Here is a 522,860-nt window from a genome sequence, read left to right on the forward strand (position 1 = left end):
CCTGCTCCTATCTTCTGTGTTTCATGGTCATCATTAGACTCTTAATTCGAGATTTCTTATTGAACCTGGTTCAGCAGCACATTTCCTGAGTGACTGGATTAATAATCTGACGATAATACCATTAGGCCATCAAATCCCCAAAACATTTACTGAAACTGCAGATGGTGGGAATTGCACATGCAAAATTTGTAACATTCAGAGAGGATTGTTGGAGCCCCAGGTGAAAATCAGTCAGAAGAATCCTTAATTAAAATGGGCACAGTTCTTAATTTTGCATGGAGCACAATTCATTCAATAAAGCCATTAATGAAACTGGAATCATTGAGTTAGGCTGTAAACAGTGGGATTCATCAAAAGACGCCTCAGAAAAGATGGAAATCTTCCATTTTATTTGCTTGGACTAAAAATGTATTGTATATTTCGATTTGGATTTAAACATAGAGGCAGATGGGTTTTCAGATCTGAAAGTCATTGGGACAGTAACCTAAATGCATCAGTTCCATGAAAGTATGTAATTGCAGGGAAGTGCCTGGAAGAACCCCTGGAATATTAATGGATAAAATGTTTCTACTGTTGGTTTTATGACAAGCAAAGTAAACTCATTAAGACAATTAATTTAGTTTTTACAAAACAAAGAATTGTGGTTGGTGGAAATCTGAAATAAAACAGAAAGTGCTGGAGAAACTCAGCAGGTCTGGTAGCACTTGTAGAGAGTGAAACACAATTAATGTTTCAAGTCCAGCGACCCTTTGTCAGAACTGAGAGTTTAGTTTTGACTTCAGGACAGAAGGTTCAATAATTTACTTCAGAAAAACTCAGTTTAGTTCAGAATGTAGAATATTTTCCCCTGACAGTGGAATCAAATCCGTTCAGGGAACCACACACCTCTGCAGAAGTGTTTTCTAGTCTGTGAAACTTTCAAGCCTGGAGAGTTTAAATTGAAAGATCTGAGTTGATAGAATTAAGAAGGCTTAGACCGTCAGAATTTGAAAGGTTCATGCCAGCAGACTTGGCAAGGAATCATAAAATTGTCTCCATCGCACAAGAAAAAGAATCTTGGGCAAATCAGTAAAGTAAATATTTTAAAAAGCTGAGATAGGAATTATATTTTTTGTGGGATTAAGTCTCAGTAATGGGTGATGTTGGGAAACAAGTTGAAAATTTGTGTTGTTATTTCTGATAGAAGACTTATTAAGATCCTATTGCTTTGTTTGTTTATTTCTTCTGTTAATCTGTGTGTGCAGTGGGCAGTACGGTGGCACAGTGGTTAGCACTGCTGCCTCATAGCGCCAGAGACATGGGTTCAATTCCCGCCTCAGGTGACTGACTGTGTGGCGTTTGCACATTCTCCCCGTGTCTGCGTGGGTTTCCTCCGGGTGCTCCGGTTTTCTCCCACAGTCCAAAGATGTGTAGGCCAGGTGAATTGGCCATGCTAAATTGTCTGTAGTGTTAGGCGAGGGGTATGGGTGGGTTGTGCTTCGGCAGGTCGGTGTGGACTTGTTGGGCCGAAGGGCCTGTTTCCACAGTGTAAAGTAATCTAATCTAAATCGAAATGTTTCAGTGATTAATGACTATGTTAACCAACTGCAAAAAAAGTCCAGCAAGCCAGGGTTCCTGCTGGAATCCAGCTTTTCCATTATTACCATTAGCTGTGATCATAATATTGCAAAAGGCAGGGATCTTCATTTTATAGAATCGTAGTCATATGGCATGAAAACAGACCCTTCGATCCAACTTGTCCATGTCGACCAGATATTCCAATCTGACCTAGTCCCACTTACCAGCACTTGGCCCACATCCCTTTAAACCCTTCCTATTCATATAACCATCCAGATGACTTTTAAATGTTGTAACTGTACCCACCCCTACCACTACCTCTAGCAGCTTGTTCCATACATGCACCATCCTCTGCATGTAAAAGTTACCCTTCAGATCCTTTTTAAATCCTTCCCCTCTCACCTTAAACCTACGGCCTCTAGTTTTGGACTCCCCTGCCCTGGCGAGAAAAAACCTGGTCTATTCATCCTATCCATGCCCCTCATGATTTTATACACCTCTCTAAGCCTCTGATGCTCAAGGGAAAATAACAGCCTATTCAGCCTATCTGTCTAACTCAAACCCTCTAGTCCTGGCAATATCCTTATAAATCTCTTCTCCACCCTCTCAATTTTAACAACTTCCTTCCTATAGAAGGGAGGCCAGAATTAAATATAGTATTCTTAAAAGTGGCCTCACCAATGTCCTGTACAGCCGTAACATGATGTCTTAACTCCCGTACTTAATGTTCTAACCAATGAAAGCAGGCATGTCAAAAGCCTTCTTCACCACCCTGTCCACCTGTGATTCCACCTTCAAGGAACAATGCACTTGCTCCCCTAGGTCTCTTTGTTTGGCTACATTCCACAGAGCCCTACCATTTTGACAAGGAAAGTACAGGAAAACCCTCCAGCAACTGTAGAATCACAAATATTGCTGCAAAACTAAATTCCTTTAAGCAATGGAAATAAGTAATCATATTAGGAAGAGATGGCATCAGAAATAATATTTCTAAGAAGATTTAATTTCAAAGATGGGCCAAATAAATCAGAGTTAGATATCTTGGAGAAAACAATTCTTAAGATACAGAATAGCTGAATCAGAAGCTGAACAAGGTAACTTCTAAACTGAAAAATATGTTGCTGGAAAAGCGCAGCAGGTTACGCAGCATCATAGGAGCAGGAGAATCAACATTTTGGGCATAAGCCCTTTTTCAGGAATGAGGAGGTGTGCCAAGCAGGCTAAGATAAAAGGTAGGGAAGAGGGACTTGGGGGAGGGGCGTTGGGAATGCGATAGGTGGAAGGAGGTTAAGGTGAGGGTGATAGGCCGGAGAGGGGGTGGGGGCGGAGAGGTCGGGAAGAAGATTGCAGGTCAAGAAGGCAGTGCTGAGTCTGAGGGCTGGGACTGAAAAAAGGTGGGGGAGGGGAAATGAGGAAGCTGGAGAAATCCGCATTCATCCCTTGTGGTTGGAGGGTTCCTAGGCGGAAGATGAGACGTTCTTCCTCCAGGCGTTGTGTTGCCATGGTCTGGCGATGGAGGAGGCCAAGGACCCGAATGTCCTTGGCGGAATGGGAGGGGGAGTTAAAGTGTTCAGCCACGGGGCGGTTGGATTGGTTTGTGCGGGTGTCCCAGAGGTGTTCTCTGAAATGTTCCGCAAGTAGGCGGCCTGTCTCCCCAATGTATAGGAGGCCACATCGGGTGCAGCGGATGCAGAAATGATGTGTGTGGAGGTGCAGGTGAATTTGTGACAGATATGGAAGGATCCGTTGGGGCCTTGGAGGGAAGTGAGGGGGGAGGTGTGAGCGCAAGTTTTGCATTTCTTGCGGTTGCAGGGGAAGGTGCCGGGAGTGGAGGTTGGGTTGGTGGGGGGTGTGGACCTGACGAGGGAGTCGCAGAGGGAATGGTCTTTCCGGAACGCTGATAGGGGAGGGGAGGGAAATATATCCTTGCTGGTTGGGTATGTTTGGAGGTGGCGGAAATGACGGAGGATGGTACGATGTATCTAGAGGTTGGTGGGGTGGTAGGTGAGGACCAGTGGGGTTCTGTCCTGGTGGCGATTAGAGGGGTGGGGGTTCAAGGGCGGAGGAGCGGGAAGTGGAGGAGATGTGGTGGAGACCATCGTCAACCATGCCGGAGGGGAAATTGTGGTCTTTGAAGAAGGAGGCCATCTGGGTTGTTCGGTATTGGAATTGGTCCTTCTGGGAGCATATGTGGCAGAGGCGAAGGAATTGGGACTATGGGATGGTGTTTTTACAGGGGCCAGGGTGGGAGAAGGTGTAATCTAGGTAGACGTGGGAGTCAGTCAGTTTATAGTAAACGTCCGTGTTGAGTCGGTCGTCCGAGATAGAGATGGGGAGGTCTAGGAAGTGGAGGAAGGAGTCTGAGACGGTCCAGGTAAATTTGATGTCGGGGTGGAAGGTGTTAGTAAAGTGGATGAACTGTTCAACCTCCTTGTGGGAGCATGAGGTAGCGCTGATACAGTCATTGATGTGTCAAATCCTCCCACTTCCTCCAAACCAAAGGAGTAGCCATGGGCACCTGCATGGGCTCCAGCTATGCCCGCCTCTTCGTAGGATATGTGGAACAGTCACCTTCCACCCCGACCTCAAATTAACCTGGACCGTCTCAGACTCCTCCCTCCCCTTCCTAGACCCGTCAATGGTGATTTAAATTTAGGGTTCATAAGAAACAGAATTATTTTGGAATTGTTCATTATTCTTCTTCGACTCATGACAATCAAATGTTAAATTTGAGTCTGAAGAAAGCCATGCAACTGCTGAGTGAAGCTGAAGTCCAGAGGCAGCAAAGATTGATCATCATCAAGAAGATCAACCTTATCAGAGGAGACACCAGAATCTAATCAGTGCTTAAAATTCAAAACCACAACAGATACAGGCTGAGGAGTTACCTTATAGAGTTTATAAAATGATGAGGGGCATTGATAGGGTGAATAGCCAAGGTCGTTTTCTTAGACAGGGGAATCTAACACTCGACTTCATAGGTTTAAGGTGAGAGGGGAAAGATTTAAAAAGGACCTAAGAGGTAATTTTATCACGTAGAGGTGGTGCGTGTATAGAATGAGCTGCTAGAGGAAGTGGTGGAGGCTAGTACACCTACAAGATTTAAAAAGCATCCGGCCATGTACATGAATAGGAAGGGTGTAGAGGGGTATGGGCCAAATGCTAGCAAGTGGGACTAGGTCAGACTAGGATATCTGATCGGTATGTATGAGTTGAACCGAGGGTCTGTTTTCTTACTGGATATCTCTGACTCTAAAACATAAAACAGAGCACTGTTGATGACGTGATACGTGTGACAAACCAGCACAGTGCATGCAATAGACACCAGCTGTGTTGAACCTTTGTGGTGCAGGAACTGTGTTCCTAGCTCTGAGCCAGGCGATCTGGGTTCAAATCCCACCAGTTCCAGAGGTGTGTAATAAAATCCCTGGACAGATTGATTAGAAAATATCTACAACCAGATGCTAATTATCTTTGTAAACTCTGTGGAGCAAGGAAATTACAAGGGCAGTGCCCAGCTATTAAAAAAGAATCCTTATTTTTAACAAAATACATTACTTTCAGAAAATTTGCCAACATAATCTACAGTCACAGTAAAGCAAGAAATCATATAGCTACTCAAACGAAGAGGCTAACGAGCTCGAAGAGTGTACGACAGAAATGTCTAAATTATTCCTCAGGGAAATACTGTTGGAATATTTCATGCAATTCTGGTCTCCTTCCTATCGGAAAGATGTTGTGAAACTTGAAAGGGTTCAGAAAAGATTTACAAGGATGTTGCCAGGGTTGGAGGATTTGAGCTGTAGGGAGAGGCTGAACAGGCTGGGGCTGTTTTCCCTGGAGCGTCGGAGGCTGAGGGGTGACCTTATAGTGGTTTACAAAATTATGAGGAGAACGGATAGAGTAAATAGGCAAAGTCTTTTCCCCGAGGTCGGGGAGTCCAGAACTAGGGTGAGAGGGGAAAGATATAAAAGAGACCTAAGGGGCAGCCTTTTCATACAGAGGGTGGTACGTGTATGGAATGAGCTGCCAGATGATGTGGTGGAGGCTGGTACAATTGCAACATTTAAGAGGCATTTGGATGGGTATATGAATAGGAAGGGTTTGGAGGGATATGGGCTGGGTGCTGGCAGGTGGGACTAGATTGGGTTGGGATATCTGGTCGGCATGGACAGGTTGGACCGAAGGATCTGTTTCCATGCCGTACATCTCTATAAATAGGTGATTCCGATCTAGTGTTTTGGCAAAAGAATACTTATATCAATGGGCATCTCACTAATTTCAACATTGATGTAATGTCACTATGGTTTTTCTGCATCAGTTCACACACAATTCAATGGTCCAGGAGATACACCACTTAAGATTAAAGGTATGCTACAAACAATTCTCCAGTACAAAGATATCAGATAATATAAAACTTATACATACTCCACAATCAAGAATTCTCACTCTTGAGTATGAATACATGTCTTGACTCAATCTTCAAATGGTGGAAGGAGTCAAACTTGCTTCAGTGAAAAAAAAACCAGGAACATCATGTAATGGAACAACAGGTCAAGGGACATTTGCTAAAAGGAACAACCCGTCAATGGACGAATGGAAATAGATTTCATCGTGTTCCCTAAACTCATGGCAGAACCATGAATACAGAATGATTAGCTTTGTTGGCGTAAGAACTCTGTTTTATACTGTCAGCAAGATGGAAATATGCAACACGATTGCACTGGCAGAAATGTTTGCCACTGCAATCAACACAAAAGTGATTTCACATGGTAAAGATCAGCAAGGTTTGTCAGCAAACACTAGCAACCAGATAGCCCACTTCAATTCACTGATGCATCTTCAACTGAGGTAACAGTTTGGGGACCAAATTATTGCGATAGTTTGTAAGTTTGATGTGTATCAGAAGATGCAAGTTCAATATTGAATTTCATTTTCCTGGAAGAACCTTCAGGAACAGCGATGGAGATCATGCCAAGTAAGAGGCAACCTTCAAATAGCAGAAAGGAGGAACAAACATGGTGGTTTCAGTCACTGAGACTGAATTCTACAGTCACTGAGACTGCATAAAAAGGTCCAAGCAAATCAGCAACTTTAAGTAAAGAGTCCACACACATCAAGACAGATTTAATGTCAGAATAAGATCAAAAATCTGCCAACATGTTGAAGATGTGCTGCATAAAAACCCATGGAGGCCACGACTGAGAAGGAATGACCGATGCCCAGAGATTCAGGACATGGACAAGAAAGAATTGCCTGGTTCAGAGATCTCGGATACTGAATAAAAGAAATTACCCGTTTCAACATGGCAATCATCCTCCGTGAAAGAAAGACATGAGATTAAAGGTCCTTCAGATGTTGGAGTAATTTCCTGTTTCAGCAGGACAAAATATTTTTCACAAAGGAGATTAAAGGTTGCCCAGTCTCAAGGGAATTGTAGTCCTCACACTGCCAGGAACAGAAACAAACTCAACAATTTCCAACACAGAGTAAACCAATCTTCCAAGCCTCAAAGAGAATACATTCCGGGAGACTAGGGAAACCTCCAGACCACCTAAATTTGAAGTCAGAAACTTGGGTAGTGGTGGGCGGGTAATGGGGAAGTAGAAAGTATATTTATGTACTCAAATAATTGGGGAGGTGATGGTCTAGTGGTATTATTGCTGGGTTATTAATCCAGAGACCTAGGTAATGTGTTGGGGACCTGGGTTCGGATCCTACCACAGCAGATGATGGGATTTTAATTCAATGAAAGAAAATTTGGAATTAAGAGTCTAATTATGCCACTTGTTGAAAAACCCATCTGGTTCAGTAATGTCTTTTAGAGAAGGAAACTGCCATCTGGTCTGGCCTACATCAATGTGATTGACTCTTAACTGCCCTCTGGACAATTAGGGATGGACAATAAATACTGGCATGGCTAATGATGCCCTCATTCCACGAATGAATAAAAAGAAAAAAAACATAACATTAGTTTTAAGAGAAAAGTCCTAAGAGGGAGATGATGTATAAGAGTGTAAGTGTCTGAATGGGTTAGTACTGAAGAGTGCCTTAAGCACCATCTAATCTGATGATGTTTGTAGACCTGGTGGGAGAATATCTTAGAATCTCGCAAGAGTAAGACCCACCATCCAGGTCCTCCTCATAGCCTCTGTAACACTGTCTATCATCAGTGTAATTTATATTTAGCTGTGAACATGCAATATCTACACCCAAAGAGAAAATGCTGGAAAATCTCAGCAGGTCTGGCAGCATCTGCAAGGAGAGAAAAGAGCTGACGTTGCGAGTCTAACTGACCCTTTGTCAAAGCTGTCGGACAGAAGAGCAGTACTTCTTCAGGATACTGGATAAAAGCAAATTACTGCAGATGCTGGAATCTGAAACTAAAAGACAAAATGCTGGAAAATCTCAGCAGATCTGGCAGCATCTGTAAGGAGAGAAAAGAGCTGACATTTCAAGTCTAACTGACCCTCTGTCAATATCTACATCTTATTGAAGATAAACACCTCTTTTCATTTCTTCAACCACACTGAACCAAATGGGCCAAGCATATCTCTACCCTAAAAATGGGTAGAGATGTCAGCAAATAACTCATGGTGAGCAATATTACAGAAAGCCTCAGATACCACAGTGGTCTGTGGTGAGAGTTCCTCAGACAATGTCAACAGCTCCATTAGCTCTGTGTACTTCAATTACCATGAAGACAGCAGGCAAACAAAATGGACACTGATCTTCATTCATTTAGCAATTCCTATGTCATCACTTGTTTTGTGATTTTACAGTATTTGGAAACACTGTTTTGTGTTTACATTCTGTTCTCAAGTAAAAAGGTTCTTCAGCTCAAGTGTTGTAAAATAACTACATCTGTTTTCTTTCATATTGCTACAAGAATGCGTTTGCTGCAGTTATGTTCTGTCATCATGATGCTTTATCATCAATTGAAGTTGACAGCAGGGAGTCTGTACACATCACAGCAGTAATTCTCACAATATTATAGGATTAATTAGAAATATAAAAGATAACAAATACTGTAAAAAACAAAATTAAAATCACACAACACCAGTCTATAGTCTAACAGGTTTATTTCAAAGCAGTAGCTTTCGGAGTACTGTTCCTTCATCAGGTAGCTGTCCAAAAGCTAGTGCTTCCAAATAAACCTGTTGGACTATAACGTGGTGTTGTGTGATTTTTAATTTTGTACAGTCTAACACCGGCAACTCCACATCATAAAACTAAAATGCAGTTTATATGCTTTCAGGGAGGTACATCAGACTCATCAAAAACCTCAAGACCTGTTTTTGTGTCAGGTTGCCTCCTTGGTTAACCACTCTTACCTCTGCAGTGGAAGGCCATTTGTCAAGTCCCAGTGCAAGAGTTTACATAGTGTTACGTAGGATTAACAAAACACACCATTTGGTCCATACCAGTACTTAGAACATAGAACAGTCGAGCACAGGAACAGGCCCTTCAGCCCACATTGTTGTTTTGAACATGACACCAAATTAAACTAATCCCTTCTGCCTGCCCTTGGTCCATATCCCTCCATTCCTTGCATATGCTGATCTAAAAATCCTTTAAATGCCCTTATCATACCTGCCTCCACCACCACCACCCCAGACAGCACGTTTCATACTCCTACCACACTCTATGCAAAAAAACTTACCCCTCACATCTCCTTAGAACTTTCCCTCCTCTCACCTTCAATGCATGCTCCCCACGTTTTAGACATCTCAACTCTGGGAAAAAGATTCTAACTGTCAACCCTATCTGTGCATCTCATAATTTGATCGACTTCTGTCAAGTCTCCCCTCACATCCAGCGCTCAAGAGAGAACAACCTGAGGTTTTTTTTAATCTCTCCTGCTAGCTCATAACCTCTAATCCAAGCAGCATCCTGGTAAACCTCTTCAGCACCCTCTCTAACTTCCCTCCTGTAATGTGGCAACCAGAATTGGATGCACTACTTTAAGTGTGGCCTAACCAAAGTCTTATAAAGCTGCAATAACATCCTGACTCTTGTACTCAATTCTCTGATCAATAAAGGCAAGCATGCCATATGCCTTTTTAACCACCTTATCTACTTCTGTGGCCACTTTCAGGCAACTATGGACTTGAACCCCAAGATCCCTCTGTACACCAATGCTGTTCAGAGTCCTGCCACTAACTGTACACGCTTCCTTAACATTTGACCTCTCAACGTGCAGCACCTCACACTTACACAGACTAAACTCCATCTGCCATTTCTCCACCCATATCTGCAACTGATCTGTATCCCATTGTATCCTTTGACAACCTTCTACACTATCCACAACTCCACCAATCTTTGTATCGTCTGCAAACTTACTCACCCACTTGTCTACAATTTCAGCCAAGTCATTTCGATATACATCACAAACAGCAGAGAGGAGAAAGTGAGGACTGCAGATGTTGGAGATCAGAGCTGAAAAATGTGTTGCTGGAAAAGCGCAGCAGGTCAGGCAGTATCAAAGGAGCAGGAGAATCGGCGTTTCGGGCATAAGCCCTTCTTCAGGGATGAGGAGGGTGTGCCAAGCAGGCTAAGATAAAAGGTAGGGAGGAGGGACTTGGGAGAGGGGCGTTGTGAATATGATAGGTGGAAGGAGGTTAAGGTGAGGGTGATAGGCCGGAGTGGGGGTGGGGGCGGAGAGGTCAGGAAGAAGATTGCAGGTCAAGAAGGCAGTGCTGAGTCTGAGGGTTGGGACTGAGAAAAGGTGGGGGGGAGGGGAAATGAGGAAGCTGGAGAAATCTGCATTCATCCCTTGTAGTTGGAGGGTGCCTAGGCGGAAGATGAGGAGGTCAAGGACCTGCATGTCATTGGCGGAGTGGGAGGGGGAGTTGAAGTGTTCAGCCACGGGGCAGTTGGGTTGGTTTGTGCGGGTGTCCCAGAGGTGTTCTCTGAAACGTTCCGCAAGTAGCTGGCCTGTCTCTCCAATGTATAGGAGGCCACATCGGGTGCAGCGGATGCAGTAAATGATGTGTGTGGAGGTGCAGATGAATTTGTGACAGATATGGATGGATCCCTTGGGCCTTGGAGGGAAGTGAGGGGGGAGGTGTGGGCGCAAGTTTTGCATTTCTTGCGGTTGCAGGGGAAGGTGCCGGGAGTGGAGGTTAGTTTGGTGGGGGTGTGGACCTGATGAGGGAGTCACGGAGGGAGTGGTCTTTCCGGAACCCTGATAGGGGTAGGGAGGGAAATATATCCTTGGTGGTAGAGTCTGTTTGGAGGTGGCGGAAATGACAAAGGATGATACGATGTATCTGGAGGTTGGTGGAGTGGTAGGTGAGGACCAGTGGGGTTCTGTCCTGGTGGTGATTGGAGGGGCGGGGTTCAAGGGTGGAGGAGCGGGAAGTGGAAGAGATGCGGTGGAGGGCATCATCAACCATGTCGGAGAGGAAATTGCGGTCTTTGAAGAAGGAGACCATCTGGGTTGTTCGGTATTGGAATTGGTCCTTCTGGGAGCAGATGCGGCGAAGGCAAAAGAATTGGGAATATGGGATGATTTCTTTACAGGGGGCAAGGTGGGAGGTGGTGTAATCTAGGTAGCTGTGGGAGTCAGTCGATTTATAGTAAACGTCTGTGTTGAGTCAGTCTTCCGAGATTGAAATGGAGAGGTCTAGGAAGGGGAGGGAGGATTCTGAGACGGTCCAGGTAAATTTGAGGTCGGGGTGGAAGATGTTAGGAAAGTGGATGAACTGTTCAACCTCCTCGTGGGAGCACAAGGTAGCGCCGATACAGTCATCGATATAGCGGAGGAAAAGGTGGGAGGTAGTGCCGGTGTAGCTGCGGAAGATGGACTGTTCCACATATCCTATGAAGAGGCAGGGCATAGCTGGGGCCCATGCGGGACCCCATGGCTACTTCTTTGGTTTGGAGGAAGTGGGAGGATTGGAAAGAGAAGTTGTTCAGAGTGAGGACCAGTTCAGTCAGTCGAAGGAGGGTGTCAGTGGAAGGGTACTGATTGGTTCGGCGGGAAAGGAAGAAGCGGGGGGCTTTGAGGCCTTCGTGATGGGGGATGGAGGTGTATAGGGACTGGAGATCCATGGTGAAGGTAAGGCGTTGGGGACCGGGGAAGTGAAAATCATGGAGGTGGAGGGCGTAGGTGGTGTCCCGAACGTAGGTGGTGTCCCGAACGTAGGTGGGGAGTTCTTGGACTAAGGGGGACAGGACCGTGTCAAGGTATGCAGAAATGTGTGTGGTGGGGCAGGAGCAGGCTGAGACAATGGGTCGATCGGGGCAGTCAGGTTTGTGGATTTTGGGCAGGAGGTAGAAACGGGCGGTGCAGGGTTGTGGGACTATGAGATTGGAGGCGGTGGATGGGAGATCCCCTGAGATGATGAGGTTATGGATAGTCTGGGAGATGATGGTTTGGTGGTGGGAGGTGGGGTCACGGTCAAGACAGCAAAAGGGGGAGGTATCCGCCTCAGCAATATAAAGATCGGTGCACCAAACTACCACCGTGCCTCCCTTGTCTGCCAGTTTGATGGTGAAGTTGGGGTTGGAGCGGAGGGAGTGGAGGGCTGCACGTTGCAAGGGTGAGGGGTTGGAGTGGGTGAGAGGGGTGGAGGGGTTGAGGCGGTCAATGTCGTGGCGGCAGTTGGCTATGAAGAGATCGAGGGCGGGTAAGAGGCCAGCATGGGGTGTCCAGGTGGATGGGGTGTGTTGGAGGCGGGAGAAGGGGTCAGAGGGTGGGCGGGAGTCCTGGTTATGGAACACCACTAGTCATGGACCTCCAGCCTGAAATACGCCCTTCCACCAGTACCCTCTGTCTTCTATGGGCAAGCCAATTCTGAATCCATGCTGCCAAGTCTCCATGGATCCCACACATCTTAATCTTCTGGATGAGCCTACCATAAGGGACATTGTCAAAAGCCTTACTAAAAATCATTAAAGAACACCCACTGCTCTACCCTCATTGATCACCTTCATCACCTCCTCAAAAAATTCAGTCAAGTTCCTAAGACATGACCTTCCCTACACAAAGCCATGCTGACTGTCCCTAATTAGGCCATGCTTTTCCAAATGTGCATAAATTCTATCCCTATGAATTCTTTCTAATAGCTTCTCAACCACCGATGTGAGACTCATCGGTCTATAGTTTCCTGGACTATCCCTGTTTCCCTTCTCGAAAGAGGAACATTAGCTACTCGCCAGTCCTCCAGAATCTCTCCAGTGGCTAGCAAGGATACAAAGAGCTTGGTCAAAGCCCCAACAATCTCCTCTCCTCTCAATAACCAGGGGTAGATATCATTGAGACCTGGGGACACATCCACCTTAATGCTCTACAAGAGATCCAACACCACTTCTTTCTTGATCTCAAAATGCCCTAGCATATTAGCATGCTGCACAGTAATTTCACTATTCTCCATATCCTTCTCCTGGGTGGATACCGGGACAAAGTACTCATTTAGGATCTCCTCCATATTGTCTACCTCCAAGCATAAGGTCCCTCCTTTATCCTTGAGTGGTCCTACCCTTCCCCTAATCATCCTCTTGCTTTAAATGTATCTGCAGAATGCCTTGGGATTCTCTTTAACCCTACTGACTAAGGTCATTTCATGGCTCCTTCTTGTTATCCTAATTCCCTGCTTGAGTATTTCCTGCTTTCCTTATTCTCCTCATGGGCCCTGTCTGATTTTAGCTTCCTAAGCCTCACATATGCTTCTTTTTTTTCCTTTTGACTAAATTCACAACCTCCCTCAGCATCCAAGGGTCCCTTACCTTGCCATCCTTGTCCTTCCTTCTTACTGTAATATGCTGGTCTAAAACCCTCATCAACAGGTCTTTAAACTATTCCCACATGTCAAATGTGAACTTGCCTGATAACAGCTCCTCCCAGTTAACACTTCCTGCCCAATAATGACATAATTTGCCTTCCCCCAATTTAGTACCTTCCTGCAAGGTCCTGATTTATCCTTGTTAATAGCTATCTTAAGACTTAAGGAGTTGTGATCACTGTTTCCAAAGTGGTCTCCCACTAAAAGGTCAGTCACCCGACCAGGCTCATTAGCTAGGTCCAGTATGGCCCCTCTTCTAGTTGGACTATCCACACACTGTTTCAAGAAACCCTCATGGATGCACTTTACAAATCCTGCTCTTTCTAAGCCTCTTACTCGAAGGAAGTCCCAGTCAATATTGAGGAAGTTAAAGTTATCCACTATGACAACTCTCATACCACACATGAGCATTCTCCATCCCTTCCAACAGAACCTTCTAGTTCTTTTGATATTGAAACGCTTCAATTTATTATTAAGTTCCACGACTTGAGCTATATTTATTACCCCTTTTCACTTTGCACAAAAATCCTGATATTTGTTATGATGCATTGTGTTATCTTTCACTTATTTTGAGCCTAAGTTATGGAACTTTTCTCCTTGTATCAATGGTGGTGTCCCTACAATCTGTAGATTGCCGTAGTTCATGCAGGCAGCTCACCATCACCACCAGAAGATCAATTAGAGGATGGGCAACAAATTCTGGCCTGGCCGTCAATACCAATATCCTATGAAAGAATATTTTTTAAAAGGATGGAGACTATATTGTTCAAAGATCAGAATCTTGGAGTCTCAGTGCTGTGTGGAGAGCTGGCGAGAACCTTGTGCCACCTTGTTTTGAGAAGACTCAGACCACCTAGTACCACTCAGCACTTACTGAAACTTGTTTATTGGATGTGGGTGTCACTGGCTGGGCCAGCACTTGTTGCCCATTCCTAATTGCCCTGGAGAAGGTGGTGATGAATTGCCTTCTTGAACTGCTGACGTCCTTGAGGTGTAGGGACCCTTGCAGTACTTTCAGGAAAGGTGTTCCAGATTTTTAACGCAATAACATTGAAGGAACAGTAATGTCGTTCCAAGTCAGGATGGTGTGGGATTGGAGGGGCTCTTGCAAGTTGTGGTGTTTCTTTGCATTAGCTGCTTTTGTCCTAACTAAAGGAGGTCACAGGTTTGCAAGGTGCTGTTGTAGGAACCTTTGTGAGGATGTACAAACTGTGTCGGTGATAAAGGCAGTGAAGGTTGAAGGTAGTGGATAGGGTGCCAATTAAGCAGTCTGCATTGTCTTGGGTGGTATCGAGCTTCTTGAGAGTTGTTAGAACTGTACTCCTCCAGGCAATTGGGGAATATTTCATTCCTGACTTGCATCTTGAAGATGATGTAGGGGGATTGGGAACATGAGAGGTAAGTTACACAGCATAGAATTCCTAGCTTTTGACCTAGCCTCTGACCTACAGTATTTAAATGTCTAATCCAGCACCATTTCTGGCCAATGGATGGTGATAGGGCAGGATTTATTGATGATAATACCATTGAACATCAAGAGGTGATGTTTAGATTCTCTATTGTTGGGTATGGTCATTGACTAGCACTTGTGTAGTGGATAGTTACTTGTCACTTACCAGCCCAAGCTTGCCATGGACTACTTTAGTATCAATGGTGTTGTGAATGGTGGTGAGCATTGTGCAATCACCAGCTAACACATCTACTTCTGACCTTATGAGCGAGGGAAAGTCATTGACAAAGCAGCTGAAGATGGTTGCGCCTTGAACACTACCCTGAGAAGATCCTGCTGTTATGTCCTGGAGCTGCGATGACTGACTTTCAACAATCAGAACCATTCGTTTGCATAAAAACTAAAATACTGAGGATGCTGACGATCTGAAATAAAGCAGAAAGTACTGGAGAAACTCAGCAGATCTGGTAGCATCTGTGGAGAAAAAAAACAGGAGTTAATGTTTTTGAGTTCAGTATGACTCTTCTTTGGAAATGGTTAATCTTTGAAACTCTACTACACTGCCACATCGCACCCACCCATTCCCAAGCCCCTCTCCCCTCCAGCCCCCCCACCCTACCTCCCCTGAAGCAGGGGAGACTGAATTATTGAATACATTTAAGGCTGTGACAGGCAGATTATTTATCTATACAAGAGTAAATTAATTTGGGGCATGGGAGACAGATAAAAATTGAATTTGAGGATACCATCAAATCAGCCATGATCTCATATAAGGGGCCAAGTGACCTCTTCCTGGTCCTATCATATTCTGTGGTGTCTTCTGTTGATTGACACTTGGAAACAGTTTCTCTTCATATATATAGTATCTATTTAAACCCTTTTTGATATTAAACAGCCCCCTTAGCCTTCATTTTGATTCTAATACTTTTTCAACAGTTCACTTGAAAGCACTCTGCAATGATTTTCAACAGGGCTCATGGTGCACACTGAGAGTCTTCACGCCTCTCTCACATGACCTGACTGGAAAAAAATAAAATTCTGCTGGAAAAATCCCAATCATCACATTAGCCAATACTGGGATTCTAATGGCTCCAGCAGTTTTAAATGAAAGCTACGTGGGAGTCTCCAAGTTATAAACATTCAATTTACGAGCACCCATACTTAGGAACTGAAAATGCCAAAGATCCGATATACAAATATATCTTGCACTTCAGAATTGCTCCTTTACATTGTCTTGTGTTGTGTTCTGACTTGCCTACAAATTAACTTGCGAACAGACTTAAGAACAGAAGCTGTTTGCAACCCAGGGACTGTCTGTAATATGTTTGGAAGTAGAACAAAACTTTTGCTACACTGAGGCATTCCTCCAAACTTACTTCGACTGATAACGTGCAGTACTGCCTCTGAACTCAGAGGGTCACTGCAGCATTACCTTCTGTAAACTTCAATTCTGATCTACAACCACAGAAAAAAAGAACTCAACTGCTTTTCTAGTTCTTGAAGCATTGAGACAGGCCATCAGATTTTACACAAATGAGATGCACTTTGTCAATGCAAAATTGGAATAAAATAGAAACTTTCTTTATTAACTTCCCAACCCTCAGATATTGCCCTTCTTCTCTTGAAAGCAATGACTCATGCTGAGATATGGTAAAGCTGTGAAGACATCAAGTATCATACAACTAGAGGGCATAGGTTTAAGGTGAGAGGGGAAAGATATAAAAGAGACCTAAGGGGCAACGTTTTCACGCAGAGGGTGGTACATGTATGGAATGAGCTGCTAGAGGAAGTAGTGGAGGCTGGTACAATTGCAACATTTAAAATGCATCTGGATGGGTATAAGAATTGGAAGGGTTTGGAGGGATATGGGCTGGGTGTTGGCAGGTGGGACTAGATTGTTTTGGGATATCTGGTCGGCATGGACGGGTTGGACCGAAGGCTCTATTTCTGTGCTGTACATCTCTATGAATCTTAACAGCTTAATGATATTAAAACCAACAAACCTGCCTGTTTTTGCTGGTGGCTGTAGCTTCCATCCTAAGTGTCAGTTGTGACTCGCTTTCATCAAGGCAAAATACAGCAGACACTGAAGAGTCATACCAAACTCAAATCTAAAAGTCTGTTTCTTGCTTCACAGATGCTGCCAGAACTGCTGAGTTTCTCCAGCATTCTTACTGTTTGTTTGTGGCTCACTCAATGGGTTCAAGTCCAGGATTGGAGCATAAAAGTCAATGCTGACTGACCATTGCAGCACTGCAACAGTCCTGACTGTCTGAGATGCTTCCTTTCAGTGACTGAGACTGTGTTTGGCCCTGTACCTGGGCATAAGAGAGAGATCAGACTTTCAATTTCTGACCAGTACAGTCATGAATCACAATATGAGAGGTTTTTTTCATATATCCTGACATCACTCAAACTGTGTGAAATCTTCAGTGTGTTGGTGATGGGAGGTCAACAGGGCATGTTCTTTCAGACCAGGAAATTTATTCTTAACTGTGCCCTGATTAAATTGGCATTGTTCTGGCTTCAGTGATTCACATGCATCACGTCTCCATTTTGTTCAAGCAAGTCTTGAATCGCAATTTGCTGATACCCCTGGATTGAAGATTGAGAAGATTGTTGAGAAGATTGATAGTCTAAATTCACCCTCAGTGAAAGTCTTCCTGGTTCAGACCCCTTCGAGAGGTTGGTCTTGGCCCACATCAACTCTAGCCTCCCAGCCTGCCTCGATCCCCTGCAATTTGCCTACCAGCGAAACAGGTCCACAGCGGACACCATTTCCCTCGCCGTACACTCATCCCTGGAAAATCTGGATAACAAGGACACCTGCAAGAGGCTCCTACTCATTAACTACACTTTCAACACCATAATCCCCTCCAGACTAATCTTAAAGCTCCGAGAACTAGGTCTTGGCTCCACTCTGTGCAACCGGATCCTCAGCTTCCTGCCCCACAGATTGCAATCAGTGAAGATAGACAACTGCATCTCCTTCATGATAACCCTCAACACTGCAAGGATACATACTCAACCCCCTACTGTTCTCCTTGTACACCCACAACTGTGTGGCCAAATGTCTACATGTTTGCTCACGGCACCACCTTTGTAGGCCGACATCAAACAATGACATGTCAGAATACAGGAAGGAGATAAAGTGCTTGGTGTCATGGTGCAATGATAACCACTCCCTCAATGTCAGTGAAACAAAAGAACTGATCATTGACTTCAGGAAGAAAGGAGGAAAACACCCCTGTCTACATCAACAGAGCTGAGGTGGAGAGGTTAGAAAGCATCAAGTTCCAAGGAATGACAATAACCAATAAACATTCCTGATGAAGAGCTTATGCCCAAAACGAGACTGTCCTGCTTCTCAGATGCTGCCTGACGGGCTGTGCTCTCGACAATAATCTGTCCTGTTCCTCCCATGTAGATGCAACAGTGAAGAAGGCACAACGACGCCTCTTCTTCCTCAGGAGGCTTAGCAAATTCAGCATATCCACAAGGACACTCACCAACCTTTACAAATGCACCATAGAAAGCATTCTATTGGGATGCATAACAGCATGGTTTGGTAACTGTTCTGCTGAGGACCAGAACTAACTACAGAAAGTTGTGAACACAGCTCAGACTATCACAGAAGAATGCAATCTATATGGACTCCAGTAAGGCGTTCGACAAGGTTCCCCATGGGAGACTGATTAGCAAGGTTAGATCTCATGGAATAGAGGGATAACTAGCCATTTGGATACAGAACTGGCTCAAAGGTAGAAGACAGAGGGTGGTGGTGCAGGGTTGTTTTTCAGACTGGAGGCCTGTGACCAGTGGAGTGCCACAAGGAATGGTGCTGGGTCCTCTACTTTTCGTCATTTATATAAATGATTTGGATGTGAACATAGGAGGTATAGTTAGTAAGGTTTCAGATAACACCAAAATTGGAGGTGTAGTGGATAGTGAAGAAGGTTACCTTAGAGAACGATGGGATCTTGATCAGATGGGCCAATGGGCTGAGGAATGGCAGATGGAGTTTAACTTAGATAAATGTGAGGTGCTGCATTTTGGAAAAGCAAATCAGAGCAGGTCTTATATACTTAATGATAAGGTCCTGGGGAGTGTTGCTGAACAAAGAGACCTTGGAGTGCAGGTTCATAGTTCCTGGAAAGTGGAGTCACAGGTAGATAGGATAATGAAGAAGACATTGGTATGCTGGTCTTTATTCATCAGAGCATTTGTACATGAGTTGGAAGGTCATGTTGCAGCTGTACAGGACATTGGTTAGACCACTTTTGGAATATTGTGCACAATTTTAGGCTCCTTCATATTGGAAGGATGTTGTGAAACTTGAAAGGGTTCAGAAAAGATTTACAAGGATGTTGCCGGGTTGGAGGATTTGAGCTATAGGGAGAGGCTGAACAGGCTGGGGCTGTTTTCCCTGGAGTGTCGGAAGCTGAGGGCGACCTTATAGAGGTTTGTAAAATCATGAGGGACATGGATAGGATAATGTCTTTTCCCTGGGGTGGGGGAGTCCAGAAATAGAGGGCATAGGTTTGGGGTGAGAGGGGAAAGATATAAAAGAGATCTAAGGGGCAACTTTTTCACACAGAGGGTGGGACGTGTATGGAATGAGCTGCTAGAGGAAGTGGTGGAGGCTGGTACAATTGCGACATTTAAAAGGCATCTGAATGGGTATATGAATAGGAAGCGTTTGGTGGGATATGGGCTGGGTGCTGGCAAATGGGACTAGATTGGGTTGGGATACCTGGTTGGCATGGACAGGTTGGACCAAAGAGTCTGTTTTCATGCTGTACATGGGAACCTAAGCCAACCTCCCATCCATGGACTCCATCTACATTTCTTGTTGCTGCGGAAGGGCTTACAACATCATCAAAGACCCCTCCCCCCTGGTAATACCCTCTTCCAACCTCTTCCGTCAGGTGGAAGATACAGAAGCTCAAACACATGCACCAAAAGGTTCAAGAACAGCTTCTTCCTTGCTTTAATCAGACTGCTGAACGGACCTCTAATGTTGACCTTGCTTTTGTATGCTGCCTGTGCAGTGGTAACCTTGTGCGCCTCGCTCTGTGTAAGCACCCTACACTCTGTATGTCCTGTTTGCTGTGATCTGCCTGTACTGCTCGCAAAACAAAACTTTTCACTGTACTTAGGTACACGTGACAACAGTAAGTCAAATCACATCAGTCGAATAACTGGAGGATTACTGCTTTCTTAGTTCTACCTCTATCGCAGGAACTGAAATTTTTTCTTTGAAAGCAAAAGGATTGAAATGTTGCTGTTGAGCTTCTGTTGGTTGATCATCTGATATCAAAGTCAAATCTGCTGTAAAAATTTGTTCATTGTGCTGTTTGCAGTATGAACAAATTCATTTAGAGATTCATCAACAAGGTGAAGTAAGTTATATTGCTCATTCTTGTTTGCAATATTTGGTTTTCCTGGCAAACTTTACATTTAAATCAGAACAGGTCTTATATAGTTAATGGTAGGGCCCTGGGGACTGTTGTCAAACAAAAAGACTCAGGGTGTGGTTGCATAGTTCCTTGAAAGTGGAGTCACAGGTGGACAGGGTGGTGCAGGAGGTGTTTGGCACGCTTGCCTTCATTGGTCAGTGCATGTTACAGCTGGACACAGCATTGGTAAAGCCACTTATAGGATACTGCGATCAGTTCTGGTCTCCCTCCTATCAGAAAGATGGTCTTAAACTTGAAAGGGTGGAGAAAAGATTTACAAGGATGTTGCCAGGGTTGGAGGTTCTGAATTTTAGGGAGAGGTTGAACAGGCTGGGGCTGTTTTCCCTGGAGTGTTGGAGGTTGAGGGGTGACCTTGTAGAGATTTTTTAAATCATGAGGGGCATGGATAGGGTAAATAGGCAAAGTCTTTTCCCTGTGGTGGGTGAGTCCAGAACGAGAGGCATAGGTTTAGAGTGAGAGGGGAAAGATTTAAAAGGGACCTAAGTGGCAACATTTTCATGCAGAGGGTGGTGCGTGTACAGAATGAGCTGCCAGAAGAAGTGGGGAAGACTGGTACAATTACTACATTTAAAAGGCATCTGAATGGGTATAATGAATTAGAGGGATATGGGCCAAGTGCTGGCAAATGGGACTAGATTAGATTAGGATGTCTCGTTGGCATGGAGGTATTGAATCGAAAGGTCTGTTTCTATGCTGTCTAACTCTATGATTCTGTGGTATGTCTTCTTGTCTCTCAGCAGTAAAAATAGGAGTGGGAAACATTTCCTTAAGTCCTGTAAAAGTCTATAATTCTCTTCCTGTTGTCAGTTTGAAATAATTTTCTTGTGCCAAATAGACAATCTGAGTAATTTCTTTTTTCTGCACCATTTATGGACATCTGAGAGAAAGTAATGGTCAGAGTAAGAGAGACTTCGCTGGCGGGAGACAGAGTGAGTAAGTGGGAATTTGAGTGTAAGGGGAAATTTGGGACATAGATGGAAAAGTCAAGCTTTAATTAAGCTTACTGCAGCAAGTTAAGTCTCAAGGCCTCGAGCTAATTAGGAGAGTAATAAGGTGTGGATCATGAGGCCTACCAGCACTGACACCAATGGTGGTGTGACATCAAGAGTATGATCCCACTCCACTAGCTACCTGACAAAGGAACAGAGCTCCAAAAGCTTGTACATCCAAGTAAACTTGTTGGAATATAACCTGGTGGCATGTGATTTTTAATCATGAGTTTAGGGAAAGCTGCAGACGGGTGCATAGGTTTTGTCTGTATTTCTAATTTTTCAAGATAAAGTTGCATATTGAGTTGATCTTTAATGTTCTGGACTCTTTTTTTCCCCTCACACTTTTTCTAAGTTTTCATTATGACGTCCTATAAATTCGGAGGATACCAATTAGATTTTAAAGTTATGGGATGATAAGTCAGAAGGGCCAAATGGAGTGTGTATTTGCAATATTTGTGAAGTTTTACAATGCTCGGATGCATGTTTCCTTGGTCCCCAGAACTATCTCCCCAGATTCATTTTCAAAGCAGCTTTTGTTCAATTTGACCTCTTTCTTTCTTTTTCGATGTTTGAAGAAGCTCATATTGTCAGTTTTCATACTTCTCATTAGTTTGTCGTTGTAGCTTTACTTTCTCTCTTTTTATTACCTTTATAATCCTCCTTGCTGGATTCTGAATTTATCCCAGCTTTTGGGGCCATCACTGACTTTGCTTCTGTCTTCACATAAAAGGGCACAAATAAATTTCCAAAGGTTTTCGGCAACCAGAGGTCTAGTGAGAGGCAGACTTGAAGGAAGTCAGTATTAGTATGAAAGTTTTGCTGGGGACATTAATGGGGTGGACAAAACACCAGGATCTAATAATCTATATCCCAGGATACAAGAAAGAAGAGACCCTGGAAATATTGGATCCTTTGATGGTCATCTTCCAAACTTGAGCAGGCTCAGGAGCAGTTCCCACAAATTGGAAGGTGGAAGATATAAACCCAAAATTTAAAAAGGGTGGGATAGAGGAAACAGAGAATTATAGACCTGTTGGCCTAACGTCAGTCATGGGGAAATGCTGGAGTCTATCACAAAAGATGTGATGACAGAATATTTGGAGAGGTAACATCAGTTTTTGGAAGGCAAAGCATGCTTAAAAAATCTAGTGGTGTATTCTGAGAATATAACTAGTAGGATAGAAGCAGTGGCCATGGCATAACTAATTTTCAGAAAACTTTTGGTAAGTTTCCTCTTAAAAGGATACACAGGATAGAGAGTAATATATTAGCACAGATTGAGAATTGGTTGACAGACAGGAAACAGATTGGGGATAATTTTTTTTTACTGAATGGCAGGCAGTAACTAGCAGGGTACCACAAGAATCAGTGTTTGAGCTCTAACTATTCACTCTATATAATTCATGTTATATAAATTACCTGGATGAGGGAACCAAATGTAACATGTCAACCTTTGTTGGTTACATGAAATTGGGTGGGATTGAGTTCTGAGGAGAATGCAAGGAGGCTTCAAAGTGATTGACACACTTAGAGTGAGTAGACAAGCACATGGCAGATGCAGTACAACATGGTTAAATGTGAACAGAAAGGAGGAGTATTATTTAAGTGCTGATATATTGGGGAATGTGGATACACAAAGGGGATCTGGGTGTTTTTGTACACCAGTCAATGAAAGTCGACAGGCAGGTGCAGGAAGCATTTAGGAGGCAAATGGTATGTTAGCCTTCATTAGAAGTGGATTTGAGTTCTGAAGTTGAAATATTTTATCACAGTTATACAGGGCTTTGGTAAGACCAGACCTGGATTATCGTAAGCAGTTTTGATTGAAGAGTGTGGTGCTGGAAAAGCACAGCTGGTCAGGCAGAATTCGAGGATCAGGAGAATCGACGTTTCAAGCATAAGCCCCTCATCAGGAATTCCTGATCAAAACATCAATTCTCCTGCTCCTTAGATGCTGCCTGGTTGGCTGTGCTTTCTCAGCACCACATCTTCAACTCTGTTCTCTAGTATCTGCAGTTCTCACTTTCTCCTGTAGGTTTGATTGCCCTATCTAAGAAAAAAATATACTTTCCCTTGAGAGAGTGCAGTGGAAATTCACTCAGCTGATACTGGGAAAGGCAGAAATATCAACATGATGGCTCAGTAGCTAGCACTGTTGCCTCACAGCGCTAGAGACTCAAGTTCAAGTCCCACCTTGGGTGACTCTCTGTGTGGAGTTTTCACATTCTCCCCGTATCTGCGTTGGTTTCCTCCAGTTGCTCCAGTTTCCTCCCACAATCCAAAGATGTGCAGGTCGGGTAAATTGCCCATGGTGTTAGGTGTATTAGTCAAGAGTAAATGTAGGGTAGGGGAATGGGTCTGGGTGGGTTACTCTTTGGAGGGTGGACTTGTTGGGCCAAAGGGCCTGTTTCCATACAGTAGGGAATCTAATCTAATTCTATGAACAAAGATTGGTTCGACTGTGCCAGTATTTACTAGAGTCGAAGAGTGTGGTGCTGGAAAAACACAGCAGGTCAGGCAGCATCTGAGAAGCAAGAGAATCAATGTTTTCGGCATAAGCCCTTCGTCAGCAATGTGGAGGGGGGGGGAAGGAGGCTGAGAGATAAGTAGGAGGGTGGGTTGGGGCGGGGGGGGGAAGGTAACTGGGATGGGTCAGAGGGGAGGTTGGAGCAGATAGGTGGGAAAGAAGATGGACAGGTAGGACAGTTTGAGAGGGTGGTGCCGAGTTGGAGGATTGGATCTGGGTTGAGGTGGGGGGAGGGGAGATGAGGAAACTGATGAAATCCACATTAATGCCGTGTGTTTGGAGGGTCCCAAGGCAAAAGATGAGGTGTTCTTGCTCCAGGTGTTGGGTGGGTTGGATTTGTCGGTGGAGGAGTCCCAGGATTTGTATGTCCTTGGCGAGTGGGAGGGGGAGTTGAAGTGGTTGGCCACTGGGTAGTGGGGTTGTTTAGTGCATGTGTCCCAGAGATGTTCAGTGAAATGTTCCACAAGATGGCATCCTATCTCCCCAATGTAGAGGAGACCCCATCAAGAGCAATGGACAGAGTAGATGAGGTGTTTGGATGTGCAGAAAAATCTCTGCCGAATGTGGAAGGATCCTTTTGGGCCTTATTTGGAGGCGAGGGGGGAGGTGTGGGGGGCAGGTTTTACACCTCTTGTGGTGGCAAGGGAAGGTGCTGGGAGTGGAGGGTGGGTTGATGGGAGGTGTGGACCTAATGAGGGAGTCGCGGATGGAATGGTCTCTGCGGAATGCTGATGGGGTGGGGAAAGAAATATAACTCTGATGGTGGGGTCTCTCTGGAGGTGACAGAAATGGCAGAGGATGTGCTGTATCCGGAGCTTAGTAGGGTGGAAGGTGACGACCGGGGGCGGGACAGTTCTGTCCTTGTTGTGGTTGGAGGGGTGGGATTCAAGGTGGTGCAGGAAGTGGATGAGATGCGCTGGACGGCATTGTTGACCACGTGGGAGGGGAATTTGCGATCCTTGAAATATTTGATTGAGCTTAGAATGGTAAGACGGGATCTGATTAAAATTATACAATTCTAATGGGGTTGGACAGACCACATGCCAGGAGGACATTTCATTGTTGGGGAATCTAGAACCAGAGTCACACTCTCAGGCCAGATCATTTAGGACTGAGATGAGGAAATATTTTGTCACTCAAAAGTTTGTGAACCTGTGAAATGTTCTCCCAAAGAAAGCCTTGGACACTAAGTCACTGAATGTATGCAAGAAAGAAATAGATTCTTTTTAGATTTTAAAGGCATCATATGGTATGGGGAGAAAAGGAGAATATGGCATTGAGATTGAGAATCAGCCATGATCAAATTGCATCGCAGCTCTACAGAAAAGCAAGTCTTACCTTCCTTTTTGGAACATTCTCAATCTTTTCTGTCCCCAGAAGTGATTTTCATTGCCTTTAAAGCCTATTTATAATTTGTACTTTGGAGTTTTTGCATCATAACATTTGAGAGTAAACCTTTTTCAGACCAGCTGAAAGCAAGATATGCTGCTTTGAATTATGAAGCCAGTTCTTGTTCCCATCTTTGACATGTTTCGAGGTCAAACAGTGTGCTACAGTTGAAAGGATATGACACACACTGATGTACATATGTTGCACATATGGCATATGAATGCATACATTTATTCACTCCAAGGGATGCTAATGCACGTGGGAGTAGGACTGGGTGAAGTCTCAGCTATGACATAACCAGCTGATGTGTGATATTGAACACTGTAGGAAACACAGAGCTCAGAAAGATTCAGTAAAGTTCAAGATTAGTGGCTTAGTGCAGATGAATCCAGACAGGAATCAAAAAGCAAAGTGTTGGGAAAGTTGTAAGATGACTCGGATTAATAGACAATAATTAAATTGCATAATGAAATAAGCTCCCTTTCGAGTATCTTACTGGTAATGGCACAATACATGAAAAAGATTTATTCAAAATCCCTACCAGCTCAAATTAATTTAAGAATAATCTTTAAAACAAATTGAAGCTGAGTTTTTACAATTTGCATGCCTCAGTAATTGCGTGGTTAATGAGTTGAGTGGTACAATTTCTGTACATTAGCACTTGACATTAAATTAGATAGTGACATGTTCTGATTCTTTAATACTTTCTTGTTAATACACACATTTATTTCTCAGGACCTGCCATTTTTCAGCCTGAAAAGGACTGAGGAATGGATAAGTATTTGTGCTGCAGTGAAATAACTGGGTCAAAAAAATTGATAAAATTTACCAAAAGCAAAGTGACTGTTAATATGAGTGCGTATGAATTAGGTGTTTGGAATAGTGGAAAACTGTTTGCAACATGTGCTTTCTGCTTTGTATAGGTTTCACAGCCAGAGTGTTGCACTGAATGCTTGCTGACTGAATGTGAGAATTTAAGTAATGCAAATGCATCTCACAGAACAGGCCTTCAGCCTAATTAATGCTTTATAAAGCAAATAAACATTTGAAGAAACAACTTGTATTTATATAGTGCCCACCACCTTCTCAGAAAGTCAAGGTATTACTTTTTGAAGTGCTTACTAACAAGGCAAGCGTTTGTTCCCCATTCCTACTTGCTTCTGAGGTGGTGGTGAACAACTGCACTCCATATGGTTTATAGATTCATGGACAGCACTATGAAGGAGGGAGTTCCAGGATTTCTACCCAGCAACAGTGAAGGAACGGCAATGTAGTTCCAAGTCAGACTCGTGAGTGCCTTACATATGAATATATGAACTAGGAGCAAGAACAGGCCATTCAGCCTCTTCAGGCTCCCCCACCATTCAATGAGCTCATGAGTTGACCTGAATATGACCTCAACTCCCCATTCTTACCTTTCCCTGGTATCCTTTCTCTTGTTTACCAAAAATTCTCTGACCTCAGTCTTAAATTATTCAATGCCCCTTCCTCCATCCGACTTTGAGGAAGACAGTTTCACACATTTTTAAAATTAGATTACTTACAGCATGGAAATAGGCCCTTTGGCCCAACTAGTCCACACTGACCCTCCGAAGAGCAACCTACCCAGACCCGTTTCCCTACATTTTACCCCTTCACCTAACACGATGGGCAATTTAGCATGGCCAATTCACCTGACCTGCACATTTTTAGACTGTGGGAGGAAACCAGAGCACCAGGAGGAAACCCACACAGACACGGGGAGAATGTGCAAACTCCACACAGTCAGTCAGGGTTAGGTCTGGGTGGGTGGTGGGTCGGTGTGGACTTGTTGGGCCAAGGCCTGTTTCCACACTGTAAGTAATCTAATCTAATTGCCATCAAACCCATAAGCTTTCATTTTAGTGAACGTTAGTTTGCCACCTTGTAAAAAGTCTGCTGGAAATCTGCTTTCACTATATCTGCAGATCGCCCTTTATCGTGTTGCTTGTTACCCTCACATTTGGCAAATGTCTGACCACTGTGACTATCTTATAATGATATGATCATACACCTGAACAATCTTTGATGCCTTGGGTTGATTCAATGACACTAACATTCTCATTAGTATTAATTTGGGCTACTGAAGACAAGTGCGGAAGGACGTCCAATTAAACTCTTCAGCAGAAAGTAAATTGATAGAGTCGTAGATTGAACAGCATGGTCCAACCCATCTGTGCCAACCAGACATCCCAATGATCTTAATAAACAGTAATGATTTATTACACATTACTTAATATTAGAGGTTGGTTAGCTTAGTTAGCTAGCTTGCAGTGCAGAGTAACACTAACAGCGTGAGTTCAATTCTCACATCAACTGATGTTACCATGAGGACTCTCCTTCTCAATTTCTCTTCTTGCCGGAGGCATAATGACCCATCAGGTGAGACCATCACTAATTATCTGTCTCTAATCACAGAGCAGTCCTATGTCCAATGTGACTAGAGAAACTTTACCTTTTACTTAATATCTAGTTACATTACATCTAAAACATATAATGATCTGCTGAGAGACATCAGGTATACATTACTGCAACTGAAACATTCTAATATACACAATAAGACTGCACATAAGAACTGGTTAGCTCTTCCCAAGAACAGTCCTTTTGTTTTATATCCAGAGATGCTTTACTGCAACACAGAATGGGTTTTCCAATCACCAAATCACCTGTGTTTCTAATTAAGTGAAAATCATGCAGGCAATGCCCATCAGGGGGCAGTGCAACAACAATAAAAGTGAAGAGATGTCTGAAGAAAGCAAAGGAACTAAATTAAAATGGATGGGGGGGGGGCGGTGTAGTGGGAGTACAGTCTTTTCTATCCTGATGGGCAGAGTTTATCTCATTATGTATGTTAATACTTTTAGGTACTAACTGCCATTAACATAGTCACTCCCAAATGCATTCCAGATTATGAAATTCTTTATACTTCTTACTAATTTTTATGGATATACCATAGAAAGCATCCTGTCTGGATGCATCACTGCATGGTATAGCAACTGCTCAGCCCAGGATGGTAAGAAACTACAGAGAGTTGTGAACACAACCCAGTCCATCACACAAGTCAACCTTCCATCCATTGACTTACACTTCACCGCCGCTCCCTCACCACCAGACGCCTGGAGGAAGAACGCCTCATCTTCCGCCTCGGAACACTTCAACCCCAGGGCATCAATGTAGACTTCAACAGTTTCCTCATTTCCCCTTCCCCCACCTCACCCTAGTTCTAAACTTCCAGCTCAGTAACTGTCCCCTTGACTTGTCCGGACTTGTCCTACCTGCCTATCTTCTTTTCCACCTATCCACTCCACCCTCTCCTCCTTGACCTCTCACCTTCATCCCCTCCCCCACTCACCCATTGTACTCTATGCTACTTTCTCTCCACCCCCACCTTCCTCTAGCTTATCTCTCCACGCTTCAGGCTCACTGTCTTTATTCCTGATGAAGGGCTTTTGCCCGAAACGTTGATTTCGAAGCTACTTCGATGCTGCCTGAACTGCTGCGCTCTTCCGGCACCACTAATCCAGAATCTGGTTTCCAGCATCTGCATTCATTTTTTTTACCTCGTTGATTTTAACCCTGCTGCGAATCCTCTTGCAAGGATGTCTGCCTTGAAGAAGTTTTCTTCCTCTCTCTACAAGAATCTCAGGGAGTCCCTCTCCCACTGCAACTCCCAGGTCATTTCCTCTGCCCTGAAGCTCTTCAACCATGTCATGAAACAAACTCAGTACCACAGCCACATTTGCTTCCTCAGTGCCTGCCTCCGTAACCAACTCATCCCACACGGACTCCAGACCACCTTTAAACCAGCAGAGTTCGGACCTGAACAGGACAAACAGTACAGAGTACAGATTCAAAAACACCAGCAACAGTTCTCCTTCAAGATCCTCCGGTCCACGCTTGCAGCAATGCGCCGTCACCTAACCTCTCTCCAGTCAGCCCTGCCTCAGCTGAGGGCCACACTCTCTCAGAATTGCAAAGGACCCACTCTGTACTACATCCTCAGGAGAATTCATACTCTCAACAAACAGTATTTCAATTCCATCTCAAACATCAAAAACTGTAAGTACAACAAACTTTTATCCACCCACCTCCATAACCAGCCCTCCTCAAACATTCCAGAAGATTCCCCTGGCCTTGGAACCTATTCCACCATTAGCCATGCGGCTGATGCAGCTGCCACCCCCACGCTGATTCATGATGTCACTTCCACCCCCATAATGGCCGCTCCCACAACCACTTCCACCCCTCACAATTCCTCATGCATCACACCTGACATCACTTCTGCCCTTCACATCATCGCTGATGCCACATGCTCAGTGACTTCCACCCCCCCCGCCCCCCCACTGCCGTGGTCACCACCACTTCCGCCCCCACCAGCGCCACTCACCTGCATTCTGCTGACATGCCCCCCACAGACCCCACTGTCACTATCCCCACCCCCCAGAATCCCAAGGGGAACACTACCCCTGCTCATGACTCCACCCCCATTCCCCCCACCATCACACCCACTCCAGTTACAGGTTCCGCCCCCACTTCTAGCTCTACACCCACACCAGATCCCAGTTCCCGGCCCTGCCGAGTTTTCACCATTCCCCCAGACCTCCCCCTCACCGAGGACGAATAATCAGTCCTCAGCAAAGGACTCACCTTCATCCCCCTCTGTCCACGCATCAATGAATTTAATATACGCCGTGATGTCAAACAATTCTTCCATCGCCTCCGCCTCCGAGCTTACTTTCACAATCAGGAATCCCGCCCACCTTCCGAGGACCCCTTCGCCCACCTCCAACACACTCCATCCACCTGGACACCCCGCGCTGGCCTATTACCTGCCCTCGACCTCTTCATTTCCAACTGCCGCTGGGACATGAACCGCCTCAACCTGTCGTCCCCCCTCCCCCACTCAAACCTCTCACCCTCACAACACGCAGCCCTCCAATCCCTCTGCTCCAATCCCAACCTCACCATCAAGCCAGCGGATAAAGGGGGTGCAGTGGTAGTCTGGCGCACTGACCTCTACATCGCTGAAGCCAAACGTCAACTCGAGGACACCTCTTCCGACTGCCCCCTCGACCATGACCCCACCTCCCATCACCAAACCATCATCTCCCAGATCATACAGAACCTCATCACCTCAAGAGATCTCCCACCCACAGCTTCCAACCTCATAGTCCGGGAACCCCGCACTGCCCGGTTCTACCTCCTTCCCAAGATCCACAAGCCTGACCACCCTGGCCGACCCATTGTCTCAGCATGCTCCTGCCCCACTGAACTCATCTCTACCTACCTCGACACTGTCCTATCCCCCCTAGTCTAGGAACTCCCCACATACATTCGAGACACCACCCACGCCCTCCACCTCCTCCAAGACTTCCGTTTCCCTGACCCCCAACGCCTCATCTTCACCATGGATATCCAATCCCTCTACACCTCCATCCGCCATGACCAGGGCCTCCAAGCCCTCTGTTTTTTCCTCTCCAGACGTCCCCAACAGTACCCTTCCACCGACACTCTCATTCGTTTGGCCGAACTGGTCCTCACCCTTAACAATTTCTCCTTTGAATCCTCCCACTTCCTCCAAACCAAAGGGGTAGCCATGGGCACACGTATGGGCCCCAGCTATGCCTGTCCCTTTGTTGGCTACGTAGAACAGTTGATCTTCCGTAATTACACCGGCACCACTCCGCACCTCTTCCTCCGCTACATTGATGACTGCATTGGCGCCACCTCGTGCTCCCGTGAGGAGGTTGAGCAATTCATCAACTTCACCAACACATTCCACCCTGACCTTAAATTTACCTGGACCATCTCTGACACCTCCCTCCCCTTCCTGGACCTCTCCATCTCCATTAATGACAACCGACTTGACACTGACATTTTTTACAAACCCACCGACTCCCACAGCTACCTGGATTACACCTCTTCCCACCCTACCTCTTGCAAAAATGTCATCCCGTATTCCCAATTCCTCCGCCTCTGCCGGATCTGCTCCCAGGAGGACCAGTTCCACCACAGAACACACCAGATGGCCTCCTTCTTTAGAGACCGCAATTTCCCTTCCCACGTGGTTAAAGATGCCCTCCAACGCATCTCGTCTCCATCCCGCACCTCCGCCCTCAGACCCCACCCCTCCAACCTTAACAAGGACAGAATGCCCCTGGTGCTCACCTTCCACCCTACAAACCTTCGCATAAACCAAATCATCCACCGACATTTCCGCCACCTCCAAACAGACCCCACTACCAGGGATATATTTCGCTCCCCACCCCTTTCCGCCTTCCACAAAGACCGTTCCCTCCGTGACCACCTGGTCAGGTCCAAGCCCCCCCCCTACAACCCACCCTCCCATCCTGGCACCTTCCTCTGCCACTGCAGGAACTGTAAAACCTGTGCTCACACCTCCTCCCTCACCTCTATCCAAGGCCCTAAAGGAGGCTTCCACATCCATCAAAGTTTTATTTGCACATCCCCTAATATCATTTATTGTATCCGTTGCTCCCGATGCGGTCTCCTCTACATTGGGGAGACTGGGCGCCTCCTAGCAGAGCGCTTTAGGGAACATCTCCGGGACACCCGCACCAATCAACCACACTGCCCCGTGGCCCAACATTTCAACTCCCCCTCCCACTCTGCCGAGGACATGGAGGTCCTGGGCCTCTTTCACCGCCGCTCCCTCACCACCAGACGCCTGGAGGAAGAATGCCTCATCTTCCGCCTCGGAACACTTCAACCCCAGGGCATCAATGTGGACTTCAACAGTTTCCTCATTTCCCCTTCCCCCACCTCACCCTAGTTCTAAACTTCCAGCTCAGTAACTGTCCCCTTGACTTGTCCGGACTTGTCCTACCTGCCTATCTTCTTTTCCACCTATCCACTCCACCCTCTCCTCCTTGACCTATCACCTTCATCCCCTCCCCCACTCACCCATTGTACTCTATGCTACTTTCTCCCCACCCCAACCCTCCTCTAGCTTATCTCTCCACGCTTCAGGCTCACTGCCTTTATTCCTGATGAAGGGCTTTTGCCCGAAACGTCGATTTCGAAGCTACTTGGATGCTGCCTGAACTGCTGTGCTCTTCCGGCACCACTAATCCAGAATCTGGTTTCCAGCATCTGCAGTCATTGTTTTTACCTACTTACACTTCTCCCTGCCTCAGGAAGGCAGCCAACATCATCAAAGACCCCTCCCACCCCGGTTAGCAACTTTCCAACCTACTCCATTAGACAAAAGATATAAAAGCTTAGATACACGTATCAATTAATTCAAGAACAACTTCTTCCCCGCTGTTCTCAGACTTCTGAATGAACCTTTCAAATTTCAAATTTAATGTTTGTCTCACTCTGTGTGAACCTTCTCTGCAGCCGTAACATTGTATTCCCCGCTCTGTTCTATTACCCTAATGCAGTATGATCTTCCTATACTGCACGCAACCCAAAACGTTTCACTGTACCTAGGTACCAGTGCCGATAATAAATCAAATCAAATCAAATCAATTGTTTCAAAGAAATTAAGTTGATTGACCTCTGCCCACATCTACCCCGAAGTCTCTGATCTTATAAATGCCTGATCAGTTGGCTGTATCTGTTGCTCCAGTGTGAAACCTTCGGGTACATATAGTGGAATGTAAGTGGGTATTTGATTTCCCAAATGCCCTTTTGCAGAAGATATCCCCTGACATCAATATCATGGTTGAACCTTTAATTCTGTTGGACAATCTTTAGTTTCCTTGAATCATGTCAGAGAAGATAGTTGCGTTTGGAAAGAAGTAATCTCTCCTTTTAATATTGTAATGAAGTAGACATGTATGGGATCCTTCCATTCCTGCATGTATGCTTTTGGGTAACATTGCCATTTTATCATTTTTAATCATAACCAGAGGCGCTGATCGAATTATTTTAGTACTGCTTCTTCAAACACCTGATTTCACTATATCATATGTCCACTACTCCATTTGATGTTTGCAATATCAAAAATCTCAGATGGTCAGACTGTGAAGATGTGTCCATAGTTGGAAGACAATTGAACGATTGTCCTTCAGGGAAGGGAAATCTGTCCTCCTTACCTAATCTGGCCTACATGGGCCACAGAGGCACAACAATGTGGTTGGCTCTCAACTGCCCACTGAAATGGCCTACAAGCTACCCAGTCATAACAATCGCTACCAAGTCTCACATTCCCTTCCTCACTTTATTGTGGATCTATCTACTTGTACATGGTAAAAACAATGACTGCAGATGCTGGAAACCAGATTCTGGATTAGTGGTGCTGGAAGAGCACAGCAGTTCAGGCAGCTACTTGTACATGGACTGCTGCAGTTCACCTCCATCTTCTCAAAGGCAACAAGGGATGGGCAATAAAAGTCCATGTCCTATGAGTGAATGCATGGAAGAAAAATATCTCTAAACCTGTGGAACCAATTATAGGTTTCGGATTGCTCAGTCATGAATAATTGTCAGAATCAACATAATTTACCTTATGTAAGCGTATATTTTCCCCATAGGTTCAGCAAATGTTGCTCTGAGATCTATGAAGTTATCCTCTTGTTGAGGTGACTTACATTGATCACTGGTGTTTTACGTCTGAGCTGGTTAAAGTTCATCCACCAACTCTCTGATTACTGACAGCGCAGCTTACTTTTTGCCCTCGAAATGAGAAGTATTGGTTTCTGATCTCACACAGCTGTTCCACATGATGTCAGCCTTTGTATTTTATGAGTACCCTCTACATTCCTTTGACTTTAAGCAGTTTTCTACCTGCCCTATGCAGTTCTCTATCAGACAATTACCTTTTCACTCTGTTCAACCAATGCATTTTCTTTGATAATGCATTAACACATGTCCTTGTGCCACATTTGAAATTACTTGAAAAATCATTAATATCTTTGTCCTAACTAGTTCAGTTGAGTTGCCAGTTACCCCTCGGAAAAATTAATTTGTATTTTCCAAAGGGGAGATATCATTGGATAAAGATGTTTGTTTATTCATTCACAGTACAAGGGCATTGCTGGCTTGACCATCATTTGTGGCCTGTCCCTAATTAACCAGGGCAGTTGAAAGTCAATCACATTGCTGTGGGTCTGGAGTCACAAGTAAGGATGGCAGATTCCTTCCCTGATTCTATGTCATTAATGAACCAGATGGATTTTCCACAACAATGGATTCATCTTTAGACTCTTAATTCCAGATTTTTAGAATTGTTCAAACTCCATCATCTACCATGATGGGATTTGAACCCAGGCCTCCAGAACATTACCATTATATCTGGATTAATAGCCCAATGATAATACCACCAGGCTGTTGCTTCCCCTCAAAGGATCTGTTCTAATGAAGGTATGTCTTGGTATTTGGTGTTTTATTCCAAAGCTGCTTGTTGTAAGGTATAAACCTCTGGGCAAATAAGCACTATTACTTGTGTGGTTCAAACATCTGTGTTTTCTCTGAAAATGTCCCAGTTTCTTATAGAAAGTGATATTGATGTGATGCACATTGTCCTTGTTTGAGTTTTGTTAGATCACTTCTCAAAAAGTAACTTATGGCATTAAAGGATTTGAAGATGTTTTGCATTGGCCTATCATGTGATGTTTTAGACCAGAAGATACAAAAACCAAAATAGACCCTTCAACTATCTCGATAGCTACTTATTTAAAGATCCTCGGATGAAATCCATTATCTCCCAGGAACTTACCAGGTCTAACAGTTTACTCTGGTTCATTTCTCTGGTGATTATGGTATTCATGAATTCCACCTTCCTTTCCACGTCCCGATTTATAACTGTTTCTGGGATGTTTTTATATCTTCTTTGGTGAAGCCTGGAACAAAATACCTATTCAATTCCTTATTTTCGTTATTAATTTTCCTACCCTGGGGAAAAGACTTTGGCTATTCCCTTATCCATCCATGCCCCTCAAGTTTTTATAAGGTCATCCCACAGCTTCCTATGCTCCAGGGAAAAAAAAGTCCTGGCCTATCCAGCCTCTCCTTACAACGCAATCCCTCCAGTCAGTTTAATAACATCTTTCCAGTTTAATAACATCTTTTTCATGACAAGCAACTGGAATTGTATGCAATACTCCAAACCTGGCCTTACCAATGTCTTGCACAGTGGTAACATGATGTACCCACTCCTGTACTCAATGCTCTGACCAATGAAGGCAAGCGTGCCAAACACCTTCTTCACTGCCCTATCTACCCGTGATGTCATTTTTAAAGAACTACGTACCTGCCCCCACATGTCTTTCTCTCTGTTCAACAACACTTCCCAGGGCACTACTGTTAACTGTGTAATTCTTGTTCTGATTTGTCTTACCAATATGCAACATTTATCTGAATTAAACTCTATCTGCCATTCCTCGGCCCATTGGCCCAGTTGATCAAGATCCCATTGTACTCTTAGATAACTTTCTTCACTGTCCAATATATCACCAGTTTTGGTGTCATCTGCAAAAATACCAACCTTGCCTCCTATTTTCTCATCCAAATAATTATATAAATGATGGGTAACACTGGATCCAACATTGATCCTTGTGGCACACTGCTGTTCACAGGCCTCCAGTCTGAACAACAATTCCCTACCTCTACCCTCTGTCTCTTACCATCAAGCCAATCTTATTTGCAATTAGGCAGCTCTCTCTGGATCCCATATGATCTTACCTTTCTAACCAGTGTACCATGCAGAAACTTTGGTGAAGGCCTTGTTAAAGTCCATGCAGACAACGTTCAGCACTTTGCCCTCATCTATATTCCTGGTCACCTCTCCAAAAAAACCCACTCAAATTTGTGAGAAATGATTTCCCACACACAAAGCCATGCTGACTATCCCTAATCAGTCCTTGTCTTTCCAAATGCATTTAGATCCTATCTCTCAGAATCTCCTCCAATAACTAAGCTATCACTGACTTCAGACCCACTGGCCTATAGTTCCCTGGCAGACTTTCCTAAGTAATGGCACCACATTGGCCAGTCTCCAGTCTTCCAGCACCTCACCCATGGTTGCTGATGATACAAATATCTCTGTTAAGGCCCCTGTACTTTCTTGGAGAAAGTGAGGACTGCAGATGCTGGAGTACCAGAGTTGAAAAAATGTGGTGCTGGGAAAACACAGCAGGCCAGGCAGCATCCGAGGAGCAGGAGAATCGACATTCCAGGCATAAGCCCTTCTTCAGGAATGAGGCTGGTATGCCAAGTGGGCTGAGATAAAGGGTAGGGGGGAGGGAATTTGGGGGAGGGTGCTGGGAATTCGATAGGTGGAAGGAGGTGAGGGTGAGGGTGATAGGCCGGAGAGGGGGTGGGGGGGGCGGAGAGGTCAGGAAGAAGATTGCAGGTCAAGAGAGTGGTGCTGAATCCGAGGGTTGGGACTGAGAAAGGGTGGGGGGAGGGGAAATGAGGAATCTACATTCATCCCATGTAGTTGGAGGGTTCCTAGGTGCTCTTCCTCCAGGCGTCATGTGGCCAGGGTCTGGCGATGGAGGAGGCCAAGGACCTGCATGTCATTGGTAGAGTGGGAGGGCGAGTTAAAGTGTTCAGCCATGGGACGGTTGGGTTGGTTGGTGCGGGTGTCCCAGAGGTGTTCCTTGAAACGTTCCGCAAGTAGGCGGCCTGTCTCCCCAATGTAGAGGAGACCACATCGGGTGCAGTGGATACAGTAAATGATGTGTGTGGAGGTGCAGGTGAATTTGTGATGGATATGGAAGGATCCCTTGGGGCCTTGGAGGGAAGTGAGGGGGGAGGTGTGGGCGCAAGTTTTGCATTTCTTGAGGTTGCAGGGGAAGGTGCCGGGAGTGGAGGTTGTGTTGATGGGGGGTGTGGACCTGATGAGGGAGTCGCGGAGGGAGTGGTCTCTCCTGAATGCTGATAGGGGTGGAGAGGGAAGTATATGCTGATAGGGTCTCCAGCTTCCCACAATGTCCTGAGATGCACTTGATCGGGTCCTGGGGATGTATTTACCTTTATGCATTTTAAGACTTCCAGTCCCTCCCTTTCTGTAGTATAGATTCTTTTCAAGACATCATTATATATTTCCCTGAGTTCCCCCACTTCCATGTCTTTCTCCACAGTAAATACTGACACAAAATATCTGTTTAGGTTCTCACCCATCTCCTGTGGTTCCACACATAGATGGCCCAGTTGATCTTTAAGGAGCCCTATTTTCTCCCCAGTTACTCTTTTTCCCTTAATATACTTGTAGAATCTCTTTGGCTTCTCCTTAACATATCTGCCAAAGCTATCTCATATCCCCTGTGTGCCCTCCTGATTTCCCTCTTAAGTGTGCTCCTAGACCCCTGTACCCCTCAAGGGATTCACTTGATCCCAACTGTTTCTCCTTGACATGTGCCTTCTTCCTTTTCTTGACTGGAGCCTTAATACCTCTAGTCATCCAGCACTCCCTTCTCCTGCCAGCCTTTCCCTTCATACTAACAGGAACATGTTCTTTCTGAACTCTCGTTCCCTCACTTTTGAAAGCCTACCACTTGCCAGACATCCCTTCACCACTGAAAACAGCCTCCTCCAATTTTTGAAAGTTCCTGTCTAATGTCATCAAAATTAGCCTTCCTCCAACTTGTAGACCAAGCCTATCATTTTCAATAACCATCTTAAAATTGATAGAATTATGGTCACTGGCCCCAAAGTGCTCCATCTCAGTCATTTTCCCTGCATAATTTCCCAAGAAGAGGTTGAGTTTTGCCCTTTCTCTAGTAGGGCCACCTACATAATGATTGAGAAAGTTTTCCCGAACACGCTTAAAAAATTCTTCTCCATTCCTGATGAAGGGCTTTTGCCCGAAACGTCGATTTTCCTGCTCCTCAGATGCTGCCTGAGCTTTTCCAGCACCACTCTAATCTTGACTCTAATCTCCAACATCTGCAATACCCAGTTCTGCCTAAGTTCTTCCCCATCCAAGCCCTTCACATTATAGCAGTTCCAGTATATGTTTGGAAAGTTAAAATCCCTTACTATTACCACCCTATTTTTCTTACAGCTACCTGCAATTTCCCTCCTCAATTTCCCACTGACTATTCAGGGCGCTTATAGTGCAATCCCATCCAAATGATCACCTCCTTCTTAGTTCTCAATTTCACCCATATAGCTTCACTGGACGATCCCTCAGGAATATTCTCTCTAAGTACTGCCATGATGTTTACCCCAAACAAAATACCTTTCACCCTATTCTCTTGCCTCACCTTTTATCCTTCCAGTAGCAGCTCTACCCCAGAACATTGGGCTGTCAGTCCTGTCCCTTCCTCAGCCATCTTTCTGTAATAGCTATGATATCCCAGTTTTATGTCCCCATCCATGCCCTGAGTTGATTTGCCTTACCTGTCAGGCCTTTCGCATTGAAATAAATGCAGTTTAATTCATCAGTTTTCCCTCATTCCATGCCGTATTCTTGCCAGCCTTGTCTATTTAACTTGCTCTCTTTAACTTCTGTAACACACCCAACATGCAAGGATATGTGACAAGTGCAGGAATTTGGGATTGGGGTGTTTTAGTGGTAGTTATGTTGGTGCAGACCCGATGGGCCAAAGGGCCTTTTCTGTGCTGTATGAACCTATGAATGCCAAGATCCCATAAGCAACAATATCATATCATCTACTTTAGTGATGCTAATTAAGTTATAAATACATTTGGATTTGTTTTTAATTTTCACTTTGAAGTATAGATGGGGCCCAGACTTAATGTGTCATCCAAAACGGAGAGCAGAAAGTTTAATAAGTACAAACTGGAACATGCACAGCATTGAGTGGCAGCAGAATTGGTAAGAAGGTTTAGAGTTTAAACTTTCTCTTCTCATATTTGGTACCAGAGAAATCGAACGGCAATAGTTTGAACCATGTAATGAAAAGGACAGTAGGAATGAGAAACAATCATTCATGCCATTTACTTTGCGTTGTTATTTCGCAGCTGCCTTACTTCCCAATCGCGCCATGGCTCCAGGCCTGTGTCTCAGTGCTGCCTGTTAAATCTGGAATCTCTTCCATTTCCTTTTCAAATGTTTCAACCAAGTTCATAACCCAGGCAGCTGCCTGTTTCTCAATTATACGACTCTTAGGTGTGAAGTTCTTATAGTTTAATTGTAGCTTGTGGTTTCCTTCATTTCAGAGCCGTGTCTCTGGATTACTTCTGATTCAGCACAAACAACCAGTGCACTGAATAATTTTTTTCCGATGCTTTAAACATTTTCATCCAACATGGACAGATTTTCCTTCTTTAGTTTCCCTGTACAACCTAATGTTGCCTTTGTTCCTGTCATCATATCCTTTTGGAACATGGAACATGGAACACAGAACAGTACAGCCCAGGAACAGGCCTTTTGGCCTGCAATGTTGTGCTGAACATGACGCCAAATTAAACTAATCCCTTCTGCCTGCCCTTGGTCCACATCTCTCCCTTCCTTGTATTTTAATGTGTTTATCTAAAAAACCATTTAATGCCCTTATTGTATCTGCCTCCACCACCACCCCTAGCAGCGCTTTCCAGACTCCTACCACTCTCTGTGTAAAAGTCTTGCTCCTCACGTCTCCTTTGAATTTTCCCCCTCTCACCTTAAATGCATGTCCCCAGTAGATAATTAGACATTTCAACTCTGGACAGAAGATTCTGACCGTCAAACCTAACTGTGCATCTCATAATGTTATAGACTTCTAGCAGGTTTGCTCTCAACCTCTGCCACTCCAGAGAAAGCAACCTGATTTTTTTTACCCTCTCCTTATAGCTCATACCCTCTAATCCAGGCAGTATCACAGTAAACTTCTGCTGCACCAACTCCAAAGCCTCCATCCTTCCTGTAATGTGGTGACAAGACTTGAACCATAAGTGTGGCCTAGCCAAAGTCTTATAAAGCTGCAACATGACATCCTGACTCGTGTATACAATTCCCCAACCAGTAAAGGCAAACATCCCATATGCCTTCTTTCTGACTCTATCTACTTGTGTGGTCACATTCAGGGAGCTATGGACTTTGTTATGAAGGTGTAAGGGGTACTGTGCCTTTTTTTTAAATAGATATTTTTATTGAAAATTTAACATGTTTTTACAAGTTTACAAAAGAAAACTAAAAAAAGACCCAAGTATAAACATTGATATACGGTTAAATCTTAAATAAATGATCACCAAAATCTGTCAAACAAGAAAACAGAAATACCAGGAGAGAAAAAAAAGACAAAACTCAACTAACTACTCATCTAACTTACAACTAACCAGAGTGTATCATTAACATTCTTACATTATTCAAGAGAAAAGAAAAATGCAATGGATTACATAAATTGAGCAGTGATATACATGCTCGGAATGTGGTAACATCAGATCACAACAAAACACGTATTCATGCGGGATTCCTCTCCCGGGGGAAGGGCTTTTTGAAGCTCCTTGGATGCTGCCTGAACTGCTGTGCTCTTCCAGCATCACTAATCCAGCCAGGTTCACCCTCTCAATTAAATAAAGGCCCTTGTAGGATGACTGAGATATCTGTATTTGTGTAATTCAAGGAGGGTTGCCAAATTTATGGAATAATTTGGTTTTTCTCCTGGTGCACCATATTTGTAAGGAAGTCAGGGAGAGTATATCCCATAATTATTCTGTGCCAACTCGAAAGTCCATGAGGGCCCTCAGCCACCCAGTTTACCAAAATGTTTCTCCCTGCACAGATAGAGAGAATGGAAAATAATCTCTTCCCTGTCATAATTTCATGTGTTCTTTATCCAATAAATGTGTCTCCTATAGGAGAGCTATATCGATCCGCTCTTTCTTGAGGTTTGATAATATTCTCCTCCTTTTGACTGGTGAATTACTCCCCGTGACATTCCAGGTGCACCATTTAATCGACCGATCATCCATAATCACCGAGCAAGTCCGAGAGCCCCAGGGAGAAGAAACCCTATCCAAGACATCCCGAGCATAGAGCATATAAAATTCACAAAAATAAAAGCTCTTTAATACATTCAGATCAATATAATAAAAAAACTATTTCTAAATAATAAAAAAAGTATAAAACATATTTAAACAGAGATCTTCCCCCTTATTCCCAGGGGGCATCACTTCCTTTTCAAAAAACCCATCATAACCCCTCCCAACCAGTGCCCCACCCTTGACCCAGGCACCCCACGATAGGATAAAGACAATTCAAGTATACTACTGAACTAGAACTAACAGTGAGAACCCTATCCCCCACCTCCCCCCCCCCCCCACACCAACACCTGGATATATTTGGTAATGTTAATACCATATATGACTATAAAATTACAATCTCAGCAAATAATAATTAAATATAGTAATTCAAAATAACAGGGGAAAACAACCCCGCTCCCAAGGACAAAGATAAAATAGGATAAGGTAGCCACCTCCCCCCGCCATCTACATTAACTCGACCCCCTGGCCTATATATATATATATATATATATATATAAAAAGGGAAAGAAAATCGCTAAGTAAAGAATGAATAAATAAGCCCTTCTTCCCACCCCCTGGAGATAATATTAAACAGTAAGATAATGAAAGGAAAAAAAAGTGGGTAAACCGGGGTAGGGGTCGGGCAAAACAACATCAATTAACTCTTATAAGTTTGTCTAAGAGAGTCCAAAAGTTCCTTGGCCCTATCCGGTGATCCGAAGTTATACACGGACCCTTCATGGCTGAAGTGTCGTATAGCTGGGTAGCGCAAGGAGTATTGAATGTTTAAATCCCTTAAACGCTTCTTTGCTTCATCAAACGCCTTCCTCTTTCAGACCAAAGCTGGGGAAAAGTCCTGAAATAACATAATCTTGGATCCTTTATAAGTCATGGCTTGGGGATCTTTCCCAAGATTTCTGGAGGCTTCCAAGAGCATCTGCCTCACCTTATAGTTCTGTAGCCGGAACAGGACCGGGTGGGGGCGCTGGTTCGAGCCGGGCCCACGTATTGTAACCTGGTAGGCCCATTCCACCCTTACCTGGCCTGATCCAGCCTCCACGTTCAATAACTGTGGAAGCCACTGTTCAAGGAACCTTGTAAGCTGGCCGCCTTCTTCCCGTTCGGGAAGGCCCAGCAAACGAATATTTTTTCGATGACCTCAATTCTCATTGTCATCAATGTGATTCCCTAAGGTCCGGACTTGCTGCTCGAGAGTCCGGACCCAATCCACGGCCGATTCTGCAATGGTCTTGGAGGTCGCGGCCTTTAGCTCCGCCCCCTCCGACTCGGCATTCAATTTCTTCAATGTCTCGGCTGTGCTTTTGTAGTGCGGCCGAGAATGAATTCCATCGACTTCAGGACTCTTCTATGAAAGCATCGATCTTCGCATCGAGTTTGGAGATTATTTCCACGAGGCTCACCACCGTAGGTAAGTCCCCTGGGGCAGCTACGGACCCCTCTGCTGCAACTGGGGAGGGTGGGGGAGGGGATCCTGCCTGCTGGGAGCTGCGGGCTCCTTTCACCCTAGTCATTTTTACAGGAGACTGAACTGTTTAAATTTAGTACTAAACCACTAATTATATTAAGTAAAAACTATTTTTAATTGATTTAGTGAGTGTGGTGGAGGAGGGTGGCCCACTTTGCCTAGGTCTTGGGAGGAGCACTATAGACTCAGACTTGCTGAGTCGCCGCCATCTTGGATCTCCGCAGTACTGTGCCTTTAAGAAAGTTAAAAGCCAGCAGAACTACCTGACAGCACCAAGTGTTCTGAACAAGATACGATGTAACCTTTAGCCTAGTAGCTAGGGTAGCTGGTTGCCTGGAGACAAAAACCAATTTGAATTATGCCAATCAGTTTAAAATATACCCAAAAAAACTCCAATCGAGTTTGAATTGAGTATATTGACAATACTAAAAGCCAACGATACAATCCGATGTTTTAGGGGTATAAGACTGGGAAAAATTGAACAGTTGGGAGGAGAACTGCTAAAAGGCCAACAAATGTCAGCTGCTAGTCAAAATTATCTGAGAGTTACCTGTCTAGAGAAGAAGTTTGCACAGAGAACATCAACACCGACCTGGAGAAAGCTACAGAGGAATGTGTAAAGAGAAGACTTGACCACTGGCTGGTTTTGAAATTTGAATTTTTCAGTAAATCTTAATCGGGGAGGGGGTTTATCGGATTCGTATTATAGAAGGGAAAGTAAATGATAGGTTAGAGGAAGAAGTTGTAAATAGTTGTTAGTTAATTATTCTCTGTTATACTTTAAGAAATAAAGTTGTTAATTTTTACTTTAAATAGTTCTTGACATCTTGAACTTTCACAATTTATTGCATGGGATAAATTTTTCCTGTGTTGCTGGTTTAAATTAAGCAGTGGGTTTACCCTGTGATGTAACAATGTGTACTGCATAATCCCTCTATCCATCAATGCTGTTCAGGGTCCTGCCATTAACTGTATAATGATAGAGTGTGTAAGTATGTGTCAGTGTGAGAGTGTATGTTTAAAAGGGTGTGCAAAAGACTTTGAGAGTGTGTGTATGTTAAATTGTGCATGGGTGTGAATGTATAAATGAGAGTGTGTAATTGTGAGTGTGCCTAACTGTGTGAGAGAGTATGCAAGTGTGAGAATGAGTTTGTGTGCCTTTGGCTATTTGAGAAAGAGTATGTAAGTATGATTGTGTTTGAGTGAGAGCACAAGTGTATAAAAGTGTGAATGAGTGAATGACTGTGTGAGGTAGGGAGTGTGAGTGAGTGCATGTGAGAGCATGCGAGAGTGTATGAGTGTGTGTATAGATGTGTGAGAGAGATTGCGAGTGTGAGACAGTTTGTGTTCTGTTCAGGACAATGTTTCATTACTTATTGAATTCTGTAATGTAGACCTATTCACATACCCTAACTGTCTACTCATCATAGGCCTCATTCTTCAGTCTGCCCTGATATTGTTCAATGGAATTAAATTTATTTTTATTTGGCCAGTTCCTGGGCTCAAATCCCTCTTAGTGGTTTTGAAAATATCTGGAATTCATTTTGTTCAGGAGCGAATATCACATACAACTAGCAGGGCTGCATTATTACCAGGACCACCAGCTTACAATAAGTGAATAAGAATAATTCCATTTTTATTGTCTAGGATTCTTTAGCCGTCCATGATTCCATCCTTTGCAACTAAAGTCACTGACTGAGCAGGGCCAAATGTGTTTAATTCCATTTCTATTGTGTGGGATTATGTTCTCACATTCGTTCATTTTGCCGGCCTTTAATCACAAAAATGGGAGTTGGTTCCCTCTGCACTCTGCCCCGTTCCTGTTTTCAGTTAATTATATGTAAGACACCGGATCCCTTTATAAACTAATAGTTTCTGCATCACAAAGACTTATGAAATTCACTCATACATTAATGTTGAAACAGCTTTGAACAAACTTAATAAACTCTCTGAAAATTACTTACAAACGACCAACTGCCTGTATCAGGTAACTGTGGTCTCAAAGCCCAAAATCTAATAAATGTTACTTCTTTATAGAAAATTATGAATGTATGCTTTTATGAGCCACTAAATTACTTTTTAAAAGTCAACAGCAAAATTCCACATGATCTTCTCTCTCTGAAATAGCATAAACAATACATTTAAAGGCCAACATGCCTGATGTGAGGGGTCTATGTTCACAGTCCAGATTATTAAATTAGAAACTGCTGTAGCTTATTATCAGTGCGGATCTTTAGAAAGAAAACTGGAATTGGGCAAAGAGGGAGGTGGATATTTTGTCATCCAGGCCCATCCCGTGCTCATTCGATAAAAGGATTCAAGACAGTGGTTAATGTAACATAAAGTGTGTAATATAACACGCCAGTGCCTAAAAACAGGGTAAGGGAACCGTGGTTTGCTACAGAAATTGCATCTCTTGTTGATAAGAAGGAGGAGGCTTATGTGTTGATGAGGCAAGATGGTTCAGATGAGGTGGCGGAGAGTTACAGATCGGCTAGGAAGGATTTAAAGAGAGAGTTAAGAGCAAAGAGACGACACGAGCAGTCTTTAGCAAAAAGAATAAAGGAGAACCCTAAAGCTCTCTATAGGTATGTGAGGAATAAAGGGATGACTAGGGTAAGAATAGGGCCAGGGGAAAGTGAGGACTGCAAATGCTGGAGACCAGAGTTGAAAAATGTAGTGCTGGAAAAACACAGCAGGCCAGGCAGCATCTGAGGAGCAGGAGAATTGATGTTTCGGGCATAAGCCCTTCTTCAGGATTCCTGTGGAGATTGGAGAGGTGCTAAACGAACATTTCTCATTGGTTTTCACTCAGAAAAAGGAGAATATTGTAGAGGAGAAGAATGAGGTATGAGATATTAGACTAGAAAGGATCAAAGTTAGTTACGAACAGGTGTTATCAGAAGGAGTGAAAGTAGACAAGTCCCCAGTGCCGGATGGGATTTATCCGAGGATTCTCTGGAAAGCTAGGGAAGAGATAGCAGAGCCTTTGGCTTTGATATTTGAGGTGTCATTGTCTACAGGTTTAGTACCAGAGGACTGGAGGATTGCAAATGTTGTGCCCTTGTTCAAGAAGGGCAGCAGAGATGACCCAGGTAATTATGGACCAGTGAGCCTTACATCTGTTGTAGGAAAGGTTTTGGAAAGGATTATAAGAGATAAGATTTATAATCATCTAGCAAGCAACAATTTGATTTCAGATAGTCAACATGGTATCGTCAAGGGCTGGCTGTGTCTCACAAACCTCATTGAGTTTTTTGAGAAGGTGACCAAGCATGTAGATGAGGGTAGGGCAGTTGTCATGGTATACATGGACTTCAGTAAAGTCTTTGATAAGGTTCCACATGGTAGGCTGTTGGAGAAAATGCAGAGGCATGGGATTGAGGGTGATTTAGCAGTTTGGATTAGAAACTGGCTTTCTGAAAGAAGGCAGCGAGTGGTGGTTGATGGAAAATATTCAGCCTGGAGTCCGGTTAGTAGGGGTGTGGCACAACGATTGTTTTGGGACCACTGCTGTTTGTCATTTTTATAAATGATTTAGACGCAGGCTTAGGTAGATGGATTAGTAAATTTGCAAACGACACTAAAGTCAGTGGAGTAGTGGACAGTTTGGAAGAATGTTACAGGTTGCAGGGGGACTTGGATAAACTGCAGAATTAGGCTGAGAGGTGGCAAATGGAATTCAATGCAGCTAAACGTGAGGTGATGCACTTTGGGAAGAATAACAGGAAAGCAAAGTACTGGGTCAATGGAAAGATTCTTGGTAGTATGGATATACAGAGGGATCTTGGAATCCATGTACATAGATCCCTGAAAGTTACCACCCAGGTGGATAGTGCTGTTAAGAAGGCATACAGTGTGTTAGGTTTCATTCATAGAGGGATTGAGTTCCGGAGCTGCAATATCATGCTGCAACTATACAAAATGCTGGTGCGACCACACTTGGAATATTGTGTACAGTTCTGGTGTACATTTCTGGAATATTGTGTACATTTCCAGAAGGATACAAAAGCATTGGAAAAGGTGCAGAAGAGATTTACCAGGATATTGCCTGGTCTGGAGGGAAGGTCTTATGAGGAAAGACTGAGAGACTTGGGTCTGTTCTCATTGGAAAGAAGAAGGCTAAGAGGGGATTTGATGGAGACATACAAGATGATCCGAGGATTAGATAGAGTAGACAGTGAAAGTCTTTTTCCTCAGATGATGACGTCAGCTTGTACGAGGGGAGATAACTTCCAATTGAGGGGTGATAGATTTAAGACAGATGTCAGAGGCAGGTTCTTTACGCAGAGAGTGGTAAGGGCGTGGAATGCCCTACCTGCTAATGTAGTCAACTCAGCCTCATTAGGGAGATTTAAACAATCCTTGGATAAGCACAAGGATGATTTTGGGAAAGTGTAGGGGGACGAGCTGAGAATAGTTCACAGGTTGGCACAACATCTGCGCTGTGTTGTTCTATGTTCTGTGTTCTAAGCCAGTGCTCAGAGTGAAGGGGACATCACATAGCAGTGCTCATTCGGCCTCTATCTCACCCTGATGAAAGATGGACCAGAAAAGGAGGAGGAAGACCAGGGAAGAGTTTCCTCTCACTTCGACTTGAGAGCAGATGTAGCCTTCACAGCTTTACTGAGATCAACGCACTCTGTGCCAACCTTCTGTTCATTCTCTAGAATGAGTAAACCATCCTTAACTGTCAGGGGTCACATACACTTTCTGTCTAATTAACTAATGTGTTAAATCTGAACTGCTGCTTTTTCAGAGACTCCATGAACAGTCTGAAAATTATTTCCAAATGGCCGACTGCCGATCTTAAGTTACTGTGGATAAGATTCCCAAAATTTAACACCTGCAACTTTGAATGTAGATTTGCTCACTGAGTGGCAAGGTTCGTTTTCAGATGTTTCTTCACCAAACTAAATAACATCTTTAGTGAGCCTCCAAATGAAGCACTAGTGGTGTTGTTTGCTTTCTATTTATATGTTTGAGTTTCCTTGAGAGCCACTGGAGGTCACTGAAGATGTTACCTAGTACGGTGACAAAACACCTGAAAATGAACCTTCCAGCTCAGTGAGCAAACCTACATCCAGAACCTCAACCTGAGCTACAAATCTTCTCAAAACTTGCTATCTGTAACTTTGCATAAAATTCTAAGCTCATGTATTAATTGCCCATGAAAACAATCAAAACATCATCAGCAAGCTTCTCAATGCATTGGATGAAGATATTGTGTATCAATAAACACAACAAATTACATTTGTATAGAGCCTAAAACATATCAAAATGTCCCACGATGCATTAATAAACAAAGTATGACACCGAAAAATCACATTGGATAATAAGTGAAATGACCAAAAGCTAAGTCAAAGAGGCAAAGTTTAAAGGCTGTCTTAAAGCAAGAAGGAGAGGTGGAGAGGCGTTGAGAGGATACCCCTGAGCCTGGGGCCTACAGTAATGAGAGCACAACTACAAAAAGTGGGGCAATTAAAATTGGACCAGAATCAGGGGAGCATGTGTACCTTGGAGGGGTCTGAAGCTACAGGTGGTTACAGGAATAGTTTTGAAAGCAGTGTTGAACATTTTAAAACCAAGATGAGAACACGGTGAATAAGACCTGGTGCAAGTTAAGCCATAGGTAACAGAGTTTTGGATCACCTCAAGTTTACAGAAGATAGAATGTGGAAGTCTGGTTTTCCACGTATTGGGATGGTCAACTGTGGAAGAGAATGAGCATCGATACAATGCAGGGAGAAAGTGAGGACTGCAGATGCTGGAGATCAGCGTCAAAAAGTGTGGAGAAGCTCAGCAGGTCAGCCAGCATTCGAGGAGCATGAGACATAAGCCCTTCATCAGGAATGACACAGATGCAATGCAACCCACTCTTTGACCTGGCCATTATGGAGAAGACAGTAGACCTTGAGAAGACAAGGTTGCACTGCTTAGATTGGATGGGAGGCTTTGCTGTACAATCTAGGCCTAGATGCATGAGGTGTCTGACAAGACTGGAGCAGGCAGAGAGGACATGATGGGTGTGAAAGGGTTGAGAGATTGGGACAGCAGTCTTCTGAGGAACTAGGTAAGGACACTGAGCAAGTGGAACATCACTTTCACCATGATGAAGTGGGGCAGCATCAGGTACAACAGACAGGCAGCCACTTCCAAAAAAAAGTGAAGTCTTCATGCAGTCCCTGTAAAATTTGCGAGAGCTCAAAAGACAAGGCCCTATTTTATCCCAGAAGATTTTCTGTTTGCTCCTTCTTCATTTCTCCTGTTAATAGAAGTTGATGTTAGTAATTGTTTGTAGGCTTTACAACACGCAGTGATCCTACGTTCAACAATGAAGAGAGGTGATGTTATGCCGGGCATTAGGGAAAGAGTAGCACTCCCTGAGACAGAGTTCCAATACAGTGTGGTACCAAGGCCGGGTAACTGCTGTAGCTCGATTCTTGGAGCTGCTGTTACTATGACAGTCCATCAAACATGTGATGATGGCAATATATTTATGACTGTGAGTCTCTATTTCCCATGAAGATTCACCCAAGCCATTTACATAGACAGGGTGGTTAAAAAAGGTGTTTAGCACACTTGCTGTCATTGCTTCGTCCTTTGAGTAGAGGAGTTGGGATGTCATGTTGAGGATGTACAGGACATAACACAGAAACAGACCCTTTGGGCAACCAGTCCACGCCGAATATAATCCCACACTTAACTAGTCCCACCTGCCTGCTCCTTGCCCATATCCCTCCGAACCTTGGAGAAAATGAGGACTGCAGATGCTAGAGTACCAGAGTTGAAAAATATGGTGCTGGAAAAGCACAGTAGGCCAGGCAGTATCCGAGGAGCAGGAGAATCGACGTTTCAGATTCCTGAAGAAGGGCTTATGCCCGAAACGTCGATTCTCCTGCTCCTCGGATGCTGCCTGGCCTGCTGTGCTTTTCCCTCCAAACCTTTCCTGTTTATGTACTTATCCAAATATCTTTTTTTAAAATATATTTTTTATTGAAAAATAGATTTTTAAATATTACAACAAATACAAAACAATACAATTCAAAGCAATACAAAGAAACCACACCAAAACAAATATAAAAAGCCCAAACCACCCTCCTGAGCAAATGCATAAATATGTATAAAATATATATTTTTTTTTTTAAAAAGCCAACTGAATACATAATAACTGACAACAAACTAATAAATAATAATTATACAGCTCAGCAAAACAAAGCACTAACTCTCGAATATCAAGAGCATTAATTTTCACCTATTCATATGTTCGCAGCTCCCCCTCTCTGGATATTGGTCTCATAAAGCACAATCATTATGGCTACATAAAAGCCCTTATTAGTGTGGCAGACAAAACTGTGTCCAGGTATTCCAAAAAAGGCTGCCATGACTTACAGAAATTCTCACTTCTGTGGTGAACATACTTGTGAGGAAATCCAAGGGGATATGCTCCATAACGGTCTTCGCCAACCCAACAGGCCCAGGGGGATTTTCAGACGCTCAACTTATCAAGGTATTCTTGATAGCGAAGATGTTGAAAAATGTTTTTTTTATATGCATCTACAAGGAACACACTGGGCAGGCCAAGAAGAAGAGAGATAGGGTCCTTCTCCACCCTTACACCCAAAATCCTCATCTATTGCACCAACCACAGTGCTCCAGTATGTTTGAAGCCTACCATAGGACCAGAGACAATGGGTAAGAGAGCCCGTACTAAGTTTACACTTGGGACATGTTGAAGATACCCCTGGTTTAAATTTTGACAAATGATCTGGAGCCAAGTGGACCCTGTAGAGAATCTTCAACTGTAAAGCATGGGTCATATTGCAAACTGATATCTTTCTTGCATTTTGCCAACTATCTTCTCATGCTTCTGAAGAGACCTCAACACCTAGCTCTCTCTTTCACACCCTGCAAAGTTAATGGGACTCACCTGAGCGGGGGGGAGCACCCCTAATTGATGATATAAAGTGCTGACAGAAAGTGTACTCTTAGCGCTGAGCACACTCCTATGTCGGATTTGTAGGGATTAGTCAAAAGTGTAGTTTTTTTTGAATAAATCCCCTAGCTTGAAAAAAATGAAAGGGGTCCCTACTGGGTAGCTCATATTTCCGTGCAAACTGGTCAAAAGACATCATTGTGTCTCCCTCAAATAAATCACCCATGCAAAGCACACCCCTGGTTGGCCAATGTTTGAATCCTAAATCTATCATCCCCAGTTGAAAACCCAGTGTAGGTGTAAGAAAAAATGTTTTGGCAATATTGCCTTCCCTCTGGTGAATTGCCCTCCATTCTTTAACAGTGTTAATAACTATTGTGTTATGGCAATATTCCCTAACTGACCTCATTTTGTCCAAAACCAGTAAGCCAGTAAGCGGACACCTTGCCTGAGAGGTTTCGATTTCTAACAATATTGAAAGAGGATCTCACGTAAGATAAAAGCAAACTTAGTTGATAGTTTTAATGTCCGATAGATCCACCCCCAACCCCCCCAAACTGTGAGGCAATTGTAGTTTAGCTAATTTAATATAGGACCACTCATAATGCCAAATAAAAGAATTGAACCAGCCGTTCAGTCTCCTGAATATTTGCTTTTCAAAAATCAGAGGGAGCATTCGTATAGGGTACAACAAATGGGCGAGAATATTTATCTTAATAAGCGCTATCCGACCGAACCATGAGACCAGGAGTGTCTCCCAGCTTTGAAAGTCTTGTTTGATTTTGTCGAATAACTGAACAAAATTAGCTTTAAACAACTGATCAAAAATGGAGTGATAAATGTGCCCAAAATGCACTAAAGCCCTGTGACACTTAAATGGGATTCGAGATTTGCCCTCAAGACCTTGCACCTTTGTAAGACCATCCACAGGCTTAGCCTCTGATTTAGCAAAATTGATCTTGTACCCCGAAAAGGTGCCAAACGAGCTGATGCATTGTATCAGGTGCGTGCACCAAAACTGCTGGATTTGACAAAAATGAGAACATGGTCCGTGTACAACAACATCTTATGTAATTGTGACCCCACTTCTGGAGCTGATATATTGGGATCCCTACAAATGGCCTCTGCCAATGGTTCAATCACCAACATGAAAAGCAATGGTGAAAGGGGACAGCCCTGCTGACTCCTCCTGAAAATGTTAAAATTGCTTGATCGTACCCCATTGGTGACGACCACAGTGAGAGGGTCACTGTAGAGAACCTTTACCCATATTATAAAGGTTTCACCCAAGCCAAACTGCTCCAGAGTATTAGAAAAGGTACGGCCACTCAACTTGGTCAAAGGCCTTCTCTGCATCGAGAGAAATCACCAATCCCTGTATTGACCCTTGTTGACATGCTTGAGTTACATTAAGCAGCCTCCTAACATTATTGGAGGATCTGCGTCCCTTTATGAAGCCCGTCTGGTCCTCTTTAACAATAGAAGGTTAAACAGTCTCCAGCCTTAACGCAAGAGTCTGAGAGAGGATTTTAAAGTCCACTTTTAAGAGTGAAATGAGCCTATACGAAGAACAGTCCGCCAGGACCTTCCCTTTTTTAAGAATAAGTGAAATATTGGCCTCTCTCAGAGATGGTGGGAGACGATCGTGTCTGTACGAGTCATTGAACATGTTGAGCATCGGGCCTGGCAATATGTTTATAAATTCCTTATTGGAATCACTGGGAAGTCCTTCAGGACCGGGTGCCTCTCCAATCTGAAGCTCCTTCACAGCCTTCTCACCTCTTGCTCTGATAAGGGGGCATTGAGAAAAGACTCTTGTTTGGGTGTCACACCTGGGAGCTCCAGATCCTTGAAAAAGGACTCCATCTTGGCCTGCCCCTCCTCACAACCCTCAGATTGGTATAATTCAGAGTAAAATCTCTGGAATGCCATATTAATCTTTTTGGAATCACATGTTAGGTTCCCAGACCCTTTCCCAATCGACATAATGGTTTGAGGGGCATTCCTTTTCCTGGTGAGATATGCCAAGTACTTGCCTGGCTTGTCACCATGCTCATATAACATTTGTTTTGTGAAAGTAAGCTCCTTCTTTGCTGTCTGCACGAGCACAGAATTCAATGCAGACCACAGCGCTGTAATGCTCTGTAACTTGACCAACAAGGGCCTGTCAAATTAAACCTTCTCAGCTGCCTTCAACCGTGCTTTGAGGAGACATTGCTGCTCACCCTTCTATCGCTTCCTACTGGCAGAGTAGGAAATAACTAACCCCCAGCATAGGCTTTGGAAGGTTCCCAAAGAATGAATGGGCTACTGACCGAGCCTGAATTAATGTCTAGGAACTCCCTAAATTCCTGAGAGAAGTACTCCACAAACTTATTATCCTTAAGGATAAAGAGCTCCATTCACCAGTGCCTCAGAACCACTGTAATATCCTTAACCAACAGGTACACTGGGGCGTCATTGGAGATAGTAATATTACCAATCGTAAAAGATATCACCAAGTCTAGGGTTGCCAGTGGGTAAGGAAAAAATCAATCCTGGTGTGACATCTGTGTGGATTGGAAAAAAACTAAAATCCCTGCCTGTAGGGTGGAGACGCCTCCAGACGTCCACTAACCATAACTCTGCACACAGATCCACTAATTGTTTAGTTTTTATAGAGGGTATTGGGGGCCTTTGGGCAACCCGTCTACCATGGGATCCATAAGACAATTAAAGTCTCCCCCTATAATGATATGCTGGGACTCGAGAGTGATCAATTTAAAGAACACATCTACCAGACGCTTGAGGGGATGGGCCAGAGGGCAATAAATATTTAAAATACCATATTCTTCCCTGTTTATCAGGGCTTTGAGGATTACAAACCTCCTGTGTGTGTCTTTAACACAATCTAATAACTTAAATGGGAGATTCCTCCTAACCAATATAGCCACTCCCCTACTTGTGGTATTAAAAGATGAAAAGTAAACCTGATCAAAGCCATTCTGCTGTAGTTTCAAATGCTCCCTGTCATCCAAGTGTGTTTCCTGTAATAAATCAATATCCACCTTCTTTCTAAGATGTGAGAGTACCTTCTTACCCTTAATTGGTGAGTGACTACCCTTGATGTTCCAGGTACACCATTTAATTAAATCATTAGCCATAACCCTCTGCAGTAACATTTAGATTCCAGAGAGGAAGAACTCGAATTATAAATCACTGAGCCTTAGTGTCGCAAGATTCATTGAACATAAAAACTACATAAACTAAAACCACTACAGTTAACAAACCAACAAAGCTATCAAAGACTATATACCACAAGAACCAAAAAAACAAACCAACGTATAAAGCACCAATGGCACTGAATAGTGGAACTCACCCCCTGCCCAAAGGGAGTATCTATACATCCCAGAACCCAACTTCCCATCCCGCTGCCAATGCTGCAGCCAGGACATTTAAATACCTGAAACTGCCCATGAGTAGGCATCTAGCTGTCCCAACCATTTTCCCTCCTCCTAGCAAGAGCCACACTGCAAACACAAGCAGAAAAGAAAGAAAATACACCATGAAACAACAATGCGAACAAAGAAATATTTTAAAAAAGCAAATTACCCCACCCATCCTTTGGTATAACTTAGAAATTGAAAGTACACATCCCAACCTCCCTCGAGAATAGTTTAGACCAGATTATTACCAATTTAAAAAAAGGGAAAAGAAAGCCCTGACTGGACTTCCTGTTTTTTTTAAAAAGAAAAGTAGAGACATCCCCAAACAACACTACTATTTGTACACACTCAATTGTTCAGATTAAGTTAATTTGTCAACAAAGTCTCTTGCCTTCTCCGACATATCAAAGAGATATAGAGATCCATCCAAGGTGAACTGAAGCACTGTCGGATACCTCAGAGAGTACTGGATCCGAGCTCCCTCAGTCTTTTCTTGACACCATCATAGGATTTTCTTTTCCTGATCACTGCTGCTGAGAAGTCCTGGAAGAATATGATCTTAGAACCATTGTAAACTAGGGCCTTTGGATCCTTCCTCTGGATTCTGGAAGTTTCCACAATTCCCTCCTTAGCTCTATAGTGATGAAATTGCACCAAGATAGGACGAGGATGTTGACCCAGACCTGACCTCCGCACCATGACCCTGTGAGCCCTCTCAATCTCCTAACTTCCCATTCCAGTCTCCAAGTTAAGGAATTTCAGCAACCAGTCCTCAATAAATTCCATCAGTCGCTCACCTTCCTTACCCTCCGGCAGACCGACGATCCGAATATATTTTCTCCTGCCCCTGTTCTTAAGGTCATCAACCTGGTCAATCAAATTATGGACCTGCATCTCCAAGGCCTGGATCGTATCCTTGGAGGAACCGGTATCAGCTTCCACAACTGTGACTCTCTGTTCTACCTCATCCATCCTTTTCTCCAGGTCTCCCAGGTGCTGTTCATGCTTCTGCAGCATGATAGAGATTGGGGCCAGCTTTACTTGCCCAATATCACATAAGATTTTGCGAGCTTCTTCACCAGGACCTGACAGGAAAACGAGTCCGAGGATCCTGCAGGCTGGGCCGCGGGCCCGACCTTGGATGTACCTCCTCCCTTCTTCACATCCCTGGGCGGTGAAAACCGAGGTAAGTTGCTCTCTGACAGTTTCCTGGGACTCCATGACCTTTCCAGAGTCGCAGGCTATCGTGGTGGTCTGGGTAGGGCGGGTTTGGACTTCATCCCGCTTGCAATATGGTGTGGAGCTCTGCAACATGATCTCCCTAGCTCACCACCATCTTGGATCCCCTCCAAATGTCTTTTAAATGTTGTAACTGTACCCACATCCACCACTTCCTTAGGAAGTTTATTCCATAATCAAACCACCTTCTGTATAAAATGTTTTCCCCTCAAGTCTTTTATAAATCTCTTTCCTTTCATCTTACAATTGTGCCCGCTCCTCCCCCTGTCTTGAAATCCCACATCTTAGGCAAGAGACAATTACCATTAACACTACCTATACCCCTCATTATTTTATAAACTTCTATACGGTTGTCTCTCAACTTCCTAAGCTCCAGTAAGAAAAAATTCCCAGCCTATCCAGCCTTTCTTTATAACTCAAACCTTCCATACCTGGCATGAACCTGCTAAATCTCTTCTGAACCCTCTCCAGCTTAATAATATCCTTCCTATAACAGGGCAACCAGAACTGGACACAGTATAGTCGGTTCTGCTATAACGTATGTTTCTTCAACGCGAATTGGCTTTAAAGGGATTGAAGAATTTAGACCATTATTTGGAGTACACAAACCTCCCTTACCTGTATTGGCTATAACTTGATTCTGGCCCCATTAGTTCAAATGGTGCGGCTATTGCGCGACTTACCTACAAAGCGAGATCGCATGAGAACAGAACTATCGCATTATGTCAGAACTGACTGTATTCCAGAAGAGACCTCACCAATGTCCTGTACAACCTCAATATGGTGTCCCAACTCCTATACTCAGAGGACAGAGCAAGACTCTCTGACTCTATATGCCCTAAGAAGCTATTCTGTTTCATTGCTCTCCCACTACGTCTGCTGTAAAGGGCTATTCCTGGTCACCAGTGATTGACCTGGGGCACATCTGGGCTTTAAATATGGCGCCGGTGATCAGAATCCCAGATGCTCCCAGGACTGGGGGGCTGCTGCCCCAACTGGTGAGCATGAGATAGTACAAGCAAGGTGCCACATTGGTGCATACTTAATGAGGTAAATGGTGGTGAAGAGCATGAGATACCTGGGGAGAAATGCTCCATGAAACTCTTTGAAATTGACACTTTGCCAATTTTTGTTTAAATTGTTTCTATACATTCAAGTAACATCTTGATGAGTGTACGATATGTCCATATCTTGTCCTCGTACAGTTATTACAACTTGGCTGTGTAGCTTAACTCTCCAGTGTGCTATTTATCATCATGGGTGAATGTGCATCATTTAACACAGATGTCTGGTTGTTGTCCAGGATGATTGCTCCAGTAGCCAAGTGTTCTCCTGCGAGTATGATTATATGTAGTTCAGATGTATCGTCTATTCTATTTATTCACAGGATTTGACCAATATTCATTTCAACAGTATAGGAGTGGGCGGCACGGTGGCACAGTGGTTAGCACTTCTGCCTCACAGCGCCAGAGACCTGGGTTCAATTCCCATCTCAGGCGACTGACTGTGTGGAGTTTGCACGTTCTCCCCGTGTCTGCGTGGGTTTCCTCCGGGTGCTTCGGTTCCCTCCCACAGTCCAAAAATGTGTAGGTCAGGTGAATTGGCCAAGTTAAATTGCCTGTAGTGTTAGGTAAGGGGTAAATGTAGGGGTATGGGTGGGTTGCGCTTCGGTGGGGCAGTGTGGACTTGTTGGGCCGAAGGGCCTGTTTCCACACTGTACTGAATCTAATCTACTGACTCTGGCTGGACAAAATGACACAGTATCTCTCCCCAGGACCATGCGTTTGTGTAAAAGTCTCAAACTTGCACATTTTCACCTGATTCAAGTTGGGGGTACCTGTCTACATACTCATACCATTTGCTTGTTCCATTTTCTGCTCTCTCCCCAACAATGCATCATGCCCAATGTGTTGGGTGGTGGCTGGGAGAGACAGAAGAACTGAGGATATGTCTCCCAAACATGAGAGCTGCGGTGAGTGTAAACTATTGTCTAGAGGAGTCACATATACACTTAACACATAACTATCTCAAAATCTTGCAAGGTTGTTTCACAGTTAATGATCATGGGTTTTATAATAACAGTGTATGTATGACACCATTCAATTCGGGTAATAAGGAAAAGAGGTAATGTGTTGTACATTCCATTTCTTGCACATCTAGGAAGGGTGCATTAATGAGATTGATGTTGTGGTCTGGAATCTTTGATGTTGCAACCGACAGATCTGTCACCCATGGATGGTGATACTGTGTAGATCAATGCAAGCTGGTAGACCAATGATAGCCAGAGCTGAAAATGTGTTGCTGGAAAAGCGCAGCAGGTCAGGCAGCATCCAAGGGGCAGGAGAATCGACGTTTCGGGCATGAGCCCTTCTTCAGGATTCCTGAAGAAGGGCTCATATCCGAAACGTCGATTCTCCTGCCACTTGGATGCTGCCTGACCTGCTGCGCTTTTCCAGCAACACATTTTCAGCTCTGATCTCCAGCATCTGCAGTCCTCACTTTCTCCTAGACCAATGAAAGCCAGTCAAGCTGTTTCAATCCATTATGATTTCAGCTGCTGGTAATACTCAACAAGTAAAACTCCAGAGACAAGGAGAAAGTGAGTCCTAAAGAAGGGCTGATGCCCGAAACGTCGATTCTCCTGTTCCTTGGATGCTGCCTGACCTGCTGTGCTTTTCCAGCAACACATTTTCAGCTCTAAACTCCAGAGACAACCCCGGCTTGATAATCTACTTGGCAGATGTGTTCTGCAAAAATAACTTAAATTTATTACATAAAAGGAAAGGAGTAGCTGTTATAAAATGTAATCATAAGGAGCAAAAGGATCCAATCCCTTTTCCCAGCAATACATCTACAGATACTCAACCCCAGTGAAATCTCTCTTCTATCTTTACTCACTAATTTCTTTCTCAAATAAAGAAGTGAATGATTTGCTTCAGTGTGAATCCTCTCTGTCTCACCAAATGTGATCCTTTCTCTCTCTCTCTCTCTCTCTCTCTCTATCTCTCTCCCTCCATCTCTCTCTATCTATCTCTCCCTCTATCCATCCCTGAGGCACAGAAACCCAAGTTAACTCACTGACATTTTCATTGAACTCTGACAAAAGAGCAGCATAGATGAGGTGAATGACCAGGGTCATTTCCCTCGGGTGTGGGAGTTCAAAATTAGAGGGCATATCTTTAAGGTGAGAGGAGAAGGAGCTAAAAAGGACATGAGGGGCAACTTATTTACACAGAGAGTGGTTCGTGTATGGAATGAACAATCAGAGGAAGTGGTGGATACAGGTACAGTTACAATTTTTAAAAGACATTCGCATAAGTTCATGAATAGGATAGGTTTGGAGGGATAAGGCCCAAGTTTAGTTTGAGAACATTTTTGATGTGGATGGGTTGGACTGAAGGGCCTGTTTCTATACTGTGTGACTCCATGGCTATGACTATTTAAAAAAAGCCATTTCTCTCATTTTTTTTGATCAGGGTGCTAAATAGCACATCTGTTGGTGTGCATGCCATCTCCTGAATTGAACTATGCTTCTGGCATTTGGTCTTTCCACCTGTTTCTAGGTCATAAAATCTTAACATAGTAAGCACTTCAGCAATCTCACCAGGGTCACTTCCCTTGTTGCTTCACTTATAAAAAAGTCACTTTGATAAAAGCAAAAAGCAAAAAGTGACTTCCTTCTGCTTTACAATCCAATTGCTCGAATAATAATATATTAAATCCTTCATCATATCTACCCAGTAAAAAATGAAAAATGATCTTTTAGAGGCATTTTCAATATGTATTAAAGTTCCCTCTTATCACTAGTTGTATTTTACTTTGGTAACAATAATATATTTCCATTAAACAGATAAGGATTATAATTACTGTCATATTCTACACAAGTCCATGTTGATCACGACATGTTTCTGATGTATTTACTCTTGAAAAAGCCATCTGGCATAATTTTGTTTCTTCTTTCAAATGCAGGCAGTTGCTGGATTGCAAAAGGATTCTGTTCCTGAGTCTGTTTGCAAGTCATTTTGTGCACAAGTTCGAAGACAATGCAGGACATTATAAAGCAGCCATTTGCAATTGCAGGAAATATTTGCACATCTGATGTTTAGAATTACACCACTATTCTGGATCACATTCATAAGTTTGAGTGTTTGTAAGTCAGGGATTCATAAACGCCTAGTTGTAACATCTATACCAATGAAATCATCTCAACCTTTTATTATGGATTCATTCAAGGAAGTTTACAAGATCGTGGTCCATATGAATAACAATCTCTGCACGGTTGTTGGATACGTGGACTCCACAATGTTGTAGAGTCAACACCAGGCCCAGGGTCTCTTTCCCCACCATTGAATGTTTTTGTTGGTCTAAATTCAGTTTTTGGGAAAAGTAACTGACTGGTTGTTCGATCCCTTTCCTGTAATGCCACAGCACCGTCGCCAACATCGCTGGCATCAACCACCAGTTTTAATGGCTCATCATTATTTGGTGTTTGTAGTGATTGTAGTGATTGTCTCCCTGAGGTCACAAACCCAGGTTAAAACATTGACTTTTCTCATTAAAAACTCTAAGAAATAAAAAATCTCCAGGGCTTTTTCCAGTTATTTCAATAACTTTGGCCTGCTGAACAGCACATCTGCTGGTGTGGATCCTTCCTTCCAAACTCAATCTGCATCTGGCCTTTCCATCTGTCTCTGGGTCATAAAAGCTCAACTTTGTAAACATTTCACCTATTATCCCACCAGATAGTTTCTCTAGGCATTTAGCTCAACTCACGTGATTTCTTGAAAACACTGTTTTGCTGAAAATAAGTTTTTGACCCATTTTTTAAAAAAAATTCTTTTCTTGGGTAGAAGTGAGCTGTACAAGAAGGACAGTTTACACCTGCATAGGAAGGGGACCAATACCCAGGCAGGGAGATTTGCTAGTGCTAATGAGGAGACTTTAAACTAGTAAGTTGGCAGCGGGGTTGGGGGACGGGGGGGAACGGTGGTTGGCAAAGGAGATAGTGAGAAAAGAGCTTAGTCTGAGACTGGTACAGTTGAGAACAGGAAAAATCAAATAGTCATGGCAGGCAAGACGAAGGCAGAGAATGAGGTAAGACTGATAAATTAAACTGCATTTATTTCAATGCAAGAAGCCTGACAGATAAGGCAGATGAACTCAGGGCACGGTTGGAAACATGGGACTGGGATATCATAGCAATTACAGAAACATGGCTCAGGGATAGAATGACAGCTTAATGTTCCAGAGTATAGATGCTATAGGAAAGATGGAAACGGGGGGTGGAGCAAGACAAGAGGGCGTTTTTGATAAGGGATAACATTACCATTGTACTTAGGAGGATATTTCTCGGAATATGTCCAGGGAAGCTATCTGGGGGAACTGAAAAATAAGAAAGGGATAATCACCTTATTGGGATTGTATTATAGACCGCCCCAATAGTCAGTGGGAAATTGAGAAACAAATTTGTAAGGAAATCGCAGATACCTGTAAGAATGATAGGGTTGTAGTGGTAGAGGATTTTAACTTTCCAAATGTAGACTGGGACTGGAATAGTGTGAAGGGCTTGGATAGAGAGGAATTTGTTAAGAGTGGACAAGAAAATTTTCTGATTCAGTATGTGGATGTACCTACAAGAGAAGTTGCAAAACTTGATCTATTCTTGGGAAATAAGGCAGGACAAGTGACTGGGGGAGCACTTCGGGTCATAATTCCGTTAGTTTTTAAATAATGATGGAAGAGGATAGACCTGTTCTAAAAGTTAAAGTCCTAAACTGGAGTAAGGCCAATTTTGACAGTATTAATCAAGAAATTTCAATAGCTGATTGGGGGAGGCTATTCACAGGTAAAGGGGCGATTGGAAAGTGGGAGGCCTTCAAAAATGAGATAATGAGAATCCAGAGACAGTATTTTCCTGTCATTGTAAAGGATGGAGCTGGTAGGTCTAGGGAATGCTGGATGACGAGAGAAATTGAGGCTCTGGCCAAGAAAAAGAAAGAATCGTATGGCAGGCACAGATGCTGGGACCGAGTGAATCCCTCAAGCAGTAAAAAGGCAATAGGAGTATACTCAAGAGGGAAATCATGAAGGCAAAATGGGGACATGAGAGAGCTTTGGCAAATAGGGTTAAGGAGAATACAAAGAGATTCTACAAATACATTAAAGGCAAAAGAGTAACTAGGAAGAGAATCGGGCTCCTCAACAAGGCCATCTATATGTGGTAACTGCAAGAGAGGGGTGAGATACTAATTGAGTGTTTCCTGTCAGTATTTACTGTGGAGAAGGATATGGAAGCAAGAGAACTTGGAGAAATAAAGAGTGATACAGAACATAGAAGAGTACAGCACAGTACAGGCATTCAGCCCTCGATTTTGTGCTACTTTTATCCTACTCTAACCTATAGACCCTACATTTTACTATCATCCATGTGTCTATCTGAGAGTCACTTAAATATCCCTAATGTATCTCACTTTACTACTACCACTGGCAGTGCATTCCACATACCCATCACTCTCTGTGTAAAGAACCTACCTCTGACACCTCCCCTACACCTTCCTCCGACACCTCCCCTACACCTTCCTCCAATCGTCTTAAAACTATGCCCCATTGTGATAGCCATTTTCGCCCTGGGAAAAAGTATCTGACTATCCACTCTATTTATGTCTCTCATCATCTCATACAGCTCTATCAAGTCACATCTCATCTTTCTTCATTCTAATGAGAAAAGCCCTAGCTCCATCAACCTTTCTTCATAAGACATGCCCTCCAGTTCAGGCAGCATCCTGGTAAATCTCCTCCGCACCGTCTCTAAAGCTTTCACATCCTTCCTATAATGAGGCAACCAGAACTCAACACAATATTCCAATATGGTCTAATCAGGGCTTTATAGAGCTGCAGCATAACCTTGTGGCTCTTAAACTCAATCTCCCTGCTAATGACAGCCAACATATGTCTTCTTAGCAACTCTATCAACTTGGGTGGCAACTATGAGGGAACAATGGATGTGGACCCCAATATCCCTCTGTTCCTCCACACTGCAAAGTATCCTGTCTTTAACCCTGTATTCTGCATTCAAATGCGACCTTCCAAAATGAGTCACTTCACAGTTTCCCAGGTTGATCTCCATCTGCCACTTCTCAGCCCAGCTCTGCATCCAGTCAATGTCCTGTTGCAACCTCGAACAGCCCTCCACACTATCCACACTCCACCAACTTTCGTGCCATCAGCAAACTTACAAACCCACCTTTTCATTTCCTCATCCAAGTCATTTATAAAAATCACAAAGAGCAGAGGTCCCAGAACCGATCCCTGCAGAACACCACTGGTCACCAAACTCCAGGCTGAAAACTTTCTAACTACTACCATCCTCTGCCTTCTATGGGCCAGACAACCAACTCTCCCTGTATCCCACGCTTCCATACTTTCTGAATGAGCCTACCATGGGGAACCTAATCAAACGCCTTGCTAAAATCCATGTACATCACATCCACTGCTCTACCTTCATCAATGTGTTTTGTCACATCCTCAAAGAATTCACTAAGGCTGTGAGGCATGACCTGCTACTCACAAAGCCATGCTGACTATCTCTAATCAAACTATGCTTTTCCAAATAATCATAAATCCTGTCTCTCTGAATCCTCTCCAATAATTTGCCCATCACTGATGTAAGACTGACAGGTCTTGTTGATAGAGTTGCTAAGAAGACATATGTTGGCTGTCATTAGCAGGGAGATTGAGTTTAAGAGCCGCGAGGTTATGCTGCAGCTCTATAAAGCCCTGGTTAGACCACATTGGAATATTGTGTTGAGTTCTGGTTGCCTCATTATAGGAAGGATGTGAAAGCTTTAGGGACTGTGCGGAGGAGATTTACCAGGATAATCCCAGGATTATCCCAACTCCCTTTCTTGAACAAGGGAGTAACATTTGTCACCCTCCAATCATCTGGTACTACTCCAGTCAACAGTGAGGACACAAAGATCATCGCCAAAGGCGCAGCGATCTCTTCCCTCACTTCCTATAGACACCTTGGGTATATCCGATCTGGCCCAGGGGACTTACCTATCCTCATGTTTTTCAAACTTTCCAGCATATCCTCCTTCTTAACATCAACCTATTTGAGTGTATCAGTCTGTTTCACACTGTCCTGACAAACGTCAAGGTCCCTCTCACTAGTGAATACTGAAGTAAGGTATTCCATAAGGACCTTCTCCGACTCCAGGCAGAAGTTCCCTCCACTATCCCTGATCGGCCCTACCCTCACTCTGGCCACCCTGTTGTTCCTCACATATTTTAAAAAATGTTTATGTTATAGAAGAGGAGGTGTTGGACATCTTAAAATGGTGGATAAATCCCTGGGACCTGATCAGGTGTACGTTGGAACTTTGTGGAAAGGTAAGGAAGTGATTGCTGGGCCCCTCACTGAGAAATCTGTATCATTGATAGTCACGTTTGAGGTGCCAAAAGACTGGAAGGTGGCTAATGTGATGCCATTATTTAAGAAAGGTGGTAAGGAAAGCCAGGGACTCTGGGCCGATGATCCTGATGTCAGTGATGGGTAAGTTGTTGAAGGGGATCCTGAGGGACAGTATTTACATGTATTTGGAAAGGCACAGACTGATTATGGATAGTCAATGTGGCTTTGTGTGTTGTAAATTATGTCTCACTAACTTTGTTGAGTTATTTTGAAGAAGTGACAAAGAGGATTGGTGAAGGCAAGCGGTGGACCTTTTCTATATGGACTTCAGCAAGGCCTTCAACAAGATTCCACATGAGAGATCAGTTAGCAAGGTTAGATCACAGGGAGAATTAGCTATTTGGATACAAAATGGCATGAAGTAGGAGACAGATGGGGTTGGTGGTGGAGGGTTGCTTTTTGGACTGGAGGCCTGTGCCACAAGGATCAGTGCTGGGTCCAGTGCATTTTGTCATACAAATGATTTGTATGTGAATACGGGAGGAACGGTTAGTAAGTTTGCAGATAACACCAAACTTGGTGGTGTGGTGGATAGGGAAGAAGGTTGTTTCAAAGTACAATAGGATCTTGATCAGGTGGGCTGATGGGTCAAGACATAGCAGATGGAGTTTAATTTAGATAAATGTCTGGTGCTGAATTTTGGAAAGGCAAATCAGGGCAGGACTTATACACTTAATGGTAAGGTTCTGGGGAGTATTGCTGAACAAAAAGACCTTGAGGTGCAGATTCATAGATCCTTGAAAGTGGAATTGCAGTTAGGATAGTGAAGAAGGCATTTGGTATACTTGCCTTTATTGGTCAGTCCACTGAGTATAGATGTTGGAATGTCATATTGCAACTGTCCAGGACTTTGGTTAGGCCACTTTTGGAATAATGAGTTTAATTCTGGTCTCCCTCCTACAGGAAAGATATTGTTAAATTTGAAAGGATGCAGAAAAGATTTACAAGGATGTTGCCAGATTTGGAGGGTTTGAGCTACAGGGAGAAGCTGAATAGGCTGGAGCTGTTTTCCCTGGAGCATCGGAGGCTGAGGGGTGACCTTATAGAGGTTTCTAAAATCATGAGGGGCATGGATAGGGCGAATAGCCAAAATCTTTTCTCCAGGGTTGGGGAGCCCAGATCTAGAGAGCATACATTTAAGGTGAGAGGGGAAAGATATAAAAGAGCCCTAAGGGACAACATTTTCATGCAGAGGGTGCAGTGTATATAGAATGAGCTGCCAGAGGAAGTGGTGGAGGCTGGTACAATTACAGCACTTAAGAGACATTTGGATGGTTATGTGAATGGAAAGGGTTTAGAGGAACACTGGCCAAGTGCTGGCAAATGGGACTAGATTAATTTAGGATATCTGGTCAGCATGGACAAGTTGGACCGAAGGGTCTGTTTCTGTGCTGTACAGCTCTATGACTCTATGATTCTATTAGTTGTTTTTGATAAAAATGAAAATCAAGAACCCGTTTACCTCTACTTTAGAATCCAATTTCCTAAATAATAACAATAAAAGTTATATTGTAAACTTTCCTCACAAAGTAAAAGGTTTCAGGTGTCCATCCTTAGGATCTATATTGACATTTTAAGATGAATAATGCCATTACGTTTGATATCGGATCCAATCTAAGATTTTAGCTTATCTCGTGTGATCTGCATCACACTCTGCCAGTTTCCTGAGTATGTCTTGTGCAAGATACTGAAAGGAATGATATTTTATCCGTCACCAGTGTCAGTCTTGGCATTCGGTAAATGTCGGGGAATATTACTTGAATGAGGGTAAAGGCTTCAGCTTTTCTGAAAGTGTCATTTGGACCGTCAACTTTACCAGACCTACTTGCTGACCTGGGTCTGCAAGCTGCAACATTACAGTTACCTCTTTGACTTTGTTGACCTGCGTGTGAACCATGGAAGGAAATTTGGAAGCTTCTTTGAAAGCTTCTATTGGCATTGTTCCTTGGTTGGCTCCAGTCCATGTGCTGCTGTGGAGTGTTCTGTTGCACTTCGCAATTCTCCTGACTTCCGACAGATTTTACCCCAACATCCTTTTATGGAAAATAGTTCCTAGATGTCACAAGATTTCATGGGGCTAGTTAATAGCCTAGTGGCATTATTACGAGATTATTAATCCAGAGAAAGTGAGGACTGCAGATGCTGGAAATCAGAGCTTAAAAATGTGTTGCTGGAAAAGCACAGCAGGTCAGGCAGCATCAAAGGAGCAGGAGAGTCAACATTACAGGCATAAGCCCTTCTTCAGGAATGAGGAGGGTATGCCAAGCAGGCTAAGATAAAAGATAGGGAGGAAGGACTTGGGGGAGGGGTGTTGGGAATGCGATAGGTGGAAGGAGGTTAAGGTGAGGGTGATAGGCTGGAGTGGGGGTGGGGGCGGAGAGGTCGGGAAGAAGATTGCAGGTCAAGAAGGCAGTGCTGAGTCTGAGGGCTGGGACTGAGAAAAGGTGGGGGGAGGGGAAATGAGGAAGCTGGAGAAATCCGCATTCATCCCTTGTGGTTGGAGGGTTCCTAGGCGGAAGATGAATCGCTGTTCCTCCAGGCGTCGTGTTGCTATGGTCTGGCGATGGAGGAGGCCAAGGACCTGCATGTCCTTGGCAGAGTGGAAGGGGGAGTTAAAGTGTTCAGCCATGGGGCAGTTGGGTTGGTTGGTCCGGGTGTCCCGGAGGTGTTCTCTGAAACATTCCGCAAGTAGGCGGCCTGTCTCCCCGATGTATAGGAGGCCACATCAGGTGTAGCAGATGCAGTAAATGATGTGTGTGGAGGTGCAGGTGAATTTGTGATGGATATTGAAGGATCCCTTGGGGCCTTGGAGGGAAGTGAGGGGAGAGGTGTGGGCGCAAGTTTTGCATTTCTTGCGGTTGCAGGGGAAGGTGCGGGAGTGGAGGTTGGGTTGGTGGGGGGTGTGGATTTGACAAGGGAGTCACGGAGGGAGTGGTCTTTCTGGAATGCTGATAGGGGTGGGGAGGGAAATATATCCTTGGTGGTGGTGTCCGTTTGGAGGTGGCGGAAATGACGAAGGATGATCCAATGTATCTGGAGGTTGGTGAGGTGGTAGGTGAGGACCAGTGGGGTTCTGTCCTGGTGGCGATTGGAGGGGCGGGGTTCAAGGGCGAAGGAGTGGGAAGTGGAGGAGATGCGGTGGAGAGCATTGTCAACCACGTCTGAGGAGAAATTGCGGTCTTTGAAGAAGGAGGCCAGCTGGGTTGATCGGTATTGGAATTGGTCCTCCTGGGAGCAGATGCGGCGAAGGCGAAGGAATTGGGAATATGGGATGGCGTTTTTACAGGGGGCAGGGTGGGAGGAGGTGTAATCTAGGTAGACGTGGGAGTCAGTCGGTTTATAGTAAACGTCCGTGTTGAGTCGGTCGTCCGAGATATCGATGGAGAGGTCTAGGAAGGGGAGGGAGGAGTCTGAGACGGTCCAGGTAAATTTGAGGTTGGGGTGAAAGGTGTTAGTAAAGTGGATGAACTGTTCAACCTCCTCGTGGGAGCATGAGGTAGCACTGATACAGTCATCAATGTAGCGAAGGAAAAGGTGAGGGGTGGTGCCAGTGTAGCTGCGGAAGATGGACTGTTCCACATATCCAACGAAGAGGCAGGCAGAGACCCTGGTAACATATAACATAGAACATAGAACATTACAGTGCAGTACAGGCCCTTCAGCCCTCGATGTTGCGCCGCCCTGTCATACTAATCTGAAGCCCATCCCACCTACACTATTCCATGTACGTCCATTTGCCTGTCCAATGCCGACTTAAATGCACTTAAACTTGGCGAATCTACTACCATTGCAGGCAAAGCATTCCATACCCTTACTACTCTCTGAGTAAAGAAACTACCTCTGACATCTGTCTTATACCTATCTCTCCTCACTTTAAAGTTGTGTCCCCTCGTGTTTGCCGTCCCCGTACTTGGAAAAAGGCTCTCCCTGTCCACCCTATCTAACCCTCTGATTATCTTGTATGTCTCTATTAAGTCACCTCTCAACCTTCTTCTCTCTAACGAGAACAGCTTCAAGACCCTCAGCCTTTCCTTGTAAGACATTCCTTCCATACCAGGCAACATCCTAGTAAATCTCCTCTGAACCCTTTCCAAAGCTTCCACATCCTTCTTATAATGCGGTGACCAGAACTGTACACAATACTCCAAGACTGTCCATACCAGAGCTTTGTACAGCTGCAATGTAACCTCCTGGTTCCGGAACTCAATCCCTTTAATAATAAAGGCCAAAACACTGCATACCTTCTTAACAACCCTGTCAATCTGGGTTGCAACTTTCAGGGATCTGTCTACATGGACACCGAGATCTCTCTGCTCATCTGCACTCCCAAGAATCCTATCATTAGCCCAATACTTTGCATTCCGATTACTCCGACCATAGTGTATCACCTCACACTTGTCCACATTAAACTCCATTTGCCACCTCTCAGCCCAGCTCTGCATTTTATCTATGTCTCTCTGCAATCTACTATATCCTTCGTCACTATCCACAACTCCACCGACATTAGTGTCGTCCGCAAAGCCCTCATCCAGGTCATTTATAAAAATGACGAACAGCAGTGGACCCAACACCTACCCTTGCGGTACGCTGCTAGTCACTGCGGCACAGTGGTACAGTGGTGAGCATTGCTGCCTCACAGTGTCAGAGACCTGGGTTCAATTCCCGACTTTGGTGACTGACTGTGTGGAGTTTGCACGTTCTCCCTGTGTCTGCGTGGGTTTCCTCCGGGTGCTCCGGTTTCCTCCCACAGTCCAAAGATGTGCAGGTCAGGTGAATTGGCCATGCTAAATTGCCTGTAGTGTTAGGTAAAGGGGTAAATGTAGGGGTGGGTTGCGCTTCAGTGGGTCGGTGTGGACTTGTTGGGCCGAAAGGCCTGTTTCCACACTGTAAGTAATCTAATCTAACTGGACACCAAGATGAACATGTTCCATCAACTACAACCCTCTGTTTTCTTTCAGCAAGCCAATTACTGATCCAAACTGCTATGTCTCCCACAATCCCATTCCTCCGCATTTTGTATAATAGCCTACTGTGGGGAACCTTATCGAACGCCTTGCTGAAATCCATATACACCACATTAACTGGTTTACTCTCATCTACCTGTTTGGTCACTTTGTCAAAAAACTCAGTAAGATTCTTTAGGCACAACCTACCCTTCACAAAACCGTGCTGACTGTCCATGATCAGATTATTCTTTTCTAGATGGTTATAAATCCTATCTCTTATAACCTTTTCCAACACTTTTCCAACAACTGAAATGAGACTCACTGGTCTGTAATTACCAGGGTTGTCTCGCCTACCCTTTTTGAACAAGGGAACCACATTTGCTATCCTCCAGTCCTCAGGCACTATTCCTGTAGACAATGATGATTTGAAGATCAATGCCAAAGGCTCAGCAATTTCTTCCCTTGCTTACCAGAGGATCCTAGGATAGATCCCATCCGGCCCAGGGGACTTGTCTATTTTCACACTCTGCAGTATTTCTAATACCTCTTCCTTGTGAACCTCAATCTCTTCTAGTCTAGATGCAAGTATCTCAGTATCTTCCTCGCCAACATTTTCATTTTCTATAGTGAACACTGTCGAAAAATATTTATTTAGCGCTTCCCCTATCTCCTCTCACTCCACACACAACTTTCCGCGATTATCCTTGATTCTGCAAACCTGGGTTCAAATCTTACCACAGCCGATGGTCAAATTTGCATTCAATAACAGTGTGGAAGGAAGCCTAATGATGGCCATCAAATTATTTTCCGGGGAAAATCCCATTGGGTTCACTCGTGTCTTTGAGGGAAGCGAATTTGCTTACCTACATGTGATTGTAGACCCAGAACAAGGAGATTCTTTTAACTGCCCTCTGGAAAACGAGGGATGGGCAATAAATGCCGTTCCAGCCAGTGATGCCCTCATCCACGAATAAATAAAACAAAATAAAATGCTGGTCATTTTCTTGGCAAAGACAAGCCACATTTCATACGTGATTTGGATGTTCTGCTGAGTTAACAGCAGTAATAGTTGTTGTAGATCAAGTATTTGCAGATGTTGCTGGCCTGTTACAATTGCTTCAAATGTGCTTCCTTTTTCTCATAGGTTCTAATAGGAATGGTATTCTCTGAGTTTGTCCAGATGTGATTTTCTGAAGGATTTTGTGGCTGTAGAGACAACGACCATGACCCATTCAAGCAAGTTAGCCTTTAGTGAACTCACAATCTTTGGTGTTGCCACTTGCCCACAAATTGTCAACTGTTTCACCAGTCCTCTGTCAGTATGACTACGCAAAAATGAGTACTGCAGACGCTGGAATTATAAGAATCAAGGCTGTGATGCTGGAAAAGCACAGCAGGTCAGGCCACATCAGAGAAGCAGGAAAATCAATATTTCGGGCAAAAGCCCTTCATGCTGAACTATGCTTAAAGACCCCTTGTACAGAGAATGAAGTCAATTTAATAGGTGGATGCAGGCGGGGGTGATTGTGGTGGGTCGGAGGGGAGGGTGAAGCAGATAGCTGAGTCGCAAATGGTTAGGTAGAACGGTTCAAGTGGGCGGTGCCAAGTTGGAGGGTTGGATCTGGGATGAAGTAGGGGGCGGGGAGATTTGGAAACTAGTGAAGTAATTGCTTATTATTCTTTTGTAATTCAAAATGTTGACGGACTGTGGCAACATAGCACATTTCACTGTATCTTTCTAGATATATGTGACAGTAAGTAAGGTTGGGATGTTATGTTGAGGTTGTACAGGATATTGGTGAGGCCTCTTCTGGAATACTGTGTCCAGTACTGGTCACCCTGTTATTCACAGGAATTAAGCATGACTGGCTAGGCCAGCATTATGATTATGCTAGATTCCCTACAGTGTGGAAACAGGCCCTTCGGCCCAACCAGTCCATACAGACCCTCCAAAGAGTAATCCACCCAGATCCATTTCTCACTGACTAATGCACCTAGTACTATGGGCAATTTAGCGTGACCAATTCACTTGAACGGCACAGCTTTGGACTGTGGTAGGAAACCGGAGGAAACCCCCACAGACATGGGGAGAATGTGCAATAATCCTGCAGCCCCGCCTCCGCCACATGTGACAACCCACCGAGTATCACTCCGGCTTCCCCACAATATCAGAAGATGAAAAAAGGAAGATAGAAAAAAATGAAAAAGGAGAGAGAGAGAGAGAGAAGCATGTGTTTGGCCTGAAGCAGATGAGATCATAAGTCCACCAGACGGTGCCACCATTTTGAAACTATCCTGAAGACATCAATCTCAGCTACATTTCAAAAAAAAAGGTCTCACAATTGCATTCTCTTCAACACACTGTGCCAAATGTGAATAAGAGATTTTGATGGCTTTCATGTGTGATTAATCATAACATCAGTATGCTGAAGAGGGACTTACAGAAGGAAGATGATATATATTTCACATTCCCCTCAGGCTTCAGTGATGTTGACTTTGGCTTGTTTTACTTATGTTTTTTATGTCCCAGACCAAGTTAATGATTTTGTCAAGAGCATTTGGCACAGATTACTGTTTGATTTTGAAGATTTTGCTGTAATTTCAGTGCAACTGGATTGAGAAAATTCTGACCCAACATATTTGACTCTGAGGCTTGTTGCAGTGAGGCTAATTTTGTTGATGCTGTTCTTGCTTCCCTTGATATGAAATATTCTGTGAAAACATGTAAACTATTCTCCACACATTTTTGTGCATTAATCAGGGCTGTATAAGGAGTAAACATTAAGTAGGTTTCACAATCCACTTTTGTTCAATGTATAGAACAGATTCTGCTCACATTCCTGCACTTATTTGCGATATCTCCCTCAGAGGAAGTGTTTGAGCTGGATTTGCAGATCACAGCAAAAAGCTTTACATTACTAGGTATTTGCACTGTCTCAGAATGTGAGAGATCACCAACAAACGCAAAAGGATTGGTGAGGAGCTGTTCTGAGCGGGATTGTATTTTAGACCCCCTAATAGTTAGAGGGGAATTGAGAAACAAACTTGTAAGGAGATCTCGGCTATCTGTAACAATAATAGGGTGGTTATGGTAGGGGATTTTAACTTTCCAAACATCGACTGGGACTGCCATAGTGTTAAAGGTTTAGATGGAGAGGAATTTCTTAAGTACATACAAGACAAGTTTCTGATTCAGTATGCGGATGTACCTACTAGAGAAGGTGCAAAACTTGACCTATTCCTGGGAAATAAGGCAGGGCAGGTGACTGAGGTATCAGTGGGGGAGCACTTTGGGGCCAGCGACCGTAATTCTATTCATTTTAAAATAGTGATGGAAAAGGATAGACCAGATCTAAAAGTTGAAGTTCTGAATTGGAGAATGGCCAACTTTGACGGTATTAGGCAAGAACTTTTGAAAGCTGATTGAAGGCAGATGTTTGCAGGTAAAGGGACAGCTGGAAAATGGGAAGCCTTCAGAAATGAGATAACAAGAATCCAGAGAAAGTATATTCCTGTTAGAGTGAAAGGAAAGGCCGGTAGGTATAGGGAATGCTGGATGACTAAAGAAATTGAGGGTTTGGTTAAGAAAAAGAAGGAAGCATATGTCAGGTATAGACAGGATAGATCGAGTGAATCCTTAGAAGAGTATAAAGGAAGTAGGAGTATACTTAAGAGGGAAATCAGGAGGGCAAAACGGGGACATGAGATAGCTTTGGCAAATAGAAATTAAGGAGAATCCAAAGGGTTTTTACAAATATATTAAGGACAAAAGGATAACGAGTGAGACAATAGGGCCCCTCAAAGATCAGCAAGGCGGCCTTTGTGTGGAGCTACAGAAAATGGGGGAGATACAAAATGAATATTTTGCATCAGTATTTATGTGGAAAAGGATATGGAAGACATAGACTGTAGGGAAATAGATGGTGACATCTTGCAAAATGTCCAGATTACAGAGGAGGAAGTGCTGGATGTCTTGAAATAGTTAAAAGTGGATAATTCCCCAGGACCTGATCAGGTGTACCCGAGAACTCTGTGGGAAGCTAGAGAAGTGATTGCTGGGCCTCTTGCTGAGATATTTGTATCATCGATGGTCTCAGGTGAGGTGCAGGAATACTGGAGGTTGGCAAATGTGGTGCCACTGTTTAAGAAGGGTGGTAAAGATAAGCCAGGGAACTATAGACCAGTGAGCCTGACCTCGGTGGTGGGCAAGTTGTTGGAGAGAATCCCGAGGGACAGGATGTACATGTATTTGGAAAGGCAAGGACTGATTCGGGATAGTCAACATGGCTTTGTGTGTGGGAAATCATGTCTCACAAACTTGATTGAGTTTTTTTTTAAAATGGACTTCAGTAAGGTGTTCGACATGGTTCCCCATGGGAGACTGATTAACAAGGTTAGATCTCATGGAATACAGGGAGAACTAGCCATTTGAATACAGAACTGGCTCAAAGGTAGAAGACAGAGGGTGGTGGTGGAGGGTTGTTTTTCAGACTGGAGGCCTGTGACCAGCGGAATGCTACAAGGATCGGTGCTAGGTCCTCTATTTTTTGTCATTTACATAAATGATTTGGATGTGAGCATAAGAGGTACAGCTTGTAAGTTTGTAGATGACACCAAAATTGGAGGTGCAGTGGACAGCGAAGAGGGTTACCTCAGATGACAACAGGATCTGGACCAGATGGGCCAATGGGCTGAGAAGTGGCAGATGGAGTTTAATTCGGATAAATGCGAGGTGCTGCATTTTGGGAAAGCAAATCTTAGCAGGACTTATACACTTAATGGTAAGGTCCTAGGGAGTGTTGCTGTACAAAGAGACCTTGGAGTGCAGGTTCATAGCTCCTTGAAAGTGGAGTCGCAGGTAGATAGGATAGTGAAGAAGGCATTTGGTATGCTTTCCTTTATTGGACAGAGTATTGAGTACAGGAGTTGGGAGGTCATGTTGCGGCTGTACAGGACATTGGTTAGGCCACTGTTGGAATATTGCGTGCAATTCTGGTCTCCTTCCTATCGAAAAGATGTTGTGGAACTTGAAAGGGTTCAGAAAAGATTTACAAGGATGTTGCCAGGGTTGGAGGATTTGAGCTATAGGGAGAGGCTGAACAGGCTGGGGCTGTTTTCCCTGGAGCGTCGGAGGCTGAGGGGTGACCTTATAGAGGTTTACAAAATTATGAGGGGCATAGATAGGAGAAATAGAGAAAGTCTTTTCTCCGGGGTTGGGGAGTCCAGAACTAGAGGGCATAGGTTTAGGGTGAGAGGGGAAAGATATAAAAGAGACCAAAGGGGCAACCTTTTCATGCAGAGGGTGCTACGTGTATGGAATGAGCTGCCAGAGGAAGTGGTGGAGGCTGGTATAATTGCAACATTGAAGAGGCATTTGGATGGGTATATGATTAGGAAGGGTTTGGAGGGATATGGGCCGGGTGCTGGCAGGTGGGACTGGATTGGGTTGGGATATCTGGTTGGCATGGACGGGTTGGACTGAAGGGTCTGTTTCTATGCTGTACATCTCGATGACTCTATGACGTACAAAATCAAATTTGTCCATCAAAGTAGATTGGAGGTCCTGAGCAAATGATGTGAAATTGCACAAAGTGCTTGCATCATATCAAAAAAAACCATAGTGCTGGAAGAAACTCTGTGGAAAGAGAAACAGAATTAATATTTCAAGTCCAGTCTGACATTTTTTGGAATTGATCGGAACTGGAAAATGATGCTTTTTTATGCTGGAACAGGGAGAAAAAGTAAGTGGAATATGTTGTGGGGGTGCCTAGAGCAATGGTCAAAAAGTGTGGTGCTGGAAAAGTGCAGCAGGTCAGGCAGCATCCAAGGAGCAGGAGGGTTGACATTTCAGGCATACGCCCTTCATTAAGAATATGGAGGGGAAAGGGGTTGAGAGATAAATGGGGGGGGGGTGCGCATGGGGTGGGGGAAAGGTGACTGAGAAGGCAATAGGTGGATGCAGGTCGGGGGGTGATTGTGATAGGTCAGAGGGGAGGGTGGAGCAGTGAAGGGGAGGTGGGAAGGAAAATGGACAGTTCAAGAGGGCGGTGCCGAGTTGGAGGATTGGATCTGGGATGATGTGGGGGGAGGGGAAACTAGTAAAGTCAACGTTGATGTCGTATGGTTGGATGATCCCTAGGTGGAAGATGAGGTGTTCTTCCCCCAGGCATCAGGTGGCTTGCATTTGGAGGAGGCCCAGGACTTGCATATCCTTGGTGGATTGGGAGGTGGAGTAATCAGCCATAGGGCAGTGGGATTGTTTGGTGTGCGTGTCCCAGAGATGTTCCCTGAAACACTCCACATGTTGACGTTCTGTCTCCCCGATGTAGAGGAGACCACACCAAGAACAACAGACATAATAGATGAGGTGGGCGGATGTGCAGGAAAATCTCTGCCAGATGTGAAAAGGGTTCTTTGGAGTCTTGGACAGAGGTGAGGGTGAAGGTGTGGGTGCAGGTTTTACACCTCTCCCGGTGGCAAGGGGAGGTGCCGGGAGTCGAGGGTGGGTTAATGGGGGCAATGACTTAATGAGGGAGTCACGGAGGGCATGGTCTCTGTGGAACGCTGATAGGGGTGGGGAGGGAAATATATCTCTGGTGTTGGCATCTGATTGTAGGTGGCGGAAATGGCGGAGGATAATGCGCAGTATCCGGAGGTTGGTGGGGTGGAAGGTGAGAACTAGGGAAGTTCTATCCTTGTTGCAGTAGGAGGGCTGGAGTTCAAGGGCTGAGGTGTGGGAAGTGGAGGAGATACGCTGGATGGTATTGTTGATCATGTGAGAGGGAAAATTGCGGTCTTGGAAATTGGAGACCATCTAGGATGTCCTGGATTGGAATTGCCCCTCCTGGGAGCGGATATGGCAGAGGCGGAGGAATTGAGAGTAAGGGATAGCATTTTTACAGGGGCAAGGGAGTTTGTGGGTAGGTCGGAGGAGGTGTGGTCCAAGTAGCTGTGGGAGTCAGTGGGTTTGAAATAGATGTCCATGTTGAGTCAGTTCCTGGAGATGGAGAAGGAGAGGTCCAGGAAGGAGAGGGAGGTGTCCAAGTTGGTCCAGGTGAACTTAAGGTCAGGATGGAAGGTGTCAGAGAAATTGATGAACTGTTCAACCTTCTTGTGGGAGCATGAGGTGGAATCAATGTAGCGGAGGAAAAGGTGGGGGTTGATGCCAGTGTAACTGTGGAAGATGGACTGTCCACATAACCGACAAAGAGGCAGGCATAGCTGGGGCCCATGCAGGTGCCCATGGCTACCCGTTTAGTCTGAAGGAAGTGGGAGGATTCGAAAGAGAAGTTGTTGAGGGTGAGGACCAGATGGATGAGTGTGTCAGTGGAGGGCGACTGGTTGGGTTGGCGGGAGAGAAAGGACTGGAGCTTTGAGATCTTTGTTGTGGTGGATGGGCGTGTGCAGGGGTTGGATGTCCATGGTGACGATGAGGCATTGGAAAGTCATGGAGGAGGTGGAGGGTGTGACAGTGATAAGAGAGAGATAGATGTGTAAAATAGGTGTAAATCAAAGTTTGGGAGAAGATTTGTAGCTCGGGTGCTCGTTGTTGTGGTTCTGTTCACCGAGCTGGGAATTTGTGTTGCAGACGTTTCGTCCCCTGTCTCGGTGACATCCTCAGTGCTTGGGAGCCTCCTGTGAAGTGCTTCTGTGATGTTTCCTCCGGCATTTATAGTGGTTTGTATCTGCCGCTTCCGGTTGTCAGTTCCAGCTGTCCGCTGCAGTGGCCGGTATATTGGGTCCAGGTCGATGTGCTTATTGATTGAATCTGTGGATGAGTGCCATGCCTCCAGGAATTCCCTGGCTGTTCTCTGTTTGGCTTGTCCTATAATAGTAGTGTTGTCCCAGTCAAACTCATGTTGCTTGTCATCTGAGTGTGTGGCTACTAAGGATAGCTGGTCATGTCATTTCATGGCTAGTTGGTGTTCATGGATGCGGATCGGTAGCTGTCTTCCTGTTTGTCTGATGTAGTGTTTTGTGCAGTCCTTGCATGGGATTTTGTACACTGCATTGGTTTTGCTCATGTTGGGTATCGGGTCCTTCATCCTGGTGAGTTGTTGTCTGAGAGTGGCTGTTGGTTTGTGCGCTGTTATAAGTCCTAGTGGTCACAATAGTCTGGCTGTCAGTTCAGAAATGTTTTTGATGTATGGTAGTGTGGCTAGTCCTTTGGGTTGTGGCATGTCCTCATTCTGTTGTCTTTCCCTTAGGCATCTGTTGATGAAATTGTGGGGTGTCCGTTTTTGGCGAATACATTGTAGAGGTGTCCTTCTTCCTCTGGTGTGCTGCAGTGTGTTGTGGCCCTTTTGAACAGTGTCTTGGTGCAAGTTCTTTTGTGTGTTGGGGTGGTTGCTTTCATAGTTGAGGACTTGGTCTGTGTGAGTGGCTTTCCTGTAAACCTTTGTGGTGAATTCTCCGTTCGGTGTTCTCTGTACCATCACGTCTAGGAATGGGAGTTGGTTGTCCTTTTCTTCCTCTCTAGTGAATCGGATTCCTGTGAGTGTGGCGTTGATGATCCGGTGTGTGTTCTCTATTTCTGTGTTTTTAATGATTACAAAGGTGTCATCCACATATCTGACCCAGAGTTTGGGTTGAATTTGCGGTAAGACTGTTTGTTCTAACCTTTGCATTACCGCTTCTGCTATGAGTCCAGAGATGGGTGAGCCCATGGGTGTGCCGTTGATTTGTTCATATATTTGGTTGTTGAATGTGAAGTGTGTTGTGAGGCCCAGGTCCAGTAGTTTGAGTATGCTGTCTTTGTTGATAGGTTCCCCATCTTGCTTTCTGTTCTGTATGTCCAGCAGGTTGGCTATTGTTTCTCTGGCTAGGGTTTTGTCGATAGAGGTGAACAGTGCCGATACATTGAATGAGACCATAGTTTCTTCCTTGTCTATGTGTATATTTCTGATGATGTCCAAGAATTCCTGTGTTGACTGTGTAGAGTGTCTGGTTTCTGTTTCAGTTTCTGCTGTAGTTCTTTAGCCAGTTTGTGTGATGGTGTCCCTGGTAGTGATACTATGGGTCTGAGTGGGATGTTTGGTTTGTGCACTTTAGGTAGTCCATAGAATCTGGGGGTGGTGTTGCTTTCAGGTTTCATTCTCTGTAGGTCAAACCTGGTTATCTGTCCGTTTTTTTGTAGGTTCCTCAGTGTGTTGTTTATCCTATTGGTGAGCTGTGGGGTGGGGTCAAACTCCCTCTTTTGGTAGGTGTTGGTATCTGCAAGTAGTTGTTGTGCTTTTTGGATGTCGTCTGCTTTGTCCAGGATGACCGTCATTCTGCCTTTGTCTGCTGGTAGTATAATTATGTTCTTATCATTTCTTAGTGATTTTAGTGCTTCCCTCTCCTTGGTGTTGAGGTTATGTGTTTGTCTTTTCGTTGTTGTCAGGGGTACGATACTTTGTCTCACTGTTTGTTGTGTCTCTTCTGTCAGTCCATTGTTTCTGAGTGTGCATTCTCATGCTGCTAGGAAGTCTGCTGTCTTGGCGTCCCTGTGGTTATAGTTGAGTCCCTTGGCCAGTATTGTTCTTTCCGTGTCTGTGAGCTGTCTGTGGGAGAGGTGTCTAACCCAGGAGTGTGTTGTGGTGTCCTCTTTGTTGTGTGTTAGTTTGGCCATTTTTTCCTTTTGTGCTATTTTTTTGCGGTGTGTGGTCCTGTTCTGTCCTATGGTGACGGCCTGTTCTATGGTCCGGGTCCATTCCTGATTGGTGGTTTTTGAAATTAACGATTTTTGGCGCGCAATGTCTTGTCTGTAAATAGGTATAAATGTTAGCTGTGAAAAGGAGACAAGGAGACAATTCTGTTGACAGCAAAGCCAGCAAAACATAAAGAAGACATGGCTGGGGAAGAGTAGGAGATTACAGGGAAATTGACGGCCTAGTGGTATTTTCACTAGACTATTAATCCAGAGACCTCGGGAATGTTCTGGGAGATTAAAAAAACATTAAGTGGCATGGTGGCTCAGCACCAGTTAGTGTAGCACCAGGGACCCAGGTTCGATTCCACCTTCAAACCACTGTCTGTGTGGAGTTTGCACATTCTCCCTGTGGAAAAAGTGAGGACTGCAGATGCTGAAGACCAGAGTTGAAAAATGTGGTGCTGGAAAAACACAGCAGGCCAGGCAGCATCCGAGGAACAGGAGAAACAACGTTTCGGGCATCCTGAAGAAGGGCTTATGCCCAAAACGTCGATTCTCCTGCTCCTCGGATGCTGCCTGGCCTGCTGTGTTTTTCCAGCACCACATTTTTCAACATTCTCCCTGTCTCTACATGGGTTTCCTCCATGTGCTCCAGTTTCCTCCCACAGTCCAAAGATATGCAGGTTCGAGGGATCGGCCATGCTAAATTGTCCTTGGTGTCCTAGGATGTGCAGGCTAGGTGGATTGGCCGTGGGAAATGTTGGGTTACAGGGATAAGGTAGGGGGGAATGCTCTTAGGAGGGGCAGTGTAGACTCGATGGACCAAATGGCCTGCTTCCACACTGTAGGGATTATCCAGAAAAACCCATCTGGTTCACTGATTTCCTTGAAGAAGGAAACTGCCAATCCTTCTCTGTTCTGACCAACAGCAATGTGGTTGATTCTTACTACCTTTCCTGTTTGCCCAGAGGGTGGTTAAGTGCTGGCCTTGCTGGCGTTACCCTGATCCCGGGAATGAATAAAAAACAGGAAGAAAACTGGAACACATCAGTCATAGTTTGAAGTCCAGAGGCTGTGAACTTCTTGCCCCTCATCCCTCTCTGTTGACGATACAGAAAAATATAATTTCCCAGCTCCTTTCAGTTCAAAAGAAGGGTTAATTTGTTTTTTTCTCTCTCCTGCACATACTGCCAGACCTGCTGAGTTTCTCCAGCACTTTGCGTTTTTATTTCAGACTTCCAGCGTCTGCAGTATTTTTCTTTTACTAACTTAGTCGGTATTATTGAATGGGATAGAAATGGAATGAGGATCTCAACTGACAACTTGAAAATTATACCTATTTGAAACTTACACCAGTTCTGGAAAGTCTGCAGTTTTCGTGGGAATGAGTCATTGAGCACAAGTCATTGGCTTAAAAAACATGTTTGTGCCAGCTGGTGTTCAGCCAGATTTTTAGGAAAAATGTCAGTGATCAATTCAATGAAAGCAACCACAGGTTTATTGAAGAGGCTGGATTTAATCAGTACCATGTTGCACTGTATTATGGATGCTGCCACATGGCATTTAAACTGGCAGGAAGTTGTCGACAAGGAATGTCTAGGAACTTTTGTGTTTAATTGGTTATCTCCCGGGATGTGGCTCTTCCTTGGCAAATGTAGCAAAACCCCTCCTCGCTCAGTAGCGTTTTATCTCTCAGTCACAGAGGTCTGGGTTCAAGTCAGTGTCATGGGGCGGCATAGTGGCTCAGTGGTTATCTCTGCATTCCCACAGCGCCAGGGATCTGGCTACAATTCCAACTCCAGGTGACTGTCCGTGTGGAGTTTGCATGTTCTCCTGTGTCAGCGTGGGTTGCCTCTAGCTCCTCCAGTTTCCTCCCACAGTCCAAAGCTAAATTGTCCAGGGATGTGTAGGTCAGGTGGATTAGCCAAGGGAAATGCAGAATTATAGGGATAGGATAGAGTGGTGGGTGTGGGCGGGATGCTGTTTGGAGGGTCAGGAGGGGCCGAATGGCCTGCTTTCTCACTGTAAGGATTCTATGAGAAGTTTCACTCAAGTGTTTTAGAATGAGAACTCAAACAAATCCTCTCATTACAGTAGTGAGGGAGAGCTGCACTGTCAGACATACCAGACAGGATATCTCGTGTGGGTGGATGGTAATTATTTCTATGAGAAAGGGGAGTAATTTGGTTTGCTTGCTGAGCTGGAAGGTTCATTTTTAAGATGTTTTGTCACCATACAAGGTAACATCTTCAGTGAGCCTCCGGATGAAGCACTGCAGACGATTCCTGCTTTCTATTTATATGTTTGGGTTCTTTGGGTTGGTAATGTCATTTCCTGTGGTGATGTCATTTCCTATGGTGATGTCATTTCCTGTTCTTTTTCTCAGGGGGTGGTAAATCAGGTCCAAGTCAATGTGTAACGGGAGTAATTCTCAGTGTCCTGATGAATTCTTATCTCTCAATCACATCCTGGAAAAACATTTACATGTTTCTGTTTGTGCTGTGTGCAAATTAGCTGGCATCCTCCCCACAGTACAATGCTGTTAAAAATACTTCATTGGCTTGGAAGCACTTTCACATATGGTCATGTAAAATAATGCAAGCCCTTCTTTCTTCCTTCCTGTTCTTTCCTATTTGTTACTCAATTCTCCGCAGAAAGGAGCTCAGGACAAGGTAGGGTCAAGGTCAAGGTAACCAAATAGTTTGTCAGCACCTTCTGATCATCAGCAATGAGAACCTGCATCTATAAAGAATTTAATGGAGCAAAACATCACCATAGATGCTCAATAAGATGATATCAGTAATATCATTCTGACCCTGAATTGCAGAAGGCAATTTAAAGACCATCTCAAAGAGGACGGAGGGAGTGAGGATGAGAAGGTTTAGGGGAGAGGTTCCTGAGCTGAGGGCCCAGGCAGCTGAATGCACAGGCACCAGTGGTGAAGTGGCTATAATCAGCGATGTGCAAGAGTCCAGAATTGGAAGAATGCAATTACATTGAAGCTTTTCAAGTCTGGAGGAGACTTCAGATATGGGACAAAGTGAAAGCAATGGTTGGATCCAAAAACAAGAATGAGGGCTTTAAAACAGAGGTATTATCAGACCAGGTGCCAGTGTAGGTCAGCAACCACTGGGTCATTGAGTCATTGAGGGCTACACCATGGAAACAGGCCCTTCAGCCTTGCCTTGCCGCCCAGTTTTCACAATTAAACTGGTCCCATTTGCCTGTGGGTGATGGGTGAATAAGAACTAGAATGACTTCAGAGCCAGACAGCAGGTTTAAGACTTAAGGTAAAAACAATAACTGCAGATGCTGAAAACCAAATACTGGATTAGTGGTGCTGGAAGAGCACAGCAGTTCAGGCAGCATCCAACGAGCAAGACTTAGTTGAGTGATGTTGCTGAATGAAGTTTGCAAAACAGTGCTGATAGATGTGGAACTGAGCCCAGCTAAAGCCAACGCATCATAAAAATTAGACAAAACTGGGGTGGGGGTGGGGAGGGGGAGTGTTCTCAGTATATTTATTTTCGGACGGTTGGTTATGTTTTCTTCCAGCAAGTGCTGAAACTGAGGAAATGAGAAGGTGTTAAACTTCCAGCCAATGTTCTTCAATGACGTGCTGAATTTGTGCAGTTATATAAGCTAGTCCTTGATCTATTTTAAAGAATATGAAATGATGCAAAATAAAAACATGTTGAGTCAACAGTATATTTCCTTCAGCTAAGTCTGAGCTTTGCTTGGGAAGATAAAACATGGGCTTTGATAACTGTCGGTTTTAATTGTCCTGTTCCTTACAAAGATAAAACATCATTATATTAAAGTGGTCTTAGTTTGGAACTGGATGCTCCAGTTTTGAGAATGACGAGTCATCATTCGTCAGGAGCTGAAAGCTGTGCATATCTCCTTAGTTTCTCATATTGACTTTTAAAAATGAAAATACTCCAAGGGCTTCTTGCAGTTCGGTGCCGCTCTGCACATTCACCTTGGGTAGAGAGAATGACAATGCTGGAGTAGGCGGGGTAATGGAGGTTTTGGAAGATTGCTTATGTCATGTTTCTCAAGCACCACCTTTACTTCAGGGAACGTGTAAGGAATGGGATTGAAGCTCCTGTTTTTCATGACCATACTGTCCCTCATTGACATCATCTGTTGGCAGAGCATTCATTTTCATATTTATGTTGAGGGATGTCGATAGATTCCATCCAGACCAGTCAAACAAGAATGAAGAGACATGGATAGTCCTCTGCTCAAAGGAGTTTTTTTTCAATGGACCAGCCTATCAGCCCTAGCTGTTCCCTCAATCTAGTTTCTAAACATGAAATTCATCGATGTTATGACATGCCTCTGCAGGAGGTGAGACTTGAACTGGAGCCTCCTGGTTCAGAGATAGGGATACTACTACTGCACCACAAGAGCTATTTGTTCCCTCATTCTGCATATGGACATTAATTAAACAATTAGCAGTTAACCTTTTTTTGATTTATTCATGGGATGAGGGCATCACTGGCTGGGCCAGCATTTATTGCCCATCCCTAATTGCCCAGAGGACACCTAAGAGTCAACAATATTGCAGTGGGTCTGGAGTCACGTTAAGGCTAGACCAAGTAAGGACAAAATAAAACTGCAGACACTGGAATCCAAGGTTGACGAGCAGGAGGCTGGGAGAACACAGCCACCCAGGCAGCATCAGGAGGGGGTGAAGTCGACATTTCAGGTGGAAACCATCTTCAGGACTGAGGGCGGGTGTTGGGGGAGCTGCACATAAAGGCGGTGGGGAGACTGGGTGGTGAAGGAGGTAGAGGGTACGGTCTGGTTGGTCAATGGGAGGGATGAATCCAGTTGGTAGCTGGCAGGAAGGGTCAATCAGTGGAGTGGAAGGAAGGGGAGGGGCTGAGAAGGGAGTCAGGGGATGGCAAGGGAGGCTATTTGAAACTGGGGTACTCAGTGTTGAGTCCTCTGGGCTGTAGGCTACCCAGGTGGTAGATGAGGTGTTGTTCCTCCAATTTGCGTTCTGATTCGCTGTGGCAATGGAGGAGGCTGAGGATGGTCATGTCGGAAATGGAGTGGGAAGGGGAATTAAAGTGGGCGCTGACTGGGAGGTCCAATCGGCCCCTTCAGGCCTGGCTGTGATGCTTGGCGAACCATTCCTTCATTTACATTTGGTCTCCCCGATGTCAAGAAGACCACATTGGAAGTACCTGATGCAGTAAGCTGGGTTGGAAGAGAGGCAGGTGAACCTCTGTCTCACCTGGAAGGAGTCTTTGGGGCCCTGGGTGGAGGTGAGGGGGTGGTGCACTGGCAGGTTTTGCATCTTTTCTGGTCGCAGGGGGAGGTACCTGGTGGGATGGGGTTGGCGGGGGGGTGTCGGGGAGAGAGAAGCAAACCAAGGACTTGAAGGCAACAGTCTTTGTGAAAGGCGGGCAGGGGTGGGGAGGGGAAGATGTTCTTGGTGGTGGGGTCTAGTTGGAGTTGGCAGAAGTGTTTAAGGATGATGCATTAGATGCAGAGACTGCTATAAAATGGCCTGAATTCATCCCATTTAATTTCCTCTGCTGCTGAAATCCATATTCTTGCTATTCCAGACTCACCTATTCAAATGCAGTTGTGAATGATCCTCCACATTCCACCTCCTTATTCAAAAGCTCAGTTCCTATGTGTCAGCTCACAGTCAGCCCCATTCTGTTAAAATGTCCATATTTGCCAATCAACATTGGCTCCCCGTGAAGCAACATTTTCATCTTAACATTTCCATCTTAAAATTCTCATCCTTGTTTTCAAATCCCTCTGTTGCATTGCCCCCTCCCTATTCCTGTTTCCTCCTCCAGCCCTACGAATCTCTGAGATATCTGCTCTCCTTGAAGGCTGGCTCCTGCTTCATTTTAATTTAAACTTGCTTTAATCACATCAGCAGTAATAGCTGTGCCTTTCGTTGCTTAGATACCAGGTTCTGGAATATTCTCCCTCCCTCTCGACCTCGCTTTCCCACCTTAACACACTCCAGCGCAGTGAGATCACCTTGCTGAAGTCAAATGGGAGTCCATTCATGTACCAGAACCTCCTGTTGCCTCAGATATATTCCTGATGAAGGGCTTTTGCCCGAAACGTCGATTTCGCTGCTCCTTGGATGCTGCCTGAACTGCTGTGCCCTTCCAGCACCACTAATCCAGTATTTGGTTTCCAGCATCTGCAGTCATTGTTTTTACCTACATGTAAATATAGTCTGGTTCAAGTAAGAGATGCCTTTGGTTTGTTTGGATGGAGTCAAACTCCAGTGTCTGTTAGTTTCCTTGATATGCTACTGTACAGAATCAAACTGCATTTGTGACGATATACATAAAATTTATTTTATGAATAAAGTACACTTTGAAATGAAAAAAAACACCTTAAGAGCTCTTCTTTGACAAAACCTTTCACTGTCTGAGCTAATATCTTCTTTGTATGTCTTGGTGTCATACATTTTGTTTTGGTGTGTTTTCTGTTAAGTCCTTTTGGACAACTTAAAATAAGTTCAAGGGGTGCTGGATATTCCTCAGGAAGAGGAGGGAGATGATAAGACCAGGCAAGACACAATGACTCACAATGATGGAAAGGTATTGTGAGTAGAGCCTTGAAAGGAATTTTGTTTGGCCTTCAAATTGAGATGGTACATAGTGACTCAGCTAGTCTATTCAGTGAGTCACAAAACAACACTGACCTCAAGTCCTTGGTTTGGAGACCGCAGAAGGGAGTGAGTAGGAACCAGATTCAGGATGAATGGATGATCATGTCAAGCACTGCAGAAAGATTTGAGAAGGGGAAGAGATGCAGTGGAGTGGTCACAGTTTCAGAGGTGGAATTAACAATGTTGACTAATGGGTTCTCAATGTGATGAATCATAAGAAATAGGATCAGGCCAGTCAGCCCATAGGTCTGCTCTACTACCTGATGAGATCACAGATGGTCCATCTCGGGCCTTAATTTCACTTTCCTACATGTTGTCCATAACCTCATCAACCAAAAATCTAACTCAGTCCTGAACTATATACGTAGGTCCATAGAAGAGAATTCCAATGACTATAGCAACACTCTGAGAAGGAGACGTTCCTGCCCTTCTCCTTCTTAAACTGAAGCTCCCTTATTGGAAAACTGTCTCCTCACTCTAGACCCCTCTGTGAGAGGAAACAAACACCCTGCTAAGACCCCTAAGAACATTATCTTTACATTCAACCAACCGTTGCATTGGAATCCATGCCCCCAGTGCGTTCGACTGAGCCACCAACAAAGATGGTGCAATGCCACTAGATATTGTCCATGATATTACATCATCCTTACCATCATCACCCCCGACCTGAAGGACGGCTGATGATGTCTGTCCAAGATGACTAGTTTCTCTGGTGGGTCTTCCTGTGGCTGAAGAGATCAACTTTAGACCCACAGATCAGTGGGCCCATGAGATGATGGCATCTGCTGCCTCCCTCCCACATCATTCAGTCTCTTGATGTGATGCTAATCGGTTGACAAGTAGTCCCCATTTTAAATGGTTGCAAGCAAACTCACAGTTACCAAAACATCCGGTATTGACTGTCCATTAAGCAGGGGCTCAATCATTTGCTCACTGGCCATGTAAGAACTGTCCAGTGATGACCCTGCTACAACATGCTGTTGGGTGGACAAGGATAAAAGCAGATCCAAATTTACCCGGTCCACTCAGCCATTGAAAGCTGAGCCTGAATGATGTGCAGGTCCCCAGCATGTAGCTAATGGTAAACCATCCAGAGTCAGAGAATCAGGACAGTACAGAAGAGACCCTACAGTCCATCGACAGTACAACAATAAAATCTATCCCAGTCCCACCTTCCAGCACTAAGTCCCATAACCTTGAATGTTATGACAATTCAAGTGCTCATCTAAGTATTTTTTAAAGGTTGTGAGGTTTCCTGCCTCAACTTACCCCCCAACATCTGGATGAAAATGTTTTTCCTCAAATGCCCTCTAAACTTCCTGCTTCCCAACTTAAAATGATGCCCCTTTGTTATTGACTCTTCAACTAAGGGGAATGGCTGCTTTCTGTCCGCTCTGCCTATGCCCCTCATAATCTTATACACCTCAACCCGATCTCCTCTCAGCCAGTTGCTTCATGCATGGCCTTTCGCAGAGTGGTTTCACGATGGGCGTGTAACATCTGCAGAAAGCCAGAATAATGGAATCCCTACAGTGTGGGAGCAGACCATTCTGTCCATCAAACCCTCCCAAAGAGAACCTAACCAGACACCTCCCCCAACCCTATGTCTATCCCAAATGGGACATAAAATCCAGTCCTATATGGAGCTAACAGGGGAGCAGAGGTTTCCTCAGTAGTTGCTTTACCAAGTTCTTAAACTTGATTTTGGATTTTGCCTACCAGTTCCCCAAAGCAGTGGAAGTTTCATCTCCGCTCAGCAATCCTTCCTTTCAAAGTAGTTCTGGTTCAGTTGGATTTCATACTTTATTTATCACTTGTTGTGTTGTTCTCTTAAAGTGGACTTTTCTCCAAATTCACTTCAGTTTAAATCTGGAGAACTATCTACAAGAGAACTATCTACACTCAATTAGAAGTTTACTTTAGCGCTGCATTTATAACATTGTGATTTACTGGGATGAATGAGGAGGGATACTCTTCCATTCTGATGCTAGTTTATTTTATCGTGAGCTGTCCATTCAGTCTGTAAGCTGTGACAGCTCTCTGTAGAGTGCCTGTGGTCCAGTTAGTCCAACTCATGCTCCCCCTATTCCTCCCAAATTCAGTTCACGAACCATGAATGGTACCTTCTTTGGGGGGGGGGGGGGGGGGGAGAAGTGAGTATTCATTGGGATTAATGTGTCTCTTTTGTGAGACATTTAATCTTTGAAGTTTGAACATGAGCAATTTAACTGTGCCAAATACCTGGCAAATCAATATGTGAGGGGTAGGACTTCAGTAATCTAGGACATTTCAACAATTGACTGGTTGGTTGTCGTATTTGTAGAACCTGTGGAGGAATGACACTTCACTGTGTCCCACCCACTTTCTGTGTGAAACCACCACCAGGATAAGAGCTACTCTATGGCCATTCTCCCATTCAGTTCTATGATGGACCAGGCACATATTCTGTTTTAGCCCTCCTGGACACACTGACTGCAGTTGCAGACCATACAGTAAATGTGAAGACAATGAACATTTACACCATTTCACTAAATGGAGAAAAATCAAAGACCTCCCTGAGAAAAGACCAAGTTACCAGGTACATACTTAGAGTCATAAAGTTATAAAGCACAGAAACAGACCCTTCAGTCCAACCTGTCCATATTGACCAGATATCCTAAACTGATCTAGTCCCACTTGCTGGCATTTGGCCCATATCTTTCTAAACGCTTCCTTACACACACCACCTTCCACTTGAAAAAGTTACCATTCACGTCCATTTTAAATCTTTCCGCCTCGCCTTAAACCCACATCCTCTTGTTTTGGATAACCCCACTCTGGAAAAGGAGATTGGCTATTGGCCCAATCCTATGTTCCTCAGGAGGACTGTTTCTGTTGAGGCAAGCACAACTCATGTAGTTTCTTGTGTGAGCACATTTGTGTGGTCTTGATATCCACAGGGAAAGCCTCACCTTGGGGAAAGTGACTGGCTGATGGCTGGCAAGTCACTGCGGTTGCTGGAGGGTTTGTTATGTCTGATCGAGTATCTGAAGCATTGAGTATCTTGACTGGGCAGAAGTTAATTGAGAAGGCGAAATTAATTCCATGAAGTTGTAAAACTCATGAAATGCAAATACACACATATTAAGTTGACTCACCTTCTGGAGGGTGAAGGTTTAATTGCTAAAGTTTATCTTGACAGAGAAAATCTGATATTTGGACTCTTAGAACATAGAGCACAGTACAGATCCTTTGGCCCTCTATGTTGCACCAACCTGTAAAATCAATCTGAAGCCCATCTAACTTATACTATTCCATTTTAATCCATATGTTTATACGATGACCATTTAACTATCCTTGGTGAGTCTACTACTGTTGCAGGAAGGCCGTTCCACACCCCTACTACCCTCTGAGTAAAGAAACTACCTCTGACATCTGTCCGATATCTATCACCCCTCAATTTAAAGCTATGTCCCCTTGTGCTAGCCTTCAGTATCTGAGGAAAAAGGCTCTCCCTGTCCACCCTATCTAACCCTCTGATTATCTTGTATGTCTCAATTAAGTCACCTCTCAACCTTCTTCTCTCTAATGAAAACAGCCTCAAGTCCCTAAGCCTTCCCTTGTGAGACCTTTCCTCCGTACCAGGCAAGATCCTAGTAAATCTCCTCTGTACCCTTTCCAAAGCTTCCAACCCTTCCTATAATACGGTGACCAGAACTGTACACAATACTCCAAGTGCAGCTGCACCAGATCTTGCCTGATGAGATCATCATTAGGTATGGTTCTTGGGCTCAAAGGGTATGGGGAGAAAGTGGGATCAGGACATTGAGTTGACAATCCATTGTGATCATAATTGAATGGCAGAGCAGGCTCAAAGGGACTGATGAAGGGCTTTTGCCTGAAAAGTCGATTCTCCTGCTCATTGGATGCTGCCTGACCTGCTGCGCTTTTCCAGCATCACACTCTCGACTCTGATCTCCAGCATCTGCAGTCCTCACTTTTGCCTCAAAGGGTCAAATGCCTACTCCTGCTCCTATTTTCTATGTTTTTATGTTTCTGTTATGCTCACCATTATTGACACCTCTTCTGGGAGCAGTCAATCATGCTAGTAGATTCCAGAGCTGCTTAGCTTGCAGAATCTTAAACCTGGGAACACTGTGTTAAGAAATATGGTTAGGAAGGAAAGAATTGCATTTATTGGCTGCTTTTCACAACCATGGGAGGTTTAAAGCACTTTCAAACCAATAAAATGTTTTTGAATTGTAGTCGCTGTTGTAATTTAGGAAACGTAACTCTCACAAAGGTCAATATGATAAATGTCTTACTGTGGGTCCGTCTGTTCTTCATATGAACTCAGGCCAGACTTCAATATTTATTTCAATTGATGTTTATGAAGAATATGGACAAGCTGATAGGGGAACAGAGCTCCATGCTCTGAGCTGCACTCATTCCAATCTTCTAGGAGAGGCTTAATACATGATTATTGAGGTCATAGGTATGTCACAACATTCCTTAGAGGCTCATCCACATAATTATTAAACCATATTTTAAAACTCGTGACCAGATAATCTTTCTTTTGCAATGTTAATTAAGGGGTAAATATTGGTCAGGAAACTAGGGAGAATTCGCCTGCCTTGTATATCCACCTGACAGTGCAGTTGGACTATTGTTTGGTGTCTTATTCCCTCAGGCCTGTAATGGACAGAAACATCAACCTTGCTTTCTGTACGTAAGCATATGACAACCAGAGGGGAGGGGTAATTTAGCTCCCTTTTACCTCCCTCTCAGTCAATTTATATTTTTGTTTATGATTAGAATGTCGCTATATCACATGTCAATAAAATGCAGTTAACTAGAGAAAAACATAAAGGGCCAAATTCTTAAATGAATGAAAGAGGAATAATGTTACTTACTAATTCTAAGGAAGTATTAAAATGTGACATCAAACACACACAGGTAATAATTGTAACAGGGATGGAGTATCTGTTACTGACAGGAAGAATGAAAGCTACCCAATGTAACAGTCATGGAGTTATTCAGTGTAGAAAGAGGCCCTTTGGCCCATTATGTCCATGCCAGTCATCCAGCATCTTTCTACTCTCTTCCAATTTTCCAACACTTAGCCTGTAGCCTTGTACGCTACCACATCTCATGCATTCACCTAAATGCATATTAAGTGTTATTATGATTCCCACATTTACCACTGTTTGGATGAAAAGATTTCTTCCTTACATCCCCTCTCAGCCTCTTGGCCCTTACTTTAAATCAATGGCCTCTGCTTGTGAGAACATACATAAGATCCAGGAGCAGGAGTAGGCCATCAGGCCTGTCGAGCCTCCTCCACCATTCAATAAGATCACGGTTGATATCTTCATGACCTCAACTCCACTCACCTGCCCTCTCACCATAACTCTTCATTCCTTTGCCGTTCAAAAATAAACTATCTTAGCTTGAAGAACATTTACTGAAGTAGCGCCAAATACTTCACTGGGCAGAGGATTCCATAGATTCACAACCCTCTGGGTGAAGAAGTTCCTCCTCAATCCAGTCCTAAATCTGCTCCCCCTAATTTTGAGGCCCTCTTGTCCTAGATTCACCTGACAGTAGAAACATCCTCTCTATGTCTATTTTATCTATACCCTATACAAACATTGTATGTTTCTGTAAGATCCCCCTCCTCATTTTTCTAAATTCCAATGAATATAATCCCAGTCTACTCAGTCTCTCCTCATAAACCAACTCCCTCAACTGCTGAATCAACCTAGTGAACCTCCTCTGTACCCCCTCCAGTGCCAGAACATCCTTTCTCAAGTAAAGAGACCAAAACTGCATGCAGTACTCCAGGTATGGCCTCACCAGCATCCTATACAGATGCAACATAACCTCCCTGCTTTTAAACTCAATCCCTTTAGCAATGAATGACAAAATTCCATTTGCCTTCCTAATTACTTGTTGTAGCTGCAGACCAACCTTCTGCAATTCATGCACAAGGGCACCCAGGTCCTTCTGCATAGCAACATGCTCCAACTTTTTACAATTCAAGTATGGTCCTTTTTACTGTTACTCCTATCAAAATGGATGGTTTCATATTTATTAACGTTGTATTCCACCTGGCAGACCTTTACCCACTCACTTAAATTATCTGTGTTCCTTTGCAAAGTTTCACAGTCCTCTGCATTGACCTCTCTCCTAAAGTGAAACATTTCTTCCAAACTAAATCATCTCTACCCCTCATTATTTTGTGGATCTCAAACAGTTCCCCCAACAGCCATTTCTTTTCGAACGAAATCAACCCTACCCTATCCAATCTCTCTTCTTAGCTGCCATACTTCAGCTAAAGAGGCATCCAAATGAATCTCCTCTCTGATGCTTAGAGTCCTTGTGGTGTCAGGTTTTTAACATGAAACCTCAGGTTTTAATTGTTGACTGGTGTCTCAGCATTGGTGACATTTATTTATCAGGTCTTTGAGAATAATGTATTTTCAATTTCTTTTTTTCACTGAGCACTGTCTTCTGAGATGATAAGAGAAACAGGGGAGACAGTACTGGCTCTTATTGTCACAAATTCATTTGCCTTCTCTCTCTTCTCTACTCAAAACCAGTTGTTGAAATACTTTTAACTTGTGTATTCCTGTGCCTGAGTTCATTGTTTTCTTACAGTATATTCTTGCAGGCAATCTTTCATCTCCCAACATATGAAATTACCACACATGTGGGATATAAAACACAAGGTGCAAATTACTTGATATGGACTTAGTTTTCTAGTTTAATGTCTATATAAAACTAACAGTTTCTGTGCAGAGTAAAGCTCCTGAGAGAGGGCTCATTCACTCTGACTGCTTTTCTTGTCTTTCTTCTTTTCTCACTATTTTTTCTTTCTTTTAGTTTATTTTTTCCACTTTCCTGAATCTAACCACTACCCCTTGATGTTCATTGGCATTACAATCAACTGTCAATATCCTTGGGGTTATCATTGACCAGAAACTCAACTGGACTTACCGTACAAATACAATGGCTACAAGTGAAGCTCAGAAGCTAGGAATCTTGCAACGAGTAACTCACGTCCTGACTCTCCAAAGCCTGTCCACCATCTACACGGCACAAGTCAAGAATGATCCCAGGAATTAAAGGCCTCTGGGTCTGTACTCAATGGAGTTTAGAAAGATGAGGGAGATCTGAATGAAACTTACAGTATAATGAGAGGCCTGGATAGAGTGGTAGTGGAGATGATGTTTCCACCAGTAGGAGAGATTAGGACCCGAGGGCACAGCCTCAGAGTGAAGGGAGAATCCTTTAGAACTGAGAATGAGGAGGAATTCCTTCAGCCAGAGGGTGGGAAATCTGCAGAACTCATTGCCACAGAAGTCTGCGGAGACCAGTATTTAAGACAGAGGTAGGCAGGTTCTTGACCAGTAAAGGGATCAATGGCTCCAGGGAAAAGGCAAGAGAATGGGGTTGAGAAACATATCAGCCATGAATGAATGGCAGACCAGGCTCGATCGACCAAATGGCCTAATTCTTCTCCTGTATCTTATGGTCCAAGTCAGGAGTGTGAGGGAATACTCCCCACTTGCTTGGATGGGTGCAGCTAAGCTTGACACCATCCAGGACAAAAGTGTTGGTGGAAAAGTGCTGCAGGTCAGGGAGCATCCAAGGAGCAGGATGCTGCCTGACCTGCTGCGCTTTTCCAGCAACACATTTTTCAGCTCTGATCTCCAGCATCTGCAGTCCTCACTTTCTCCTACCATCCAGGACAAAGTAGCCCGCTTGATTGGCACATATCCACATGTGCCCACTCCCTCCACCAGGCTCAGTAGCAGCAATGTGTACCATCTACAAGGTCCACCATGCAAATTCACCAAAGATCCTCAGGCAGCACCTTCCAAACCCATGACCACTTCCATCTGGAAGGACAAGAGCAGCAGATACATGGAAATACAGTAACCTGCTAGTTCCCCTCTAAGCCACTCACCATCCCAACTTGGAAACATATCACCATTCCTTCGGTGTCACTGGGACAAAATCCTGGAATGCCTCTCTAAGGGCATTGTGGGGTCGACCTACAGCACAGGGACTAGAGCGGTTCAAGAAGGCAGCTCACCACCATCTTCTCAAGGGGCAATTAGGGATGGGCAACAGACGCGAAGCTGGAAGAGCACAACAGGTCAGACAGTATCTGAGGAGCAGGAAAGGTAACGTTTTGCCCCCAAACCCTTTATCATGAAGGGTCTCGGCCTGAAATGTTGACTCTCCTGCTCCTTGGAGGCTGTCTGACCTCTTCCAGCTTCACATCTACTGACTCTGACCTCCAGCATCTGCAGTCCCCACTGTCTCCTGGGCAATAAATGCTGGCCCAGTCACTGACACTCACATCCCAAGAGTGAATAGAGCGTTTCAGTTTTAACCTGTTGCTGAATGGATGTTTTTTTTAAAACAAGAGCTCAATCTTCCCCACCAGCAGAGGGGAGCAGTGACTGACTTAATGATGTTTTCTTTCACCCAATACTGTACAGCTTCTCCTCTGCAAGTGCTGGATCTCTGGCAGTTGGTTCTTTGTGTCTCTTCCATGCCTGTGTGGGTTATTCCCCCTGGCGAGGCGGCAGGATCACATTTCACATCCGCGACACTGTTCAGAAGCTGGGCTGGAGCATTCTCGCTCAGCGCTGCCAGTAACACACGTCCTCCGCTCGCAATGTAACAAAAATGGCTGAGAGGTAAGAGAAATGCTGCTTTTCAAAAGTCTGGTGCTGCATTTGGATTGTATTTCTTTTTTTTAAAAAAAAAATTCTTTTTAACCGATTCTAAATTTGAGAGTTTGCAAGCAACCCTTGGTTTGTATTTTCTTCCAAGCATTTATTTTTCCTCCTTCTGGATTATGTTCAGTGAAAACCCTTTATAAAAACTTGGGATGAGTTGGACTGTGTTCTGAGAGGCAGAAAGGAGTCGGTGTTGTTGGATTCAGGGTAGATTTGGGGCAGTCTGTGAATATTGTGCACTTCTCCCCTCTCCCTGTAACCTTTGTTACGTGTATAACCAAAAAGTAACCGAGTAGAGAGGTATTCCTGTTTTGCTATATTTTTTCGCGTTTTAAGTGAAATTGTTCCGAATCTATCCAGTTGGCCCCGGGAGTTCGCAATTTTCTGCAACATTCTTTTGTTGCCTTGTTAGCAACAGGAGGGGTTCCTGCTCTCAGTCCTCAAGTTTTAACCCCCTCCCGGAATCTGCAAGTTGCCACATTTTATATCGTTAAACCTTCATGTAGACTCAAGTCGGTCTCCCATGAAGTTGTTCTCCATTTGTCAGTGTTTGTGTCTCGTGAACAGTGCTTTCTAATTAAGATTTAAACCACCCCCCCATTCTCACACACACACAAACCTTCAGGAAGGGTGGAAATTTGCAATTATTTTTTATTAAAAGCGAATTAGATTTGTCTATAATCCGTATCCAAACACTGGGAACCAGGCACAGGCACCTTCCTGTAATCCAATTGACTTTGATCCTAAACCCTTTATCAATAGTCCCAGTTTGAATGGTCGATCAGGTCCACAGGGATTGAATAAATGGATGTGTTTTTTTATTATTGGGAGGGGGAATTGCTATGTTGCTGAAAATGTTTGGATTTGATAAAAGTTGTTGAAAGAGATTGCCATGCACAAGCTCCCGTCATATGAGTAATTTAGCCTGATTCATACAGTACCTGGGTGTTAATTATATCACACAGCATTGATGACTGTTATTATGGAGGGGGCTAGGTGAACAGATTTTAGAAACTTGCTGTAACCTGCCTGTAGTGCGACATTGAAAATTTATTTTTCAGTCGGCGACAGATCACTAAAGACCAGGACCATATCCAGTTCTATTCCCCCTGTTCTCCAGTGAATTGGCTATTTTTGGGATCGGGTTTATGATCTTGCACACACCACCACAGCTGCTCCCGGGATAGAGAGGGTCTTCCTGAGCTCTGGCTCTGGAATATCATCAAGTCATTCTTGCCAGAAAGCTTGTAGAGTCAGAATGACGATGGGATCTAACTGACCGGTCAGGATTCACATTGTTGGATAGCTTAGCAATGCTTCTTCCCTTGGTATTTTCGAATCAACCTGCTCTGAGATACTTTTACACACCTCTGGAGCAGTTGGGACTTGAGCCCAGGTCTCCTGTCTCAGAGGCAGGGACACCGCCACTGTGCTGGAAGAGCCCTATGCTTCTTGTTTAAGCTGGCACTGAAAGGATGACTGTTTAAGCTGAGTGTTTGGAAGGACAGGGTAGGTCAGCAGATACTCGTAGAACTCTGTGTGGCTTAGAACCCTTGGGGAGGGAGCGTGGGTGGTGCCATGGGACCCTGATGGAGGAAGCATTTCACCTGAATGTCTAAATACTGTTGGTACAGAAGATAATGTGTATGTAAGCAGGCAAACTGGAAGAAGGGGTAATTTTCCTAAGGTAACTCATCGATGTTACAAATAGCATGTTATCTGATGTTTAGCTGTGGTGACATTGGCTGATGTCAGTAACGTACACGATGCGCGCACTCTGTGGAAGCACCCAGGAGTGAGCCGTGTTGGGGAATTCTGTAATCTGTCTAACATGGGGTGATTGTGGTCACCTCTCTCACTATCCATTGACAGGAGTGGTTTTATTACCTCACGGGATTTCCCCACATTACCAACGGCAAGAATGTTCTGGATGCCAAAGGGAAGCGTGTGCATAGCAATGCATCATTGAAACTGCCTTCTGAAAGTTGGGATTGTATGGAAATCGCAGCCAGGATTATGGTCTTCTGCAGAGAAACACGTTCTGGTCGATAGTTGTTGGCAGGGTGGTGGGGGTGGGATTGGAAATGTGGTGTTGGCTGTAGGAGAGGGGATTCAGGCAAAAAACAATGCTTTGTTTGACTCGACATGAGGAATATCTCAAAACCTCCATCATCCTCTTGCCGCACTCCTCTCTTCTCTCTCAGGGACACTAATTGTCTCTTGGCGTGGGGCGGGGGGGGGGGGGGGGGTGGTGCTGGAGGTGATGTGAAGGGGAAGAAACTGGGTGTGGATTGACATCATCTCAGTCAGATATAATTGCAGGGGCCTGAACGTGTTTAGCAAACACTGAAAGGAAGGGCAGTCATTTCTTTGTGCGTGTGTTTGTTTTGTTTCAGTGTTACATGTAGACATGTCTCATCTTGATTGTGACATTTTAATTTGGAATGTGAATTCAGAATTCTCTTCCTGTTCCTGATTTTGTTGATATTTGTGAACTCAGCTGGCTGAGTTTGTGGCTGGCCTTAGATTATTGCTAACCCTAACCCTACATTTGGACTTTGTCTTTTGTTCCTTCTCCCCACCCCCCCCCTCTCTCTCTCTCTCTCTCTCTCTCTCTCTCTCTCTCTCTCTCTCTCTCTCTCTCTCTCTCTCTCTCTCTCTCTCTCTCTCACTCACACACACACACACACACACACACACACACACACACACACACACACACACACACACACACACACATTCATGCCATGCTGTTATGTTGGGACTGGTGATTCATTTCATTTCACCTACGTAGCTACCTAATTTGAAATGCATCATGAAGGGAATGCTGAGATTTGAAGCAGTAATTACAAAATGGAAGCTGGCACCATTGGGTCCCATCGTTCTTCTGATATGCCAAATAGCTCTTGTCTGGAAGTGGACAGTGCTGTATTTATTCTGATTAATGCTGGAGGAAGATCTTGATTTTTTTTGTTTTGCCATGTTCCTGAATATTGGAAACCCTATTGCCATTGGAGTTGGCATCTCCTTTTCGCATTCTCTGTCCGAAGGCCCAACTCTCAAAACCCTGGTGTCCAACCACAGCAGAGGCAAATCCACTTCAGTCAGAACCGGAATTGAACCCTGTGCTATTAGCACCAGTCTGATTCATGCTGGTCACCAGGCTATCTGAGCTTTGTTTCTCTCTCTGTCTCCCCCTCCCCTTGCCCCCCACTTCTCCCCAACTCTGTCTGTCTGTCTGTCTCTCTCTCTCTCTCTCTCTCTCTCTCTCTGGCTCTCTCTCTGGCTCTCTCTTTCTCTGTCTCTCTCTCTCTTTCTCTGTCTCTCTCTCTCTCTCTCTGTCTCTGTCTGTCACTCTCTCTCTATCTTTAACTATCTATCTCTGACTATCTATCTATCTCTCTCTCTTATACCCACAAACACAAACACTTGAGTTCCTGTGGTAACAGCTAATGTTACATACCTGTTGCAGCACGGAGCTATGAACAGGAATGGCCGAGGCTCTGATTTCTTGCTCCCACATAGCTGACGAGGAATTTCTCTCACTGTTCCTGTCAGTCAGCTGCATGTGTTGGAAGGCTTTGCAGGTTGATCCTCCACCTGTTTGGCTGCTTTCCGAATATGTCTCCCTCGGCCTCCGAGTCCCAGAGTGGAGCTGGCAGCTGAAGCTCCTGGCTCAGAGGCTGGGACTCTACGCATTGTGCCACGAGAGCTCCATCATTGGGTCATGACACCATGAAAGGAGGGCATTTGATTCATTCCAGACTCGATGGTGTAATTTACACTGGCAATATAGACAGCATCAAATGGATTAATTTTGTAAAGGATTGAGCCAATGTGATATCGAGTTGACTCTACAATGTTCTGAGAAAGATTAATTCAAGCTTGTTATAGAATCCCTTCAGTGTGGAAGCACGCCATTCTGCCCATAAAGTCTGCTCTGACATTCCGAAGAGCATCCCAACCAGCCCACATTTCTCATGGCTAACCCACCCAGCCTGCACATCCATGAACACTATTTGGCAATTTACCATGGCCAATTCATCTAACCGGCACATCTTTGGGCTGTGAGAGAAAACTGGAGCACCCAGAGGAAATACACGCAGTCGCGGGGAGAATGTGCAAACTCCACACAGACCGTCACCGAGGCTGGAATTGAACCTGGGTCCCTGGTGCTGTGAGGTCGCAGTGCTAACCACTGAGCCACTGTGCCACCCTCTATGGTTGGGAGGAGGTCCTGAATTACACCCACAGTCCCCACTCTGGAACTAGGTTGAGTGACATGAAAAAGTTTTTAGATAGAGAGTTTTATCTGCAATGCACTGCCTGAATAGCTGGTGGAGGCAGATACACTGGTAACTTTGAAAATAATGGTAGGGACTTGGTGGGGGGGCGGGGGGGAAACAAATGTGAAAATGAGAGGGAAGAGCACGAATGGGTCTGATTGGGTTCTCTTTGAGCGAGGCAACAAAACGTTGTTTCAAATGGCCTCCTCTTGTGCTGTACTATTCTGTTATTATCATGTTAGTTTCGGCTGAAAGCCCAAATCTGGAGCTACGTGGCCACAAGGTGTTTGGGAGTCGTGAGATTTTGGTCCATCTCTCGCTCGCTGATGTTCCAGGGCCTACCTTAGAGAGCACTGCTCTGTCAAATGTGCTATTTTGAGGAGCCATTATACTGAAAACTCCATCTCCCCTCAAGATTATGCAAAAATAAATCTGTGGTACTGTTTTGATGAAAAGTTGGGGAGTTCCACTCAGCCTGTGTTTGGCTCATTGCCAACATACATGTGCAGTATCATGTTTGCTGGCTGTGTGTAGTGTGAGCTGCTTGTTTTCACTGTGCTACGACAGGAGCCACACTTCAAGAATACCTGGCGTCCTTCCATCTGTGAAAGCTGACGGACAGGTAGCAGTGCGTTTCAGATGGCACCTCTGCCAATAGCAGAACAGGACATTCGGTCAAGGCAGGCTGTGCCACGAGTGCCAAGCTGAATCAACCCAGTATCGGTATGGATTGCTTTTATTTTGATGCTGCCAAGCCTTATACCACTGGTCGCTGTGGTGTTGTCATTTTCCTGTGTTGTCAGCTGGTGACTCTCGGTTGTGAGAGTCAGTGCACCCAGCATGCCCTTTGAACTGGCGCATTGGATGTCCCACTGGTTATCTGGAGAGCCCTTGGGTATGTGACCATATTCCATCCTGAAGATATGCCCAAACCAAAGAAGTCTTTGCAATTTGAATCATAGAATCCCTACATTGTGGAAACAGGCCATTTGGCCCAACAAGTCTACACCGACCCTCTGAAGAGTAACCCACCCAGACCCATTTCCCTACACTATTACTCTACATTTCCCCTGACTAATACACCTAACACATCCCTGCACACTATGGGCAATTTAGCCTGGCCAATCCATCTAACCTGCACATCTTTGGACCGTGGGAGGAAACTGGAGTACCCAGAGGAAACCCACGCAGACACGGGGCGAACGTGCAAACTCCACACAGACAGTCGCTCAAGTTTGGAATCAAACCCAGGCCTTGGCACTGTGAGGCAGCAGTACTAACCATGAGCCACTGGGCCACCCTGTACACGGGAGGTAAGATTCATGTCTAGGTGACTATGGTTGAAGGACAATGGTGATTGACACTTTGGGTGGCGATCTCTCCTGTTCTTTGGTCAGTGCAGAGTAATCTTGCCCATTGGCCTGACTATGCAGCTACAACAGCTGTCTCATTGCCCATCTGAAAGAAGGCATTGCCGGTCACTGCAGCCTTCTCTCAGCACATTATCAGCTTGCCTCTATTTATAGTGAGCGACCGTGGCTGGAATAATTGAGGAAGCGGATTTGATCCAGCCCTCAGGGCTGGGCTCCCTGACGTGCCCCATCAGATACCTGGCCAACACTTGCTGTTCCAGCACCGGCTCGTGAACCTAATGAATCTGGAGGAGGATGAAGCCGTTCAGCTCCTAGTGCCTGCTCCATCATTCAGTAAAATCATGGCTTATCCAGCTGGGCCCTCCACCCCACATGCCCAGCTACCCCCTAATAATCTTGTTTCTCAAGAATTGATTTATTTCAGAAGTATTCAGTGGCCTCCCCTGCTTCCTGTGGGCTAAGGTATTCCACTAATTCACAATCCTCTGACAAAGAAAACAAAACCTCTTCGCCTTTGCATTAAATGTGTTCCCAGTGTCTCTTCTCCTGGGCTTCTCAAATCTGCCCTCCCTACGCGTGCACGGGAGGAAACTATTTTCCATTCTCTCTTTCTGTGCAAGGAAAAATATCTCAATGAATTGGGTAGCTGAGGGCCCTCCAGGACTTTCGAACTGGCACAGGTTAATCATGGAATATATCCCCCTTGACTTCCTCTCAAATATGTTGCACCAAAAAACTGAATTATTCTATAAAATATGGCAAGCCTTTCTGAACTATGTCGACACAGATATATCGGCCACGTTGTCAAGGGCTTTTGCCTGGCTGTGGTAGTGGTTCTGGTTGATCCAGGGGCCCCGGGGGAGGAATTCCGTATAAATATGGGGTTTATTATGACTATATGTTAATCCATTTTGAGTATGTACTTAATTATTTAATTATTATATTATTTTTCGCTAGTAATGTATGATATCCTATTTTATGTTTTGGTTGTTTGTAGAATAGATTAGTAGTTAGTTGGGTTTTTTCCTTTTTTTTGTATTTTGGTTATTATTTATTTTTTTTATATTTAATTGTATGTTAGTGTTTATGCTTGTTTGTATTCCTATGTAATTTTGTAAAAAATGTTAAAAAGTTTCCTTTTTTTTTCAATAAAAATACCTATTTAAAAAAAACTGTGTTCTGGTTTCACCCACACGAGGAAACGTCCTTTCAGCATCCACCCTGTCAACTCAGGATTCTGTACATCTCAAAAGGATCTCCTATAATTCCTCTTAATTCTAAATGGGCTAGGCCTGTCCAACTTTGCCTCATGAGTTACTCCCCTCATAGCAGGAGTCACTTACATCGCAGGAATGTCATGGACTGTGGTTCCAATGGACAGTTGTTGCTGAAGAAACCATTATGTAAAGCACGAGTGGTCATCCACAACAAGGTTTCTTGGACTCTTCATGTGGACACACTGGTTACAAAGGTCCAACGACGTCTATTCTTCTTTCGGCAGCTGAGGAAATTTGGCATGACGGCAAATACTCTTGCTAACTTGTATAGGTGCGCCATCGAGAGCATTCTGTCTGAATGTATCACTAACTGGAATGGCAACTGTACCATTCAAGATCGGAGACGGTTACAGAGAGTGGTGAACTTGGCCCAGACAATCACAAAGGCCAACCTCCCACCTATAGAATCCATCTACCAGGCCCGCTGTCAAGGAAAGGCTGCCAGCATTCTCAAAGATCCATCCCACCCTGGCAATTTTTTTCTACAACCTCTACCATCAGAGAGAAGGTACAAAAGCCTGAACACACACACTCCAGCCGGTTTCAAAATAGTTTCCACCCTACTGTTGCTAGAATACTGAATGGCCTCTCAAACCTTTAACATTTGCCTGTACCTGTGTTTTTGTTTTTGCTGCGGACGACCTATTATTTGCTTATCTATGCTATTTAACTCAGTGATCTTCCTGTATTGCTCGCAAGACAAACCTTTTCACTGTGCCTCGGTACATGTGACAATAAATTCAATTCAGTTCAATTCAATTCAATTCATGAGGTTTTTTTCATAAGAATCCACATGGCAAGATTTATTTGGGCAAGATCAAAACAATAATTTGTCATCAGTCGTTGTTGATGTCATTAGTCATTATCGGTTTGGAAGTAAAATTATAAATTATAAGTTGATGTTGGATAGGCTGAGACCTTTTTCACTGGAATGTGGGAGGATGAGGGGTGACCTTTATAGAGGTTAATAAAATCATTAGAAGTGCAGATAAGGTGAATGGTTGGTGTCTTTTTGCTAAGGGAGGGGATTTCAAGTCTAGGGGACATATTTTCAGGTGAGAGGAGAAAGATTTTATAAAGACATGAGGGCCAATTGTTTTGCGCAGAGTGGATACGATGACAATATTTAAAAGATGTTTGGATGAGTACATGAATAGGTCATGTTTGGAGGGATATGGGCCGAATACAAGCAGGTGGGACGAGTTTGGGAATTATGGTCGGCACAGACTGTTTGGGTCAAAGGGTCTGTTTCCATGCTGTATGACTCTATCTGCAAAAAAAACTATCCCAGTTGCCTACCCATTCGTCTGCTTGTTTCTGAAAAATAGGCTGAACCTAACGTGGTGAAAGTGTTGGTATGTTTGGGTCCCACTTGTGCAGCTGATAGTGGATGTGTGCTGCTTCCTTGTTCTAGTGGAAACAACATGATGAACATTCATGCGTGTTGGAGCTACTGAGAGCGTGCTTTTTCTCCTGGTTATTATCCGGTCCTGAAGGAGTGCTGCACTACCGGAGGTACTGTCCTTTGCAAAAGATGTTTAAAAACGCAAAAGCTCCACGCCCTCCTCAGGTGGATCCATTGGCCATGTTGAAGAGGAGCTGAGAGTAATAGCCCTAGTATTTAATCCATCAACCGGCATCCCAAATAATACTACTTGGTCATTCTCCATTGTGATTGTGGGATCTTGCCATGCATACATTGGCAACTGGATTTCCTCCATTGCAATAGTGACTACGTGACAAGGAAACGTAGGCGATTGCATGTAAAGACTTCTTCCAGGCACCCCGGGTTTCTGGCAGATATTATATAACCACCACCTTTCTTTCCTAACCATGTGAGAACGTTAAGGGAAGTGAAACAGAAGACATTGGAAACGTGAATGAATGTGGAAGAAAGAATAGTTTAGTGAATTAAAAATTTCCTTTCGGTTATGGATTCCTTCAATCAGGACCAGACAGTAAATATAGGATAATGGATACCTGCACATGTATTGCTGGATGAAAAGTTTCAGGTGACTGCTTTATATAGCAGTAGGGCAGATCGCACAACTCTCTAGTGTCATCTTGATCCTAGGCTCGGGTTACAGCCTATAGGTTTTAAACATGAAAACGTACTCGCTGCATGTTCGTAGGATCCTAGAGGTGAAGTAGATTTGACATGTGCTGATCAAAGGCTTTTTTCCGTGACTTTTGCAAACGTTTCTTCAGTTACGGCCAAGGCTAGAATGAACTGCTGACTAGCTGTTCTATGGAAGGTGTTACTGGTCTGCGTTCTTGGGCTCTTGCACTCCTTGCATTGAAGTTACTGCTGGTGACGATGAAGGAGTAGAGGTGGTTCAGGTGAGGATGGATTGGGATTTGGGAGGGGAATTTGGTGATGGTGTACCGTCTATCCTTGCCCTTATAGATGGTGAATGTCATTCTCGAGTAAGTCTGTTAAAGGAGCCTTGGTTGAGTTGCTGTGGTGCATCTTGTGGACGGTATGCCTGCTCTTACTGTGCAGCCATGGTGGAAGGAATTGATACTTAATCTAGCAGATGGGCCTCCTGTTTATTTTCAAACCCTTCCATGGTCTTGCCACTCCCAGTTCCTGAAAATTCTTCCAACCCCAGAACCCTGTCAAAATACCTGTGCTCCTTGTGAACATTTCCAGTGTTAATCACTCCAATGTTGCAGATCTGAAGCTACGCTTTCAAGGCTCTGAGCTCTGGAATTCCCTGCCTAACCTGCTCTGGGCTCTGTTTGCTTTCTTCCTTCTCGGACATTCCTTCAAATGTGTCTTTTGCATCAGACTTTTGCTGTCCAATGAGTTTGCCTTTGGTCAGTATGACATCACTTGATAGAGACGTTTCGGTTGCTCAGTTGGCTGGATGGCTGGTCTGCAATGCAGAGGGATGTCAGCAGCGTGAGTTCAATTCTGGCACCGGCTGAGGTTACCGTGATGGAGCCTTCGTTTCAAACTCTCCCCTCTCCTTCTCAGACTCTCCCCTTTCCTGAGACCATCAGGTTAAACCGCCACCATTTCACCTGACGAGCGAGTAGTGCTTCAAAAGCTTGTGATTTCAAATTAGCCTGCTGGACTATAACCTGGTGTCATGTGACTTCTGACTTGGTCAACCCCAGTCCAACTCCAGAACGTCCTCATCATGACTCTGTACAGAGAGAGCAGCCCTCCGGTCTGGTAGGACTATGAGCTACCTTACCTCTCGCTTGCCAGCACTGTCAATATGCGTCATTTTGCTGATGAATTGGCTCAGACTGATGGACAGGGTTGGATTTCTCCTGTGTTTTTATCTCTGAGATCAGGGTGTGAGCATGGGCAATAAACAAACTCTTGGCACGGTGCTGGCTTTAACAAGACTGGAGCAACTTGGCTCAGAGCACGGCTATTCCAAAGCACTGGCCCTCCTGACAGGATATTGTCAGGGCAACGATTTGCGTCGACTGCAGGGAATGTCTGTATCCTATCACAGGAGGAACAGAAAGCATTTTGTTTTGGAGAAAGATGTGAGTGCCTTACTGATCACTTGAAGGTTTGTTCAGAAGCTGACAGAAAACCAGCCTCACTGTCACTTCTTTAAACTGGCAGCTTGGATTCCGACAGAATTCCAAGAGGGCGGCACAGTGACCCAATGGTTAGCACTGCACAAAGCGCCAGGACCCGGGTTCAATTCCACCCTCGGGCAGCTGTCTATGTGGAGTTTGCACATTCTCCCCGTGTCTGTGTGGGTTTCCTCTGGGTGCTCCGGTTTCCTCCCACATTCCAAAAATGTGCAGGTCAGGTGAATTGCTTGTGCTAAATTGCCCGTAGTGTTCAGGGATGTGTAGGTTAGCCATGGGGAAGGTAGGGTTACAGGGTGGGGGTGTTAGATCTGGGTGGGATGCTCTTTGGAGAGGGTTAGTGTGGAGGCGATGGGCTGAATGGCTTGCTACCATTCTATAGGGATTGTGCGATTCTGGAGTAGTGTCTGAGATCCGATGGGGAGACTTTGAGGCTGCAAACTCCAACTCTTATCCAAGTGTGTTTCGTCGACTGCTGAGCATTTTGAACTGTTACCTTTGATTCTTTGAAGCTAGTTTGAGAACCCACAATCCAGGATTTATTAACTGGACATGAGCATAAAGGGAGCTTCAGCTGGCTAATGTCTACTGTTGGGAATGGGTTCTCAGATATTGATCCTTCATTTTGTCTTGACACTGATTAAAAGAAACCTACGAAGGCAGCTTTATAAAGACTGCTACTGTGGCTGGCTGTCCAGTGTGTTATTCCTGATAATTGAACAGAAACACTGTAATTATGTGACTGCAAATAGTTGGAAGCAGAACCTTACTTGAGAAAATAAACATTTTTTTTTGGGCCTTCCCTCTTGTGTCCTTATTGGATTGTCGCTTTATGGATATTGAGGCAACTTTTCCCAGGCTGTCTGTCTGAGGAAAGATATACTGGTGTTGGGGGCAGTCCAGGGAAGGTTCACTCAGCTGATCTGAGTACGGAGAGACTGCCTTACAAGGAGAGGCTGAGTAGGTTGGGCCTGTACTCGTTGGAATTTTAAAAAATGAGAAGAGACCTTCATGAAGTGTACAGAATTCTGAGGTGATGTGGAGAGGTTGTTTCTCCATTGTGGAAGAGCCTTGCACCAATGGACATAATCTCAGAGTAAGGGGTCATACATTTAAAACAGAGGTGAGAAGGAATTTCTCCTTGGAGGGGAGTTAACCTCTGGAATTCTTTGGTTGTAGAGGTTTGATCATGAAACATATTCAAGACCGAGGTAGATTTTACGGGAATTGAGGGTTGGGGAAAAGTTTGGAAAGTGGATGATGAGATGAGCCATGATCACATTAAAAGGCAGAGTAGATGGGCTGAATGGCCGACTTCTGGTAAATCTGATGGTGTTATAGATGGTGGTCTTTGGGCAAAACACAATGTTAATTTCCCAGTAGATAACATAATCAACTTGACCTGGTTTTACACCAGGCAAGTGAGAGTCTTGCCTTGCCCTGACTGCAGCAAATGAGATTCTGTACCGATGAGGATCTGAGTCTCGGGTCCCAGTTTGAATAACTTGATATAGTGCCAATCACTGCCTTTAGAGTCATAGAGATGTACAGCATGGAAACAGACCCTTCGGTCCAAGTTCGACAGTTAGCAAGCCTATTTGTTTTGTTTTCCTGTTACCCTGATAATTAGTTTCCAGCCTATTCCCATGCATGAATGTTACCAACTATGTTTCTTTATGATGAAGTAAATTATCTTCAATTGGTGATATGTTGGCTGGCCAAGGTTATGGAATGGTGTGTGAATACCTTGTATCTCCTTTGACTGCTGCGTATAATGCAGTGCATTCATTTTACTCAATGCTGGTAACAGCACAGTGTCAAAGCAGTACAACACAACAGGCGGGTTTGCTTGGTATCCTTTCGGCATTGATGCTCCTCACGATCTTTGGATATGTACCGAAATTCACAGAACATTTTCCAAATGAAAGAGACGTCTTTGGTCTTGCAGGAAATGCAGATTTGTGTTTTCCTGTGGATCAAAGTGTTGGTTTATTGCTTTGGGTCAAAGTTCGCTGAAATTAGCCGTGCAGCGATGGCTTTGTTTGACTAACTTTCTGTGTGACTGTGCCTTTTGGCTTCATTGGAACGTACAAGCGGACTTCAGGAGGGACAGAAGGAGAGTGAAGAGCAAAGCCAACATCAAACCAAAGGACATAAAATAAAGACTTGGATAAGTTGTGAAGCTTTTGTTTGAGAAATAGAGGAATTTCGTTTAGATTAGATTACTTACAGTGTGGAAACAGGCCCTTCGGCCCAACAAGTCCACACCGCCCCGCCGAAGCGCAACCCACCCATACCCCTACATCTACCCCTTACCTAATACTACGGGCAATTTAGCATGGCCAATTCACTTGACCTGCACATTTTTGGACTGTGGGAGGAAACCGGAGCACCCAGAGGAAACCCACGCAGACATGGGGAGAATGTGCAAACTCCACACAGAGAGTTGCCTGAGGCGGGAATTGAACCCGGGTCTCTGGCGCTGTGAGGCAGCAGTGCTAACCACTGTGCCATCGTGCCGCCCACAATGGAGTTTAAGGAGAGAAGGGTTAAAGGTTGTGTGGGGATGGTGAAGGGCAAGAGTGTGCACTGAGGTGCAGACTGTGGAGTATGATGGGCTACGAGCTGGGAGATTCTGCTCTTTATTTGCTCATGCAATGTGGGTGTCACAGGCTCAGCCAGCGTTTATTGCCCAGAGTCAATGAATGAAAGCCAAGCCACTTTAGGGAAGGGAACTGCTTTGCTTACCTGGTAAAAACAATGATTGCAGATGCTGGAAACCAGATTCTGGATTAGTGGTGCTGGAAGAGCACAGCAGTTCAGGCAGCATCCAAGTAGCTTCGAAATCGACGTTTCGGGCAAAAGCTCTCTTACCTGGTCTGGTCTACATGTGACTCCAAACCCACAGCAATGTGATTGACTGTTAAGAGTCATGTGTAGACCAGACCAGGTAAGCAAGGCAGTTTCACTCCCTGAAGGGTATGAACGAACCAGGTGGATTTTCAGTGACAGTGTGATTGCATGGTCACCCTTGCTGTAGTAATTAAGGTGATGGATTACCTTCGAATCCATTAGGGTTTCCTGTGGCGGCTCAAATCCTGCCAACTACACCTTTTGTGTGCCTTGCTGTTGTAGATGACATGGTGACTCAATAGTTAGCACTGCTGCCTCACAGGGCCAGGGACCTGGGTTCGATTCTACCCTCAGGCGACTGACTGTGTGGCATTTGCACATTCTCCCTGTGTCCAAAGGTGTGCAGATTCAGTGGATTGGCCACACTGAGTTGACATTGTGTCCAGGGATGTGCAGGTTATGTGGGTTAGTCAAGGGAAATGTAGGATTACAGGGGTAGAGTCGGGGGATGGTTCTGGGTAGGACTCCCTTTGGAGGGTCGGTGTGGACTTGATGGGCTGAACGGCCTGCTTCCACGCTGCAGGGATTCCACGATTCACTACTTGATTTGGGAAGGAATGAGATTGGGAAAAATGGAACCTTCATGGTGACCTCAGGGAGACAAACCAGTGCTGCCAGCATCTCACTGCATCACAAACCAGCTGTCCAGCCAACTGAGCTAACTGACCCATCTGATTGGTCAGATATGCCTTGAGTGATTGGTTGCCCATTTTCAGAGGGCAGTGCAAAATCAGTGACATTGTTCTGGGTCGGGAGTTATGTGTAGGGCAGCCCAGGGCAGCAGATCTCCTCTTCGGATAGACATGATTAAACCAGAGGATTTTCAACCGTGGTGTTATGGTTTTGTGATCATTATTTTGTTATTGCAGGGAGTATTTTTTTTTTGACTGTTCTAGCTGTGATTTGAACCAGTGTTTCAGACCAGGCTCTACATCCTGAATCCAATAACGTTACAGAGATACTAACATTAATTCCAGCTCCCCTATCCAACCCCGTGATAACTCGAGAGTCTTTGTTTCTAACCACCACCGGCAAAATGAAACCCCAACACTGTATATTCCGATGATCTAATTCAAGGCATTTCATGTTGTAAGAGTCTATTTGGCAGTAAATGTCTGCTACCCATGTCACTCTGTTAATGAATATAAAGGAACTGATCACTGAAGACCAGACTGCATTATAAGCACGTGTGTGTGTCCATGTGCCTGTGCGCTGTTTGTGTGTGTTGTCTGTGTATGGGTGTGCATGTACATGTTACCCATGTGTGCCTGTTGTTTGTCTGTGTGTGTGTTGTGCGTGTGTTACCCGTGTACATGTGTGTGTTGTGCGCTTGTTGCCCATGTATGCGTGTTTGTGCGCGTGATGCCGTATATGTGCGTTTGTGTGTTGCCTATGTACGTGTGTTTTGCGCGTGTTGCCTGTGTACGTCTTTGGGTGTTGCCTGTGTACATGTGTGTGTGTTGCCTGCGTACATGTGTGTTGTGTGTTTTGCCCATGTATGTGTATGTGTTTTGCCCGTGTACGTGTGTGTGTTGTGCGTATTTTGCCTGTGTATGTGTGTGTGTTGTACGTGTTTTGCCCCTGTACATGTGCGTGTGTGTGTTGTGCGTGTGCTGCTCGTGAACGTGGGGTTGTACGTGCATTGCTCGTGTTGCCCCGTACGTGTGTGTGTGTGTTGCCTGTGTACGTGTGTTGTGCGTGTTGCCCTTGTACGTGTACGTGTACGTGTTGTACGTGTGTTGCCCGTGTGTGAGTGTTGAGTGTGTTGCCATGTACGTGTGTGTTGTGCTTGTTTCCTGTGTACGCGTGCGTGTGTTTGCGTGTGTGTTGCCTGTGTACGTGTGTGTTGTGCATGTGTTCCGTGTATGTGTGTGTGTGTGTTGCCCTTGTACATGTGTGTTGTGCATGCGTTGCCTGTGTATGTGTGTATGTTGTGTGCGTGTTGCCCATGTACATGTTGTGCGTGTTGCTAGTGTATGTGTGTTGCCCATGTGTGTTATGCGTGTTGCCCGTGTACGTGTTGTGTGTGTTGCCCCTGTACGTGTACGTGTGTGTGTGTTGCCCGTGTGTTGTGCATGTGTTGCCTGTGTACGTGTGTGTGTGTGTTGCCTGTGTGTGTGTTGTGAGTGTGTTGCCATGTACATGTGTGTTGCCCGTGTACATGTACGTGTTGTGCATGTGTTGCCCATGTACGTGTGTTGCCCGTGTGTGCGTGTGTTGTGCATGTGTTGCCTGTGTACGTGTGTGTGCCTGTGCCTGTGTGTGTTTCAGGGGAGGGAGGGGTGGTGTTGGCGCCGAAGTGGGATTTCCTTCACGTTGCTGAGCTCTGGCTCCCAGTGAGCCTCGATTTGAACACTCAGCAGAAGCAACGGGAATGCTGAGTTTGGGGGACGGGGGATGGGGGGGTGAGCACGGGCGCGAGGGAGGGGGTGGATTTGATTGTCAGTTTGTTTTGAGGGGATTGGGAGAGCTACCTGTCTGAATTTTGATTCTGAAAGACTAAGCTTTCCTCTTTAGTCCATCTCTCTCCTTTTCACCCCTTCACCAAATGGAATGCTTCAGCTTGTCAAAGTGAGAGATGGCTTGGTTACAGTAGCTGCTGTCAAACAGTGAAATTCAAGGCCAGCTGGAGTGTGCGGTCCAAAGTAATCACTGTTTCTGGCCCAGGATCTCACTGCTGAGAAAAAGAGGCCTGATTTATTCCAAGAAAAGTATTTGTCCTCTTTGTGCTTTGGAATACTGTGAGGTATTTTCCATGTCTTCCTCTCCCTCAAATAAGAAAGTTCTTTGGGGAAAAGTAGAAGTCGTACGGAACATTTTACTTTTGATTTCTAATGGGTTCACGTTAGCCGCACATTGTTTAAATGTCAGATTGTTCTGGACAGATTTATCCCCTGTGACTTTCTGTCTTATCTCCATTGTCCTGTTAGAGCATATTCTCCTATCTTGGCGTTTCACCACACTGGGCAGCACGGTGGCACAGTGGTTAGCACTGCTGTCTCACAGCGCCAGGGACCCGGGTTCAGTTCCACCCTCGGGTGAATGTCTGTGTGGAGTTTGCACATTCTTCCTGTGTCTGCATGGGTTTCCTCTCAGTGCTCTAGATGTGCAGGTGGATTGGCCGAGGTAAATGTGAGCTTATGAGGGCAGGGTGGGATGCTTTTCAGAGGATCTGCGCAGACACAATCGGGCCGAATGGCCTCTTTCCGCACTGCTGGAATTCTATGGACTCTCTCCGTACTCTCCTCCTGTGTGTCTGAACAAGCCAAATATTTGTTCCACATTATTGAGCTGTGTATCCCCTGACAAATGATCCTGATTGTGTGTGAACCAGTGAATAGATCCAAACTCTCTCTGGTTACTTTAGTCAGTCCAGGGCAATCTGAACAGGCCCTTCGGCCCACCAGCATCTGCGCAGATGATTAGGTTGGCAATAGGGATGTGAAAATCCTTGGGAGGAGAGTTTGAGTGAAGTAGTCTGTTTCCTGCTTCATATTCTGTGAATTCTCCACCACCACCCCACCCCTACCCCCAATACACACACACACTTGCACTCACACTCACTGTCTCTCACACACACACACACACACACACACACACACACACACACACACACACACACACACACACACACACACACATACACACACACACACATACACACACACACACACACACTCATTGCTATTGTCACTGTCTGTTTTTTCACTTGGTCTCTGGAACTCCAAGGTGACGGGATTCCAAGTGAAAGTCAGTCAGTCCTGAATTGTTGAGTGGAGACCAGCATTGGGCCTGTAGAATCCTCTGTAGACATTCCTGATGAAGAGCTTATGCCTGAAACATTGACTCTCCTGCTCCTTGGATGCTGCCTGACCTGCTGGGCTTTTCCAGCACTACACGTTTTGACTCCGACTCTCCAGCATCTGCAATCCTCACTTTCTCCTGTCGAATCCTCTGCTGACGATGAAATGGTTGCCGGCCTTTTTGTCATTGATTTAGAAAGACCTTTGCAATAATTATAGCACCTGTCATGACCAGATGTCTCAAAGTGCCTCGCAGCTAATGTAGTACATCTGAAGTGGGGTCACTGTTGCATTGCAAGAAAGGCAGTAACCAATTTAGACACAACAAGAGACAAAAGAAAGCTGCAGATGCTGGAATCTAAAGTAGACATACAGGAGGCTGGAAGAACATAGAGAGTCCTGAAGGGTTACATTCGAAATAGAACATAGAATATAGAACAATATTGACTTCTGATGCTGCCTGCCTTGCTGTGTTCTCGAGTTTTGAGAGGATTTGTAGTTCAGGTTGAAGTTCTTGGATGTAGGTTTGCTCGCTGAGCTGGAAGGTTCATTTTCAGACAAATTTTCGTCTGGAGGCTCACTGAAGATGTTACCTAGTAGGGTTACAAAACATCTGAAAACGAACCTTGTTGTGTTCTTCCAGCTTCCTGCTTGTCTATTTTACACACGGCAAGCTCCCTCCAAACAGTAAGGTTAGAATACTGATCTGAGGGTACTAGGGACAGCTCAGAAGACAAGGGTAGTGCTGGAAAAGCACAGCAGGTCAGGCAGCATCTGAGAATCAGGAGAATCAGCATAAGCCCTTCATCAAGAAGGAATCATCGATTCTCCTGCTCCTCAGATGCTGCCTGACCCATTCTTGACTCCGATCTCCAGCATCCGTAGTCCTCACTTTCTTCATAGCTCAGAAGACCCCCTCTGAAATACTGCCAGAGTATCTATTACACCCAACCGTGAGGGCTTATTGGTCCGTTTTTGAATGAATTGTGCAAAAGACAGCACTTTGGCTATTGCAGTATCGCGGTGGAGTCTTATCTTTGGAAGTGGCATTCATGCCCTGGTGTGGGACTTAAAACGGTAAAGGTGTGGCTTAGCGACTGGCATGATGCCAGGCAAGCCACACCTGATACTTGTAAGCCTCCTCCTGACATATGTCGCCCCCCACGCCCACCCCTCTCGATGACCGGATTAAAAGGAGTCATCCTGAAATGTGTGCGTGTTGTGTGCATGTCTAAGCTGTCTTTTGTAAAGAGTATCTGAGCATTTTGTTCCCTGTCAAGTTTTCCCACTGAAAGACCTTTTGCTGCTGTAACAGTCTGATTTTACTCAGTCACTGGACGCCTGAGGTGACTAGACTCAAGTTTGTGGTCATGACCTGGAACTAACAAATGAGATAATTGGAAGGAGTTGTCCCTTCCTTCAGAGAGAAAGGTTGCAATGTCCCAGTAACAAAAAGATCTTTATTGAGGCTGTGGGATTGTGTTTCAGCTGCTGCGAGTGTCATTTCACTGCATTCAATCTGAACTTTTGCACTGTTTTGTGTGCACCAATTCCACGGGGGATCTGAGCTTGATTAGTATTGATTTAAACATTGTGTTTTCTAGGTTCACTACACGCACCTGTTGTCCACTCAGACACTTGTAACATGAATGGAGAGCTCAGGCATCCATTCCATAAGATATAGGAGACGTAGGGTGGTATGGAGGCTCAGTGGTTAGCACTGCTGCCTCAAGCCTCCAGGGTTCGATTCCAGCCTCAGACAACTGTCTGTGCAGAGTTTGCACATTCTCCCTGTGTCTGCGTGGGTTTCCTCCGAGTGCCCCGGTTTCCTCTCTCAATCCAAAGATGTGCAGCTTAGGTGGACTGGCTATGCTAAATTGCCCATAGTGTTCAGGGATGTGTAGGTTAGGTGCTTTGTTCAGGGGTAAGTGTAGGGTAACTCTTCAGAGGGTTGGTGTGGACATGTTGGGCTGAAGGGCCTGTTTCCACACTGTAGGGATTCTGGGATATTCTGAGAAGGAGGCGATCCCATTGAGATTGTGGCTGATCTGATAATGCTCAATTCCACTTTTCCTGCCTTGTCTCCATCATCCTTCCTGATTTGAAAATCCGTCTTATCTCAGCATTGACATTCCTGGCATTCAGACCGAAAGAAGAGAGAATCTGGAAGTCATTACCTTTATTTCCCTCTTCTCTCTCTCTCTCTCTCTCTCTCTCTCTCTCTTTCTCTCTCTCTCTCTCTCTCTCTCTCTCTCTCCTGTTTATCGTAAATGTCTGTGCTGGTTGTTCATTTGTGAGGCTGGACAATGAGCTGAATTTCAGCAAATCTTCAACTCCATGAGGATCACATTTCAATCTGATTCCGACCAGACTTGTGTGTTCTTCAGCTGGCCTGTTGATACTTCAGTTAATTATAGAGTCGTACAGCATGGATACAGCCCTTTCGGTCCAACTAGTCCCAGCTCCCTGCGCTTGGCCCATATCCCTCCAAACAGTTCTTATTCATGTACTTATCCAAATGTCTTTTCAATGTTCTAACTGTACCCACATCCATCAGTTCCTCTAGAAGTTCATTCCTCACACGAACCATTCTGTGCAAAAAAAGAATTGCCCCTCATGTCTTTTTAAAATCTTTCTCCTCTCGCCTTAAAAATATGCCCCCCAGTCTTAAAATCCCCAGCCATAGGGGAAAGACGTCTGTCATTCACCTTATCTATGGCCCTCATGGTTTTATAAACCTTTATGAAGTTACCCCTCAACCTCCTACATTCCAGTAAGAAAAGTTCCAACCTGTCCAGCCTTTCCTTATAACCCTCCATTCTCAGCAGCATCACTGTACATCTTTTCTGAACCCTCTGGAGCTTAATAATACCCTCCCTAAAACAGGGAGACCAGAGCTGCACATGGTGAGACCTCTTCTGGGGTACTAATGTCCTGTATAACCTCAGCATGACATCCCAACTCCTATGCTAAGAGGTCTGAACAATGAAGGCAAGCTGGCTAAACACCTTAACCGTCCTATCTATATGTTATGCCTAGGTCTCTCTGTTCGACAACACTACACATGGCCCTACTTTTAATTGTATAAGCCCTGTCCTTGTTTGTTTTACAAAAATGCAACACCTCGCATTTATCCAAATTATCCATCTGCTACTCCTCAGCCCATTGACCCAATTGATGAAGATCTCTTTGAAATCTTAGATAACCACCTTCACTGACCACGATTTGGAGATGCCGGTGTTGAACTGGGGTGTACAAAGTTAAAAATCACACACCAGGTTATAGTCCAACAGGTTTAATTGGAAGCACTAGCTTTCGGAGCGCTGCTCCCTCATCAGGTGATTGTCACTCCGAAAGCTTGTGCATCCAGTTAACCCTGTCGGACCATAACCTGGTGTTGTGTGATTTTTGAACTTCACTGACCACAATATTCTTCTCTTTAAGTCTGAGCCAATCCTAACACAGTGTGTTTAAGACCTGTCCATAGTCCTCACCTAGAAGGTGAGAATAAGCAGTCCTGACTGTGGTTCGATCTGCCTAATTCAGTGACTGTACTCTGTTCCTTCCTCAGCTGAACCACCTGAAACGTCGCCACACTGACGTTCTTTGAGGTTGGAATGGCTTGCACCTTGCTTGTCAACAGAATTTGTTTCTGCTTTAACAATTCGTGCAAGATGTCCCATTTAAAGTGTGATAGAGTCTGGATTCTAAAGAGCAAATGAAGGGACTTGATAGTTACGTGACATCAATGTTCAGTGTATTTCAAGGATCTTTCCAAAGCTCCAGCTAAGTCAGTCTGATCCACCCAATTCTGGAAGAGCAGTCTGCAAATTTGGATTCTTAAATCCCACTGTCGTGTTGGAGAGAGGGAGAGCGTAAGAGATTTGACAGAAGGAAAGGAGCTAAGTGCTGCCAGCAACCCGCCCCCGCCCATGCCCCCGTGTGCCTAAGCCGTAACACTTTTGGATTTGAAATTGCCTCCTTCCTCTCATTTGCAAGCTGTGTAACTAACTGGGTAAGGGGGTGGGGGGGTTCTGATGCTTCCAAGAAGAATTACAAATGATTATATCATGCCCGAAGGTTTGACAAGTGATAGATTAGGTTAATATGCACCATTTACGAGGCTGTATTTGTTTACATTATAAGGGCGTATAACCTATTTTTAGAATTTTGCTCAATTAGTGTGAGTCCGAACGCATTCAGCTGCAGCTCAGGATGGGAATTTTTCAAGCAATCTTTGATAACAAAATACTTAGACAAGAGAGATGCTGCCAAAGTACTTCGCAGGTCTGTCATTTGTGGTAACCTTCCAGGTTATAGGCATTCTCCTCCTTCGATTGGTTGTTGGATTTAAAGAGACTTGAGTCCTTTGAGACTTGCCTTTGACTTCAGGAGAAAATTGTGGCTCCAGTGCTTGCTGATTTTGTCAGTGCGTGACCATGATGTAAAGAGGACAGTGTTCACTGATTGGTTTACACGTAGCAGGGTGATGCACTGAGGCTTATCCAGATCCTCAACATTACCCCCCTCCCCTCTCTTATCCGGCATTAATCAGCAACAGTCCAATCCCGTAGCCACTCTGTCTGTGACCCCGAGCAGTCATTGGCTGGTCCTTAATCGCGGTAGCTATCTCCAATTTGGTTTCCAGTGTAATCCTCTTGATGATGCCCCTCAGTGGGAGCCCTGTCTTGTTTTCTCCCCTCGGCCCAGCAGTGCCGAGGACGACAGCACTGCAGCAGTGGACTGCGCATTCAATCATGCCTCAATTAGGGCCACTTAACTGAAGCTAGTGAGGGACTCTCTGTCGAAGCTGGGCATAGGGGAGATGCACTGGAGGGAAAGCCAGATAACACATGGGGAGAGGGGAAATAGAAAGTTACGTTGAAGGGGTTAGATGGCAAAAGGCTGACACAGGCTTGGAGCATGAACACTAATGTGGACTAGAGTCATAGAGATGTACACCTGGAAACAGACCCTTCGGTCCAACTCGTCTGTGCCGACCAGATATCCAAAATTAAGCTAGTCCCATTTGCCACTTGGCCCATTCCTGATGAAGGGCTTATGCCTGAAATGTCGATTCTCCCGCTCCTGGAATGCTGTCTGACCTGCTGTGCTTTTCCAACACCTTTCGACCCCCATACCACTCAATTACGTTCCTAATCATATACCCATCCAGAATCCTTTGACTGTTGTAATTGCAATTGTACCCGTCTCCACCATTTCCTCTGGCAGCTCATTCCACATACGCACCACCCCCTACGTGAAAAAGTTGCCCCAGGTTCCTTTTATATCTTTCCACTCTCACCTTAAACTTATGCCCTCTAGTTCTGGACTCCCCCCGCCAGGGAAAAGCCTTTGTCTGTTTACTCTATCCATGCCCCTCATGATTTTGTAAACCTCTATAAGGTCACCCCTCAGCCTCCGATGCTCCAGGGAAAACAGCCCCAGCTTATTCAGCGTCTCCCTATAGCTCAAATCCTCCAACCCTGGCAACATCCTTGTAAATCTTTTCTGAACCCTTTCAAGTTTCACAACATCTTTCCGATAGGAAGGAGACCAGAATCGCTCATTATATTCCAAAAGTGGTCAAACCAATGTCCTGTACAGCTGCAACATGACCTCCAAATCTTGTACTCAATACTCTGACCAATAAAGGAAAGCATGCCAAATGCCGCCTTCACTATCCTATCTACCTGCGACTCCACTTTCAAGGAGCTATGAACCTGCACTCCAAGGTCTCTTTGTTCAGCAACACTCCCTAGGACCTTACCATTAAGTGTATAAGACCAGCTCTGATTCACCTTTCCCAAATGCATCACCTCCCATTTATCTTAATTAAACTCCATCTGCCACTCATTGGCCCATCTGATCAAGATCCCGTTGTACTCTGAGGTAACCTTCTTCGCTGTCCACTACACCTCCAATTTTGGTGTCATCTGCAAACTTACGAACCACACCTCCTATGTTCATATCAAGTTTGGCAGAACGGTCTGTTTCGATGAAATATTTCTTGCGTTGTGAGGGATCTTGTTCCAATCAAATTCACCTAAACAATGTGTCCTACAAAAATAAAACTGTTCAGCCAAGCAGAAAGGGCGAAACTTTTCTCTGCTGGGATGTCCAGAGCAAGAGGTCATACCCTTCAAATGAACGGCAGGCTTCTCTGGAGTGAAAGCAGTTCTCCTGGAGAATGGTAGATATCTGAAGCTTGCTTCTTCTGAAGGGCTGTGATTACCATTGTCTATTGAAGAAAAGATTTACAAGGATGTTGCCAGGATTGGAGGATTTGAGCTATAGGGAGAGGCTGAACAGGCTGGGGCTGTTTTCCCTGCAGCGTCGGAGGCTGAGGGGTGACCTTATAGAGGTTTATAAAATCATGAGGGGCATGGATAGGATAAATAGACAAAGTCTTTTCCCTGGGGTCAGGGAGTCCAGAACGAGAGGGCATAGGTTTAGGGTGAGAGGGGAAAGATATAAAAGGGACCCAAGGGGCGATTTTTTCACGCAGAAGGTGGTACGTGTATGGAATGAGCTGCCAGAGGAATTGGTCGAGGCTGGTACAGATACAACATTTAAAAGTATGTGGATGGGTATATGAATAGGAAGGGTTTAGACAGATATGGACCAGGTGCTGGCAAATGGGACTAGATTTATTTAGAATATCTGGTCGGCATGGACAAGTTGGACTGAAGGGTCTGTTTACGTGCTGTGCATCTCTGTGACCCTAAGTTTCAGGACCAATGCAATTGGGAGTTTTGTTGAGTATGCCTAGGATAAGCAATAAAGTGGGAAAATGGTGTTGAGGTGCTTGAATGAAAGAGTTGATTCAGAGTGCCGAATGGCCTCTTCTGCTGTTTTAATTTTCAGCTCCCTTGTGTTGCCCTTGTTTTATTACAAGGTGTGTCATTGACAGGGTAGTTTTTCAATATTTATCTCATGTCCTGCCCCGTTTTCAATACCCCAGAATGGCTGTGTGCAAAATACCAAGCAGCTTTCCATATTGCTGTAGACTTGAGAGTTATTTTAATCACAGTTCTCAATTATGCCAAATCATCTCTTCCTGATTACCCATAATTTGAAATGGAGTAATTGCTGTATTTAACATAAATATCCAACAACCCTGACTCGGTTCACATTAACAAGAAAAATAACTGACTCCAGACGGGGAAAACCGTGAGAGGCCGAGTTTGAATAACAAGCAATCTACTTCTGGAAACTAATTAGATTTTAATAACTGTTGAAAAAGTCCAAGTTCCATTCTGAACCTTCTAATGTGAGACTGTTGCTGGTTTGGAAGAGAATACTCTATGTTGGTCTGTCTGTCTGTCTGTCTCCCTCCTGGTAGCAGAAACATGTGCTTACTGCGGTCAGAACTCCTTCCTCACTTCTTTGTTGTTCCTCCCTACCCTGAGGCAAAGTATTGCGTGGCAACTGCTGTTTGGTCGACATGTATTTGCAGGCCGCGTTTTTATATTACGGAGTGTTAGCAGCTCACAGTTGGAGCCTTTTGGTTCAGTGGGTCTCTGGTTGCATTCACATTGTCACATACGCTTCATCCTGACACCCACCCCACCTCTTTCTACCTCACATATGCCTTCAGCCTGCCCTTAAACATATCAGCGCGAACTGCCTCATAAACCCCTCTTGGCAAGTTTAATCTTACACGGGGTCCGTCTGTGTACCTGCATGTGTGTACATCTGTCTGCATGTGTGTACATCTGTCTGTGTATGTGTGTACATCTGTCGGCGTGTGTGTGTGTTTATCTGTCAGTGTATGTGTGTATATGTCTGTCTGCGCATGTGTGTGTGTATCTGTTTGTCTGTTTTTTCAATCTGGTGTATATATAGATTTTATGCTTCTTTGTCATAAAGTCATACAGCCACAGAAACAGGCCCTTTGGTCCATCGTGGAGCAGAAAGTGAGGACTGCAGATGCTGGGGATCAGAGCTGAAAAATGTGTTGCTGGAAAAACGCTGGAAACAGGCAGTGCGGGGTTGTGGGACTATGAGATTGGTGGCGGTGGAAGGGAGAGCCCCTGAGGTGATGAGGTTATGGATGGTCTGGGAGATGATGGTTTGGTGGTGGGAGGTGGGGTCATGGTCAAGGGGGCAGTAGGAGGAGGTGTCCGCCAGCTAGCGTTTAGCCTCAGCAATGTAAAGGTCGGTGCGCCAAACTACTACCGCGCCTCTTTTGATCGTGAGGTTGGGGTAGGAGCGGAGGGAGTGGAGGGCTGCACGCTGCAAAGGTGAGAGGTTGGAGTGGGTGAGAGGGGTGGACAGGTTGAGGTGGTCAATGATGCGGTGGCAGTTGGCTATGAAGAGATCGAGGGCGGGTAAGAGGCCAGCACAGGGTGTCCAGGTGGATGGGGTGTGTTGGAGGCGGGGGGAAGGGGTCGTCAGAGGGTGGGCGAGAATTCTGCTTGGAGAAGTAGGCGTGGAGGCGAAGACGGCAGAAGAATTGTTCGATGTCTCATCGTGTGTTGAACCATGACTAACTCCGCCCCCATGCCTAACCCCGCCCCCACTCCCAGCTCCAGCCCCACACTAGGTCCCAGCCCTCCCGTATTTTCACCATCCCTCCAGACCTCCCCCTCTCTGAGGATGAAAGATCAGTCCTCAGCAGGGGCCTCACCTTCATCCCCCTACGCTCCCGGATTAATGAGTTCAACACACGATGAGACATCGAACAGTTCTTCCGCTGCCTTCGCCTCCGCGCCTCCTTCTCCAACCAGGATTCTCGTCCACCCTCTGATGACCCCTTCTCCCGCCTCCAACACACCCGATCCACCTGGATACCCCGTGCTGGCCTCTTACCCACCCTCGATCTCTGCATAGCCAACTGCTGCCGCGACATTGACCGCCTCAACCTCTCCGCACCTCTCACCCACTCCAATCTCTCACCCTCGCAATGTGCAGCCCTCCACTCCCTCCGTTCCAACCCCAACCTCACTATCAAAAGAGGCGCGGTAGTAGTTTGGCGCACCGACCTTTACATTGCTGAGGCTAAACGGCTGCTCGCGGACACCTCCTCCTATTGCCCCCTTGACCATGACCCCACCTCCCATCACCAAACCATCATCTCCCAGACCATCCATAACCTCATCATCTCAGGGGATCTCCCATCCACCGCCTCCAACCTCATAGTCCCACAACCCCGCACCATCCGTTTCTACCTCCTGCCCAAAATCCACAAACCGGACTGCCCCGTCCGACCCATTGTCTCAGCCTGCTCCTGCCCCACCGAACTCATCTCTGCATACCCCTTAGTCCAAGAACTCCCCACCGACGTTCGGGACACCACCCACGCCCTCCACCTCCATGATTTTCGCTTCCCCGGTCCCCAATGCCTTACCTTCACCATGGACATCCAGTCCCTGTACACCTCCATCCCCCATCATGAAGGACTCAAAGCCCTCAGCTTCTTCCTTTCCCACCGTACCAACCAGTACCCTTCCACTGACACCCTCCTTCAACTGACTGAACTGGTCCTCACCCTGAACAACTTCTCTTTCCAATCCTCCCACTTCCTTCAAACCAAAGGAGTAGCCATGGGCCCCAGCTATGCCTGCCTCTTTGCTGGATATGTGGAACAGTCCATCTTCCGCAGCTATACAACCCCCACCTTTTCCTCCGCTACATCGATGACTGTATCGGCGCTGCCTCGTGCTCCCACGAGGAGGTTGAACAGTTCATCCACTTTACTAACATCTTCCACCCCGACCTCAAATTCACCTGGACCGTCTCAGACTCCTCCCTCCCCTTCCTAGACCTCTCCATTTCTATCTTGGGTGACCGAATCAACACAGACGTTTATTATAAATCGACTAACTCCCACAGCTACCTAGATTACACCTCCTCCCAACCTGCCCCCTGTATAAACGCCATCCCATATTCCCAATTCCTTTGCCTCCGCCACATCTGCTCCCTGGAGGACCAATGCCAATACCGGACAACCCAGATGGCCTCCTTCTTCAAAGACCGCAATTTCTCCTCAGACGTGGTTGACGATGCTCTCCACTGCATCTCCTCCACTTCCCGCTCCTCCGCCCTTGAAACCCGCCCCTCCAATCGCCACCAGGACAGAACCCCACTGGTCCTCACCTACCACCCTGCCAACCTCTAGATACATCGGATCATCATTCGTCATTTCCGCCACCTCCAAACAGACCCCACCACCAAGGATATATTTCCCTCCCCTCCCCTATCAGCGTTCCAGAAAGACCATTCCCTCTGCGACTCCCTCATCAGGTCCACACCCCCCACCAACCCAACCTCCACTCCCGGCACCTTCCCCTGCAACCTCAAGAAATGCTAAACTTGCGCCCACACCTCCCCCCTCACTTCCCTCCAAGGCCCCAATGGATCCTTCCATATCCGTCACAAATTCACCTGCACCTCCACACACATCATTTACTGCATCCGCTGCACCTGATGTGGCCTTTTATACATCGGGGAGACAGGCCGCCTACTTTTGGAATGTTTCAGAGAACATCTCTGGGACACCCGCACCAACCAACCCAACTGCCCCGTGGCTGAACACTTTAACTCCCCCTCCCACTCCGCCAAGGACATGCAGGTCCTTGGCCTCCTCCATCGCCAGACCATGGCAACACGACGCCTCATTTTCCGCCTAGGAACCCTCCAACCACAAGGGATGAATGCAGATTTCTCCAGCTTCCTCATTTCCCCTCCCCCCACCTTTTCTCAGTTCCAACCATCGGACTCAGCACCACCTTCTTGACCTGCAATCATCTTCCTGACCTCTCCGCCCCCAACCCCCTCTCCGGCCTATCACCCTCACCTTAACCTCCTTCCACCTATCGCATTCCCAACACCCCTCCCCAAGTCCCTCCTCCCTACCTTTTATCTTGGCCTGCTTGGCACACCCTCCTCATTCCTGAAGAAGGGCTTGTGCCCGAAATGTCGATTCTCCTGCTCCTTTGATGCTGCCTGACCTGCTGCGCTTTTCCAGCAACACATTTTTGTGGAGGAACAGAGGGATCTTGGTGTGCAGGTACATAGATCCCTTAAAATGGCCACCTAAGTGGACAGGGTTGTTCAGAAAGCATATGGTGTTTTGGCTTTCATTAACGGGGGGATTGAGTCTAAGAGTCGTGAGATCTTGTTACAGCTCTATAAAACTTTGGTTAGACCGCACTTGGAATACTGCGTCCAGTTCTGGTCGCCCTATTATAGGAAAGATGTGGATGCTTTGGAGAGGATTCAGAGGAGGTTTACCAGAATGCTGCCTGGTCTGGAGGGCTGATCTTATGAAGAGAGGTTGACTGACCTCTGACTTTTTTCATTGGAGAAAAGGAGGAGGAGAGGGGACCTAATTGAGGTATACAAGATAATGAGAGGCATAGATAGAGTCGATAGCCAGAGACTATTTCCCAGGGCAGAAATGGCTAACACGAGGGGTCATAGTTTTAAGCTGGTTGGAGGAAAATATAGAGGGGATGTCAGAGGCTGGTTCTTTACACAGAGAGTTGTGAGAGCATGGAATGCGTTGCCAGCAGCAGTTGTGGAAGCAAGGTCATTGGGGACATTTAAGAGACTGCTGGACATGCATATGGTCACAGAAATGTGAGGGTGCATACATGAGGATCAGTGGTCGGCACAACATCGTGGGCTGAAGGGCCTGTTCTGTGCTGTACTGTTCTATGTTCTCTGTTCTACTTTTCACCTTTGGTCCATCATGTCTCTGCCAACCAACTAAACACCAAACTGCACGACCCTTTTACCTGCACTTAGTCTACCATGCTCTTGCATTTTAAGTGTCCTCCAGATGTTTCTTAAATCTTGCAAGAGAACTTGCCTTTACCCCCACCTTCCAAGGCAGCTCTTTTGTCAGGGCCCTGTCGAAACCATTCAACATTTTAAAGAAAGCCTCAACCAGATTTTGTTATTTGTATCTTTTTGTCCCATATCGAGCCCCATCTTGTTCAACCCTTGCTGGCAATTGTAGTGCTGACAGCAGCATTCCGTGTGGGTTTCAACTGCTGGCTGGTGTGTGATGAGGAATTTCTGTGTGAATGTGGTCAGTTTTGTGATGGATCCTGTGCAAGTTGATTTTTAACAGTTCGCAATTCTTGGCAATATTTCACGATTAGTCTTCAACAACCTTTGGGAATGATTTCACGATCTGGTTGGTGAAGGAGGCCTGTGGAAAGAAAGTCTTCCATTTATGTTATGCCTTCCGTGATCCCTCCCTGTTCCAGAGCACGCTACAATCAATTAACGGTTTTTGAAAGTGTTTATCGCTGATGTAGTGAACGCACAGCAGCTGGTTACTGTGCTGCAAGCTCCCACAAACTGTGGTGTTGGAATAGTTGATTTCTTTTCTCTGAAATAATGTTAATTGAGATAAACATTGGCCAAAAACATGGAGGAGAACTTTTACATCCTTCCTCCAAATAGTTGCTGTGGGATCTGATTTTATGGACAACTGAGAGCAAATAAGGACCATGATTTAACCTCCCTTCTGAAAACTGCCATCTTGAATCATGTGGTACTGTGTTTGGCAGTGTCAGCCTGGATTTATAGTTAAAGCCTCCTGGAGTGGGACTTGCTCTTTTAGTTGTTCACGTGGGATGTGGGTGCCTCTGGCTGGGCCAGCCTCTGGTGTCCGTCTCTAGTTGTCCTGATAGAGGTTTATAAAATCACAAGGTGGGCAGTCTTGGAACATTGCAGTCCATGTGGTGTCGGGAGGGATTTCCAGGATTTTTGCCCAGCGACAGCCAAGGATAAGAGCTCACAATCCCCCTGACTTGGAGCTGAGGTCACCATTTGAGCCACAGCTCAAGACAGAAGTCCGTACGGCGGATGGCTTCCAAGAGGTAATAGGCCCCAGGATGCTTGGCCTGTTTTGTGAGGTGTGTCAACACTGTGGGAATACGGCCAGCTGCAATGACGTGAGGATCTTCCTATAGCTCCCACTCCGTTAGTGTTAACCAACTAATCCACAGGGCCATGGATCCCAAAAAGGGCTGGGTTTTTGAATGGCTGTTGATTTAATTCCAAGAAGCACATGGATCCAGTCCCCAGTGTTTTCAGTCTCTTGATGATGCAGCAGGACCGAAACTCCTGGATATTGGAGAAGCTGCTTGAAAACGAGTTGGTCTCCAACACCTTTATAAATGCATTTCTAGCATCACGGTAATTAGGGTCTGGACGTTTGCCGGAGATAACTCAATCAAAACATTCTCGAGGCGAATGGATGGGTGTTTTTATTCAAATAATGTGCAGGGTTAACACAGGAGACTGAGTCATTCTGCTCATTCAGGCAACTGGAAAACAGAGAGCGAGGGCTGAAGGGCCTCTGAACCAGAATAATGCTGTAATTCTGTTGTGATGCTCCTACAGTTAAACAGTCGAACACCTTGCTGCCTGACATCTCATGAGAAATGGGTATTGATAAATGGATGCTTTCAAAGAGATGGGAGATGAACCTGCAGGGGCAAAGGGATAGAGCAAGGCAGTGAGACTGACAGGATTGTCCAGCACAGCTTGAATGGACCGAATAGCTGCCATGTGTGCCTGAATGTCTGGGTTGCTTCACGGAGACTGGGAATGAAGGGGGAAGGTGGGGAAGTGTGGAGAATGTGAACTTGCCGGTCTATTCCTGCAACTGAGCTGCCAAATATTTCCTGCACTCTCTTTCCCATCCAGTCACTGCCATTGTCACCATCTTGTCTGGAGGCTGGCTTTGCAATGCTGACAGCTGGGTGTGAAATGGATGTTTGTGTAATGTCTGTAATTGGATCCCGGTGGCCAGCTGTAGTATAACTGGGGCTGCTGAGTGTGTGTGTGTGTGTGTGTGTATCTCCAGTAACCAGCGTCAGTCTCTACTCTACCATACAACAGGTTTCCTGAATGTTTTTCTTTTGTCCATGTCTGAAACTGCTCTCTGTACGTTACTGGACGAGACAAAAGTCTGGAAAGGCCCTGACAAAGAAAGCACAGAGTCATACAGCAGAGAAACAGACCCTTTGGTCCAGCCAGTCCAAGCTAAACTATTCCCACCCACCTGCACTTGGCCCATGTCCCTCCAAATATTTCTTAGTCGTGTACTTATCCAAATGTCTTTTACACTTTGTAACTGTACCTGCATTCACCTCTTCCACTGGAAGTTTGTTCAACACATGAACCACTCTGTGTGTTAAGAAAAAATAAAATTGCCCTTCATGTCTTTTTTAAAATCTTGGTAAAATCTCGGTCAAATACCATTCATTAACTGATTCATTTCTCAGGGCAATATCTTGACCAATCAGAGTCAACCTGCCTTTTTGACCAAACTTTGACTAAAACCTGGCAGTTAACTATGAAATGGCATCAATGGGTAGAATATTATGGGGTGGGTTTGTGAGGTGGGTTATGTCGAGATTTGTGGTAAAATCACTTGGGGAGTTCAGTGAGGCCAATCTCCATGTAAGGAGCGTCATCTGCCACCTTTCATCCTTGATTCTGGACCGTTGATTATTTGTATTCTGATAAACCCAAACTTCGTCATCAGTAAGGAATTTTTAAAAATTCATTCCCGGGATGAGGGCATTGCTAGCCGTTTCTTGTCATGGAGATGTACAGCATGGAAACAGACCCTTTGGTCCAACTTGTCCATGCCAACCAGATATCCCAACCCAATCTAGCCCATAACTTATTATCCTTACCTTTCCAGAGAGCATTTAAGAATCAATCAACCACATTGCTGTGGGTCTGGAGACACATGTAGGCTAGACTGGGTAAGGATGGCAGTTTCCTTCCCTGAAAGACATTAGTGAACCAGATGGGTTTTTCTTGATAATTGACTGGTCGTCATTAGACTTTTAATTCCAGACTTTTTAATTTGAATTCAAATCCCACCATCTGCTGTGGCGGGATTAAACCCAGGTCCCCAGTACATTCCCTGGGTCTCTGGATTAACAATGCAGTGATAATCCCACTAGGCCATTGGCTCCCCATGAAGTGGGGAGAGGAATAGTTTGTTTTGGTTTTCCAAAGCTAGTAGTTTCTCTACTGTGAGGGAGAAGCTGTTGAGTGAAGTGAATCAAAACCTCGTGCTCTGAAAGGCGGTTGCCCTGTTGCTATTCACTTTTCTCTGCCTTTGTCACCTTCCTTCCTCCATTCAGTCATACTCAGCTTCCAGTTCTCCACAAAATTTGACAGGCATTTTCTTTCACCCTCTCTATTGATTTCTACTCCCCTCCTCTAGTCCAACAAGGTTTGATCTCCTCTGTTCCCCTATTCAGAGTCAGTGACTCTTGCAAAACAAGTTACTTGCCTCATCATGTTTGTGTCAATGCTGCTTTATCCCCAAGAGCAGCCTCATCTCATCCCACTCACTTGCCCCTCCCTGAACCTTTTAATATTTCTGATTCACATGCGATGAGAAAAATCCCTTTATAAGATAACGTTTGGGCTCTGTTTCAACCACGGTTGGCTGCAGGATATCCTTCCTCGAATGTAATTTCTTGGTTACTCCCTATTTCCCCACCCCAGTGGTAACCTCTATCTGTTTGGACTCTATTCAGAATTATCGGGCCTTTTAGACCTGAGGTGGGTCTGAAAATACCAGCGATGGTTGGTGTGCTGGGGTCCTGACCCCAGCTGTCTTAGAGAGTGCCTGACAGAGGTGGGGAGAGTTTTGCCTCCATTTTGAAGCCATGGTTGCCCCCTCCTGCCATCTGATCGTTCTCTCATGTTGGAAATACTCTGGCCCACAAGCTTTGAGAGCTCCTAATCGGTCAGGAATTCTATCTCCATGGTGAAAGTGAGGACTGCAGATGTTGGAGATCAGAGTTGAAAGGTGTGGACCTGAAAAAGCACAGCAGGTCAGGCAGCATCCAAGGAGCAGGAGAATCGATGTTTTGGGTGTAAGCCCTTCATCAAGAATGCCCAAAACGTTGATTCTCATGCTCCTTGGACACTGCCTGATCTGCTGTGCTTTTCCAGCGCCACACGTTTCAATTCCACCTCCATGCCAATTAAGAGGACGCCTGCTCAAAATCCGAAGAATGAGTAATTTTACTCCACCCCACCCCCCGAGGGATCTGGGGAATGATCTAACTTTGACTTCCTGCCTCCAAGGCAAAATCTCAGCCCTCCCTGTTGAGCGGTTGTCACCAGCAACAGGTAATTCTTGTCTGTTCCAGTCAGATGTCTTGTCAGTGGAGTTAGTTGTGATTGAGAGTGGCTATCCCAGGTGAGTTTGCTCTCCCTCCCAGTCAGGGGTGAGTTTCGCTCTGCGTTTAATTTGTGATTGATCCGTCTGAGAATGTGGGTTACGTTGCCACAGAAGAGAACTTAGTGATGTTACAGCTGACAGGGTTCGTTCACGTCATTCTGACAATCTGAGACACGAGAGGATGTTGTGCGTGCCTGGTGATCTCTCCAGTCTCCAAGAAATGTTCAGTGAGTGGGCGTATGATCAAGTATCGGCTGAAGATTTTACAGTCTTTTATAAACTGTGAAAAGTCACTCAGAATTTATCTGCTGAATGTGTTTTGGCTCTTTTGTGTTGAGACTGTTGTCTTTGTTTTGTTCATGAGTCATGATTTCAATGGCTAGGCCAGAATTAATTGTCTATCCTTGATTTTCAGAAGGTGGTGGTGAGCTGCTTGTCTTGCTCCCCAGCTGCTGCTGCTGTTGTTGTGGTGCAGGGACACCCATTGTGCTATGAGGAAGTCCTTCCCAGGGTTTTGACCCCGTGTGGGGCTTGGAGGCACATGCTCAGTTGCTGGCGGTACCATGTGCTTGTTGCACTTGTTCATCAAGGTGGTGGTTTGGAATGTGCTGTTGAGGGAACCATCATAAATTGCCACAATGCGTCTTGTTGTAAAGGTAAAGTCACCATAGTCTTACCAGAATATAGGGCTGCTCTCTCGTTTGGTGGGGGGGTGGGGGGGGTGGCGTAGGAGAGAGAGAGAGTGACATGGCTGGTAGGGATCTAATCAAGGTGAGGTGAAGGAAGAGATTGAGATTGAGGATGCTTCATTGTAATTGAACCCATGCTGTTGGCATAGCTCTACATGACGAGCCAATGGAACTAGTTGGCCTCTGAATGTAGGGAAGGTGACTATTAAGTTTGCAGGTGATATGAAAATTGGTGGGTTGGTAATTAGTGAAGGGAACAGTCTTAGATTACAGGAAGATGTAGATGGGCTGAGGACAAATACACTGATCAGTGGCAAATGGAATGCAATCCAGATATCTGAGAGGTGGTGAATTTTTTTAATAAATGTATTGAAAAAAAAAAGATTTTTGAGATTTATTTTACAAAATTAGTACAAAAGAGTATATTCCACTTTACAATATAATAACAACACCAATATAAAATTAAGAAAACTAACAATTAATCTATTCTACAATTAATCTAACTAACAATTAATCCAGACTACCAAAACACAAAGTAAGATAACACAAAGTAAGATATCGTAAATTACTAACAATAACCAAAAAAAAAGAAAAGAAAATAAATAAGGAAATAAATAACTAGATACGCATTCAAAATAAAGTTATATCAAGTCATAACAAAACCCGTATTTATATGGGATTCTTCCTCCCGGGGACCCCCAAACCAGCCAACACCATCCTCACGACTAAGCAAAGGCCCTAAACAATATGGCCGATATTTCTGCATCAATGTAGTTCAAAAAGGGCTGCCATGTTCAATAAAATAATTCCGTTTTTTGGTGCACCATGTTCTCAAGGAAGTCCAGGAGGATATATTCCATAACTATCCTTTGCCAGTTCGAACATCCTGGGGGACTTTTGGATGCCCAATTTACTAAGATGTTATTCCTCGCACAAAAGGAAAGGATCGTGAATAATTTCTTCCCGTATGCATCTAAAGAAGGGAGATTTAGAGAACCCAAAAGAAGAGACACTGGGTCCAAACCAATCTCCATTCCTAAAATCTTTAGAGGGGTGGTGAATTTGGAGTCATAGAGTTGTACAGCTCAGAAACAGACCCTTCGGTCCAACTTGTCCATTCCGACCAGATATCCTAAATTAATCTAGTCCTATTTGCCAGCACTTGGCCCATATCCCTCTATACCTGTCCTAATCATATACCCATCCAAATGTCTTTTAAATGTTGCAATTGTACCAGCCTCCACTACTTCCTCTGGCAGCTCATTCATACACGCACCATCCTCTATGTGAAAACGTTGCCCCTTAGGTCTCTTTTATATCTTTTGCCTCTCACCCTAAACCAATGTACTCCAGTTCTGGACTCCTGACCCCAGGGAAAAGACCTTGTCTATTTATCGTATCCATGCCCCTCATGATTTTATAAACCTTTATAAGATCAGCCTCTAATGCTCCAGGGAAAGGAACCCCAGACTATTCAGCCTCTCCCTATAGCTCAAAGCCTCCAACCCTGGCAACATCCTGGTAAATCTTCAGTAAACCCTTTCAATTTTTGCATCATCCTTCCTCCAGGATTCCACACAGTGTTCCAAAAGTGGTCTAACCAATGTTCTGTACAGCCGCAACCTGGACAAGGCAAATGGGCAGGGGAATACATAATCATTCTTAGTATCCTGGGAAGCACCAAAGATCAAAGGGTTCTTGGTGTGCATTACCACTGGTCCCTTTAGCTAGCAGGACAGGTGGATAAAGTGGTTAAGAAGACATAAGGGATACTTACCTTTACTCGCTGAAATGTAGAGTTGGAAATCAGGGAATTTAGGCTGGAATAGTATGACTTATTGGGTTATTGCGTGCAGTTTTGGAATCCACAATCTTGTACTCCATAGCCGCCTGATGAAGGAGCAGCACTCGGAAAGCTAGTTCTTCCAAATAAACCTGTTGGCTTATAACCTGGTATGGTGTGATTTTTTTTTTACTTTGTACACCCCAGTCCAACATTGACATCTCCACATCAGTTTTGGAATCGATTATTGTCAGAGCAGATGAAGAGCAACTTGGGAAAGAATAGGTTCCCTTCAAGGTGAGCGATGTCATCTGACGTGGGCCTACAGGAGATGGGAGAGATACTAACTGAATATTTGATGTCAGTGTTTACTGTGAAGAAAGACATGGAGGAGATGAGGGAACTTGGGCAAATAAATATCGATACCTTGAAAAGAGCCCACATTACAGAAGAGGAAGTGCTGAAGGTTTTCAAAAAAACATAAATGTCGATAAATCTCCAGGACCTGCTCAAGTGTGTACCAGGACATTGTGGGAAGTTAGAGAAGATATTGCGGGGCCCTAGAGATATTTGTAACCTCTGCAACCACGGGTGAGGTGGTTGCTGGTGGTTAATGTTCTGCCTTTATTTCAGAAAGGCTGTAGGGAAAAGCCAGGGAACCACAGGGGAGTGAGTCTGACATCAATGGTGGGTAAGTTGTTGGAAAGGATTCTGAGACAGGATGTAAAAAGGACTAATTTGGGCTAGTCAGTATGGCTTTTTACATGGGAAATTGTATCTCACAAACTTGATCGAGTTTTTTGAAGAGTTGACTAAGAAGATTGCTGAGGACAGAGCAGTGGACGTCGTCTACATGAACTTTAATAAAGCCTTTGACAAGGTTCCATCTGGTAAATTGATTTGTGACGTTAGATCACATGGGATTCAGGGAGAGGTTGTCGGTTGGTTACAAAATTGGTGTGACGATAGGAGACAGAAGGTGGTGGTTGGCGGTTGTTCTTCAGACTGGAGGCCTGTAACCAGCGATGTTCCGCAAGGATTGGTGCTGGATTCACTATTGTTCATCATTTGTATTAATGATTTGAATGAGAATTTCAGAGGCATGGTTAGAAAGTGTGTGGATGACAACAAAATTGGTGGGTATGGTGAACAGTGAAGAAGGTTATCTGAGAGTACAAAGGGACCAATGGACTGGGCATTGGCAGATAGAGTTTAATTTGGATAAATGTGAGGTATTGCATTTTGGTAAAACAAACAAGGACAGGACTTATACAGTTAATGATAGAGCCCTGGGTAATATTGTTGAACTTGGAGATGTAAGGGTTCAGGTACATAATTCTTTGAAATTTGTGTCATAGGTAGATGCTGGTTAAGAAGGCATTTAGCATGCTTGCCTTCATTGCTTCGACCATTGAGTGTAGGAGTTGGAGTTGTACAGGACATTGGTGGAGGCCAGTTTTGGAGTACTGTGTACAGTTCTGGTCACCTTGCCTTCGGAAGAATATTACTAAATTGGAGAGGGTTTGGAAGCGATTTCCCAGAATGTTGCTAGGACTGGAGGCTTTGAGTTATAGGGGGAGGCTGGGACATTTTTCACTGGAGTGTAGGAAATTGGGGAATGGTCTTATAGAGGTTTATAAAATCATGAGTTGCATAGATGAGGTGAATACCAAAGTTCTTTTCCCTAGGGTGGGGAAGTTTAAAACCAGGGGGCCATCTTTTTGTCAGGCAGAAGATACAGACACATTGACAGGTTCAAGAACAGCCATTATTAGACTGCTGAATGGACTGTCTAACTTCAAATAATGTTGATCTTGCGAAAGTTGATCTTGCTTTGCATACCTCCTGTGCAGTCTAACCTGTGTGCTTTGCTTTGTCCATGCCCCCCAGTGATCTGTATGTCCTTGTTTGTTATGATCTACCTGGACTGCTCATAAAACAAAACCTTTCACTGTACTTAGGTACATGTGACTACAATAATTCAAATCTCATCATAATTTTAAGGTGAGTGGGAATACAACTTACCCACCATTGATGTCAGACTCACTCCCCTGTGGTTCCCTGGCTTTTCCTTACAGCCTTTCTATAAGGCTCATGGTCCATTGAGGGGCAACTTTTCACACCAGAGGGTGGTTCGTTTGGGATTGAACTGCCAGAGGAAGTGGTTGATGCAAGTACAGTTACAACATTTAAAAGACATTTTGGATAGGTAGATGAAAAGGAGAAAGTGAGGACTACAGATGCTGGAGATCAGAGTCAAGAGTGTGGTGCTGGAAAAACACAGCAGGTCAGGCAGCATCCGAGGAACAGGAGATTCGGTGTTTCAGGAATTCCTGATGAAGGGCTTATGCCTGAAACGTCGAATCTCTTGCTTCTTGGATGCTGCCTGACTGGCTGTGCTTTTCCAGCACCACATTCGCAACTAGGTAGATGAATAGGAAAGGTATAGAGGGATTTGGGCCAAATGCGGGTAAATGGGGCTAGTTTAGATTGGGAGATTTGGTCAGCACAGACAAGTTGGACCGAAGGGTCTGTTTCTGTGCTGTACCACTCCGTGAGTTACTTGATTGCACTGAGAGAATGCAGAAGAGATTGACCAAGATGTTGCCTGGGGTGGAGAGTTTCAGTTATGAAGAGAGAGATTGGACAGTCTGGGGTTGGTTTCCTTGAAGAAAAGGAGATTAAGCGGGGACATGATTGAGATGTGCAAATTATGAGGGACATAGTTGGGGGAGACAGGAAGAAACTTTTCTCTCAGTGACTGAAGCTATGGATTTAAAGGAAGATGCAGGACATTTAGAGACAATGTGAAGTAAAGCTTTACTCACCCAGAGGGTGTTGGGAGTCTGGAATTCTCTGTCAGTAAGGGAGGGTACAAGCAGAAATCCTCTGAACATTAAAATAATGTTTAGATGTGCACTTGCAAAGCCAAAGCATGTAAGGCTATGGGCCAAGTGTTGGAAAGCAGGATTAGAATGGTGAGGTGGTTGACTTGATGGGTCAAAGGGCCTTTTCCTGTGTTGTAGGCCTGTATGACTCTAAACCTGAAACAACACGTGTAGAGAAAATGGAGTTGAGGATTAGCAGATCAGCCACGATCTCATTGAATGGCAAGGCACACTCGATGGGCTGAATGGCCAAATTATGCTCCTACTTGTGAGAATGTGTATAGGGTATAAGCAGGCAGGGAAAGAGTTAAGCTGAGTTTTGTGAAACAAGAGGTTCAGCTGAGCATGACTCAGATCAGATAAGAACTTACAGTTAGCAGTGAGATGCTGGAGCCATTTAACAAGATGAGGTAGCATTCAGTTATGTAAGGTCAGTTTAACAAGGTGAAAAGTATTTATTATGTGAAGTCAGTTATTGGTTGTGCAACAGCAGATGGCTTAATCATTACTATTGACACTTGCTGATTGTAACGGTCACCCAATCAATATGTATGTGGCTTTATGTGGATGCTCCTCCCTGTAAAATGACTAGATAGTTCATTGAGAAACTGCTGTTGCAGAGAAGAGCAGAAACCCACGTCCCTGTGCACATGGGCAATTGTTCTATCTCCCTCCAGGGCCTGGAGTAAAGATGAAGGAGGTAAAACGATATTGTCTCTTCGACAGGGGGCGGGGGGGGGGGGGGGAAGTGGGATGACACCTGTTAAGGTCTTATGTTGTTGCTGTGGAAGAGCTTTCAGGGGAGGGTTTAATTGACAACATGCCATTTATTTTCCTCCCTCCCTCCCTCATTAATAAGCTCATGGTCCATTTAAGGTAATATTCTGCTGCATAATTTTAGATCCTTTTCTGTATTTATAAGCTTCGTAAGTACCTAATTAGCTGCCAATCACTTTGGGAAGCCCCATGGTAATAAACACGCCTGTGTTTGTGTACTCTGTTCTGCGACATGTATAATGCCTTGAATTATTTGTTTGGTCGCTTTCCGAAGGCCCTTGTTAGGAATCCTGAGATCTCAAGATCTGCTCTGAATGAGTTGCCCTGTCTGTGTGAGCCACTTGTGGCTGGCTCTTCACTCACGGGAAGGGATGGTCTTGAGTGAGTCTGGTCTTTGCTAAGGCTGGCTGTTCCCCTGTGAGTGCATGAAGCTGGGACTGAAACCATGAGTCAGGGCTGGTGTCACTGATTCTCTGACAGTGGTTTCCAACATGTTGGGGAGGCAGTGTGAACAGCAAAGATTTAGAACGAGATGCCACCAAGAGTGTGAATTACAGAAAGCATCACAGAATCATCGCATCACTACAGTCTGGAAGCAGGCCATTCAACCCATTGAGTCCACACCGACCCACCGAAGAGCATCCCACCCAGACCCATTCCCATCCCCATGCCCTTTTACCTGTAACCCTGCATTTCCCATGTCCAACCCATCTAACCTATACACCCCTGGACCCTGTGGGGCAATTTAGCCTGGCCAATCCACCCTAACCTGCACATATTTAGATTGTGGGAAGAATCGGAGCACCCGGAGGAAACCCACGCAGACACGGGGAGAATGTGTAACCTCCACACGGACAATCACCTGAGGCTGGAATCGAACTTGGGTCCCTGGCGCTGTGAGGCAGCACTGCCAACCACTGGGCCACCATGCCACCCTGGAAAGCCTTTCTCCTTCAGTTTTTAATCTGTATGCATTGCAACACCAGATCAATTATTTGTCTGCACTTTTCGGAAATGCTTTCTGTGCCCCTGCCAGACTTTGTTATTACTCTGTAAATAATTTTAATAAAACTGTGCAGACATATTATGACACTGCTGGAGAAGGTGGGGCTTATGGTCCAGGTATAGAGCCACTGCATCCGCATCACAAGAGCCTGAATTTTGACTCTGTAAGTTTTAAAGTAAATTGTGTTCTAAAGTAAAGTTTTAAAGTAAATTGCGATGGTTGTGTGCATGATTCCTGTGCAGACATTATAATGTTGCAGAAAATGTGGCTGTTAGTCACCTCTTGTTTACACTCCATGCACAAGGACTACTCAGAATGAAACCATTGGGCCTTTGATGTTTGTGTTTGTTTATGATATGATGACTGTACAATACTACAGCCTTTTCTCGTAGGTCATGCTGGGAACTGCTTCCTTGAGTATTACTGGTGTGCTGGTCTCTGTCTGTCATTGATCACACTTGTGCAGGGCTCTCTGACAGGGTGCTGCTCAGTTGCATTGTCATGTTTCATTAGGGTAGTGTGTTGGAAGTCAAACCCGACAATTCCCAGAGTGGTCACAGAGTTAAAGATTTTTCAGAAGCATGCAGAGTTTCCCTGATTTTATGAGAAGGGAATCTTTATGTTTGAGGTGTTTGGACTGCTCTTGATTGGAATTGATGTCCAAAGATGGTGCTTACAGGATAGGGCAGCACGATGGTGCAGTGGTTAGCACTGCTGCCTCACAATGCCAGGGACCCAGGTTCAATTCCAGCCTCAGGCAACTGTCTGTGTGGAGTTTGCTTATTCTCCATGTCTTCAAGAGGTTTCCTCCAAGTGCTCCGGTTTAGTCCCACAATCCAAAGATGTGCAGGGTAGGTGGATTGGCTGTGCTAAAAATTGTCCACGGTGTTTAGGGATGTGTACGTACACTAGTCAGGGGTAAATGTAGAGTAAGAAGGGGATGGGTCTGGGTGGGAGGGTTGGTGTGAACTTGCTGGGCTGAAGGGCCTGTTTCCATGCTGTAGGGATTCTATGATTCTAGGAGAACCTCAGATGCACTCATTTATAGATTATGGGAGAGTTAGTAGAAGAATTTGGAGTCATTGAGATCAGAGATGATTGTAGCGCTGGTATTGAATTCTGAGACAACTATGACACAGATGCAGAGAGTTTAGGGGCTGGAGGAAGAAGGCAAAGGCTGAGTGGCTCAATGGTCAGTCTTGCACCTCAGAACCAGAAGGTCTTGGGTTGAAATGCCACTCCAGAACTTGTTTGTTGACTTTGAAAAACTCAGCCACTGATGGACCAAGCCAGTCCGAACAGGGGCCAGCCTGGGCAAATGGGGAGCGTTTGTGGCAGGGAGGGTGTCGAACTGTGAAACCACCCATCACATCCAAACCTGAAAGTGATCAATTGGTTTGATTTATTGTTGTCAGTGTACCCAGTGACAAGATTTGTTTTCTGAGCAGTACAGGCAGATGACAGCATACAAGGACAGACTGGTCTTAGACCGATTGTACAGAGTGAGGCAGATAAAGTTAGGACTGCACAGGAGATGCACAAAAGCAAGATCAACATTAGATTTGAAGTTTGAGAGGTGATTCAGCCAGTGGGGATGAAGCTGTTCTGGAGCCTGTTGATATGTGTGTTTAACCTGCAAAATGGTAAACCCTGGTAGCATGTGTAAATCTGGAAGTGAGACCAAGTAACTAACCATGGGTCAAGACAAGTTGTACAGCCCTGGACAATGTTTCCTGCTTCACATTTCTTCTCTTCAGGAAGCGTGCAACTTGACTTTTAAACAAGATCAGAAGAACTTCATCACTTGAATATTAATGACAAGGGAGACATGTTGATGCCTTTTCTCTTGCTTCTGGCCAAATACCAATTTCAAACAATTATTTATATGGATTTAAAATTTGAAATATTTGATAATTGGTTATTTGAAATGTGGCATTTGTCCTGATGAGTGTAAGACAAAAATCATCACTAACAGCCCCTCTTCGGTGGTATTAAAGTTCTCTATTCCCAAGCATCAACTCAGATCAGATCAGTGTGAAGGATGTCTGTTCTTGCGATGAGCGTCAATGAAGATTGATCAGCTACATTCCTTTTGTCTGTTTCAAAGTTGTGAATTTCACTGGCACAGAGCAGTTTTGTCTTGTAATAAATTGGGGCTGTATTCACTTTGAACAGTCATTTGTAGAACGTGAGGGGACAGAGATATCAGAGATTCTCTGAGACGTGGTATACGGTCTGAGACCCACAGGCTCAAATAAGACCATAAGAAATGGAATAGGAGGAGGTTGTTCAGCCCTTGAGCGTGTTTTGCCATTCACTGGGATCATGGCTGATCCAACGAGGTAAAAACAATGACTGCAGATGCTGGAAACCAGATTCTGGATTAGTGGTGCTGGAAGAGCACAGCAGTTCAGGCAGCATCCAAGGAACTTCGAAATCAACGTTTCGGGCAAAACCCCTTCATCAGGAATAAAGGCAGTGAGCCTGAAGCGTGGAGAGATAAGCTAGAGGAGGGTGGGGGTGGGGAGAAAGTAGCATAGAGTACAATGGGTGAGTGGGGGAGGGGATGAAGGTGATAGGTCAAGGAGGAGAGGGTGGAGTGGATAGGTGGAAAAGGAGATAGGCAGGTAGGACAAGTCCGGGCTAGTCATGGGGACAGTTGGAAGTTTGGAACTAGGGTGAGGTGGGGGAAGGGGAAATGAGGAAACTGTTGAAGTCCACATTGATGCCCTGGGGTTGAAGTGTTCCGAGGCGGAAGGTGAGGCGTCGATTTTACTGCTCCTCAGATGCTGCCTGAACTGCTGTGCTCTTCCAGCACCACTAATCCATAATATGGTTTCCAGCATCTGCAGTCATTGTTTTTATCAAGAAAGTATTTATCTCCGCCTTAAAAATACACGAAGACTCTGTCCCCACTGCTCTCTGTGGCAAAGGGTTCCACAGACACTCTATCCTCTGAGAGAAGAAATTCCTCCTTGTCTCAATCTTAAATCAGTGCCCCTTTATTCTAAGACTCTCTGGTCTTAGCCTCTCCCATGAGGGGAAGCATCCTCTCAGCATTGATCCTTTAACTATCCTCTATGTTTCAATGAGATCACCTTTTATTCTTCTAAACTGCAGTGAATAGAGTCCCAACCTGTTTAGCCTTTATGCATAAGCCACTCCCTCCACACTGGGGATCATCCGAGTGAAACTCCTCTGAACTGCCTCCAGTAAAATAATACAGACCAAGGGCAGGCAGAGGGATTAGTTTAATTTGGTGTTACGTTTGGTTCAACATCATGGGCCGAAGAGCCCCTTCCTGTGCTGTACTGTCCTGTGTTTTATCTTTCCTTAAATAAGGGACTAAAACCCCTCACAGTACTTTAGATGTGTGTACAGTTGCAGTGAGACTTCCCCCGACCCCCTTGAAATAAAGGCCAACATTCCCTTAGCCCTTCCTGATTACCTGCTGCCCCGTTGTGCTCACTAAGTTCCAAATGACAGCTTCAGCTACTCCACCGCGGTGTTGCAAAAATAATCCTTTCCACGCAGGAACAGAAAACATCCCACAAAAGCGAGTAAAGAACAACAAAAAAAGCTTTTAATAAAAAGTAGTCCATGACACTCTTTGTCCAAGTACGGTGGCTCAGTGGTCAGCACTGCTGCCTCACAGCATCAGGGACCCAGGTTCGATTCCAGCCTTGGGCACCTGTGTGTGTGTGTGGAGTTTGTACATTCTCCCTGTGTCTGCGTGGGTTTCCTCCCATAGTCCAATGAGCCAGGACAGGTGTCAGATCTCACGGTGGGAGAGCACTTTGGTGACAGTGACCACAACTGCCTCACATTTAGTACAGCCTTGGACAGTGAAAGGAGCAGTTACCAAGTAAAGATAGTTAATTGGGGAAAAAGAAATTATGACACGATCAGGCAGGAGTTGGGAAGTACAGACTGGGAGCAATTGTTCCACCGAAAGGGCACAGCAGACAGGTGGAGACTATTTAAGGAGCAGTTGTTGAGAATGATGCACAAGTTTGTTCCTCTGAGACAGGAAAGAAGGGGTAAGATTAAGGAACCTTGGATGACGAGAACAGAGGAACTTCTCGTTAAAAAGAAGGCGGCAGCTTATGTAAGGTGAAGGAAGCAAGGATCCAGCACAGCTTTAGAGGATTACAGGTTTGCTAGAAAGGAGCTCAGAAATGGACTGAGGAGAGCCAGGAGGGGGCACGAAAAAGGCTTGGCAAGAAGGATTAGGGAGAACCCAAAGGCATTTTACTCATACGTCAGGAATAAGAGAATGATCAGGGAGAAGGTAGGGCCGATCAGGGATAGAGGAGGGAACTTGTGCGTGGAGTCTAAGCAGATAGGTGAAGCCCTAAATGAGTTTTTGGCTTTGGTTTTCACCAAGGAAAGGGAACTTGTTGTAAATAAAATATTTGAGGGACTGGGATCCAGTCTTGGCCAGATCAAGATTGATGAAGTTGGTGTGCTGGAAATTTTGGAAAACATTAAGATTGATAAGTCCCCAGGGCCAGACCAGATTTATCCTAGACTGCTCTGGGAAGCGAGAAAGGAGGTTGCCAAGCCGCTGGCGAGGATATTTGCCTCCTCACTCTCCACGGGAGTCGTACCGGAGGATTGGAAGGAGGCGAATGTTGTTCCACTTTTCAAGAAGGGTAATAGGGAAATCCCTGGCAATTACAGACCAGTCAGTGTTCCGTCTGTGGTCAGCAAAGTTGTGGAAAGAAGTTTGAGGGGTAGGATTTTTGACTATTTGGCAAAGCACAGCGCGATTAAAGGCAGTCAGCATGGCTTTATGAAGGGCAGGTCATGCCTCACAAATCTTATTGAGTTCTTTGAGGAAGTGTCAAGATAGGTCGACGACGGTCGAGCAGTGGATGTGGTGTATATGGACTTCAGCAAGACATTTGATAGGGTTCCCCATGGTAGGCTCATTCATAAAGTCAGGAAGTATGGGATAGAGGGAGATTTGGCTATCTGGATTCAGAATTAGCTGGCTGACAGAAGGCAGAGAATGGTTGTAGATGGAAAGTATTCTGCTTGGAGGACAGCGTTGAATGGGGTCCTGCAGGGCCTCTGCTCTTTGTAGTTTTTACAAATGACTTGGATGAGGAGGTTGAGGGGGTGAGTTAGTAAATTTGCAGATGACACAAAGGTTGGAGGTGTCGTCGATAGTATAGAGGGCTACTGCAGGCTGCAGCGCGACATAGACAGGATGCAGAGCTGGGCTGAGAAATGGCAGATGGAGTTCAACCTGGATCGATGCCAAGTGATGCATTTTGGAAGGTCAAACTCAAATACTGAATATAGGATTAAAGACCGGATTCTTGGCAGAGTGGAGGAACAGAGGGATCTGGGTGTGCAAGTACATAGACCCCTCAAAGTTGCCACCCAAATGGATAGGGTTGTTAAGAAAGTATATGGTGTTTTGGCTTTTATTAACAGGGGGATCAAGTTTAAGAGCCGTGAGGTTTTGCTACAGCTCTACAAGTCTCTGGTGAGACCACACGTGGAATATTGTGTCCAGTTCTGGTCACCCTACTATAGGAAAGATACAGACGCTTTGGAGAGGGTGCAAAGAAGGTTTACCAGGATGCTGCCTGGACTGGAGGGCTTGCCTTATGAAGAAAGGTTGAATAAGCTCGGACTTTTCTCTCTGGAGAAAAGGAGGAAGAGAGGTGACCTAATCGAGGTGTACAAAATAATGAGAGGAATAGATAGAGTCAATTGCCAGAGACTTTTCCCCAGGGCAGGATTGAAGTCATAGTTTAAAGATATTAGGAGGAATGAATAAAGGAGACATCAGAGGTAGGTTCTTTACGCAGAGAGTTGTGAATGCATGGAATGCGTTGCCCGCTGTGGTGGTGGAAGCAGAGTCATTGGGGACATTTAAGCGACTGCTGGACATGCACATGGAGAGCAGTGAGTTGAGGAGTGCGTAGGTTAAGTGACTATATTTTACATTAGGATTAACCTCGGCACAACATTGTGGGCCAAAGGGCCTGTTCTGTGCTGTACTTTTCTATGTTCTATAGAATCGGCCATGCTGAATTGCCGACAGTGTTAACTGCATTAGTTGGAGGGAAATGGGTCTGGGTGGGTTACTCTTCGGAGGGTCGGTGTGGACTTGTTGGGCCGAAGGGCCTGTTTCCACACTGTAGGGAATCTAATCTAATCCAAAAAAAACTGTTCAGGAATCCTTTTGTGGGCCTCAAAGAGAGATGTGCAATCTCCAAACCAGTCTGTCACATCATCAGTCACTATCAAGTCAGGCTGAGACTTCACCCTCTCTCCATCTCTCTCTCTCTCTCTCTCTCTCTCGCCCTCTCTCTCGCCCTCTTTCTCTCTCTCTCTCGCTCTCTCGCTCTCTCTCTCTCTCTCTCTCTTTCTTCGTGTAAACATTTTGGATCAGAAATTCCCAAATTGAGTCCCTTTCTCTTCAACCCAGGGATTGAGTTTTGAATGATTTGTAGCGAAATGGAAAATACCAGTTGGAAGAACTGCATCTGGGTTTTTCTTGTTTTCGGGAAAAAAAACCAAGAATTTGTGCTTTGTACTAATTACCTGGGGGTAATGTATGGGCTGCAATTTCTTGCTGTGAAATTGGTGATCAGTTATTCTGATGGTCAAGAGTCCAACTTGTAACCCCACTGTCTGTGATTGTCTCCTCAGTGATGTTTTTGAAAACCTTCTCTCAGTGTGTGTTTCCTTCCCTCTGTGTTTCCATGTTGATTATTATTGATTTTCATCAACATCAGTGGGTCTGCGGTCGTTTTGTTTCAGCATTATTCTCTTGATCTGCTCTCGAATGGGGAGAAATGACTCCCTTGTTTTGATCTGGTGCAGCTGCTCCCTCTTTTCTCAAAATAAAAAGAAACAAAAATACAAAGGCCGTCATTTTTCTCGCCTTCGTTGCTTTGAAAGGATTAACTCCAAAGATCGGTCTGTACGGCCCACATGCTGAGGTTTCTCTGTCTTCGCTGCTGGCACGATGGTTCCCACTGTGGATGGCACACAGCTGGCCAGTGTCAGGCCCGAGCCCTGGATTCCTCCTCTGAAAGAAAAGGGAATGAAGGATCTAAGTGCTGATTACAAATGATTACGCCAGACATCAAAGAGATTCTCTGAGTTTGTCGGGTGAGATGGGTTGTTTTCTTCTTTTCAAAGCCAGAGGGTTTAAAGGTGTTCCATATTAAAATGCAATGATCTTTTGTTGGTATCTTATAGAATTCTGCCCGCGTTCCTTCAGTCTTCCAGGGAGTACTTTGTAGGAAATGTAATTGCTTTCTAACTTATCCTGTTATCTTTGGTAATAGTTGCGATCTTAATTTTTCTTTCTAGTTCTCATTGTAACCTCACCCACTCATTCCCCACACACACACACACACACACACACACACACACACAGACACACACACAGACACATAGATACAGGCACACACAGATACATAGATACAGACACATGCCCATGCGTGTGCACACATGCAGACACACGCAAGCACATCAACACTCAAGAGACAGACACAGACACATATGTGGAGACACACACGCACGCTTTCTTTTCGGTGCATGCCCTTTTCTCCCTGAGTATTTGAATTCAGACAATTTTAAAATGGCTGAAATGCTGTAGTTTTTTTTTAAGTGGCACTTTGTCAAAATGTTTCTTCTCGCACTCATCAGGACACAGCACAAAAATGTCAAACTTGACACAATCGCGGTAATTTACAGTACAAGAAAAGGCTGCTGATTGGTTGAAGCATTTCAACGGAGAAGGCCACTAGGAGACCATAGGCTCCCAGTGTTCCTGAGTAATGATTTTAAAAAGCACAATGCTTGTCCTTACTGCTTTTTAGTTTTCAGGGAATGGATCCTGGTGTAAGCTGCTTATCACAAGAACATCTGAGTGTCACAAGTTCCATCTCACTATCTGAAATAGGTAGCTGGTACTTGTGTACTCAGGATTGTTGAGCAAGTGTTAATCAACCATGGAATGGTCTCTTCCTGTTGGTGACAGCCAGCGACTAAAACCTGCTGGCTGCCCTTCTATGTGTATCAGTGGAGAGCAGTTTAGGAACCATTGCTTGATTCTAGCTGGTGAGAGGAAGGAGGAGAAACTGTGAAAGGTAGTATTTGGTGGTCAGTATAACATCTCTCTTAAATCTGCAGTAATCTCTGGGTGAGTGGGCATGAGAGATAGGATCTGGAGTGGAACATCCAGGCTTTGGGCCTCCTCCACCATTCACCGAGATGATAAAGTTCATCCTTCCATTCCATCCTTCGATCTTTGGTCTCTGGAGGAACTGTCCAGTTCTGCCTGGACTATACTCATTGATTGTACCTCCACAGCTGTCTGAGCAAGAGAACTCCAAAGAAATACAAGTGACAGGATTTCAAAGCAACCGAGGTCATTGTTGTGGAGAGAAATGTCAGTGTCAGCATCAGGCCCAGCATTTGTGTTCCGTCCCTTGTAGCCCCTTGACTGAGTGGACACACACACTCAGACTCACACTCATATTCACTCTTACACACTCACATACATACACTCAGTCTCATACTCTATCTCACACGCGTGCATGCGCGCGCGCACAGTCACAAACATACATACACTCACACACATACATCCACAGACACACACACTCATACATACTCACACACACTCACTCCCACTCTCTCACACATACATACACACACACTCTCATACATAGACACACACTGTCTCTCACACACACATTCACACACTCACATTCACATACACACTCTCTCTCCCTCTCTCTCTCTCTCTCTCTCACACACACTTTCTCTCTCTCACACACACGTATACACACACACACACACACACACACACACACACACACACACACACACACACACACACTCACATTCACATACATACACACACATCCTCTCTTGCATATACACTCACACTCACACACATACATCGATTCTCTCTCTCTATCTCTCACTTGCTCTCACTCTCACATACACACACACACACACACACACAAACTGTGTTTCTAACCAAATCTCACTCATGAGCCGTAGGCTACGGAGAGTTTTGCTATGAAACTGTCAACCCCCCTCCCCCGTTGCTGCTCGGAGGAGAGGCGGAACTTGGTTTAACATCTTAAAAGAGCCATATTTGTATTTCAGGTATTTGTAACTTAGTAACCTACTGTAGGAAGATAATAAGGTTGGGAACGTGACCAGAATTGTGTCGTAAGCGTGATCTGTACGTTTATACCTGGCAGTCTGTGTTTACAAAACGTTGTTTTGTCAAGGGGAAAATTGACGATGTGTACGTTGTAAATATTCCTGACTCGTTTGGCCTATTGAGAATGAAAGATGGCCTGCGTCTGTTATTACCGGCATTAATACTACCCCACCTCATCATTCAGACATGAAATTCTGATTGTTTATTGTCAGAATGTATTTGTTGAAGTGTTGTGTCTTTCACAATGTGGACAGTATGTTTTGAACAGGGGTTTGACAGCTGCTGCGTCATTGCTCCAAAGGACATTTCAGATGTCCATTTAGTTGTCACCAAATTTGGCTTTTGCATTGGTCTGTCAAAACAAAAGGAAGAACATTCTCTCAGCCTTCTTCGGTAAAATCTGTTTGGGATCAGCGAAGAGCTATTTTATATTTATCCTGTGAATGCAAATCCCACGTTCCAAGGGATTCGCTTTCTCATTTGACAAAAACAGAAGTTGTTAGAAAAGCTCAGCAGGTCGGTAGCATCTGTTAGAGAAATCAGAGTTAATGTTTTAGACCCAGAACTGATAGTAGCTCGGTAAAAGTTGGTTTATCTGCAGAAGGTAGGGTGGGGGAGGGGGTAAGTGATAAGTGGGGATAGAGCTCAAAGCAACAGAAGAACTGTTGGACAGACAACGGAGTGGATAATGATCTGGCTGGGAGGGTGAACAGCTGTTAATGGGGACTGTTAGTGGCTAACAATAGATTATTTCTCATTTACTGAGTTTAAGGTGCTCTGTCTGTGGGAGGGGTCATTCCTTTGTAAAATTATCCAATGTTAGTGACCCTCTACAGGTTGTACTCAAACACCGGGAGTTGCTTTTAGCTCTATTGGTTGAATGGTCCGTTTGAGAAGCCATGTGATGTACACAGTCTGGGCTCAATTCCCACACCAGGGGAGATTCATGAAGGACTCTCCTTTTCCACCTCTCCTCTTGCCTGAGGTCCTCAGGTTAAATAACCCCCAGGGGTGTCTCTCTCTCTCTGTAATGAGGGAACAGCCCTATGGTCTGGGTAGACTATGGTGACTTGACTTGATTTAAGGGGTTGGTTTTGCTCAGTTGACTGGACTCTTGGTTTGTGAAGCAGTGTGATGACACTCTGGGTTCAATTCCCATCACCACGGAGGCCGGTATCTGATCACCAAGTCGCCCTTTACTTACGTAAGGAGAGTCCTTGATGCTAACCCGACTCCCTCAGAGCCAGCTCTCCAAGTGAACAGGATGTCTGACACTCCTGTTTATATCTATCAACCAGGTCTCCCTGATTGAGGCTGTCAATCTGGTCCAATCAGGGAGCTCACACTCTGAGTTCCTCCTGGCTGACCTTGTTATAATCAGTACAGTTACATGAAGGACTCTCCTTCTCAATCTCTCCCCTTGCCTGAGGTGTGATGACCCTCAGGTTAAACCACCATCCGTTCTCTCTCTCTCTCTCTCTCTCTCTCTCTCTCTCTCTCTCTCTCTCTCTCTCTCTCTCTCTCTCAGTTGAGAGTGCAGCCCCCCATGGCCTGGTAAGGCGATGGTGACACGACAATGTACTGAGGCCTCAGTGGGGATGCTTCAGTGATCTTGGCTTGTGCTGAAGCTGCTTTTACACGGACCACTCTCGCTGGGCTTGACAGCCAATCATTCGGCAGCTTTGTCATGAGGAACCTATTGGTGACTGTCCACCTTTCCCATTCCTTGGCCTAAAGGATGTACACTCAGGAACCCTGCTGAGGAAGATTACCCAGTGTAGGCATGGATTTGGGGGTGTCCTGAAGAGGTCACCACAGAGTGGGTCAGTGAGCTCCAGCAGTTGGCTTTGTTTCCTGGTTCTTGTTTTTATTGAAGGTTCATAAAGTGTCATAGAGATGTACAGCATGGAAACAGACCCTTCGGTCCAACTCATCCATACTGACCCGATATCCTAAATTAATCTAGTCCCATTTGTCACCACTTGGCCCATATCCTTCCAAACCCTTTCTATTAATATACCCATCCAGATGCCTTTTAAATATTGTAATTGTACCAGCCTTAATGGAGGCTGAGGAGCCTGAGGAGAATATACAGCAGTGTAAGGTATATTCCAGTGTTCCAAATTACGGGAACGTTTGTTTCCTGACTTTTGAGAGCTCTCACTGTTCACAAACGACATTGTTTTTGAATTTTCAGCAATGTTTAATTACACTGAAGGATGCCCTGAATTAGTGAAAGGCACCGCATAAATGCAGTTAGCTTTGTGTTAAAGTTTTGCAAGATTTATCTTAGTATGGGCCAGGTAATGACCCATTTTGCTTCATGAAATCCAGTAGGAGTGCCCAGTGATACTGAAACAGAAGATAAGTTTCGTTTGCTTAAAAACTCAACACGATCGAATCAACCTCAAAATCAAACTTTTATGTTTGACTTAAGCGATCGTTGTGTGATTAGTAAAGGGTGGCCTGTGCAAGCACTGACTGAGATTTGCTGACTCAGCCTGCAATCAAATCGAGACATAGAGCCTTAGAGCATGGAAACAGGGCCCTTGTGGAGCAGTGGTACTGTCGCTACCATTGGACTTGGAGGTCTGCATTTGAATAGGAAGGGTTTGGAGGGATATGGGCTGGGTGGTGGCAGGTGGGTCTAGATTGGGTTGGGATATCTGGTCAGCACGGACAGGTTGGACCGAAGGGTCGGTTTCCATGCTGTATATCTCTATGGCTCTATGCCCACCTGTTCCAGAGGTGGGACCTAAGGGGCTACTTTTTCAAGCAGAGGGTAATGCGTATTTGGAATGAGCTGCCAGAGGAAGTGGTGGAGGCTGGTACAATTACAGCATTTAAAAGGCATCTGGATGGGTATATGAATAGGAAGGGTTTAGAGAGATATAGGCCGGGTGCTGGCAAATAGATTAGGTTTGGATATCTGGTCGGCATGGACGAATTAAACTGAAGGGTCTGTTTCCATGCTGTACATCTCTATGACTCAATGAGAAATAACGTCTATGAACAGGATGATGAGAAAAATAGGTTAGATTTTTTTTTGATAAAGCACAGAAACAGATCCTTCGGTCCAACGTGTCTATGCTGACCAGATACTCTAAAGTGTTCTGGTCCTCTTTGTCATCATTTGGCCCATATCCCTCTTAACCCTTCCTGTTCATATACCCATCCAGATGCCTTTTAAATGTTGCAATTGTACCAGCCTCCACCACTTTGTCTGGCAGCTCATTCCATACACGTACCACCCTGTGTATGAAAAAGTTGCCCCTTAGGTCTCTTTGTATCTTTTCCCTCTCACTTTGAACCCATGCCCACTGGGAAACTCTTGTGGCCTGAACCAGACTGACCTATTGAACGGGAGAAAGTGAGGACTGCAGATGCTGGAGATCAGAGCTGAAAATGTGTTGCTGGAAAAGCGCAGCAGGTCAGGCAGCATCCTGCTTCTCAGATGCTACCTGACCTGCTGTGCTTTTTGTGCACCACTCTAATCTAGACTCTGATTTCCAGCATCTGCAGTCCTCACTTCTGCCTCATTGTGTGTTGTAACTGTTCTCTGACATTACATCGTGTTCACTTCACCTTCCTCGTGTAACATTCTCGTTCCCCTCACCCTTTCCTGTCACCTTGTTGGCTGTATCCAATGGGGAAACCATGGGTGATGAGTGTGATGGGTTCCTCTCGATAGAGTGGAATATAGAGCGCAGAACTGTCCCTGTATGAATGGGTAGCAATGCAGCTTTTGCTCAGCTTAAAATGTGATTCGTTATCGCCTCTGAAATAACTCCACAGAGGCCAGTATCCCATTTTTACACGTGGAGAGTCCTTAACACTGACATTCTATGAGGTTCACTTGGCTGACCTCACCATTTTTCTCAAACTGTTTGTCCTTTACCCAGAGTCCACCCTGGAGCTGTTACTCTTCTGGGATATTACTTCTTGGTCACTTAGTTCTACCTGACGCCCTGCTGAAGTGCAATCAATCCAGCCGACATCCATTCACCGGGTGTTGAAACGGTGGCGATTCTGCCCTCCCTAACTAGAGGTGGTAAAGGTTACCTTGTTACTGCCACCACCGCTTAGGTTTGCCGTCGCAGCCCAGGCTTGGAGCTGTGGCCTCCTTACTCATTGCCTCAGCTACTTACTGCCTCCTCACCCGTAGCCAGGAGTCACAGCAGTGACCTGGATGGATGGTTGCAACTGTAATCCTTGCTATCTCAGTCACCTTCACACTCGATTGGTCCAGTGCTCTCTGGCTGGCCACTCATTCACTGCAAACGTCAACCCATTCAAAGTTCTGCTGTTAATGTGTCACTCTGCTTGTCCATCATTCCTGCTATTACTCCAACATCATGCAATTATCATCTCTGCTGTTTAAAGGTCATTGTGACCATGATCTTGCCTAGCTTTGTAACTTCCTCCTGGATGGAACCTCTTGGATTTCCTTCTCTCTCTGATCCCGACCACTAGTGCTTCCCTTTCAGCTGGCCATCATACGCTATCTTCCTCCAAAAACCCCTCTGCCCTTTATTATCCCCATTGCTATCTCACTATGAAACTCTTCTGGAACCTGTAAAACCCCGTCACTAATGGATAAAGTTCTTATCCCAAAGAAAATCATCCAAACGTCCACTTTCTTTATTGTAATTGTTTTCACATGATGGCTGCATTTTCCTATAGGAGAGAGCACAGATCCATCCCAAAGAGACTGACCTTTAAAGTCCAGTTTACTTCATAACAATGTGTTCCTTTCGTTCATTGGCTACACTGGATGTAGGTTTGCTCGCTAAGCTGGAATGTTCATTTCCAGACGTTTCGTCACCCTCGTAGGTAACATCTTCAGTGGGCCTCCAGGTGAAGCACTGTTCATGATTCCTGCTTTCTATTTATATGTTTGGGTTTCTTTGGGTTGGTGATGTCATTTCCTGTTCTTTTTCTCAGGGGGTGGTAGATGGGGTCTAACTTGATGTTTTTGTTGATAGTGTTCCGGTTGGAATGTCATGCTTCTAGGAAATGAACCTTTTGGCTCATCAAGCAAACCTACATCCAGAACCTCAACCTGAGCTACGAATCTTCTCAAAACTTGTTATTGGCTGCACTGTCTTTGACCTTCATAGGTTCTGGCAGGAGTAACACTCAACTCCTCTCTTTTAGTTTCCTTTTCTCGATAACCACCGCACGTATACGTTCTACAGTCAGAGAGACCTATAGGTTTAAGGTATGTACTACTTTGAATTGTGTCGCAGGTACTCAGGGTGGCTAGCTTGTCTTCATTGCTTTGAGTACAGGAGTTGGGTCATTGTGTTAAGGTTGTGCAGGACATTGGTGAGGCCTCTTCTGGAGTACTGTGTCCAGTTCTGGTTGCCCTGCGACAGAAAGGATATTATTAAGTTGGAGAGGGTTCAGAAAAGATTTCGCAGGGTGTTACTGGGAATGCAGGGTTTGAGATATAAAAATATCTGGGACTGTCTTCACTGGAGCACAGGAGGTTGAGGGGTAACATTATTGAGGTTTGTAAAATCATGAGGGATACAGATAAAATGGGGGAGTTCAAAACAACGGGGTATATATTTAAGGTGAGAGGAGAAAGATTTGAAAAGGACATGAGGGGCAATGTTTTTACACAGAGAGTGATTCATGTGTGGAATGAACTGCCAGAGAATGCAGATACAATTAGAATGCTTAAAGACAATTGGATAAGTTAATGAAGAGGAAAGGGAGGGATATGGGCCCAGGTGAGACTCGTTTAGTTTGGGAACATGGACTAGTCAGACCTCAGGGTCTGTTTCCAGGCTGTATGGTCTTTTGATCAAGCAGGATTATCGCTTGTATTTTAACTGTTCAGTGGCCTGTTAATAATTTGAATGTTTGAACCTCGTGTGGAAGTATGTCTGTAGACTGTCTGCGGATGGTCAGAATTGGAAAAGAAAAGCCCCTTTCTAAGATTGGGGTTGTGACAGGTGGGAGTTTGCCGAGTTGAACTGCCTCAGAGGAAGCTCAGTTTCACAGTCCCAAGTTCCTATAAAACAATCTGGAATCATCTCCGTTTGGCAAGGAAGTAGGAGTCTTGAACTTCATGATCAAAAAATAGAATTGGAGTGGGTAATTGCTGAGCTTTCATGGAGGTCACAGGGCAAGAGTCGTTTGTGAAGGAGAGCAAGTTGGGCGGTCTTGGCTATTTCAATGACCCCATTGCTGGCCTCTGCTCCCTCAGCTGAGCCTATTCAGTTAGACTTTTGTTGTAGGACTGTGCAATGTTTGTATAATACTTGCCGCGCTGTCTGTTTTGGAAAGGAAAACTGTACTTGAAGCAGTGCCAGGGAGTTGCTTTGGCTCCTTGGTCTGTTGTAGTCTATTGAAACACAATAGCTTCTCCTTTGGAATCTTGTTTCTTTGTTTGAATTCCATTTTATTTTTAGTTTTAGTTCTTTGCTATCTTAATTTTATGGAAAAGACAGTTTTGAACACTGATCTGTATCTGCCATCTGTGTTTTTTTGAGAGTGTGAGAGATTATTTTCTTCTACGGGCCTGAATTAACAAGGGAAGTAAGAAGGATACCAAGGACTTTAGATGAAACTCTAGTTTTTGTAAAAACCTGGTGTGTCTTTGTTATGTCATAAAAACGAGATAGTACTTTGAAAGTAAAAAAAAGGCAGAATTACAATTTGAGTGAGGAACAGGGCACAGGGATGGAGATAAATGAAACCAAATTAAATGGATATCGTAGTCTTGTGAAGTAATTCTGCTTTGAACTGACCGTGAGAACTTGAGACTCCTAATTCTGCAGTGGTTCGAAAGATTGTGCGAACAAAAGTCACTGAACTATCATCCAGTACTTGTAAGGCGAGACATTACTTATTCTGTTATTCCCACACACCCATTTAAAAAGTGCCTTTCCTATTGTAATCGATCTGGTGCATTTAACCACATTCTAAAATCAGCTTTTCCGAGTACCGACACTTCCGATTTCAGGAAAATGTTTTTGGGGGTGTGTCATTAAAAGGTAGTGTTGAGCTGTTAACGAACTGAAAGCTTAATTAAACGCCAATAAAGACAAAGCATGAACTCTATTCCCTCCCTGAAAATGCTGTCAAACCAGCTGAATATTTCCAGCATTTTGTGTGTTGAGTGCAGATTTTCGCCATCCACAGTATTTTGCATTTACTTGACCAAACTCAGTACTCGGTAATGAGTTTACCGCCAGTGGAGATGTTTGGTGTGTATCCACTGTGGAAATATACCAATGTGCTACCACAGACACCGAGATGGTGATAACCAGATTATTAGCTTTTGTTAGTGATATTTAATTGAGGTGGGAATGAATTGCTGAGCTCAGTTGGCAGATGGGATGTAGAGTGACACCAACAGTGTGGGTTCTGGTCCCAGACTGGCTGAGGTTACCATGAAGAGACTCTTCCTTTGTAACTTCTCCCCTCACCTGAGGTGTGGTGTCCCACGGGTTAAACCAACACCACCTGCCTCTCTCTATTGAGACTACAGCCCTTGCTCCTACTATTGATAAGTTGGACTGAAGGGTCTATTTCTGTGCTCTGTGACTCTCTAACTGAAAGGTAAATGGTGGTTAAGACACTGGCGGCTCGTGTTCAAAATAGTGCCTCACGTCTTTCATTGGATGGTGGCATGGTGGCTCAGTGGTTCTCACTGCTGCCTCACAGCGCCAGGGAACCGGGTTTGATTCTACCCTCGAGCGACTGACTGACTGTGTGGAGTTTGCACAATCTCCCTGTGCCTGCGTGGGTTTTCTCTGGGTGCTCTGGTTTCCTCTCACTGTCCAAAGATGTGCAGGTTAGGGTGGATTAGCCATGCTAAACTGCCCATCGTGTCCAGGGATGTGCAAGCTCGGTGGACTAACCATGGGAAATGCGGGGTTACAGGGATAGGATAGTGGGGGTGAGTCTGAATGGGATGCTGTTTGGAGGGTTGGTCTAAACTCGATGGGTTGAATGGTTTTCTTCCACAGTGTAGGGATTATCTATGATCCATGTGAAATCCCCATTGAATATAGTTCTAATGGATCCAGTCTGTCTTCATGTATCCGTTGAGCAACTTAACATTGTTCCAAGTCATGATGCTGTGTCACTTGGAGGAGACCTTGCAGAAGATGGTGTTGCCATGTCTCTGCTCCCTGTGCTGGACGTTTTTCTGATTGGTTTACAATGAGTGCTGACTTGGAGGCATCCCTGTGTGAGCAGCTGATGTGTCATCTGCAAACAATTACTCACCGGGTTCCCACTTGAAGGATGGTCACTTAAGAGAGTCCACTCCTTTTAAAAGAGGAGAGAGAAAATGATCGTTGGGAGACGCGTTTTCTTTCATATTAAAACACAAAACATAATGGCAGATGGGAAACCCCTAACTTCCAGACTATTGAAACGGGTCACCTGGGTCTGATGTGTATTTGATCAGGGCTATTTCTTTTCAAAAATGCATGTTCAATTAAAATTCATAGCTGCGCATATTGGGCCTTGTAACACAATCCAAGGGCTTTGTCTGTCCTGGGAGTACATATCGAAATGTTGACACATTTTGACCCTCAGTGTAGTGGGAGGCAAAGACACAGCTTCATGTGGAGAAAGAGAGAGAGGCCGATGTGTGGGGAGCTCGGATCCGCAGGTTCTGCTTGGTCAGCAGGCAGTTTGTGCAGATGCTGTCCCCTGTGGGCCTCTGTGAGGGAATTGGACTGAGTGGAACTAGAAAGAGCAGATGTTATTGCTTAGAAATGGCCGCCCAATCTAAGGAGTTGATGCTTATCATTGTTTTTCTCTCTACTGTAGCCAGTTTAATTCCATTCTTGGAATGGCTATATTGGAGGAGGTCTTTTGGCCCATCATCCCTATGCTGGCTGTCTGCAAGAACAGAGTCGAGAATGTGGTGTTGGAAAAGCACAGCATCAGAGCAGCAGGAGAGTCAACATTTCGAGCATAAGCCCTTCATCAGGAGGTCCTTGGCTCAAAACGTCGACTCTCCTGCTCCTTGGATGTTGCCTGACCTGCTGTGCTTTTCCAGCACCCCACTCTCGACTCTGATCTCCAGCATCTGCAGTCCTCACTTTCTCCTGTCTGCAAGAACAGTTCATCAAGTGCCATTCCCTTCCATTTCTCTGTAGCCCTGTAGAGTTTTGTCCAGTTTGCTTCTGATGCCTGTTTTGCCCACATCCCAAGAGGATATAAAAAAAGAATCCTTCCATTAAATTGTGGCATTTTGTAGCCATGACTTTGGAGAGTGAAAGACACAGGTCAGAAGGAAGGACACAGGCCTTGCTGAGTTTGTATTTGATTGAAGTTGACAAAATTATTTCTGGTTTGGAGACTGATGGTAAAATAGATTTGATTACCCGGCGGGGAAGAGGTATGACTGCCTGTTAACATGAGAGAAGACCGCTCATATAAAAACCCATCATAATGGTGAGACATCCATCTGTGAGAGGAGTTAACAACCATGCCCAAGCCACGCAACCTTCCGCCCACAACACACACACCTCCCCCCCCTCCTCCCCCCCCCCCCCCCCCGCCCCCCCAAACAGCACTTACCCATAGCTGCCAAAAAAGACGTGCACACAGAGGCATGCGGGTGTGTGTACACACAAACAAACATCCAGGCAGACACATAGGGGCATGGACACACATGTATATATACAACAGTACAGATGTATGTGCACAGACACAAGCACGTGTGTACAGACACACACAGATACAAACACTTGTACGCAGACACAAACTCGTGTGCACTGGCACACACACATACAAACGTGTGCACACACACACACACACACACACACACACACACACACACACACACACACGGGTGTACACAGGCACACACAGACACCAATCCGTGTGCACAGGCACACACAGATACAAATGGGTGTACACAGACCCACACAGATACAAACATATGTGCACAGGCACACACAGACACAAACAGGTGTACACAGGCACACACAGACACAAACGGGTGTACACAGGCACACACAGATACAAATGGGTGTACACAGACCCACACAGATACAAACATATGTGCACAGACTCACACAGACACAAATGCGTGTTTACACAGGCACACACAGACACAAATGTGCACACATGCATACAAACACGTGCACAGGCGTGCGCAGAAACACAGGTAGAAGCATGTATGCACAGACACACTCCGTCTCACACACTTATATAAAATCTCCCTGCAACACTTTCTCAGCTGAAAGGAGCCCAAATGGTGAAACGCTTACTTGCTAACTGCAGGTACTCCGAGGACTCTTCCGCCGTGACTTAATGAGCCTTGCAGTGCGGCATGACTAGTGTCTGCAAGTATTTTCTTTAAACTGCAATCTTATTGTTATTCTATGTGGCACAGTGGAGTGGGACATTGAGGCCTGTTTCCTGCAAGGTAATATTGCACGATAGAATGGTTACTCTTTAACAGTGACCAGTGCCTCATTTAATTTATTGGGAGAGGGAGTGGTGGAGAGTTACCTTGAGCAATGACTAGTGACCAGGGGAGAGGCAGTGAAGATTGTCCCTTTGATTTCTAAGTGATCTAGAAGGCAATGGTTCATGTTGGAGGCTACAATAGACAGTTTTCAGTCTGAGTTGGGGGGAATGGGGAGTCTAACTCAAGATTCCATTGGAGATAGGTAGGTCAGTGCTGTTTCCTCATAGTCTCAGTCTCAGTTAATGTAATCTATACTTAGTGTTGTGCAATCAACTGCATCTTGTTCAGAAAAATTCCTCCTCTTGTTAGAATTCACAAGTGGCTCATCCTCTGCCGCTGTTTAACAAACAGGCTCTTTGACCTAGAGTAATAAAGCAGATGAAAGGGCTCTTGTAATGCAGTGATATTGTCCTTAGCTCTGAGCCAGGTTCAGATCCCATCAGCTCTACAGGTGTGTAATAATATATCTGAAGATGTTCACTATTGATATCTGGAAATGAGAATACAGAGTATCTTGTGGTGTGGAGATAGTGTCTGTACCTCTGGTCAGGAGGCCTGCTCCCAGATATTTTGTGTCAAAATATTGAGAAAAGAAGACGTTCCCACCATGAGGCTGTCTAATTCTTTTGTTTCTCTTCAAGTTTGCTTTAGAAAGAGTGGAAAGGAGGTTGAGGATAATTGTCGACAGCTATCGTGAGTTAGTTGCGGTCAGTTCCACAGTTGTTAGAATACCAAGGGAAAACTGAAAGGTCTACTGTTTCTAGAAATCAGAGACAAAAACAGGACTAGCTGACAAAAGCTCAGCAGGTCTTATAGCGTCTGTGGAGAGAAATCCGGGTTTCTGTTCACGTCCGGTGAGCTCTGCCAGATGTGTTGAGGTTTTCCAGTAATTTCTGTTGCTGTTTCAGGTTGAGAAATGGCATGGATGTAGGAGGGGATTTTAAAGATGTGTGAAGAGTTTTGATCAACTTGTTTTACTTAATTCAAAGGCCCACAGTTACAGCAGAACAACATGTGTCTGATTGCCCACAGAGTAACGTTCCTCATTCCGTGCTGTTCCGAAGATAAGGAATCGGAGCAGGAGTCATTCATTTGGTCGTTGAGTCTGTTCCAGTCTTTGTTGAAAGTGTGCTGGATTAGATTATAGTCTCAACTCCTTTTCTGTTTTATCCCTTTGTGGGTCTTGTTGGGGAAGAAAATATAATGAAAATGAAAGTAATGAGAGAAAACCAAACCATCAAAAAGGATAGCCAGATAGTGATGTTAAAATGGTTGAACTGCAGTGTTGAGTTTTGGACGCTGTGGAGTCAGGAGGTCAGGTGCTGTTCCTGAAGTTCAAGTTGAACTTTACTGAGTAATTCAGAGTGAGGGTAAGGTGCAGATTCCCAATGGCGAGTGACCAGAAGCTCAAGGTCATTCTTGCAGACCGAGTGGGGAGATTAGATTAGATTAGATTAGATTACTTACAGTGTGGAAACAGGCCCTTCGGCCCAACAAGTCCACACCGACCCGCCGAAGCGCAACCCACCCATACCTCTCACTTAACACTACGGGCAATTTAGCATGGCCAATTCACCTGACCTGCACATCTTTGGACTGTGGGAGGAAACCGGAGCACCCGGAGGAAACCCACGCAGACACGGGGAGAATGTGCAAACTCCACACAGTCAGTTGCCTGAGGCAGGAATTGAACCCAGGTCTCTGGCGCTGTGAGGCAGCAGTGCTAACCACTGTACGATGTTCGACAAAATGTTTTGTCTCCCAGACATGGAGGATATCCCCACGAGTGAGCAATGATTACCCAAAGTCCAAATTGAAAGCAGTTCACCTGCACTGCTGTTGAATTTCTGCTTTGTTTGGAAGGAGCTTTTGTGTTCTCTGAGAAATCTACTGTGTAACAGTTCCTGTGGTTATCGCAGGTGCCTCTGACAACAGGGGCCTGAAATCTTCAAAAATAGCTTGTAGGTCCCTGATGCCACCCTCCATCTGCTGTCACTCAGTAAGGGAGAGGCTGAATGTTTTGTTTTCCACTCTCTTGAACTTTAGCAGTCATTAATGGCCCTGTGTACGTTCTTCATTCATGGGGTATTATTATTGCCTATCAGGGCAGTTAAAACTCACCCCCATTTCCTGTGGGTCTGGAGTCCAGGGAAGGATGGTTTACTTTCTTTCCTAAAGGAAGTTGGTAACCAATGACGTTGGTTATATGGTGCTGTTAAACTAGCTTTTTAGAGAACTCTAATTTCACCATCTGCCATTGTGGGATTTGAACCCGTGCCCAGAGAACATTGCCCTGGGCAGCTGGAGTGCTAGTCAGGTGAGCCACTGGCTGCTGTGCCCTTGACTCTGCCAGGGCTGGAGTAGAGAGGCTTTGTTATGCTTCCAACACCCAATGACTGGTACCAATGAGGTTTGTGGATGTTACTGAAGAAGGACTTTGCACACAGCTCTCAAACGCCCTTTTGAAGAACTTTCTGACCCTTGCTCATGGGATAGGGGTGTCGCTGGCTGGGCCAGCATTAATTGTCCGTCCCAGGTTGGCCATGAGAAGCTGGTGGTGAGCTGCCAACCTGTGGTGGCTGCAGTTTGCGTGCTGTGGGTCGACTCACGAGGCAACTAGGAAGAGAATGTCAGCTGAGAAGTTGGGCACTGAGGTGCTCTTCCTCGGCCTTTGGAGGTTGGGAGGGAAGGAGGGTCAGACTCACTGGGCTCAGACCTTTAGATCTGCACTGGGGTGGCTGAGAGTGTGCAACCTCCTTCTAATCAGTCATACAGCACAAAAACAGACCCTTTAGTCCAACTCATCCATTCTGACCAGATAACAGTGGTGTGCCATGAAGATCGGTGCTGGGTCCACTGCTTTTCGTCATTTATATAAATGATTTGGATGTGAGCATAAGAGGTATAGTTAGTAAGTTTGCAGATGACATCAAAATTGGAGATGTAGTGGACAGCGAAGAAGGTTACCTCAGATTTCAATGGAATCTTGATCAGGTGGGCCGATGGGCTGAGAAGTGGCAGATGGAGTTTAATTGAGATATGGTGATGGTGGCATGGTGGCACAGTGGTTAGCACTGCTGCCTCACAGCGCCAGAGACCCGAGTTCAATTCCCGCCTCAGGCGACTGACTGTGTGGAGTTTGCACGTTCTCCCCGTGTCTGCGTGGGTTTCCTCCGGGTGCTCCAGTTTCCTCCCACGCTCCAAAGATGTGCAGGTCAGGTGAATTGGCCATGCTAAATCGCCCGTAGTGTTAGGTAAGGGGTAGATATAGATGTAGGGGTATGGGTGGGTTACGCTTCGGCGGGGCGGTGTGGACTTGTTGGGCCGAAGGGCCTGTTTCCACGCTAAGTAATCTAAAAAATGTGAGGGCTGCATTTTGGAAAGGCAAATCAGGGCAGGACTTATACACTTAATGGTAAGGTCCGAGGGAGTGTTGCTGAACAAAGAGACCTTGGAGTGCAGGTTCATAGCTCCTTGAAAGTGGAGTCGCAGGTAGAACATAGAACATAGAACAGTACAGCACAGAACAGGCCCTTCAGCCCATGATGTTGTGCCGACCACTGATCCTCATGTATGCACCCTTACATTTCTGTGATCATATGCATGTCCAGTAGACTCTTAAATGTCCCCAATGACCTTGCTTCCACAACTGCTGCTGGCAACGTATTCCATGCTCTCACAACTCTCTGTGTAAAAAACCCACCTCTGACATCCCCTCTATACTTTGCTCCAACCAGCTTAAAACTATAACCCCTCGTGTTAGTCATTTCTGCCCTGGGAAATAATCTCTGGCTATCGACGCCATCTATGCCTCTCATTATCTTGTATACTTCAATTAGGTCCTCTCTCCTTCTCCTTTTTTCCAATGAAAAAAGTCCGAGCTCATAAGATCAGCCCTCCAGTCCAGGCAGCATCCTGGTAAACCTTCTCTGAAGCCTCTCCAAAGCATCCACATCTTTCCTATAATAGGGTGACTGGAACTGGTAGATAGGATAGTGAAGGTGGCGTTTGGTATGCTTTCCTTTATTGGTCAGAGTATTGAGTACAGGAGTTAGGAGGGCATGTTGCGGCTAACTAGGACATTGGTTAGGCTACTGTTGGAATATTGTGTGCAATTCTGGTCTCCCTCCAAAGGAAAGATGTTGTGAAACTTGAAAGGGTTCAGAAAAGATTTACAAGGATGTTGCCAGGTTTGGAGGATTGAGCTATAGGGAGAAGCTGAATAGGCTGGGGCTGTTTTCCCTGAAGCATCAGAGGCTGAGGGACAATTTTATAGAGGTTTATAAAATTATGAGGGGCATGGATAGGGTAAATAGACAAGCTCTTTTTCCTGGGTTGGGGAGTCCAGAACTAGAGGGCATGGGTTTAGGGTGAGAGGGGAAAGATATAAAAGAGACCTAAGGGGCAACTTTTTCACACCGAGGGTGGTACGTGTATGGAATGAGCTGCCAGAGGAAGTAGTGGAGGCTGGTACAATTACAACATTTAAAAGGCATCTGTTTGGGTACGTGAATAGGAAGGATTTGGATGAATATGGGCCAGGTGCTGGCAAATGGGTCTAGATTAGGTTGAGATATTTGGTTGGCATGGACAGGTTGGACTGGTTTCCGTGCCGTAAATCTATGACCGTGTGATTCTATATCCTAAATTAATCAGTCGGATGGACAAGTGAGTGAGAATCTCATTGTGTCCGTTCAGCAAATAAATGACAATAAATGTGAACAATGTTTGGCTGAAGAGGATCCTTTTGGCCTGAAAGATTCTTCCTTGTATTTATCCCTGCCACCAGCACTCCCCTTTTGTGTAAAGAGGTTTTATCATCCTTGCAGCCTGTCATGTTGCAACAGGATCTTACGAATGTCTGATTAAAGACAAACTCCCATAAAACCCGCTGTTTAAGGCACATGTTTTAATTGCTTCGATCGACTGAAATGACTTGATAACGTTAACGAGGTGACGGCAGCAGTCATAAAATGAAGGGGATTGCTGCCTTGCTTGCTTTTCCATTGTTTACAATTCCAACATATTTCAGCAGTTACAACAGATGGAGCTCGGCATTTCATTAGCCATCTGGATCTTCGAATTCTTCTGTAAGTGTGTATGAAAGAACTTGGGCGGCAATGGTTTCCTCTGTTTCCGCGACATTGACAAGGCAGGCAAAGGAATGGAGGGTGACATGGGTCAGACTGGAAAGTGCAGCGAGGGAGTCATAGAGACTACAGCACGGAAACAGACCCTTTGGTCCAACTCACTGTACTGACCAGATATCCTAAATTAATCAAGTCCCACCTGCCAGCACCCGGCCCGTATCCCTCCAAATCCTTCCTATTCATATACCCATTCAAATGCCTTTTAAATGTTGCAATTGTACCAGCCTCCACCACTTCCTCTGGCAGCTCATTCCATACACGTACCACCCTCTGTGTGAAATAGTTGCCCCTTAGGTCTCTTTTATATCTTTCCCCTCTCACCTTAAACCTATGCCCTCTAGTTCTGGACTCCCCCACTCCAGGGAAAAGACTTTGCCTATTTATCCTATCCATGCCCCTCATGATTTTATAAACCTCTATAAGGTTGCCCCTCAGCCTCCGATGCTCCGGGGAAAACAGCCCCAGCTTATCAGCCTCTCCTTATGGCTTAAACCCTCCAATCCTGGCAATATCCTTGTAAATCTTTTCTGAACCCTTTCAAGTTTCACAACATCCTTCCAACAGCAGGGAGGCCAGGACTGAATACAATATTTCAAAAGTGGCCTAACCAATGTCCTGTACAGCCACAACATGACCTTGTTGAATGGCATAGCAGGCGCAAGGGGCTGAATGGCCTACTCCTGCCCGTATTGCAGACTTCCACAGCCGCAGCTGTTGTCTGTCCCTTGTGACCGTGAGATAGTCAGATTGACTTGTTGCAGTCTGGGTGTGGCAATCCCTCTATTTAACCCAAGCGGCTTCAAGCATGTCCTGCTGATTGTTTGCAAATGAGAAGGTTCGTTGCATTATTTTTTTAGGATGGCGTCCAACTAGTGCAGTACTCAAACAGTGCAGGAGTTACTGGAGAAGCTCAACTGGTCTGGCAATATCCGTGGGAGAAAGCGAGGGCTGCAGGTGCTGGAGAGTCGCAGTCAGAAAGTGCAGTGCTGGAAGAAGCACGGCAGGTCAGGCAGCATCCAAGGAGCAGGAGAGTTGACATTTCGGTCACATGTCTGATGAAGGGCTTATGCCTGAAACGTCAACTCTCCCCCTCGGATGCTGCCTGACCTTTCGTGCTTTTTCCAGAGTTAATGTTTCGGGTCCAGTGACTGAAGAAGTGTTGCTAGATGTTCACTCTGCTTTCTCTCAACGGGTGCTGCCAGACCTGCTGAGTTGCTCCAGCCAGTTCTGCTTTTGTCTCAGATCTTCAGCATCTGCAGCTGACTGTTCTAGTTTCTATAGTACTGAACTGAAACAAGAGGCATTTTGTGGCACAGTGGCAGTGTCCCTCCCTCTGAACCAGGACGCCCAGGTTCAAGTCCCACTTACTTCAGAGGTGGTGGGTCATGATATCCCTGAACAGATTGTTTCAAAAATATAAAAACAAAATCAATCACTGCCTGAACTCAAAACAGCCTCTATATAATATGTCTGCAATGTTAACGCCCTAATGTACAGTTTCTGGTTTCTGTGATTCTCAGTGTCCTTGTGGAGAATTTTAGTTGAATGTAGGAATAACCTGTAATCATCTGTGGGTATTTTTTTCCCCTTGCCACATGTTCATCCTCCATTACGGCTTGTTGTTGATGCTAAATGTGGCCCTTGAGTAACATTTGAAAAACATCACCCAAGATCTTTTTCTGCTATTTCTGTTGCATCAGCCTTCCGGTTCCCGAAATCTCTCTGTGTTTTTGTAGCCTTCAGCCCAGCTATTCCGATGTTCTCCGTAACCTATGTCCACTTATAGACTTCAGCTTGGGTGAAACTCTGCTGTTCACTCACCAGGGAGGAGAAAGTGAGGACTGCAGATGCTAGAGATTGGAGTTGAGAAAGTGGTGCTGGAAAAGCACAGCAGGTTAGGCAGCATCCGAGGAGCAGGAAAATTGACATTTTGGGCAAAAGCTCTTCACGTTGATTCTCCTGCTCTTCAGATGCTGCCTGACCTGCTGTGCTTTTCCAGCACCACACTCTCGACACTGTTCACTCACCAAGTCTAACGCACCCACTCTTGCTAACTTACGTTGGCTTCCATCCCCATAATCATGGCTCCAATTTTAAATTCCCAATTTTTTTATGGTTAAAGCCCCTCATGGCCTCACCAATTTCCATTTCAGCCCTTTATTTCCCACAATCTCGTCCCCCTCTTTCCCCCCCCAGCCCGAAATTGACCTCTGTCTCTCTGCTGTCTTCTCATCTTCAGATTGTTCTTGCTCCCGCCCCCACTGTTAAATGAAGCTTCTGTATGTTTCTGGCGAAGTCTGTAAATGTGAACTGTGACTCACCCTTGCTTCTGAGTCAGAAGACTGTCAGTTCAAGACCCACTTCAATAATTTACATTAAACACTGCAGTGCAGTGCTGAAGGATGACACACGAAGCTAGGCCATAAGACCATTAGACCATAAGACATAGGAGTGGAAGTAAGGCCATTCGGCCCATCGAATCCACTCCGCCATTCAATCATGGCTGATGGGCATTTCAACCCCACTTACCCACGCCATTTCTAATCCTCTGAGATCGAATAGCCTGTGGCTGTTCCAGAAGAGAACAGGAATGTTATCTCCTGTGTCCTCATCAGTACTCATCCCTAAGCCATTGAGAGATTTCCTGAGGAAAGGTTTTGGTCTGAAACGTTGCCTTTCCTGCTGCTCGGATGCTGTCTGACTTGCTGTGCTCTCCCATCTTCGCATTCATTGACTCTGACTTGCAACATCTGCAGTCCTCGCTGTCTCCGAGAGGTTTCCTGCCCTTTTTTGTTTATTTGGAGCCTTTTACAGTGAGTGTAATTGCAGACAATCCAAACACAGGCAGGGGCTTCATGATAGCTGAGGAGAAGGCTCTTTGTACTTAGAGATGTGCTCCATGTTGAATGGAGATCCTCATTGAAAATGTAGCAAAGGAGTAAAGATGTGAAAAGTTTCAGTGTGTTCTCAACTCACAATAGCCTGACATTGTACACTAGACTGCATTGAAATGTTCGGAAAGGTAGCTCTGGGCAGATTTCATGAAGTTTTTCTGGTTAATGTGCTGTCTATCGCCTTATGTACAGAGTTTGAACATGCTGTCACTGGCAAATTGATGTCAAATGATGGCTTGCCCAGAGCTCCATTAACTTATGCTGCAATTGATTACTGTGAGTATCGAGAGCAGGAGTAGGCCATTCAGTCCTTCAAGCCTGCTCCTCCTTTTAATATGATCACCCAATTCCAGTTCCAGCTTTCTCCCCATACCCTTTGAGCCCTGTCGTCCTAAGAACTGCACTTAACTCCATCTTCAAAGCATTAAATGTTTTGTCCCCAACTGTTTTCTGTGGCTCGCTTCTCTCTGTGTGAAGAAATTTCTCCTCATCTTAGTCCTAAATGGCCCACCCTGCATCCCTAAAATTGTGTCAGATGACAAGCTTGGGCTAGTTTAGTTGCCAGTCTAGAATTTGAGCTTTATTGTGGGTCGCATTCTGTATAAAATGAAAGAACTGCGGATGCTAGAAATCAGAAACAAAAACAGGAATTGCTGCAAAAACTCAGTAAGTCTGGCAGCATCTGTGGAGAGAAATTGGAGTTAACATTTCAGGTCCAGTGACCCTTCTTCAGACTTGTTTTGAGGAAAGTTCATTCAACCCCGAAACATTAACTCTGATTTCACTCCACAGATGCTGCCAAACCTGCTGGATTTTTGCAGCAGTTTCTGTATTTGTTTACATTGTATCTGCAGTGCTCTCGTCGATTGGCTGTTCTGCTGGTGAGAATGGCTGAGGGCTTCAAGAAAATCAGACTTGTGGATTATCCGAATTTCACTCCTTGTGCAAATTGGCTACTGCATTTCTTACGTTACAGTGGTTGCAAAGCACTTTTGAACAGCCAGAGATCATGAAAGATGCTGTATAAATCCAGGTTCTTGTTTTTGTTTCATGGATGGTTGTAATCTGAATTTCAAGGATAAGATGTTGTGTCATTAGATATACAAATATGGCTACCCAATTGGGTCACAGATACATCACTTATTTGGATCTGGGGACCAAACTATAATATTTCCAAATTTGCCACTGGTACGAAACAAATGGGAATGTGTGTTGTGAGGAAATTGTAAGGCAGCTTCAGGAGGATCTAGACAGTCTCAGTGAGTGGGTAAGAACGAGATGGGTAGAATACAGTGTGGAAAAAGCTATGGTTATCCACTTCGGTAAGACAAATATGCAACATATTTCTGTAATGGTAAGGGTTGAAAATTGTGGGTGTACAAAGGGACATGGGCCTGCTTGTCAATAAGTTGCAGAAGGTTAACATTCAAGTTCAAAAAGCTGTTAGCAAGGCTAATGAAATGTTAGCCTTTGTTTCAAGAGGATTTGAGTACAGGAGTAGTGAAGTCATGTTTCAGGGTCAAATGATATTTTCCCAGAGCTCCGTTTTTGCATGTTGTAGTGGAGCTTGGTCAGAATGGTGCTGGAATAATGTGTGGAGTTTGGTCTCCTCACCTCAGGAGAGATATAATTGCTGTGGAGGGAGAGCAACACAGTCATAGAGATGTGCAGCATGGAAACAGATCCTTCAGTCCAACCCGTCCATGCCGACCAGATATCCCAACCTGTTCAGCCTCTCTCTGTAGCTCAGATCCTCCAACCCTGGCAACATCCTTGTAAATCTTTTCTGAACCCTTTCAAGTTTCCATCATCTTGCCGATAGGAAGGAGACCAGAATTGCACGCAATATTCCAATAGTGGCCTAACATGACCTCCAAACAACTCCTGTACTCAATACTCTGACCAATAGAGGAAAGCATACCAAACGCCTTCTTTACTATCCTATCCACTTTCAAGGAGCTATAAACCTGCACTCCAAGGTCTCTTTTTGTTCAGCAACACTCCCTAGGACCTTACCATTAAGTGTATAAGTCCTGCTAATATTTGCTTTCCCAAAATGCAGCACCTCACATTTATCTAAATTAAACTCCATCTGCCACTTCTCAGCCCATTGGCCCATCTGGTCCAGATCCTGTTGTAATCTGAGGTAACCCTCTTCACTGTCCACCACATCTCCAATTTTCATTTCCATCTCCAATGTCATCTGCAAACTTACTGACAGTACCTCTTATGTTCACATCCAAACCATTTATGTAAATGACAAAAAGTAGTGGACTCAGCACCGATCCTTGTGGCACTCCACTGGTCACAAGCCTCCAGTCTGAAAAACAACCCTCCACCACCATCCTCTGTCTTCTACCTTTGAATCAATTCTGTATGCCAGTGGCTTGTTATCCCTGTATTCCATGAGATCTAACCTTGCGAATCAGTCTCCCATGGGGAGACCTTGTCAAATGCCTTACTGAAGTCCATATGATCACATCTACGGCTCTGCCCTCATTAATCTTCTTTGTTACTTCTTCAAAAAACTCAATCGAGTTTGTGAGACATGATTTCCCACGCACAAAGCCATGTTAACTATCCCTAATCAGACCTTGCCTTTCCAAATACATGTACATCCTGAACCTCAGGATTCCCTTCAACAACTTGCCCACCACCGAGTTCAGGCTCACTAGTCTATAGTTCCCTGGCTTGTCTTTACCGCCCTTCTTAAACAGTCGCACCACGTTTGCTAACTTCCAGTCTTCCAGCACCTCACCTGTGACTATCGATGATACAAATATCTCAGCAAGAGGCCCAGCAATCACGTCTCTAGCTTCCCACAGAGTTCTTGAGTACACCTGATCAGGTCCTGGGGATTTATCCACTTTTAACCGTTTTTTCCCTACACTTTATATCTTCCATGTCCTTTTCCACAGTAAATACTGATGCAAAAGGGATGATGGGATTGTGCTCTGAGAGGAGGTTGGGGAAGCTTGGCCTATATTCTCCAGAGTTGTGAAGACTGAGAAGTGATAGTGAGTTTGTAGAAGATTTGTAACCCAGGTTGAGGCTCTGAATGTAAGTTTGCTCGCTGAGCTGGAAGATTTGTTTTCAGACATTTCATCACCATACTAGGTAACACCATCAGTGAGTCTCCAGTGAAGCACTGATGTTATGTCCTGCTTTCTACTTATGTGTTTAGGTTTCCTTGGGTTGGTGAAGTCATTTCCTGTTCTTTTTCTCAGAGGGTGGTAAATGGGGTCCAAGTCGATATGTTTTTTGATAGAGTTCCGGTTAGTATGCCATGCTTCCAGGAATATTTGTGTATGTCTCTGTTTTGGCTTGTTCTAGGATGGATGTTAGTGAGTTTTGAGAAGATTTGTAGCTCAGATTGAGGTTCTAGATGTGGGTTTGCTTGCTGAGCTGGAAGGTTCATTTTCAAAAGTTTTGTCACCATAGTAGGTAACATCTTCTGTGAGCCTCTGGGCGAAGCATTGCTTTCTATTTATATGCTTGAGTTTCTTTGGGTCGGTGATGTCATTTCCTATGGTGATGCCATTTCCTGTTCTTTTTCTCAGGGGGTGGTAAATGGGGTCCAAGTCAATGTGTTTGTTGATAGAGTTCCAGTTGGAATGCCATGCTTCTAGGAATTCTCGTGCGTGTCTCTGTTTGGCTTGTCCTAGGATGGATGTGTTGTCCCAGTCGAAGTGATGTCCTTCCTTATCTGTATGTCAGGATACTAATGAGAGAGAGTCATGTCGTTTTGTGGCTAGTTGATGTTCATGTATCCTGGTGGTTAGTTTTCTGCCTACGATGGATGTGCTGTCACCACAGGTTGCCACCTTGAAACCATTCTTGTAAATCTTTTCTGAAACTGTCTCATTGAAACTTAAAAAATACTTCAAGGAATAGGCAGGGTGGAAACTGAAAAGGTATTTCTCTAGGAGTGCTGGGTGATCTACAACCAGGAGAAACAATTAAAAATAAGGGGATGAGAATTCTTTTCGAGCTGTGAACCTTTGGAATCCTCTATGGCAGATCCTCTGAATCTGTTTAAGGTAGAGATTGGTAGATTTCTGATGGGGGACAGGGTTATTGGTCAGGGGGTGTGTAAAAGGCAGAAAAGTGTTTGATCTAACATGGTTGTATTGAATGATGGGACAGGTTCGATGGACTGAATAACAAACTCCTAAATATTCCTAAATCAAATCAGCCTCAGGTAATGGAGACACAAGGGGAGGTGTTGGCTGATTGGTATGAATGTTAGACTCTTAGTCCAGAGACCTGGGCCATGTCCTGGGGACCTGGTTTTGATTTCCGACATGGCAGATGGTGGAATTTGAGTTCTGTAGCTTAGAAAAAAAATCTAGAATCCATGAAATCATTGTCGCTTGTTGGAAAAACCCATCTGTCTTTAGGGAAGGAAACCCTTACTTGGGTGACTCCAGACGTGTGCTCTGGACAGTTAGGGATGGGCAATAATTAATGGCTGAACTGGTGAAGTCCAGTGCATAAAAAGACAAGCTTCCTACCCAGAGTGCACCAGGACATTCATAGAGATAAAAGCCCTGCAACATTAGCACTCCAATTCCAGGGGCCCTTTGTCCCTCACTCATTACCTGGGAGTATGGCTTCAATAATACCTAATTACTGTGATTTTGTACTTTTGAAGGTCTGTAATGCTGGACTCTTCTTTATTTTTCTAATTGTTTTTCCCAAAGAACTTGTACTCCAGAAACAATAACCAGGCAGCTTTGTATCTAAGATGGCGCCTGAAGTCATTGGAACCGTGACCAAGTGGATCTCACTGATGCTTGCCCCTCATTGTGCAAGTTTCCCAGAAGATGTGCAAAACAAGCAGCAGCGACCATTCCATGAGGGCCTCATTCACCTCCTGCCTGTCTCCATCTATTCAGCAGTCTGCAAAACCAATTTCAAATTGGCAAGAGGATTGCTTGTTGAGCCAAACCTCAGAAACCAACAAGATTCTCTGTGAGCTGCACAGGCTGTCTAGTCTCATTCCTTCAAAAACACACACACACACACTATTTGTGTGTACTTAAAGAGCAATCCATTTACATGTTGTTCCCTGACCCAGTTTGATGTATTTGTATGGGTGCTGATGGTGAGGAGAAGGTGCATTCCCCCCTCCCTTCCTCCCTCTCTGTCACTCCCTCTTTCTCCCTCTCCCTCTCACTCTCCAACTCTCTGTCCGTCTCACTCTCCCTCACACACACTCTCACTCTCTGTCCCCCTCCCTTACCTCTCTCTCTCTCTCTCTCTCTCTCTCTCTGTACCTCTCTCTCTCTCACTCACTCACTCTCTCACTCACTCCTCGAAGCAGCAGCTTGAACCTAGCAGCAATAAGTTAGCCTGAGCTGGCTCCCCTTTGTTTTTCTGAGGTCCGTTGTTAATTCTCTCGTGTCATATGAAGTTTCCTGTACCAAAGAGGACATATGATGGAAGTTCTGTTGGCACTTTAAGTATAGAATGTCAGGCTTAGACCCAGAAAGCAGACTGGCAACATTGTAGAGCACATTTCACCACAAGTCTAATGATTGCATTTGACATCACATCGCAATTGGAAGGTGAAAGACTGGATATTTGAATTTATTAACGTACACCAACCTAACTTTTTAAAATAGTTTTCATAACGGAGTAGGTTCCAAGAGCAAGGCGCAGACTTCAATCTGAATTCCAGCTGTTACAGACAATTTGTAATTGGAGGTATTCAAGAAGAAACTGAGAAAATCACGGCCACACTCTCCTCCCCACGACCTCCACCTTCTCCCCCAGCACATCTGTGTATCTGATCACGAGCTAACGCATCGGAACGTAAAGCCACTGAGTGCATTGCTGCTCGGTCATCCAGAAAGGCCTCATGTTTCACTCTAGCTCCAACCTCTGATTGCTTCTTAAGTGATTCCATGGCTTTTCCTTCAACTACTGTCTGGGAATTTATTCCATGTGTTGGACAAAGGCTTTGCTGTCGGTTTTATCATCAGTATCCTGCGTTTGACATCATATTATGTTTACCTTGGTAATGAATAGTGTGAAGCCATAGCTTCTGGTCATTACTGGAGTGGGGCTGCACATAGCGAGCACTTTGTTAGGCTAACTCTGCACACATCAGCTGGAATAACATATTCCTGCCATAACTGTAGCAACATGCTGATGTAAATGGTACCTGAGCGACTGATAGGGTCACCGGTTCCCTCCTTGGGCAGTGATTTCAAGAATTATGTTGAGATTGTGCAGAGCGTTGGTGAGGCCTCTTCTGAAGTGTTGTGTCCAGTTCTGCTCACCCTATTATAGGAAGGATATTATTAAACTGGAGAGGAGTCAGAAGAGATTTACCAGGATGTTGCAGGGAATGAAGCGTTTGAGCTATAGGGAGAGACTGGGACCTTTTTCACTGGAGTGCGGAGACTGAGGGGTGACCTTTTAGAGATTGTATAAAATCATGGGGGTTGAAAATGTGTTGCTGGAAAAGCGCAGCAGATCAGGCAGCATCCAAGGAGCAGGAGAATCGACGTTTCTGGCATGAGCCCTTCAGGAATCCTGAAGAAGGGCTCATGCCCAAAACGTCGATTCTCCTGCTCCTTGGATGCTGCCTGACCTGCTGCGCTTTTCCAGCAACACATTTTCAGCTCTGATCTCCAGCATCTGCTGTCCTCACTTTCTCCTAAAATCATGGGGGACATAGATTAGGTGATTAGGTGTCTTTTCCCGACAGTGGGGGGATTTCAAGACTAGGTGAAAGGAAAACGATTTAAAAGGGACATGAGGGTCGATTTGTTTTTTACACAGAGTGGTTCACGTATGGAATAAGCTTCCAGAGGAAGTAGTGGATGCAGGTTCTGTTACAAAGTTTAAAAGACAATTGGATGAGTACATGAATAAGAAATGTTTGGAGGGATAAGGGCCAAGTACAGGCAGGTGGGGTTTAGTTTGGGGATTATGGTTGGCATGGACTGGTTGGACTAAAGGGTCTGTTTCTCAGCTGTATGACTCTTTAATTGAGAAAAGAGCAAGGAATGACAGAGAAACACAGAATAGGAGGGAGAGTAGGCCATTCAGCCCTTTTAAGTCTGTCCCCACTATACATTATGATCATATCTAATCATTCAACTTAGTAACCTGTTCCCACTTTCCCACCATATCCTTTGATCCCTTTAGCCTCATACGCTATATCCAACTCCTTCTCAAAATCGTGCACTGTTTGTCCTCAACTGCTTCCTGTGGTTGTGATTTCTGCATGCTCACCACAAGAAATACAGTGAATTGGATTCAAATCCTGAATAAAGATATGCAGCGAGGGAAAGAAACGTTGGATTCAAAGAGAGAAAGGAAAAGCAATAAGTAAAACTCATTTGAATTTGCCTCAATTGCTATTAATAAGAATGAGTTCATTGTTTGAGATGGGTTTGTCATTGAATTAATTATTACTACATTGTTTGCAGTGTCCTTGCACTGTGAATTGAAACTGCACACTCCGACGGATGTAATAGACAAATGCAACAAGTTGTTTAAAATAATAGCCACGAGGCTAAGGGTGATATCCCATTTAGACAGGACAATCAGCATCACACACTAAACCAGCTGGCAGGTCTTTGAGATTCACAATCACTGACGTACTTTCTCATGTCAGTCAGCACATTCACAGGGTTATTTGTGTTGCTATTTTATCAGGAAAATTTACCCCCGTTGTGACTTCAGCTATCTTGTCGACCTCAGTAAAGTCAGCTCTTTTAAGTTAAAAAGTCTAAATTTGTCACAAGTGTTCCAAACATTTTGCAAAAACTGGCACTTATTTAGTGTCTTTAATGTTGAAAAGGTTCCTGATTTGTTTCACAGAGATGAATTACAAATGACGTGGAGGTGCCAGTGTTGGACTGGGGTAGACAAAGTTAAAAATCATAACCACGTTATATCCAACAGGTTCGTTTGAAAGCACTAGCTCTCAGACAACCACCTGATGAAGGAGCAGCATTCCGAAAGCTAGTGCTTCCATATAAACCTGTTGGACTATAACCTGGTGTTCTGTGATTTTTAAAATCAGACTCTGGGCAAACAAAATAATGGGCTTTTCTTGTGGATCAGTCTCAGTCCAATAGTGTACAGTGTCAACATTTCCTAACAGCTGACTTGAAGGACAAAGGAAGTGTCGAGGCAGTACCTTCGATGTGGATAAGTGTAACTACTCAAATAGGTCCTCCCGAATTAGTAGCTGGAGTAAATCATATGGCCCTCCGAGCCTCCTTTCTTCCTCAGTAAGATCACTGTGGAACTGAGCTTGGTCTGCAATCCACATTCTTGCCTGTGCCCATAACTCCCATAAGACAGAGGATCAGGAGGAGTAGGCCATCCAGTCTGCTTCACCATCCCGCGAGATTGTGGCTGGCCTGATAACCCTCAACTCCACTGCTCTGCCTTACCCCACCATAGCCCTTGATTCCCGTCTTGAGTAAACCTCTGTCTCTCACAGCCTTGAATATACTTGATGACTGGGCCTCGGCAGCCCTCTGCGATTTTTATTTTAAAGAACGGTACTGATTCACGACCCTTTGAGAGAAGAAATTCCTCCTTTTCTCTGTCTTAAATGGGCGACCCTTTATTTTGACACTCCTTGTTCAAAAATCCGTCTGACTTCGCCTGGAATCTGTTCGGTGAGCCAGCCTCTGCTGCAGGCTGATTTCAAAGATTTGCCACCCTTACTAAGAAGGAATTCCCCATCATCTCTGTCCCCTTATTCTAGAGCTCCAAACTCTCATTCCAGCTTCACTTGTGATTGGATCCCATCATCTGATCCAGCATCCTGCAGCGTGTTTGGGAATGTCTCCATGTATGGGTTTTAGCAGCTGCATTAGAATTGGTATTGCTGATTCAGACCTCATGGAGTTATACAGCACGGAAACAGACCTATTGGCCCAACATATCCATGTCGACTGGATTTCCTGAACTGAACTAGTCCCATTTGCCAACACTTGGCCCGTATCCCTCTAATCTCTTCCTATTCATGCAGCCATCCAGATGCCTTTTAATTACGATAATTGTACCAGCCTCCAACACTTCCTCTGGCAGCTCATTCCATACACTCACCACCCTCTGTGTGGTGAAGTTGCCCCTCAGGTCCCTTCAAAATCTTTCCCCTCTCACCCTAAACCTATAGTTTTGGATTCTCCCACCTTAGGAAAAAGATCTCAGCTATTCACCTTATTCATGTCCATCAGGATTTTATAAACTTCGATAGAGGTCACCCTTCAGCATCTTACCCTCCAGTGAGAATAGTCCCGCCTATCCAGCATCTCATTCTAACTCCAACTTCCAGTATCGGTAACATGCTTGCAAATCATTTTTGCACCTTCTCCAGTTTATTAACATCCTTCTTGTAGCAGTACTTCAAATGTGGCGTCGTCAGTGTCTTGTACAGCCATAACATGACATCCCAACTCCTATGGTCAGTGCCCTAACCAATGAGGGCAAGCATTCCAAGCACTTCCCTCATCACCCTGTCTACCCGTGACACCACTTTGAAGGGTCTTGGTACCAACCCCCACCCCCACCCCACCCCCCCTCACTGTTCAACAACACTCCCCAGGGCCCTACCATTAACTGTGTAAATCCTGCCATTGGTCATTTTACCAAAAAACAACACCCTGCATTTATCTGAATTACACAGCACCTATGGCAACCACATTATTGGCATAACACTGCCATTCCTATTGGGGGGGAAGGTTTCTGGAGTGGCTGACCCTCTGAAAGGAAATTGAGGTGGTCTAGCCTAGAGGTTACTGTATCTCGCCCCGTATCCCATCCAGAGGTAGTATTGTATCCCAACATCAAGCAACCTTTTTTCAGGAAAGCAAGAGAAAAAATGCTGCACATGGCGAAAAGATTAAGCTGTAGCTTTTACACGCAGCTGCTTGCCTCTGCATTCCAGTGAAAGGAGCGTTTTGAAGATTCTGAAGTTCCCAACCTGTCAGTTCCTGCGTGAGTCGTGATTTTGATTCTGACTTCCCTGACCCTGTGGGACTGTGCTGTATTGTATTTTGGATCACAGTGTGGTGTGCGGTGGTGGAGAGGAGAAAGTGAGAGAAACTGATCAATGGAATGCCAGCATTTGGGAAGAATTTTAAATTCCTACGATACAGATACAATTATTTGGCAAATTGAATATGATGGGCTCTATTCTCTACACAATGTGTACATTGCTTTGAAAAAAATTTGTTTTTCAAACCCCTTCCCAAATGCCTATCTTTTGGGGACTGGCATTATCACAGTATATGCTTGAATTTGAGGAATGCTGCGGAGGTTTAAACGAGGTTGCCTTTGGTGACTGAAACTCTGGTTTTGAGACATGCCCAGACCTGTCGCTATTTGTAGCTCAGATTCACCCCATGTACAAGACATACCTTCAGCAGCCTTCAACATGGAGGCTGGCAGCTCAGAGTGAAAAATGACCTTGTAGTAACGACAGCTGCTACAATTCACTAATCTCCTCCAATCGCACTTGGTCTTGATGTTCAGACTACATTTGAAACTTGGCAATTTTTAAAATGGATGACAGGAGTATTGTAATTTCTTGGAAGTAAGTTTGAAGGTATGGTATCATATTACAATCTACTGTCTGAATTTATAATGCTCTTAGACAGTAAATAAGTGTCTTCATGAATGCTGCTCTCTCACTGGGAGTATTCATTTCAGCAGTGGTAGTTTGCTGTCATCTGCTTTTCAATAAAGCAGTAAAATGGAGACACATTTTTACTTGGACTTGCATAGCATGTTATTAAGGTTTCCAGACACAACGTGTTCTAGAGCATTGCAAAATTTGCGAGAGAGTGCAGTGCGTGTTTGTTAAAATTCGACATCAACTGATATTCATAAGTGTTTGTGCCTGCAGTTTTTTGTTTTGAAATCCAACCCCATAATGGAATCAGAGCTGTCTGTGAAGACTTTTATTTCCTGGTAGTCACTTCGGAAGTGAGAACAGTGGGAATGGAGTTTAGGGCAGTGGAATGTTCCTCCTGCAGAATGTGGGAAGTAAGGGTCACCACTAGTGTCCCCGCTGACTACATCTGTGGGAAGTGCACCCAACACCAGCTCCTCCAAAACCGCGTTAGGGAACTGGAGCTGGATGCACTTCGGATCATTCGGGAGGCAGAGGTGGTTATTGACAGGACTTACAGAGAGGTAGTCACTTCCCAGATAAAAGAAAAAGACAGATGGGTGACAGTAAGGGGACAGAAAGGGAACCAGCAGGCAGTGCAGGGATCCCCTGTAGCCATTCCCCTCAACAATAAGTATACCGTTTTGGATACTGTTGGGGGGGGGGATGACTTACCAGGGGAAAGCAGTGAGGCACCTGCTGCTCAGAAGGGAAGGGGGAAGAGGAGCAGAGCAGTAGTCATTGGGGACCAGATAGTTAGGGGGACAGATAGGAGGCTCTGTGGGGACGAGAGAGACTCATGGTTGGTGTGTTGCCTCCCGGGTGCCAGGGTCCGTGATGTCTTTGATCGTGTTTTTGGGATCCTTCGGGGGGAGGGAGAGCAGCCCCAAGTAGTGGTCCATATTGGCACCAACGACATAGGTCAGAAGAGAGATGGGGATTTGAGGCAGAATTTCAGGGAGCTAGGATGGAAGCTTAGAGCTAGGACAAACAGAGTTGTTGTCTCTGGTTTGCTGCCCGTGTCATGTGCTAGTGAGTTGAACATGTGGCTACAGGGATGGTGCAGGAGGGAGGGTTTTGGGTTTTTGGATAATTTGGAGCCCTTTCTGGGGTAGGTGGGACCTCTACAAGCAGGATAGTGTTCATCTAAATCAGAGGGGTACCGATATCCTGGGTGGGAAATTCACTAAAGCTATTAAGATGGATTTAAATTAATACAGCAGGGGAATGGGAACCAAAATTGTAGGACAGGTACAGAAGAGGATGAGAGTAGGGAGTTCCAAAATCAAGTATCTGACACTGGCAAGCAAGAACCTGGTTTGAAGTGTGTGTACTTCAATGCGAGGAGCATCCGAAATAAAGTGGGTGAATTGGCAGCGTGGGTTGGTACCTGGGACTTCGATGTTGTGGCCATTACAGAGAAGTGGGTAGAGCAGGGACAGGAATGGTTGTTGCAGGTTTCGGGATTCAGATGTTTCAGTAAGAACAGAGAAGATGGTAAAAGAGGGGGAGGTGTGGCATTGTTGATCACGGACAGTATTACAGTTGTAGAAAGGATGTTTAGGGACTCGTTAACTGAGGTAGCATGGGCTGAGGTTAGAAACAGGAAAGGAGAGGTCACCCTGTTGGGAGTTTTCTATAGGCCTCCGAACAGTCCCAGAGATGTAGAGGAAAGGATAGCAAAGATGATTCTCGATTGGAGTGAGAGAGGCAGGGTAGTTGTCATGGGGGACTTCAACTATCCAAATATTGACTGGGATCACTACAGTGCGAGTACTATAGATGGGTCAGTTTTTGTCTGATGTGTGCAGGAGAGCTTCCTCACACAATATGGGTGGCATGATGGCACAGTGGTTATCACTGCTGCCTCACAGCGCCTGAGACCCGGGTTCAATTCCTGCCTCAGGCAACTGTCTGTGTGGAGTTTGCACATTTTCTCAGTGTCTGCGTGGGTTTCCTCTGGGTGCTCCGGTTTCCTCCCACAGTCCAAAAACATGCAGATTAGGTGAATTGGCCAGGCTAAATTGCCCGTAGTGTTAGGTGAAGGGGTAAATGTAGGGGAATGGGTCTGGGTGGCTTGCACTTCGGCGGGTCGATGTGGACTTGTTGGGCCGAATGGCCTGTTTCCACACTGTAAGTAATCTAAAAGAAAAAAAAAATCTTTAAAAAAAAGGCCTACGAAGGGCAAAGCCATTTTAGATTTAGTACTGGGTAATGAGCCTGGCCAGGTGTTAGATTTGGAAGTAGGTGAGCACTTTGGAGACAGCGATCACAATTCTGTCAGGTTTACTTTAGTGATGGAAAGGGATAGGTGTACTCCACCAAGCAAGAGTGGAAGGGAAATTACGATGCAATTAGGAAAGATTTAGGAAGCGTAGAATGGGAAGGAAACTGCAGGGGATGAGCACATTAAAAATGTGGAGCTTATTCAAGGAAAAGCTCCTGTGTGTCCTAGATAAGTATGTACCTGTCAGACAGGGAGGAAGATATAGAACGCATGAGCCATGGTTTACTAAGGAAGTGGAATTCCTTGTCAAGAAGAAGAAGAAGGCTTATGTTCGGACAAAATGTGAAAACTCAGGGTGCTTGAGGGTTACAAGGAAGTCAGGAAAGACCTAAAAAGAGAGCTCAGGAGAGCCAGGAGGAGACATGAGAAGTTGTTGGCGGATAGGATCAGGGTTAACCCTAAGGCTTTCCATAGGTATGTCAGGAATGAAAGAATGACGAGAGTTAAATTAGGGTCAATCAAGGATAAGAGTGGGAGGTTGTGTGTGGAGTCAGAGGACATAGGGGAAGCGCTAAATAAATATTTTTCAACAGTGTTCACTATAGAAAATGACAATGTTGGTGAGGAAGATACTGAGATACTTGCATCTAGATTAGAAGAGATTGGGGTTCACAAGGAAGAGGTATTAGAAATACTGCAGAGTGTGAAAATAGACAAGTCCCCTGGGCCGGATGGGATCTATCCTAGGATCCTCTGGGAAGCAAGGGAAGAAATTGCCGAGCCTTTGGCATTGATCTTCAAATCATCATCATCCACAGGAATAGTGCCTGAGGACTGGAGGATAGCAAATGTGGTTCCCTTGTTCAAAAAGGGTAGTAGAGACAACCCTGTTAATTACAGACCAGTGAGTCTCACTTCAGTTGTTGGTAAAGTGTTGGAAAAGGTTATAAAAGATAGGATTTATAACCATCTAGAAAAGAATAATTTGATCAGGGACAGTCAGCACGGTTTTGTGAAGGGGAGGCCGTGCCTAAAGAATCTTACTGAGTTTTTTGACAAAGTGACCAAACAGGTAGATGAGAGTAAACCTGTTGATGTGATGTATATAGATTTCAGCAAGGCGTTCGATAAGGTTCCCCACAGTAGGCTACTATACAAAATGTGGAGGAATGGGATTGTGGGAGACAGAGCAGTTTGGATCAGTAATTGGCTTGCTGAATGAAAACAGAGGGTTGTAGTTGATGGAACATGTTCATTTTGGTGTCCAGTTACTAGCGGTGTACCGCAAGGGTCGGTGTTGGGTCCACTGCTGTTCATCATTTTTATAAATGATCTGGATGATGGCTTAGAAGGGTGGGTTAGTAAATTTGCGGACGACGCTAAGGTTGGTGGAGTTGTGGATAGTGACGAAGGATGTAGTAGATTGCAGAGAGACATAGATAGGATGCAGAGCTGGGCTGAAAGGTGGCAAATAAAGTTTAATGTGGACAAGTGTGAGGTGATCCATTTTGGAAGGAGTAATCGGAATGCAAAGTACTGGGCTAATGATAGGATTCTTGGAAGTGCAGATGAGCAGAGAGATCTCAGTGTCCATGGAGACAGATCCCTGAAAGTTGCCACCCAGATTGACAGGGTTGTTAAGAAGGTATGCAGTGTTTTGGCCTTTATTATTAGAGGGATTGAGTTCCAGAACCAGGAGGTTATGTTGCAGCTGTACAAAGCTCTGGTACAACCACACTTGGAATATTGTGTACAGTTCTGGTCACCGCATTATAAGAAGGATGTGGAAGCTTTGGAAAGGGTGCAGAGGAGATTTACTAGGATGTTGCCTGGTATAGAAGGAATGTCTTATGAGGAAAGGCTGAGGATCTTGAGGCTGTTCTCGTTAGAGAGAAGAAGGTTGAGAGGTGACTTAATAGAGACATACAAGATAATCAGAGAGTTAGATAGGGTGGACAGGGAGAGCCTTTTTCCAAGTATGCGGACGGTAAACACGAGGGGACGCAACTTTAAAGTGAGAGGAGATAGGTATAAGACAGATGTCAGAGGTAGTTTCTTTACTCAGAGAGTAGTAAGGGTATGGAATGCTTTGCCTGCAACGGTAGTAGATTCGCCAAGTTTAAGTGCATTTAAGTCGTCATTGGACAGGCAAATGGACGTACATGGAATAGTGTAGGTGGGATGGGCTTCAGATTGGTATGACAGGGCGGCACAACATTGAGGGCCGAAGGGCCTGTACTGCGCTGTAATGTTCTATGTTCTATCCTCCATCTCCTCACCTCTGAAAAGGCATCTGTCACATGAATATCAAACTGAAGTGAACACTGGATGTATTGTGAATAGAAAATGGTTTGGGAGTTTCTGTTTGTTCCTCACTTGAAAATGGTTTGAGGCAGTTTATTCCTTGTTTTTAGACCAATCTTTGCTTCCATGGGATCAGTTTGTCACAGTATTCAGAACAGTGATGTTTGACGCGTACTGAGTCAGCTCTGAGGTATGTTTTAGTGCCCCTCCGGGTACAGGATATGATGGAGAATGTGTCTGCAACTCTAGTTTCGACAAGCTGCGTATAGTACAACATTCTTGGTGAAAAGTAAGTGCTGTCTTCATGAAGTCTAGTTTAAAGGATTAGGAAACTCCAAATCCGAACACTAACATGCCTTAACATCTCAATTCTGGCATTACACTGCGTATTTATTGCAAGTTCAGTGTTTAAGCCAATTAAACAAAAGTTGGAATTTTCTGCACACATGGTCCATATAATCATAGTTTATTATGAAAGCATGTTTTAATAATACTGGTGCTGTGTCTCTTTAGGCCTTACTTAAATGCTGCTTTGAATGTGTACGAATGCTAATCCTGCATCTCCCCAGTTAGTTTCCATCGTTATAGCACCTTTTGTCAAAACCTGCAGCCACACAACTGGAACAACGTTTTAACGTTCTCCTTCTTAGAGATTCAGAGTGAAGAGGCTACTTGGCCTGTCAGGTCTGTACTGCCAAAAATATGCCACTACACTAGTCCCACTTTCCCACATTAGGCCCACAGCCTTGAATGTTAGCTGACACTTCAAGTGCTCGTCCAAGAGCTGTTTCACGATTTGAGGTTTCCATCCCTGAGGTTTTTTTCTCCATCTCAGACCTAAGATGGCCTTTACCTTCCCCATTGCTCGTTTGGTACTTTACGATCTTCCATTGTTCCCTCTCTTTGTCAAACCTGCCTGGACTTCGTATGGTCGAATAAGACAGCAGTTTGCCCATTTAAACTGGATTGAATTGAATTGAATTTGTTGTCACGTGTACTGAGGCACAGTGAAAAGCTTTGTCTTGCGAGCAATACAGGCAGATCACAGAGTTAAGTAGCATAGATAAGTAAATAATAGGTAAACAGTGGCAAAAACAAAAACACAGGGTACAGGTGAATGTTAAGAGTTTGTGAGTCCATTCAGCATTCTAACAACAGTCGAGTAGAAACTGTTTCGAAACCGGTTGGTGTTTATGTTCAAGCTTCTGTACCTTCTCCCTGAAGGTTGAGGGTGTAGAAAAACATTGCCAGGGTGGGATGGATCTTTGAGAATGCTGGCGGCCTTTCCTTGACAGCGGGCCTGGTAGATGGATTCTATTGATGATAGTTTGGCCTTTGTGATTGTCCGGGCCGAGTTCATCACTCTCTGTAACCGTCTCTGATCTTGAATGGTCCAGTTGCCATTCCAGTTAGTGATACATTTCAGACAGAATGCTCTTGATGGCACACCTATAAAAGTTGGCAAGGGTATTCACCGTCATGCCAAATCTGTACTTGTTCTTAGTTCTAGGGGGAATCTCAAATAAATTGCAAGGGGGAACTAATCACACAGAAATGCTGTCTTGTGTAGCAATGATTTGACGATCGGCAGGCAAGGTCTGAAGGAAACAGTGAGGTTTGTGGTTGCTGTTAATAGTTGCTTTCTTATTCAGTCTGTTCTGGGGAAAATGAGTTTTGAAACTGAGCAGTAATTCTGCAGTGATACCCGGCATGCTTTTGCATAAATATCAGGGAAATGGCCATTTTGATGTTAGATTTAAGTTTGTGTGAATTAATCTCAATTTGACAAGAATTAATGGTGGAGGAGTGTGATTTGCACATGGGTAATAAAAATAGCTAATCTGTCCTGATTAACAAAGGAGCATTGTATGTTCCCAACATAAAAAGAAGGGCTCATAGTGAAGTGAAGCTTGAATGACTTAATAGGAAAATCTTGTGAGAAATTAAGCGTAAATTATGTGTATTATGTTTATTATGTGTAAAAGATTCAGTTGTTACAAGATTTGATTAAATATTAAATAACCACACACAGTGCGAAGGAAGAGTTTGGAGAAAGGATGATGGGAATAAGGAGCGCAAAAATACCTTTTGGTTGCGAAGTCAGAAAAAAAATTAAAACACTGCACTGGGTTTTTTTCCCAAAGATGTTATCCAGGGGAGTGTAGATGCAAGGATTAAGTCAAAACTGATGAGCTCGATAGGCCATGTAGCAAAAACATTGTTTTTCATGGCCTGGGGAGTGTTCCTGAACAAAGAGACCGAGGGGTGCAGGTTCATAGCTCCATGAAAGTGGAGTCGCAGGTCGATGGGGTGGTGAAGAAGGTGTTTGGTATGTTTGCCTTCATTGGTCAGAAAGTTGATTATAGAAGTTGGGAGGTCATGTTACAGCTATACAGGACATTGGTTCGGCCACTTTTGGAATATTGCGTTCTGTTCTGGTCTCCCTGCTGTGAGAAGGATGTTGTGAAACTTGAAAGGGTACAGAAAAGATTTACAAGGATGTTGGAGGGGTTGAGATATAGGGAGAGGCTGGATAGCCTGCGACTAATTTCCCTGGACTGTCAGAGGCTGAGGGGCTGACATTTGTAGAGGTTTATAAAATCATGAGGGTGGACAGTCAAGGTGTTTTCCCGAGGGAAGGCGAGTCCAAAACTAGAGGACATAGGTTTAGGGTGAGAGGGGACAGATTTAATATGGACCTGAGGGACAACCTTTTTATGTAGAGACTGGTGCATGTGTGGAACTAGCTGCTAGAGGAAATGGTGGAAGCTGGTACAATTACAGCATTTGGAAGACATTTGGACAGGCTTATGAATAGGAAAGGTTTTGAGGGTTTATGGACCAAATGCCGGCAAACAGGTCTAGTTCAGTTTAGGAAACTTGGTCAGCATGGACGGTTTGGGTCCAAGGGCCTGTATGACTCTCTGTCGCCTTGGAGATGGCAGACATGAAGAGAGGGAATACCATGGGAAAATTTGCCAAAATTTTAATACACATAGGAACAGGAGTAGACTATTTATCCCCTCAAGTCTGATATCATGGCTGGTCTGGGACCTACCTTCAAATAATTGTCTTTAGTCCATTTCCCTTAAATGTTTGTTAAGCAAAGGTTTTGTCTAATACAAATTTAAAATTAACAGAAAGGGCCTCGTTAACATCTTGAATGACAGTTGGCAACCCCAGCACTGCCGCACTCCCTCAGTACTGTACTGGGAGTTGCCACCCTTCAGCTCAAACACAGGAGCGATCCAAAGTGGGGGTTTGGACGAAATAACAACAGCAAAGTTCAAATCGCCACCGTCCGACTCTCTCAGTAGAGAGAGAGAGAGAGAGAGAGAGAGACGACTGGTGAGGGTTTAACCTGAAGGTCACCGTGCCTCAGGCGAAGGGAGAGTTTGAGAAGGAGAGTCCTTCATAATAACCTCAGCCCGTGCGGGAATTGAACCTGATGCTGTATCAGAGACCAGCAATCCAGCCAACTGAGCTAACCGAGTCCCATTTAGGCAAAATAGGCCAACAAGGGGTCTTGTGGAGGATAAATGCTGATGTAGTTGGGCCCGTTCCCTTCACTGTAAATCTGACTCGGGTTACTTCAAATACACGTATTGATTATTTCCCCATTTTCTCTCTCTCCAGCACAGATTGGGTGGAGATTATTGAGCCTAGGACACGGGAGCATATGTACGTTAACCTGGTCACGGGCGAATGTGGCTGGGATCCACCACAGCGGGTCCGTATCCGGCAATCGAGCGAGAACCAGTGGTGGGAGCTGTTTGACCAGAACAACAACAGGTTCTATTACTACAATGCCCTCACCAAACAAACCGTCTGGCACCGGCCACAGAATTGCGACGTTGTGCCCCTGGCCCGGCTGCAGGCCATGAAGAGGAATTCCCAATCGGAAAACCGGAGCCAACCGCCTGGCGACGGTGCTCACTCCCGGAAGCCTTCCGGTGGCGAGGTCTGCGCTTTCCCCGCCCAGCTGCCGGGGATCCACGCTGGGGACACGGAGACTGGGAACGAAGCTGTCCGGGCGATGCAGAATTCGGCAAGTCGCAAAGAATGTGCAGGGTAAGGCCGTAACAGCGCAGCCACGCTGCACATTTAGGTAGCACCATTTAACATTGTGAAAGGTTGTTCTCGACAAAGGTATTGAACCAGGCTTAACGCTGGGACCAGATCAAGACATTTTTCAGAAAGAAATGTTTGAAGGTACCTCCTCGAGGATGAGAGGGTGGCGGATTGGATTAGGGCGGGACAGGTCCGAGTTCCAGGACTGCAGGCACAGTTGCCAGGGATGTATCATGGGAGTGAAATTCAGTGAGTTCAGAGATCCTCATGGATTCAGCTACATACCTTGAAAGTGGAGTCGTGGGTAGACAGGGTGATGAAGGAGACCATTTGGTACGCTTGCCTTCATTGGTCAACCATGATGTGGACCATCCAGTGTTCGACTAGAATGGGCAAAGTTAAAAATCTCACAACACTAGGTTGTAGTCCAACAAGTTTATTTGGAATCACCAGCTTTCAGAGCACTGCCCCTTCCCACTGGCTGCCTGATGAAGGAGCAGTGTTCTGAAAGGTTGTACTTCCAAATAAACCTGTTGGACTATATCCTGGTGTTGTGTGGTTTTTAACTTTGTTGGTCAGAGCATTGACGATAGGAGTTGTATAGGACATTGGTGAGGCCACTTTTGGAGTACTGTGTGCAACTCTGGTCTCCCTGCTTTAGAAAGGATGTTATTTAAATTGGATAAGGTCCAGAAAAGACTTACAAAGATGTTACTGGGACTGGAGGCTTTGAGTTGTTAGGAGAAGCTGAAAAGGCTGGGACTTTTTTCACTAGGAAGGGGAGGGGTTACCTTACAGGGGTTTATAAAGTCATGAAGTGTATGGATAAGATGAATAGCCAAGGTCTTTTCCTGAGGGTACAGGAGTTCAAAATGAGAGGGCATCGGTTCAAGGTGAGAGGGGGACAATTTAAAAGGGACCTGAGGGGCGGAGGGTGGTGCCCTATGTGGAACAAGCTGCCAAAGGAAGTGGTAGATGCAGGTACAGTTGCAATATTTGAAAGATGTTTGGACAGGTATATGAATAAAAAAGGATTTTAGTGGGATATGGGCCAACTGCTGGCAAATGGGACTCGATTAGATTAGGGTATCACGACGGCACGGACGAATTGGGCTGAAGAGTCTGTTTCCATGCTGTATGACTCTATGGCACTGTGATGGAAATGGCAGACATGAAGGGAGGGAACACCCTGGGAGAATTTGCCAAAATTAAAAAAAAACACAAACATAGTAACTGGAGAAGGCCGTTCAGCCCCTCAAGCCTGTTCTGCCATTCACTGAGATCATGGCTGATACGCGACCCAACTCCATATATTTGCCTTTGGTCTATTTCTCTTAAATGTTTGTTGAGCAAAGGTATTATCTTCTCAGATTTAAAAGTAACAAATGCATCATCATCTGCCACCATTTGTGGAAGACCGTTCCAAACAGCTACCACCCTCATGTGGGGAAGTGCTCCCTAACATCTCTCCTGAACATCTCCCCTTCCTCGTGAATTCTCAGACGATGCTCCTTCATTCTAGAATTGCCAACCATTGGAGGTAGTTTATTTTTGTCTTCCCTGTCTTTTCCTGCTCATATCTTGACAACTTCAATCAGATCAGCCCCATACCTTCTAAATTAAGACCATAAGACAAAGGAGCAGAAATTAGGCCATTCAGCCCATCGAGTGTGCTCTGCCATTCAATCATGGCTGATAAGTTTCCCAACCCCATTCTCCCACTTGCTCCCCATAACCCTTCATCCCTTCAGCCATCAATAACCTATCTATCTCCATCGTAAATGTACTCAATGACCTGGCTTCCACAGCCTTCCGTGGCAGTGAATTCCATAGAATCCCCACTCTTTGGCTGAAGAAGTTTCTCCTTAACTCCGTTCTAAAAGGTCTTCCCTTTACTCGAAGGCTGTGCCCTCAGGTCGTAGTATCTCCTACCAATGGAAGTATCTTCCCAATTCCCACTCTGTCCAGGATGCTCAGAATTCTGTAAGTTTCAATCAGATCCCCCCTCATCCTTGTAAACTCCATCGATTATAGACCTAGAGTCCTCAAAGTTCTTCATATGTTCAGCTTTTCCTTCCTGGGACCGTTCTTGTGAATCTCCTCTGAACACACTCCAGGGCCAGTCCATCCTTCCTGAGATATGGGGCCCAAAACTGCGCAGAATACTCCAAATGTGGTCTGACTTAGGAGCCTTAAAGAGCCTCAGAAATACGTCCTGGCTTTTATATTCAAGTCCTCTCGCTCATTGCATTTGCCTTCCTAACTACTGACTCAACCTGCAAGTTTACCTTGAGAGAATCCTGAACTAGAAGGCCCAAGTCTCTTTGCACTTCAGACTTCTGAATTTTCACCCCATTTAGAAAATAGTCCCTATCTCTATTCTTCCGACCAAAGTGCATGACCTCACACTTTCCACGTTGTACTCCATCTGCCGCTTCTTGGCCCACTCTCCTCACCTGTCCAATCCTTCTGCAGCCTCCCTGCCTCCTCAATGCGACATGTTTGCCTACCGATTCTAGACCAAACAGACCTATTTCATATAATCTCTCCATATAACCTAAGCCCTGAGGTCCAGGTATCATTCTTGTAAACCTACATTGTACTCTCTCCAAGCAATATATCCTTCCTAATGAATGGTCCCCAGATCTGCTCACATTACTCCAAGTTGGGTGTAACCAGGAATTTGTATAACTGCAGCATAACCTCTGCATCTCCAATCCTCTCGATATAAAGGCCAACATCCCATGAACCTCCTTGATTATTTTCTGTTTCTGTTTGTAGCATTGTAAAGATCCATGACCCCCAATTCCCTTTGGATATTTGTGTGTTTAACTTCATACCATCTAGAAAGTTCCCTGATCTATTCCTTTCTCAGTCCAAGATGGATAACCTCCGACATGCTTACATTGAACTCCAGCTGCCACCGTTTTGCCCATTCACTTTGCCAGTCAATATCCCTTTGTAACTTCATGTCATTGTGCCCACTGAGGATGGGGGATGATGTACGTTGGTGAGCACAGAGGTGACATGTGAGTTTGGATATGGCCAGCACAACTATGGCTGAAACAAGGCCTGAACATTTATGTTCCAATTGTGGGTTGCTATGGATACGCAGAATCAAGTGGAGAAACTTTGACGTTTCTGCTTTTAATGAGGATGTCTGAAGGTGGATGTGATAATGGGATATAAGATGATAAATACTGGCAACAGAACATTTTGTCCAAGTTAACTGTATCACTTAGATTTGGGTCAGGTCACTCAGATAAAAGCCCTAGAACTGTTTTGTTAAGATTTGGATATTGCAATGTAGAGCCTCTGGAGATATTTCTGAGCTAAGAATGACTTTCTCGAGTTGTGAAAATGGTAAGTACTGTTTTTCAACATTCAGTGAAACACTGCACCCTGTTAACAATCTGTTTACACTTCAGTGTGTTCTGCTTTGTGCAGGAGAAGGTATTGCAGAATAACCATTCAGTCTTGTCAACATAAACACTGAGAGGTCCTTGTCAATAGATCGTATTACTTGGAGTAAACGGAGGTCAAAACTGAGTTAAAATTTGAGCTTCCTAACGCTGTGTGTCGCATCTAGTCCAATATTGATGTTTTACTGTTTTATATATGGGAGAAATTCTGCTGAAATTTTACATTCTCACCAATTGCATGTTTAAAGGCTTCAAAGTGATATTCCCTTGTGTTCAGCAGAAATGCTTTGGATATTATTACCATGTGCTACCACGCAGCAAAGCATCAAGTCACAGCCCTGTCCACGGCCCTACTTGTTAACCTCACTTATCTCTCCTCCATTTGCTGTACATCAGCCATTGGTCCATTGTCAAGTCGCTGACCAAGACTAGACCATTCTCTCCCACATTCTTAGTAAAATTACATTTCTGTGTGTCTCTGGCATTGCCTTGCAGAGAAGGTAGGCCAGTATTTGTTTCATCCTTCCTAGAAATGCCTTTGAAAAAATGGTGATGAGCCCCCTTCCATAGTTGCTGTGCTCCCACACTGCAGGAACACCCACGGCGCTTCTACAGAGATGGCTTTTGACCCTGGGCAGTGCAAGAACAGTGACAATTGGATGGATTTTCAGTCAACAGGGGAGTTAAGTCTTGAGCAGTGTGGACATGAGAATGGAGTTAGTCTCATTGAGTTATTTATGGTTAGGTGGACTTGATAGGCCGAGTGGACTACTTCAGCTCCTAAGTCCTGCATCTTCAATCAGGGTGTTGCAAGTCCATAGCTCCCTGAAAGAGGCAACACAAGTGGAGAAGATGATTTTACAAGGAAGACATACTGCATGCTTGCCTTCATTGGTCAGGGCATTGAGTATGAAAGTTGCCAAGTCATGTTGGAACTTTAGTTACTTCATATTTGGAGTATTGTGTGTAGTTTTGGTCACCACACTATAGGAAAGATGTGTGAAGGCTTTGAAGAGGTTGCAAAAGAGGTTTACCAGGATATTGCCTGAATTGGAGTGTACTATCAATAAGAGATCGAACAAAGTTGGATAGTTTTCACAAGAATGTCAAAGGTTGAGGGGTGACCTGGTAGAAGTGTATAAAATTATGAGGGGCACGGATAGCGTGGATAGTCAAGAGTCACCCCGGCCCCCCAAGGGCGGAAGTGTCAAATACGGTGGGCCGTAGATTTAAGTTAGAAGGGGGAAAGTTTAAAGGAGATGTGAGAGGCAAGTTCTTTGACCCAGAGGGTGGGAGGTGCCTGGAACACTCTGCCAGGGGAAGTGGTACACATGGATACATTAGCAACGTTCAAGAGACATTTAGACATGCACATGAACAGCTGGCAATTGAGGAATATGGACCAAGTGGGATTAGTTTAGAATGGCATCATAGATGGCACAGATATGGTGGGCTGAAGGGCCTTTTCTTGTTGTACTGTCCTATGATCTGTGGCTTAGAGGGGATCTGGCAGGTTCTGATTGTCCCCTCTGTATGTTGTCCTTGCCATGAGATAATGAGTTTCGAAGGTACCGAGCCATGTTGGTGCAGTGCATTGTGTGTAGTGAACACACTGCTGTCACTGTGTGGCAGGGGAGAGGAGAAGTGAACATCTAAAGTGGTGAATGCGTTGCTTTATTCTGGATAGTGTCAAATTTCTTGTGTTGTCGGAACCACATTAATCTAAGGAAGTGGCTCTGAGTAATTTTGCAGCAGAATTTCCAACTGGTCCTGGTATCACAGTATTTATGTGGATGGTCCAATGTTTCTCACCACTGGTCTCCCCGAGGATGTTGACGCTGGGGGTGTTCAGAGGGAGTAATACTGTTGAATGTCAAAGGGGGATGATTAGATGTTCTTTTGTTGAAGAAAGTTATACCACACATGCCGAGCAATGACGGTTACTTGCCACTTGCCAGTCCAAGCCTGGATGTTTTCCAGGTCTTGTTGCAATTGGGCATGGACTGCTTCAGTATCTGAGGAGCCGCAAATGGTGCTGACCATTGTGCAATCATCAGCGAGCACCCCCACTTCTGACTTAGCAATGGAGGGAGGGTCATTGATAAAGCAAGACACAGCCCTGAGGAACTCTTGTTGTGATGCCTTGGAACTGAGATACTGTGATGAACAACGTCCAGCAACCAATGGGTTATGATGAACGGGCGGGTAATGGGAGCTGAGTCTTCAAAAAGAACAGCCATTATCTTGTCGAATGGCGGAGCAGGCTGGAGGGGCCAGATGGCCTACTCCTGTTCCGAGTTCCTACACTCTTTTAGTTCACCATTGGCTGAGGCATTGCCATGAAAAAAGCAATCAGTTAACTTGCTCACCCTTAAATGGTTGTGATGATTTGAAATTTGGCATTCTTGCATTTGTCCTGATGAGTGCAGGGCCAAACTCTGTTGTAACATGTCTCTCTTCAATGCTATTCTGTTCTACTGGTTAACCGTCGGATGAATGAGGATTGTCATAGAATCCCTACAGTATGGAAACAGGCCATTTGGCCCACTGAGCCTCCAAAGAGTATCCCACCCCGACCCATTCCCCTACCCTACATTTACAATTATATAGTGGGTCATATCCCACTCAGTCTGGTTAATAGCTAGAGATCTGGTGAAGCGGGGAAGCTTGGTGGATATAATTGTGCTAATTGAAAAGTGAAAGCTAACAGCTGTACCATCACATCTTTACATGAATTGACCATGCAGCTTACTCCTGAGCTATAATATAAGTCAGTGAGGTCACGTGTTTGACCTCCTGTCTGTGTGGGTAATTAATCTTAACTGAAGTAGCAGTTGGAACATAACAATATGCCTCAAAATCCCAGGGGTTGCGACGGGAAACATCAGCCGTGGTTCCTGTTTCAGATTTCTAACCAATGTTTGTGAGAATCCATTCCCCCTGCAATGCTGGCTGTCTGGATATCAGATGGAGAAAAGGTTGAGTTCACTGTCAGTGCCTCTCGCACTCCATTTCCTGCCTGGTTCCAAGAATAGCCTTCGAGATGTAGTATTGGAACAAGAAGAACTTGTACTAATGAAGCACCTTTAATATCATAAAGTGACGCAACAAGTCCACAAAGGAAGGCAAAAGTAGAAATCCAAGAAAGAAAATAGCCTTGCGAGTTGGTGTTTAGACAGTGAAGCTGAGTGAAGCAACTTGGGAAGGTTTCCCTTACATGGATAAAACTAGGGGGCTTATTTTTAAGGTGAAAGGAGACAGATTTAAAAGAGACATGAAGGGCAAATCTTTTACACAGAGGGTTGTTCACATGTACCAGAGGGACTGGTGGATGCACATACAGTTACAACATTTAAAATACATTCGGACAGGCAAATGATTAGGAAATGTTTAGGGGGATATGGGCCAAACACAGGCATGTGGGACTGGTTTAGTCTGGGAAACCTGGTCAGCATGAATGAGTTGGATCGAAGGGTCTACTGCTGTGCTGTATGACTCTGGGTCAGTGTCGATTGTCTAGTTTGATAATACCCCTGTGGTGTTGTACATGCAAATGCAGCTACATAAATGCAAGTTGTTGTTGCTAGCAATATTTAAACAGTGAACCTAAAAAATGTTGCACAGATTAGGTTAGCCTGTGTTTCAAATGTCCATGTTTGGAAAATGGGGATAGAGGACTGGATAGAATTTGATACCTTTAAGAAAGGTGAATATATTTAAAAATGTAAAATAAAACTAAAGGAAAGCAATAATTATTATCACTTTATGATTGGTTCATCCTCCTTCTCCAGGTATAGTTAAACTGTCAGAGAAATTCATCTCGGGTTGCATCACGAGATACACAACGTGCTCCTTCCTGTCGGTCGTCCCTCAGGGATGGTTTATTTGGTGGGGTTGACCTATGCATTCTCCATAACTTAAAAAGTATGAAGTTTCCTCTTCCTCGCTGTTCCTGCAGCTTTCAGAGAAATTTAAATCAAACTCGTCACTTCTCCGTCAGAAGCGTAGAGCAGTGGATTTCTGATGGTACTGTGACTAGTTGCTGTCAGACGAGGCAGCTCACTGATGAGCGAGCGATCGCAGTCTGACTCCGAAAAGGTTCCTCATCTGTGATTTAGTAAGAACCTCCAGGAAATTGGCTGTCCACCATGTGGGGAGCAGTCCCTTCTTGCACACCTGAGGATGGGAAGAAATTACGCCTGATAAGAACAGAAAGTAGGAAACATTTGCCAGTAACCACTTCATAACTGTTTGTGTGACAAATAAGATTTCCTTTAAACATTAAATACTGTTTGTTATGGTTTATGGTGCAGACCACACAGAAGAACAAAGACCAGAAGTGTTCTCTTCCAGCACTGTATTGCTTATAAACCATTGCAGCGAATTGAAGGCGACAGCTGTTTAATATTCAGAATGACTCACGTGAGCATTGCCCCCTGTAATTTATTTTTGCCTTTTCCTCCTCTCTCTGCTCCATGCCCCCTCATGAGGGAGCTGACAGGAATCTTTAAATGCTTAGACGATGTAATGTAAGAGCTTTGGACGTTGCCGCTTCTGATGAGGCAGTTCCTGGACCACTGCAGCTGAGAACAATTTCTTTGGAGTTGGTGCAAGTGCAAGATGGTACTCGAGATGGCTCGGTGGTTAGCACTGCTGCCTCACAGGGACCCAGGTTCGATTCCAGCCTCCGGCAACTGTCTGTGTGAAGCTTCTACGTTCTCCCTGCATGGGTTTCCTGCAAAGATGTGCAGGTTAAGTGGGCTAGCCATGCAAAATTGTCCCGTAGTGTCCAGAGATGTGCAGGCTAGATGGATTAGCCATGGGAAATGTGGGGTGACAGGGAGACGTTAGGAGGCTGGTATGGGTGGGCTCCTCTTTGGAGGGTCAGTGCAGTCCCGGTGGGCTGAATGGCCTGTAGGAATTCTGTGAGATGCTGGGGGTGGGGTGCAGGATGATGAGTCGGGCTCTTTGAGTTATTTGTACAAGGTGACAAATTGGAGCACCTGTTGGCAGATAATAAGGCCGTTCCCAGTGATGTCTGGGCTGGGTGGGTCAGTCACTGCAGCCACTAATTCGCAGCCACTGCAGAAGAATTCCAAATCCAGTTTAAATTGAATTGAATGGGGCGGCACAATGACTCAGCGGTTAGCACTGCTGCCACACGGCGCCAGGGACCAGAGTTCAATTCCCACCTCGGGCGACTGACTGTGTGGAGTTTGCACATTTTCTCTGTGTCTGTGTAGGTTTCCTCTGGGTGCTCCGGTTTCCTCCCACAGTCCAAAGATGTGCAGGTTAGGTGAATTGACCATGCTAAATTGCCTGTAGTGTCCAGGGATGTGTAGGTTAGGTGCATTAGTTAGGGGTAAATATAGGATAATAGGTTAGGGGAATGAGTCTGGGTGGGTTACTCTTCAGAGAGTCAGTGTGGACTTGATGGGCCAAATGGCCTGTTTCCACACTTTAGGAATTCTATGACTATGAATTTGAACTGAATGGGATTAACCTGACACAAATCTCTCATGCTTTCAAGAAGCTGCCCATTGAGTGTTGGTGATTTCACAGTGGCTCACCTGACTCACTGTGAGAGCAGAGAGACTGAGTGAGTCACAGGGTGCTGCTTTATCTTTGGAGATACCTTCCTCTTTGTTGAAACTTGATAATCTGACTCTGTCAGGAGTGGAGTCAGAAGTAGGAAGTGACTAAGCCTGACTCGCAGGAGTGTTATGACAGAGAAGCAGGCCATTCAGCCCATTGTGTCTGCAATGCTGTCTCATTGAGCATTGTGACTTCGTGTTGTTATGCTGCCATTTCCCTACACCCTTGCACATTGTTAAATAATCACTCATCCACTGTTGAATGTGTCAATTGAACCTGCCTCTTCTATATTTCCAGACTATGCACTCTAGACCCTAACTACTCACTGTTTGAAAGAGCTTTCTCTTACCTCACTTTTGCTGCCTTAGCAAATCACTTTGAATCTGCATCTTCTCAATTTTGATCCTTCTACGAGTGGGGACAGTTTCACCATATCCACGTGGTCAACCCTCTCATAGTTTTGAAAAATTCTAACAGTTCTCCTCTTAGCTTCCTTTTCTCCAAGGAGACCTGGAATCATAGGACCCCTACAATGTGGAAACAGGCCATTTGACCCATTGAGTCCACACTGTCCCTCCGAAGATCATCCCAGACACTATCCCTGTAACCCTGCATTTCTCATGGCTAATTCACCTTAACCCGCACATCTTTGGATTGTGGGAGTATCTGTTGGAGACCCACACAGACGTCGGGAGAATGTTGCCCGTGGCTGGGGTTGAACCCAGTTCCCCGGTGCTGTGATGTGACAGTGCTAACTACCGAGCCACCCGTGCTGCCAACTTCTTCAATCTACCCTCATGATTGAACTTTCTCATCCATGGAAACATTCTTGCAAATCTCTGTTTTGCACACTCTGCAATGTATTCACATCCTTCCTAGAGTGTGGCACCCAGAACTGTACACAGTATTCCAGCTGAGATTGAACAAGTGTCTTGTATATAATAAAACACAGAACTGCGAGCGCTGGCAGTCTGAAACAAAAGCAGAAATTGCTGGAGAAACTCAGCAGGTCTGACAGCGTCTGTGGTGAAAGAAAGCGGAGTTAATGTTTTGGCTCCAGAAGCCCTCCTTCAGAACTGTTACCAAAGATAATAGAGGTAACACATCGTAACATGCATTAACTGGGAAGAGTGTGCAAATAATCATTCCCCAGTGATCCATAAGTCATCCCAAAATGTTTAAAATCCCAATGAGATCAGCAAAATGATGATTGGCAGCGATATAGGACAAAGCAATTCACACCAGGTTTATTCAGCAATGGTAAAAATAATCATTTATTGTCATATACTTGACTTTAACAAGGTCAGTGGAAAAGGATTTCTAAACACACACATTCAGTCATGATGAAGATGGACAAAAGATAGATGATTTACCACACAAACGAACAGAGACAGGGTAAACAAAAGACCTGTGACCAGGAACACTATGGGCAGCTCAGCAGCAGCAAGACACCAGGCAGCACCACAATGATTCAGCTACAAATGACAGAGAATGGAAAGAGACGATAACTCTTCACGGGGAGCGCCATAAAACATGTGTCCTAGTGCAGGCTGACCTGAGTCCATGGGTACACTGGGCACCCTACACCAATGGAATTGAAGATTCTTGAAACTTCTAGAGTGGTTGCTTCCTTCCAGTTGTCTGTCAGTGGCATGTGTGACATCTCCCCCCACCCCCACATCAAGGAGGTGATAAACGAACAGCACAAGAGGGCTGAAGAGCTTGTAAGGATTCAGGACAGCAGGAAGCCTTGACAGCACCACCTGCACGTTTATAAAAGTGGAGATTTCTTCAAAAGGTATCTGTTTTGTGAGACACTCACCTCTCTGGCAATGGTGGTCAACTCACTTGTCGGTGCAGGGGCTGATCCCTCTGAGGGTGTGGTGTTGATCATATGCGAGCAGCTGCTTTGATCTCCACAGTGCTGGCTGCTCATGGGCTTGATGAGTTAGAGTGTTTATACACATGAGCCCAATTTGGGGGGGTATCAGTCACATGCCTGTGCACCGCAATGTGCCATTAGCACAGAATCAGTCGACAGAGACAGTGCCTGTCCTCTGGCCTTTCTGGAAAGTAACCACAATGTGAGAGGTTGGTGTTGGGAGCCACTCAGAGCATGTATCGGCTGTCTGTTTGGTGGGGAAGTAGGTCGGCTCTGTCTCAAGCCAGGACTCTGTCTACTGAAGAAACAACAATTGAGGGTCTTGAATGTGACTGAGAGGGGCAAAATGTGGCAGTATCCACCCAATGCACCCCTTGCCTGTTGCTGCTTTGCCTGACCTGGTTGATGTCAGGCTGCCATCGAGGGCCTGAGTACGAAATCTGTCTGCTCTGGTGTCTTCAGAGACTGTGTATCAGCGTCGCTCCGACAGTCTGCTGTCCCTTACCTATTAGAGACAAAAAAAAACTGCAGGTGCTGGAATCTAAAGTAGACAGGCAGGATGCTGGAAGGACACAGCAAGCCAGGCAGCATCAGGAAGTGGAGAAGCCAACATTTCAGATGTAACCCTTCTTGAAGAATGGTAACACCCGAAACATCAACTTCATAGAATCATAGAATCATAGTGTGGAAAAAGGTCATTTGGCCCAACACGTCCACACCGACCCTTCGAAGAATAACCCACCCAGACCCATTCCCCTACCCTATTATCCTATATTTACCCCTGACTAATGCTACCGAACCTACATATCCCTGAATGCACTATGAAGCAATGGGAGGAAACTGGAGCACCCAGAGGAGACCCACGCAGACACGGGGAGAATGTGCAAACTCCACACAGACAGTCGCCCAAGGCTGGACTCGAACCCAGGTCCCTGGCGCTATGAGGCAGCAGTGCAGCCTCACTTCTCCACCTCCTGATGCTGCCTGGCTTGCTGTGTTTTTCCAGCCTCCTGCCTGAATCTCACCTATTGGTTGATATTTTTGAGTTCATTGGCAAGTGTTGGTGTTGTTGAAGCTCGGCTACTCCCTGGTTACATGGAGTTTTTCACATTTTCTGGTTAAAATGCCATCAGAAAATTGAAAAACCTGTCCCCTCATTTTCCGATCCCAGCCTGGCCTCACCCCTCACTCCTGGCAATCCCTGCAGCCTTCTGCAATCACTGACCTCTAGTTCTTGTTGAATACTTTAATCAAATGTATTATTTGCTCTTGCAGAATGCAACGATGGCAGTTAATTTATTAGCTTCAGTAAATAATGTCATGCTTAATGAATTGACAAAATTTTGTGCAGAAAGCACGTTAACAACCCAGTGTAAGCTTGTAAGCATGTCTAAACAATAGAGGAAAAGGCTCCATTTTCTTTTCCTCATTTCATGTCAATTCAGTCCCACTATGAGGACACTTTTGGATGGGATTGGTCAGTCAATGAGCGTATGTTGAGTCTGAAGGACGTAGTGGAATTGTGTAACTGTTTGGTGCTCCTTGTCTGTGTTCATGTCTGAGAATAACTGTGTAGTGGAACAGATTTCCTCTGCCACAGAGAATGTTGTTATTTCTGAATCCCTCCAGTACAGATAGAGGCTGTTCGGCCCTTCGAGTCTTCATTGACCCTCCGAAGAGCATCCCATCCTTGTAACCCCATTATCCCAGTGAGGCAGACATTTATCCTGTGCGGGGGAAAAAAAAGATATGAATGCTTCATTTCTTGTGCTATTTCACCTTCAAATCTCAGCACAAATTGTTATGGACCAGGCCTGACCCCTCAATACATTTCAAGAAAGTAGCCCAGACCCAAACTTTGCTTGTTTTAAACCGGTGCAGTGAGGCTGGAGAGTTCAAGTCCTACTTGCTCCAAAGGTGAATAGCTGCATCTCTGAACAGGTCATTAGCTAAATATCTGCATTCCTTCGGCAGGAGCAGTTTTGTGCTTTACCAGTTAGAATGGTGTCTCCCTTTCATTTACCGAAGAGTTGTTTATCTTTCCAATGCGCCCTTTGTCATTTCCCCCAGGTTCGTGACGCTAAGGTGCGGTGTTTCTTTCCTTACAGAATATACTTTTGGATGAAATGGAAGAATTTAATTTTAAGGGTAGATTTTGACCCTTTGATATGGAGAGAATTTGCAGACTGTTTCACAGGAATTTGAAGTCCATTGAAGCACAGGAGTTAGGAGTAGAGGCTTATGAAGCCCATTTCGCAGATGCTACCTGCTAACAAACATGGCTGAACTTTGAACTCTGTTTCATCTTCCCCATATCCCATCATTCGATTGGAGCAGAAAATGTTGTCACCTCAATCCTGAATTTATTCATTGACTGAGCAACCGCAGGTCTTTGGGTTAGAGAATGGAACCATCACCGCAACTGTCCAAATGAAGATATTTCTTCTCATCTCAGTTCTAAATGTCTGATCCTTTATCCTGAACCAATAAAAATAAATCTCTTTACTCTGGGAATGGTCAGTCTGTGGAACTCTCTGCCACAGAAACCAGTTGAGGGCAAAACGCTCAACATTTTCAAGAAGGAGTCGGACATGGTTCTTAGGGCTAAAGGGGGTCAAAGGGTACAGGGAGAAAGCGGGAACAGGGGACTGACTTGGATAATCAGCCCTGATCATATTGAATGGTTGGTCAGGCTCAAAGGGCTGAATGGCCTACTCCTGCTCCTATTTTCTATATTTCTCCAATCCCCTGGCTCTGTACTGTTCAGCCACAGGAAACATGCTCTCAACATCTACCCTTCCAAACATTTCAACCTTTTTTTAATGTTTCAATGAGATCCCCTCATTCTCTATAGGATCATAGGCTCAGTCTGCTCAATCTTGCCTCATAGGCTTGCCTCCCTTGCGGGAGGTGACGACCTAGTGGTATTATTGCTGGTCTGTTTATCCAGAGACCCAGTTTGAATCCCACCATGGCAGATAGTGGAATTTGAATTCAACAATAATCTGGAACCAAGAGTCAAATGGATGACTACGAAACCATTGTTGATTGTTGGAAAGATTCCTCTGGTTCACTAATGTCCTTCAGGGAAGAAAATTGCCATCCTTATCTGGTGTGGCCTACATGTGACTCCAGACCCACAGCAACCCCACACCCCCTGGGCAATTAGGGATGAGCAATAAATGCTGGCCCAGCCAGTGACACCCTCATCCTGTGAATGAATAACAAAAGCAACAAGCTCCTCAAGTTCACAAATCAATCTGGTGAACATTTGCACTTGAGACAAGTCCTTCCTTGGCCAACTTGTAGAGCCACTGGTATCTTGTGTGTCAGTGCTTTGATTTTCCAAAACACTGGGGCCAATGGTAATTGTTCCGATGAAAATGCAAATCTATTTTTAAAGCTTCCTCACTACGTCTATCGGGCACCTGTTGTACATGGTATTTACTAAACAGGTGTGGATCTGATGTGAACCAGCCATAGCTGTGGTATTTGAGAGTTATTGGACTTGCATGCAGAAATACCAGTGGGGAGTTTTATTCCCCTCGCAAATAACGTCACCATGAATCTCCGGAGAGTTTGTTCTGTAGAAAAAGGGGCAGGGATATATTCAAATTATTTCGGCTGTCAGAAAGTGGGTGGCACGGTGGCTCAGTGGTTAGCACTGCTACCTCACTGCGCCAGGGACCCTGGTTCGATTCCACTCTCGGGCGACTGTCTGTGTGGAGTTTGCACATTCTCTCGGTGTCTGCGTGGGTTTCCTCCAGGTAATCCGGTTTCCTCCCACAGTCCAGAAATGTGCAGTTTGGGTGGACTGGCTACGGGAAATTGCCCGGAATGTTCAGAGGTGTGCAGGCTGAGACATGCTGGATTATGGGAATAGGAGGCTGGGACTGAGTGCAATGCTTTTGAGAGGTTTGGTGCAGACTCGATGGGCCGAATGGATTCTGTGGATCATACCCGCATTTACAGTAAGCAGTTATAAATAGAACCATACCAGTATCGTCATGGAGATTATTTAGTACATTTGTCTTCACTTATTTTGGGAAAAGCAACATGTTGGCTAGTGTTTTCGTTGATATATCTGCCTCACCTTCAATAGATTTTACTGTTGCTTACTTCCCTGTACTTTACTGTCATGTTATAATCGCATGGTGCTTTTTTTTTTACCCCCTAGACAACCAGCCTTGCAGAATAAAATCTGGACTTTTGCTGCTGTTTTTGTTTTTGCTTTTGTTTTTGATTGAGCTGAATACTGAAGATTTTCCCATAGCAACTGTAGCACATCACCAGAATGTGAATGGAGCTGCTGTGATTGTGAAAGCATTCACCCTCGTACCCCCGCCCCGCCCCCACCTCCCCAAGTCAAAGTTTGCCTTCTGACCTCCTCTCCTGACCTCCGGATATCCCACCATGCCTTTACACCAGTGAGACAGTTTGTGGAGTAACGCGGTTGCTTATGGAATATGGGCAGCCAGTTTGTACACAGCAAGACCCCACACACGGCTGTCTCACAGTATCCACATTGTAATTTCTGTTTTAGCTGTGTCGGATGAATGTTGACCAGGGATTAAATCCCCTGCACTAGAAATAGATCTATGTGTTGCTAGGGAGTCATCTGTATTATTCCTTGTGATTGAACAGATACACTGTAGTTATAGAGACATACAGCATGGAAACAGACCTTTTAGTCCAACCTGTCCATGCCGACCAGATATCCTAAATTAATCTAGTCCCATTTGCCAGCACTTGGCCCATATCCCTCCAAACCCTTCCTATTCATATACCCATCCAGATGCCTTTTAAATATTGTAATTGTACCACCCTCCACCACTTCCTCTGGCAACTCATTCCATACATGTACCACCCTCTGTGTGAAAACGTTGCCCCTTCGGTCCCTTTTAAATCTTTCCCTTCTCACCTTAAACCTATGCCCTCTAGTTTTGGACTCTCCCACCCCGGGGAAAAGACCTTGACTATCCATGTCCCTCATGATTTTATAAACCTCTATAAGGTCACCCCTCAGCCTCTGACGCTCCAGGGAAAACAGCCCCAGCCTGTTCAGCCTCTCCCTTATAGCTTAAATCCTCCAGTCCCAATGACATCCTTGTAAATTTTTTCTGAACCCTTTCAGGTTTCACAACATCCTTCCAACAGGAAAGAAACCAGAATTGAACATAGTATTCCAAAAGTGGCTGAACCAATGTCCTGTACAGACATAACATGACCTCCCAACTCCTGTACTCAAGGCACTGACTAATGAGGACAAGTATATCAAATGCCGCCTTCACTATCCTATCTACCTCTGACTCCACTTTCAAGGAGCTATGAACCTGCACTCCAAGGTCCCGTTGTTCAGCAACACTCCCCTTAATTTAATCCCAGTGATGCAGAATTGTGGCATCATTTCTCCTTTGAGATAATCACCTTCACTCTGTCCCAAAAATCTCCATTTGTCTAGCGCCTTGAATATTAGCATACCCTTGCCTTAGCATTGCAGAAATCCAATTCAAATTGCTGGTGGCCTTACACGTCTGTTCCTAATAACGTGCTCACTGACATCAGATTTTCTCAACCAGATGGTTTGCTCTGTGCAACCCATTACACACTGGAAACCTCATTCACTTCCTGCCCTCCAGTGACAAAAGCCTGGTCCTCAGGTTTAAATCCCAGCATCACTTTGCTGATCCTTCCATACTTTCAGGTCCGGGCTGCATCCTCTTTGTTTCTCAAATTGGGTTTGCTTCTCCCTGCTGTGCATTCGGGGGCCCGTCTCACAGTCTTTGCCTCTTGGCCTCTGAAATGTCATTCCAGTGTCACTTTGTCCTGTCCCCCTCTATCGCTGTCTTCAACAACATCCTAAAAATCTATTCAAGCGTCCCTCTGCGGGAGTTAAGTTGTGAAGAGAGATTGCACAAATTCGGCCTGATTTCTCTGGAATTCAAAAGGTTGAGGGATGATCTGATCAAAGTCCTCAAGAAAGTAACAGGAAAAGACAGGGTAGATGAAGTTAAATGATTTCCACTGATTGAGCATTCTAGAATCAAGGGCCACAGTCTGAGAATTAGGGCCACGTGATTCAGGGGAGATGCTCAGAAAGACATCTATACACAAAGGGTGGGAGAGGTTTGGAGCTCTCTTCCACAAACAGCATTGGATGCGGGATCTGTTGTTAATTTTAAATCTGAGATGGATTAACTTTTGTCAAGCAAAGATACTAAGGAATACTGTGGGTGGCTTAGTGGTCAGTATTGCCCCCTCACAGTGCCAGGGACCCGGGTCTGATTCCAGCCTTGGGCAACTGTCTATGTGGAGTTTGCACATTCTCCCCGTGTCTGCGTGGGTTTCCTCTGGGTGCTCCGGTTTCATCCCACAGTCCACAGGTGTGCAGGTTAGGTGGAGTGGCCCTATGAAATGTGGGGTCATGGGGGTGGGTCCTCTTCAGAGGTTTGATGCAGACTTGATGGGCTGAATGGCCTTTTGCTGCACTGTCGGGATTCTGTAATTTGAAAGGATTACAATGGAGGTTAGGCCACAGGTCGGCCCAGATCTCACTGAATACCAGAACAGGCTGGAGGGGCTGAATGACCTTCTTCTACTCCAATGATCTTAAAAACCCAGTGTGACCGATTATCATCACCCCACCCACCATCCTGCCCCGTCCTTCCATATCCGAATGAAAGTTGCAATCATTGTAACCCAACTGATTTATGAGCTCATCCTTTGGAAGTCTCTAAACACCCAAACTATTGTGATAAAAATGAGCTCATCTGTTGTTTATGACAATTTGAATTTTTTTGTTTTTGTTTGCAAAAAGGATTCCGAGCACAGATGTGTAGATGTGAGAAGTGTTTTGTGAAAACCTGCTGGTACAGCAGTGGCCATTCTGAGAGACCGGGACAGGGATAGGTTCTGCTGTCTACGTGTGGAATGCGTAGTTCGGATCCTTCCAACTTTGAGCATTTTAAAATCAGATTCAAGATTAAAACCAAAGCCAGGCCACCCAACAATCGGTGGAAGATATTTTCAATCTTTCGGCGGATATTTTGAGACCGTTTGCAGAGGGCATGCTTGTTGTGAAGTTTTCCATTGAGAGTGAAAAGGATGCAGTGCCCTTTTTGCTGTATTCATTCTTAACTTCAGGTAAAATTATACCTGTTCAGTTTCTTTTCCAATGATCTCTCCTCATACTGTTTGCCTTGTAGCCTGCAGTGCACCGTCTTGAGCACGCTGAAATTCAGCCATTCTTTTGTTGACAAAGACTGTAGTTGTTATGATTGGAGGATATTTGACTCTTAAATAATTTGCTTGTAATTAAGAAGTTTTAATTATTGCTTCTTTCTATGTTAATTGTAATTCATTCAGAAGCATCACAACATCATGCGTTTATGAGCGCCGGTGAAGTTATGATTTTTTTAGTTATTTGGAACTGAGCATCATCGCTCAATTCCTCTTCGTCGTCATGTGCAATTTAGATGTAATGGCCCCTGGAGGCAATTGGTTTTAGAAAATAGGATTTAAATTGCATTGCTCTGTTCAGCTCGGCTGGTTCCAACCAGCCTGAAGAATCTCTTCAAGAATCTCCTTAAGAGAAAAATGGATGTGAAAAGTGAGGTCAAGGAATAATGTAACTAAAATGGAAAGTAATGTTGCCGCATTGAATCAAAGCAGAAAGCATTCCAATTTTACAGCATTGAAAATCATTTATCCATCAGGCCAGTACCATTTGTTTGAAAGAATTAATTCTATATCTTTACCTGTCACCTTTGTTGAATTTTCCCTTTTTAAGAAGATTTTGCTTCCACCACCGTTTCTGACAGACACTTTGTATTTTTTTTAAACAGAACCTCGGCACTGAACAAAGTTGTTTCAATGTTCCCTGACGTTACTGGGTCAGAATTATGGAACGTGCTCATTTCACAACAGTCCACCTACTGTAAGCGGACTGTTGTGGTTCAGGAAGGCAGCCCACCACCACCTTCTCAAGGGCACCACTGGGGGTGGCTTGGTGGCTCAGCGGTCAGCTCTGCTGCCTCGCAAACCCAGGGACCCGGGTTCGATTCCCGGCTCGGGCAACTGCCTGTGTGGAGTTTGCACATTCTCCCCGTGTCTGCGTGGATTTCCTCCCACTGTCACAAAGACGTACAGGTCAGGAAGATTGGCCATGCAGGGTGACAGGGATAGAGTAGTAGGGTGGGTCAGGATGGGATGCTCCTTGGGAGGATGAGTAGAACTTGATGGACCTGCTTTCACACTGTTGGGATTCTATGATTTGTATGAAAAAATAACTAGGGATGGAAAACAAATGCTGCCCCTGCCAACGAGGCCCACATTCTATGAATCAAGAATGTAGAACGAGAGATCTTTCTGAAATCATTACTTGCCTCCATTTGTGCCTCTCAGATCGGTGGAAATAATTCTTTTTAGGTTAGATTAGATTCCCTACAGTGTGGAAACAGGCCCTTCGGCCCAACCAGTCCACACTGACCCTCCGAAGATTAACCCACCCAGACCCATTTCCCTCTGACTAATGCACCTCACACAATGGGGCAATTTAGCATGGCCAATTCACCTGACCTGCACATCTTTGGACTGTGGGAGGAAACCAGAGCACCCGGAGGAAACCCACGCAGACACGGGGAGAATGTGCAAACTCCACACAGACAGTCACCCGAGGCTGGAATCGAACCTGGGTCCCTGGTGCTGTGTGGCAGCAGTGCTAACCACTGAGCCCTTGCTCCCAATTTACTTGATCAAAAACCTGTTGTAATTTTGAATAGCTCCATTAGATCTTCTTAATCTCTTGTGGGATGCTGGGATCTAGTATTTATTGCCCGTCCCTAGCTGCCCCCTGACTAGCTGGTGGTGAACTGCTTTCTTGAACCGCTGTAGCCCATGTGCTGCCGATTGATCCACGCTGCTGCCAACGTTCTGTCTGCCCATCGCTCGGAATACTCTCCAGTCCAGTCAAAAATTCCAACATCCTTTTTTTTTCAAAAAGGATGATGCCACCATCTCATGGGAGCGCGTGTTTCATTAATCCTGACGAACGCTGGTCTGAAGAGTACAGCACAGTCACCATGCTAAATGGCAAAACAATGCCTCCAGCATTGTGCAGGCCTTTTGTGTTTCAGCTCACTGGGATTGTAAACCCCTCCTTGCAACGCTAATTATATGTGGGACACGTGTTTTTTTTTGCAGAAGGGAAATTTCCCATGCTTGTTTGAAATTGAGATCCTGTTGCATTCGTTGATCTGTGTCCTCACTTTCATATGTTTGCACAATTGTTAAATATTACCATTTGCATATGAAAGTCTGAGAAACTAGCTTCTAAACAAACAGTGTACATAAGGTCTGTACAAGCACACACTGTGTACAGTAATGCCACAGATTATACATTCGAAAGTCTTGCTCACAAGCGAAGGGAGAATGGAAGCTGTGACAGTGTTGATCCCTTTGTGGGTGGTTCGTTCACATTCTGAAGCATTCCTCTGAGTTCACTGTGTCAATTTGCGTCTTTAGTTGTTCTAATGTGCATCCTGAAATGATTAGATAAAAGAGAATGAAGTTCCATTGTCCCAGTAGTAGTCAGGAAATGAAGGCAGTGTTCCTCTGTGACTCACCAGCTTGTATTCCTGATTTACTGTGGCTAGCAGCTTGACTCAGATCTGCATTGAAGGAAGTCCGAATAACAACATGGAAGATTAGTAAAATCAGAATTAGACGACGAGAATAAAACACTTTTCCTAGCTTATCTTCAGCCCCCTTCACATTATCTCCTAAAAGTAAAATTGAAGAACGAAATCCCACTCACCCTTTGTCCCTGTTCTGATTGTCCTGTACTGAGTTCTGGACCTGTAGACTCTTGATTTGAAATCCTTGTTCCTTGCTTCAGCTTCCTCCATGATCTGATCCCTTCCCTATCTCCATAATCCCCCTCCAGCCCTATAACCCTCTGAGATATCTGCTGCTTGAGTTCTGTTGTAATTTTGTTATAACGGCTGCACCATTGGGAGCTGTGCTTTCAGTTGTATAGGCCACAAACCTTGCAGTTCCCCTTCCCAGCCTCTTGGCCCTTCAATTGCCCTTGCAGACCCTCCTCAAAATCTTCCCCTTTGACCAACCTTTGGGACACCCAACCGATGTAGCTCCTTAGATGCTTCTGTGTCATATTTTGCTTTTTATTGCTCTTACGACATTCTTTTTGCATGGTTTACATATGTTACCGTAAAAGCTCTCCCATGAGGGGAAACATCCTCTCAGTATTGACCCTGTCAAGCCCCTTAAGAGTGCGATATGTTTCACTGAGATCACCTCTCATTCATCTAAACACCAATGCACATAAGACACTTCCTGCATAACGGCATTCATACTGGTGAACCTTCAGAACAGTTCGAAAGAAGCCATGGTGTGGAGGTGCTGGTGTTGGACTGGGGTGTACAAAGTTAAAAATCACACACACCAGGTTCTAGTTCAACAGGTTTATTTGGAAGCACTAGTTTTCGGAGCACTGCTCCTTCATCAGGTGGTTGAGGAGAATAAGACCATAAGATACAGAATTTGTAGCAAAAGATTACAATGTCATACAGTGACATATTAAAACCCCCACCCTACCTCTTGCAAAAATGCCATCCCGTATTCCCAATTCCTCCGCCTCCGCCGGATCTGCTCCCAGGAGGACCAGTTCCACCACAGAACACACCAGATGGCCTCCTTCTTTAGAGACCGCAATTTCCCTTCCCACGTGGTTAAAGATGCCCTCCAACGCATCTCGTCTACATCCCGCACCTCCGCCCTCAGACCCCACCCCTCCAACGGTAACAATGACAGAACGCCCCTGGTGCTCACCTTCCACCCTACCAACCTTCGCGTAAACCAAATCATCCGCTGACATTTCCGCCACCTCCAAAAAGACCCCACCACCAGGGATATATTTCCCTCCCCACCCCTTTCTGCCTTCCGCAAAGACCGCTTCCTCTGTGACTGCCTGGTCAGATCCACGCCCCCCTACAACCCACCCTCCCATCCTGGCACCTTCCCCTGCCACCGCAGGAACTGTAAAACCTGCGCCCACACCTCCTCCCTCACCTCTATCCAAGGCCCTAAAGGAACCTTCCACATCCATCAAAGTTTTATTTGCACATCCCCTAATATCATTTATTGTACCCGTTGCTCCCGATGTGGTCTCCTCTACATTGGGTAGACTGGGCGCCTCCTAGCAGAGCGCTTTAGGGAACATCTCCGGGACACCCGCACCAATCAGCCACACCGCCCCGTGGCCCAACATTTCAACTCCCCCTCCCATTCTGCGGAGGACATGCAGGTCCTGGACCTCCTTCACCGCTGCTCCCTCACCACCAGACGCCTGGAGAAAGAACGCCTCATCTTCCGCCTCGGAACACTTCAACCCCAGGGCATCAATGTGGACTTCAACAGTTTCCTCATTTCACCTTCCCCACCTCACCCTAGTTCCAAACTTCCAGCTCAGCACTGTCCCCATGACTTGTCCGGACTTGGCCTACCTGCCTATCTCCTTTTCCACCTATCCACTCCATCCCCTCTTCCCTGACCAATCACCTTCATCCCCTCCCCCACTCACCCATTGTACTCTATGCTACTTTCTCCCCACCCCCACCGTCCTCTAGCTTATCTCTCCACGCTTCAGGCTCACTGCCTTTATTCCTGATGAAGGGCTTTTGCCCGAAACGTCGATTTTGAAGCTCCTTGGATGCTGCCTGAACTGCTGTGCTCTTCCAGCACCACTAATCCAAAACCTAGATTGCTGTTGAGTCTTTCATCTTTTAGAATGGGTTGCAGGTTTCAGTTCATTAATATGTAAATCCCGGAACTTCTTTTAAGTCACTTTCTTGAGATAACTTAAAGGTTTTATATCAAAAAAAGTGACATCTCAGCTCAGACAATGTATTAAAGATGTGAGGTTAGAGGCTGTCTGTATCCTGATCTTGAGTCAGACTGGTTCTGTTTTCAAAGTGGAATTTACAAACTATTACGTGGATTGACTGCCTGAAGATTGTGCATCTTTTGAGCAAAATGGAATGTATCTGCAAATGTAATTCTACAAATACAAATTCACCCTATAGACTTGTATGTGTGTGTGTCTGTGCATGAGAGGGAGATAGAGAGAGACCTCACACCTTTAATGCATTGTCTGAGCTGAGATGTCACCTTTTGTTTTTTATAAAACCTTACATTAATGAACCGAAACTTGCAACCCGTTCTGAAAGATGAAAGACGTAACAATCCAGGTTTGTTTAATATATCACTGTATGACACTTTGAGTCTTCTGATCTTATACTGCACAACCACCTGATAGAGGAGCAGTGCTCTGAAAGCTAGTGCTTCCAAATAAACATGTTGGTCTATAACCTGGTGTTGTATGATTTTTAACTTTGTCCACACCTGCAGAGTCTCTTCAGGTCTGGGTGGCACGGTGGCTCATTGGTTAGCATTGCTGCCTCAAAGCGTCAGGGACCTGGGTTCAGTTCCACCCTTGGGTGACTGTCTGTGTGGAGTTTGCGTGCCCCCCCCGCCGTGTCTTTGTGGGTTTCCTCCAGGTGCTCCGGTTTCCTCCCACAGTCCAAAGATGTGCAGGTTAGAGTGGGTTGGCCATTCTAATTTGGCTATCGTGTCCAGGCTTGTTGGGTTAGCCATGGGAAATGCAGGGTTACAGGGTGGTTGGGGGGGTGGGAGGGGTGAGTCTGGGAGGGTAGCTCTGAGGGTCGGTGTGGACTTGTTGGGCCGAATGGCCTGCTTCCACACTGTTGGGATTCTATGATTCTCCAGCACTTGTTTCAGATCTTCAGCATCCTCAATTTTTTTTTAAATTTGAAGATGTTTCCTCTTTTCTCTGAAGCATTTGTTCACTAAGTTTGAAGCCCAGAACTCCAGTTAAGGATTTTGACAGTTTAACGCCTTCGTAAACTCATTCAGAGGTGCATCATCTTCACTACCTTCTTGTTACTGCTTTCCCCCATCATTCACCCAGCTTTGAAAAAGCATTTGTGACTAATATAAAAACACTTCAGCAGTGATATAGCTGTTTAATAGGAATCTTCCATGTAATTTAAGGACAGTTGCTAAGTGTTCTGTGTCGTGCTACTGCAGATTACTGAGCATCTGAAACTGTCACTTAAATTTAATAGGATTTATAAACATGCTTTTGGAAACTAGTTGCAATCGATGTGTGGAAAACGGTTCTCGGATGGTTGAATTATAGATACTAAACCACGGTCCCACCTGTTGTTTAAGGGGATATTAAATGTCCTGTTAAGCAGGATGTAGCAAATGCTCTTGGTTCAAAGAGCACCACTGGGCAATGGATGAAGCACTTGCTCGTCAATCACTTAGTTGCATTTTTGAGCTGTTGCTGGAACAGCACGGTTGCCATAATTGCCTACAAAACATTGACTGCTTTCCAAAAGCAACTGAATTTGTTAAATTGCTTGGAGACCGTTCGATATCTGGCAAGGTTTGATGTAAATGTTGCCCTCATTATACAGCACTCTTGAGAACAAGCAGCAAACCTGCTCCTCAGCTTCTCCTGTGGAGTATTGTTAACGTTTGCCCTATCCCTGGAAGGATGGCTTTGTTAGTGAGAACATCTCTCCCGTTTTCCCTGTCCCTTCCTCAGCCACTCGACCATTCCCTCCCTCCTCTCCCCATGGGTTCAGTGATGTGGAGGTGCCGGTGTTGGACTGGGATGTACAAAGTTAAAAATATCGCACAACATCAGGTTATAGTCCGACAGGTTTATTTGGAAGCACTAGCTTATGGAGCACTGTTTCTTTGTCATTAGCTACGTAACAAATGAGCAGAGCTCCGACAGCTTCCAAATAAACCTGTTGGACTACAGCTTTGTTTTAACCTGTTTCAAAGCACTTTTACCCAGGAAATGGTGGAGTAAAAGGCTAGAATTTCCAGGAGCTAGTATTTGGCTGTTGCACCACGGGCAGTGCAAATCATTCATTGTTGAATGATACCTGGATGCCCGTAGCTCTGGCCTGCTGGTGCTGCTCCTGCTGCTGGGGGTTTTGTACCCCTCGAGTTTTCAATTTGCTCCATCCTGCATTCCCTCAGACCTCAGGCCATTCCCTCCCTGATCACTGCAGCACATCAGTCCCCTGGTTCAGACATCTTTCTCTCCTTGTTCCTTGAAGTCTGCAGCCAGTGTATCATTCCTGAAGGGGGGGAAGTGGAAGGCTTCATTGCAGAAACAATTAATGTTTCTCTTGGAATCCCTGAGGTTGCACTCCAGCTATCCAGGAAGGTGAGAAGATGTGCAAGGTGATTTTTGTTTTGTCAAAATAAAAGCAGTGGCTTGCTGCCGCACAGCGCAAGGGACCCTTGTTCGATTCCAGCCTCTGGTGACTGTGAGGAGTTTGCACATCCCCCACCCCCATGTCTGCATGGATTTCCTCCAGGTGCTCCAGTTTCTTCCCACAATCCAAAGTTGTGCAGGTCAGGTGGATTAGCCATGCTAAATTGCCCCTAGTGTCCAGGGATATTCAGGGTAGATGGACTATCTATGGGAAATGAAGGGTGATGGGGACAGGGTGACGCCCTCAGATACTGCTGATCATGCTACTCCACCACCTTCCCTGCTTGGCTCCCCCTTCCACTCAACTCTGACCAGCTCCTTTCTCGTGTCTCTGTTGTTACCTCAATTGTAACATCTGATTCTAGCTTCTCCCGTCAAACTGCAGGGTAACTTCAGTTTTTTTTATTTATAAAGAGCTTGTCCTAGGAACTAATGATTCACTTCCTCAACAGAACATTTTATTTTTATTCTATCAATTTCCTTTTTGACTCTTGAAACCATTTTATTTGGTTAGGTTCTTATTCCAATTGTCCCTCAGTCATGTGACTATACTTGGTATGTGCTTTTGGCCAGTGAGTCTTGACAAACAGGGTCATTATTCCCCACGGGAAATCAATCATGATTTTAATCTTTGTTAGCTTTAAACTTGTGACACGTTTATTAACTATCATTAGCACAATAATGCAGTGTGCAGTCCTTCCATCCTCATTCATCAGCTGCTGTCGATGTCTCTGCTTCAACTTGTCTTGCTGTTCAGAGCAATCACAGCTTGGGAACTTGGTGAATACAGACCCTGTTGCCAACGGAAAGTTCCCATTTAAAAAAGTAAAGGTAATACCCTGTGTTGTACTGGCCATGCTGTACCACGCTCAGTGTCTGAGGCGCATACACCTGCTGCAAAATGAAGAAGCAATGTTGGGTCTGGAACCGCTGATAGTTACCAGGCCGCAGAGCCTCGGTTGAACAATGGAGGCCGAGACACTGGGAAACAAAAGACAAAGTTTCTACACTTGGCCTCATCAAGGCCATTAGTGTGCTCTGTGAGAGTTTAAAGCTCATTGTATCTGCCGGAGTTCAGCTCCAAACATGGAAGATCGTAAGTATGTCAGTTAGCTCGCTGAGCTGGAAGGTTTGTTTTCAGGCGTTTTGTCACCATCCTAGGTAACATCATCAGTGAGAGTCTTCAGCTTCACCAGAGACTCTCACTGATGATGTTACCTAATGTGGTGACGAAACGTCTGAAAACAAACCTTCCAGCTCAGCGAGCAAACTTAGTTACTTATCATCAAACTGAGCTACAAATCTTCTCAACAATCGTGGAAGACTGTGTTTTGTGTTGGATATGACTGTGTGTATTCACTCAGAGAGCTCTTCGACGTGAGGTTAATTTTGTAACTGGTGTTCAAATCATCCCTTGATTGAAGCAGTGAGGGAGAGGAGAGGGGGTGGCCGTGGGAGGAGCTGAGCTTCCTTGATGCTGGTGGGAAAGCATCTGGTCCTTTTCTGGTTCTGAATCTGACTCGACCACATATATCTAACACTGCTTTCCCAGCCAGTACGAGAACTGAATTGATTGTAGGGGATTGGATCTCATTGTTGGTTTGTGAAAACCTGAGTTCCATTATCATTTCCAGATTACATTCCGTTTCTGAAAAAATGCTCTTGTAGGGTTGGAATAAGAACATAAATCACGTGAGAAGATTTATCTGTTTACAGAGGAACCTTGATTACCTGAATGAGATGGGCGGACGCTATTTCGGTCGGATAATTGATTATTCAGTTAATTGATTCAATGCCTTTCCTCTAGGGAGCGGAGTTTTCTGAAGTTTCCTTTTTCCTCGCTCTCCCTACCTTGTTTCCTCTCTCTGCCTCAGGGCTGGTTTCTGAGTAGAGATACACTTGTGTGTAAGGGACCTGCCGCATTGCTGAAGCCCATCCCCGCTAAGTCCGCTCCCTGTTCAGGAGTCTCGGCAGCAGTCGTAATTGTACCAGCCTCCACCACTTCCTCTGGCAGCTCATTCCATACACACACCAACCTCTGTGTGAAAAAGTTGCCCCTTAGGTCTCTTTTAAATCTTTTCTGTCTCACCTTAAATCTATACCCTCTAGTTCTGGGCTCCCCTACACGCATTCCGTTAACTTTTTTTTAAAAATGACCACATTCTAACCTTAGGGTCTGGGTGGGATGCTCTGAGGGTCAGTGTGGAGTCAATGGGCCAAATAGTCTGCTTCCACACTGTAGGGATCCTTTGAAAGTTCAGTCAAGCAATCAGCAGAGCATCTCAGGGAAAGTGAGTTGGAGGGGTGTTATTTATTCATGGGAAGATAACCTTGATGGACATTTCTCAGTATCCAGGATAAATGCAAAAGCATTTAGCAAGCATAAACAGAACCTCGATCTGAATGAATTAACAAACAGACAGCAAGAGAAATCTACTCTGATCCTGTTGGGTGAGGAATAAGGGGATGCATTTATATAGCGCTTTTCACGTTGTTCATGTGAGTTTTGCTGTGTACAAATGAGCTACCACGTTTGATTGCACAATAGTGACTCCACTTCAGAAGCATTTTAGGATTTCCCAAGGCCTTTGAAACTCTGTGTACATATGCGGATTGCTTTTAGTTAAAGAGAAACAGGAGTTATGAGGTGTTAATGGTCAATTTGATGCTTTTGAACATGGCTAAATCCCAGGAGTTGCAAATTTACCAATTTCAGAGAGATTTTAAGAATATTCCAGGCAATTTCATGTAACGTAGAACATTACAGCGCAGTACAGGCCCTTCGGCCCTCAATGTTGCGCTGACCTGTGGAACCAATCTGAAGCCCATCTAACCCATACTATTCCACCTTCATCCATATGCCTATCCAATGACCACTTAAATGCCCTTAATATTGGCAAGTCTACGACTGTTGCAGGCAGGGTGTTCCCACCGCTGCTACTCTACCTCTGAAGAATTTACCTGATATCTGTCTGATATCTATCACCCCTCAATTTAAAGCTATGTCCCCTCATGCTAGCCATCACCATCCAAGGAAAAAGGCTCTCCCTGTCCATCCTCTGATTATCTTGTATGTCTCAATTAAGTCACCTCTCAACCTTCTTCTCTATAATGGAAACAACCTCAAGTCCCTCAGCCTTTCCTCATAAGACATTCCCTTCATACCAGGCAACATCTTGGTAAATCTCTTCTGAACCCTTTCCAAGGTTTCCACATTCTTCCGGTAATGCGGTGACCAGAACTGTACGCAATAATCCAAGTGCGGATGCACCAGAGTTTTGTACAGCTGCAGCATGACCTTGTGGCTCTGAAACTCAATTCCTCTGCCAATAAAAGCTAACAGACCGTATGCCTTCTTAACAACCCTAACAACCTGGATGGCAACTTTCAGGGATCTATGTACATGGACACCGAGATCTCTCTGTTCATCTACACTGCCAAGAATCTTCCCATTAGCTCAGTACTCTTTATTCCTGTTCCTCCTTCCAAAGTGAATCACCTCACTCTTTTCTGCATTAAACTCCATTTGCCATCGCTCAGCCCAGCTCTGCAGCTTACCTATGGCCCTCTGTAACCTGCAATATCCTTCCACATTGTCCACAATTCCACTAACCTTAGTGTCATCTGCAAATTTACTAACTCATCCTACTACGCCCTCATCTAGTTGATTTATAAAAATGACAAACAGCAGTGGCCCCAAAACAGGTACTTGCGGGACACTACTCGTAACTGATCTCCAGGATGAACATTCCCATCAACCACCACCCTCTGTCTTCCTTCAACTAGCCAACTTCTGGTCCAAACTACTAAATCACGCTCAATCCAATGTCTCTGTATTTTGTGCAATAGCCTACTGCCCTTATCAGTCGCAGACCTGTTAATCCTACATTGACAAGAAGCCAATATACTTGCCAATGATCAATATTAAACCGTGGTGTTACCGAGAAGATCAGTTAGTGTGGTTGTGGTAGATGGTTAGGTTGTTATGGGGGTGTGTGCAGATGGTGGGGTGCATTTCTACCTGACTGACATTGTTACCCTTTTAAGAGAATGGAACCTCAAAGTAGAGTGGGACAGTAAAGTAAACCCTTTGTATCCATGAAATCATCAATTTGTCTCTCTTCGCCAAAAAATAAGTAATAACTAAATTCAGCACTGTGGGCAAAACTCTGATATCTGTGATGTTTACCCTACTTTTAATGAGCTCCACACTCAGTAATTTTATCATTCATGGGGGTTGTCAGGAATGGAATCCTCAGGGATATGAAGGAATGACTGGACTTACAGAATTTCATATTCAGGCTTCCAAAACACTTGGAACAAAGATTCGGATCCGGTATTGATTTTGGCTGGGATACTGTGTCCGTGATATCCCCCTTTTATAGGTTAGAATCACAGAATCTCTATAGTGTGGAAGCAGGCCATTCGGCCCCTTGAGTCCATACCGACCTTTAGAAGGGCAGCCCACCCAGCACCCCCCCCCCCCCCCCGCCCCCCCCCACCGCCCCCCCACCACCACCCCCCCACCACCACCCTAACCCTAACCCTACATTTCCCATGGCTAATCCAGCTAACCTGCACATCCCTGAACACTGTGGGCAATTTAGCACGGCCAATCCACGTAACCTGCACATCGTTGGATTGCCAACTGCACCTCTAGAGCACTCACTGCGAGACGTATAGATTGCCAAGCATAATTGGAGACAGTCAGGTTATCCTGAATCCAGCTGAGGAATGATGGAAAATGTGGGACAGTGAGGTTTTGACTCTCAAGCAGGTACACAGTTACGTGACCAACAATAAATCTATGCTTTAGATCTACTGGATTCCCATTTGACCCACAAATCCTCCAGTGTCCCAGCCTGAGTTTAAAGGTGTTGAGATTATCATTGCATTCTGAGGTGAGTGGAGGTGGTTTAATGTGGAAAGGTGTATAAGTGCGCAAGCCTCATATTGTTCTCCCGACTGTTGCCAGACACCAGACTATTTTTACGAACTCAAGTGAAAACCTGGTTGTACTGCCTTGAGGAAATGCTCTTTCCTCCTCTCTTTATGACTGCTTAGTGTTGGGCAATCCTGCTCCGTGTCAGGAGCCTCCTGCTTCCTTGCTTATGCCTCTCCTGATCTCCCGCCAGGATCGTGCCATCCCTGGATTTGCTACAGGGACAGATGGATCTGCTACATGACGGAAAGCATCTGAAATCTGGCAGTGTTTCTGCCCTAGTTAGCAACTTTAGTTGGCGGGTCATATTCCATCTTGATTTTTTTTCCAATGAACTACTTTCCCTTGTGGTTTGTGGGTTTCGTATCTGGGCTGTTGTAAATCAGGCTGTATTGCTTTTTCCCGAATGTGAAATAGTGCTAACTTCAGTTGACGGCGTTAACCTTTTGCAGATGGCAAGGTTCTGAAGTCCCCAGCTAACCATCTGTTTACTGCAGTTAGATTTGGCTTGTGTAACAAGAACTGGGACAAATGGAGTGGGGTGGGGGGGTGGGGTTGAGTTCTAAACCCAGGGCAGGCTGCTAGAGAGATTGTCTGAGTCTGTTCAAATTGTCCCTTAGTTGTGTGTTTTATATTGGGAATCGAGGTCAATTTGGGAGAGATAAGAGTTTAATTATTGCTAAGGCAGCTTGTAAAGGGGCACGTTGTTGAAAATAACAAATGCTGGAGATCACAGTAGGTCAGACAGCATCCATGGAGACAGAGCAAGCTAACGTTTCGAGTCTAATTGACTCTTCAGAGCTGAAGTGAAGTGCGGAGGGGCAACATTTATGCTGTAGTTGGGAGGGGGAGATGTTGTAGTGGGGTAGAGGGTGCTGGTGGAGAAAAGACGTTGATAGTTCAGTAATTTGCTCCTATAAAGGGGAACAGGTTCAGTTTCACTGTCAGGTCTTTGATAATCCACTTGACTGCCTTAATGTTATTTCCCTCCATCTGTTACTCTGTATCCTCTTCCTATATCCCAAACTCCAACTCCCGCGAGACTCATTTATTATCATTGTTATTCCTTAGCTAATGCTTAATAGCACTGGGCAAAAAAAACCCCCGTTTTTGCCCGAAACGTCGATTTTCCTGCTCCTCGGATGCTGCCTGACCTGCTGTGGTTTTCCAGCACCACTCTAGTCTAGATTCTGGTTTCCAGCATCTGCAGTCCTTGTTTTTACCGTTAAAAAAGCCCCCGTTGCCAATATACTATGAGTACAACCATCTCCCTGTGTCTCAAAGTCCACCCTCATCTACTCTGCTTGACTGATGCTAGTCCGTTTAGTCCGTTTTTAACTTTAGACTCCCCAACTGTTGCTCAGACTATTATTCACCTATCACACCATTCTTCATCCTAATCCCATCAGACTGTTCCTTGCCCAGCCCAGAGTAATAGGATAGTGAAGGCTGCATTTGGTATGCTTTCCTTTTATTGGCATTGAGTACAGGAGTTGGGAGGTCATGTTATGGCTGTACAGGACATTGCTTAGGCCACTGTTGGAATATTACGTGCAATTCTGGTCTCCTTCCTTTCAGAAAGATGTTGTAAAATTTGAAAGGGTTCAGAAAAGATTTACAAGGATGTTGTCAGGGTTGGAGGATTTGAGATATAGGGAGAGGCTGAACAGGCTGGGGCTGTTTTCCCTGGAGTGTTGGAGGCTGCAGGGTGACCTTATGGAGGTTTACAAAATTATGAGGGGCATGGATAGGATAAATAGACAAAGTCTTTTCCCTGTGTTGGGGGAATCCAGAACTCGAGGTCATAGGTTTAGGGTGAGAGGGGAAAGATATAAAAGAGACCAAAGGGGCAACGTTTTCACACAGAAGGTGGTGCGTGTATGGAATGAGCTGCCAGAGGAAGTGGTGGAGGCTGATACAATTGCAACATTTAAAAGGCACCTGGATGGGTATATGAATAGGAAGGGTTTGGAGGGATATGGGCCAAATGCTGGCAAATGAGATTAGATTGGGTTGGGATATCTGGTCGGCATGGACGAATTGGACCGAAGGATCTGCTTCTGTGCTGTACACTTGGCATGGTGGCTTAGTGGTTAGCATTGCTGCCTCACAGTGCTGGGACCCAGGTTTAATTCCACCCTCAGGCGTCTGTCTGTGTGGAGTTTGCACATTCTCCCTGTGTCTGCGTGCGTTTCCTCTGGGTGCTCCAGTTTCCTCCCAGAATCCAAAGATGTGTAAGTCAGGTGAATTGGCCATGCTAAATTGCCCACTGTGCTCGGTGCATTAGTCAGAGAGAGATGGGTCCGGGTGGGTTACTCTTCGGAGGGTCGGTGTAGACTGGTTGGACTGAAGGGCCTGTTTCCACACTGTTGGAAATCTAATCTAATCTGTATGATTCTAATGAAATTGCCCAAAGCAAAGTCACCATGCCATCCCTCTATCTGACACGCATTAATAGCATCCTCTTCAGCTTTGGTCCACTCTCCTCTGCTGCCCAGGATCAATCAATAGGATTGGTGACTCAATCTTTCTTCATTACCTTTCATTGACTTGGTCACCCTGTTTTGGTCACACCATTGTCATTACATTTCTATCAAAAACTACCCCTGTTAGAACATTGTTAACCAAGGAACAGCACAAGAGTGCTGCTGAACTGGTGTGGAACTTGGGTTCAGTCACCCTTCTGTACTGTCCACTGTCTGATCTCCATATTTAATGAGAATGTAGTGACATCAGTGAAAGTGCAATTGAACATTGACAAATACCAGAACTGAGTGCAGATACATAATGGGAAAGATTGATTAGCCTACTTTTCCTTCTTTAAAAGAAGAGCATCTTACAGGGTTACGTGATATATGTCACTTAAGGGTCTGATATGATAACGTTAATGTTCAACTTGAGAGGGTGCCCAATTTAAGTTCTATAAATATACCATTCTCACTGATAAATCCATTGTGGAACTTGCATGAGATTCTTTACCCGGAGAATGTGGAACAGGCTACCACATGAGGTAGTGAAGATGAATAGCATCGATGCACTTAAGAGGAAGTCAGATTAACGACAATAGTGAGAAAGAGATGCAGACGATAAAAAAGATACAAAACCTGGAAGCACTTGCGAATGGTAAGGAGCGTTCAAAAAGCTATTGGTGGGCGGAATGGACAGTAAGTAGGAGATGAAATTCAGCAGTGCACATGAAGTGATTCATTTTGGTAGAATGATGCCTGGAGGGATGAGAGCAAATTAGAAGGGGCTGCAGAAACCCAGGGATGTGGCTGTGTTTGTGCATAAATCATTGAAGGTGGCAGGGCAGGTTGAGAGAACCATTAATAAAACATCAAACATCTTATTGATGGGGCTTGGAGTATAAAAGCAAGGAAGTTATACTCTGTGTAGAACACTGGTTCCGCATCAACAGAAGTATTGAGCCCAGTTCTGGGGCCACGCTGTAGAAAAGATGTAAAGGTGTCATAGAGAGTGCAGAAAAAATTCATGTGTTCGGATCCCCGGAGATGAATTTCAGCTCAGTGGTTAGATTGGAGAAGGTGGGCCTGTTCTCCTTGGGGAAGAAAGGGTTGGGAGGAAACTTGATCGAGGTGTTCAAAATGACAAGGAGTCTGGGCAGAGTTGATAGAGAGATAGTGTTCCCTCTGGTGTCAAAATGGGAACAGAATTAGGGTAAATTAACAAAAGAAGCAACAGCGACACAAGGGAAAGTTCGGATCTGGAATAGTTCGGATCTGGAATGTGCTGCCTGTGAGAATGGTGAAGGTAGCTCCAGTTGTGGCTTTCAAGAGGAAATCAAATTATAATCTGAAAAGGAGGAGGGTGAAAACAGTGGAGTGACACAATGTGAACTGTTCCTTCAGAGAGCAAGCACAGAAACGATGGGCCAAGTGGCCTCCTTCTGTAACCATTCTAATTCTGGTTGAAGAATGCAGTAACAGATTGAGGAGCTGAGAAGTAAAGGGAAAGCTGTATAGTGCATAGACCAGTTGAAAGATTGGCCTGTTTCTCTTCTGTAGACCGTAATTCGGTATAAAACAAGATATCCAGCAAAACCTCAAGTTCCAATGTCCTCCCATTGATCACTGCCCCAATAAGACTGAGATTCCAATGATCTCCTGTTGATGGTCTTGAAAGAAATGGCTAGCAAGACATTGAAACATTGTTTTTAATTTTTCAAAAACTCCTTTGATTTGGGGTGATCCTATGAACTTGGGAGTTAAGCGAATGTAGCTCTTTCATTCAAAATGGGAGGGAGACAGAAAGCAGGAAGCTGCCAAGCCAGGTAGCTGTCTGAGGGAAAATGTTGGAATCTGATATTAAGAAGGTTATGGAATAAAAGTCCAAGAATATGTTGGAAAAGTTCAAGATAATCAGGCAGAGTCAGCATGGTTTTGTGATCAGGAATGTTGGAGTTTTCTGAGGGGGTAACATGTTCTGGATAAAGGAAAACTTGTGGATGTACTGTACCTAAATTTCCAGAAAACGTTGGATACAATTCCACGTTAATATGGAAAATAAACTCTCATGGTATTGGAGATAGCATATTGACATGGATAGAAGATTGGTCACCTAACAGGAACCCGAGCATAGGCATAAATGGGAGTTTTATAGGTGGACATGATGTAATGAGTGATGTGTCAAACGATTTGGGGCTAGGCTCTCAACTGTTTGCAATTTATAAAAAATGACTTCGCTGAAGAGATGGACAGTAGCCAAATTTGCTTTGTACCGAGTGTTTTTTCATGTAGAAAAGAGCATCCCAAGACTTTTTAGATTTGGGTTTAATTGTCACATGTACTCAAGTGTGGGGTGAGACAAAGGATATCTACCTTTAACATCTACCTAAAAGAACACCACAGTCCTGGAAGCACATATGGTGGAAAGTAAATGGGGGTAATCCAGGGTGATTTTGGAACATCTTTGGGTTGTTTTCTGAGCTGTGTTTTATGATGTTGTAATGAGAAGTCACAACTGAGTGGACATTCCTGAGACTTGATGAAGTTGAGCTTAACTTTGCAAAGTAGGGATAGCTGCCTCCTCCCTTTCTTTTCACCACCATCTCTCCCTCCCCATCCCTTAGCAGGAGGACAGCTGCTGTCACCTCCACCTGGACCTTCGGAGAGCTCCGAAGTACTGCCAGGATCTTTGCTCTAACCAAAACTCCGATGATCATAGTCTTTTCATGGATTTGTGGAATGTTTTAGCATGGAAGGGGGCCATTCCTGTGCCAGCTCTTCACTGAGAGCATCCAATAAGCCTCTGTACCTTTCTCTTTCCCTGCAGCCCTTTAACGTTTCCTCCTTCAGATATTTATGCAATTCTCTGTGGAAACTTCGTATTAAACCTGCACCTGCTGTGCCTGCCATTTCATTATAACGTGCTGTGAAAATTTGTTTTCTCCTCATGTCATCTCTGGATCTTATGCCAATTGTCGTAAATCTGTGCCCTCTTGCTCCTTCTTACTGAATCAGTTCTTTATCTGTTAAATGATGTCTGCAAGTTTATCGCTCAGGAATAGAGCCAAGTTTGTGATGATTGCAACCTAATGCCACGGGATGAGAACTGGAGGGATGCTTGGGGCCCCTTAAGTAACCATCTGCTCATGTGGCCACAAGGTACCAAGGCAGATGAATGTAGCACGTCTGTTAATTATTAGATTAGGAACCAAAGCGTACATTAAACAGACTTGTGATTCTACTTTGTTTCAAAGTTTTAAAGCATATCTGTATTATTTTCTCACTTAAAAAAACATGTCATAAAGCAGTAGTCACCTTTCTGGAGTACTGAGAAAGGCTCTTACCTCAGGGGTAGTGCACCTCAGCTAGCCCCAACTTCTCCAGGCAGTCACCAACCCGGTTTAAGCCTCCTTTGTTGCAAAGTGATTTCTTTTTTAGATTAGATTGCCTACAGTGTGAAACAGGCCCTTCGGCCCAACAACTTCACACTGACCCCTCCGAAGAGTAACCCACCCAGACCCATTTACCCCTTACTAATGCATCTAACACTATGGACAATTGACCTGCATGTCTTTGGACTCTGGGAGGAAACCCACGCAGACACGGGGAGAACGTGCAAACTCCACACAGGCAGTCATCTGAGGCTGGAATCGAACCTGGGACCCTGTTGCTGTGAGGCAGCAGTGCTAACCACTGAGCCAACGTGCCGCCCATTAATCATGAGTCACTTTTCCCCGTCCTTTCAGGTTTACCCTACCCTACCATGGCCCATGAGTGGAGGTACTATTGTTGGGACTGGAGTGGACAAAGTCATAAGTCACATGACACCAGGTTATAGTCCAACAGATTTCAAATAAACTTCAAGTAGAATTGGATGATCACCAGGTGCCGTGTGACCTCTGACTTCTACCATGACCCTGCTGGGTTACAGCGCCCCCAGTTGAATCTGAAAGGTCAGACCTTTCACTCCCTTGATCTTGGGGTCCTCCTTAGGCACCACACTTCACCACAGTAACCTGCACTAGCTTCTGCCTCTGAACCCCCTACCACTCTACTGCCTTCAATACAAAATCTGCAGCCTCCTGTTTAACTATACTCTTGGTTTTGTTCCTGCAGGTAAACGTACAATTCTGTCTTCCCCGTAATCTTGTATGTTCAGTTCTCTGATGCTGGGGTATTGTGACATCCCAGCGTTGAGAGTCAAGCTTTCACCCAGCACAGCCCTGTGCATTGGAATGCCCTCCCCATCCTTTACGGAAGGAAACTGCCATCCTTACCTGGTCTGGCCATGACTCCAGACTCACAGCAATGTAGTTGATTCTTAACTGCCCTCTGGGCAATTGGGGATGGGCAATAAATGCTGGTCCAGCCAGCGACAGCCTCATTCAGTGACTGAATTAAAAAAAGCATCATTTATCCTTTCATCCACAGTGGTTAGCACTGCTGCCTCACAGCTCCAGACACCTGGATTCAATTCCCGCCTCAGGCGACTGACTGTGTGAATTTTGCACATTCTCCCCATGTCTGCGTGGGTTTCCTCCGGGTGCTCCGGTTTCCTCCCACAGTTCAAAAATGTACAGGTTAGGTAAATTGGCCGTGCTAAATTGCTCGTAGTGTAAGGTGAAGGGGTAAATGTAGGGGAATGGGTCTGGGTGGGTTGCTCTTCGGAGGGTCGGTTGTAGACTTGTTGGGTTAAAGGGCCTGTAATCTAATCTAATCTAATCTAATCTTGTCTTTTATCCTCTGAGACCCTCCTTGTGTGGTAGGGTGACCTCTTAATGTCCATTTTAACATTGTCTACTTTCTGTTGGCATTTCTCGGAAGTGATTGGGAGGCTTTGTTTCATGTTCGAAATGCTGAGTAAGTGCTGTTACATTAATGCTGAGCTTCAGTAGCTCCAGGGTGTGCTGCTGTCATTTATATTTTGTCTCGACAGGAGATATGTGCAATCCTGAGTCATGCTGACAGCACACTGAGAGAGTTTCATACCTTTTTTCCATCTAAAGGGAAGTGGTGAGGTTTGCACCTGCCATCTGTGGGACAATGGAATGGGATCATACTGTGTCAAAAGAAGAGTTTGGGGATATAGTGGAGTTTGAGGCTTCCCAATTGTGGAGTTAATGCCTTTGGGGTAGGAACAAAGAATCATGAAATCAGGAAAAGGAAGAAATAGCTTTATGCAATGATTGTTGTTTGTAGAATGCTGATAGCTCAGCATCCTTTCATGTTCATACACAGGAATGTATTTCAACCGAGCACGGTTTTTGAAAATACATAGAAATTTTAGTTGTTGGAGATATTATCTCGATGCATGGAAACAGGCATATTCACTTTTGTGACTTAATTTTTGCAATATTTATAAAATGGAATGACAGCTACCTTTCTGGTTCCCATTTTGTCAGGGACTGTAGCTTTAAGATGATGACACCCAATCCCAGGGACCAAGTGCTGTTGATGCAAAACGCTTCCTGCTAATTATGGAAAGTGATGCAAATCTCAGTGTGCATCTGTTATAAGGGCTGTGTCTCCATGACAATGAGAGGTGTTGAGAGATGATAGCTGACTCTTCCTGAAGGTTAGCCGGCAATCAGTGCTTCAAAGGACCTGGTGCTTTCTGCATTTACTTATTGCACCCGGTCGTGCGTGATCTTTAACTTGTATCATCTTGTTACCCCTTGATTGAATGCATCTTCTCAAGGGTAACAAATGCAGGTCCAACCAACAATGCCCACATCTATGGTTAGCACTGCTGCCTCACAGTACCAGGGTCCCAGGTTCGATTCCAACCTCAGGTGACTGTGTGGAGTTTGCACATTCTCCCCGTGTCTGTGTGGGTTTCCTCCGGGTGCTCCGGTTTCCTCCCACAGGCCAAAGATGTGCAGGTCAGGTGAATTGGCCATGCTAATTTGCCCGTAGTGTTAGGTGCATTAGTGAGAGGGAAATGGGTCTGGGTGGTTTACTCTGCGGAGGGTCGGTTGGGCCGAAGGGCCTGTTTCCACACTGTAGGGAATCTAAACTAATCTAATCTAATTTCTCTATTTCTCTCTCACTCACTCACACTCACACTTACACACATTCACTTGTGCACCACACTCACTCTCTCTCACACAAATCTTAGATATTCACAATACAATCTCACACACTTCCACAGTCTCTCACACATTCATACAATCACACTCAGACTCTCACACTCATTCTCTGTCACACACATTCTTGCACAAAATCTCATGTCCAGTACTCACAATCTATCGCAGTCCCAATTTCACAGTCACACACGCACATACACACGGATTCTGTCACGCGGGTATACACGCACACGCACACACAAACAATCAGAATTGACATATGACAATTGAGGAGGAGTGAAGGCATCAGTGCACTGTGGAAGCATGTGGTGAAACTTCTAAAATGCTGCTTTTGTGTAAGACCTTGAGGCAATTTAAAGGAGGTTGTTTGAGCGAGAAAAAGGATATTTGTTGACCTTGCCAAGTGAGAATGTGTCATACTGTTAACCATTTTGTGACAATGAAATTATACTGAAATTTTTAAAAAAGCAGCAACGTCTGTTGACATGTCAGGGAAGTTGAGAAACGAGGACTGACAGCTTACTTCAGGGAAACAGCATTTTAAAAAGTAGTTGCAGAATTTGGGAAATGTTTATGGTCACAACATTGAGAGAAATTGCTATCGGTGTACACAGTGACAAAAAGAGCAGCCAGCTTGCTGGTGGGAACAGAATATTCTTTGTGAGTGCAGTGAAGTTAAATCACTCCGAATGAGTAGAATGGACTGAGTGTCTGAACTTGAAGCTCTGTTTTAAATGTTCCAACTCCGAGCTGTGGGAGGTGACTGATGAAGAGATTGCCACCCTCTCCATTGTGTGTACACATCACAGCTCAGTGAGTCCCAGCATTTGTTAGTTGTGTGTTGTTTTCAGACAGCAGGTTACAGGCAGTGAAATGGTTAAATTATTAAACTTTCAATCCTCCAGCCTGGTTAATAATCCAGAGAATGAGAGTCTGATCCTGCCAGTTTGAAATTATTAATTGACTTTTAAAATAAACTTAGAATCTGGAGATCAAACCCAGTTTCAGTAAAAGGGACTGTGATTCTGTTGAATTATCATTGGGTTTGTTAATTCCCTGGGGAAGGAGCCATGCTGTTCTTCCAAATGGAGAATGTGGGTGCAGTTACAAGGTTGAAAAAATATTTGAATAAGTACATGAACAAGAAAGGTTTTGAGGGATATGGTTCAAGCAGGTGGAACTAGTTTAGTTTGGGGATTATGGTCGGCATGGACTGTTTGGACCAAAGGGTATGTTTCCGTGCTCTATGACTCTGATACGTGGCCCCAGCCCAATACTGGTTTTTGACAATCAAGAAATCCTGGGTGCACTGTCCTCCACAGAGCAGAAGGCTAAGGGATCACCAAGTAGAAAATTAGTCGCCAGTTAATCAAGGCACTTGATGAGGTGAATGCAAAAGATGACTCCACTGGGGAAATTGCAGGACCTCAATATAAGACGGTCACTCATAAAGCTGGAAAGAAATTGATGAAAATGTTGGAAAATGTTTCAGAGAGTGGTTAGAATTTTTTTGTGATTTGTTCACAGGATGTAGACATTGGCGTGTCCATCTACAATGACCCCGGTGGTCAGTTAAGTCAGTTTAACCTTCGCCTGGTTGACCTGTTTTGCTAATTCATTCATGAGATGAAGGCAATGTTGGCAAGGTTATAGAGTCATAGAGATGTACAGCATGGAAACAGACCCTTCAGTCCAACCCATCCATGCCGACCAGATGTGCAGGTCAGGTGAATTGGTCATGCTAAATTGCCCGTAGTGTAAGGTAAGATGTAGATGTAGATGTAGATGTAGATGTAGGGGTATGGGTGGGTTACGCTTCGGCGGGGCGGTGTGGACTTGTTGGGCCGAAGGGCCTGTTTCCACACTGTAAGTAATCTAATCTAATCTAATCTAATATCCCAACCCAATCTAGTCCCACCTGCCAGCACCCGGCCCATATCCCTCCAAACCCTTCCTATTCATATACCCATCCAAATGCCTTTTAAATGTTGCAATTGTACCAGCCTCCACCACTTCCTCTGGCAGCTCATTCCATACACATACCACCCTCTGTATGAAAAAGTTTCCCTTTAGGTTTCTTTTGTATCTTTCCCCCCTCACCCTAAACCTATGCCCTCTAGTTCTGGATTCCCCCACCCCAGGGAAAAGGCTTTGTCTATTTATCCTATCCATGCCCCTCATAATTATGTAAACCTCTATCAGGTCACCTCTCAACCTCTGATGCTCCAGGGAAAACAGCCCCAGCCTGTTCAGCCTCTCCCTATAGTTCAGATCCTCCAACCCTGACAACATCCTTGTCTGAATCTTTTCTGAACCCTTTCAAGTTTCACAACATCTTTTCAATAGGAAGGAGACCAGAACTGTACGCAATATTCCAACAGTGGCCTAACCAATGTCCTGTACAGCCGCAACATGACCTCCCAACTCCTGTACTCAATACTCTGTCCAATAAAGGAAAGCATACCAAACGCCTTCTTCACTATCCTATCTACCTGCGACTCCACTTTCAAGGAGCTATGAACCTACACTCCAAGGTCTCTTTGTTCAGCAACACTCCCTAGGACCTGACCATTCAGTGTATAAGTCCTGCTAAGATTTACTTTCCCAAAATGCAGCACCTCGCATGTATCTATAATGTTGGGCACTTAAGTCAACTGCTTTGCTCTGGATCTAGAGTTACAGGTCCGGTTTCTCCCCCTATCAGTGTACTAGTCACTCAGGTGGGTTTCTCCAACATTTTGGCAACAGTCATTAGACTCTTAATTCCAGATTTTTATTGAACTCAAATTGCACCACTGGCGGAATTGAAACCCGGGTCCCCAGAGCATAACCTTGGTCTCTGGATTTATAATCCAGTGATAGTACCACTAGGCCATTGCGCAATGTATCCATTAGCACAAGCAAGAACCTTGACTACACATTGTTCTTACCCTAAAATTGTGAAGAATTGCAGTTAAATTTTGCTACTTCTGCTCTCCCAATTCGCTCCATAAAACATGGAACAGTGCAGGCCATTCAGCCCTCAATGTTGTGCCTACCTTTTATCCTACTGCAAGATCAGACTAACCTATGTACCCTTCATTGTACTATCTTCCATGTGCCTCTCCACGAGTTGCTTAAGTGTCCCTAATGTCTCTGATACTGCCACAGCTGGCAATGCATTTCATTGTACCCACCACACTCTGTGTAAAGAACCTACCTCTGACATCTCCCCTAAACCTTCCTCCAATCACCTTAAAATCATGCTCCCTTGTGATAGAGGTTTCCGCCCTGGGAAAACGTCTCGGCTACCTACTCTATCTATGCCTCACATCATCTTGTACACCTCTATCAAGTCGCCTCTCATCCTTCTTTGCTCCAATCAGAAAAGTCCGAGCTCCTTCAACCTTTCTTCATAAGACATGCCCTCCAGTCCAGGAGGCTTCATGGTAAATCTTCTCTGCACTCTCTATAAAGCTTCCATATCCTTCCTATAATGAAGTGACCAGAACTGAACACAATATTCCAAGTGTGGTCTAACCAGGGCTCTGTCAAGCTGTAGCATAACCTCGCAGCTCTTAAACTTGCTCTTGCAAATGAAAGCCAATACACCATATGCCTTCTTAACAACCCTATGGCAATGTTTTTAAAATTGCTCCGTTGGCACAATTTTAAACAAACATTGCTAGTGAGGTGCTGAGCCCAGTAGCTGAGGGAGCTCAGTTACCGTGGAGATACAATCATTAACCTGTGATGTTTGGAATTCTGTGTGTGTTAACACAGCTGTCACTCGCTGCTGTGCCCATTGTACCTTGTGCTGGTTTCTGTTCCTCATCAGAAAGAAAATATCTCCTGTCAGTAAACAAATGATATGGAATTAGCTTTCATGCTTATCTTTCTTAAAAATCAAAACGAACACATCATACAGAGGAACCTCGATTATCCAGCTTTCGATTATCCAAATATCAGATTATCCAGCAAAATCGCAAGGTCCCGATGCTCAGCTGAACTATGTTATCCAGCATTGGATTATCCGGAATTCAATTAACCGAACGAAATACTCCCTGCCCGTGTCCTTCGGAAAATCGAGGTTCCTCTGTGCACACAAAATCAGAAATAGCTGGGAAAACTCAACAGGCCTCGCAGCATCTGTGGAGAGAAAGCAAAGTTAAGGTTTCTGGTCTAGTGACCCTTCTTTCGAACTGGTTCAGAAACGAATGCTTTGTCGTTTGATTTCCAGCAAAGGAGAAGGGAGACTCTGTGTTTGTCCAGCCCTGAGGTTTGTGCCAGACACACAAGAGTAAACAGTGACTTCAGTGAAGCCAGACTTCCTCCTGAGAACCACAGTCTGCTGAAAAGTGTTGGGTGTGTTAATCAGCAAGTCCCAAACCACCTCATAGGTTACCGCTTCACCACTTTCGGCTCCAGCCTCCAAGCTGATAATTCAGCATCACTTCATTCAAAATCTTGGATAATTGATATTAGCAACGAGGGTAAGTCTGCAGCCCGTTGGGTCGACTCTGCCATTTGACTTGATTGTGGATGATCTACATTTCACAGCCCTTTTCCACTTTTCAGACCTTTTTATTTTGGTTAGCCTTACCTGACATTCTCTCTCTTTTTCTGTGGAATAAATCTTTACTGATTTCCCTCCTAAATCCAAACAGAGGCCCGGACTGCCATCTTGCTAAGGCATGGGGAGGAATTTGTGTAGTGTGTTCAAGAAGATGTTCTTATTCAGTTTAGTGGGCAAGTTGTTGGAGGGAATCCTGAGGGACAGGATATACGTGTATTTGGAAAGGCAAGGACTGATTAGGGATAGTCAACATGGTTTTATGTGTGGGAAATCATGTCTCACAAATTTGATTGAGTTTTTTTTGAAGAAGTAACAAAGAAGATTGATGAGGACAGAGCAGTAGATGTGATCTATATGGACTGCAGTAAGGTGTTCAGAGTTCAGAACTAGAGGGCATAAGTTTAGGGTGAGAGGGGGAAAGATATAAAAGAGACCTAAGGGGCAACTTTTTCACTCTGAGGGTGGTACGTGTATGGAATGAGCTGCTAGAGGAAGTGATGGAGGCTGGTACAATTGCAACATTGAAGAGGCATTTGGATGAATAGGAAGAGTTTGGAGGGATATGGGCCAGGTGCTGGCAGGTAAGACGAGATTGGGTTGGGATATTTGGTCAGCATGGATGGGTTGGACTGAAGGGTCTGTTTCCATGCTGTACATCTCTATGACTCTATGGATGAACCTCCTAGCAAAGGAAGAAAACTTTGACATTCTCTTGGAAAATAAGGCAGGGCAGGTAATTGAGGTATCAGTGATGGAGCACATTGGGGCCAGTGGTCATAATATTAATAGTTTTAAAATAATTATGCAAGATGATAGACCTGATCTGAAGGTTAAAGTTCTAAACTGGGGTAAGGCAAATTTTGATGTTATTAGGCAGGAACTTTCAAAAGTTGATCGGAGAGGCTATATGCAGGTAAAGGGGCGGTTGGAAAGTTGGTGGCCTTCAAAAATGAGAAACTTGAAATGGTTTAGAAAAGCTTGACAAGGATGTTGCCAGGATTGGAGGGGTGAGCTGATTGAGGGAAAGGTTGAATAAGTTGACATCTCATCCCTGGAGGCTGACTGACCTTACAGAAGTCTATAAAATCATGAGGAACTTGGATAGGGTGAATGGACAAGGTCTTTTCCTTGGGGTGAGAAGATCCAAAATGAGAGGGTATAGGTTTAAGGTGAGAGTGGAAAGATTTAAAAGGGACCTCAGGGACAACATCTGCAGGCAGAGGGTGACGTGTGAGTGTGTATGAAATGACCTGCCCGAAGAGATGATGGAAGCTGATACAATTACAATATTTAAAAAGACAAATGGATGGATATGTGAATAGGAAAGGTTTCGAGGGATATGGGCCAAGTGCTGGCAAATGGGACTAGGTTAGGTTATGATATCTGGTAAGAGACAAAAAAAAACTGCAGATGCTGGAATCCACAGTAGACAGATGGGCTGGGTTGGACCTAAGGATCTGTTTCCATGTTGTACATCTCTATGATTCGAAGTGTTGATCATCCACCAACCAACACACTAAATATTCACGTTATCCGCCATCAAACTGGTGGCAGTGGTGTGTGCCACATGCAAGATCCACTGCTGCAAATTGTCAGGGCTCCATTGACAGAGTGTTCCAAACCCAAGACCCTGGACCACTTGGAACAACAAGCAGACCCATCAGAACACCACCATCTAAAAGTCCCTCCAAGCCACATACCGTTCTGACGTGGGACAATATCACTGTTACCAAGTCAGCATCCTGGGCAACTTGCACCCCAATGCTATTGTGAGTGTCCCCACACTAAGTGAAGTGCAGCAGTTGAGAACCACCCTCTGAAGGATGATTAGGGATGGGGACCTTACCCCAGCTTTACCAGAGGCACTGTCATCCCATGACTGAATAAAAGTTTCTGACACTGTTCTGGAACACAAAATGCCATTCATTCTTCATATACAATGTGGCCAAGTTATATCTGCCTCTTTGCTCACATCTCAAGCATAATGGACTCCAATCTTGAGTCGTGTTTGTGAAAAGCTGTCAGCTGGTGTGGTGTATGTGACCATTGTACATACTGGGAACATCTTTGCTTAAGCTGACCATGTCTGATTTTATATGACTGATAGTCTCGGTCAGATTCAGGTTAAGTAACATCCATGTTGAGTCAGCAGCGACTATCCTGTCTTATCCTTGTTGTGTGATTCATGCTTCTGTATGGTTTGCACATCAGTGGATATTTGGGGGTGGAATGTGCTGGCTGTGACGGAGCTGTTATTCAGCACGCTGTCTTTTGTTCTGTACACGAGTGACTGCTTTCATATTCCTCTTTAATTTCTGGGCTCCAAGTTCTGAGAGGGAGCTTTGGAATTTTCTGGCATGAAAACTATTTTCCATGGCTAGCCAGCAGACTTGTGCGCTCAAAATAAAATGCCATGTGACTTGGGAAAATGGCATTGAAGCCCGGCTCCTGTAACGCAGCATAAAAGATCACCAAGCTGGCCGGAATGTAAAGCTGTGCATTCTCTGAAACGTCTACTGTCTCAACATGTCACTTGACATTTTGAATTCTGTTCTGTTTGTCTCTGGTTACCTAGCTGTTGGCTCGTGGTGTTACAGAATATGCAACGGGAAGTAGAAGCAGACGTAGGCAGTTCAGCCCCTCATGTCTGCTGTGCCATTCAGTCAGGTCATGGCTGACTGAATCAGGTCTCAACACCACTTTTCTGCCTGATACCCCGAAGCATAGGCAGTTTGTCAATCCGAAACCTACTTCAACCTTGAATATATTTAACCATCATCCTCTCTGCTGTCTGTGGGCAAGAATTCCAAAGACTTAACCACCTCTGTGAGAAGAAATTCCTCTCCATCTCCATCTTAAAGGAGAGACTTATTCCTTCCTGTGGGCAGCGCAATGGCACAGTGGTTAGCACTGCTGCCTCACAGCACCATGGTCCCAGGTTCAATTCCAGCCTCGGGTGACTGTGTGGAGTTAGACACATTGTCTACGTGGGTTTCCTCTGGGTGCTCCAGTTTCGTCCCACAGTCCAAAGATGTGCCGGTCAGGTGAATTGGCCATGCTAAATTGGCCATAATGTTAGGTGCATTAGTCAGAGGGAAATGGGTCTGGGTGAGTTACTGTTCGGAGGGTCACTGTGGACTGGTTGGGCCGAAGGGCCTGTATCCACACTGTAGGGAATTTAATCTAATCTAATTTTTTAAACTGCGCCTCTTCGTTCTAGTCCGAGAGCGCAAATACCCTCTCAGTATTTACCTCCTTAGATTCTTATATCTTTAAATGGGAGTACTTCACATTCTTGGAAACTCCAATAAATATAGGCCCAATCTGTTCAACCTTTCCTCATCCCAGGAGTTAGCCAAGTGAACCTTCTCTGAACTGCTTCTAATGCAGGTGTATGACCCTAAAACTCTGTGCACTGTTCCAGGTAATGTCATGTTGATGCTCGAAGCAGTTGTAGAAAGACTTTGCCTGCTTGTGTTCCAAACCCCTTGTAATAAAGGGCCGTCACTCACCTTGCCTTTCTCGTTACCAGCTGTATCTGCCTGTTGGTTTCTGTGATTCGTGTACAAGAACACCCAGATCCCTCTGTACTGCAACTTCCTGTTTTTCTATTCTTCCTGCCAAAGTTGACAAACTCACATTTTCCCAAATTATTCGCTATGTGCCAAATCTTTCCTCACTCACTTAACCGAATATGTCCCTTAGTAGACTCTTTGTATTGCTGCAAGCCTGCCTTCCTACCTCTCTTTGAATGGTGAGGAAATTTGGCACCAATATAGTCTATTGGTCCCTTCATCCAAGTATTGAGTATAGGTCATAAATAGTTGAGACCCTAGCACTCATACTTGTATACTCTACTATTTCCACTTGACCAACTTGAGGTTTCATTTATCCTGACACACTGATTCCTGCAGTTTAGTTCAGCTAACCAGGTCTAAGTCATCTCCAGCATTATTACCCCATCTTATTACCCTTTGTGTGGCACCATATTGTCTTTTACAAATCCAAATGCACTCTATCTACTGGATCTCCTTTTTCTACCTTGCATCCTTAAAGTAAATTTGTCAAACACAGTTTCCATTTTATAAAACCATATTGACTCTGCCTGATTCTATTAGATTTTCCCAGTGTCCTGCTACTCCCCACTTTAATGGATTCTGGCATTTTCCCAACTTCAGATGTTCAAATAACTGATTCCTAGTTTCAGCCTTTCCAACTCCTTTCTCAAATAGTGATATTACGTTTGCAGCTTGAGAAGCTTCTGGTGTTTGACTCTAACTCCAAAATCTAGGGAGTTCTGGACAGTAGCACATAATGCATCCATTACCTCTGTGACCTCTTCCTTTCAGAGCTGAGGATGCATTATATTCATTCTAGGGAGCTCAGCAGCCTTTAACGCCATTAGCTCTCCCAATACTTTTCCTTAAGTGATTGTTTGCTTTAAGTACTTCCCCTCCCCGTTACGCCCTGATTTTTCTGCTTCCATGCAATGCTTTTCATATCTTTTCCTCATGTGAAATAGTTGATTCAAGTGCCTACCATTTCCTTGTTTTGAACTAGTCGCCTCCCTAGTCTTAGCATCTAAAGGGCGAATACTCACTTTAGGTGTTCTTTTCTCGTGTGCTTTTGAGACCTTTTGCAGCCTATTTTCATTTTCTTCCTACTTTTCTCGCAAACTCCCAATTTCTTCCACCGTTAATTTTTGATCATTCTTATGCTGGCTTTTCCCAGTCTTCTGGCCCACCATTAATCTCTGCAAAATTATAAACCTTTTCTTTCACTTTGATGCCACCACAAGACAAAGGAGCAAAAGTAGGCCACTCAGCCCATTGAGTCTGTTCCGATATGTAACAAGAACATGTGGATCTGATTATCATCAACCCCACTTTTCCGCCAGCTGAAGGAACTGTGTTCCAAAGTTCCGAAGGCTGTAGGCATTTGCTGCTGACCTGTTGGTTGTGGATCACCCAGGTCAGTTTCCACATGCTGCAGCCACAACGTGTCACCTGCTCTCCTGTCTTTATTCTGTTTTTAATTTAACTTACTCGGTTTCTAGTTTGGATTATCACTCAACAGGAAAGAATTAGAATTAGAATTAGAATCCCTACAGTGTGGAAACAGGCCCTTCGGCCCAACAAGTCCACACCGACCCTCCGAAGAGTAACCCACCCAGACCCATTTCCCCTGTCCTATATTTGCCCCCGACTAATGCACCTAACCTACACATCCCTTTGGGTAATTTAGCCTGGCCAATTGGCCTAACCTGCACATCTTTGGACTGTGGGAGGAAACTGGAGCACCCGGAAGAAGCCTGCGCAGACACAGGGAGAATGTGCAAACTTCACACGGACAGTCGAAGATTTTAACTATTTATGCTCTAAATTTAATAGAATGTTTGCGCTTTCCCAATACTGGTTTAAACTGTTACCCTCCTTGACAGAAGGGTAAAATTAAAACTTGCCAATCACCCACCCAGGATCTAATTGATATCTCCGTGTTTCAGCTCTCAGTATCATTGTCCTAGCTGTCTTTCCTAGATAACGCCTTGTTTTCTAAAGAGCTAGAATATAATCTTCATGCTCACTGCACCCAATTCCCTCACTTCACTCATTCCTTAATTTAAGCACTCATTTTCACTGCAATTTCTAGTTGCCACTTTTGTCTGCCTTACTTCATGATTCCCAGCTTACAAGCTGTATGTTTGATTTCATTTATTACTGTCACGTGTACCGAAGTACAGTGAAAAGTTTTGTCTAATGTGCTATACAGGCAGATTGTGCAATACGAGTGCAGCAGGGTAACTGAACAGAGTGGAGAAAGTGAGGACTGCAGATGCTGGAGATCAGAGTTGAGAATGTGGTGTTGGAAAAGCGCAGCAGGTCAGGCAGCATGTGAGGAGCAGGAGAATCAACATTTTAGACATAAACCCTTCATCAGGAAATGGCCTACTGATGAAAGGCTTATGCCCAAAACCTCGATTCTCCTGCTCTTCGTATGCTGCCTGACCTGCTGTGCTTTTCCAGAACCACACTCTAACAGAAGAGTGTACAGAATACAGTGTTACAGCTGTCAAAAAGTTGCAGAGAGAGATCAACATTCATATTAAAGAGATCCAATCAAAAGTCTGTTAACAGCGGGGAAGAAGCTGTTCTTGAATCTGTTCATAGGTTTATACAAACTTTTATATGTTGTGGTTCTGTTCACCGAGCTGGGAATTTGTGTTGCAGACGTTTCGTCCCCTGTCTAGGTGACATCCTCAGTGCTTGGGAGCCTCCTGTGAAGCGCTTCTGTGATCTTTCCTCCGGCATTTATAATGATTTGTATCTGCCGCTTCCGGTTGTCAGTTCCAGCTGTCCGCTGCAATGGTCGGTATATTGGGTCCAGGCCGATGTGTTTGTTGATAGAATCTGTGGATGAGTGCCATGCCTCTAGGAATTCCCTGGCTGTTCTCTGTTTGGCTTGTCCTATAATAGTAGTGTTGCCCCAGTCGAACTCATGTTGCTTGTCATCTGCGTGTGTGGCTACTAAGGATACGAAACAACACGACCCACTATCCTTAGTAGCCACACACGCAGATGACAATCAACATGAATTCGACTGGAACAACACTACTATTATAGAACAAGCCAAACAGAACAGCCCGGGAATTCCTAGAGGCACGGCACTCATCCACAGATTCTATCAACAAAACCATCGACCTGGACCCAATATACCGACCACTGCAGCGGACAGCTGGAACTGACAACTGGAAGCGGCAGAGACAGGCCACTTTAAATGTCGGAGGAAACATCACAGAAGCGCTTCACAGGAGGCTCCCAAGCACTGAGGATGTCACCTAGACAGGGGACGAAACGTCTGCAACACAAATTCCCAGCTCGGCGAACAGAACCACAACAACGAGCACCCGAGCTACAAATCTTCTCACAAACTTTAAACTTTTATATCTTCTGCCTGACGGAAGAGGGTGGATGAGAGTGTAACTGGGGTGAGAAGGGCCTTGGATTGTGTTGGCTGCTTTCCTGATGCAGCTGGAAGTATAGGTACAGTCAGTGAATGGTAAGCTGGTTTGCGCGATAGACTGGACAGTGATCACAACTCTCTATTGTATATGGTCGGTTAGTGCTGCTTATTGGACCTTGCAACTTAGTTGCAATCTGTTCCTGAAACAGAACAGTCATTTTGAAGAGTAACACCATATCTGAAGCGATTGCCACCTAGCATGGGAGGGGGAGAAGGTGGGAGGGCAGAGAGGTTCACGTACACACGCCCTTTTGTTCAGTATTTGATGGTTCTTTCTTGCTGTTGGACTCTCTCGCTCTTCCTGCTGGTTGGTGGAGAATGATACAAGGTTCAGTATTAAAGAACAGAAAGAGCATTACTCTCTGAAGCCACACGGAGAAACTGGAGAGTTTTATTCAGCGGCATGAGCCATAAAGGTTTCGTCCCCATACCAGAGACTCGATCCATTGCGCTACTGAGGGAGTGCTGCACTGTCATAGGTGCCAAGTTCAAATGAGACTTTAAACCAAGAAACATCTACCACCTCAGGTGAATGTACATAGTTATTGTCATACAGCACGGAAACAAACCCTTCGGTCCAACCAGTCCATGCTGACCATGTTCCCAAAATAAACTAGTCCCACCTGCCTGCTCCTGGCCCATATCACTCCAAACCTTTCCTATTCATGGACTTATCCAAATGTCTTTTAAACATTGTAATTGTACCCACATCCACCACTTTCTCAGGAAGTTCATTCCTCACGCAAACCACCCTCTGTGTAAAAAATTTGCCCCTCGTGTCTTTTTTAAATCTCTCTCCTCCCACCTTAAAAATATGCCCCCAGTCTTGAAATCCCCCATCCTCAGGAAAAGGCAACTACCATTAACTTTATCCATACCTCTCATTATTTTATAAGCTTCTATCAGGTCACCTCTCAACCTCCTACGCTCCAGTGAAATAAATCCCAGCCTATCCAGCTTTTCTTTGTAACTCAAACCTTCCATACCCGGCACCATCCTGGTAAATCCCCTCTGATCCCTCTCCAGCTTAATAATATCCTTCCTGTCACTGGACACAGTATTCCAGAAAAGGCTTCACCAAAGTCCTGTACAACCTCTATATACATCCCAACTCCCATACTCAAAGGACTGAGCCATGAAGACGAGCACGTTAAATACCTTTTTAACCACTCTGAATCTTTATGATGCAAACTTCAAATAATTATGTCCCTGTACCCCATGGTCCCTCAGTTTATGATCTCCTTACATTATTACAGGACCAAGGCAGTTATCTTGTGTTCTGAGTAATATTTACTGTGCAGAGACCAAAATATCAGCTCCTTTATTTACTTTATTGTTTGGAGGATCTTGCTGAGTACAAATTGGTAACTACATTTCTCGACATTACTTACTTAGTTAAACTTCAAAAAGTCATTGGTTGAGAGTGAAGCGCAAGGCAGGGTTTTAATGACCAGAAAAAAAACACTACATAAACGCAAAAACATAACAAAATGAAGGATTGCATATGCTGACAAACTGAACAGGAATTGCTGGAAGCACTCAGCAGCTCTGGCAGTTAGAGAAATCAGAGTTAACGGTTTGACCCTTCTTCAGAACTGTATAAAAGCAAGTTCCTTTCTCTCTGTCAGATTAAAGCGACTGTGTGACTGATGTGGTTGAAAAGATGGGAACCCCTTCTGTCAACTTCAGTATAATGCATGTGGTTGTGTCATCAATCATGCTGCTTATTTCAATGTTTGTTAATTAAAACACTGATTAAGATTCAACTTCCTGGATCTACTTCTCTCTGGATGTCCCTCTGTAATCCTGACGTACTGTAAATAAGGCGCAGCTGCTGGATATCGCTCCGTTTATTGTGGAGAAAGGGTTGGCTTCTGTCAAAGGGTGAGGGGAGTGACAGCCTTGTGACAAGAGCAGCATTAGACAGGGATACCTTCTGAAATCGTCCTGGTGCCTCCCACAGAGTGTGATATGCCCTGCAGTACCCAGTGTAGTTTTAGCATCAGCCTTGCATCTCTCTGCTGGTTATTTCTTCCCACTCTTGGTCTCGTCTTCCCATCTGATTTTCATGCTTGAAGCGGTGATTAATGTTTAACAGAAACTTTTACCCTGCCGGGCAAACGATAGCACGAACCAATTGTTGGGACATACCAGGAGCAAACTCCCTGGCTCCCATTTCCCTGATGAGCCAGTTGAACAACCCTGCCAGCTGAGTTTGACATTCCATTTCGTGTCGTTTTGAACCCCACGTCCCTGGAGTCTGATTCTCCTCCAGCTCCAGAATTGGATGAAGGTAATGAGATAATATTACACTTGTGACCTTTCTTCCCCAACCCTTGATCCTTAACCTCTGCATTGACCCTTTATTAGAAATAGACTGAAAGCACTTGTACTGATCGTGCCCATCTGAGCTGGCCATAAGGGAATGAGTGCATTGGGAGCTCCGAAGCTTTCCGGCAGCTCTTGTTTTACACTGCTGTGCTTGCAAAACCGATTCCGTTAAATCTCCAGAATATCTGAATGTGATTTGACAATGCAGCCAAAATCTACATGTGACCTTGTTGAATTTAATCAGATTTTAGCAAGAAGTTCTGTCTGCTGATGGCCCAGCTGGTTAACTCATTGATTTAGTTACGCCCTAGAGACTAGCAAGGTCTCAAGTTCAATCCCTGATTTAAGTACCAAGTTAGCTGATGTTCGCAGAGTTATGACTGCATTGGACCTTTGTGCCTGTTTGGCTAAGGGAGAGCTTTAAGGCAGCTCCTGATTGCTATCCTAACTTAGAGGAGAGTAAGTGGGCAAGTGCATGGCAGATGAAGTATAGTGTGGATAAATGTAAAGATATCCACTTTGGTCGCAAAAATGGGAAGGTGAAATGTTATTTGAACGGTGATGGATCGGAAAAAAGGGGAGTTTCACAAGATCTTATGATGATATTATTGAGCTGGAAAGGGTTCAGAAGAGATTTACCAGAATGTTGCCTGGTATGGAGGGTTCGAGTTATAAGGAGAGGCTGGATAGGCTGGGACCTTTTTCACTGGAACATATAAGGATGAGGTGTGACCTTTATAGAGGTTTATCAAATCAAGAGGGGCATGGATAGGGTGAATAGCCAAGGTGTTTTCCCGAGGGTGTGGGAGTTCAAAACTAGGGGAAAGATTTCTAAGGTGAGAGGAGAAAGGGACTTGAGGAGCAACATTTTCCCACAGAGGGTGGTTCGTGTGTGGAATGAACTGCCAGAGGGAGTGGTAGGTGCAGATACAGCTACAATGTTTAAAAGACATGAATAGGAAAGGTTAGGAGGGATATGGGCCAAACACAGGCAAAGTTTAGTTTGGGAATCTTGGTCAGCATAGACAAGTTGGACAGAAGGATCTGTTTCTGTGCTGTATCGCTCTTCATTGAAGCTGCGATCGAAGATGGTTTTAAGGGGGTGGAGAGACTGATGGCTGGGAGAACTGAAGGTCACAGCTGCTGGTGGTGGAGCAATGGATGGATAAAAGGCCAGAATTGGAGGAGTTCAGAGTTCACTACCTAAGCTCGCGTGTGAACAAGACTCTTTTGGCCCATGTGTCAGAGGCTACTTGGCATGTACGAAGCTGCTCAAAAACTCGGAATTTCCAAGAGACGAGAGAAAGTGGGTCGGGCGGATCCCTTCCTGTTGGAGGATAAATGGCAATTGAGGGGTAACCTGTAGAGTCGAAAAGCGTGGTGCTGGAACGTGCACAGCAGGTCGGGCAGCATCCGAGCAGCAGGAGAGTCGACGTTTTGGACATAAGCCCTTCAGATCCTTCAAACGATGGAAGGTTTTAAGTGAATCAGGAAAATATTTACTGTTGTGTTAAAGAGTGTAGTTGGAGGCCATCAATATGAGGGAATCTCCAAGAAATTCAGCAGAAGCCCCTTCACCCGAAGAGTGGTGAGGATGTGGAACATGCTAGAACAGGGAATGGTTAAACTGATCGTGTGTGTGTGTGTGTGTGTGAGAGAGAGTGTATGTGTGTGTGTGAGAGAGAGTGTATGTGTGTGTGTGAGAGAGAGTGTATGTGTGTGTGTGAGAGAGAGTGTATGTGTGTGTGTGTGAGAGAGTGTATGTGTGTGTGTGTGAGAGAGAGAGTGTATGTGTGTGTGTGTGAGAGAGTGTATGAGTGTGTGAGAGAGAGAGTGTATGTGTGTGTGTGAGAGAGAGTGTATGTGTGTGTGTGTGAGAGAGTGTATGTGTGTGTGTGTGAGAGAGAGAGTGTATGTGTGTGTGTGTGAGAGAGTGTATGAGTGTGTGAGAGAGAGAGTGTATGTGTGTGTGAGAGAGAGAGTGTATGTGTGTGTGAGAGAGAGTGTATGTGTGTGTGAGAGAGAGTGTATGTGTGTGTGTGAGAGAGAGTGTATGTGTGTGTGTGTGAGAGAGAGTGTATGTGTGTGTGTGTGAGAGAGAGTGTGTGTGTGTGTGTGTGTGTGAGAGAGAGTGTGTGAGAGAGAGAGAGTGTATGTGTGTGTGTGAGAGAGAGTGTATGTGTGTGTGTGAGAGAGAGTGTATGTGTGTGTGAGAGAGAGAGTGTATGTGTGTGTGAGAGAGAGAGAGAGTGTATGTGTGTGTGTGAGAGAGAGAGTGTATGAGGGTGTGTGTGTGAGAGAGTGTATGTATGTGTGAGAGAGAGAGAGAAAGTGTATGAGTATGTGTGTGTGTGTGTTGTGAGAGAGAGTGTGTTCCACATTTCTTGCCAGCAACTGGAGAACAACCTCGCTAACCCAGAAACCGTTCTGACAGACTAACAAATCCCAAAGTTAGGCAAGTGAACAGGTTCATGTGCTTCAAGTAGAACAACAGGACCTGCCAGTGACAAGGATTTACATTTAAATAGTATCTTTATGAGTAGAATGTTTGAAGGCACACCCTCCCAAGGGGGTATATTCTGTGAATTAGGGCCAGACTGTTTTGGAGAGATGTTAGGAAGCATTTCTACACACAAAAGGTGGGAGAGGTTTGGAACTCTCTTCCACTAATGGCAGTAGAAATTGGATCTGTTGTTAATTTTAAATCTGAGGTAGATCATGCTTTGTTCAGCAAAGGTATTAAGGGATCTGTGCTGAAGGCCAGGTGTATGGACTCAGACCATGGATGAGCTGTGAGCTCATTGAATGGTGGAACAGCCTCAAGGGGCTAAACGGCCTACTCCTGTTCTGATGGTTTTATGTAGAGGTGCAATCGAACAAAGACTGGGACCAGACCAAAGATACTAGAAATGAGAGCTGAAAATGTGTTGCTGGAAAAGCGCAGCAGGTCAGGCAGCGTCCAAGGAGCAGGAGAATCGATGTTTCGGGCATCAGCCCTTCTTCAGGCTCATGCCCGAAACGTCGATTCTCCTGCCCCTTGGATGCTGCCTGACCTGCTGCGCTTTTCCAGCAACACATTTTCAGCTCCGATCTCCAGCATCTGCTGTCCTCACTTTCTCCTCCCATATGAGAAATTGTGGTTGGTTAATCATTCAGGACTTAAGTGACGCTAACAGGGAGACATTTTGTTGAAGGTTTTCATCATCTTGCAGTCACTGGGACAAATGCGAGAGTGGCAAAGTTTAAATGGCCACTATTTAAATGACCAGAGAAAGGGATGCTGATTGGTTGGCATGCAAAATCTGATTGGCTGACGTGTTGCCATGAGGCAAGCACTGGGAAACTATTGGTTCCCCAAGATTCAACTCATTCAAAGAAAAGTGCAAGCTTTGAACATATTCCTTTGTTTGCAGAGAATGGGGATGAATGAGTGCATGTCACATGTTAGAATCCCAGCCACTTTCTCCATTGCAATGCCTCAACTCATCAGTCAACTGCCAACCATTCAGACCCCTTTCTCCTGTCCAATATGTTGTTGTGACTAGCTGACATTTGGCATTTTTGTGTGTCTCCCGATAAGTGTAGAATTAAAAAGCTTTGGCAATGTGACTCTCCTTTCAACAGTATTCAGGGGTGATCAAATCCACGTGAAATGTTTAATAAGTGAAGCCAGGGGTTTGGAGAAGGATTGCGGAATTTGACACTGAGGTGAGTGGCAGCACAGAGGATTAATTGGGAGCTGAGCTGGGGGAGATTGTCAAAACAGCAAGGGGAGGATCACAGGATTAGGAATATTAAACTTGAGAGGTTGGGTCCAGAGAAGCTTTTAACCTGATTAGTGAGGGGGACCATAGTGGGAGTGAAATCACCAAATCTAATTTTCAGGGAGGCAAGAGATCAGTGGCGAGAGCAATTTGAAAATGAATGGCAGTTAATGGTTTAGCCCCGTGGGATGTAACCCTGTCTTCCTCAGTTACCAGCGATCTTCATTTTTGTCATCTTAGTTTACAGCTTGTAAAAAAAAACCAAGCCCCAGCAAATTCCTCACACGAACAGGAAATCCTTAAGAGATCCTCGATCTGATGACGGTGGCTCAGTGGTTAGCACTGCTGCCTCACAGCACCAGGGACCTGGGTTCGATTCCAGCCTCAGGTGACTGTCTGTTTGGAGTTTGCACATTCTCCTTGTGACTGAGTGGGTTTCCTCCGGGTGCTCCAGTTACCTCCCACAGTGCAGAGACGTACAGGTCAGTGTGGATTGGCCATGCTAAATTGTGTTCAGGGATGTATAGGTTAGGTGCATTAGTCAGGGGTAAATATAGGCTAAGGGGAATGGGTCTGGGTGGGTTTCTCATTGGAGGGTTGGTGTGGACTTGTTGGGCTGAAGGGCCTGTTTCCACAGTGTAGGGTCTCTCTGGTTCTATGACTACCCTTCAGATGAGAATTCTGAACCAAGACCCAGACCTGCCCTGTCAGATGTACCCAAAACTTGGTATTATTTTGAAGGATCTGAGAAGAGTTCTCTCTGGCTGATGCTTATCCCTCAACCAACAAACCCTCTCGAGCATCAGTCTTCATGGGCGCAGATCAGATGTTGGTATTTTATCCATGTCAGAAATATTTAATTGGCCGTAAAGCAAGCTTGGAACACCTGAGGTCATGAAAGGTGCTACATAAATGCAACTATTATCTTTTGCATTTTTCCCTCAATAGTCTCTCATTGCATTCTTTGCTCGTGTGCAGTTCCTGTGCAAGCAATGTGATGTGATTTGACGTCTTCAGTAGGTTGCTGACCTGCACCTGGATGTGTAAAATAACGGTGTGACTTGCTGAATTATTAGGGCGGCATGATGGCTCGGTGGTTAGCACTGCTGCCTCATAGCACCGGAGTCCCAGGTTCGATTCCAGCCTCGGGTGACTGTTTGTGTGGGGTTTGCACATTCTCCCCGTGTCTGTGTGGGTTTCCTCCCACAGTCCAGAGATGTGCAGGTCAGGTGAATTGGCCACGCTAAATTACCCACAGTGTTAGGTGCATTAGTCAGAGGGAAATGGGTCTGGGTGGGTTATTCTTTGGAGGGTCCGTGTGGACTAGTTGGGCCGAAGGGCCTGTTTCCACACTGTAAGTAATTGAATAACAGCACAAGTCAGAGGTTTTTCCTCATGTTTTCACTCAGAGTGGTGGAGATCAGGAACTCACTGCCTTGTAAGGATGATAAAGGTGAAAGTCCTCATAACTTTCCAGAATTATTCAGATGTGCACTTGTGATACTAAGGCAAGCAAGGCTAGTGGCCAAGTGCTGGAAATGGGATTAGCAGAAGTGGTTGTTTTTGACAGGCACAGACTCGATGGGCTGAAGGGTCTGTTTCTATGCTGTAGACTTCTGTCACTGTAAAGACTAGAAATCGGGGCGTGCATCCTGTTATGTCTCTGTCGGGCTCAAAGGATATTGAGGGAGCAGGCAGGAGAATGGGGTTGAGAAATGTAGCAGCCGTGGAGCAGAAGCGATGGGCCGGTTGGTCTAATTCTGTCTTGTGGTCCTACATGCCTGAAGCTAATGCCTAAACTCAAAAAAAATGTTTCCTTCTTGTCTGTCAGCTTTTTGTTTGCGAGGGGAGAGAAGTTGCAGACACTGCACTCTGGTCAGCTCAGCAGTCCTGCTAATCCTGACAGCTCAGAAACAAAATCAATTCTGTGTTTGCTGTTGGGAGAGGTTTCTTTCTAGAATGGGGGTGGGAATGAGAAATCAAAGCACTTTCTATTTCCTGCAGTTTGCAGATGCCAAAATGTGCAGCACTGAAGCTTAGAGTGCAGTAAACTGACCCAAAGCAGCCCTCTGCATTCCTTAGACCTTGGGTGGAAGCTGTGAGGAAGGGACCAACAAGTGCAAGTCTAAATGTGGACAGGCCAGTCCGTTTGAGTTCATATCAGGAGGGAGTTGGCTTGTTTGTAGGCTTTGGGCTTGCCTTCTCTTTTGTCTGTGTCTCTTTAGTTAAAAGCTCCCTTCCCGTTAACAAGACAAATGGATTGACGTAGCTGACCCCCACTGTTGTGTCACATCGCTGCTGCTCGGTTTGGTGGCAGGCAGCTGCACAGAAGCTTGGGCTGTGAGAAAAGAATTTTAATGTATGCGACAGATTGCGTCCGTTGCAGAGAAATCCTGCAGCTCAAATGTCGACCGGAACATTTTGCAACCATTTCTTCCCCCTCTGGCCCAGGTGAGTCAATGTGGTATCCTTCATCCTTGATGCAGGACCGAGTGGGGGCGGGTAGGTGGGAAGGGTGTCAGTGCTGTGATTAGGCAATGACGTGCATGCATTTTTTAACAAATCCTAATTTTGCATGCGTTGTTATTTCCATAATGTAGCACCACAGTTGTAGACTCTGTTGTATTTTTGCAGAGAGATGAAGGGGGAGTGTGGGGAATTAAAACACAGAGTCAGTAGAACATCAGCAGAACACCACACATTATACCACTCCTTGTATCCAATGGCCTCCAGGTCAGGTATAGAGTGGGTTTAATTTCGAGCAATCCTCTCCGTAGTCCTGCTCCAAATCTTAACCCAATACTCAATAATTCGTTAATATCTATATTCCTCTGTGGGATAGGAGTGTCGTTAGCCAGGTTATCATTTGTTCTGTAATCCTAAAGGCCTTTAAAGTGGGGTGGAGGTATACCCACAATCTGCTGGAGAGGAAGGTCTCTGATTTTGACCCAGTGACTGTGAAGGAACGGTGATGTATTTCTGAATCAGGACGGTGAGTGGCTTGAGGAGGGGAAGTTGCCACTGTTCCTGTGTCTCTGCTGCCCCTTGACCTTGTGTCTGGGCAGTGTTGTGAGTCTTGGAAGGTGCTGTTGAAGGGGGCTTGGTGGGTTATGGCAGTGTGGACGGTACACGCTACTGACTGCACTGTGCCTTGGCAATGGAGCGAGCGGGTATTGGAGTTGATGAACAGAGTTCCACCCAAGTGAATGACGCCATCCAGGGCGGGGTGGAGCTTAGTTCTCTGGCGTTTCCGCCCCTTTCGCCAGCCGAGTCTGCAGCCTCATGCTGTGGTTGCACATTTTTACACAGCAGGATCCCAGATTGGACTCCTGGCTCCAGCAGTCAGGTTCAGTGTCCTTGCTGCTATCACTAGCTAGGGTCTCAAACTGGAAGTGTTAATGCTTCAGGCTTTCAGGAGGGAATTATATGAACATATGGTGTGCAAGGGGTATGGGGGAAAGGCAGGGCACTGGCAGTAGATGCTAGAACCAGGGCGGGCTGAATGGCCTCCTCTTGCACCATGATATGATTCTGTGATTCTCCCGAGGGCAGGATAGTGCAGTTCAATCACATCATGGTGCTAACTATCCAGGCCAGAGCTAAGTGTTGGGTTGTGTTGTACTGAAGGACTCTCATTGTTTTGGAAGTAAGGGACTGTTGCCGTTCTCCCCCACCCCGTCAAAAAGAGGCGGTCAGCTGTTTAGGAATGATAGTGAGGCTGGACAGTTGGTGTTTGCAGAATAGAGGGTAAGGTTGATGCCATCACACGGGCACTGAGTTTGTTGCCGTGAAGCATTTTTGTGATTTGTCTGCAGGCACAAGGGCCCTGCACATCGCTATTCCTCAACACGGTGGCTCAGTGGTTGGCACTGCTGCCTCACAGCGCCAGGGACTCTGGTTCCATTCCTGTCTGTGTGGAGTTTGCACATTCTCCCCGTGTCTGCGTGCGTTTCCCCCGGGTGCTCTGGTTTCCTCCCACAATCCAAAGATGGGCAGGTCAGGTGGATTGCCCGTAGTGTCCAGGGGATGTGTGGTTTAGGTGGCTTAGCCGTGGGGAATGCAGGGTTACAGGGATAGGGTAGGACTTGGGACTGGGTGGGCTGCTCTTGGGAGGGTTGGTGTAGACTGAATGGGCTGAATGGCCAGCTTCCACACTGGAGGGATTCTGTGTAATTCTAAGCTACTGGCAGCCAGAAAACCTGACTGCTTCGATCATGAATGGCGCTGCTTCAGTGATCCCTGGAAGGTGTATTCACGAACCACTGATGTTAGGAATCTTGAGCATTAAGACTCACACGTTGCCACCTCACTAACTTTATTGTTCTGTGGCCCAACAAAGGGCTGCTGCCAGAACCGCAGAAGCTTGCATTCATATAGCACCTTTAGCAAAGTGAAGCGTCAACTGGAACATTATCAAACAGAAACACAACAGATGAGGTATTGGGGGAGGCATTCAAAACCTTAAGAATACGAGCAGGAGGAGGCCATTCAGCCCCTCGGGGCCTGCTCTGTCATTTCATAAATCACAGCTGATCTCATCTTAGTTCCACCTTCCATCCTGCCCGCTCCCTTTAATCCATTACTCAGTTTTATAAAAATGTATCCTCTGTCTTCTCCTTAAACTTCTTAATTGTCCTGACATTGACTGCACTCTGGGAGAGAGAGTTTCACAATGTACGACCCTTTGACAGAAGTTGTTGTCCTCATCTGATAATCTTCAGCTACCAGTGATCAAAACCTGGAAGGGTCCACAAAAGATTTCCAACGATGTTGCCAGGGTTGGAGGATCTGAGCTACAGGGAGAGGCTGAACAGGCTGGGGCTGTTTTCCCTGGAGTGTCGGAGGCTGAGGGGTGACTTTATAAAAGTTTATAAAATCAGGAGGGGCATGGAGAGGGTGAATAGACAAAGTCTTTTCCCTGGGGTCGGGGAGTCCAGAACTAGAGGGCATAGGTTTAGGGTGAGAGGGGAAAGATATAAAAGGGACCTCAGGGGCAACTTTTTCTCCCAGAGGGTGGTGTGTGTATGGAATGAGCTGCCAGAGGAAGTGGTGGAGGCTGGTACAATTAGAGCATTTAAAAGGCAGCTGGATGGGTATATGAATAGAAAGGCAAAAGTGGGTGTTGCAGATGCTGGAGATTAGAGTCAAGATTAGAGTGGTGCTGGAAAAGCACAGCAGGTCAGGCAGCATCCGCGGAGCAGGAAAATCGACGTTTCGAGCAAAAGCCCTTCATCAGGAATGCCCGAAACGTCGCTTTTCCTGCTCCTCAGATGCTGCCTGACCTGCTGTGCTTTTCCAGCACCATTCTAGTCCTGAATAGGAAGTGCTGGCAAATGGGACGAGATTAATTTCGAATATCTGGTCGGCATGGGCGAGTTGGGCAGAAGGGTCTGTTTCCGCGCTGTACATCTCTATGACTGTAAGTAAGGAGACCAAAACCGTGGGCAGCATTGACTAATGCCTTGCACATTTGTCACGTTGGCCGATAGAGACTCTTTATGGATCATGTGAACGGAGTAAGGAGGTGGTGAGGATTAAGGAGGGAATCCCTGAGTTTTGAGCCAAGGCCAACGTGATTCTGAGTCCACGGGGCCAGGTTTGACAGGCAGCAGATGTTTGTCCATTGAGACAGAGGATCGTGCAAAGGAAAGCACTGGGGTTAAGTGCCTGGGTTGGGAACCACGCTGTCACGCTGGGAGTTCTACGCTCTGGCACAATGATCCACCAACTGATTCTAAGGAAATGATTCTAAAGGGATTGGAGCTTGCATTACCTCGGGGGATGGAACTGCAGGATTTTTGTTTAAATTGAGGAATGAAGTCATTTGAAAGCCAAAGTAAATAGTTTTTTATTCCCCATTTGGAAACTAACTTCAAAAGTTGTTTGGAGTTTGGATTGTTTCTCCCTGAGCAATCAAACCCCCACCTTCACCCTCCACTTGAGGAAGGAGCAGGAATGGTGAAAGTTCACTGGTGGAGGCACAGTTTATCCTTTATCACAGCTTCAGATCCATTTCATTGAATCAAAAGGAATGTAGTCCTTATTTAGGGGAAGGGAGAAAAAGCACATGGTGAACTCGTTGCCCGAGGGAAGAGCAAACTGGAGGAGGCAGGCAGCAGCAGGCACTTGACATGTGGGCACAGGTCAGCAATGAGGCTCCCGACAACACGCTCCCACAATTTCAGTTTCAGACTGGAATGGAGAGCAACTTTGATCCATTTGAAGCTTTTCAGACTCAGGGAAGGACAAGAGGTTTGTGTGAGAGCCATCAGCCTTTTAAGGAGACTGTCATCAGTTCATGGTAATTAGAAAAAGCTGCAGGATGTTTAATTTTGTTATTCTCTCCCCACCCCTTCTCTTCAAACAACAGTTAGTGGATGTGTGGCTGGAGTCAGTTTGCTGATTTAAAAACGGTTTCACTCCAGGGTGTGTTTGTGTGTGTGTGTGTGTGTGTGTGTGTGTGTGTGTGTGTGTGAGAGAGAGCGGGTGTGTGTGAGAGAGAGAGAGAGAGCGGGTGTGTGTGAGAGAGAGAGAGAGAGCGGGTGTGTGTGTGTGTGAGAGAGAGAGAGAGAGCGGGTGTGTGTGTGAGAGAGAGAGAGAGAGCGGGTGTGTGTGTGTGTGAGAGAGAGAGAGAGATGGGGGTGTGTGTGTGAGAGAGAGAGAGAGCGGGTGTGTGTGTGTGTGAGAGAGAGAGAGAGATGGGGGTGTGTGTGTGAGAGAGAGAGAGAGCGGGTGTGTGTGAGAGAGAGGGTGGGAGAGAGAGAGAGCAGGTGTGTGTGTGAGAGAGAGAGAGAGAGAGAGAGCGGGTGTGTGTGTGAGAGTGTGAGAGAGCGGGTGTGTGTGTGAGAGTGTGAGAGAGCAGGTGTGTGTGTGAGAGTGTGAGAGAGCGGGTGTGTGTGTGAGAGTGTGAGAGAGCGGGTGAGAGTGTGAGAGAGCAGGTGTGTGTGAGAGTGTGAAAGAGCGGGTGTGTGTGTGTGAGAGCGGGTGTGTGTGTGTGTGTGAGAGCGGGGGTGTGTGTGAGAGAGCGGGGGTGTGTGTGAGAGAGCGGGGGTGTGTGTGTGAGAGAGAGTGGGTGTGGGTGTGTGTGTGAGAGAGAGTGGGTGTGGGTGTGTGTGTGAGAGAGAGTGGGTGTGGGTGTGTGTGTGTGAGAGAGAGTGGGTGTGGGTGTGTGTGTGAGAGAGAGTGGGTGTGGGTGTGTGTGTGAGAGAGAGTGGGTGTGTGTGTGTGTGAGAGAGAGTGGGTGTGTGTGTGTGTGAGAGAGAGTGGGTGTGTGTGTGTGTGTGTGAGAGAGAGTGGGTGTGTGTGTGTGTGTGAGAGAGAGTGGGTGGGTGTGTGTGTGTGTGTGAGAGAGAGTGGGTGTGTGTGTGTGTGTGTGTGTGAGAGAGAGTGGGTGGGTGTGTGTGTGTGTGTGTGAGAGAGAGAGTGTGTGTGTGTGTGTGTGTGTGAGAGAGAGTGGGTGTGTGTGTGTGTGTGTGAGAGAGCGGGTGTGTGTGTGTGAGAGAGCGGGTGTGTGTGTGTGAGAGAGCGGGTGGGCGTGTGTGTGTGTGAGAGAGCAGGTGTGTGTGTGTGTGTGAGAGAGCGGGTGTGTGTGTGTGAGAGCGGGTGTGTGTGTGTGTGAGAGCGGGTGTGTGTGTGTGTGAGAGCGGGTGTGTGTGTGTGTGAGAGCGGGTGTGTGTGTGTGTGTGTGTGAGAGCGGGTGTGTGTGTGTGTGAGAGCGGGTGTGTGTGTGTGTGTGTGTGAGAGCGGGTGTGTGTGTGTGTGAGAGCGGGTGTGTGTGTGTGTGTGAGAGTGTGTGTGTGTGAGAGAGCGGGTGTGTGTGTGTGTGAGAGAGCGGGTGTGTGTGTGTGTGAGAGAGCGGGTGTGTGTGTGTGTGTGTGAGAGAGCGGGTGTGTGTGTGTGTGTGTGTGAGAGAGCGGGTGTGTGTGTGTGTGTGAGAGAGTGTGTGTGTGAGAGAGAGAGCGGGTGTGTGTGTGTGTGAGAGAGAGTGGGTGTGTGTGGGTGTGTGTGAGAGAGCGGGTGTGTGAGAGCGGGTGTGTGTGAGAGCGGGTGTGTGAGAGCGGGTGTGTGTGAGAGCGGGTGTGTGTGAGAGCGTGAGCGGGTGTGTGAGAGCGTGAGCGGGTGTGTGTGTGAGAGAGCGGGGGTGTGTGTGTGTGAGCGGGTGTGTGTGTGAGAGAGTGGGTGTGTGTGTGTGTGTGAGAGAGAGTGGGTGTGTGTGTGTGTGTGAGAGAGTGGGTGTGTGTGTGTGTGTGTGAGAGAGAGTGGGTGTGTGTGTGTGAGAGAGAGCGGGTGTGTGTGTGTGTGTGAGAGAGCGGGTGTGTGTGTGTGTGTGTGTGTGTGAGAGAGAGTGGGTGTGTGTGTGTGTGAGAGAGAGTGGGTGTGTGTGTGTGTGAGAGAGAGTGGGTGTGTGTGTGTGTGAGAGAGAGTGGGTGTGTGTGTGTGTGAGAGAGAGTGGGTGGGTGTGTGTGTGTGTGAGAGAGAGTGGGTGGGTGTGTGTGTGTGTGAGAGAGAGTGGGTGGGTGTGTGTGTGTGAGAGAGAGAGTGGGTGGGTGTGTGTGTGTGTGTGTGAGAGAGTGGGTGTGTGTGTGTGTGTGTGTGTGAGAGAGTGGGTGTGTGTGTGTGTGTGTGAGAGAGCGGGGGTGTGTGTGTGTGTGAGAGAGCGGGGGTGTGTGTGTGTGTGTGAGAGAGCGGGTGGGTGTGTGTGTGTGTGAGAGAGAGCGGGCGTGTGTGTGTGAGAGAGCGTGTGTGTGTGAGAGAGCGGGTGTGTGAGAGAGAGCGGGTGTGTGTGTGTGTGTGTGTGTGTGTGAGCGGGTGTGTGTGTGTGTGAGCGGGTGTGTGTGTGTGAGAGAGCGGGTGTGTGTGAGCGGGTGTGTGTGTGTGTGTGAGAGCGGGTGTGTGTGAGAGCAGGTGTGTGTGTGTGTGTGTGTGTGTGAGCGGGTGTGTGTGTGTGTGAGAGAGCGTGTGTGTGTGTGAGAGAGCGGGTGTGTGTGTGAGTGTGTGTGTGTGTGAGCGGGTGTGTGTGTGTGTGAGAGCGGGTGTGTGTGTGAGAGAGCGGGTGTGTGTGTGTGTGAGAGAGCGGGTGTGTGTGTGTGAGGGAGAGAGGGGGTGTGTGTGTGTGAGGGAGAGAGGGTGTGTGTGTGTGAGGGAGAGAGGGTGTGTGTGTGTGTGAGGGAGAGAGGGTGTGTGTGTGTGTGAGAGAGAGGGTGTGTGTGTGTGTGTGTGAGAGAGCGGGTGTGTGTGTGTGTGTGTGTGTGTGTGAGAGAGAGCGGGTGTGTGTGTGTGTGAGAGCGGGTGTGTGTGTGTGTGAGAGCGGGTGTGTGTGTGTGTGTGAGAGCGGGTGTGTGTGTGTGTGAGAGAGCGGGTGTGTGTGTGTGAGAGAGAGGGTGTGTGTGTGTGTGTGAGAGAGGGTGTGTGTGTGTGTGAGAGAGCGGGTGTGTGTGTGTGTGTGTGTGAGAGAGAGCGGGTGTGTGTGTGTGAGAGCGGGTGTGTGTGTGTGTGTGAGCGGGTGTGTGTGTGAGAGAGCGGGTGTGTGTGTGTGTGAGAGAGAGAGAGCGGGTGTGTGTGTGTGTGAGAGCGGGTGTGTGTGTGTGTGAGAGCGCGGATGTGTGTGTGTGTGAGAGAGAGAGAGCGGGTGTGTGTGTGTGTGTGAGAGCGCGGATGGGTGTGTGTGAGAGCAGGTGGGTGTGTGTGTGGTCTGTGTGTGTGAGGGTGTGTGTGTGTGTGTATGAGGGGGGGTGTGTGTGTGAGGGTGGGGTGTGTGTGTGTGTGTGAGAGCAGGTGTGTGTGAGAGCAAGTGTGTGTTTGTGTGTGTGAGAGCGGGGGTGTGTTTGTGTTTGAGTGGGTGTGTGTGAGAGCGGGGGTGTGTTTGTGTTTGAGTGAGTGGGTGTGTGTGAGAGAGAGCGTGTGTGTGTGTGTGAGTGAGTGGGTGTGTGTGAGAGAGAGCGTGTGTGTGTGTGTGAGTGAGTGGGTGTGTGTGAGAGAGAGCGTGTGTGTGTGAGAGGGCGGGTGGGTGTGTGAGTGAGAGCGCGGGTGGGTGTGTGTGTGAGAGCGCGCGGGTGTGTGTGTGTGAGAGAGCAGGTGTGTGTGTATGAGAGAGCGGGCGGGTGTGTGTGAGAGCAGGTGTGTGTGTGTGTGAGAGCGTGGATGAGTGTGTGTGTGAAAGAGAGCGGGCGGGTGTGTGTGTGAGAGAGCGGGCGGGTGTGTGTGTGTGAGAGCGGGTGTGTGTGAGAGCGGGTGTGTGTGAGAGCGGGGGTGTGTGTGTGTGTGAGAGCGGGTGTGTGTGTGTGTGTGAGAGCGGGTGTGTGTGTGTGTGAGAGAGCGTGTGTGTGTGTGTGAGAGTGAGAGAGCGGGTGTGTGTGTGTGTGAGAGAGCGGGTGGGTGTGTGTGTGTGTGAGAGAGAGCGGGTGTGTGTGTGAGAGCGGGGGTGTGTGTGAGAGCGGGTGTGTGTGTGTGTGAGAGAGCGGGTGTGTGTGTGTGTGAGAGAGCGGGTGTGTGTGTGTGTGAGAGAGCGGGTGTGTGTGTGTGTGAGAGCGGGTGTGTGTGTGAGAGCGGGTGTGTGTGTGTGTGAGAGAGCGGGTGTGTGTGTGTGTGTGAGCGGGTGTGTGTGTGTGTGAGCGGGTGTGTGTGTGTGAGCGGGTGTGTGTGTGTGAGAGCGGGTGTGTGTGTGAGAGCGCGGATGGGTGTGTGTGTGTGAGAGAGAGAGGGTGGGTGTGTGTGAGAGCGTGGATGAGTGTGTGTGTGAGAGAGATCGGGTGTGTGTGTGGTCTGTGTGTGTGAGAGAGAGCGTGTGTGTGTGTGGTCTGTGTGTGTGAGGGTGTGTGTGTGTGTATGAGGGGGGGTGTGTGTGTGAGGGTGGGGTGTGTGTGTGTGAGAGCAAGTGTGTGTTTGTGTGTGTGAGAGCAGGTGTGTGTGTGTGAGAGCGGGGGTGTGTTTGAGTGAGTGGGTGTGTGTGAGAGAGAGCGTGTGTGTGTGTGTGAGTGAGCGGGTGTGTGTGAGAGGGCGGGTGTGTGTGTGGGAGAGCGGGTGGGTGTGTGTGTGTGTGTGTGTGAGAGAGAGAGCGGGGGTGTGTGTGTGTGTGTGAGAGAGAGCGGGTGGGTGTGTGTGTGAAAGAGCAGGTGTGTGTGTGGTCTGTGTGTGTGAGGGTGTGTGTGTGTGTGTGTGAGGGTGGGGTGTGTGTGTGTGAGGGTGGGGTGTGTGTGTGTGAGAGCAGGTGTGTGTGTGTGTGAGAGCAAGTGTGTGTTTGTGTGTGTGAGAGCAGGTGTGTGTGTGTGAGAGCGGGGGTGTGTTTGTGTTTGAGTGGGTGTGTGTGAGAGCGGGGGTGTGTTTGTGTTTGAGTGAGTGGGTGTGTGTGAGAGAGAGCGTGTGTGTGTGTGTGTGTGAGAGAGCGTGTGTGTGTGTGAGAGGGCAGGTGTGTGTGCGTGAGAGCAGGGGTGTGTGTGTGACAGAGAGCAGGTGTGTGAGAGTGTGGGTGTGTGTGAGAGGGAGCGGGTGTGTGTGAGAGCTGGTGCGTGTGTCTGTGTGTGAGAGTTGGTGCGTGTGTGTGTGTGAGAGAGCAGGTGTGTGTGTGAGCGCGGGTGCATGGGTATGTGTGTGTGTGTGTGTGTGTGTGAGTGGGTGCATGTGGGTGTGTGAGAGAGCGGGGGGGTGTCTCTGTGTGTGAGCGAATGCGTGTGTCTGTGTGAGAGAGAGTGGGTGGGTGCCTGTGTGAGAGAGTGGGTGGGTGCCTGTGTGAGAGAGTGGGTGGGTGCCTGTGTGAGAGAGTGGGGGAGTGTGTGTGAGTGAGAGAGGGAGTGTGGTGGGGGGGGAGGGGGGGGGGAGGGTGTGTGTGTGAGAGACCACATTACCAAAAGGATGTAGACGCTTTGGAGAGGGTGCAGAGAAGGTTTACGAGGATGTTGCCTGGTATGGCAGGTGCTAGTTATGAAGAGAGGTTGAGTAGGTTAGGTTTATTTTTATTAGAAAAAAGGAGATTGAGGGGGGACCTGATTGAGGTTTACAAAATCATGAAGGGTATAGACAGGGTGGATAGAGACAAGCTTTTTCCCAGGGTGCTGGATTCGATAATGAGAGGTCATGTTTACAAGGTGAGAGGTGGAAAGTTTAAGGGGGATACACGTGGTAAGTACTTCACACAGAGGGTGGTGGGTGTTTGGAACACGTTGCCAGCAGAGGTGGGAGAGGCAGGCACGGTAGGTTCATTTAAGATGCGTCTGGACAGATGCACGAGTAGGTGGAGAGGGATACAGATGCTTAGGAAATGACCGACAGGTTTAGACAATACATTTGGATCGGCTCAGGCTTGGAGGGCCGAAGGGCCTGTTCCTGGGCTATAAATTTTCTTTGTTCTTTGAGAGTGTGTGTGTGCATGTGCGTGTGTGTACTGAGATCACTGGGTATCCAGGTAATCTGTGAAGGTGGGGGAATTACACGAATACCGTTGCTTTCTGGTGTAAGGGCTAACGAAATGATTTCATTTACCAGCCAACAACGCAAGATACACTCTGTCTCAGACTTGCGTAGCAATCCTGTTAGACCAGTAGGTAATCGTGTCCCAGAAGCCCCCTCTTCTCTTCCCCCCTCCGATGCTGTGCACTTTTTGCCAGACCCCAGGAAATATTCCATCCCAATGTGTTGGAAACATGTGCGGTTTTACCGGAGCGGCTGTATTTCTGAGGAAGGATCAGTTTCCTCCAGTGTGTTAGGGAAGGTAATGGGTGGACTAGTGAGCAAATTTGCAGACTGTACCCTGACCAGATCACCTGTGTGATGAGTTAGCCTTGGCAACGTGTTTCTCGGTAACTTGCTCAAACACACACACACCCCAAACATCCCCCACCCACTCTGCTTTCAGTCTGTGTCGTGAAACTTTTATCCTTTGATCCTAGCTGGTAAGGGTCTTAGGTTGTGTTTGTTGGACATGAATGGAGTTAAACTAGGCTATGATGTTTTTCTCATTCCCTCAGCAGTTGGCGTCTAGACTCGCACAGAGGGGATGAGCACTTGGGTCAAGTGCAAGCAAAGCCATTTTCCAGCATAAACTGGTGTGATCAAGCCCATCTTCCTCTGTAGTAGCTCACCAAGTTGACGATGTGGGGAGTTGGGGAGCAGCGAATTTTGTCGTGCCAGACATTAACAATACTCCAGTTTTGCTGGAAGGCTTCCTGTAATTCTTCCAGCTGTAATTGAAGAAGAGTATCAATTAGTTCCTCATTCCTCAGCTGTTTCTCTTAAAGCTTCGAAACAGTTGGTACGAGGCATCCGCTGGTCAGAGTTCAGCATGGTCACCCCTGCCCCTAACTCTCACCTCGTTCACTGTGTTCTTCAATTCCGCCCCCCCCCCCCCCCACCTTTTTTCTTTTCCTCCTCTTCCCACCCGTCGCTCCAAACCAGTGGTCTACTGGAGTTTGCAGCAATCTGCATGTCCACGCTCTGAGCCTTGGCTGTAGAATATTCGGACCTAATCCCCACTCACAGCCTACGTCAGAGCTGCAGATTTAATAAATCCAGGGTTCAGATACAATTAGAATTTAAAAAAAAATCTATTCATTCCCGAGATGAGGGCGTTGCTGGGGGAGGAGTGGAAATTAGCATCCTGATTTTGTAGGCAGGGTCCTGTAGAACTTGCTGGACAAGTCATTGCCAACATAGGACTTGCTCTTCCACCCAGGCCCAGCAGTAGAGTGGGGGGGATGGACAAAAGACCCATGTCATGTAAAGTGGGTTCTTGTCCCATCCAGGTTTCTGACTGCAGCTTCACTGTTTTCAGTTTCGGAACTGTTGATGACAGAACGGAAACACAGAAACCTTCCAAACATTGCCCATTGCAATTATTCAACTGTTACGGTACTTCCCTGGTTAATCTCAGTCTCACAGTCAGGGGACCGGAATGGGTGGAACAAAAATAAAACGACACCGCTCTTAAATGCAGGGCTCCTGGGAAAAGTGTGTGAGAGTCTGTGCACTTTGCCCTTGGAGAGACACACACCAAGATATGAAAGCGTTTAATACTCTACACAGCTCCCAGTTGCACACACAGGAAATGGACGTTTTTGCAAAGGGATTTTTATTTTTTGTTTGACCCACCTCATTGATTCTGGCCTTTCATGAGGAGACCATTCCAGCTTTGATCGCTGTGGTTTTGATGACATTTTGAACAGCTTTGGGTTTATTACGTTTTTGGTTTTGGTAACTTGCAATTCTGCTCCTTGTTTTGTAATGGAAAGTATTTGGTATTTGCTTTTAGTTTAGGGTTGGAAGAGTGAGGTCCCTTTGGGAGCATCCAAACTCACTAAGCAGCTGATAGAATGTGAGTTGGCAGCTAGTGGAATGCAGTGTGACCTGTCCATATCACGTTTTACCATGTGTTGAGAGTGTTGAATGAAAACTCAAATTGTTGCCAATCTGAGTCTTTGGAACAAGTACTTGTAAAAAGAGTTAACTACAATATAGAATATTCCTGCACTGAGTATTGCATTAATTATGTCTTTAAAGCATCCAATAATGGCTGCCTTGCTCCACCTTGTGACGATGATAGTCAGGAGAGAGACAGAGCAAGGATGAAAGGAATGTGTCTGATTGGAAGAATAGTACAAATAGTGTTTGCTAGAAATCTGCACAGAGACGTCAACAGCTGATTTGATTTGATTTATTGTTGTTATATGTACCGGTATACAGTGAAAAGTGTTGTTTTGCATGCTGTATAGGCAGATCATATCATTTAAAGTGCATCAGGGTCGTAGAACAGAGTGCAGAATGCAGTGTTACAGCCGCAGAGGAGGTGCAGAGAGAGAGATCAGAATTAACGTTTGAGAGATGTATTTTAAAGTCTGATAACAGCGGGGAAGGAGTTGCTCTTGAATCTGTTTGTACGCGCATTCAGCCTTTTATATCTCCCGCCCAATGGAAGAGGTTGGAAGGGAGCGTAGCCAGGGTGGGAGGGGTATTTGATTATTATTAGTTGTTCTCCCGAGACAGCGGGAGGTGTAGATGGAGCCAGTGGATGGAAAGCTGGTTTGCGTGATGGGACTGTGTTCATGACTGTCTGTAGTTTCTTGTCCTGGGAAGAGCAGTTGGCCATATTGTTCACCGTGTGATAATAACTTGGATGAAGCAAGCAATCAATTTAAGATTGTCTATCAGACTTAGAACAGGAGACATTTGCACGCATTGGAAACTGTGTTTATCAACACAGTGGTCCCTGTTCTTTGCAGACAAAACGAATGTACAGCAACAGCCATTCTGTGGTTCATCCTGAGAAGTATTCTATGATCGATCAGAGTGAAGCTGCCTGGTTTAAATTTAAACAGAGCTTGGCAATTAACTTATCAATCATCAAATAACTGGAGCATCCTTCGTGGTAACACCTCTATGAATCAAGAGTCCACTTGCCAGCACTCTCTTCTTGTACAAAATAAAACATTGTTTCCTTTATCTTGACATTATCGCAAATGTCTTGATGAGATGGAAAGCTTTCGACAAAACATGACCTTTTTTGGCTGTGTTAAAGGTGCACTTCCTTGGAAGAAACACAAGAAATGATTGAAAGGTTAAAACATGAGGATGACTGCATTGACTTGGCTTGGTTTCACTACTTGAGGGATGATTGGATAAAGGTGTTGGTAACAATGAGGTGATTAAGGAACTATTGCTGTGGTGGGAGAATCAAAATCAAGAGGGCATCATCTTGAAGTGAGAGCAAGGCCAAGGAGGAGGGAATGTTGCCATGGTTCCAAACTCGGTGCAGTGAAATGTACTGAGGTAGATGGGCCTCTCTGTTCTTACTGGCACCAATCCAGTCTGGGCTGTTTTTGCAGAGTGCAGGCTTAGAATTCTTCACACAATCAGGTACAGATCTGATCGCTGGTCAGTTTGAGAGTTGAAACATTTGTGTGCTTCATAAAAGATGTGATGAGAGTAGCATTTACTGTACAAGGGCATACGAACAAGGAACAAGACTAGGCCACAGCCTGCCCTTCAAACCTGCTCTGCTATTCAGTAAGATCATGTTTGATCTGATTTTAACCTCCCCTTAATGTTACTGCATACCCCTGAATCTTCCACCCCCCCCGCCCGCCCCGCGGTAATCTAGAATCTATCTACCTCAGCCTTAAAACCAAATATGGAAAGATTCTGCCTTTTGAGGAAGGGAGTTCCAAAGACTGATTGTGAAGGGAATAGATAAGATAGAAGCAGAGAGATTGTGTCTATTGGCGGGTGAAACTAGGACTAGTGAACATAGCCTCCAAATAAGGGGGGAGCAGATTAAGGACAGAGTTCAGGAGGAACTTCTTCACCCAGAGGATTGTGAATCTGTGGGATTTGCCGCCCAGTGAAGCAGTTGAGGCTACTTTGTTGAATGTTTTTAAGGCAAAGATAGATTTTTGAACAGTGACGGAATTAAGGGTTACGGTGAGAGGGTGGGTAAGTGGAGCTGAGGCCATGAAAAGGTCAGCCATGATCTTATTGAATGGTGGAGCGGGCTCGAGGGGTCAGACGGCCTACTCCTGCTCCTAGGTCTTATCTTCTGACAACCCTCTGAATGGAAAAAAAAATGTATCCTCTCTCTGTCTTAAATGGGCAACTCCTTATTTCTAAATAATGACGAACTCTGTTAGTGAGGGGAAGGGAGAATAAATTGAGGAGGGTCACCATATTATTTGAGAGAGTGCAAAGGTGCAACTAAGTACAGGTGAGGCAACTAAAGCCCATGGTGTACATGTATTGTCTCAAAGCTGCAAATGATTCCGAGTCTAATGATTCGTGGATTCTGGGCATGTGGCAGTGACGTGAGAATGTTAAAATAGAGTTGAAGACTCTTTGAGGTGATTTGGTTTTCCAGTCTCAAGAATGACGATGAGCCACTCAGTTAAGATAGTTACTGAAACTTATCAAGTGATCCCTGGTTTTATCTTTATTCTGCCCTGTTTTAATGTCTGTCTGATAATCCATCCTCACTCCTTCCATCCTGTCCTCCTGCTCCTCTGCAGTTTATAGAGTCATGACCCTTCAGTCCAACACATCCATGCTGACCAAGTTTCCCAAACAAAACTAGCCCCACTTGCCTGCATTTGCCCCACATGCCTCTAAACCTTTCCTAATTTATGTACCTGTCCAAATGTATTTCCAATGTTGTAACTGTACCTGCATCTTCCACTTCCCCTAGCAGTCCATTCCACATATGAACCACTCTGTGTGAAAAGGTTGCCTCTCGTGTCATTTTTAAATCTTTCTATGCCCCCTGGTTTTCAATCATTCCACCACAGGGACTCCACTTGAAACCCTCACTTCCTCTGAGATACTTCCGCAATCCCACCCCTTTACTCATGTCTTTGGTCACCTGTTTCATTAACTTGAAAGGGTTCAGAAAAGATTTACAAGAATGTTGCCAAGGTCGAAGGATTTGAACTATAGGGAGAGGCTGAACAGGCTGGGGCTGTTTTCCCTGGAGTGTCAGAGCCTGAGGGGTGACCTTATAGAGGTTTATAAAATCACGAGGGGCATGGATAGGATAAATACACAAGGTCTTTTCCCTGGGATGGGGGAGTCCAGAAATAGAGGGCATAGGTTTAGGGTGAGAGGGGAAAGATATAAAAGAGATATAAGGGGCAACTTTTTCACACAGAGGGTGGTACATGTATGGAATGAGCTGCCAGAGGAAGTGGTGGAGGCTGGTACAATTGCAACATTTAAAAGGCACCTGAATGGGTATATGAATAGGAAGGGTTTAGAGGGATATGGGCCAAATGCTGGCAAATGAGACTAGATTAGATTGGGATATCTGGTCGGCATGGATGAGTTGGACTGAAGGGTCTGTTTCCCGTGCTGAACATCTCCATGAATTTATCTCGACACCTGTCATGATTTGCCTTTGAAGTACTTAGCTGCATTTCCGTACCCTGGGTATAAACATATGTTGTTGTTGCACCAAGGTTCTGCCCGTGATTTGGATAAGTGAGGAGTAGCTGCGAGTGATTGGTGCATACTCCCAGGACATGTGGAGCATACACTAGACCCTATGGAGTCTGAGCCTGACAGCAAGTTGTAGTGGATTTATCATTTGTTTGAACAAACTGCAGAGTTAAATTATTTGCTGTCTTCCCTCTTAGCTCCAGTAGCCTGGAGCAAAGTGACCTTTCCCTCCCCAGCCTGTCACATGGTTTCAGGCCTCTTGCTTCGGATGAGACAATCAAGTGTGGACTTGACCCTGGCCCACTGCAACGCATGTTAACTAAATTCCTCTTTCTCCCACACGTCACAGCCAGCAGAGACTGATGACCGACACACCGTGCCCAAGCTGGGGATTGTCAGCTTTGTAAGCGTCGAGCTAAAAGTGCAGTCGTGGGGCAGAGAGAAGCTTCTGTTTCTTAAGGAGAGATAGATGTGCAAGTGAAGAAGCAGTTTGTTAATGGTTATGGCGCGTTAACTCACGAAAGCAAGCGACAGGTCAGAATTGTCCGGTTTCTTCAGTGTCGCTGGTGGGACAAAGAGTCATTGGGCCACTTACTAATTCCAGAGTTTCTATTTATATCTTTTTGCATTTGAATGGGGAGTACTGCTTCAAATGAATCAACACAAGTCAAACGGTCTGATGTTCACTTCCTGTGCTGTGTTGGCAGGTTGTTGTTTTTGATTTGGATCAGCTGCACTCCGGTACAATTGTTAACTGTGTGTATTTTGATTTTAAGGTTCTGTTCCGGGTGTTTTTAACGCTCAGCGATGTGAGTTGTGTGATGCTAAATGTGACCTTTGTCATCTTCCTCAGGTCCAACTCCCCGTGGCAGCCTTCCCCAGGCACCAAGGCAGCGATGCTGGTGAAGGTCGACAGCGGAACGAGCTCCGTCTCTACCCAGCAGCAGAGCTCCCCTCCGGTCACCGGCCAGAGAGCCGTCCAGCCAAGCAAGGCCGTGGGTCAGGCCCAGCAGCCAGGCTGTTTCCCGCTGGGCAGTAAAACAGCGGGGTGCCCCCTCGAACCCAAGCCCTCCCTGCATCTGAAGAAGACAGAGAACGGCGGCTTCTGCCTCGTTTTGACCAGCGTCCCCCCGTGCCAGGCTTCCCAGAAGGCTCAACCGGGCCCGGCCAGGCCTCTGTCCCCGAAGTGCGCCTCCTCGGCTCCCATTTACGACGAGCCCCCCATCGAGTCGCCCATTTACGACGAGCCCCCCATGGAGGTGGACCAAGGGAGCGGGCCCGGTGCCGAATCCGGGCCTCACCGGGCTGGAGCGGGCCAGGCCTCTGACAGAGGGCCTCAGGTGACCAAGCTGCTCCAGGGCCCCGGTTACCAGCAGCAGCTCGTCGCCAGGCACGCCAGGAAGCCATCCAGTACGGAGTACAGCCCGGCTGGGAGGGAGTACATCAAGCAGATGGTGAACATTGACCCGTCCTCGAAGCAGGCAGCCCCCTCCTCCTCCTCCGACTGCGACAGCGCAGGCCGACTCCCAGCGGTAGCCCCTTTACTGGCCAAGGATAGCAACAGGCAGCCGTGGAAGGCCCTGGATGTGAACTCAGTGAAGGGTGCCGAGCTGCACAGTCGCCAGAGCAGCGTGCAGTCTCAGGAGTACCCCACCTCCGTGGTCAGCCACCAGGACTCTGGCTACTCCACCGGCCCCTCGCCCAGCCTCAGGAGGAGGAAAGGGAGGAAGACGGTGGCGGGCCAGGCCAGGCCGGGCTCTCTGGGCAGCAGCAGCGAGCTCAACGTTCTGAACGAGAAGCTGATGGCAGAGATGCGGGCGGTGGTGGGTCGGACAGTGACCGCAGGGGTCCAGGGGAGCCGGTCCAGCCTGAACGCCGACTTGGCCGAGAGCTGCATTCTGGCCGACATCCACAAGATCCGGCTGCAGTCTGAGGGCCGTCACCTCAGGCAGTACACCGCCCGCGGCTCCAAGGAAGACATTGTGGCCAGCAACCGGTCGCTGCACAAGTTGGGGGCGGACATGCGAGCCTCGGTCGACAGCGAGTTGTCCTCGCGGCAGGAAGTCATCCGTCAGAAAAGGACATTTGAAAAGGTGGACTTTTCCAGCCATTCATTGGAAAGAAGCTTGACGAGTCAGATTAGTCTGTCTCTCCCGAGTCCCGTTCGGAACCAGCCACAGGTAGGGGACGATCGACTCTGTGCTTTTTATGTAATGTTGGCAGGTCGTTGTTTAATGTGGTTCCAGTGAGAAGGTGTTGCATGAGTCAAGCCACTGTTGGAGATGGAGGTGATGGCCTAGTGGTATTATCACGAGACTCCTCCATCGAGAGTCATAGAGTCCCACAGCATGGAGAACAGGCCCTTTGGCCCAAACTGGTCCGTGCAGATCCCCAAAATGGCTTACCCCATTCCCCTGCACTTGGCCTATGGGAGGAAACTGGAGCACTCGGAGGAAACCCACGCAGACACTGGGAGAATGTGCAGACTCCACACAGACAGTTCTCCGAGGTGGGAATTGAACCTGGGACCCTGGTGCTGTGAAGCCCATCTCCTTCTAAAGTTTTCCTATCCGTGTATTATTTATCCAAATGCTTTTTAAATGTTGTTAATGTACTCGCCTCAACCACTTCTGCTGGCAGCTCATTCCATATGCGTACCACCCTCTGTGTAAATTAAGTTGCCCCTCAGGTTCCCTTTTATTCCTTCCCCTCTAACCTTAAACTGATACCCTCTGGTCCTCAATTCCCCACCCTTAGGAAATGGACTGAGTGCATGCGCCCTTCCATACCTTTCGTGATCTTATACACCTCTATAAGGTGTATAAGGGGCGGCACGGTGGCTCAGTGGTTAGCACTGCTGCCTCACAGCACCAGGGACTTGGGTTCAATTCCCACCTCGGAGAACTGACTGTGTGGAGTCTGCACATTCTCCCCGTGTCTGCGTGGGTTTCCTCCGAGTGCTCCGGTTTCCTCCCATAGTCCAAAGATGTGCAGGTCAGGTGAATTGGCCATGCTAAATTGCCCGTAGTGATAGGTGCATTAGTCAGGAGTAAATGTAGGGGAACGGGTCTGGGTGCGTTGCTCTTCGGAGGGTCGGTGTGGACTTATTGGGCCGAAGGGCCTGTTTCCACACTGTAGGGAATCAAATCTAATCCATGTCCTGTGCTCTAACTTCTCCCTATAACTCAGACCCTCGAGTCCTGGCAACATCCTTGGAAACTTTTTCGGCACTCTTTCCGGTTTAATAACGTCCTTCCCATAACAAAGTGACCAGAACGGAACACAGTACTCTAAGTGCAGCGTCACCAATGTCCTGTACAACTGCAACATAACTTCCCAACTGCTACACTCAGTGCCCTGACTGATGAAGGCCTGTGTCCCAAAAGCCTTCTTCACCACCCTGTCGATCTTTGACTCCACTTTCAGATAACCGTGCACCTGAACTCCAACGTCGCTCTGTTCCACCCTACCATTCACCATGAAACTCCTACCTTGATTTGACTTTCCAAAATGCAACCCCTCACATTATCTGTATTAAACCCTATTTGCCATGTCTTGACCCACTTGCCCAGCTGATCAAGGTCCTGCTGCCGTTTCTGCTGCCAGTCATGTTCTGCGACCTGGGCTGAAATCCTGCCATGGTGGAATTTTAATCCAGTAACAAATAAGGAATTAAGGCTTATCAGTTGTAAGGGAAAAAAAGCCATTTGGTTCACTAATGGTCTAGTTCCTGCTCCTACTTTCTATGTTTCTAAGAGAGGGATACCAGAGTACTGAGCTAGTCTGGCCTACATGTAACTTGAGACCCCCAGTAAGGAGCTTAACTCCTAACAATGGGCTGTAGAGATGGGCATTAAGTACTATCAGGCCACCGCTGCCCACATCCCAGAAATAGATTTTTTTAAAATGCAAAGTTGGCTCCATCACTACCTCGGGTGGCAGTAAATGAGCACTCTGCTTCTGCAATCCAGCCTTACTTACTGTAACCCTTTGGCACTGCTGCCAGTCTGGGGAATGTGCACTGGAAAACCTCCAGGGGCAGTATATCCTTACCGAGGTGAGGTTGCCAGAACCAAATGTACGCCTGGGATCTCCCCAGAGGTTGTTGGAACTGAAATTAAGCTCTCACAAAGAACTTGGAGATACTGATGTTTCTGGCATGGAAGCAAAGGAGCTTCCTGCTGGTTACAATGATGAGGCGATTAAGGGGTCTTCTGGTACAGTGGTAGTGTCCCATCCTCTGGGCCAGGAGGTCAGGGTTCGTGTCCCAGCAGAGTTTGCGTAATACTGTTTCTCACCACATTACCGCGAAATGTTATGGTCTGTAATTAAACTGTTCATTTCTTTGCATCCTCTGACCTCTTGGGGGTAATGGGCTGAAGAACCGCCTCATCTCTCGATGTTTTGTCATCTCTGAATAGGTGGATTATAAAACACCTTTAGATGAGGTGGTTTGTCAGCACGTACCAAGGGATTTGAGGGTGTGTAGGAATGGGATGGTCCTTGCTGTCGGCAATATAATTTCTCAACAGATAATTCTACACGTTTCCAATACATATTCAGTGGTAAACTACCTCAAACGATTCGGCTAACTGTATACTCATGGGTACCACACTCACTCATTCATCACCTGTGCTGTAAATCACTACATATTCCAGAGACCCTGAACTGGTTGCTGCTGTCTGGACACCAAGCTAAAACCGGAACTGTGTGACCCTTGACCCCAGTGACCTGCAATAAAAGCTGGAAATGCTCATCAGGTCGGGCAGCGTCTCTGGAGAGGGAAACACTCCAAGAATTTTCATCAGACTTGAAGACCATCAGAAAGGTTGTGGGCCTGAGACATTAATGCTGTTGCTCTCTCTGCAGATGCTGCCTGACCAGCTGAGTATTTCCAGTATTTTCTATTCTATCTCAGATTTCCAGCATCCAATATTTTCCTTTTGTTTTCGACTGTATCTATGGATTGAATGCCCATATCCGTGCTTTGGGTGGCACAGTGGGTAGTTTTGCCCCTGAACCTCTAGGTCCGAAGCTCTGGGTTCGAGTCCCATTTCAGAACTTAGTGGCCAGGGAATGTGAATTGGTAATTGTAAGACATAGGAGCAGAAATTAGGCCATTCGGCCCATCGGATCTGCACTGGCATTCGATCGTGGCTGATAGGTTTTTAACCCCATTTCCCTGCTTTCTCCCCATAATCTTTGATCCCCTTGGCAATCAAGAACTTATCCATCTCTGTTTTAAATGTACTCAATGACCTGGCCTTCGCAGCCTCTGTCACAAGGAATTCCATAGAATCCCCCACTCTCTGGCTAAAGTAGTTTCTCCTTACCTCAGTTCTAAAGAGTCTTCCCCATACTCTAAGGCTGTGCCCTCGGGTCCTCGTCTCTCCTACCAATGGAACATCTTCCTAACAATCCACTCTGTCCAGACCATTCAGTATTCTGTAAGTTTCAGTCCGCTGCCCCTCATCCTTCTAAACTCCTTCAATGATGGTCTCAGAGTCCTCAAACATTCCTCATATGTTAAGCCTTTCATTCCGGGATTATTCTTGTGAACCTCCTCTGAAGGGTCAATGCATTCTTCCTGAGGTATGGGGCCCAAAGTTACTCTCAATACTCTAAATGTGGTTTGACCAAAAGCCCATGACCAACGTGGCAGTAACATTCTGTAAATCCTTTTGACACACCCCCCACAGGGGGCGTGAATGGCCGGAGAGATTCCTGGTCAGCAATATGGTGAGCGAAGAGCTGGAGTTTGTACCATTAGCACCCAGAGCACAACGTGTGTGGAAAAAGTACATTACCATGGCAACCCAGAGTCAGATTGAGCCATTGCACAACACCACTATTCATGCCTTTATTTCTCTGTTTCTAATGAATAACTAAAAGCCGTGATGGTTAAAGAGAATGTGAGAAGGTAATAGTAGGCTTTGAATTCGTTTCTCAGAATTTTAATGATTCAACCTTAGATAAGATGACCTGTTTATAAGTGCTTGCACTCTCATTCCTGATTTTTTAGATTAGATTACTTACAGTGTGGAAACAAGTCCCAACAAGTCCACATCGACCCTCCGAAGAGCAACCCACCCAGACCCGTTCCCCTACATTTACCCCTTCACCTAACACTACGGGCAATTTAGCATGGCCAATTCACCTAACCTGCACATTTTTGGACTGTGGGAGGAAACCGGAGCACCCAGAGAAAACCCACACAGACACGGGGAGAATCCCGAGGTGGGAATCGAACCCGGGTCTCTGGCGCTGTGAGGCAGCAGTGCTAGCCACTGTGCCACCCACAACTTTTTTTACAACACTGTTGGCATGTTTCATTTCCTTGATAAAACCAAAATGCTGGTCATAGTTCACAGGATCCCACTGCTGTTCTGCATCTTCATACATAGAATCCCTACCTTGTGGAACCAGGCCATTCAGCTCATTGAGCAGACACTGACCTTCCAAAGAGCATCCTACCCAGTCCCAACCCCATCTCTGTAACCCTGTATTTCCCATGGCCAATCCTAGCTTGCACATCCCTGGGCACTATGGGCATTTTTCAAGTATGGCCAATCCACCCTAACCTGCACATCTTTGGACTGTGGGAGGAAACCGGAACACCTGGAGGAAACCCGCGCAGACGCTGGGAGAATGTGCAAACTCCACACAGACAGTCTCCCAAGGCTGGAATCAAACCTGGGCCCCTGGCGCTGTGAGGCAGCAGTGCTAACCACTGAGCCACCGTTTTGCGCCATCCACCCTCCAAACTTGCCAGTCCCTTTGTTTAAATAGCTCATATGTAATTTTGGGAATTTGGGTGATACCCAATTTCCCCTTGGCTTCACGAATCCCTTGCAGGAAATTTGTTGAGAAATGAAATTTAAGCAGAGACGAACATGAATAGATTTCAGTGGAATAAAAAGGGAATTGACTTAGTGTTTGGAAGATGCCATTCTAGGTGGGATCTCAAGAGTATAAATCACCGAAGGCTGAGGAAAAGGTTACCACAGAAAACATAAACCAAGTCCCCACATGTTACATCGCGGGAAATATAATTGAAGAGTAAGAAGTTTGTGCTAAACCTGTAACGAACCTTGGTTAAACCGCATTTAAATGCTGTGTGCTGATTGCCGTATTTTGGAAGAGGCGAAAGTGAGGACTGCAGATGCTGGAGGTTAGAGTCGAGAGTGTGACGCTGGAAAAGCACAGCAGGTCAGGCAGCATCTGAGGAGCAGGAGATTCGATGTTTCAGGCAAAAGCCCTTCATCAGGAAAGACTTAGAGGCACCTGAGAAGGTGCAGAGAAAATTTACAGTAGCGACACCAGAAATACAAGGGTATCTGTGTCGAGAAGAGTTTAACTTTTCTAAGTCACTTTTTGCTTGAATGAAGCGGACTGGGGGAGGGGATGGTGGGTGACCTCAAAAGGCTTTGAAATTGTGAAAAGTCTTGATAGAAAGAATGTTTTCTCTTGTGGGGCAGAGTGTAACTGGAGATGGCATGTCCAAGAAATCCGATAGAGATTTCACAAGAAAGGTCTTCACCCAACAAGCAGTGAGACGGTCACATGGAGGGGTTAAACCAAATCGTGTCGCTTAAAGGAAGCAATGTGCAGCAGAGAATGGAGCAGAACATTACAGCAATAGATTGAAATGAGGAAAGTTCCCCTCAAAACACTGACTAATTGGTATAAGTGACCTGTTCCTGTGCCGTGCTCCCCTACGTAATCCCTGGGAATTATCCCACGTCCTGACTTGACCCACTGCATTGCTCAGGCATCTGTAATTTCTGTCTCTCCCACCCCTGCACTTGCACAGCACCAGAGGACTGTCAATGCTTCATTGCAAGCAACCATATCTCACCCGCGGTCTGAGCAGTGGGATTTGGCAGGCAGTTTGACTGAAGAGCTAATTGCAGCTGAGTTCCATCTTGTCTTCGCCTGATTCCCATAAATCTGTATTTGCAAGACGGGGTCATTGTGAGTCATCGAGAGCAGGAGGATTGCCTGTGTTTTTGTTTCAATTCCACCCCCCTCCCCCTGCCTTACTTCAGCCAATGGACCTTGAGATCACTTGTAAGGTTCCAACTGAGGCCAAATCAATCAGTCCAGACAGAGAATCAAAACCTGCTGGAGCTCCAGGCCTGTGAAGGTCACTGTCTTTACTAACCGAACCTGTCAGGCAACCACCACATGTGGTGTTATAGTCAATGTGGTCACCCCGTCATACATATCTTTTCCTCAATTTTTTGTGATTTATTCTCTTGAGATCCCTTTGCTCCTCCATCACACCGAGAATGGCATCTTCCAAATACTAAGGATATTATTAAACAGGAAAGGGTTTGGAAGAGACTTACCAGAATGTTGCTGGGAATGGATGGTTTGAGTTTTAAGGAGGGTCTGGATAGAATCATAGAGATGTACAGCACGGAAATAGACCAGTCAGTCCAACTCGTCCATGCCGACCAGATATACCTAAGTTAATCTAGTCCCATTTGCCAGCATTTAGCCCATATCCCTCCAAACCCTTCCTATTCATATACCCATCCAGAGCCTTTTAAATGCTGTCATTCTCCAGCCTCCACCACTTCCTCTGGCAGTTCGTTCCATACACGCACCACCCTCTGTGAGAAAAAGTTGCCCTGTAGGTCTCTTTTATATCTTTCCCCTCTCACCCTAAACCTATGCCCTCTAGTTCTGGACTCCCCCACTCCAGGGAAAAGACCGTGCCTCTTTACCATATCCATGCCCCTCGTGATTTTATAAACCTCTATAAGGGGCTGGGACTTCTTTCACTGGAGCGTAGGAGGTTGGGGGATGACTTTCTCGAGGTTTATAAAATCATGAGGAGCATTGATAAAGTGAATGCCAGGTGTCTTTTCCCTAGGGTGAGGGATCTCAAGACTCGGGGCATACTTTCAATGTGAGAGGAGAAAGATTTTAAAAGAAGACATGGGCAGATTTTTGACACAGTGGTTAGTGTGTGGAATGAACCTCCAGATGAAGTGGTGGATGCAGTGCTGATGAAGAGCTTATCCTCAAAACGACGATCCTCCTGTTTCTTAGATGCTGCCTGATCGGCTGTACTTTTCCAGCAACACACTCTTTGACTCTGATCTCTAGCATCTGCAATCCTCACTTTCTTCCAAGGACACGAATGGGAAAGGTTTGGAAGGATCTGGACCAAGAATGGGCAGGTGGGGTTAGTTTAGCTTGGGATTATGGTCAGCATGGACTGGTTGGACCGAAGGGTCTGTTTCCGTGCTGTATGACTCTTGAGAGTCTCCAGTGATCGTGTTCTGAAGGTCTCGCAATAAGCCAGTTAGCGAAGCAGGAGAATCAGATGGTTCACTGCGCAATCAGTTGGTTTAAAAGCCCAGCACTAATATGGACAGCAGTTGAATGGATGAGCAGAAATATTAAATTCCAGAGAAAATGTGACTGTCTCAAAAAATAATTGTTGTGAAACCCCATCAAAATCAAAATGAAGGGGTTAGTGGGAACTGAATCGGATTGAATGCAAATGCGGTTTGAAATTCTTTTGCTGTGTTCTGTTTGTGGTCTGTTCATTAGGACCCACCTTGGGAGTTATTAATTAGGACCCCTTTAACCTTAGTCACTGATTTTTGTTTCTCTTCAGGGGAGTCTGGGAGAGACAAAGTTCACTCATGGTAGGAAGGTTTCCAGAGGAAGTTAGCGGAAGGAAAGCAAGTCCTTGCACCGTGGGTGGCTAAGAGAATGCAATTCTCTATCAGAGCCTGACGTTTCCCTTTTAAAAGGATAGCTGCTTCGAGAGCAGCTAAGGATACAGAGGAGCGAGAAGGGGAAAGGGATTAGACTTCGTGTCTTCTATATTGTAAGCCAGGAGTGTTGACTTGACGATGAGGTGGACATGAAGAATCTGGTGACAACACTCTACAAATAGGAAAGGTTTAGAGGGATATGGGCCAAATCCAGGCAAATCCGACTACCTTAGTTCAGGAAACCTGGTCACATGGACTAATTGGACTAAAAAGTCTGTTTGCATGCTGGATGCCTGTATGACTCTGAAGAGAACCAGGGACTTTTTTCCGTTTGGTATCCTGGCCAATGTTTATCTCTCACTAAAAGTAAAACAGATTATCTGGTCAATATCATGTTGCTGTTCGTGGGAGCTTACTGTATAGCTATTAGGGAGACGAGGCCTTGGGACCATCCAATCACATGGGATCAACATCAACTTCACCAGTTTCCTCATCCCCTCCCCCCACCTCATCCCAGATCCAACCCTTCAACTCAGCACCGCCCTCTTGACCTGTCCTACCTGTCAATCTTCATTCCCACCTATCCACTTCACCCTCCCCTCTGACCTAAACACTATCAACCCCTACCTGCATCTACCTATCACCTTCCCAGCCACCTTGCCACCACCCCCAACCCCACCCTCCTGTTTATCTGTGAGTTCCTGCTCCGCCCTCCCACATTCCTGATGAAGGGCTTTTGCCCGAAACATCGATTCTCCTGCTCCTCAGATGCTGCCTGACCTGCTGTGCTTTTCCAGCGTCAAACATTTCAATTTCCTAAATAAAAGCAAATTACTGCGGATGCTGGAATCTGAAACCAAAAGAGAAAGTGCTGGAAAATCTCAGCAGGTCTGGCAGCATCTGTAAGGAGAGGATAGAGCTGACGTTTCAAGTCTAACTGATCCTTTGTCAAGGCTAAAAAACGGGAGAAATTGGGAAAATGCACTGTCATTATCACCTCTTTATTGCTATCCTTGCTTCTGGAGCCATGACTCACCTTCTCTCAGCCTAGTATAAATACCTCCCTATTTCTCCCTTTTTTTAGCTTTGACAAAGGGTCAGTTAGACTCGAAACGTCAGCTCTTTTCTCTCCTTACAGATGCTGCCAGACCTGCTGAGATTTTCCAGCATTTTCTCTTTTGATTTCAATTCCCTACGTAGTAGCATGACTGTAATTCATTGATTGCAAAGCTCCTTGAGACGTCCAGAGCTTGTGAAAGGCTGTGTGTAAATCCAAGGCTGGGTCAATTTCCACAAACACTTTCTATTCTAATGTCCCCACGCAGTGCCGTTTTCCGAATGAATGAGTCATTTCTTTTTGCTCATGTTTAACGTCGGGAGTGATCAAGATCGTTGAACGTGCGATTATTTTCTCTCCTGTTCCCATCTCCTTTATTGAAGAGAGACTTGCATTGAGATAGCACCTTTCAGGACCACTGGCTTGTCCCCAAACACCTTACAGCGAATGAAATACTTTGGAAGTAGTCACCTCTGCAGACAACAAAATCCAAGGATGGGTCAATTTCCACAAATACTGTTGATGCACTGTAACCTCACCCACGTGACTGTGACTGAGAGCTTGATTATTTTTGACAGGGTATTTAATTGGAGGAATGCATGGCACAGTGGCTGAGAGTGTTAGCACTGCTGCTCCATAGCACCTGGGACCCAGGTTCAATTCCAGCCTCTGGCGACTGTCTGTGTGGAGTTTGCACATTCTCCCTGTGTCTGTGTGGGCTTCCTCCTGCAGTTCAGAGATGGGTAGAGTAGGTGGGTTAACCATGGTAAATGGGTTAGGGTGGGGGTTGCTGGGTCGGGGTGGGATGCTGTTTGGAGGGTCAATGCAGACCTGGTGAACCAAATGGCCTCAATCTGCACTGTAGGATTCTACGATTGGATCATACCATTTGAGCTTAATGCTGTCCGTGTCTGATAGTCACACACAGTCATCCACCAGAGAAAAGGGTGGCACGGTGACTCAGTGATGAGCACTGTTGCCTCACAGCACCAGGGTCCCAGGTTCGATTCCAGCCTCGGGTGACTGACTGTGTGGAGTTTGCACATTCTCCCCGTGTCTGCGTGGGTTTCCTCCGGGTGCTCCGGTTTCCTCCCACAGTCCAAAGATGTGCAGATCAGATGAATTGGCCATGCTAAATTGCCCGTAGTGTTAGGTGGATTAGTCAGAGGGTCAACGTGGACTCGTTGGGCCGAAGGGCCTGTTTCCACATTGTAGGGAATCTAATCTCAAAAAAAACCCAAGTCACTGTTACACTCCCAGCCTTGGGGATGAATTAGAAAGTCCTTACTGACACCCTGTCTGAAATCCCAGCTTTCAATTAAATTAAAACATGGGCCTTTCCTGGTGTGTGAGGGTCGGTTCTGTCTCGAATAAAGTCACCAAACTCCCCCCCCCCCCCACCCCCCAGAAAGCTGACCACCTTTGTTTACTGACACTTATTTATCCAGATAACACTGCCCCTTCCTGGAGGTTAAAAAACTTTGGGATGTTGAAATAAAGAGAAACTGCTAACTCTGGTGGGGAGGGAAGTCTGTTTGCCATGACAGAATTTGAATATTGATGAACAGAGAGACATTTTGCTGAAATGTTTCAGCTTGCACTGATGGGGCTCGAACACAAGGATACCAGATTGCTGGGGGTAAACAAATTCCTGCATTTACAGCATGAGTACGTGGGCAAAACCTCAACTGCTGCTCTGTCTCTTGAGCCATGAATGAAGGTAGATGGGACAGAGCCAAAACATAAACAGCTCAGGAAAGAAAATAGGGAAACATGAGGCCCTCCACCACCTGTTTCCCCCCCCCACCTCCACCTCCCCAGCCCCCCAAACACATACATACATACACACGCACACACACGCACACAGATATGCAAACGCACTTATGCACGCCAATATGCCACACACATGCAGATATGCGTGGGTCCACAGAAATGCATGCACATTTATATGCACTTACATTCACATATTTACATACATATACAGGTAGTTCTTCTGTAACATGATGGTTGCGTTCTTGTGCAACCCCCACGTTTTAGTGAAATCATGCTTCAGAAACAGCACTTAAAGTGTTGGTGCTGTTATATCGTTACAGCCAACACAAGTTTGAAAAGGTTCAAAAGCGTGCCTAACTCGTCAACCACATTACAGCGAATTTGCATTAATGAAACACCCGTTAGAACAGAACAACCTGTATTTTCACAAATACACGCACACTCGTGTACACATCTACACACATTCACCCAACTCTGGTAGAAGTCTGGAAATCTCTCCTCCTAAAGTCTGTAGATGTTGGGCACATGTCAGATCTTTCCGAGCTGGGAATGATGTTTGTTTGAAAGGGTTTCAAGAACAAGATGGTTGCAAGGAGTTGCAGCACAGTTTAGTTGTAATTGAGCTGAAATGGGCCAAATGGTGTATTCCTGTATTCCCAATTCCAGTTGATGGTAACCAATGATGAACTCATTCTAGTTCGGTTAATTACTCCTCAGGATTTTGGAGTGGTGTGGTCAGAACATGCAACTGGATCTGATTCCCGGTTGCTGACAAAAGCACAATCTAACACTTGTTTTCCTTTCCTCAACCCACCCACCCACCCTTAGTCCCAGAACATTGGCAGCAGCTCACAACTCGACCCAGGAGGGCAGACGTGCAACGTGGGCTACCATTTTCCTTACACCACACTCCGCAAGCCCCTGCCAGAGAAGAGCATGGAAGACTGGGCGGCCAAGCACCTCAACATGCACACTCGGGGTATCTTCAGACGCAGGCTGTCCATCGCCAACATGCTGTCCTGGGTCGGAGGCTCCATCAAGAAGCCAATGCTGGTCACCAACGACCGCACCATCAAGAAAGACGCCTGTGAACTCTTCAAGCTGGTGCAGATGTACATGGGTGACCGGCAAACCCGGATGGAGAGGGTCCCCATCGCCCTGGTGATTGTCACCAAGTGCTGGACAACGCAGGGGATCCGTGATGAGCTTTACATCCAGCTGTGCAGGCAAACCACGGACAATCTGTGCTACCAAAGCCTGGCGTACGGCTGGGAACTCATGGCCATCTGCCTAGCCTTCTTTTCTCCCTCACCCAAGTTCCAGTCTTACCTGGAAGGGTACATCTATCGGCACACCGACCCTGCTCATGACATGAAAAGTACGTGACTTTACTGTATTCTGTCTTGTCAAGTGACACATTGTCCTAAACAGTCGTTTCATTCAAATGTGGGGCTCACAAAAGTAATATTCCATATTTATGTGCTTTACTGCCACGTTCTGGGGGGGGGGGGGGGGTTCGGATATCAAAGTAACATTTTTCCCACAAACTAAAACAGAAAAGCTCAGCAGGTCTGGCAGCACCCCCGAAGAGAAGTCAGAGTTAGCGTTTCAGGTCCTCCTGAGGAAAGGTCACCAGATCTGAAATGTTAGCTCTCATTTTTTTCCAGGTGAAGGGCTCCTGCCCGAAACATCGATTTTTCCTGCTCCTCAAATGCTGACTGACCTGCTGTGCTTTTCCAGCACCACTCTAATCTTGACTCTGATTTACAGCATCTGCAGTTCTTTTGGGATTTTTAACGTTTTTTTTCCATTAGATTAGATTACTTACAGTGTGGAAACAGGCCCTTCGGCCCAACAAGTCCACACTGCCCCGCCGAAGCACAACCCACCCATACCCCTACATTTACCCCTTACCTAACACTACGGGCAATTTAGCATGGCCAATTCACCTAACCTGCACATCTTTGGATTGTGGGAGGAAACCGGAGCACCCGGAGAAAACCCACGCAGACACAGGGAGAACGTGAAAACTCCACACAGTCAGTCGCCTGAGGTGGGAATTGAACCCGGGTCTCTGGCGCTGTGAGGCAGCAGTGCTAACCACTGTGCCACCGTGCCGCCCCTCATGTTGTACCTGCTTTGTTCCTGCCCCTTGCCCCTCTCTCCGGTCCCCTCTGAGTGTTGGCCGTGATTAAGTGGGCCGTGCCTCACTGTGGGAAAATGTCAATAAGATCCTTCCAATCTCTCCAGGCCCACAAGTGTGCACATGTACTAGATAGTAGTCACCCTCTGGAACCCTGGATCAATTCTTCTACTGTCCGTGATGAACAAAGCTTGCAGCCATTTCTAGCTGCCTCACCTCCAACCCTAACACACAGACTATGTACCGAGTGGTTTAGCTGACTGCTGAGTAAATGCAGAGCTTGGGGGGTGCTACAATCTCACTGGTGCCGTTTTTCAATTGAGGCATCAATCTCAGACTCTCAGAGAGAGATAAGATGCTCCTGTACTATTTCAAGGAAAAGTAAGGGCATTCTCTACACTGTCCCAGCCAGTCAGTGTTGCAAAATATAGTAAACCTTTTTATGATCTGTGAGCTGGTGAGCTGGTTGATCAAATATTCTACTTGATCAAGAGATGCACATGATGTAAAATCACACAGTAGGTAATAGAAACATAATATATGGGGTGCATACACATCACTGTTAGACTTCATTTACAGCAAAAATCACTTCAATAATAATGCAACTTTTTCTTAAATAAAACTTGCAATCAGAGAGCCTTCTCAGTCTCACCCTCAACTGCCGACTTGGAGATTGTGATAATACAGTGAACTTGCAGTATTTCAGTGTATATATTTTTGCCGGTTTATCGAGAGTGCTTGTATATTATTTGGTCATTGTTGTATTGCTGTTTGTGGGAGCTGCATCCAAATTCACTGCTGTGTTTCCTACAGTATAGCAGTGACCAGATTTCTAAGCACTTAATTTGCCTAAAGCACTTCGGGTCATTCTGAGATTGTGAAAGGCGTTTTTTGGTACAAAGTTCCCCAGAGGTGAGGATTTCAGTGCCCTGCTCCTCTTAGAGCAAAGAGTCGATGTTACCCTCAGGATCGGTTTTTAAAGCCAAAGCCATTCTGTGGTGCAACTGGAAATGCCACGATCTCACAGCATGGAGGGCCGTGCTCTCTCCCTCTCCCTCCTCCCTCTCCCTCCTCCCTCTCCCTCCTCCCTCTCCCTCCTCCCTCCCCCTCCCCCCTCCCCTTCCCTTTCCTTCACTCTCCCTCTCCCACTCCCACTCCCACTCCCACTTCCATTCCCACTCCCTCTCCCACTTTTACTCTTGGTCTCTCTTTTTGTCTCTCTTTTTCTCTCTCTCCCTCTCTTTCTGTCTCCCCCTCTTTTCCTCTCTCTATTGTTCTCTCTCCCTCCCTCTCAGTCTCTTCCTTCATCCCTCCCATTCTCTCCCTCCTTCCCTCCCATTCCGTCCCTCTCTCCCTCTTGTTCTCTCATTGTCTCCCTTTCTTTCTGTCCCTCGTTCTCGCTCTATCCCTCTCGTTCTCTCCGTCTCTTCCCCCCCCCCCCCCACTCTCTCTTCCCCTCTCATTATCTCTCTCTCCCTCTTGTTCTCTCTCTCTCTTTCTCTCCCCCTCTCATTCTGTCTCCCTCTCTCCCCTTTACCCCCCCCCCCCCCCCCAAAATGCGGTCACATACAGGGGCTGCGTACAGGCCCCATGGGTAAATGCAGTTGTTGTTTCCCCCACAGTTTGGGAGCTCGCTGCAGTGACTCTGCCTGGGAGATGGTTGCCAGTTTGTATTGCCTCCTTGTTGGTCATATTGTACAGAAGGGAACAAGTGAGCACCAGTGGGTTCAGCTCCGACCCAGGGAGGGTGATGCAAATACTGCACTATCTTGTGAACAAGGTTCCTGGAGCCTGTTCTGTCAATGAGGTAGATGGGAATGATACTTTAATTCCAGCTGCCTGCGTTGTTTCCATAACCCTGAGTCACGAGTCTTTTGCATCCCTATTCTCTGCCATTCTCCCATTAGGAGACCCGGGTTCAATTCCCGCCTCAGGCGACTGACTGTGTGGAGTTTGCACGTTCTCCCCGTGTCTGCGTGGGTTTCCTCCGGGTGCTCCGGTTTCCTCCCACAGTCCAAAGATGTGCAGGCCAGGTGAATTGGCCATGCTAAATTCCCCCAGTGTTAGGTAAGGGGTAGATCTAGATGTAGATGTAGGGATATGGGTGGGTTACGCTTCGGCGGGTCGGTGTGGACTTGTTGGGCCGGAGGGCCTGTTTCCACACTGTAAGTAATCTAAGTAATCTAAGGTGCCACGATTTGTAAAGGTCTGTGGAAAAATAAACTCCTGACACCCCCAGAGCATGAGATCTCTGATTGTAACAGCAGGAGTAGTCTGTATGTCCCCTTGAGTCGAGGGTGTGGTGCTGGAAAAGCCTGATGAAGGGCTTATGCCCAAAACGTTGATTCTTCTGCTCATCAGATACTGCCTGACCTGCTGTGCTTTTCCAGCACCACACTCTCAACTCTGATCTCCAGTATCTGCTGTCCTCACGTTCTCCTGTATGTCTCCTTGAGTCTGTTCAGCCATTTCACTAACATTACTGCTGACCTGCAGCCTAGCTGCACATAGAAATTAGATTAGATTAGATTAGATTACTTACAGTGTGGAAACAGGCCCTTCGGCCCAACAAGTCCACACCGCCCCGCCGAAGCGTAACCCACCCATACCCCTACATCTACCCCTTACCTAACACTACGGGCAATTTAGCATGGCCAATTCACCTGACGTGCACATCTTTGGACTGTGGGAGGAAACCGGAGCACCCGGAGGAAACCCACGCAGACACGGGGAGAATGTGCAAACTCCACACAGTCAGTCGCCTGAGGCGGGAATTGAACCCGGGTCTCAGGCGCTGTGAGGCAGCAGTGCTATCCACTGTGCCACCGTTGGAGCAACAGGAGGACATTTGGCCCTTGGAGCCTGCTGTGCTATTCAATGTGAAGATGTATGATCATCCAAGTCGGTACTCTATTCCCAGTTTCTCCCCATTCCCTTTCGTCAATTCAACCCAAGGAACAAAATCTAAGTCCCCCTTGAAAACATTTTTTAAAACCCAACCACTTGCTGTGGCAGAGGATTCCATGGGCTCTCACCCTCTGGGTGAAGAAATTTCTCCTCATCTCTGTCTGAAATGGCTTACCCTGTATCTTCAGATTGTGACCCTTAGTTCTGGATTCCCTGGGATGACACGGTGGCTCAGTGGTTAGCACTGCTGCCTCACAGTGCCAGGGACCCAGGTTCAATTCCAGCCTCAGGCGACTGTCTGTGTGGAGTTTGCACATTCTCCCTGTGTCTGCGTGGGTTTCCTCCTGGTGCTCCAGTTTCCTCCCACAGTCCAAAGATGTGCAGGTTAGGTGGATTGGCCATGCTAAATTGCCCATAGTGTTCAGGGATGTGTCGGATAGGTGCATTAGTCAGGGTTAAATGTACAGTAATAGGGGAATGGGTCTGGGTGGACCTGTTGGGCCGAATGGCCTGTCTCCACACTGTAGGGATTCTATGATCAGGAAGATCCTTCCTGTGTTTATCCTGTAGAGTCCTGTTAGAAGTATTTGGGTTTCTATAAGATTTCCCCTTATTCTTCTAAACTCCAATGAATGTAGTCCTGACTTATTGCTCCAGCCTCTCTTCATATGTTAGTGCTGTCATCCCAGGAATTAGTACATCTCCATCAGTATCTTCAGATAAACACATTTGTCAGTCTGAGATTTAAAACTCATTGTTGGCCAAGCATCAGTGAGGCCTGGCTTCTGCACAGGGGATTAATGTTACTGCCACTGAGCAGTTAGTTCTGGGTTCAGGTCCCACAGCCGCACTTGCCCTCCAGGAAGCTGGGTTCTTAACATGGCCAAACAGGTTGATTAATGGCCTTTATTCATTCATGCCTGGGATATGAGCATCGCTGGCTGAGCCAGCAATCGAATGCAATCTGCAGATCCTTCTCGCATTCCCGTGATGGGCAGTTAAAAGAAAGTTAGCTGAAAATGTGTCGCTGGAAAAGCGCAGCAGGTCAGGCAGCATCCAAGGAGCAGGGGAATCGACGTTTCGGGCATGAGCCCTTCTTCAGAGGTTGATTCCTGAAGAAGGGCTGATGCCTGAAACGTCGATTCTCCTGCTCCTTGGATGCTGCCTGACCTGCTGCGCTTTTCCAGCAACACATTTTTCAGCTCTGATCTCCAGCATCTGCAGTCCTCACTTTCTCCTAGTTAAACAAAGTTAACTAATTCCTGGGCAGCCATGTTGATTGGAGACAGTGTCCCAGTGGAGGTACACTTTGTGGTGACAGGCTAGTGACCTGCTCCAGGAGAGACGAGGTACAGAAATAGACTTTGGCGTGTCCTTCATGCATCTCCAGATCAAGGAGCTTTGTAAATCTAGAATAAGTCACCAGTTGGGAAAGAGAATTCCTGAATTTCAATGTGAAAATATTTCCCAATTTCATTCCTGGAAGGTCTGGCTCGAATTTGAAGGCAATGTTAGCAGGATGAGGTTCTTTTAACTGTGTCTGCTTTCTTTAATAACAGAAAAACTCTCCTTACTGAAGTGTACCAGATTCTTAGGGGACGTGGCAGGGTAGATGCAGAGGTTGTTTCCTCTGGTGGGTCAATTGAGCACCAGGGGGCAGAACCTCGGACTAAGGGGTTGTACATCTGAGACAGATGAGGTGGAATTTATTCTGTCTGAGGGTTATCAATCTGTGGATTTCTTTATCACAGAGGGCTGTCGAAGCTGGATCACTGAGTATGTTGGATGCTGAGAGAGACGGATTTTTAATTGGTAAGAGGATCAGGGGTTATGGGGAAAAGGCAGGAAAGTGGAGTTGAGGGTTATAAGATCAGGTGTGATCTCACTGAATGGCAGAGAGGACTTGTTGGGCTGAATGGTCTATGTCAACTCCTATGTGTCATTGATTAAATCACCACAAGCCTATTTAATGCCTCCTTGTAATTCTCTGCATTCTGTCATCTGTTGCACTTCTTTATATGTCAATTAAAAGTCCCTCTTGTGTCCCTTTTCTTTAAAAAGAATCATAGCAATAGTTCTGCCACATGTTGGAGTGATCTTTCCTTCACTTGAGTTCTGCTTTTCTTTTCTAAATGCAGTAACTCAACGCATCAAGGAGCTGGTGGAGATGAAAAACAAGAAGTTTTCAAAATCGAGGAAGAAGAGAAAGCAGAACATTGAGGAGGAGGAAGGTATGTTTGAGCCAAGTGACCTCACAGCTGACTCAAATAGAAGTGGCTACATTTCTGTTTGCTTCTGATTAAGGACTGTCAAACGATAACAGTGAGCTTGTGTATTCCTGGCGATTTTACAAGGCATTAAAGTGGTGTTTAACATGAGTTTCCAGCGTTCGGATTAATTGGGAGAATTTAATAGCTGCTCAGTACAATATAAGCTCCCTGGGATTGTTTGCTCAAAGTCTAGGATATACATTTTATTTAAACATTTCTCATATTTCAAATTGTAAGGTGCCAGCACTGAGAAATTTCATAGCAGAACTGGCTGGGTGGCATTTACTGAGTTTGATGTCTACCAGAGAGTAGAATTAATGTAAACTGAGACACTCTGTCAGTGACTTTGCCCTACTGTTTTCTGAAGTTTGATTGGAGCGGGGAGAGCCAAGAATAGTCTAATGTTCTCCCTCTTTAAGCACTTTGTATGCAGCACCCAGATTGTGGAGCTCAGACAGCCACCTGTCTGTGGGTAGCACTCTGGCACCTCAGTCACAAATTGTGAGTCCCACTCGAGGGAACAACAAAAAATCGAGTGCTGCCGTTCGGGCCCAGTGCTGCCGTTCGGGCCCAGGGCTGACCTTCAGTTCCAGAGCTGACCTTCAGGCCCAGAGCTGCACTGTCAAAGGGTTCTGTCTCTCTGGTGAAACCAAAGCCTCATCGGCCTGTTCCAGCCCATGTCAAAGATCTGCTGGGACAGTTTTGCAGGAGGGGGAGGGAAGGGTATTATCCTCACAATGTCCTGGTCATTGTCTCTCCCTTAGTCTCAGAGTAAGGGGTGGCATATTTAAGACAGGGACAAGAAGGAATTTCTCCTTGGAGGGGTGTGCATCCGTGGGATTCCTCACCACAGAGGTCTGTAGAGGTTTGATCTCAAAGTCTATTCAAACCTGAGATAGGCAGACAGGTTTTTAATCCACAAGGGAATGAAGGGTTATGAGGGAAATCAGTTGTAAAGTGAATGATCAGATGAGCTAAAAATGTGTTGCTGGAAAAGCGCAGCAGGTCAGGCAGCATCCAAGGAGCAGGAGAATCGACGTTTCGGGCATGAGCCCTTCTTCAGGAATGAGGAGAGTGTGCCAAGCAGGCGAAGATAAAAGGTAGGGAGGAGGGACTTGGGGGAGGGGCGTTGGAAATGCGATAGGTGGAAGGAGGTCAAGGTGAGGGTGATAGGCCTGAGTGGGGATGGGGGCGGAGAGGTCAGGAAGAAGATTGCAGGTTAGGAAAGTGGTGTTGAGTCCGAGGGTTGGACTGAGACAAGGTGGGGGAGGGGAAATGAGGAAACTGGAGAAATCTGAGTTCATCTCTTATGGTTGGAGGGTTCCTAGGCGGAAGATGAGGCGCTCTTCCTCCAGCCGTTGTGATGCTATGGTCTGGCAATGGAGGAGTCCAAGGACCTGCATGTCCTTGTGGAGTGGGAGGGGGAGTTGAAGTGTTAAGCCACGGGGTGGTTGGGTTAGTTGGTGTAGGTGTCTCAGAGGTGTTCTTTGAAACGTTGAGCAAGTAGGCGGCCTGTCTCCCCAATCTTGAGGAGGCCACATCAGGTGCAGCGGATGCAGTAAATGATGTGTGTGGAGATGCAAGTGAAATTGTGGCAGATATGGAATGATCCCTTGGGGCCTTGGAGGGAAGTAAGGGGGGAGGAGATGAGCCATGATGTCATTGAATGGCAGAGTATGCTCTTAAATCTAACGGTTGGAAGCATCTGGACAGAATTAAACCGTTATGCTCAGTTCACCTCATGCAAATCGCAGCCTTCAAAAGAACTACGCTGACGGTGAAGGAATCTGAGCTGTTCGGTAATTATGAAAGGCACTATACAAATGCAATTGTTTTCCCTGTGGTTTTTATTTTCGAAAAATCTGGCCGCACCCTTTCAGTGATTCTGCATTTGTTCCTTTTGAAGTCAGGGAGCGACGAGAGGGACAAGTGCTGTGTTCCACGGTGTGGGTGTAGCACTCGTTTAGGTGTAAGACACACCAGGATCTAGTGGATAAGGTGGGGTTCAGGTAACCACGTCATATTGTAGTGCTGGACCTGACTGTGTTTATTCCTTTGCTTCTTTCAGAGCTTCTCATCAGCACGTACGCCAAGTACTGCTACCGCAAGCTGCAGAAGGTTGCTGTGACAGGGGGAAAGAAGGTTTGCAGCTGAAGACTTGTTTTATTCATTGCCAGTTACTGCCACCCTGAAATCTCGAGAGCTGTCCCTGTCCATCTCGGTCTTCTCTTCACCACTGTCGCGATCTCTCCTGCTGAGGGTTAATCTCCGCCTGGGAAGCTGTGTGCTCCCAGGGTTGGAATTTAATCAAATAAAAACCCAAAGAACTGCAAATGTTGTACATCAGAAGTAAAAAAAAAACAAATGTTGCTGGAAAAACTCAGCAGGTCTGGCAGCATCTGTGAAGAGAAATCAGAGATAACGTATCGGGTCCAGTGCCAGGCTCAATATGTTAATCTGATTTCTCTTTACAGGTGCTGCCAGACCTGCTGAGCTTTTCCAGCAACTTTTGTATTTGTTTGGAATTTAACCAGCTGGTGACAGGCAGTAATACAGGGCTGAACATAGAACATAGAAAAATACAGCGCAGTACAGGCCTTTTACATAGAACATAGAACATAGAACAATACAGCGCAGTACAGGCCCTTCGGCCCTCGATGTTGCGCCGATCAAAGCCCACCTAACCTACACTAACCCACTATCCTCCATATACCTATCCAATGCCCGCTTAAATACCCATAAAGAGGGAGAGTCCACTACTGCTACTGGCAGGGCATTCCATGATCTTACGACTCGCTGAGTGAAGAACCTACCCCTAACATCAGTCCTATATCTACCCCCCCTTAATTTAAAGCTATGCCCCCTTGTAATAGCTGACTCCATACGCGGAAAAAGGTTCTCACTGTCAACCCTATCTAACCCCCTAATCATCTTGTACACCTCTATCAAATCACCCCTAAACCTTCTTTTCTCCAAAGAAAACAACCCCAAGTGCCTCAGCCTTTCCTCATAGGATCTTCCTACCATACCAGGCAACATCCTGGTAAACTTCCTCTGCACCCGTTCCAGTGCCTCCACATCCTTCCTATAGTATGGCGACCAAAACTGCACACAATATTCCAGAAGCGGCCGCACCAGAGTCTTATACAACTGCAGCATGACCTCAGGACTCCGGAACTCAATTCCTCTACCAATAAAAGCCAGTACGCCATATGCCTTCTTCACTGCACTATTTACCTGGGTGGCAACTTTCAGATGTTGCGCCGATCCAAGCCCACCTAACCTACACTAGCCCACTATCCTCCATATGCCTATCCAATGCCCGTTTAAATGCCCATAAAGAGGGAGAGTCCACCACTGCTACTGGCAGGGCATTCCATGAACTCACGACTCGCTGTTCAGGAGTTATCCCTATCCTACCTCTGCGGTGCCCATTTCCACTTCAACACAGCATTTGGATGTTGGTCAGGGGAGGGCATGTTCAAAATGAGGACCAAAGCTGAGGACAGAAAAAATGAGTTGGACTAATACAAACAGAGCAAACAAAAGTTAACGGTAAAGTTGCCATTGACTCAGAGGATCGATTGGCTGCTCTGTTATTACAGAGAGAGAGAGAGATGGCTGGTGGTGAGTTTAATCGGAGGGTCACCCCATGAGATGGAGAAGATGGACCTTCGAGGTAACCTCAGCCTCTGCTGAGGAAATTAGAGTCATACAGCACGGAAACAGACCCTTCGGTCTATCCGGTCCAACCAACCATAATCCCAAGCTAAACTAGTCCCACCTGCCTACACTTGGCCCATATCTCTCCAACATTTCCTATTCATGTACTTATCCAAAACTTCCAACTATACCCATGTCCACCATTTCCTGTGGAAGTTGATTCCACACACGAGCCACACCTTGTGCATAAAAAAAATTGCCCCCTTGTTTAAATCTTTCTCCTCTCACCATAAAAATATGCCCCCCAGCCTTGAAATCCCCCACCCGAGGGAAAGGACACCCACTATTTACTCTATCCATACCCCTCATGATTTTATAAACCTCTGTAAGGTCATCTCTCAACCTCCAATGCTCCAGGGAAAAAGTCCTGGCCTATCCTGCCTGTCCTTTGAGGGCACATGACAATAAGGGCTATTCAGGTTCAAGTAACTCAAGCCATGCTGTTACTATCCACCAACAAACCAGCCATCCAGCCAACCCAACTAACTGACCTCCAGGTACAGTTCTGCAGCACAGAGAAAGGCCCTTCAGCCCACATCAAGCAGAGAAATCTCTTGTCACTTTTTTTTTCTTAACTGCAGGAGGATGTTTATGTACTTGAAAAGGGGAATTCAAGCTGGAAAAAAGATGTTAGAAGTGTATGAGGAAGGAATGAGATTGGAATATAGAAACAAACAACAATTCAAGCTGAAAATGTGTTGCTGGAAAAGCGCAGCAGGTCAGGCAGCATCCAAGGAACAGGAGAATCGACGTTTCGGGCATGAGCCCTTCTTCAGGAATCAGCCCATTCCTGACGAAGGGCTCATGCCAGAAACGTCGATTCTCCTTCTCCTTGGATGCTGCCTGACCTGCTGCGCTTTTCCAGCAACACATTTTTCGGCTCTGATCTCCAGCATCTGCAGTCCTCACCTTCTCCAACAATCCAAGCTCCCTAAGTTAGATTGGTTTGTTCCTGCATGATTCTCAATATGAACCAGTCTGTTCATATCTCCAGTCCGGGGCAGAGGATCTGTGTCGTAGAATCCCTACAGTATGGAAACAGGCCCTTTGGCCCAACAAGCCCACACCGACCAAAGGGTCATTTGTATTGCCAATCCACCTAAGCTAACTTTGGACTGTGGGATGAAACCGGAGCACCCAGATGCTCCCTGACCCACTGTGATCTCTCCATGGATGATCCCTGACCCACTGTAATCTCCAGCATTTGTTGTATCCAGAGCAGAGGGTTATTGCTTGTTGTTTTTAACGAGAAAACATCAATTAGCAGCTCACATGTTTGACTGTAGCACCCTTTGATCCAAGTTCTCCATCTTTTGAAGTTGTGGGGTTTATTCTGTGGGCAGTGTCAGCTTGAGATCCAGACTCTAAGATCATGGGGCAGGTGCAGAAAAGAAGGATCCGCCACTAAACGTACAACAGAATTAACAGCATCAGGCCCTTCGGCCCAGCTGATCTATGCCAGCGCTTTTGTTACTTCTGAACTATATCCCACTTCCACTTCATAGAACAGTACAGCACAGGATCAGGCCCTTCGGCCCACCATGTCTGTGCTAACCACAATGCCATTCTGAACTAATCCCATCGGCCTCCACATGGTCTGTATCCCACTTTTCCCTCCTCGTTTACGTATCTGTCTAAAGTTTTTAAAACCATGGGATGTGGGCATCGCTGGCCAGGCCAGCATTTATTGCCCAGAGGGCAGTTAAGAATCAACCACATTGTTGTGAGTCTGGAGTCACATGCAGATTAGACAAGGATAGCATTTTCCCTCCCTAAAGGGCATTAGTGAACCTGATGAGCTTTTTCCTGATCCGATTCTTAATTCCAGATTTTTTTTAATTGAATTCAAACTCCACCTGCTGCTGTGAGTGGGATTTGAACCTGGGTTCCCAGTACATTACCTGGGTCAACAATCCAACGATAATACCACTGGGCCGTCGCCTCCCCATGTCTCTTAAACGTTTCTGTTGTAACTGCTTCTACAACCTCCTGTGGCCATGTCACTTTTCTGCATATCTTTGAATTACATTGTCACTAATTTACTGACCTGCTCTCCCAAACTCATATAGATCTACAGCACAGAAAAAGACCCTTCAGCCCCTTGAATCCATGCTTGTTAAAGAACAATCACCTAACTATTCTCATCCCATTTCCCAGCACTTAGTTCGTAGCCTTTGCATGTAATATGCATATCTAAATAAGTCTTCGATATAATGAGGGTTTCTGCCTCTCCCACCATTACAGGCAGTGAGGTCCAGATCCCAACACCCTCTGGGTGAAAAACATTTCCTCACATGTCCTCTAGACCTTCTGCCTCTCACCTTAAATCCACGCCCTTCAGTCATTGATTCCCTTCACCAAGGGGAGAAGGTCTTTCCTGTCTATACCCCTCAGTTTGATACATCTCAGTCATGCTCCCCTTCCTCAGTCTCCAGTGCTCAAAGGAAAACAGCCCCAGCCAGTCCATAACAGAAACTCTCTAGCCCAGGCAACATCTCTCATCTGCTCAGCAATGTCTGCAGTCTTATCACCTCCCTTCTCTAATATGGATTCCAGTACCGCACACGGTACTCTGCTGTGGCTCGGTGGTTAGCACTGCTGCCTCACAGCACCAGGGACCTTGGTTCAATTCCATCCTTGGGTCAGTCTGTGTGGAATTTGCACATTCTCCCCGTGTCTGTGTGGGTTTCCTCCGGGTGCTCCAGTTTCCTTCTGCAATCCAAAGATGTGCAAGTTGGGATTGGCCATGGGAAATTACCCATTGTGTCCAGGGATGTGCAGGTTAGATGGATTGGCCATGGGAAATATGGGGTTACGCAAGGATAGGGTGGGGAAACGAGGCTGGTTGGGCTATTTTTCGGAGTGTCAGTGTGGACTTGATGAACCAAATGGCCTGCTTGCACACTGTAGAGATTCTATGATTCTACCCAACATTTTACCTGTGTGGAGTTCTGAGCATAACCTCCCTGCTCCCTGGAAGTACATTCCATACACATACCACCCTCTGTGCAAAAAAGCTGCCCCTTAGGTCCCTTTTATATCTTCCCCCTCCTCACCCTAAACCTATGCCCTCCAATTCTGGATTCCCCCACCCCAGAGAAAACAACTTACCATCCCCCTCATGGTCTTATAAACCTCTATCAGGTCACATCTCAACCTCTGACCCTCCAGGGAAAACAGCCCCAGCCTGTTCAGCCTCTTCCCATAGCTCAAATCCTCCAACCCTGGCAATATCCTTGGAAATCTTTCTTCCACAAATAAGGAGACACGGTGGCACAGCGGTTAGCACTGTTGACTCACAGCACCAGAGACCTGGGTTCAACTCCTGCCACAGGCAACTGTCTGTGTGGAGTTTGCACATTCTCCATGTGTCTGCGTGGGTTTCCTCCCACAGTCCAAAAATGTGCAGACCAGGTGAATTGGCCATGCTAAATTGCCCGTAGAGTTAGGTGAAGGGGTAAATGTAGGGGAATGGGTCTGGGTGGGTTGCTCTTTGGAGGGTCAATGTGGATTTGTTGGGCCAAAGGGGCTGTTTCCACACTGTAGGGAATCTAATCTATTTTAAAGGAGACCATAACTGTGGGAATAGTGAGAGTGATGTGGAAAGTCTTCATAGAATCCCTGCAGTGTGGAAACAGGCCATTCAGCCCAGCAAGTCCACACCGACCCTCTGAAGAGTATCCCACCCAGACCCAACCCCTTACCCTGTCTACATTTCCTCCTGACAACTGCACCTAACCTACAGATCTCTGAAGACTATGGGGCAATTTTGTCATTATCTGAGGAATAGAAGCATGATATGATGGAAGGGAGAGTGGATAAAATAGGACAAGAAAGCCAAGGGAGAAAAATGTTTTTGGTTTATATTTCCTTTATTTGTTCGAGGGATGTTGGGGCCACTAACTGGGCCAGCATCCCTAATTGCCCCTTGAGAAGGGGGCGGCATGCTGTCTTGTTGAACCTTTGTACTCCTGAAGGTGTAGGGACACCCATGATGCCCTTGAGGAGGGAGTTAACCCAGTGACAGTGAAGGAACCAACAGACATCGCAGCAGACGTAGGCCATTCAGCCCATCGATTCTGTTCTGCCATTCAATGGAATCATAGCTGTTCTGAAATGCCTGTCTCTCTCCATTGTCAATGCACGTAATGACCAGCCTTACCCATCCCTCTGCAGTAAAGGATTCCACAGATTCACTATCTGTTTGTGTCGTAAATGTCTGCCCCCTTATTCTGAGAATATACCTTCTGATGCTAGACTCTCCCACAAAGGGAAGCAACCTTTCTCTGTGTGGTTATAGATTGTCTGAGGTGATGTCGTTTGTGAGGCTTGAAGAGGAACTTGCAGCTGGTGATGTTCACATGGTTTTGCTGCCCTTCACCCTCCAGGTGATAGAGGTTAGGGCTTTGCAAGGTGTTATCAGAGGTAGATTAGTGAGTTATTGTAGTACACCTTGTAGTTAGAGCGTGCCGTTGTGTGTCAGTGATGAACAGAGTGGACAGGGGACTCTGAGCCGGATTGAAATGTGCCTTCCTTAATCGACAGGGGCTTAGAAAACCGACTATTGAGGAGATCCATCATGCGAAAAATGCCATCCTCACGCCCTCCATGTTTGGCAGCTCTTTGGAAGAGATTATGGAAAGGCAACACGAACGCTACCCAGAGAGAAAACTGCCCTGGGTTCAAACCCAGCTCTCCAATAAAGTCCTGGCACTGGGAGGGGCGCAGATTGAAGGCATCTTCAGGTAAGAGTTTGTGTTTGTTCACCATGATCGTATGGGTGGAGATAGGGTAGTTGTCTGTGCAGATCCTCTAGACTCATAGAGTCATAGAGATGTACAGCATGGAAACAGACCCTTCGGTCCAACCCATCCATGCCGACCAGATATCCCAATCCAATCTAGTCCCACCTGCCAGCACCCGGCCCATATCCCTCCAAACTCTTCCTACTCATATACCCTACATCAAACATGATGGGTTCCAACGCAAGAGGACCCCATTGTTTGTCCCAAGAACCGTTGCAGAGTTTATGACACTCTGCAGAAGATACCCTATTCCCATGAAGAAGTGTCTGTTGGCTCTTAGTCTTCTTGAAGACCAGTGTCTGTCTGTACCTGATAAAACACTGCTCTCACCACAGCCGGTCTTCGGGTGGAATTAGAAATGCTGGAAGTTCCTCTGCACAGTCTGGGGAGGGGGAGTGGAGGTGGCTATGCTGCAGGAGGGAGGGGGGCACTGCACTGTTGTGGGGAGGGGGTGATTGTGTTGGAGGTGGGTGTCGGTAGGGGAGCGGGGAGGCTGTGCTGCTGGGGTGCCTGCTGTTTAGGGATGTGCCACACCATAAACAGGCTGTGAGCAACAAAGAAACACGAGAGGGAGCTTTACAATTTGGCACAGCGCCATGCGAAGTTTGCACACACTCCCCATGTCTGCGTGGGTTTCCCCCGGGTGCTCCAGTTTCCTCCCATAGTCCAAAGATCTGCAGGTTAGGTAGATTGGCCACGGGAAATGCAGGGTTACTGGGATAGTGGGGTGGGTCTGAGTGGGATGCTGTTTGGAGGGTCAGTGTGGACACAATGGACCGAGTGGCCTGCTTCCGCTCTGTAGGGATTCTATGATTCTCTGTTCTCCTTGGACTGAGATGGTGCACTTACGTCTGGAGAAGGGTCCCACTGGATTTGAAACGTTAGCTCTGCTTTCTCTCCTCTGCTAGACCTGCTGAGTGTCTCCAGCAAGTTCTCTTGTGGGAGTGAATTTATTTATTGTGTGTTTGGCCATGTATTAAGGACTCCGTGGGAGTGAATTTTCTTTCCCCGTTACAGTTTTGTGCTTGGCTCAGTTCCATACAGAAGTCCTGTGTTTCTCTTTATCCCCATCCTCTCCGGCCCCTCTTTGACACAATGCTACAAGCTGGGTTTGTCCTGAGCTGCTGACTGGTTTCAGTGGTTGCTATGTGTATGGAGCTCCAGGCAGTGAGATTTTTGGCGAGGTGGGGGGGGGGGGGGGGCAGTTTGCTTGCCATTTTCACAATTCGTTCTGCTGCTCCCCTCCACCTCTGACCCTTCCCACTCTCTGTTCTCCATGAGATTTCAGGAGCATCCCACAGCCCGAGGTGCAGACTGTGTACTGAGCAACCTGTTCTGTCAGCCATCTTGTCAGTCACTGGTTACATCAAGGCCCTTTGCAAACGATGAGGATTCTCTCAGTCCTTTCAGTATAGGATCTGGACGTCATGTTAAGGTTGTACAGGACATTGGTGAGGCCTCTTCTGGAATGTTCTGTCCAGTTCTGGTCACTCAGTTATAGGAAGGATATTGTTAAGCTTGAGAGGGTTCAGAAGAGATTTACCAGGATGGTGCCGGGTATGGAAAGTTTGCGTTATAATGAAAGGCTGGATAGGCTGGGACTTCTTTCACTGGAGCGTAGGAGGTTGAGAGGCGACTTGATAGAAGTTTAGAAAACCATGAGGAGTATACATAACGTTAATGGTGGGGAATTTTAAGACCGGGCCACATTTTTAAGGTGAGAGGAGAGAGATTTAAAAAAGACGCGAGGGGCAAATTTTTACACAGAGGGTGGTTCGCTTGTGGAATGAACTTCCTGAGGACCTGGTGGATGTGGGGACACTTAACAGTATTTGAATGACATTAGGATACGGTTTGCTCGCTGAGCTGGGAGGTTCATTTTCAGACGTTTCATCACCATCCTATCCCCCATTACTGACACCGTGGTTTAGATTACATACAGTGTGGAAACAGGCCCTTCGGCCCACCAAGTCCACACCGACCCTCCGAAGAGCAACCCACCCGGACTCATTCCCCTAACTCTATGGGCAATTTAGCATGGCCAATTCACCTGACCTGCACATTTTTGGACTGTGGGAAGAAACCGGAGCACCTGGAGGAAACCCACACAGACACGGGGAGAAAGTGCAAATTCCACACAGACAGTTGCCTGAGGCGGGAATTGAACCCGGGTCTCTGGCGCTGTGAGGCAGCAGTGCTAACCACTGCTGCCATAGTATGGTGATGAAACGTCTGAAAACGTACCTTCCAGCTCAGTGGGCAAACCTACATCCAGAACCTCAACCTGAGCTACAAATCTTCTCAAAACTCGCTTAACATTTGGATAAGTACACAACTAGGAAATGTTGAGAGGGAATTGGGCAGGCAAGTGGGACAAGTTGAGTTTGGGATTATGAGTTCCATGTACTGGTTTCCGTGCTGTAGGACTCTGGGACTGTCTACCCCTCATCCAGTCCCTTGGAGCTGATTATAGTCTTTCCCCCTCCCGCTGTTTCTCCCCCACCCCCTGCCGAAAGGTCGTGACTCCAGCTGAACTCCGCAGGATGAATGCACTGTCGAAATGAATTGCAAAGGGGTGCAGAAAGGGGCTGGGACTTAGTGGGTTGCTCTTTGAGAGGGATAGCTTGGACACAGTGGGCAGAGTGGCCTTCTGTTTTATGTTTCTAACTTCCTAACCTCTGCGTTTCAGCTTCACGCTCGGCCAACCCTGTTGAACCCGTGCCCGCGGTGATCTGTCCTCATTTCCCAGTAGGTTTCCCTCTGAAAGTATTCCCCGTGCTCACTGCCAGATAATGTGGGCTTTGATTGTGTCTTTAACAGAGGGAGACAGGAAACAATTGGTCTCCCTTTGATGTCTTTCCTTCCCTCTCCTCCACCACTCCTAGTGAGAATCGAGGGGGAAACCGTTGACTGAAGGAGTCACAGTTACTCACCATTCTGTGTTCCAGATGAGTTCTGATATGTTGGTGTTTGAAGACTCATTTGTTTATTTGTAGGTGGTGAAAGCACTTGGTGCACACTCACTGTTTCCCTTTGACTGCGCTCAGCAGAGGTTTCCATCTACAATGTTTAATTTTAGCCGTCGGTAACCTGGGTTGGAAGCTCGCAAATGACTTGAAAAGCTCCCAGAGCCTCCAGTGTATGAAGGGTTAAACGCAGCAGTGGAGCTGGAATTACAGCAGACCATAAAACATGCTTCGAACGGGCACTGGCAGAGCTCTTGGCTTGCTCCTCTACGTTCAGATGGTAGCCATGATGTTGGACATGGTCAGAAGTCACATGACACCAGGTTATAGTCGAAAGGTGTGGTGCTGGAAAAGCACAGCATCCGAGGAGCAGGAGAGTCGACGTTTCGGGCATAGGCCCTTGATCAGGAATGTTATAGTCCAACAGGTTTATTTGACATCACGAGCTTTCAGAGCTCTGTTCCTTTACCACCTCAAGGTAACCTTGCAGGTTGAGTCAGTGGTTAGGAAGGCAAATGCAATGTTGGCATTTATTTTGACAGAACTTGAATATAAAAGCAGAGATGTCCTTCTCAGGTCTGTCAGGCTCTGGTCAGACCACATTTGGAGTATTCTGTGCAGTTTTGGGCCCCGTATCTCAGGAAGGATGTACTGGCCCTGGAGCGTGTTCAGAGGAGATTCACAAGAACAGTCCCAGGAATGAAAAGCTTATCGTATGAGGAATGTTTGAGGACTCTGGGTCTATACTCGATGGAGTTTAGAAGGATGAGGGGGGATTTGATTGAAACTTACAGGATATCGAATGGCCTGGACAGAGTGGATGTTGCGAAGATGTTTCCATTGGTAGGAGAGACTAGGACCTGAGGGCACAGCCTTCGAGTAAAGGGAAGACCTCTTAGAATGGAGACAAGGAGAAACTTCTTCAGCCAGAGAGTGGGGAATCTATGGAATTCACTGCGACAGAAGGCTGTAGAGGCCAGGTCATTGAGTATATTTAAGACTGATTTAGATAGGTTCTTGAGTATCAAAGGGATCAAGGGTTACAGGGAGAAAGTGGGAGAACGGGGTTGAGAAACTTATCAGACATGATTCAATGGCTGAGCTACTTGATGGGCTGAATGGCGTAATATCTGCTCCTGCATCTTATGGACTATAACCTGGTGTTGTGTGACGTCTGGTTATGTTCAGATGTACCTTTTGGCTCCTTTCATAAGTACCTCATGAGCAGCAACTCCCCCCTCACTGCAGTTAGAACTTATTTTATTTCTGTGCCATCTCAGCCATTGTCTTGTCTGCACCACGTCAAACCCTGACCCATCCCCAACACCACCCACACCCTATCCTCAAACCCTGACCCATCCCCAACACCACCCTGACCCATCCCCAACACCACCCACACCCCATCCTCAAACCCTGACCCATCCCCAACACCACCCACACCCTATCCTCAAACCCTGACCCATCCCCAACACCACCCACACCCTATCCTCAACCGCTTACCCATCCCCAACACCACCCACACCCCATCCTCAAACCCTGACCCATCCCCAACACCACCCACACCCCATCCTCAAACCCTGACCCATCCCCAACACCACCCACACCCTATCCTAAAACCCTGACCCATCCCCAACACCACCCACACCCTATCCTCAAACCCTGACCCATCCCCCACACCACCCACACCCCATCCTCAAACCCTGACCCATCCCCAACACCACCCACACCCTATCCTCAAACCCTGACCCATCCCCAACACCACCCACACCCTATCCTCAACCGCTTACCCATCCCCAAAACCACCCACACCCTGTCCTCAAACCCTGACCCATCCCCAACACCACCCACACCCCATCCTCAAACCCTGACCCATCCCTAACACCACCCACACCCTATCCTCAACCGCTTACCCATCCCCAAAACCACCCACACCCCATCCTCAAACCCTGACCCATCCCCAACACCACCCACACCCTGTCCTCAACCGCTTACCCATCCCCAATACCACCCACACCCTATCCTCAAACCCTGACCCATCCCCAACACCACCCAACCACTGCACCCTGTCCTCAAACCCCCATCCATCCCCAACACCACCCACCACTCACCCACTGCACCCTGTCCTCAAACCCCCACCCATCCCCAACACCACCCACCACTCACCCACTGCACCCTGTCCTCAAACCCTCACCCAATCCCCACCACCACCCACCCACTGCACCGTCCTCAATACCCCCCACCCATCCCTGACACCACCCACCCAGTCCTCAAAACCCACCCATCCCCAACACCACCCACACCCTATCCTCAAACCCTGACCTATCCCCAACACCACCCACACCCTGTCCTCAAACCCCCACCGATCCCCGACACCACCCACCCACCCACTGCACCCTTTCCGCAATACCCCCACCCATCCCCGACACCACCCACCCACTGCACCCTGTCCTCAAACCCTCACCCAATCCCCACCACCACCCACCCACTGCACCGTCCTCAATACCCCCCACCCATCCCTGACACCACCCACCCAGTCCTCAAAACCCACCCATCCCCAACACCACCCACACCCTATCCTCAACCGCTTTCCCATCCCCAACACCACCCACACCCTGTCCTCAAACCCCCACCGATCCCCGACACCACCCACCCACCCACTGCACCCTTTCCGCAATACCCCCACCCATCCCCGACACCACCCACCCACTGCACCCGTCCTCAAACCCCCACCGATCCCCGACACCACCCACCCACCCACTGCACCCTTTCCGCAATACCCCCACCCATCCCCGACACCACCCACCCACTGCACCCGTCCTCAAACCCCCACCGATCCCCGACACCACCCACCCACCCACTGCACCCTTTCCGCAATACCCCCACCCATCCCCGACACCACCCACCCACTGCACCCGTCCTCAAACCCCCACCCATTCCCAACACCACCCGCCCACCCACTGCTGCCTGTCCTCAAACCCCAACCCATCCCTGACACCACCCATCCACCCACTACACCCTGCCCCCAATCCCTCACCCATCCCCGACACCACCCACCCACTGCTGCCTGTCCTCAAACCCCCACCCATCCCCAACATCACCCACTGCACCCTGTCCTCAAACCCTCACCCATCCCCAACACCACCCACCCACTGCACCCTGTCCTCAACCACTTACCCATCCCTGACACCACCCACCCAGTCCTCAAAACCCACCCATTCCCAACACCACCCACCACCCACACACTGCTGCCTGTCCTCAAACATCCAACCATCCCCGACACCACTCACTGCACCTTATCCTCAAACCCTCAACCATCCCCAAAACCACCAACCACCCACCCACTGCACCCTGTCCTCAACCGCTTACCCAACCCCGACACCACCCACCCACTGCACCCTGTCCTCAATACCCCCACCCATCCCAAACACCACCCACCCACCCATTGCACTCTGTCCTCAAACCCTCAACCATCCCCAAAACCACCAACCACCCACCCACTGCACCCTGTCCTCATCCGCTTACCCATCCCTGACACCACCCACCCACTGCAGCTTGTCCTCAAACCCCCACCCATTCCCAACACCACCCATCCACCCACTGCATCCTGCCCCCAATCCCTCACCCATCCCTGACACCACCGACCCACTGCTGCCTGTCCTCAAATCCCCACCCATCCCCAACACCACCCACCCACTGCACCCTGTCCTTACCCCTCACCCATCCCCGACACTATCCATGCACTGCACCCTGCCCCCAATCCCTCACCCATTCCTGATACCACCCACCCACCCACTGCTGCCTGTCCTCAAACCCCAACCCATCCCCGACACTATGCACCACCCACCGCACCCTGCCCCCAATCCCTCACCCATTCCCGACACCACCCACCCACTGCACCCTGTCCTCAACCGCTTACCCATCCCTGACACCTACCCACCCACTGCACCTTGTCCTCAAACCCCCACCCATCCCCAACACCACCCACCCACCCACTGCTGCCTGTCCTCAAACCCCCACCCATCCCTGATACCACCCATCCACCCATTGCACCCTGCCCCCAATCCCCCACCCATCCCCAACACCACCCACCCACCCACTGCTGCCTGTCCTCAAACCCCCACCCATCCCTGATACCACCCATCCACCCATTGCACCCTGCCCCCAATCCCTCACCCATCCCCGACACCACCCACCCACTGCACCCTGTCTTCAAACCCCCGCCTGTCCCTGACACCACCCACCCACTGCAGCTTGTCCTCAAACCCCCACCCATTCCCAACACCACCCGCCCACCCACTGCTGCCTGTCCTCAAACCCCAACCCATCCCTGACACCACCCATCCACCCACTGCACCCTGCCCCCAATCCCTCACCCATCCCCGACACCACCCACCCACTGCTGCCTGTCCTCAAATCCCCACCCATCCCCAACACCACCCACCCACTGCACCCTGTCCTTACCCCTCACCCATCGCCGACACTATCCATGCACTGCACCCTGCCCCCAATCCCTCACCCATTCCTGATACCACCCACCCACCCACTGCTGCCTGTCCTCAAACCCCCACCCATCCATCCACCCACTACACCCTGCCCCCAATCCCTCACCCATCCCCGACACCACCCACCCACTGCACCCTGTCTTCAAACCCCCACCTGTCCCTGACACCACCCACCCACCCACTACACCCTGCCCCCAATCCCTCACCCATCCCCGACACCACCCACCCACTGCAACCTGTCTTCAAACCCCCACCTGTCCCTGACACCACCCACCCACCCACTGCACCCTGTCATTAATCCCTCACCCATCCCCGACACCATCCACCCAATGCACCCTGTCCCCAATCGCTCACCCATTCCTGACACCACCCACCCACCCACCCACTGCATCTTGTCCTCAAACCCCCACCCATCCCCGACACCATCCACCACCCACCCACTGCACCCTGTCCTTAATCCCTCACCCATCCCCGACACCATCCACCCAATGCACCCTGTCCCCAATCGCTCACCCATTCCTGACACCACCCACCCACCCACCCACTGCACCCTGTCCTTAATCCCTCACTCATCCCCGACACTATCCACAACCCACCCACTGCACCTTGTCCTTAATCCTTCACCCATCCCCGACACCATCCACCCACTGCACTCTGCCCTCAATCCCTCACCCATTCCTGACACCACCCACCCACTGCACCCTGTTCTCAATACCCCACCCACCACCCGTCCACTGTAACAGCCTTAGTCTTCTCACTCTTGCCTTGCGCAGTTTGCCGATAGGTCAGCTTTTTGGTCTTTCTGTTAAATGTGGGCTGCATTGGCAAAACCAACATCTGTAGCCTGTCCCCAGCGGCCCTTGAACTGAGTGGTTTGCTCGATCATTTCAAGGGGGCAGTGAAAGATCTGGGCCTGGAGTCATGTGTCGGCCAGACGGGGTAAGGATGGCAGATACCTTCCTTGAAGAGCTTTAGTAAACCAGCTAAGGAGTTTTACAACAATCAGTCATTGACAAATAAAACCCGAAAGGACACTGGATGCAGTAAATCTAAAACCAAAATTGAAGTTGCTGGAAAAGCTCAGCAGGTCTGGCCACATCTATGAGGAGAAGTCAGAGTTAATGTTTCGTGTCCAGTGACCCTTCCTCAGAAGTTCTGATGAGGTGATCAGTGATTGGCATTGTTTCTGAGGTTAGATTTCAGTTAAATATCTTAATTAATTGAACTTGCACTCCATCAGACACCGTGGAGTGCGTGTGCTTAGAGTATAAGCCTGGCCCTCTGGGGTCTGAGTGCCATTATCACTGTGCCACCATCTCTCCTCAAACAGCTCATTGATAGTTCCACATGCCCTTACCCTCCCAGCCTGATCTGCTGTCCTGTGCTCTCGAACTGACCATCTACACCATAAGCTGAAACCACAAAACAGCGTGTTTCTGTGTCTTAGGTCGCAGGTAAAAACACTTTCGCTCTTTTAGGGTCTGCTGTCTGGAATCCTTTTTCCCCTCCCCCATATCGTCATCCTCGCTCCCCTTCTCCCCACCATTTGCCTGAGCTAACTTCCGAATATGCCATTAGGCCCGTTCTTGTCTTCAGAGTCTATGAGCTTCTTTGTTGATGCATCTTCTCCAACAGGGTGATGGATATTGATATTGATATGGATACGGATATGGATATTGTGAGTCTGCTACAGCACATGGACTGCAGCAGTTCAGGAAGGCTTCTCCCTGCTACCATCTCAAGGGCAATTAGGGCTGGGGGGATTAGGAACAATAAATGCTGGGCCCACCCGGTGACACCTATGAGTGAATACAAAACCACCCTCTTGATGAGTGATGGTTGGCTCAGTGATTTGTGCAAACATGTGGAAAGTAATGGGTTTTTGTTGACTTGTGTGCAAAATGTGGGATTAAGTGGCCGACTGGAAGATGGCAGGGTTTTAAGAAAAAAACCCAAAAAACTACAGATGCTGGACGTGTGGGGTTTTTTTTCCCCAAATCCTGACTGAAAGCTGACTGAATTGCTGTTCTTTCTGTTTCAGAGTGCCTGGGGACATTGATGAAGTGAATGCCCTCAAACTCCAAGTTGACCAGTGGAGGATCCCGGAGAACCTTGCTGACCCTCATATACCAGGTAAATGCATTTGTCGCTCAGGATTGGAAAGGGGGTGAGGAACGGGTTTGAAGGGCTGAATGGCCACCTTTTGTTCCCGTCATTTATCTCTGAGTTGAACACATCCTGTGCAAATGCCTGAATCAAGTTATTTCCAGTAGAGCCAGGGGTTTAGGTGCCTGTAATTTAGTGAACAATATCTAGACCTTCCCATAATAGACCTTTCCTAAAGCCTTTCCTAAAGTATCCTGCAATTCTTTATTTACATTGTGCACGTGCAACCTCTTGTGGTAGAAGAGGGTACTGCATATCCAGTTTTTATTCCAAGTTCAGTCACATATTGGAGAAATAGAGGGGTCTGGTGGTTGTGCACTCCAATGTTTTTCTTCTCTCTTCAAGATGCTGCCTGACCTTTGATTATATTTAGCATTTTGCATTATTTCCTTGTCATGTTAATTAGCAACACTCCCTCACCTAAGATGACACTCCAGTCCACTCCTGAGGGAGTGCTGCTCTGTTGGATGTGCTGTCTTTCAGAGAATGTGTTAAACTGAGGCTCCATCAGCCTGTTGGGGTGCAAATAAAAGACAGCCCATAGTTAGTGTCGGAGCAGTTAGCCAATGTTTATTCTCCGAACAGCGGAAGCAGACAGACTGGCCGTTATCATGTTGTTTGTGTGCTGTGTATGAACTGGGTATTTCCCGTACCAACATTAGACTGCTATGGTAATATATCCCCAGACCCTCCAGTTTAATGCTTTAAGGACATGGTGACATTTAAATTCAATGAATACAATTCCGGAGTTTTGGGCTCTTAGGGTGCGATGGTAGCGTCACTAACTCAGAGCCAGGAGACCTAGATTCAAGTCCCACCTACTCCACAGAGGTGTGTAATAATGTCGCCAAAATAGATGTTTCAAAATGTCTGAATTCTAAAACTGGTCTCAGCGATGGCCAGAGCAATCATCATCGATTATTGTAAATACTCATCTGGTTCACAAAAGCCTTGTCGGGAGAAAAGCTCTTCGCTGTGGTGCAGAATGGGCTGTCCTTGGCCGTAAGGGCCAGCCAATGAAAGGAGAAATCAAAGTGTTGTGTTACCTGAAGAGCACTTGGTCCTTTTGGAGGATGGGAAAAAGTTCCTGATTGAATTGGATCGTGACAGCAAACTGAATGTAAATAATTTTTTAGGTATTTTGGACACACCACAGAAACACAGGAAGGCATTTTTATTTTCTGATGCAGGACTGCTTTGTGAGCACCCTACCTGGCCTCACACAGGGTCATACAGCACGGAAACAGGCCCTTCGGGTCCAACCAGGCCATGCCGAACGTAATCCCAAACTCGATTAGTCCCACTGCCTGCTAAACCGTTCCTATTCATGGACTTATCCAGGTGCCTTTTAAACATTGTAACTGTGCCCACATCCACCACTTCCTCAGGAAGTTCATTCCACATGTGAACCACCCTCTGTGTAAGAAAGACTTGCCTCTCATTGTCTTTTTTTAAATCGTTCTCCTCTCACTTCCAAAACGAGCCCCCTAGTCTTGAAATACTCCATCCTTGGGGGAAAAACACCTACCGTTAATGATGGCCGTACCCCTCATTATTTTACAAGGGGCCTTTTCCTTTTCTCATTGGGCCTGTGTATTTTTTTTGCCCCCCTGCAGCCTCACTCCTGAAACTGTGGTACCGAGAGCTGGAGGAACCGCTGATCCCTCAGAAGTTTTATCTGCAGTGTGTGAACAACTACGAGAATCCAGAAGCTGCTGTTGCTGTGGTTGCTTCTCTGCCTGAAATAAATCGCCTCGTCCTTGGTTACCTCATCCACTTTTTACAGGTGAGTATACCTGGGTGGTCAAAGATTGGCCACGTTACCCATCGCTCCCTGGCTTTGAGAGTTGTGCAGGCCAGGTGGATCAGCCATGGGAAATGCAGGGGCAGGGGATTGTTCTGGGTGGGATACTCCTGTTCGGAGGGTTGGTGTAGACTGGTTGGGCCAAATGGCCTCTTTGGGGGGGTGGGGGGAGCGAAGAGCAGAGGCAGATTCCATGTGCATATTTCAGGCTGAGATAGATTCTTGATCCGTTGGGGAATCAAGGATTACAGGGAAAGGGTAGGAAGGTGGATGTGAGGAATGTCAGATCAGCCATGATCCTTCTCCTATCTCTTCTGGTCTCATTGAAGGACCAAGACAGGCTCAGTGGGCCAAATGGCCTTCTCCTGTGCTGTAAGTGCTGCACCAGGCACTGGGGAATGGATACGGTATCCGTAACTTTTCATTCCTCTGTGTTTGGACATGAATGGCTGTGTTTAGGATAACTGGTGGAGGTGGAGGGAGAACAGAAAGCAGTAGGAAACAAAACAGGGGGAAGCGTTTACATTCACATACGGGAAAGGCTGTCGGTGAAGGTTGGATTGTAACTTTCCAGGGCATTGATAAATCCTGCGGGGAAACGTTTTTACAAGAGGGCTAAAGGGAGAAGTGCAGATGGGGTGTCTGGCTAACTGGAAGTCTCTATCAGAGAACCTGCATATGTGTGATGGGTCGAAGGACCTCCTCTTGTGCTGTATTCTTCTGAATATAATTCTGTCTCCTGCGTTGGCAGTATCTGCCCTCTCCTGTTAGGTCTGCCAGCCTCCGGCACTCCTATTGCCCCTCCAGGTTCAGGAGCTCTCATGCCCCTCTTAACTGGGTGAAACTTTGGCAGATAGCTTCATGATGGGCATCCACCCCCTCTCACATCTTGATTGGAATCCCATATGCCCAGATCCCTGATCTTCAGACTGGATCCCTTCAGGCAGCCTCAGAAAGAAGCCAGTAAGATCTTTCTCGGATGAAGTTTATTAACAACTGGGTCTTAATATCCTTGAAAGGACCTGTGTTCCTGACTTTGACACTGATTTTCCCAGACGCCTTTATACACGGGAAAGCTCATTTTTATCCTAAGAACCAAGCGACCAGGCAGTCCCTGGCAGGAACATCCTTGGCTTTTCTGGGCCCTTTATCTGCAGTTGATTAAATCAAGGAGACACGGGTTAGTTCAGTTCACAGAGTGCGTGGGATAAGTGAAAATAAAAAGCCACAGCTTCCCTTTGCTGTCACGAAACAAAACGCTTAAGAATTGGCGTTCTGAAAGAAGGGGTGAGCTGTTAACTTTTCTTTTCTCCTCTCTGAAACAGATTTTTGCACAGCCAATCAACGTGAGCAAAACCAAGATGGACGTCAACAACCTCGCCATGGTGATGGCTCCAAACTGCCTGCGCTGCCAGTCCGACGACCCCCGGATTATTTTTGAGAACACGCGGAAGGAGATGTCCTTCATCCGCCTGCTCATCGTGCATCTAGACACGAGCTTTGTCAAAGAAGAGTTGTGAGAGATCAGAGGTTCTGGACTGTGGGCCCAAGCGGCGAGCTCTTGTCGGCCTCTTGCCGCGGTCCCTTTGATGGTGTGGTGCGTGCGTTTGTACTCGGTTCTGCCTGCTTTTCCGGTGGCTGGACAATCACTCGTTGACGAAGAAATGTTGCCTCAAACCAGTCCCTGGAACAGTGACCACGCAGATCCATCCGTTTGTGCTATTGAATCCAAGTCATGTTTCCCTCTGTCGATGGTGCAGACCAAAGGCGGGGGAGATGCTGGGGCTTACTGTGTCTGAGATGTTATGCATGCAGTTTGTGTTCTCAAAACCTTGCGCCAATAATGATAATTCGAGTCTAATAGTTTGCGTGTGTGGGTGTAATTCTCTTTTTTTTTTGCACTGGTCAGAGTTAAAAAGATGCCTCATGACAGAGATAACCAAGCCATTGGTTGGATTGGGTTATCATTGCTCCTCATCCCCACCTTGCATTATCCAGCAGCTACTGCAATATTCCACCTTCCACTGCGTAGTAATGGAGGGAGGCGCAATAACATTGAGGCTTTGTGGGGCGGGGGGGGGAAAGGGGGGGGAAGAAGAGGCAGTTCGGGGAGACAGGAAAGCTGTCAATCTGAATTGTTGTGTGACTGAGCATCGAAAACAGTGAGGGGAGCTGGAAGTGGCTGTGTATGTGTGACTTTTTATTTTGTTTTCTTTTGTAAGAAAGAAAACGCACACTTTAAATAGACATTAACAAAGGTGTATGTGTGTCTTTTTTTCTTCTTGAACAAAGCGAGACATTTGCTTGTTTTAGTTTTTTTTTAAAAAAAAGCCCTCTTCCCTTTCCAGTGCCCTGTACTAATACTGAGCTCTGACTGTGATTGCTCAGGAGGGAATCCTCACAGCACGATTGTAAAACTCCAGCTGATGTTTCAAATGCCTTGGTAGCTGATGATGTAGTTGAGTGATTGAGTTTTTCAGTTGATATTGTTCTAGGAATTTTTTTATATTTAAATTCATCTGTATGATGCGGGTATTGCTGGTTAGGACAGTGTTTATTGTCCAGGAGAACGTTGTGGTGAGCTGCCTTCTTAAACCACTGCAGTCCTTGGAGTGTAAGCAAAGGAAAGTCAATGAGTGTCCTCCCGATATTCAGCCACCACAGAGGGCATTTTCAATGGTATGTGGCAGACAGTGACTCTGCTGCATGCAAATGCATGTCAAAGTGCATTCCATATTTGATTTTTATTGAATCGGTTTCCCAGCTTGGCCCAGTCCCGGGGGAATTCATCACATGTCCAGCGGCATGTACTCTCATTTTCAGCTGATGGACAATCCCGCTTCATCATCAATACCCTCGGAATTCAGGGATTTGCAACTTTTCACAGCCAACTGCGTAACTAGCCTTCAGTTCACGGCAGTACGAGGTTCTGAAACTGAAACTGAAACGTGCTGCCTGTGTGAAATACCCTTTGCTATGACAATCAGGGGGCTAATGATGTAATACCGAGTGAACCATACTAGAGTTTCAAAAGGCCTTTTTTTTTATTTATGTTCAAAGTACCTGGAAAGTGATGCGAGTGTTTGTCTTGAAGGCTAATTATTTCACTTCTTGATTTTTCTCTGGTAGACTGTTTGGAGTCTCACTGGAAACAGAACAGCCATCAATGTCTCTTGTTGCCAGAATATATGGCTGTAGAAAAAATAAAATAACCTTAGCCCCATAACCCACAGGAGTCTTCAACGATGCGATTGACGGCCTGGAGTCTAAAACTATAATAAAACAAACGTGCTCGGAGATTGCAGAAATCTCATACGAGGCTTCCACAGTCCCATCGTGACATTCAAATTGGATTTAGTAATTAAGGGGAACAAAGGCCCAGTGAATGTGGACATTTGCTTCGAATTAGCTCTCAACTTCAGGCACATTTTCAAGTTTAATCATTGCCACTTGAAACTGAATCAATTTACATTTTGATAACTGGATATCTTAATTTTCCAATTAAGGATGAACAAAAGCCATTATTAAATAGATTAACTGAGATGAGGCCCTGTTTGATCCATTGAATTTATGTTTAATGTAATAAGGAATGTTATTATTTTTAGTATCCAGTAGACTTTGAGAAGGCCAGATGGTGAGGTCTGTGGTCCTGCATGTCCATTATAAACATTTGTCCCTCGTTCTCTCCATACTTGGGTTGAGTGGGTGAAGTGATCCAGTTTGTACCCAGTCCCATGGGCACTCAACATGACCAGGTCTTGAGGAGGTACAAATGGTTCTGAGATGGGGTCATGCCAATTTAGTGCCTGTTCACTCTCTTGCCTTTCCGTCTAGTTTCTGTATTGGACTACTCGGGCTATACAGTGGAATTATACTCCTGAAGCTGGTCTTTTCCATGCAAGATTTGAAAGCAAAATGTGAACTTCTCATGAGTTTGCGTTGAGGCTTGGTAATTTCTCCCATTTGAAATTCAGCTTGGAAGGTCCACAGCACTTACCTGCTAACCTGGCTGTGATCACTCTCTCGGGGTGAGAAATTGTTTAGCCCTTGGAAAGGCTAAGTCAAATCCAAACTCTTCCCCCTCCTCCCCTCCCCATTCACCGTTGAGCGTTTATTGCTATTTTTCTGCAGTATAACTAGGCCAGTTTTACTAAACTATGGTTTCCTGTCTTCTTGATTGTGGCTGATCATGTGGCAGCTGTCCAATTTTTTTGTAATTATTATTTTTAGAATGTGGTTCATTGCTGAATTGCAAATATCTGTCTTGTGCCTAAAACATCTGTGGATGAGGGCTCGTTCTCTGAAATTGTGTTGTAAGTTTTGAGTTCACTTGTTAGTTCCAACTCCAAGGCGTTGCTTTCAGATTTGGAAAATCGGAAGACGATTAAAAATTGTACACTCGGATCTGAATAGACAGGTTCTGATATTCCACGTAAACAGTTGCTTTCTGTTTTAAGATGAGGCTGAGTGAGACATTATCTTTGTTATTGCTTCCTCACTAAGGTATTCTAGACCAAAAGCTAATGCTGTGAGGTACCATCAATATGACAGATCCCATTTAAGAATGAGGTTTATTACGTTCACTGAAGTTGCTGATCAATTGTATTGCAAATGCAAGAGTGCCAAATTTCAAAGGATCACAGTGGGATGATTTGGTATTCTTGCATTTGTTCAGATAGATGCAAGACAAAATGCTTTGGCATTGTGTGTGTCTCTCTCTTTCCCTCCTTCCCGCTCTCTCTGTCTCTGTCTCTTTCTTCACAAACTCATTCTCTCACACCTACTCTATCTGCTTCTCTCTCTCTCTCACACTCACACACACACACACACACACACTCGGCCTCTTTCTCTCTCTCCTCCATCGCTCTCTTACACCCACTTACTCTCTCTTTCTCACACTCACATGTCAACACACTCTCTCTCGCTCTCTGTCTCGCTGTCTCTCTCTCTCACTCTACAGCAATATTTAAGTTCTGTGCTACCAAGTGACTCTATGTTGCAAATATTTAATTTTGAAATCAGTTGCCTACAAGTGGCCTGGTTCTGAGGCCTTGCCAATTAAGCCTATGCCTTAACAGGAGAATGATTAAAAGTTGACCAGTCTGATAATGCTGCTAAAACTTTAATTCAAACATTTCTCACCCCTTCCACCGCCCACCAATCTAGTTTATCTGGTTAAACGTTTAATGTATGATATTTCTTTTGCCTGTAATTTCTGTGGTTTTCCCTCCCACATTCTCCCGAGGCTAATGTTGATCTCGGCCGCAGAGTCTAGTTTCAGCAGTTGTTAAGATGTCCTATTTTTATAATAAAAAAGATAGCTTTTCCAAAAAACATCTTTCTGAATTGCAGCTTGCTCTATTTATATATTCCTCTTAAGTTTATATTTCTGCTATATAACTGTACAAAATATATTTTAGAATTGTTCTTCACATAAAGGAATGTGTGGTCTAACCTTCAGTGAGAGGATGTGTTATCAAAAAGGGAAAGTGTCTGTATAATTATGTACAATTAAACATTGATGATTATTACAGTTGTGCAGCTAATTATCCTGGTAGAACATCTTTTTTATCTTTTGCCAGACTGTACACTTTTATTAGCAGAAGGTATTTTACCTCCTCCCCTTTCTCATCCACCCTCATTACTCCCTACATTCTTGTTACTCCTCAAGAACTTGTTACTGCCAATGCCCCTGTTACTCCCCGCGATCATGTTACTCCCCATGCCCCGTTTCTCCCAGTGCCCTTCTTACTCCCAATGCCCCTGTTACTCCCTGTGCCCATTACTCCCCACGACCCTGTTATCCCAATGCCACATTACTCCTCGCAAACCTGTTACTCCCCGTGCCCGTTACTCTCTCTGTGCCCCATTATCCTGCCCCCATTTGACCCCCACCCTGACCCTCATCACACCCCAGCTGGAAGCCTTTTCTATCCCTGGGGCTGAATGATCTATCCCTACACCTTGTGTTAAGGTGGGGGTGGGGGGGGGGTCAGGCATGAGCCCACAGCATCTAAACACTGGTGTAACACAGCACCATATGGAAGCCTGATGACAGATTGACCAACCATGGACATTTTCTTCAGTGCCCCCTGACCTTCCCACTTTCCCTGGAAAGATCCATTTCCCGCTGACCCATGCATTGAAATCGAGTGGATCAAGATACCTCATAGTTTTGCCCTCCCAGTGACCTACCAGGCCAAAACCACCTGCCATTGCTATGTAGAGCCGTGCAGAATTGAATCTCCCCTGTTTGGTTGCTCTTGTGGGTGGCATTCACTGCCTTGAAGTCAGGTTAGTGGATTGAGCACAGCAATTAGTCTTAGTGGTCCTGGGCCAGAGAAGTGGGGAGGGAGTTAGCCTTTTACTCCTGGCTCTGATTGAGTAAGCCCCACTAGAGGTGTGCATGTGTAAGACGCTGGTTCAGGACTGGTCTCGATGGTCTCTGTAGCTGAATAGCTTCCAAGGCTGAGGAATTTCCTTGCCCTCACCCATGGCGTGGGCCGAATAGAGCAAGGTACCAAGTACGTGTCGCTTTCCCTTGAGTCATCAACATGGCCCCCACCCTTTGCCAGGCGGGAGTTGGTGCTTTTAGGATTGGAGGAAATCAAAACTCCGTCGATGCCCTTTTAAAATGTCTCATTGCACCGTTGGTGGGAACTAAAGCAGGCCAGTCAAACGGCCACATAGTTTGAGGGTGAGATTATTTGTATAATCCACCTCGCTGACTGAAGAACCTTTCTGGGTCTTTGTGCTGCCTCGTGCATTCTACCGTTTTATCTTGGTGAAGGGTTGAATTTTAACTCGGGCAGGGCTGGAAAATCTAGGGGATCAGATGGATGGCTGTTTCACAGCCCACTGATTGGGTGAGTGTTAACAGTCTCCCCATCTGTCGGGGAACTGAAGGGATCAGGTGAAGTGTCAATTACAGCTCGCCTGCTTCCAGTCTGTGCGGAAGGTAACATTAAATGTAAATTTAGGATTGCCATCTAATTACTCAGCTGAGGATCTTAGTTAAAATCAGGCCCACCCCACTCCCCATGTTGCTGACTTTATGCCCCCTTTGATTATGTAAAGTAATTCAATTCTGCGGAGGTACTAAACGGACAATAATTTACATTAATTTTGTGTTCCTGCACATAATACAATATCTGGTATTACACTACTGGAAATTTGTAAATATAGTTTTGTTTAAATATTTCTGTACAAATACAAAGGATTCTTTGTGATGGACAAGATTGCCCCAAAATTGGTGCTGGGGAAAATTAAAGTCACTGAAAATAAGCAGATGGCTTGAGTAACAATAGAGTTAAAATTAAACCTCTGAATATCCAGGTGGTGGGAATACACATAGCCATTGTAGCTTTAAAGAATAAAAAACCTCATTTATTCATTTTCTTTCCATTTCCCCACCAGGTATTTACTTAAATATCAGTTGTACAGTCTGAAGGGAGGTTGAATATGGCTTAAATAATAAACTCAATGTGGAATTGACTTTCTGAATGAGTAAATGGGGAAAGGGCTTTGCCTGTGTGTGCATTGTATGGAAGACTGTCTTATTAAAAGCAAAACCAAATATGTAACCACTCTTGAATCTGTTTCTTTTTTGTACATTGTGCTGTCTGAAATATGCATTAGTGTTAATGTGTAAAACTGTGTTGTAAACTTCCCTGTAAACATTGCTGTTCATGTTTTGTTTTTTGTAATTGTTTTCTTTGCACTTGGCTTCCCTTTCATGCTGTGATATGTTAATGCTTTTCGACAGGTTGTATAAAAGCAGAATAATTTTTTTTTGTGTACACTGGATGTTTCTTTCCGCAACAGAAATGTAAATAAAAACTGCAAAATTCTGACCTTAAAAGATCTTGAATGTTTGCTGTTGTGAGAGTCCAACGTTTACAGTTAGAGCATTAATGTTCACAAGTGGAAATGTGTGTACACTAACCATAAACAAATACTGCTGTTGTTAAATGTCCAAAATAAATGACTCTTCATTTTGAATTTCTCCATGTATTTTTTTCGTGGGCGGCATGGTGGCTCAGTGGTTAGCACTGCTGCCTCACAGCACCAGGGACCCAGGTTTGATTCTAGCCTCAGGCTGTGTGGGTTTCCTCCGGGTGCTCTGGTTTCCTCCCACAGTCCAAAGATGTGTGGGTCAGGTGAATTGGCCATGCTAAATTGCCCATAATTTTAGGTACATTAGTCAGAGGGAAATGGGTCTGGGTGGGCTACTCTTCAGAGGGTCGGTGTGGACTTGTTGGGCCGAAGGGCCTGTTTCCACACTGTAGGGAATCTAATCTAATTAGTGAGTGCTGCGGAACCAACCTCTGCCACCTGAACAGTTGAAATAGAGAACATGCACCAGTGCTGCTTTCTACTCTGTTAATTTTGTTTTAACTTGTACCTTATCAACCTGCATTCTTGATAAACCAATAAAAGAAACTACCGTGATGTTAGAGTATTTAAGGTATAATCGCGAGGTGTATCCGAACTAGCTACTGTATCAATTACACAGTGTATTTTTACACTGATTTCAAGAAGTTCATGTTTTGACATCGATTTTGTTTTTGAGGATGTTGATGTGTCGAAGTTTTGCTTGGTCAGGGTTTAGTGCGGTTGGCGTTATCTCTTGATCAACCTGAATATTTGATCAGCCAGCACACTCCTGCTCCGGTAGGTGCTGGTTAATAAAAGGTTTGCTGTACATAGGTTACACAGGCCCTGATGGAACACTCAGTCCTCCTTTCTGCTCTAATATAAACATTCAACAAGTTTGACAGCTCCTGGAGGGGAATCTTTCTCTTTAGATATTTTAAATCTGCTCACAGCTGTTATAACACACCTCTGGAGGAGGTAGGATTTAAACCAGGGCCTCCTGGCTGAAAGTTTGGGACACTACCACTGTGCTACACCAGCCCCCCTTTTCATTCAGGGACTAAAGTTCAATTTGGTTGAAAGTGGTACAGAATGGCAGGCTCACTGGTGCAGTACTGAGGGAGGATCAATGGTCTTCAAGGCTTGATGTATTCCTTGTTCGCGCATGCATTCAAGTTTGCGAGAACACAACCCACAGTGTACATAAGTTCCATCAGTGTTTTCTGTCAATTGCGAAGAGAGGATTTACTTGGTCAATTATTAATCTCTGGGTCCAGATCAGTTGAGAGGAAGGGAATTCCTGCTAAGTCATTTAAGGAGAAATAATTTCAGACCATTGGCATTGATGATGAGCGTAGAGGATGGGAGGTGCTGACAGTATGATTAGATTGGATTCTCTACAGTGTGAAAGCAGGCCCTTCGGCCCAATCAGTCCACACCGACACTCCGAAGGGTAACCTACCCAGAACCATTTCCCTCTGACTAATGTACCTAACACTATGGGCAATTTAGAATGGCTAATTCACCTGACCTGCACCATCTTTGGACTCTGGGAGGAAACCCACACAGACACGGGGAGAATGTGCAAACTCCACACAGACAGTCGCCCGAACCTGGAATCGAACCGGGGACCCTGGCGTTGTGAGGCAGCAGCGCTAACCACAGTCCCGCCCCATTAGTTAAAGGCTCAAACTGGACAGAGCGTTGCCCTATGAGGACAGATCTCAGAAGAGGTTGATTGTGTTGGGAAGGTGACAGAGGGATTGAGCTGAGCTGGGCAGAAACACTCACTTTAAAATCAGAAGATTGAAGAAAGAGAGGAATTTGGTGACAATCTGATCCTTAGGGAAGTGATACAGAGCAGACTGTGGGTTCATTAGTCTTTGGGTCCTGAAGGATCCCATCCTGGAGTGTTCGAGGATGTTGCTAATGAGGTAGCAGATACATTGGCATTAATTTTCCAAAAATTGTTAAGATTCTGGAAAGGTTCCATCATGACAGGAAATAATAACGAACAGCAAAAGTAACTCCTCTATTCAAGAAGAGTTTGGGGGTGGAGAACAGAAAACTACAGGCCAGTATTACTTAAATGGAAAATTAATTCAGATTTCCAGGTGCAGAGGGATCTAAGTGTTCAAGTTCATAAGTCACAAAAAGTTGCAATGCAAGAATAGAAAGTGATTAAGAAATCTAATGAAATGCTTTTGCTTATTAGGAAAGGTATTGAATATAAAAGTAAGGAGATTACACCTGACTAAACAGGGCATTGAGAGACCACATCTTGAATACTGTGCACAGTTTTGGTCTCCTTGTTTGAGGAACAATGTAAATACATTGAAGATGGTTCAGAGGAGGTTTACGAGATTGAGACCCCCGATGAGTGTGAGGTATCCTCTGAGGAAAGTTTGGACAGATGGGAATTGTTTGCACTGGGGTTTGGAGGAGTAAGGAGTGACTCAACTGAAGTTTCTAAGATCCTGAACAACTTTGACAAGGTGGAAGTGAAAAGATTAGATTCCCTACAGTATGGAAACAGGCCCTTCGGCTCAACAAGTCCACACCGACCCTCCGAAGAGTAAGCCACCCAGACCCATTTCCCCCTGACTAATGCACCTAACACTATGGGCAATTTAGCATAGCCAATTCACCTGGCCTGCACATCATTGGGCTGTGGGAGAAAACCGATACAGACATGGAGAGAATGTGCAAACTCCACAAAGGCAGTCACCTGAGGGTGGAATTGAGCCCAAGTCCCTAGCGCCGTGAGGCAACAGTGCTAAACTCTGAGCCACCGTGCCACTCCTAGGGGATGTATCCTCTTGTGGGTAAACTAGGGGGCACCGTTTTAGTACTCGGTGTCATCTTTTTTGGATAGTGATGAGGAGACACTTTCACAGGTGCCTCTGGAATTCTTTGCCTCAGAATGTGGCGGAGGTGGAGTCAGTGAATATTTTAAAGGCAGAGGTAGGTAACTTCCGGTTCGGCAAGAAAATCAAAAGTTATCAGAAATAGGAATGTGAGTTAGAATACAACAGTTCAGCCATAGACTTATTGAATGGCAGCGTAAACTCAAAAGGGCTGAATGGCCTAACTCGTGTTTGTAGGTTTTCAAACATAAATACGGTGCATCATTCTCCTCAGTCAGGCAATCAAAACCTTCCTTTCATCTTTACCAGTCAAACGACTGAGACATCCTGTCAGGGAAACTTTAGAATATTCCTATGCCCTCAACCTCCAACTACATTTACTTATAATTTGGGATTGTATCTTTTAATTGTAAGAGTATTTAGGGGAGGCAATGGCCCAGTGGAATTATTGCAGGACTGTTAATCCAGAGACCCAGGTAACATTCTGTGACACAAGTTCAAATCCTACCACAGCAGATGGTGAAATTTGAATTCAATAAACACATAGAATTTAGAGTCTAATGATGACTATGAAACCATTGATAATTATTGGTAAAAATCCTATCTAGTTCACTAATGTCCTTTAGGGAAGGAAATTGTCATCCTTACCTGGTCTGGCCTACATGTGACTCCAGAGACACAGCAATGTGGTTGACTCTTAACTGCCCTCTGGGCAATAAATCCTGGCCCAGCCAGTACCACCCTCATTTCTGACTGAATTTTAAAAAACCCAGACCCTCATAAATAAAAAAGAATCTCTTAACTGTATAAGTGACCTGACAAGATGCCATAGATTTAGTGTAACTTCAGTCTTTAACTCTATATCCCTAAAATTAAACCCAGTGGTCTGTTTGCATGATAATTGCTTTGCTCACCAGTAATGCTGCCTTTTAATGAGTATTCTCCTCTTTCTATGAATATTGTGGGGAGAGATTCCTCCCCTTTCTCAAACAGTGTTTGATGGTCTAGACTGGAGCACGCTTCATAAACTGGAATTTGAAATGAGTGAACACTTAAGAAACAGTGAACACTCCTTGGAGTGAATGAAGTTAAAAATCTCACAACACCAGGTTACAGTCCAACAGGTTTATTTGGAAGCACACTAGCTTTCGGAGCGTCACTCCTTCATCAGGTGGTTGTGTGAATGAGTTGCTCTTCATTCTTTTCTTGGGATCTCAACTCACCTTGCAACTCTGGGTTTGTGCTAAAGCAAATGGATTATCTATTGCTGAGAAATTTGAAATATTGAATAAGTTAAACAAGAACTGAGTTGAATTTAAGCAGAATTTATCTGAAGGCACCTTAAAAGTGGACTTTGAACTGCTTTGACTATTCTGCTGATGTGAATTATTTTATTTGTTCATGGGATGTGGGTATTGCTGGCTAGGCCAGTATTTCACAGAATCACAGAATTGTACCAGTGCAGAAAGAATGAATAAATTAAAAGGTATATTAACATATGGTCCCTTCCCCTCCCTTGCCAGCTTTCCTCAGGGACGATTCCCTTCAGGACACCCTCGTCCACTCCACCTCCACATCCAACACCTCCCCATGGCACACACCCATGCCATTGCAGAAGGTGTAACTCCTGCCCAGTTACTCCACCCCCTCCTCACTATCCAGGCCCCACATACCCCTTCCAGGTGCAGCAGCGATTTCCCTGCACTTCACTCCACCTAATCTCCTCCAATTGCGGTTCACAATGTGGTCTCCTCCACACTGGGGAGAGGAAACGCAGGATGAGTGACCATTTTGGGGAAACACCCATGTTCTCTCTGAGTTTCCTGTTGCCTGCCACTTTAACGCACCACTCTGTTCAGTGGCTGGTATCACTGTCTCAGGCTAGCTGCAGGGCTCCAGTGAAGCTCAGCGCAAACTGGAAGAACAACACCTCATTTTCCACTTGGGGACCTGCAGCCTTCAGGACTTAATATCAAATTCAATAATTTTTGTGTCTCCTAAAGCCTTTACCCATCCCTGAACCTAGGCCCTGTCATGATATGGGCTGCCTTATCTACTCACTGTCCCCGTTATTAGATTTTCTCCTTCCTTGACATATGATCATCCATCTTTAGTCTGCATGTCTTTTTCTCTCTCTCTCTGGGCTCAGTCTTCACTTATCCTGTCACTCCTTCCCCATCACTCCTTCCCCATTCACCTCATCCCCTGCCTTCAGCATATTTATCACCTTTTCGAATCTGCTACTAGTTCCGAAGAAGAAATGCTGACTCTGTTTTCCGTTCACAGATGTTGCCAGAGCTGCTGAGTTGTTTATAGAAATCATAGAATCCCTACAGTGCGGAAACAGGCCATTCAGCCCATCAAATCCACACCAAGCCTCCAAATAGCAACCCACTCAGACTCACCTCCCCATCCCAACCTATCTATGCAACCCTGTATTCCCCATGGCTAATCTACCTAACCTACACATCCCTGGACACTACGAAACGTCTCCTGCTTGTCCACCTATATGTATACACAGACATAGAGATGTCATATATATACATGAACAGTCATGTGTATACATGGATTATACACATGTATACACGTGACTATTCATGGATACAGACGTGTATACACAGACATGCATATACACCGACACAGACATTCCTATACACTGACAGTCATGTGTATACACGGGCACTGACATGTGTATACACAGACATTCACGTGTATACACGGGCACTGACATGTGTATACACAGACATTCACGTGTATACACAGACATGTATATAAAGTCATGTGTATACACAGTCAGTGATGCATATACATAGACACTGATGTGTATATACAGTCATGCGTATACACGGACACTGACATATCAAAAGTGGGCGGCACGGTGGCACAGTGGTTAGCATTGCTGCCTCACAGCGCCAGAGACCCGGGTTCAATTCCCGCCTCAGGCGACTGACTGTGTGGAGTTTGCACATTCTCCCCGTGTCTGCGTGGGTTTCCTCCGGGTGCTCCGGTTTCCTCCCACAGTCCAAAGATGTGCAGGTCAGGTGACACATGACCATGCTAAATTGCCCGTAGTGTTAGGTAAGGGGTAAATGTAGGGTATGGGTGGGTTGCGCTTCGGCGGGTCGGTGTGGACTTGTTGGGCCGAAGGGCCTGTTTCCACACTGTAAGTAATCTAATCTAATATAGAATATGTACATACAGTCATGCATATACACGGACACTGACGTGTGTATATACAGTCATGCTGTATACACAGACACTGTCGAGTATATACATCCAGTCATGTGTATACACGGGCACTGACATGCGTATACACAGACCTTCATGTGTACACATGGACACTGCCATGCTTATACTCACACATACTTGCCTATACACAGACATTCGTGTGTATATACGGTCAGTCATGTGTATACACGTCATTAACATGTGGACATGAACACACGTTTATTGAAGACACGTGTCTCTTTCTGGCACATGGTACCCTCTCCATTTCCTTGTATCAACCTCCTGAGACGTGCGCGTGCGTGAAGGCAGCGGCCGGTTCCGGTGACGAGGGTGGGCTAGCAGCCGGGAGGACGGGCTGAAGGGCCTGCCGGGGCTTTGGTGGTTGTGGGGGGGGGGGGGGGGTCGAGGAGCAGGGTGCCCGGCCGCGCACGCGCTGAGGGGTGGAGGAGGGAGTCTCGGCGCGGTGTCCGCGAGGCGGGTACACCCAACCCTGCTTCTCCCTGACCGGCGGCGCGCCCTGGCCAATGGGCAGCGCTGGATTGGCGGCGCCGGCCAATGAGAGTCGGTGGGCGTGGCCTGCTCGGTGCCCCCCCCCCGGTGTTCGGTTGACGCGCGGGGTCCGTGGCCGGGTTGTTGTTGTTGTTTTCAAATCCGAAAAATAACAAGAAAATAAACCCCCCCCCCCCGCTCCGAGCCCGCAGCCCCCCAACCCCCGGGCACTTTGCAAGCCGCCTCCCTTTGCATCGCCGCGAATGCAGCCGGAGCCCGAGCTCTGCCTTTGGATGCGATCTCGGAGAAGCCGGGAGAGAGAGATAATCAGGATTTTAATCTTCTCGGGAGTTTGGAGGCAGCAGGAGGTGAAATAAAAAAAAACAGGAGTCGTCACAGCTTCGAGCAGCATGGACACGGCGAGGTGAGAGTGACTAACGGGGTCAATATTACCCCCCTCCCAGGGGCTCCCGGGGGTAGGGGGTAGGGGGGGGGGGGGGAGAGGGGACAAGGTCCTGCCCCCGAGGGTGTGGGGGGGCAAGAAGGAGCCCTCTCCCCGGGGGGCGGCGGCGGCGGGACAGTGAAGCCACCCGCACCCAAAGGAACGAAGCCGCCGGCCAATTGCCGCTGCATTTGGAGGGAGCCCCTTTTTCGGGGGGGTTAGGGGGTGGGGGGAGATGGCCCCGGCTGATCGATGGTGGATGGATGGATCGAGCGACCGGTGATTGGTTGATTGGCTCGGGGTTTGTTACATTCTCAATGATACACCGAGTGTCATCGGCAACGTCACAGAGAGAGTGATACACTGGCGCCGAGCGCGGGAACTGAGGCCGCACCCCGTTCCTGGTCAATACCCCATCCCTGGGTACACACTCCCTACCCATTCCCCCCCCCCCGGGTACACACCTTCCTGGTAAATACCCCATCCCCGGGTACACACTCCCTACCCACCCCCAGGCTACACACCTTCCTGGTAAATACCCCACCCCCTGGGTACATACCTTCCTGGCAATTATCCTACATCCCCCCGGGTACACACCTTCCTGGTAAATACCCCACACCCAGGAACACACTCCCTACCCAATCCCCCCCAGTACACACTCCCTACCACCCCCCGGACACACACGTTCCTGGCAAATACCCGGACCACCTAGGTAAATACCCCCATCCTGGTAAATTCCCCTCCCAATCATACAAACCCCTTCTCCCAGTACGTATTCGGCTTCTTCGCTAAATACCCCACCAAGTAAACAACTCCCCTCCCCCGCAAACACACCCACTAACAAATACCTCTCAGTAATCCCCCCCACAGAAAAACCTTCCAGTAAACAACAACACGTCACCCCCCCCCCCACGTCCCCCAGTAAACAAACCCACATCATCCCCCCTGTCCCCCAGTAAACAAACCTACTTCACCCCCCTGTCCCCCAGTAAACAAACCTACTTCACCCCCCGTCCCCCAGTAAACAAACCTACTTCACCCCCCTGTCCCCCAGTAAACAAACCCACCTCACCCCCCCCCACATCCCCCAGTAAAGAAACAAACCTCACCCCCCCCCACGTCCCCCAGTAAACAGAACCATCTCACCCCCACGTTCCCCAGTAAACAGACCCAACTCACCCCCATCCCCCAGTAAACAGACCCACCTCACCCCCCGTCCCCCAGTAAACAGACCCACCTCACCCCCCTGTCCCCCAGTAAACAAACCCACCTCACCCCCCCACACCCCCAGTAAACAAACCCACCTCACCCCCCCATACCCCCCAGTAAACAAACCCACCTCACCCCCCCACACCCCCCCACACCCCCCAGTAAACAAACCCACCTCACCCCCCAGTAAACAAACCCACCTCACCCCCCCCACATCCCCCAGTAAACAAACCCACCTCACCCCCCCCCCACATCCCCCAGCAAACAAACCCACCTCACCCCCCCCCACATCCCCCAGTAAACAAACCCACCTCAACCCCCCCCCACACCCCCAGTAAACAAACCCACCTCACCCCCCCCACATCCCCCAGTAAACAGAACAACCTCACCCCCCCCAGTTCCCCAGTAAACAGACCCACCTCATCCCCTGTCCCCCAGTAAACAGACCCACCTCACCCCCCCGTCCCCCAGTAAACAGACCCACCTCACCCCCCCCACATCCCCCAGTAAACAAACCCACCTCACCCCCCCCCCACACCCCCAGTAAACAAACCCACCTCACCCCCCCACATCCCCCAGTAAACAGAACCACCTCATCCCCCGTCCCCCAGTAAACAGATCCACCTCACCCCCCCACATCCCCCAGTAAACAAACCCACCTCACCCCCCCAACATCCCCCAGTAAACAGAACCACCTCACCCCCCCCAGTTCCCCAGTAAACAGACCCACCTCATCCCCCGTCCCCCAGTAACCAGACCCACCTCACCCCCCCGTCCCCCAGTAAACATACCCACCTCACCCCCATCCCCAGTAAACAGACCCACCTCACCCCCCGTCCCCCAGTAAACAAACCCACCTCACCACCCCCCCCCCCCGTGTCCCCCAGTAAAGAGACCTACCTCACCACCCCGTTCCCCAGTAAATAGACCCACCTCAACCCCCGTTCCCCAGTAAACAGACCCACCTCAACCCCCCCCCGTTCCCCAGTAAACAGACCCAACTCACCCCCCTCGTCCCCCAGTAAACAAATCCACCTCACCCCCCCCGTGTCCCCCAGTAAACAAACCCACCTCACCCCGCCACGTCCCCCAGTAAATAAACCCACCTCACCCCGCCACGTCCCCCAGTAAACAAACCCACCTCACCTCCCCACGTCCCCAGTAAACAAACCCAACTCACCCCCCCCGTTCCCTAGTAAACAAACCCAACTCACCCCCCTACGTCCCCCAGTAAACAAACCCACCTCACACCCCCCACGTCTCCCAGTAAACAGACCGACCTCAACCCCCCTGTGTCTCCCAGTAAACAAACCCACCTCACCCCCCCGTCCCCCAGTAAACAGACCCACCTCACCCCCCCGTCCACCAGTAAACAGACCCACCTCACCCCCCCGTCCCCCAGTAAACAGACTCACCTCACCCCCCCGTCCCCCAGTAAACAGACCCACCTCACCCCCCCGTCCCCCAGTAAACAGACCCAACTCACCCCCCTCGTCCCCCAGTAAACAGACCCAACTCACCCCCCTCGTCCCCCAGTAAACAAATCCACCTCACCCCCCCCCCCGTGTCCCCCAGTAAACAAACCCACCTCACCCCGCCACGTCCCCCAGTAAATAAACCCACCTCACCCCGCCACGTCCCCCAGTAAACAAACCCACCTCACCCCCCCGTTCCCTAGTAAACAAACCCAACTCACCCCTCCACGTCCCCCAGTAAACAAACTCACCTCACCCCTTCACGTCCCCCAGTAAACAAACCCACCTCACCCCCCCCACGTCTCCCAGTAAACAGACCGACCTCAACCCCCCCCCGTGTCTCCCAGTAAACAAACCCACCTCACCCCCCCGTCCCCCAGTAAACAGACCCACCTCACCCCCCCGTCTCCCAGTAAACAGACCCACCTCACCCCCCCGTCCCCCAGTAAACAGACCCACCTCACCCCCCCGTCCCCCAGTAAACAGACCCACCTCACCCCCCCGTCCCCCAGTAAACAGACCCACATCACCCCCCCGTCCCCCAGTAAACAGACCCACATCACCCCCCGTCCCCCAGTAAACAGACCCACATCACCCCCCGTCCCTCAGTAAACAGACCCACATCACCCCCCGTCCCCCAGTAAACAGACCCACATCACCCCCCGTCCCTCAGTAAACAGACCCACATCACCCCCCGTCCCTCAGTAAACAGACCCACATCACCCCCCCATCCCCCAGTAAACAGACCCACATCACCCCCCCATCCCCCAGTAAACAGACCCACATCACCCCCCCATCCCTCAGTAAACAGACCCACATCACCCCCCTGTCCCCCAGTAAACAGACCCACATCACCCCCCCATCCCCCAGTAAACAGACCCACATCACCCCCCCCCCCGTCCCCCAGTAAACAGACCCACCTCACCATCCGTCCCCCAGTAAATAGACCCACCTCACCCCCCCGTCCCCCAGTAAACAAACCCACCTCACCCCCCCCGTCCCCCAGTAAACAAATCCACCTCACACCCCCACGTCCCCCAGTAAACAAACTCACCTCACCCCTTCACGTACCCCAGTAAACAAACCGAAGTCATCCCCCGTCCCCCAGTAAACAAACCCACCTCACCCCCCCCCCGTCCCCCAGTAAACAGACCCACCTCACCCCCCCCGTCCCCCAGTAAACAGACCCACCTCACCATCCGTCCCCCAGTAAATAGACCCACCTCACCCCCCCGTCCCCCAGTAAACAAACCCACCTCACCACCCCCCCCCCGTGTCCCCCAGTAAAGAGACCTACCTCACCACCCCGTTCCCCAGTAAATAGACCCACCTCAACCCCCGTTCCCCAGTAAACAGACCCACCTCAACCCCCCCCCGTTCCCCAGTAAACAGACCCAACTCACCCCCCTCGTCCCCCAGTAAACAAATCCACCTCACCCCCCCCCGTGTCCCCCAGTAAACAAACCCACCTCACCCCGCCACGTCCCCCTGTAAATAAACCCACCTCACCCCGCCACGTCCCCCAGTAAACAAACCCACCTCACCTCCCCACGTCCCCAGTAAACAAACCCAAATCACCCCCCCCGTTCCCTAGTAAACAAACCCAACTCACCCCCCTACGTCCCCCAGTAAACAAACTCACCTCACCCCTTCACGTCCCCCAGTAAACAAACCCACCTCACACCCCCCACGTCTCCCAGTAAACAGACCTACCTCAACCCCCCTGTGTCTCCCAGTAAACAAACCCACCTCACCCCCCCGTCCCCCAGTAAACAGACCCACCTCACCCCCCCCCGTCCACCAGTAAACAGACCCACCTCACCCCCCCGTCCCCCAGTAAACAGACTCACCTCACCCCCCCGTCCCCCAGTAAACAGACTCACCTCACCCCCCCGTCCCCCAGTAAACAGACCCAACTCACCCCCCTCGTCCCCCAGTAAACAGACTCACCTCACCCCCCCGTCCACCAGTAAACAGACCCACCTCACCCCCCCGTCCCCCAGTAAACAGACTCACCTCACCCCCCCGTCCCCCAGTAAACAGACTCACCTCACCCCCCCGTCCCCCAGTAAACAGACTCACCTCACCCCCCCGTCCCCCAGTAAACAGACCCAACTCACCCCCCTCGTCCCCCAGTAAACAAATCCACCTCACCCCCCCCCCGTGTCCCCCAGTAAACAAACCCACCTCACCCCGCCACGTCCCCCAGTAAATAAACCCACCTCACCCCGCCACGTCCCCCAGTAAACAAACCCACCTCACCCCCCCGTTCCCTAGTAAACAAACCCAACTCACCCCTCCACGTCCCCCAGTAAACAAACCCACCTCACCCCCCCCACGTCTCCCAGTAAACAGACCGACCTCAACCCCCCCCCCGTGTCTCCCAGTAAACAGACCCACCTCACCCCCCCGTCCCCCAGTAAACAGACTCACCTCACCCCCCCGTCCCCCAGTAAACAGACCCACCTCACCCCCCCCGTCCCCCAGTAAACAGACCCACCTCACCCCCCCGTCCCCCAGTAAACAGACCCACATCACTCCCCCATCCCCCAGTAAACAGACCCACATCACCCCCCCGTCCCCCAGTAAACAGACCCACATCACCCCCCCGTCCCTCAGTAAACAGACCCACATCACCCCCCCATCCCCCAGTAAACAGACCCACATCACCCCCCCCGTCCTCAGTAAACAGACCCACCTCACCATCCGTCCCCCAGTAAATAGACCCACCTCACCCCCCCGTCCCCCAGTAAACAGACCCACCTCACCCCCCCGTCCCCCAGTAAACAGACTCACCTCACCCCCCCGTCCCCCAGTAAACAGACCCATCTCACCCCCCCGTCCCCCAGTAAACAGACCCACCTCACCCCCCCGTCCCCCAGTAAACAGACCCACATCACCCCCCCGTCCCTCAGTAAACAGACCCACATCACCCCCCCGTCCCTCAGTAAACAGACCCACATCACCCCCCTGTCCCCCAGTAAACAGACCCACATCACCCCCCCATCCCCCAGTAAACAGACCCACATCACCCCCCCCCGTCCTCAGTAAACAGACCCACCTCACCATCCGTCCCCCAGTAAATAGACCCACCTCACCCCCCCCCGTCCCCCAGTAAACAAACCCACCTCACACCCCCACGTCCCCCAGTAAACAAACTCACCTCACCCCTTCACGTACCCCAGTAAACAAACCGAAGTCACCCCCCGTCCCCCAGTAAACAAACCCACCTCACCCCCCCACGTCCCCCAGTAAACAGACCCACCTCACCCACCCGTCCCCCAGTAAACAGACCCACCTCACCCCCCCGTCCCCCAGTAAACAGACCCACCTCACCCTCCCGTCCCCCAGTAAACAGACCCACCTCACCCCCCCGTCCCCCAGTAAACAGACCCACCTCACCATCCGTCCCCCAGTAAATAGACCCACCTCACCCCCCCCGTCCCCCAGTAAACAAACCCACCTCACACCCCCCGTGTCCCCCAGTAAACAGACCCAACTCACCCCCCTCATCTCCTAGTAAACAAACCCACCTCACCCCCCCATTTCCCAATAAACAGACCCACCTCACCCCCCCGTCCCCCAGTAAACAAACCCACATCAGCCCCCAGCCCCCAGTAAACAAACCCACCTCACCCCTCCCCACGTCCCCAGTAAACAAACCCACCTCACCCCCCACGTCCCCCAGTAAACAAACCAACCTCACCCCCCCACGTCCCCCAGTAAATAAACCCACCTCACCCCCCCACGTCCCCCAGTAAACAAACCCACCTCACCCACCCACGTCTCCCGTAAACAAACCCACCTCACCCCCCCACGTCCCCCGTAAACAAACCCAACTCACACCCCCCCCGTTCCCCAGTAAACAAACCCAACTCACCCCCCCGTTCCCCAGTAAACAAACCCAACTCACCCCCCCCATCCCCAGTAAACAAACCCAACTCACCCCCCCCTACCCCAGCAAACAAACCCAACTCACCCCCCCCCCAGCAAACAAACCCAACTCACCCCCCCCATGTCCCCCAGTAAACAAACTCACCTCACCCCTCCACATCCCCAGTAAACAAACCCAAGTCACCCCCGTCCCCCAGTAAACAAACCCACCTCACCCTCCCACGTCTCCCAGTAAACAAACCCACATCAGCCCCCAGAAAACAAACTCACCTCACCCCTCCATGTCCCCCAGTAAACAAACCCAAGTCACCCCCCCACGTCTCCCAGTAAACAGACCGACCTCAACCCCCCCCCGTGCCTCCCAGTAAACAGACCCATATCACCCCCCGTCCCCCAGTAAACAGACCCACATCACCCCCCCCCTTCCCCCAGTAAACAGACCCACATCACCCCCCCCGTCCCCCAGTAAACAGACCCATATCACCCCCCCGTCCCCCAGTAAACAAACCCACCTCACCCTCCCCCCGTGTTCCCCAGTAAACAAACCCACCTCAACCCCCCGTCCCCCAGTAAACAAACCCACCTCACCCCCCCGTCCCCCAGTAAACAGACCCACCTCACCCCCCCGTCCCCCAGTAAACAGACCCACATCACCCTCCCCGTCCCCCAGTAAACAGACCCACATCACCCCCCGTCCCCAAGTAAACAGACCCACATCACCCCCCCCATCCCCCAGTAAACAAACCCACCTCACCCCCCCACGTCCCCCAGTAAACAGACCCACCTCACCCCCCCGTCCCCCAGTAAACAGACCCACCTCACCCCCCCCGTCCCCCAGTAAACAGACCCACCTCACCCCCCCGTCCCCCAGTAAACAGACCCAACTCACCCCCCTGTCCCCCAGTAAACAAACCCAACTCACCCCCCCCATCCCCAGTAAACAAACCCAACTCACCCCCCCCTTCCCAGCAAACAAACCCAACTCACCCCCCCCTTCCCCAGCAAACAAACCCAACTCACTACCCCCCATGTCCCCCAGTAAACAAACTCACCTCACCCCTCCACATCCCCCAGTAAACAAACCCACCTCACCCTCCCACGTCTCCCAGTAAACAAACCCACATCAGCCCCCAGAAAACAAACTCACCTCACCCCTCCATGTCCCCCAGTAAACAAACCCAAGTCACCCCCCCATGTCTCCCAGTAAACAGACCGACCTCAACCCCCCCCCCCGTGCTTCCCAGTAAACAGACCCATATCACCCCCCCGTCCCCCAGTAAACAAACCCACCTCACCCTCCCCCCGTGTTCCCCAGTAAACAAACCCACCTCAACCCCCCGTCCCCCAGTAAACAAACCCACCTCAACCCCCCGTCCCCCAGTAAACAGACCCACCTCACCCCCCCGTCCCCCAGTAAACAGACCCACATCACCCCCCCCGTCCCCCAGTAAACAGACCCACATCACCCTCCCGTCCCCCAGTAAACAGCCCCACATCACCCCCCACCCGTCCCCCAGTAAACAAACCCCCCTCACTGTCCCCCAGTAAACAAATCCTCCCCCGTTCCCCAGTAAACAGACCCACCTCACCCCCCCGTCCCCCAGTAAACAGACCCACCTCACCCCCCACCCGTCGCCCAGTAAACAGACCCACCTCACCCCCCCGTCCCCCAGTAAACAGCCCCACATCACCCCCCCCGTCCCCCAGTAAACAGACCCACATCACCCCCCGTCCCCAGTAAACAGACCCACCTCACACCCCGTCCCCCAGTAAACAAATCCTCCCCCGTTCCCCAGTAAACAGACCCACCTCACCCCCCCGTCCCCCAGTAAACAGACCCACATCACCCCCCCGTCCCCCAGTAAACAGACCCACATCACCCCCCCGTCCCCAGTAAACAGACCCACCTCACACCCCGTCCCCCAGTAAACAGACCCACCTCACCCTCCCCCCGTGTTCCCCAGTAAACAGACCCACCTCACCCCCCACCGTCGCCCAGTAAACAGACCCACCTCACCCCCCCCGTCCCCCAGTAAACAGCCCCACATCACCCCCCCGTCCCCCAGTAAACAGACCCACATCACCCCCCCGTCCCCCAGTAAACAGACCCACATCACCCCCCCGTCCCCAGTAAACAGACCCACCTCACACCCCGTCCCCCAGTAAACAGACCCACCTCACCCTCCCCCCGTGTTCCCCAGTAAACAGACCCACCTCACCCCCCACCGTCGCCCAGTAAACAGACCCACCTCACCCCCCCCGTCCCCCAGTAAACAGACCCACCTCACCCCCCCCCGTCCCCCAATAAACAGACCCACCTCACCCCCCCCGTCCCCCAATAAACAGACCCACCTCACCCCCCCCGTACCCCAGTAAACAGACCCACCTCACCCCCCCCGTCCCCCAGTAAACAGACCCACCTCACCCCCCCGTCCCCCAGTAAACAGACCCACCTCACCCCCCCCCGTCCCCCAGTAAACAGACCCACCTCACCCCCCCCGTCCCCCAGTAAACAGACCCACCTCACCCCCCCGTCCCCCAATAAACAGACCCACCTCACACCCCCACGTCCCCCAGTAAACAAACTCACCTCACCCCTTCACGTACCCCAGTAAACAAACCGAAGTCACCCCCCATCCCCCAGTAAACAAACCCACCTCACCCCCCCACGTCCCCCAGTAAACAGACCCACCTCACCCCCCGTCCCCCAGTAAACAGACCCACCTCACCCCCCCGTCCCCCAGTAAACAGACCCACCTCACCCCCCCGTCCCCCAGTAAACAGACCCACCTCACCCCCCTGTCCCCCAGTAAACAGACCCACCTCACCATCCGTCCCCCAGTAAATAGACCCACCTCACCCCCACCGTCCCTCAGTAAACAGACCCACCTCACCATCCGTCCCCCAGTAAACAGACCCACCTCACCATCCGTCCCCAGTAAATAGACCCACCTCACCCCCCCGTCTCCCAGTAAACAAACCCACCTCACACCCCCCGTGTCCCCCAGTAAACAGACCCAACTCACCCCCCTCGTCTCCTAGTAAACAAACCCACCTCACCCCCCCCATTTCCCAATAAACAGACCCACCTCACCCTCCCGTCCCCCAGTAAACAGACCCACCTCACCATCCGTCCCCCAGTAAATAGACCCACCTCACCCCCCCGTCTCCCAGTAAACAAACCCACCTCACACCCCCCGTGTCCCCCAGTAAACAGACCCACCTCACCCTCCCGTCCCCCAGTAAACAAACCCACATCAGCCCCCAGTAAACAAACCCACCTCACCCCTCCCCACGTCCCCAGTAAACAAACCCACCTCACCCCCCACGTCCCCCAGTAAACAAACCAACCTCACCCCCCCACGTCCCCCAGTAAATAAACCCACCTCACCCCCCCACGTCCCCCAGTAAACAAACCCACCTCACCCCCCCACGTCCCCCGTAAACAAACCCACCTCACCCCCCCACGTCCCCCGTAAACAAACCCAACTCACACCCCCCCGTTCCCCAGTAAACAAACCCAACTCACCCCCCCATCCCCAGTAAACAAACCCAACTCACCCCCCCCTTCCCAGCAAACAAACCCAACTCACCCCCCCTTCCCCAGCAAACAAACCCAACTCACCCCCCCATGTCCCCCAGTAAACAAACTCACCTCACCCCTCCACATCCCCCAGTAAACAAACCCAAGTCACCCCCCCCACGTCTCCCAGTAAACAGACCGACCTCAACCCCCCCCGTGCCTCCCAGTAAACAGACCCACCTCACCCCCCCGTCCCCCAGTAAACAGACCCATATCACCCCCCCGTCCCCCAGTAAACAGCCCCACATCACCCCCCCCATCCCCAGTAAACAGACCCACCTCACACCCCGTCCCCCAGTAAACAAACCCACCTCACCCTCCCCCCCGTGTTCCCCAGTAAACAGACCCACCTCACCCCCCACCGTCGCCCAGTAAACAGACCCACCTCACCCCCCCCGTCCCCCAGTAAACAGACCCACCTCACCCCCCCGTCCCCCAATAAACAGACCCACCTCACCCCCCCCCGTCCCCCAATAAACAGACCCACCTCACCCCCCCCGTACCCCAGTAAACAGACCCACCTCACCCCCCCCCGTCCCCCAGTAAACAGACCCACCTCACCCCCCCCGTCCCCCAGTAAACAGACCCACCTCACCCCCCCCCGTCCCCCAGTAAACAGACCCACCTCACCCCCCCGTCCCCCAATAAACAGACCCACCTCACCCCCCCGTCCCCCAATAAACAGACCCACCTCACCCCCCCGTCCCCCAATAAACAGACCCACCTCACCCCCCCCGTCCCCCAGTAAACAGACCCACCTCACCCCCCGTCCCCCAGTAAACAGACCCACCTCACCCACCCCCGTCCCCCAGTAAACAGACCCACCTCACCCCCGCCCGTTCCCCAGTAAACAGACCCACCTCACCCCCCCGTCTCCCAGTAAACAGACCCACCTCACCCCCCCGTCCCCCAGTAAACAGACCCACCTCAACTCCCCCGTCCCCCAGTAAACAAACCCACCCCCCCGTCCCCCAGTAAGCAAACCCACCTCACCTCCCCATTTCCCAGTAAACAAACCCACATCACCTCCCCCGTGTCCCCCAGTAAACAGACCCACATCACCCCCCCGACGTCTCCCAGTAAACAGACCGACCTCAACCCCCCCCACCGTGTCTCCCAGTAAACAAACCCACCTCAGCCCCCCCATCCCCCAGTAAACAAACCCACCTCAGCCCCCCCCATCCCCCAGTAAACAATCCCACCTCACCCCCCCGTCCCCTAGTAAACAGACCCACCTCACCCCCCATCCCTCAGTAAACAAACCCACCTCACCCCCCAGTAAACAAACCCATCTCACCCCCCCATTCCCCAGTAAACAGACTCACCTCACCCCCCCACGTCCCCCAGTAAACAAACCCACCTCACCACCAACCCCAAGTAAATACCCCCCTTCCCGGTACAAATGCACAATACAGTCGCAGAGTCCTACAACACAGAGACAGGCCCTTTGGCCCAAACTGGTCTGTGCTAACCACTAGCCCTCCAGTAAATGAACCACAACACCCCCTCCCCCCCTCAAGTATCTCACACCACACAGTCAAACCTTATTCTCCGAGACCCCACTCTCCCAAACCACAGTCTACCCAACCAGTAATCCCCTTCTCTCACCCCAACCCCCCACCTCACCCTCTCGCCACCTTGTTGAATTTCTCCCAATCCCCCCTCCTACTCCAATCCCACAGCCCTCTCTCCCACCCCTCTCCCACCCCTCTCCCACCCCTCTCCCACCCCTCTCCCACCCCTCACCCACCCCTCACCCACCCCTCACCCACCCCTCACCCACCCCTCACCCCCTTCTCCTCAAACCCCTACCCCCTCCTGCGTAAACATCTACAACACATTTGCTCTTTGCCCACACCCCTCTCCCTCCTCCCACCCCCAATTTCACACTCCTTCCTTCCCGCACCCTCTCCCTGTTGCCCCACCCCCACCCTATACCCCAAACCCACACCAGTGCTCCCTCACCACCCAGGCCCCTCCTCCCACACCCCACATTACCCCTCCATCACACAGAGCCCCTTGCTGCACGCAGACCCCTGTTATCTCCCTTCACATAGATCTTATAAGACATGACTGACCATTTTTTCCTTTTACCCTGCCCTGCCAAGTCCCCTAGTTAAAGGGGCTGTCACTTAACCTCGTTGTATATTGATCGGAAACTGCATCCCAAACAGGAGTCACTTGGCTGAAAGGCCATTCTTTCAACACATTAACCCCATTTTCCAGTCACCATGGGAATACCTTTACCCTGAGTGTTCATTCAACTCTCTCTCTCCTCCAGCTGGAGCTCCTTCTGTCAACTGCTTTTATTTAGTTCCCTTTTGAATGGTTTGTCGAAACTTGGTGGAAGGAAAGAAAGAAAAATTGCTTCCTCATCCCTTCCTCTTGTTCTTTTGCAAATCACTTTAAGTGTGTGAGCTGTTTACTGTCCAAACAGCTTCTCTTGTTTTAATCGTGATCTGTTTTTACTCAAGTAAATGTCCTAGCTTTCAGTCCTTAGCCTCAGATTCCCCACTCTCTCTTTCCATAACTGATATCATTCTGCTGAATCTCTGTCCCCTCAGCAAGGCCTTGACATTTCCTCGAGAATGTGAAATATCTGTATTTATCACAAATCTGTTTGTTTTTCTATGTGGAGGAGAACGTTTTCTCTTCCTGATTGCTTCAAAGAAGGAACTTGCTGATATTTAAAAGCAAGATACTTGCAGGGGAGAGAAACCAGTAGGATAGCAGGCAGTGGGTGATGGAGCCAATGGCCTCTTCCTTTATTTTAACATCATTTTTGCGTCACCAACGCTCCCTCCCCAAAAGAATAGAAATCCCTAATCTGTCAACACCAGCTTCCCTCGGTGACACTGGGTTAGAAATATCAGACTTTGATCAATTCTTAGATTGCATTCTGCTGTTTCTCACAGATTGTAGAGCAGAGGCAATCAAAGCCTCTCCCTCTGCATGAGGATATACTACTCAAGAGGGTTGGAGGCCCTCACTCAGCAGCGTAGGAGATTTGCTCCTGGTATATTTGCAGTTGGGAGTTGCCCTTTTTGAGGGTAACCTTGCATCCACTTCGGTTTGTTGGATCGAGGGTGGCGCATACCGGCTTCGCAGGAGGTGGTGCCTCGAGGGTTGGGTAGGCGAGGGTTGTTTGGACTCTAGATTAGAGTGGTGCTGGAAAAGCACAGCAGGTCAGGCAGCATCCGAGGAGCAAGAAAATCCTTGTTTGGAGGTTCGTGTGCTCTCCTCAACACCTCGCCATCGCCGCTGCACATTCCCAACGTGTGCTTGCTCCCTCCCTGGAAAACCCTCGCTTTTCTTGCTCGATCACAAGTCAGGCTTTCCTGCGAGTCAGTCAGCGGTGGGATTTGACTTCTTGAGGGAGAATTTGAGGACGTCCCTAAGAGGTTGTCCTGAGAGGTTCCTGAAATGACTGAGGTTTTGTTAATTAGTGCATGTATCTGGCACATCAGCATGTCCTGCCCAGTGAGGCTGGTTTGGAACAATTAGCCCATCAAGGAGTGGCTCAGTGGTTAGCACTGCTGCCTCACAGCACCAGGGACCCAGGTTCAATTCCAGCCTCGGGTGACTGTCTGTGTGGAGTTTGCACATTCTCCCTGTGTCTGTGTGGTTTTCACCCAGGTGCTCCGGTTTCCTCCCACTGTCCAAAGATGTGCAGGTTAGGTGATTTGGCCATGCTAAACTACCCATAGCATCGAGGGATGTGCAGATTAGAAGGTATTGAGAAGATTTGTAGTTCTGGATGTAGGTTTGCTCGCTGAGCTGGAAGGTTTGTTTTCATCATCAACAGGCCTCCGAATGAAGCACTGGTGGCATGGCCCACTTTCTATTTATGTGTTGAGGTTTCCTTGTGTTGATGTCATTTCCTGTGGTGACATCATTTCCAGTGGTGATGCAATTTCCTATTCTTTTTCTCAGGGGTGGTAAATGGGATCCAAGTCAATGTGTTTGTTGATAGAGTTCTGGTTGGAATGCCATGCTTCTAGGAATTCTCATGCGTGTCTCTGTTTGGCTTGTCCTAGGGTGGATGTGTTGTCCCAGTTGAAGTGGTGTCCTCCCTCATCTGTATGTAAAGATACTAGGGAGAGTGGGTCATGTCTTTTTGTGGCTAGTTGATGTTCATGTACCCTAGTGGCTAGTTTTCTGCCTGTTTGTCCAATGTAGTGTTTGATACAGTCCTTGCATGGTATTTTGTAAATGACATTAGTTTTGCTTGTTGTCTGTATAGGGTCTTTCAAGTTTATTAGCTGCTGTTTTAGTGTGTTGGTGGGTTTGTGGGCTACCATGATGCCAAGGGCTCTGAGTAGTCTGGCAGTCACTTCCGAGATGTCTTTGATGTTGGAGAGAGTGGTTAGGGTTTCTGGAGACGTTTTGTCTGATTGTTTGGGTTTGTTGCTGAGAAATCGGCAGACTGTGTTCATTGGGTACCCATTCATTTTGAATACACAGTATAGGTGATTTTCTTCTGCTCTGTGTAGTTCCTCTGTGCTGCAGTGTGTGTTGGTTCATTGAAATCATGTTCTGCTGCGGCTTTGTTTGTGGGTGTTGAGATGATTGCTTCTGGAGTTCAATATTTGGTCCATATGTGTTGTTTTCCTGTAGACGCTGGTTTGAAGTTGTCCATTGGTTGTTCGCTCTACTGTGACATCTAGGAATGGCAGTTTGTTGTTTTCCTCCTCTTTAGTGAATTTTATGCCAGGAAGGGTATTATTAATGGTCTTGAAGGTTTCCTCGAATTTGTTTCGTTTAGTGATGACAAAGGTGTCATCCACATAGCGGACCCAAAGTTTGGGTTGGATGGTTGGCAGAGCTGTTTGTTCAAGTCTCTGCATTGCAGCCTCTGCTAAGAACCCTGATGTCAGAGATCCTATGGGTGTTCCATTGGTTTGTCTATAAGTTTAGTTGTTGAAGGTGAAGTTAAATGTGTAGGTTAGATGAACTGCCTAGGTTCGTAAGCCATGTAAATACAGGGTTGCAGGGAGAGGTTGGGGAATGGGTGTAGGTGGGATGCTATTCGAAGGGTTGGTGTGGACTCGATGGGCTGAACAGTCTGTTGTCACGCTGTCGAGATTCTGTGAATGTGGGGAAGGGAATTGCTGCTGGATATTTTCTGTGGCAGCAGCCGTGGATGCTGGGTCTGTTTGAGTGATTTGAGGTTTCAGTTTGTCCAAATCTCTCGCACCTTGCCTAGTTCCAGTTGGGGGGCCTTGGGTAGTAATCCAACCACTTTCTCTTGAGTTGGCATGTCACCGTGACACGTATGTTTGGAGACCCTCTGTGGATTTGGAAGGGTTGAACTGTGTTGTGTAAGCACTTCCTTCCCGCTGGGCGGGAGTCCGTGCTGTTTGAACATGTGTTTAACCGGATGAACGTGGGAGAGCAGAGTGGCTAAGTCAGCTGCGGTTTTTACTCTCCGTGAATTCCTAATCTCTGCCGAGTAATTTCCTTCAGGGAGTGCAGCCAACCAGGGCAAAAATGAGTTGTTGTCAAAAAAGAATGTTCTCAGTCAGCAAAATTCCCCAAGATTCAAAAAAAAAACTGCAGGACAGAGGGAGGGACACCTCCACACTCCGTAGTGATGTGATGTGGAGCCAGAACCTCATTGAGTTTCTTCCCACCTCCACCCCACCCCCCCCCCCGCCCCCCCCCACCACCACCACCCCAACCAACACCCCAACCAACACCACCATCACCATGGCACAGGTGGGTATATTCTTGTTTACCAATGGGAGGGTAGGAGATTTCTCAGCAATATGCAAGAATGTAAAATGGAGGTTAAAATCAGATCAGCCTGAGCTTATTGTGTGGCAGAGCAGGCTCAAAGAGCCTGTGCTCATTCCATGTCGGTATGGTGGATACACTCGCTGGTGTAGGCAATGTACTGACTGCCCGGTGAATAATAACCCCCCTGGAAAAAATACCGGAGAAAGGAGCCAGCATACTATTGTATTGTAGCATTATATTGTAGGGGGGTAGTGGGTTTGGTTAGCACAGTTGGCGGGATGGCTGGTTTGCAGTGCAAGGTGATGCCAATATCATGGGTTCAATTCCCACACCTGCTGAGGTTACCATCAATGCATCTTTGTCACAGCCTCTCCCCTTGTCTGAGGTATGGTACCCTCCGGTTAAACCACCACCAGTCCTCTCTCTCTCTCTCTCTCTCTCTCTCTCTCTCTCTCTCTCTCGTCAGGTAGGATTTGCCGACTTTACCTTTATTTACAAGTTATCTGGAGATAAGGAGAGGCATTTGTGGCAGGTTGTAAGGAGAGTAGTTTTTTTGTTTGAAGTGAGCTGGCAGTAGTGTAGCACCTGGATGGGGTGATACTTCAGTATGGGGAAGGTGAGGCCTGCAGATGCTGGAGAGCAGAGTCAAAGAGTGTGGCGCTGGAAAAGCGCAGCTGGTCAGGCAGCACCCGAGGATCAGATTCCCTACAATGTGGGAACAGGCCCTTCGGCCCAACAAGTCCACACCGACCCTCCGAAGAGTAACCCACCCACACCTGTTTCCTTCTGACCAATGCACCAAAAACTATGGACAATTTAGCGTGGCCAATTCACCTGACTTGCACATCTCTGGACCGAGGAGCAGGAGAATCGAGTTGAAGAGCTTATGCTCAAAGCGTCGACTCTCCTGCTCCTAAGATGCTGCCTGACCAGCAGTGCTTTTCCAGCACCACACTCTTCAACTCTGATACTTCAGTACGTACAGTTGCTTAGCACCTTGTGTTAGTGCTTTGAGGCATTGGGCGTGATGAAGCAGGATAGTGGGACAAATTCAGTTTGGGATAATGGTCAGCATGGACTGGTTGGACCGAAGGATCTGTTTCCCAGCTGTGTGACTGTATGACAAAAAGAACTGAAGGTCATTCTTCAGTTTGTTTAATAAATGCCATCTGATCCTACTGTAGTGTCAGGTGTTTGTGGTTACTGTGTTCCCTGAGGGCATTCTGTTACCCAGTTGACTCTGGAATATGTAAAATTGCTTATTGCTTTGCCTTACCAAACAACAATGACTTGCATTTGTATAAGCTCTGTTTTAAAAGAAAACCTCAAGACACTTCACAGGAGCTCTTTGCACTTTGAGTTGGGTCACTTGCTAATATCTCCTTTCCTGTGTCAGAAAGGCGGGTATTAAAAGTCTCACTGGAGGCGAGGTGGAGATGTAGAGCGGAATGAAGTCCTTAATTTAGAGCCTGGACACCAAAGGCACTGGATGAAGCAAACAGGAGATCCACCAGGTCAGGATTGCGACTATGGGAGATTAGAGACAGGGAGGGGTTTGAGCAGGAGGCTGAGAATTTTAAAATGCATGAACTGGGAGGCGATGTCGGTCAGTGAGCGATGGAGTGAACAAGATGTGGTGTGAGATAGGATACGGGACAACAGAGTTAAGAATGATTCACATCGTGTACCATCTTCAGGGTGCACTGTGTCAACGAACTCAGCTTCCGTATCAGCGATCCCTCCCGGTGAACCGGACAACAGCAGAAGTCGCATGTCTTCCTAGTTCCCCTCCAAGCCACTCAATGCCGTGTTGTGGAACTTTATTGTGTTCCTTCACTGTCGCTGGGTCAGAATCCTGCAGCTCCCTCCCTTGGGGTGCTCTGAGGCTGCCTGTACCGTAGGGAGTGCAGCCGTTCAAGAAAGTGGCTCACCACCGTGTCTTCAAAGGAATGGGCAATAAATGATGGCCCTGCCAGTGCTGTCCACATCTCCAGATAGATGCAGGGAGGGTGTTCCCGATGGTGGGTGTGTCCGGAACCAGGGGTCACGCGCTGAGGATTCGGGGAGGACCATTTTGAACAGAGGGAAGGAGACCACAAAGAGTGGTGAGCCTGTGAGATTTATTACACTGGCAGTATTGATGCCCAAACATTGATTGTATTCAAGAGGTGGATAGATATAGCTCTTTGGGCAAATGGGATCAAAGGCTATGGGAGAAAGCAGGATGAGGTTATTGGACAATCAGCCATGGTGGTGATGAATGGCGGAGCAGGCCTTGAAGGGCCAAATGGCCTCCTCCTACTCTTCTATGTTTCTATGAACAAACAGAAAATGGATGAGCTCAAGTTCAGAGAGGGCAAGCAGCCGGGAGAGCAGTGGACTAGTCAGTTCTGAAGAAGGGTCACTGACCCTGAAACATTAACTCTGATCACTGTCCACAGACCTGCTGACATTTAGCAGCAATCTGTGTTTTTGTTTCAGATTTCCAGCATCTGCATTTCTTTTAGTATTTTTGGATCAGGGTGTTGATTCAACAGAAACCCTTAGGTTAGAGTGTTTGATGTAAGCACTGAATTTTGGTGGAGCATGTTGCTAGCGAGTCACTTGGCTTTACTCATTCACGCTGGAATATGCAATCAGGAACTGCGTTTCTTCATCCACTCAGCAGTTGGCATGAATGTTGGCCGCTCAGCGAATAGCCACTACATTCACTGGCTAACATGCTTCCAAAAGCTAATATTGGGTACCTAGGAGTTGAGTTTGCTTCCTTGATTGATAATATGCAAAGTGAAGCATACTGTTTTTCACTCAGAAGGAATGATTAGTGGGTGTGAGATTGTAATTCCAGAACAGTCAGCTCATCCATTGGATGGTAGAGCTGGGAAAGCAATCATTGAATGGTTGGCATCTGCTGGGGATTCACTCCTTTCCTGGTCTCCTCAGCGATGGAATTGAACCAGGATTACAGTTCAGGTATTTCGCTTGATTTTAATGTTTTGTCAGGGAGTTGGCAGTGCGCCCTGCCACGCAGTTTACCCAATGGTTCTCTATAAAGATTGTCCTGAGTGATGTGACTTTTGAAACCGTCACAACCAGTTTGGGAAGGGTTAAACTGTGTTGGCTTCAAAGATATTGACACTTGAGAGCTGGGCTTCCTCTCTGTCGTCAAGACAACTGCTCCCCCTCCCTGGATTGTTGCCCTCTGCCTCACTCTCCTAACTTACTGAAGCCCTCATCTGTCTTTGGTCCAGTTTTCAGCTCCCCATCTCCCCCTCAGTCTCCATGTCAAATTATGCCTGAATGTACCAGGTGAAGCACCTTGCAATGTCGTAGCACGTTGAAGGCGCTATGTAAATGGAACTCATGGTTAGTGAATGACATGTCCACTTTTAAGCCAAAGGTTGACTTTGTCTGGTTTTGGGTTTCTCAACCCAAGGGCAGTACAGTGGCTCAGTGGTTAGCACTGCTGCCTCACGGCGCCAGGGACCTGGGTTCAATTCCAGCCTCAGGCAGCTGTCTGTGTGGAGTTTGCACATTCTCCCCGTATCTGCGTGGGTTTCCTCCGGGTGCTTCGGTTTCCTCCCACAGTCCAAAGATGTGCAGGTTAGGTGAATTGGCCATGGGAATGCAGGGTTACAGGGATAGGGTAGTGGGGCAGGTCTGGGCGGGATGCTGTTTGGAGGAACGGTGTGGAGTCGGGCCAAATGGCCTGTTTGCGCACTGTCGGCTTCCAAGATCTTATGAACCCTGGGCCTATCCTGAACGTTTCAATGCTGAACGTGCATACATGCTGCGCAATAATATTCCTGGCATTGCTGCATATCTGATTGGAACTGTTTTGCATTTGACTGCCAGAGAGCTGCTCTATCCAATACCTGCGTCAGTAGGAACCCAGTCAGCTCCGTCTGAGGCTCACACGCTCTTGCACTTTGTTTTGCCGCGTTACAACATGAAAGTACACCATGGAGATAGTCCTCAGTCTGTGCTACTGTTTTATGTTCCATCTGATCCTTCACCTACTCACTTTATCTAAAACTATTAGCGTTTTCTATTCTTTTCACCTTCAGACACTTATCGAGTTCCCTGTCAAGTGTATAGAATTACTACAGGACAGAAGAAGGCCATTTGGCCCATTCTAACCATACTGGTGCTCTACATGTAAAACTTGCATCCACTGCTCTGTGCAGGAGCACTTTCTAACTGTTCTTTGTTTAAAGACTCTTTTGTAGCAATTCCTTAATCACTTTTATTCGTGACTGTCAGGTTCCCCACAACTGAGAAACACCTTCTCTGGTCTATCTTACTGATTTCCTTCTTAATTTAAAAGTCCATTATCATTCACTTCTCTGCTGTCTGTGGAGGAAGGAACCTCAGGTAATTTAGCCCCTTGTGGGAAGTTCCAGCCTCTCAGTTTTTAGTATCTTCTTTGCAATCATTATCATTTCCTTATTTGCAATCCACAGACCAGAACTGTGCATGGTGCCCCCAAATGTGGCGTAACTGTGTGGGATCCAAACTGGAGATTCCCCTCCAGTCAACTGTGATCCATAGAACCCCTACAGTGTTGAAGCAGGCCATTTGGCCCATTGAGCCCTCACCGACCCTCCCACCCTGTCTCGCAAACTCTGCACAGACAGTACTCCAAGGCTGGAATCGAACCTGGGTTTGTAGCACTGTGAGGCAGCCGTGCTGAGCCACTGTGACCCCCTCCCCCAAATAGTGGATAGATCAAATTTCAGTGAGGGTTTCAGATTGCTGTTTTGCCTGGAGAAAGGAAGGTCACAAGGTGATTTGATGGATGTGCTCAAAACCATAGTAGATGAAGACAGAATAAATGGGGGAGGTGGGGGGAGGGGGTGGAGGGTGTATTGGTCCTGATTGATCGAAAGATCGAGAGCAAGGGGCAACAGATTTAGGGTAATCGGCAATGGTGCCACATGGAAAAATGTTTTCTTGCAGTGAGTGGTCAGGAATGCACTGCCGGAGAGTGTGGTGGAAGTAGATTAATTCAAGAGAGAATTGGGTTATTATCTGAAAAGGAAGCGGTGTGCAACATTACAGAGAGAAGGCAGGAGAGTGGCACAGTCTGAATCACTCCTTCAGAGAGCCAGCATGGGCACGATGGGCTGAATCTCCTCCTGTTCTGTAACAGTCTGTGTGCTAGGAAGAGAGGAGGTTAGCTGAAGGATTTGAGATCAGAGCGAGCTATTTTTAGGCTGGAGTGGTTGGCGACAGATCAGTGCGGAAAACAATTTTTTGATCGAGTAGCATTTTATTTCACTGCGTGTCTTCATCAGAAGCCTCCCTTCATCGTGTGAACTGTCGGCAGGGCCAGCATTACTGCCCTTTTCTGTGTTTTGGAGATTCGTTTCCAGCCATGTAACTGATAAATGGTACTGTTGTATTGGTAGGAAGCAAGTAACAAACTGCCCATGGTTTTTCAGCCTCGAGGGTGATTCCTTGGTGAACCGATTGCCTGTGACCTTTATTGAAACGTACATCACAGGGGAGATGCAGAGAGGTTGTCTCCCCTTGTGGGAGAGTCTGGGGACCAGTGGGCAGGGTCTTAGAACAAGGGGGCTGGCCATTTAAGACAGAAATGAGGAAATTCTTCTAATCTGTGGGTAACGATTCTGTGGAATCTTTCACCGATGGCTGGCTCATTTAGCATATTCAAGGTGGAGGTTGATGGATTTTCAATCTGTAAGGATTATGCAGAAAATGGAGGTGAGGGTTATCAGCTCAGCATAGTATCATTGAATGATGGAGCTGACTCGATGGGCTGAATGGCCTACTTCTGTTGCCATGTTTCCTGGTCTGACGGCTTATGTTGCGATTGGGATTAATTTCACAGCGTAGTTTGTACTAACCCCCTCCAATCTCTCTCTGTTCTGTAGGAGCGATTTATTTTTATTCATTCACAGCATGTGGGTATCACTCTCTGGGCCTGTATTTTATTGCCCTGTCCCTAGTTGTTCTTGAGATGGGGTTGGTGGTGAGCTGCCTTCTTGAACAGCTGCAATCTGAGGGTTGGAGGGTTTGAGCTATAGGCAGAGGCTGAATAAGCTGGGGCTGTTTTCCCTGGAGTGTCGCAGGCTGAGGAGTGACCTTATAGAGGTTTATACAATCATGAGGGGCATGGATAGGGTAAATAGACAAGGTCTTTTCCCTGAGGTGGGGGAATCCAGAACTCGAGGGGAAAGATATAAAAGGGACCTCAGGGGCAACTTTTCACTCCGAGGGTGGTGCGTGTATGGAATGACCTGCCAGAGGAAGTGGTGGAGGCTGGTACAATTACAGCATTTTAAAAGGCATCTGGATGGGTAAATGAATAGGAAGGGTTTAGAGGGATATGGGCCAAGTGCTGGCAAATGGGATTAGACCAGGTTAGGATATGTGGTCGTCCTGGACAAGTTGGATCGAAGGGTCTGTTTCCGTGCTGTACATCTCCATGACTCTATGTGCTGTTGTTAGACCTGCAGTGCGGTTAGGGAAGGAGTTCAGGATTTTGACCCAGTGACATTTTCCGGGTCCAGTTGGCGAGTAGCTGAGAAAGGAATATGAAGATGATGGTGTTTTCCTTGTATCTGGTAGTAGTGGCTGTGGGTTTGAAAGGTACTGTTTAAGTAGCCTCTTTTATTTGGAAGCCTTGCTGTAGTTTCATTTATGAGCTTACCTTGTAGAGCTCTTGGATAATGATGATGTGTTCACAGTGTGAATGTTGGGTGAATAATTTAAAATAAAGACAGAGAATCTGGAGAAACTCAACAGGTCTAGCAGCATTTGTGGGAAGAGAAACATTTCAAATATGAATCTTCAGAACCTGTAGATAATTTACCTGTTTAGCGCCCTACTTAAATAGACTCATCTGAGGGAATAGACTGCTGTAAAAATGATCTGTTTGCCTGGAGGGGGCAATGGTGTCACAGTGATAATATTACTGTACTAACAACCCAGCGAATTACTAACTAATGGCAGCTGGTGGGATTCCAGTTCACTGACTAAGTCTGAAATGAACATTCCTTTCGATATTGGTGACTGTGAAACTATAACCAACTGTTATAAAAGTCCATACGGAGATGGTTTTGTGGTGCAGTGATAGTATTGGTAACTCTGGGCCAGAAGATCTGGGTTCAAGGTGTTTTGTAATGTGTCCCAGCAGGTGATTTGAAATAACTAAAATTCTCTCTGTCTGTTTTGTTAATGCACTTAAGAGAAGGAAGTCTGCCATCCTTACCCTGTCTGACCTACATGTGACTCCAGACCCACATCACTGTGGTTGACTGTTAACTGCCCTCTGGGCAATTAGGGACGGGCACCACAGGCAGGCCTCCTCAATGCTGCACACATTCCATGTTAGAATAAAGACAACAATGTCCCATACCATTAGGCTCATGCCAGATGTCCAACTTCCTGATTGACAGAACGATGTCGATAGTTCAATCATACATACCTGTGAGACTTTCCCCATTCTGCACTCTGACCATTGGCTGGAGGGAGGTGCTGCGTCAGGCCTGAGGGGAGTTGACTTTGTTCTGCTGTGCGTTTGCTAGTGATCAAGTCCCCAGAAGGTGCCAGAGAGCCCTCACTCTGACCCTGAGTTAGTTGGAATAGGTTTCTGTGCGTAAGTATTAAACAAAAATGAGTCAGAAACCTCCCAAATCTTGTACTTTAAGGGACTTTTTTAGAGAGAGACACACGCATACATATATATGAATTTCAAATTTCCCAGGAATTCCCTTTGGATTCAGCTGTGTAACTCCAGCTTGGCATGACTCTACCGATCACAAATGATGAGATAAGATCATAGATTACAGTCTGTTCTGATACAACGCGGTAGCTCAGTTCCTGTGCATTCCCACCTTATAAGAAATTTGCTTAACAGCAGCACCATTTATACCAGCAGGATCGTGGAAATTCCAAAGCATCTTGACAGCCACATGTTTCTCAATCAGCGGTCGAACTGTTGCGGTGTAGGATTTGTGCACAAAGGATTTGTGATAAAGCAGGTCATTTGTTTTAGTGAGTTTGGCTGTGGATCAGTATAGGGTAGGACACGCTGGAGAGTGCCTTTACTCTTATAGAGTCATACAGCATGGAAACAGCCCCTTTGGTTCAACCACACTGACCATGTTCCCAGTTCAGCTAGTCCCACCTGCCTGCGTTTGGCCCCTACCCCTCCAAATCTTGCAATGAAGGCAAGCGTGCTAAACTTCTTCTTAATCACCCTGTCTACATGTGATGCAAATTTCCAAGAATTACATCCCTGAACCACTAGGTGCCTGTTCTACAACATTACCCAGGGCTCTACAAATAACTGGATAAATCCTGCCCTTGTTTGTTTTACCAAAATGCAATACCTCGCATTTATCCAAATTAAACTCCATCTGCCACTCTTCAGCCCAATGACCCAATTGATCAAGATCTTGTTGTAATCTTAGGGAACCCTCTTTACTGTCCACGATACCACCAATTTTGGTGTCGTCTGCAAACCTAATAATGGTGCCTCCATATTTTCGTTCAAATTGTTTAGGTAAATAGTTCCATGGGATCTTTTCCATCCATTGGAAAGGACAGAGGGGGCCTCGATTTAACCCGTCTCATTTGACAATCTGTACCCACAACAGTACAGCATTCCTTCAGTGTTGCACTGGGGGTGACAGTGCTTAAGTCTTCAGAGTGCAGCCCGAGTCCCTGACCTTCTGAGGCAAGAGTGCTACCCATTGAGTCACAATTTACCCTGTCTAGATGTTCCCATCTCTCATCAGCTAAACCTGCCACCCTATTCTGTTCCTCTTCTTGCTTCTAATCCAGCTTACCTTGAAATATTCACTACCTGTGATTTGTCTGCTGGTGCCCTCTGTCCTCCTGGGATACTGCAACTGATGCATATTGGTGTCCCTGCTGGGAATGTATTTAATACACTCGTTCATCCATTTTACACAGAGACTGAAGTGTGTTGAAGATGTCCAGGAAACCTCCGAGCAGGCGTGGTATTACTTTTGAGGTGGGCGCAAGGCTTGAAGCACGTGATAGACTGAAGAAATGGTAAGTGCTGCATTGGATGGCGCCTGTTTGTTTAATGGTCTGCGTTCGGAGGGGGGGAAGCTGGCTGCTTGGTCCATCGTGCTCCTGCTGGAGTTTTCCCTTTCCCTAATTTGTTTTTGCAAATATTGAGAATTGAAGTTGGCAGGCCACAGACCTGGGATTGTGGGAAACAAAGACAGTAGGGCTGAGGTGCTGGGAATGCAGCAGCGGTGGAGCTACATCTATGGAGGGTCCACAGGGGAATTCCCAAGATTCGTGAACATCTTGAGTGAAGAAATGTTTCCTCCCCTTTGTCCTAAATGTTTGCACCCTCATCCTGAGACTGTGATTTTTTTTTGTTGTATGTTCTCCTGTAGAAACTGTTCTGACGAAGGGTCACTGGACCCAAAACGTTAACTGTGATTTCTCTCCACTGAAGCTGCCAGATCTGCTGAGCTTCTCCAGCAGTTTCTGTTTATGTAGCAACAGGAACATCCCTGGTTCCATCCTGTAGTCTTGCCCTGAGCGGCAGCCAAACAGGAATGGAAAAAGAAGCGTGTGGGGACGAGAAATTGGTCACAATTCCTGTCCTGGGGCCCATGGATTTTCCAACTGAGCGGGGTTTCTATTTGCTGCTGAACCAGTTCAACAGGAAGTAACTTTTATCCCCTTGCTGGAGCAATCATTGACCAAGTGGAAGTGGATTTAACATAAGGGAGAGAAGGTTCAGAGGGGATGTGAGGAAGTGCTGTTTGACCCAGAGAGTGGTTAGAATCAGGAACTTGCGGCCTGGAAGACTGGTAGGGGCTGAAACCCTCAGAACATTTAAGAGGTACAGCGGAGTTTTGTTTAAAACTGGCACGTGGGACCAGGAGTGTGCTGGTTGATCAAATAATCCAGTTGATCAAGAGGTTGCATAATCAATGTGAAAACACACACTCAGTAATAGAAATGTAATGCGGGGGTATACACAAAACTGTTATACTTTATTTACAGCATGAATCACTTCCACAATAATGCAATTTTTCCTTAAATAAAACTTAGTGGCAGAGACTTAGCATTCACACCCTGAATGATTACTCGGGCATCGCGATTAACAAATAAATATTTGAGGTATATAATGCTTGCCGGTTTATGGAGAGTGTCAGTTCTTAAAGTGCTGGTTGAAGTAATGGTTGTTGTATTGAGGTGTACACTTGTGATGTCAATGCATGCAATGGGTCAAGTGAAAAAAGGGGTTTGGTATCCTTTCCTTTATTGATCAGAGTATTGAGTACAGGAGTTGGGAGGTCATGTTGCAGCTGTACAGGACATTGGTTAGGCCACTGTTGGAATATTGCGTGCAATTCTGGTCTCCTTCCTATCGGAAAGACGTTGTGAAACTTGAAAGAGTTCAGAAAAGATTTACAAGGATGTTTCCAGGGTTGGAGGATTTGAGCTATAGAGAGAGGTTGAACAGGCTGGGACTGTTTTCCCTGCAGCGTCGAAGGCTGAGGGGTGACCTTATAGAGGTTTACAAAATTATGAGGGGCATGGATAGAATAAATAGGCAAAGTATTTTCCCTGCAGTCGGGGAGTCCAGAACGAGAGGGCTTGGGTTTAGGGTGAGAGGGGAAAGATATAAAAGAGACCTAAAGGGCAGCTTTCTCACACAGAGGGTGGTACGTGTATGGAATGAGCTGTCAGAGGATATGGTGGAGGCTGGTACAATTGCAACATTTAAGAGGCATTTGGATGGGTATATGAATAGGAAGGGTTTGGAGGGATATGGGCAGGGTGCTGGCAGGTGGGATTAGATTGGGTTGGGATATCTGGTCGACATGGACAGGTTGGACCAAAGGGTCTGTTTCTATGCTGTACATCTTTATGACTCTTAACTGGTAGAAAATGGGATTAGAATCGTTAGGTGTCTGTTTTTGACTGGTGTGGTTTTTAAAAAAAATTTTTGTATTGAAAAAATGTTTCTTTACAAAATTATAAAATTAAAAAATATGAAAATATAACATTACAACAATAAAAACAACAACAATAAACCAACTACTTTAGTACTCTACAGAATATCTCGCAACTACACTCATTGTACATCAATTAATCAATCAATAAATAAATAACGCTGCTCAGCGTAACAAGACCTCTGCTTTCAACCTTCAAGAGCACCAAATATTAAACCCATGTTTGCTCGAAATTCTTCCTCTCAGGACATCAGGCTTATTAAACCAAACTAGGCGAAAGTGAGAACTGCAGATGCTAGAGATCAGAGTAGAGAATGTGGTGCTGAAAAAGCACAGCAGGTCAGGCAGCATCCGAACAGCAGGAGAATCGATGTTTCGGGCTAAATTCCTTCATCAGGAAAGAGGCTGGGAGACCTGGAGGTGTAGAGAGAAATGGGAAGGGTTTGAGCTGGGGGTGAGGTAGCTGAGGGTGTAAGTGTTGGATGGAGGTGAGGGTAAAGGTGATAGGTCGAAGGGGAGGGTGGAGTGGATAGGTGGGAAGGAAGATGGAGAGGTGAGACAGGTTGTGAGGGCGGTGCTGAACTGGAAGGTTGGAACTGGGATAAGGTGGGGGGGAGGGGAAATGAGGAAGCTGGTGAATAATACTGTAGGGGTCCTTTGCAGTTCTGAGAGAGTGTGGCCCTCAGTTGAGGCAGGGCTGACTGTAGAGAGGTTAGGAGGTGGAGCACGGCTGTGAGTGTGGATCGGAGGATCCAGAAGGAGAACAGTTGCTGGAGGTTTTGAATTTGTAATCTCTACTAGTTGCATTGTTCAGATCCAAATTGTGCTGGTCTGAATATAGTTCCGAGTCCATGTGGGATCCATTGGTTCGGAGGGAGGCACTGAGGAAGGAGATGTGGCTGTGGTAGACAGTCTGCTTCAGGACGTGGCTGAAGAGCTTCAGGGCAGAGGGGGATGCAGTGAGAGAGAGAGAGAAACTCACTGAGATCCTTGTAGAGAGAGGAGGAGAACTTCTTCAAAGGTAGGCATCCTTGGACGAGGATTTGCGGTGAGGTTAACATCAAATAGGAGAAAGTGAGGGCTGCAGATGCTGTCGATCAGAGTCAAGAGGGTGGTGGTGGAAAAGCACATCAGGTCAGGCAGCATCCAGGGAGCAGGAACGTCGACGTTTCAGGCAAAGGCCCTTCATCAGAAATGAGGCTGGGAGCCTCGGGGGTGGAGAGATAAATGGGAGGGGGGGGGTGGGGCTGGGGGGAAGGTAGCTGAGAGTGCAGTAGGTGGATGGAGGTGGGGGTAAAGGTGATAGGTCAGAGAGGAGGGTGGATTTGATAAGTGGGAAGGAAGATTGACAGGTCATGAGGGTGGTGCTGAACTGGAAGTTTAAAATAGCGGACAGATCTCCTTCGGAATAATTCAAAAATGGCTGCCGTGTCTTCTAAAACTTTTCTGGCGCACTGTATTTGTAAGAAAGTCCAAAGGAATATGTTCCATAATTAACTTATGCCACCCTGACAGACCCAGGGAGTTCTCAGGCACCCAATACATCAGAATGTTCTTCCTAGCACACAAAGTAAGGATGCTAAAAAGCTTTCTCTCGTGCACATCTAAAGGAGATAAATTTGGTAAACCCAGGAGCAAAGAACCTGGGTTCACCTTGACTTTGGTCCCCAAGACCCCCTCTATAACTCCTGCCACAGTGCTCCAGTGCATACAGAGTATGTGATAGGGCCTTGAACAATGAGTGAGGGACCTGTATTTATTTTACATTTGGGGCACATTGAAGATGCACCCTGCTTAAACTTTGCAAGACAATCTGGGGCCAGATGAACCCTATGAACACTCTTTTTAACTGCATAGCATGAGTCCTATTACATATTGAAATCTTCCTCGCATGCTGACAAATGTCCTGCCAGGTTTCTGGAGTGATCTCCACCCCTAACTCTTCCAGACCTCCTGTAATCGCTTGATGTCACCTGAGGAACCTCCCCCCAACAAATGATTGAGTGTACTCACTGAAAGAGTGCTCTACGCCTGAAGCACCCTCTTTTCCGTGTCAGATCTGTAACTCACAGTCAGAAGTGTAGTCTCTTTTTGGATAAAATCTCTGATCTGTAAAAAATGGAAGAGGTCCATGCTCGATAATCCATATTTACGGGTTATTTGATCTGCGCACCGCAACACGGTAGGCTCTGTCAACCTTCACCTGGTCCACCTCTGCATCCCAGCCAAGAAATTGTGGCAACCAGTCTTCAAAAAAACCTGCTGGCTGCCCACCTTCTTCTCCCTCCAGCAAGCCAATGACCCGGACATTGTTCCTCCTACCTCAATTTTCCAGGTCATCACCTTGCTCAGTCAGGGCCCAAAGCTGTTTGTCAAGGTCATGGATCTGCCCCCCCCCCCGGGGACTTGACCTCTGTCTCCAACAATACGGTCCATCGCTCAACCTCTTCAACTCGCTTCTTGAGCCCTTCCAACTCCTCTTTGTGCTTCTGCAGCATGGCTGAGATGGGCTACAGTTGATTACGAGTCTCCTCCCTCATCTCTTGGATCAGTCGTCGGATTGCTCCAAATTTCTCCATGATGTTCTGCTGTGCAGGCATTTCTTTCAGAGCTGCCCCGGAAGGTTCAGCTGCTTCCCCAGTTAGAGTCTCAGGCCCGCCCGATGTTTTCGAGTGTACCAAGTCTTGGCCGTTAGCTTCCCCTTAGCCATTCTTCGTGTGCTCGAGAAAGGATTTAACAAAAATTTTTTTCAATAAAATCAAAGGCGGGGGGTGAAAAAATATTACTACCTTGGGTTGGGATTCAGAGCTCAGCAAGGCTGATCTATTCAGATTGCTGCCATCTTGAATCCCTGACAGGTGAGGGTTTGATGGGCTGAAGGGTCTTTATCAGGGCTGACACTTTGGTTCTGGTTAAAGGTTCAACTGTAAACCTTGTAACTCATGGCTGATCTGATTGTGGCCACTGCCCTGTCTGTCCCTCAAACCTGGTCAGTCAAACATCTGTCAGAGTATATTCAAGGCTGAAGTAATGACCACTGATCACTGTGGGAGAAAATCCTAAACACTAGCAATCCTTTGGGAGAAGGCATTGCTCCTCATCTATGTCTTAAATGGAAGCTTCTTCATCTTTAAGCTACAGCCCCTACTTCTGACCTTTGTCATGAGAGGGAGTGGATGTATGTCTGCTCACTGAGCTGAGAAGTTCATTTTCAGGCGTTTCGTCACCATAGACAATAGATGACAGACAATAGGTGCAGGAGTAGGCCATTCTGCCCTTCGAGCCAGCACCACCATTCATTATGATCATGGCTGATCATCCACAATCAGTATCCTGTTCCTGCCTTATCCCCATAACCCTTGATTCCACTATCGTTAAGAGCTCTATCCATCTATTTCTTGAAAGTATCCAGAGACTTGGCCTCCACAGCCTTCTGGGGCAGAGTATTCCACATGTCCACTATTGTCTGGGTGAAGAAGTTTCTCCTCAACCGCTTCCAGCACCACTAATCCAGAATCTGGTTTCCAGCATCTGCAGTCATTGTTTTTACCTCTGTTCTAAATGGCCTATTTTAAAACTGTGTCCTCTGGTTCTGGACTCATCCATCAGCAGAAACATGCTTCCTGCCTTCAGAGTGTCCAATCATTTAATAATCTTATACTGTCTCAATCAGATCCCCTCTCATCCTCCTAAACTCAAATGTACACAAGCCCAGTCGCTCCAATCTTTCAACCCACCATTTGGGGAATTGGCCTCATGAACCTAGCCAGAATGTCCTTCCTCAAATTTGAAGACCAAAATTGCACACAATATTCCAGGTGTTGTCTCACCAGGGCCCTGTACAGCTGCAGAAGGACCTCTTTGCTCCTAGACTCAATTCCTTTTGTTTTGAAGGCCAGCATGCCGTTAGCTTTCTTCATTGCCTGCTGAACCGGAATGTTTGCTTTCATTAGGTAACATCATCAGTAAGCCTCCGATGAGAGGGAATATCCATCACAGCTTATACCCAGTTGAACTGCGCTCAGAATTTTGTATGTTTCCACAGGATTACCTCTCATCCTCCTAAGCCCTTATGAGTATAAGACCAACCCTGCTCAACCTTTCCTGATGAGGTGATCCTTTCCTCTTAGCAATCCGCCGAGTAAACCTCTTCTATCACCATCTGGTGGGTGCATCATATTTAGTCCATATCTGAGAAATGGAGAGGAGAGGGGGGATAGAAAGCAGGAGTGGAGAGGAATTCTGAAAAACGATGAATGCTGTATGAGGTATAACACTGGGTAATCACATCTGTTCTGAAGTCCAGTTTGGAATTTGTCAATAATATAGGGACAATGGGGCTGATTCTCCTGGGAGTGGAGAGAAGATTGAGGAGAAATTCACTCAAAGCATTCAAACTTTTGTTTTTGAATGGTTTCAATCGAGTGAGTATGAAATAACGGGCTTCTGTCGGCGGCTCAGTGTCCCAGAGCGGTCACATTGAATGTAAAAGGACCAGAGGCAAGATGAGAAATAACTTTACACAACGAGCTGTTCTGGTCAGCAATACTGTGTCTGAAAGACCAGTGGAGGCAGATTCAATTCATAACGTCAGAAGGGGAATTGGTGAAATAGTTGAAGAACTCAAACATTGTAAGGACTTGAGGGAAGAGCAGGGGAGTGGGACTGATTGAATAGATCTTTGAAAGATCTAGCACAAAGACAATGGGCTGAATGGCCTGCTACTACACTGTGAGATTGTGTACCTTAAGCGGTGGTGAATATTACCTGTCACATGTTTCATTCCAGGGTTCTGCCCACGTTTCCTCATTGTGTTGCTGTTACATGCAGAGAAACATTGAAGGGCATCATTAAAAATGTGACCTTCACTATCCAGTTAGCATTGTTTTGACTGGGATGGGGAGTAACTGAGCACCAGCTGATCACCCCTGCTGGTTTTAGGATGTGATTGACATGTCATTATTACAAGTCAGCTGTTTGAATCCGAGAGGCTGTTAGAATTGGCTATTCTTCTTTTCAGTTCTTGGTATGATTTGAAGTTTGAGCCCTTTGCTTCTGTGGGTGGGCCCCTCTCTTATAACTTACTGCATTTCCTTTGAGTCATAGAGTCTGACAGCGTGGAGACAGGCCGTTTGGCCCAGACTGGTCCATGCCGACCAAAACGTCCATCTACACTAACCCCATTTCCCTGCACTTGGCCCATATCCTTCTAAACCTTTCCTATCGTTGTATTTGTCCAAATGCCTTTTGAATGTTGTTAATGTATCCGCCTCAAACACTTCCTTTGAATAAAGAGTGTGCTTTTCACGAACTTAGATTATCCCAGAGCAGATTGTGGTCAGTAAGATTGAAATGCCGTCACTGTTGGGATGTAGAAAGTACAGCACCCATTTGGTTCACAGTAAGCTCCCTTTCGAAGGACTGTGAAAATGACGTGATATTCCCTTTCTTTTACTTTTTAGATGAATGTTAACCATTCCACCATGAGAATCTCCCCTACTCCTCTCTGAAAGAGCACTCTCTCTATCCTTGGTGCTTTGTGCGTGCCACTGCAGTAACTCCCCAGTACCTTCCGAACCCATGACCTCTCCCACTTCGAAGGGCAGCAGACACTGAGGAGTACCACCACCAGAGGAATATGGGCCAAGTGCTGGCAAATGGGACTAGATTAGGTTATGATATTTGGTTGGACCGAAGGGTCTGTTTCCGTGCTGTACATCTCTATGACTCTATGACACCTGCAAACCTCCCTCCAAACTCACCATCCTGACTCAGCACAGTATAGCCACTTCATCAGGGTCAGGGGACAGGAATTCCCTTCCCGAAAACGCAGTGAGTATCCCCACACCATGTGGTCCGCAACAGTTCAACAAAGCAGCTCACCACTGCTTTCTCAGGAGTGACCAATCAATACTGGCTTTGCTGGTGTTGGTCACATCCTGTAAATTAATTTTTACAGGTATCCCACCGCTTTTCGAAAGTTCGCTTTACACCACTTCACTTTTACAAAAGACCTACATTAGTACCAGTTTTCGCTAACTGAAGGAAATCTGAAGAGGAGTTTTGCTCTTCTGAGAAAAGGCGAAGATTTTCCCATGTAAATTAATGCTTTGCTTTACGCCATTTTGGCTTACAAAAGGTTTCATAGGAACGCTCTGCTTTCAGATAGCAGGGGAAACCTGGAACCACGTTGTTTCAAATTCAGAAAAGATTTACAAGGATGTTGCCAGGGCTGGAGGATTTGAGCTATAGGGAGAGGCTGAATAGGCTGGGGCTGTTTTCCCTGGAGTGTTGGAGGCTGAGGGGTGACCTTATAGAGGTTTATAAAATCGTGAGGGGCATGGATAGGATAAATAGACAAAGTTTTTTCCTTGGGATGGGGGAGTCCAGAACTAGAGGGCATAGGTTTAGGGTGAGAGGGGAAAGATATAAAACAGACCTAAGGGGCAACTTTTTCACGCAGAGGGTGGTACGTGTATGGAATGAGCTGCCAGAGGAAGTGGTGGAGGCTGATACAATTGCAACATTGAAGAGGCATTTGGATGGGTATATGAATAGGAAGGATTTGGAGGGATATGGGTCGGGTGCTGGCAGGTGGGACTAGATTGGGTTGGGATATCTGGTTGGCGTGGACGGGTTGGACCGAAGGGTCTGTTTCCATACTGTACATCTCTATGACTCTTAAGTGGTGGATGTGGATACAATTGCAACATTTAAAAGGACATGAATAGGAGAAATTTGAAGGGATATGGACGGGTGGGACCAGTTTAGTTTGGGATTATGTTTGGCATGGCGTGGTCAGACCGAAGGGTCTGTTTCCATGCTGTAGGACTCCGTGAATTGATCTTCTGCTGGTGAGCACTCCTGTTCTAAGCCTGAGTCGATTGCCCAGTACAGTCAGTGCAAATCCAGCCTAGTTCTTTACTGCCTGGTCTCTGACATTGGATCAACAAAGCAGGTTGCCAGGCTTCAGCCTAGGGGCAGTGTTGTGGGTGTGGGCTGACCTCGGACCCGGGCTCCTGATCCAGCGCCTCTCCTCCTGTCTCCCTGCAGGTACACAGCGCACATTGAGAAGATTGATTACGAAGAGGGGAAGGTGCTGATTCATTTCAAGCGCTGGAATCATCGATACGACGAATGGTTTAGCTGGGACAGCGTGTACCTTCGGCCTTTAGAGAGGCCGCTGCTGCGGAAAGAGGGGGCGAAGCTGGATGAGCCCATCGTGGTGAGGTCATGTCGGAAATGCAAAAAAAAGTTTTTTATTAAGGCCAGATTTAGCCAAATGTGCAGGAAATTCTCAACCTCCCTCCAGCTAAGATTCATTTCTTGATTGATTTATTTATTGTCCCATGTACCAAAATACAGTGAAAAGTTTTGTTTATGAACAGTACAGGCAGATCATAGTCAGCAAGGATGTTCAGATAGAGGAGACTGAGACAGAGGCATGCAGGTTACATTGCACAGGGCACACACTCGGCAGCGTTGGCAAGATTAGCATTAGCTGAGGTTAGGGAGTGCATTCATCTGTCTCATCACATCTGGGAAGAAGCTGTTCCTGAACCTACTGTTGTGTGTGTGTGTGTGTGTTCAGGCTTCTGTATCTTCTGCCTGATGGAAGAGGTTGTAGGAGTTCGTTACTGGGGTGCAATGGGTCTGTGATGATGCAGAGGCAACAACTTGAGGTCAATGATGCAGACTCGTAAGGCCATTTGGCCCATCGTGTCTGTGTGCCAGCTCTTTTGACAGAGCTATCTAATTGAACCCACTACTTTGCTTCTCAATAGCTCTGCTTTTTAAAAAAACATTTTAAGTGCTTTATCTGAATCCGTTTTTCATTTATTATCGAATTGGATGTGTAGAAGCAATCCTAGACAATTAACATCAATAGTGAGCAAAAATTACCAAAGAACTGTCGATGTAGGAAATCGGAAACAAAAACAGAAATTGCCAGAGAAATTCGGTACGTCTGGCAGTATCTGTGGAGAGAGAAAGCAGAGTTAACATTTCGTGTCCAGTGACCCCCCTTTAGAGCAGTTCTGAAGGGTCACTGGACCCAAAATGTTAACTCTGCGCTCTCTCTCTCTCTCTCTCTCTCGCTGTCTGCTTGTCGCACGTGCACTCTCTCTCTCTTTTCCCCCGCCACCACACCTGCCGAGTTTCTCCAGCAATTTCTCTTTTTGTTTCTGGTCTCCAACAGTGATTGACATGGGAATTGTAAAGGATTATCTCCGTTCTGAGTCAATTTTTCAAATTCGTTCCTGGGGTCTGAGTGTTGCTGGCATTTAGGGGGGAGGTTGTGATTTAGGCTGTAGTGATCATGCCACTGGACTAGAACAACCCCCAGTGTTCTTTGGTCATGAGTTCAGACCCCACCGGGCAGATGGTGAAATGTGGATTCAACTGAAAAAACGTCTGAAATACAGAGCTGGCCTCATGGTGTAACTGTGGTCCATTGTCATAAAATAAAAACCTATCTGGCTCGCTAATGTCCTTTCGGGAAGGAAATCTGCCATCCTTACATGGTCTGGCCTATATGTGACTCCAGATCCACAGTCATGTGGTTGACTCTTAACTGCCCTCTGAGCTTTCAGTGTAGGCCCAGCCAGCATTACCCACTTTCCGTGAATGACTTTTTAAAAAAAAATCATTGCCCATTCCTAAACACCCTCACAAGTTGCCTCGTTGAACTGCTGAAGCTCCATGGTGGGTAGGTGCAGACACAAGATGTACAGCGGGAGGGAGTTCCTGTCTGTTCCAGGAGTTTTAGCAAATGTTTTGTCTGAAAGTAGAACTGAGCCAGCCCAGGGACATGTTTTAGTACAGGACCATAATCACGGGCAAACTACTTGAAAAGTGCAACTATATGCTAATCACATTTCCTCAGCATAGAATTGAGTACACAAGTGATGCATTGTCGATGCTTTTTCTTGCATTTAATTCAGTGATAACCTCTTATGTCTTGTTTGATTTTTTTTTGTTTAGGAGTTCCGCCCCAGTGAACAAGTGTTGGCCTGCTGGTCTGACTGTCGCTTCTACCCAGCTAAAGTTATATCAGTCAACAAGGATGGTGAGTGAGGGGCCAGGTGACTCCCCCTTATGGGTATGCAGTTGGTTCAGACCAGATGGGCTCAGGGAGAGGGGGAGCAGCATTTTGAGAAATGCCTGGCTACCTCTTTTTCCGAAGTTCGAGAGGTGGAGGGTATTGGGGGAAGAGGTAGAAAACGGAGTGTGGGAAGTAGAGAGACAAGGGCTTACATGTGGCTCAGTGGTTAGCACTGCTGCCTCACTGCGCCAGGGACCCGGGTTCAGTTCCACCCCCTGGTGACTGTCTGTGTAGAGTTTGCACATTCTCCCCTTGTGTTTATTGCGGGTGCTCAGGTTTCATTCAGAGATGTGCAGGTTAGGTGGATTGGCCATGCCAAATTGCCTACAGTGTCGAGGGATGGGAAGACTAGGTGAGTTTGCCATGGGAAGTGCAGGTTTATGGGGTGGGTTTGCCATGGGAAGTGCAGGGTTATGGGGTGGATCTGAGAATGTTGCTTTTGGGAGGGGGGGGGGGGGGGTGATGTGGACTCAATGGGCCAAATGACCTGCTCCCACCACTATAGGGATTCTGTGATAAGGTCCACCATTTTAAGATCAGCTTCGGTTGCTACATGTTGTGCTGTCTGTTAAGATGACCTGCAGAGATTATAACACAGCAACATTGGATCAGTTTGGGTCTGTCGGCTTTGGGCGATTCTCCCCTGTTTGGAGCAGACTTGGTCTTCATTGGATGAAGCGAGAAGATGTTGGCCCATAAAGATGTTTTGTGTATTAGTCAGGTAGCTATAGGAAAGATGTTGTGAAACTTGAAAGGTTGCAGCAAAGATTTACAAGGATGTTGCCAGGGTTGGAGGATTTGAGCTACAGGGAGAGGCTGAACAGGCTGGGGCTGTTTTCCCTGGAGTGTCGGAGGCTGAGGGGTGACCTTATAGAGGTTTATAAAATCATGAGGGGCATGGATAGGATAAATAGACAAGGTCATACCCCTGGGGTGGGACAGCCCAAAACTTAAAGGGCATAGGTTTAGAGTGAGAGGGGAAAAATCTAAAAGAGACCTAAGGGGTAACTTTTTCACGCAGAGGGTGGCACGTGTATGGAATGAGCTGCCAGAGGAAGTGGTGGAGGCTGGTACAATTATAACATTTAAAAGGCATCTGGGTGGGTATATGAATAGGAAGGGTTTACAGGAATATGGGTCAAGTGCTGGGAAACGGGACCTGATTAATTTTGGATATCTGGTCAGCACGGGCTAGTCAGATTGAAGGGTCTGTTTCCATGCTGCACACCTCTATGACGACATTTCGGAGACCCCTGATGCTGCACTCCAGGGTAAGTATTGCTGCATTCCTGCTGCATGGTGTCCTGCTATAGGGGACTAAAGTGGGATTTTTTAATATAGATTACTTACAGTGTGGAAACAGGCCCTTCGGCCCAACAAGTCCACACCGACCCACCGAAGCACACCCATCCCGACCCATTCCCCTATGTTTACCCCTGCACCTAACACTACGGGCAATTTAGCATGGCCAGTTCGCCTGACCTGCACATTTTTGGATTGTGTGAGGAAACCCACGCGGACACGGGGAGAATGCGCAAATTCCACACAGTCAGTCGCCTGAGGTGGGAATTGAACCCGGGTCTTTGGCGATGTGAGGCAGCAGTGCTAACCACTGAGCCACCGTGCCGCCCAGCTAGCAGAGAGCCTAGTACTCAGTGTATTAGTATTTTGTCAGACTGCTCTACACTGGAGGCACATGTTTGTGTCTTATGATTTTTTGACAGGTTGACGTTTCGGTATCCTGCAGTCTGTCTGTGCAGCTTGGGAGAGAAACAATTGCTGGACTCACGACCAAGGTGTTGTGGTTTACCTATCACTGGCTGTATGCTGCTGCCTGACCATAGCAATTAGTCCCTCAGCAACTAGTCCGTAACAGACTTGAACAGGAGATGAGGAAAATACTAACACACCCCGACTCTCCGCAGCCCACACAATAGACTGACCGCACCATGTGCTTCCCAGTTATGCGTGTCCTGCACCCCAAAGGATTGTTTTCCAAAAATTAAAAAAAAAACAGCATTGGCATATTACCAATTATGGTCGACAGGCAGGAGGCTGGAAGAACACAGCAAGCCCGGCAGCATCAGGAGGTGGGGAAGTCAATGTTTCAGGCGTAACCCTTCTTCAGGACTGGGGGTGGGTGTGGGGGGAGCTGCAGATAAAGAGGGTGGTGGGGGCAGGGTGGTGAAGTGGAGATAGGTGAAGACAGGGAGAAAGTGAGGACGGCAGATGCTGGAGATCAGGGTCGAGAGTGGTGCTGGAAAAGCACAGCAGGTCAGGCAGCGTCCGAGGAGCAGGAGAGTCGACGTTTCGGGCAAGAGCCTTTCATCAGGAAAGGTGAAGACAGTTGGAGGGTACGACATGTTGGTCAGTGGGAGAAATGAATCTGGTAGGTGGCAGGGAAGAGTGGAAGGGAGTTGGGGGATGGGAAGGGAAGTTATTTGAAATTGGAGAACTCAATGTTGAGTCCTCCGGGCTGTAGGCTGCCCGGGCGGAAGATGAGGTGTAGTTGCTCCAACTTGCAGTTAGCTTCATTGTCACAATGGAAGTGGCCGAGGATGGTCATGTCGGAAAGGGAGTAGGAAGAGGAATTAAAATGAGCGGTGACTCTGAGGTCCGGTCCTCAACAATTGAAATTGTGATCTTCCCATTCAGCAGAGTGCAGGGAACTAAACCATTGGAAAGTCACCCGATGGGCACATGTAAGGAGCCTGTCCAGTGTGACCAGAATTTGTCTGTTGTCATGGGCTTGAGAAAGATTTTGAAGAAAGGTCACTGGACCTGAAACATTGCCTCTGCTTCCTGTCTACAGCTTGATGTCAAACCTCAGATTTTCCAGCAATTTCTATTCTTGCTGCCGAAGTTTTAAAATCTCGGGTTGGCCTTTAAGGACAAAGAAGAGAATTACATCCCAGGGTAGTGTGACCTTGAAACTCTCTGCCTGTGAGGGTAACACAGATGGCTCATTGAATATTTTTAGGACCCAGGTGCATAGATTCTTGATGGCTGGTAGGAATGGGACTGGGGTATTTGAAATACACAGATTAGGGATGGCCATATTTAATGGTGGAGCAGCCTCAAGAAGCAGAATAATTTACCTCTGCTTTTGTATGAGTTGGTACTTTACCAACTGGTGCACCAACTGCCCTCTGCCCAGTGATGGGAGACTTTGTGGTGAAGAGTCGTCATGTCCTTTGTTGACTTCCTGCTCACTGAATTCTGTGCAGGCGAAAGGGTAACAATGATTATCGGGTTGGCCGAAAGACCTGATATCAGAGGAGAAAGCATCAAACCATCCAGGACACAGCGTACACTGATTAACGAGAAGAATAATGTGCTTATTCTCTCCAGAGGACACATGCACTGTGTTATCTCCTTTTGCATAGCACAGCGGTTCCTCCTGTTATCTAATGCTCAGCACTTTGTGTGTGAAATCTGTTTCCAGTTTGTGAAAACGTGTGATGGTTTAGACTGAACCTCAGGTCAGAGCTGAATCCTGGGCCTGAGTCTTGATTTTTCATGGGGTTTTTTTGTAATTATTTCTGATATACTATACAATAATTTTGGATTTGTGATTATTTTCTCTGCCACTGTGAGGTTTTCTCTGTCCTCCACCTCAGGTTAATATTGCATGACGCTTTGTAGGACCCACGACAAATTTCAAAGCACCTCGAATTAATCCCCACATAAAGCTGACGGCTGCATAAGTGAGCAACTGGGCCTTCAATGGCCATTTTCCTCCCAGCCTCCATTTTCGTGGGCAGAGAAGTGAGTCTTCTCAGGCCTTGTGTGGTAAAGAGAGCAGGACTGGGGGGCGCACTCCGTCAACAGCCATGTTGCCATCACAGATGCCCACCCCAGAAGATCTGCCCACGCAGTTCTCCCCACCCTACCCCTCCCACCTAGCGGGGTTTGGTGCTGCTATTACTAGCAGGTCTCTACCAATTCTTCAGGGAATGGGCGCTCCCTCTATCTGTAAAATGCTGGCCCTAGTGTCAATAAAAGGTGACTCTGAAGCTGTCAAATTGGAAGAAAATCCCTACTGGTTCACCAGTGCCCCACAGGGAAGGAGACTTTGCCAACTTCATCTGATCTCGTGACTCCAATCCACGTGTCAACATGGCTGACTCTGAACCACCATTTTGAAGGGGGTTTGGTGAAGCCAGTCAGTTTGGGGTGTTGGTAGCATTGTGGTAAAATTATTTGGGCTTGTAATTTATCAACCCAGACAGCAGTTAAAATCTCACTTCAGCTGTTTGGGGGAGTTTAAATTTGTCTAATTAATAAAATGTGGAATATTAATAAAGATGCTGAAACTACCAGATTTCCCTCAAAACCCTTCTGGTTCACTGAAGTCTTTCATGGAAGCAAGCCTTGTTTCTTAACATAGCCTGGCCTACAGGGAGTCACAACAATAAGATTGACTTTTATCTGTTCTCTTAAGTGGCTAAGCAAGTCACTCCGCAAGAGGAATTTGGATATTTAAAAGGTTTCTAGGTTTATAAGATCTTGGGAAGGTAGACGTGGAAAGGGTATTTTCATTTTGTGGATCAGCTCAGATCTAGGAGGTGGTTTTTAAAATTAGGAGTCATCCTTTTAGGACTAAGATGAGAGGAATTATTTCTCTGATGGTTGTGAGACTTTTGAACTCTATGCCTCAGTAGCTGGTGGAAGTGAGGGGTCATTGAATGTATTTAAGGTGGAAGTAGATTTTAAATTTAGGTTTTATTGTCAAATGTTCTCGAGTACGGGAGACAAGAGTACAGTGCAAAGTGTACAGGGTCACCACACGTAGTGCCGTCTCACATACAAAGTACCTAGATACACAATCTTAGTTACAGAAATAGAAAGGTAAATAAGTTTTAAAAAGTCAAACACAACGACTCTTTCTAAGAGAGATCTGTTAGAGAGAGGAATCGAGGTTATTGACGGGAATTCAGATAGAAACATCAGTTGTGATGTTTTTGAATGGGCAAGCAGGTTTGAAGGGCCAAATGGCCTATGTCTCCTAGTTCATATGAGAGTGTTGGCCCAGCCATTTACATCCCGAGGACAAATTTAAAAATGTGTCTCAAATTTGGGGAAAATGGGGATGGGCAATAAATGTTGGATTTGTCAGTGGCACCTGCACCTGAAGGATGTTTGTTCTTAATTCAGTGAAACCGAGGAGTAAGATTTAGTTGGATGAGATGGGAGTCTGGTCTGGAGAGGAGGTGATCTGTCCTGGGATTGTCTGTGACAGCGACCTGTCTTTCACGTGTTGAGAAGGAGTGACGTTGCGATACTGAGACTGGCTGGTGTGCTTTCTGTGTTTCAGCTTCATACACGGTCGAATTCTACGATGGCGTTGTGCAGACTGTGAAGAAAATCCACGTCAAATCTCTTCCCAAGAGCTCGCGGGACAAGGTAAGGCTGAAAATCTCCGCCTACCTAGTTACAGCCCCTGGCCTTCGAGACTAATTCATCAGTCGGTGGAGGACTAGGACAAGCAGGAATAAGCTCTGCATCCCCTTGAACTTGCAGCCTTATTCAATAAGTTCATGGCTGATTGGCAAAGCACATTCCCATACCTGTTATCCTGATACCTATTTGGAAAAGAGACATGAACTAGCGTTGTACTGCGCACGGCTAAAGATTCTTCTGTCCTTTTAGAGTCTGGTCACCCTGCTATAGGACAGATGATATTAAACTGGCAAGGCTGCAAACATAGGTTTACAAGGATGTTACTGAGACTGGACGGTTTATCAGAAGGATGGGTTGGGATGGGTTTTTATTAGTTAAGAAGAGATGCAGGGATAAAAATGAATAAATGTGAACAGATCAGCAATGATCTAATGGAAACGCAGGTCAGGTTTGAGGACTGATTAGTTGTTGCTCTATTTATACTGATTCATGGTCATCAAACGTTCCCAATTAATGTTCTACTTCCCTAGTCAAAAAATGATTCGCAAGTACTTTGACACCAGAGCAGTGGCAGAGTGACAGTTAGTTATCTTGGAACACTGCAAATGTTTGCAGTAGTTTAGACACAAAAAAATTGAAGTGTATGGTAATCAGCCCTTTAACAATGTTATGGGAAAGTGTTTTTGTAGATACAGAGGAACACCGATTATCCAAAGGTCGATTATCCGAGAAAGATCTCAAGATCCCAATGCTTGGCTAAACTGTGTTATCCGGCATTCGATTATCCGAACCAAATACTCTCTGCCCGTGTCATTCAGACAATCGAGGTTCCTCTGTGTTTCTAATTGATCTGTTCAGATATGTTATAATGCCTCTGGAGCTGCTGGGGCTTAACCCTGGGCCTCCTGGCTCACAGGTGGGAGCACTGCCACTGCACCACAGAAGCACCAAAAATAGGCTTGTATGTCACGGAGTAAGCTGCGTGCAGGTGTGTTGAGGGATGATTTGATTGTATAATCTGGCAGCCAATGTTGATGCTGTGCCAGTGTTGCCAGGGAGGGATTGTAAATGGACAAGAGGTATTAACTTTGAGGAAAAGCTGACCTCGTAGAGTAGGATGTGGCAGGAAGAAACATTTCAACCTAACCATGGCTTAGAAAGGGTGGACACTGGGAATTTGTTTCCGTCAGGCAGGGATACTAGGATCCGTGGGCACAGCCTTAGAATTAGAGGGGGTCAACTTAGAACGGAAATGAGCAGACGTTTCTTCAGCCAGAGACTCGTGGGCCTGTGTGGAATTCGTTGCCATGGAGCGCACAGCAGGCCGGGACGTTAAATGTCTTCAAGGTAGAGATTGATAAATTCTTAATCTCGCAAGGAATTAAGGGATACAGGGTAAGTGGTATTGAAATGCCCATCGGCCATGGTTGAATGGCGGAGTGGACTCTATGGGCCGAATGGCCTTACTTCCACGCCTATATCTTATGGTCTACCCGGTCAGCTTGGGCTGTTCACAACAACCAAACCAAAATGACCAATTAGTCTCTCACTTTTCACAAATCCCTGCCAACTGTTTCTCCAAATATTCAAATATTTCGAATACTACATTCAATTCTGGTCGCCCTTCCTATAGGAAGGATGGTGTTAAACTTGGGAAGGTGCAGATTTACAGGGATGTTGCTGGGACGTGGAGAGGCTGAATAGGGTGGGGCTTCTGTCCCTGGAGCGTCAGGAGGTGAGGGGTGACCTTATAGAGGTTTATAAAATCATGAGGGCCATGAATGGGGTGAATAGACAAGATATTTTCCGAGGGTTAGGATGTCAAAAATTAAAGGCTATAGGTTTAAGGTGAGAGGGGAAAGATATAGAGGGGACCTAAGGGCAACCTTTTCACTCTGAGGGTGGTGCGTGTATGGAATGAGCTGCCAGAGGATGTGGTGGAGGCTGGTACAATTGCAACATTTATAAGTCATCTGGATGGTATATGAATAGGAAGGGTTTAGAGGGATATGGGCCAAGTGCTGGCAAATGGGACTAGATTAATTTTGGATATCTGGTCGGCATGGATGAGTTGGTCTGAAATGGGACTGGGTCAGATTGGATGTCTGGTCAGCGTGGATGAGTCTGTTCCTGTGCTGTCTATCCCTATGACTCTATTTGTCTCATTCCACTCTGAAGGTTACTCTTGAGTCTGCTTCCATTGCCCTTCCAAATTCCAACGACTGATTGCGTTAGAAGGTTTCTGTCCACGTGTCCCTTTGGATACTTTTGCCAATCGTCTTCAACCATAAGATACAGAAGCAGAAATAGGCCATTCAGCCCATCGAGTCTGCTCCACTATTCGACAAGATCATGGCTGATCTGATAATCCCCCCGACTTCAGCCTTCCTCCATAACCCTCGAATCCTTTCCTAATTGAAAGATATTTTTTTTAAAAATACTTAATGACCCATCTTCTGCCTCCCTCTGCACTCCCCTCAGAAGGAAGAAATTCCTCCTCCACTCTATCTTTAATGGGTGACACCTTATTCCCAGGTGATGCCCTCTGGTCTTCAACACTCCCACAAGGGGAAGCAATCTTTACCATCTCCCCTTCAAATCCTCTAAGAATCTTATAAGTTTCAATAAAGTCACTGCTCGTTCTCCTAAACTCCAATGAGTACAAGCCCAACCCCTCCTCATAAGACAGTCCCTCCGTACCCTGGGATCAACATAGTGATCTTTCTCTGGACTGTCTCCAATGCTAGTATTTTATCCCTGACATAAGGGACCAGTAGAAATTTATAAAATGAAAAGGGTCATAGATAGGGTTAATGGTAGTTGTCTTTTTTCTAAGATGAGGAACTTCAAGACTAACGAAACATTTTTAAGGTGAGAGGAGAGAGATTTTTCAAAAAAGGATATGAGGGACAAATATTTTACACATGCGTGAGGAATGAACTTCCTGAGGAAGTGGTGGATGTGGGTACAATAACAATGTTTAAAAGACATTTTGGATAGGTACGTGAATAGGAAAGGTTTGGAGAGATGTGGGCCAGGAGCAGGCAGGTGGGACTCGTTGAGTTTGGGATTATGGTCGGCATGGACGGGTTGGACCGAAGGGTCTGTTTCTGTGCTGTCTGACTCTATAATACTGTTGCCAGAATTAGGCAGAGAAATGTGAAATGCTGTAAACTATTGTCTTCGGTAACTAACCACTTCAGCCACTTGATATAGTTTATTTCCTCTACCTTAATCCCTCGTGATTTTAAAATTACAGCTGATCAGCTAAAAAGCAGGTCATCCACCTGTTTGATCAGTCAGGGAGAGTTTTGGGACCCAGGTTTAGGCAGGCAAGTGGGAATAAAATGGGGAATAAATTTTAACATCACCAGAAGAGTTTGCTGTCCAGTGATTCTCAAAGTGTCAGCATTTTGAAATCATTGCCTCTGATCTGAATCCTGTTACCCCAAGGTAAGGTGTTCCGCTGCCCAGGCCGGTGTATCTCTGGGATCTCAAACAACCAATTCTGTTTACCTTACAGAATGCTGCAAGTGGTAGGAATAAAGAAAATGGCTCCGGCAGTGCAAGACAAAGGGAGAGATTACGGGACAGGGCTCCCTCATCCCTTGCGGATGAGCGGGTCAGGGAGAACAAGATTGTGGAGAAGAAGGAGGAAGAGGCCAAGCCAGCTGTGCCTGAAGTGGAGCAAAAGCCTTCTCCCGAAGCCCCTCGGGAGCAGGCTGAGCAGCCAAAGAGCTCGCCAGAGGCACCATCGCAGAAGAGCTCGCCATCTTCCAGTGAGCTGGGAAAACCAGAGGAGAAGAGAAAGCGCGGGAGGCCCCCATCTGTGGGGCTAGCAGGTGAGCTACAGCAACTCCGAGGAGTTTGGATCGTGGCAGCTGCGCTTCCAAGTCTAACTGAGGAACAGACAGGCTCCTGGTTTAACGTTTCATCATAAAGGCCACAGCCAAACACGCACAGCGTACCTTTAGTCGTGCATGACAGTGCCTGCCTCAATTTTGGGCTTGTCTCTTTAACAGGATGTGAGTCCGCACCCATCCACCTCGGCCAAGATTCAAATGTTCTCTTCGTTTTCCTGTTCCTGTGCCCCGCAATGGCAGAGGAATTTTGGGCTCAGCATCCTAACTAGGAGATAGTGAGGACTGCAGATGCTGGAAAGTCGGAGTTGATAAAGTGTGGAGCTGGAAAAAGCACACCAGAGGAGCAGGAGAGTCAACGTTTCGGGATGAAGGGCTTATGCTTGAAACATTGATTCTCCTGCGATTCCTGATGAAGGGCTTATGCCTGAAATGTCGATTCTCCTGCTCCTCGGATGCTGCCTGACCTGCTGTGCTTTTCCAGCACCACGCTCTCGACTCTGATCTCCCGCACCTGCAGTCCTCACTTCCTCCTAGAAAATATCAGGAGCTCTGAATGAAAGCTTGGTCAGAAAGGGAATGATAATTTGAGGGTTGGAGGAGCAGAGTTTAGGAAGGCAGTTGCAGAGTGTTGAGTCAAGCAATTAAAAGGACAGCTGAGAAGGGAGAGAGAGAGAAGCAAGCACGCTGAACAATAGGCTGACTCCAAATTGTAGCTTTCCCCTGGATTCTTTGCCATTTTGATCAGTCTCCTCTAGTTACTGATCCTCCCGTTTATGTGAACGGTTTCTCTGTGTCCGTTAAACTGAGATGCAGTCTACCCTAAGGTTAATGTTAAGAGATCCAACAGCACAGTTTGGAAGAAGGAAGTTAGTTGGTTCAGAAGTTTGCGGACGACACCAAAAGTGGTGGCATAGTGGACAGTGACGGAGAGTGTTGTTTAAGAGTACAGCGGGATTTCGATCAATCAGGTCAATGGGCTGAAGAATGGCAGAATGAGTTTAATTTGGATAAAACAAACAAGGGTAGAACTAATACAGGTACACAATCCTTTATTCAAAATGCTTGGGGTCAGCTGGTTTTCGGAATTCAGCATTTTATTGAATTTTGGAATAAGTGACAGTTTGACAGTGGAATTTTAAAAAATTTTACCAAACAGCAGACTCACTGTGAGTACTACAGGCCCTGAGACAGAATTGGGGCCTGCCAGTGCTGGGCCACGCCCACCCGCGTCACAACTGAGTGATGCGCATCGAGTGGGTGTGGAATTGAGTTAACTGTTTGCACGCCAAACAACCTTGCTAATGAGAAAAAAACTTCAGAAAAAAACCCTCTGATTTTGGAGCTTTTCGGACAAAGGGTTGTCTACCTGTACAATTAATGATAGGGTCCTGGGGAGTGCTGTAAAACAGTGAGACTTAGGGGTTCAGGTATATAAGTTTTTGAAGTTTGCATCACAAATAGACAGTGGTGAAGATGGCATTTACACACTTGCCTTCATTGCTCAGAACATTGACTATAGGAGTTGGGACGTCATGTTGAGGTTGTACAGGACATTAGTGAGGCCTTTTCTGGAATACTGTGTCCAGTTCTGATCACCCCAGTTACAGAAAGGATATTATTTCGCTGGAAAGAGATTTGCCAAGATGTTGCTGGGTATGGAAAATTTGAGTTCTAAGGAGAGGTTGGATAGGCTGAGACTTTTTTCACTGGAGTGCAGGAGGTTGAGGGGTGACCTCATAAAGGTTTATAAAATCATGAGGGGCTTAGATAAGGTGAATGGCAGGTGTCTTTTCCCTAGGCTGGGGGATTTCAAGGCTAGAGTCTTGTGTATTTTTAAAGAGAGGAGAAAGACACAAGGGGCAATTTTTTAACACCGTGATTTGTGTTTGGAATGAACCTCCAAGAGGAAAAGGTGGATGCAGATACACTTAGAATGTTTAAACGACATTTGGATAAGTTCTTGAATAGGAAAGGGTTTGGAGGGATATGGCCAGGAACAGGCAGTCTTAGTCATAGAGTCATCCAGCACGGAAACAGAGCCATCAGTCCAACCACTCCATACCGAACGCGTTCCCACTTGCCTGTGTTTGGCTAACTAGTTCAGCGTGGGGTTATGTTTAGCATGGACTGGTTGGACCAAAGGATCTGTTTCCGTGCTGTACGACTATATAAGTGTGGTGGAGTTCACCTGTTTAATAATTGATCTCTCAAGTCAACATATAAGCTGGTCTTTAACACCGTTTGCTGCTTTTGGAAGCTTGCTGTACGTAGATTGACTGCTTGTATTTCCTACTTTGCTGCGCTTCAGAAAGATATTTGATTGGCTTTAAAGAGCTTCTGGGATATCCTGTGGTCACAGAAGGTTGTGGATGAACAAACGCCCTCTTCCTTATTGCTTTAAAGTGAAAGTTGGCTTTTTATTTCTGGTCGATCTTGCGCGTGCAATTGACATTTTGTTCACATACTTGTCTAGGCAGCCATTCTAAAGGGGCTGCACGTCAGAACGATCGCAAACCACTTCCACCACACCAAGGGGGCTCGGGAACTGGGAAGAGGAAGTCTGCCTCAGATGTCTCATTGCAGCCAAAGCACACCAGGCTTAGCAAGACCGCAGGTCAGTGCTGTGTCAGCTCATCCCAAAAAAGACCAAATTCTGCACGTCACCTGTCAAAGGAAGAGAATGTAGTTTTGGTGGAGTTGTCTAAAGTTGACCCTTTTTATATCTTTGGTAGCTTTCACAGCAGCTGGACTATGGCTGAAAAGAGGAAGGGACAATGAATACTTTCTAATCTAAGAAACTCAGTCTGATCTCTTGTTATCCCATGGCTCAGTTGGTGACTTCTCACTCTCTCTCTCACTCTCACACTCTCTCTCTCTCTCTCTCTCTCTCTCTCTCTCTCTCTCTCTCTCTCTCTCACTCTCTCACACACACACTCACTCTCTCTCACATGTGCGCTCTCTCTCTCTGTGTCTGCCCCCCTTCACCCTTTTTTTTGTGACCAGGGAAGTTAATGTTTTTTGAAAATGTTGAAGGTGATGTACATTGCTGGTGGGGGGGGGGAGGGGGGAGGTGTGATGGAAGAAACCAGGTCAGAATTTTTTTGTTCTATGCATGGGATGTGGACTGTTGCAATTTCCTGATGGTCTGTAAGTGGGAAACAACTTTGAATAACTGGACCTTTGCTTGTCATAGAGTCAGAGAGATGTACAGCATGGAAACAGACCCTTTTGTCCAACCCATCCATGCCGACCAGATATCCCAACCCAATCTAGTCCCACCTGCCAGCACCCGGCCCATATCCCTCCAAACCCTTCCTATTCATATACCCATCCAAATGCCTCTTAAATGTTGCAATTGTACCAGCCTCCACCACATCCTCTGGCAGCTCATTCCATACACATACCATCCTCTGCCCCTTAGGTCCCGTTTATATCTTTCCCCTCTGACCCTAAACCTATGCCCTCTAGTTCTGGACTCCCCGACCCCAGGGAAAAGACTTTGTCTATTTATCCTTTCCATGTCCCTCATGATTTTGTAAACCTCTATAAGGTCACCCCTCAGCCTCCGATGCTGCAGGGAAATCAGCCCCAGCCTGTTCATCCTCTCCCTATAGCTCAAATCCTCCAACCCTGGCAACATCCTTATAAATCTTTTCTGAACCCTTTCAAATTTCACAACATCTTTCCGATAGGAAGGAGACCAGAATTACACGTGATGTTTCAACAGTGGCCTAACCAATGTCCTGTACAGCCGCAACATGACCTCCCAACTCCTGTACTCAATACTCTGACCAATAAAGGAAAGCACACCAAACTCCGCCTTCACTATTCTATCTACCTGCGACTCCACTTTCAAGGAGCTGGAACGTTCTCAGCATTGATATCAAGATGCTGCCCTCCATAAATGTGTTCAAGAAGAGGGTATATACTGGGGTTTTACAGAGTCTGCAAGTCTTGGGATTTAGGAGCAGCACTGGGGTTTGTGTTTCTGTCTGTGCCCTGGCCTCCAATGCACTGCCTCTATTCCCCCTCTCGTTTCTCTATTTAGCTTTCTCTAGCTTCCTTCTTGCTGTGTCTGTCTCCCTCCTCTCCCTACCCTTACTCGAACCTGGCTCCCCAGAACATTATCTAGGTCTCTGGATTAACTGTGCCATGATTATACCACTAGACCATCACCTCGTCTTGTACCACATGATACATCCCAGTATTTCCTCCCCTCGGTGACGTCAGTAGAAAACGTAATGGCACCCGCTAAAAGGTTGGTCACAACAGCCGCCTACCGCCCCCCCCCCACCTTAATTCTCCGGTAAGATTTTAACACTCCCTTATTGCCAGTCTGCAGTGCTGCTGTAATTTTCATCACTAGAACCAGTGCCTTTAGCTGCCTTGGCCCAACCACCAGCCCAGAGGTCTCCACCTCTTCCACCTCCCCTAGGCCTCAGCTTTTAATCACTGCAGGACAGAGCAGACTTGACTAACGGGTGTCTGCACTGCTTTCCTTTTGTGTGTGTGTTTTTACAGGCCCGCGGCAGTCCACGGGTGAGCAAGGACAGAGCCAGACCAGAAGGAGGTCTTTACGTCTCGCTTCTGGGGACAGCAACTCCTCGTCGATGGGTGGCCAGGCCGAGGGAGCGGAGACACGGAGCAAGACCAAGGAGCAGGAGAAGGTCGAGCAAGGTGAAGGTCTCCGCGTTTTCTTACTGTGAAGATTTCTTTATTCCTTTCTCTGCCTCAAGGAAAGGGAAACAAACCTGAAACAATATTCTGTCCTGCCATCCTCAGCTCTGCTGACTTGGTGATAATTATGTTTGTGGGGCAGGAAGGTTCCAGGTGGAACCCCTTCTCAAGGAATAACGTTTGGAGGGTGAATCTCCAAGGGCGCTCTCTGTTTCTGTTCTGTCAGAAACATTATACAGTAACGTGTTCATACCTACTGAGTTTCTCCATTGCAGGACTTTGATCTGTGTGCCATTTGTAAATTGAATTGGTAAAATTTATAAAATAACGGACCTTTAAGAGCGCTATGGAGCAAGAGCTTGTGTTGGAGAAGTGAACATCCCGGAGAGATGTGTAGGGCTGCTCTCTCGGAGAGAGATGACTGGTGGTGGTTTTACCTGAGTTTCACCTCAGGCGAGGGGAAGAGGTTGAGATGGAGAGTCCTTCATGGTGACCTTAGTCAGTGCAGGAATTGAATGCACCATTCTGTATCACAAACCAACCATCCAGTCCAATGAGCTAATAATAGCCCCAATCCTGTTCTTCTCTTCTCTCTCCCCGCCCGCCCCCCCCCCCCCCCCCCCACCCCCACCAACTACCACCACCACCACTCTCATCCATGTCTGTGCCACCTCCCTTGTCATATCAACAACATGACAGAGTAGTATCAAAGACAACTCCCTCATTGTGGGTGCCATTTTAACTACCACCTGTCTATACCATGCTCTTAGTTGTTGTTATAAAGTTTAGCATCCCAATGTAGCAAGCGGTGAGAGGTATAGATATGACAAGGGATTTTTCCCATGGGTGGAACTCCCCCACCCTAAAACTAAGGGGGCATATTTTTAAAGGTGAGAGGAGAAAGATTTGAAAAGGACACGAGGGACAACTTTTTTACACAGAGCAGTTTGTGTGTGAAATGAACTTGTCGAGGAAGTGTTGGGTGTAGCCATAGTTACAACATTTAAAAGATATTTGGATAAGTACATGGATAAGAAATGTTTGGAGGGATTTGGACCAAGCGCAGGCAGGTGGGACTAGTTTAGTTTAAGAACATGATTGGTGTGGACTGGATGGACCGAAAGGTCTGTTTCTGTGCTGTATGAGGTGTTGATCCTGTATTTGATTTCCCCGCAGCAACGGCAGGATCTGAACCCTCTGCCCAGGTACAACAGGCTCCCTCTATCAAAGCGCAGTGTTCCTCAGACACTGCCCCCAAAACCTCCACATCCGAGGCCGTTACAAGCCCTAAGCATCAAACCAGTGAAGCAGCCAAGCTGGGTTCCTCAGTGCCGAGCGCGGAGCTGAAGGCTCCTCCCAAAGAAGCTGGTAAGACCGAGATATGTGTGCCTGCCCGGTGCGGGCGTACTGATAGAAACCCATCGCAGGTTGGAGATGGTGTAAACACTGGGGCATGTGCATATTTCACCAGGCAGCTGCTGGAACGGGAGTTAGTATGGAGGTTGAATGCAGCTGCAGTTTGTTTCAGTTGAAAGGAACCATGCTGGGGAGTGGGATCTTCCTGTTTCCCCCAGGGCTCTCATTTGTACTTTCGGGGTGAATGCAGCTTGAAACTTGCCCGCTGACCCTCCTGCCAAATGCCATCTCCCGAAAGAGGCAGAGGGCAGCTTTGTCTACGTCACCGTTTCAGTGTTGGGCAGAGAGAGACGTTGGACAGTGTCTCTAACACTGAAAGGCGTTCACGCTAAGGAGCAGCTTTGTGTGCTCTGCACACCTGTGGTCCTCGCGGCCCAGGGTCACAGGTTTCTGCCCAGAACTGCGAGTGTCAGAAATGATCGTTGCCACCCACCTCGATTCCAAAAAACGTCACTGTAGACCAAGCTGGGGGCAGAGAAAGAGAGAGACACAGTCGCAGTTTCTCGGGGATAGCATGGTCACTGTAATGAGTTTAGAAAATTGCAGCGAGTTTGCAAGTGGAACAGAAGTGCTTTGCTGCTGATGAGTCCGATAGTAACTGCATGCCTTCCCCCTCCCCCTCCAGCTCCACTGTGTTTGGACGGAGTGCCCCCAGTTCTCGGGTGGTGAGTAGATAAGCAGTGAAGACGACCCATAAGTAATTCTGTTTTGTTTTCCTCTTCCCAGCTCCAGTTGTGAAGCGTGTGCCACGATCCCAGAACCCAAACAGATACAGTAGGGAACCCTGTATGTTGTCTTTCTAGTGAGGCCAGCAGACTTGCTACTGCAGCGTTCCTGTTCGTCTGCCCTGCTGCTTACGCGTGTGTGCGTGTGTTGCAGGCGTGTGTGGATCCGTGTGTGTTTGCGTGCTCTCTCTGCTGAAACGCTTGTAACTGGCTGTCTACAATGGGAAGGGAAAGATTCAATTGTGCGTTAGGTTTCACACTTGGCAAATGTACCCGACTTCACGTCAGGAGATGTGGTGGGAGGCTCCTCTGACATTGACAGAGAAAAGGGGCTTTAGCGTAAAATTGGTTTAGTGAAAGGCAAGTGATGTCTCGCAGAGTCTCAACTGTTGTGTTCCAGCCCACAGCGTGTTGCATGGAGTGGCACTGCACTTGGAATCAAACTCTGATTTCATTGAATCCCAGGCCAGTGATTTACCTTCCTGTGGGTGGATAATCCTTGCAGCCTCCTTCTCGCTCTTCTACCGCGTGTTGTCCATATGGCCCTAGACTCTTGAGTGCACAGCGTACGAAATAAGTGTGGGATTAGGCCATTCGGCCCCTTGAGCCTATTCCACCATCTGTTTGGAGCATGGCAGGTGATGGCCCGCCGCTGTTCTTGAGCTGACCAGTAGGTGCTGCTGGAGAGCAGCCTGTTGAGTTGGGACATTAGCTCGCCTTATGGTGGCCCACGTAGATGTGTCAATGGGAATGAAGGGAATTGTCCAGAGAAGCTGTGCTTCTTCCTTGGACCCAGGGACAAGCATCCTTTCAAAATGTCATGAACGGGGGACAATTTGAGTTTGGGGTAAAGTTGCTTTTATCCTTAATGGGTGGGTGTTTTTCTTTAAAACATTTATTTAATGGGATGTGGTTGCCGCTGACCAGACCAGCATTTATTGCCAGGCCCTAATTGCCCAGAGGGCAGTTAAGACTCAGCCGCAGTGTTGTGGGTTTGAAGGCCAGACCAGTTCTCTTCCCTGAAGGACATTAGTGAACCAGATGGGTTTTTTTTAACCTGACATTTAAGATCTTAATTCCAGATCTTTATTGAATGTGATGGTGGGATTTGAACCCAGATCACTGCGTGGGTCTCTGGATTACTAGGCTAGTGATAATACAGCTAGGCCATCACCTCCACATGTGCACGTAACCACCTTAGAGAGTCATGGCTAAGAAGAGAAGCTAGAAGAAAGTGAGGTTTGCTGATGCTGGAGATAAGAGTCGGGAGTGTGGCGCTGGAAAAGCACAGCAGGTCAGGCAGCATCCGAGGAGCAGGAGAATCGACGTTCCTGATGAAGGACTCTTGCCTGAAACGTTGACTTTCTTGCTGCTCGGATGCTGCCTGACCTGCTGTGCTTTTCCAGCACCACAGTCTGGACTCTGAAGAGCAACTGACCACCTCATGTGTGTGGAGTTGCCCTTGAAGTTCCAACACACATGGGTCATGGTTGCCTCATTGGCTGTTCTCCTGACAGCAACATGATAACTGGGTGACAGGCGACGAAATCAATCTGTAGCAGCTGTTCGACCTGCCCCCCCCCCCACTCACTCACTCACTAATATTCTTTGTCAACTGAGAATGATACAGCAGGGTTTGAATCGCGTTAGAAACAAACTTCCTGCATTTCTAATTGAAGTACCCAGGCGATAAAGAGCAGGGTAGGCCATTCAGTCCATCAAGCCTGCACTGCCGCTCGTGTACTTTGATGTCGTTTTCCCCGCGCTCGCTTGCTGTTGGTCTGCAGAAATCTTCAATTTCTGACAAAACCTGCAGGGAAGCTTTGCCTCTTCCTTGGACCCAGGGACAAGCATCCTTTCAAAATGTCGTGAACGGGGGACAGAATCCCCAACATTTGCCACCTTTGAAGAGAAGAAATTCCTCTTTGTCCCATCCCTCATTTTGAGCGGTCCGTGGGGTTCCTGTCCCCTGAGTGGTTTAGTTGAGGCAGGGGGAGGGAAAGGTGTTCGAGAAGCTTCTGTTGTTTCTCCAATGACCCAGACACCTTTTTCTTCTGCTGCTGTTTCACCAGAGGAGCTCAGGGCTGCTCTCTCATTCAAGACAGCTGCTGGGTGACTGAGTCTTTCCAGGCCTCAGCCAGGCCGGGGAGAGAGGTAGTTGTACAGGCCTTGTGGTAACCTCAGCCAGTTCTGGGAATTGAACCCATGCTGTTGGCGTCACTCCGCAGTACAAACCAGCCGTCCAGCCAGCAGAGCGAACTGACTCTTGCAAATAAAGTCTCCATCGGCCCAGGTGACCATGAGGTTGCTCTTTCAGTCACCTCACTCAGTTTGCGATGAGGTGTGACACCAACAGAATGGGTTTAGTTAGGGACGTAGGAACAGGAGTAGGCCATTCAGTTCCTCAAGCCTGTTCTGCCATTCAGTGAGATCACTGACCCCATAATCCCCTGACATCCTTGTTTCATGAATTCCAGGCATTGGCTGAGGTCACGGTGGACGTCCCCCCACCCTGTCGACCCTGCCTGAGGTGAGGTAACACTCGGTATAAACTGACCTGGCACTTGGACAATCACCTTCCTGACCAGACTCTCAATTTTCAGTAAATATCATCAGCTGCTGTGGAGAGTGACTGGGTGGGGAATACGGAGGGAACGTAGTGATCATTGGTCCCTCTGATGACCTGAAAGCCACTAACCTATTCTGGAGAGATGTGTTTTGAGTGTCACTGCTGACCTGGGCGAGCAGAGTGCTGCCTTGCTTGACACTGACCTCTAACCCTTGACACTGACCTCTAACAACTGTCATAGCGCGCTGATCCTAACTCCTGTCTGAATTGCTGGCATTTTAGTTGTTACACAGTGGGAGGGGTGGATGGAGATGGAGAGAGGGAGTTTAAAATAATCTCACAGCTGTGTGTTTATCTTCCTGGCCCCCTCGCTGCTCTCTCATTCTCTCTCTCTCTCATTCTCTCTCTCTCTCATTCTCTCTCTCTCTCATTCTCTCTGTCACTCTCTCTCTCACTCTCTCTGTCTTTCACTCTCTGGTCTTTCACTCTGTCTTTCACTCACTCACACTCTCTCTCTTTCTCTGTCTCTCTCTCTGTCTCTCTGTCTCTCCCCGCTTTCCCCTCACTGGACAGTGACGAGCAGCACTCCGAATCCTGAGAACCACCTGCCCCCCAAGGCGCTGATCATCGAGCTGGACCACAACAAGTTCAAGTGCAAGATCCCAGAGTGCTCGAAGGCCTTCCGTAAGGCCAAAATGCTGCACTACCACATGAAGTACTACCACGGCATGGAGAAGGCCGAGCCGGATCCCAGCTCCCCGAAAAGGAGCATGCAGACACGGGGTTCCTGCGCATCGGAGAGCGACTCGCTGCTGGACAGCCCCAAGCGACGGCGCACCACCTCGGGCTGTTTACGTGAGTATCTGACCGTCACAGAGCATTTTGAAGTGGAGGTTGACCCCCTCTGTTAGTTAAAACCAAACACCCAGAAAAGCTCAACTCGCTTCATAATCTGAGTGACCGAGAACTCCCAACTTCCGCTATTTAAAGAAAAATAACAATTTATTTTCCTAACTCTAAGAGTGAACATTAAACAAAAGTATTCACAAATGCCTCCCTTTTCTGAACTACTTACTATCTGACCCGAACTCTCTTTAAAAAAAAATATGATTTTCCAATTGCTTACTTCTCAAACATTACTTTAACTTAATCTCAAGTCCACACAGTCTCTACCTTCTCCACTGTCTTCCCTCTTCCAGCTGATGATCTCCCTGGGTCATCGTCTTTCATTTTACTGTGAGTACGTTTAACACGAAAAGGTACCTTTGATAGAGAGTGTTTTCCCATTTCTTTGAGAGCGAGATGTTAGATGGGGAGTTAGCCCACCGGCAGTTGCTCAACTGATCGATGGCAGCTGCTCTCTCTCAGCAATTTTTGATATGCTTACATTTTCTATACCCCCCATTGACCCATTAAATTCTTATAATTTGATTGGTTTCTGGGTGTCAAAACAATAAAATACAAACTTGATTGGATTTTAGTATCCTGGGCATAATTTAAATTGATTGGTTAAATTTATACTGTTGTCAAAACAGCAACCACAGCTCGGGTATCCTTTAACATCCATTTGCTACATGTATCTATTTTGGAGCTGCTCATCTCCCAGCCTTTTCATTCGGGCAGCTGAGCCTGTACTTGAAGTTTACTTCAAAGTTCAGAAAAGACTTGCTATTTAAAGTGAGCTAGATGGTTGGTGCAGACTCGAAGGGCCAAATGGCCTCTTTCTGCACTGTAGGGTTTCTATGATTTAAATACATGCTTTCGACTTGGTAACGCAGAGGGCCGTGCGTGAGTGTCATGGCCCTGACGCTCATTAGGAAATGCTTTTCACTCAGAGGATGTGGGTACTGCCAGCTAGGTTGGCATTTGTTGTCTGTCCCTAATTGCCCCTTCAATGTGTTCTGCCATTTCAGAGGGTCACTGATGTGGAGGTGCTGGTGTTGGACTGGACACAACATAAACTTATAGTTCAGTGGGTTGATTTGGAATCATAAGCTTTGCAGTTGGTCCGTAACCTGGTGTTGTGTGACTTAGAGTCAGAGAGATGTACAGCATGGAAACAGACCCTTCGGTCCAACCCGTCCATGACGACCAGGTATCCCAACCCAATCTAGTCCCACCTGCCAGCACCCAGCCCATATCCCTCAAACCTTTCCTATTCATTCTGACCTTTCAGAGGGTATTTAATACACCGCCATATTGCTGAGAGAGTGGAATCATATAGAGGCCAGACCAGGTGAGGATGGCAGATCTGTGAACCAGGACTTCTCTGTCACTCACAGATTATGAAGCGAGTTGGGCTTTTCCATCAAAAAACAATGTTTCACGACCACCATTAGATTCTTAATTCCTGATTTGTTTTGATTTCAAATTCCACCCACTGCCATGTTACCCGGGCCTCCGGATTAATAGTCTATAGCGATAATGCCACTAGGCCACTGCTTCTCCTAAGTGTGAATGCCAAAGTTCAGTCCATGACAACAGTTCATACCAGGGGAAAAGAGTGCAGATTTTTAAAAAAAATGTTATTCATACATGGGATTTGGGTGTTGCTGGCTAGGTCAGCACTTACTGCCCTGTCCCTGATTGCCCAGAGGGTGGTTAATGAGTCAACCACGTTGCTGTGGGTCTGGAGTCACATGTAGGCCAGACCAGTTTCCATCCCTAAAGGGCATTAGTGAACCAGGAGGGTTTTTATAGCAATCGACAGTGGTTTTATGGGCTACATGTTTTAGCCCAGATTTTCATTGATTTCAGTTGACCATTTGCCACAGTGAAATTAGAAGCCCCTGCCCCAGAACATTGGCCTGGGGTTCTGGATTACCAGCCAGTGAGATTGCCGCTACAGCACTACCTCCCCTTAGATTGGCCAGGCTGTTGTGGTAGGGAAAACACTGAGCCACTGAAAGTTTCCCAGTCTCCTTCGAAGTTCAAAAAGACGCAAAATGTCGAATATTTTGTTTGTAAAATGATTCCAGTTATCTATGTACATTGCTTCTGCTGAGCATGAATGAGCCACATTAAAAGCTCGACTGGTTATCTCCGGTTGTTGCTAACCAGGCTACTAGCACACTCGGGACTGGTCAGCCAACGCTGCCCGATTTAATGCTGTCCCATCCTCTCCAGAGATTTCTGTGCAGACCCTCCACGAGCTTTCCAATGTCTCGTGCTGCCTTTCAGTGAAAGGGGGCAGAGTTGGTAGTGCCGTTGGGTGATGAATGGGGAGGTGGGATTAACTGGATAGTTCAGCGAGGTAAAAACAATAACTGCAGATGCTGAACACCAAATACTGGATTAGTGGCGCTGGAAGAGCACAGCAGTTCAGGCAGCATCCAAGGAGAAGCGAAATCGACGTTTCGGGCAAAAGCCCGAAACGTCGATTTCGCTGCTCCTTGGATGCTGCCTGAACTGCTGTGCTCTTCCAGCTCCACTAACTGGATAGTTCACAGGCACAGTGCACTGTATATCTCAGCGGGCCCTCTAATTCATACTGCTATCGGTATAGATTCAGACCATGGTCTGGTCACTATCCTGGATGTGAGACGATGATACTGCAGCTCCTTGCTTGGCAATTTTGCTGGTATTTAGAATTGTGTGTAATCAGACGTGTGTGCCACTCTCTCAGTCAGAGCTACAGGAGCCTCTCTTCCACTGGGGTTTCAGTGAATGGTTATAGTGGGTGTGTGAGACTTTCATACTCTGAGAAACGTCTGGTGCTGTTAGTTTATAGGTTTTGTCCTTGTGAATTTGTGTGGTGAGAATGTTTCGAATTGTGTAGTAACAGTGAAACATGAGTGGTTTCTCTTTGGGGCTGGTAAGGTTGATTTGATGCATTGAATTGAGTACATGATGGATGAAGTAATTGTTTGCCGCCTTGCACTATGCTCCCTGTATTTCGGGTAAAGGTGTTTGTGCTTTAGGAGGGTTTTAACAGAGAAGTTTTAACAAAGCAATGTCCAAACTACCTTCATAGAACATAGAACAATACAGCCCTTTGGCCTTCGATGTTGCGCCGATCCAAGCCCACCTAACCTGCACTAGCCCACTATCCTCCATATGCCTATCCAATGCCCGTTTAAATGCCCATAAAGAGGGAGAGTCCACCACTGCTACTGGCAGGGCATTCCATGAACTCACGACTCGCTGAGTAAAGAATCCACCCCTAACATCTGTCCTATACCTACAGCCCCTTAATTTAAAGCTATGCCCCCTCGGAATAGCTGACTCCATACATGGAAAAGGGTTCTCATGGTCAACCCTATCCAAACCCCTAACCATCTTGTCAAGGAGGATGATCAGGATGTTACTGAGGGTGAGGGCCAGTGTGGGTCAGAGCTTGGGAGAATCCGTCCTGGTATGGAGACCGTTTCATGGCGACCAAACTCAAGGTTTGCAAGGTAATGGGAGATTTCGATGGAGGAAGATAGTTCGTGGGTTATGAGCTCAATTTAAAAGCCACTGGCCAAAAAATAGAGAGGGGTGGAGATGAGTGTTTTTCCTTGTCTCGGAGCTGAGGGGATTTGGACTACTCCAGCAAAGACGTGGGCCCGAATGGACACCTTCAGTTTTGGTTTCTTTAATGAATTGCATTTAAAGTGCAGGAGAATCTCTGTATGTGTTAGTGCGCACGTATCAAGATTGGTATCGGTGACCAATTCATTCTTTGCTAAGCTTTGAATACAGGGCGAAAGTGAGTACTGCAGAAGGCTTCCTGATGAAGGGATTTTGCCCGAAACGTTGCTTTTCCTTCTCCTCAGATGCTGCCTGCCCTGCTGCGCTTTTCCAGCACCACTCTAATCTTGAAGCTTTGATTAGGATCCTTTCTGCACTCCCAAAGCTACCTTGATTTCTTCCTCATCTTAAACACAGTGCCAATGAGAATGTGGTATTCCCTCAGAGAGCTGCCTGAAGTGTAACTCTAGGCTAGTGCTTCCCCAAACCTGTTACCAGCTGTGATCTCCCTTTGAGGCAGAGAAATGCTGTTAGACCCTCCTTCTCACCCCCCACCCCTCTCAGTGAGGGTGGGCTGGGGGATGGGCTGTGAGGGGGGAAGGGAGGGGTAGACATGATGGCGGTGGCCCGTTAGAGGGAGAGCACTCAGTCGTTATAACACGATCTGAGCTCGAGAACGGCCGTTGCTGACGTAGAGCTCCCCACCCCCACCTGAAGACTCGACTACCCCAAAAACACCTCCCCCCCCCCCCACACACACACACACACACACACACACACACACACACACACACACACACACACACACACAGTCTCTCAAACACGCTTGCTCTCTCACTCTCAGAATTCCTAGTGTAGACAGTGATGTTTGACCCAGTGAGTTCTTTTGCTGTTTTACGGGATTTGAATTAATGACCTGACACAGAGATGGTGATTGCTGAGTTATTACAGAACTTTATCAACCCACAGCTCCCTGTGTGCACTGAGCGCTGCAGTGGTGCTCCCTGGAGATTGTCTGTTTCCCTCCTGTGTGCACCAGCCGTCTCCACACGGACACTGACCTGTGTGCTTGTTTGTGGCTCTCCTGCAGAATGGTCCCAGCAAGCGTCTCACAGGGGCTCGCAGTCCTCCAGCGCTGAGCTCCCACCTGGCAGGCTGGCGGAGAAACGGCGGGTATCGACACCATCCTCTCTGGACATCGCGGCACAGTCCAGGCTCTCGCTCCGTGAGAAGAGCAAGGATAGTCCGACCGAGAGGTCGCATCAGAAGCTGCAAGACCGGGAAAGCGGTGAGTTATCTGCAGAGTATCTACGTCGGTGCGGATGTGCTCTGAAATGCTAAATGCTGGAGATCACAGCAGCTCAAGCAGCATCTGCAGAGAGTGAGTAAGCCAACATCAGCTCTGATGAAGAGTCATCTCGACTCAAAGCTTTCTCTTTCTCTCTCTCTCTCTCTCTCTCTCTCTCTCTCTCTCTCTCTCTCTCTCTCTCCCTCCCTTTCTCTCTCTCTCTCCCTCTCTCTCTCCCTCTCTCTCTCTCCCTCTCTCTCGTGCGCTCTCTCTCTCTCTCTCTCTCTCTCTCTCTCTCTCTCTCTCTCTCTCTCTCTCTCTCTCCCTAAGGATGCTGTCTAACTCGCTGTGGTCTCTATCATTTGTTGTTCTCTGTACAGATTCCAGCAACCAGTAATTTGGTTCCTGCTGAATGCACAAAGTTGGCACAGAGTTTCTGATCATCCAGCTGTTACCTACCCGTTGCCACCCTCACCGTTGTTAATCACTGACTGTGTCCTGGTGGCTGTAATGTAACAGATATATTTACAGATGCGTGAGGTTGCTGGTCAGGTTTCCATCCTGCGTATAGCTGTGTGGGACAATGGCAGCCTGTGTGGTACAGGAGGAGCCTGGGGCCTAACGGCACTGCCCTGGGTGAATAATCCCATGACCCAGGTGAAACCCTTGGGGCCATGGATTCAGAGCCCAGCACCACAGCCGGTGGAGTTTAAATCTGGAATAGAGAGCCAGTATCAGAGATGGATCACAAACACTGTCGTCCGTTGTTGTTTTCCAAAAAAGAAGACTCGTCCGGGTTGACTCATGCCCTTTAGGGATGGAAATCTGCCACGCTTACCCGGTCTGACCTACACCTAGACCCACGGCAATGTGTCTGACTCCCCCCCCCAAGATAGCAGTCAGGGATGGGGAGCAAATGGAAGACCTGCTTTCTTTTCCTCTGATGTCAATGTCTCATGAAAGCGTTAAAACAGGGGTCTCTCCCCCCCCCCCCCACAGACACACACATGCTGTTTGTTACTGTGCCCCTCACGCTATGGGGTTAGGGATACGGAGACTTGCACCAACCCAGCCTGACTATCCTGCTCAGATCTCTGGATGAGATACAGCCAACATTGGTGCCTAAGAGGGAGTAGGCCATTCAGCCCTTCAATCCCATCTGCCATTTGTTTGTGTTCACGGCTGATCTTCTACTTCAGCACAATGTCCTGCACTATCCCCACTCCCCCTTTGATCGTTTCATGACAGGGATATGAACTTGCCCAGCTCCGTGAGGCAGGGGATTCGATTCACCACCCTCGGAGTATATGCGTTTGTCCCTCTCTTAACCCTAAATGGTCTCCCAACATTCTAACACTCTGTATACCCTCCCCAATTCCAACACACAGCTTCCCCCCCTCCCATTCTAACGCTCTGTTCCCCCCCCATTCTAACGCTCTGTTCCCCCCCCATTCTAACGCTCTGTTCCCCCCCCATTCTAACGCTCTGTTCCCCCCCCATTCTAATGCTGTGTCCTCCCCATTCTAACGTGCTCTGTCCATCCCCCCCAATCTAACACTCTTTTCCCCCCCACACACCAACGCGCTCTCCCCCCCCCCATTCTAACGCTCTGTCCCCCCCCCATTCTAACGCTCTGTCCCCCCCCCATTCTAACGCTCTGTTCCTCCCCCCCATTCTAACGCTCTGTCCCCCCCCCCCATTCTAACGCTCTGTCCCCCCCCCCATTCTAATGCTCTGTCCCCCCCCCCATTCTAATGCTCTGTCCCCCCCCCCATTCTAACGCTCTGTCCCCCCCCCCCATTCTAACGCTCTGTCCCCCCCCCCATTCTAACGCTCTGTCCCCCCCCCCATTCTAATGCTCTGTCCCCCCCCCATTCTAATGCTCTGTCTTCCCCCCCCATTCTAACGCTCTGTCTTTCCCCCCCCCATTCTAACGCTCTGTCTTCCCCCCCCCATTCTAACGCTCTGTCTTCCCCCCCCCATTCTAACGCTCTGTTCCCCCCCCAATCTAACGCTCTGTTCCCCCCCCATTCTAACACTGTTTCCCCCCCCATTCTAACACTCTCTCCCCCCCATTCCAATGCTCTATTCCCCCCATTCTAATGCTGTGTCCCCCCCCATTCTAATGCTGTGTCCCCCCCCATTCTAACGTGCTCTACCCCCCATTCTAACACTCTCTTCCCCCCCCCCCATTTCAACGCTCTGTTCCCCCCCATTTCAACGCTCTGTCTTCCCCCATTCTAATGCTCTGTTCCCCCCATTCTAACACGCTCTTCTCCCCCATTCCAACGCTCTCTTCCCCCCCCCATTCCAATGCTCTCTGTCCCACCCCCCCCATTCTAACGCTCTCCCTCCCCATTCTAATGCTCTCTTCCCCCTCCCCTCCCCATTCTAACACCCCATTCCCCCCTCCCTTTGCTTCTAAAGCTCTGTCCCTGGTTCCAGACCTCCGCCCCCACCACCCCGGCTCAGGGGATCATCCTTCCTGTATCCGTCCTGTCACTCTGAACTTTGAATGAGTTGCAAAAGAAAACAAGAGTGGGAGTAGGCCATTCGGCCCTTTGAGCCCACTTAACCGTTCAGTTTGATCACGACTGATCAATCCACCTCAGTTCCCTGTGGGGAAAGTGAGGACTGCAGGTGCTGGAGATCACAGTTGGTGCTGGAAAAACACAGCAGGTCAGGCAGCATCCGAGGAGCAGGAGAATCGACATTTCGGGCATAATCTCTCCATCAGGAATTATACCTGAAACGTCAATTCTCCTGCCCCGTGGATGCTGCCTGACCCTCTGTGCTTTTCCAGCACCACATTTCCCACCCCACCCCTATGGCTAACCCACCCAGCCTACACATCCCTGAACACTATGGGCAATTTAGCTTGGCCAATCCACCCTAACCTGCACATCTTTGGACTGTGGGAGGAAACCCACGCAGACACGGGGAGAATGTGCACATTCTACACAGACAGTCAGACAGTCACCCAAGGCAGGAATCGAACCCGTGCCCCTGGCGCTGTGTGGCAGCAGTGCTAACCACTGAGCTACCCTGGACGTAATACCCCAGTTATGGTCATGGAAGTGGTCGTGGGTTTGGAAGGTGCTGTCTGAGGATCTTGGCTGAAATCGAGTATACTGGGGTAACAAAGCGTTTAAAACCAATTTGTGGTCTTCAGACCTCATAATAAATGATCTAGAATGTATAAGCCTTTCATAACTTTAATAGGACTTCAATATACTGGGTTAATACAGGTCCCCGGCAGTAGGATAGATGCAGAGATGATTTAAAGCTTACGTCATAGTCAAAAGGTGTGATACTGGAAAATGCATATGCTCTGCTGCACTCCCCCCCCCCCCCCCCCCCCCCCCCCCCCCTCCCCCCCCAGGTTGCGTACGGGCTGCACTGTTGCTGAGGGACAGCTGTGCGGGTGGGTTTTGGACTGCGCCATGTTGGTGCTGAAAGCGGGTGCTCCATACATGCAGCAGTGACTGGGTGAGCGGTTCCGTTCCCACCCCCACCCAAAACCTCGGTTTGAAGTAATTGCGGTGTCTCCGTGTGCAGGGTCAAGGGAGAGGAGCAAAGAGAAGAAGCTGCGCGATTTCCTGAAGGTCAAGCTGAAGAAAAAGAAGAAGAAGAAAAAGAAGTCCAAATGTGGTGAGCTGTTTGTGAAAATGTTTGTGACGGTAAATATCCAACAGAGCAGATCAGGAAGCAACCAAGCAACCCCTAGGAACAGGAGGAGGCCATTCAGCCCCTTAATCATGTGCTGCCTTTCAATGTGATTTTGTCTGATATCTCACCTATCTCTTTCACAGTCCCTCATCACAGAATCCCTACAGTGTGGAAGCAGGCCATTCAGCCCTTCGAGTCCACACCAAACTGCAAAGAGCATCCCACCCGGACCCCTATCCCCGCATTTCCCCATGGCTAACCCACTTAGCCTACACATCCCTGGACTCCGTGGGCAATTTCCCATGGTGAATCCACCTATCCTCCACACCTTTGGATTGTGGGAGGAAACCCACGCAGACACAGAGAGAATGTGCAAACTCCACACAGACAGTCATCTGAGGCTGGAATTGAACCTGGGTCCCTGGCGCTGTGAGGCAGCAGTGCTAACCACTGAGCCACCATACCACCCCATCTTTGTGTCAGATTGAAGGTTGGCGTTTGATCACCGATCAATTGCCTTTTGCAGTGTCAGGTCACTGATCCCTGAGGGATTGGCTGCTGATAAGATACTGGAGGAAGGGCTGACAATGCATTCAGAAGTTAAGCACGAGAGAGAGAGAGAGAGAGAGAGAGAGCGCGCAATGGCTAAAATTGCTGTCATTATTTAGTGCATGGGGCGATGAAGAGACAACTGGTGAATGGGCTAACATGTTTCGTATTTTATTCTCTCATGGGACATGGGCGTGGCTGGGTCAGCAATTGTTCTCCGTCCCTAGTTGCCCCCTTGAGAAGGTGGGGGGTGAGCTGCCTTCTTGAACAGCTGCAGCCCTCCTGCTGTGGGTTCACCCATAGTGTCCTCAGGGAGGGAATTCTGGGATTTTGACCCAGCAACACTGAAGGAACGGCAGTATATATTCAAGTCAGGATGGGGAGTGGCTCGGAGGGGAACTTAGTGGGTGGTTCTCCTGTGTTTCTGCTGCCCTTGTCCTTCTAGATGGAAGTGGTCGTGGGTTTGGAAGGTGCTGTCTGAGGATCTTGGCTGAAATCGAGTGTCAGGAATCTTTGCCTGAGATGATGCCTTTTGCTTTGTATATAAGAAATAGCGCTGTGTGTTTTGTTAGGAACAGTGCTGTGATAACAGTAGAGGGATTGGGTGGGGCAGAGACACAAATAAAGTTGATGCGATATTACAGGCAGGAACTCGCATTAACAAAGCGTTTAAAACCAATTTGTGGTCTTCAGACCTCATAACAAATTATCTAGAATGTATAAGCCTTTCATAGCTTTAATAGGACTTCAATATACTGGGCTAATACAGGTCCCCGGCAGTAGGATAGATGCAGAGATGATTTAAAGCTTACGTCATAGTCAAAAGGTGTGGTACTGGAAAGGCACAGCCAGTCAGTCAGCATCCGAGGAGCAGGAAAATCTACGTTTCGGGCAGGAGCCCTTATCGGGAATGGTCCTCGGATGCTGCCTGACCAGCTGTGCTTTCCCAGCACCACAATGTTTGACTCAGATCTCCGGCATCTGCAGTCCTCACTTTCTCCTTGCATCACAGTCACTCAGTTTATGAATGAATGGACAATGCAAATTTGTTTAAAAATGATGTTTAATTAACGAAAATATTATGGAATTATATGGTGAAGTATTGACAATGCTGACTGGAACGCTAGAAGCTGATTACTGGAAACCTAAACAAAGGGCCACAGAATGAATCCCAAGAATAAAATCTCACAGTGCTAGAGAAATTCACCAGCACCGGGAAACAGAGGTAACATTTCAGGTCCTGCGTGACCCTTCCTCAGATCTTCTTTCTTCTGAAGAAGAAGAGTCCTTTCAGAATAGAAATGTTAACCCCTCCCCAGAGATGCTGCCAAACCTGCTGAGTTTCTCTAGCACTTCCTGCTTTTATTTGAGATTTCCAGCATCCACAACATCTTGCTTTTTGTCTGAGATCCAGGAGGTCTGGGCAAACCTGTTCAGTCGAGAGAGTTGTCAGGTCACTGGGTATACGGTCAGGCTTGAGGTCTTGTGGTGCAGAGGTAGTGTCCCCACCTCTGAGCCAGAAGGTCTGACTTCAAGTCCCACTTTTGGAGGCTTATCACAGCATGTCTGAACAGATGGATAAAGGTTGTTTTATTCTTTGAGGTGAGATTGGAAGAGATATGGGAAAGGAGTGCGTCAGTGCTCAGAAGGCAACCAGTATGTTAGCTTTCATAGTGAGAGGATTTGAGTACAGGAGTAGGGACATCTTGCTGCGGTTGTGCAGGGCATTGGTGAAGTAACATTATTGTGTGCAATTTTGATCTCTTTACCTGAGAAAGGGGAATGCCACAGTGGGAATGCTGGGAAGGTTCACTACATTAATTCCTTAGACGGCAGGACTGACATGGAGAGACTGGATCAGCTCGGAATATGTTCACAGGAGTTGAGAAGAATGTTGGAGGGATCTCACGGAAGCCGATGAAATCTGAACAGGGCTGGACAGGAAGGATGTTCCTGATTACCGGGAAGTCCAGAATCAAGAGATCGCAGTTTAAGGATGGCCATTTAAGTTGGAGATGAGGAGAAATTTCTTCACCCAAGGAGTGAGAGTTTGTGGAAGTTCTCTGTCACAGAGAGTGGTTGAAGCCAGAGTATTGAATATTTTTCCAGGAAGGAGTTAGATATTGTTGTTAGATCTAAAGGGATCAAAGAGTACGAGGGTGTGAGGAGTAAGCAGGAACAGGGGGCTGAGTAGGATGATCAGCCATGATTGTATTGAATGGTGGAGCAGGCTCGAAGGGCCGAATGGCCTATTTTCTATATTTCTATGATTAAAACTGTTTGCCCACATGGAGAGTAAATGTTGAGCCAGGCTGAAGCTAACTTTGCGTTTCTATCCATTGATTAATCCTTTACAATCAGTTTTTGATGCTAGGAAGTTTTAAAAAGATAGCTTTTGTTTCACAGTTAGCTTCTGTTAGGATTTGATATGAATTTACATTTGTGTGTACTTCTGTGACTCTGACAGCAGGTAGCGCAATTGTGCAGTTTGTAGAGGTTCCATATTGAGCTCAGTGTGCAGAAAATGACCCCCATTCTTATCTATTCATGTCCTGACTCTGCCTTCTCGTAACACCTTATTCACCAGCTACACCTCATCACACCAGCCTCAAGGGGGAGCTGCTGTCCTCAGGTTCAATCATCCAGTAATCCTGGCTACTTCTCCGGGGGCCCAGGTTCAATTCCCACCTCAGGAGCTGGTGGGATTTAAATTCAGTTGTAAATTGGAAACTAAAAGCCGGTCTCCATGATGGTAAAACGGTCATTAATTGTCATAAAATCCCATCTCATGACTCTTAGGTAAGGAAATGTGCCATTGTTCCCTGGTTTATACATGACTCCAGTCTCTCAACAATGTGGTTGACTCTTAGCTGTCCTCTGAAATGGTCTAGTGAGCTACTCAGTTCCAAGGGCAGCTCAGGATGAGCACCAAGTGCTGGTTTTGCCTCGGTGACGCCCACTTCCAGAGAAAGAGTAAATACATTTCAAAAAGCGTTCCCATTTCCATTCCTGTACAGTTGTCCCTCAAATTGCAGTCCAATTCCCATTGATGGAATTGTTATCAAAATAAAGGGGCAAACCTTTTGGGATTGAGCTGAGGGAAATGTCTTCACCTGGAAAGTGGTGAGCCTGTGGAATTTTCTACCACAGAAAGTCATTGAGACCAAAACGATGTGCTTTCAAGAAGCAGGGAGAGACAGCCCTTATGGCTAAAGGGATCAAGGGAGATGCGGAGAGGGGAGCATGAGGATATTGAACCGAATGATCAGCCATCATTACTTTGAATGGTGGAGCAGGCTTGATGGGCCCAATGGCCTACTCCAGACCCTATCTTCTATCCTTCCGTGTAGATGGCTGGCTAGCATCGGAGGTCATGAACTTTTCCACCTCTGAGATGGAGGAGATGAGATTTTACTCTCTCAGTTGGTCATGAGGCTGCATGCTGCTAGCGCACAAGGGAACTTCACTCTGGATTTTCAATGCTGAACCTGAGTGATGAGCATTGCCTTACTCCCCCGGAAATATTATTGACAGAATACTGCAAAATATTGCTCAGGTCAAAACGTCAGGTGTTCGAGTTCAAATTAATTATGGTTCCTCGTCTCCTGTCAGATGGAGAAAGGTTAACTGTGTAGATTAGCTAATTAAAATGGATGTGGAACTGGATGGCCAGTGGGATGTGGAAGGAGAATATCTATGTTGGTGGAAAATGGGGAAAGCTTTGGCGTGAATGAGTAAGACGACAGGATCCTTCAGTATCGCGAGAGCATTAACGAGGAGCTGGGTGTTGGGTAACCCTCGTCTGAGGGGGGGCTGCTTCAGTCGGGGGGGTGGGTCTGTGTCTGTGTGTCCATCTGTGTGTTCCTTTGACATGGCTGACAGCTCTGGGGCCTCTCCAGCTGGTGGGGTGGGAGGATATCAGAACTCACCCCTTCCCTCCCCTCCTTCCCACCTGGCCTCCCTCCCTCCCAACCATCCCTTCCCCGTTCCTCCTTCCCCTTTCCTCCTTTCCCTTTCCTCCTTCCCTCCCTTCCTCTTTCCACCCCATACTCCCCTCTTTCCCTTCCTTCCCTCTCTCCCTCCTTTCCTCCCTTCCCTCTCTCCCTCCTTTCCACCTTCCCTCACTCCCCTCATTCCTTCCTTCCCTTCCTCCTTCCCTCCCCTCCCTCCCTCCCCACACTTCCACCTTTCCTCCCTCCCCCTCCATCCTACTTTCCCTCCTTCCCTCCCTCCTTCCCACCTTCCCTCTCTCTCTCCCTCCCCCACCTCCCTGCAGCATTTACGCAGTGTCCAGCCTCTGATTGATGTCTCCACACAGAGCTTTTCCAGTCTGTGCTTCACACCCCACAGGCTAGGGCATGCGTCCCTTGCCTTCCCTGGGACTGCTGTTTTAAGCACTTGGTATTGGGGGAGGCAATGGCCTAGTGGTATTAGCACTTGGCTCTTTATCCAGAGACCCCAGATAATGCTCTGGAATCTGGGTTCGAATCCCCACCATGGCAGATGGTGGAATTTGAATCCAACTTTTAAAAAATGGAATCAGTAATGGAATGAAGAGTCCAATGATGACCATGATCCATTGGTGATTGTCAGAAAAACCACTTTGGGTTCACTAATGCCCTTAAGGGAAGGAAACTGCCATCCTTATCTGGTCTGGGCCCTACAGGCAAAAGTGAGGACTGCAGATGCTGGAAACCAGAGTTTAGACTGGAGTGGTGCTGGAAAAGCCTTCATCAGGAATAGAGGCAGGGAGCCTCCAGGGTGCAGAGATAAATGGGAGAGGTGGGGCTGGGGAGAAGGTAGCAAAGAGTACAATAGGTGAATGGGGTGGAGATGGAGGTGATAGGTCAGAGAGGAGGGTGGGGGAAGGTAGCAAAGAGTACAATGGCCTAGGTGTGACTCCAGACCCACAGAAATGTGGTTGACTCTTAACCTCCCTCTGGGCAATTCGGGATGAGCAATAAATGCTGGCCCAGTCTGTGATGCCCTCATCTCATGAATTAATGCGGGGAATAAAAGAGTCCCAAACACATCACTGCCACCTCCATTATCTCCCTGCCCCTCTTTTGTGTTTTACTTTGGTCCAGTTTGTGCGATTTTATTGGGCAGATTATGCTGACCTCTTCGAATTCTTTGATCGCAGAGTTTTCTGGCAGTGAGAGAACGTAGATGTCTCCAGAGATTTCCCGCCGAAAAAATCCACGTTCCCTTCAACCAGATCGTCGTCCTCTTACAAATATCCCTTCTCTCATAAATATACGTCCTTACGCAGTGCTGACTCTGGATACTACATAGAAGGGCTGAAATTTGACGGTTGGTGACCCGACGTTTTTTCTCTTTTACCACATTTTCTGTAAAGTAGTGTAATGCTGATGCCCTGTATTGTATTCCAGTAGGAGCGAGCGTTTGCTGGGGGTGGGGGGGGGTTATGTGACTGGATGTGTAATCCAGAAGGTTTCATCATAGCATCCATACAGTAGGGAAACAGACCATTTAGCCCAACAAGTCCACACTGATCCTCCAAAGAGTAACCCACCCAGACCCATTCCCCTACCATATTCCTCTACATTTACTCCTGACTAATGCACCTGACCTACACACCCCTGAGCACTATGGGCAATTTAGCATGGCTAATTCACCTAACCTGCAAACATTGGACTGTGGGAGGAAATTGGAGCACCCGGAGAAAACCCACCCAGACATGGGGAGAATGTGCAAACTCCACACAGACAGTCACCCGAGGCTGGAATCAAACCCGGTGCGTGGCGCTGTGAGGCAGCAGTGCTAACCACTGAGCCACCATGCCACCCAGGTTAATCTGGATTAGTGGTGCTGGAAGAGCACAGCAGTTCAGGCGGCATCTAAGGAGCAGCGAAATCGGCGTTTCGGGCAAAAGCCCTTCATCAGGAATAAAGGGTTTTTACCACCTAGGCTAATCCCCTGGTAACAGGGTTCAGATCCCGTTGTGGGTGGTGGAAATTAAATTCCATTAATAAAATTCAATCCATAAAATCTAAAACTGCATGTTAGTCCTGGTAATGGTGTCTGTGATTAAATGGTGTAAAGACACGACCTCTCTGTGTTCACTAATGTCCTTCAGGGAAGGAGGTCTGCCATCTTTACATGACCTAGTCTGACCTACGTGTGCCTCACAGCAATGTGGTTGACCGTTAGCTGCCCCCTGAAACGGCCTGGTTCAGGGTTAATTCAGGGTAGGTGACAATTACACCCACGTTCCACAAAAGAGTAAATTTGTGAAGCAAAGTGTTTCGCAAATTGATGAGACTTTCTCAAAATGTTGAAAGTGCCGACCGAAGCTTCCTTGATGGATGACCTTTCAGATGATCAAAAGGTTGACGGGGCAAACATAGAGAAAAGTATTTCCTTTTGTGGGGGGAGGGGGTGAGAATGTTCAAGCCAGGAAGCCATCATTGTAAAGCTAACATGAAATTAAGAAAAATATATTAACCCAGTGAGTGTTTAGACAGTGGGTTTGCTGTCACAGGGAATAGTTGAGAAGATGTATTTATGGAATACTGTGGGAGAATGGACAGCAAGTTGTACTAGTGAGGTTTGCTGAAGGTTGATTTTAAGGTCAAGTGGTTCACTGTTGCCTCACAGCGCCAGCGACCTGGGTTTGATTCCACCCTTGGACGACTGTATGGAGTTTGCACCTTCTCCCTCTGTCTGTGTTGGTTTCCTTTGTGTGCTCCGGCTTTCTCCCACAAAGATGTGCAGGTCGGGTGAATTTGCCACGCTAAATTGCCCATAGTCTTCAGGGATGTGTAGGTTAGCTGCATTAGTCAGGGGAAATGTAGAGTAATAGGGTTGGGAATGGGTCTGGGCGGGTTACTCTTTGGAGGGTCAGCGTGAACCTGTTGGGCCAAATGGCCTGTTTCCTTACTGTAGGGATTCTGTGGTGGTTCAATGGTAAAAGGGAAATCAAGTGGAGCATTAAAGCTGGCACAGCTTGGTATTCAGTGTAATGTCGAGAGACAGTGAGCTGTGTGTTATGGGGTTGCTATATTGAAGAATCAAGGAACATGCATGGTGATTAAACATAGTCATCTTTAGATTAACATCTAAATGTACCATAATGGAAGTTTAATGTAGTCTGCAGTTTCGGATCAATGCCCGATTTGCAAGTTATGGAGGAGTAATTTGAAAGCAGCGACCAGAAAGTTTCTATCTAATTTATAGACCGGGGTTAGGGGTAGCAGGTGCAGGTCCTGTTGCACTGTATCATGTGAGACTGCTGTCGTGTATCTCCCTGCTGCCGAGGTGCTGTGCAATGTGGAAAGGGCAACTCCTGCACAACCAGCGAGGTCTGCACTTTCTGACGAGCTGCTGAGCTGCGCTGGGGAACCCAGCTGGTTCAGTTTGCAACTTTGACACGAGGCAACCCCAAAACGTTCCGAGGCTGTGGTGTATGTGGCAATCTCCGCCAGCTCTCCCTATTCGCCTTTCGCTTTGCGTTTATAAGTTTTAACGGGGGTGACGGCGAAGCTTTTCAAGGCTCCTGTGATGCAGTGGTAACGTCCCTGCCCCTGGGCCAGAAGGCCCATGTTCAAGTCCCATCTCGGCATGGGATAGTGACAGAGGCATCAGGTTAATTCCTGCTTCCAGCTCGCACCTTTCACCTCAACCACAAGCTGCCCTAGAGTTTTACAGCAAACAAAATACTTTTCTAGCGAAAACCTTCTAACCACACGGCTGCAGTGAAGTAAGTTACTGCTTTAAACCCGGCCTCCCGTCGCTATGTTCTTGTGGTTCAGCAGCAACCTTTTGGAATTCTAAAACGTGCAAGCTTCCGTAATCGGGCAGATGAATTATTTGGAGCCAGCAGTTTGAAACAAAAATAGCATTAATGCGAGTTGAGGCCAATCTAATATCTCTGGCATTCAGAATCCAAGAAGGTCTGTTTCTGTGGAAGATTTGTGAATCATACACAGCATCTTCAGGTCGCCATCCAGTCTGGATCAATAAATAAAAACCTCGTTTATAAACCCTGGAATAGGTACGAACGAAAAGAGAGGTTGCTTTGGGGCAGTTGATAGAGACCCAGAGATATACAGCTCTGTCCAACTCGTCCATGCCAACCAGCTATCCTTACTTAACCTAGCCCCATTTTCCAGCATTTGGCCCATCTCCCTCCAAACCCTCCCTATTCATATACCCATCCAAATGCCTTTTAAATGTTGTAACTGTGCTAGCCTCCACCACTTGCTTTGGCAGCTCATTCCATACTTGATGATGGAAAGGAGAGGATGGGATTGTTGCCAGTGCGTTGGGAATTATTCAACAAAACGTGACTGTTCCTTGCAAAGGTGAACGACCTCGGGCAGTCCCGCTGTTCAGTCACCAATGGCGCACATATACATGAAGTTAGTGGAGGAACATGAGCCACAAATCCTGCCACCTGGTGGCCAAATGTCAGCATAGTGGCTCAGTGGTGAGCATTGCTGCCTCACAGCGCCAGGGACCTGGGTTTGATTCCTGTCTTGGGTCACTGTCTGTGTGGAGTTTGCACATTCTCCTTGTGTCTGCGTGGGTTTCCTCCCACAGTCTGAAGATGTGCAGACCAGGTGAATTGGCCATGGGTGTTAGGTGCATTAGTCAGGGGTAAATATTGGATAGGGGAATGGATCTGGGTGGGTTACTCTTCGGAGGCTGAAGCAGGGGCCTGTTTCCATAATGTTGGGAATCTAATCAAAATGATTGGTTTTCCAGAAGGTTCTGAAAGAGGAGTGAGAGGTGAAGGAGCATAGGGTTTTTGTGAGGCAAGAGGAGTTCCAGAGAGTGGAAGCCAATGGGGGGGGGGGTGGGGGGGGAGGGTTGTGAGGAGGAGAAATTCCAGAGAGTGAGAGCAGGGAAGGCAGGGAGACTGGGTGTAAGAGCCACAGGTAAGAGGAGGCAAGAGTGCAGAGGAAGTTGTGCAGATGAAGAAGTTGTGTTTACCCAGTTATCTCCTGTATGAATGCACAAGAGGTGCACTAAGGAATTTGAGTCCTGTAACACTACAACAGAGCAAAGTGTTTTTTTAGAGTCTGTACAGATCCAAAAGGGTCTCTTTTTCTCGATTCCCGCTGATGTACCGGTGCTCTGCTTCCCCGGTTTTGCAAAAGACTTGCAAACCACTTGGAGCCTGCTCTCCCATTTGCGTTTTTCACTGTTGTGAACGAACTGGGTGCTTCCCTGGTACTTGTTACCATGAGCACGTGTGACAGCCGTCCTCCATGTGTCAGACCTTTCAGATGACGACCCAACGAGTGACTCTTCGACGGACAGCCTGCTGTGGAGCGAAGACGACTACAGTCAGGACGTGGATGTGACCACAAACCCCGATGAGACTGGCGATGGCGACGACAGCCAATTAGAAATTGTCCGCTGCATCTGTGAGGTGGAGGAAGAGAACGAGTTCATGATCCAGGTATCGGTAAAATACTTGCTGTTGTGTCGCCATAGTCTTACTAGACCGTAGGGGGTGCTCCCTCATTAGAGAGAAGTGACTGGTGGTGACTTAATCTGAGGGTCACCAGATTCAGGCAAGCGAAGACGTTGAGAAAGAGAGTTATAGAGTCATAGAGATGTGCAACACGGAAGCAGACCTTTCAGTCCAACCCGTCCATGCCGACCAGATATCCCAACCCAATCTAGTCCCACCTGCCAGCACCTGGCCCATGTCCCTCCAAACTTGTCCTATTCATATACCCATTCAGGTGCCTTTTAAATGCTGTAATTGTACTAGCCTCCACCAGTTCCTCTGGCAGCTCATTCCATACACGTACCACGCTCTGTGTGAAAAAGTTGCCTCTTAGGCCTCTTTTATATCTTTCCCCTCTCACCCTAAACTTATGTCCCCTAGTTCTGGACTCCCCCACTCCAGGGAAGAGATGGTAACCTCAGACCTTTATGTGAATTGAACCCACGCTGTTGGCATCACACTGCTCTGTAAATCAACGATCCGGCCAACTGAGCTAAACTGATTCCTGGGTATTATACTAGAAGACAAGTGTACCCAAATGATTCCAATAAAAATTATTGGAAAACTATAAAAATAAAAAACTATAATCTTTCAAGGCACCAGAGGACACCAATTTTAACAAATTGCTTTTAGAAAATGCAGGTGAATGAGAACTTTTTCTTTGCCAGAGTGAGTTGTTTCAATTTGGAATCCACAGCCTGAAAGAGCATAAACAATAGGAACAGGAGTAGGCCATTCAGCCCCTCGATTGAATCCTGGCTGATCCGACATACCCCTCGGCCACTTTCCTGCCTTTTTCCTGTAACCCTTCATTCCCCAACTGACCAAGAACCTACCGATCTCAGAACGGAAGTGGAAGCCATTAATATGAACAGAAAATGGTGCTAAAGGAAAATGGTCATGTAGCCAATGGAGAAAATCTGCCAGGTTTTGGGGTAAAGAGCTGGGAGGAGGGACAGATTGGATAACTCTCACAAAAACCAGCACATCTCTGATGGGCTGAATGGATGACATTGATATATAATATTCAGTGCACCCCAAAAGAACCAAACAGGATAGGCTTCTGTTACATTGAGCGATGTCAAATCCTTGTGTTAATGCTCTATCCCTTTGCGGTACCAGAGCATGTGTCCTGAGTTCCTCACTGACTCACTGACCTTACTCTCCTGTTTGGCAGTGTGAGGATTGTTTGTGCTGGCAACACGGAGTCTGCATGGGCCTACTGGAGGACAGCGTGCCCGAAACCTATACTTGTTATATCTGCAGGGACCCACCAGGTGAGTACTGGCCAGCTAGGAATGTAAAAAGCAGCATGCCTTACGTATCATGTTGTTCAGGACAGTGCCTATAGTTTACTGGGGATGGGAGTAGAGTGTGATAATCTTACTGCATTCTCATAATCCAGAGGCTCATGGTGGTCATCTGAAGACATTTTGCTCAGACCCCACTGTGATGCCCACATCCCATGAATGACATTTTTAAAAAGACATAAGTCAACGATAATGGTTGTGTTCAGCTGTTGTGGAGGCGTGGTTAAGGATTAAGAGAGTTCCTGTCCAAGTAGTGTCATAGGATCTTACATGTTCACTAGAATACAGTTAATACTTGCTTACTCATGGGCCATGGACATCTCCTGCCCATCACTAGTTGTCCCTTGAGAAGGTGGTGGTGAGCTGCTGTCCTGAATCGCTGCAGTCCACCTGCTGTAGGTAAACACACGGCACGGTGGCGCAGTGGTTAGCACTGCTGCCTCACAGCGCCAGAGACACGGGTTCAATTCCCGCCTCAGGCGACTGTCTGTGTGGAGTTTGCACATTCTCCCCGTGTCTGCATGGGTTTTCTCCGGGTCCTCTGGTTTCCTCCCACAGTCCAAAGATGTGCAGGTTAGGTGAATTGGCTGTGCTAAATTGCCCCTAGTGTTAGGTGAAGGGGTAAGTGTAGGGGTATGGGTGGGTTGCGCTTTGGCGGGTCGGTGTGGACTTGTTGGGCCGAAGGGCCTGTTTCCACACTGTAAGTAATCTAATCTAATAATGCTATTCGTGCGGGAATTCCAGCATTTCTACCCAGCGACACTAAAAGAGTGCAAAATGTATTTCCAAGTCAGTGACCTTGAGGGTAATTTACAGATTGCGATGTTCCCGTGTGTCTGCTGCCCTTGTCCTTCTAGATGGGGTGGTGGCATGGGTTTTGTAAGGTATGGTGTAAAGAGCCTTGGTGAATTTCCATGTTGTACCTTGCAGATGGTACACACACTGCTACTGAGTGTTTTTGGTGGAAGGTGTGTAAATTGTTTGGATGTGGTGCCAATCCAGCATTGTCCTGGATGGTATAAAGCTGCTTGAGTGTTATTGAGCCGTACCCGTCTGGAGTAGTGGGGAGTATTCCATCACACTCCTAACTTGTACCTTGTAGTCAGTGGACAGGCTTTGGAGAGTCACTTACTACAGTCTTCCTACCTCCTGTAACCACTATTTATATGGCTAGTCCAGTTCAGTTTCTGGTCAGTGATAACCCTCAGGATGTTGATTGTGCTGGATTCAGCAGAGATAATATCTTTGAATATCAAGAGCAGATTAGGTTCTGTCTTCTTGGGATTTGTGTGGCATAAATGTTACTGGGTACTTGTCCACCCAAACCTGAAAATTATCCATGTCTTGTTGCATTTGGACCCAGACTGACTCAGTGTCTGAGGAGCACAGCAGTTCAGGCAGCATCAGGGCTTTTGTCCGAAACGTTGATTTCGCTGCTCGTTGGATGCTGCCTGAATTGCTGTGCTCTTCCAGCACCACTAATCCAGTATTTGGTTTTCAGCATCTGCAGTCATTGTTTTTACCTCAGTGTCTGAGGAGTTGCAAATGATGCTGAACATCTGACCTTCCGGTGGTGGAAAGGTCATCGATGAAGTAGCTGAAGATGGTTAGTCTCAGGACGACATCCTGAGGATCTGTAGAAAGGTATCCACTGAGCCGCAGGTGATTGTTTGACTTGATAGTGACCCTCATGGAAACTCTGCACTCATTTCTCTGCTGCTTGAATGAGGGTGGGAAATGTTTAACTCGTAGCCTTTTCAGTAGCTTTTTTTGATCAGTCCCAGTTGATTGACATGTTATTTCTTCTGTAGATCAGCGTTTGAGCTCCAGGTACTGGTACGACAAGGAGTGGCTAAGCAGTGGCCATATGCATGGCCTGACCTTTGTAAAAGAGAATTATTCCCACCAGAACAGTGGGAAGATCATTTCGACACACCAGCTACTGGGGGACGTCCACAAGGTGATCGAGGTGTTGCACGGCTTGCAGCTGAAGATATACATCCTACAGTAAGTCAGAGCGCCGGTAGTTTTTAACATTTTAGTGAGAAGGTCACCATGTTATTGGGTCACACCAGCCAGCGATAGGCCAGGTAATCATTGTCCCAGGTTTTATCTACCGTGCTTCTCCTGACATCACCAAGGCAGGAAAAGTGCCGGATTGGAATTACGTGTCACCTCATTGACTGAGGGTTGGTGTGGGGAGGGGGGAATCTCCTCATCTTCCAGCTTCATGCTGCAGAGTAACTTTGGGACAGATTGGAAACATGATAGCCGTTCTGACTGAGTGCAACCAAGATGTTGGAGACTGTGGGAGGAGAACGGACTCCATTTTACAGCTTCTGTAAACTGTGCTGGTTTTATTATCAGGCGATGTTTGTGGTATCTTTGTGTTGTCAGAGGTCCCGAAACCATTTGATGAATCGGTGATACGTCAGTGCTCCTTTTTTGTCGACGATTTCTGGTTATTCTGTCTCCACAAAAAGTAACAGAATCAAAACCTCTCACTCTGGAAACAAGTTACTAAAAGCCGACAACGTGTGAAGATGGCTTCGAGATGTATAAATGGAAATTTTATCAAGGGTCTGCTCCTGTGACCTTTGAGTCATAGAGTGTGAAAGTGTGATTAGTAGGTGATTTCTCTCACAGGTTTACTCCCGATTGGGTTAAATATTATTCCATGAATGAATACTGGATGAAACTTCTGGTTGAGGACAGCTAGGGATGGGCAGTATATGGTCTAGTCAGTGATGGCCATGCCCCCTGAGTGAATAAAACAAAAACTCATGGAGGCAACATTGCATACAATTCTGGTCACCCCGCTATAGGAAGGATGTTGCTAACTGGAAAGCTAGAAACCACTAATTAACTACAAAAAGAATGATATTTTGTAGCATGTGACCAAGACTGAAAGGTTTGAGTGATAAGGAGAGGCTGGATAAGCTGTGACATTTTCCCCTGGAATATTGGAGGCTGAGGGGTGACCTTATGGAGATTTATAAAATCATGAACGGCATAGATACGGTGAACAGTCAAGATCAGTTTCCCCCAGGGTAGGGCAGTCCAAAATTAGAGGGCATAAGTTTAGGTGAGAGGGGAAAGATTTAAAAGGGACCTGAGGGACAACCTTTTTTTTACACAGAAGCTGGTGTGTATGCAACACGCTGCCTGAGGAAATGGTAGTGGTTGGTACAATTACAACAGTTAAAAGATATTTGAACAGTTAAATGGGTAGGAAAGGTTTTGAGCGATATGAGCCAAACACACGAGAATGGGACTAGTTCAGTGTAGGAAACCTGGTCAGTGTGGACAGGTTGGGCCGAAGGGCCTGTTTCCGTACTGTGTGACTCTATAAGAAGAGAACACCCATCTCTTTCCCCCTTGAAAACCCATGAACAGGTATTGCCAGTGACTGTTGTGGTTTCTGCACAGTGAGAGTTTGCTAGTGTGCTAGGCACAGAGCACCAACTGAACCCACTGACACGGGCACACTCGCACTCTTGCGCATGCACATACACACTCGCACATGTGCACTCTCCTATATCCAACTGGATGCAAACTAGCTGCCGTAGTAAAGCAAGGAGAGTACTTGGGGAGATGGTGGCTGAGCAGTAATGTCACTGTATTGGTCATGATTGGACCCGGGGAATGCTCTAGGTCACTGGTTCACACCAGCTGGTGGAATTTAAATTCAGTTAACAGAACCAGGAATATAAAATCTGGACAAAAAAAAACCACGTAACCATTGTCAAGTGTTGTAGAAACTGGTCTTGTTCAGGAATGTCTCTCTGAAAAGGACATTTACTGCCCTTACCTGGTTTGGCCTATGTGTGAGGTCAGGAGGTACTGCTGAGGTTATAGCAGTGGGTGTGTGAACAGTGGATCCAGGGGCCCAGAGATGCCCTGTTTCGCTCTCTGGGTATCTGTTGAGCTGCCTCCCCCCTCCCCACCTCTTGTGGGCCCACCCACTGTAATGTGGTGCCCTCTGTGATGATAACCAGGGGGTGGGTTGCCGTGTGGACCGGGAGAGGAGAGTGACCTGGTACTGGGTGAGGCAGAGCGATTCCCTGTGGTGATTGGGAACCCCTCACCTCCCAACATCATGAGCCTGCTCAAGTACCCCACTTTCTGGGCTGATGGTCTGTGTTTCCCCCCCACCCGACACCCTAGGAATAAAGACCAACCGGACCTGAAGTTGTGGTGCAAACCGTGGAGAATCTCCTCAACGGCCTTTGAGAAGCTGAGGGAGAGGCAGAGTGCGCCCAGCGAGGACAGCAACAGCGCGGTCAGCGCCAGTGCCAGCACACCGTGCCGGGCACAGAACGGCACAGCCGAGCGGCCGAGCAGGCTCCCCATGATCGAGGAGTCCTACATCACCAACGAGCACTGTTACCAGAAGCCTCGGGCCTACTACCCTGCAGCAGAGCAGAGGCTGGTGGTGGAGACCCGCAACTCCGCCCTGGATGAAGGGATCGGGAGGATGAGGGAGAACGGAGACGAGACTCTGGCCGAGAGATTCGGGCGGAATCTCGACGACGACTCGGGCAGATCTGACATTCAGTTTTGCCGAGAGGAAACCAGTTCCTGCAAGGTCAGTCGTTTCACTTCTAACTGTCTGTATCTGGGGATGGGAGGGGTGATATTTCACTAGAGGAGCTTTCTGCGCCAGCTGTTAGTGATCTGGAGGGATATAGACATGGTCAGATTTTAGTGAGAAGGTCACCATGTTATTGGGTCACACCAGCCAGCGATAGGCCAGGTAGTCATTGTCCCAGGTTTTATCTACCGTGCTTCTCCTGACATCACCAAGGCAGGAAAAGTGCCTGACTGGAATTACGTGTCAACTCATTGACTGAGGGTTGGTGTGGGGAGGGGGGAATCTTCTCATCTTCCAGCTTCATGCTGCAGAGTAATTTTGGGGCAGATTGGAAATGTGACAACCGTACTGACTGAGTGCAGCCAAGATGTCGGAGACTGTGGGAGGAGAACAGACTCCATTTTACAGCTTCTGTAAACTGTGCTGGTTTTATTATCAGGCGATGTTTGTGATGTCTTTGTGTTGTCAGAGGTCACGAAACCATTTGATGAATCAGTGATATGTCAGTGCTCCTTTTTTGTCGGCAATTTCTGGTTATTCTGTCTCCACAAAAAGTAACAGAATCAAAACCTTGCACTCTGGAAACAAGTTACTAAAAGCTGGCAACGTGTGAAGATGGCTTAGGGATCTATACAGAGCAAACTCGATTATCTGAACGACATGGGCGGGGAATATTTTTTTCAGATAATCCAATGTTCTGATAACACAGTTTACCCAAGCATCGGGACCTTGAGATCTTGTTCAGATAATCTGAAATTTGGATAATCGAGGTTGTTCTGTAAATGGAAATTTTATCAAGGGTCTGCTCCTGTGACTTTTGAGTCATAGAATGTGAAAGTGATTAAGAGGTGACTTCTCCCACAGGTTTACTCCTGATGGGCTCAATGTTATTCCATGAATTAATACTGGATGAAAGTTCTTGTCGAGGGCAGCTAGGGACGGGCAATAAATGGTCTAGCCAGTGATGGTCATGTCCTCTGTGAGTGAGTGAGTTTAAAAAATAAAATTCATATGAAATGGTTTGTTTGCAGAGGGATCAGAGGTCCATCATTCAGAATACACCAAATGGCAGGGCAAATGCATAAGGCAGTTGTGAAAGTATAGAGGTTACTTTGTGAGGAGAAAGCGGGGGGCACTATGGACACCTGAGGGTGAGCTTAAGTGGCACAAATGATGTCTGAAGGGTTAGGCGCAGGGCCGATGGGGGTGATGTCTGAAGGGTTAGGCGCAGGGCCGATGGGGGTGATGTCTGAAGGGTTAGGCGCAGGGCCGATGGGGGTGATGTCTGAAGGGTTAGGCGCAGGGCCGATGGGGGTGATGTCTGAAGGGTTAGGCGCAGTGCCGATGGGGGTGATGTCTGAAGGGTTAGGCGCAGGGCCGATGGGGGTGATGTCTGAAGGGTTAGGCACAGGGCCAATGGACTCTTAAGATATTTTTGTTTCATGCGATGAATGAAAACAAGGGGCCACGCACTTAAAGCAGAGATGAAGAGAAATGTTTTTGCATCAAAGGGTGTGTTTATCTTTGGAACTCTCCTCCGAAGGCAATGGTAGAAGAGTAATCATTATAAAGCAGAGCTGGATACGTGTTTTGAAGAGCACGGGGTGACAGGTTCGAAAGCAATATGGAGCAGTCAGGTCAGCTGTGACCTGGATTGGTGGAGCAGGCTCAGTTGGGCTGAATGGCCTGCTTTCTCTCTCTGTCGGAGGAGGCTTTTATGTGGAACATGGATACCGATGTAGGCTGAATGGCCTGCCTCTATCCTGTACATGGATTAGTGGTGCTGGAAGAGCACAGCAGTTCAGGCAGCATCCAACGAGCAGCGAAATCAACGTTTCGGGCAAAAGCCCTTCATCAGGAATAAAAGGCTCTTCCAGCACCACTAATCCAGTATTTGATTTTCAGCATCTGCAGTCATTGTTTTTACCTTCTATCCTGTACATTCCTACCTTGGCATGTAAGGTAGCGTACTGGAATGTCCCATGTGACCTGAGCTCAGCTTCATGCAGTCAGGGGGTGGAGGAATGATGTCTGTCTCTCATCTGTAACTGCCACTCCCCCCACCCCCACCCCGACCTCCCAAATGATCAAAGGGTTGATCATGGTTCCTCACCCTCTGGGAGCAGCTCTAGTGTCACGGGGTCCGCAGCAGTGAAGTGGGTGAGATTTGATGGTTTGGGGAGGTGTCAGTCACCTTTTCAATACGGGTTTTTTGTTGCCAGCATGAAGGAATTGTAGCCTGATCCTGTCCCCAAGAGCCCATGGAACGGTAGGTTTCCGGGTTGGTGCCTGGACCTCTGCTGTGGGAACTCTTTCTGGGTGGGGTGGGATATCCACCATGTATATTGGGGCCACCGTTGGGGAAGGGTTTGGGAAGCTCTGCACTTTATTCTGGCAGAGACTGCTCCCCCACATGCCCCTCCCCGCCCAACTCCTGCTCTGAGTCTACAGATCTCCCGTCGGGAACATTTTAACCGCGTGCCCTCTGCCTCCCCTCAGGTCCGTGGCAGCAGTGGTGACACCTCCCCTGAGACAGAGCGGGAGAAAGAAAGCTCTGAGCTGAAGGAAGGTGGGAATGAAGGACCCGGTGACCCCCAGCTGCAGTGGCAGGTCAACCTACTGACCCACATCGAGTCGTTGCAGGACGAGGTCTGTCATCGCATGGACTTCATTGAGAGAGAGCTGGACGGTAAATGGCTGGAATTGTCTGTCCTTGTGTTTTTGGGTTTGGTGTTTGGGACTTGGGCTCTTTGACATTCTATCCAACAACAAGGCTGTACTGAAGACTAACATGATACACTTATGATACCCATTGGTACAAGAGCTCGACTACATTGAGTTAAAGTTTGTCAGTGGGTTGGAAGACATGAGGGAGGAACTCACTGATATAATGTGTGCTAATGACTTGGTGTAGAAGAAAATTTGACCAGGTTTGACAAAATGGCTTCCACAGACATTTTGTGTCAAATCTGGTCAAATTTCCTTCCACACTTGGTCTTGCTGCTTATGGGGCTGGTGGACGCAGAGAGAGTGATGAATGACTTCAGAAGGAAATTGTGAGGCTTTTCGAGGAATTTGAACTTATAGGACCGTGGGGAGAGAGGGACGGACAAGACTACTGAGAGAGCTGACATGGATTGTGTGAGCTGGGAGGTGTGCTAAGTCGTGAAGACTCTGAAACAAATTCCATGGCAATTGTGAAATGTTGAAATTTTTGGTTAGAAGACAAGGTGAGAAAAGTGATTTTAAAAAAAACGTAAAAGATGCTTGCCCATAAGGTATAGGAGCAGATTTAGGCTGATCGGCCCATCAAGTCTGCTCCACCATTCGATCATGGCTGATACCCCATTCTCTTCCTTTCTCCCCACAATCCTTGATGCCCTTATTAATCAAGAATCTATCTGCCTTAAAGACACTCAATGACTTGGTCTCCACAGCCCTCTGTGGCAATGAGTTCCACAGAGTCACAGAGGTCCTCCAGCTGAAGAAATTCTCCTCATCTCAGTTCCAAAGGGCCGTCCCTTCACTCTGAGGCTGTGCGTTTGGGTCCTATTGAGCTGATATGTAGAGGCAGAGAGGAGAAGGCAGGAAGATACTGTGTACCTTTGTGGTTATAGTCTGAATGTTGCATCCAGCTGTGGTCTAAGTGCAACTTGAAGCCGTTAGGGATGTGGAGCCGATCTTAAATGTCTGAGACAACAGCATACTCAATCCCCCACCCACACTCCACCCCGACCTGTCTGCAGCCTGTGACATGGTGATCACGTGATGTTCACATGGTCTCATAGATCCTGAAGGGTCTTGACAGAGCAGCAACTGTGAAGGTGTTTTCCCGTGGTTGGTGAATGTAGAATGTGTAGGCACAGTCTCAGGATAAGCACTTGATCCTTTAGGACTGAGTTGAGGAGAAATCACTTCGCTGAGGATTGTCTACATCACAGGGCTGTGGGCTGTGCCATCATTGCACATTGGTAAGGTTAGGGTAGACAGGTGTTAGCATCTCAGAATCGAGGCTTTCGTGATCTGGGCAGAAAACTGAAGCAGAAGATTAGCCATGGTGATGTTGAGTGATGGCGCAGGTTTGATGGGCTGAACAGTCTACTTGTGCTCCTATTCCTGCCACTGGGCTAAGGAAGAATGTTGGGCTGAATTGACGCGGGTGGGTCATATACACTGGCATCGAACAAATGGGTTGAATGGCTTGTTTCTGTAGTGCAAATACCCTGTGGTACATTTACTGGTGACCCAGCCTGTCTTCGTTTTTTAAGGTCTCTTAAATCTTTCTGTGGCAGATAATATTAAGAATATTTTGAGTGTTTTGAGCTGTGATTTCACCCACAGTGATAGTGGGTACAGATTATTAATCTGTAAGAACTTTCGCCGAGTGTTGAAGTTACTCCCACAGTCCCACTGGGTAGCCAAAGTGGATGATGTAGTCTGGTATGCGTTTGATTAGATTCCCTAACGTGTAGAAACAGGCCCTTTGGCCCAACCAGTCCACACCGACCCTCCGAAGAGTAACCCACACAGACCCATTTCCCTCTGACTAATCGACTAATGCACCTAACACTATGGACAGTTTAGTGTGGCCAATTCACCTAACCTGCACATCTTTGAACTGTGGGAGGAAATCAGAGCACCTGGAGGAAACGCATAGAGACATGGGGTGAATGTGCAAACCCCACACAGATAGTCGCCTGACGGTGGAATTGAACCTGGGTCCCCGGCGCTGTGAGGCAGCAGTGCTAACCACTGTGCCACCCATGGGGGATACCGCTGGGAGATGCTTTTGGAGATGCCTCTGTGGGGAGCGTGAATGGAGCAGTAGGAGGAAATGTGTGATTGGGCACACCGCTTTGTTACAAGTAATTGCTCAGCATGATAGCTCAGTGATCAGCACTGCTGCCTCACAGCACTAGGGATCTGGGTTCAATTCCAGCCTTGGGCAAATGTCTGTGTGGAATTTACACACTCTCCCCGTGTCTGCGTGAGTTTCCTCCGGGTGCTCCAATTTCCTCCCACAGTCCAAAGATGTGCAGGTCAGGGTGGATTGGCCACAGTAAATGTGGGGTTACAGGAGTAGGGTAGGGAAGTGGATCTGGGTGAGATGTGCTGCTGGAAAAGGTCAGGCAGCTTCCGAGGTACCCTTCATCAGGAATGGGAGCAGCAGAACGGGACTCATGCCTGAAATGTTGATTCTCCAGCTCCTTGAATACTGCCATCTCTAGTTTGGTCAACGTGGAAATAGAATTCAGTGAGGGGTGGGGGGGTCACTCAATGCACCAAAGTCTTAATTTGTGTGTAACAGAGACAACCACGTTGTGCCCGAACTCCGAGCAGAACCCAATATGAATGCTCTTCACCCGGGGTGAGGGGGGGAGGGTGTGGGAATGGGAATGGGGAGTTCTGTGAGTCATGTTGGATTCTGCTCTGAGTCTCGGGTACAACGCGGTTGTCTCTGTTACAGACAAACCAAGACTTTGGTGCAATGAGTGACCCCCCACCCCCCACCAGCCCTCACTGAATTCCATTTCCACGTTGACCCAACTAGACAGGGCAGCAGCCGAGGAGCTGGAGAATCAACATTTCGGGCACGAGCCCCGTTCTCCTGCTCCCATTCCTGATGAAGGGCACCTTGGATGCTGCCTGACCTTTTCCAGCAGCACACACTCTCGACTCTGATCTCCAGCACCTGCAGTCCTCGCTTTCTGTAACTGGAGAGGTCAAAGTATTCGACGCAGAAGCAAAACCTTACGGGGGACAGGGTAAGGGGGTGGGTCTGGGTGCGATGCTGTTCGGAGGGTCCATGCGGCCTCACTGGGCCAAGTGGGCTCTATCTTGTGCCGTAGCGATGCTTTGCTAATGCTGTTTTCTCCCTGTTCTCTCTGGCTGCTAGTTCTCGAGAGTTGGCTGGACTATTCTGGTGAGCTGGAGCCACCTGACCCACTGACCCGACTGCCTCAGCTCAAACACCGAATGAAGCAGCTCCTCACTGACCTGGGCAAAGTGCAGCAGATAGCTTCCTGCTGCCCCGTGTGAGACACACCAGGCACCCCCAAAGGACCATTTGACCACCAGGACATCGAGGCAGGGTCAGAGGTCGGTCAGCTTCAACAGCAGGAACGTTGCCGAAGGATTACCGGGCTGTCATGTGACTGGCCTTCACTCGGTACCGCGAGATGAATCTCGACTCCAGTTTCTGTTTGTATTTCTTGTTCGGGGTTCTGGCCATGCTCTGGTTGTTCTTACAGGGGAAGGGGGCTGACCCGAGTCCGTCACCTGTCTGCCCATCTCCTACTGGCTTTCACTCTTTTGGAACACTGTCAAGAGGGCAAGTCACCATCCGGACGTTTTAGAGAGAAAAAGGCTTTTTTTTTAAAAAAGAAAACAGAAAAGTTGCAAAGAATTATTGGTGTATTTAAAATTTCCATGTTGACTCACCTTTGTCGTTTTGTTTTCTGGTTGAAGGATAGATCTCTCCTTGTGTTTTTTCAGGAAGAGGTCCTGGCCTGCTCTGAGCTCTAACGGGGTAGGTTTCCTGAGCGGCCTTTGGAGAGCTATTGCATAGACCAGCTGGGACTGATTGTTTTATGTCAATTCTTCAGAGTTGTTCATGCAATCTGTAATTGTTAATTTAATCCACCCAGAGTTGCAAAGTTTTGGTCTCACCCCTTTCAAAAGCACCTAATAGTTTATTATTCCCCAATTACATCAGCTCCATCGTTGTAGGGGGAGGTAGAAAGGCTGACCGTTTCTGCTCCATGTTAATGCTGTGTAAACAAATGGGTTTTCAATGAACCAATGCCCATCTTCTATCGTGTGTGTCAGAGGGAGGGAGGGAGTCACGGCCCAAGCTCGATGTTTTACTGATGATTCATTCTTCTCAACTCCTTTGAATATTCTCCCCAAACCAGGCTGTGTCCACTCCCACAGGGGACGATGTGAAGCTCCCCAAGTAGTGACTCCATTATGGCAGTTAGCAGAAAGTATATACGAGAATATACAGTCAGGTCGGTGTGGAGGAACAGGAGGAGACCATTCAGCCTCCCCTCGAGGCTGTTCCACACCACTGTGTCTAGTCTGTTCCTTAACACCATATCCCCACTGTCTGGCTGTGTAACCCTTGCCTAACAAAAACTTGTCGACGGTTGAGTTAAATATTGCAGATGCTGGCAATCCGAAGTAAAAACCAACATTGCTGGGAGCACTCTACAAATCAGGCAGCATCATTTGAGAGAGAGCAACAGCGCGGACATTTCAGGGAGGTGACTTTTCAGCAGAACTGAATCTATTAGCAGTCAGGTGGTGATCCATTTTAATTTTGGTCTATAAAGAGGAGAGACAATAGATTTTACCCAGAAAGGGATACATGTCACTCCATCTTTCTGCTGTGCAGGTGCTGGCTGAACAATACATATCCACATTTTTCAGTTCTTTGCAGATTCCTAAGAGATTAATTTGAGTGCTGCAGTCCTGAGATATGGAACTGGCTTTAACTGCCAGTGGCTAAGAAAGTATTGCCAACTCAGGGGCATAACATGGTTTGCAGGAAAGGACACTGAGCTCGGAGTAAATCACTGGCCCACTCTCTTCTCATTCTCTGATAAACTCAACAGAACTCCCCTCCTGATCTATCTGTCTCTCTTTCTCGCCTCTGTCTCTCTTTCTCGCCCTCTCTTCCTCCCTCTCTGTCTCTTTCTCCTCATCTGTCTCCCTCCACTCCCTCCGTCTCGCTCGCTTGCTGTCTCCCCCTCCCCCACCTCGAGCAGTGTCTTAGTGATGAAAATGCGAATTTCTCCACGTATCTCCTTTTCAGTCTTGCCACATTGGCAAGTGGTTGGGCAATGAGTTCCTACCTGACTGTCTGAGTTGCCCCTTTCTCAGTCAAATTTGTCCTTTTTTAGAAACAAATTAGTTGTTGAAGTTGTTAACTTTGTGGTGGTTTTATTAACCACCTGGAAGCAGGAGGCCATGCAGGATTGTCCAGCATTTTGGGTTCCGTGAGCAGTGAGTAAAGTCCGCTTCCTCTTTAAAACTGTCCAGCTCTCACTGAGCGAACCTGCCTGTTACTTGGATTGACGTGTCGGCCTACAGATGCTGCCTGGTCTCGCCCTACAAATAACATAGCAGGTTGGGCTCGAAACGTCAGGCACTGTCTGCAGTATTTAATAATCATCACAGAAATCAAAAAACTGATCTGGTGTCAGCCCTGGGCCATTTCTTCCATCAGGGACCCAAGGAATTCACAATTTGGTCTCTGATTTCAGAGAGAAGTTGAAATCTTTCCAACCTTGCTGATGGGCACATTGCCTCCTGCCGAGTGAATGCTGTCGGCGCCAGGTCCAGTTTGGAGTTGGGAGCTAGAGTCCTTGCTTGTTTTCTTGGCTTTTAATTGTGTTGCTTTAGTCTCCTCATGTTGTCACGTTCTGTGAAGTAGTGTCTGTCCAACCTTAATGCCAGTTGTCAGTGACTCCACAAGTTACATTAACACCTTCACCAATGAGAGGAATCATTGATCAAGAGAGGACACTGAGCTCGGAGTAAATCACTGGCCCACTCTTTTCCCATTCTCTGATAAACTCAACAGAACTCCCCTCCTGATCTATCTGTCTCTTTCTCTCCTATCTTGATCCTTTTCAGAGACCCTTTCCCAATTTTTGATTACCTCTAAGTTGAGTATTTACCCTCCGGAGTGAGCATTTTGAATAAGTTAATCTGTTGGCACACAGCAGGTTAAGAATCGTTTTGCTTTGGCATCTCTTTCCTAAAAAAAGGGGAGGTAGTTTACATGTTTAGCTTTCCATTTAAATCCTTCTGAATTTGCCATTCAAAATGGATTCCTTATCCATGTTATGATGAACTTCTTACCTATGGTTAATGTATACACTTAAATTGTGGCCCATGACCAGTTAGACATGTTCTTAGGGACCCATAAGAAGCTGTTTCATCCATATGTGGCACGATAGCTCAGTGGTTAGCTCTTCTGCCTTGCAGAACCAGGGACCTGGGTTCAATTCCCACCTCAGGTGACCACCTGTGTTGAATTTGCATGTTCTCCAGGTGTCTGCATGGGTTTCTTCCGAATGCTCCGATTTCCTCCCACAGTCCAACGATATGCAGGTTAGATGGATTGGCCATGCTAAATTATCCATTGTGGCTAGGGATGTGCAGGTTAGGTGGGTGAGCCATGGTAAATGTGGGGTTACAGGAATAGGGTAGGGAAATGGATCGGGGTGGGTATGGACTCAATGGCGTACTTCCACACTGTAGGGTTGAGTCTTGGGCACAACGTGGTTGTCTCTGTCACAGACAAACCGAGACTTTGACGCATTGAGGGAGTCATAAGCGTTCTCCACCACCGCCCCTCCCCCCCAACCACCACCTTCACTGAATTCCATTTCCACGTTGACCCAACTAGAGAGGTCAAAGGTCAAATGCCAGAAGTATCTGACACAAAAGCAAAACTGTGCAGCTGCTGGAGATCTGAAACAAAATTCGTGAGGAGGTCAGACAGCACTTGGAGATAGAAGATTAGAACTAAACATTTCAAGTCGTGAAACTCCTGTATTGAAACTCTGGCCTATCAGGGTAACTCGGTTTCTCTCCATGGATGCTGCCTGACATCTTGTGTCTTTCCAGTGCTTAATTTCAGAGACAAACTTAATTTGTGCAGCAAGTTCAGCCAACAGAGAAGTGGAGCGAATGAATACTACTTGCACTGAAGTTGTTTTTGTTTTCGGGGGAGGCTTTGCCTGGTTCTGCCTGCTCCTTTTCAAGCCGTGCCCGTCCTGAGTCTGAGAGAAGCCTATCAGGATTCTCCAGTCGATGGTGATGAAACCCAGAGCACTTGTGCCGGGGCTGTGTTGTTGCTACACCTACGGCTTTATCCCTGCTTCCGCTGGAAGCCAGCAGTGTGGTATGGGGGTGGAACTGTCTGTTGGCTGTACGGTAAACTTGTTGAATTTGCAAACTCATTTACGCCTGCTCCAAGCCTACAACCTTATCACGTTGATTGCATTCCGTCTGGCAAATTATTCTGATTCGAACAGAAGACTCTTTGTGTTGCCAGTCCTGCACCGTGGCTGCTGTAGCAATGCAAGCTCTGAGATCTTGGAAGGGATGAAATTGACACGGCTCAGGTAACTAGGTGAGAGCTTAATGCTGTCTTTATTTACAGGCGTTCGCAGGTGACTGGGTCAGTTGCCCTCCCCAACTGCTTTGGTTCGGAATTTTAGAAGCATGTATTACACAACAGCGTTGGCCCTGCGTGCAGTAGTTACCACAGTATAAGTCAGTGTCAGAAACCGTACACTGTGACCTACATAATGGGTGTTCAGGCTGGCTTCTTCCAGGAGGCTCAGCCTCTGAAAGTAACACATGGCACCTGGTAGTGGGGTGGAGTTATGTCATGAACAGCAGTGGATATTATTTATGCTGTTGTGGATAAATTCCCCAAAAACATTCGATTTTTTTTTTTCACAGCCAGTTCAAACTATGCTTGCAGGAATTAAGGTTGTGGCTAGTATTTGAAGTATTAATAATCCAGTTCCTTCCCATTTTGCTCCAGTGTGGTGGTGTTGGAGCTCTGAGTGGGGGTGGGGTTGGCTGGGCAGTTGGTCATTTTCACCTTTGACCTGTTCAGAGGTCAGCAACCCTTTGGAAGCCAGCACGCTGTCAGATTATGAGGTTTTCTTCGGGATGTTGTGTAAAATGGCAAACTGTGATAACGGATCAGGAGAGAGGTTTACTCTGTTACCTGCAGCTACTTTGTGTTGCACTATTTATTGAAGTTTTCTGGTAAAGTTGGAGTATAGGTGGAGGCTGTACAATTCCACTGGGCATGTGCTTTCTTCCTGGATGAGTCAGGGTCTGGAGAGCATACTGCATGACCCCCATGGACTGCTGGCTTTGAAGTGTCTTATTCTCGTTTGGTGTCTGTCCCATGCCCGAAACAAAAAGAGTTTCGATATAAAGTCTTCTCGGCTGTAAACCCAAATCCAAACAGATTGCTGTCTTAATGTTTCAATAAAATTGCCTCCCCTGCTTTTTTTTATAAATTAGTTCAGGACTTTGATCAGTATCAAACCCTGTCCCAAAAATGCTCCTGACTCAAACCTCTGCCTCATCATGTGATTTAGCAGCTCCCCAATTCCTGTCAGGATTGAATGAATATATCAAAGTGAAATGGCAGTTCTGTAGTGTCGGGCTGCTGGATGGAGTTGACTGCACGACTTGGGAAGACTTTCTGATCCCATTGAGATGGAGTGTTTCTCAGTTGTGACCTCAGCTTGAGGCTTGATGGTTGGTGTGGGGCTGGAAGGCTAAGACAGCGCAGCACTTAAGGCTTTTTTAAAAAGGAGCTGAGCTTTCCCTGAGTTTTTCCACATCCAGAATCGGGCCTGAGAGGGTGACCAGTTCCACACCCTGTGTAGTTTCTTTTTTAGAAAAGCAAAGATTTAATGGCATTTGCACTCTGTCAGCCAACAGCCATTGCTGCCTTCAAGCGCAGTCGGCTGGACGGCTGGTCTGCCATGTAGAGTGACACCCACGGCGTGGGTTCAAATCCCGCACCAGCTGAGGCTACCCTGAAGGACTCTCCTCCTCAGCTTCTCTCCTCGCCTGAGGAGAGACGACCCTCCGATTAAACCACCACTAGTCCTCTCTCTCTCTCGGGACCAGCCATGTGGTCCTCTGAGACAATGGCAATTCGAGTCTGTGACTCCTAACCCACATTTGGGGAAGCTTTGCCCAACTGGCAGCGATTCTGATTGTGTGGTGTTGGCAACTCCCTGCCGCTGGGGTGCAGGTACTCAATACGCCCAGGACAGAATGCACCAATCTTCCTGGTTTGAGACTTACTGGATACTTGCCAAACCGTCTGAGGCATTTTATCTCTTGAATCAAGCAATTTTTGGAAAAAAAAAACCAGAAGCTTTGAACTGTGTTTATAGGACCCTGCACTATTTAACACTGAACTGACAGGTATCCTGTGTAATGATGGAGAATTGAAATTTGTGAACTAGTCCTCCCATGTTACTGGGCTGTGGAACTATTATCAGTTTCAATATGGCGCAAAGCAACTCCTGCCCACTCAGCACTGTTTTCTCAATCAGCTGAATTCTTGCCATGTCTTGTTCCTGCCTGTGTTTATATTTTAAAACTACTAGTCAAACTGTCTGTCTTACACCCTAAAGTGGTGTTGTGTGTGGGTTTAATGACTCCAGCAGAACAAAAGGGTCTCCTCTTTGGCCACAAGGCTGTAACCCAGTCAACAATTGGCAGTGTACAGTTAGGATCAGGCAGTGGGAGTGGGGGAGGGTGAAAATTATACAACTCAAGTAGCCCAGTGGCCATAGACAGAAAGCATGTAAAGCCAGTTAGTTTGTCCACCATGTCACGCTCGGAAAGCCACTGTTTTGGGTTGTGGAAGAAGCTCAAAGGGGAATGATTTCCTTGCCCCTGTTCCAGTTAGGGTGGGAGTTGCCACTTTACGTTTAGAGATAGCCCTATCGTACCGTGTTATTGAGCTCACTCCGAGGAGAGGTGACCTGAACACCGTTTTTACAAACTGACTGTGTGTGGGGGGGGGGGGGGGTAGATGAGGACAAGCCGAGAGACTGCAGCATGAGGAACCAACTCTCTCTGTCTGTCCACCCCCCCAACCCCAACTCTAGCCATTAACCATCTCAGCGCCTTGCAGCAATGCAGGTTCAATCCCCATGGTTCCATTTCACCACCCCCTCACACAATGGGATTGATCACCTTTTGCACAGCATGCTATTCTCTCCCCCCCCCCCCCCCGGCCTTTAGAAATTGTTTGAATTGTATTTTGTGCTCGTTTTGTTGCTGGAACTATTCAGTTTGAAGAGCCTGTTACGACTGAAAAGATACGTTGTTCAATTTTGAAAACCCACAACTGAGGACAAGAAATTAAAGCACATTGTATCATGGGCACAGAATGGGTTATGTTTACATGGACTATGCACTAAACAAGGGGGGTGGCTGAATTTGAATGTGCTGTTGTATGTAGCGCATTATCTTTGTAGTCAATGATGTTTATCAGCAGTTGCAAGTTCTTCTTTCTTAGTGTTTGAATAATAAAAGAGAATATGTTTTGTTTTGTTCTTAATGCAAGTCATTTTTGTCTTGAGCTTTCACCTTGACAGCACTTTCATTTCCGGGATTTTATTTTGCATTTGTACATGATGGTTTATTGGCTAACCAATCACTTAAACTGTTTGATTTTCAGCGTTGGATTAGTTGCTTTCAGGAATCCAACATGGGGGTGGAGGAGGCTATTTGGCAGATATTGGTTAAAGAGCAACCGTGTCCCAAGAATCTAGCATGCAAGATACACCCTTCAGAAGGTGATGAAGGTTTGGCAGATGGAAGAGACACAAACATTTTGCTGCAATTTAATCTGCTCTAATTAATCCAAAGTTTGTTCTGAAAGCATTGCAAGTTTGCATGGTTTATGACCTTTGAATCAATTATAAGCACACATTTCAGAAAGCAGAATGAAGACAGGCAATATAAATGGTGAAATATTAAAGGCGTTCAGAAGCTGAGTTCATGCATACCTGTCATTGAAAGGGATAGGGCAGGTTGATGGAGCACATGGGAATCCTTGACTTTGGAAGTAGAGAAACTTAAGCAGTGAAGTTACAACAAACATTTGTAAATTGCTGGTTATGTCTCACCTGGAGATTCTGGATAGTGTCCTTTCAGAGGAGATCATGTCTTGAGAGGGACTGCAAAGGAAAGTTACCAAATGCACAACGCTGGATAGCAGAACTGGCAGCGTCCCCTGTTCTTTGCTTAGTAGAACCATCACACTGGACTTGAAGCATCCACAGATACTGCCAGACCTGAGATGGTGGGACTGACATATGACAAGTATCGGTTAGGATAATATTCACTGGAGTTCAGAAGAATGAGAGGGGATCTCTTCGGAGCTAGTCATGGGGCTAGACAGCACAGAGGAGCTATGAAGAGCAGAGGAAAACCACCTATACAACGTATTCAAAACACATGGGTACGAAAGAACACAGCCCGCCGATTTCTGAGGAACAAACCCAAACAAACAGACAAAACGCGTCCAGAACCCCTAGCCACTCTCCCCTACATCAAACATTTCGGAAATGACTGCCAGACTACTCAGGCCTCTTGGCATCATGGTAACCCACAAACCCACCAACACAGTAAAACAGCAGCTAATGAACTTGAAAAACCCTATACAGACAACAAGCAAAACAAACGTCATCTGTAAAATACTGTGCAAGAACTGTAACAAACTCTACATTGGACAAACAGGCAGAAAACTAGCCACCAGGATACATGAACATCAACTAGCCACAAAGACATGACCCTTTCTCACTAGTATCCTCATATACAGATAAGGAAGGACACCACTTCGACTGGGACAACACATCCATCCTAGGACAAGCCAAACAGAAACACATAGAATAATTCCCAGAAGCATGGCATTCCAACCGGAACTCTATCAACAAAGACATTGACTTATACCCCATTTATCACCCTCTGAGAAAAAGAACAGGAAATGACATCACCAACCCAAGGAAACTTAACCACATACATTGAAAGTGGGACATAACATAACTACTTCACCAGAGGCTCACTGATGATGTTAGCTAGGATGGTGACGAAACATCTGAAAACAAATCTTCCAGCTCAGCGAGCAAACTTACATCCAGGACTAGACAGGGTAGATGCAGGAAGGTGTTCCCAATGGAGGAGGAGTCCAGAACAAGCGATCACAACCTAAAGATTTGGGGTTAACCATTTCGGACCGAGATAAGAACGTTCCTCAGCCAGACAGTGGTGAGCCCATGGAATTCTCTCCAAGAGAAGCACTTGAAACTAAAACATTGTATGATTTCAAAGAGAAGTTGAATAATGCATTATAGGCTAAAAGGATACAGGGTAAAAGTAGGAACATTGCAATGGATGATCATCATGAATAGTGATGCAGTCTTCAAGAGCTCAGTGGCCTATTCCTCTATTCTGTGTTTCTATGACCAGTTGAGTTTCTCCAGTATTCTGAATGTTTTTTCTGGCCTTGTACATGATGGTTTGTTGGCTAACCAATCACTTAAACCACTGAAACACCACTGGTACCAAAAATTCAAGGATGCAGTAACTTGTTACTTGGTTACAGGTTAAACTGTCAGCCAGAGAGCAGTGCTATCAGCTGGTATACTTGGTGGTTTTCTGTTTTTTCCAGTCTCTCTCATAAGTAGGGCACAGGTGGCTGGTTTTGCATCACAAGTTATTCACTAACCCTGAGAGAAACTGACCTGAAGCAGGATGTTACAGTTTTAGATTCAAGGTGAGAATTGCTAAGAATTCTTTAATTGCGTCAATTGGGAGATAATACTCGGCTGATGTGTCCTGTGTGGCACAGAGGTGGGCAACACTTACATTTGGTGTTTGAAACTCTATAACAAGCTCCTCCTAGCATGTAGCAGTGTGTGCTGTCCTTGCGATCATGGAAACATTGGAATCTTTGTGAATTGTAGGCCAGTGTGCTTAGGATACAGGTCCAAACCTCACCACTGCAATTCCAATTCAATTAACTTTAAAAATCTGGAATCTAATGCTACTATGGTACTTTGAAACATATAATTGATTGTCATAAAAGCCCATCTGGTTCACTAATGTCCTTGAGGGAAGGAAACTGCCATCCTTACCTGATGTGGCCTACATGTGCCTGTAGACCCTCTGAAACCTTATAGCCAATTACTCAGTTCTAGACATGGCCAACAAGTGCTGGCCCAGTCTTGACAGCATCAATTTTAAACAATAATAGAATGGTTACACCACAAAGGAGGCCATTTGTCTGCCTGGGGCTGGCTTTTTGCACAAGCAATTCCTTAGTCCTCCTTCTCTGCTTTTTTTTAAACTTCCGCATCCTTGCAAGTGTTTTCTCTTCAAGTAATTGTCCAATTCACATTTGAAGCCTATTATCAAAGATACTTCCGCCACACGCACTCTCAGACAGTGTTCTCCATGTCCTAGCCGCTCGCTGTGTCTAGAGATGACTTTGCTTGAGCCCTTGTTGCTAAAGCGACTTCCCCCTTTGGCTCGCAACTCTTTGGTCAATGAGCAGTTTCTCCCCAAAGGCATCATGATTTGAATTCTTCTGTTGAATAGTCCCAACCCCTCCAATCCACCAATGCAACCAACAGTTAATCCAGGCCTTCAAGGTCGTCTTGACGTCCTCTGGTAAAATGCACTGAGTGGCGTTAGAAATATGTTAAGTGGCCCCATGATTATCCAAGGCTGTCCATGCCAAGTGATCAGAGCTGTATCCAAGAACTGTCCCCACTGTCGACCTCAGATAATGGGTAATTATTGCTTTTTGCAGCTGGGGCAAAAGGACACAAGACTAATACTTAAATGACTAAAGAGTGAAAAATGTTGGGGCTTTCGAGCCTAGGAAGAAGAAGTAAAATTATTGCTGATGCATGAGGTTAAATTTGGAGTGCAACTTCTGCAGCAAAACTGTATTGAATCGAATTCCAGGGAATCTATAAATTCGCATTAAGCAGCGATGCTCAATATTTAGGGAGGCTCCAATTAACAAGAGGGCATGCTGGGATAGCTCAGCAGCTGTGGAGAGGCTGCTCCACTATATACTGAGAACATCTAGCCCAATAATTCTCGACTCCACTTTTCTGCCTTCTCCCCATAACCCTCAATCTCCTTCTGATTTGGAGTAGCCAGAATTGTTGAGCCAAGAGCACCACTGTGAGATACCCCTGCACAGCTGTAACAGCAAATTATTGTGGTTGCTGGATGTCTGAAAATTTTGTTTTAAAAGGTGCTGGAGAAACTCAGAAGGTCTGGCAGCATCAGTAAAGAGAGAAAAACAGAAATTATGTTGACGTTTCGAGTTGTGGTTCTGAAACAGTCATATTGGATTCACTATTAACTATTTCTCTCTCCTCAGATGCTGCCAGACCTGCTGAGTGTCTCCAGCAATTTTTGGTTGCGTTCTTGCCCCGGTGTCATGAGACCGAGAGTGGTTTCCAGCAACCTCAAACACCTTTAGTTGTGCCAGATCTGACTTGTCAATAATTGAGTTTCCCCCACCCCAACTCCACCTCCCGTCAGTTCAAAGAACTGGGGATATGAAACAAGAACAGAAAATAATGCTAGTAAAACTCAGCTGGTCTGGTCACATCTGTGGAGGGCAAAAACAAGAGTTAGTGCTTTTGATCCAATATGACGACTTCAAAACAAACCAAAACTCGAAATGTCAACTTTGTTTCTCTTGGATTTTCTCTCTCCACAGATGCTGCCAGACCTGCTGAGTTTTGCCAGTGATTCCTGTTTTGTTCCCTTTTATTCCTTAATGGCTCTAATCTTTTTTTTAACGACTTATGGTTCTTCAATCCGTCAAATGCTCACAGTCCTGTGACTCCTGTCTCTCCTGTGAAGAATACTGGGGTGTCTGAGGGATATTTGTGGTGTGGTACTTGCTTTGGTGAGTGGTGCCTGATTTCACACCTCCCCACCTCCCCAGACCACTGAGACCCACTTGAAGAAACCTGGTCTCACCTTGATCCAAAATGAGATTTGCTCCATCAAGCTCTTTATGACTTAGCTCGAAACAAAAAGAACTGCAGATGCTGGAATCCAAGGTAGACAGGCAGGAGGCTGGAAGAACACAGCAAGCCAGGCAGCACCAGGAAGTGGGGAAGTCGATGCTTTTGTAGCAAGCCCTGAAGAAGGGTTGCACCTGAAATGTTGACTTCTCCACCTCCTGATGTTGCCTGGCTTGCTGTGTTCTTCCAGCCTCCAGCTTGTCAACTTTATGACTTGGCAACACACTTTGCAAAGCTGTTACAAATTCAATCTTCTAGCAGAATCGCCACACTCTTGCCTTTTCATGGTTTTTCACAGGACTTGAAGGTTAAGAAAAAGCCAGAGACCTGATGCCAATAACTCACCACTGTCAGCTGGTGTTCAAACAACACAGGCCCGAGCTGTGCAGTTTCATCTCTGCTCGGAACTGTGTTTACCACCTCCTGAGGCTGTGATTTGGAAGTTGCACTGTAATAATGGAGTCCCAAAGCCAACCACCACTCCAACCAGAGAGTGGCGAAGACAAGCCTGCAGAAGGGCCACATGATCAGAAGAACTTGCATTTGTATTGCGCCGTTTCCCTCCTGAATGTCTTAAAGCACTTCAAGCTCAAACCCGAAGCATCTTCAGGCTAATCAGTGGGGTGGTAGGATTGTCCTGTGAGGAGACTTGACGGAGTAGATATGGAAAGGTGGTTTCCCCTGGTAGGAGAGTCTAGGACCAGAGGGCATCAACTTTGAATAAGAGGGTCATATATTTAAGTCAGAGATGAATTTTCTCTGAGGGTAGTGCATTTGTAGAATTCTTTACTGTCAGGAACTGTTGAAGGAAAGTTGTTAATTATAACTGAGATGGACGTATTGTTAGTAAGGAAATCAAGGGTTACTGGGCAGAGGCAGGAAAGTGGAGTTGTGGGTGATCAGATCAGCCATGATAATCTCATTGACTGGTGGAGTAAACTTGGGCCAAATAGCCTCCTATTCCCCCACTTTATGGATAGCCGGCCTGTGTTCTCTGGGACTTAGTGGGTTAGCCTCCTATTTTACTGAGACATACAAAATTGATACAGAATTTGACAGGATAGATGCAGAAATAATGTTTCTCCTGGCCAGGAGTATCTAGAAGCAGGAGACAGTCAAGAATAACACAGGACATTTGGAACTGAGATAAGAAATTTCTTCACTTAAAGTGGTGACTCTTTAGAATTCTCTACCCCGGTGGGTAAGGAAGCTCAAATCATCGAGTTTGTTCAAGGTAAGGGTCAATGGGTTTTTAGATATTAAAGATGTAGATAGCATGGTGTTGACGGAGATGGTTGTATAGTGGTGTATGCTCAAAGCAGCCAAAATGGTCTAGTCACTATCAAAACCAGAAATCACTGGGAAAACCTAACAGGTCTGTCAGCATCTGTGGAGAGAAAGCAGACTTAATGTTTCTGAACAAGTGTCACTGGACCCCAAAACGTTAACTCTGCTTTCTCTCTTTCACGGACGTTGCCAAATTTGCTGCGTTTTCCTGGCAATTTCTGTTTTTGCTTCTGATTTCCAGCATCTGCAGTTTTGTTTTGGGGTGGGAGGAATCTATTCATATCTCTCTTTCCTATGATTCTAAACTCTGTTCTCTGGTTGCATATGATACTTGCTGTCAAGGCTTTCCCTTGTTGCTGGTGAGAGATGTGGAGTGGTTGCAGATCTATGTCCAGAGGTGAGATGGGAGAACACCAGCAGATGAGGTGGACTCTAGGGAATGGCTAGAAAATGGGAACAAGGGAGAGTTAGTTCCTGAAGGAATGGTACTGCTGAATACCTGGGATCATACTGAATAGGTTGATGCTTCTGCACGACAAGTTTGCATTTTCATGGCGCCTTTCACAGCCTCAGTCTATCCCGCATCACTTTGTGGCTAATATGGTACTTTTGCAGTGTATTCCCTGTTATAGGAAATAAGGCCAGCATTTAAAACACAGTAAGATTCCACAAACACCAATCTCAAAATGGCCAGCTGATTTGATTTTAAGTGAAATGTGTTGAGGGGCAAATGTTGGCGAGGGGACACACACGCGCACACACACACACACACACCTCTCCTGCTGTTTGTAAACAAAACTCTGGCAGTACAGCATTCCTTCAGTACTGCATTGGAGTATTGACCCTGGTACTAAGGCTCAAGTGTGTGAGACTTGCCAACTGATGGTACAATGTTTGCATCTTCAACAAAACCACAAGACAAAACAGGAAAGAATATTTATCTCACCAGGCCTTGTAGTAGTGTCCCCTTCCTGTGGTGGTCATCCTCTTTCACCAATTGCTGTTAATAACTCTGTGGTTTCTGATTGCTAAACTGTACCTCTTAAAAACTAAAGCCAAAATGATACACAAAATTGGCGGGCTCGGTTGAGTTATAATTTTCCACTTTGTCATCGTTAACTTTTAAAACTAAAGCTAAAATAGGACACGAAATTGGCGCACGTGGTTCAGAATAATTTTCCACTTTGTCATCGTTAGCATAAATTGTAAGTGACAGGCAAAAATTAGCAGCTTTGTTTTTCTTTTGAAGAAAGGCAAAATAATTCGGGCCTCGTCACCATTTAAGGTGACTTAAGAGTCTCCAGGCATTAAAGTGCAACGTTCAGGGCGATAACGCAAGCATCCCGGGGAGGCGGGAGGGGGAAGTTGCATGAATGTTATAAATTCTGGAATTTGGCAATAAATGTGTGGCTGTACGTTTTGATTGGAACCTCATTTGTTACATGTGGGTGGTGAAAATCAGGATGGGGTAGAGGAACAGAAAGATCTCTGGGTATAAGTACTCCAATTTAGAAGCACATACAAAAGCTTTGGAACTCTCTTCCACCAATGGCAGGGAGATGCTAGATCAGTTATTACTTTTAAAATCTGAGACTGACTATTTTTGTTAAGCAAAGTTGTTAAGGGAAAAGCGTCAAAGGCAGGTATATCCAGTTAAGCCACAGATGAGCCATGATCTAATTGAATTGTAGAACAGGCTTGAGGGGCTGAAAGGAACTGGAGTAGGCCAATAATGGCGAGAGGTTGCTCTACAAGGTTGTGCTAATTATGTTTTAAAGTCAAAAAGTGTGGCACTGGATAAAGCACAGCAGGTCAGGCAGGTTCCTGATGAAGGCCTTATGCCCAAAATGTCAACTCTCCTGCTTCTCAGAAGCTGCCTGACCTACTGTGCTTTTCCAGCGCCACACTCTCAACGTTGACTCTCCAGCATCTGCAGTCCTCACTTTTCTCCTAAATGTGTTTTGAACCCTGGTTAGACCACAAGGGGTGCTGCTTCCACTTCTGGTCACCATGTTTTCAAGAAGGAGATAGATATAGCTCTTGTGGCTGAAGGGATGTGGGGGTGGGGTGGGATTGAGATATTGAGCTTAATGATCAGCCATGATCATACTGCGTGCCAGAGCAGGCTTGAGGGGCCAAATGGCCTACTCCTACTCCTATCCTCTATGTCGTTGCAAGAATAGGAAGGTACAGGAGATGTGTTCATCAGGCAGAAGACTGTCCCACAATGTATCTTTAATAAAATGCTCTAGATATTGTGAATCAACCTGTTGGGTGTGTCATGACAAGCCTCAGGTGGAACTTGAATCCAGGTTTACTGGCTCAGAGATAGTGACACTACCCCACTGTGTCACAAGAGCCTGGAAGTGATTCCAATATGGCTGCCTCCAGCATTCGTGCTGTGTAGTTCAGGTCACATGACTGAGACCAGGAAGATCATTTGTACACGATTGCATTTCAATCCAAATGGGGTACAGAGATATTTTACAAAGATGACGCCACAAATCTTCTGGGAGCTCAAATGAGGTACATCTGTGTGTCATTTCTCTTGGCAGAAAAATGGCAGAGGGTTAACTGCAAGAGGCCTTGAAGATTATTGAAGGGTTTGATTGAGTGGATACAGAGAAGTTAGTTCCTGTTCTTGAGATGACCATAACTAGAGGCCATCAATATAATAGTCGTCAAGAAATCTAGTAGGCGGTTCGTAAGAAACTTCCGGATCCAAAGAGCAGTGGGAATGTTGAAGCTGCTGCACCAATAAGTTGTAGTGAACAGAGCAGTTTCATTTAAGAAGAATCTACTCAAGTGTATGAGGGAGAAGGAAGTAGAGGGTTATGATGATGGAGTTAGCTGAGAAAAGATGGGAGGAGGTTCCAATGGAATATAAACACTGGCATGGACTGCTTGGGCCAAATGGCCTGTTTCTATACCATGTGTCCAATGTGTTCACATTGTCTTCCAAGTTTTTGTTGTCTGCCTAGAAAGTTTCAGGGTATGGTGAGGAAGGGGCCGATTCATCCAGTTGGCTAACGAAGGGTCTGCATTCTTCCTCATCGGCAGCAAAGAACCCAATGATCATCAGTATATGGATGGCCAGTGACAGGAATGGGACTGCACAGTGATTGGAGGCTGGAGATGATGCCAAAGGGAGTGGTTTTCTTTGAGTTGGGATTTGCATTTCCTTCGTTCAAGGACAACGTTTGAATAAAACAGTCGGGCAGTTGTGAGGAGGTGAAATTCCCTCCAGCCGGCCGAGTCTGAGACCAGGAGAAGGGCAATAGCTTCAGACACTTTCTCCCACTGCATTTGGGTTAGGTGAGCAGGAACCCATCATCCTGATTCCCAGATGTTGCTGTATGATGACAGAAGTTTGGGTGTCAGGATCTCTGTGTTTATTGTTGAGATTCTTACATGGCAGAGGTACCAGACATTGACTTTTTTTTTCTGTGAGACAGTCAGAAAGAGAAAATTTGTAAAGGGCGATTAAAAGCATCTGGTATCTTGCTCCCATGCTGTATATATAATGATAAATATGTCAGTATACAGGATAAGACCAACAATAGGAGCTGACTTAGGCCATTCAGCCCCTCAAGCCTACCTCGCCATTCCATAAGATCATGGCGGATCTGCCCCAGACTTCAACTCCTTGCTTGTGCCAGCTCCCGATGATCCTCAACACCTTGATTTGTCAAAAATATGCTAACCTCTTCTTTAACCACTCCTAGAGATCTCACCGCCTCAATTGTCTGGGTTAGAGAATTCCAGACATTCGCTACCCTCTGAAAGAAGAAATTCCTTCAGACTTCAGTTTGAAATGAGTGTCCCCTTAATCTGTAACTATGTCCCACAGTTTGAATTACCCTCACTAGTGGAAACATCATCTCAATATCTACCTCACCGATTCCTGATTAGATTACCTACAGTGTGGAAACAGGCCCTTCGGCCCAACAAGTCCACACCGACACGCCGAAGCGTCACCCACCCATCCCCGTACATTTACCCCTTTTACCTAACACTACAGGCAATTTTAGTATGGCCAATTCACCTGACGTGCACATCTTTGGACTGTGGGAGGAAACCGGAGCACCCGGAGGAAACCCACGCAGACACGGGGAGAATGTGCAAACTCCACACAGTCAGTCGCCTGAGTCGGGAATTGAACCCAGGTCTCTGGCGCTGTGAGGCAGCAGTGCTGACCACTGTGCCACCGTGCCGCCCATATGAAGAGCTTATGCTCAAAACGTTTATTCTCCTGCTCCTCGGATGCTGCCTGACCTGCTGTGCTTTTCCAGCACCACACTCTCCCTCTCAATCCCATATGTTTTATTAAGATCACCCCTCTAAACTCGAACAAATAAAGGCCTAACCTGTTTAGTCATTATAGTTAGGTAAACCCTTTCATCCCAGGAATCAGCTTAGTGAGTCCCTTTCCAACTGCCGCCAATGCCAGTATATATTTTCTTAAATATAGGGACCAAAACTGAGCACAGTACTCCCAACTGTTGCCTTACCAACACCCTTTTCACTTGTAACAAGTCTATCTTAGTTTTAAATGCCAGACCCCTGGCAATAAAGGTCAAAATACATTTGCCTTCTTAATTACTTGCTGCATCTGCACGCTAACCTTTTCTGCTTCATGCACAAAACCATTCTGGTCCCCTTGGGCTGCACTAAATGAGTATTTTGCATCAATATTTACTGTGAAAAAGGATATGGAAGATATAGAAAGCAGCAAAATAGATGGTGACACCTTGCAAAATGGCCATATTACAGAGGAGGAAGTGCTGGATGTCTTGGAACGCATAAAGGTGAATAAATCCCCAGGACCTGATCAGGTGTACCCGAGAACTCTGTGGGAAGCTAGAGAAGTGATTGCTTGGCCTCTTGCTGAGATATTTGTATCATCGATTGTCACAGGTGAGGTGCCGGAAGACTGGAGATTGGCTAATGTGGTGCCACTGTTTAAGAAGGGTGGTAAGGACAAGCCAGGGAACTATAGACCAGTGGGCCTGACATCGGTGGTGGGCAAGTTGTTGGAGGGAATCCTGAGGGATAGAATGTACATGTATTTGGAAAGGCAAGGACTGATTTGGGATAAAAAGGGGTAAAAACAATGACTGCAGATAGTCTACATGGCTTTGTGCATGGGAAATCATGTCTCACAAAGATAGGGATTTTTGAAGAAGTAACAAAGAGGATTGATAAGGGCAGAGGGGTAGATGTGATCTATATGGACTTCAGTAAGGTGTTCGACATGGTTCCCCATGGGAGACTGATTAACAAGGTTAGATCTCATGGAATACAGGGAGAACTAGCCATTTGGATACAGAACTGGCTCAAAGGTAGAAGACAGAGGGTGGTGGTGGAGGGTTGTTTTCAGACTGGAGGCCTGTGACCAGTGGAGTGCCACAAGGATCAGTGCTGGGCCCTCTACTTTTTGTAATTTACGTAAATGATTTGGATGTGAGCATAAGAGGTATAGTTAGCAAGTTTGCAGATGATATCAAAATTGGTGGTGTAGTGGACAGCGAAGAGGGTTACCTCAGATTACAACAGGATCTTGATCAGATGGGCCAATGGGCTGAGAAGTGGCAGATGGAGTTTAATTCAGATAAATGCGAGATGCTGCATTTTGGGAAAGCAAATCTTAGCAGGACTTACACACTTAATGGTAATGTCCTAGAGAGTGTTGCTCAACAAAGAGACGTTGGAGTGCAGGTTCATAGCTCCTTGAAAGTAGAGTCGCAGGTAGATAGGATAGTGAAAAAGGCGTTTGGTATGCTTTCCTTTATTGGTCAGAGTATTGAGTACAGGAGTTGGGAGGTCATTTTGCGGCTGTACAAGATATTAGTTAGGCCACTGTTGGAATATTGCGTGCAATTCTGGTCTCCTTCCTATTGGAAACATGTTGTGAAACTTGAAAGAGTTCAGAAAAGATTTACAAGGATGATGCCAGAGTTGGAGGATTTGAGCTAGAGGAAGAGGCTGTTTTCCCTGGAGTGTTGGAGGCTGAGGGGTGACCTTATAGATGTTAACAAAATTATGAGGAACATGGATAGGATAAATAGACAAAATCTTTTCCCTGGGGTGGGGGGAAGTCCAGAACTAGAGGGCATAGGTTTAGGGTGAGAGGGGAAAGATATAAAAGAGACCTAAGGGGCAATTATTTTCACGCAGAGGGTGGTACGTGTATGGAATAAGCTGCCAGAGGATGTGGTGGAGGCTGGTACAATTGCAACATTTAAGAGGCATTTGGATGGGTATACGAATAAGAAGGGTTTGGAGGGATATGGGCCGGGTGCTGACAGGTGGGACTAGATTGGGTTGGGATATCTGGTCGGCATGGACAGGTTGGACCGAAGGGTCAGTTTCCATGCTGTGTATCTCTGAATAAACAATAGTCATTCAAAATAAGAAAGCGCAAAGGAGCATTCTATAAAGTTCCCAGGGAAAGCCAATGGAGGAGTGGTAATGGCACTGGACTATTGACCCAGAGCCCCAGGCTAATATGCTGACGGTGTGGATTTGAATGGCACCATGCTCGATAGAGAAATTGGAATTTAGTGTTTACAAAACTAGCCAATGGTTACTCTGTAACCACCGTCAGTTATTGTAAAGAAAACCCATCTGGTTCATTAATGCCCTTTACGGCAGGGAACTGCCATCCTTACCTGGTCTGGCCTCATGTGACTCCAATGTGGTTGACTCTTGTCTGCCCCTGGGATAATTAGGGATGGGTAATAAACGGTGCCCCAGACGGTAACACTGAGATCGTATGAACAATGTTTTTTAAAAATGTCACCAATTTAGTCCATTCCGCAGTAGACTCTGTGGCAGGGAGAAGCTTTTGTGCTGTTGAAGGCTCTTTATCAGGATGTTTCCCTCTTGTGCAGCGGTTAATACTCCTACCTCTGAGATGGGAGGCCTGGATCCAACTGCTCCAGAGGAGTGTCATAACATTTGCTGCACAGGTTGATTAGGAAATACCTCAGTCTCATTGCAGTATGTCTCTTGCCCATGCCTCATTTCTCCCACTCATGTGAATTCAGTAAGAAATTACAGTCAGTCATAGAGATGTACAGCTTGGAAACAGACTTTACAGTCCAACTCGTCCATGCTGACCAGATATCCCAACCCAGCTGAAAGTGAGGACTGCAGATGCTGGAGATCGGAGTCTACATTAGAATGGTGCTGGAAAAGCACAGCAGGTCAGGCAGCATCTGAGGAGCAGGAAAATCGACGTTTTGGGCAAAAGCCCTTCTCGACCCATTTACCAAAACTTGACCCATATCCCTCTAAACCCTTCCTATTCATATACCCATCCAGATGCCTTTGAAATGTTGTAATTGTACCTGCTTCCACCACTTCCTCTGTCTCTTGCTCACCAGTTTATGACAAATGTCAAAAGTTTTAAAAAGAAACCACAGCAGCTGATTTTGTGTTGCAAGAACATTCCATGGTCTGACAGTTAGACCACCATCAATATCACAGGGTTAAGACTTCAGCCAGAAAGCAGCCAAAATCTCAAACTCTGGGGGATGTGGTGAATACTGCAGTCCAGCTGTGGGCATTGGCCCAACATTGAGCCAGACAAGGACTGCGTACTGATATCTACAATATTCTGAGCAGCTCATACTTAGGCACGCTCACAGAAGAGAATGCATTTTCTTTTTTTTTAACAAAAGCTATCATTAATTAGTGTGTGAAGTGTCTGCATTCTGAGCAATAGTTACCTCATCGAGCACTTCATCTGAGAGTGCAGGAACTCTGGATAAGGGGTGAGCCATGCAAAACTGAAATGAGGAAATATTACTTCATTCAAAGGGTAGGGAACTTGTGGAATTCTCTGCCACAAAAGTCTATAGAGGCCAAGTCACTGATTACATTCAAGAAAGAGATATGTACATTTTCATATGTTAAAGGCATCAAGAGGTATAGGGAGAAAGTGGGAATATAACAATGAGGATCAGCCATGGTCATATTGAATGGGGAGCAGGCTTGAAGGGCTGAATGGCCTAATCCTTCTATTTTTCCAATGTTGGCCTCATCTCCCATCAGTTCATCCCTAACAACGGAGCCTGACCTAATGACTCCTATAAAACACTGTACAGATGGGTGTCTACTAGGGTAGTTGTAGATTTGTAGGTGACTGCTAAGGCCAGTCTGTATCCAGGAAGTCCTGCTGCAAATTGAGCAGGTTACTACAGATTGGTATTTGCTCAGGATCTCTTTTTGTACTCTCTGCCTCTGCTGTGCAGTCAGCTTTTGAAGGAGACCAGACCATTTGTTTTAAGTTTGATTCTGCCAGATGCAGCCATTCTGGGTCAACTTTAAGACTCAAAATCAATGCAAGAACTTGTAAGTGCCTTTCTAACACTTCCTTCGAGCTCCTCCAGAATCGAGCTGCCCGCAGAAGATACGCTTTAGTGAGCGAGTGTCAGGCATCCTGGCTACATGAGCAGCCCAACCCCAATGGTGATTGTCTCGGTGTGGCACAGGGTCCTGGTATGCCAACTCAGGTGGGCATCACCATGTCGGTTATTTTGACCTGCAGATGCCTCTGAAGGCTGCTCAAATCGAAGAACAAAGAAACGTTCTCCCCAAACTCTCCAAGCCTGTGCCAATCCAGATCCTTTATCTAAACCTGTCATTTATTTTCTTAGGATCTGTATCCCTCTGCTCCCTGCCCATTCATGAATCTGTCTAGACACATCTTAAATGACAGTATTGTGCCCGCCTCTACCACCTCCACTGGCAATGTGTTCCAGGCACCCACCACACTCTGCGTAAAGAACTTTCCACGCGTATCTCCCCTAAACTTCTCCCCTCTCACCTTGAACTCATGCCCCTTCATAATTGAGTCCCCACTCTGGGGAAAAAAGTTTCTTGCTACCCACCCTTCTCATGATTTTGTAGACCTCAATCAGGTTCCCCCCTCAACCTCTGTCTTTCTAATGAAAATAATCCTAATCTAATCAATCTCTCTTCATAGCTAGCACCCTCCATACCAGGGAGCATCCTGGTGAACCTCCTCTGCACCCTCTCCAAAGTGTCCACATTCATTTGGTAATGTGGCGACCAGAACTGTATGCAGTGGTTCCATTTCCTGGTGTACAGATACCTGTCAACTGCGGTCTGGTGGATGGAGAGGTGAAGCAGTATATGTTCAGGGTATCTTTCCCCATCCTCTTTCTTGGGAGGTGAATTGTGTGGTCCCGTACAGAGCTGTTCTTTCATTTTGGGCAAGGGCAGTTACTGAGTCCCTCCTGCTTGGTCTCACTGAAAACCAGCTCTCTACCCTGAGCCACTTGTGTGCAGGGTTCACTGCTATAGCTCCCAGAAACACCACACGTACTGCTACATTACTCACCCTTCATCACCGGACTCAAGAAAGAGGGATGACAGGTCATAGAATGATACAGAAAGTGACTTGGAAGAAACAACAAGACATTGGAATATTTGATGAATGGCAGGACACTGGGTAGCTTAAAGGAACAGAGGGTTCTTGGAGTAATTAATCACAGATCCCTGGAATCAGCAGAGTACGTGAATAGGAGAAAGTGAGGACTGCAGATGCTGGAGCTCAGAGTCATAAAGTGTGGTGCTGGAAAAGCACAGCCGGTCAGGCAGCATCTGAGAAGCAGGAGAGTCGACATTTCGAGCATAAGCTAGAACACTCGAATCTCTACAGTGTGGAAACAGGCCTTTCATCCCAACAAGTCCACATCGACCCTCTGAAGAGTAACCCACCCAGACCCATTACTGTACCCTATTTCTCTACATTTACACCTGAGAAATGTACCTAAGCTGCACACCTTTGGGCTGTAGGAGGAAACCCATATAGACACAGGAAGAATGTATAAACTCCACATAGATAGTTGCCCGAGGCTGGGATCGAACCTGGGTCCCTGGGCTGCAAGGCCACAGTGCTAACCACTGAGCCACCGTCCTGCCCTGGTGATGGAAATCATTCCTGATGAAGAGCTGCCTGAGCGGTTGTGCTTTTTCAGAGCACATGAATGGATAGTTCAGAAGGCATATGGGAGACCTACATTAGTCAGTTGTGGCATAGAGTACAAGAGTAAAGAGGTAATATTGGAGTTATGCAGAGCAATGGTTAGGCCACAGCTGGCGTATTGTGTCACTTCACTACAGGAAGGCTGTGATAGCACGAAGACAGGGTACAGAGGAGGTTCACCAGGATGGAGACATTGAGCTATAAGGAGAGACAGGATAGGCTTGGATTGTTTCCTCTAGAACAAAGAAGACAGGGGGGGATACTAAGCTATCCCATTCCCCTCTGATCTGTATCAGAGAGTGCTGACTTTGAAGATTGGTTACACTTTTATTAACAAAGTACATCATTCACACCAATTTTATCAGCTTGAGGCTCGATCTCATTAATATCCTTCCCCTCCCCCCCCCCCCCCTATAAAACGTCAGAGTGCCAACTCCTGAGTGAGGGCTCCCTGACCCTGACCATGTGATCTCACCCAGACCTCAACCACACGTGTCCTCAGTTTCTGGCAACTTCTGGGATGTCTCAGCTAGGCTCACTGCTGCCAATCCTTCTTACTTGTATCAGCTTACCTGACTGATATCAAGTGGGGAAGGATGCCCAGACAAAGGCAGAAAAGAGGTTTGGTTTTGGTGAACAGACTATGTTTATTACATATTCTTTAGTAGCTAGTTACGTGACATCTGGAACTGAAAAATGTGTTGCTGGAAAAGCGCAGCAGGTCAGGCAGCATCCAAGGAGCAGGAGAATCGACGTTTCGGGCATAAGCCCTTCTTCAGGAATGGCATCTGGAATACAAGATTCTGAGAGTCTGACCCTTGTGAGACTGTAGGCTCCATTTTGCATTGTAGCACACATTACTGAGACTGAAAGACTGTAAACTTGTAACAAGCAGAGAATGCTAACAACTAGAACACTGTAACTCCTCTCAGGAACAGCACGTTAGAGTCTGATGGGCAGAGCTTATCTTATGATATCGGTTATTTCTTTCAAGGTCGGAACTACATTAGATTAGGACTCATTCAAGTTAGATTGGGTTACAACTTTAAGGTGATAACTCCCCCTCTATCTTCTGCTTCTCCAATTTAGCCTAATTTTTTTTTAGAATCCCGACAGTGTGGAAACAGGTCCATCGGCACAAAAGATCCACACCTACCATCCGAAGAGTAACTCACTCAGACCAGTTCCCTAACCCTATTATCTTACATCTCCCCTGACTAATGTACCTAACCTACACACCCCTGGACACTATGGACAATTTAGCATGGCCAATTCACCTGACCTGCACATCTTTGCACTGTGGCAGGAAACCGAAGCACCGGGAGGAAACTCCATGCCCTGTGTTCACACTAACTCCATGCCCTGTGTTCACACTAACTCCATGCCCTGTGATCACACTAACTCCACGCCCTGTGTTCACACTAACTCCATGCCCTGTGTTCACACTAACTCCACGCCCTGTGTTCACACTAACTCCATGCCCTCTGTTCACACTAACCCCATGCCCTGTGATCACACTAACCCCATGCCCTGTGATCACACTAACTCCACGCCCTGTGTCCACACTAACCCCATGCCCTGTGATCACACTAACTCCACACCCTCTGTTCACACTAACTCCATGCCGTGTTCACACTAACTCCACGCCCTGTGTTCACACTAACCCCATGCCCTGTGATCACACTAACTCCACGCCCTGTGTTCACACTAACCCCATGCCCTGTGATCACACTAACTCCACGCCCTGTGTTCACACTAACTCCATGCCGTGTTCACACTAACCCCATGCCCTGTGATCACACTAACTCCACGCCCTGTGTTCACACTAACTCCACGCCCTGTGTTCACACTAACCCCATGCCCTGTGATCACACTAACTCCACACCCTCTGTTCACATGAACTCCATGCCGTGTTCACACTAACTCCACGCCCTGTGTTCACACTAACCCCATGCCCTGTGATCACACTAACTCCACGCCCTGTGTTCACACTAACCCCATGCCGTGTTCACACTAACTCCACGCCCTGTGTTCACACTAACTCCATGCCGTGTTCACACTAACCCCATGCCCTCTGTTCACACTAACTCCACGTCCTGTGTTCACACTAACTCCACACCCTGTGTTCACACTAACTGCACGCCCTGTGTTCACACCATTACCTTGGAGTTGCTTACACATGGCACGCTGTTGCAAAAGCCTTGAAGTATAACAGTGAGAGGAAAGACTGGGCACACTCATCAACCAACCTTACAAACAAGGTCCTTAACCTAGTTTAGGGATAAACATATTAAATGAGACAATCCAAGAGAAATATTTCACAATAAAGCACCGGGATGGCGTGGTGGCTCAGTGGTTAACACTGCTGCACCACAGACCTGGGCTCAATCCCACACTCGGCCGATTGGCGTGGTCCGGTTTCCTCCCACAATCCAAAGATGTTCAAGTTAGGGTGGATTGGCCATGGGACATGAAGGGGGAATGGGGTAGACCATGGGTCTGGGTGAGATGTTCTTTGGAGGGTCAGTGTGGATTTAATGGACCAAATGGCCTGCTTCTACACTGTAGGGATTCTAGTCTATGTTTATCTACAATGACACAAGTTCATAATGAAGAGAACAGCAAAGTGTTGTCATAAAGCCTTGCATTATTTTACTTCAGAGCAAAGTCGTTACATGAATTAGTGCAGAGATTGTCAGATAATGTTGGAAGGCAGAGAAGCAGAGTTGGAAAGAAGGAAGAAAAAGATGCAAATTATTTGTGATTATTTTGCTATCAAGGATGTACATGCAGAGGTAAGTTTGCAAAGTATAAAGAGCAACCAGTTTGACCTCAGTAGTTCTGGATTTTATTGTTGCAGTGTTGGAAGTGCTGGCCCCAAAAAAACCCAGAGAGAAGAAACTATTGTCACAGCTCCATTGTGCAGTCCCACTACCACAGTGAGGAATCACATCATGACAGAGCTGTGGTACTAGCTCTGAGTTCAGTGTAACACTTTTACCAGTTCCATGGGGAAAGTAGACCTTGCTGCACAAGCACCAAGTGTCACTGTGTATTGACCTTGTCCCTGTCCCTGGAGTTGTGAGCGATGGGTTTGGCCTTGGCATCGAGTATTTGAACTGTCTGTGTCACCTGTTCCTTGTGGAACATTGTAAAGGAAAATCCCTTTGAGCACAAGCCCATCAGGAAATGGTCAGCTCTGAGTGTCCTCGAGATCCTGCGGGAAAAGGTGGATCTTGTCAGGTTGTTCCCTGAGCAGACTGTTGGTGTCATTTGGCAGAATGCCTCACCACCAGAACTTTCCAACAAGCACCAAGACATCACTTGGCTGGTGGTGAGAAGGGCACTACCCGGTATGTACGCCCGGTCAGCCTGTGCCACCGCACGCTGCCCTCGAAGTAGCTGCAGGGGGCACAGACTGTCACACACCTCCTGCTGGAGGGAGGTGGGGTGGTTTTTGTTGAGATTTATCCCGAATGTTGTGTGTGATGCAGGACTCTGTGCTCTATGGTCTGTTCCTCGGGACGTACACCTAGACAAACATCGACTACTCGTGGAGGGCGATCAACTTGGTGAGAGCTTGCAAACAAAGCTTTTCACTGTACTGAGGTACACAGGGTGACAAATCACATCAAATCAAATCAAGACGCTCTTTGGTCTGCCCAAACCTTGTTGGACTTCCAGAGCAAGGAGTCAACTTCGACTGAGTGTTGCAGATGGGCACATTCCAAGGTCCTGGACGACGTGCTGAGGGACGCACTAAATCTTGGGGTAGCTGCTGCCCAGGCGCAGTGGGGAAAGACCTCTGTCTGAGGTCTTCCTGCAAAATACAATAGGGGTCCATTCAGTTATCAGAACCTCTCAGTGCCTCAAATGAATGTAAATATAGTCCTGTAAAAGTTAGAAATATCTTGGGTTTATTCACAACCTCAGGGAATGGCAAACTCTAACATCTGTTTGCTGTTCATGTGCAAAGACTGTAGAGAACTTCATCAGTAACTGTCCATGTACATAAATGTTTTTATGAATAAAGTATATTTTACATTTAAAAAATGGAAATGCCTTTGTTTTTGCAACTGTAGATAGACTTTGAGAAATGTCGGAATCCCATTGTGTCATTTATTACTTTTTCTCTGCCAAGACTGTTCAGAAATGACTTTGAATCTTTTTGTGCACTTAATCGATTTTTTTTTGTGAATAAAGTATATTATTGAAATAAAATAAATGAGAAAGGGGCAAAATGTATTTTTCCCATGTATCTCAGCGAGTAACCAAACAGAACGGAAACAGTTTCATGGTGAATCGGGATGACAACGAGGAACAGAGGAACATGGGAAGGCTGTGAACATGAACAACTTTTTCAAAATCATATCCCAGATCTGCAAACACAACCACCTAGAAGGATAATTCACAGGGACCTCACCACTTCCTAGTTCTCTTCTAAGTCAAAAGTCACGAGACACCAGGTTATAGTCCAACAGGTTTATTTGAAATCACAAGCTTTCGGAGCGCTGCTCCCTCATCAGATGAAGTGGAGGGAAGTGCACAGGCACTGAATATATAGGCAGAGAGATAATAGCAAGGCAATGGCACTCTTAAGGAATTAACTTGGAATTTCACCTGACAAAGGAGCAGTGTTCAGAAAGCTTGTGATTTCAAATAAACCTGTTGGACTATAACCTGGTGTCACGTGACTTCTGGCTTTGTCCATCCCAGCACAACACCGGCCACCTCCACACTAAAATTCTCTTCCAGATCACACACAGCATCCCGACTTAGATAACTATTGGCCTTCATCAATCAACCACACCGCCCCGTGGCCCAACATTTCAACTCCCCCTCCCACTCTGCCGAGGACATGGAGGTCCTGGGCCTCCTTCACCGCCGCTCCCTCAACACCAGACGCCTGGAGGAAGAACGCCTCATCTTCCGCCTCGGAAGACTTCAATCCCAGGGCATCAATGTGGACTTCAACAGTTTCCTCAATTCCCCTTCCCCCACCTCACCCTAGTTCCAAACTTCCAGCTCAGCACTGTCCCAATGACTTGTCCTACCTGCCTATCTTCTTTTCCACCTATCCACTCCATCCTCTCCTCCCTGACCTATCACCTTCATCCCCTCCCCCACTCACCCATAGTACTCTATGCTACTTTCTCCCCACCCCCACCCTCCTCTAGCTTATCTCTCCACGCTTCAGGCTCACTGCCTTTATTCCTGATGAAGGGCTTTTGCCCGAAACGTCGATTTCGAAGCTACTTGGATGCTGCCTGAACTGCTGTGCTCTTCCAGCACCACTAATCCAGAATCCCTTTTCTTCATCTTCACTAGGTCAAAATCCTGGAACTCCTCCTGTTATAACACTGTGGCATATTCACACCTACACACACACACTGTGTTGGTTTTACAATATGCCACCACTTTCTCAAAGGGCAATTAGTGATGGGCAATAAATGACAGTGTTACCTTTATCCTAGGAATGAACATAAATGTAAAATGAGATGCGTCTTACTCACTTGTGCAACTTCAGTAAAAAGAAATTGCCTATTTTTAAACTTCCAATAATTATGATTATGTTGCTCTTTTTGTCCTCTCATTACTGTCTTCCTAATCAGTGGAAACAATCTTGTCAGTATGACAGCACTTTACAGACCAATGAACAAGCATGATCAGACCGTAGCCTCAAAATCTCACCAACACAAACACAAAGTACTCCGATTTCTGGAATCAGAAATGAGATCAATAAAGAAACCATTGGAAAATCTCTTTAATTCTGTCAGCCTCTGTGGAGGTAGTATTTCAGAAAAAAGTGAACTCTTGTCAGAACAGACACTGTCTGCCCTTCCAGATTTATCCAGCTTTTCCTGTCATTGTTTCGAAGTGGTCTGCTCATCAGAAAGATGGATGAGGAATGGAACGCTTCCAGATCCTCCATAGCCAAGATTCTCAGGACAACTTTAGCCCAAGTCAGATGAAGGTAGCGTGAGCAGACTGGCTAAGGGTTAATGCTTATTACTGCTGCAGAGTAAAGAGGGCCTCTCGACAGTTCATTCTCAGGCAATGTATTATTGAGAAAACAGAGTTAACATGTCCGGTCCAGTGACCCTTCTCAAGTACTGAATAGGTTAAGACAGTGGATTTGGATCAGCTCAGGCTTGGAGGGGCGAAGGGCCTGTTCCTGGGCTGTAAGTCTTCTTTGTTCTTTGAATACTTTGCTGGCTTTAAATTGGCAGGTAAACCCTCCACAATCTTTTCATGGTGACTTTAACTGAGTCGAATTTTTCATATCCAGATTTATTAATAAACTGAATTCAAATTCTCAAACCATTCTCAGGCTCATTAACCGTGGTCTCTAGATTGTTAGTTAAGCTACACAACTATTGATCGCTGTTAGATCATTTCCATAGAGGTTTGAGTATCTGGTCATTTGATCTGACCTGGTAGTCTGATGTTGGCTGTTCAAAGTGCAGCGGCATGTTATTCACCATCGATAATATCCTTCTCACTGTTAAGTGGAACATTCAAAGCGATATTCTCCTTTAAGTACTGATTAATCATCTATTTTTGTCACATTTCACAAATTTCCGCCCACATGTTCTGCTTGTGGCTGTAACCTTTAAGTAGCTAGACTGATTTAAGAGCAATGGGGAGGGGGAGAAATCACATAATCATGTGGCTTATAAAATCCGAAGTTCGTCACATGTGTGGGATGTTACAATGGTGGAAACGGTTTCTGTACCATATTTCCACACTTATGATGAAACTATCAAGTTCTTTCTGCTTGACACAGGACAATCAATTGCGAAATACATCTTGTATGTGTGAGGGAATGATGTCTGGTAAGTGAAATATTGTACAACCAGATGGAATATCTGTCAGAATTCATCAGTCACTGGACTCAAAACATTAACTCTGCTTTCTTTCCACAGATGCTGCCAGACCTGCTAAGTTTTGCCAGCAATTTATGTTGTTGTTCAAGATTTTTTTCCCCCAATCACAAGTTAGTGACTACTGTTAGGGAGTCAATTGGTAATGCAGATTTGATTGGCTCTTTGTACAAGCTTGAGTGTCCTATCAATGCAAGTTTGTAGTTACAGAACAGCCACCATCAGCGAACCAGCCTATGCCTTGGTAACCAGCAAGGATCAATGGACGCTGAAGAAAACAAGGGAGAACATTAGGGCAAAAATATCACAGAATGTGCAGAGATTATAGATGCACCTAAGGTACCAACTGTGCTTCAGTAATAAATTCTGGTCCCCTGTCGGTCGAGTTTCAGTGAAACAAAAGCCAAAGATACCTTCCTTTGTTGATAAGAGTTTATTAACTCTCTAGTGTTTTGAATAGACCACCACCAATTTAACTAATCATTGCAAGAGGCCTGACAGGTAAGATATTGGTTGAGAACATGGGAGTGTGCTATCATAGCAATTACAGAGATATGGCTCAGGGATGGACAGGACTGGCAGCTTAATGTTCCAGGCTACAGATGCAATTGGAAGGATAGAGATGGGGCAAGGGGGGGGGGAGGGGGGGCGTTTTTGATAAGGGATAGCATTACTGCTGTACTTAGGGAGGATATTCCTAGGAGTACATCCAGGGTGGAACTGAGAAATAAGAAAGGGATGATCACTTTATCGGGACTGTGCTATAGTCAGCGGGAAATTGAGAAGCAATTTTGTAAGGAGATCTCGAATATCTGTAGGAATAATTGGGGAGTTATGGTGGGAACTTTAACTTTCAAAACATTCACTGGGACTGCCATAACTGGCTTGGATGGAGAGGAATTTGTTGAGTGTCTGTACAACATTTAGTATGTGGATGAATCTACTAGAGAAAGAGCACAAGCGATCATTTGATTGACACTACATCCACAGCTTCCACTCCCTTCCCCACCCATGCAACAATGTGTACCATCTACAAGATGCACTGCAGAATATCACCAAAGATCCTCTGACAGCACCTTCCAAGCCCACGACCACTTCCATCTGGAAGGACAAGGGCAGCAGATACATGGGAACACCCCCACCACCTTCAAGTTCCCCTCCATGCCACTCACCATCCTGACTTGAAATATATCGCCGTTCCTTCACCGTTGCTGGGTCAAAATCCCGGAATTCCCTTCCTAAGGGCATTGTGGGACAACCCCCAGCAGGTGGACAGCAGCGGTTCAATAAGGCAGCTCACCCCCACCTTCTCAAAGGCAACGAGGAACAGGCAATATATGTTGGTCCAGCCAGCAACGCCCACATCCCACAAATGAATAAAAAATACTAGAACAGATCTAAAAGTTAAATTTCTAAATTGGAGTAAGGCTAATTTTGATGGCATTCAGCAAAAACTTTCAACAGCTGACTGGGGGAGGCTTTTGCAGGTAAAGAGACAGTTGGAAATTGGGAAGCCTTCAAAAATGAGACAACGAGAGTGCAGAAGCAGTATGTTCCTGTCAGTGTTAAGGGTCAGGCTGGCAGGTGTAGGGAATGCTGGCTGAGTAGAGAAATTGAGGCTCTGGTCAAGAAAAAGAAGGAAGCATATGCCAGGTACAGACGGGAATGAACCCCTCGAGGAGTATAAGGGCAATAGGAGTATACTCAACAGGGTCATCAGGAGGCGGCATGAGATAGCTTTGGCAAATGGGGTTAAGGAGTATCCACAAAGAAATTCTACAAATACTTTAAGGGTAAGAGAGTAACTAAAGAGAGAATAGGGCCCCTTAAAGATCAACAAGGCTGTCCATGCGTGGGACCACGGGAGATGGGTGAGATGCTAAACGAGCATTTTGTGTTAGTATTTACTGTGGAGAAGGACATGGAAGCTTGGAGAAATAAACAGTCAGTCAGTGAGACAAACACCAAAGATACCTTTTTTTGTTGATAAAGTTTATTAACTACCAAGTATTTGAATAAATAGTGTTTTTGATTAATATATTGAAAAGTATCCATGTTACCAAAGAAGCGGTACTGGACATCTTCAAACTTATTAAGGTGGATAAATCCCTGGGACCTGATTGGGTGTATCCCAGAACTTTGTGGGAAGCTAGGGAAGGAATACTGTGCCCCTTGCTGAGATATTTGTATCATCAATAGCCATTGATAATCTTCCAGTGAGGACTGGAGGTTGGCTAATGTGGTGCCGTTATGTAAGAAAGGTGGTATAGACTGGTGAGCCTGACATCAGTGGTGGGTAAGTTGTTGGAGGGGATCCTAGGCACAGAATTTACATATATTTGGAAAGGCGAGGACTGATTAGGGATAGTCAACATGGCTTTGTGCAAGGGAAATCATGTCTCACTAACTTGATTGAATTTTTTGAAGAACTAGCAAAGAATATTGATGAAGGCAGACCGGTGTCATGTATGGACTTTAGCAAAACAGTTGACAAGGTTCCACATGGTAGACTTAAAAATGTGTTGCTGGAAAAGCGCAGCAGGTCAGGCAGCATCAAATGAACAGGAGAATCGACGTTTCGGACGTAAGCCCTTCTTCAGGAATCTTTCCTGAAGAAGGGCTTATGCCCGAAACGTCGATTCTCCTGTTCCTTTGATGCTGCCTGACCTGCTGCGCTTTTCCAGCAACACATTTTTAAGCTCTGATCTCCAGCATCTGCAGTCGTCACTTTCTCCACATGGTAGACTGGTTAGCAAGGTTAGATCACACGGAGTCCAAGGAGAGAAAGCCATTTGGGTACAAAATTGGCTTGAAGGTAGGAGACAGATGGTGGTGTTGGATGGTTACTCTTTGGACTGGACACTTGTGACCAATGGTTTTCCACAGGCATTGGTGGGGGGTTGACTGCTTTTCAACATTTGTATAAATGACTTGGATATGAACATAGGAGTATTGGTTAGGAAGTTTGCAGATGACACCAAAATTGGATGGTGAAGAAGGATACCTCAAAGTACAATGGGACCTTGATCCGATGGGCCGAGGAGTGGCAGATGGAGTTTAATTTAGATAAATGTGAGGTATTGCATTTTGGAAAGGCAAATCAGGGCAGGACTTATACACTTCATGGTAAGCTCCTGGGGAACAATGAGACCTTGGAGTGCAGGTTCATAGTTCCTTGATGTGGAGTCACAGATAGGCAAGGTGGTGAAGAAATCATTTGGTATGCTTGATTTTATTGGTCATTGCATTGAGTATAGGAGTTAAGATGCCATGTTACAGCTGTACAGGGCGATGATTAGGCCACTTTTGGAATACTATATTCAATCCTGGTCTCCCTGCTGTCAGAAAGATGTTGTGAAACTTGAAAGGGTTCAGAAAAGATTTACAAGGACGTTGCTAGGATTGGAGGATTTGAACCAATAGGGAGAGGCTGAACAGGCTAGGGCTATTTTCTCTGGAGTGTCGGAGGCTGAGGGGTGTTCTTCGAGAAGTTAATAAAATCATGAGGAGCAATGGGAGGGGGAATACTCAAGGTTTTTTCCCCAGGGTAGGGAAGTGCAAAACTAGAGGGCATAGGTGTAAGGTGAGAGGAGAAAGTTATAAAAGGGGCCCAAGACACAACTTTTTCACACAGAAGGTGGTGCGTGTGTGGAATGAGCTGCCAGAGGAAGTGGTGGAGTCGGATACAATTACAATATTTATAAGGCACCTGGATGGGTATATGAATAGGAAGGGTTTAGAGGGATAGAGGCCAAATGCTGACGAAGGGGACAAGATGAATTTAGGATATCTGGTCAGAATGGACAAGTTGGACCGAAGGGTCTGTTTCCCATGCTGTACATCTCTGTGATTCTAGCTAATATTATTTCTTTCTTTACTTATTTTATCTTTCGTTCTGTTAGAACAGTAGCTTGAACTTTGTACGACTAGTTCAGTGACGTCACCATTATCCCACAACCTCCCCCCCCCCCACCCCCGTTAGTCTTTCTTTATTAAAAGAATTTATATATTTTATGACCAACCTATTCAGAGGGATATTATTACACTCCTCTGGAGTACGTGAGTCTTGCATGCAGCTTCTTTGGTTCCATCTGTTCCCCATTTTTTTTAATATCCAAAAGTGCCTGTTGTAGCATAGTGGTAGTTTTCTACCTCTGAACCAGGGGTTCAACTCCCATCTGCTCCGGAGGTGTGTAATAACACCTCTGAGAAGGGTGACTAGTGAAGCATCCAGAAATGTTCATCACATAACTGAACTATTTTTTTGCCTCCATTACCAAATCACCCGTTTTTTTTAATCTGTTAAACACCACCAATAAATCATTCCTATTTTCCAACTGAATAATGTACATGCCAAGCCCATTAAGGGAATGCAGACCATCAACAGTAAGGGGCATCAGAGTTCCCTATTTGTTCCTACCCAATCAATTAATTCATCAATTAACTCCAATTACCTCTTTGTTTAACTACTTGTTACATGAAAATATTTCCTTGTTCTCTTTAAATAAAACTTTTGCAGACATACAAATAATGAACAAAATGAATGAAAAACAAACAAAATGATTTCTTCCATATTCTCTGTCATGCAATAAAACTTATATATCCTTCCTTCCTTCTCTAAATTAAAATAAAAACATACTTAATTAAAAGCAACACAAAGAAAGATTTGCATTTTTAAAACCCCTCATTCCATGACGTGCCATCTGAGGTTCTCTAATGTCTTGGCCTAGGCACCTTTTCTTTCCCCCTAAGCTAACCTGACAACTGATAATGTGCACCAACCAATTTCATTCTTGAAATGTCTTTTGTTATTTTCTTTTACTTGTTTATGGGATGTGGGCATCGCTGGCTGGGCTAGCATTTCTTGCCCGTTTTTAAATACCCTTGAGAAGGCAGTGGTGAGTGAATGACTGCAACAAATCTGTTTTCCTGATGAAGGGCTTTTGCCTGAAATGTTGATTTTCCAGCTCCTCGGATGCTGCCTGACCTGCTGTGCTTTTCCAGCACCACTCTGATCTAAACTCTGGTTTCCAGCATCTGCAGTCCTCACTTTTGCCTTATATTGAATCGTGTTCATCTGGTGCTTTTAATGTGGCTTGTAGCTCCTTAATGAATGGAACACTGTGTACCACTGAATGAGACACAATGCAGTAATGTTATTACCAAGTTTGATTTATTCACAATAACAAAGTAAGACAAAAATACTTTTACACCATGACCACTGAATTTGTCAAATAAATTATACAGCACTATCTTTGCTTGAGTCCAGGTTTTTTTGATTTCCTTTGAGCCAGCACACCTCCCTAATGCCAGCAATTCCAAGAATACAGACCATTTCCCCTTCAATAAAATATATTATTGCATTTATTTGCACTGGATTTAGTTGCAAATCCAAATATTTGCAATGAACCAAACTGTTTATTCCATTCTCATGCAACTCCAATGGACTACGCAACTTCAAATGTTGGAAACCATTTGGCATTGACAGCTATTAACATGTAAAAGTTAACTCTTGATAGGACAGACACTCCCTGTGTCCCAGGGTGCTGCTCAGTGGGAACACACCTTAAAGAAACCTAAGACACATATTGTGAGTTGTGCATTTTCATTTTGGCTTCCAACCCAAAAGATTTCCTTTTTCCTGGAATGCTCAGTCACACCCCGTGGAAATGGTGTGCAGATCTTTGGCACTTCCTCCCAAGTGCAGATGATGGATTGAGACAACTTGCATTTTGCACAGTTTCACGCAAGTCGGAGATTATTCAATTCTTTTTCACAATTATGATTGCGTTACAATCTCAATATCTATCTGCTCTCAGCTCTGATTCTCCCTTTGTTATGGGTCTACTTTAGTTTGCAACCTCATGCCTTTTCCAAGAGCTGGATACGATACTGCAAAAGGCCAGTGCTGATGAAATGTTCCATTCGGCGACCAGACAGCTGTCTCAAGTTCCTGTGAACTAGATATTCTACAGGAAGCAAGGTCTGTGATTGAGAACGCAAAGGGGCACGAGGTTGCTTTTCACTTGCTTTGCAGTTTTGTTACAAAAGCTGCAATCTGATCCTAGGACCTGATGCACAAACATATTTCTGACCCATGTCACCACTAAATGATATCAATTACAAGGAACTGGTCACATAGTAATAGCTCATTCCTTACCCTTATGACATTTTCCGACTCATCCACAAGTTCACAGCCAGCACAGATTTGCTTTTCAATCAAACTGACGAAGGAATCCAACAAATATTTTTTCCCCAGCGAGTAGTTAGAATAAAATTATCAACCACATGGACGAGAAGCAGTGAATAGCAGATTCAGTCAAGGGTAAAGCTAGATACACACATGATGGAGAAAGGATATGGAAGGGTATTTTGATAGCACTTGTTGAAAAAGTGGGGAGAGTGGTTTTTGTGGGGTACAATAATGGTGTGGTCTCGTTGGGCACAATGGCTGGAGACTAGGTTTACCCAAAATTGGGGACTTCCTTCACACTCTCTAGCTTCTCACAAGGAGATTGTGGCAATTTTCAAAGTTTAAAAAAAATCATACAACACCAGGTTAAAGTCCAACAGGTTTAATCGGAAACACTAGCTTTCGCAGCACTGCTCCTTCATCAGGTGGTTGATTTTTAATTTGGTACACCCCAGTCCAACACCGGCATCTCCAAATCATGGCAATTTTCAAGCCTTGACATGGTGTCCCAGCATGAGGATGTTTGGAAAGGACTACAAGAATTGCTGTATAAATTGATGTTCCAAGTTGAGCAATTCTCTTCTTCATTTTCAAATCTCCCCCTGGCCTTTCCTGCTGCTCCTGAGCACCATCAGCCACAAATCCTCTGAAATATTTCTGCTCATCTAACGCTGGCATCTTGCTTTCCTCCGATGTACGAAAGCTTCCGTCACTGATGGCTGCGCCTGGCCTTAAGAAGAGCAATTCCCTCCCTACAGCTCTCCATCTCATGTTTCCCTTCTTTAAAACATTGCTAGAAACCCAACTCTTTTACTCTTTTAACCCCCATGGTTTCAGCATTGAATTAAACAAGGTTCAGAAGTGCAAGAAGAAAATCTGGCTTTAGCTTTTGAAGGAAAAAGTCTCTACCTCAAAACTTTACCGCAAAAAGCAGCAGCTTTTTGAGACGGGAGTGGGGGGGGAGTTTTAAAGCAAACTTGCTGGGAGTGATCTCACAGGATTAACTGGAATGCCAGTTTCACACCAACCAAATATTGCTCTTTGTCAAAACATGTGGTGCTGGAAAAACACAGCTGGTCAGGCAGCATCTGAGGGGCAAGACAGTCGATGTTTCAAGCATAGCTTTTCCAGTGCCACACGTTTTGACTCAGATCTCCATCATCTGCAGTCCTCACTTTCTCCGAATATTGGTCTTTGTTGGTTAACGGCAACGTAAAGTAAAATTGGGACAGGGTGCAAAATCAGCCATGATGGAGTAAAAATGGGGTAAGTTTTACCAAGAGACCAGCAGCAGGTTCTGAGTTGGAAATGTATCGCCATTCCTTCACTGGCACTGGGTCAATATCCTGGAACATTCTCCCTTATGGCATGGGAGGGTGCGCACAGCGCAATGACACCAGTGGATCAAGAAGGCAGCTCACCACCACCTTCTCGAGGGCAACCAGCAATGGGCAAGAAGTGCTGGCCCAGCTGGGGTCACCCTCATCCTGTGAATGAACGAAACAACATTGGAGATGGGGCCGAAAAGAGGGATGTTTGACTGGGTCTGAGCATGATAACTCCGACTTGATGGAACCATTCCAAATATACCCAGCTCGACCCGGCAACCTTAGTTAAACCTTTCCTCCATAGTGTAACACTGAGAGCAATGGGCCACACGACCCATTCACGTAAATAAAAAGAACAACAAAAAGGAACAAAGTGCAGCTTAACTGACCACAGTAAATAACTTAAAGAGAATACAGTGATGTCCACACCAGCCACCCCCCTGAGTTCTTCTTGTTTTGGGGTTAAAGTCCAGCTGAGTTGAAGTTGAGGTGACTGAGATTCCCCACCGTGTTAAGGTTAACATGTCGTTGGCTGCTCTGTAATCGGGCTTGCAGTGTTTTCAAACGGGATGTTTTGTCACTCATCTTATCGAGGTCCATCTCCTCTGTCATGAACAAGTAAGAGTTGATGGCTTCACGTAGACCCATACTGACGGGTGACTCCTCTCCCGACTCCTTGTTGTCACTGATCAAAACAGAGCTAGAAGAGAAGGAAATGGATAATGAGCATTCCAGCAGGACAAGAACTTCCAGAGTTACTCTAATCTGCAGTCACACACACACACACACACACACACACACACACACACACACACACGCACACACACACATACACACACAGACACCCATATGCACACACATACACACAGAAACCCACACCCACACACACATACACACAGAAACCCACACCCACATACACATACACACAGACACCCACACACACACACACACACACACACACACACACACATATACACACAGACACACACACACGCACACACACATACACCATACACACAGACACCCACACACACACGCACACACAGACACCCACACACACACATACATACATACAGACAGACAGACACACACACGCACAGACAGACAGACACCCACACACACGCACGCACACACACATACACACACACACTGACACACACACACTGACACACACACACTGATACATGCACACACAGGCTTCAGGGAAGACACAGGGGTTTGTGTGCACTGGGCCATTGTTTTTGCCCTAATAATAGGCCAGTTTGCAGCTCCATGAGGACTTCTCTCTGCAAGCATTGGAAATGTTCCGCTCTGTGCCTTCACCACTGGAGGGTTGTGCCTCCACTCCATTCCTCCCATATTCACCATCCTGCCCCTTTCCTACACCCCCACCTCTCTTCCACCTCCTGCCAATGACAAACCTCTGGATTGCAATCCTACCACACAGCCACAGAGACCTGCAGCACAGAAAAAGACTCCTTTGACCCATCAAGGCTTCGCTGGTCAAAAAAAACAGGCTGGCTCATTGTCCAGCTGTCTTCTCCTGCTCTGTAATGTGCCCCTAATTGTTTTTTTTACCCCTCCTTCACATTGGCTGCATGTTGTAAATGGATGTTTGTTGATGATGTGACTGGGGTCTGCATGCTTCATACCTGTCCACTTCGTTCCAGTTGAGCTGAGGATTCTGCACCATGATAGGGTCTGGGTGATGTTGTTGGGCCACGCGAGGTCCCTGAATATGACAAGGCTCCTTCAAAGTGCAGCACAGTCCCTCACCACATTCTGCAGAGGGGCACAGATAATGGAGAGTCAGCAAAAGGTTCCGATACAAACCAAGCCCATGGTCAGAAAAAAAGCTAAATAAACAGTATATATTTTCCAAGGGACCAACTCACAGGCTTTCCCGGGTTGACCCACCAGCCTTCCCAACTTGAATCGTCCATAAACTTCACCTCATCCATAAACTCCAGCGCCTGCAACCAAAATGGTGCCAGGTCCTTCTCAACATCTATACTCTGCGACCTACCTTCTGTGCCAGCCCAAGACATCCCGATTTAAGAGCTACCTTTCTGTCTTCTGATCGCTCCATTAGCAATGTTAAAAATGCAGGTCCCTTTCAGGGTGAACCAGACCAGCTTCAGGGTTAATTGAGATCAGGAAATGCTCATTGAGTTTGTATAGAAGAGGGGACTCTTGTGTCCTTGCAGTGATCGTGACCTTATATCTGAGCCAGGAGGTCCGGCTTCAAGGCCGACCTGCTCAAGAGTTGTATAATAACATCACTGAACAGATTGACCGAAGGAATGATGGTGGCGTAGTGGTAATGTCACTGGACCAGTAATCCAGAGGTCAAGGCTAATGTTCTGGGCATGTGGATTACAAGAGAAGAACTGGACTATGGTGTAGTGATAGTGTCCCTATCTCTGAATCAGGAGGCACAGGTTTAAGTCCCTCCTTTCCCAGAAGTGTGTCATAACATTCCTGATTGGGTTGGTGTTGGGGGAAATTTGACCAGAGGTAGGTACCTCAGAAGCTAGAGCATGTAACTGCTCCCACACGAACACAATTGTAATTTAATCCTCTCCCTCTTTTGCATTTTGTTACTGCTGCAGTGCCTCTGGTGGGTGGTACTTGTTCATTGTTCTTTTTATTAGAAGGTATAGGTATAGGTAAAGAGCTGAGTTTTGCATTTAGACTAAGCTACACACAGCAGGGGCTGGACTTTTCTATCTCCCCCTCCAATATGCTTTTAATTTAATCTTCTCTGGCATCTCTGGCACAGTGGTTAGCACTGCTGCTTCACAGCGCCAGAGACCCGGGTTCAATTCCTGCCTCAGCAACTGTCTGTGAGGAGTTTGCACATTCTCCCTGTGTCTGCGTGGGTTTCCTCTGGGTGCTCCGGTTTCCTCCCACAGTCCAAAAATGTGCAGGTTAGGTGAATTGGCCATGCTAATTTACCCGTAGCGTTAGGTGAAGGGGTAAATGTAGGGGAATGGGTCTGGCTGCGTTGCTCTTCGGAGGATCGGTGTGGACTTGTTGGGCCGAAGGGCCTGTTTCCACACTGTAAGTAATCTATACTCTAATACCTTCCCTTCCTTCAGCTCTGGGGCAGAAGGTACAATTGCCAGGGATGTACAATAGAGTAAAATTGGATGATCTTAGAGATTCCCAAGGGTATCCCAAAGAGTTCAGGTATATAGTCATTGGATAGACAAATGGACGAAAATGGGTCATTGGGCAGGCATATAGACATATGGACAAAAATAGAATAGTGTAGGTTAGATGGGCTTCAGATTGGTTCCACAGGTTGGCGTAACATTGAGGGCCGAAGGGCCTGTACTGTGCTGTAATGCTGTATGTCTATAGCGCTTTGAAAATGGAGTAAGAAGGCATTTGGTATGCTTGCCTTCATTGGTCAGAGGAGTTGGGACATCTTATTGAGGCTGTACAGGACATTGAGAAGGACATTTTTAGAGTACAGCATACAATTCTGGTCACCCTGATTTGGAAAGATGTTATTAAACAGCAAAGGGTACAGAAAAGATTAGCAAGGACGTTACCGGGGCTAGGGGTTTGAGTTATAAATAGAGGTTGGACAGGCCAGGACTTTTTTCCCTGGAGCTTAGGAGGTTGAGGGGTGACCTTAAAGAAATTTATAAAATCCTGAGGGGCATATATGAGGTGAATAGCCAAGGTCTTTTCCCGAGCGTAGAGGAGTTCAAAACTAGAGGGCATATGTTTAAGGTGAGAGGGGAAAGATTTAAAAGGGACCTGAGGGGTAACTTTTTCCACACAGAGAGTGGTGCGTGTATGGAATGAGATGCCAGAGGAAGTGATAGATGCAAGTTCAGTTACAACTTTTGAAGGACATTTCGACAGGTACATGACTTGGAAATGTTTAGAGGGATATGGGTCATGTGCAGGCAAATGGGGCGAGTTCAGTTTAGGAAACTTGATCAGCCTGAATGAAGAGTCTGTTTCCGTGCTGTATGACTGTGTGACTCTGTTTGTTATTGTTGCATAGCCTCGGGGGGTAGCACTTGTTCATTGTTTGTTTCATCGATTATTTGGGTGAGTTATTGATAGCTTGTAAAAAGAATAGAGCTGGGTTTTCAGGGGATGAACTGCATGATTGCCCCCTCCAACACTATTTTGATTTAATCCCTCCTCTTTTTTTGTTGTTATTGTCACACCACTCCTGGGGGTTAATGTTGTTAATTGTTAATAGGATGCATTGATAAATTGGTGGGGACTTCAAAAGTAAAGAGCTGGGTTTTCAGACGTTTTATGAAATAAAAAGGTAGGGTTTCAATGCCCCTGGTAATGGGAAATTGCTAAGTTTGCAAATAAAAACCTGGGTTTTCCCCGAGTAGGGGATTGGAATCTGAGAAAGTAAAGTATCCAGACAGGTGGCTTACTTGTGCTGAATTATTAGAAGTTGTGAAGCTTGGGTTGTCTTCTGTTATCTGATTGGTCCATTAAACATTCATAGCCTTGCCTGTCTTCATACCTGTCACTTGCCCCAGTTACCAAACCCCCTAAAATCCAACCTCTTACTGAAGTGATTGGAATGAGGTCAGCCAGGTGGACCTCATAGAATATGAGTTCCCTGATTGGGGCTGTTGACCTGGTCCAAGCAGGGAGCCCTGGCTGACAGATATAAACAGAGTGTCTCCCCCTCCAACTCTATTTTGATTTAGTCCCTACCCTCCCCCTCACTGTTTGCTCACACAGCATTGCCCTTTTGTGAAGGGCAGTGCTTGTCACTGGCCTCTCGGGTGTTTTCCTATCATCCTGGTGGTGGAAATTGAATAAAGATTCGTGCACCTTGTGTCTCTCACTGTGTCTCACACCTGCACACACACACCATGGGTGCTGGAGGAAAAATAAGCACTACCGCAGTTAGGCGGGAGTGTGGGGGTTAAATTAAAAAAAAAGTGAAAAGAAAAAAAGAAAAAAGAGAAAGAAAAAATGAAAGAGAATAAACAGGAGTGTCAGAGGTTCTGTTCACGCTGAGAACTGGCTCTAAGGGAGCTGGATCAACATCAAGGACTCGCCACATAAAATAAAGGAGGTCTAGGTGATGGGATACAGGCCTCTGTGAAGTTACTTCACTTACAAATGTCTAACTCCCTTCACTTCCACCACTGATATCAGCTGCATGAAAACTTGGAAAAATCGCACGTGCTTTGAGAGTTCGTGTGAGGTGTACCTGAATAATAATCCACCATATCGTGCAGAGATGGGACAGTGAGCCGAGGGGAGATGTAGAACCAGCCATTGGGTAAGCGATGAATGCGGTAGTGTTTGATGGAATCCCATGATGCATTGTTGGATCGTCGAACAGACAATGAATAGGAACCTGAGGAAACAAGAGAAGGGTACATGAATATTCGGAACTGTACAACAGGAATGAGTCAGGGAATACTTAGGACTACCACAATATCCTTTTCTCAATCTTCAATTCCAACTTGGAAAGGCCAGTGCAGGAATTATATAATATTACAATGACATGAAAACAAGTATATCGGTATATATTGTATATATAGGAATTACATTGTTTGACGTAGTCCAATGTCATAATCTGGAACACAGTGCCTGGAAGAATGGTGGAAGAAGTTTAAGAGTAACTTTCTGAAAGGAAGGCGGATGTACACCTTCAGTGGTGGAGGCTGGTACAACAGTTAAAAGGTATCTGGATGGATACATGCATAGGAAGGGTTTAGAGGGATGTGGGCCAAATGGGACTCGATTAATTTAGGATATCTGGTCAGCATGGACAAGTTGGGCTGAAGGGTCTGTTTCTGTGCTGTACATCTCTAAGTCTCTATAACGAACTTCTGGTCTTCCATTTCCTGATCTCTCGGGAGCTAAGTAAACACCAGCTACACTTCAAAACAGTACCTTGAGGGCTGTAAAGTGTGTTAGATTCACTGACATGACATAAACCCAAGGGTTTTATTTGCATATAACCTATTTTCACACCAGGCCTTCCATCGCCAGATATTGAAATGGCATGGTAGTCTTGTTGCAGCAGTGGAAGGGTTAATGGGTTAGCCACACGCATCTGTGAAAGGATGGATGTGGCACTCGACAATGCAGCCTCCAGAAGGTGGTCTGAGGATTCAGCTTCCTGTCACCTGGGACCGTCTTTCTTGGTTGACACCTCATGCCACCTGCTCAGGGGAGTGCGGTCTGACAGGCACTACCATCGATGCTGATAAACACCTGCCAGCCAGCATCTTACACTCAAAGGGAACCTTTATCTGGTTTCCTTTCTTTATCATCGCTGGGAGGGGGAGCTTTTTCACACTTCAGATTTGCACACCAAACTTTATCACTTTCTGAGTTTTATTTTGTTCATTCCTAACCATTCATATAAAAATATTTTGAGAACATTACAGTTGTACTCTCTGGAGTAAAAGTATCTTCTAACTGTACCTGGGATTGAATTATCAGTACTTGTATTTTAATCCTTACGTTGCCAAATTAAATTAAACTTTGTAGACTTCTGGTGTCAACAGCTGTATTCTAGTGCAGCTGATAACTCAGCAGGGTAAGGGCTGCTCACTGTATAACTGTGGACTCTTACTTCAGCAAGGTTAGGGTTGTGGAACAATAGAGTTGTTCATTTCAGTAGAATAACACCTTAAACTAATTTGTGACCAATTTTGAAGTATACTTGTTCACAGTTAATAAGTGAAGTGTGATAAATACCTCCATGCTGATCAGAACAGCTGTTCAGCATGAGAGCCAGCTTCATGTGCTGTGTTATTTCCTAAGGCAGATCTTACTGTTGGCTTTATACAGAGCCCATCTATGAGGTGGTTTCAAACCAATTTCTGTATTTGTGAGTTCCACATCCCCTGCAGTCCATGTGGTGTACATTTCTATTTGCAATGTTGGTTTAAAAATATAGTATGGTGATTATCACTGAGACAATTCTAAGAAAGACCTGCATTTGTACAGGTCCTTCCCCCGGCCACAGAATGCTCACAGAATGTAACTAGAGTTTTCGTGGTGTAGTCACTGTTGTAAATTTAAGAAATGTAGCAGCCAGTTTGCAACAATAAGTTCCTATACACAGTGTGATGATGACTAGATAATCCGTTTTAGCAATGCTGGGCGAACAATAAATATTAGCTAGGATACCAGGAATAAGTCCCCTGTTATTTTTTGAAATAGCAAGGTGGGATCTATTACATCCAAATGAGAGGGCTGGTGCAGATTCTCTTTAATGTACCCTCTGACTGACTGCACCAATGATAGTGCAACACTCCCCCAGTACGGCACTGGACTGAGTACTTTGACTGACTCAAATCTGGGAATGGGTCCAAAGGTTAGGTGAATTGGCCATGCTAAATTGCCCCATAGTGTCCAAGGATGTGAGGGAGAGGTGGATTAGCCATGGCAATAGGGTAGCAAGGTGGGTCTGGGTAGGATGCTCTTCAGAGGGTTGGTGTGGATTCAATGGGAATTAAACACTTAAACCACTGCTGGCAGAGAGATGTGAGTGACACTGACTGACCCACAGCTGATTAACTTTATTGTTCACATCTTGCTGATTAATTCAATACAAGCCCTTGAAATGTACAGAAAGGACTTGGCTCGCTTTAGAAACAGAAACTAATTAATCAGAGATATTCTTAATGAGTCAGTTTTATTATTTTCTAAATGTCATGATAATTTTTTTTGACTTTTAGTTTTGGGTTCCCACTAGTTTTCTGGTTCTGTTTAATTTGGTGCTGAGCTTTTTAGTGAAAAAATATACTTATTAATAAACATAAGCAAGCAATAAGTAAATTGCCCCCAAAAAGATATCTTGAGCAATAATTTTGCAAATGTTTCTTATCAGACATGAAAGAGTTTCCCCCTCTGCATTCTGTACTCGAGAGTTTTTCACTTTACAGATGCAATCTTTCAAAGAAGCTAGTAACGTGTTGATTGCATCAATGTGTAAAAGTGTACAGATCTGTTTAATACACAGGACACTTTGTACTGATAAAGGCATCAATGCTATGTCTGCCATCGTACAGTAGTTTAACCATGTGACTTCCTCATGCTGTCTCAGAGGATAAATATTTACAGATTTGTTAGCATTTTGCCTTCATTTATTTACTATTAATTTCACATGCTATGGACAAGATGGTTAATTCAGTTTTATAGTATATACTTCAGAATTGCGCCAGTAGCGATGGTTTAATGCCCATTCCAGCTGAGGTGGGCCTGAGACCTGCTCCCTTGCCCTGGCACTGGGCAGGTAAAAACCACTGCTGACAAAAGGAAAGGAATACTGGCATCAGAGGCAGGCCAGAGAAAGTTCACTAGGTTGGAACGGACAATTTTATGTTCTGGACATTTTATTTCTTTGCACCTAAGATGGCACTGTAGCTATAGGGAGGGACTGCCTTATGAGATGAGGCTGAGTAGGTTAGGCGTGTTCTTGGAATATAGAAGAATGAGAGGCAAAGCCCACATGGAATGGAATAAACAACACATGCTGGTGTTTATTTATTACATTTTAGCTGTGACAGAGACTGATGATTATAAATAAGCCATGATCTTAAGGGCAGCACGGTGGCTCAGTGGTTAGCACTACTGCCTCACAGCACTAGAGACCCGGATTTAATTCCAGTCTCGGGCGACTGTCTGTGTGGAGTTTGCATGTCCTCCCCGTGTCTGCGTGGGTTCCCTCCAGTTGCTCTGGTTTTCTTCCACAGTCCAAAGATGTGCAGGTTAGATGGATTGGTCATGCTAAATTGCCCCCTAATATCCAAGGATGTGAGGGTGAGGTGGATTAGCTATGGGAATAGGGTAGCGGGGTGGGTCTGCTCTTTAGAGGATTGATGTGGATTCAATGGGCCGAATGGCCTGTTTCCACATTGATGGGATTCTATGATCTTGTTTATGCTATCAATATGATAAGTAATTTTATGGGATTTTATTAACACTCCAATCTACTCAGAAAAGTTACTTTTTCTCCTGATAATGAAATAAAAACAGAAAGTGCTGGAGAGAGAAACTGTTAATGTTTCAAGTGCAGTGTAACTTTTTCAGAAGAAGCAACTCAAAACATTAGCTTTCTCTCCAAAGCAGCTGCCAGATCTGCTGAGTTTCTCCAGTATTCTCTGTTTCAGCTCTATCTGCAGTAGTTTGTTTTTCTCCCAACAATGAATTGGCCCTTTATAAATAAGAGAAAGAGAAACTTTCTTTCACTCAGAGGATTGTGAATTTTTACAATTCTCTACCATAGAGGGTTGTGGATGCTCAGTTGAGGAATATATTTAGCAAAGAGTGTGGGGCTATTTTCACTAAAGGGAAAAAAGGAGTATAAAGTGGGAATACAGAGTTGAGGTAAAACCATATGAAAATTCCAGCACAACTTGCAAATGACACATACTGCCCAATGTATCTTATGGGTGGCATGGTGGCACAGTGATTAGCACTACTGCCTCGCAGCACCAGGGTCCCAGGTTTGATTCCAGCCTCTGGCGACTGTCTGTGTGGAGTTTGCACATTCTCCCCGTGTCTGTGTGGGTTTCCTCCCACTGTCCAAAGATGTGCAGGTCAGGTGAATTGGCCACGCTAAATTGTCATAGTGTTAGGTGCATTAGTTAGAGGAAGAATGGGTCTGGGTGGGTTACTCTTCGGAGGGTCAGTGTAGACTTGTTGGGCCGAGGGGCCTGTTTCCACACTTTAGGTAATCTAAAAAAATGGAGCTGCAATACAATGTTCATGTCCAAGTATTAATGTTCCTTTACTGGATTTTCCTAAGGGTCAGCCATGATATCCAAACGGCCTACTCCTGGTTATATTTCCTGTGCCTTATGTTCCCTGGAATCTGGCATCGAGCCCAATGTGGAATGGGCAATTTTACATTCTGGAAAAGCACAACAGGTCAGGCAGCGTCCAAGGAGCAGGAGAATTGACGTTTTGGGCATAAACCCCTCATCAGGAATGAGAAATAAAAGGGTTGATGAAGAGCTTAAGCCTGGAACCTCGACTCTCCTGCTCCTCGGACGCTGCCTGACCTGTTGTGCTTTTCCAGCACCACTCTCGACTCTGATCTCCAGCATCTGCAGTCCTCACTCTCTCCTAGTTGTACGTTTTGGGCTTTCACTTCTGCAATGCTGGACATTTTATTCCTTTATACCTGAGATATAAACGTTTAATTGTACTCATTGAGCATATGTGACAGTAAAGTTCATTCATGTCAATTTTTCCTTTGCCTACCTTTCCTGGTCTGACTTTCTCTGATCATGAAAGCCCCTGACCGGTTGCTGGGTAACAGAAGCAGTTCCTCTGCCTTCTCTCTGCTGATACCTTCAAACAGCCATCTGTGGGCGGGAGGGAAGAAAGAACAAAGAAAGTGAGAAGGTGCAAAGGAGTGGTGCAGTCAGTTGAACCTGATCTGTAATTTCCTGGTATTCATACACATGGTGTTGGTGATGGATGACACATTAGCACCCACCAGGTCAGGTTTTGTCATTCCCCAGCACTTTAACTCAACCAGGCAACAGATTGAGGAGGTGGTGACAGAGAAACACATTTATATTGTGCTTTTCATGAACCCAGGACATCGCAAAGTGAATTGGACATGAACATTCAGAGCAGGAGTAAGTAATTCAACTCCTTGACCCTGCTCTGCCATTGATTACAATCATGGCTGGTCTCACCTCGGCCTCCAATCCATTTTCCTGCCCACTCCCAATCACACTTCAGCCCAGTCCTAATTACTAATCAGTCTACCTTCTCCTTAAATATTTTCGGTGTCCTGGCATCCACAGAATCACACAGTGCCGAAAACGCCCTTTGGCCCATCCGGTCTGTACTGATACTACTACGACTAAAGGCGTGCTAAACCCAATTTCCTGCACTTGTCCCATATCCTTGAATGTTATGATATTTCAAGGAATTGGTTTAGCTAAGTTGACTGGATTGTTGATTTACAGAATGATGCTAACAGCGTGTGTTCAGTTAGGAGAAAGTGAGGACTGCAGATGCTGGAGATCAGAGCTTAAAAATATGTTGCTGGAAAAGCACAGCAGGTCAGGCAGCATCAAAGGAGCAGGAGAATCGACTTTTCGGACATAAGCCCTTCTTCAGGAATCATTCCTGAATCATTCCAGCATTCCTGAAGAAGGGCTTATGCCCGAAACATCGATTCTCCTGCTCCTTTGATGCTGCCTGACCTGCTGTGCTTTTCCAGCAACACATTTTTAAGCATGCGTTCAATTCCCATCACCGATTTGAGGTTACTGTGAAGGACCCGCTTTCTCAACCTCTTCCCTCCCCTGAGGTCTGGTGACCCTCAGGTTAAATCGCCATCAGTTGCTTCTGTCTCTAATGAGAGAGCAGCCCCTGTGGTCTGGTAAGACTACAATGACACAACAACAAAAAGAAATTTCAAATGTTCCTCGAAATATGTTGTAAGGTTTCCGGCTTCCTCTACCTTCCCAGGCATTCTTGGATAGTGAATCACTAGGTTCATGACCCTTCAAGAGAGTAATTTCTCTTCTTCTCTGTTTTAAATCTACTACTGTTCAGCCTAAAACTACGACCTCTCGTTCTCAACTTCTTTATGTTTCCAAAGTGTAGCCACTGCTATGACAGAGGAAACGCAGCGACCAAGGTGCGCTCAGTAAGACCCACAGATAGAAACGATGAGCAGATAATCTGCATTTCTGATTTCCAGCACCCACAGTTCTTTCGTGTTTTTTTTCTGTTCTGCGTTATTTTGATGTTGGTTGCAGGCTGTCTAAAACATTTGACCATATACGCTATTCACTGTCCTTTGAAATAGTGCCTTAAGATTTTGTACACTGGGCATACTATGTCGACTTGCATTTAAAAGCCAGAGCTTCTAATTATGAAGCACTCCCTCAGTACTGTGCAGAATTAGAGTCATAGTCATAGAGATGTACAGCATAGAAACAGACCCTTCGGTCCAACCTGTCCATGCCGAACAGATATCCCAACCCAATCTAGTCCCACCTGCCAGCACCCGGCCCATATCCCTCCAAACCCTTCCTATTCATGTACCCATCCAAATACCTTTTAAATGTTGCAATTGTACCAGCCTCCACCACTTCCTCTGGTAGCTCATTCCATACACGTACCACCCTCTGCATGAAAACATTGCCCCTTAGGTCTCTTTTATATCTTTCCCCTCTCACCCTCAACCTATGCCCTCTAGTTCTGGACTCCCCAACCCCAGGGAAAAGACTTTGCCTATTTATCCTATCCATGCTCCTCATAATTTTGTAAATCTCTATAAGGTCACCCCTCAGCCTCCGACACTCCAGGGAAAACAGCCCCAGACTATTCAGCCTCTCCCTGTAGCTCAAATCCTCCAACCCTGGCGACATCCTTGTAAATCTTTTCTGAACCCTTTAAAGTTTCACAACATCTTTCCGATAGGAAGGAGACCAGAATTTTATGCAATGTTCCAACAGTGGCCTAACCACTGTACAGCCGCAACATGACCTCCCAACTCCTGTACTCAATACTCTGACCAATAAAAGAAAGCATACTCTCATCTCTGGAAAAGCTCTGCAAACCATAATCTTCTGACTGCGGGAATGAAAATGCTGGCCATTTTGAAAGTGACTGTTCGAGGAAATAAAATGAAAGGAACCCTGAATACTGCATGTGACAGCGGAAAATGGAGTGAGGTCTGTAGTTGCTGAGAATTTTCCTCCTACTTCAGTAGAAACAGGAACCTTTCAACTAGAAACTGTTTCCTGTCACTGTAATGATATGAATACAATGTCGAGTGTATGGAAAATGAGGAACTCTCTTTACCTGTGATACACCTTTGCCGCATAATTGCAAGGGATGTGACATTCTTTGCCAGTTGCCAAGGACACCACCTTCCACCAATCGCCTTCCCTACAATTTAACAGAAAAGAAATTCATTCAAAAGAACTTATTGAAATGCACAAAATTTTTAGTGGGTAGATGCAGAAAAGCTGCTTTCCCTTGTGGGAGAGTCTAGGGAGAGAGAGCAGATTCTCAGAGTAAGGGGTCACCCATTTAAGGCAGCAATGAGAAGGTAGTGAATCTATGGAATGCTTTACCACAGAGAGCTGTTGAGGCCTGGTCATTCAGTACATTCAAGGCTGAGATGGACACATTTTTAGTTACTGAGGGGATCAAGGGTTATGGGGGGTGGGGGGGAAGGCAGGAAAGTGGAGTTGGGGATTATCAGATCAGCTACTCAATGGGCTGAATGGCCTACTTCTGCTCTTGCCTCTTCTGGTCTAACTTCATTTGCATTTTAATCAGCACGTTTCCCCAGTGTCAATGCTCATTCCCTGCAGACAACAACAGAACGTGCTTTAAGCAACTCACTAAAATTAACCACATTTGCCAAAAATTGAATCCCTTTTAAGTAGAAGCTGGCTTTGCACAAATTCAAAGTACATGTGAGATCCCAACCAGTCTTTATATTTTATTCCATGCAGGCTCTTATAGATGACTGCATTAATTGTTTAAGTTACAATTAACCAATTGCTTTAGCAACACAAATATTTGACAGAGTACATTGCAATCAAGTTTATTTTCTGAAGCACTTATTCATGAGTTCTGTGTAGCAGGCCTGATCGACACAACAAGGAGTAAGTTCCCAAGCCCACCCCAGCCAGAATGGGGATTGAGCCCCATGCTATGGACTGCAAGCTGGACTGTACCAGTTTCTAGAACCTTCCCCCCCTTCCTCCCCACCACCCCACTTGCAGGGCGTCTGAGTTGCCGTGGTAACATGAACGACTACCAGTTTCAGTCTTCCTGCCAAAGTAAAACGGGGAACCGCTCAGTTCTTGCTCATTGCCTTAAAATGTAAATTTTATTTCCTGCGTATGGTAAAAATGCCATCATTATTTGCAACTACACAGTAACTCTGTGAGAAATTCCAAGGTGTTGTTTGTTCCTTTTTCCCCATTGGAATGATTGTACAGGCCAGAATGAGAAGCTTTCTCTGTCTACTTATCAATGGTTATTTTTATGAATAAAGTATATTTTCGCAACAAAAGAATACCATGCATCTTGACGTGTATGTTGCCATCCTGGACCTTTGGACAGTGATGGTGGGGGTGCCACCAGTGCTCCCTTCACATGGGTGACTTGGAATCTCCCAATCTTATAGGTGCACGTTGAAAGGATTTACAAATTGATACTTGTTTGGCCACATTATGAATGCATCTTCCTTACCCATTGAGTTGTGAGGTGTGACCTGGACGCAGATTTTCTGGCTCAGAGGTAGGGACAATACCCAATGCTTAACAATATTCTGCAGTCTAATTTGAGAATATCAGCACAGCAGTGAATAATAAGGGAAGGTTTAGCGTTTCTGGGTTTGTACTTCACCTCCAACAGGAAGCAAGTTAACTCATCCCCTTAAGACATACAATCCTTAGTAAAGTGGTAAATACACAGTGACATTAATAATCAGTATACTTCCATGAATCTCTCTGTTTCACCACTTGTAGCAAACCCCTAAGTTATGTTGCCTCTCAAACAGCAAACAACAGAATTTCATGTAAACGCATTAATACCTTCTTGTTATGGTTGCCAAATTAGGTTGGGTGCATTTCTGGAGGCGTTATCACGTGACTTCCCACCATCAACCACCCCTCCCCCTAGGGTCCTGCGGTGTTAATCTACCTTCTCAGAGCAATGTTAAAGTAAACAAGTTCTTAATCACCTTCACTGGATGACTCTCAACCCTTAGTCAAATAGGTCTTTCCCCATTCTACATTGTTCATATCAACCAACGAAGGGAAAGTGTTTCAAGAAAATGGGGGGAAAGAAGCACAGAATTTATTTCCAGATATTAAGTACCCTTCTGTGGGGAGGGTGGTTAATTGTATTTGCTGCTAATATCGCGCACAGTGGCCTTAACCCAATGGTTTCCAGGAAGGTCAGACTGTCAGGAATCTGAGTTGAACTATTTATGATACCTATTGCTGGAGGTCAGGGATAGAAGAGAAGGGAGATCTTTAATGTTCACACCACAAGTGTATTGGAGAAGTCTGTCTGGTTTGGAGGCCTTTGGGATTTTATGTATGGGCGCACAGGGAAATCCAATCAATAAAATTATTTACCCACATTCTAAAGAGTTAACAGCTGCACCCACAGTTAAAAACATGTCCATCACAGCCGCACGTAGAATAATACTTACTCGCTAACAACATTCAGCCTCTCGCCCACACTAATAACAGGTTCAGTATCAGATGTTGACGGGTAATTATACAGTGCCACTACCGTCATAACTTTGCTAATATCTAGAAAAAAGAAAACAAAGTTTTGAAGGCATTAGAAACCTTTTTCTTAGCAAAATTTAAGATTAGTATAAAGGTGTCAACCACGACACAAAATCAAAATGGCCTCCCTGTCACCCTTCCCATTGTTTCTCAAAATACAAGAACCTACAAATGATTCTGACCGGAATAAGAGATGAGCTTGTAATGTTATAACTGCACAGATGCAACTTCTGTCATATGAATGGGTAGTTCCCCATTGTTGGCACCAACCATTATTTTTCTACCAAAATGTCTTTAATTGGCTTTAACATTCACCTTTTGTTCTGGCCGGAAAGAAACTACGCTTTTTAGAAGATGATACATTTAGGCTGAGAGTAACATAGAAACATAAAATGTAGAAGAGTATAGTGCAGTACCCTTCAGCCCATCATGTCTGTGCTGACCATGAAGCCATTCTAAACTAATCCCATCTACCTGCACATAGTCTGTATCCCTCTAATACCAGGCTGGTCATGTGTCTGTCTAAATGCCTGTTAAACGTCTCTGCTTTGTTGTATCTGCTTCTACCTCCGCCCCTGGCAGTGCGTTCCAGACACCTACCACTCTCAGTGTAAAAGAATTTGCTCACACACCTCCTTTAAACTTCCCCCCTCTCACCTTAACCCTTTGCTCCCTAGTATTTGCCATTTCCACCCTGGGAGAAAGACCCCTACTATCCACCCTATCCATGCCTCTCATAATTTTATTTACCTCTAACAGATCATCCGTCAGCCTCTAGCACTCCAGCGAAAACAATCCAAGTTTGTCTGACCTCTCCGTATAGCTAATCCACTCCAATCCAGGCGACATCCTGGTAAACCTCCTTTGCACCTTCTCCAAAGTCTCCACATCCTTCCTATAGTGTGTTGCACCAGAACTATAAACAATACTCCAAAAGCAGCCTAACTAAAGTCTTGTACAGCTGTAACATGACTTGACAGCTTTTATACTTACCGCTCTGATCAATGAAGGCAAGTATGTTGTATGCCTTCTTTAACATGTGTCCACTTGGTTGTCACTTTAAGGGAACTATGGACTTACATCCCAAGATCCCTCTGTATGTCAATGCTCCTAAGCGCCCTGCTGTATACTTTTGTCTTGCATTTGACCTCTCAAAATGCACTACCTCACACTTGTCAAGATTAAACTCCATTTGCCATTTCTCTGCCCAACTTTCCAATTGATGTATTACCCTGCTGCATCCTTTGACATCCTTCCTCATGTCCAAAGCTCCACCAATTGTTGGTGCCCGCCCCCCCCCCCCCCCCCCCCCCCCCATCCGCAAACTTCCTAATCAGACCACCTATGTTTTCATCCAAATCGTTTATATATCTTACAAACAACAGAGGTCCCAGCACTGATCCTTGTGAAACACCACTGGCCATAGACCTGCAGTCAGACCAGTTAAATGTCTGACTGCATGGAGCTGTTTGAGAAAGTGGAGGAGCTTTTCAGGACTCAGTAGATATGGACGTGTTAGAGACATCTCAATGATTGATGCATGTGCTTCCAGACAACAGAAGTAAAATTATACTGATCTAAAAGTAGTGGTGACCATATTAATTCTCATCGACACCACGCAATTGTATAACAAAAAAAGTCTCCGATATGTTCAGATAATAGGAACAGAAGGAGGCAATTTAGCCCCTGAACCCTATTTTTTGGAATCATGGCTGATTTATGATCTAAATCCAATTATCCATCTTTGCCCTACATCCTTTAATACCTTTGATTAACAAGGTCTATCATTCTCAGTTCAATGATTAACAATTCACAGCGGCATCAATTGTCATTTGCAAAAGGGAATTCCAGGTGTCAAGGGTCACTTTTGTGTATATGTGTTACTTGACTTCACCTTGGGAAGATCTGGCTCTATTTTTCTAAGAGACTGTGGTTCCAGATTTCCAACCAATTACAGTCAGTTCTCTTTGTTGATTCTGTTGGGAACTTCTAGGAGAAAGTGAGGACTGCAGATGCTGGAGATATGATCTGAAAATGCGTTGCTGGAAAAGTGCAGCAGGTCAGGATGCTGCCTGACCTGTGGCACTTTTCCAGCAACACATTTTCAGCTCTGTCGGGAACTTCACCAACATTGTCTCTTTTTTATTCTCAAGATATGGGTGACACTGAAGGCTGGGGAGATGCCGGTGTTGGACTGGGCTGGACAACGTTAAAAATCACACAATACCAGGTTATAGTCCAATGGGTTTATTTGGAAGCACTAGTTCTTGGAGCACCTTGTTGAAGAACCACCTAAGAAGCAGTGCTTCAAAAGCAAATGCTTTCAAATAAACCTGTTGGACTATAACCTGGTATTGTGTGATTTTTAATATTTATTGTCCACTTTTAGTTGCCTGGAGAAGGTAGTGATGGATCAACTACTCTTTGAGCATCTACTATATCCTACAATGAAACTGGGGCTCTGTCTGCGCTGGTCAATCTATGTGCAGTAACCTCCCTGGATCCAGGATGGACAGGGAATGGGGGTGTCTGTTAGATGAAGCTGCTGACTGCGTGAGCAATGATAGTGGTAGCTGGGAGATGTTGCAGCTCGAAGATGAATGTGCCTTTTCAGAACGATGTGGAGGAGCCGGTGTTGGACTGGGGTAGACAATGTTAAAAATCACACACCAGGTTATAGTCCTACAGGTTTATTTGGAAGCACTAGCTTTTGGAGCGCTGTTCCTTCATCAGGTAGTTGTGGAGAAGGAGCAGTGCTCCGAAAGCTAGTGCTTCCAAATAAATCTGTTGGACTATAACCTGGTGTTGTGTGATTTTTAACCTTTTAAGAACAAGGGGCCAGGAGCTCTCATAAATACCAGTGTACCTGGCCATGATAGGTGATTCTGACTTTATCGATAAGGTAACTCTTGAACTAGCTTTAATAAAGCATCTGATCCATTATTTCCTCCCAATTGCTAGTACCAGTCAAAATCCGTTATCTGAATCTCAAGCACCTGGATTTTGAATCTCGGATGCTGGTTGCATGAGAATTCCAGGATCTGGATAACAGCATCTTTATTGTAATTTGATGTAAACTCTTCCAGCACACAGCTTGCACAGCAGTGGCCAGGAGGCGGTACCCTCATCATTCATTAACCATTCCCCAACTTCCCCCTTCCTCTTCCCCGCTCAGAGGTGCCCTCTGGTGGAGGGTATATCTTACCTGGAGAGAGTTGGTTGGTTGGGTTGGATGAAATCATGGTCATGCTCTGGTGCCTGCACTTGCTCGGTCGGCTGCCCATAATGTCCACGCCCCACGGAACTGCTCGTCAATGTTTTAAACAGCAGAGGCTGCAAAGGAAGGAGAAGGAAGATCCGATGAGCACCCGTGGTTCAATGACAATTGAAATGTGTCAGCCCCAGACAGTGAGCAGAAAGGGTTTGCTGATGTCAAACCCACTCCTGCCCTCCATCTTCCTGTCTCCCCCCTGCCCACCATCTGCAAGGCACAAGTCTGGAGTGAGGTGGAATACTCGTCAGTTGCCTGGATGAGTGCAGCTTCCAAAGATACTCAAGAAGCTTAGCACCATCCAAGACAAAGCATCCCCACTTGACTGGGGCCCCATCCACTACCTTCAACATTGTCTCCCTTCACTGCCGGTGTGCATGTCCAATGTGCGCATAGAGATGCAAAGGAACCTTTGACAGCACCTTCCAAACCTGCAACCTCTAACACCTGGAGGAGCAAGGGAAGCAGACGCTTGAATGTACCAGCTGCAAGTTCCTCTCCAAGCCACACGCCATTCATACGTGGCAATATATCGCCATTCCTTCGCTGTCACTGGGTCAAAACCCTGGCACTCCCTCCCTAACAGCAAAGGCAATTGGGGCGGGTAATAAATGCTGGCCTGGTGACTATGAATGTTGTTGCAACAAACCCAGAGAATGCTGGAGAAACTCAGCAGGTCCTGCAGCATCTGTGGAGTGAGAAACAGAGTGAATGTTTCAAGTCTGGTATAACCTCTCCTCAGGAACTAAGTCTCATACTGGACTCAAAATATTTTCTCTCTCCACCTGCAGAGTTTCTCTAGCACTCTCTGTGTTCATTTCAGATTTCCAGCATCTACAGTATTTTGCTTTTATTGGTAGCCATGTTAGAAGATTTGAGTTACTGCAGTGGATGGATAGCTGGAGGCTCTTGGTATTCTGGTCAATCATTATTTCCTAATGACACCTGTGAAACAGGTCATCTGGCTTTAATGTTCTTCATGTCGATTCAACAATGTACACACGTTCTGAGGAAGGGTCACTCAAGCCAAAACGTTAACTCTGATTCCTCTCCACAGACGCTGCCGGACCTGCTGAGCTTTTCCAGCAATTTCTGTTTTGGTTTTAGATTTGCAGCGTTTGCCAAATTCATAGAATCTGAACTACTGTCAAGAGAAGGTGAACACTGCGGACAATCGCCTTACAGATTTCACTGAGTTTTGGCTATCGCTTGCAATTACACTGAGAAATTACACGTGGGCGGCACGGTGGCACACTTTGCCAAGTGGCACGGTGGCACTGCTGCCTCACAGCGCCTGAGACCCGGGTTCAATTCCCGCCTCAGGCGACTGACTGTGTGGAGTTTGCACGTTCTCCCCGTGTCTGCGTGGGTTTCCTCCGGGTGCTCCGGTTTCCTCCCACACTCCAAAGATGTGCAGGTCAGGAGAATTGGCCATGCTAAATTGCCCATAGTGTTAGGTAAGGGGTAAATGTAGATGTAGGGGTATGGGTGGGTTACGCTTCGGTGGGGCGGTGTGGACTTGTTGGGCCGAAGGGCCTGTTTCCACACTGTAAGTAATCTAATCTAATCTAATCTAAAAATTCCCAATCTTCTGGAGCATTTTGTAAAGCATTGAAGTCTGCTCCAGTAACTGCTTTAGCCTCTTGCCTTGCCCTGTACTAGAGAGATCTGTTCTCAGTACAGATAGAGCATACAGGCATACTTTCACACCGACTGCTTCACACAGTTACATACCTGTCACAGTCAACCAAACCTGTCGCATTTCTTTGCCAAGTATAAAGAAAATGCAAACTGAAGCCTTATAAGGAAAAGCAAAAAGAACAGCACTAAGCCACAGTAATATTCGAAAAAGTCCCCCATTTCAAAATGACAATTCTCCCTTCTCTAGTCTTTTAAACAAATTTAAAATGAAGTTAGATGCACCTGATGGAGCACTTGAACAAAAATTAATTCTCATGGTCAGTGGAAACCTCTCCAGTCAAAGAATGGAACATCATCCAGTCAAAGCAATGTTATCCAGAGCGGTGATGCACTCAGCTCCTGTACTCCCCACTGGTCTGGAAAGGCCTCTATAGTGCTGGGGAAGGTGGGGGGGGGGGGTGGGGACAAAATGCTGTGGGAGGGGGGAGGGGACAGCGTGCTGGGGGAGGGGGGGACAGCGTGCTGGGGGAGGGGGGGACAGCATGCTGGGGGAGGGGGGAGGGGACAGTGTGCTGGGGCAGGGGGGGACAGCGTGCTGGGGGAGGGGGGGACAGCATGCTGGGGGAGGGGGGAGGGGACAGTGTGCTGGGGCAGGGGGGGACAGCGTGCTGGGGGAGGGGGGACAGCGTGCTGGGGGAGGGGGGGACAGCGTGCTGGGGGGGGGGGGGACAGCATGCTGGGGGAGGGGGGAGGGGACAGTGTGCTGGGGCAGGGGGGGTGACAACGTGCTCCATCTCCAGGGATCCCTGAGTGTGGACGTAACTATGAAAGCGGGGCAGATGGTCAGGAACCACGAGCCTCTACTCAGCTTGCTGCTGGTGGCCACTTTGTCCAGGCCGTGGAGGAAATGCTCTCTGATCTGTCCGACACTCCCCACGGGCGAATCAGGAGCATGGGGCTGACATGCAACCAAACTCCCTTCGAAGGAGTCCCTTCGAGTAACTGAAGAGGGGAAGTCCTGGGTGACAGTGGTAGGCCACTGGTTCATTTCGATGTCTCTTGGTGCTACTCTGGGAGGAGCTGCTGTTTAGCTCCAGAAACCAAGTCGACTAAAAAGCTGTCCCTGGAAAGGGACTTTTGACAGTCATCATTCAGTGAACTATTGATTTTAAACCAGAAACAGAAGCTGATGGAAAAGCTCGGCAAGTCCGGTACTAGATTAACCCTGATTTCTCTCCACAGATGCTGCCAGACCTGCTGAGCTTTTCCAGCCGTTTCTGATTTACAGCATTCACAATTCTTTTGGTTTCTATTGATTTTAATTTTTGACATTAATGTCATCTGGAGATTTTCAACAAATAAGCTCTCCTTCTACAACCTCCACGAGTCTAAGCTATGATTATACAAAACATCCATCCCTACAGTGTGGAAACAGGCCCTTCGGCCCAACAAGTCCACAATGACCCTCCAAAGGATAGTCCACCCAGACCCATTCCCCTACCCTATATATTTACCATTGACCAATGGACATTTTAGTGTGGCCAATTCTCCTGACCTACACATCTTTGGACTGTGGGAGGAAACCGGAGCACCCGGAGGAAACCCACGCAGACACGGGGAGAATGTGCAAACTCCACACAGACAGTTGCCCAAGGCTGGAAAGGAATCTGGGACCTGGTCACTGTGAGGCAGCAGTGCTAACCACTGAGCCACTGTGCCGCCCCTTTTCCTTGTGATTTTTCTATGGTTTTGAAATTGAATTCGCTCGTGAGCCCATTTCTTTGACTCTGTTGGAATAATCTGTTTTGATCATTGGCTGAATGCTTCACTTGCTCACTGATAGGAAGTATCTTATTCAGGCCTGCACCATGAGATGTACCGTACACATTTGGCAGATTGGGTGTTGGGGAACGGAGGAAGGAGGGGATGGTAGTGAGGTTTACGGGGGAGTATGGAGAGTAAGGTTGATGAGGGTATAAGTGTTGCATCATCGTGGTTGTGTTACTGGGCTAGTAATCCAAAGGATCGGTCACTGCTTTGATAAGACGTGTTTAAATCCCACAATGGCAGCTGGGTGAAGTTAAATTCAATTAATAAATCTGGAGCAAAATGTTGCTTTCATTAATTCTGACGAGAAAGTAGAATCACAGATTTCCTACAGATAAAGGCTATTTGGTCCAATGGGTCTGCGTTGACTCTCCAAAGAGCAAGCCACCCAGACTCACCCCACACCCCATCACGGGGTTTCCCCCATGGATAATCCACCAAACCTGCATATCCCTGGACATTACAGACAATTTAGCATGGCCAGTCCAAATATCCTTCACATTCCTGGATACACTGAGGCAATTTAGCACGGTTACTCAACCTAACCTGACTGTGGGAGGAAACTCATGTAGACACGGGAGAATGGGTGAACTCTGCACAGATAGTCGCCCAAGGCAGGAATCAAACCTGGGATCCTAGCATTGTGAGGCAGCAGTATTAACCACTGAACCACCCTAAATTGTTATTTAAAAATGTGTCTGGGTTGCTAACCCTCCTCAGAGGCCAGTTTCACCCTGTTGGCCTTCTGAATCCAGGTATGGTTGACTCGCAACTTCTCTCTGGAAAAGGCTCAGCCAGTCCTTCAGATGCACCGACCTGCTGCAGAAACTGTGTGAATACTTACTCCACGTGGCAACTGCGGCAACTCAAAAAAGGTAGGAGCAGTTAGAGTTGGGCATACAACCATCACATGCCAAATACCGAACTAAAAATAAAATTGAAATTGGGTCTTTCACTCTTCAGGTGTTCGACTTCAACACATTGAAAGCACCGGGAATAGAAAAGGCAGTTATTTGAAGATTGTTTCATTCTGAGCTGGAACCATGAGGTTTCCTGCATTAACGGCATTTCCAATGGAGTTTAAAGTTTCCTTCTCACAGAAATGAGACTTTGTGGCCTCCGTGGAAACAGCAAGTCTACTTACTTACCCAGAGGGGATCAGCTATGCATCATCCATGGTTCTGTGGTTTTGCCATGTTCAGTGTTAATCATGGTATACTGTACAAAGGTACTCACCAGATATCATTGGAAACTGGATCTGGGTTTTTTTTTACCGTGTGGAAACAGACCCTTCTGGCCCAATCAGTCCACACAGACCCTCCAAAGAGTAACCAGACCCATTTCCCTCTGACTAATGTACCTAACACTATGGGCAATTTAGCATGGCCAATTCACCTGACCTGCACATCTTTGGACTGTGGGAGGAAACCGGAGCACCCAGAGGAAACCCACGTAGACACAGGGAGAATGTGCAAACTCCACACAGACAGTTACCCGAGGCTGGGATCGAACCTGGGACCCTGGCACTGTGAGGCAGCTTTGCTAACCACTGAGCCACTGTGCTATGTTGTTGATTCATGTGTGGCTTTCCATTTCTTGCACTTTAGATCTTTTCTTCATATCAACTGTGCCAGAGTGTTGTGTGCCAGAGTGACTAGCTCATACTACCCAGCTCACAGATATGGAAAGTCATGACAATGCAGCAATAAAGCCAACCTTCATCTCAAGCAAAAGTAAGATCCCCCATGTCGTTTGCACGCTGTTTTCAGGAGTTTGGTTATTTTGTGACTTCAGTTATTTTGTCCTTAAATAACTTTGAAAATTATGTGTGGTGAAATAGAGTTTTATTGAGTAAAGGCAAAATACTGTGGGTGTCGGAAATCTGAAATAACCGTGGGGGAATACTGGAAAAACTCAGCAGGTCTGGTGGTAACTGTGGAGAGAGGAATGGAGTTAACATTTTGAGTCCAGTGCGGCTTCTTCAGAACTTCTCTGAAGAAGAGTTGCATCAGACTCGAAACATTAACAGTTTCTTTCTCCACAAATTTAAAAGGGACCTAAGGGGCAACTTTTTCACGCAGAGGGTGGTGCGTGTATGGAATGAGCTGCCAGAGGAAATGGTGGAGGCTGGTATAATTACAACATTTAAAAGGCATCTGGGTGGGTATATGAATAGGAAGGATTTGGAGGGATATGGCCAGGTGCAGGCAAATGGGACTACATTAGGTTAGGATATCTGGTCGGCATGGATGAGTTGGACTGAGGGGTAAAGTTCCATGCTGTACATCTCTATGACTCTTTCAATGCTGCCAGATATTCCAAATTTCTGCAGCTTTTTCAGAATTTTAGTGGAACTTCCTGAGACACATCCAATGCACTACAGGAAGAGGTCCCATCTTTCAGATGGTACTGCAAGCCTGTGGCCCTTCCATATAGATATTAAATATCCCGAGCCATTATTCTCAAGGGTGTTCTCCCCAGTCTCCCAGCTAATGTTGAACCCTCAGCCAACATCAATATGAAAAAGGTTATCACATTGCTGCATACAAATTGGCTGCCCTTAAACACTAATTATAATTCTCAAAAACATTCTTTAGGTGTCATTTGAGGTCGCGAAGGACCCTCTATAAATTTAAGTTTCTTTCTGGTACTTCATGAATAATTTAGACAGAATTATGAAGTGATTTATAAACCCCATGGAACTAGCCCCCAGGCACTGCAGAAAGACAGCAGCGTCTCACAGAATAGATACAAATAAAACATCAGCTGAAAGGGGTTGTCATATAACATACGTACAACAAATGTACATATACATAAACATCCCAAATTGGATATAGGGGACATATGGAGTGACATAGAATTGCACACTTAACTAGAGGTTGATGCACAGGCAAGAGCTCATATAGGTACACAGAAAGACAATATACTTGTCTGAAAGTCACATAAAAGACATCGGCGCACATAAACACATTGCTGCACATGTGGCATAGCAGAATTGTCACCAGGTTAGCAACTCAGAGGCCTAGACTAATGCCATGGCTCAAACCCCACTCAGGCAACTGGGGAATTACAATTACCTCCACAAAAATCTGGCATTGAAAGCTGCTCTCAGTGATGGTAAGTATCGTCAATTGTCATTTAAATAAAAGTGAACTGGTTCATTAACGTACATCAGGGGAGGAAATCTGCCACCCTTACTAGTTTGGCCTACATGTGACTCCTAACCCACAGCAGTATGGTTGGCTTTCAAGCCACTCAGATCAAGGGCTATTAGAAATGGGTGATCAATGCTGACCTTACCAGTGACACTCACATATGGTGAAAGAAAAAAGGGACACGTGCTCACCCCAGACCGACACACTCATTAACAGACTGACCTACACACGTGCAGAGAGACTGGTTCATTTGGTGGGTTGGCAGTAGTGAAGTGGAAAACAATCAGGAGTCCGAATCTTTTTGCCTTCCTGGATGAAATAACACATCCAGTAAGGTTGGTAGTGTACAAGAATTAAAATTTAGCTCGCAATTCTTAAATAATAAACAACTAAGTGCAAAATGATGGAGACAGCCCATCGATGTTTGAGACATTTATTAAACCAATGTTGGGGTCAGTAAACCAAAAAATGGCCTAATAAATTCTATTTCTTATGGAGCTGCTGAGGAATTAATATTAAATGTTAGATTAGATGAGCAAAAGCTTGGTTAAAGAGGTTGGTTTTAAATGTGTGCTATGGAGAACACAGAGAGTTAGAGAGACGGAGATGAACAGGGTGGTGTTCCAGTGCATGAGGACTCGATCACTAAAGACACTGCTATCACTGAGGAGCACTAAAGATTATGAAAACGTTAGCATTAGTGGACAGAAGATATGGGTGGTTGGGCTGAAAGAAGTGACAGAGAGGTTAGACCTTGGTGGAATCAAAAGTAGGCGCAAGAATTTAAAATTAGGACATCGCTAATTGACCAGAGACCCTTGTAGGTCAGTGAGCAGAGGGGCAATGTGAGAACACAGGTTGATGCAAGAAGCAGGGGTTTAGAAGATCTCATTTTTATAAAGAGTAGCATGTGGAAAAATAGCCAGGACTATGTTGCATCATCAAGGCTAAAGGCTTATGAGAGTTTCATAAAACCAATTTACTGGAAACATTAAATTCTGGCCTGTTCGGACCACGTAGTAACTTTCAGTTTGTGCCAGGGCTCCCTGATCCCTCTCCTAGATATTCCCATCCTCTCCTGAAAGCATCAACTCTTGTTCTAGATTCATCTCTTGCCTCTGATGTTTCACACATGCCATTCATAAAGTGTGTTCCAAACGGGAAGCAGTAAAATGGAATGTGAGTTCGGAGGGGTCACCAGCCTGGATTGATTTCCAGCAAGAAACATGGATTCCCTGACTCACTTCACTCACCATTCCCCATCTCCCCACTACCATATCGAGCAGGTACTGAGACCTACTGCATTCAGGCCTGTTCCTCATCCATTTGGCACAAGATGAGAAGCATGTGGGCGGCACGGTGGCACAGTGGTTAGCACTGCTGCCTCACAGTGCCTGAGACCCGGGTTCAATTCCCGCCTCAGGCGACTGACTGTGTGGAGTTTGCACGTTCTCCCCGTGTCTGCATGGGTTTCCTCCGGGTGCTCCGGTTTCCTCCCACAGTCCAAAGATGTGCAGGTCAGGTGAATTGCCCGTAGTGTTAGGTAAGGGGTAAATGTAGATGTAGGGGTATGGGTGGGTTACGCTTCGGCGGGGCGGTGTGGACTTGTTGGGCCGAAGGGCCTGTTTCCACACTGTAAGTAATCTAATCATGTATATGCTCACCAAGCCATGAGAGTCATAAGACCATCCGATATAGAAACAGAATTAGGCCATTCAGCCCACTGGGTCTGGTCTAACTGATGTGTTTCTTAACCCCATTCTCCTGCCTTCTCCCTTGTAACCTTAATCCCCTTACCAATCAAGAGCCTATCTATCTCTGTCTTAAATACGCTCAATGGCTTGGCGTCCCCAGCCTTCTGAGGCAATGAGTTTCATAAATTCACCACCCTCCGGCTGAAGAAATTCCTCCTTATCTCAGTTCTTAAGAGCCGTCCCTTCATTCTGAGGCTGTGCCCTGGGTCCTAGTCTCCCCTACTAGTAAAAATATCTTCTCCATATCCACTCAATCCAGACCTCTCATTATTCTGTAAGTTTCAATCAGAGCTACCCCCTCATCCATCTAAACTCCATCGAGTACAGACCCAGAGTCCTCAACCGCTCCTCACATGACAAGCCCTTCACCCCCAGGATCATTCTTGCAAACCTCCTCTGGACTCTCTCCAACGTCAGCACATCCTTCCTTAGACACACGGCCCAAAACAACTCACAGTATTCCAAAGGCAGTCTGACCGAAGCATCATACAGCCTCAGCAGTACATCTCTGCTCTTGTGCTCTAGCCCTCTTCACAGACTCATAAAGTCAAGTAAGGCAGAGACTTTAAATATCGTTTGATGCCACCCTGGGGAGAGGGGCATCGTAATTGGGGGGAGGGGTGGGGGGGAAGTCCAAACCTAAGATTTCAAAATGTAAGGCAGTCACTCATAAATCCAGTGGGAGCTTGGGAGAAATGACGTTACCCAGAATGAGGTGAGAATGGAAAACTCATTACCATGTGGGAACGTCGAGGTGAACAGCTTCTGTGGTTTGAACAGAAACTGGAGAAGTACGAGAAGAAAACTGGAATGTGCTGATAGGGTTAAAGAATGGGAGGAAGATGATGGAACACAGTATAATCATGTGCTACCTGGCTGAGCACAGACAGCTTGTTACTCTGCCCTATACTGCATCTCCTTCTACATCTTCCAGTCTTGTCTTGCCAGGCGCAGTAAATAGATAAACTGTGAACTCCACCATTTGTGTTGGTGCTCCCAAACCCGCGCTGTAGAATTATTATCGTTTAGGAGTTTAAAAAAGAGAATTAATTGATGCCGGATGATAAGAACATTTTGACTTGCAAAACGCTTTCTTTTTCAATCTCCGTGTTCTCGGTCTTCTTGAGTAAGCTCAATATATGATCTGGAGGATGTACCTAACCACAGCTATTGTACAACCAAACCAAGTTTCCAACCGCAAAGAAAGCTGCACAATGAGCTCAGGCAGATAGCACTAGTAACTAGATAGATCTGCTCTGGTCTCACATTATTGAGGGTCTACCCCCTCACTTGCATCAGCAAGCCCACACATTCAAGCCCCTCAGTTTAGCTCTCCTGATGTTAATCGAGGATTTAATGTATCGTGAAAGGATCAACACTTTCTTGTCTTCCATACCTCATATGTACCATTCTATCTTATTCAAAACAGGGGAAACAGCTTCGAAGCTTTTGCACATGTAAAAGAAATTGTTTTGCTGACTGAAGAGGACTTTCATTAAAAAATGTTTTACCTAAAATTCCAGGGTGTGAGTGGTTATTACAGAGTGTGACCACACTGCACTGTGAAACTACAACTCAAGTTCAGGGAGTTCTTTGTGTGTGTTTGTGTTTGAGATGGTAACAGAACTAGGGCAGAGGATGTACATGGGGAAAATGTTAGACAGTCACAATTGTGTGTCAAGGTTTATGTAGCTGTAGCAGCACCACACTAAAATTGAATGTGAATTTATAATTCAAACATACAAATAAACATGTCACAATGACATATTCCTGATACAAGAGTGAAAACAGAGACACTAATCCTCGTTCTCTCGAGTTGGTGGTGTTGCTTTTAATGTCAAATAGTTCAAAATAATAATAATAGTAAATTGGACAAATGTGTGTGTGCGTGTGTGTGTGTGTTTATGTGTGTCGATGTGTCTCGTCTGTGTGTTCGCGTGTGTCTGTGTGTCTTGTGTTGTGTTTGTTTTATGTGTGTGTGTGCGTGTGCATGTGTGTGTGTTTATGTGTGTCTATATGTCTCGTGTGTGTGTTTGAGTGTCTTGTGCTGTGTTTGTTTTGTGTGTGTGTGCGTGCGCGTGTGTATGTGTGTTTGTGTGTGTGTGTGTTTATGTGTGTCTATATGTCTCGTGTGTGTGTTTGTGTGTGTCTGTGTGTCTTATGCTGTGTTTGTTTTATGTGTGTGTACGCGCGCGTGTGTATGTGTGTTTGTGTGTGAGTTTATGTGTGTCTATATGTCTCGTGTGTGTGTTTGTGTATGTCTGTGTGTCTTATGCTGTGTTTGTTTTGTGTGTGTGTACGTGCGCGTGTGTATGTGTGTTTGTGTGTGTGTGTGTTTGTAAAAATCTGAATCAAACTTTTCAAATTACTGTCAATCTTTCTTTAAATTGTGCTGGAGAAGGCAATTCAGTCCATTCTGCCTCTGCTAGGTATTTGAAAAAGCTATCCAATTAGTACTATTCCCTACTCAATTTCCACAGCCTTGTGTACTTTTCAATCTCTTGTATATCTTCAACTCCCTTTTGGAAATTGTTGTTGAATCTATTTCTGCCTTTCAGGCAATATGTTCCAAATCACATCAAATTCTTGTGGTTAAAAATGTGTCTTTATCTCCCTTTCCAAAAAGAATTGCAGAATAACAACAAATTCCAGGATTGTCCAAACTCATGAGCAGACAGAAATCCCTGGAATCATTACAATCACCAGGTTTACTAAGAGCATGTAAACTGAGGGAGACAGGAGATGCACAGGGATAGACAAACTGATTTGCAATTCCCATACATTAGACAAGGGCAGCAGGAGCACAACACTGTGAAGCATACCACCTTCCTGCAGTTAGTCTGGCAGCGGCTGCGGAGAAAAAGCAAAGTTAACATTGCTTCAGAACGTTCTGGAGACAGGTCACTGGATCCAAAACATTAACTCTACTTTCTCTTTCCACAGATGCTGTCAGACCTGCTAGGTTTTCCCAGCTATTTCTAGTTTTGTTTCTGATTTCCAGTACTCACAGTTCTTTGGTTTTATTTGTTTACTGTCTGCAGTTACTGAGGCTCTTGTACTTGGGGAAAGACGATAACATGCAGGAAAATTACAGGAAGATGCAAGAGCTTAGGAGTGGGGATAATGAGAAAGAAGTGGGAAAATAACCGTGTGTAGAGAAAAGTGGAGGATGAAATGTGTGTGGATTGTATATTGATTGCGATAGATCATTTGTTTAATTATTTATTCATCATATTTAATTGTTTGCCGGCAATAATGCATTAACTGACGATTTGTTCGAGCCCCTGTTGGTATACACAGATAAAAGAAGTTGTTTGGTTTTGGGAATGTACATCTGTAATGTGCAACTCTGTAAATAAATATATAATGACTGAAGAGTTGTTCCAGCTCTACCCTTCAACCTGCTCTCTGGAGTAGAATTGTCTACAACTGAATTTTCTTAATCAGTGTGCTTCCAGGCTAATGAGAAGGCAAGCAATGTTGGATCTAGCTTTAGAGAATGCGATGGGGCACTGCAGCTTTATTCAGTCAGATGTAGTTGGGACACCTGCCTGATCCTCTATGAATTGTGCCATGGAACTCCAAACTTTAGATAGGATAATAGTAACTTATTATTATCTTAGCAATAATTCACTTGGGTAATAAAGAACTATAACCCCAATTAATTGGCGCCTAAGAGAGGCCACTTTATCCTTCTGAATTCACCCACCTGCTTTGAAGCGGACATGTTAACAGTTCAAGCACTGAAATGTAATTTTGCTTTTCCAAATAACACAGGCCTCAGCACTTACATAACGTACCAATGTTTCCACTATTTCTGATTAGCAAAGTTATGAGTTAGAATTTAGAATAATGTAGACAGAACTAGGGTTTCTCAATTAGTTAGAAGGAATGTTCAGAATTAAAAATCACACAACACCAGGTTATAGTCCAACAGGTTTAATTGGAAGCACTAGCTTTTGAAGCGCCGTTCCTTCATCAGGTGGTTGTGCGATTTTTAGCTTTGTATACCCCAGTCCAACACCGGCATCTTCAAATCATGAGTTCAGAACGTATGTTTAGTTTTTGTACAGCTTCTGAAAACGTACTTATAATGTATTCTGCCCTGTCCTGCTTCTACTTCAGATGCTAAACATAAATAAAGTTTCATTTTTAAGAACGTTTAATGTTTTAAACTTGTCAATTTCTCTGTAGACTGGACCCTTGCCCATGTTTCTCAATATTTGCATTAGCAGATTCCAAAACTAATTCAGTGACCAAAAAGATGGAAAATAATAACCATTGTCTACTGTAGAAAAAATCCATCTTATCCACTGATGTCCTTTACAGAAGGAATTCTGGCATCCTTACCTGATCTGGCCTACATTTGACTCCAATACCACAGCAATATGGTTGACTATTAAATACTCTCTGGTCAATTAGGGGTTGGTAATAAATGCTGCCCTAATCACATATCAAGAGTGAACAACAAAAGAAAATAGTCTCAAAAAGATGTTCATCCTTTTATTTAGACTTAACGCTTTGCCTTAGGATAACTGTAAGTTGAAAAGAATATATGAACATTGAACCATACAGCACAGTACAGGCCCTTCGGCTCTCAATGTTGCCAACCTGTGAAACCGATCTAAAGCCCATGTAACCTACACTATTCCACTCTCATCCATATATTTATCCAAAGATCATTTAAATGCCCTTAAAGTTAGCGAGTTATATGAGTTCATTTGAAGCTACTTGAACCCGCATGACCCAGAATTGCCCTCAGTGGGGGCTGTTTCAGGATGTGCAGTGAGAAAGGTGCCATATAAATGTACATTATTGTCAATCAGACTAAGTTGGTGGAGAATGAATAAGAATAGCAAAATACTTTAAGAGATTAATGTGTGAATGTCACAAAACCTAGGCACTGCCACACATCTCACTGACTTTGCAAAGGCAAAGTTCAATTCAATTCATATTCAATTCAATTCAACAATAAGTTCAATTCAATTCAATTCGATTTGAGTTACATATCTTCAGCAACAGTGTGTCGTGAACACAGACAGTTTCCCCTTAGTCAGCACCCATATTCCCCAACCACAGGTCTCCGAAAACATTGCAAAACTTGCAAAATGTGACCCGAGACGTTAGAGCTGATTGAGCACACTGTTGGGGCAGAGTTGACAAGAGCTTTCCTGTGGTTCCCAGCTCGCTCCATCAGACCTGGGAGAGGTGTGTGTGAAATGAGAAGATCCCATCTGCCAGCACTCACAGCCTCACACACTGATGGACCCAAACTTTACAAACACACACACACACACACACACACACACACAGACACACACACACACACACACACACAGACACACACACACACACACACACACACACACACACACACACATATACACACACACACACACACACACACACACACAAATCAGCTATCACAGTGCAAAAATTATTCTGTATATTTCTTCAGCTCTCATGTTCTCATCATTGCTGGTAAAATATATAACATTTAATACTTACAGCATTGTCTCCTCTGTTCACTGATACAAGTTTTATCTCCTCTCTTGCACTTTTCCTCCTCACTGGAGGATGCAAAACCCAACAATCAGTTAATCCAGTAAAGCCCCTCCTGGGGTGAATTAGGTAGAACGTTGATGTGATCTGGAATCTTACAAGAGCACTAACAGTGTGGAGATTCTGTTTGTGCAGAATGAGTCATTATGCAGCTACAGCTGGAGTTGTCTCCAGAGTGTGCAATCTTGTCTGATGACGTGCTGGCTTTAAGTCCCAGCATTTACATGGTTGGCATCAGCTCTACATCTCCCCAGTTGTGTTTCCTGTGACGTTCTACCATAAACCTGACTGATAAATGGTTCCTGTTTATGCTCATATTTTGCACAATAACTTTTTTCTGAGTGTGTAATGGAATGTTTACTCCCTCATCACAAGCTCCATCCATCTAGCAAATCGCATTGAACTGATTGTTTTTTTTTGTGGGGGTATGGGTTGTCAATGTTTTACGTTCGGACATAACTTTCCTTCCAGTTCAATTTCTTGCTGCTTTTCTCCTGGTCATTGCTAGGTTTCACTGTCATTCAGGGCTGTGTGAACCCTGACATGCCTTCGCCATTATTTTTGTACCTGCCCTGGCATTAAAGTCATGCCAATCCAGAGATTCCAGCTGTTCTGCTGTGGAGGCAACACTGCCAAGCCCAATTCCATTCTCATCTGCTGCACTGCATCAGCTGCAGGGAAAAGATGGATAGAGAGGTGCTTCCACCCAGGGGAATTGCAGCTTCACTTTGCCAGGCTGTTTGAGATTTCAGATTATCTCAATATCACGTGGTGGAACTGTAATATGCTTTTGCCCCATTCTCTTAAAATCAAAATTTGTATTGCATTCTGTCTGGGTCTGCAGACAGACCCTACAAAGGATTCTTAGTCATGGAATGTATTGGGTACCTGGCTGGGAGGTACTGAGGCAAAATTCTCTGTCAATGTTCCATTGTGATGGGGAGGTGGTGGGGTCATAGTAACCCCACTGGGCTAGAAATCCAGAGGCTGAGGTAAATGCGAGAGGGACATGTGTTCAAATCCCACCACAGCAGCTAGTGAGTTTAAATTTAATTAATACATCTGGAATATGAAACTAACAGCATTATTAGTGACCATGAGACTGTTGTTAATTAAAAACCAACTGGTTCACCAATCAGGGAAGGAAATCTGCCATCCTTTGTCAATCTGGCCTATATGTGACTCCAAACCTATACAAATATTGACTCTTAATATAACTCTCCAAAAGGCCTTTCAACCCATTGAGTTTGAGGACAATTAAAGATGGGTAATAAATACCAGCCTTGCTCCCAATCCCAAAAATGAAAAATCTTTTCAGCTGACATGACAAGGATTTAATCCACACATATTTACAGACAGGGCCAACAGCTTGCTGTATTTGGTCATCTCAAGTCTGCTTGAATAGTATCTCAATCACTGACTTGAAACATTGATTTTCGTCATGGTGGCAGGACAGAAGACATGATGAAGATTCACCATTCTCCATCAGCGCCTTCCAAACATGCATCCTGCAGCACTTGGAAGGATACAAGCAGCAGGGATGTAAGAACAGCACCATTCCAACCTTACTGTCAACATCCTGGCCTATTGCTGGTTATATTGTGTAAGTTTTCAGAAATGCAAGACTCCAGAATTGGAGGAGCTTGGCAATTTTGGAGGTTTATGGGTTTGGAGGAGAGAATAGAGATAGGGAAGGGTGAGGCAATGAAGGGATGTGCAAGCAGGGATGAGGATTTCCTCCGGGTGCTCCAGTTTCCTCCCACAATCCAAAGATGTGCAGGTCAGGTGAATTGGCCATGCTAAATTGCCCATAGCACTAGGCGCGTTAGTCAAGGGTAAATATAGGGTAGGGGAATGGGTTTAGGTGGGTTTCTGTTCGGAGGGGTGGTGTGGACTTATTGGGATGAAGGACCTGTTTACACACTGTAGAGAATCTAATCTAAAAAAAGTGATACTCAACTTGGAGCTACTGTGAGTTAGCAAGCACAAGGGATGGGTAAAGAAAACATGGTGTAACTCGAGGGAGATAACAGACAATAGACAATAGGTGCAGGAGTAGGCCATTCTGCCCTTCGTGCCTGCACCACCATTCAATATGATCATGGCTGATCATCCTTAATCAGTATCCTGTTCCTGCCTTATCTCCATAACCCTTGATTCCACTATCCTTGAGAGCTCTATCCAACTCTTTCTTAAATGAATCCATAGACTGGACCTCCACTGCCCTCTGAGGCAGAGCAATCCACACAGCCACCATTCTCTGGGTGAAGAAGTTTCTCTTCATCTCTGTCCTAAATGGTCTACCCCGTATTTTTAAGCTGTGTCCTCTGGTTCAGCACTCACCCATCAGCGGAAACATGTTCCTGCCTCCAGAGCGTCCAATCCTTTAATAATCTTATATGTCTCAATCAGATCCCCTCTCAGTCTTCTAATCTCAAGTGTATACAAGCCCAGTCGCTCTAGTCTTGCAGCGTAAGGTAGTCCCGCCTTTCCAGGAATTGACCTCGTGAACCTACGCTGCACTCCCTCAATAGCCAGAATGTCTTTCCCCAAATTTGGAGACCAGAACTGCACACAGTACTCCAGGTGTGGTCTCACCTGGGCTCTGTACAGCTGCAGAAGAACCTCTTCATTTCTATACTCAATCCCTCTTGTTATGAAGGCCAGCATGCCATTAGCCTTCTTCACTACCTGCTGTACCTGCATGCTTACCTTCATTGACTGGTGTACAAGAACACCCAGATCTCTTTGTACTGCCCCTTTACCTAAATTGATTCCATTTAGGTAGTAATCTGCCTTCCTGTTCTTGCCACCAAAATGGATAACCATACATTTATCCACATTAAACTGCATCTGCCATGCATCTGACCACTCACCTAACCTGTCCAGATCACCCTGTAATCTCCTAACATCCTCCTCACATTTCACCCTGCCACCCAGCTTAGTATCATCAGCAAATTTGCTCATGTTATTACTAATACCATCTTCTATATCATTAACATATATTGTAAAAAGCTGTGGTCCCAGTACTGATCCCTGTAGTACCCCACTGGTCACGGCCTGCCATTCCGAAATGGAGCCGTTTATCACTACTCTTTGTTTCGTATCAGCCAACCAACTTTCAATCCAAGTTAGCACTTTGCCCCCTATACCATGCGCCCTAAATTTGCTCACTATAATATGTATTAGATGACCTTAAGTTCATGCAAGATGGAGAACTAGCCATGAGAAATGAACTATACAAATCTAAATCTGCAAAGTTGCCCCATTAATCACTTGGTCAAAATCCTAAAATTCCATTTCTTACCGTAGGAGAATATTGTTTCATTCAGAGTCATAGAGTCACACAGGAGAGAGTGAGGACTGCTGGAAGATCAGAGTCGAGAGCGTGGTGCTGGAAAAGCACAGCGGGTCAGGCAGCATCCGAGGAGCAGGAGAATTGCCGTTTCAGGCATAAGTCCCTTCATCAGGAATGAGGCTTATAGATGAGAGGAGGAGAACTTCTTTAAGGTAGGCATCCTTGGAGGAAGCTTCAGAGGAGAATATTCCTGATGAAAGGCTTATGCTCAAAACGTCAATTCTCCTGCTCCTCGGATGCTGCCTGACCTGCTGTGCTTTTCCAGCACCACACTCTTGACTCATAGAGTCATACCGCACAGAAATCAACCCTTTGGTCAAAACAGTCCATGCTGAACATAATCCCAAACTAAACTAGCCCCACCTGCCTGTTCCTGACCCATATCCCTCCAAACCCTTTCTATTCATGTATCCATCCAAATGTCTTTTAAATGTTTTAATTGTACCCGCATCCACCACTTCCTTAGGAAGTTCATTCCACACTCGAACAACCCTCTATGTAAAAAAATTGCCTCATGTCTTTTTTTAAATCTCTCTCCTTTCACCTTAAAATGTGTCCCCCAGTCTTGAATTTCCCCATCTTAAGGAAAAGACAACTACCATTAACTGTATGATTTCATGATTTTATAAACTTCTATCAGGTCACCTCTCAACCACCTACGCTCCAGTGAAATAAATCCCAGCCTGTCCAGTCTTTCTTTATAACTCAAACCTTCCATACTGTACCATCCTGGTAAATTTCTTCTGAAACTTTGGCACTTTTGCTCCAGAGGGCTGTGGAAGCTCAGTCTTTGAGTATCTAGGTCGTTCCGCTGTAATGCATGTTTTGTTAACACAAATTCGCGATAACATGATCGATGAACTGGGGACACGATTTCTAAAGCACAAAGTTTTAAAGTGTGTGTTAGTAATAATGCGATTCCCGTGCCATTAGTTTAAGTGGTGCTAATATTCTTCAATTTTCTTAAAACACAGGATTGCACTAGAAAGGAACTACCGCATTATAGCAGAACTGACTGTATTTACAATAGAGACTGATAGATTTCTGATTACTAGTCATGTACAGGATTATGGGAATGGGATGGGTAAAAAGCATTGTAGTGTTCAATCAACATGGGGCAGCACAGTGGCTCAGTGGTTAGCACTGCTGCCTCACAGCGCGAGGGACCCAGGATCGATTCCAGCCTTGGGCGTCTGTCTGTGTGGAGTTTGCACATTTTCCCCGTGTCTGCTTGGGTGTCCTCCAGGTGCTCTGGTTTCCTCACACAGTCCAAAGCTGTGTACGTTAGGTGAACTGGCCATGCTAAATTGCCTATAGTGTCCCGGGATATATAGGTTAGGTACATTAGTCAGGGGAATTGTGGAGCGAGGGGGGAATGGGTCTGGGTGGGATACACTTCACAGAGTCAGTGTGGACTTGTTGGGCCAAATGCCTGTTTCCATACTGTAGGGATTCTATGATAACTCGATGATTGAAACATGATTGTATTGTTAATGGGCTGAATGGCCTATTCCTGTAGTTATGTTTCTATGTTCAACATCATTATCACCATGTATTGTGGTGGTTTAAGATGTCAGTTCACCACCACTCTCAAGACCAGCAAAAGGTCTTGGCTCGTTCTCAAAAATAAAAATAACCTTGTCCACTGACCATAAGATTTAATCAGGTTTCTTTACCTTTCTTTAATTCATTAGTTGGGATTAAATACGCCATTAACAGAATGATGATGGAGAAATAGCTCTCCATGTTCAAGTCAGGTTGGTGTGTAACCTAGAGATGAAGATGCAGGTGAGGACATTCCCATGACATTGCAGCTCCTATCCTGGACAGTGGTACAGGGACCTGGGAAGTGCTGCAAAGTGAACTTGATGTTATGAAGAAGGGCATCCAGGAGATGGGACGTATTGCAACCACCGTGGAGTGGATGGACATTACATTCAGTGGCAATGGAATTGACTTTCTTGATGACCCATTTTATCACAGGCCAATCTTGAGCCCTGATAAGGGGCATTTAAGGATCAAAACATGAGTCACCCATTGCAGACAAAGCCTCTACCCTTGCTTTTATGGACACAGTGTTGGTAAGTAAATCTAACTGAGTGTCTCATCAATGGTGACTCCCACACTTCCAGGTGAGATATCAATGAACGAAGTCTTGACAATGGTGCTGTCAAGTCATTGATGAAGCTGTGGAAAAGATTAAGATTAAGGATATCGAACTTGGGTAGAGATAATTAACCTCTGCTTTGATAATCCACGTTTCTTGATCTTTTACAGTCATTCTTTCAATTATATTAACCTTTATCATTTCATTCAATGCCTTTTGTTTTACTCACTGGTACCTATGACTAAGATGTGACAGGACGCTTTGCATTGGTCTCGCTGGATCACTTTACCTTCAGGAAATATGGGATAACTGGCCCACACACCAGTTTGGCAGGAATCTCTTCCTCATACCTCCTTGCTGGAGTTCCAAGATCCAACCCTGACCATCATAAAAAAACTGGCAGAATAATGTAGACCTACCCAAAGCAACCATGACAGTGTGTTCGTTATTGCTGGTACTAACTAATTAACTAACTGAATTGACGCAGTGGAAAAACATGAATCTATATTCATCTTTATGAGCAAATGCCCATTAGCGATAAAAACATTTGAGATGGGGCATATGTTCTCCTATTATAATGATGCAATGGAAGGAACAAGTTATGGTAGATTTGGCTAATTAGAGGAAGAACGATTCATACTTGTATGAAGAATAAGTCATGTGTTATACCCAGATGCTGATGAAGACATTCATACTTCTGAATCACACACTTTACAAAACTTGTGGTTAGTGATTGAAAATAATTTAAGTGGAAATGTGGCTTGAGAATTATACCAAAATTTGGAGGTTGATATCAGGCGATGAGATTTAAGACTCAGAATGCAATGCTTTTAAATTATATGTATAAATGCATCTTTGAATAGCGAAAAATTTGTTAGTGTATGAGTAGTAACTAGTAGCACAGATTTTGAGAACATAAAGAAATAAGAGGGGGAATAGGCTTCTCAACCCGTCCACCATTCACGATACGATTGGTTAACCCCACCTTCCTTCCTGTCCCCCATAAACCCAATTCACTTGTCAATATAAAAATGTGTCAAACTCAGTCTTGAATATATTCAAAGACACAATCTCTACTGCTGGGTGCGGGGAGAGAATGCCAGAAGTTGTTGATCTTCCAAGAGAAGAAATTGCTCCCTGACTCCAGCTGAAGTGGTCAACCTCTTATCTTGAATACTGCTCCCTTATCTTCCTACTTTTGGATACCCCCACAGGGGAAACATCATTTCAGCACCTACCATGTCGAGTCCCCTCAAATTGTTATATGTTTCAGTCAGATGTCCTCTAATCAAGTATAAACTTAACCTGCTCAAAGCCAAACCCCTCATTCCAGGAATTAGCATGAAATCTTCTCTGGATTGCCTCCAATGTAAGTATACTCTCCATAAATAAGAGAGATTGAAACTGCAAGCTGTACTCTAGGCATGATCTCATCCAGTGCGTTGGTGCAAGTGTATTAAGCAGATGACAGAGAATGGGCAGCACATTCTATTTCTCTCAATATTCCTGATTCAATTTACTTCATGTGTGAGGCAGTCAAGAACTTGCTTTGAAGAACGTCACCTAGAACAATGTTAAAAATCACACAACACCAGGTTATAGTCCAACAGGTTTATTTGGAAGTCCAAGCTTTTGGAGCACAGCTCCTTCATTAGGTAGCTAGAGGGGCAGAATCGTAGGACAGAGAATTTATAGCAAAAGCTGAAAGTGTCATACAGCTAATGCAATGCATTGAACAAACCTAGATTGCTGTTAAGTCTTTAATCACTTGGAATAGGGATGCAGGTTTCAATTCATTAATATGAAAACCCCAGAACCACTTTCAAGTCCTTTTTTATATAAAACCTCAAGTTATTTCAGGAGTGTGACTTTAGATAGCACTTTGAGCTTTTGCTATAAATTCTGTGTCCTGTGATTCTGCCCCACTAACTACCTGACAAAGGAGCAGTGCTCTGAAAGCTTGCACTTCCAAATAAGCCTATTAGACTATAACCTGGTGTTGTGTGATTTTTAACTTTGTCCACCCCAGTCCAACACCAGCACCTCCACATCATGGCTACCTAGAACAATGCACTTGGTCCCGCACTGGGGATAGTAACCTGACTGTTTCAAGTCTCTGCATGGGAAGCATCTTAGAGTAAGAGCCCAGAGCGTCTGCCTCAGGCAGGAGAGTGAGTGTCTTCAGTCAGGAGGTTGCAAAATGTGGTACTAAAAGAGAGGATTAATGGGTGTCATCATAAATGTGGTACTGGGAAAAGACATCGATGATGTACTTCAGCAAGGGGTTCCAACCTGAAACTGCCTTCACCCTGGTGTAAGCACTGCAGAAACACAGGAAAAATGTTTTTATTTACATACTTATAACTTATTCTGCAAAATAACAGGGCTCAAAGGCATTTGTTGACTTCCATAGCAATTAAAGATATACAGTGGCATAATGAACAACAATTACAGATGAACAATGATATCACGACCTGGATCCCACAATCAATGATGAGATCAAAACTCGGCATTCCTGCCACATCCAGTCAGGAATCATGGTGGATAATTAATTAATTAAGGAGAAGAGGAGGTCTCAGGTCCTCATTGTCAAAATGAACTTTGTCTCCACAAGGATTGTGCAGTGCTCACTCCGACCAAATTGACAAGGATAGATGCATCTGTAACCAGTAGATTTGAGAACCTGAGATCAAATAGGTTTGTGTCTGTGCTCTTACCAAGTGTAGTTTGGTAGTGGTGTCCTTCAGAGCTCAGCCGTGCACAGTTTGCCACAGTGTTATTGAGCCAAGCTTGGGAATGGGAAACAGGGGAGCACTCTTCACTGGTTGAGTCACGCTCTGGGCCAAGAATGATGGTGGCAATTGTTGGAGTTTAATCACTTCAGCCCCAGGACATCGCTGCAGGAGTTTCTTAGAGGGCTGTTCTAGCCCCAATTATCTTCAGCTGTCTCTATGGTATCTAGCTCCATTCACAACTCCTCAGTTACATAAATGAGTTGCAGGAAGGTGTAGGTTGTCTCATTAGCAAGTTTGCAAATGAAACTAAGATTGGTGGAGTAACAGATAGTGAAGGAGAATGCCAGAGAATATAGCAGAATATAGATAGATTGGAGAGTTGGACAGAGAAATGGCAGATGGAGTTTAATCTGGACAAATGTGAGGTGATGCATTTTGGAAAATCCAATTCAAGACCAAACCATGCAATAAATGGAAAAGTCCTGGGGACAATTGATGTACAGAGAGACCTGAGTGTTCAGGTTCATTGTTCCCTGAAGGTGGCAACGCAGGTCAATAGAGTGGTCAAGAAGGCATACGGCATGCTTTCCTTCATCAGACAGGGCATTGAGTACAAGAGTTGGCAGGTCATGTTAGAGTTGTATAAGACTTTGGTTCAGCCACATTTGGAATACTGCGTACAGATCTGGTCGCACATTACCAAAAGGATGTGGAGGCTTTGGAGAGGGTGCAGTGGAGGTTCACCAGGATGTTGCCTGGTATGGAGGATGCTAGCTATGAGGAGAGGTTGGGTAGATTAGGAATATTTTCATTGGAAAGAAGGAGGTTGAAGGGGGAACTGATTAAGGCCTACAAAATCATGAACGGTGTAGACAGGGTGGATAGCAAGAAGCTTTTTACCAGAGTGGAGTACTCAATTACTAGGTGTCAAAAGTTCAAAGTGCGATGGGAAAAGTTTAAGGGAGATATACGTGGAAAGTTCAGAGGGTGGTAGGTGCCTGGAAGGCGTTGCCAGCAGAGGTGGTAGAGGTGGGAACGATGGCATCATTTAAGATGTATCTAGACAGATACATGAATGGGCAGGGAGCAGAGGGATACAGATCCTTAGAAAATAGGTGGCAGGTTTAGATAGAGGATCTGGATCGGCACAGGCTTGGAGGGCCAAAGGGCCTATTCCTGTGTTGTAACGTTCTTTGTCCTTTGTACTAAAGTGGTCCATGTCCAGAGGCAATGATATCACAACATTCAGGCTTGGGCTAATAAGTGGCAAGAAAAACATGAGTAACCAAAGTGCAAGTGAAAATATAATCACCTCTCCTTGACTTACGATTGCTCAAATCTGAATCACCCCACAAACATCATCTTGAGGATTTCATTGACCAGAAACTGAACTGGGCCAACCATAAGAATATTGTCATTTCAACAGCAGGTCAGGGATGGGGAAATCTGAAGTTATTAACTCACTGGCTGACTTCCCAAAGCCTTTCCAGCATCTATAAGGGACAAGTGTAATTGAATCCTCTGTTCTTGCCTAGATGAATGTGGATACAATCAAAGACAAAGTAACTGAGGTCTGAAGGACATAACTACCAAACTGCACTTGGTAAGAGCACCGACACAAACCTATTTGATCTTAGGTTCACAAATCTACTGGTTACAGATGCATCTATCCTTGTCAATTTGGTCAGACTGAACACTGCACAATCCTTGTGGAGACAAAGCTCATTTTGACAATGAGGACCTGAGGCCTCTTCTTCTTTGTTAATTAATTATCGATCACTATTCCCGACTGGATATGCCTCACTCGCACCACCTTAATTATTTACTCTCGCTGACTGGGTCAGTGTTGCCAGTTGTATAATTTAACATTGCTAAAAGAGTTAATTGCGTTAGCTCCATCCAACCTAATGAATCTGAAAGAAGTTGGATGGAGAATGAGTTATTCCAGGACAAGGTCCAAATGGATACAGGTTTATCATGTCTGGCTCCTGATTCTTGAGTAATTATGTCTAACCAGTTAACGTTCATTGCACCTATTGCTATCATGCAATAAACTACGGCTTGTTAAGTAAGGTAAATGCCCCTTCTTTTGAGACTTCCCAGGGCTTCTCTGCTACAAGGGAGAATTATTCCATGCTCTAAATGTCTCTCCACCCATTCTAAATCATCTCACCTTATCTGCATACCCTCCGTTCCTTTCTGCCTCATGTACCAATCTAGCTTCCCCTTAAATGCCTCCACACTACTCGCTTCATGTGGTAACAAGTTCCACATTCTCACCATTGTCTGGTTAAAAAGGTTTCTCCTGATTCTCCTCAGACTATTCTGGTTCTTGAATTTGGACAAAATCCTGAGGGGAAATCATCTTCTTCAGTCTTCCCTGTCTCTTCATTGTTAAACCTCAATTAAGCCTTTTCCACAATCAGCAGCATGTGCAATAATTCCTCAAGAACACAACCTCTCAGATCTGATACCATCCCTTCAAATCTTTCTTCTCCACCTTTGCTAATTTGTTTGAAACATGGAGTCTCTAGTGTACTCTCTCGCTGCATTCTAACCAAACTTTTACATATGTTTTACATAATATTCCCATTTCTGAATTCAATGCATCTAAAACCGAAACCCCTTTTACCTTTGACTTTGACTTTTTTTTAATAGTAAGCTGGGAGGAAATTTCAAAGGATATGGCATCATCTGGACTGGGCACTTAATTCAACAAAATGTGCTTTCGACAAATGTGACGTCCCTAAATTCAATAGTACACTCTGATGATGACACACTGTACTGCTGTTAACTCACCACAGAGGCCAATGTATTGCTTAAAAGTACCTGGTCCTAAAATATCAGTGTACAAGCACAAACAATGACCTCAGCCTCTCGGCCACAATACTTTATCTCTGATGTTGACAGGGACATCTGTTGCTTATTAATGCAAAAACAAATAAACCACAATGCTGCTCACAAGAGTATCATTCAGAGTTACATAAAAACCAAACAACGTCCAGCCAAAGAACCACAGACGCAAAACAGGACATAGAACTGGGCAAAGTTTCCAACTCTAATGACGTGTGAATGGGTCAATATTTTAAGCCACATCTTGTTTTTCAAGTGCAGTTGACATTGCCTATACAGAAGTGAAAGTGGGTACTACAGATGCTGGAGATTAGAGTCAAGATTAGAGTAGTGCTGGAAAATCACAGCAGGCCAGGCAGCATGTGAGGAGCAGGAAAAGCTTGGATGCTGCCTGGCCTGCTGTGCTTTTCCAGTACTACTCTAATCATTGCCGACAGACTTCAGCAAAGTCTTTGACATGGTTTTGCATCGCAGACTGATTTGTAAGGTTAGACCACGTGATCTAGGGAGAGCTAGCCAATTGCATACAAAATTGGCTTGACTGTAGGAGACAGAGGATGGTGGTACAGGATTGATGCTCAGCATGGAGACTGGTGACCAAGGGCCTACCACAAGGATCAGTGCTGGGTCCACTGTTGCGTGTCATTTATAGGAACAATTTATACAAGAATATAGTAAGCATGGTAATTTAGTTTGGAAATTCAGTCGGCCTGAATGAGTTGGACCTAAGGGTTTGTTTCCGTGCTGTATGATGCTATGACTCTAAAAGTTTGTGGATGACACTGAAATTGATGGTATAGTGGACAGTAAAGAAGGTTATTTAAGAGTCCAACAGGCTCTTGAACAACTGTGCCAGTGGGCCGAAGAATAGCAGATGGAGTTTAATTCAGATAAATGCAAGCTGTTGCATTTTGGTAAGATAATCCAAAGCAATATTTACTGGAGAGTGTTGTTGAACAGGGAGACCTAGGGATGCATGTACATAGTTCCTTGAAAGTTGTGTCACAGGTAGACTGGGAGGTGAAGAAGGCTCTTGGCATGCTTGCCTTCTTCAGTCAGAGCAGTGAGTACAGGGGTTTGGATGTGATGTTACAAGACATTGGGAAGGCATTTGGAGCATTGAGCACAATTCTGGCCCCCTGCTACAAACTCCTGCAGAGATGTCCTGGAGCTGAGATGACTAACCGCCATGACCCTTGACTCCCTTACTGATTGAAATCTGTCAATCTTAGCCTTGAATAGACTTAATGACCCTCTACAGATTCACTATCCTTTGAGAGAACAAATTTCTCTTCATCTCTGTCTTTAACGTACCATCCCTTTTCTCTGAGATTACAGTCTGTATTCTGACACTCTGCCACAGGGAGAAACAATTCCTCTGCAACTACCATTTGGAGCCACTTTAGAACCTTACACGTATTAAGAAGGTCACCTTTCATTCTTCTCAATTTCGATGATCGTAGGCCCAGCCTACTCAACCTCTCCTCATTGAGCAATCTCTCATGATTTTAATCTGAATATTAATGAGGCACATTGTGGTGTTTAACAAAGTGTTTACAAAGTGTTATCCTTGTGTGGTGGCATTTCACTGTTGTCCAACGAAAATCTCTCCATGTTGTTTGTGAAAACCATAAAGGATGATATGAGTTACTCCTAACATCGAGGTAGTCCTCACCCAATTCTGCCAGATGTCCCATGTCACTGAGATTGATACTCAGTACTCATCATCATCGTGGGCAGTCCCTCACAGACGAGGATGACTCTCATTCACTCTCAGGGTGGGTCAGTAGGTGACATCTGCAGGCTCTGCCACACTTGGGGCAGAAGGTGGTCATGGGAAGGGGTGGCTGAGGCATTGGTTTGGCAACGCGCTCATTACACTGTGGTCACCCGGCTTCCACTTTTTCCCAAGGTGCTTGACACCTTCCTGGATGCTCCTCCTCCTCGTTAGACAGTGTTGAGCCAATGATTCCCAAGTGTCTATGGGGATGCTACATTATGCCAGTGAGGCCTTGAGGGTATCCCTGATGTGCCTGGGATTCGCCTGCCATATCGGAGCTGTGAGTTGAGGGCCTGCTTGGGGAGTCTTGTGTCAGTCATACAGAAGACATGCTCAGCCCAGCACAGCCAACCCAGGGACCGGTCAGTACCACGATGCTGGGGGTATTGGCCTCCTCAAGGACACTGGTGTTGGTGCGTCTGTCTTCCCAGCAGTATCTTGCATAGGCAGCGTTGGTGGTACTGCCCCAGCGCCTTGAGGTATCTGTTGTAGACGACATTACAGTGTGTCTGTGTTAATAACTCTCTGAGATTACACTGTGTGTTAACCACTTGTGACAGTTATCTGGATAAAATTGGTGGGCAAAGGCATGGGGGAAAAGCAAGTGACATCAGGTAATGATGCTCAATGAACTGGGACAGTCTTCTTGTGCAATCTAACACTTCTGTGATCAAGTTAAAAATCACACAACACCAGGTTATGGGAGTAAGTGAGGACTGAAGATGGTGGAGAGTCAGAGTCAAAAAGTGTGGCCAAAAAGCACAGCTGGTCAAGCAGCATCCGAGGAGTGGGAATTCCGATGAAGGGCTTATGCCCAAAACGTGTTCTGGGTAATCAAAGATGGAGGATGGGAACAATTTCTGGCTGTAACAGGTTGCTGCTTTTTTTGAGGTATTTTAGGTGTTGGAGGTGATTTCCTCAAATTCCAGGAGCAGCAATTACTGTTTTATATTCATGATTTGGAGATGCCGGTGTTGGACTGGGGTGTACAAAGTTAAAAAGCACACAACACCAGGTTATAGTCCAACAGGTTTAATTGGAAACACACTAGCTTTCGGAGCGACGCTGCTTCATCTTCATCAGGTGATATCTACTATCACCTGATGAAGGAGCTCTGCTCCGAAAGCTAGTGTGCTTCCAACTAAACCTGTTGGACGATAACCTGGTGTCGTGTGACTTTTAACTTTGCTTTATATGCTTTTGCATTCTATTGGAGCTTTGGAAAAAAAAGTCAAAACAACAGCAGTTTTAAAAGGTAGAAGAGCAGACAAAGGAAGCACATGGTGAGGTAAGTACAGGAGAGAGACAGAGAAAGGAACTGACACCACAGTGAACCTGCACAGTTACTGCCTTTGCTGTTTGAATTAATTTATCGCTGGGCATAGGAGTGCATCTGGGAAAATTAACAAACAGTGAAATTCACAACTGATCTTGGAGGAACTGTTGGGCAAAATACACAGAATAGAATCAGATAAGTTAATTGTTTTAAGTGGCCTACAGAAAGTCTGCAGTAGTGAGTAGAGTGGGTTCTTTCATGATTATATGTTTTTTGAGATATGTCTCTTGTTTAACTTAAAATCTAAGCCATAACTATTAATTTAAACTGAGGCAGTGTTTTGTAGAGAAATAAGACGGTATTATTTTCTGGGTCTGTAGATTGTGAAGGAGCAAAAATGGCCTTTAGTACAGTGATATGTGCTTCTTGTCAGACGTGGGAGTTTAAAGAGAGTTTAAGGGTTACTGCAGATTACATCTGCAATAAATGCTGTTGGTTGCAAATCTTATCAGATCGAATGGATCGGTTGGAGAGACAGTTATAAGCAATGAGGAATTTGCAACAGCAACAGTATGTGATGGATGGTAGTTATAGGCAAGGGGGGAAGTCTCAGATACAGTCACATAGATGGGTTAACTCCAGGAAAGGTAAGAGAGGTAGGCAGCTGGTGCAGGAGTCTTCTGTGGCTATAACCATTTCAAACAAGTCTGCTGTTTTGGAAAATGTAGGGGGTGATGGATTCTCAGGGGAACGTGGCGCAAACAGCCAAGTTTCTGGTATTGAGACTGGCTCTAATACAATGAGGGGTATGTCGGGTGCCAAGAAATCAATTGTGTTAGAGGATTCTCTCGTCCGAGGTGCAGACTGTGGTCAGCATGAAAAATCAGAATGGTGTGTTGCTTCCCTGGTGCCAGGATCAAAGATGTCTCAGAGAGGGTGCAGAATGTTCTCACGGGGGAGAGGGGCCAGCAAAAGGTCATTGTCTACATTGGAACCAACGATATAGGAAGGGAAAAGGTTGAGATTCTGAAGGGAGACTACAGAGAGTTAGGCAGGAATTTAAAAAGGAGGATCTCGGGAGTAGTAATATCTGGATTACTCCCAGTGCTACGAGCTAGTGAGAGCAGGAATAAGAGGAGAGAGCAGATGAATGCATGGCTGAGGAGCTGGTGTATGGGAGAAGAATTCACATTTTTGGATCATTGGAATCTCTTTTGGGGTAGAAATGACCTGTACAAGAAGGACAGATTGCACCTAAATTGGAAGGGGACTAAAATACTGGCAGGGATATTTGCTAGAACTGCTCGGGACAATTTAAACTAGTAAGGTGGGGGGGTTGTTGGGACCCAGGGACATATTGAGGAGTGAGGTCAATCTGAGACTGGTACAGTTGAGAACAGAAGCGAGTCAAACAGTCAGGGCAGGCAGGGACAAGGTAGGACTAATAAATTAAACTGCAGTTATTTCAATGCAAGGGGCCTAACAGGGAAGGCAGATTAACTCAAGGCATGGTTAGGAATGTGGGTCTGGGATATCATAGCAATTATAGAAACATGGCTCAGAGATGGGCAGGACTGGCAGCTGAATGTTCCAGGATACAAATGCTACAGGAAGGATAGAAAGGAAGGCAAGAGAGGAGGGGGAGTGGCATTTTTGATAAGGGATAGCATTAGAGCGGTGCTGAGGGAGGATATTCCCGGAAATACATCCAGGGAAGTTATTTGGGTGGAACTGAGAAATCAGAAAGGGATGATGGATCACCTTATTGGGGTTGTATTATAGACCTCCTAGTAGTCAGAGGGAAATTGAGAAACAAACTTGTAAGGAGATCTCAGCTATCTGTAAGAATAATAGGGTGGCTATGGTAGGGGATTTTAACTTTCCAAACATCGACTGGGACTGCCATAGTGTTAAGGGTTTAGATGGAGAGGAATTTGTTAAGTGTGTACAAGACAATTTTCTGATTCAGTATGCAGATGCACCCACCAGACAAGGTGCAAAAATTGACCAACTCTTGGGAAATAAGGCAGGGCAGGTGACTGAGGTGTCAATGGGAGAGCATTTTGGGGCTAGTGACCATAATTCTATTAGATTTAAAATAATGATGGAAAAGGATAGACCAGATCTAAAAGTTGAAGTTCTAATTTGGGGAAAAGCCAATTTTGACGGTATTAGGCAAGAACTTTCAAAAGCTGATTGGAGGCAGATGTTCGCAGGTAAAGGGAAGGGTGGAAAATGGGAAGCCTTCAGGAATAAGATAACAAGAATCCAGAGAAAGGGAAGGCTAGTAGGTATAGGGAATGCTGGATGACTAAAGAAATTGAAGGTTTGGTTAAGAAAAAGAAGGAAGCATATGAAACATATAGACAGGATAGATTGAGTGAATCCTTAGAAAAGTATAAAGGAAGTAGGAGTATACTTACGAGGGAAAACAGAAGGACAAAAAGAGGACATGAGATCGCTTTCGCAAAGAGAATTAAGGAGAATCCAAAGGGTTTTTACAAATATATTAAGGACAAAAGGGTAACTAGGGAGAGAATAGAGCCCCTCAAAGATCAGCAAGGCAGCCTTTGTGTGGAGCCGCAGAGAATGGGGGAGACACTAAATGAATATTTTGCATCAGCATTTACTATGGAAAAGGATATGGAAGATATAGAATGTAGCGAAATAGATGGTGACATCTTGCAAAATGTCCAGATTACAGAGCTGGACGTCTTGAAATGCATAAAGGTGGATAAATCCCCAGGACCTGATCAGGTGTATCCAAGAACTCTGTGGGAAACTAGAGAAGTGATTGCTGGGCCTCTTGCTGAGATATTTGCATCATCGATAGTCACAGGTGAGGTGCCGGAAGACTGGAGGTTGACAAATGTGGTGCCACTGTTTAAGAAGGGCGGTAGGAACAAGCCAGGGAACTATAGACCGGTGAGCCTGACCTCAGTGATGGGCAAGTTGTTGAAGGGAATCCTGAGGGACAGGATGTACATGTATTTGGAAAGGCAAGGACTGATTAGGGATAGTCAACATGGCTTTATGCGTGGGAAATCATGTCTCACAAACTTGATTGAGTTTTTTGAGGAAGTAACAAAGATGATTAATGAGGGCAGAGGGGTAGATGTGATCTGTATGGACTTCAGTAAGGCATTCGATAAGGTTCCTCATTGGAGATTGATTAGCAAGGTTAGATCTCATGGAATACAGGGAAAACTAGCCATGTGGATACAGAACGGGCTCAAAGGTAGAAGACAGAAGGTGGTGGTGGAGGGTTGTTTTTCAGACTGGAGGCCTGTGACCAGTGGAGTGCCATAAGGATCGGTGCTGTGTCCTCTGCTTTTTGTCATTTATATGAATGATTTGGATGCGTGCATAAGAGGTATAGTTAGTAAGTTTGCAGATGACGCCAAAATTGGAGGTGTAGTGGACAGCAAAGTAGGTTATCTCAGATTACAACAGGATCTTGACCAGATGGGTCAATGGGCTGAGAAGTGGCAGATGGAGTTTAATTCAGATAAATGCAAGGTGCTGCATTTTGGGAAAGCAAATCTTAGCAGGACTTATACACTTAATGGTAAGGTCCGAGGGAGTGTTGCTGAACAAAGAGACCTTGGAGTGCAGGTTCATAGCTCCTTGAAAGTGGAGTCGCAGGTAGATAGGATAGGGAAGAAGGCGTTTGGTATACTTTCCTTAATTGGTCAGAGTATTGAGTACATGGGTTGGGAGGTCGTGTTGCGGCTGTACAAGACATTGGTTAGGCCACTGTTGGAATATTGTGTGCAGTTCTGTTCTCCTTCCTATCAGAAAGATGTTGTGAAGCCCGAAAGGGTTCAGAAAAGATTTAAAAGGATGTTGCCAGGGTTGGAGGATTTGAGCTATAGGGAGAGGCTGAACAGGCTGGGGCTGTTTTCCCTGCAGCGTCGGAGGTTAAGGGGTGACCTTATAGAGTTTTACAAAATTATGAGGGGCATAGATAGGGTAAATAGACAAAATCTTTTCCCTGGGGTGGGGGGAGTCCAGAACTAGAGGACATAGGTTTAGGGTGAGAGGGGAAAGATAAAAGAGACCTAAGGGGCAACTTTTTCACACAGAGGGTGGTACATGTATGGAATGAGCTGCCAGAGGATGTGGTGGAGGCTGGTACAATTGCCACATTTAAAAGGAATTTGGATGGGTATATGAATAGGAAGGGTTTGGAGGGATATGGGCTGGGTGCTGGCAGGTGGGACTAGATTGGGTTGGGAATCTGGTCGGTATGGACAGGTTGGACTGAAGGGTCTGTTTCCATGCATCTCTATGACTCTATGATTCTATGACTCTATGATGCTGACTCTCCTGTTACTTGGATGCTGCTTAACCTGCTATGTTTTTCCAGCGCCACACTTTTCAACATCAGGTTGTAGTCCAACAGGTTTATTTGAAACTACAACCTTTTGGAGCACTGCTCCTTCTTTAGGTAGTGTTCCAAAAGCTTGTACTTTCAAATAAACTTTTTGGACTATAACCTGGGTGTTGTGTGATTTTTTTAACTTTGTCCACCCCAGTCCAACTCCAGCACCTCTACATCAGGACTTCTGTGAAAAGCATCTGATTTCCTCAATTGCAACTCCAATCTATACTCAATTCCCAGATACTTCTTATTCCATATCAGTGTTTATAAAGTTCTTTTTTCTGAGGGTTCCCAAAAAGGCCATCAATACAATTAGCAATTACTTGACAGAAAACTACGAATAAAGTTGAAGAGTGTGGCGCTGGAAAAGCACAGCAGGTCAGGCAGCTTCCGAGAAGCAGGAGAATCAATGTTTCAGACATAATTCAGGAACGTATAGAGTGTGCTGCCAAACCAGTGCCCCACACACCCCTTCCCATGACCACCTTCTGAGCCAAGTGTGACAGAATCTGCAGATATCATGTCTATACAGTCACCTACGGACTCACCCTGAGAGTGAAGGAGTGACACCCTCATCAACAAGGGACTGCCAATGATGATGATGAATACTGGTGGACTCTTGGATGGATCTCAGTGACCTGGGATATCTGTCAGAATTGGGTGAGGACTATCAATATGTTAAGAGTAACTCATACCACCCTTTATGGTTTTCACAAGCAACATGGAGAGATTCTCATTAGGTGGCAGTGAAATGCCACCACACAGGGATAACGCTACTAATGGACAGTCAGTGACTCAATGGCTAACCAAAAGGGCCTTATAATTCTCAGGCCAACAAAATGCATTTGCACTAATTTGGCTTGGTTATAGTGGAAACAGCAGTTCCCCTACAAGTGTTAAATCTCTCATTTGGACAGCTAGTAGATTCAACATCAAAATATAATGGAGTGTTCAAATAAGATTGTGGGATATTGGAATTCTTGGCTAACTTTCATTCCCAGTGCTAAATGGCAGGTCACATGGTGCCTCAAACTCAGACACCCTCACTGGAAGCCTGGATTGTGTTTCAGCTCATGGACATCTACAACAACTCACGTCGACTGTACCCCATTCCTGCCCCTTCTCTCCAACATTTAAAAGGCATCTGGATGGGTACATGAATAGGAAGGGTTTAGAGGGATATGGGCCAAGTGCTGGCAAATGGGACTGTGTCAGATTGGGATGTCTGGTTGGCATGGATGAGTTGAACCGAAGGGTCTGTTTCTGTGCCACATGACTTTATGACTCTATAACTTATTTTTAATATGGTCCTAACCCACATTCTTGATTTGTTTCATGCTCAAAGATTCATCAGTCCCAATCTTGACTTTATTTAAAATCACTGGAATATTGTCTGAGAACCCTACTCTGTAAGTGTCTGGCAAACTGTCATGTACCAGTACCTTTATCAGCTTTATTAAAATGAAGCAGAAAGAATTACTAACTCCCCTGCACACATCAAAGCTGACACTCTGATTCATGTGTTCCTTCTTCAGTTGGAAAATATTGGCTTCCTGACGGCTCTACAGTTTTGTAAGCTTAGCAGCGCAAAATGTTACAGATTTTACACAACACCGGAATGCAGTAAGAATAATTGAGCATTCATAACTATGTCAAAAGTCCTGTAATAGTTCATATTGGGTGGTGACTTTAATAATCTCCCCGTCCCTGGGCAAGAAAGAAAGAATGAACTTGAAATTAATAGTGTGTTGTTTACTAGTCGGGAACTTAAATCTTGCTGGAACAAAAAAGAGACAAGTTATCAAAGATGTTTATCTTGTTACCCTTCCAGATAGTTTGCAAGAATGCCAAATTTCAAAGGGAACAACAATTTATACTCCATGAGAAAAGGGGATCAATTGATTGGCAAATTAATTCTGATTGATCAATACATTGCCAGAGACTAAGTGCCAGGGAAATACTGACCCATGGTTTGGTTTAATACAAAAGATGTACAGTAGATGAACATGCTCTTAATCCTTGCGGAGAACAGATCTTGCTTTAGAATTTAGACAAAGATGGGAAGGCTTTTGGTAAGGATAATAGGTTAAGTGAGTTGATTAAAAATGGAATATAGTGTGGAGAAATGTGAGGTTATGTTTTTGGCAGGAAGAGTAGAAGAGCTGAATATCATTTAAATGGTGAAAGACTGCAGGAAACTGTGGGACTGAAAGATTGTATGAAAAAGCCAGCATCCAAATTCAGCAGCTCATAGGGAATGCAACTGGAATCGAACACAGAAATTGCTGGGTGTACTCAGCAGGTCTGGCAGCATCATCTAGGGTGAGAAAGTAGAGTTAACGTTTTGGATCCAGTGACCCTTCTACAGAACTGGAGTATAGGCCTTTGTTTCAAAGAGAATGGAGCATTAAAAGGGGGAGGTCTTGCTCAACTATACAAGGCGCTAGTCAGGTCACACCTGGAATACAATGAATAGGTTTGGTCCCCTTACTGAAGGAAAGATATACTATCATTGGAGGTAGTCCAAAGGAGATTCAGTGGGTTGACACTGAGTATGGAGAGATTTTCTTAAGAGGGGAGGTCGAGCAGATTGTAATCAATGGAATTTAGACAAACGAGAGGAGGCCTTAATGAAACATACAAAATTCTTAGGGGACTTCACAGAGTGGGTGCAGGAAGGCTGTTTCTTGTGGGAATCCAGGACCTCGGGCATAAAATCAGAACAAGGAGTCACCCATTTAAAGCAGTGATTAGGGAGAATCTTTTTCTTTCAGAGGGTAATGAGTTCTTTACCACAGAGGAGTTAACATATTTGGGTTGTTAAGAATATTCAGGACTGAAACAGATTTATAAGCAGTAAGGGAATCAAGAGTCATGGGGATTACATGTGAAAATGGACTTGAGGATTATCAGATCAGCCATGACCTCACTCAGTGGTGGAGCAGGCACAATGGGCTGAATGGCCTACATCTGCTCCAACATCTTATGGTTTTATATGTAAGTTCCAGCAACCATAGGTGAGCCACATTGCAGGCCATAGCAGGGGGACTGAGCTTAAGAACTGCGAGGTTATGCTGCAGCTCTATCGAGCCCTGGTTAGACCAAACTTGGAATATTGTGTTCAGTTCTGGTCGCCTCATTACAGGAAGGATATGGAAGCTTGAGAGAGGACGCAGAGGAGATTGACCAGGATGCTGCCGGGACTGGAGGGCTGAGGGAGCTAGGGCTTTTCTCATTGGAGCGAAGAAGGGTGAGAGGTGACTTGATAGAGGTGTACAAGATGATGAGAGGCATAGATAGAGTGGATAGCTAGAGACTCTTTCCCAGAGTGGAAATGTTTATCACGAGGGGGCATAATTTTAAGGGGATTGGAGGAAGGTTTAGGGGAGATGTCAGAGGTAGGTTCTTTACACAGAGAGTGGTGGGTGCATGGAATGCACTGCCTGCTGTGGTGGTAGAGTCGGATACATTAGGGACATTTAAGCAACTCTTGGATAGGCACATGGAAGATAGTACAATGTAGGGTATGTAAGTTAGCCTGGTCTTACAGTAGGATGAAATGTCATCATAACATCGAGGGCTGAAGGGCCTGTACTGTGCTGTACTGTTCTATGTTCTATGACTGATAATCTTTGTCAACCTCAGGAGTCCCTAAATGCTTTACACTCAATTAAATATTTTGGAAGTGAAGTCATTAATGGAATCATTGAATCTTAAAGCACAGGGGGAGGCCATTCAGCCCATCAGTTTGAAAGTTACATAGGAAATATGGCAGTCTATTTGTGCACAGCCATGTCCATTCAAGAGCCATTGTTCATCCCATTATAAAATCAAAATCAGCTGGATGTAGGAAATCTGCGTTTACATCAGAAAATACTGCTTTGGGTCAATGACCTTTCATTACAGAGCTTTGTTGATAAATTATTAACTTTGCTTCTATCTTCACAGATGCTGCCTGGCATGTTGACTATTTCCAGAACTTTATGTTTCTTCACCATGTTGCTTCCTGAATAATTAAATAACAACTAATTTGCCCATCTCTTGACGGAACACTTTGCTAATCTCTTTAGAAAGTCGGTACATCTGAAAAAGTCAACAGAAAATGGCTCCAAAATATCAAAGACGAGGATTTGGCAGAGCAGTGTGCAGCCTTATAATTGCCAAGATATGACTGCCATCGATCTCCTCCATCAACCTGTCTAGAATTCACGAGCTTAGAAGGAGTTCGGACAATTTGGATGGCAAGTGCTGCCCTGGGTGTATAACGGGGTATAACTGGCTTGTAGATGCCCACCTACTGAAATCCTAATTATTTTGCTGTTAAATATTATGATAAGAAGACAAGAAGTGCGAGTATGTCATCAGCAGCAAAAAAGGTCTGAGCCATCTGTTCAGCATTAACAACTTTGAGGGGATTATATCTATGGCATCACCTACACCAAACAGCATCATCTTCTAGGTACAGAGGTGTGGACATAACCAAGTTCAAACAACAGGATGGTGACAGGCTCAGCTCAAGGAGCAGGAAGGGGTGGGGTGAGGGTGTTGGTAGGGAGGAAGATGGATCCCAACTTCTGCCGTGTGCAGGATGCTCAGCAGTGAACAGCCTCTGGCAGTTTGTGAATTTCCCCCCCCCCCCCCCCCCCCACCCCTCCACTGCCCCCATGACTATCAACATTTTGGGGGTTAAAGTCTCCAATAAGAGACAATCTAACCATCGGCCTCTTGACATTCAATGGCGTGACCATCTCTGAATCCCCCACCACTGTTAACATCCCAGGGGCTACCATCACCAATAAGAAAGAATCTGACAACTACCCCTTGATGTTCAATGGTATGACCATCACTGATACCCACCACCCCCCAGTTATCGACATACTAGGGGTTACCATCTCCAATGAGAGTAACCATCGGCATCCCATTCTCCCCTTCCTTTGACATTCAATGGAGTTACCATCTCTGAATTTTGCCTCCCCACCACCCCCATTCCCCACTCCCCCCCCAACTCAGAACATTCTGTGGGTTAGCATTTCCAATAAGAGAGAATCTAAACATCATCCTCTTGATGTTCAGTAGTGTTGCCATTACTGAATCCACACTATCAACATTCTGGGGGATACCACTGACAAGAAACTGAACTGGACCCAGCCAACCTGGGGCAATAAGATCTGGTCAGATGCTAGGAATCCTGCAGTGAGTAGCTCACTCTCTGACACTGACCCCATTTCCCAAAATCTGTCCCATTATCGACAAATGCACAAGTCAGGGGTGTGATGGAATATTTTCCACTAGTCTGGGCGGATGAGGTTCCAACAACACTCAAGAAACTTGACACCACCCAGAACAAAGCAGCAGCCTGTAGCTTCAGAGTGGGTAAGGACTGCAGATCTTCCTCCCTTAGAGTGTATTAGTAAACTAATAGGGTTTTTTCTTCAATACAACAGTCGACGATAAATTTCACAACGATTTCAATTCTAGTTTTTAATAACTGAATTTAAATTCGACCAACTGACCTTTCAACAATATTGGGTCTTCCTTCGTCATTGCTCTAAACTATAATTTGTATAACGTGTGAGGGTTGGAGGGGAGCACAGAAGGGGTGGTGAACAGGTTTGGACCCCTTCGAGAAGCCATGGTAGACGTCACGGTAAAGACAGCTCTCGTATGAGTTCACCACAGCAGGTGACAAAATTCAGATTCCGCCAAAAGTGTAACGGGATCTTGATCAACTGGGTCAGTGGGTTGAGGAGTAGCAGATGGAGCTTAATGCAGATGAATGTGAGGTGTTGCATTTTGGTAAGATTAATCAGGGTAGGATTGAATGCAGTTAATGGAGAGGCTCTGAGGAGTGTTTTCAAACAGAGATACCTATGGATTGTGGATATATACTTCGTTGAAAGTTAGCATCATAGGTAGACAGGGTGGTGAAGTAGGCATTGAGCATGTTCTCCTTCATTGGTCACAGCATTAAGTACAGGAGTAAGTACAGCATTAAGTACATTATGCTACAGCTATACAAGATATTGATAAGACCACATTTGGAGTATCACATACAATTCTGGTCCCTCTACTGTAGGAAGGATGTTATTAAACTGGAAAGGGTGCAAAAAAGATTGACACGGATGTTACCAAGACTGGAAGGTTTGAATCATAAAGAGAGACTGGATAGGCTGGAGTAACCTTATAGAAATTTATAAGCCACCAGGATACACGAACGCCAACTAGCCACAAAAAGACACGACCCTCTCTCCCTCGTAGCCTTACACACGGATGAAAAAAAACCACCATTTCGACTGGGACAACACATTTATCCTGGGACAGGCTAAGCAAAGACGTGCCAGAGAATTCCTAGAGGCCTGGCACTCCAACCACAATGCCATAAACACGCACACAGATCTTGATACCATCTATCAACCCCTCAGAAAACGAACAGGAAATGACATCAGCACAAACCCCAGGAACCCCATCCAGGAGAAAGATATAAATAGAAAGCAGGAGACAACAGCTTCGCTTCACTTGGAGGTTGCCACTGATGATGTTACCTAGCCAGGTAATGAAACGTCTGGACATCAAACCTACAGCTCAACGAGCAAACATACACCCGAGAGATTTATAAGGTCATAGATAAGGGGCATAGATAAGGTGAAGTTCCAAGGTCTTTTTTGTCAGGGTCAGGGAGTGCAAAGTTACAGGGCATAGGTTTAAGGTGAGTGGGGAAAGATTTAAAGGGGACCTGAAGGCAGGCTTTTCACATAGAGAGTGCTGCATGTATGGTAAAAACAATGACTGCAGATGCTGGAAATCAGATTCTAGATTAGAGGTGCTGGGAGTTTGGAACTGGGGTGAGATGGGGGAAGGCGAAATGAGGAAACTGTTGAAGTCCACATTGATGTCCTGGGGTTGAAGTGTTCCAAGGTGGAAAATGAAGTGTTCTTCCTCCAGGCGTCTGGTGGTGAGGGAGCAGCGGTGAAGGAGGCCCAGGACCTCCATGTCCTCGGCAGAGTGGGAGGGGGAGTTGAAATGTTGGGCCACGGGGCGGTGTGGTTGATTGGTGCAGGTGTCCCAGAGATGTTCCCTAAAGCGCTCTGCTAGGAGGCATCCAGTCTCCCCAATGTAGGGGAGACCGCATCGGGAGCAACGGATACAATAAATGATATTGGTGGATGTGCAAGTAAAACTTTGATGGATGTGGAAGGCTCCTTTAGGGCCTTGGATGGAGGTGAGGGAGGAGGTGTGGGCACAGGTTTTGCAATTCCTGCGATGGCAGGGGAAGGTGCCAGGACGGGAGGGTGTGTGGTAGGGGGGCTTTAGTGAACACCTCATCTTCCGCCTCGGAACACTTCAACCCCAGGGCATCAACGTGGACTTCAACAGTTTCCTCATTTCCCCTTCCCCCACCTCACCCCAGTTCCAAACTTCCAGCTCAGCACTGTCCCCATGCCTTGTCCTACCTGCCTACCTTCTTTCCCACCTATCCACTCTACCCTCCTCCCTGACCTATCACCTTCATCCCCTCCCCCACTCACCTATTGTATTCTATGCTACTTCCTCCTCACCCCTACCCTCCTCTCATTTATCTCTCCACCCTTCAGGCACTCTGCCTGTATTTCTGATGAAGGGCTTTTGCCCAAAATGTCGATTTTCCTGCTCCTCGGATGCTGCCTGAACTGCTGTGCTTTTCCAGCACCACTAATCCAGAATGCTGCATTATGGAATGAGCTACCAGTGGAAGTGGTAGACATCTGGACAGATCCATTAAGACAGGAAATGTTGAGGGATATGGGCCAAATGCAGGCAAATGGAACTAGTTCAGTTTAGGAAACCTGGTCAACATGGATGAGTTGGGCTGAATGGCCTGTTCCCATGCTGTATGATTCTATCTTGCGCTCATCAGGACTAAAATGCAAGAAACAGCCTTGAAAAGAATCGACATCATAGGAAGAAGATGCTGATTGGCTGGACTATCATTGACATGGTGAGTCACCTGTCAATCTGAATCTCCATTAGTGGTGCTGGAAGAGCACAGCAATTCAGGCAGCATCCAACGAGCAGCGAAATCGACGTTTCGGGCAAAAGCCCTTCATTAGGAATAAAGGCAGTGAGCCTGAAGCTCCACGCTTCAGGCTCACTGCCTTTATTCCTGATGAAGGGCTTTTGCCCGAAACGTCGATTTCGCTGCTCGTTGGATGCTGCCTGAACTGCTGTGCTCTTCCAGCACCACTAATCCAGTATTTGGTTTCCAGCATCTGCAGTCCTTGTTTTTACCAATCTGAATCTCCAGACCAGGCAGGTAGGTTCTGATTGGTTAGAGGGTTGCCTGTGGTTACAACACAGTTTGGCTGTCTCCTTAAGCTGTTTTTTTTGAAAAAAAGATGCAATGTAAAATTCATTTTGCCTGCATATAACAAGATCCTGAGTATTTATGTATGTCACTTCAAGCACATTCAAGTACATTACACTGGGGGCTGGGTGATGATCTGAAATTTGTTTTAGTTGTAATGAACAAATGATTTCCAACAGTGGAGTCACATCTACTCATGGATATCTTTCTGAGGCTTGTAAGCATGGACTGATTGGATACAAATAACATGCTACCCACTGTGAACGGTCAACAGGATGACTAACTCAAATCAATCTGCCAGTCATTGGGAGTACAGCCCACATACCTGGTATCACATGTACCAAAAACTCAAGAATCACATTGCTTGTATATGTGGTCTCAAACAGCCTTTCGCTTGGACAGCAGCATCCTGTTGGTGGAGTAAGCCACTTGTGAATTTACTGCACAGAAGCAGCATGGGTTATTTGTTGTTCAGATCTTTGAGACCCTTGTGGGGTAACCTGAGATAGTCCGGGTGAACTTAGGTCCACAGCATATGGATGGACCTAGACTGAGATTCCATGATATACAATTATCAACATTTTCGCGTAGAGGGTGGTACGTGTATGGAATGAGCTGCCAGAGGAAGTGGTGAAGGGTGGTACAATTACAACATTTAAAAGGCATCTGGATGGGTATATGGATAGGAAGGGTTTGGAGGGATATGGGCCAAGAGCTGGCAAATGGGACTGGATTGGTTTTGGATAACTCAGCATGGATGGTTGAACCGAAGGATCTGTTTCCGTGCTGTATAACTCTGTGACTGTATAACTCTATAACATACCTTTATTGCTATCCTCTTATAATAAAAGCCAACAGAACCATTTCACTTCTTAATGTACCTGCAAGTTAACTTTCAATCACTTACCGTTGCAGCTTTATAAGACTTTTATTCAGCCACCCCTAGAGTAGTGCGTTCAATTCTGGTCACCACATTACAGGAAGGATGTGGAGGCTTTGGAGAGGGTGCAGAGGAGGTTTACCAGGATGCTGCCTGGATTAGAGGGTATGAGCTATAAGGAGAGGCTGGAAAAAACTCAGAGTGGAGTTTTCTCTGGAGCAGCGGAGGCTGAAGGGATACTTGATAGATGTATGGATAGGGTTTACGGTCAGACACTATTTCCCGGAGTTGAAACGTCTAATACTAGGGGGCATGAGAGGGGGAAGTTCAAAGGAGATTTGAAACACAAATTTTTTACACAGAGCATATTAGGTGTCTGGAACGGAATGGAGGCAGATATGATAGGGGCATTCAAGGACCTTTTAGGTAAGTACGTAAATGTGCAATGAATAGAGGGATATGGACCAAGGGCAGGCAGAAGGGATTAGTTTAATTTGGCATCATATTCAGCACAGCACTGTGGGCCGAAGGGCCTGTTCCTGTGCTGTACTGTTCTATGTTCTATGTTCTATGAACAAGGACACTCAAGACCTTGTTAACAAGTCTGTAGTTCCCCATTTTCTCTCTCATTCCTTTCTTACATTTACCACCTTCCAGTCTGTAGGAACTACTGTGGTTTGGATCAAACATTAAAGATGACCAGGAGAAAGTGAGGACTGCAGATGCTGGAGATCAGAGCTGAAAATGGGGCTTATGCCCGAAACGTCGATTCTCCTGCTCCTTGGATGCTGCCTGACCTGCTGCGCTTTTCCAGCAACACATTTTCAGCATTAAAGATGACCACCTAAGTGTCTATTATCTCTACAGCCACATCTTTGAACACTCAGGGATGTGGACCATCAGGTTCAGAAGATTATCTACTTTAAGTTTCATTAATTTCTATAGTTTTTTTTCTTTACTAATATTAATATTGCATCTGCCAACTCCTTACTTACACTCGTCCTTAGGTTCTCTACTCTTTCTGGGAGGTTTTTAGTGTCTCTGCCATTTCCTTACTTTCCATTATAAATTCTCTTAATTTTGCTTGTAATGGACCCACATTTTCTTTTACTAATTCCTTCGACATACATGTAAAAGCTGTTAATATCAATTTTATGCTAATTGGTAATTTATCCTCATTTTCTATTTTCCCTAACTTAATCTTTGTCTTCCTACTCTCTGTGGAATTTTTAAATGCTCCGAATTCTTTGCCTTATCTTTCTTTTCAGCAGCTTTATAGACCACTTCCTTTAATCTAATACAATCCCTAATTTATTTTATTAGCCACAGTTGGAACACTTGCCTTGACGGGTTTATGTGCATTTAGGGAATGTACTTTTGTTGTAAACTACGTATCAGTTCTTTAAATATTATTGTCTGTCTGGTATCCTACCATTTAACATAGTTTCCCAAAGGACTGCAGCCAACCTAGCCCTGAAGTCTCATAGTTTCCTTCAATTATTTTATCGCTAGTAGGTCTGATTTCAAAAGATCCAGCAACTGCAATGTGGGAGGGCTTTGGCTGCTGGGGCCTTTAAACACTTAAGAAGTTAAAAGCAGCAAGGGAAGTCAATTTAGGTGCTTTTTTTTAAAATGCATGTCTGATTTGGAAAATACATGAACAATTTCCATCGAGTAGGTCTGAGTGAGCCCACAGGAACCAGTACCCAAGAAGATCAAGCTGGTAATCTCACCGGCATGCCCAGTTTATATTTAAACCCACCTCATTGTAAAGACTCTGCTACTTCATAAGGAAGTAAAACTGCATGGCTGGAATTCTGCCAGTTTTTCATCCTGTACTTGGCCCCTCTCTCTTTACTTCCTCTTCTACCTTCCTCACTCATGACTGTTCAAGTGCTTTTTTTTTGGATTAGATTCCCTACAGTGTGGAAGCAGGCCCTTCGGCCCAACAAGTCCACACCGACCCTCCGAAGAGCAACCCACCCCCCCTCTGACTAATGCACCTAACACTATGGGAAATCTAGCATGGCCAATTCACCTGGCCGGCACATCTTTGGACTGTGGGAGGAAACCCACGCAGACACGGGGAGAATGTGCAAACTCCACACAGACAGTCACCCGAGGCTGGAATTGAACCTGGGACCCTGGTGAGGCAGCAGTGCTAACCACTGAGCCATTGTGCTGCCCATAGTGCTTGCCTCACAAAACAGCAGGCCATCACTTACTTCAATTGGTAGCACTCTGAAAGCTTGTGATTTAAAACAAAAACCTGTTGGACTATAGCCTGGTGTCATGTGACTTAGTTTACAGACTTTTGGATACCCTCTAATTAATATGGAGGCTGGAGCAGGACGATAGGCTTTGTAACAGGGAGGGGAATGTTGGGGCAGGGTTGTGGCTCTCTCTTCCAATCTTTGAAAGGGTTGCCCCTCCGTCCATTTCAATCCCTTCCAAGCCTCTGGCCATCTGATGCGGTGGAGGATGGGACAGGTACATCAGAGGAGCTCCTCATGAGTTGGCTCCCGGGCCTGGCTGAGGTGACCATCCACAGATCTATGCCGGACTCAGTCCACGAGATTGATCTTGGTGTGTTTTTCCCTTCCATGTTCTGGATCGTGTGCTCTCTTATTACAATCCCCATGGAGACTCAATGATCAACGTGGCTGTAGTAAGTTCTGCAGGTTCCATCATATGACCTCCTGCCCCAATATTCCCTCCCCCACCTTCCTTCCATTGGCTAACCGTTAGACACCACTGCCTTCCCACGGTCAACTGAAAAGAGATTAGGCTCCTTGCCACTAATGGAATTAATCTTCGTGCAATCACATTTCCTCCCACTCCCCTAGAGACATATTTTTGTAATATATCGAAATTTCACAGAAATGGATAAAGGATGGGCAAGACTTGTTGCTCTTGTTGGCAATATTCATGTACCAGGAACACACTGATAAAGCAAACTGTTGGTTAATGCCCCCGATGGATTTTCTCTGGGATATTGCTTGCAGTTGGAGATTATTCTTCAAATTCTGGAGGCTCCAGGATAAACCTGGGAAAAGTGGCTAACATTGCTGATTATAAATTTCCAACACTCCCTTTTGCAAACTGAAACATTAGCAATTCATCCTGAGACCCTGCTATTTACATCTATGTTCATGTAATGATTTAATTCTAACGTTCTTGAATGGAAATGCAGCATATATTACAACGTGCTAATCAGACATACCAAGGGCCCTGTCCCCTCCTCTTCCACCCACTTCCTATTGCAAGTAAAGGTTTAACGGGTAATTTTTTCCTCCTAATCCCCTGCTGTGTTACAAAGGCATTTGAGTCAAGCTAAGAGATGGTGGGCACCAATGAAGAGTGTGTATCACTTCTGCAGTTGTATTTTTCTTTGAAGTTTTTCCCTGCTTGGTACTTCAGAAACATGCTTCAGACTGTGAATAGTGGCAAAGTGTAGATCACCTATCTCAAAAATGGAAGGTTCCATAATGACAATTAGAGAGACTTGCCTTTCACGACCTGAGAAAATTCCCACAACACCACGCAGCTAATGGCAAACCTGTTAGAGTCATACAGCACGGAAACAGACCCTTCGGTCCAACGTATCCCTGCCGACCAAGTTGCCCAAACCAAACTAATCCCACTTGCCTGTGTTTGGCCCACATCTCTCTAAATCTTTCCTTTCCGTGCACCTGTTCAAATGTCTTTTAAATGTTGTAATTGTACCTGCATCTACCACTTCCTCTGGCAGTTCATTCCATATACATATCACTCCCTAATCTCACTTCAGAGTCAGAAGATTATGAGTTCAAGTGCCTCTAGACATTTGAGTTTAAAATATAGACTGATACACTAGAGTAAAACTGAGGGAGCGAACTTAGGAGTAGACACGCAGCCCTTCCAGTCTGCTTTGTTATTTAATAAGATCATGGATGATTCAACTGTAGCCTCAACTTCCCTTTCCTGCCTCCCCCCAATACCCTTTGAGCCAAGACATTTAGAACCTATCTACGTCTGCCTTAAAAATATTCAACGTCCATTTATCCACTGGTCTTTGAGGAAGAGAACTCCAAAGACTCTGACAAAAGTGATATGCTGTGAAAGCATAGTGACCTGAAGCATTCTTCATGGCATTGCCTTGACCAATCAGTTTCCCTGCCAACCAAATAACACCATTTTCTCAATCAGTATAAATTATTGCTTCTTCTGAAATTTGGTATTCTTGCAATCTGTCCTGATGAGTGCAAGACAAAGACCGCTGACTATGTGTCTCGTTTCTCATCTTTTTATAAAGATTGGGCTTTCTACTTTTGCATAATCAATCTATGCCAATTTTCACTTCTACAGCTCAAACAGATGAAAAGCAAAGTGCTGATGATATCAGGAGGTTCCTCTTTACAAACTGTAAACAACATGTAACATAGTCTATCAGGGAGGAAATGCAAGTGAAAACCCAGGAAACATTTACAGCTGGCCGCTGAAATGTAAGGGAATGGCAAGTTGGTTACTCAATAATTGAACAGAATAGGTTGAACATCTTTCTTTATATATAATAGCCTTTTGCTCAAATAGATAGGTACCAGCCTATTTCTTAAATATTGTACTGTCCAAGGCCTTGAAGAGGGAACATTGCACTCGGAGTGAGGGACTTCAATGATGTGAAGAAACTGGAGATTGCTTTTCTTAGAGCAAAGAAGTTTAAGGGGAAATTTAATCATCGTTTCAAAATCACCAACAGTTTCAAGACAGTAAATAAGGGGAACTTTGTCCAGTGGCAGGAGTACAAATGTAAAGTAAGAAGTGATAATAAAAATTTTGTGAATATGGGAGGTTATCTGTTCCAGTTAGTACTGACTGAAATGATAGCAGAAGCAGTTACAATAATAATTTTCTGATGGGAACAGACTGAATACTTGGGAAGTAGGGAAATTTCTGGGTTCTGAGGAAAGAGCAGAGAAATGAGATTAATTTGATACCCCTTCTGGTGCTGGCACAGCCAAAGATGGGCCAGATGAAATGTTATATTCTAAGTAGCAATCGATTTGAATGATACTGTCTAATCTCAGACACTCAGCAGCAGAGCAGCGTGTACCACTTACAAAGTGTATTGCAGAAATTCACCGCAAAGCTCCTCTGCCAGCACCTTCCAAACCCATGTCCATCACCATCCAGGAGGATAAGGGCAGCAGACATTTACATCATCACCTACAAAGTCCCACTTCAAGCCATTCACTATCCTGCGATGGAAATATATCACTGTCCTTTCAAAGTTGCTGGATCAAAATCCTGGAACTCCCTCCCAACACTATTACATAAAACCATCGAAATGTGGAAAATAGGAGGGGAAGTAGGCCATTCAGCCCTTTAAGACTGCTTTGCTATTCATTATGATCATGGCTGACCATCCAACCCAATGGCGTGTTCCCCTCTTTCTCCCATACCCTTCGATCCCATTGGCCCCAAATGTCATATCTTGAGATCATGCAATACTTTGGTTTTGACACTCTCTGTGCTAACAAATTCCACAGGCTCCCTACTCTGTGGGTGAAGAAATCTCTCCTCATCTCAGTCCTAAATGGTTTACCCCTTAGGCTGTGACCCGTGGTTCTGGACTCCCCTGTCATCAGGAAAATCCTTCCTGCAGCAACACTGTCTGTCCTTTAATTTTCTTTAGATTTCTATGAACCTTCTGAACTCTAGTGAACATTATCATAACCATTTCAATCTTTCCTTATATGCCAATCCTGCCATCCCAGGAATCAGTCTGGTAACCCCTCACTGCACTCTCTCTATAGCAAGAAGATGCTTCCTCAGATAAGGAGACCGAAACTGCACAATATATTCCAGTTGTGGTCTCACCAAGACCCTACGTAATTGCCACAAGGCATCCCTGCTCCTGTTCTCAAACCCTCTCACTATGAAGGCCAATGTACCACTCACACCTTCTGCTGCACCTCCATGCTTACCTTCAGAGACTGGTGTACAAGGACTCCTTAGTCTGATTGCATATTCCCATCTCTCTCAATTTGTCGTCATTCAGATAATAAAGTGCCACAGTGTTTTTGAACTCAGAGTGGATAACTTCACATTTATCCACATTATACTGCATCTGCCATACATTTGCCCACTCATTCAGCCTGTCCAAATCACACCGCAGCATCTCTGCATCCTCCTCACAGCTCATCCTCCCGTTCAGCTTTGTGTCATCCACAAATTCAGAGATGTTACATGCAATCCCCTCATCGAAATCATTAATATATATCGTGAATAGTTAGAGTCCTGGCACTAAGCCCTGTGGTCCCCACAAGTCACTGCCTCTCATTCAGAAAATGACCTTATTCCTACACTTTGTTTCCTGTCTGCCAGCAGTCTTCTATCCACTTTCATTCTGTACCCCACCCCCCCAATCCCATGTCCTTTAATTTTACCTGCCAGTCTGTGGGAAAAGATCTGCCACCTTGCCTGCCTACACAGAACATAGGAAAGCAAACATGGCCAAACTATACCAGAAACATCCAGAATGCCTCAGCAGTGACCAAACAGGCAGACAAGTGAAACCAGACAGCACTCGCAGGCAAGAGAATACACTTCCCAAAACACAATAACAAAACCAGGTCAACACAGCTGTCCCAAAGCCCCGAGGGCAGTCTCATAACACAGCAATACCAAAGCCACACAAAGAACAGGTCACACAGAGAAGCATCAAAGGACATCACTCCCAGGACAGGACAATGGAAGCACCTTACTGTTTCCAAAGAGACATTCTCACCAACCTGTGAAGAGAATTGGAATCTCCTGATCCCATTGATACTGTCAGGATGTTGCATTGTATCGAGAATCAGGACATTCTTCCGATAACTATTTTTCAATTATCATCATTGTAACTGGATTATTTAATTTCGCATCTTTCCCCATTTTAATTAACCTTATTGTTCAAAATTCCTATAAAACCTGGCTTCATCCTCAGCTCGAGGAAGAGAACCCTTAGTTTACCTGTACAGACTGTCAGTTCTGTATCAGCCTTATCAACTCCTCCTCCAGCGATATCACTTGTAATAAACAGCTTGTCAATTTCACCCGATCTGGTTTGTGTGGTCTCTGCTATATTGGGATAATCTCACCCGATATAATCTCTCATGTGGGACTTTGTCGAATGTCTTCTGCACATCCCTTGGCTCCCCCTCAGCTCTATGAATTATATCCTCCATGAACTCCAACAGATTTGTCAAACATGATTTTCTTTTCATAAGGTAAAAACAATGACTGCAGATGCTGAAAACCAAATACTGGATTAGTGGTGCTGGAAGAGCACAGCAGTTCAGGCAGCATCCAAGGAGCAGCGAAATGCTCGTTGGATGCTGCCTGAACTGCTGTGCTCTTCCAGCACCACTAATCCAGTATTTTCTTTTCATAAGTCCATTCTCTGCCCAATCCTGCTACTGTTTTCCATATGCTCAGCTATTAAATCTGCTGTAATGGACTCTAGTATTTTCCCCTCTACTGATGTTACTTTGACTGGGTCTGTAATTCCTGGTTTTCTCTCTACCTAACTTTTTGAAAATAGGGGTTACATTAACTACCTTCCAATCCATACAAACTGTTCCAGAATCTATTGAATGTTGGATGGTGACCAACATTGCACCCACTAATTCTAGTGCTATTTCCAGAAGTACTCCAGGATACAGATTCTCAAACCTTGGGAATTTATCTGACTTCAATCCCATCAATTTCCTCAACACCATCTCCTTCAGTTGCTCCCCCTCACTAAACCCTGTGTCCCTCAACATTCCTGTTGGGTTAGTCATGTCCTCCTGTGTAAACACAGAATTAAGGTATGTGTTTAGTTTGTCAACCATTCCTTTGTTCCCCATTATTTATTCCCTTGTTTCCAAATATGAGGGGCCTACATTTGTCTTCAGTGATCTTTTTCTCTTCAGAACCTACAGAAACTGCTACAGTTAGCTTTTATATACCTCGTACTTTATTTTCTCTTAATCAATCCCTTTGTAATCCTTTGCTGAATTCTAAACTGCACCCACTCCTCAGGTCTGTTGGGTTTTTACCATATGGACTGCAGCAGTTCAAGAAGGCAGCTCACCACCATCCTTTGAAGGGCAACTAGGGATGGACAATACGTGCTGGCCCAGCCAGTGACACCCACTTCCCATGAATGAATTAAACTTGTGGATGTCAAAAATGAATGAAGGCCGATGACAGGAGAAGTGGGACTAGAGACAGAGTAAACACAAATCTGCACCTGACGGAATCCCTGAGACATGAGGGGATCCCAGCCTGACTCCCTTCCCAACTAGGAGAAAGTGAGGACTGTAGATGTTGGGGATCATAGTCAAGAGTGTGGTGTTGGAAAAGCACAACAGGTTAGGCAGCATCCGAGGAGCAGGAAAATCGACGTTTTGGACTCAAGCCCTTCATCAGGAAGGGCTCGTCTCCCATCCATTTCCACCACCTAGGAACAGACCCCATCACCAGGGTTATATTCCGCTCCCTCCGCCCCCCCCCCCCCACCCCCCCAACCCATATCTGCATTCTGCAGAGACCATTCCCTCCATGACTTCCTTGTTAGGTCCACGCCCTCCCCACCAACCCACACATCCAACACCATCCCAATTATTCTGCTTGTGACTTTTTAGAAGAATCTGCAGGCAGGTTCCACCTAATTGGCACAAATGTGCCAATGCTACGTAATAATGCTACGTATTATTTTCTGGTCACTATATGTTAGTGGGTCTGATCACAGTCCCTCGTCAGCCTGGTAGCTGTCTATTACACAGACAGTTCACTGCACATTAAACTTATCTCAACATCAACACAAAATCCAGACTAGGAGCCAATTAATGCAGATGCTGTAAATTGTGCTGAAAGCAAAACATCCAGAGCTCTGTTGAAGGGTCATCTAGACTTGAAAGGTTAGCTTACTCTGTCTTCACAAAATCTGAGCTAATGTGATTTGAACTTGACTTGTATAGCAACGCCATCCAGATGACAATCAGTTTTTTCTTCTTAACTACGATTTTATATTAACCTTAATCAAAGCAACAAGTCGACCGATTTATTTCTGCTGATTTGTACGTGAGATTCTATGGTCACTTATAGAGTTTGCAGATCCTCATCTGCCTTTTCTCACCAGCCCTCTGAGTTTGGTACAACCTGTAGACTTGACCTTACAACGGAATGTACAAAGCTAAACAGTGTGAAGATCATGTACAACACCGCAAGAGCGTGTGGCCACTCACCACAGGTTTACACTAAAAGTGTCCACTTCAAGCAATGCCTTTAGTCCATTCCACCTTGTGTAACTGCAAGTTTGATGGTGTCAATAGTTTAATGAATGTCGTGGGTGTTTGATTTTAAATAGTAACCAGGACCAGATCAGTGAAAAACAAACCATGTATAAAGTCTCTGCTTAGTGTTAATTCACAAGGAAGTAACACATTTGTGGCTCTACACAATGTGAAGATGTTTAGAAGGCTGCTCTTTCCTGGTACTCTACCTCCATGGCTTCCCTTGACTTTACTGCCTGCAGATTCCGGTAGCATGAATTCAAGTCCTACTCCGAGCTGACCCACCTAATGCTGCAAAGAAAGAATGCTGTGGTGCGAAATCATCTTTCATTCATTCATGGGATAGGAGTGTCTCTGACTAGGCCTGCATTATTGCCCAGAGGGCAGTTAACAGTCTACCACATTGCTGTGGGTCTGGAGTCACATGGAGGCCACTCCAGGTAAGGATGGCAGTTTCCTTCCCGAAAGGACATTAGCGAACCAGATGGGTTTTTCCAACAATCAACAATAGTCATCATCAGATCCTTAATTCCTGATTTGTATTGAATTCAAATTCCACCATCTGCCGTGGTGGGACTTGAACCCAGGTCCCCTAAAATAACATTCAAGTTTCTGGATGAATAGTCTGGCAATGATACCACTAGGCCATTGCCTAGGCAAAGTGTAGCCCTACAATGCACTGCCTGTCTCTGTCACTCCCTGTGCTCAATGACCTACACTGGCTTCTGGGCCACAACGACCTCAATATTAAATTCCTCAGACTTGTTTTTAAATCCCTGTGTGGTGTCAGCTCCCCCTGCGACTCCCCCTTGCCTATCCATCTCTAATTTTAATTGCTCCATCACTGGTGCCGTAACTTCAGCTGCCTCAGCTTAAAGCTCTGGAACTTGCTCCCTAAACCACTCTGCCTCTGTTTCTCCCACTCTTCACTAAGATGCACCTTAACGTCTACCTCAATGATCAAGTATTTGGTCAAATGTCCTGACACCCCCTCATATGGCTCAGTGTCGATTTTTGCCTATTTATTCACTCTTGTGATGCACTTTGATCAACGTCTTGCTACATTAAAGATGCTTTATAAACACAAATTGATATTGTTGGACTGAATAGCTATTGCCTTGCGTTATTTTCAAATCAGAAGTTAAACCAAGTCTCTGCTATTCCCACAGTGTCATTTGAATGTAAGCAGTGTTGTCCCACCTTCTGCTTTCAACAATGAACTCGAATTTCAAGAATCAAATAGTTATTGAGTTTGATTTTGAATTGAAAGATAATTCTCAAGGTGTGGGTGCCATGGACAAAGCTGGCATTTCTTGTCTACCATGAGCCACCCAGAGAAGTTGGCCATCAGCCTTTCTCTTGCCTGGCCATGGTGCTCCTGAATGTTGCCAGTGTAAAAACTGCCACTTTTGATTGGAAAGGAAGCAATTCTGAGCAGTGAGTATGCAGCAGAGGAAACATAACTCAGTAAGTTTTACGAAGAGTTTGGGAGTGCTCGAGGATACCTACTTTGGGCAAGAAGCTCAATGAATAAAGGAAATGAGCTGACAGCAAAGAGAGAAATGGAGCAGCATAGCTGATAAAACAGTGTGTAACAAAAAGCCAATACAAGAGGGCTGAATGAGGCAATTTTGATCACAGAAACATATGAGGTTGGACTGCCTCACTCGTGGATAAATTCTTGGAATAAGTTCTGGGAGACAAGGTAAATGGTGTCTTAGAAAGTAACGGATTAATTAAGGACAGTCAGCATGGATTTGTTAAGGGAAAATCATGTCTGAGTAACTTAATTGCATTTTTTTTGAAGGAGTAAAAATAAGCGTTGATGACAATGGTGCATTGGTATTGTCTATATTGATTTTAACAGGGCTTTTGACACAGTCCCTTATTGCAGACTGGTCAAAAATTGAAAGCCCATATGTTATTTGCAGATTTGCTAAAACAGACAGAGCCATGTATAGATTCAAGTCTGATTTGCATTTCTATATTGCATTATGAAGGGGAAACATATTTTTAGTTTCACTTTTTGAGTTCTGTGAGAGTTCAGCGTTCTGAAAAAGGTACTTCAGAAAAAAAAACACTAATGAACAACAATGAGTTATTGCCGAGCAATAAGGTATCTGATGACATAGGGAGACAGAGACAGAAACAAGTTTCTTTTGGAAAGATAGAACCATCCAGAAGGTCAGTGGCTGTGCTGCTTTTTCCTAGCCTGAAGCAGGTCAAAACAGAGATGTAACAGCAGCAGTGCAGTTTACCAGTTTCCAAAACAGTCAGGGCAGAAGAAAATAAGTCATGAGTAGTCCAGTGTCAGTAAGAGAAAAGCTCCAGAAACAGAAGACTGGGAGAAAGGAATTTAAGGAACCCGTGTTAAAAGATAGTGAGTTAAGCTAGTGGCTTTCTTAAGGGAGGTGACATTAAATAAAGAAGATAGCATCAACCAAATGCAAAAGACAGCTGCAAATACATTGATTATAGCTGTGACCACTGAGAAAGCAGCTTTCATTGAGGCCCTTCACTGAGGACTGAATATCTCTAGAGATAAAGTTAAAAATCACACAACATCCGGTTATAGTCTAACAGGTTTATTTGGAAGCATTATAGCTGAAAGAGCAGCGCTCCGAAAGCTAATACTTCCAAATAAACGTGTTGGACTATAACCTGACATTGTGTGATTCTTAACTTTGTCCACCCCAGCCTAGTACCTCCAAATTATAAAGTAAAAGGACGGGACAGCCAAATCTAGAATTCCCTGGAAGCCAAAAGGCTTCCTGTGTAAAATAAAGCCAAAAAGGAAAATGCAGAGAATTCAATATTGCAGAAAGTGGAGTGGGTGAAAAAGAGAGGGTGAAATAGAAAAGAAAAATATCTTGTTTGTGGGCTAAGTGCTCTTCTTTGATCTGTGCTCAGCGTCCTTCCGTTTGTGTTAGCAACATGGATACAAATGTAACCACTTAACCTTGAGGCAATAGTCCTCTCTCACCGGCGTTTACACTGCAGGGTGACTTCATCATTTATTTGGCAGGTTCTGGAATTGCCATCACTAGGTGCTTAATTTTAACAGATGCCACTTGTGATTCTCTGCCCCAAAACCATTGCCGATCCTGGGCCATGAGTTTACAGAATGATTCAGTCCCAACAACAAATGGGGCAAGAATTTTGCCAAATTCAATAAAGCATTGCAGTGCCCAATTCCTAAGCATCTGTATCCCTCTGCTCCCCACCAACTCATGCATCTGTCCAGACGCACCTTAAATGAACCTACCGTGCCTGCCTCTCCCACCTCTGCTGACAACGTGTTCCAGGCACCTACCACCCTCTGTGTAAAGTACTTTCCATGTGTATCCCCCTTAAACTTTTCACCTCTCACCTTGAACACGTGATCTCTTGTTATTGAATCCTTCACCCTGGCAAAAAGCTTATCTCTATCTACCCTGTCTATACCCTTCATGACTTTGTAGACCTCAATCTCTTTTTTCTAATGAAAACAATCCTAACCTACTCAACCTCTCCACATAGCTAGCACCTTCCATACCAGGCAATATCCTCGTAGACCTTCTCTGCACCCTCTCCAAAGCATCCACATCCTTTTGGTAATGTGGCGACCAGAACGCTGTATACAGTATTCTAAATGTGGCCGAACCAAAGTCTTGTACAACTTTAACATGACCTGCCAGCTGTTATACTCAATGCCCCGTCCGATGAAGGCAGGCATACCATATGCCTTCTTGAACACTCTATCCATCTGTGTAGCCACCTTCAGGGTACAATGGACCTGACCTCCCAGATCTCTCTGCTCATCAACTTTTCCCAAGGCTCTTTTGTTTACTGTATAATTCCCAAAATGCATCACCTCACATTTGCCTGGATTGAACTCCATCTGCCAGTTCTCCGCCCAACTCTCCAGTGTATCTATATTCTCCTGTATTTTTTGACAGTCCCCTATGTTTTCTGCTACTCCACCAACCTTCGTGTCATCTGTAAACTTACTGATCAGACCAACAATGCCCTCTTCTAGATCATTTAAATATATTACAAACAGTAGTGGCCCCAACACTGACCCCTGTGGAACACCACTGGTCACCTTTCTCCATTTTGAGAAGCTCCCTTCAACTACTACTTTCTGTCTCCTGTTACTCAACCAGTTCTTTATCCGCCTAGCTAGAACACCCTGCACACCATATGACTTCACTTTCTCCATTAGTTTACCATGGAGAACCTTATCAAATGCCTTACAAAAGTCCGTGTACATGACATCTATCTTTTTTGCATGGTCAGCATCTCAGGTTTTGGTACTGTGGACACTTTTCATGACATCACTCTTTATTTCCCCATGTTCCTAGCTTCCATGCCTTTCTCCACAGTAAATATTGACACAAAATATTTGTTTAGTATCTCACCCATTTCCTGTGGTTCCACACATAAACTGCCTCATTGATTTTAAGGGCCCTATTCTCTCCCTATTTACTCTTGTTCTTAATGTATTTGGATTTTCCTTAACCCTATTTGACAAAGCTATCTCATGTCCACTTCCTGCCCTCCTGATTTCCCTCTTAAGTATACTCCTACTGCCATTATACTCTCTAGGGAGTCACTCAATCCTAGCTGTCCATACCTGACATAATCTTCTTTCTTTTTCTTGACTAGAGCCTCAATTGTTCTAATTGCCCAGCATTCCATACACCTAAGAGCCTTGCCCTTTGCACTACCAGGAACACACTGTCTTTGAACTACCTTTATCTCAATTTTGAAGGCCTCCCATTTTCCAACTGTCCCTTTACTTGCAAAAAGCTTCTTCCAATCAACTTTTGAAAGCTCCTGCCTAATACCATCAAAATCAGTCTTAATCCAATATGGATCTTTAACTTTTACACCTGGTCTATCCTTTTCCATCACTATTTTATAACTAATAGAATTATGATCACTGATCCCAAAGTGCTCTCCCGTTCACACCTCAGTCACCTGCCCTGCTTTATTTCCTAAGAAAAGGTCAAGTTTTGCACGTTCTCTAGTAGGTACATCCACATGTTGACTAAGAAACCTTTCTTATATACACTTAACAAAATTCTCTCCCTTCACATTGTGACAGTCCCAATCCATGTTTGGAAAGTTAAAATCCCCTACCATTACAACACTATCATTCGTACAGATATCTGAGATCTCCTTACATATTTACTTCTCAATTTCCCGACTACTGGGGGGCCTTTGGTATAATCTTAATAAACTGATAATCCCTTTCTTATTTCTCAGTTCCACCAATATAACTTCACTGGACAATGTCCCAGGAATATCCTCATGAAGTACAACCATGTTATCAAAATTAGTCAAAAATGCCGCTCTCCCTCCTACCTTGTCCCCATTTCTATCCTTCCTATCACATCTATATCTTGGAACATTAAGCTGATAATCCTACCATTCCCTGAGCCACATTTTTGTAATAGCTTTGATATCGCAGTCCCATGTCCTAAGTTCATCTGACTTACCTGTCAGGCCTCTTGCACTGAAATAAATGTAGTCAAACTGCATGAAAAGTTAGCGGAAGCAGAAACCCTCAACTAATTTAAAAGGTGCCTGGAGATGTACCACAATGGCCATAACCTGCCAGCTCCCAAATGCTGGGGGCCAAGATTAGTGTGGTGCTGGAAAAGCACAGCAAGTCAGGCAGCATCTGAGGAGCAGGAAAGATCGATATTCCGGGCAAAGGCCCTTCATCAGGAGTCCCAAATGCTGGAGAGTCGGATCAGGCTGGTCTTTCGGCTGGCATTCTCCAAGTGCTGTAAGCTTTCTCTGACTCCATCTAAAACCTTATATGAAATTAAATTAGAAAATGCGAGGAAGACCAAGCAGGTCAGGCCACAAGGCTCAAGGTAAAAACAAAGTTAATGCTTCAGGTCGACATCCTTCATCAGAACTGGAAAAAGCTGGTAAAGTGCAAGATGATAAAGATCATCTCCACCTGTGATGATAACTCCATTCACCTCCACATATACTACATACTCTGATGAGCATTCCCATTTTGTTTTCAGCATGGCTTACAAAAGTATCCATTTCAATATAATCTTGCTGCAATTTTTGACATCTCAAAATGAATTTATTTTCAGATATAGTATGTATCATGAAACTCTCATTCGCCATTGACTTCACAGTTGGAGCTTCAGGTTGTGAGATTCTCTCTCATCCATTTCTCTGATGTAGATGCCTGTGGAGATTACATTGACACCAAATAGATCTCTGAGATGAATGGGAACATTTATCTCTAACTGTTATTAACAACGAACTTTCAAAGAGACCAAAAGATAAGTAACAGATTTTAAACATATTTTAGGTGTACTGGACAAATAACCTGAAATGATTGGGTTGCCTAATGAGGAACGGCTGGACCAATATTTTCTGGGGTTTAGCAAGAGTTAGTTTGACTGATACATTTAAGTCTTGAGGTATCTTGACTGGGTGGATGTTGAAAAGATGTCTCCTCTTGTGGAAGAATCTAGAACTCAGGATAGAACATAGAACATAGAAAAATACAGCGCAGAACAGGCCCTACGGCCCTTGATGTTGTGCTGACCTGTGAACTATTCTCAGCTCGTCGCCCTACACTATCCAAAAATCATCCATGTGCTCATCTAAGGATTGTTTAAATCTCCCTAATGTGGCTGAGTTGACTACATTAGTAGGTAGTGCATTTCACACTCCTACCACTCTCTGTGTAAAGAACCTGCCTCTGACATCTGTTCTAAATCTATCAGCCCTCAATTTGTAGTTATGCCCCCTAGTACACGCTGAAGTAATCATTCTAGGAAAAAGACTTTCACTGTCTACCCTATCTAATCCTCTGATCATCTTGTATGTCTCTATCAAATCCCCTCTTAGCCTTCTTCTTTCCACTGAGAACAGGTTCAAGTCTCTCAGCCTTTCCTCATAAGACTTTCCCTCCAGACCAGGCAACATCCTGGTAAATCTCCTCTGCAACTTTTCCAATGCTTCCACATCCTTCCCGAAATATGGATACCAGAACTGTACACAATATTCCAAGTGTGGCTGCACCACGTTTTATATAGTTGCGGCATGATATTGCGGCTCCGGAACTCAATCCCACCACGAATGAAACCTAACACACTATATGTCTTCTTAACAGCACTATCCACCTGTGTGGCAACTTTTAGGGGTCTATGTACATGGACTCCAAGATCCCTCTGCACGTCCACACTACCAAGAATTTTTCCATTGACCCAGTACTCTGCCTTCCTGTTATTCTTCCCAAAGTGCATCACCTCACATTTAGCTGCATTGAACTCCATTTGCCACCTCTCAGCCCAATTCTGCAGTTTATCCAAGTCCCCCTGCAACCTGTAAGACTCTTCCACACTGTCCACTACTCCATCGACTTTACTGTCGTCTGCAAATTTACTAACCCATCCACCTATGCCTGCATCTCCATCATTTATAAAAATGACAAACAGCAGTGGTCCCAAAACAGATCGTTGTGCCACACCACTAGTAACCGGACTCCAGGCTGAATATTTTCCATCAACCACCACTCACTGCCTTCTTTCAGAAAGCAGTTTCTAATCCAAACTGCTAAATCACCCTCAATCCCATGCCTCTGCATTTTCTCCAACAGCCTGCCATATGGAACCTTATCAAAGGCTTTACTGAAGTCTATGTATACCACGTCAACTGCCCTACCCTTATCTACATGCTTGGTCACCTTCTCAAAAAACTCAATGAGGTTTGTGAGACACAGCCAGCCCTTGACGAAACCATGTTGACTATCTGAAATCAAATTGTTGCTTGCTAGATGATTATAAATCTTATCTCTTATAATCCTTTCCAAAACCTTTCCTACAACAGACGTAAGGCTCACTGGTCCATAATTACCTGGGTCATCTCTACTGCTCTTCTTGAACAAGGGCACAACATTTGCAGTCCTCCAGTCCTCTGGTACCAAACCTGTAGACAATGATGACTCAAATATCAAAGCCAAAGGCTCCAATACCACCTCCCTAGCTTCCCAGAGAATTGTTGGATAAATCCCATCTGGCCCAGGGGACTTGTCTACTTTCACTCCTTCTAGAATTGATAACACCTGTTCATAACTAACCTTGATTCTTTCTAGTCTAATATCTCGTACCTTATTCTTCTCCTCTACAATATTCTCCTTTTCCTGAATGAAAACATTGAGAAATGTTCATTTAGTACCTCTCTGATCTCCACAGGATCCACACTCAACTTCCCACTTCTGTCTTTGATTGGCCCTATTCCTATCCTAATCATCCTCTTATTTCTCACATACCTATCGAAAGCTTTAGGGTTCTCCTTTATTCTATTTGCTAAAGACTGCTCATGTCCTCTCTTTGCTCTTCTTAACTCTCTCTTTAAAACCTTCCTAGCTGATCTGTAACTCTCCATTGCCTCATCTGAACCATCTTACCTCATCAACACATAAGCCTCCTTCTTCTTCATAACAAGAGATACAATTTCTGTTGTAAACCGTGGTTCCCTTACCTTCCTCCCTGCCTGACAGAGACATACCTACCAAGGACCTATCTGTTCCTTAAACCAGCTCTACATTTCCATTGTCTGCATCCCCTGCATTTTGCTATCCCATTGTATGCATCCTAATTCCTGCCTAATCGCATTATAGTTGCCCTTGCCCCATCGATAACCCTTAACCTGTGGCATGTACCCATCCTTTCCATCGCTAAACTAAACATAACTGAATTATGGCCACTCTCTCCAAAGTGTTCACCTACACCTAAATCAAACACCTGGCCTGGTTCATTACCAAGCATCAGATCCGGTGTGGCCTCCCCTCTTGTCGGCCCTTCGACATACTGTGTCAGGAAACCGTCCTGTACACATTGGACAAAAACTGATCCATCTGACGTACTAGAGTTATAGCATTTCCAGTCAATGTTGGAGAAGTTAAAGTCCACCATAATGACCATGCTGTTCTTTTCACTCCTACCCAGGATAATTTTGCCAATCCTCTCTTCCACCTCCCTGGAACTCTGCGGAGGCCTATAAAAAACTCCAAGCAGTGTGACCTCTCCTCTCCTGTTTCTAACCTCAGCCCACACTACCTCAGTAGACAAGTCCTCATCAAAAGTTCTCTCAGCCACCGTTATACTATCCTTGACTAACAAGGCCACGCCTCCCCCTCTTTTACTGCCTTGCCTGTTCTTGATGAAAGACCTAAACCCTGGAACCTGCAACATCCATTCCTCACCCTGCTCTATCCATGTCTCCGAAATGGCCACAACATCGAAGTCCCAGTTACCTACCCATGCTGCAAGCTCACCGAACGTATTTCGGATACTTCTGGCGTTGAAGTAGACACACTTCAAACCACTTCACTGTCTGCCAGCACATTCCTGTGACCCTGAAATCCTGTCCCCGCCCTTCCTACTCTCATCCTCCGGTGCACTGCAACTACACCCCCGGTTCCCATACCCCTGCTGAGCTAGTTTAAACCCACCCGAATAGTACCAGCAAATTTCCCACCCAGGATATTTGTACCCCTCTGGTTCAAGTGAAGACCGTCCTGTTTGTACAAGCTCCACCTTCCCCAGAATGAGCCCCAATTATCCAAGAACCTGAAATCCTCCCTCCTGCACCATCCTTGCAGCCACTGCTTAAAAATAAACGGTTGTCCATTTAAGACAGAGATGAGGAAGCAATTTATTTTCTCTGAGGGCTGTGACTCTTTGAAATTCCCATCCTCAAAGTGCAGTGGGTGCAGAACCTTTAAATGTTCTTAAGGCAGAGATAGGTAGGCTTTTGGTGAAAGGGATAAAAGATTCTCAGGGATACTTAGGATCGTAGAGTTGAGGTTAAAATCAGATCAGCCATGATTTTAACAAATGACAGAGCAAGTTTGAAGGGTAGAATGGCCTACTCTTGTCTCTCGTATGTATGTTCATAACCAGCAATCTCACTTCCAAAGAACTCTCTAGGATTTGGTGCACCTGCACATTACCCCTAACCAGATTTAGATACACTACAGCCTCTTGAGGATATCTGAACATGCTGTTTGGGGAAGGAATCCCACAAACATCTAGGAATTCCATTTCCCTTTTCTCCATCTCTGCCCCAGTCATTAAAATCCCTCACTATAATAAATTTGTGATCTCTCTTGATTAAGGTTTCAGATTTTTTTCTTAGTTCCCTTCCACAGTTTGGTGATCTATGAATGAAAATCTGATTTTCTCGGAATGAAAACCTTATTAACCCTACACGTAATCCTTCCCCTGTCTGCATCACCCCTCGCCTATCAACCATGTATTATTTATAAATGTTCCACCAATATTGGTATTCAACCTCCTTTTACACCCTTCCTTTCCCTTCAGAATGTGCAAATTCACAACCGAGCTTATTAATGAAGTTTCTTTCTGTAGTTGACCTGCTAATGGTGTTAAAGGCTCTATATGAACAAGAGTTTCCACTTGTCTCTACATCTGGGTGCACCCACTGTTTAAAATTGCTCCTGTTTTCAGAAGTGTGTTTTTTTGGCTCAAATTTCCGCTCAAAACTCATTTACATATTGTAAAATCTGCCATGAACCAGCACAGTTTGACGGTATTTTAGAACTTATCTATCTCTTTAAAAGAAAATTTATGTGGAATATATATATATGATTTGATACCTCATGTAGTTTTATTTGTATAGTTGAAAACAAGTTTAAAGCACACATTAAAACATTTCATATTTAAGCATCTAATCCGTGAGTCCCAGTGAGTAACCTGATGTTAAATGATGCACTTTGTAAAACTATTCAGAATCATTTGGCCTTTACACTGATGAACAGTTGCTGATCTTTGAAAATACAGTCTGTTCTGCTACAACATGGCAGTTCCGTTCTTGTGCAACCCTGTGTTATAAGAAAGTTGCTTAATAGCAGCACCATTTAAACCAAAGAGGCCAGAATCGCGTTATAAACAATACACACTTTCAAGCTTCGAGGTTTAAAAAGTGTTCCCAGTTCGTCAATCATGTGATACCGAATTTGCATTAATGCAACGCGCGTTATAGCAGAACGACCTATATTAAAAATAACTTTCAAAAGACGGCCTTTTGGCTGAAAAGAAGAAGTTTAAGAGCCTCCTTAAGAACTTATTAATGGGCCCAATAAGCAAGAAGCTCCCTGCAAGGTCTCATTCGATCTAGCCAGTTTCTCCTTCAATATTTTCAAAGTGACCCTGGATCAGTGCAAGAATCGTCACTCTGAAAGTATCGTGACTGACCTGGTCTCCTTTGTTCGTGGCTCACTGCCAGGAACTAATTGTGAGCTTGGTTTGGAATGTTCATCCGCAGCAGACAACAGGTGAGCGTGAAAAACCAAATTTGTAATATTAATTCATTCTGAGGAAGGGTCACTCGAACCGAAACGTTAACTCTCATTTCTCTTCACAGATGCTGCCAGACCTGCAGAGCTTTTCCAGCAATTTCTGTTCTTGTTGTTAATTTGGAGTCTATTGGACAGGCTTTCAACAGATCTAACGAATACCCCACACAATGGGGACGACATTTCTCTCCCTTAATTTTATACTGATGGGTTTTCAAGATGCTGGAACATGAACTAGGAACTGACACTGGGGAATTAATTGCAGTGGAAAAATAGGAGATCAGTGGAAACACCAGGTGTACATTGGGATACATGGTAAAGCAAAATCAGTCACATTTATAGCCTTTTGGAGCAGCTTGTGGTGGAGCGCACTGGGGATCAGGCATAACTGGATTTAGTGTTGTGCAATGAGACAGACTGGATAAGGGAACTTAAGGTGAAGGAACCCTTGGGAGGCAGTGATCATAATACGACAGCATTTACTCTGTAATTTGAGAGGGAGAAGGTGGAATCAGATGTAACAGTATCACAGGTGAATAAAGGTAACTACAGAGGCATCAGGGAGGAGCTGACCAGAATTGACTGGGAGAGGAGCCTAATAGAAAAGACAGTGGAACAGCAATGGCAGGAATTTCTGGGAGTAATTCAGGAAACACAGCAGAGATTCATCCCGAGGGAAAAGAAGCATGGTACAGGGAGGATGAGGCAACCATGGCTCACTAGGAAAGTCAGGGATAGCATTAAATCAAAAGAGAAAGCATATAATGCAGTGAACGGCAGTGGGAAACCATAGAATTGGGATGCTTACAAAGACCAACAGAGGATAATGAAGAAAGAAATGAGGGGGGAGAAGATTAAGTATGGGGGTGAGCTAGCCGGTAATATTTGGAAAGATTGCTAGAGTTTCTTTCGATATATAAAGGGCATAAGAGAGGCAAAAGTGACATTGGGCCACTGGAAAATGATGCTGATGGAGTAGCAATGGGGAACAAAGAAATGGCTGAGGAACTCAATAAGTACTTTGTGTCAGGCTTCACGGTGGAAGACAGGAGTAATATCCCAAAAATTCAAGCGGGCCAGTGGACAGAGATGAGTATGGTGGCCATCACCAAGGAGAATGTGCTAGAAAAACTGAAAGGTCTCAAGATGGATGAATCACCTGGACCAGTTGGCTACACACTAGAGTTCTGAAGGAGATAGCTGAAGAGATCATGGAGGTTTTAGTAGTGATCTTTCAGGTATAACTGGAGTCATAGGACTGGAAAGATGCTAATGTAACTCCCCATGTAAGAAGGGAGTAAGGCAAAAGATGGAAAATTATAGGTCTATTAACCTGACCTCAATTGTTGGTAAGATTTTGGAGTCCATTGTGAAGGATGAGATTTCTGAATACTTGGAAGTGCATGGCAAAATATGTCAAAGTCAGCATGGTTTCATCAAGGGGAGGTCATACCTGACAAATCTTCTAGAATCCTTTGAGGAAGTAACGAAGCAGGTTAGACCATGGAAAGTCAATGGATGTTGTCTATCTGGACTTCAAGAATGCCTTTGACAAGGTGCCGCACAGAAGCTGCTGAGTAAGATAAGGGCCCATGGTGTCAGAGATAAGGTGCTAGCATGGATAGAAGATTGGCTGTCTTGGCAGAAAGCAGAGAGTGGGGATAAAAGGGTCCTTCTCAGGAATGGCAGCCTGAGACAAGTAGTGTTCCACAAGGGTCAGTGTTGGGACCACAACTTTTCACTTTATACATTAATGACCTAAACGAAGGAACTTGAGGGCATTCTGGCTAAGTTTTTAGATCATATAAAGACAGGTGGAGGGACAGATAGCATTGAGGATGTGGGGAGGCTGCAGAAAGATTTGGGAAGGTTAGAATGAAAGGCTTAACAAATGAGGAACGTTTGAGGACTCTGGGACTATACTCAATGGAATGTAGAAGGATGGGGGGGCCTGATTGAAACTTACAAAATACTGAATGGCCTGGACAGAGTGGATTTTGGGAGATGTTTCTATTGGTAGGAGAGACTAGGACCCAAGGGTTAGAGTAAAGGGAAGACCTTTTAGAACGGAAAAACTCCTTCAGCCAGACAGTGGTGAATCTATGGAATTCACTGCCACGGAAGGCTGTGGAGGCCTGGTCATTGAGTGTATTTAAGACAGTGATAGATGGGTTCTTGATTGTCACAGGGAGAAAGCAGGAAAATGGGGTTGAATAATGTATCAGACATGATCAAATGGCGGAGCAAACTCGATGGGCTGAATGGCCTAATTTCTGTTCCTATGTCTTATGATCTATAATTGTCCCACATATGTTGCAAAGATGGGTTATGCATGATGAAAAATAACATACTAAAATATACAAAATTAATGGCATAAATAGAGGTTAATAGATATGATCTTAAAGCCATTATGGTTACCAGAGACCCGGGTTCAATTCCCGCCTCAGGCAACTGTCCATGTGGAGTTTGCACATTCTCCCCGTGTCTGCATTGGTTTCCTCCGGGTGCTCCAGTTTCCTCCCACAGTCCAAAAATGTGCAGGTTAGGTGAATTGGCCATGCTGTACTAGTAGTGTTAGGTGAAGGGGTAAATGTAGGGGAATGGGTCTGGGTGGGTTGCTCTTCGGCGGGTCGATGTGGACTTGTTGGGCCGAAGGGCCTGTTTCCACACTGTAAGTAATCTAATCTAATCAAAAATCTAATCAAATATGCTTTCAGAAAAATGGTAAGTGTCCAATCTACAGCGAGCCCGCTGTACCCCTCTTGTTATCATAGCCTCGGCACCTCTAATGCCAACTCCAGTGCCCATTGCTCCCCATAATAGCATGGTTTGCATCATCAGAAATACCATTCAAAGCACCAATATATGATGCCAAAGGGCTGAACTTGCATTATCCACTGAAGTCAGCCTATATCTGAGGAACTATGAACAGTGCCCAAGCTGGACTAAGGGCACAGATCTTGGACTATAAAATTAAACATTTATATAGCGTCCTGACAGAGTAGATGCAGAAAGGTCACTTCCCCTAGTGAGAGAGTCTAGGACCAGAGGGCGGAATCTCAGAATAATAGGTTTAATGATAGAGATGAAGAGGAATTTCTTCTCTCAGGCAAAATCTGTGCATAGAGGGTTGTTGAGGCTGGGCCATTAAAGAGATAGATTTTTAATCAGTAAGGGAATCAAGGGTTAAGGGGAAAAGGCAGGAAAGTGGATTACCTGAATGGCGTAGTGGATATGATAGGCCAAATGGACTACTTCCGCTCTCCCATGTCTTAGCATGCAATCATTTCAGGGTCATGTCCACCAGGTGTTAAACCCATTTGAGTGGGTAGTCTGTGGCAAGTTGCCCTATTGAGATACAATTGGCACATCATGTGTTTCCACAGCATCCCCCGAATACAGAAAAGGAAGACTCTGGCTGTGTGGAGGTGCAGGCTGCCCCATTGCCTCTAAAATACCAGGATCCTTATGGCCACAACAGCTTGTTTTCAGCTCATCCCAGCCCTGGGGGGTTCAGGTCACTTACCACAGGGAAAAAAGAACAAAGGAACTCCCAATGTAGGATAGGAGAACATCAGAAATAAGGACAGGAACTCATGCAGCTCCTCAGGTCTGTTGCCATTCAAGAAGGTAATTACCTATCTTCTACATTAAGAGGACAGGCAATGAAGTGGAGATGGTAACATGGTGGTAATATTAGTATAATAGTAATCCAGAGCTCCAGCCCAATTCTCCAAGAGGTGTAGGTTCAAATCCCTCCAAGGCAGCTCTGGAATTTAATTCAATTGATGATAAATCAGGAATATAAAGCTAATCATTGTTATGGTGACAGCATTAGTTGTTAAAACCAACCTGGTTCATCATTATCCTTTAAAGAAGAAAACCTGCTATCCTTATCTGGTCTGACCTTCATGTGAGTCCAATCACACTGCAATACAGATACCAGTTCTGAAGAAGACTCATACCACACTCAACCCATTAACTCTCTTCCTCTGTCCATAGATCCTGCAGGACCTGCTCAGCTCCTCCGACGTTGTCGGTGTTTGTGTCAAATTTCCGGCACCTGCAATATTTTGCCTTTATCCACTGGTCATGCAATGCATTCAAGTGATCATTTTAAGTTAGTTTTTTTTAAATGTAGCGATTAGCGCAATTAGGATTGTTCAGCAAATGACTCTTAAAAGCCACTTGACCCAAGATTAATTCAGAATGGGCAACAAATACTGGTTTGCCCATTAAAAAGTAAAAAAAAACTTTCCCTTCCAACCCCCATATCCCTTGATCCCCTTAGTGTATAATTAAAAGGCTACCCCTCCTCCTGACTCCACCCTCTCAATGACAGTGAGACTGACAGTGGTCCCACTCCAAACAAGAGTTGAGGTGAATTCTGGGACTTGCTGGATCCCAGTCCAAAGCCCTTTTCCAGGTTTACCCCACAATCACCCTGTCCCAAAGGGCCTACAAGTTTACACAGCCAGGATCAGTCAACCTCTGAAATTCTGAAATGGCTTACATAACAATTGGTTTAAAATGTGGGAAGACACCATAGTCACTCGTGAATTACTTCTGCAGGATCCTGAGAAATATTAGATAACAGAATAATGTATAAAGTCTGTCAAAGAAACTAGATTTAGAGTGGTTTGGCTGTGCACATGCGCGTGAGGGTATAAAAATCATCAGCTGCAGAATTTGATTCCATTACTGAGTAATAATTTCATTCCCTTTGGAATTCAGTGCAGAATGATCAGATCATGCCAAGTTTGATATTTTAGGGGAGACCTTGCCATAAGGCAGCTTCTCCGTTTTCAGGGCTTCCCTTGCTATTTCAACTCGACTTGCTCTTTCCTGAGTTTACTACTTTCCTTCTACTCTTTGGGTGCCTTTTAGCAAGTGCAATTGAGTCATGTTATGCATTCAAGTGATTATTTCAAATTAGTTTTAAATGTAGCTACTATCACCATCAGGATTATTCAGCAATGGTTGTCCAAAGGAAGCATGTTCAAGCCTTCTGACTTTGCTGAATTTCCTGAGAATTTGGAGACCTTACATTTCACCATTGTTTTTCATTTCGTCCTGTAGAACAAATTACTGTCATCATTTGAAATTTTTTATTCTAGCCTTTGTGCTGACGAGTACAAAGGGTGGCACGCTGCCTCACAGCACCAGGGACCCGGGTTTGATTCCAGCCTCGGGTAACTGTGTGGAGTTTGTACATTTTCTCTGGGTCTGATTGGGTTTCCTCTGGTGCTCCGGTTTCCTCCCACAGTCCAAAGATGTGCAGGTTAGGTAGAGTGGCCTTGCTAAATTACCCCCATAGCATCCAGGGATGTGTAGGCTGGGCATATTGGCATGGAAAATGCAGGGATAGAGTTTGGGGATGGATCTGAGTGAGATATCTCTTCAAATGGCCTGTTCCCACATTTGGGGATTCTATAAAAAAAACTTCAGTAACATGTCTCCTGTTTCAGCAATACTCAGATAAAAAGAGAGTTTAAGCCACTATACATCAGAGAAACATTAGGTTTTGTCTTGTAACTTTATATTGAACTCCCTTTCCCGAAATGCATGGTCATTTAAAATCCTCAACTATGATTCAATCCCATTTCTGGCCTTACCCTTTCTAATTTCTGTAACTACCTCCAACCCTCCAAAAATCTTCCTGTGGCCTTTTCATTTCCCTTATTGTTTCAGCACAAGCAGCCATTCCTTAACCTGCCCAATTCCTAAACACTAATAATATTTTTGCCATCTATCTTCCCTCTTTTTTGATGCTCTATCAGCCTTGTGTTCATTGAACTACTGTCTCCTGGTCAAGCAACGTAGAAATGAATCGCTTCAGTGTGGGAACAGGCCCTTCGGCCCAACAAGTCCACACCGACACTCTGGAGAGTAACCCACCCGGACCCATTCCCCTACCTTATATCTACCCATGGATAATGCACCTAGCCTACTTATCCCTGAACATTACGGACAATTTAGTGTGGCCAATTCACCTGACCTGTACATCATTAGACAGTGGGAGGAAATTGGAGCACCCAGAGGAGACCCACACAGACACGCAAGGCTGGGATTGAACTCTGGTACTAACCACTGAGCCACCATGCCACCCATAAGCATCTTGATATTAAAATTCTTATCCAATGTTTTCAAATCCTTTTGTGGCCTCGCCCCTCCCTGTCTCTGTGATCTCTTCCAATCCCACAACCATCTGAGATCTCCACATTCCTCTAAATCCAGTCTCTTGCACATTCCCAATTTTAACTGCTCCAACACCGCTATCCACACCTTCTGTTGAACTGGGCCCAAATTTTCTCCTGAAACTTTTCCACTTCACTTTCCACCTTTAAAAGTTCTTAAAATTTACCTAATTGGCCAAGTTTTTAAATCATCTGACCCAATACCTTCTAATGGTACTCAAGGGCATATACTATTTTATAATGTTCCTGTGAAGTGCCTTGGAATGTTTAATTACATTAAAAGTTTTACACTCCCTAAATCATGCTTCTTTGACAAAGCCTTTGGTCTACCTATGTTAATTTTTTTTAAATTTCAAAAATATACTTTATTCATAAAATTATTTGGATCTCTATACAATTGGTCATGCCATTCTTGTGCACACATTACATTGCTTTACATACAGACATCAAAATTTATTGTCCATATATACAAGTCTGTACACTTACTGTCCAGCTCTTCTGCTGAGGTGTCATTGGAGCCCAAATGACTGGGTGGGCCCCCTGTTCTTCTTAGGCAGGCAGATGTTACACGGTGGTCTTTCCCCACTGTGCCTTGGCGGCAGCTGCCCCAAGCATCAGCGCGTCCCTCAACACGTAGTCCTGGACCTTGGAATGTGCCAGTCTGCAACACTCAGTTGGGGTCAACAGGTTTCGGACCGACTCTACCTATGTTAATATGTCCTTATGTGGTTTGGTGTCAAATTTTGCCTGGTAATTGTTGCCATTGGAAATGCTTTGGGAAGTTCCCCTACAATCAGATGCTGTTTCATTGCAAGTGACTGACGAGGTATGTCCAGCCAGACAACAGCACCACCTGTTGACTGTACCCACTAATTGCAGAACACCACTGTGTTCCAAAGCCATTATCTATGGAAGAACAGATAAGGCTGTAACACTTGGTCAGAAGGGTTTCACTGTAAGAGATGAAAGGAACATTTGCAAAAAACTGTGGGTATTCCAATCATTTCATTGGAGCCTTTCGAGGTGATAATCATGTAGTTGGAGATTAGAGTTGAGAGAGTGGTGCTGGAAAAGTACAGACAGTCAGGCAGCATCTGATGAGCAGGAAAATCGATGTTTTGGGCATAAGCCCTTCATCAGGAGGGCTCTGGCCTGAAACATCAATTCTCCTCCTCGGATGCTGCCTGACCTGCTGTCATGATCTGGAGATGCTGGTGTTGGACTGGGGTGTACAAAGTTAAAAATCACACAACACCAGGTTATAGTCCAACAGGTTTATTTAGAAGCACTAGCTTTCGGAGCGCTGCTCCTCTATCAGGTGGTTGTGGAGAATAAGATTGTAAGACACAGAATTTGTAGGAAATGTTTACAGTGTGATGTAACTGAAATTATATATTGAAAAAGACCTGGATTGCTTGTTAAATTCTGTAAGATGCTGTAAATCCATTTTTTAGATTAGAATCAGTCTGTCCATTCTGACACAGATAGCCTCACAGGGAGCTAACACCTTCAATACCTTAGCTGGGCAGACATGACACCAATTGTTAAAGTTCACTAATGTAACTTTGAGAAAAGATTTTGCGACTTACATATGGAAGAACTGAAACCAACATGGTCATTCTAAAAGATGAGAGACTTAACAAACAATCTGGGTCTTTTTCAATTTATAATTTCAGTTACATCACACTGTAAACTTTTGTTATAAATTCTGTGTCTTACAATCTTATTCTCCACAATCACCTGACCTGCTGTACTTTTTCAGCACCACACCCGATCCTGATCTCCAGCATCTGCAGTCCTTGCTTTCTCCATGGAGATGACATGTATGGGAGGGACACTGGGATGGAAGCAAGCAGTTAAATGATATTCAAAAGACATGACTTTAGAGAGGTCTTGCACTGCACAATGCTCAGTGACCTTAGACACAGTGTGCACACAACTTTCACTCGTTAAACAACAACTCTCTGGAACACCCATACCACACAAGCCTGTTCTGATAACAACATGGGATTTGCACATGACTCAAACATATTTCACAGTCTAATGTCTCTTTAGGACAGGTGAAAAAACCCAGGCAGCTGCAAACATGGTTACCAAAGTGGGAGAAATTAAAACAGGAGCTCAAGGGGCTAAGATTAATTGAATGCAGAGATCTCTGAGAATCCACAGGCTGGGGGAAATTGACAGATAATCCCTTGGTCAAACTGAACCTGGATAAAAAGAGACATTTAATCTTATACCCACCAGGAATGAAACACAAGAAAATCACATTCAAAATGGGAACAACAATTTATACAGCATGAGGTTGCTGATTGGTTGGATAATGGTTGGCATG

The 522,860-nt window shown here is 45.9% G+C and overlaps 3 protein-coding genes across 7 annotated transcripts; 2 read left to right on the top strand and 1 right to left on the bottom strand.

The window, feature by feature from the left end:
• The first annotated feature begins 93,420 nt into the window (after window positions 1-93,420).
• Window positions 93,421-297,343, top strand: LOC140462878 (rho GTPase-activating protein 39-like). 5 transcript variants are annotated; one of them, XM_072556292.1, is made up of 10 exons: window positions 93,421-93,574; window positions 180,682-181,116; window positions 256,274-257,600; window positions 268,816-269,365; window positions 275,176-275,268; window positions 277,376-277,449; window positions 283,576-283,775; window positions 293,345-293,436; window positions 295,086-295,255; window positions 296,599-297,343. In XM_072556292.1, the coding sequence occupies exons 1-10, from the start codon at window positions 93,564-93,566 to the stop codon at window positions 296,791-296,793; spliced, it is 3,147 nt and encodes a 1,048-aa protein (XP_072412393.1). In that variant the 5' UTR covers window positions 93,421-93,563; the 3' UTR covers window positions 296,794-297,343. The 5 variants fall into 5 exon arrangements, with proteins under 5 accessions (XP_072412393.1, XP_072412395.1, XP_072412394.1 ...); XM_072556294.1 differs by lacking the exon at window positions 93,421-93,574 and adding an exon at window positions 141,175-141,292; XM_072556293.1 differs by lacking the exon at window positions 93,421-93,574 and adding an exon at window positions 172,266-172,448.
• A 12,509-nt stretch (window positions 297,344-309,852) lies between these two features.
• Window positions 309,853-403,284, top strand: LOC140462879 (PHD finger protein 20-like). The gene is made up of 19 exons (XM_072556297.1): window positions 309,853-310,156; window positions 335,021-335,122; window positions 344,107-344,278; window positions 346,036-346,120; window positions 351,474-351,562; window positions 355,083-355,401; window positions 357,896-358,036; window positions 359,944-360,099; window positions 361,276-361,467; window positions 362,242-362,301; window positions 365,383-365,664; window positions 370,352-370,549; window positions 374,108-374,200; window positions 384,022-384,197; window positions 385,429-385,528; window positions 387,373-387,568; window positions 389,729-390,149; window positions 392,655-392,844; window positions 396,052-403,284. Exons 2-19 carry the CDS (start codon window positions 335,040-335,042, stop codon window positions 396,192-396,194), a joined length of 3,096 nt encoding a protein of 1,031 aa, XP_072412398.1. The 5' UTR covers window positions 309,853-310,156; window positions 335,021-335,039; the 3' UTR covers window positions 396,195-403,284.
• Window positions 403,285-431,143: 27,859 nt separating this feature from the next.
• Window positions 431,144-466,126, bottom strand: LOC140462880 (src-like-adapter 2). Its single transcript, XM_072556298.1, has 8 exons — window positions 465,915-466,126; window positions 451,964-452,091; window positions 448,677-448,779; window positions 446,300-446,386; window positions 443,729-443,832; window positions 438,708-438,857; window positions 435,148-435,277; window positions 431,144-434,195 (listed from the first exon to the last, which is right to left on the bottom strand). Exons 2-8 carry the CDS (start codon window positions 452,040-452,042, stop codon window positions 433,958-433,960), a joined length of 891 nt encoding a protein of 296 aa, XP_072412399.1. The 5' UTR covers window positions 452,043-452,091; window positions 465,915-466,126; the 3' UTR covers window positions 431,144-433,957.
• Window positions 466,127-522,860: the final 56,734 nt, after the last annotated feature.

Source organism: Chiloscyllium punctatum, chromosome 37 (assembly GCF_047496795.1).
Source record: "Chiloscyllium punctatum isolate Juve2018m chromosome 37, sChiPun1.3, whole genome shotgun sequence".
In the NCBI taxonomy this organism is placed as follows: domain Eukaryota; kingdom Metazoa; phylum Chordata; class Chondrichthyes; order Orectolobiformes; family Hemiscylliidae; genus Chiloscyllium; species Chiloscyllium punctatum.

Excerpts from the sequence above, each read along its gene's own strand:
- LOC140462878 (XM_072556292.1), top strand. Across the intron at positions 275,269-277,375 it reads GAACATTGAGGAGGAGGAAG|AGCTTCTCATCAGCACGTAC; the intron begins GTATGTTTGAGC and ends TGCTTCTTTCAG. Across the intron at positions 277,450-283,575 it reads CTGTGACAGGGGGAAAGAAG|GGGCTTAGAAAACCGACTAT; the intron begins GTTTGCAGCTGA and ends CTTAATCGACAG.
- LOC140462879 (XM_072556297.1), top strand. The coding sequence starts at position 335,040 with ATGTCCAGGAAACCTCCGAGCAGGCGTGGTATTACTTTTGAGGTGGGC. Across the intron at positions 351,563-355,082 it reads CCAAGAGCTCGCGGGACAAG|AATGCTGCAAGTGGTAGGAA; the intron begins GTAAGGCTGAAA and ends TTTACCTTACAG. Across the intron at positions 355,402-357,895 it reads CCCATCTGTGGGGCTAGCAG|GCAGCCATTCTAAAGGGGCT; the intron begins GTGAGCTACAGC and ends ATACTTGTCTAG.
- LOC140462880 (XM_072556298.1), bottom strand. The coding sequence starts at position 452,042 with ATGGGCAGCCGACCGAGCAAGTGCAGGCACCAGAGCATGACCATGATT. Across the intron at positions 448,780-451,963 it reads AACCAACCAACTCTCTCCAG|ATATTAGCAAAGTTATGACG; the intron begins GTAAGATATACC and ends TCTTTTTTCTAG. Across the intron at positions 438,858-443,728 it reads AGAAAGTCAGACCAGGAAAG|GTTCCTATTCATTGTCTGTT; the intron begins GTAGGCAAAGGA and ends TTGTTTCCTCAG.